At 33.1% G+C, this 471464-nt stretch overlaps 48 protein-coding genes across 64 annotated transcripts in view; 28 read left to right on the top strand and 20 right to left on the bottom strand.

Moving 5' to 3' along the window:
• Positions 1-2455: 2455 nt before the first annotated feature.
• On the top strand, positions 2456-13944 carry LOC144835222 (adenosine receptor A2b-like). Its single transcript, XM_078690273.1, has 2 exons — positions 2456-2654; positions 10077-13944. Exon 2 carries the CDS (start codon positions 10418-10420, stop codon positions 11546-11548), a length of 1131 nt encoding a protein of 376 aa, XP_078546399.1. The 5' UTR covers positions 2456-2654; positions 10077-10417; the 3' UTR covers positions 11549-13944.
• Positions 13945-17037: 3093 nt separating this feature from the next.
• LOC144835231 (uncharacterized) lies at positions 17038-54570 on the bottom strand. 2 transcript variants are annotated; one of them, XM_078690283.1, is made up of 29 exons: positions 54532-54570; positions 46388-46464; positions 45155-45357; positions 44787-44883; positions 44265-44408; positions 44060-44155; positions 40915-41142; positions 40502-40600; positions 40050-40151; positions 36153-36273; positions 27709-27874; positions 27492-27569; positions 26422-26534; positions 25957-26122; positions 25544-25714; positions 25019-25135; positions 24313-24627; positions 24099-24194; positions 23767-23868; positions 23470-23652; positions 23032-23163; positions 20415-20632; positions 20134-20323; positions 19936-20007; positions 19413-19609; positions 18987-19035; positions 18577-18735; positions 18247-18288; positions 17038-17864 (listed from the first exon to the last, which is right to left on the bottom strand). In XM_078690283.1, exons 2-29 carry the CDS (start codon positions 46440-46442, stop codon positions 17802-17804), a joined length of 3774 nt encoding a protein of 1257 aa, XP_078546409.1. In that variant the 5' UTR covers positions 46443-46464; positions 54532-54570; the 3' UTR covers positions 17038-17801. The 2 variants fall into 2 exon arrangements, with proteins under 2 accessions (XP_078546409.1, XP_078546408.1); XM_078690282.1 differs by having other exon boundaries at positions 20128-20323; positions 54532-54569.
• Positions 54571-55798: 1228 nt separating this feature from the next.
• Positions 55799-76775, bottom strand: LOC144835230 (GATOR1 complex protein DEPDC5-like). The gene is made up of 27 exons (XM_078690281.1): positions 76624-76775; positions 75383-75470; positions 73999-74051; positions 69816-69988; positions 69196-69394; positions 68735-68869; positions 68307-68379; positions 67231-67337; positions 67068-67145; positions 66476-66610; positions 66296-66357; positions 65940-66092; positions 65420-65687; positions 65027-65206; positions 64729-64827; positions 64225-64415; positions 63841-63930; positions 63485-63573; positions 62802-62982; positions 62130-62330; positions 61395-61574; positions 61005-61219; positions 60457-60589; positions 59925-60168; positions 59554-59720; positions 58971-59200; positions 55799-58753 (listed from the first exon to the last, which is right to left on the bottom strand). Exons 1-27 carry the CDS (start codon positions 76655-76657, stop codon positions 58324-58326), a joined length of 4188 nt encoding a protein of 1395 aa, XP_078546407.1. The 5' UTR covers positions 76658-76775; the 3' UTR covers positions 55799-58323.
• Positions 76776-103398: 26623 nt separating this feature from the next.
• On the bottom strand, positions 103399-132901 carry LOC144835219 (LIM/homeobox protein Lhx1-like). Its single transcript, XM_078690270.1, has 5 exons — positions 132283-132901; positions 127735-127934; positions 122201-122607; positions 110988-111177; positions 103399-104549 (listed from the first exon to the last, which is right to left on the bottom strand). The coding sequence occupies exons 1-5, from the start codon at positions 132456-132458 to the stop codon at positions 104170-104172; spliced, it is 1353 nt and encodes a 450-aa protein (XP_078546396.1). The 5' UTR covers positions 132459-132901; the 3' UTR covers positions 103399-104169.
• A 36234-nt stretch (positions 132902-169135) lies between these two features.
• On the bottom strand, positions 169136-174811 carry LOC144834740 (uncharacterized). The gene is made up of 9 exons (XM_078689650.1): positions 174682-174811; positions 174111-174167; positions 172958-172991; positions 172688-172832; positions 172487-172600; positions 172323-172388; positions 171428-171571; positions 169706-169816; positions 169136-169434 (listed from the first exon to the last, which is right to left on the bottom strand). The coding sequence occupies exons 1-9, from the start codon at positions 174809-174811 to the stop codon at positions 169273-169275; spliced, it is 963 nt and encodes a 320-aa protein (XP_078545776.1). The 3' UTR covers positions 169136-169272.
• Positions 174812-178718: 3907 nt separating this feature from the next.
• LOC144835234 (complement factor B-like) lies at positions 178719-184522 on the top strand. Its single transcript, XM_078690286.1, has 11 exons — positions 178719-178950; positions 179473-179655; positions 180141-180314; positions 180734-180963; positions 181153-181297; positions 181670-181813; positions 181933-182148; positions 182510-182655; positions 183095-183233; positions 183722-183907; positions 184202-184522. Exons 1-11 carry the CDS (start codon positions 178722-178724, stop codon positions 184516-184518), a joined length of 2109 nt encoding a protein of 702 aa, XP_078546412.1. The 5' UTR covers positions 178719-178721; the 3' UTR covers positions 184519-184522.
• A 212-nt stretch (positions 184523-184734) lies between these two features.
• LOC144835242 (uncharacterized) lies at positions 184735-186692 on the top strand. The gene is made up of 3 exons (XM_078690297.1): positions 184735-184872; positions 185391-185492; positions 185617-186692. The coding sequence occupies exons 1-3, from the start codon at positions 184785-184787 to the stop codon at positions 186636-186638; spliced, it is 1212 nt and encodes a 403-aa protein (XP_078546423.1). The 5' UTR covers positions 184735-184784; the 3' UTR covers positions 186639-186692.
• LOC144835233 (uncharacterized) lies at positions 185934-190672 on the bottom strand. Its single transcript, XM_078690285.1, has 6 exons — positions 190595-190672; positions 188057-189886; positions 187788-187949; positions 187500-187688; positions 187193-187325; positions 185934-187054 (listed from the first exon to the last, which is right to left on the bottom strand). Exons 2-6 carry the CDS (start codon positions 189878-189880, stop codon positions 186765-186767), a joined length of 2598 nt encoding a protein of 865 aa, XP_078546411.1. The 5' UTR covers positions 189881-189886; positions 190595-190672; the 3' UTR covers positions 185934-186764.
• Positions 190673-193478: 2806 nt separating this feature from the next.
• LOC144835246 (uncharacterized) lies at positions 193479-208968 on the bottom strand. Of its 2 annotated transcripts, none has more exons than XM_078690304.1 (5): positions 208918-208968; positions 195313-195502; positions 194523-194643; positions 194267-194374; positions 193479-193762 (listed from the first exon to the last, which is right to left on the bottom strand). In XM_078690304.1, the coding sequence occupies exons 1-5, from the start codon at positions 208932-208934 to the stop codon at positions 193605-193607; spliced, it is 594 nt and encodes a 197-aa protein (XP_078546430.1). In that variant the 5' UTR covers positions 208935-208968; the 3' UTR covers positions 193479-193604. The 2 variants fall into 2 exon arrangements, with proteins under 2 accessions (XP_078546430.1, XP_078546428.1); XM_078690302.1 differs by lacking the exon at positions 208918-208968 and adding an exon at positions 198029-198217.
• LOC144835236 (SANT and BTB domain regulator of class switch recombination-like) lies at positions 207384-217755 on the top strand. Of its 2 annotated transcripts, none has more exons than XM_078690288.1 (23): positions 207384-207462; positions 209263-209431; positions 209678-209882; positions 210012-210052; positions 210349-210410; positions 210926-210966; positions 211765-211959; positions 212063-212121; positions 212479-212573; positions 212913-212978; positions 213456-213521; positions 213628-213693; positions 213794-213838; positions 214045-214168; positions 214324-214473; positions 214694-214821; positions 215209-215335; positions 215725-215806; positions 216311-216416; positions 216860-216927; positions 217062-217150; positions 217271-217359; positions 217477-217755. In XM_078690288.1, exons 2-23 carry the CDS (start codon positions 209282-209284, stop codon positions 217505-217507), a joined length of 2085 nt encoding a protein of 694 aa, XP_078546414.1. In that variant the 5' UTR covers positions 207384-207462; positions 209263-209281; the 3' UTR covers positions 217508-217755. The 2 variants fall into 2 exon arrangements, with proteins under 2 accessions (XP_078546414.1, XP_078546413.1); XM_078690287.1 differs by having other exon boundaries at positions 209678-209894.
• A 138-nt stretch (positions 217756-217893) lies between these two features.
• Positions 217894-219011, bottom strand: LOC144835248 (small nuclear ribonucleoprotein Sm D3-like). The gene is made up of 2 exons (XM_078690306.1): positions 218554-219011; positions 217894-218270 (listed from the first exon to the last, which is right to left on the bottom strand). Exons 1-2 carry the CDS (start codon positions 218864-218866, stop codon positions 218212-218214), a joined length of 372 nt encoding a protein of 123 aa, XP_078546432.1. The 5' UTR covers positions 218867-219011; the 3' UTR covers positions 217894-218211.
• Positions 219012-219206: 195 nt separating this feature from the next.
• On the top strand, positions 219207-223893 carry LOC144835241 (2-(3-amino-3-carboxypropyl)histidine synthase subunit 1-like). 2 transcript variants are annotated; one of them, XM_078690295.1, is made up of 11 exons: positions 219207-219307; positions 219889-219956; positions 220189-220258; positions 220408-220471; positions 220790-220911; positions 221130-221284; positions 221551-221669; positions 221828-221896; positions 222246-222402; positions 222515-222615; positions 222768-223893. In XM_078690295.1, exons 1-11 carry the CDS (start codon positions 219226-219228, stop codon positions 223150-223152), a joined length of 1392 nt encoding a protein of 463 aa, XP_078546421.1. In that variant the 5' UTR covers positions 219207-219225; the 3' UTR covers positions 223153-223893. The 2 variants fall into 2 exon arrangements, with proteins under 2 accessions (XP_078546421.1, XP_078546422.1); XM_078690296.1 differs by lacking the exon at positions 219207-219307 and having other exon boundaries at positions 220189-220257; positions 220406-220471.
• LOC144835237 (mRNA export factor GLE1-like) lies at positions 223631-230196 on the bottom strand. Its single transcript, XM_078690289.1, has 16 exons — positions 230059-230196; positions 229466-229620; positions 228946-229054; positions 228268-228477; positions 227943-228037; positions 227491-227660; positions 227174-227287; positions 226677-226817; positions 226477-226592; positions 225803-226015; positions 225193-225383; positions 224751-224880; positions 224388-224492; positions 224109-224191; positions 223885-223948; positions 223631-223770 (listed from the first exon to the last, which is right to left on the bottom strand). Exons 1-16 carry the CDS (start codon positions 230149-230151, stop codon positions 223702-223704), a joined length of 2058 nt encoding a protein of 685 aa, XP_078546415.1. The 5' UTR covers positions 230152-230196; the 3' UTR covers positions 223631-223701.
• A 72-nt stretch (positions 230197-230268) lies between these two features.
• On the bottom strand, positions 230269-233098 carry LOC144835245 (uncharacterized protein F58A4.6-like). Of its 3 annotated transcripts, none has more exons than XM_078690299.1 (5): positions 233052-233098; positions 231965-232361; positions 231380-231494; positions 230865-231010; positions 230269-230458 (listed from the first exon to the last, which is right to left on the bottom strand). In XM_078690299.1, exons 1-5 carry the CDS (start codon positions 233068-233070, stop codon positions 230305-230307), a joined length of 831 nt encoding a protein of 276 aa, XP_078546425.1. In that variant the 5' UTR covers positions 233071-233098; the 3' UTR covers positions 230269-230304. The 3 variants fall into 3 exon arrangements, with proteins under 3 accessions (XP_078546425.1, XP_078546426.1, XP_078546427.1); XM_078690300.1 differs by lacking the exon at positions 233052-233098 and adding an exon at positions 232890-233045; XM_078690301.1 differs by lacking the exon at positions 233052-233098 and adding an exon at positions 232630-232763.
• Positions 233099-233341: 243 nt separating this feature from the next.
• LOC144835214 (nucleoporin 88-like) lies at positions 233342-239892 on the top strand. 2 transcript variants are annotated; one of them, XR_013611069.1, is made up of 15 exons: positions 233342-233576; positions 234013-234182; positions 234540-234659; positions 234789-235043; positions 235263-235449; positions 235722-235866; positions 236143-236241; positions 236522-236612; positions 236839-236943; positions 237231-237371; positions 237498-237620; positions 237983-238256; positions 238574-238689; positions 238890-239026; positions 239242-239892. XR_013611069.1 is itself a non-coding variant. In XM_078690265.1 (14 exons), exons 1-14 carry the CDS (start codon positions 233343-233345, stop codon positions 238945-238947), a joined length of 2118 nt encoding a protein of 705 aa, XP_078546391.1. In that variant the 5' UTR covers position 233342; the 3' UTR covers positions 238948-239892. The 2 variants fall into 2 exon arrangements, 1 of the variants encoding a protein (XP_078546391.1); XM_078690265.1 differs by having other exon boundaries at positions 238890-239892.
• Positions 239890-242359, bottom strand: LOC144835216 (AH receptor-interacting protein-like). Its single transcript, XM_078690266.1, has 4 exons — positions 242232-242359; positions 241638-241814; positions 240882-241392; positions 239890-240637 (listed from the first exon to the last, which is right to left on the bottom strand). Exons 1-4 carry the CDS (start codon positions 242325-242327, stop codon positions 240432-240434), a joined length of 990 nt encoding a protein of 329 aa, XP_078546392.1. The 5' UTR covers positions 242328-242359; the 3' UTR covers positions 239890-240431.
• Positions 242360-242798: 439 nt separating this feature from the next.
• LOC144835213 (uncharacterized) lies at positions 242799-245644 on the top strand. The gene is made up of 3 exons (XM_078690264.1): positions 242799-243030; positions 244722-244837; positions 245171-245644. Exons 2-3 carry the CDS (start codon positions 244793-244795, stop codon positions 245618-245620), a joined length of 495 nt encoding a protein of 164 aa, XP_078546390.1. The 5' UTR covers positions 242799-243030; positions 244722-244792; the 3' UTR covers positions 245621-245644.
• A 562-nt stretch (positions 245645-246206) lies between these two features.
• Positions 246207-248186, bottom strand: LOC144835212 (uncharacterized). The gene is made up of 2 exons (XM_078690263.1): positions 247899-248186; positions 246207-247665 (listed from the first exon to the last, which is right to left on the bottom strand). Exons 1-2 carry the CDS (start codon positions 248071-248073, stop codon positions 247079-247081), a joined length of 762 nt encoding a protein of 253 aa, XP_078546389.1. The 5' UTR covers positions 248074-248186; the 3' UTR covers positions 246207-247078.
• Positions 248187-248289: 103 nt separating this feature from the next.
• On the top strand, positions 248290-250971 carry LOC144835209 (exonuclease V-like). The gene is made up of 3 exons (XM_078690257.1): positions 248290-248430; positions 248687-249473; positions 249850-250971. The coding sequence occupies exons 1-3, from the start codon at positions 248428-248430 to the stop codon at positions 250605-250607; spliced, it is 1548 nt and encodes a 515-aa protein (XP_078546383.1). The 5' UTR covers positions 248290-248427; the 3' UTR covers positions 250608-250971.
• Positions 250972-250994: 23 nt separating this feature from the next.
• LOC144835211 (SRR1-like protein) lies at positions 250995-255138 on the top strand. 3 transcript variants are annotated; one of them, XM_078690262.1, is made up of 8 exons: positions 250995-251083; positions 251530-251706; positions 251829-251869; positions 252164-252525; positions 253471-253569; positions 253827-253975; positions 254359-254404; positions 254672-255138. In XM_078690262.1, the coding sequence occupies exons 2-8, from the start codon at positions 251549-251551 to the stop codon at positions 254858-254860; spliced, it is 1044 nt and encodes a 347-aa protein (XP_078546388.1). In that variant the 5' UTR covers positions 250995-251083; positions 251530-251548; the 3' UTR covers positions 254861-255138. The 3 variants fall into 3 exon arrangements, with proteins under 3 accessions (XP_078546388.1, XP_078546385.1, XP_078546386.1); XM_078690259.1 differs by having other exon boundaries at positions 251024-251083; positions 251520-251706; XM_078690260.1 differs by having other exon boundaries at positions 251048-251100; positions 251527-251706.
• Positions 255139-255975: 837 nt separating this feature from the next.
• LOC144835210 (phosphorylase b kinase gamma catalytic chain, skeletal muscle/heart isoform-like) lies at positions 255976-262324 on the bottom strand. Its single transcript, XM_078690258.1, has 11 exons — positions 262147-262324; positions 261639-261861; positions 261131-261306; positions 260812-260866; positions 260512-260577; positions 260123-260195; positions 259444-259534; positions 259151-259274; positions 258086-258209; positions 257873-257998; positions 255976-257598 (listed from the first exon to the last, which is right to left on the bottom strand). Exons 2-11 carry the CDS (start codon positions 261734-261736, stop codon positions 257284-257286), a joined length of 1248 nt encoding a protein of 415 aa, XP_078546384.1. The 5' UTR covers positions 261737-261861; positions 262147-262324; the 3' UTR covers positions 255976-257283.
• Positions 262325-263092: 768 nt separating this feature from the next.
• Positions 263093-265510, bottom strand: LOC144834734 (uncharacterized). The gene is made up of 3 exons (XM_078689638.1): positions 265456-265510; positions 264343-264566; positions 263093-264063 (listed from the first exon to the last, which is right to left on the bottom strand). The coding sequence occupies exons 1-3, from the start codon at positions 265508-265510 to the stop codon at positions 263134-263136; spliced, it is 1209 nt and encodes a 402-aa protein (XP_078545764.1). The 3' UTR covers positions 263093-263133.
• A 1890-nt stretch (positions 265511-267400) lies between these two features.
• Positions 267401-277820, bottom strand: LOC144835208 (putative ATP-dependent RNA helicase DHX37). The gene is made up of 30 exons (XM_078690255.1): positions 277736-277820; positions 277066-277359; positions 276860-276960; positions 276290-276671; positions 275941-276089; positions 275550-275639; positions 275327-275423; positions 275110-275223; positions 274911-275012; positions 274501-274584; positions 273933-274065; positions 273728-273815; positions 273228-273348; positions 272756-272953; positions 272495-272619; positions 272282-272378; positions 272083-272148; positions 271892-271970; positions 271596-271741; positions 271375-271419; positions 271202-271264; positions 270908-271064; positions 270754-270821; positions 270601-270653; positions 270347-270507; positions 269846-269983; positions 269631-269725; positions 268872-268945; positions 268182-268279; positions 267401-267718 (listed from the first exon to the last, which is right to left on the bottom strand). The coding sequence occupies exons 2-30, from the start codon at positions 277348-277350 to the stop codon at positions 267636-267638; spliced, it is 3492 nt and encodes a 1163-aa protein (XP_078546381.1). The 5' UTR covers positions 277351-277359; positions 277736-277820; the 3' UTR covers positions 267401-267635.
• A 74-nt stretch (positions 277821-277894) lies between these two features.
• On the top strand, positions 277895-282864 carry LOC144835207 (uncharacterized). Its single transcript, XM_078690254.1, has 2 exons — positions 277895-278001; positions 278549-282864. Exon 2 carries the CDS (start codon positions 278566-278568, stop codon positions 282151-282153), a length of 3588 nt encoding a protein of 1195 aa, XP_078546380.1. The 5' UTR covers positions 277895-278001; positions 278549-278565; the 3' UTR covers positions 282154-282864.
• A 258-nt stretch (positions 282865-283122) lies between these two features.
• On the top strand, positions 283123-291104 carry LOC144835204 (TBCC domain-containing protein 1-like). Of its 3 annotated transcripts, none has more exons than XM_078690250.1 (19): positions 283123-283158; positions 283613-283769; positions 283995-284119; positions 284442-284539; positions 284862-284970; positions 285241-285298; positions 285579-285590; positions 286605-286680; positions 286839-286932; positions 287156-287222; positions 287327-287447; positions 287670-287748; positions 287839-287887; positions 288015-288094; positions 288421-288543; positions 289088-289263; positions 289529-289626; positions 289749-289898; positions 290174-291104. In XM_078690250.1, exons 2-19 carry the CDS (start codon positions 283680-283682, stop codon positions 290246-290248), a joined length of 1680 nt encoding a protein of 559 aa, XP_078546376.1. In that variant the 5' UTR covers positions 283123-283158; positions 283613-283679; the 3' UTR covers positions 290249-291104. The 3 variants fall into 3 exon arrangements, with proteins under 3 accessions (XP_078546376.1, XP_078546378.1, XP_078546377.1); XM_078690251.1 differs by having other exon boundaries at positions 283133-283155; XM_078690252.1 differs by lacking the exon at positions 285579-285590.
• Positions 291105-291253: 149 nt separating this feature from the next.
• Positions 291254-298413, bottom strand: LOC144835206 (protein spinster homolog 1-like). The gene is made up of 11 exons (XM_078690253.1): positions 298037-298413; positions 297546-297760; positions 297167-297318; positions 296666-296732; positions 296222-296361; positions 295864-295986; positions 295470-295665; positions 295020-295085; positions 294703-294801; positions 293551-293725; positions 291254-292477 (listed from the first exon to the last, which is right to left on the bottom strand). The coding sequence occupies exons 1-11, from the start codon at positions 298332-298334 to the stop codon at positions 292377-292379; spliced, it is 1632 nt and encodes a 543-aa protein (XP_078546379.1). The 5' UTR covers positions 298335-298413; the 3' UTR covers positions 291254-292376.
• A 4022-nt stretch (positions 298414-302435) lies between these two features.
• LOC144835053 (serine/threonine-protein kinase TAO1-like) lies at positions 302436-324286 on the top strand. 3 transcript variants are annotated; one of them, XM_078690068.1, is made up of 18 exons: positions 302436-302535; positions 310244-310537; positions 311068-311139; positions 311767-311868; positions 312224-312269; positions 313524-313673; positions 314054-314114; positions 314734-314825; positions 314965-315140; positions 315255-315443; positions 316024-316179; positions 316538-316861; positions 317654-317782; positions 318113-318307; positions 319018-319257; positions 319645-319857; positions 320212-320394; positions 320950-324286. In XM_078690068.1, the coding sequence occupies exons 2-18, from the start codon at positions 310406-310408 to the stop codon at positions 321199-321201; spliced, it is 2712 nt and encodes a 903-aa protein (XP_078546194.1). In that variant the 5' UTR covers positions 302436-302535; positions 310244-310405; the 3' UTR covers positions 321202-324286. The 3 variants fall into 3 exon arrangements, with proteins under 3 accessions (XP_078546194.1, XP_078546195.1, XP_078546193.1); XM_078690069.1 differs by having other exon boundaries at positions 302436-302545; positions 316027-316179; XM_078690067.1 differs by having other exon boundaries at positions 302436-302545.
• Positions 324287-324588: 302 nt separating this feature from the next.
• On the top strand, positions 324589-333500 carry LOC144835052 (BCAS3 microtubule associated cell migration factor-like). The gene is made up of 16 exons (XM_078690066.1): positions 324589-324842; positions 325617-325735; positions 325998-326098; positions 326347-326486; positions 326764-326871; positions 327174-327411; positions 327754-327945; positions 328613-328843; positions 329193-329427; positions 329738-330022; positions 330471-330639; positions 331026-331096; positions 331341-331629; positions 331858-331976; positions 332189-332317; positions 332656-333500. Exons 1-16 carry the CDS (start codon positions 324775-324777, stop codon positions 332805-332807), a joined length of 2646 nt encoding a protein of 881 aa, XP_078546192.1. The 5' UTR covers positions 324589-324774; the 3' UTR covers positions 332808-333500.
• Positions 333501-334052: 552 nt separating this feature from the next.
• LOC144835049 (uncharacterized) lies at positions 334053-345908 on the top strand. The gene is made up of 29 exons (XM_078690061.1): positions 334053-334080; positions 334531-334722; positions 334899-335057; positions 335416-335627; positions 335853-336081; positions 336387-336503; positions 336607-336685; positions 336802-336935; positions 337181-337278; positions 337486-337713; positions 338011-338103; positions 338293-338425; positions 338820-338902; positions 339069-339171; positions 339271-339363; positions 339665-339763; positions 340192-340273; positions 340619-340692; positions 340958-341082; positions 341419-341644; positions 341884-342031; positions 342155-342318; positions 342491-342576; positions 342907-342973; positions 343180-343353; positions 343564-343707; positions 344115-344294; positions 344545-344712; positions 345813-345908. Exons 2-28 carry the CDS (start codon positions 334594-334596, stop codon positions 344674-344676), a joined length of 3591 nt encoding a protein of 1196 aa, XP_078546187.1. The 5' UTR covers positions 334053-334080; positions 334531-334593; the 3' UTR covers positions 344677-344712; positions 345813-345908.
• LOC144835051 (uncharacterized) lies at positions 345142-347949 on the bottom strand. Of its 2 annotated transcripts, none has more exons than XM_078690065.1 (7): positions 347805-347949; positions 347268-347347; positions 346730-346906; positions 346220-346348; positions 346053-346116; positions 345793-345946; positions 345142-345662 (listed from the first exon to the last, which is right to left on the bottom strand). In XM_078690065.1, exons 1-7 carry the CDS (start codon positions 347809-347811, stop codon positions 345563-345565), a joined length of 711 nt encoding a protein of 236 aa, XP_078546191.1. In that variant the 5' UTR covers positions 347812-347949; the 3' UTR covers positions 345142-345562. The 2 variants fall into 2 exon arrangements, with proteins under 2 accessions (XP_078546191.1, XP_078546190.1); XM_078690064.1 differs by having other exon boundaries at positions 345793-345961; positions 347805-347948.
• Positions 347950-348025: 76 nt separating this feature from the next.
• LOC144835050 (large ribosomal subunit protein eL6-like) lies at positions 348026-351623 on the top strand. 2 transcript variants are annotated; one of them, XM_078690063.1, is made up of 6 exons: positions 348026-348044; positions 349438-349563; positions 349817-349918; positions 350689-350878; positions 351057-351241; positions 351392-351623. In XM_078690063.1, the coding sequence occupies exons 2-6, from the start codon at positions 349453-349455 to the stop codon at positions 351542-351544; spliced, it is 741 nt and encodes a 246-aa protein (XP_078546189.1). In that variant the 5' UTR covers positions 348026-348044; positions 349438-349452; the 3' UTR covers positions 351545-351623. The 2 variants fall into 2 exon arrangements, with proteins under 2 accessions (XP_078546189.1, XP_078546188.1); XM_078690062.1 differs by lacking the exon at positions 348026-348044 and adding an exon at positions 348483-348488 and having other exon boundaries at positions 349439-349563.
• Positions 351624-353784: 2161 nt separating this feature from the next.
• LOC144834733 (uncharacterized) lies at positions 353785-356943 on the top strand. The gene has a single exon (XM_078689637.1). It carries the CDS (start codon positions 353785-353787, stop codon positions 356941-356943), a length of 3159 nt encoding a protein of 1052 aa, XP_078545763.1.
• A 969-nt stretch (positions 356944-357912) lies between these two features.
• LOC144858124 (gametogenetin-binding protein 2-like) lies at positions 357913-365810 on the top strand. The gene is made up of 13 exons (XM_078714643.1): positions 357913-358268; positions 359132-359233; positions 359720-359832; positions 360782-360928; positions 361257-361355; positions 361933-362043; positions 362176-362379; positions 362638-362809; positions 363072-363326; positions 363523-363682; positions 364016-364125; positions 364564-364611; positions 364971-365810. The coding sequence occupies exons 1-13, from the start codon at positions 358170-358172 to the stop codon at positions 365196-365198; spliced, it is 1848 nt and encodes a 615-aa protein (XP_078570769.1). The 5' UTR covers positions 357913-358169; the 3' UTR covers positions 365199-365810.
• A 500-nt stretch (positions 365811-366310) lies between these two features.
• On the top strand, positions 366311-372352 carry LOC144835046 (14-3-3 protein epsilon-like). The gene is made up of 5 exons (XM_078690057.1): positions 366311-366539; positions 367505-367704; positions 368871-368977; positions 369522-369871; positions 370073-372352. Exons 1-5 carry the CDS (start codon positions 366476-366478, stop codon positions 370150-370152), a joined length of 801 nt encoding a protein of 266 aa, XP_078546183.1. The 5' UTR covers positions 366311-366475; the 3' UTR covers positions 370153-372352.
• Positions 372353-372899: 547 nt separating this feature from the next.
• LOC144835042 (14-3-3 protein epsilon-like) lies at positions 372900-377777 on the top strand. The gene is made up of 5 exons (XM_078690054.1): positions 372900-373054; positions 374522-374745; positions 374913-375022; positions 375335-375678; positions 376176-377777. Exons 1-5 carry the CDS (start codon positions 372988-372990, stop codon positions 376235-376237), a joined length of 807 nt encoding a protein of 268 aa, XP_078546180.1. The 5' UTR covers positions 372900-372987; the 3' UTR covers positions 376238-377777.
• Positions 377778-378739: 962 nt separating this feature from the next.
• Positions 378740-380743, top strand: LOC144835043 (synaptosomal-associated protein 29-like). Its single transcript, XM_078690055.1, has 3 exons — positions 378740-379120; positions 379482-379830; positions 380339-380743. The coding sequence occupies exons 1-3, from the start codon at positions 378854-378856 to the stop codon at positions 380503-380505; spliced, it is 783 nt and encodes a 260-aa protein (XP_078546181.1). The 5' UTR covers positions 378740-378853; the 3' UTR covers positions 380506-380743.
• A 37-nt stretch (positions 380744-380780) lies between these two features.
• Positions 380781-381697, bottom strand: LOC144835045 (ciliary microtubule inner protein 1-like). The gene is made up of 2 exons (XM_078690056.1): positions 381620-381697; positions 380781-381300 (listed from the first exon to the last, which is right to left on the bottom strand). The coding sequence occupies exons 1-2, from the start codon at positions 381688-381690 to the stop codon at positions 380850-380852; spliced, it is 522 nt and encodes a 173-aa protein (XP_078546182.1). The 5' UTR covers positions 381691-381697; the 3' UTR covers positions 380781-380849.
• Positions 381698-382969: 1272 nt separating this feature from the next.
• On the top strand, positions 382970-402418 carry LOC144835048 (protein retinal degeneration B-like). Its single transcript, XM_078690060.1, has 21 exons — positions 382970-383053; positions 385246-385425; positions 393097-393229; positions 393818-394021; positions 394160-394405; positions 394768-395124; positions 395673-395765; positions 395863-395931; positions 396048-396345; positions 396876-397086; positions 397292-397790; positions 398156-398326; positions 398650-398781; positions 399154-399314; positions 399656-399769; positions 400135-400254; positions 400520-400668; positions 400861-401010; positions 401270-401453; positions 401715-401843; positions 402074-402418. The coding sequence occupies exons 2-21, from the start codon at positions 385348-385350 to the stop codon at positions 402320-402322; spliced, it is 3747 nt and encodes a 1248-aa protein (XP_078546186.1). The 5' UTR covers positions 382970-383053; positions 385246-385347; the 3' UTR covers positions 402323-402418.
• A 3381-nt stretch (positions 402419-405799) lies between these two features.
• LOC144835041 (RWD domain-containing protein 4-like) lies at positions 405800-419917 on the top strand. Of its 2 annotated transcripts, XM_078690052.1 has the most exons (8): positions 405800-405817; positions 406701-406736; positions 416687-416767; positions 417183-417292; positions 417742-417895; positions 418273-418375; positions 418509-418558; positions 419202-419917. In XM_078690052.1, exons 1-8 carry the CDS (start codon positions 405815-405817, stop codon positions 419235-419237), a joined length of 573 nt encoding a protein of 190 aa, XP_078546178.1. In that variant the 5' UTR covers positions 405800-405814; the 3' UTR covers positions 419238-419917. The 2 variants fall into 2 exon arrangements, with proteins under 2 accessions (XP_078546178.1, XP_078546179.1); XM_078690053.1 differs by lacking the exons at positions 405800-405817; positions 406701-406736 and adding an exon at positions 416308-416436.
• Positions 408605-411960, top strand: LOC144858682 (ribosomal RNA small subunit methyltransferase NEP1-like). The gene is made up of 5 exons (XM_078714780.1): positions 408605-408777; positions 409488-409589; positions 410041-410182; positions 410390-410598; positions 410962-411960. The coding sequence occupies exons 1-5, from the start codon at positions 408646-408648 to the stop codon at positions 411073-411075; spliced, it is 699 nt and encodes a 232-aa protein (XP_078570906.1). The 5' UTR covers positions 408605-408645; the 3' UTR covers positions 411076-411960.
• LOC144835039 (uncharacterized) lies at positions 412196-415382 on the top strand. The gene is made up of 2 exons (XM_078690050.1): positions 412196-412226; positions 412696-415382. The coding sequence occupies exon 2, from the start codon at positions 412732-412734 to the stop codon at positions 415195-415197; it is 2466 nt and encodes an 821-aa protein (XP_078546176.1). The 5' UTR covers positions 412196-412226; positions 412696-412731; the 3' UTR covers positions 415198-415382.
• LOC144835040 (sedoheptulokinase-like) lies at positions 419386-422061 on the bottom strand. Its single transcript, XM_078690051.1, has 4 exons — positions 422047-422061; positions 421076-421722; positions 420799-420974; positions 419386-420562 (listed from the first exon to the last, which is right to left on the bottom strand). Exons 2-4 carry the CDS (start codon positions 421711-421713, stop codon positions 419943-419945), a joined length of 1434 nt encoding a protein of 477 aa, XP_078546177.1. The 5' UTR covers positions 421714-421722; positions 422047-422061; the 3' UTR covers positions 419386-419942.
• A 289-nt stretch (positions 422062-422350) lies between these two features.
• Positions 422351-443631, top strand: LOC144834704 (uncharacterized). The gene is made up of 22 exons (XM_078689598.1): positions 422351-422539; positions 424160-424281; positions 425029-425186; positions 427201-427373; positions 429754-429856; positions 430765-430856; positions 431244-431394; positions 431633-432245; positions 435998-436120; positions 436641-437152; positions 437456-437579; positions 438971-439206; positions 439514-439649; positions 439906-440129; positions 440357-440432; positions 440793-441022; positions 441410-441536; positions 441639-441772; positions 442018-442188; positions 442295-442417; positions 442548-442766; positions 443016-443631. Exons 1-21 carry the CDS (start codon positions 422436-422438, stop codon positions 442740-442742), a joined length of 3927 nt encoding a protein of 1308 aa, XP_078545724.1. The 5' UTR covers positions 422351-422435; the 3' UTR covers positions 442743-442766; positions 443016-443631.
• Positions 443632-443760: 129 nt separating this feature from the next.
• LOC144835036 (centromere/kinetochore protein zw10 homolog) lies at positions 443761-453267 on the top strand. Its single transcript, XM_078690046.1, has 19 exons — positions 443761-443854; positions 444376-444572; positions 445180-445287; positions 445601-445681; positions 446033-446098; positions 446201-446300; positions 446620-446777; positions 447311-447482; positions 447569-447648; positions 447756-447819; positions 448261-448334; positions 448559-448681; positions 450441-450586; positions 450716-450983; positions 451256-451360; positions 452068-452199; positions 452478-452570; positions 452726-452830; positions 453127-453267. Exons 1-19 carry the CDS (start codon positions 443818-443820, stop codon positions 453232-453234), a joined length of 2217 nt encoding a protein of 738 aa, XP_078546172.1. The 5' UTR covers positions 443761-443817; the 3' UTR covers positions 453235-453267.
• Positions 453268-453305: 38 nt separating this feature from the next.
• LOC144835037 (protein GUCD1-like) lies at positions 453306-457945 on the bottom strand. Its single transcript, XM_078690048.1, has 9 exons — positions 457865-457945; positions 457053-457134; positions 456790-456861; positions 456433-456532; positions 456103-456197; positions 455901-455991; positions 455719-455785; positions 453855-453926; positions 453306-453723 (listed from the first exon to the last, which is right to left on the bottom strand). The coding sequence occupies exons 1-9, from the start codon at positions 457902-457904 to the stop codon at positions 453626-453628; spliced, it is 717 nt and encodes a 238-aa protein (XP_078546174.1). The 5' UTR covers positions 457905-457945; the 3' UTR covers positions 453306-453625.
• An 80-nt stretch (positions 457946-458025) lies between these two features.
• Positions 458026-460330, bottom strand: LOC144835038 (uncharacterized). Its single transcript, XM_078690049.1, has 5 exons — positions 460245-460330; positions 459775-459906; positions 459428-459545; positions 458270-458384; positions 458026-458169 (listed from the first exon to the last, which is right to left on the bottom strand). The coding sequence occupies exons 1-5, from the start codon at positions 460318-460320 to the stop codon at positions 458035-458037; spliced, it is 576 nt and encodes a 191-aa protein (XP_078546175.1). The 5' UTR covers positions 460321-460330; the 3' UTR covers positions 458026-458034.
• Positions 460331-461751: 1421 nt separating this feature from the next.
• LOC144835035 (octopamine receptor beta-2R-like) lies at positions 461752-466185 on the top strand. The gene is made up of 3 exons (XM_078690045.1): positions 461752-461842; positions 463686-464791; positions 465450-466185. The coding sequence occupies exons 2-3, from the start codon at positions 463699-463701 to the stop codon at positions 465866-465868; spliced, it is 1512 nt and encodes a 503-aa protein (XP_078546171.1). The 5' UTR covers positions 461752-461842; positions 463686-463698; the 3' UTR covers positions 465869-466185.
• Positions 466186-467006: 821 nt separating this feature from the next.
• LOC144835034 (proline dehydrogenase 1, mitochondrial-like) overlaps positions 467007-471464 on the top strand; it is a 6540-nt gene continuing 2082 nt past the window's right edge. Inside the window, exons 1-8 of the mRNA XM_078690044.1 lie at positions 467007-467420; positions 467793-468001; positions 468844-468878; positions 469402-469545; positions 469664-469728; positions 469993-470177; positions 470780-470861; positions 471219-471311. Coding sequence (XP_078546170.1) covers positions 467112-467420; positions 467793-468001; positions 468844-468878; positions 469402-469545; positions 469664-469728; positions 469993-470177; positions 470780-470861; positions 471219-471311 — 1122 coding nt within the window. The 5' untranslated portion in view covers positions 467007-467111. The remainder of the gene's footprint in view (positions 467421-467792; positions 468002-468843; positions 468879-469401; positions 469546-469663; positions 469729-469992; positions 470178-470779; positions 470862-471218; positions 471312-471464) is intronic.

The following is a 471464-nucleotide window of genomic DNA, read 5'->3' as shown; positions in this document are numbered from 1 at the left end:
GACGTGTACAAAAAAAGATGATAATTTACATATTGAGTTGTGAAAACGTTTTTGACACGAACAAAATAACACTTTGAAATTCAGTATAAAATATCAAATTGTATTCAAGTAAAACTAACGCTTGACTTTTTTTTATGATTAATGCATAAGTTATGTTTATTTAAAATCGTTTTTTAAAACTTGAGAAGTATAACACATTACCAAGTGTTAGGTTACTAGAAGAAACATAATGAATAGATAATTTATTTTCAGCAAAAAAGTAACACCTTGTAATTCTCTTTTAGAAAAAGAATTATTCATGAAAATTGTGTGTAAAATCCTTCAAGTAATATCCAGTCGTGGATGTAAGCAACAGTTTTACGGTATGTAACATTGAATTGTCTGTATCACAATTTAACATGACGAAATGTAGACGCACGCGTTAAAAAGCGTAAGCAATTCAAACGCGCGGCACGCGGGATGGGATCCAAGTACCAAAGTGCGCGCTTGAGCAATACGATAATTAGGCGACGATGGTGCCTCGTGTTTACCACAAATATTAGATAATCCAAAATATAATTAATTCGTGTTGAGCAGCGCGTGCTCTTTTAATTATTCACTTAAATAGTATCGACATTTTATTTGTCGCATACTAAATCGATGACATTTAAATAGTCGATGATTTTAACATTAATTGATTTAAGAATCTGGGCAAACTGGCGTCATGTGCAACATAAAGTATTTGTAGTGAAGAATAAAGAGACAGCGACAATAGTTTGTACAAATGGACGAACGTGAACTATTAATGAGGAGCGCTAATCGTTTAATTGTGCCAACACAATTACGTACTCTCTGGAATTCGCATAACATTTATATTTTTATTTTTAAATCTGTAATTTAGGCAATTGGGATAATAGATTCACCGCGTACCTACGGCAGCCTACCACGAATGCCGTAAAACACCTTGAGTTTCCCATAGCATTTTTATCTTTTAATCCAATGGTAGCTACCTGAATCTCACCACAAATTGATCTCCTGCACTTTGTACTTTACTTCCTCCTCCTCCACCCGATTCCAGGAATCTGAAATACACATCCATAAATCACCGACGTACGTGTGGGAAGAATGAATAGTTAGGAATTCTCACGTTTTGCTGCTAAATTGTTCTCATATTCTCGGAATTTTGACAAGAAATTGGTTTGAATTGAGATATATGAGACGCGCATTTGGATGATAATAGTGCAGACGTAGCGCGTGAATATATTTCAAAGTGATTATGAACCATTAAAAGCTATAAACTGATGTAATTATCTCACCTTTTACAGCAATTAGCCGCTCAATTGAACCAACTTGGCGTATGTCTATTATAAATTATTCCTGTTGTGTATCTAAATTATTTGTTTTTCTCAACCGCTGCTGTTTTTAGATGCGGCATCATTGTTTAATCTCGGTTACCATGTGGACGCAACGCGTAGGCAAAGAGTTTGAACGATCCTTGCTTGTGATTGGTCAATTACTTTTACTGCGCTTACGCACATCCTGCGCGTTGCAACCTAGTGGGAATATGCTTTTAGGTTTAACATTTATTTTCTCAATTCGTACAAGTATAAATAACAGGAATGAGACATAGGGCCTCGTTTCTCACCTCCCAGATTCAGAACCGCTACCAGCACAATGGTTGCTTCCATTTTTAACATACTACACGTGACCAAAACAACAACAAAAATACAATCAAATTATATTTCCAATCGATTTACATTTAACAAATAATGCACACAAGCACACATGAAATTGATTATATACTTCAGCACTTCTCTAACGTCAATACTGATGTAGTGCGTACGAATCTAACAGTTGTTGCGCCCGCGTGGACATTATGTTCATGTCTCATCGAGTAATTTTGTATATACGTCATCAAAATGATTGAGTGCGTACAAATCGAAGTGTATGATGTTACCGCCGCCCGCGTGCATACTATGTCATCGTGTATTTTTCTAACAAACGTCATCAAAATTGTTGTGCGCGCGCGTGTTGTCGGAAGTGTATAGTGTTTGCGTGTTGATATCATTTCTATGATGGGTAGGGCCTAAACACGTAATTAATGTGGTCGTGTTTCCGTAACGTGTTTTACACATAATTTCCTTCATGATCGAACCAGAGGGTAAACGGTACATTCGCGTTACTACGTACAGGAATACAGTAATTAATCATCTCAACCCGCATTTCAATGATGAACTAATTCTTATATATATATTTTTTAATACCACCTAACCAAATCAGTTTCGAGAAGGAAAAAACAATATCGTTATTATTATTATATCTACTAAAAAATATACTTCGTTTCGTTTCGTCACACACTGGACTGGACGGAAGTCACACGAGTAAACAGCGCTCTCACTTGAATCCGTCGAGTAGGAGCTTGTAATGAATATGCGTCGTCGAATCATTTGAGCAGAAGTTCTTGATAACCAAGTTGGATAGACTGGTGTGTGATATCTAATGTGTACAATACCAGTGCTGTATGGTTTTATTAAGGGAATTATAAATGGGATTTAATTTTGGATTTACTTAATATACTTACTGATTTCAACGCACAGGAATTTGTGTGGACGTTTCATTGAAGTTTGTTTGGACGTTCTATTGTTCTTCAAATTTGAATTCCTGCTGTGAAATTGGTAAGCATGTACTTTGTATGTGTTGTGATACAGTAACGTTTCTTGTCAATACCCTGTTCAGTGGCGAGGAGGGTAGGAGTGTTGGTACCGGTTGGGGGAGTTGTGGGAGGGCTAAACTTGACATAAAGAGTTGTATCGACATTTAGAAGGCTTCACCTTACGTGTAGGCGTATATATAAAATATTTGTTTTGGTATCAAAACATTAAAAAAATATTTTATAAATTTGTGCAGACTTGTGTTGATTCACAGGAAATAAATAACTTAGTTCAATACATGGTTTTATATGGAAGTAATTTCTTGAGTCTTACATTGGTTCCCAGACGTTCGTCTGATATGGAAATTACTATGCTCATCGGACATCGCGTATAGTTCATTTAATACCGGTTTAATTGACTGGGAACCTTACCACCTTTGTACTAATAACTACGTTGGTAGCATTATCATTTCTGATCTGATAGGCCTTATTTATATGTTCAATTAATTAAAGAAGCACGAATATGAAATGGAATTAGCCGAGCTTGCTGGTTATGTAAACAGTACACACTTAATTCCCGCTTGCATCTAAGCATGATCTAAGTCTGGTATTGTAATCACGTTCGTATTGCAATAAAGAAACAGAAACTTGATGTTTGGCACAATAAAAGCATGGTTTCACATGTTGCGTTTAATACTTCCTTGAAGTATGAATACAAAACATTTCGTACTTTTATTTTTTGGCCTACATTAAGTAAATAAATAATAAATGAATGACCCTGCACTTAAGTCGGTTCAGCACTTTTTTAAGTCCAGGGTCATGACCTTTTGGATTATTTGTAACAACTATGTTTATATATCTGTTAATAATGAGCAAATCCATGCGGATAGAAATGCTTCATTCGATCATTCTGCTTCCGCGTAACATATCGTGTTCCCGAGACTTCCGTGAGTTCGTTCGATGGAGGAGACGACGTCCAATTTTTAGACTTAATTTATTAAGAACTTATGAAAGGTAAGAAACTTAACCCATATCTGGCAGGCATTCTACTTATACCTAAAGGATTATGTGACTTAATTGTTTAATACGCTTTGCAATTATTGAAAGTAGCAGTAATTGAACTTTCGCTCCGAAATTAGTATTATCAGTGTGGCACGGTTGTGTTATTGTGCTGTTCAGTGTAGCTGTGGATATGTTTGTTCAGCTTATTGAACGTTAAAATGCAAACTCTTATTTTGGAATCAAGTATTTCTGATTCTTAAATCTTAAATCATATTTCTGGAAATAGTAAAACACAAAACGCGTCAACTTGAGTGTTGTATTTTTTAACCTAATTTTCATAATCGCGCGTACATCTATCTAAACTGGTGTAGACCTACGTGTATTTATTTTTAGCATAATTATCGAATTAGTGTAGTTGGGTCTTCCGTAAACTGGCGATTACAACATTAATTTAAAAGGGAAATCATTTAAATGCTAACTCATGGCTGTCTTGTTTCCCTAGACATTTTCTCAGTTATAGGGGTAAGATCAACATGGCGTACGTGCAAATAAAAACCGTCCGTATTAGTGGTATCATATTAATAAATATCACGTATACGTTGTGCTGTTGCCTTCACCCTACATAAACTGCCATTAATCTTTATAGCCTGATATTTGAGTGCTACCTCAGATTAATGACAATTTGTACGTCCTAACGACGTACGCGTGTGTGTACTGGCGTACCACCTGGACGCAACGCAAGGACGTAAGCGCAACGTAAGTGATTTAACCAATCACAAGCAATGGATTATTCGAACAGTGGCTTGTCATTGGTCAACTGGCTTGCGTTGCGCGTACGTCGTTGAGTCGCTAGTGGGGACCACGCTTAACAACGTACGCGTACATGTACTGGCGTACCACTTGGACGGACGCAGCAGAGTGACGTAGGCACAGTCAACACAAGTTAGTAACTGTTGTGACTGATGCATTCTATGATTTTGTATATATTACTAGCAGTCTACTTTGTTATATATTTTATTTGTGCTCATTTCTGTAAATATTTATGTGATAAAAAGAAAATAAACTTTAATTTTATGTTACTCTATTTTCGGTCATGTACAGACAGCGAATGCATCAACACGATTACAGTAATAAAATGTAATAAATCAGTCCACACGCTAATCTTGATTCAGGATATCAAAAGTGACTGATACTCCTGTTCACACTGGAGTAGTTTGTGATGTCTGCGTTGAGCGTACTGCTCTTGGCGCGTCTATGATCGAGTGTGAACCATCCACAGTGATTTATTCGTCCCGTGTAATGCTTTAGTATTGTCTTTACCACTAATAATATATACTGACGTTCATTTCCAATCCCTTCGTGTAGTATTGTGTCTGATGCGTTTGGCATTTGCTATAAATAATTGTTACATCTCATAAATCATATTAAATCTCATTATGACAAACAGTAAGGAAATGGAAAAACAAGAGCCTCTGGGCTTTAATATCATTGAGAGAGAGAACATATATCTTTGCCTCTCTACTAGTACTACATTAGATAAGAGGTAGGCATAGATAAGAAGTAAAGACTCTCACTCATTACCACTGTCATTATTGCACCAACCAAGGAACTTAAAACAAGTCCCTCTTGGCTTTAGTATCATTGAGAGATATACATACATCTTTGCCTCTACTAATACTACATTAGATAAGAGGTAGGCATAGAAGAAGTAAAGACTCTCACTCATTACCACTGTCATTATTGCACCAACCAAGGAACTTAAAACAAGTCCCTCTTGGCTTTAGTATCATTGAGAGATATACATACATCTTTGCCTCTCTACTAGTACTACATTAGATAAAAGGGAGGCCTAGAAGAAGTAAAGCTTCTCACTTATTACCACTGGTGTCCTTATTGCACCAACCAGGGAACTTAAAACCTCTTGGCTTTAATATTGTTGAGATCTTTCTTTACTACATTAAGAAATGTAAAAAGAGATAACTTCTTCCCCGTGTCGCCCTTCTGTACAGAACAGAGTAAAGAAATGAAACATTCGGAGCATCTGCAAAGCAGGATTATGTTTCTTTGATGAGTGTAAATTAGTTTAGTTCGTTGATCATTTCATTGAAGTATAAATATTGTTGCCATTTTCCATGAAAACTGTAACCGACTAATGATATGCGCAGAATTAAGCCAATGGCGAGTTGGGCTCTGTCATGAATTCACTTAAATTGAAATGCAATCGGGGTGATACTATTAATTATGCATTGTTCAGTTGATTAATGGTAATTTTAATTACGCTACATTGCTAAAAGGGATATATATATATTAGTAATTACTGTCCGGCCACTTATGACGTCACTGAGTATACTCCTGTGCAATGAGACGTTGGTCATGGTCATTACAAAAGTTTATTTTATTTTCAATATAGAGGGCGCCTTTCAAAAGATGTGGAGTTAACAACATCATGAGATAAAATTATTAAATTCAAAGGAAGCTGCATGCGTATTTGGAGCGATAAGTAGCACTGTAAATGTCATGATATTTTGTTGAGTACCTAAGTGTAGTGATTATGTTAAATGACGTAAATATGTTCAATAAGTCATCTTCGTTTCTTATTGGTTTCTCCTGACGGTGTATTTTATAATGCTACTGCACACATAAACAGCTTAGGCCTATATTCTTGTCTTTTAAATATGCGATTTTAACATGGATGGAACTTTGAACAATTATTTTAAATAAAGTTTATCATTATAAGTTTGAGTTTGGTTCTATTTCATACTCTTAATGTATGGTTGTTGATTTCCAATTACGTTGATAATAATCGCATAACCGATAAATAATATCCCATTTGAGAATTGGCGCTGTTTTATATTAAACTGCATCATCGGCTGCTGTCGTTACGCTGATCATATGACATGAATATCCGTTTATTAATGCACGCTCGTCTGATTAAAAGTTTAATGCCGCGTTTAATTACGCGCACTGTTAATTACGCGCACTGTTACTTTGATAGTTGTTCGTTGCTGATTAATTTATTGTATCATTTAATTTCAGTATTGATTGAGTAATCAACGTACGGGTATTAATCACAATTAAGTATTCCATAAGTTTAAATATATTATTGATGGAAAACCTGTCTAATTTAAACCCATTAAAACTTAAGAGATTGACCTACTTAAGCAGGTCAGTGTCGTAAAGTATCCTCTTAAAGCTTGTGTGTTTTAAACAATACACTCTCCTAAAGAACATTTGTTGCTTACGGCCTATACTTTTGCCACTAAGATATACAGTACTGAACTGCATGTTTGAATACGTTCCATTACCAAGTGTTCCGCGAGTAGTACACGCATGTTACACGCGACGCGTATGCGAGTATACCATTAGTCCTCATAAAGAGAGACCACGATGTACCCAACATATATTATTGTTCCTGTTTTCTTTCACATGAAAGTGTCCGTTTATTTTTGTATATAGGGGAAGGGGATGAGGGTGGGGGTGTCTACATCCAAAAGGAGGGGTTCTACTGTAGGCTTAATGTGTTTTTATGTTATACCTCCTGACGCTGGAGATTTAGGTTTAGTTTTTAATGGTATCTATGGTAATTATAGTAAAGCTTTCCATTGGTGGTAATCTCATTATATTATATTGTAATTATTATGTCGTAACTTTATACACAGTGGGCCTCCTTGCTATCACTTATTAGTCACTTTCTAATAATGTTGTTTTACCTTTTACCGATGTCCTATATTGCAGGTGATTTTAGCGTTAACTAAGCGTATCACAAAATCAAAAACGTTTACGACTTCGATTCGCTGCCATCGTTATATCCACACTAAGCTCTCACAACTAAATCATAATAATATGCTATTATTTAATGTCAATTTTTCATTAACAATGCTGTTAGTAAGATTGCATGAAGATTTTGCAGCAGAGTTCGGTAATCTTCAAACAGATTAGCTTTTAACTTCGCGTGATGTCATAAGTTCGTCATTTCATCAGGATTGATTTAATCATTATATTGAGAATTAGATCAACAAGATCATTAAATCATTTATTATTCAAGCAAACATCATGTAAATGTCTTTCGATTTATAAGCGGTTGCTTTGGCTTCTTACAAATACAACGGCACGATGTCTTCCAATCCAATTAAAAATCAAGTTTAGCTCTTTTCACAAACATTTCCGAGTATTATTTTGTCGGTCCAGACCCATTCACACATAAGTTGACGGTTTGTTGTCTGTGTGAAAGGGTCCTCTATATCTTTATTATATACCTATAGTGTCTGTTACAAATACATAATATTAATAGTGAGGAAATATGGGCGAAAATAAAGTCCTCTGTGCCTTTAGTATATACCTATCGTGTTTTTTACAAATATACATAGTGAGGGAATATGAGCTGTGTCTTTAGTATAGTATATACCTATCGTGTCTTTTACATACAGGAAGTATGAGAGAAAATAAGGTCACCAAACTAGATTCGAACTCGGAATCGCGCGTTCTTGCTGCTGTATGCCATCGAATCTGTTAACAAGTTGAAACCGCCTAATTAATGTGAGTTTATATTGGCCTAGTTTTAATTGAGACTGATAAAAATGAACATGAAACTGGAAATCCCCTGACCTTAATCTCAAGAAACAGACTTAATTTGCAAGATAAAATATTATTAAATCATGATGATGTAGAAAAAAATATTTTCCCTTCGTGATTAAATCTAGAACATTATGGGGAAAAAAGAAGTTTTCTATGTTACATTGACGATGTCACCGACTGTTCGTTCTGAATGTTGAAATGCGTGACGCTGACTACACTAGCCTTGCATATCCTGGCAACCTATATTTTGTCCCACTTGTGGATCAGAATATTGCAAGCAATCAAATTCACACGCCAGTGGCATCGTTAACACCCTAATGTCATTATCGATCTTCACTCTTCTCTCTTCGGAATTCATGTAATGAAACTATACCTCCCACAAATAGAAATGAATTTCTATATTAATATTGATGCCGTGTCAACTCGCTCCACAATGTTCACTGAATTTCTTACGGTTATTTTAAATATCACGAGCGTTCAATTCTTGTTACAATTGTCAAATTTATAGTTTTAATTAATTTAATTAATTTGTATGAATCTAATTTAAATACGCTAACTTTACCATAGATGTATTGTATGCCATAGGCACCAAATTTTAAATGGAATCAATTTGTGTCGAGTTACATTGATGTCTTAGGTCTGGTCTAATCAATCATGTTTTGATGTAACACATTTATAGCGAATTTACGTATCAACAGACACGTATGCGATAAGCACATTACTTCCAATAACAAGATTCAAGTTTGCACACTGTATATCAGTCGTTGCTATTTTGGCGCGTTTGACGCAAAACCGTGGCAACACGTTTGCGACAACGCGTCGGTGTAAATTACGCAGTACAATTTACGTCAGAGTAGGTAAAAAAATCTGACCATTATTTTAGATTGTAGCCTTCTTGCTCCATGTGTGTTACCGGGCCTTCGGCTTGGTTTTCGGCATAAAATGTGTATACTGCGTCAGTGCTTACTGTAATTATAGAAACGAGATTCCAGACACGTTTAAGTGGCTCTAAGGGTACCTGCTTAATAGCGCGTTATATATGTCAACAGCAAAAATGACGTCACGTCATATTTAGTGAAAGTTTTCAATAGCAATGACCTATATAATGTTTAACGGCTAGCAAGACGTATTAATGTGATAAGTTATGCGATGGGTATACCTATTTTGTCGTCGTACAGTACGGGTTTAATACTACAACTTGTTTTCGTCTTGAATTTGCCATTAAAGCTAATCTACTCAGACGAGAAGACAAAAAAACAAGCACAATTGAAATTAAATAATTCGCATTACTACAGTAGCAAAACAAGTCCTAAGTATTATTATCTATTACGTAATTGCGGGTACACCCACATGCGCACTGGTTGCAAATCGTGCAAATTAGCTAATTTAAACTTAATCAACAAAGAATATGAAGAACTAATATTATTCGTCAAAACTACACGTCATAGTAGACGTCACATTGTTGGAGTTTTTTGGGTTATTTTGCATTTATAACCTTTCAATCCAAACAAGATGACGTACGTAGAAGAATTTGACCAATCACAAGCGTTGCGTCCTATTGAGAATCAAACTTTAACATTAACCAATCTTTCTATTATTTGTTTATATTTATTTCCTTACGCAACAGGCTCGTGGTGATGTAAGGATGCAAAGAGGGCGAACCCTCTGTCGTCATTGTCTCACTTGTCCTTCTCGCCCTTTATGTCATTATTATTTAAAAATGTAATTAATTTACCTTTTTGCTACCCATACCTATTAATTATGAGGCGCAGTCCCCGCCAATTTAGTACGATTTATTGTGAAACAATTATCAATGATGTATTTATATACAACATCTAAATAATAATTAACTTTTTAATTATCTTTTCAGATAATTGCAGGTATCACATGCTAAGACAGGAAAAAATACGTCCGAAAGCAAATCCCAAATACTTGGTAATAAGTTGGGTGTTAGAGGTGAACGAGGGACAAGGACTTAGTACAAGGACACCATTTACGACGTCGGAAGTCCACACCTTTATAAATACACGTGATTGGTCAGTTTCCTCTGGTCAACAGTGAATCGTGCGTACCTTAAAGTTGTACTATTGAAAACCTTGTAACTATTTTCCTATAAATGAACACTGTTCAATATGTGTAGTACTGTTATTCGTTGAACCACGTCGTAGATGTTATAAAGGACTTGCATTTGTTAAGACCTATGGAATTAGAATGTCGTCAGAGGCACCAGGCATTGGTACGTGGTCTTACACCGTCAACATGGCCTTTGAAATACCAATAGCAGTAGCCGCTATATTGGGGAATTTACTTGTAATGTTTGCAGTGTACAAAAATCGACATTTACGATCCGTCACAAATTCGTTCATCGTATCGTTAGCCGTCGCCGATTTTCTTGTAGGTTTGGTTGGTATACCATTTGCTTTGATTACAAACGCTAATGTTTCCATGGATAGATATCTCTGTTTATTTTTAAATTCGTTTATTGTTGTGTTGACACAGATCTCCATTTTTAGCCTTCTTGCAATTGCTGTGGACCGTTATTTTGCTGTGGTTTCTCCGTTAAAATATCGACGCATTGCCAATACTAAACGCGCGTTGTGCGTGATCGCTGTGACGTGGGTCGCTGCGTTTGCTGTTGGTCTCGTCCCCGTCATGGGCTGGCACTTGGAACCAGACGACAATTCGTGTAACTTTGTCACCATTATTGATATGAAATACATGGTGTATTTTAACTTTTTTGGATTTGTCCTACCACCATTAATAATTATGCTGTTCATATATATCAAAATATTCAACGTTGTTCGTCAACAAATTAAACAAATTTCGAAAACTGTCGTTGCCGCAAATGACGATGAAATGGCTCGTCATCTATCAATGTTAACTGTGAAAGAAGGAAAAGCAGCCAGGGCATTAGCTATTGTTATCATTTTATTCGCAATCTGTTGGTTACCCGTTCACTTTTTAAACACAATAAGTCTGTTTTGTAAAAATCTTCACATCCCTTACGTTCTGCTGTTAATGGCTATAATCTTGTCGCACGCTAATTCCGCCATGAACCCGTTAATATACGCGTATAGTAACCGAGAATTCAGGAGAACATTTAAGAAGATAATAGCGTCGTGTGCTGTGTGTAAATATTTGAAGTCAAAAGGTTGGACGTTGGGCTTGACGACTAGTATGGAATTTACGGAGGCTAGCGTAACGGCATTACCGGTTAGAAATAACGTTCTTAACCGAACTACACTTCTAATTCCTACTACGCCAATGATAACACAAAAACAAAACTCGTCACCAAATGGAATTCGTGCAATAGAAAATCAGACACTTGTCTCTATGGTTTGAAAATAAAAGAACAACATTAAGATAGTATCAGCACGAAATGTAACGAGAGGTTCTGAAGACACAGAATAGAGTTATAATGACGTAGAAAAGCACCGTGGCCACGCGCGCGTGGACGCGTGCAAACACATTTCTTATTATGACGTAAATGAAGACACGAGTTAGCCTACGCAAGTGTACTACTACGATATACATACGCGCGCGTACATACAACGCGTGCAATGGGCGTTACACCGTGAAGTCATCGTCTAACCTTAAATCACTGTACACAAAAGAAACGGAAATGCATTGCACGTTATCGGAAGATATGCTTAGAATATTATGTCCGATTACGCTGAACTCTACTGTCCGATTACGCTGAACTCTACTGTCGTCATTCTCAGATGGACAAGTGATTTCCATGATAGTTTCCGTGATTGAGCCAATTGACAGAAACTTCATCTTTTACAAAATAATGTGGAATACTAACAAGACAAGGACAGTGACAAAACTATTAAGAAATAAATAGGCATATTTATTTCATATTTCCAATATTATATTATTACGTGGATCCTGGTTTCTTTTGAACCTTGACCTGTGACCTGCGTTGACGTTTCTTAGAAAACAAATGTGGGAATTAAATAGTTTATATTGCCTGTTATAATATAATAATTAATAGGACATATGATGAAATAATTATGTGTGATGAAATAATAGCAAATGTATAGTCTTCTTTCATCACCAACCTTCCTTAATGTTCTTACTAAACTATCCCACTAAAAGAAGCACTAAGTGCCAATGTTGATTTACAAAGAGACTAAATTGAAAGTGTTTTATTTTTACAGAGGAGTATGTAGAGGCTTTCCATTAACAGTGTTGCGCTAATATGAATGTTGTTTATGTAATGTTGTAAGGAGTAGCAATCAAATGAGGCTGTTGATAAATGATGGGTGACGAATGGTGGATTGAAAGAGGCTGATGAGACTGGTGGTGGTACATATTGTGCCGATGATAGAAAGAGGGTTGATGAAAAGGTCTGCTACATTTTGTAACGAAAGCAGTCAGATGGGACTTTGCCATAGATATAAGAAAACCGACTTTATATTATCTCTGTGGACTTTGCATGGTTTGACGAGAATGGAGAGTCTAGAAGGCCAGAGTGAGAGGTATTTGTTATACGAGAAATTGTATGAGAATGAGGAGAAGTTGGATGAGACGTTTAGTATTAGGTTATGACAATAGAGAAATTGTTGTTACAAACTTAACGACGACGACGGATACGTTAATATATACAATACAGTAGCGGATTAGCTTATAATTGGTAAGATCTTAATTAAAGGATCATATTAAATATCAAAGAACTTAGTAACAAACATATTTTGTTACCTAAATGTACAGAAACACCGACATATTTAAAGGGTAATTAATTACTGAATATATTTCATAAATGGTTCAATGTTTGTTAAGAAGCAGACTGCCGTCATTTAGACGTGAGCAGAATTATATCTATACTCACAATTACTCGTATATAGGCTACAACCAATGTGGATGATTTTTATTATTATTATGTCCATCAAAAAGGTGCTTTTTTTAATTTTGTTTGTTCGTTTTTTTTTACAATCGGTATGTGCATGTACAAAAGCTCAGGGTAATATGCTTCTTGCCAAGTGACGTGTTTCTATTGGGTTACGGTTGGGAAAGATGAGATTGGATAATGTGGTGGTGTGAGAAATTATTATAAATGGGTTGGTGCATATGGTAGATTATTAACGTTAGTTTTTAAATAAAAAAAACGCCACCTCAGACCACTGTTTAGTCTAGGTTCTAGAGTTTTGACATAATATTAGTAAAAAGGTAAATACTGACTTGGGGCAAGTATAATCACTGTTAATAGAATGCATCAGTATGGTGTACGAGTGTGGTTGGTGTAAACGTTTCTGATGTGAAACTGAAATGTACTCGTTATGGTGTATAAGTACGTACTAAAACAATCATTAACAGGCGCGTTTCCCTTTGATCTTTCTGAATATAAATTCTAAGTTGTTGAAATGTGATAGGCCTACTAACTCCGAACCAACGTGATGATACCACCTCTAGCCCACTACAACTTACGCCAGGTATAAACTAAGCACAGGGGTACTGTGATGGATAAATTAAAAAATATTCATCAATATCAATTTAACAATAATCGATTTTAACTTTATACTGTAATTTCTCTGTAAATACATTCTAGTCTTTCCAGTGTATGTTAGACGTCGAACCAGACGTCGTTCTGTATTATGTGCAATATATATGTTGAAGGCTGAGCAAGAAAATATGACTAATTATGTAAAATATATCCGTTGATTTATATTTATTGAGTACCATTCTCAACACCATCACTAAATATTGTATATAATATATTATATAAAAATTGGCAAATCTCGGCACTTTTTCCGCTTTGTATAATAGCACATATTTTATATAGTATATATTTATATAGTGACCCTTTAATTTAAAAAAATACCCTCTAATGATAATTTCAAAAAATGGTCATTAGCACAGGGATTTTGCGAAATTTTTTCGAAATACAGGGATTTTTTCCAAAAATGACTAAATTTCGACCCTTACCGATATTATCGCATAAAAATGGAATTTAAAAACCCGATATTTTGGCCATTTTTTGAAAAAATCGCTGTGTTATAGTACAGGATTTTTTTAAAAAATGGCAAAATTTCGACCTTTTTATTTTTCGACAAAACTGGTTTCTATGTCACTATAAGATGATGATAACGCAATATATGTTCATAATTAGCAATATTATCGCATATTTAAAAACCCGATATTTTGGCCATTTTTCGAAAAAATCCCTGTGCTATAGTACAGGATTTTTTCAAAAAATGGCAAAATTTCGACCCTTTTCTTTTTCGACAAAACTGGTTTCTATGGCACTATAAGATGATGATAACCGCAATATATGTTCATATATAGCAATATTATCGCATAAAAATGGAATTTTAAAAACCCAGTATTTTGGCCATTTTTCGAAAAAATCCCCGTGCTATAGTACAGGATTTTTTCAAAAAATGGCCAAATTTCGACCTTTTTCTTTTTCGACAAAACTGGTTTCTATGGCACTATAAGATGATGATAACGCAATATATGTTCATAATTAGCGATATTATCGCATAAAAATGGAATTTTAAAAACTCGATATTTTGGCCATTTTTCAAAAAAATCCCTGTGTTATAGTACAGGATTTTTTCAAAAAAAAGGCAAAATTTCGACCCTTTTATTTTTCGACAAAACTGGTTTCTATGGCATTATAAGATGATGATAACGCAATATATGTTCATAATTATCAATATTATCGCATAAAAATGGAATTTTAAAAACCCGATATTTTGGCCATTTTTCGAAAAAATCCCTGTGCTATAGTACAGGATTTTTTCAAAAAATGGCAAAATTTCGACCCTTTTATTTTTCGACAAAACTGGTTTCTATGGCACTATAAGATGATGATAACGCAATATATGTTCATATATAGCAATATTATCGCATAAAAATGGAATTTTAAAAACCCGATATTTTGGCCATATTTTCGAAAAAATCCCTGTGCTATAGTACAGGATTTATTCAAAAAATGGCAAAATGTCGACCCTTTTATTTTTCGACAAAACTGGTTTCTATGGCACTATAAGATGATGATAATGCAATATATGTTCATATATAGCAATATTATCGCATAAAAATGGAATTTTAAAAACCCGATATTTTGGCCATTTTTCGAAAAAATCCCTGTGCTATAGTACAGTAAAACTGGTTTCTATGGCATTATAAGATGATGATAACGCAATATATGTTCATATATAGCAATATTATCGCATAAAAATGGAATTTTAAAAACCCAATATTTTGGCCATTTTTCAAAAAAATCCCTGTGCTATAGTACAGAATTTTTTCAAAAAATGGCCAAATTTCGACCCTCTTATTTTTCGAAAAAAATGGTTTCTATGGCACTATTAGATGATGATAACGCAATATATGTTCATAATTAGCAATATTATCGCATAAAAATGGAATTTTAAAAACCCTATATATTTGGCCATTTTTCGAAAAAATCCCTGTGCTATAGTACAGTAAAACTGGTTTCTATGGCATTATTAGATGATGATAACGCAATATATGTTCATATATAGAAATATTATCGCATAAAAATTGAATTTTAAAAACCCAATATTTTGGCCAATTTTTGAAAAAATCCCTGTGCTATAATAGTACAGGATTTTTTTCAAAAAATGGCAAAATTTCGACCTTTTTCTTTTTTGACAAAACTGGTTTCTATGGCACTATAAGATGATGATAACGCAATATATGTTCATAATTAGCAATATTATCGCATATTTAAAAACCCTATATTTTGGCCTCCCTGTGCTATAGTACAGGATTTTTTTTTAAAATGGCCAAATTTCGACCCTTTTATTTTTCGACAAAACTGGTTTCTATGGCACTATAAGATGATGATAACGCAATATATGTTCATAATTATTAATATTATCGCATAAAAATGGAATTTTAAAAACCCGATATTTTGGCCATTTTTCGAAAAAATCCCTGTGCTATAGTACAGGATTTTTTCAAAAAATGGCAAAATTTCGACCCTTTTATTTTTCGACAAAACTGGTTTCTATGGCACTATAAGATGATGATAACGCAATATATGTTCATATATAGCAATATTATCGCATAAAAATGGAATTTTAAAAACCCGATATTTTGGCCATTTTTCGAAAAAATTCCTGTGCTATAGTACAGGATTTTTTCAAAAAATGGCCAAATTTCGACCTTTTTCTTTTTCGACAAAACTGGTGTCTATGGCATTATAAGATGATGATAACGCAATATATGTTCATATATAGCAATATTATCGCATAAAAATGGAATTTTAAAAACCCGATATTTTGGTCATTTTTCGAAAAAAATCCCTTGAATAGTACAGGATTTTTTCAAAAAGTGGCCAAATTTCGACCTTTTTCTTTTTCGACAAAACTGGTTTCTATGGCACTATAAGATGATGATAACGCAATATATGTTCATATATAGCAATATTATCGCAAAAAAATGGAATTACGAAATTCCGACTGTTTAAAATTATAATTATGATATTGCTATATGCGCATATATTGGATAATTATTATCTTATAGAGTCATAGTAACCAGTTATGTAAAAAAAATTGGGTCAAAATGGCCAAAATATCGACTTCTTGATTGTGTTGAAGTATAATAATTGAATTCTGAAAAGCAATGGTTACGGTTGGGCAACAGCGCCTACTTATCGTTAATGCTGATTCGTCTTTAATAATTATAGTTACCGTTAATACTATAAGGTGTGAAAAGGGTACTAGATTTTAATTTATTATTTTAAAACTGTTAATATCTTACTTTTACTGATGCCACCGGATTATTGGTGACAATTTTACAAAAAAGTCAAATCTTTTATATACAAAATAACAGTGATAACATGAATTTTTTAAATAATATTTATTAATTTTAAATTATTATTCAATACCAAATGAATAAAAAAAGTTGATTGATTGATTTGAATATACAAACTTTTAACCTGACAATTAATATATTGCTTTTAATTTATTAAATTGATTAACTTTCAATCACTCAATGAATGAATGAATCAACTTTTTTAGGACATTAATTTTAGTGTATCATAGGCATATTCCTAAACACATTGTCACATGTGACCTGGTTTGTATAAACATATATTATTTGTGTTAGTATTATAGCAAATATGTCTAAAGTACTGCTTATTATGAACTATATAATAGTTTCTTTTTCAAATGTTGGTGGACTAAGTTTATTAGTAGTCAATTGTATAGCAATGGTCAAGTGGACATCTTAACCGTATCATTATCATTAAAATTACTACATTTGTACAAATTAAATTATTTATATTCATAGCTAATGCAATCATGTTTATACCAATTTCCACGAATCCATAAATATTAACCAAAATGGTTTATACATGTTTCTAGTTATTATATTCTGAGGTACTTGATAGGTACGTTGTATTAATTCAGTATCTCTGGCTGTTTAGATGGAGCTAAAACACAAGTCAGTTCACACAAGATTGTTTCTCAAAATAAAATACTGCTTGGTTGAAAGATACAAGATTGAAGAATACAATTCAGTTTCAACTTGACGTTGTAAAGTAGGCCTTACCTTGCTCCCAAATACTCTCGTTAAAAAATATTGTTGAACTCAGAAATGCAAATTACCAAAGTCTTCATGGTAATTTTCCATAGCTATGAGAATGTTTAGGAACACTGTGATGCTTTTTCAACAAATCCTTTAGAAAAAAAGAAACAACTTTTTAATTCATTTGTTCGTAGTTTTATTCAGAAATGTAATTGTTTTTAAATTGTGTCTTTACCTATTATTTTGATTGACTGATTGGTTGTTTGAAAGTACTGAATTATAAAGTTCACTACAGTACAATTTCTCAACATCCGGGACAAAGAAAATGTCCATTATAGTAGGGGTATCTCCTAAATGGATCCCTCCTGAATAAGGACTTGTGTTTCACTACAGTGGCATTATTTCACTCCAGGGGATAACTTAGAACAGACATAATTTGGGATAGACATAACTGACCAAACCAGAAGTCAGAATACACCGACCAACAGAATAAATTATTATTGAATACAAGATATAGATATGTGTTAGTTTACCTTTTGTCGTAGTTCATTCCTCTGTTGCTCCTTGTCTTCCAGCTGTCAGAAAAACAATCAGTACATTTACAGTATTTGTTTTAATAGTTAATACACTTTTTCCTAAAATTAATATTAAAAACTGAAACAAATATAGTTCTAAGTTGTTTTGGTATTTGGTCTAACTGAGGTGTTACCATCATAAGTAAAAGATATAATGTATTAAGTATATATTTATCATTTGTGGAAGCTCATAATTTCATTAAAAATCAAATGGATGAATATTGTCAGACACACTGTCCACCTTTTACACCCTCCAATATTTACGATGGAATATTTCCGTTATCTCACCTTTGATACTGTTTCTAATTCATCAACCAACAAGTGACTAGAGTTCAAATCGCGTTTCAATGTTACATTCTCGTGACGTAGAAGCTTTATTTTTTCTTGTAAATGTCTTAGTAACTTGACGGTGTTGGCGTCTTGTGGCGACGGACTAGCACTCCTATCCTGTAAGAAACAAGAATCAGGGAATCAATTTTGATAAAACAGTAAAACAACAGGTGCACAAGTTATGATCAATAAATATTAAGAACTAAAGCTTTCACCAATCTTATATAAAAGATAGTGTGATCAGGTAGAACTCACTTGTGTGATATAAAAATTCTCTTCTCTTTTTTTCGTGAAAAGTGAAAGAATGCATTAGCATACTTATTTATTTCTAGGTTTATGAATAAATGAATTAAAAGAATGAATCTTACAGAGTTTGCTGATCTTCTAAGTGGTGTGTGATGTGAATCTTGCATCCTCCTAAAAAGAAAAAAATAGATGATGACCCTTGTGGACATTGATTCTGATTGAGGGAGGACACAAAAGCTCTCAAAAGCCCCGCATCTGATTCCATTGAATACTTATTTTCCAATAATATCCCAGAAATGCTTTTATACATTTCTAGGTATACAACAAATGATCACATATATATGAATTTATATTGCAAAAAATTGTTTGCAGTTTTATAAATGAATACTTTTTCGATTGGGATGGACAAGGTAAACATTGTTGAAATAGTAATCAATTTGAAGGGAATCAGATATTCATTAAAGAAGAAAAATTAAAAATGTTAAAATACCAACGTTTTATCCACATAAAACTTTTCATTAATTAGTACTCCTAATATGAAAACTTACACTTGTAATTCTTTGTTAAGTTCTTCCTCAAACTTCTTAGCCATTTTCAGGGCTGTTTCTTCCTTCCATAGTGTCATTCCTTTCTGTACTTGTATCATCTCTTTGTCTTTTTCAACCAGTCTTCCTTGTAATGCTGATTCTGTAGCTTTTAGTTTGGCCACAGTCTGCTGTAAAGATTCTATCTCATCTGTATTATCCTTAAAAAAAAAACCGGTTTTAAAAATCAAGTTGCATATAAGTTGACATTTTTATTTTTATTTCTTTTAATGAAATCAAATTTGGATCCCTTTGCACACAATTTATTCAATTCTAAATGTTAGATGTTCCTTATATTATATTCTTTATTTAGTATTATTATCTACCACTTTACAAATAGCAATTCTTAGTAAACGGTCTAAAAAATAACTAATAATATGTCAGAAAATCATTGAATCATTTATAATCGTTTGTTTTTAATGTTTCTTTAATTTATTGAATGTAAATTTATTACATAATACCCCTAAAATAAAAAATAAATAACCACCATATCTAGTCTGTCTTTCATCGCTTGTAAACTTGAAGAACTTTCTAACGATCTGTTTTTCATCTCCTTTTCCTAATAAAATTGAAGTATAAAAAGAAGTTAGAAAACAAAATTTAATAAATAACAATCAAACACAAATACTCTACTGAATGTAAGTCTTACAATTTAAAACTTAAAATAATTTATACATACCCGTACTTTATTTGCTTTTAAGTTGATCCGCTTTTGTTTATCCAAACTTTGTTTTAATTCTTGCAGTTTGTTGCGCAAGTCTTCATTGCTTCCTTTTATGTTACCAAGGGCAGACATCAACTGGACTTTGCTGGACAATTCTGTGTCTGACCCACTCGACGATGTTTTGCCATTGGTCATTGCTCCTTTATGTGCGCTAAAAAATGATTAAAAATCGGTTAATTTTAGATTTTCTTTTACAGTTGATATGGTGAGTTAAATCAACCACTTTCAAGTGAACAGCTTACCCTATTAAGACTTTCTTGGATGATACACCAAGTACTTGGCTAGTTTTCTTACATTCTTCAGTCATTTCCATAACTAGTGACCTGCTAGTTCTCTCATAATCCCTCAATACTTCTCTTTCACGTTCTTTGTTCTTTTGTATTTCTGATTTTAATATTTTTATTTCTTCATCTTTTGTTCTTTCAGATTGTTTCAACTTTTGTAGTTCTTTCGTCTTTTCCTGAAAAAAAAAACCCATTTTATTTTATTTTTTAATTTTACATCAGATTAATGGAAATACTAGGCAGTTGAAATGTGGAAAGCAAAAGTGTGTAGGTTTGCAGTAGGTCTACTGCTGTACAATAACAATACAACAACTAAATTGTAAATTGCAAGAAAGGATTTTTAAATATAAAATTAAAAATGTGTAGCTGAAATTTGACAAAGCATCCTCACTCTTAGTCCTTCGGTACATGTTTTTAACAAGTCAACACTTCTTTGCAGCTGAATTTGAGTTTTCAATAAGAGTTCACTTTGATCACAGCAACTTGTTGATGAAATGGAAGAGTGTAGCTTCTCCTGACTCAAATTTAATGGAACATGCTCATCAGCTGAAGCATTGAATGGAACATGCTCATCATCTGAAGTATTGAATGGAACATGCTCATCATCTGAAGCATTTCCATTTGTACAAAATGCGGAATATCTACTTTTATTATCACGGACACCCATTTCTCCGCTATTATCATCATTTTCTGCATATTCATCTACTTTTTGATTTATAAAGTCTTGGCCAATCTGCAGACCATCGGTAGCATCTGATTGGCTACTTTCTGATTTATCATTGCTATATGATTGTGATTGGTCAGTCTTTAGCGTATCCTTGAAAGATGGTTGATTGTTTTCTTGATTCTCCTGCAGACAATCACAGTTTTCTGATTGACTGTTCTCTAGACTATTGCTGTCGTCTGAATTAGAGGCTATTTCTGAAACTGGTGATGCCGACTCCATTCTAATATTCCCAATAATATGAAACCATAAACGATATTTTTATGTTTATCTCTAAATAGTATAGGAAGAAAGTAACACAACTCATTCTAAGTTTACAGGTAAGAATTATGAGAAGTTATATATGCAAAGTCTGGGAAACCAAGATATACAAGAAATATACTTTATTTTCTATTAAATGGCAGTCACTAGAATTGAACAAGCACTCTGGGCTTGGAAGGTGTGGACACCCAATCTGTAACACCACTAGATAATTAATCATGTATATCAAGTACATTTATAATCATAAGTTAATACTATTATGCTATGAGAGGACTATTATCAACGTGAACTCAACTACATCATTAAGTAGAAGGCCCTAGCAGGCGCTAACGTCACACTAATATTCATGTCTCTTATGAGGAATTCACGCAAATGCATTATTATAGTAATGAAATAGAATTACTTGCATAATCCCAAGGACACCACTTACCAGTGATTGTAATCAGCATAAAAGTACTTAACATTTGGCAATCATGCACAAAGATGTTGTTGAACAATATATTAATTACATTTTAATGGAATCATTACCAATTTAAGTACACAAACTTATATAGCTTTGTTTGACTTAACTACCCTTTTACTCTTCCAAAACAACCAGAGTAATTTGTGAAATTAAATTCAACTTAAATTGTCTAGAGCTATGATGAAGATAATATTTAGAATTATATTAGAAAAAACAAAACTCTATTCTATATTTCACAGCTAACTAAAAAACTGACTTGAGAAATTCAAACCAAAATGAAATGAAGTTGAATGCAAGCACAAATTTAAACTCCACTCATCCTAAATATCAAAGTGTCTTTGCAGCCCATCAGTTGTACCTTACAAACCAAACAACTCAATGTACATTGAACAGCATTGGGTCAAACCTCAAATCTAAGGTCAACATCTTAAAAACAGCAGGGCATACAATTTTGAATATCCTATCTGTGTGTGTTTACATTAAACAACGATAGGCAATGAATTGAGCCCTCACATTTCTTCACAATGTGTTCACAAACAAGCATGTGTGTTTAGTGCATTTACCCATGACACGAACAGACCACTGTTACTATGGTATGTTTACACAACAAACTATCTTTATAAAGGTGAAAAGTTATTCACTCACGGTTAGTGTTGCATGTTATTGTACAGTTTGTGTAATTTGTATTCTGATCAATTACATTTTCTAGAAATTCAGATATTTTGGGGAAGTTTGGATTTGGAGAGTTGATGATATAAGTATGAGTTATTTTCAACCTCATGGATAGATAAATTATAGAACATTTTCTGTGCTAAGTTTGAAAAAACAATGATCTTATTCTCAGAAGCAATGATTGTGATTTTTGTATATAAGTTTACACTTTTGGAAAAAAAAGTGTTTAATGTGCTTTCTGGCTAAAGCTACATTCGCACTTCATCGGAGCCATTCAATTCTGTATTTTTTTCCATTATTTAACAACAGCTTCCATTCCGTGAAACGAAACAAGTGTGAATGTAGCTGCATGCATGATTATTTCTGGATTTAAATAGTATGTTTGTGCACAATAGCTAAAAATAAATGATAACATTAAATATATTGATAAGATGATGACAACAATGATCTTTTACCTGATTAAACTCCTTCCTCATCTCTTCTAGATCAGTTTGTCTTCCTTGACGGGCTTCTTCTCTGACCTTTGACACTGCCTCTACCTTTTGCCGATGCATTGTCAGGTTTTCTTGACGCAGACTGTCCAATTCCTTTGTGATAAAAATGGTGCATGATATGAAGCATGAATATGAGTGCTCTAAAATCTCTAGTAAATGACCTTTGACCAATAAATGACCTGCTTTGTAATTAAAAAAACAAAATTCAAATGGCTCTTCATACAGTTATGAAATTCTTCTAAAGAATTTGTCAAAAATCCATTCAGTCTTTAAATAAATTTCCAGTAATATAGAAGCAATGCATACAATTAAAAAATGTGCTTTTCTTTTTAATTTTATATGATCAAGTGCATCATATGGATATATAGCTATGACAATGAAAGGATAATAATGACTCACATCTTTTAGTGAATTGATAGCAATTTGGAGCTGGCTTGAGTATTGCTTTTCTTTAGCAATATCCGCCTTCAACTGTGTTGTTGCCCATCTCTCTTCATCATTCTTTTTTATCAATTCTCTCTTTAATGACTTTTTAGATTCGTCTTCCCAGATTTCCCGTTCTTTTTTAATTGCATTTTTAATCTATATATAAAGCAATTTGAAAATCATGGAAAAGCTGCAGAAATATTTGCAATATACATATTAAAAAAGACAAGAGTACACCATCCATGTATTTAGTCGGATTAATATTATTACCTGGTCAAGTGCCTCCTTGCGTAATTTCTCTCCAAGTCCTCTGGTGGCATTCTCCTGTTCTTGCAGTCTAGACTTCAGTAGATCTGTCTCTTCTACTTTTTCCTAAAACATCAACATTCAGAAGTGCTATGATTAAAAACGTTCATCTGGTTTTGAATATCCATGAGTTAGTAGTTTGGTTTTTTAAAAAGAACTACTAACTCATTCATAAGTGTTGAATATAAAAGTGGAACACAATCATATTTTCCTTGCATAAATCAGTTTAATACTGTATTATATACAATATGATTTTCAACCCACAGGAGGAAGTGAGAAAATGATTGGAAGCATACCTTGAGGTCTTCTTCATATTTGTTTGTTTGTTGCTTAAATGTTTCCTCTTGGTTCCTTACAATATCTTGTCTTGTTGCCACCATCTCTTGTCTCAGCTGAAAATGAACAAAAGATTTTCAAATCTCATTAATAAAATGTATCTCTAAACATTAAATTAATCATAGAGCCACTACAAACCCCAAAGCTAATATCTATGAATATATATACACCTACCTTTCCAAGCTCAGATTCTTTCTCCTTTAATAAATTGTCTCTCATTTCCAGTAAAGCAGTTTCTTTGTCGATTTCATTATATTTCTCAACCCGTTCTTTTTCTTGAAGAATCTGTTTACCATTTTCCTGTGATTTTGACAAATCTTCCTGAAGGGCATAGAGCTTGTCTCTGAGAGCATCATACACCTCTTGTTTGTCTTTAATAGTTTTATTTAGAGCATCTATCTTTTGTTCTTTTTCTCTGTAACCTGTCTCCATCTGCCTTTTCTCTTGTTTATGAGTTTTCTCCATGTTGTCTATTAATGCATTTTTCTCCTGATGATGAAAAGATTGAACATAAAATAAAATTTACAAAATAATTTCTGAAAGTTCATTGTACTTATTATTTGTTCAATTTATTTTTTCTTTATTTGCATAAGATACATCATATGTAATAACATAGGTTTTTTATTAAAGAGTAGAATGCACTTATGCTGGAGAAACATAAATAAGACCAGAGGGCTTTAAGGCTAGTTCCACCAGAAAAAAAAGAATTAAAAAAATAATATATGTACTGTGAGTATGTAGAGGGAATCTTCAAGTCAATTTGAATAAAAATAATAAATAAATGTACATTGAAATAGAAACACAGTATACATAATATTGTATTTTATTACAGTGTACAAACAAACATATTAATGTTAATAATAACAAACATGTTTCTTACAGCCAGTTGTTTCATTGCTTTGTCTTCTAGATCATTCACTTTTTCTTCGTATTCTCTTACTTTCTCTTCATGGGCGTATTCTAAGTCTTCAATTTTATGAAGCTGTTCTTCAAGCTCCTTAAAAAAAAAAAGAATAACAAAATTAAAATGTTGTTACTAAATAAAGAACCTCTCTTAAAAGGTATGCTACTGTAAATATACATATATACATGTACATTATATAAAAAAAACACATTAATACATTAACAAAAAAGAAATTCATGTTTTTGAACAATTTAAAAATAAAAACTGAATAGCCCACAGTTATGTATTTATATAAAAATAGATTATTTTTTCAATTACAGGTGATATCTTTAATATCTATTTTTATTACTTAAACACAAACAACATCCAGAAAGCTTTTAACGATTTGAACAAACACATGTAGAATAATCAACATTCTATTAAAATGTATTGATTTAAAAAATATTAAATGTATAACATTAATCAATTTTTTTCAGTACAAAAAACAATTATTAAGATTACCTCTGTAAGTTTTTCCATTTTTTCCCTAGATGTTTTCTGCTCAGAAAATAAATCTTTTTTAGCTAGATTCAGTTGTCTCTCTAACTCATTCTTTTCCAGATCCGATGTTACCGAATCATTCTTACATAATCGCTCTTTAAGTTCATCCCGTTCTTGGACCACAGAAATTATCTACAATTTAATTATAGTTATTTTAAATCATAACATTTATTTTAGAAAAATACTTTAAAAAGTAAAACTTAGGAGTTGGGTCAGGGGATATTTGGTGTGTACACACACAATATCAAGCCATTCCCTAAGGCCTCTTTGTCAGAATTGCTTGTGGAGTATTCAAGAGGACAAACACCAAGTACCAAGTACATTGATGTGATTTTTGGGGTGTACTGTACGTAGGTCCCTTTAAAGTGATTTACCTCTGCCTTTGAAAGGCCCAACATCATGACATCTTCTCGGCTGTTTTGAGATGATCTTCTATCAAGTTCTTGTAGCGTTCTACCCTTAGCGGCTGTCTCCTCTTCAACATCTCGCAGTTCTCGTTGTGCTTGGTCGCGCTGAAACTCCAACACCATCAGCTCCGACCTAACAAAGTTTATATTGCTATTTTTATTTACTATATCTACTACAAATCTATATTTAATAATGATGTAATTCATATAAAGTCAAGTGCTTAGAAACATTGTATTAGACTACCATTATTATTATTATTAAAACTGATCTTGGTCAATAGCTAAAATTCTTTGTTATTAAAAATAGTTATATCAATATTTAGCTGTTTGACGCAAGCCATTTGAAATTGTAAGACACATTTGTTACTGGCTAGCAACTATTTTAATTTTGATTAAAAAAATTTAAGAAGAACAAATACTGCTTTTTATTACCGTGCTGTTTCTGCCTTTTCTTGATGTTGACGTACGACTTCATTTGCTTTTTTTATTTCGGACTTGTTTTGATGCACAGAGTCTAACAAGATCTTTAACTCTCCTAAAGCAATCTACAAAAGAGGATAAACACAGATGACATATCATTGTTTACAAGACCTTTTATTATAAACATTATAAACCAGTTGAAGAATAGATAACTCAAAAATAATATCAAAGACAAATATTTTTTTCTACAATAAAATAACTAATATATCATTTGTCGTATATGTATATTTGTATTTTATTTTCTTAACCTTTGTTTTCTTCCTGTGGTTTACTGAAAATATCTCAAAATTGTTTTTTATTGTGAATTGTTGTTATCCCTGTCTAAATATATCAAAACTAGAATACACAGATTATATATATGTTAAGAATCAAAACAATAATATACCTAAAGATTGTGTTGATTCTGAAATCTAACAAATATGTTGGTTTAATGGTTAATAGTTTCAAATTTATAAAGCGCAAACACAAGTCTTGAAACGTTGGATAAGGTTGAAGTGTTGACTAAATTAATTATTGATATGTTTATCAAAAATTCATTTCATTAAAAAATAAGTTAATAATCACCATAGTCCACTGTCTACAGACTACTACCAATCACATTTAGACTAAGTATATCCTATTCATATATCTCATCAGTGTGCATCCAAGATACACCAGAAGACGGTACTTAAAACGTCAAGATTTTTAGTTCAATAATAAACCATGAAGAACTAATTCCTTCTGAATAAACTAATATATTATGTGCATGCATAATGATTGTTTATTGAACAATATGTTATACACTATACTAATGCGTTTCAATTTATATGTTATTCACTCAGATGTACTACTGTATGCTATAAACTGATGTACTAATTCGTTTACAATACTGATGTTATACAATAAAGATGCATTTAATTATACGCTAATGCATTTATGTTAAATATACCGATGCATTAATGTATTTAAAATGCTATACACTAATATTATACTGATGCATTTATACGTTATACACTAATTTGACTGATGTGTGAAAACGTTACCTTTTTCTTTATTGTGATGTCATTTAATTCACCTTTAATACTGGAAACCTGATAGTTCAACTCATCTTCATCCATAGGCTGAATAATAGAACAAGCAAACAATAGAGGAAGGAACGGATAAAGAAATACTGTACAATGCTGTTTCAACATAGCAAATTAACCTACATAATAATAATAATCAAAATAGTGTACAAATCAATAGTTTTTCAATACCTACCATTCTAATGACAGGAACTGATTTTGCTTGACTTTTAGGAGTTTCCTTCTTAGATCTGTTGCTATTATGTTTACTTAGGCTGCGTGACTTGACCTTGTTTGTTACATGGTCATGTGACCTAGCGAGCTGGCCGCTATTGATGAACGAATCACTTGTGGAACGGTTTCTGTGGGCAATAAAAATATTTAAAAAAATGTTCATTTCGACCTTGTAACTGCATTAGTTAAATCACTGATGAAAAAATAGCGTTTTGCAAATGCTTGATAGTTTAATCATCATATTATTATGTTTTTGAGTTTTGTCATTATCTAAATGATAATATACACACATGGCAGTTTATGGTGATATGTTCATAGTGCAAAATAAAACCATTACAAGTATTGCGTATTATACTTTCATATTGTAAAAATCATAAAGAAAAGTTAAAAATAAAATGCACATTTATAATGAAAACAACAGGAAAGAAATAATAATACAACATTATTTTATGAAGGGTATTAGCAAGCATTTACGTCATTGGAAAAAAAATGATGCATTCATTATATTAGTGTTAAGTCAAGAAACTATGATGACGTGATTGAATTGAAGATGAAATAATAATCTCTAATGTTTAAAAATTATGATCATAGATGATATAAAACATTGTTATGTAAAGCTAGGTGAGGTGCCTTCATTGGGGTAACATTTTTTTTACTGACTTCTATGCCTTTTTATTTCTAAACAATACAATTATTAATCAGTATTTTAATTCAGAGGTTTTTGTTTACTGTAGTGCTATTACTTGAATGTGTGTGCTATTAGTTGATGAAAAAATGACATATAAATTATTCACTTAAAAAGTCACTTATTGACTTGCACTAATGAAGGGCTAGTGTTGCCTGAAAGCTCTGCTAACTTTTCTGGCTGTTTTACTTTATCGTTTTGATTTAGCTTTTCGCTTTTTTTTTTGTATCTCCATTGAGATCCAGCCACTGATACCCACAGCATTGTCATTTTTTCAGTAATTTGCCTTTGGATTTATTCACTTCACAAAATATTGTCATACAAGTTGTTTGACAGACACATCTAAAACAAGACAGACATTTAAGAGTTCTAAAACAATCATTACCAGACGATTGCTGGATATATCAGAATGGTTGACAAATAACGTTAATGTAGAAATTGAAGATGACGCAGTTGTGACATCATCACCAATCACTGGTGGCGCTGGAAGAAGCTGGAGGTAGATTTGTGAAGAGAGTGGTCGAATATCAGAGACCTTATGTTGGTATGAGGGAACATGTATAAAACATTCAGATCGGAAAGTCTCATTTACACATTCCTTCGGTTTGATTTCAATATTGGATATTTTGGCAGGTTGATCCATCAATGTCTGGTGATGTTGTGCCAAAGAATAAGAGAATGTTCTTGTTATACCAGGACAACTCGAATTGTCTGAAGAGAAATCTAAGATTTCATCACAAATGTTATCAGTGGAGTCATCTGTGTCTTCAATCAACCAACTGTTGTTGACTGTGTCAAAACTATCTTTAAAACTTCCTCTTTTAAAATGATTTTGTCTTGATGATTTCGATGATCTTACAGTACTGAAGTTAGAATTTATTCTTTCATTGGTTGCATAGCCATTTTGATCACAAATATTTTCTGATGCAGTCTTTTTATTATATGGAGAACTGGTTGTAGAATCTGTGTCTGAGTTTGTACCATTGTTATTGTTAAGTCGACAAGAAGAGCCTGGACTCTTCATAGTGTTGACAATGCAACAGCTTCTTGGACAATGACAACAGTGAGAGTGATCATTAAATGTTGGTGACATTTTTTGCGAAAGTCTGCTAGAATAGTTATGATTGTTATCAATTCCTCTGGAACCTTTGGTGAAGCCGGCGTGGTTATTGCTACTGTAACTATTGGATGACATACTTTCACAAAAACAAGGTTTACTTTGAACATATCTCTGTTTCTTCTTTCTTGGTCGTTTACTTTTCTTTGGCATTTTGCCAGTTTTTGTTTGTCTTCTTTCAGATGGTGAATTGGGAAAAACTCCACCATTTAAACCCAAATGATTACCCATACTAAAACCATTCATTTCTACAAAGTTTTTTGTGAGTTTCCCTAGTCTTCTTTCTTGAATAACTGTACTAGGAACCAAGTTCACATCATTGCTAGTGTTAACTTTCATTACAGGATTAGGAACTGGAGAGTTACTACTGGATGGATACAACCCATCAAATAACCCTGGATCAGGAATCAAAAGTCTTTTATGCTGTGACGTTGGTGAATCAAGAGATTGTGTAATGTCAAAAAAATGGTCAACATCTGCTTGGACTGGCTCTGTGACTGGTTGACCATTTGTAATTTTCATCAAAATTCTGTCAAAATAATCTCCGTAATCCTCATCCTCATTTTGAACAGTATCTTCATAAGTGAGAAGTGAGGAGGTATTACATTTGCAACTTGACTCACTCTTTGTCTCACATTTTGTTTGTGAATATGTAGGCTCCTTCTGATCAGGTGGTGGGGTATCTGCACAATTAGATTTTAAATCTGGAAGTGGTATTTGACAGTCATCTACATCAAATGTTTGATCACCAGAAAATACACTCAAATTCTCATCAAATCGTTGACAAAATGTTTCATTTAAACTTGACAAGGATGGTCTACCAGATGAACATTCAAAAGAAGTTTGAGTTTGAGTAACTTTTGTTGATTCAATAATTTCACAATTTTCATCCTGGGTTTGGGTTGCAATAGAAAATGTTACAAAATTGTGAGGTAGTATTTTACTATTTCTTTTTGTGGTATATTTGTATTGATCTTCTGTGTTAATTTGAGCATCAGTTTTTGATTTTTCAGATTCATCAATTGCAGTTTTGTTATCAACAGATTGTTCAAAAGAAGTACTGAAGCTTTGGTGCAAAGACTTCTGCCCTTCGTCTTCCTCTGGAAGTGTTTCAAGAGAAAGTGGAAGTGAATGCTGTTTTCTGAACAGCTTTAATCTTCTTTCTTTTGAACTTGTGTGATCTCTCCTTTTTCTGTTTTCTATTTTCTGTGGTAAACTTTTTCTTCTTTGGACAATAGAATCAGAGTTTGAATCAACAACACACTCTTGAAGTTTTTTCACAACAGAATCAATATCAAGACAACCAATTGTTGCTGCTCTCTTAAGTTTCTTTCTCTTGTCAACTAATGCTGTTAAATATGAATGATTATTATTGTTAGAACTTTGAACTTTACTAGTTAGTTCTTTATTTTTTACACCACCATTTATTATTTCATCAGTTTCAATGGCAACATCACAGACATCAACACTATTACTGTTATCATTTCTTTTATCTGGTTTGATTTCATGTTCTTGTATAGCATTAGACTGCAAAGTTTTACTCAATGTTGTCTCCGTTTTGTCAGTATTTTCTCCTTTACTTGCTGTCTTCATAGATAGTTTCCATCTATTACTAGTACTTTGTCCAGGTAGTCGTACATTGAAGGCACGTTGCAGCATTTTCTGAACTTGTTCAGCACGTTTTTTGGCCTTTTCTGCCTGCACCTTTGCTTGCTTCTGCCGGAGAGAAATCATAAATCTTTCTGGAACACCAGTAACCTGCCCACCAAATCCTAAATCCATTAAAATCTCCTCTGATGGAACAGGATTGTTGTACATCATTTGGCCCATGCCACCTGGATTTAGTGCTCCTAAGGATGCTTCCATCAAATACCGAGCCTCTAAGGGCAATTCACTGATATCATTAACATGATTCTGGTTACTCTGATCATCTTTAGCAATAGACATTGCTTCTTTATAAAAATCGCTGTAGTTGGGTTTCGGCAATAATGAAGAATCAATGTTTTGTGGCTGATTGTCTGTAGGTTCCAACCTATCTGCGCATGAACTCTCCACCCATTCTGCTACACTTGAGCTCCAAGTAAGATCAGGTTCTTCTAAATCTAAAGCTTGACTTAGAGAACTTGCATAGCTACCACTACTTGAGGAAGGACGGTTATATTCGATTATTGGTTTAGATAACTTTTCAGGGACACCATATTCTTCATAATCGTAATAATCATTGCTCTGCCATTGACCCGTTTCTAAACCAACTCCGGAAAAACTTTTTCCTTTTCTTGATTCAGTATTGGAGGATGCTGATTGGCTTCTCAAACTCTCAGTTTCAAACGTTGAGATAGACTCTTCCGAGGTAGTAAATCTTGATAATTGTCGTCTTAAATGGTAAGAGCTGAAAACCATAAAAAAATAAAGAATTACTTATTTTAAAATATTCAAAAGCTGCAATATTTGAAATAAAGATTTGTAATGTATTGTTACAATCATGAACTTAATGTTTCCAACATGGTTCAGTTAATATCTAGGAAATGGGATTTGAATAACAAAATCATGTATAAAATTCTAATAAAGAGCTGCATTCATGCAATGGTTATTGGACAAAGAGTTCAACTAATATCTAGAAATGAAATTAAAAAAAAATGAAATATACAGTTCTGTTTAAACTTTAAAAAATACATGCATAGCACTTTCAATATAATGCCAAATGGGTTATTTTCATAATTACTTCTTTTTCATTTTATCCTTCTCTACATTCGATATATATACAACGAGTTGGGTACTAAATCACACCAATGAACATGATACGTGATTTCCAATAATATAAAATGATACACAAAAGATGTATATATAGATCTAAAAAACTAATGCATGATTGACATTAGATCTAATCTACTTTATTCTTAATATAACACAACACTAAGAATCAACTTTATTTTATTTTAACATTAGGAGACAATGTGCCTATAAAACAATTGATTAAATTCAAATTTAACTACTTTTTATTCCGATACAGATTTTTGTTTTTAGAACACTGTTGTTTTGTTATAAAAATTACTGAAATACTGTATTGGAAGTGTATCTTTAGTTTAAAACATCCTTTTTTTGTTTCCTTTTTGTCGACCATGGCATCACAAATTTTGATTTGATTGTTGGAAAATAATTATTTACAAAGTGATAACATTAACTCTCCCATTACAGAGCAACATATTTATAGAAGATTTTCCAGAATAAAGTCCAGAAAGCTTAGTATAACCTCGCTACCATTAGGGTCTCTGACTCTCTGACTGAGGATTTTCTAAATAATTTTAAATGAATTTATAGAACACTTACCGCCTGTCCATTGCCATGGTTACACCCAAGATATATTTAACATAAATTGAAGAAATGTTGGTTGAATTATCAAACTTGGTAGTCAAAAACAAGACTAAAACCTGATCAAGGTACACTTGGAAATACTAAAAAATCAAATGTGAACATTCGGTATAAAGTCACCAGCTACTACTAATCTACGACTCAGCTGTCGCTCATATTTAGACTCATGATTATTTTCAGTAATGGAAGCATTTTCCTGTAATTGACATATTTAATAATAATGTGATGGTGTAATGGCGTAATTATCTTCAGACTAATCAGTCCTCTGTAAATGGATAGCTTCAAATTAGCTCATGTACTTGATAATGAGGATGATTTACCCTCAAGAAATGTGTAGACAGACAGTCAGCTAGTATAATTTTAGGCTCCATTTTCAAATCAGGTAAAAGCTATTTAGGTAATTGTTCAACCAATAAACAATTCCACACCATCTTTCAGAATTCAACATCCTTTAGATTAGATGAGAAGTAGATGAGAAGTCGGACTTCTTAAATGTCTTCGCAGATCAACTTCACACATCATTTATTAGTTCCTAAAACACCTGTATAAACCGAATCTACACGCTGCATACAATGTGGAGCGAATGATTAGCAGCTAGGCCATACAAGAAATCAACAGCATCTATCTACATGCAATCTCGCACAGTAGTTTCATTTAAATATACACCTAATTTTAAAGAACCACCATTGTCCTCGGTGAATGAAGCAATCAATAAGAAATGCATTACCACGGCTATTGCAATCAGTTAATAGTCTGTGTAATACAGATAGAGGGCAGCAGATTTATGATTGCTAGATTGCCAGAGATGATCTAGCTGTCATTAGAGCATCATGATTTTGTAATACTTTATTGGCCTTGCGCATGTAATGGAACAATTAACAATACCTGTGGAAAGCAAACCAGCCCTTAAACAAACAATTTAATCTCTAATCAGCCGTCCATTTTCATTTGATTTCATTCATAGGTCAGTTTTTAAGACCACCACTACAAAATTGAATGTAGTAATTAAAATAATTGACCAGTGCACTGCACTAATTGACTCTACCACAAATTTTATTCTAAATATGCTAAAATAAGAATAAAAATAAAGATGGAATAATTTTTTCTATGTTTAATCAATATCCTCCTTACATTTATAAATTCCAATTTGCATTGCACAACAGAGTTTTACATGTACTTAAATAACATTGAACATGCATTTAAGAGCAAATATAGGTCTAAATCATCTAGCACTTTACGATTAACAACAATTCCATTTTTATTACATCAGGACTTTTTATTGTTATGTAAGTAAATTGTACAGTAATTTTGTAAATGCAATGTTTTTAGCCTTGTGGCTACTTGTAAGTTTTATATCCGAATAAATAAATAAATAAATACACTGTGCAGCATTCAGGTAGACTATTATTACAAACATTGTATAAATGACTGTTTACTGTCAGGAGGGTGGAAGGAGAGCACTCTGTCTGATGGTTAAATTATAATTATTATGAATTACTTTTGACAGACTACTAATAATATATGTAATTAGCACTGGTTCTCATTACCATTTTTTAAAACCTTACAAGACAGAGTCTATTGAACCTGAGATTATATAATTCTTTCTCGGATATATACAGCGCCCTCAATGAAAATTAATAATAATGCGGTTTATCATTTTTAATGTAGGAAGGAAACCAAACAATTATTGTAGTGTATTTTTTCGAAAAATTTAATTTTAAGTATTCTTTATTTCATCATAAATGCTCACTTTTTTAAAATGTTTTTTTATGATGTATTGTGTGTTTCTCAATTTTTGATGTTATTTTATGCTATCTTTTTAAACATTTTAAGTACCTTTTAATAATGTTAAAAATTGTCACAATTCAGTTTTTCTGTGAAGATGATTTTACTAAATATACCATTATGAATGAATGAATGAATGAATGAATGAATGAATGAATGAATGAATGAATGAATGAATGAATGAATGAATGAATGAATGGAATGAATGAATGAATGAAAAGTATTCTAAAAAAAAATGGTAGGTTGGAGAGAGAGATGAAGCATAACTACTTAACTGTTGCAATTGATTAATAGTGCACAACGATGCAGAATGAATAATACAGTTTCTTAACGAATAATTACCAACATCTCTAGGACACAATACAAAATCATTTGATTTTTAATGGGACCATTTGTTATAGATTCAAGGCTACCATAATTACTTTTCAGAACAGCCTAGAGTGCTTCAGAATAATACACAATTAATAGCCTAATTTATACTTAAAATCAAATGAATAATACACTCAGAATATCAATTAAGATGATTGCAATATATGATGAAATTTAAACAATTAATCAGCTAATTGAAATAGTTTTGGAGAGGAGGGGGAAGGGAGCTTAAGGTTGAATATTGTTAAATAAAGTGCAGAACATTGGTCTATGTTTTGCCTTGTAATTTTCACAATTTAGGGTGGAGGACCCACTAGTCTAAAGTTCCATCTTCCTGATCTTAAGTGAACCTCATTGGAAACAAGTTCAAAGGCTTCTGTTAATGTTTTCATGCAATGTTCATATTAAATATAATAAACATAAATTTATTCTAATAATATATAAATAAAAACTCACAAATAAATAATATAAGAACTTACCTGACAGAGGGGGGAATGACAGTAACATGCACAGTAATACATTTACACAGGTTTCTCATATTCAAAATAGCATTCAAATGTTCCAACTGACATGCCTACTATTACTTCACAAGGCATACATATATGGTAGAGTAATTATACAATATGATTCAAAACATTGAGTAAAGAATACAGAAATACACTGCTAAAATAGTTAAAAGAAATACAGCCAACTCAATATTGGAATCTCTGAAAACTATAAACTTGCAAAAAACAGAATTTTCTTGAATTTATTCGAAATGTAGTCCAAATCATGTTTTACCATTAAAAACACATTTGGAATACCAATTCAGGAAAACCATACATATTAAGCTGATCAAACGATTTCCTATATTCAGAGAGTTGACTGTATAATAATGATTAATAAGAAAAAACAGAAACAAAAACAGAAAAAAAATAAAGTTTATGAGATGAATGACACAATTGAGAGAGAAAAAAATTAAAAATAACATAAAAATAAAAACACACATGACCATTAAAAGTGACTATTTTGCATGCACATTATTTACTTGCACAATAAGATGCAATTACATCAAATAATGTTAAAAAATATGTTATTTTACCTGTTTGTGCGGTTCTTATCTGATCCTTGATGTAAACCTTTTCCCGGAGATTTCTTGGCATTCTGTTTTTTGTTTCTAGAAGGTTCATCTGGATATGCTTGCCCTGTAATCCGTTGTATACCTATGGAAACAAGTGAGAGATATGACATATATTCATTCATTAAAACAACCAACTGTGTTTCTTCAAAATACAAATTAATTTGCAATGTATAATATAATGACTGCTGCATCAGACGACCACAAATAACAACTTAAAACAACAAAGCTACACATTTGTATGATAGACTAACAACCAGTTATCAAAATAAGTTTATATAGGCTACAGCATCAGATGTCTTACCTGAAATTAAAAATAATGAAAAAAAAACAAATTCTAACCAAATGACTTTTGTTAAATGGACAGAATATTTTGATTTTAACTGATGTCAATTGTTTTAACTACAAAGCTAAAGAAACTAAATCTTACCAGTGTACTAATTTCTATAAACGAATGGTAATACAATGTACGACAAGTACAATACAATAAGGACACTATCAATTCTCATCCTACGAAGCAAATGTTTATTTAATCATTTCTTCACACACTCGTGTTGTTTAGCATAGATTTCTTTGCAGGAGAAACGAAGTGGGAACATCATAATTCATAGAGGAAGTGAAAACAAAAGATTGACGCAGAAAAACATGTATTGAAAATGCAGAAACACCTGCCATAACTAGCATAACTAAATCCATGATACAGTAAAGATTGAAACGTTGAGAACAAAGTTAATCTCAGTGAATCAATAAGAACATTAATAGAGTAATAATATCATTTTACTTTTTGTAATCTTTGGAAATGATTTATACATAACACATGTGTTAAGAATTCAGAAGTATAATACATACATAAATGTCTTTCACTAGGCTACTAAATAGATAGGTTTCTATAAAAGAGAATGGGAAACAGACACATTTAATGGTAGATCCAGAATTTTGAAATGTTCAACGTTTTCAGCTTTTGGGCTGCTTGTTGTTTATGTTGTTTTATGCTGTAATAAATAAATAAATAAAAATGGGAGATTCTTAATCTTCTCAAAACATTTCTTAATTTCAAAGACAAGTTATTAAAGAAAATATCTAGATTATCTAGGTAAAGCAAGGCAAACATACTAAACTTCCATAAAAACCTAGTGTATAATATTTTTTGGTCGCCAATTTTGTTTTTTATGATTTCAGAATATTCCGTAACAACACAAAATCTTGAAAACAATTGTTCACAGAAAAACAGCATACATTCTTTGAAATTTACAAACGTACAATTAATACAACAATTCCTAATACCTCAAGTTTTATCTTTATGCTGTAAAAACTGAAACTGAAATTGAATTCAGACCAACCAACATCCAATAACAAGATGCATTCCCATAAAACATGGACGGTTTAAATGCCATTTAGTTCTTGATTGATATAATTGACGTGATAAGTTGCTCTTCTATGCAGTGTACAAATAAAGATTGTTTACCATGTATTAATATAAACATCATCACCATCTTACTCTATCTTCACTGTTTGTACTACTAATATGGTTACCATGCCAACTGTCTCCTCTCGCTGGATACTTAAGCAATTATTGAATCAATCAGAGTTGTGAAGTAGCACCAGATAGGTTAAGAGTACTGTAAGAAAATGCACTATAAATGCACATACTAATTAACTGTCAGCCTGGCTCAGTTTAATACTAGGCCAAATACACAACAACTCCTGACAGTACACTAGCCTGGCTCAGTTTAATACTAGGCCAAATACACAGCCTGGCTCAGTTTAATACTAGGCCAAATACACAACAACTCCTGACAGTACACTCAATATACTGTCAGCCTGGCTCACATATACAGTTATCTTATATGTTTCAAGTGAACGATATTAAAACAACCCAACATCAATCAAGCTAACAAAAGGATGACACAAGAATAGCCAACCCCAGACATCATTGAAAAATAAAATCAAAGACCCCAGTCACAGATTGAATCATTTGTTACCGGAGCCTCCTTCTGCTGCTTATAATCTTAGAAGACTCCGTGAGTTCTGTATCCCTAGAGTTAAAACTAACCGTTCAAAAACGTTTATTATTAATCACGGACTATTCCAAAAATGGTAAACATTTAGTGTTATGTTTCCGCGACCTTCCGTACCATTGTGTATAAATATTTTTGAAAATTTTTGAAGTTTTTAACATTTTTTAAATTTGTAAATATTTTTTAAAACTTTTACATTTTTATAATGCAGGCCTATATCAATATTTTGATGTTTTCAGTTAAACTTGTTTTAACATTTTGAATATATATTTATTGTTTTTATATTAAGTGATATTTTATTGTAATTTTGTTTTAATATTTTGATTGTATGTTCTACCTTTCTAAATGTCTTTTATATTTTTATATTGCATTTTATTGTTCTGAGTGAAATGCTTTTGTTAAACTTCAATCTTTCGTTTGATTGCAATAAAGTTCTATTCGTATTTGTATTCGTATTCATTTCATGTTGGAAAATAGACAAAATACAAACATATGTAGGTATATACAGCTTGATGGATGATATTCAAATAACAGAAAACCCTATTAAACCAACTAAAAGAAATAAACATCATCTGATGTCATGTCAGAGTTTTTTTTATGTTCATTTATCATGGAAAGAAGTTTATCACAAACTCATAATAAAAAGGTTAAACATTAAAAAAAGATGTTGTATTCTTTCCATAACAAACACACATACCAAACCTATTGTAAAAAATATCTCTTTAAAAAAATGATATAGTAGATCATATAAAAGTAGTAAGATCAATAAAATCCTAATATAGTAAATGTGTATATGTAAGAAAGAGTTATTCATGTCTTTAATAATGAGTTGAATGTTATTCATGTCTTTAATAATGAATTGCCTCATGTCTTTTAAATAATGTGAATGTTATTGTTATTCATCTATTTCTTGTTATTTCAATTTAAGAGACTCTATTAAGAGATGTTATGCCTAGCAAAAAAGTGTGATGTATCCAAATATGGTATTAATATGACATCATAATGTCCATATATGGGCACATCACATTTTTTGTCACATAAAGTTTGATAGTGTAGACAAAGCTTAACAGTACATAAGATTAACTTTTAATCTAAAATAATACAAACAAAAATACAAATGTAAAGATGTTGTTAACTGTATTTTGTTCTACATCTTCACCACGGAGGAATTCTAAATTAATTCTGCCATAGTCCTACTAAAATTAAATTGTAATAAACTATATCATGATAATTCATTTGTAAAGCCAATCATGCAATAAATGCACATGTTGACATTAATAAATCACATTAATCATGGATGACTTATCACCATTTACATTATTTTGGGATTTGGCTAATAGAAAGATCATGGATGTAATGCTAATTTGTATATTATCATCCATGGATAGATTGAAAAAAAAAACAGAGCCATGATACAAAGTTGTTTTACAATGTAAATATTGGGACAAAAACACATTTCAAACTGCTAGTGATTTGTCAAAATGAAAAGATGGTCATGGCTCCCTGACCTTTTATTTTTCATCTTTTTTTCAAAAACTCAAATTTTGTTTGGTGTGGTCAGGACAAATACCAAGTACTATACTAACACATCATGAAAAATTCTGTAAGCTAATTTATGGTATGAACATCACAGTAGTTTCTCAATCCAGGATTCTTTCAAATTAAACATGCATCCATCCAAACTTCAAAGGTTCATCCTCTACTACTATGTCATTTATTGTTAACAATGGCTAAAAATATCATTATTATTAACAAGCATCAGCCTGGGTTTGATTACTTTATTTGTATATCCTTAGGGCCTACTGATTAACAAATTGATATAAATATTTAAATAAAAGCATACCTCTGTTTAATAAACTGTCTTCCTCATCAGAATGTCTACTATCGCTAGTGTAGCGTAACGCACCTTTACCGCTATCATTATCACTGTCATTATTCAACAAGTCTAGAAGAAATGCAAAATGGATATGAAACCATACGCAAACATTATCATTACCAACTACACATCTTAACTCCAATCAATAAATTCTATATTAGACGTGAACAAATAAATATATGTTACAAGAGCATATAAAGTAGTTTTTTTTACATCAATAAAATTACAAAACGTGACCGATGGATGGAATAAAGATGGTTGGAGGAAAAGGAGGTGGGGGAGGGGGTGGTGTTTAATTTGTTTTGTTACGGTTTGATGTTGATACTTTATTTCATTCCATCAGTGACCACTGGATTGATTTGAACCCAGCGCCTTCTGATTTCAAACAACAAAGCTTGAATACCATTATGTGAACATACCTTGTCTATGTTTAAAAAAGCTCTCAAAATTATTGTTGATTTCTGAAGTTGAATCGCTAAGGTTAGACAAACTTTCCACACTTTGACACTTTTTAGCTCCTTTAAAAAAAAAACGAGGATTTTGTAAAATAGTCACATATCACTAATAGAATCTTTTAAAATAAAGATGGCAGTATTAGTCCACACCACTACGAATCGCAGCATCAATTTAAAGACTTAAGTTATTCATTAAGTTATAATTCATCGTAAAATTATTATCATATTATAACTACATCATTTTTCAACATTTATTTTAAGAATTTGGTAGTTCTTCGCACTTTTGAATAACTCAGGTTTAAATAATTCGGTTAAGACATATTAGTTTGTCCAAATTTGTACAATTTTTTTTAAACAATTAAAAAAAGAATAAAAACCTTTCTTTCTCTTTAAAACTGTCTGGAACGTTTGGCGTACATCACCGGACTTGACAGAGTCTAAATCACTTGGAATAGTAATTGTATCAAAACTTGTTAAAGGTACTCCTGCTACCTGCTTCACCATCATGTTACGGAAACGTCTCTCAAAATCTTCTGTTTGAACCGATTCCACGTCACTTGGAACATTTAGTCTGGACTTCATCAGCGTTAGACCAGGTTTGAATCCTTGATTTAAAAACATACAAATATATTATAAAGAAAATTGTAATTAAATAGCTGTTATTTTGCAATCATTCTAGTTGAATGTTATGACGTCATATTAAAAAAATGTAAACGAGTAAATAATCAATAATATGTTTATAATAGATAGTATTATAGTTGATAATTAATGTATACTAAAATTCAATTGTTATACTTTTTTGTGACATAGTTTCTTTTACACAATAATCAATATTAGGCCAAATTTTCAGATATTAATTAAGTTCATCAAATCAATGAAAATAGATCATATTCTAATAATTGTATAATAAAATTCAATTTTGTATTTTAGTGAAATTTTCATTTTTTTAACGGATATATGAATTCATTAACAGAGAACTGTACTGACATTTTTTCTATAAGTAGAAAATTATGTCAATATATGCTAAAATGCAATATCTAATAAATACCTATATTCTAAAAATGAGTACTGTAAGTAGAAATGCTTTGGGCAAAATTACAAATGTTAAGTAAGAACTTATTCTTTGTATTGTTGTAATAAAATATTGAATACCAATTTCAAATGCCAATGTGTATAGTATTGATTGACATTTTATTGCAGTATATATTTTTTCATGAGGGCTCACTTTAAGAAATGATTTAAAGATGTATTGTCTCCTAAAAAATGAAAAATGAAGATAAATAAAATCAGATTTTTAATAGGCCTGTTTTAATACAGTAGTTAGTTCATTCACTTTCTTTAACTTGACTATGTTTTGGTTTAAATTACTGGTTTTTTTCAGGTAACATTTTTAAAATGTCATATTCAACAACAAAAAATTGTTTTTAAATATATTTTCAGCGGGACAATATATCTTTAAATAAATGAGAAATGTATTCCTGTTGAAACTCTCTACATATGTACTTTTCTCACACATTTAAAGTACACATTTGAAAGAAATTTCATCTACAATTTCGCATGCATCATTAAAACATTAATATAAAACAGTGCACACTGTATGAGTATTGGAAACACACAGCCAAGCATGGTGATCAACTTAAACCATAATGCTTCTCAAATCTTGATATGACGCTGATGAAAATAGCTGGATGTGTTAAGATTAATGATGAATCAATTATAATGGTTAAAAGGTTGCTTTACTTAAGTATGTGCATTTGTACTAATGGTATTTTATCAGGGTAAAATAATCTGGAATTAAAACAATTTCCGTTCAAACCAAACTTAGAAGGACTCATGGTTTTTTGGTTTTTACATAGTAGAGCTGAAATTTCAAAGCGTAATTTATAGGTTCATGATAAGACTGGTTATTATTTTACCCTGAATAAATGGAAATGAGTTTCATTGGATTTCTAACATAAATGATAATTAATTTTGAGATAAATCGTTAAATGCATTTGCTTTCAACATTTTCTACCTCAAAGCATCATTCCTGACAAGGTTATCCTGCCGGAAATGAAAATTAATGATCATTATATGAAAATGAATTTTAAAATTGTCTGGATGAACTAGAGTTCTGTCTACACTATCAAACTACTTTGACAAAGTGTGTGCTGTGCCCAAATATGGTAGTGATATGCTTAAACATGGTGGTGGTATGACATCATCATGTCCATATATGGGCACATCACATTTGTTTGTCCCACAAAGTTTGATAGTGTAGAAAGAGCTTAAGATAAACATAATTTCTATGTATATTTTATATGCAAATGACAATAAATGGTGCAAGTAATTTTCCATTGAATGAATGACTAAATGTAATGTTACATAATAATGTAGTTTGCTTGCTAAGCAGCATGAGTACCTTCGCCAGTGTACACCAAAGCTGAACTGAACATTGGCTCATAATGCTCAGTATGAATGGAGTCGGTTCCAACGTCAGACTCACCAACAGGCTTCTTGAGGTACATGTATTCTGGCAAGCCGCTGGTAACCTCACTGACAACACCGCTATCAACCGTTTTAGATCTCTTCTGTTTTGACGTTCTCTTCCTGCGAGGTCTTTTTGACAGCTTTGTTGATGTCACTGAGCCATCTGTAGTAGAAGATCTCCTGTACACATACGAGGAGCGAGACGTTGGGGGCATTGGTGGGTATTCTTGAGGGCCAAAACTGGTATCCAATTCATGCATAATATCAATCGTTACCATGGAATCATTGTCACTAATCTTTCCAGATTTTGAGTATTTCTTATGAAAATTGCTGACATCTGATAGAGTTCTGTGTATTCGTTGCTGAATCAGTCCATTTTCATCTTCTATATTTCTACTTTGTATGCTCTCTACTTCATGTATATCTTCTAAGGTGTGCTCATCAGAAATCAAACTTTTTCCTGATGCAGATAAGCCCTCAGTATCCGAGTACAGTAGTGACTCATCTCCGTCATTGGAATAACCAACATCATCTTCTTCCTCAACTTGACTTTGATTGTAAGACCTTTCTTCAGTATCTTCAAAATCATAATCTGCTGTATCAGAAGCATCAGAATTTAAACTAGGCGACAAAGATCTTTCTGCTGTGTTATTTCTCTTTTGTGACTTATTCTTGCTACTAAAGCTGTTGACAGACTGATTGTCAAGTGATCGACTGTGGTCTAGTGTTTTGCCATCTTTCAATGATTGGACTAAGTCATCTACGAGGCAGAATTTAAAAGACAAACATCATAGAGAAAACTGTGCTAGTATTAGTATTGCATTTTGTATATTCATTATAAGTGAGTGCAAAATTTGTTAGAGAATTGCAGTAGTTAGTATTTGACTACAAATATAAACATTTATCACTATACATGCATTAGTGTACATGCAAATACGTACAAGAAGAATATACAATTAATAGAATAACAAAATCAATAAAAATAATAAGAAAACAAAAAGGGCAATAGTAACGTGTATTTGTTATACTGAACAATTAAATTCAGTAACTCACTTTGTTTAGGTGGGTTCTTTGCTTTATTTGAGTTAGTTCCTTTCTTCTTTTTAAGGTTGTTTGATTTTGTCTTTCTTGACACAACTTCTTGATTACCTAAACAAATAGAGTACAGTAAGATCTCCTTATTACCTTATTTAGCTGTTTTCGATTTTTTTTAAAGCCCACTATTAAATAACTTCATCAATATTAATTTGTAATATACCAGGACTTGAAGACTCCTCTTTCAAAAGTGTTTCTGCAAATTGCATAGCCCTCCTGTGTGACATGTTTTCTGCTATAGCCTCTTCTGGACTGCCAGACCCCAGACCGGTATCAAGGGTACTCTCTAGAGAGCGCTGTTTTCTATCTAAAATCAAATCACAAAATGCATCGTCAATAAACTAATCACTATTGTTGAATAAAACTGCGGTGAAAACAGCAAAATAAACAAAATGTTTTGATTTGATTTGAGAATGCAATTTATGTGGAAGAGTAATTTTTTTTTTATTAGAAACCACATAATAAAGTGACAATTTTTGTAAAATTGTCACTTTATGGCATTATAAGTTGTATTAAAAAGTAATTATGTACCCAGGGGGCTCCAGGAGACCAGTCTTGTTCACTGATTGGACCACACTGGTAAAATATTCTGAATAACATCCAACAAGGTAAAGTTAAAATTATAATACTTTACTACTATGTGTATTCATGTGCTTAACATCTAAACCAAGTGCTAAATATTTACCTTTCCTTTTCTTAAGTTGGCCGGTGCTGTTTTGTGGAGCTGATACCGGTGACTGTTTTGACTCATGATTACCACTGGATTGTAAAACTGGATAGGTCTATGGATAATAATGTTTTATATTGTATACATTTGAAAATCAAACAAAGAACAAAATATAGATTTTTGTTTAAATAGCAGTTTTTTTGTTTAAATTGTTATCAAATTTCCCTCCTTCACTGTTTCCAACATCTTTTTTCCATCATGGATACAATAACAATATCATACAATTTCTTGTTTCTTAGACCGCACCACATATTTTGAGTGCCACAGATTCAAAGTTAAACAAATAAATAAATAACAATAAAAATATTTTTGAAATATTCCCATACCTGGCTGATAAGTGCATTGAGTTCTTTATCAATGCTGTCCAGTATGAAATCAGTATGGTCAACATTGACCTCTTTGACCGCTATTCCATATTCACTTTCATCACTAAATTCAGATTCTTCTTCATCATCAGTTGAAGCTTGCTCCTTGCTTTTATCTTGCTCTTCTTCGTCCGTCAAGATATGCTCACTCTCAGAATGTATTTCTGGGAAACAGTTAACATTCATGTTAAATTGTTATCAGATTTACCAAGTAAAAACTAATTTATTATTAATTATTTACTAAATAAATGAAACTGTTAAACTATGCTGGAAAAGCATCATTAATGACAATAATAATGACTATAAATTATGTGATGATTTTTTTTTTGGATTTCATTATAATTAGTATGATAGCATGACAAAGATGAGGTTGATGCCAATTTAAAAAAAATGTAATTAAAATAATGAAGAAGGTGGTTACAGTGGTTATTTTGATATCAATTAGTTGATAATGATAATTATACATTGTGACTAGAACAAATGATGATAACAATAGTAAACTCTGGCTAACAATGGAACGACTCTTCCTATTGACACTCGCTGATGGGAACACTCATTATTTGATACTGCAGTACTTCTTAGTGAACTACTACTGTACTTACTAATTACTATTTCTTTTCAGACTGACTTAGTTTATTTTTAGAGTCACATCAAAGTTGTCACACATTTCCAATCCACTCACATGTGGCTCATATCATCTAATAACTGATGACTTAAACTAATTTTACACTTGACTGACTTTAGACAACACCAACTGAAATATTACACTAACTTAATTCCACAAAACTGTATTTTAGCTGTTTTCAATTTTTTTAAAAGCCCACTATTAAAACAATGTAATGTTTAATCTGCTGCTTTGGTCAATTATTTTATAAGGAAGCAAAAGCAATTTTCACACAATTTAAACCTATAAGTAGCCTTACTCTAAGGGCCATGGACAAATAATGAAAATGATTAGTAATGATCCATTACGTATAGTATAGACTTCCATGAACTGTGATTGTTGTCGATTGTTGTCTTCACTTGGAAAATAACAACAAACGTACGTTTAATAATATAACAGTGGCAGGTCCAGAATTGTATAATGGATGGTGGTAAATGGTAAAAAATCACATATCTAATCACAAAAGATTGAGAGATTGAAGAGATCCAAAAAAAGCAGGATCTCCATGTAATTGATGTAAATGTCCATACCTTCTGTTACTTCTTCCTCTTCACTCCATTCAGCCTCTGCATCAGATATTTCCATCTTTCAATTCAAGTCCATTCAACTGAAAATAAAACGTAATGTTAATAATTAATCTATGGATTCATCATCAACATACTAAAACATACTCACCAGATCACTTACTATAACTTTATTATATTCAATAAATGAACAAAAGAATATTCAGATTGATAATTATCATCAATAAACTCAACAAATTCAGAAACAGAAATATCAGTAAATAAAATGATTTTCAAATATTATGATACTGATAGAATCTTTATGAAGAAGTGTCTCCAACTGACTTGTCCGTGTACGGTATCTCACTGAAATTAATAAACATCATGGCCAAACCAATCATATATATATATGCATTTTCTTTTGTATATTTTTCAATCAGGTAATTACAGATGATGTCAAATGAAGTGAAAGAAAATGACTTTATTAATGAAAATTACACTTTTTTAGAATATATGCAATGTCAAGTGCACACAAGCACTATGGTAATGAATAAATTGTCATCGTTTTTATCAATCGTAATGAAAAATATTTCAGAATGAAACAAATCTATTTATTTTATATTGCACATGAAGATTATCAATTAATATAATTGGTGTTAGGTCCTAAATTGATGTTACCAGGGTCTTCACTACCACAAAAGGTGGACCAAAACTCTGGAATTAGTACCTACCAATTTATATTCACAAACAGTCAATTTTTTAAAGAAAAGTAACCTTTTTATTTTTTTTTTTTTCTATTTTTTCTCGGATGTACCATTTTGCAAGTGTAAAGTGCAATGTAAGTGCCTAATACAAGAATAAAAAGAAAATAAATTTTAATATACAGCTTAAAAATAACCAAAAACGTTGGTGAAAGTAATTTAAATAGTGTATTTGTTGCAATCTACTAAATGTACCAAACAGTAATAATAATATAATTTTAAAAAAGTTAACATTTCTTTTTAGAGTTTGTTTTATCATGGAACTATTATAGTTCCATGGTTTTATCATATAGTTTTATATATATTATCATAAGATCAACCTTCTTGTTGTATCTTTATTCTGCTTATCTTAAATACTGTACATACTTAAGTTTGAACATGTCTTGTATCTTATTTTGTAGATTACTTATGTTTGAACTTAATTCAAAATCAGGTTAGCTGGTAGGTAGGCTTACCTGTCAATAATAAGATTAGAAAGATTCAAATAACTTTATCCTTGAAAAGTTGTCAAACGCCACAAATAGAAGGCGTTAAAACCCGATAATCTTTGTCTAAATCAATTAAATCAATATCACTCTAAATACTGTATGACCATCACTTTTTCTTGATAAGAAATGCATGAAATAACAAATGAATGAAGGAGTGGGCCAATAGGACAATCTAGGAACATCGCTGCAGGGATAGCGCTATGTCAGCCTCCCACTGCTTTCTGGTAATCATATTTCTATATGTTTTATCTACAGCAGAGCATCACATTGTGAAACTGAGCCCAGCCCATACTACTGTAATAAACCCACCACAAAAACTTAAATAAACTTTACATTGTATGGTGTGTGTAAACTCTTTACTAGATAGTGTGAAAGGATATTAAAGTTATCAAAATTATCTATAAAATACAACATTTTATGATTAAACAAATATTAAACCTGATATTTGGTACTTTACTGAAATATTACAAAAATAACTTCTTAATATTGCATATAACTAAATTTGAAAAAACAATTTTAATTTACACTCATTAAACCTTTACATTTTTTATTTTGATATATTAAATTAAACTTTAAATTATTATTAAAAAACTAAGTAGAAATCCAATACAGTCTTACTGTTACTAGAAGAGAACACACGTAATTTGAAAGCATTCTAATACTAATGCCTTTGCAGATCTTATTTCTAAGTCACAGACTAAATATATTAAGCCGGTTTTCACAACCTCAATTGGAACAGTAACCAAATATCAAGTATGATAAAATAAAAAACGACAAATCTGTTATAAAGTTACAACAAACCTGCAAAGATAACTAAACAAAACCACTTACCTAAAACTTCTTTTTGTATTTAAGAATCATAGAAATGTTATCACACTAGATTTCATTTAAATTTGTAAAGGCGTTTTTTTTCAAATGTGTATCATCTCGCGTTACCCATGTCTGTAAGTGACAGTCTATTTGACACGTCTATTGACCTTGTATTAATACGTTGACTGTGATCGCACCGAGAGAGCTTACCAGGGTGGCGGCCAATTTCAACATAAATCCCACTGTATTTGATGAATTATGTTGAATTGCCCGCCAAAACACTTATTTTGTTGGTTTTTGTTTTTAAAGTATGATACACTAAAAATACTCAAATTAGAAAAACCACTGAAAAACTATAATGCTGTCGGTATAAACATTGGTTATAAGTCCAAATTAAAATGGAAAGCAAAAAGAATATAACAAACTTTTACCTGCGTCCATTAATAATAAAGTAATAAAGTGTAAATTTTCAATAAAAAGGTACAGTATTCACAAAATAGCATTCTTACCCACAATAATGTTAACAATGTTGGTAAATATTTCTTCTGCCTTTAAAAAAAAATCTGAAGAACGGCAACAAATTTATTGAAATGTCGATACAATATCTATTGCAAAATCTCAAGCCACAACAATCTTCAAAAGCTTTAAAATCTTGTGTTATTTTAAAATTGAAAAACTAAACTGTACTACTACACACAGCAACCTCTTGACTCTGATGGTATATTGATCTAATTCTAAAATTTGAATCTGAGCGGTTACCTCCAATTCTTACAAGGTAAATATTGAATTGACGTTGAGCAAACAAAGCATTATACACCTGATGAAAGAGATTTACGGTGGATGGTTGCTTGTTCGTTTGAACAAACAATGTTCTGATTAGATAGTTGATAGTTAAACTATTAGAAGTTTCTGATTTTTAAAGCAAATTGTTAAATTGATAATTTCTTATTTGGTGATTTAGGTCATTGTTGGTTCTGGTTGCATATTCAGTTGAGGTTTAATCATTATTTCCAATATTATTTACTTACATCAGTCTTTGACCCTTAAACATTACTAACTAAATAATTAATATCAACTTTAATCTACAATCCTAAAGATAATAGGCCTGTACCATTTTGGAAAGGTCATTTTGTAGTTTTAATAAAGTTACAGAACAATTACTTTCATCAAATTAACAAAAAAAATGTTATCAGTTATTCAACCAAAAACCCATTACTACACACATTTATATATAAATATTCAATTAAATATTGGTTAAAGTGAATAACTATTTTATGACATTAAAATCTATACAAAAACAATAAATGTAAAATAATTTTTTAAGAAGAACAATATATCTTTAAAGTGCATAACAGGATAGAAAATGAACAAACTCATATCATATAATTATACCATTTCCATAGCAACCAAGCGAATCACCCTAGAATGCGACGATGACAATAAATTGAAATCAGTTGACAGACTATTGATGTGGAGGGAGTAGCCCCAGGCTGCATCTTGTCAGAAGGGAAGGTAACAAGTACTATCTTGCTGTCTTGCTGCTGTACAATATAGTTCCACAAGAGAGTAGGCTTATTATTATTATTATCAGTCCACATGAATCTATGTGCCAGTGTTTGTCTACTACAAAGCAGGATTTAGGCATCTTTTGTGCTGGCTTATAGTACAATTCAAATTTACATAGCAATACAGTAATGCATTGAATGATAGCCTTATCAAAGGTTTAAAGATCAGTGTGTAATAACTTGATTGTCTAAGAAATTTTATTCACTTTTATTTCACATTTGACAAGGCCATTATTTTTTGAATAAAAGTAAATATATGTGAGGGAGGATGTTTGCGGTAATATTAAAACGTTGAAATGGTAATAAAAATGCGAAATGTGCTTCTGGTCAGGATTAACAAATGTTTGGGGTCAAGCGAGGACCACACTTGAAGTGTTTGCGCAAGCTTTATGTCAGATTTACGATTCCATTTTATGTTTGAATTAAACTGTAAGTTAAATATCAAACAAGTACTTATTTTAGTCTTTAGAATTTTAGTTTAAGAATCTTGATTATGACATCATTATCGTCGTCAATTCAGCAGGTAGGCAACGTGAGATATAAACACACATCATGTTTTTCACCTAGCTAAAATCATTAGTTTAAAACTATAAACAAGTCAACTTCAAATTTAAGATTTTTGTTAAGCTCTGCATCAAACTTTTTGTGACAAAACAATGTCCATATATGGACATGATGATGTCATATCACTACAATAAATTTTGTCAAATTAGTTAGTGATAGTGTAGACTGAGCTTTAGAAATAGAGCTATATAAATTAATACTGGACAGACGGTTTAAAACTAAATTTTAAAAGCAAGGAACAATTCTGATGTCCTTACATAAAACTAAGGTGTAAAACAAGGTGTAATGAATATTGATTTGTTGATAATCCCATACTAAGCAACGGATTATTGAACCACTATTCTATTGATATGGTCTTAGTATGTGAGAACAGACTAAATGCCATGACAATAGCACAGAAATGGACACACAATGGATAAACTTAATCGAAAATATCAACAATTTATAAACAGGTAAACAAATGTAGAAAATTAATTACAAGCTAACTATACCTTTAAGCTCTGTCTACACTATCAAACTTTATGTGACTAAAAAATGTGATGTGCCCATATATGGACATGATGATGTCATCACTACCATATTTAAGCATATCACTACCACTGCCATATTTGGGCACATCACACTTTTTTTGTCGAATTAGTTTGATATTGAGGGCGCTTTATAGCTGTCGCCATTCTTAATTAGTTTACAGATTTTTGGCTCTGGAATTCCTCTTTTGTGACTGGTTTTTTGTTGTTTTGTGGACATCTGTTGCTTTTGTAGTAAAATTTGTGCATTGTACTGTGGATTGAATGCTACATGTTATGCTTATAAATTGCAATCTGAACATTAACTTGCTAAGCCCACAACTGAAACTATAACCAGGATACTGGCTGGGCTCGCCGCGACCTATCGTCGGACGGTTGTCGGCGGAGAATTCAGGCAAGCCGAGTGGGCAGCCTAGCCTAGGCCCAGACCAACCGACAGAATCGGCGGTTTCAGAAGTATTGGGCGACTGTAGCATGATGATCTTTATGTGTTTGTGATCTTATGTTAACTTTGTGCAAGTACTTTTTCTTTTCATGTTTTGATGTGGAACCACTTTTTAACATTTTAACTGTACTGTTGGTGTTGGATTGAGATAATTTCCCTTTTTAACATTGTATCTGTACTGCTGTTGTTGGGGTGAGATAAGTTCTCAAATTTTAACGAAGAGGGATTTAATTCTTATATTGGAATGATACACAAGCCACTGAGCAAGCCAAAATGACTCGTTATTCCAGACATGAGCTATTTTATATTGGATCAGCCTTCATTAAACGTCGTAATAAGGTGCAATACCTACCTAAGGGAACCCTCACTAAGCTGAATAATCTTGGCATCTATCGTAAAAGTAGAGGTAGAAGAGGTGGTGTAAATATACGCAGAAAAATTCCCACTATTATCACTGTTACACGTGCTTCTGATTATATAGACAACAAGCGAGGGCGTTTTCTAAGTAGTTTATTCCCTAATTCACTTCGTAAAGTCAACTATACAAAGTTACAGCCGTCACTCCCATCAATTTTCCTGACTAACCCGCGTTCTTTAATCTACCGTGTGGACGAACTAGAAACCCTTCTACTTCAAAATTGTATTGATTTAGCAGTTGTCACAGAGACTTGGCAAACACCGCAAATAACAGATGATGCACTGATGATTAACAACTTCAATATTTATACCTATCATAGAACGCATAAGAAGGGTGGTGGAGTGGCCGTATATGTTAATTCTGAATTTCTGTCGCGAAGAATACCTGAAATAGTAGTACCCGAAGAGCTAGAGTGTGTTTGGGTTTTTATAAGACCGAAGAGGCTCCCCAGAGCTGTATCCTCTATTATAGTTTGTGGAATATATATTCCACCTAATTCTTCTGACCAACAACTGCTTTTGGATCATATTATTAAATCTCTTGACAGTCTTAAACTTAAACACCCAGACGCTGGCTTCATTATTATGGGGGACCTGAACAGAACTGACCTAGCCCCACTATGCCGTGCACATAACCTAAAACAAATTGTGAAAGAACCAACGCGAGGTGATGCAATACTAGATATTATAGCCACCAATCTGAAGCAGTATTATTGCAATCCCCGAATTGTGTCGCCGATGGGTGCTAGCGATCATAATTGTGTTCTGTTGTCAGCAACTACAAGGACGAATAGCAACAAAATCGAAAAGCGTGTAATCAGACCAATGAAAGCGAGAAGTGTTGAAGAATTTGGCCGTTGGATAACTACCCATGACTGGAACGAGGTTATTAACGCGAGTAATACTGAACAGAAAACGCAATCATTTTATTTGTCATTGACTTCTGCCATCAACACATTCTTCCCGGTTAAATCCATTAAGATACATCCAACTGATAAGCCATGGATTTCGCAACAAGCAAAGGATCTTATAATGAAACGTCAACACGCTTTTACTAATCATGGTAAATCGCTGCAATGGAAATTCTATAGGAATATGGTACAAAAAGTGATCAAGAAAGACAAAATGAACTTTTACAATGAACGTTTATTAAACTTAAAAGCCACTAATCCCCATAAATGGCACCAAGGCGTGCAGATGTTAGCTAATAAAACTAAACCCCAACCACTTATTAGTGTAGAGGATATTCCGCAGGATGACTATCATGGTATAAGTAATTTTGTAAACAACCATTTTGCTATAACTTCCCAAAGCAGACCTAGTATTGATTTATGTAATTCAGAATGATGTTGCTTTACTGAATGTATGGTCTAATGAAAACAAACTAAAACTTAACCCAACTAAATGTAAAACTATGTATTTTAACTTTCAAAGAAATCAATATGAACATGAACCCCTTTTGATTGGTAATGCTACAATTGAAATCGTTAATGAAACTAAGTTACTAGGTTTATGGATACAAGCCAACCTCAAATGGGACCGTAATGTTAAAGAAATTGTATCCAAAGCCAGCAGACGTCTGCATATATTGTGTAGATTAAGAAAGTTCAATCTTCCGAAATTTGATCTTGTAGATGTATTTAAGAGTTACATAAGACCAAGTGTTGAATATGCTGTCCCAGTATGGCATTCTAGTCTCACTAAGAAACAAAGTGATATGATAGAATCTGTCCAAAAAAGGGCTTGCAGAATAATATTGTGTAATGACTACATATGTTATGACCAAGCACTCAATGATCTTTCTTTAGACACTTTATCTGATAGAAGGCGTAATCTATGCTATAAGTTTGCTCTGAATTGTTCAAAAAGTATTCATTTTGGAAAATGGTTTCCAGTGAAGAATGTAAGTAACATGAAACTAAGACGTGTAAAGTATCAACAACCCAAATGCAGAGTTGAAAGATATAGAAAAAGTGCAATACCATACCTTATCTCGCTTCTAAATGAATAATCATTATATATCACCCAGTACAGCTATGCAATTCTTATTGGTCCTTTTTGGTGTTTTTTTTTCTATTTTAATATTTTAATGCTAAACTTGTTGAATGTTCCTGTATTGTATTTCTTGTGTAAATTGCCTCCTCTTTTATATATAATTATCATTGGTTTTATACTTTTATACAAATTTTAATATTGAGAAAATGTAAATATCTTTGTAATTCAGCTAAGGCTGCGATGATGATAGTGAAATAAATGAAATGAAATGAAATGAAATGTCAGAGCTTTAGAAATTCATTATTAATATAATTAGATTGAATGGTTATAGATTTTTCTCCAAAATTCCATCAAAGAGTTGGTAGTAGAAGGGTGCTAGTGTAGGCCTACAGTAGTAGTACACGTGCATAAACTTATCTTCACACCAACCTGCTGTACTCAACTCACGCTCACCGTCGACGACAGAGACGAATCAGTCGATAAACAGCACAAACAGCCTACAGCAAGGTTGAGTGCGTACAAAGATTGTAATTAATAATATTACGGTATTTCAAATTACATTTTGTTCACTCACATATCATAACCAGTATACTACTTACATAATTGTAGTTGTCCTAAATCTGTGTTGTTTTTTATAGTAAGTACTTATTTCATACCACCCGCCATCATAACAAACTAAAAGTGCAATTTTTATCTTAACTATAGAGGGGGTAAACGTGTCAAGAAGATTCGTGACCAAAGAGTTTATAATAAATCTTTGGTCATGATATTATTATATTGTTTGAAAGGTTTGCATGGCAAAATATAAAGTTTGCGGTGCACCACGTATATTAGTTCTGAAAAGAACTGTTGAGTTTATTAGTAGGCCAATTTAGAGTTGGGGGTTGTTTTTGTTTTATATCCCATTTCGGGATCAGGAACAGGATTAAAACGCATTAATCTGGCATTTGAACTTTTGTATTCATGATTTGAATAATTTAAAGATGAGGCACATATGTCCCCCGAAATAATAAAAAAATGTTTTCGGTCAGATTTTTGGTCAAGAAATATAGTTAATTTCAGCCGGAAAATATATCACGAAATAAATTCGCATCCCTGAGCGAATTATTATGTAATTCACTATCGATTTGTCATTTCCATTTCCATCTCGTGTTTGTATCACTCGCCGATTCTTCCATTTGTCACATTTTCGTTAGTGGCAATTCCTACTCCGTTTCCATACCGTGTTTGTATCACTCGCCGATTGTCACTCCGTGGATGACAGTTACTCTATATCCATCCCGTGTTTCTGGTCGTGTTGTTTCACCAGTGCTCGAACCACTGACGACAGAGGATAACCATCGAAAGACACGTGTATTCCGTCTGACCTACTAGGCTGGTTGAAAGTATAATTTTAATTTCTACTTGATAAACATATCTTTCAGTTGATAAAAGAAAAGGTTTATAATGGTCTGTGTTGTTTCACCTAGTACTCGAACCACTGACGACAGTGAATACCATACGGAAAGATACGGGTCTTCCCTCTGAGCTACTAGGCACGCTGAAACTAAAAGTTAGTTTTTACCCGATAAACAAAGCTTTCAGTCGATAAAAGAAAATGTTTAATAGTCTGTCACCTGTAACTCTCAAACCATTTACCACAGTGGATATACCCATACCGAAGACACGGGTCTTTCCTCTGAGCTACATAGAATTCACCGAAAGTAGATGTTAATTTCTGCCTAATAAACGCATAGATTCTATCATTAAAGAAGAACTCCGTCGGTTTTGTCACCTCCTAGAGCAGCTCCCTCCCGAACCACTGACCTCTGGTATTTTCGGTTATTCACAGTATCATTAGAAAGACGCATATGACAATAATTTTCCAAAAATGTATTAGTTTTTAATGTACTTTACAATAAGAAACTTTTTATTTAAAAAACAAATACTCTAAAAAGTATAATTATTATGTACAATTTAAACGATAAATCGGGTAAATTAATATTAGATAACAAAATGTTCAAAATTAAACTTAAGAAAATATATATACTGTATATAACGTAGGAGATAAGTAAATGGTTAATGACGTAATTATTATAACGTTAATGATAAGGCAATGAATAACGTTTCGGCAAGTCAGGCAGACCAACATGAACAAGGTATTAATTCGTTTTGAACTAAAATAACTTTCGGGCAATTTACGGGCAAGCCTTTATCATCCATATTACATTAAATGTTAACAAACCCTGTAGCTATTATGGATAACAGGTGGAATACACGCACAAACGGATGGAAGACAATAAGCGAAAGGCATTATACATTATTTGATTTAAAACAAAACTATTACGTGCGTGAAATTAAAGAATACATGTGGATATAAAGTCTGCATCTTAGTTTGACAATAAGCACACACTTTGTGCAAAGCTGGTCCTTGTCCACGAACCACAAATAAACCATCTTGGATTAAAAACATTATCCGACATACACGTACTGTATGCACTAATCAGAATTAATTGACATATTTAGCTTAAATACTTAGTATTTTACTTAATTAAATAAATATTTAAGGATTTTGCTTCAGCGACATTTACTAAAGCCCTGTCTACAACAAACTTTATGTGACAACAAATGATGTGCCCATATCGACACGATGACGTCATATCTCTACCATTCGGGCACATTTTAAGGCTTAAGCTTAACAAAGAATACAAGAATTATTTTCAAATTTTAAATGTTTGATTTGTTTATAGAACATGTTAAAATACTTCCTAAACACTTTTAATAACAGTAGAATTTCTAATAATCCACCTTAAGAGAGACATGTGTGATTGTCACAACAAACACAAAGCTTGCTGTACATATTATACTTAAATATATTTCTTGATTATTAATATCATGAAACGGATGTACATATGTTATTATATTACATAATGCATTGCATGCCCAAAACTATTACACTAAATCAGTTAGTACTTTTCTACATACAAATGATCACAAAAATAAAATACAAAACAGAATGCACAAACAACTTCTTAACATTTTAAAGAAAAACACACCAACACTTCTTAACTAAAAACAAAACCCTTTTAAATGACAACAAAAAACGAATTGGAATGGCAGTAACGGCACACAACAATGGTGCATGTGAACTAAAATAAACTATACAAAATAAAAGAATAACAGCATTCTATACACTTACATATTATGAAGAAAACAATATACGATTGCAAGATTTAAAAGTTTGTGCTTTTTAAATATAATATAAAGCTCTGTCTACATTATCAAACTTTATGTGACAAAAAATGTGATGTGCCCATATATGGACACGATGATGTCATATCACTACCATATTTGGGCATATCACTAACATATTTGGGCAAATCACACTTTTTTGTCAAACTAGTTTGATCGTGTAGACAGAGCTTTAGAAAAAATGATTACTTTTACTATTTATTTACAGTATCATTGCTGGGCAACAATCATGTTTTCACTACTTTCCTTAAATTCTTAATTTGTGAACACAATCAATTAAAATACAGAAATCTTGTTATTAATACATCTATACCAAACTGTGCATTGTTTTAGGCATATTATGCTTAAGAAAAGAAATTATTTTTTTATGATATAATATCATAAATACTTATGATTTACAACAAAAGTACTTAAAATTCATAGAAATAAACTTTTATAAAACTTTCTCTAAATTGTATTACTTAATGAGTACTGTATTTGGAATATACAGTACAATACAATATGATAGCAGTGTGTAATATTGAAGATATTTGTGCACTTTCATTAAGGTATTATAAACCAATTATTAATTTCAATTACAGATTGCAACATCATCATTCACAACCAAACATTATTAGATAGAATTAATAATTAATAGATATTTTATATATATATTTGGTATCTTTTAGACCACTGGCCAATATCATAAGAAATAAACCTTGAGTATCAAATAAAATGACACACATTTACAATATAAAATTTCTTTTACCCAAAAAAATTCTACAAATCATGATTCTGAAATATATGTATGTTATACATGATTTTTAAGATTAATTTTTACTACCTGATTCTGAGGCAATTATATAATTTCTTTTTCACTCAAAATATTATTTAAATTGTTAGTAAATTGTTACTAATATCATACAGAATCTACAAGTAATTAAACTGTTTTTCCTAGAAAATTAATTAATATTAAAGCAGTTTTATCTTGTAATTTCATTCTTAAAACGATATATTTGCTAATATGAATTTAGGATTCTACTTTAAATCCTACTATGCAAATGCATTGTCATTGCAAATCATTTCAGAAAAAGTTAATAGTTCTGTGTGTTCTTCTGTTGCTTGCTTAAAATGTTCACAATTTGGAACTTTTTATCTCCTGTACAAATCTGCAACTTTTATTAATCAGCACAGCTATCATAGATACTCATTTCTTCAAACTCAATCCAAAGATTCGCAAGACGATTATCGTGATTTGAGCAAAATGACTTCAAATCAGCCAATAAGTGTTCAGCAAAGTTTTCGTCGGATATACTAGGTGACCTCCATCGCTTTGTAAGCGTGTGATTGGTCACCCACATGAACCCAAGGTCAGTTTGCGAATGGACATAGTCCAACATGGGATCTTGTTTACTAATTCTTCTGGCAGTTGTATTATTGCTGTTATTGTTCGAGTGTACTTCAGATTCCTGAGTGAAAGGAGACACAATGACCACAGCCATTCCTGTGATGTGAATAAACTGCTGGTGTAAACGCACGGAATACGGATCGTTACGAGTATTGCACGACAATGGACTTCTGTTTGTAGTTATATCTTCTAAAAATCCAAACCTATACAAAATAATAAATACATTTTATTCATTATAAATTTTGAATAAACACTTAACAATTTTTTGAGTAAATTTAAGTCTTAAGATAAAATATATTAAAACAAAAAATAGTAATAGTCAACGGTAATTCCCAGAAACAAAAAAAAAGCATTTGTAGTAAATACTGCCATCATTGCTGATGGCAGCACTGACTGGAGTAAAGAAACTACAACAATTACCTTTCAAGTATAAACTGTTGAAATTGTTTAATTTTCTGATCCTCTCTTGTGATCACTTCATCCTGATGACCGTTACATGAATTATTTGACCGTAGACTCAAGGTATTAAGTTTGATAAATATTGGAGAAAGAAGCGGGTCTTGATTATCTGTGTCCAATCCAAATGGATCGAGTAGGATTGGTACCAGATGGAAACCACTAGAGGACGCTCTTCTACTCCATTCTTTAACCTGAAATAAATCATGTATTTAGTAATTAGTATTGAGCAGAATATAGTGCTATAAAACACCTAAATAAATTCCTGTCATTCCTGGATGATTGTCGGTCACATGGCGTGCAATAGTATGCACTATTTAATGATAGTGCCTCATGGCATAATTTGTACCTTGCCACTCATAAACAAAAGAAAATTAAAAATGAACCAATAACAAAATAAATTGACCATTTTTATGATAAAGATAATACATTTGTGCTTGACCCTGAACAATGCAGTCCTCATTCTGTGGTTCAAATCATGGTAGAGGTCTGCCTAGGTAAATAATTTGGAACTATTTTTGCATATAGAGGAATACTGACACCTTACCTGGTTGTGTAGCAGACTTGGAGTGCACACCAACCACTGTACTTCCATATCAAATGCTTGCGATGGACAATACTTGCTATGGTAACCAACATGATACCATTCTACCCTGTCATTTAGATTACTGTCAATGGTTTGAGTTAAATTTTTATATGTGGGAGTCCAACAAACTGAAAGAAAATGTTACAAATTCAGTATTAACAAATAAATTTATCAATAAATCAATTATAAACATTTATAAACTAAATCTGGAATAATCTGTTTTACATATTTCTCTAATTTTCCAATTTGGATTCATTTTCAAGGCCATTTAAGAAAAGTAGTTAACCTTTTACACAACAAGATTCAGCAAAAGGCTAAGTACAATAACTCACCATCGTCACGGTCCAGCGACTCGGGAGTGTTCCACCACTTCTGTTCTTCAAATGAAACTTCAAACCAATTACGTTCATGCTGGCCTGCACTGATTGGCTCAGATAATTTGCGTCTCCATGGTAACTTCAAGACATTCTCATTTTTATCATCGTCTTGGTTGAAGTAATAGATGTAGAATCCATATTTGAAACATTTCATATTTGGACCAGATATGCTTATGATCAGTCCCTCGTCAAGAAGATTCTGTAAGAAAATAATTTGATTTTTAAATGATTATGATGATGATTAGAAAAATATGATTAGAATAATAATTATGAATATGATGCTAATTATGATTTGAAATTATTTATTTCAATCCAAGTAACTCGCCAATTATCATGCCTATCAACCAAGTCTCATTTAAGAATTTTGAGTGGAGTAGAAACACTTGCGAGTTACAACCCCTGGCACTAATTCAGGATTGTACACTGGACTTTCATATTGGAAGGCAACCACCAAGCTACAGCTCCACTATTATTACAAAAATCTGACCTGCATTTTATTGATAGCCTCGTAGAATGTTGATCCATTCTCAATTGTCGACATAAGCCATGTTACAGCTTCAGCTGCCACAAAGCTGAAACATGGTAGTTTCTTTGAACCTGGCAAGAAAGTCATTCCCTCTCTGAAAACAAAATTGAAAAAAAGAGATAATAAATATAATATACAAAATAGAAGTCCCCATAAATAAATGTTAAATGTATTTATTCGTCCTCAAGCTTAACTGGAAACTGAGGAAATTCGGATTATGCCCTCCACAGACCCACAGCAGGCAGCAGTGCAGCGCCTACCAGATCAGCAAACTGGGAGATGATTCCCTACTCTTGTCAAATAGTGCACCAAGTTCTTCAACATGCACTATATGTACACGGACCAACAGCTTTACATCCCATCCGAGGGATGAGGCAATGAGAATAAATCATCTTGCAATAAACCTATAAAATGACTGCTATCTGTGTTTTCAAGTGATTTTCACATTCTATATCCCTAGGCACCTTTAATATTTGCGTAAAAACAAAGAATACGTTAACTATACTTACTTTCCATACTTCATTGCTGCGATAATTTTTTCGTTTGGTGAACTTAATGTCAACTGTTCTACTGAATTTGTGATATTATCAGTTTGCTTTGCTACATTCTCAATGGCATCTAGAACCATATGCGAAATCTCTGAATTGGACGGTGGTGCACTGGTAGGGGTGTTTGAACCACTCCCTCTTGAGGGCCTTTTCTTTGCATCAGGAAACCCTAACCTCTGCGAAACAAATATTATAATGTGTTAATAGTCTGCTTAATATACACAAACCAACATTTCAAGTGTCCATATTTGGGAATGATGGCATTTGTAGAATCTATACAGATAGGGTTCTCACTAAATAGACGACAAGGCTTCCTGCTGTCAGGTTGTAAGAAAACAGATTTACACGTACCGTAGGAGAACTCTGGCGTGAGCTCTGACGGGAACTTTGCTTTGATGCAGCCAACGGTGATAGGTCAATATCTGCATCTGGTAAGTTCACATATGAACTATTTCTAGAAATTGACCTTTGACATTTCAATCCTGGTACTGGAGAGACTGGAGAAGTTGTATATTCTTTGGAATGTAGTCGCTGCAAATACGATGGTTTTAATATAATTAGTTTGAAACAGAAACTGGATTGCAAAAACGTAAACATAATTATTTCCTAATAATAATAATTTTTAACTGTAATTTGATCTGATTTTCATTGAATGTTTTCTACTATTTTTATCTTCTTATTTTAAATGTTTTGTATTTGTTGTCTTGTTTTGCCCTGCATATAATTGGTCCTCCAAGCTGTGACCTGGGATGTTTGTTACATTCTTATGTTTTGTATTTGTTGTCTTGTTTTGCCCTTCATATACTTGGTCCTCCAAGCTGTGACCTGGGATGTTTGTTACATTCTTATGTTTTATATTTGTTGTCTTGTTTTGCCCTTCATATGCTTGGTCCTCGAAGCTGTGACCTGGGATGTTTGTTACATTCTTATGTTTTGTATTTGTTGTCTTGTTTTGCCCTGCATATAATTGGTCCTCCAAGCTGTGACCTGGGATGTTACATTCTTATGTTTTTTTATTTGAAATAAAGGATGATTTTACACATACAATAGGAAAACACCTGAAATTAAAAAAAATAAAACTCCTACCGATGTTCGTCCTGTTCTTTGCGGTCGTCTAATTCGGTTGAGTCCTTCAATGAACCTGATAAAACCTTCTAATAGTTGGTGACACTGAGTCTCGTTCAGACTCTCAAAAACGTCAAACTTTGGTGAGCTGCTGGACAACTTTTTAATGTATGCAACTGGTGAGGGCAGCAAAAGAAACCTGCTTCTCCAGAATTTCAAGGACTGCAAGTATAGAAAGAACAAAAGGAATGAGTTTTTAAATACTTCTCTATATCAAAGACTTGTAATAAGACTTTGTTTATGTAGACGTGCATATGTTTGTCTTGTGAACGGGATTGCCACATTTAAGAATGATAGTGAATGAATTCACTTATGGTTATCCTTGGCAAACATAATAAATAATTTTTTTTATGAGGGTGGTCCATCATTAGGGACCCTCAAACAATACAGTAAATACAAAATAAACTATAAAAACACAAAATTAACAAAGATATAAAAAATAAATATATATATATATAAATATACAGTAGGCCTACAATGAAAGAAGGATAAAAAGAAATAAAATCATTCTGGAAAAATGTTGCATAAAAAATATCTCAGAAAAACATTCAACATTAAGAATTAAAAAAACTAAAAGCTAAATTGCAATAGCCTGGTCTCACATTACAACATTTGTACAAATCAAGTACCTACCTCTTTAAGTTCAAAATATGATGTAGGTGTCCCTCTATAAGCAATGTAGCTATCTCTATGGTTCCACTCATTATTCTCAACAGGTTTGTGTCTCATTCTGATGTTTGTAAAGAGGAAGCTGTCTCTGCCTGGGTGCCATAGGTTGTAGTTGTATACTAACTCAGGCAACTTCTTTTCATACCTATAAACATAATAATCAAGAAATCAATCAACCAAAATAACATTTATTTCCTTCATTCATAAACAAATATAAATATAATTTCTTACAATATACAACACGAAGGAGGCACCCATTCAAAAAGCAAAGCAAAGTTTGTACCTCAACTACAGAAAGAGGAACAAAAAGAAACAAATCTGCTAGAACTTCTATGTTCTAAGCATAGCAAATAGTTCCAATGGAGGTTACTGAATTAAAGTCTCAGAAACAGGATCTTAAGCTCTGTCTACACTACCAAACTTTAACAACAAAATGTAATGTGCCCATATATGGACATGATGACATCTTATCACTACCATATTTGGCCATATCACTACCATATTTGGCCATATCACTACCATATTTGGCCATATCACTACCATATTTGGGCATATCACTAACATATTTGGGCACATCACACTTTATCAAACCAAATAAAACATAAAACCTTTAAAAAAATTGTTTATATTATAATTACAATAATTACCTTGGTGTGTATCTGATCACATCAATACTGTTATCTGGGCTCAAAGAAATACTGTGGAATGTACTTCCATAACTCAGCACAAACAGATTCTAAATTAGATAAAAAATAAATATTTGAATTGCTTTATGTTTATATAAAGTTTGCAGTACACCAGGTATATTAGTTCTCAAAGAAACTGTTGAGTTTCTCTACATTTCGATCAATATGCTTTGATCTTCCTCAGGAGTGAAAATAGCTTTACACGTTACTTTTCCTTTTACATCAAAGTACATATGGTTGATGTCACAATGGAGAAATAAGTTGTCACAACAAATATTGACAATAAACATCTTTACAACAACAGAATCCCAACTTACCTTTTTCTCATTTGTTACAAGTGAACCTCTGTTGCCAGATAATGACAAGCAGTCACTGCCCTCATCAGGTGAAACAACAAGCTGAAAATCCTGCCAGAGAACAACATTAATAAATATTCACACGAAATAATGTAATACTGATGCGTTTCTTAGTATTCAAATGAATGCTTCTACAATCACATTCAGACATTATGTGAGTAATATTATAGTGACCATTACTCAATGCACAAGTGCGCTTGGAATTATGTGGGTTTAAAGTTGTGAATTGAAGGGATGAGCTTAATTTGATGTCCTATCTTTTCGGCTGGCCCCCACTTGGATCATCCCCTGGTATTTATGTATTCTGATATAATAAACTATTAAATAAAAGACATATAATTGCACCTGTATAAGACGCTGAGAGACAAGCTCCTTAAAGACTGCCGCTGTTGTCATGGTGTTCATGGATGTGGTGTCGTCCACTGCTATGCTGTAATTCCCCTCAAAATAGTCGCTTTGTAAAGCGCATTTGTCCGGGAAGAAATCCGTGGTAATCGGGAAGCATGCAGTGATGGTTAGCGACTTGCGATCAAGACCTAAAGGTAAAAAATGTATTTTAGAGAAATTGTAATATTATAACATTTTCTATTCTTCTTTATAACATTATTCTCATTTCTGAGTTTATTTCAAACTTTACCGTTAGTGGAATATATATTTAATAACCAGAGATCTGAGTCAAGAGCTTTCGCTAAGGGATATCACATAATATAACATTATTCTCATTTGCGAGTTTATTTCAAAATGCATATGTAAATGTATATTTAACAACCAGACATCCGAGTATGGAGCTTTCGGTAAATGATATCTCTTACAAACCAATATACCTGATGACATTACAGAAAGACATACCTGTTAAGGTGAAGGGAGTCAGAGCCTGTTCCCCCGTAATGCCCCATGCACATCCAATTCGTCGTTTCACATCAATACGATCAAGAACAGTCTGAGAATCTGAAAAAAATGACAAATAGAAGGTGCAGTCTTGTAGATAATCTGTTTTTGATTTATGATTTGGTGTAGTGTGATAACTTTTAATTATCTCAACACATTTTAAGATCACAAAATACTTTAATGACAAAAATGCATACAATTAAAACAGCCAGAAAAATTTACAGAGCTTTAATATAAATATTATATTTATTTTAATTACCATGGTGATCATCACTTTCACTTTCATCCGTGGCAGACAGGTGGATAGACTCGCTAGACGATGTGCGTAGAGAATGGCCATCGTCGCAAGGTTGTGTTGTTGTCCGCCAACGTTGAACGTGTACAGGAGTTGATGTATTGCTTGCTTGGTGTTGAAATTGAATCACTTCCCCAGATGGACCTTGTTTAAATATTTATTATAAAATAAATTAACTGATATGTTGTTAATGTTAAAGCAGGTATAAGTTCAGTGTGTATAGCACAATGAGAATTTTATTCTTTATTTAATAAAAATTTCAATGTGGCAAATGTAGAAAATGCAGAAATGACAACAAAAGTCTATGAGAATGGAATTTTAAAACAAAAACAAGAATAATATTTTGAATCAACTTACCATGGGGGTAGACATGGGTCCACCTTCGTCGATCTGGTGTAAGCTTTGTCGTCAAGGTGGTAGGCGAGAAAGGATTCATTGTTGGCGGAAACTTCTTCTTTTTTAACGATTTCTTCTTTGCAAATGAAAACACATTGCCATCGTACGTATCATAGGGGTCAAAGTTCACATCTTGCTCTAATTCACTAGGCGGATTAGGTAAACCTAAGTACTGAGGTAGGTCATATTCATTGCCTGCTAAATGCACATAGTCGTCATTTATTTTGCTCTGAAAATTTAAAAAAAAGGTTAATTATCTTTAAATATTGTAACTTTAAGATTTGGATGCTACAAGAATCAATTTTCAGGATAGAGTGACACTAAACTACATATCTTCTAATTTTGCTGCTAGTAAAATTCTAAATAATGGTTAACGGTTTGAATTTGTAACGCGTACAAAGTCTTAAAACACTGAAAACAAAAGCAAATCAAAGTACAGTCTCCCCTTGATTGTAATGTCTTAATTTTAGTCTAGCCATACCTTTGGTTTTCTGTTAGGCTGTAATGTCCTTGGTGTAAAGGTGTTACTGTAGCGTTTCTTACTCTTAGATATATAAAAACTGTAGTTAATCCAGTGAGGAATGTGGTAAATGTCGGAATAGTTCTGAGCCACCTCTGGATTGGCATCCATAAACTAAAAAAAAATAACAAAATTTAATTATTGATATTCAGTTGACGGTATTGTTCAAATTTAGGGTCTCGGCTTAAAAGCTTTCTTATCTGGAGTTCCCTTTTCCATAAATATTTGATAACATCTTTGTACATATTATCATTTTTATGGAATAAATTGATTTTGATTGATTGATTCATTTTGGTTAATCAAAACGGTTTAATTACCTTAAGTAATGGTACAGCATGTAGAGGTTGCTCACCCAAGCACACTAGATCACTTCCAATACCTTGTAAAAGAATGAAAATAAATTCATTAGCAATTATAGTACTGTAATTTCTTCTACAAACATTATAGAATTATGTTTTTTTTTCCAGCATGTATTGCCAAGAACACATTAAACATACCATAATCTATCATTCTTGATTGCGAAAGTTCACAAAGTTGTCGATCGACCTCAAACACACCGTTACCAGGAGTTACAAAAACTACAACTTGCCCAGTCCTCTCAAAGTTACGATTTGAATAATGGTTATCAAAAACTAAAGAAAAAAATGATACAATCAATTTAGATTACATAGATACATAACATATTTTCATTCATGTTCAAGATTCAAGACATTTTATTGGTCCATGTTATGTTAAACGCTATAGGCCAATGTTAAACGCTATAGGCCAATGTTAAACGCTATAGGCCAATGTTAAACGCTATAGGCCAATGTTAAACGCTATAGGCCAATGTTAAACGCTATAGGCAATGTTAAACGCTATAGGCAATGTTAAACGCTATAGGCAATGTTAAACGCTATAGGCCAATGTTAAACGCTATAGGCCAATGTTAAACGCTATAGGCCAATGTTAAACGCTATAGGCCAATGTTAAAATACTGTTAGAATACATCAATAACATTACATTCTAGCATGCGTGGCATGCGATAGTACACTGTCAATCATATAAACAAATTGTAATTAATTTTCAAGTTTAAAAAAAAATATTTACCACTAAATGACATATTCAAAGCTTCTAGCATGTTCCCCTCCGCTGCAGTTGAGTTTGTACCTTTAGGCCAGCAACCATCTGGAAACAGGACACATTAATGGTTTAAATACACAACAATTATTTTGTAAATAAAAAACTGTAAATTTGTAAATGTTATTGTTACCTTCCATTTCCTTGTGTTTAATGTGCTTAGGATAGTCTAACATTGCTTTCTTTAACGTCACTAGCAGTGGTGTCCATTCATTATGTCGTTCATTCTGAAAAATTACCCTAAAAGTACAAAATAATTATAAATGTCATCGTAAAACAATTGACTAGCAAATGAATTGCATAACAAATGATTATTCATATTATATATATATTTTAATATTCCTCTCTCTTGAGAATTACTTGCAAATTCGGCAAGTATTCTCAATACACAAAGTAGGGCAAAACATCTGACCAATTGACTTAGCTCCCTGATGCAAAGCTACTCCGTATTAGTTATAAAATTATCATTGCTAATCATTTTCCTAGTAGTCTGAGAATAACAAGTGTTACATTTACCATTAATGATTGTACTTCATTCATGTTTATTGAATGTATGCATACGCATGACCTTTCAGTAACATTATTAAACGACATTTAAGTGTAGGCTAATTATCTTAATTGCCATATTTAAGTCTTCTTGAAAAAAGAAACTTAAAATTATAACAACATTCATATTTCCTCTTGATCCCCCTAATGGATTACTGCGGCTTAAGTAATTTTAACTAATTAAGTAAAACGTAATCTGCGCTAAGTATGATTGCTTAGTAATTGAAATAATCCTAAGTTCTTGTCTGAATATTAATAACAACATTGAGTACATGCTTAATTTCTGTTGAAATATTTAAGCTAACAAGAAATTCACAGACAGGGATTTGCATAAAGTAAAATATGTTGAAATGTGATAATGTTATACATAATGATACATAATGGTGCAAATGTGTTAATGATATTAAATGGTAATTTAGTAAAAGTTAATTTATGTATGTTTAATTGAGCACTTTTTTGCTTATGTCATTTTTTTTCATATTTACAGATAAAGCTATTTATTTCTCCTGGTAAAATATATACTACTTATTGTATATATTATTATTCATAAAAGTTTTTATGAAACCAATTGTTTAAAAAATTAAAAATATACAAAATACACTAGGTTCACAAATTGAGGGAGGGTGCTGGAGTAATATAGAAAAATGTATTAATAAACTGTACCGATAAAAATCTTCATAGATTCTGCCTCTGTTGTTTATTGAAAGACATGGCTTCATAGAATCTGGAAACTCATCTAAAAAAATGATGGAAAAAATAAACTACTGTGACACTCTCTTTGGTATTAATGGCACATTTTAAACTTGATAGTTTAGTTTATATATAAACATTACTTATTCACGAGACTGATGTACAGCACAACTCGTTTGTTGATTGTTTTTACACAAGTTTGTGATAGTCATTACATACACAGATCTTGAATGCTTTTTTGCAGAGGGAAGCGTTAAATAATAGATACAGGGTCAATCCTGGAGACAGAAGAATAATGCTAAAGAGTTTTACCAGATTGATGGAAATACAAGTCTGGTTTATGTTAATAGATACATAGTAATTGAGTTCCGTAAAACGATTTTTGAGAGTGAATTTCTTACCAAGAGACTCTGCATTATCATAGTATGTTCTTGACGTCAGTACAATAGTGACTTCACTGTTAATGTTCTTATCTTTCCAACCATTAAAGAGTTCTGATAAAAAGCCATCTACTGCTTTCTCCATGTACAGTTCACCTGCAAGGAGAGAAAGATCTCAATGATGTAATATTACACAATCTTTTCCAGCAGAACAATTTTAAAAATTTTCTATAGCAAGTCTGTAGCGAGTTCCCAGGTTCAAACGAAACCGGCCCTTTCATGAAGTGCCCTTTTCCAACTAAAGATCAGCAGTGATATCAGGGTAACCTTCTAATTGTCTCGAAATATGCTTAACTAGCCTGGCTCATCACAACTTTTGCCCCTTTTGTGGAAAAATTAATCCCTCTATAAAAATCCTGGTTATGGGCTTGTAAAAAAATACAAAAACATTGAAAAAAAGGTAAATAATACGAGTAACTCACCCCAGGAGTCAAACAACCACATTTCACTACTCATTTGAATAAACAGGAACACCATCGCAGTCGCTGAACGAAACGCTACTTTGGTATTAGCAGAAACAATCCCACAACGCACTCTTTCACCAACGGCCCAGAGTTCATTCACCTGTGCACCTATCATTGAGAACTCTATCTTCTGGGAAAAGTAGAGGCAGCTGCCAAGCTGTTTGGGAAAACAAAGCATAATGTAAACAATGTAAATGAAAACAATAACACACAGAGTCAGACAGAGTCCCCTGTAAAGCTCTGTCTACACTATCAAACTTTATGTGACAAAAAAATGTGATGTGCCTATATATGGACATGATGTCATAACATTTGGGCATATCACTACCATATTTGGGAACATCACACTTTTTTTGTCAAACTAGTTTTATAATGTAGACAGAGCTTTAGGAAACTAACATTATATGTAGTAAATTCTAAAACAAAAAAAGAGGAGTTTCTTTTCTTCCAAATGTCTGTTTTCAGATGATTTGGTAAAATGATTTCATAATTAGTTAGTTTTCAGGAACATCAAGTGTTTTAATTCCATAATTATTAATTTATTATGTAAACATTAGGAATGATGAGGACAAACTTACTAAGTGTTTCTTGAGTCTCCACATGTCACTTCTGCTAATGTACTGGTCTTTGAAGACTAGCTCAACCAGGTCAAGCGTGACGGTTGCTAGGTCTTCAACCGGACGAACAACGACATCTTGATAGGCTCTCAACTGGAATGACTTCACAAGGTTTTGTTCAATGCTCACAATATCTAAAAATAGAATGGGTATGTTTTAGAAAATTATTCAAAGTTAGTTACTACCACATCACCAATGATTTGATTTTGATTTTAAATTATTTGAAAAATAACATTTCTTAAGTTGCTGACATGAAAAGGACATTTAAGGATGATCATTATTCATTATTCATGATTCGTTATTCATCATTGATTGATTTTGATTGATTGATCATACATCATCATTGCCGGGCATCTTCCTTCATTCTCTTACTTTTCTTTTGCTTTGTATATTATCATCTTTTATGAGTCTGTAAATAAATGTTATGATGCTTTAAACTTGAACAACTTTGGATTCTCTTTAATCTGAACTTGCTTTTAATACTCATTAAAACTCTCAAACAAATGTTTTTTGTTTCAAATAACTACAAGAAGTATGATTAAGTACAAATTATTTAAAAACTTAATTAGCATAAAATCTAATAATTAATAAGGAGAATTCGTAATAGAGGAAAAGAGTAATAAAGTCATAAAGAATTTGGCACAAGGTGGAGCTGTATCCTGTTTGAACAATAAATATTGATTACTAACAAATATTCACTTATGATTGTATTTATTGAAACCATCACAACATTTCAACGACAAGCACATGTCTTGTTTATCTCACGTGAGTCACGAGGCTGTTGCTAATAACATTGTACGCACTTGGCGCTATGCCAAGTCGACGCGAAAACGAAACTAAACATTTCATTGATAAAAGTTTTTTGACACAAGTTGTTTTGAGGTGAGCTACTATAGTAAAAACAAGACTGCAGAAGGTATATTAATATTTCTCTCCTTTATATGCTTGGCATTATGCCATTTTATTACTTGAAAATGAAACATAAATTTTCATTGATCAATTGATGGTAATTATGAGCCAAATTTGTTCTGATATCAGCTTTATACACGGTGCTCTCGTGCTTCCAAATCAAAGTCATCGACAAGAATGAACTTTTCAAATACAAGTGTTGCGTCTTCAATGTGGTTTTATTAATTATTCTTAATAGTTGCAACTGCCCACACTCATCTGATTAGCAAATTAATCATATCCACATGACATTACTCGTGTGATGGCACGGACGACGATTTAACAACTAAATGAAACAATTCCAAACTGAATGTATGACACAACCATAACAATAACAAGCTGGCCAGTATAAAAAAAAACAAAGGAATAGAAAGTATCAACAACAAAAAACAAAACAAATAATGCTTTTTTTGCTATCAACCTCAATCACTATTCAACAATAATTTTGGGTTCTCTCAATATTAATTGTTCATAGCAAATGAATTTAAAATTTGGAAATCATATGGTCAAGGTTCATAATCATTTTTAATAAAAGGGACACTGACCTCAATTTAATTTACCTTGACATGACCTCTGACCTTGTACAGACTTATGACTTCTTATCTGCTCTCCTAAAATTTTACGGTTGTGTTCCTCTCCTTTTAAAAGCCCATATTAAATTATGGTTTTCTTCAGTCTCGCTCCATAATTATTTAATTTAAGGTAGAAACACTGCAGGTTTATAAATCTGCATATGCTGTATACATGAGACCATTGTACTATCTTTCATGCTGCTATATAAATACCACTGTTATGGAAAACCACTGAGGTAAATAGATCGGTCAGACTTTACTACAATGAAATGGTCAGACCACTGTACTAAAAAAAATTATCTCAAAGACCATTGAAGTTTAAAATAAAATGGTCAGACAAGTTTACTACAATGAAACGGTCAGACGTCTTTACTAAATAAAATTATCTCAAAGATCACTTTACTAAATAAAGCGGTTTAGACCACTGTACTAAATAAAATTATCTCAAAGACAACTGTACTATATAAATCAGTCAGACCACTGTACTAAGTATAAATGATCTCAAAGACCAGTGCAAGGTACAGTATTAGATAAAGCAATCGGGCACAACTTAAGTATTTCAAACCTGTGTCTCTTACCTTCCTTGATTTGCTCCATTACTAAATCGACTATAAACAAAGCTAATGCGTGTAAGTCCCTAGCATGACGTGGTAACTATGCCTATTACACGCGTGCTACATCACACATAAACAAAGCCATAGTAGTAAACATTAAGGAAGTCTAAATTACGTTGAGTTATCGACTCATCGTTTGTACGCTGACTGACGAGAATTCAAGGAAATTAACCAATGACGATGAACGTGAGAGCGAGGAGGAAATTGAATCATGGTCCTTGCGCGTAGTAGCAACACGTAGTCACGTTGTGTGATGTCATCTCACGTGAGAAGTCATTAGGGACAGATCATTTGGAAATAGGGCAGAAAATTACTAATTATAAATAAATCAACAATTATTTTAAGAAATGATTTTTTTAATATCTTTCGTTATTAAGGTAAAATAAGAAAAAAAAAATTTGACAAAAGTGGGATAGTTTTGATAAGAATATTTATAAATTTCATGGTTTATGAAAAAAATGTGTAAAGGGAAAACAATGAATGTTGTTTATGTTACTTTTTTGAATTCTTTGCCAAAAGAAAAGATAAAGGAAGTAACTTTGACAACCATGTGGAATAAAATCAAGATCATGTTGTTTGCAATATTGACAACATTGTCTCAATGCCAGAAAGGTAAACAAAATACCACGTCACATTGAACTATACAACACATCCCTGGTCATTTTTAGTGGAGTAAATAAATAGGAAATGACTTGACCATTACATTAGAAAAAATACATGGGGAAAAAAAGAAATTCGTTCGTCGATGAAATCGTTAATTAAGTACAAATTATAAAAACCAAATTTGGCAACAGCACCAATTCTGAATTTTTCCATCGCAGCCAACAAGACATTTAAAAACTATTAAATCATCATATAGGATATTTAGTAGACAGGAAATTTTAAGTCCCAGTGTTTGAAACGTTTTGTTGTTTTTTTTTACGCATTTACAAACAGATATACCTATGTAAATAATGGAACAGTCTGATAGTTGCATGAATGGTTGTATAATATTAATCGTTTCCGAATAAAACAGTCAATGAGAGAACTTGTAGTAACCTCACTTTGACACAAATCAAAACATCCTGCTAAATTGTGCAAAAATAGCATTGACAATTGCTTCATTAATAAAATGTATTAATAGAAAAAAAAATGTACAAATGTATATCTATATGGATGAACTATGCCTAGATAGATAGATATTATAAGATCATGTTCCGAATATGAGCACTGTTTCTATAATTTGACAGTAGATAGATATCTATATGTACAAGCAACACAAGAATAATCGGACAGTCTTGTACCAAAAAAAACAAAATTTGGCTGAAAACTGAGTTTACCAAACAATTCAAGGACCGACACTAAGTCTGTACAAACCAGTGACTAACAGACAGACTGACATAACTGACATAATAATGACTGAGTAAGAGTTTATCATTATTTGAAAACAATGAATATTTAAAGTTCTTTCCTGGATGTGGCCAATTAGAAAGAAGCATATGCTGACCATCATTCATATATCATTTCTTGGGAGTTTACAGCTAATGTTTTCAAATTAACCAACGGACGGTCAAAAGGTCAATGAAACCAATGGACCTGATCAATGATGAAATCATATGGACATTGGTCAAAAGGTCAATGACACCAGGCTCTATTGTTTGTCACCATAATTATCACAAAAAAATTCTTTTTAATTAAGTGATGAAATAATAATGAAAACCGAAAACAAAACACAGAATCTAGTCAAAAGTTTGTATTTTTGCAATTTACAACTGTCAGGCCATATATGGAGCAAAGAAGCTTTGGAGCATAAGGAGTTATTATTATTCTTAAAATGTTTACCAAAAGCTGAATGTGAATTAGTACCAGCTCTTACCATGTGTAATAGAACTAACTAATTAATAGCATGTGATAAGAAATCGACCAACCAAAACGGCAAGAATACACATACATAATACAGTATACAAATCATTCATCCAGACACACACATTCATTTGATGCATTTGATAAACATTATTATTCTTGACATACCTTTTTGTTTTTGAAGAAGTTCACCATTAAGGGAACGGACTTGCAAGAGTAGTCTGAAATTCATAAATATAGAAATTATTATAAATTAATAGGAAATCTTAAACTAGCGGCTCTCTGTGATCCACTTCAGAAAGAACTTAATAGCAAACGCATTATTAAAGATGTATTGTCCCCCTGAAAAAATAATTATTTAACATTTTTTTGTTGAATGTGCCATTTTAATTTCACATAATAATTTTCCACTTTGACCAAAAATTTGATCCAAAAAAAAATTATTCACCTGAAAAAACTATAATTTAAAGCAAAAAATAGTAAAATTGGCTGCCAGCCAATGGATTTTTGGTTCAATTTAACCATTTATTTTGTCATTTTATAAGGGAAAACATAATTTTTTTTCATTTTTTTTTCTATGGAAGTGATTAACTTCATTAAAACTACAAAATAACCTATTCAAAGTCTGATTTAATTAATCTTCATTTTTCATGTTTTTGGGGGACAATACATCTTTAATAATACAATGTTACTTTTATTTGACACATTTCATTGAAAATGAAGCATTTTTTAAATTGTAAAATCTTGTCTACACTATCAAACTTTATGTGATGTGCCCATATATGGACATGATGATGTCATATCACTACCATATTTGGGTATATCACTACCATATTCGGGCACATCAAACTTTTTTTGTCAAACTAGTTTGATAGTGTAGATTGAACTTTAGCATATATTTTATTCATTTGTTGACCATTTACCTTTGAATCAGTAAATAAACATTAAACCTATAATATTTTTTTTTAATAACAAAACTGAAACCGTAACCATAATACACAGTACATTGTGGTTTATTTGTTTACAATTGGTCACCTTGATTAATTATAATAGTAACCATAGTAACCATATTTGCATACGACCTTGATTACTCATAATGAACTTACAATAGTAAACAACTAAATCCATATATCTAGACTCAATGCCAAAAAAGGATATGAATATAGATTAATATGAATACTACTAATGGTGAAATGGCTAGTACTTATAAATAATATGTTTCCTGATTAAATTTATGCGAATATAGTTTAACCTTAATGATTTATATTTACACAGAAAGACGATTAACACAACACTAATTCTTTTTTATTTAATTAAAAGTTAAATTATCGTTTTAGGGTATACACCCCCACCCGCCTTGAACATAAAAGTGGGTCAATTTTGCGGGTCACACAACGTGATCCAACAACGGTAATTGTCAATCACCAATTACTGGAATTGGCTTGTTATACTATTATGGGTTTATGTCTTGCATTTGGTAGTATTATGATTACTTAGTTTGAGTTGAAGAAACTCACTTAATATGTACAAACAAACAATGTATGTTACTCACTTATGTGTCTCATCCGGATGGAATATTTCAAGAACGTCCCCAACGTTGACATTTGGGAATTCTTTTGGGATGATAATTATTTCATCCTCTGAAAAATAAAATTATACAAATTTAACATTTAGAAAGTCATTATTGGCCTTCAGAAAAAAACAATTTAGCTGATGTTAAGCTCTGTCTACACTATCAAACAAAATGTGATGTGCCCATATATGGACATGATGATGTCATATCACTACCATATTTGAACATGTCACTACCATATTTGGGCACATCACACTTTTTTTGTCAAACTAGTTTGATAATGTAGACATGCAGAGCTTTAGGCCATACTCATGGTTGTGCAAAAATTCCCAATTATGCATTTGCAAAGAAATTCAGAATAGGTCCTTTATAAAACTAGTACCATTGTTTTGAAATAAATGCATTCATTCATGCAAACAGGAAAGATTTTAAGTACAAAACAGAATTGTTAAGTATGGTCTTGATAAGTACACTCACTAAGTTCTGTATGAAGTATCAAGACTACATTCAGTTTACACAGTAGCTGTTTAATGTTTATTTTTAATGTGTTTATTCTACACAGTAAGCAAACAGTATACACTGTGTTTAATGATAATGTACTTGCTCAACTACAGTACATGCGATTGAAGTACTTTAGAAGTAGAAATTATATTTTTTGATTACAAGTACACCTTCATAAGTTACAGTGTGTTACTTATACAGTTACCAATACATTATTACTGATTAATTAATTTGTATTTTACTACACTCAATAGTCAAAGGTAGATTAAGCAAAGAGTTGTAAAATATGTAATTATATTTACAACTCCCTGGATTAAGCTATGAAGGGTAGATAAGAAAGTACAAGGAATGGATTAAGAAGGTCATGGTCGTCTGCCCTGGACGAGATATATATTCTTGCTCATTTGCGTTTTAAAAATTGTCCAACTAGGAGTGTGTAATGGCTAATACATTATACATCTTCAAGACATTGATGTATAACTTCTAGGGCTCTTGCCTCTTCTTGTTTATTTTGAAACAAAAGTATATTAATTATTTATTTTCAACACTTTATTTTTGTCAAATGTTTACATTTTATTTGAAAGAAGAAATGTTATTTGAAATGAAATGATATAATTATCACAGCAAACATACTGTACTGGGTCCAGTATGCTGGGTCCAGTATGCAGTGCAAACACAACCTCTAAATGTTTAAAAATCAAAACAAGTTGTAAGCTTACCACTGAAGGATTTGTTATGGACCACCAATTTCATGTTGTCAACATTTTCCTACTACGCACCAGTATGTAATATGCTTGCGGACTGCAAATCTCATGTTTTCAACACGTCTCTACCGCAAACCAGTAAGCACATGCTTATGTTTACAAAATGATTATTATTAGTTGAATTAGTCTAGTTTCTGAAAAAGAAAATAATACTTTTAGTCACAAGTCTTTTGTAGGCTAGGCAGTTCAGGAAACATACTGTACTATACTGTAGTGTAAAGTAATTTGTTCAGAAAAGTTAACATGATGATGGTCATGTAAAAACAATAAATACCATAAATTAAATAAAGCTGATCTTTGCTGGAATTCACCTTAAAAGATTCATAAAATTATGAAGTTAGTGTCTACCTCCAATAAATAATAGAAAACTCTACTTCTGTATTAACAATATAATGTACTTCCATTTATATAAATACAGTATACTTTTGTGTAGATATCTCAGGTTACTGTTTTTCACTGGTGACTCACAGATACAGATTGTGTACTTAAATTAAATTAATCATATACAGTCAGGAATCTTTCCAGGTCTTTACTGGTAAAGGTCACTAAATGCCATAGGCCTGTAAATTATTGCTTTTAGGTATTATCTATTTGAAACTTAAAACAGTTAATAAAAAGGTTGTATATGATACACAATGTAATGTGTTATTTAATATTCCACATTCTTTTCATAAGATAGCATTGCAGTGGCTGATGCAGAGGGGATATCACCACACACACCAACCCTTATTATTATTATCATCTATTTGTTTAAAAATCTTTCCATGATTAATATCACAACTTACATCATAACATAGTTTATATTAAATTCTGAATGTTCTTAAATGTATATTTTCAATTTTTTTACACATTTTGAGACTTAAATTGCAAAATATTAACTTAAAAAATAAACAAATCATTATCAAACTGAGAACTCATATGAAATTACCAGAATTACAAGAAGTATAGGCCTACAAATATAATACGTGATCTGAGAGATAGCCTGGGAAGGCAATCAAGGTCGGCGACCAAAACTTGTTTATCAGTCAATTCAATCAAGGTGAAATACTGCCTGCCGCCGGTCGGTGGTGGTGCCAGCTAGGCCTAAATTTAACAAGTACAACCAGGCCTAAAATAAATAAATGATGCGGGCCAAGCTAGGCTAGTTATGTACAACAGTTCTGCAGCCTAACATTTAACAATAAGTGAATATTAACCGTTAATTGGTTCTACCTGCAAACCGTTGTGTTGACGGAAATCGTCACCATATTGTTTTGCTAATTTTACTACTCTACTACAAGACTCGTGGTGCAATGTTTTTGTTATGACGGTCGACGAGAGTACGCGACATCACGGCTGGTCATTCAACCGTGACAAGATAGGAAACCTAATTTTGATACAACAAACAAACAAACAAACATAATAATTACCTAAACAGGAGGGTAGCTACACTCGCTCCATAATTAGTCAACGATTATATTTTTAATTACTAATTAATTAAACCTTCCAATGTTGTACATCAAAATCATGTTTCTTACCAGTTCTGCTGCCGCAGCGAACTCTCCGAGGTCACCTCTATGAAAAACGAGGAGAACGGCCGTGACCTCAGATTGAACCCTGTGCTTGGTTGATCAAGCTCCAGGGACCAAAACAAACGACGTCGTTCATAAATTAATTAACAATATTAATTAATATTAATATCCATTCTTTTTATTTACACCTAATTTGGATGCCAATTGTTTAAACTAAAATCATTTTTGTATCCCTTTTCTAGACTATTAATTCAAATGAAACATAAACTTTACGAGATCAAATACCGTGTGGCGAAAGCAAAAACAAAGAGTAAAGAAAAAAACTAAGGCCCTGCCACTGCCCTGCAAAATGGTATATCATGCGAAAGATAATTGATTGGCCTAGACAATATAAAAAAATGGGGGGAAATGGAATACGGATAAGTGGAGATGCGCTCTATTAAATGTGATGAGCTATGACGAAAGAGACAAAAATCCTCTAATTTATATTCGAGTGGCCATACGATGACGTCACAATGTCCGGTTAGCCATATCGATGCATGATTCTATATCTACAACTCCATAATATGTAATAAAAAAAAACTTCATCATGTAGTTTAGAATCTATGACTGTTTAAAAAAAGGCATAATTTTGACGATTTTTTGAACTTTTTCATCAAAAACGCGCGCAAATTATCCAATTCCACGTGCTCGTATGACGTAATTTTAAGTCGAAATTGTTAAAAAGTTGGTAAAATTACTAGAAAAGGCTGGAAAAACATAAATCACGTGAAAAAAAGTATGTTTTTACGCCACGTGCGCGTAAATATGCTCGTGGGAATTTTTGACATGCTCAAAATGACATGAAACGCGTAGAAAGTTGATTAGAAATTTTACGCATGTTAAAATTTTAAACGCGCGTAACTTTCTGTGAAACATGCCATTTTTAATCCATAGAAAGTTTTCCCTTGATATAACTTAAATTTTCTCCACGTTTCAATACAAAATGATTTTTGGTTTTTAATCTATGAAATTCATAAAATCGCGCGTAAGTCACGTTGCGCAACTCTAAAATCAAGTGCGGATAACCAATAAAGTCACTCAAGTTTCAATCTTTTCGTACGTTAATACACTGTGCTCAAGTGGACCCAATTTGGCGCCAGTGGATTTTTTTTTAAATGGAAAATAATGAATATTGTTTTTCTTTTATTTTGAGATATATATACTTATTACTATACATAGTCACCTATGATAATTATGATAATGTTAACATTTCAACTATCCAGATGCTACTTCAACATTTTAGGTGGGGTTTTCTATTTTAAAAACTCGACTTCGTATATGCCTAAGGCCTAGCCCGGCGGCGGAATTAGTCTAACAACTCCCTGGTCTAAGCTTCGAAATTGGTCTGGAAATCGGCATCTTTGCAAATGTTCTATTTGATCTTATTTCACTCTCCATTAACCCCACACAAAAACCATCGGAGACAAACTATCTGTTTAAAACATGTTTATTTTGGGACGGTGCGGCCATACACACCAACTACTATGAAGAATCGGACATTTCGCTACCAATGTTGCAACATTGATTAACAAAATCAAAATTTAACAGTGGGGCGCGTTGACCGCGAATGACTAACAATACCATCTTTCCCACTACACCTGCACAAACTCATTTGCATAACAACGAACGGCATACCAAACAACGATGAGAGATACATTCTCTTCTCAACACGTAACGAAGAAAATTAATTCCTTTTTTACATTAAAATTGAGGCCGCTAAACATCAAAATTTACGAGTTCAGTCATGTTTCAGTTTGTGGTGCAACGGGTAATGCTCAGTTTTGAGTGGTATCAGCTGGGGTTCGAACCTCTACGGATATTTTTTTTATGAATATTGTTTTTTTTTTAAAGAGAGATATTTGGAGGGTTGAAAATGTCAGGCCTAGGCAAGTGGACCTTAAATCATAAACAAAAGTGTATGGCATTCATTCTTCCATTAAATAGACACCATAACACCCCGAATGTTCCTCATTTTTTAGTAATCTTGGGTAGGCCTACGGTGGCTTCTTTTCAACGGATAAGCTTCTTTTCCACATGAGGTTCTTTTCAAGATTACTTTTGTAAACTAAAGGAGGGGAGTTTCTAGATTCCCGCCCGGAAAATTGTATCTTTACATGATTTGAATTTCTAATAAAGATTAACAAAATCAAAAAATTTAACTTTTAAATTTTATTTTGTGGCGTGTTCACCGCGTAGGACTAACAATACCATCTTCCCCATTACACCTGCACAAACTCATTTGCATAACAACGCAGGGCTTACCAAACTGTTTAAAATAGCTACAAGGTCCCCAGAAATGACACCTATAGTATTTTGAAACATGATATATAAGAGTCTTCACTACCCCACCATGATTGGGGCTGAGCAAGACAATTTTGAAAAAAATATTTATTGAAATATGAAATTAAATAATAAGTCTCCAGTTAAGCTCACCATGGTTGGGGCAGAGCTAAGAATGAAAGCTTAGTCCCCGGAAATTATGAAACGAAATATATAAGTCTTCAGGACCAGCCATACAATGGTAATTGTTTCCCAAGTGTGAGACATGCAATACACGCGACGGTAATTCAACTGTCGTGGTTCGGGAATCCTTAATATTGATTTGCTAGGTTTAGACCATTAAGGTTTGGTTTGTGAAGCCATGTATCCCATGCAACAAAACAATACGCAAGATGAGGCTGCATTTACTCTGTATCATTTATTTTTCTAAACAGGAACAAACCCTGTATAAAACAACGTCATAATTATTATTTTTCCAGCAGTGTAATATAATTCAACAATAAAAACAATCACAAGCAAGCTTACTATAATATGGTCACTTCACTAATTATCAATTAGTATTACTGTATATAACATTAGTATTACTGTATATAACATTTAACGAACTTATACCTGGATCCAATACACCAATTTCATACTACTAATCACATCAACCTGGTAAGTTATCCAATTAACTTCAACATGGTATGTGATACAACTAACTTCAACATGTATGCTATCTAATAAGACAAAGCTGTATATCAAAGAGAAATTATAAACAGTGAATTCATTGTCGTTACAAATAATGAACGATAACAACTTAACTCGGTTATGCACATGGAGTAATACTGTAAAACATTATGGTTGTATAGAAAATAATTATCTACTCACAGTATTGGCGAGAATCCACACTTAAAAGAAATACAGTATATAACATGTCTTACTCAGACAACAACTAAAACAACTTCTGCAGAACCAACGCTCACGCAGCCTATTCGATATAATCATTCACCTGATATGCAAATACGCCCGCGAATACCAGTAGTGAACAATAGCAATGCAATGCAATATATTGCGCCACCAATAATGTAGGTATAAGAAACTTCGGAAGCTTTCCGATCCATTACAATTTCCCCGCTTGGATGCCCTTTTGACCCAAAAGGAGCGAAACAAACAAATTTATTTTTGAAGAGTGGACATGGGTAACCGATATCGATTTTTGTGAACACCTTTTGTAGAACGAGATGATCGCCTTGGAATTACTCCCGAATCATCACGCTCAACATCTATTTGTTTATCAGAATTCACATCTACAACAATCTTAAAACTTTCAACATCATCGTCAGATTCAGACTCACAACTTTCATCTTTATAGTTTACATCCGCTTCTAGACCATCATACGGCAACCACTCATTCCAATCAAAATGTACCGGTTCTTCCACCACACTCCTAGGATCTGATCGCAATCGTCTGCGGTTAACATAATTCAAAGGACCCCCAACTGCAGAGCGGATACCAAAAACGTCTGCTTCTTTGTTAATAGTCTCAACAATATATGAGTGCTCCTCGAACTTATTAGCCAATTTATGTCTAGTATTAAAATGTCTTCGGCGAAGTAAAACCCGATCACCAATTTCTAATATTTCCTTCGGAGAACAAGACTTATAACGATGCTCTTCTTTAGCTGCTGCTGATTTGATTCTACGTGAAACCACTTCATATGCCCTCTTCATGAGATCAGCTTCTTTAGTCAAATAATCCTCAGACCAATCTTGTTCCGCACCTCCAATAAAGTGATCTAATGGAATTAATGGTTCACGACCAAACATAAGAAGATACGGTGTTACACCTGTAACGGTATGAGGGGTGGAATTATACATAAACACAATATGCTGCAGCAATTCGGGCCATTTGTGTCGATCTTTCGGGCTTAAAGAACGCAATAAACTGCATAAGGTCTTGTTGAAACGTTCGCACTGCCCATTACCTGCAGGCCAATACGCCGTAGTGCGAGATTTTGTCATGCCATAAAGACTACATATACCTCGAATAATTTTACCCTCAAAGGATCTACCTTGATCCGAATGTAACCGTGCTGGCACACCATAATGGGAAAACCAATTATCTCTCAATACACGAGCCACTGTATCAGCCGTCTGATCTTTACATGGGACCGCTAGTGAAAACTTACTAAACACATCAGTCATAACAAGAATGTCCTCATAGCCTCCCTTTCCACGATCCATCTTTAAGAAATCTATAGCAAGAATCTCTTCGGGACGAAAGGCTAGAATATGACGAAGAGGGGGTTTGACCGTTGGTGTAGGGACTTTACTAGATACACAACTAAAACACTTGGAAATATGCGTACGTACATCACCGTTCATACCTGGCCAGAAACATCGACGCTTTAGAAGTTGTATAGTCCGTTGAACTCCTTGATGAGCCCATTTATCATGACATAAATCTATAAAAAGATTGCGCAAATTAGTAGGCACTAACAATTGATGAATTTTACCATGGATATCTTCATTGATCTCTCTATACAGAACTCCACAAATCTCTCTATAACTTGTCCACTGTCTCAACCAGCCCAACATTCTAGAATTATCTGTATTGTAGCGGTCACCAGGACACCATTTTTCCATCCATAATTTCCAGATTTCTCCCAATTCCCTATCTTTCTTCTGACATTCTGCCAACTGCTCATGAGAGTAAGAAGGAAAAATAGACAATGCCTTGTTAATACTACGTGATGATTGATCAATTTCAATACGTGGTTTACACTTATTAATTGAGGGATGAGAATCAACATATATATTAAGACATGAAGCGATAACTCCTAGATCTGACTTAAAATCTGTACACACGCTAATCGGACGACGACTTAAAGTATCGGCACATTTGTTGCTAGAACCTGGCTTATATTTGATTTCAATATCGAACATAGCTAACTGAGAGACCCATCTCATTTCTGTAGCGCCAAGCTTTGCAGTTTTTAAATGCGCTAAAGGATTATGATCAGTAAAAATGGTAACCTTTGAACCCTGAATGTAAGAAGCGAATTTATCCACCACTGCCCATTTTAGCCCCAACAACTCCAACTTAAAACTCGATAAATCAGGGTATCGGCATTCAGCACCACGAAGACTTCTACTTGCATAAGCAATTGGATGAAGAGAACCATTAGAGTCCTGCAACAAGCAAGCACCTAAACCTTTCAAACTGGCATCTACTTCAATAACAAATGGTTCATCAAATTTGGGATATACAAGAACTGGGGGTTTAGTTAAAGCATTTTTTAATTCAACAAATACAGCTTCTTCAATTTCAGTCCAACGAAACCTGTAGGCCTTCCCCGCTTGTGTGTCAGACAACCGGGTTACCAAATGCAAAGGCGCAGCAATTTTGGCATAATTACAGATAAACTTTCGATAGTATGAAGAGAGTCCCAGAAATGATTTAAGTTCAGTAATGCTGTTTGGCGTTGGCCAGGTCAGTATCTTTTCTATTTTCCCATAGTCTACAGCAACTCCAGCAGATGAAATAACATGACCCAAATAGGTTACCTCCGTCTTAAAGAAATCGCACTTCTTGCCCTTAACCTTTAACCCATACTTAAACAATCTAGACAACACATTTTCTAATCTAGATAAATGTTGTTTAAACGAAGAAGAAAATATCAAAATGTCATCCAAGTACAACACAATCTGAGTCAAATTCATGTCGCCTAATACATATTCCATTACACGTTGAAATGTTCCCGGGCTATTAGACAGACCCTGCGGCATACGAACAAATTCATACAGTCCCCAAGGAACCCTAAATGCAGTTTTATTAATAGATTCGTCTGCCATTATAATTTGGAAAAATCCATGAGATAAATCTAAGGTAGAAAAATAACAAGACCCAGTGAGTACTTCTAAAACCTCATCAATGCGTGGTAGGGGAAATGAATCTTTCAACGTTTGGAAATTCAACTTCCTATAATCAACGCACATGCGCAAAGACCCGTCTTTCTTTTTGACCAACACAATGGGACTTGCAAATTCGCTCTTGGACGGCCTAATTATTCCCTGGTCTAACATTTCTTGTAACATAGACTTAACACTTGATATAGAATGAGGAGGAATACGACGATATGGTAGTCTAATTGGAGTTTCATCTTTTAAATTGATAACATGAGGAATAACATCACACTTTCCAACATCAAAAGCACTATGAGAAAAAACATGATTATATTTGGACAATAGGTTAGTCACTAGTTGAGTTTCCACACAATCAAGGTTACCGTTGATAATTATCCCAGGCGGTAACTGCTGGCTCTCAGAATTTAACTCGGTACCACAAAAAGAATTAGAATAAGAGTGATTAATGTCATATAACTTACGCACAGAACCGACGGATACAAGTCGACTTTGGGTGTGGTCACTAAATTTACAATCATCAATATCAGATTTTACACTACCGTCAACAATGTCTGAATGTGAATCACAAGGAACAGTCACGTCAGAATGTTGCAAAGAAACTAAGATACTTGATTCATCCTCATCTACTTGCAAAAGAATTTCAGCCTTTCTATTCCATGGAGCATCAACATGTGTAGCTGTTACCTGTGAAAGATCACGTAATAGATGGAAACCTTGTAATTCGCGTAAAATGTTACACCCAATCAAAACAGGATATTCATTACTATGATTAGTTACAGTGACAGCATCTGAAACTACCAAAAAGCTACCAGTTAACTTTTGTTCACCTATAACAATGGGAATTTCTACATATCCTTCGATTGGAACCTCCACCCCACAAACACCGATAACATTCATGAAAAGTCCATTAACAGATCCCAGCTCTCCAACAATTGACTTTAACTGCTTATTATAGACCGATGACGGAATTATTGAAGCTTCAGCCCCTGTATCCAAGATACAACCTAACTCAGTTGAGCCTATTCTAACGATAGTACATGGACTTCTGGCTACTAATTTATCTACTAAAACAGCATCGGAACATTTCAAGGATTGGGCGTTAGACATATTTCCATTATTGTCCGTGGCAACAACAGGGATATGAACTTCACGTTCAACATTACCAGTTGGAATTGGATGATTGGCTTGTGACTTAGAAACAGTATTAATTATATCTTGAGTAGGCGTATCTGAATCACTACGTTGGATACCCGGAGTATTAGAATTACTACTACGATTCTTATGTGGACATGCATATGAATAATGACCTCTTCCTCTACAAAACCAACACAACCCAGAAGGTATTTCACAATCAGATTTGGTATGACCATTTTTACCGCAATTGTAACATTTTAAAGGACCTGTAGAATTTTGATTAAACTTAGGTGGACTAGATATAAATTGGGAACGCTGAATTTCGCTAATTTGTTTCTTTAATGCTTGCAATTCTCGCTTTACTTCTGATAGTTCTGAGGGCCGTTCATTACATTCTACGCCATGTGCACGCGGATTTGTCCTAACAATATCAATTTTATACAACTCAAGAACTTCTTCGCGCATATCAAAAAAAGATTTTCCTCTAAAAGCTAGCTCAATGCGACGTAATTCACGCTTAACTGTAGGATCACGAACACCGTCCACTAAACGCTGCTTTAAAGTAGTATCTTGAAGATGTCTCAAAGCGGATTGCTCAGAGGGGCGAGACGCTTCGACAAGTTGGGAGTACAATTTCATTAAAGAAAGGCTATATTCAGCCAAGGTTTCACCCGGTAACAATTGCCTAGAATAGAATGCTGAACTATATGATGCAACAGAATCCTCCGATTTAAAAGCGAGTTCTAAAATTCTTATAGCCGCTTTCACATTCTTCCCATTTTCACACATGCTCATACTGCATTTAACCTCATCCTTCGCACAGCCACCAAGATGACTAATCAGGGTATCGTATCGATCATCATCGCCCAACGAATAATGATCACAATAAATTCGAAAATCTTCAAGCCATTCTTTTAACGTAAGGTCCCCAGGAGATCTTGGAACACCCTTAAATTTTACTAACTTAATCGGAGGAGCTTTCTGAACCGAAACGCCTTTTAAAACATTAGTTAATGCCGCAATCATATCATTAACGCCATCGCCGCTTGCAGCTGCTTCAGATTTAGATTCGCCTAGCGACATTGCAGAAGGTGAATTTGTGACAATATTATAGTAACTACAAATACTTTAAACACTACTACAATAAACAGAGTTTCAATACAAAAAATAAGTATCGTAAATGTAATACAAAAGTAACAATATTTCATATAAGGTAAGTATAAGCATCAATTCACAACATCATCTTAAATAACAACACGCTGGCTGCCATGTCCATCGGAACAAAGATTCTGTAATATATATAAAACCATACACTTTCCGTTCTAAAATTAAATTAAGTTCATAAATCTTATCTGTCCAATACTCCTTGTCTTATGCACGATCCAGGGTTTGGTAAAACAATTGTTGAAAATACACAATGCAATCCTCCTTCAGGAACGCTTGAAACGTTGCATCCATCCTGTCCGTGACGCCAATTTGTCGTGGTTCGGGAATCCTTAATATTGATTTGCTAGGTTTAGACCATTAAGGTTTGGTTTGTGAAGCCATGTATCCCATGCAACAAAACAATACGCAAGATGAGGCTGCATTTACTCTGTATCATTTATTTTTCTAAACAGGAACAAACCCTGTATAAAACAACGTCATAATTATTATTTTTCCAGCAGTGTAATATAATTCAACAATAAAAACAATCACAAGCAAGCTTACTATAATATGGTCACTTCACTAATTATCAATTAGTATTACTGTATATAACATTAGTATTACTGTATATAACATTTAACGAACTTATACCTGGATCCAATACACCAATTTCATACTACTAATCACATCAACCTGGTAAGTTATCCAATTAACTTCAACATGGTATGTGATACAACTAACTTCAACATGTATGCTATCTAATAAGACAAAGCTGTATATCAAAGAGAAATTATAAACAGTGAATTCATTGTCGTTACAAATAATGAACGATAACAACTTAACTCGGTTATGCACATGGAGTAATACTGTAAAACATTATGGTTGTATAGAAAATAATTATCTACTCACAGTATTGGCGAGAATCCACACTTAAAAGAAATACAGTATATAACATGTCTTACTCAGACAACAACTAAAACAACTTCTGCAGAACCAACGCTCACGCAGCCTATTCGATATAATCATTCACCTGATATGCAAATACGCCCGCGAATACCAGTAGTGAACAATAGCAATGCAATGCAATATATTGCGCCACCAATAATGTAGGTATAAGAAACTTCGGAAGCTTTCCGATCCATTACACAACAAAACAAAATTATGAAATACAAACAGAGCTCGCACACAAAAGCCTACTTACTAATTTTAATATTTCTATAATTTAGAAAACAATTACAATTATAATGACCTATGATAATATAATGATAATTATAATGTTAAATTTCAACTATCCAGATGCGAATTTTAGGTTGGGTTTTAAAAAAACTCGACTTCATATATGCTTCAATTTCGAAGATCTGCTTAAAGCATATTTATTTATTCTGCCATAAACTTTTATTCACAACATGGGCCTACAATACAATATCTTGCATGAAACGGATATTTAAAAATACACTATAATGTGTAACGGTAGAATAACAATTCTAATGTAAAAGATTAACAAAATAAAAATTGAACAGTGTTGTGTGTTGATCGCGAATAACTAAACATGCCATCTTTCCCACAGCACATGTGCACACTCATTTGCATAACAAACGCACGGCATACCAAACTACGATGAGATAAAATTAATTCTCTTCTAAACACGTAACAAGAAAATTAATTCCCTTTTTTTACGTTAAAATAAAATGAGGGCGCTAAACATAAAATTTAAACCATCAAAGCAGTTGGCGAGAGCCAAAAAAAAAAAGATGGTAAATGTGCTCTCCCTGCCTCAGCACTAAGGCCCTGCCACAGCCTTTTGGGGTCGTTTCCACCACATCACCAGATGCATTGATGTTGTCGCCTCATGATGTGTGGTGGAAAGGGGGACGTATGATCTGTGAACCCCAAACACAGTGGCTCGCATAGCCTTAACTCTATTCCACCGACCAGCGTGGGAATCGAACCCACGACATACGTGTGTTAACACGACGCTCAGACGACTGAGCTAACTGATCATTTTGGATTTAGCAAGATTAATCGGATATTTATGACGTAATGATGAATTACGTAATACACGTATAAATAGACTATTATCAGCTGTTCAGTCATGTTTCAGTTTGTGGTGCAACGGGTAATGCTCAGTTTTGAGTGCTATCAGCTGGGGTTCGAACCTTGACGGATATATTTTTTATGAATATTGTTTGTTTTTTTTATATTTTGTATGGCATTCATTTTTCCATTAAATAGACACCATAAAACCCCAAAAAGAGCCCATGTGTTCCTCATTTTTTAGTACTCTTGGGTACGGTGGGCTTCTTTTCAACGGGTAAGCTTCTTTTCCGCATGGGGTTTCAAGATTACTTTTGCAAACTAAAGGAGGGGAGCTTCTAGGTTCCCGCCCGGAAAATTGTATCTTTACATGATTTGAATTTCTAATAAAGATTAGCAAAATCAAAATTTAACTTTTAAATTTAATTTTGTGGCGTGTTCACCGCGAATGACTAACAATGCCATCTTCTCCATTAAACCTGCACAAACTCATTTGCATAACAACGTACGGCATACCAAACTGTTTAAAATAACTACAAGGTCCCCACAAATGACACCTATAGTATTTTGAAACATGATATATAAGAGTCTTCACTACCCCACCATGATTGGGGCTGAGCAACGACAATTTTGAAAAAATATTTATTGAAATATGAAATTAAATATTAAGTCTCCAGTTAAGCTCACCGTGGTTGGGGCAGAGCTAAGAATGAAAGCTTATTCCCCGGAAATTATGAATTACGTAATACACGCATAAATAGACTATTATCAGCTGTTCAGTCATGTACTTGGTGGCGTAACGGGTAATGCTCGGTTTTGAGTGCTATCGGCTGGGGTTCGAACCTCAACGGATATTTTTTTTTATGAATATATTATAATCTTAATCCTGTATTCATATTTATATATATATTTTTTTAAAGTGCAATTTTATATAATACAATAATTAGTTTTTAGTGCATATCTGTATGAATGTTGGAGTTGGAGGGGCACGCCCTTTGGCGGTAGTAGTCTTTGACAGCTTTTGTCTCTCCTCAGTGCTCCACTTTCACGTTTTATGTTATGTTTGTATTGTCTTTACTGAAAGGAATAAAATAAATAAATAAAATAAAGGCATAAATGGCGCGCCGTAGAGAAGTACAGAATGATCCAGTCGTCAGAATGACGTTCTGAATAATATTATACCTCCTTGCTCCTTGATGAGCAGAAAAAGGTGTATAACGCCCTCTATACGCCATACGCGATGTCTTGGTGATGTGCCGAAAAAGCAGTATAGTGCCCTCTATATGCCATACGTGATTCGATAGTGGCGCATTGTCTCTCATGAGAGCGATAGTGGCGTATTGTCTCTCATGAGAGATGATAAGAGTTAAATCTTATATATTTAATAGAACTAGCCTAATGATGCACAATAACCAAGCACAAATCTCATATTTCATCTCGCTTCCTCACAGTGGTTAATAATTGTTTATTTTAATTCCAAACTCAAATACGACTGCAATTAATTTTGCATATGATTTATGAGCGCGATTAAGATCCAATCAAAAAAGTAATTTTCTGTAATGAATCTATAGACACAATGGAATTGCATAAGAAAGACAAATCAGAGGATACAATTCAAATAAATGACACTTAAAAATAATATTTTTTAAAAATGTTTTCCGTTCTGGCCGATTCCTTAACGATAATGATCGCATTGAACACAATATAGCCTCATTGTTTAGGAGAACGAACAATAAATTATTTTAGAACATCATTAAAATAAAAAGCAATTAAGGCCTATATATATTTATTATAAATAGACAAAGCTTAAAATTATTTTGAATATTCACCGATTGTAAGCTTTGATAAACCACGAAGTTAGTCTAGTCGTCTTCTGAACGGACAAATATGAGCATTTGACGTCGTGCATTATGTATTTTGTATTTCTCTGCCTTGTTCCCACTAACGACGCAACAAGGGCGACGTAAAGCTCGGTTCCCACTAGAGACGAAACGCAAGGACGACGTAAAGTTTGGTTCCCACTAGAGACGCTGACGACGCAACGCAAGGACTTAATGCACCGCAAGTTATTTGACCAATCACAAGCGAAAGATTACCAGACTGTCGCTTATCATTGGTCTAGTGGGAACCACGCTTAGCGCAAAGCAAGTGTCAATTATTTGTGGTGCTCTAATGCTTGGTTCCCACTAGAGACGCAACGCAAAGACGTAACGCAACGATGGATAATTCGAACAATCGCTTGTCATAGGTCAACTTACTTGCGTTGCGCTTACGTCCTTGCGTTGCGTCCTAGTGGGAACCAGGCATTACCATACGTCCTGCGTTGAATTGCGCGGCGTCTTGTCGTAAGCGTGGTTCCCACTAGAGGTGCTACGCAACGACGTAACGCAACGTATAGTGATTTGACCAATCACAAGCGATGGATTATTCGAACAGTCGCTTGTCATTGGTCAACTCGCTTGCGTTGCGTCTCTAGTGGGAACCAAACTATAGTAACGTTGATGTACGTACGTACGACGTGTATGTGAAACTTATTTACTGTAATCATTAAGCGTATCATAAACGAAAATAATTCAATAATTCTGCGTTAAAAAAAAATTACGTCAAAATCTACGAGGCCTACTGTCAGTTTCAATATTTAGTTATTTTAGTTAGTATAACAACCTGATCTACAACTAATAAACGTCTTCGTGGAATTCATAAAATACCAAAATGAAAGTTATTAGTAGGTGGCCTAGTAATGTGATAACACTTTACGGAGAATAACATCTCTAGCTGCAGTCGAGTACCCGATACAATCGTTATTAAAATAACCAAGAAACAACTGTGTCTGTATTGTCGTATATAGTTACGAGTGTTTGTTTTCCACTACGGGTACTACGTATGCGTTTTGAAACTTAAGTACTTTTACTTATCTACAAATTTAGATTTAAATGGCATAACGACCCAAGACTATGTATCCAGCGTAGGAATTGCCCATGGGCCTATGGTGTTCTGGGGCGTCGCTAATTTGCGCGTACTTGCACGCGTACCGCACCTGGACGAACTGATCAAACCGGTAGATTAACACGTTTGCTATCATAAAAGTTGTTTAGTTCGGCCTAGAAATAATGTTTGTATATTATGACAAACATCATAATTGCTCTAAATATGTCATATTTATCTGATGTCGTCCATCTTATTGTAAAAAATGATTAATTTATTCGTAATTTAAGAAATTACAAATTTGGACTTTTAGTTTGAGAGAATGATCGATACCAACCACTACACACGTCTCCATCATTTGGTGTATTATTATTATTGTCAGCTGAATTTTAATTATTATAATAACTGCATAAAAGTGATTGATAATAATATTCTCGGACTGCTAACAGTTTGTCTAAGGAAGACGAAGAATTATTAAGAAAATTGATTGCGCGCACGTACAAGAGAAACTGACGTAACATTATTTTAAATACGCAGATTGGGCATGGAAGCGTGGATTGAAACGTTATCAAATAATTACCATAGTATATTATTGTTCATAAAACAAATCTATAGAATTATATTTATATTAATAAATTGATGATAAATGATTACTGTTTTTTATATCGGTTGGACATGAACGGCTAGCGTCATATTTGTATTGATTGTGCTAGTTTTTATTAAATATACGTTACATTTATTACATATTTCACCAAGGTCAGTCGTTTACGCGTTGAAAGCACACTCACGTGTAGACTTGTTGGAAACGGCTGCCCTAAATAAACGACAATATGACATACACAAAAGAAACCGTACACACACCTAACATATCTCAAACACCATGTCTACTTGTGAAAGATCACAAGGGGCCTAACCTAGGGGCGTGACCTAATATCGCTGCCCGGGGAGTGGCGCCGAGCGGCTGAAGACATTGAAACCAAAGCTGGTACGAACACGGTGGGGAGTGGGCTATGATAGGCGGCTCTCCCTAGAGATGAACTGTGCGTTACCGATCAGATTTCATGTACTTATCACTCGACGTCGTCACAACATTCGTTTGTTGGATCGTGTTGGTATACATGAATGATAACAAAACCCTTTTAAACATCCAACAATTTGCATCTTTGCAACATTCGTGCAGGGAAAACAACAATAAAGAGGTTGATACAGAACAAAGAACTATTACAACCACGTCAACATTCAATTGGACGCAACGTAAGGGAACGCAAATGTATTGACCAATCAAAAGCGCCAGTTCTATCGCATCGTGATCAAATTACGTTGCGCTTTACGTCCTTGTGTTGCGTCCTAGAGTGGAAACCAAGCATAAGTGCGACTCATGACAAGAATAGAAAGTTAGTATCGATTGATTGAAAGTGATTTATTATAATTTTGATCTAAAACTTTATTCGATTATAACATTTTTTAATTTAACAAACATGGCGCTCTTTGCAATGTTTTATTGTAGATATTTCGTTAACCTTCTTGGCTGAAAATATGTGGTTATTTTAACGTACGTCCAAACAAGGTTTAACATTATTATAGAGATAAATACAAAGAGAGAAAGATACATATACGTCGTTGTTGCACGAAGGTGTAAATCTGTAGGGTTGGGTGTCGTGTGAACAGGGATATTGCATCTTATTATTATACCGTATGAATATTAGACTATATATTGATGATGTAGGTAGACCTTGTAGTGTGGTTTGTTAAACGGTGCACTATGTCAGTTATGTTTGGTGTCGTGTGAACAGGGATATTGCATCATATTATACCGTATGAACGCAGACTATATATTGATGATGTAGGTAGACCTTGTAGTGAGGTTTTTTAAACGGTGCATTATGTCAGTTATGTTTTTCCGCTGTGAACATCGTTGATGATAATTGTCGCCCCCACTGTGTCCGAAAGCACTGTGATGCCGCAGAGAGAGCGGTCCCGTGGAAGACATGCGAATAGCTATCCACCGCATTCACTGGCCACGTATAAGCATATCGTGCCTCCTGGTGCTCTGGCTAACGATTGTGATGTTTAGATAATGATTACCTCTCCGTTTGAAGCAAAGTTATGAACTGTAGGCCTATCGTAACCTTGGACTATTTTAAGGATGCGTGGTGTATTCATAACAGAAGCTAAACAAAATCTTTTAACTCTCTCGCTCGATGTCTGTCTAAATATTTACACCTGTATATTCAAACGTTATAACCGCAGTTTTATTCAAACAAAAGCTGTTTCTTTGTAGAAGTAAACTGATATGAGGAATACTAGTAAATACCAGTTATTTTATTTATTTATTAATTTAGCCTAATTATTACTCTGTCGCGGTTTGTTTCTGTAAATACCGGTACTCCATTTTGGAGAGTGATGCTGATGGAGCTGTAGAACAACAATATTTAATTTTGAACATTTAAATTCTTTATTATATTAATTAGAGACATTTCTAATCTCAATTTATACTTATTATCATGGAATTCCTATTCATATTCTCTTATTTTCATTAAAATTTTATTTCGGAATAAGTTAATTCGAGAGAAACAAACAATAAATAAAAAGTTGCATAAAGAGATTCGACAACAGAAAGAAGAGTTTGTTTAGTTTGCAACATCAACCAAAATGAAAAGAAATGTAAACAAGATTATTATGTATATAGTTTGGTCCATTTTCATTAATTTTATCCTTTCTTTTTCTATTTCCATTATATTTTCTTCCACTTTTCTTTCCTTGTACCATTCTATTCCATGTGAGAGCATCTTCATATTTCAATAATATTGCTATATTCATTTTAAATGTGTTTCTTTTCTTAATTTTATACAATTCATTTCCTTTTCTTGGCTTCCCTCTCTCTCCTTTATACATTTTCTATTTATTTGTTCTTTACTCCTGTCCATTGCAAGAGAAGAGAGCACAGGTAAGAGTATAGTCTTAATCTTCATACTTAGAAATGTTAATACCATTTATTAGGCCTATTAAAAATAATTAAAAGCAACAGAAGTTTGTGTCTGTGTAAAGCAGCAAGTTAAGCCGTCAAACTCGCTCGAAATTCGACATCGGATGTTATCATAATTGTAATAAAATTCTATAATCTGTATGATGCGAACTACGTTTGTCCAGAATGGTTGTTGACAAAGTTATTTATAAATTCCTACTAATTTACAAAAAATACGTTTGATACAAAGGTTCATCTTTCTTCGTCAAGTGTGTGTGGTAACTTATCGAGTCCCGTTAGCCCAGCTGTTGGTGTGTCACGAGGCGCAAGAAAGTCGGCTATTCGATGTTCACATCCGTGCACCGATGTTTGAGAGAGCGTTCGGCGGCTCGCTCAGCTGTTGCGTAGGAACAGGCATTTGCAGCCCAGTTATAATTAAAGGGCAAAACAACCCAGGGTACAGACAGGAGGAACAGCCGCTGATGTGCCGATGGAATGTCCATAGCAGCCTATCATCTTTGGATTCGGCCACCTTCGACACATTTCGTGCTGTTGGTCAACTTTGCTTTTGGCGTTTGACCAGTTATTTGGCTAAAATCATGGTTTGAGTATTAACAATGCCTAAAGCTAGGGATGTTCTTTTTTAGGGGTCGTAAAATCAATTATTATCTTTATTAGTGAAGTCGATGTCCTTGAAATCAAATTTATTTTTAAGATAAATTATTAACCTTCCTCATCCAATGGTCTTCGTGGTCTTTGACGAGTCGAATAGCTTTTCAGGTAGTTACCAAGTGTGTTCATCATGATAGGAGGAGACCATATCAAAATAGTTGGTAGGCCTAAACGACTCTGGATCGCTCCTCTCCTAGTACAGACCCGAACACAATTTAAGCATGCTACTATAATTGCACAAGGACCCTTGTGTCCATTATAGCACCCCTTTTGTTCTAGCTCATAACATTCTGTTATTGACTTAATCTTGAAATTAATAATTACTGAAGAAAAAACCTTGGTTGAATTGGTTGATTAATATTCTGATCCTGATCTTAACTAGTGTTTCATTAGTCTGTGTCTAATGACCCGAGTCTAATGGCCCGTACAGAAATCTGAAGTTTTATAGATATTAACACATCATTATAAAGTACTTGGATCACGTGATTGGGAACATCTATAGATTAATTTTACGTAGCCTAGTACAGAATCACCGGAAAAAACTGGAAAAATAAATGCTGTAATACGGGAAAAAGACAAAAACATGTTTGAACCTGGTTTGTTTTTATCTTGAAAGTTGGCATTAGCATTTGTTTTCCCCCAATCTATTGCTCATTCTACAAGTTTATGTTATACCTCATACACATTTCACGACGTCACATAATATCATGCACTACTATTCCTATTGTGCAGGTAATGTAAGATTCACTTAAGGTTTTACTAGTAAAAATCCGATAGAGGGTGGGCTACATACGTTTTCCAGTCAATAGAGGGCAGTTTACATCCGGTTCTGGGTAATCAGTTTGTGGTCCTCTTCAAGACCTCAGACGGTTCTTCGTTGGATAGTACAATGAGTCTAAAGTGGTCATTCTTCCATGGGTCATATACCAGCGAGTTTAATAACTCTTAGTATAATAAAGAATATTTTCGTTCTGCTTGCTGGTCACGTATTTGACGAGTGACCAAGACAAGTGTCTACTTGCCATCGCACTTTTCTACCCAATGAATGATCATCGTATAATTTCAAGCATTGTCATTTATAGTGTGTCAACCTAAAGAAAGGTGGATAAATAAAAATTTTACTACAAATTTGATGGCGTTATAGTCCTAGTCATGTGACCGTTAATTAAACTTGGAAAGTTCATATAGTTTGCACGTCGCTAGCTGATAAACAGCACCACTTCGAGTGAACCCCATTTCAAAGCGAACCCCCTTAATCTACAGCGAACCTCCACCCACGACATGATTTGATGTATGCCGTAGCTTTTTGCTTTTAATTACTTTGTGTTCGAATCCCTCATTGTCCGTACATTAGACCCTCTCCTCATTCTCTTATTAGTCATCTGAGTATTGTCTTGGTTCTTTTTCTGTACCCTCACTGCAGCCACTATATACTCGCCTCTCTTAAGGACTCGTATCCATTCATGGATTCTAATTATTTTCACATAACACACAACTTAAACAGTAAAATGGAAAGAATACGGTAAAAGACCAATAAAAAATGTGATTTTAGCGTCGTTAAAATGTTGTTGAACTTTACACCAAGACTCGAGTGTCGAAGAAGCAGAAATCTGGTGGTCCGTTGAAACAAACGTGATTCGAAAATAACAAGCTGCCTTGGCCTAATCAATGTATTATTTCACTGCTAATCTCCGTAGAATATCGGAGACATAAATACATATGAAACGACATTCGAAGCACTCGGAACATGGACGCAATATCCTTTAGTCTCCGTGGACTACGTAAAGGTGTGAAAACCAACAACTCAGTAGCTGACTACGTTGACAATATTAACACTCGATGCAATGAAGCGCAGGGCCATCCAGACAGGTAATGGTTTTCATAAATTCAGAAGAGAGCATTAATATGGGACATAGTCGCTAGTCTCCATTCATGAATATTCATGAACAATGACTATACTCTTCAACTTAGCTAACAAGTCAGTAAAGACGATAAACTCTTACCTAATCATACAGGTAGGACCAATAGTAACAATCGTCAATATAACTAACAGCTAAACAAAGTTACTCATTGGGTATGAGGCGCAATTTGTAAATTTATCATTATACATCAAAAATTTGTCAAACTTTTACGCGTCTCATACTCAAGAACAAAAAAAAAGGATGGTTTATAATCGATAACAATTGTGTGCAAATTGTTGGTTGCGTCAACTATTGCGTTTCAACGAGTCTATTAGTTGCGTGGAAAGTTATCACCAGTATTCCTCTTTCGTTAAGCTTGGTTTCCACTAAAACGCAACGCAAGGATCCTTAACGCAACGCAAGTGATTTGACCAATCACAAGCGATGGCTTATTCGAATAGTGGCTTGTCATTCGCCAACTCGCTTGCGTTGCGCGTACATCCTTGCGTTGCGTCTTTAGTGGGAACCACGCGTAAGTGTGGGTTACGTTGAACAGGGACTGAGCTTCATAGTTGTAATTGCCAAATAAGTGTTCAGTGTTTACGCTTTAAAATTACAAAATTAATAAATGATTGACGTATGGCATTCATTGACTATATAATTCGGCACCATTTTGGCAACCCTATCCGAAATCTATCCAGTGACAACTCACCGATTCGGACACATGTTCCACGAAAAACTGGCTGTATATATCATGTATTATTTGAAGATACCGCCACCGTCACAGAAAGTACACGACACCTCGGTGCGTATATACCACGTGACCACCTAGTCAACATATGTGTTGGATAATAATACACTACGTAGCTGTCATTTTAAATTGTGTTGTTCATTTTGACGACCGACGCTCCAAACGCTGCCATACGACCAGCAGAGCGAGAGAGTGTCCCGTGTCAACCCCTGTAATATTTGGCCTACAAACTTCACATACACAGTCGAATTGTTTCGATTTTATCGTAAATTTGACGGCGTAGTTTCCGACATGAATGTTGTTTTAATGTCTTGAATTATGTCAAATGAAAATATGAAGGTCAAATATGCCAACATTGTCGAAACTGTCAAAATTGGCAGTGACGTCATCATAACCAACGCCACTTAGGTATGGATTAAGCACTAATAACGAATAAAACACGAATAAAACTAAAACTAATTACAAGCGAAAATATTTATTTACTTTTAGCAGGCACAACATCGTTTAAAATGCAGTGAAACGAAATATACACGAGCTTCGAACAGAATTCTAGTTATATTAGTAGTAGGCCTAATACCAATAGGCCTACAATATTATAATTTACAGGCCCACGTGTGCCATACTTATACCATGGACCTATAAATTAGATTTATAAATAGGTCCAGCTCCTACCAACATTACCAGCTAGTAGCAGGCATTGTTGGGATAATCAGAGCTGCTTTATTTTGAGTATATAGTTACGTAATTCTGTACTTACCTGTGCCATGTTTAATGTTTGGTCTACACAAAAAAGTTAGCTTATACTAGGCTTATACTAGTTCTTTGTTTGGGTTATTTTACGATCAGAAGAACATCGTAACAGACAGATTTATCCTAAATGTACACATAAATTCAAATATATTTAAATTAGGATTTTCGAATAATCTGAATAATTAAGTACGGCACACTGCTGCTTGGTCTTACAAATTGCAAAATAGTAAAGGGCGCCATCATCAGAAAACTATTTTGACAAGAAACTGTAGTGTAATATTTAATTAGCCTATCAAAGTGTAACTGTACATCAATAAAATACATATTTATACTTAATTTCATTTCATTTAATCATGGTCAAACACATTTTTAGTTAAAAAGGTTAAAATTCGGTAAAATACAGATAAAATACATCCTTTAAAATACAAAATACAAGCAAGATTGGTGTGTGTAAGGATATAGCATAAAATGATCAACGTTGTGTTTCATTTTTCATTCATACTGTGGTAAATAATCTAATTATAATTTGTTGTTTTCTCAACTCGAAACATGTCCGTATTGAAGTAACAGACCTTTTCACTGCAGTAATCCTATTCATCTCCGTCAATAGCAGATCAACTTCTTCTCTCTTCCGAATCCTAATTCCTCGTGTCAACACCAAACGAACACACGCAGGTGTTGTAGCCTATTGTAGTGACTGTGAAATCCTTCCGTTGCTTTCTAACATTGAACATGACAAGCTTAGGCTGAGGCCAGGGAGATCACATACCAAAAACGTTTAGCCCCGGGCGCCGACACCCACTTCGCCTCGGATCTATTATGCCCTTATACACTTCACCTTTCAAAAGGAAGTCTGTTAAGAAGTGCGGTAAATGTACTTTTTTGACGTATTGTAAATCTACGTACGTTGTGGCTAAGGTGTGCAAATAACAGGCGACAGTGTTACTGTTTTGATAACGACTGATACCAAGTGTTTTCTTTGATATTTATCATGTACACTAAACGAACAATAAACAAAACACAAATCCAAAACAACATCTTTAAATGGAATATTAACAACCACGTTTGCTACTAAAAGGACCTAAAAATAACTAAAGATAGAAGTAGGGCTTATGTTTGGGTATAAATTGTTTACATGTATTTCATTGAGTGGGATATTAATAACGTGTGGGTGGAAGACATTCTCTTCACGTTTCCATAAATAAAATGTGTCGGTAGACGTGGCCGTCGGCAAACAATAGACCGTTTTTGTTATATAAATTCGATGACAAAAGTTTACGCAATTCGGTGTCCTTGAAACACTAACGTTAAACAGACCAATTTATGTGTCATAAATTTAGAATTAAAAGCTTGTTCAAAATATAAAAATCTGTCAACACGCACGCAGACATAAATTATGCTGTTTACAAAATACCTATTGTTGAACATTGTTGCCATATGTACATCTAGGCCTATACAAAGAATAATAGGATGTTTGTTTATTGACTTCAAACAATAAAGAAATAAAAAAAAACAGTGTACACTTGTTTTCCTTGTTGAGTAGTACAGTTAATTCTCTGTTTTCAAACACCTACAGTACTTTGAATACATAATCAATCTCCGTTGTTTGGTTATTAACTATTGGGTCTCCCCTTATACTGAATTTTCCGACTTACGGTACCTGACTTGACGTGATTTAACATCATACACTTTTGCTGCTTAATGCGCCCCATACAGATTTCCCCCTACTCACGAACAAGTAACATCTTACCAGTATACATAAATAAGGCCTTTTGTATTATATTGGATAACATGACATACCTGATTTGACATCTTACACGTTTGCTGCTTAATGCGCCCCATACAGAGTTCCCCCTACTCACGAACAAGTAACGATCTTATCACACCAGCCTATGAAATGTACCGGTATTGTTAGGCCCAGTAGACATGGGGCCCTTTGTAAATAAACCATGATTAAAAAAACAAAATTATAATGGTTGTTGTATGGAGTTTAAAAGATATTTTTTTAAATGGGCGGGGGAGGGGGTTGTTGCGCGGAACTTATTATAACGCCACTATTTCCTTTCAACGTACACGGCGGATCTTCAATACAAAGTTTCATCTGATTTGGCATGTTTACATAACGAATAAATCACATGTGTTGATATTGTTTGAAATCTGGAAATGTTGCAGTATACGGTTGAGTGGAATATAAATGGCAATTCGTTAACACATTCGGGTTAAATTTAAAATATGGATTTATTCATAAGCCATAATGTGATATTCTGAAGCGACACTGCAAATACATAAATAAGCATAATATGAGTTACAATATTGTATGTTGGTTTGTCAGTTGAAGTGACTTGAACAAAATGAGAAGAGAAACCAAAGAATCAACAATGGTTGTCTTGAAAATGGTTATGTGTTTTAAGATTTTGAATTGACGGTGACGTCGGTAAATTTGTAATATTCCATAATTTTGAATAGTTTACCAAATTGGAAATTGCAGTAAAAATATAAATAAAATTCATATAAAAACTACTGTACTGTACTAATAATAATACCGGACATTTTTCATTTGACAATGCTCCTCTTATGTCGCTGACTCCGACCGACTTTCGCTTCTTGATTGACAATCAATTTTAATGTTGTGAAAAGTGCGCTACTACTGACAAATGTGGTGTTAGTCATCGCTCTAAAGCTTGGTTCACACGACGTAACGCAACGCGAGGACGTAACGCAAGGTAAGTGATTTGACTAATCACAAGAGATGGATTATTCGAACAGTGGCTTGTCATTGGTCAACGAGCTTACGTTGCGCGTACGTCCCTGTGTTGCGTCTCTCTACTGGGAACCACGCTTAAGTGATCAAAAATGTTGGTATATAATTATAAAAACTCATTCATAAAAACACTGTATGTTTTGTGAACATTTTAACCAAAAGAAAATCGAGGCAAAGATTATATAGTTGTAAAATGTAAAAACGTTTGGTAGATACAGAAATAAACTTTATTTCATCATCCACAGGAAATTCACAAGGTCGCAGTTCAAGAATACAATAATGATGATATTTAGGGTAGTACATCGGAACAAAAGTATTTTTGGAAGTAAATAAACCCACAAAAATGGTGTTTTACAAATTGTCTGAAACTCATCGAACTGAGAAATGTCTCTTTTATATAGCAAAGCAATTAAATTAAACTTGTAATTTTTCAATGGAAAACGGAAGTTATATATTATTGTTATTTTATTTTATAGTTTATATTCATTTTTTGGTTTATTTATGATATATATTATTTAAACAAATTTAGATTTAACTAATAATTCGCATTTTGTATACCCTACTAAGTGTATTTTTATCTGTGATGGTTTGATATATCTGAGGCTAAAATTGTCTGAACAATACTAAAATTATTTTTGGGTTTTTTGTTCTATTTATCATTATTGAATGTAGATCTAGTGTTGACTTGAGTTGACATTGTATTTGCAAATAACAAATGTCTTGTCGAAACAACGTACTTTGGGGCTAGCGTCTTTATTTCGACAAGAAAGCCGTTCAGGTTTGGTTCTCATCCACCGAAGAAAAGTCGGAAATCACTGACAAATATCAGCACTATGGAGGGCATCACCGACACAAGACAGGTGTATCAGATAGAGAAAGACAATGCCAATTATTCTCGACAGTTCATAAGTGTACCACCGGCACCTTCTCTAATAATGACGCCCTGTTCTCTCGGTTAAGGTGTTTCAAAACCAAATATTAAAAAGAGCTTTGTTGCATTTAGATATTAGTAATGCGCCTTTAGAAACATAAAAAGGAAAACCTTAATAAAAAGGTATAAATATGGCAAGTATTATAAAAGAATGACTAAAAAAGTAGAATTTTATGAGCGTCCTTGAAATCGGTCAAAGACTTGAAAAACATTTCCAAGCTAACAGATATCGTTTGTTCGAGACGACAAACAACAAGTTTAGCCACAATTTGAGTGTAAAAACAGCATTCTTTGTAGTGTAGTGAAATCTGACGATTCCTTGCCTGCTTTCACGCTTCTTTACGCGCCTTTTTACTTTGTTTAATCTGTCGGAAGCAAAAGCTAGGTATCATAAGGTACATGCAATATTTATACTAGCACCTCCGGGCAATCTCTCGCGTGTTCAATGGACTATCACAACTATCCACATTACTCAACGGCTTACCGGCTTTTACTTGCCTATTCACACAAATCTGACATCACTGACGTCTTTTATTCCTATCGAATTCTCTTGTTGTCTGTTTTCTGATAATTCGGTTAGATAAGCAGAATCGAGAGAAAAAGAAAATGATGAACCGAAATTGAATAAACGAATAGAAACAGAGATAGATAGTCTATAAACTGGGACGTATTTTAAATGGTAGAGTCATTAACTATAGCATAAATAAGACTATCAATGTGAGCAAGAACTTTAAAGATTTATGTTTGCATATAACGTTTTGTTTTGTTTTATTGATAAAATTTGAATGCTGTGGCATTATAAAAAATCAACATTGAATAGACCAAGTAGGAATCTAATACTGTAAAAATAGACGGACAGGCAGAATAAACAAACCTTGCTATAAATATGAGAGAATATTTTACTGTGTAAAACAACAGTAAAAGAAGGTTTGTTATTAGGTACAACCATTTCAATGCTAGCCCGATGGCAAAATATGATGAGAAGTACCTCGTAAATGAAAGTAAAAAACATAATGTCTTCTTATAGTTTGGGATTTTATTCAGTAACAAATCATCAGAAACATAAATATCACGTGATCATTTTGTATGACCCACAAAATATTCTCTTCCTTCAGTCCAAGCATGCGCAAACAGCGCACAATGAGGAATGGTCAAACATGCCCTCACGGAAGATAGGAATGAATACGAACATATAAACTATGGAACGCAAACATATGGAACGCTGAAGTGGCATTTTAGCATCCCATATTTTATAATTAAACTACAGAATAAAATCCAGCACATCGCAGCTATAAAGTTTACACCATTGCACTTAATAACATGTTTATAAAACAACAACATTATCATCATTATAATTACAGAAACATCACTTTGAACAGTCGACATTTTTTTTCTACACTAACATTGAAGATATTATTATTATTATGCACAAGACAGTTGATACCATGTGTTGAGTTTAGGAGGAAGTTTCTTCCCCAAAATTGATACGTCTACAGTTTTCAAAACACCATGAATGGTTTAGAATAGTACCCGTGTAGAGAGCTGGCAGCCAACTCAAACGTCCCGCGTCAGAAATTGGGATTTTTCCATTTTATCAATGTGTTCCAACCGACTGCTTTCAAAGTGTTCACAAGAGTCTAATGCAGTCGATTCCAATTTATTTCGCAAACGTCATTCGAGAAATGTTGTTATAACTTGGATTAACTCGAATTACGTCATTGAATTTCATAATGATTTTGTTTTTCTTGAATACAGATGAGAACAAAATTTCTCTCAAAACGAGTCAACATCACCAGACTGTTCCCTCCGTGTGTTCACCATGATGAGGTAATCCACGAAAACCATTAGGCATAGAGTGCATAGCGCCACCTCTCGGTCCGTGACTAAATCTATCGGGTGATCTGAACATGTCCCCTGTACCTGGCAACGGCACAGGTTCTGGACTAGGACTTAGATCTCTGTGGTGATGCATATAACCAACATCTTGATGCATGTTTCCCTGTTGATGCATGGGCTGTTCTATACTAGTTAGGGGGTTGTTTTGTGATACAGGTGGGATGTAAGGTGCCATCTCGGCCTGTTGAGGTTCTCCACCAGGTGGCTGCTGCTGGCCTGGGTAGAAATCGTAATAACCTTGAGTGCCGTAGTAGTCGCCTGGGTTCCCGGAGTCTGAAAAAACAAGAAAAAGAGTTATCCCAGTGAGATACATAGAAGCAGACATGATATGCATGCCCCGGGCCAACAGAGCACAGCCCGAGTTATGAAAATTGATTGTCACAGCGAGCGGTACAATAACTGACTACAAATACAAATAATTTGCAAATGAATTACTTGCATTTCTGTAAGATTTTGTTTGTTTAAATTAAAGAGATAATCACTATGTCAAAGTAATGTATGGAATAAAATAACTGTTTTAAAAATTACAAATGCAAAATTGTCTAAAGTAAACCAGTATCTAAAATCGTTATGAATAACTAATGCTCTGTCTATACTATCAAACTTAATGTGACAACAAATGTGATGTGCCCATATATGGACATGATGATTTCATATCACTACCCTGAGCCACATCACATCATATTTGTCAAACTAGTTTGATAGTGTAGACAGAGCTTAAAACTCAGACACTACAGTAGTGCAACATTGTGGATTTTTCCAGTACAATAGTTGGTTTTTACGAAGTAAAGCTGAACAATGACAATGTTGTCCACAAATCACAGAGACGCACATCCTAAGGTTTAAAATCTAGACATTCCCCTGAAGGGGGGTTTAAATCGACCACCTTAGTTTTTGTGACTCCATTGATAACAATTCGTGCTTTTTACCAACTTTGAGGACATGCTGTTAACAGTTAGGATGTGTAACAAACAATGATATTTACAAATGTCAAACACGCTTAGAGGGCTAAAAAGTCCCCAAAATATATCATTCATTAGGCCTATTCACTCTTGCAGATTTCCTCGTATATTTTCTTGTTCTATTATATATTTAGGCCTACAACATTACCCACCTCCTTGTACTTATTTGTTAGCATAATAATTGGCTTTCACGAGAACCAAGAAGAGAAGAAGCTTTTGTTTTTGTCCTAATTTTAGCCCTGTTTGATATCTTAATTCCACTTTGAAATAATTTAATTTTCAACTATGATAAGCTTATACATAATCCAATATTATTTGTGTTCTTTGCAACTGTGGCCATTGTAGTAACATACATACATCATTCGCTTGCAAAGTCCATAAACCAATGACTAGAGTCTATTTGATTATTATATGATAATCTATTTTTCTGATTTAAAAGAAGAACTTATTATTTTTAATGAAGTTGAATGTTCTGTTTTCTCAACACTCGGAATGTATATAATCATTCGCAATGGTTTCGGATATCAAATATGACAAGTATAAGCCGTTTAATCCGATACGTTCATAACGGCGATAAGCCTCAACACACGGGACCAAACTTAAATCCATAGCAGTGGAGCACGAGACACCTGTATACAACTATACACAACAAACACACGGTCTCATCTTAAGTACTGTGGTTTAAAACAGTTCAATCTAATTCGTTATTATTATCAATTATATTTGGGGGTTTTAATGCAACTGATACACCGTAAATAAAACCGAGACTGACCATGCTGTGCGCATGATTATTGATAACGGGTTTTGTACGCGAACATCAACACGGTGGAACGACTGGTTCTAAACAAACGAAAAAATTATCTAATTAAAATAAAACATTTATGTAATGCAGGCCTAATAAAATACAAAATATATATTTTATTTTATAATATTTTTTAATAGGCCATTTCATAGGTCATTTTAAGTGTCATCTAAAAATTGGATTGATAAAAAAAAAATTACTAAAAAACTCTGTAGTCGATCTTTTGTGGCAAAAGTAAATGAGTACTAAAAAAATTTGATTTTATTCATCTGTACTTTCATGTTTTTGGAGGACAATCTTTAAGGCATACTTCTTACGACAAAAGTGCAGCTGAACTGATAGTCATGGTTGAATTACAAGTACCGGAGAACACGCATTCTCTTTTACCGCATTTGGTTGAATAAGGTCGCCAGACAATCTTTTAATTCATCAACATATTTTAGGTAACACGATTAACAAAAGCAAGATGATTTGAAGGAAAAATTTATTGGTCTAATTTCAACGTGAAACTGGAAATAAAAGTTAATTTAAGGCTTAATTAATTTTTAGTAAATACAGTGGTATTCAATTAGGGATACTTTATTTAACAGGATGACGAAACATTTCGCCTTATTGCTTCTCGCAACAACAATTAAAAGTCCTAATTTCAAATATATTTATGTGAAATAAAAAAATCATAGTCAATATACAATGTAAATGCAAAGATTGGAAAGAGTGGGGATTAGGAATAAATCAGAATAAAACTGTGAAAAGAAACATTCTGTTTAAAAATGTCTGGGAGAGAATATTCCCACTTTTGTCGGGTAATCAACCTATAAATTGCAATGGGGTTTAGCACCTAATGAGAGCTGTTGGAGCGTCAAGCCAGAACAAATGGTTCATTTTCTTAATACGCTGAAGGTCTTTCAACTATTTTGGAATGGTCCAAGTCAACAAATGAAAACGGATGTTAAGCCAGAACAACATTGCACGAACATTTTGCAAACAAAAATGTACAATCACCAGGTTTTGGAAATTATTGTTATCGATTCTAAAAGAAAGAATCGATTCAGCTTCAATGGAAAAATTAAACCAAACCGCAAAACCCTTTTTACTTAAGATGTTCCAATTATAAAAACACGTGTAAAGGCTAATTTACACAGATGAGCGGTAAAACGGTAAGCGGAAAACCGCGTAGCTTGTTCCATGTAGAATCTGTATTTATCCTGGACGGGAACCGCCCGTCCGCTCCGCGTTTTGTGTGTAAATGGTCATAAGGAATAACATAGATTCTACATTTTTATTACCGTTACCGCTTGTCTATGTAAATTTACCTTTATTCTAGGCTTTAGGATCGTTGGTTTGTTGGGAACAGAAGGGAGGCAACGCGACAAGACAAAATCAATCTTATGATCTTACTGAAGCAATAAGAAATTCATATACTTTGTGTAATGTACTAATCTGAATGCGTTGGCGTTAGATCGCGAGAAACTGTATACGATAAAATTCAATGGTTTAAAGCAAATCTATGAATTTACAACTTAAACATGTGAATCACAAAGATAATGTTAATAGTTAATGTTACATTTGCATCAATCATCAATCTTGTTATGATTGTGTACACTTTGATAGATGGACAAACACGACAAGAAACGGGAGATGACTTGATGGTTAAATCGATGAGATGAATACGAGTATTGACAGAGGAATTTATATAATATGAACACAATAGACAAACACATGTGTAGATAGATCGTAAACGGAAGGAATCTCGTATGCCTAAAACGTACATGTCTATAAACCAATAATCACAGCGTTGTATGTATGTAAACATCATTTAAACCAAATTTAATATTATTCTGTGTATATTTTCATTAAATATTGTCATACGCGGGCGGCTCCTCGCTCCCAACACTTTCGTTGCGCGCTGATGAGATCGTGCGTCCACGTACATCATCGCGATAGGAACCAATGAGATGAGAGATAGGCAGATAAAAGTCATTACTGATGTTGGTTAATTTCAAAAAGAGGGTTTATCATTTACATAATTAGTTTCCAATATTTAGTTCATAATTTTCTAATGCAGACATCAAGGAACACCTAGGCCTATAATACATCACAACGGTTTCTTATAGCAACCGTTTACAGAATTCTATTTTTTAAATCTTCAACAAATATAAACAAACGTTAGAGTCAAAATTCGTTTATTTCGTGAAAAAACTGGTCAGAGTGGAGTGTCGTCGGTTACTGAGATTTAAAACAACAAACTTTCACATTAGCTGTTTTGTGCAACACTTAGTTGCTGGCACACGTGTTTTACAGCGATAGTGACGATCAACTGTGTTGCACACGTTATCCAAGACAACAGACCAGTGACTAGCCAAGGGCCGCATCAAAAAAAAAACTATTGTCCAACTATTCTATTGTTCTAAATAAAAGTACATCTCTATCGCCGGCTACATAAAAGCATAGTGTTTGTGAATATATAGGAAGAGATTAACGAATGGTAAAAACCTTCAAAGGGAGATAGATCAGTGATGAAAAGGCTGTAAAATGCTAAGGTCGGCGAATGCAAAACGTCAAGGCAGCTAGTGGTTTGTTAGAATCAATAGCCGGCACGGCAAGCAAAGCGTGAATTCCGTGTGGAGCTAAAAATAATTAGCTTAGAAAGAAATCGATGGCTTAGCCTATCAATCCGATCTGTGTGTACAATTGACTTTCTCTCTTTTAAGATTAACAATAGTGGTGTGCTCACTTCTTTGTTTACTTTAAACATCTCGCAATGAAGTTTTAAATGAGGTTAAAGTGCCGACGACAATTAAGTGTGATGCAAATTCGATACAATTGCTTGTATACCTTCAATAAAAACAATATAATTATATGTGAAATCAAATACAGTAATCCTGTTTGCTCTTTTAAAGTTAAAGGTTTTACAATGTTTTATGAAGCATGTCAGGTGTCTAGCATTAATGTAATTAAAACGCAAACAATAGCATTGAAGGCATCACAATTAAACACATTTAAGCTAAACGTATTGCCTAAACATTTTGTTGCGTACTCTAGTACAGCTATTATTGCCACTGAATTACACTGTATTGAATACCGAATTCTGACTAAACACTGTTGAACGCTAGAACGTATATTCTGAGGCATTCTGTGTGGAATCTGAACATCTATACATGCAATTTTAAAAAGGAGAATTGTGATAATGGCGGCAATGTAAATCAAGTTGCTATCCTTTTCTTATTATAAAAACGACCGTCTTCATAAAGGTTCGTTGTATGTCGACAAATACAGGCAAAAGAAAAAGAAAAGAAAAGCATCCGTGTCTTAATCGCCCAGATTAACGTCAAGTTGTCGAAATAGTCACAACGAAATGTCCATGTGCTGACGCGACCGTGCTCAATCGGGGTATAGGCCTATTCTACCGTTTTTGTTTTTTTGTTTATTTTGTCCAAAATGACGTCCATTTAAGGTTATAACCATAACATACACATGTCAAGCGGCACATTTCAATGGACACACACAGACTTGCTTAAGGTGTAGGCCTAATTCTACCAGGTACGTACTGTCTAGCAACCAATCACAGAATTGTGAGTTATTAATAGCCCGGATATTGAATTATGAAAGTACTTTTTTAATTGTTAAGTTGTTATAGTCTTATAATAGGCAAGGTAATGGTTATCAACATGTGTACTATGTTCCTTATTTGTAGCAATCTACTCATGAAACGGCATTTTTTACTTATATATTATCCAGTCCAATTAAAATGTGGGTTACATAACGAGGTATATTATTAACATATTTTGATTATTCTATACTTTTAAACACCATTTAAACAACAACAACAATGGTTATTTAAATGTAAGAAAAGTATACTACACTAAAATGCATTGCTAAAGAATCCTCGCTAGACCCGAGTAGGCCTACACATACATTGATGACGTAACCACGACGTGACTTATATGGCAACGTACTTTTATATCACCGGGGTTGTCACCTCCTTAGGTAGGGGTCCCTGAAAAGTGCGGGGAATCTATGACAGATAGGTCGCGAACGGCGCCTAGACTCCCGGCAGGACCGCGTCCGACAAAGTTTTGTATTTTCACAGTTGTTCGAAAATTCTTCCTCAACGACATCTTTCTCCCGAAACGCGATGGCCCACAAAGGTTACCTTTAGAGGTAACTGAAACGGTACCAAATTATGATAATGCATCGGTGGATATGTTTGATTTGTAATTAACAATAAACATCGACATTTACAATAGTTACCTAACACTTTAACATGCTGTAAGATGTAAGAGTATGTTACACTAATTCGTACGATGTGGGAGGTCCTTGTAGGGAAACTCAAATGGCGGCTCCCATAATTTACATACAGTATATTCTTAGAATTTCAATTATATAAAAACTGTCGACACATTTCAAATACTTGCTCGCTATTTCAATTCGTTCACACAGGTGTTACAAAAAAACAAAATAAATATGATATTTTATTTTCCATTAACACTCGGCAATATTATCCATTCTTGTTATTACAACATTCTTACGTTAAGTTAACACAATTATAAAACAGATTAGATACACTGATCATCGCACGAACAATGTGTATTTACACACAGAAACAGAATGGTAGTCTCAAGCTGTAGAGGACATGTATTCACCATTCACACTTAGGCTAAGGGAAACACCCTTAAAATTAAAAAAAATCTTCTATCTAAAGTGAATACAATTTAAGGGAAATACAGTACACCATTCACACTTACTGTAGGCCCTTAAAATTAAAAAAATCTCCTATCTAAGTGAATACAATTTAAATATTTATTGAGTTAAGTGAAATACTTAATATTTAAGGGAAATATCTCACTTAAGTGTGATTAGTGAATACGGCCACAGGTGCATTGATTCAAGATAGCACATTGCAATGTAAAGACAAATAAAAACATAATATTGTAAAATAGTAATTACCTGGATCTGCAAAGTTGAAATGGTTGTGCATCATATCCGGGTTGTTTTCTATGTCGTAAGGCCCGTTCATACCGGGTCGTAAACCTCGGATACCGCGTCGTGGATTCCGGAAAAACGGATGACGTCTCGCGCCTAGTGCACTTAATTGTTTCATTCGTCGCTCTTTTGACCGACGGTTTTGGAACCATACCTGAAATGACAAACCGTTTAATTTATTGAAACGCAGGATTAGTTAAAAACTCCATATAAGGAGTAAAATTATATGAAGTGGGATCAGCATATAAGCGATCCAAACAATACATACAATAATATACAAGCCAAATCAAGGCCTACTAATAATACAATATATAAAGCTCTGTCTACACTATCAAACTTTATGTGACAAACAAATTGTGATGTGCTCATAATATATAGACATGATTATGTCATATCACTACCATATTTGGGCATATCACTAGCATATTTAGGCACATCACATTTTTTGTCAAACTAGTTATAGTGTATATAGACAGAGCTTTACAACAAACAAATACATTGTCATCACATCAAAAGGTTCAGTACACTATTTTAAGCGCATTTTATCACAAAAATAAACAATAATTTTATATTTGGTCTATAAAACGTACAGTTATATTACATTACGTGAGTGCGATTTACTCAGATAATGAAACGTATAACAATTATATAATGTATCCATGACTACGACCTTATTCGTGTGTAACCCCACTAATACCAGATCAGAATTGAAAAAAAAACTAAAACGATAGATGAAATTCCTTTTAAGGAATTGTGTATAGTTCTAGGCCATAAGCTACTTGGTAAAATCAGGTTCACTTCTCTGGTAAAATGGACATTTAAGTTAAATTGCAGTGATTATCCTAATCACATCAGCAGAGCGTATTTCCAATTGCGGTCGCTCAACTTCCGATTCAGAAATTATATGTATAGTTTTGTGATCGTGTTTCCATGCCTACATATTAGTTCATTACTCTGTTATATGGGTGTCTAGAGGTATACATATCAACGTAAGTTAATTCAATATATACTGTAGTTTCTGTCAAAATACGATTATCATGTAAGTCTGTTATTAGACCTACAACGAAAACTTATGCAAAACTTGTTTAGTTTAAAATTTACTTCGGATCAAAGAAAGTAAACGAGGCAATTGATCGATGTCGGCAAAAATAAAGCGACACAAAAATGATGATTAGATCGCTAAAAACCACCTGTCGAATATATATTTATAAGATGAAATAACTTTAATTGATATTGACCCAGAGATCATTTACACCATTTTATATTTGCCAATCTTTCAATTATGACATCATAAACAGTACCCATTGTTGGAAGCTATAGAGATGCGAATATAAAAATCTAACAAAAGGGATGTTTTATTCCGCATAGGATTATATTGGATAGAGTAAGTAGAAGACAAACAACAGGCTAGTTATATATAAAAACACAAACAGCTGATTTCGTAACTTAGCCGGAATTTAAACCCTGTTTTTGAAGATTCTGTGACAACAGCAAGAAATCTAGTTGGTAGTGTGAACCTAATAATTACGGAAAATAAAGTAATACTACCGCCGTTGTCATGGTGATTTATAATACGATGTTTAATAAACAATCGTTATTTCATCCGGGAACTTTGGAAACTAGGCCTGTGAACATATCAAGTTGACGTGAGGTGGTGACCTACAAAGGACAACCCCTCATAACCAATATAGCAATTCCATTTTTATTTCAGAACAAGTCCATATCAACAATACTACAAAATGCAAATAAATAGTTGCATAAAGGGGTGTGGACTACAAGGTATAAAAAGTACCGTAAAAAGATAATATTATGCATATAGTGGTTGGGTCCATAATAATATGCATATAGTGGTTGGGTCCATTTTCTATACAGAATTTTTAAACATTCGAGAAGTGATAATTGGAACTTTTGTCAATCTTAGTTTTAAAAATAAAGGAGGAAACATATCCGTATATCTCAAAAAGGATATTTAAAAGTAAATTCTATATTATATCTTAACATTGAGTATAATTTTATTTCCAAATACAATGGTATGAAACGGTATCACAGTTTTATCCCACATGTGCTTTACACGTGGGACCCAATTGTCCAAATTATCATTCATAAACAGACATATTATTTTCATACGAACCAATAAAAGCCTCAGCCTAATATTTCCTTCTATATCTCTTTATATTGCTAATATTCCTTGTATGTCTTTCCTTGTGATTGTAATGTCCATTTTTGTAACATTTAATGTGTTTAAAATATTTGTTATAAACGCCATTTAATTCAGCAGTTTTGCTGCTAATTGGTTTGTCAATAAGTAAATTAAAACAAAAATGTACATAAAGCCTACAGATGCTATTTTGTCACCGTTTCGTACATTTTTACGATATTTACATATTTATAAATCGTCTGACAAAAGTCAATACATGTGTGGGACATAGCAATGCTTATAAATACAAAAATAAAGTAGGCCTACTATACACTTAACGCTACTTTAAAGAAAACGAGAAAAATAAGGTGGAATAAAATAAATGCATCGTTGATTTTGGAATGTCAGTCGTAGGACAATCAACTTTATACATGGATTGTTCCATCTTTTGCATTTTACACAACACCATAAATACACCGAGCTGCTAATTGTCCCGATAATTGTCCTCCAGTTACCGAATTTTCACCCAACTGGTAAATTTTCTTTCATGATTATAACACGAAATTATCACCCATTTAGCGTAAAAATCTTTTATTCGCGAATGAACAAATTTAAAGAGGTACAACCACAAGCGATAAATCGGTGAATACTGTGAATGTCTTAGGTGGGAACAGCTTTTGAACCTAGTGTCTTTCACAAGACGACCTAGACTCGGAACAATTGGTTATTCAAGCCTAGAATTTCTGCATGTTAACCTACTCGATTGGTGTCAGTTGCATCCACTATTTGTTCCGTAAGATTTAATAGATTTCAAAGTACCTGATAGCCCATGGCTCAATGAATTGCTATAATAGTTTTGTGTTGTTCACAGTTCGTTTGAATGCACTGATCGTCCCACTACTATGTACCTTTACGATGATATCGGACATTCCAGACGTTCACTCTATAGCAAAGTTGACTCGTTTTCATCCGATTTGACGCACAGGGAGTGTGATGTCCAACATATATCGTACGCGTCTGTGTTTTACATCTGATTTGACGCACAGAGAGTCCAACATACGCGTACGCGTCTGTGTTTTGTTGTGCTCATAATTTGAAAACCGATCTTCATAAACACATCGTTTAAATTAATTAAATTAATAAAAACAATGCGCTTATTACAAGTTTTGGATATAATAACGAATATATAACGCGCGCGTTCAAAATCTGATAATAATGCCTTTGGTACGCGCGCGTCCATTTTATGTCGTTGTGTCACGGCGGACGATATGTCTAGAACTGCTAGTATATTTGACACTCTTAGTATTCATCTTTGTGCACATAAATTATTGATTTGAGTCGAACTATTGAATGTGGCATTTATATTGCACATTTATCATATGAAAAGCATCGTCAAGAGAAAAAATATATTGTAATGAGGGGAAGTAACCGATGAAGAACAACTCGGGGACATGCTGGTTTTAGGCCTACAAAATTAGCTATCTGCATGATTTATTGTGCCATTTATGATGGACGGTCGGTCAAACGTATGCCAAGTTTTACAGCCATGAGTCAATTTAAAAATAGTTTTTATATCAATTATGTTTTTTGTAAATAGTTGCCTATACCCTGGATAAGATACATTATGTATTCATGCATATGCATGCAAACACGTTTAATATTAGTTGATATGATAAAATAGTATTTTTAGACACTAATATTATTTGTATAATGTTAAGTTAAAGTAGGCCTATATAATATCTATAATATGTATGTTAAAGAACAATCGGCGGTTGTTCGACCGGTAAGTTTTCAATGTTACATTATTAAATAATAATACTTATTGATGTTTACTTATGGAATAGCGCGTATAATATTTTCTACTCAATTATACACATCAACTCTGCTTTATATATAATTATATATTTGTATATGCGGATACGCGTCAGTGCACTAAAGCTGTGATAACTATAAGTTTGAGTTGATTTGATTTTTGACGCACGTACAGCAGCCGCCGCGTCATGTCAAAATCATAGCTATTACCAGAATGAATATGAATAATGATGATACGTTATATTTTAGTAGCAGAGAATATAAACCAGGATTGTATTTAGTCATAATAATATAGATGTTAGAAATGTATTAACAATAACTTGAATATCCAGAACAACATAGAGATAATGGTAACTATAGGCCTTTTAACAAATCTTTAAAACAAATAAAATGTGTACTGTTATGTCCTTGTAAAGCGTTCCGACAACGTCAAATTATTTCAAATTAAAATGCGTAAGAAATTACAAACTTTTGTACGCGCGCGTTCAAGCATTGATAACACTGCGTCTTTTGTACGCGCGCGTTAAATTTAAGAAGCATACGCTACAAGATTCATTTTTGTGACAGAACTAATATTATAATTAATATACAAACACTCCTTCGATATTAATCTGACAGAAAAAGAGAAGTTATATATATAACAGAAGTATGTCACTACAACAAACGTATTGTTGTTCACAGAGTCGGTAATAATGTACAAAATAGGTTGGTATGCCGATCTTATTTGCGACAAAGTGTGTATTGTTTTAATATAAACAATGGCGCTGTACGACGTAGTACGAAACGATGACGACCATGAAGTGGATTAACACATAGTTACTCAGATCTGGTTTCTGCTCTTAAAAAGTCAACAAATGTTGAAACTATGACGTCAATATTAGACAACATTACATCTGTATTTACCAGAATATGAATTAAAGTTAATATAATATTGTAAATACAAGGATTATTATTAATATATACGTATATGCCGTCTTAATTCATTCAATTAAGAGCAATTCATAGGAAAAAGTATCGGCTTATGTAACTTCGAAGGGATATTAACTTTTACTGATGAAAAGAATGAAAGAATCTTTATGCGATATAATAATTTCCTTCGGTATGGAATCAGAACAAACGGCGATCAGTTTTATCGAATATCTGTTCATTATGTGTTAAAAGATATAAAAAATCTCGTGGTAAAACATGTTAAATAAAAACAGTTTAATTAGATTCATTGATTTTATTAGATAATCACCGCAGTGGTCACTTGTCGTGGTCAAGTGGAATAACACTCTCCTTGACAGTCTGAGGACAAATCAGACCGGAAACGCTTTGTGACGAAACACAATTCGTTGATGAGTTCTATAATACGTTCATCATGTTTTTTTTTTATTACATACTTTATTTTACATGTAATATGTTATTCATGTTTATCAGAAGACAATCAGCAGGCTTAAAAGTTCAAGATTCCACTTTAATCCTATTACATGAAACTACATAGAACTAACGACACCTCATTTACTAGAATATTTTCTACATTATATGCAAGTATATAAGCTGAAATGTTAAATTTCAATGAATATTTGATGTTCTTTCGGCAATATTTCACCGATATTGTCTCGAATTCTAGCAGTAGCGTATAAATGGCTCGTTATCTTTCACATAAAATCTTCACATGCTGTAAGATTCGTATGTGTGAAATACATATTTTATGACAGTGACGTCATATGAATTTGTTAGAAATAAGATGAAGTTGCCAGGAAATATACAGATCAAAATTGGGATAAAATCTTAGAGAATTCTCATACTATCAAGCGTTGATAAACACTGTAATACATGATGATTCAGAGCAATTTCAAGAAGAGACAAAAGTTGGCGCGCGTGCAAAAAGTCGCGCGCGTATATTATTATCAGTGTTTCCACGCGAAGCATTTATTTTAAACTACTAAATAACGGACATTTGTAACAATTCTAAACAAAACAATTATCATTCCGATCTACTGACCGCTGAGATCTTTGTATTATTTTAATGATTTTTGTTTAAAGAATGTATATAAATTATTATCAACGTTCATATGAATGATAATATTATCATCAATTGGTTTTATTCGTTGATTGCAATAATATAATATTGATGACTCTTTAGAGGAGAAAAACACTTTTGCACGTATATGCCGTTTTATTTTATCGCTCTTAAAACTGAAAGCTGCAGAAGTTTTCAAGACCCACAAAAAAAATTCAATATTTTATAATAACCGTTAACTCATAAAGAAAAACTAGATAGCAGAGAATAAATATGTGGTAAAATGATACATACAGCGATAAAAAAAAAGCATACACAGTAAGTAAATATTCGTGAGAAAAATACTATAAATCCAAAAAATTAAATATTATAAGTGTTAACATTAGAGTTGGATCTCAGAATAAACCGACTTATGTTATATGATTTGGATCTTATTATAAATATTCAGGATTGAAGAAAGTTGATTAGTTCACTTAAAATGGAAATTCAATTTGCATTTGCTTGGCATAATTAATAAAAATACTAAGCAAAATACATACAATTGCAAAAACGCTATAGGCCAATGTTAAACGCTATAGGCCAATGTTAAACGCTATAGGCCAATGTTAAACGCTATAGGCCAATGTTAAAATATGACAATATCGGGTACTTTAAATGCGCGCACCCCTTTCACAAAAACACTGCAGCTAAGGAAAGAATAAACTAAAGGCCATGAATTATGGTTTGTAAGTTAGGTTCAATCTATATCATTAACAAAGAATTACTATGCATACGTCATGGAGCAATGCATGTGAGATTGAACAACGTGTTAGAGGGCATCCCGAAGAGACCAGACGCTCTTAAATCGTTCAGTTAAATCGGCAGCACAAAGTCAGGCCTACAGATACGTACCAGACCACCGAACGAGATCGAGCACACCCGTAACGAACGAAATACCGACGGTCTCGGGTGGGGATCAATCTATCAATGCGTCACGAAATGTGTGAATTGCGTTAGATGCATATATCTTGCGTTTGAGGACTGCAGTTACACATAGAACCATGTATTAAAGAAATGAAAACATGTGTTAAATGGGTAACTTTAGCCTGAATGTTGACAAATTCACTCGTAGCATTTTTTATTTTTGATGCAAGACGATAAGATGCATCTACCTTGGCGTAACGCTTTACTTTTTAGCGTAACGCGTTAGTTTTGTGCCTCATGTTACGTATTTGAATGCGTTCGAACGTTTATTTTCAAGTGAAATACGTTAACGTTGGTAATAACAATAAAACGAAATTTATTTTATAGCGTCCAATAAAAATGTATAAAGAAGCTAAACGAGTGCTTGGAACGTCTTGAGTGGATGAGTGGAATGAATTTTACTCGTTGGCAGTTGAACGATTGCTCCTAGGGCATGTTTAGGGGGGAAATATCAATTGGCTTGTTTCATCGCTTCACAGAGGTCAGTATGATACCATTAATGAAATCAGTAGACTTGTGTATGATAAACAATGACACCCAATGGACTAATTTACATGATAATAGCTATTCTTTACTGCTGCCAAAGATTAGCAAGAACATCTACGACAAGTGAATTACTTTAGCAATCAAAGCAGGCGTTGCGGAACAAGCAATCATTTTTCTTCTTCTTTTTTTTCGTTTCTTATTAGTCTTTTGTTCAATATATTTATTTATTCATTCATTTATTTATTTACACAATGTAAAATTCAAAAAATTATAACACAATATAAAGCAAATAGTTTGCGTTGTATCTGGAGAAATCAAATAAGATAGTCTACACTATCAAACTAGTTTGACAAAAAAGTGTTATGTGCCCAAATATGGTAGTGAAATGATGTCATCATGTCCATATATGGGCACATCACATTTTTTTTTTCACATAAAGTTTGATAGTGTAGACAAAGCTTAATACATGTTCCACCAGGAAAAAAGTTTCTAAAAATGTTGATAAATAGACATAACATGATTTAGATTTTCCAAAACTTATCTACTTATTGGGGACCCCTTTGTAAACAAGCCTTTGGGCTTAAAGGCTTATCCCCTGCTTTCCATGTTTAATTTCTCAAGTTTAATGTTTGTATTATTCTATGTATTTATTTTCATTCAAATATTATGCTGTTTTATAAATTGTACTGTTCTTGGAAAGCAATAAATATTACTTACTTACGCGTACGGTACTAGAACTTAAATGCGTTATAACCGTATAAGAGAACCCGTCCCTTACTTTAATATTTTTGGTCGTAGCCGGTGGTGATAGACTTTTAACATTTAAATAAGTTTCTAATCTGAATCATATTTTATGAGGATAAAATGGGAGGTCCACGCGCACCTATTTGTTAAATACAGTATACTGCATTATAAGATACAGTACAATTGTACGAGAGAGTTGCTACAGTACATTGTTGGATACAGTACAATTGTACGAGAGAGTTGCTACTCCATGCAAACAACATTAATGTTACTGAAGTACGCGCTACCCTCTACTTAAAGCCGACCTTGTTTCAACGTTATTTATATTTCCGTTAACTACCAATAACAGTTGTCGACGACGTTTTATTTTCACAACTCAACGACATCGAATAACAAGAGATGAGTTGTTCAAATAGACTAGAATGCTCTACCTGACAATCAAACCACACAGAAAATAGTACACTCACTCTTCGTCGTGACCCGTTAGAATACGTAACCAATGCACTTGTGAAAATCATACAACCGTGGACAGCTTTGAAAACGATAATTTGGCTATTAAAATATGTATACCAATCAATGTATAATCCGAAAGATTTTGTATAGGCCGGCGGGCATTAGGTAACAATCACAACCAACCACCAGAAAATACAAACAAATCTCTTTTATAATATTTGACAAAAGAGCTTGATATTGACGATCAGTCAAGTCAATCAATCCAGCAACTGCTTCGCATGGGAAATATGCGTGCGGATCCATTCATAAAAAAGTGTAATTCACTAAAGGACAAAAATCAGTACCGGAAAAGAAGGAAGAACAGCAAAGAATAGCTTTGCAGAGATTTACAAAAGAACGAACTAAATGACGAAAATAGAACAGCGAGAAATATACAAGATAAAATCATGTATACAAAGGTTTATGGTGTTACAGTGGTATCTCTTATATCTCAAATAGCCCGTCAACGATGCCAAGAAAACAAGAAAGGGAAGAGGTGAGGATGAAGAAAAAACGAACAAAAACCAAGATAAAGATCACTTTTCAATGCTATTACTCATATTGTGACAAGTATTTTTCAAATTAATTTTGTGTTAGGTCAATTCGTCATTGACACAAAGATATTTTACGCACGCGCGCGAAAGCTGTACAAATTAAAAAGTATTTTAAAAAAACGTGAGGGCGCGTGAAGAGAGATTGCCATGGTATTAAGGCACTTATGAGATTATCGATAAATACACAACGTGTAAAATAGATTCATTTGATATGACGTTATCGATAAGATTTACATACAACACCCAACTCTCTGTCACGAAATAGCTATCAAATACTCGAGTATTGAAAAGTTGATATTTGATGGCTTTACAATTGGTCTTTTTATGAGGGATTAACGTGTCGTATTGTTTACGTAAGTTGGAGATTTAAGAGTTCGAAATCTGTGATCAGAAACCGTTTCAAAGTGTTCTTTTAAAAACATCTAAGCATGAATACCCTGAATTAAGTCCTACAAATAGTTGTAAAGAAACGCATAAACAAAAAGGTGGGTAATAAAAGTATACTTTAGTCATAGGTTTTTTTTGTAAGGTATTACAAAGTCGGAAGCAAATGTATTTGCACTTTCAACACAAATAACCCTGTGTTGAGAATATTATTTATCATTCCTAAACTGAACTATCCAAATGACACTATGTCACACTATCAAACTAGTTTGACAAAAAAAGTGTGATGTGCTCAAATATAGTGATACGCTCAATGATGACATCATCATGTCCATATATGGCACATCACATGTTTTGTCACATAAAGTTTGATAGTGTAGACAGAGCTTTAAGATACAAATGGAAGGCGGTATCGTACGTGTCGAATGCTATTGAAATTGTTCTTATACTAAGTGACACTGTAATTATTAACCTCATCCCATTTACTCTATAATTGTCTATAGAAAATCGGCGCTGAGAATTATTAATATCAAGTTAGAAAGCAAGCAGTTGATCACGTGGGTTGACAGCCTATCGCACTGTCAGGCGGCTGTTTGTTATATTAGATCACATTATGCTAATATTGATATATAAATTAAATTCAAGTGCTTATATTGATATTTGCAATGTGAGTAGCGTTTAGATTAAACAACTACGACAGGCATGATGATACATGTCAGTTAAACAATACATGAGAAAATGTACTAATGAAGCACTGGATAAAACACATAATAATTAATAATTAACTGTATATTACATAATACGCCGAGTAATTAACTCAACAATTGGTCATATCGTGAGATTTTGAACCAAATAGCGTTCACAGTCGAAATACGAAACTGTGATAAATGACTTTAGATTTGTAATTAACTTGATGATCCCATGAAAGAATCGATGAAGGGAATATCACAAAACAGTTTACCGCAAGCGGTCGATTCTGGCCATTCAAAGACTGAGACGCGATCGATACATATACACGACTTAGGAATCAGGTTCGTCGCTACAAATCAAATACGGATGGCTAAATCCAATGTTTAGAGTTAGTCACTTGTTTTTGTCAAGAAAACCCCTCGAAACGTTCGTATAAATAGATCCGTAATATCATCATATAATTTTATATTCCATTCGATTTCAGTATGTGTCATTGCATACTCACGTGATTTGATATTGGTACTTTAATATGTATAGCATAGATACAACTTAAGTTTTTAAAGTTTAAATTGAATTAATTACATACAAATGACCTCCGGACGATCAATGATTATAAATACAAGAAGGAACGTAAAGCGTCTGGGCGCGTCATAAAACGGCTTCGTGGAGGTTAACAAAACTTTGTTTGTATTCGTTAGAAGCACACAAGGACATAAAAAAAAGGAAAATGGGCGTTTGTTATAAACTTATTCCCAATATGCACTATTTATTTCTTCCGACATCAAATTACCTGCAGACAGCTGAAATACACTGTAAACAAAAATACGGTGGCCTATAAGTTTTAGTTTATTCACGTCAACGTCGTCGTGAACGTATGGGCCACCGTAAACAAAGAGAATAAAATGCTTACCTGTATAACTCTCATGTTGAGTCCCGTTTCTTGTGCTAGTTGTTCTCGAATATGTCTTGTAGGTTTAGGAGTTGCTGCAAAAGCAGCTTTTAAAGTTTCTAATTGTTTAGCTTTAATTGTAGTTCGTGGGCCACGCCGTTTGGCACCAGCCACTGAATTCGGCCCACCGTTACCGTTATCGTCAGCTTTACTCTCTGTATCTGAATTTGAGTTTGCGGGTGAGTGTTTGACGATATCGTCCGCCGCGGGCGACGACGGAGACGGTGAAATATAATTATCGTTATCTAGGTCTAGCATATCTTCTGTTTGTATTGAGTTATTATTGTTTAAAACGGCTGTTGGACTTGAAATTCCGTTACATTCACTTGCAGTTATTGGAGAATCATCACACTTTTGATCTTTTTGTACTGAAAAAAAGAAGAAAAATATGTAAAATATTACAAAAACAATATAATAAATAAATAATTATTAAAGTCATATACTGGTAAACAAACAATTATTTGTAGGCCTATTCTTTTTTTCCCCTCGAAAATAAACCGTAAAGCGACAACTTGTGGAAATAATCCGTAGTCTATCATTGTTACAGTATATCGCATAATAACGTTATTTATTTAAAACTATTATACGCCGCATCCATGTTGATCTTTGACCCATGTTTTTGAGACCAAAATGAGAAAATCAATGAACCTCGGAAACTCATCAGTCGCAAACGATCCATCACGTTTCTTAGGTTTTATTGAGGTGGAATATATCGTAAATGATTCGGAAGCCGATGAGAAAACGCGCCGAGCTTGGACGGTAAGCCTCGGTCGTGCTAGGCACCTGCCAAGCGCATCCACTGTCTTCGGCGAACACACGCTATTTCCTCTGGGTCATGAAATATGAACAAGGCGCAGTGATGCCTTACGTGCAGCCATCTGCCGAAGCAGAGAGGTGTGAAATACACAGTCCTTCAAGACAATAATATTTGTGTAATTTTCATTGAGGTTATGTTTTGTAAAAACAAGGCCAAACCGAAGTACACGCCACGATTCTCTACAGCAACTGTCTTTTATATTGATAGCTTCCTTTGCAGTTTATCTTATGTTTGGACTTGAATGAGTCAAGTTTTTAATGACACGACAATTAAAAAAATGAAGTAACAGGTATACGGTGTTGATATGCTTATCAATATTGATCTCATATTATCAATATTTAGAAACATTAACATTTTTACAGTATTTTAAACAACATTTAGTTTTAATGTTAATCTTAATGAATTATTATTATCATCCAAATACCAAAATATCCATTGAATAATTTCAGATAAAAAAGTAAGGAGGCTATATTTAAAGTCACGAAACCCTCGAAACGAAAGGTCGCTAATGTTCGGCTTTTTTAATCGAAATTTATTTAACCACAATCAGTCCCGGGCAAACTAAGCAGTGAACGCAGAACTTAAAATAAGAAAGAGGGCTGTATTCGGTTGTATTGCAAAGCATGCATGGAATCACCATAGAAGAAAACAACGTTATTCGAGTAAACAAATTGAGTCACTTTTTGTATCACGAAAATAACAAGTATACACTTGAAATCACACAAGAAACTCTATCTTTATACCGACTTAGTTTTAAATAGTGTAGATCTTAAAAGTATTTAACATCATAAGATGTGATAGACTTTGATTGGTTGGTTGATTCTAAAAGAATGAAATAAATTGTTTTGTCTTCAACCGTTAAGATATGCAAATACTTATTAAGTACGATTCTAATGCATAGACAAAAAGGGTTGTGAAAACGTAATCTCTTCGAGTGATAAAATATATGTAAGATGAAACGTGTACATAGCACGCATTAAATCGTAAATCATCTGAGGTGTAATATGTATATATAACATGCACACACAACGCCTGAAAGAGTCAGTTTTCCTTGTCATGACTTGTAGTTTCCGATCCTACCTGCTGCTTTTTTTCTAGGCCTAGAAATTCTAGAGATGAACCATCCTAGGGGAGTTGGACCCATCATCCTCGTGAGGTTGTCGCTGTATTTATCACTCGTTTCTGACAGGATAGTGTAGGCTCTGTGCGTGATTGTATAGAGAACACTTTATAATAACCGCATTCGGTCGGGTAGAATCACTCCCGTGGGGGGAGTGTGGAATTGCGGGTGTAGTCATGCATTAAGGACATTGGTTTTAGTAACAACCCAGAGAGAGCTCTTAAAATACTGCGTCTTCGAACTCAAGAATATTAATATCGTATAATACAATCATCGGAGTGTTAAAATGTATTCTATTCAACGTGTACACAAAACCCATCAGTACTGTATTATAGTTAGCGAATAAAAACATATAGAACGTGTTAGGCCAGTATGTTAAATACGGGAGGGTATCTCTAAATTTAACAGAAATATTTAAATAAATAGATATAGATGTAGAATCGGGTGAGATATTAGATAAATAAAATTTAGACCACCACCACCACAATAATCAGATGTTAAAAACCTGAACGGACTCTCATTAACATGGTGTGACGTCATCTTCATCCCCTCCCTTGGTCTTAATTTCCCGGATTCAAAAATACCAGAACCGTGTTGTGGTACCGCAAACGGAACGAGGCCGGCGTTGCGGAGGACGGTAGAAACAAAAGAAGAAACGTTAGAGACCTGTGGCGGCAGGTGTGTTGAAGATGAGTGATTTCATCCTATTGTTATTATTATTGTCAGGAATGTCGATCATGGCTTTAGATCTACCGGCCGCCATTTGACATGCGGTCGTAGTGGCCTAGTTATATATTTTTTACTAACGGGATATATTATTGTTAATATACTGTAGTTTTTATAAATGATCGTAGAATTCTAACTGCCGCCAAAAAAAATTAACAAGTATCAATTTAAAAAGAAAATTATCTTTCATAATAATTACCGACTTTTTACAACCGAGTAACATTTTAAAATATATTTAGTATTTGTTAATACTATTTTCAACAAATATCTATAAATATCCATGTACACATCGTTACATCACCTTAGGCTATATGTTTATTGTTTTCATTACATGAGTTTATTTATATTCTACAAAACGCCATTCGTAGTGTCAGAATTTAATTTTTTTTAAGTAAGCCTAGAATATGTATAAATACTTTGATGGTGTTGAGATAGAAGTTTCTAAAGCTCTGTCTACACCATCAAGCTAGTGTGATGTGCCCAAATATGGTAGTGATGTGCCTAAATATGGTAGTGTTTTGACATCATCTTGGCGTAGTGTATGAGTGTAGTGAATGAGTTTCTAAATTTAGAAATACTCTTGCTGAAAAACTGATTGTGTTTTAATGTACTTTAACAAGTTCTAAATCTTACATACAACAATCATCTTATATTTACAACCATTTTAAATGGAAGGGACAAGAGACAAGGGCCAGGACCTATGCTGACATATGGTCGCACTTTGCAAATAGTAGGAAACGTTTGCCGGAGAACAGGGCCCTTGGGAAGGCGGTAAACTCGTCGATATCGCCTGATTTACGGCTTTATTGCCGACCTAAGCCTGGCTCAAATTTGTGCGAATTAGCGTCCATTGGTGGTATATGTCTGAGGTGACTTACTGGTTGTAAATAAACACTTTTTTGGGAATTTTGCGATGTGAGTGTACTTTCCGGTTGAAAAACAAAGGTGATGGCTATGAGTTCGGTAGTACTTATTTCGGGATTCTTTAAAAGTTTAAGGACAATCATTCATTAAAAAAAGAACAACGTTGTTCTTTAAAAAGTTCGTTTCGTTCATTACTTGCCCTGAAAAATTATTATTATTCACTCGATTGTATAGTGTTGTATCTCCATATGGCAATATGTGTCCATATCATAGGCAAGTTACGTGATACAGCATCACATGTGGCGCCTGTATCATGGAAGGTTAAGATGTTTGGTTCTATGATACAGGCCTTACATGAAACACATAAAATGCTGTATCACGGAATTTGCGTATAATACACGTCCTAAACACATCATAGGCCTAGAAACAGCCTATCGCTTGATCATGACAATCTTCATATCACTATTCGTAAAAATCACACCAACATACTACTAGGCCTATTTGTCATCAATAGTATAAATAATCATGATCTATACTAACAGTAACACTATATATAAGCCCAATTATAACGATTTTCTCCAGGTTAAATTTTTAAGAGATAATTTGATTACGTAAAAGTTCATTGCACGATTTGTATTAACGACCGTCGGGGACGGAACAAGGGTCACCGTCCTCCCTCTTACAACGGTAACTCCCCTTCCCGCGAGACAAAACGTGTTCATGATAAGACCACACGTGCGTTGACAGAATTCATCGACCGTCTCAAAACGCCTGAAACAGCCCAGCGTGTCCCGCAACAGGCCGTGCATACAATAAGTCGGCAGAAAATTTCACCAAAGCTGCGGTGATAGAATTTATTAGGCCCGTCAAAATTCAGTCTACCAGATGTACAAGGGTTGAAACATGAAGTCAAACCAGCCCTATGAGATTACCTTCAGGCAGCTTAAAAACAATGGCACTCGGCCCCAGTGGTACAATTTGCCAACTCTATTTCACCTTAAGATCTGTTATTAGGGTAATTAAATCCAACAAAAAGTCATGTAAAAACAGAGTAGGAACACAGTTGAAATAATAATACAAGTCAATTAGTAGAGGATAAAATGTAAAATATCTTAACTTAAATTAGAAAGTACTTAAGAATGAGGAGCTCTCCAAGTTCAACTTCTTCGTAATGAAAGATCTCTCAGTATATTTGACTAATAAACGTCATAGTTAAATTAGATTTTATGTTTCTAAATACAAACGATAAAAAATCACAAGGCCAAAGATATTGGTATTTGTTTTATACCCTCTAAAAGTACTAAACACCTTCCGGTCTAACATTATCGAATAAATATATAAACAAGTGTTCATACACAAGACCACGTTTCTATATTCTGTCAATAACACCAGAAGGAGACCTAAACTTGATACGTGTGTACGTACACGCACGCGCATGTCAAGGTATCGTTGCATTGGTATCATTTTATTTAAATTAGGCCTATTGTAAAGGTGTTAATTTATTCAAGTGAATGTGTCATCATGTGTGCAACGAATCGTCAAAACTGTTCATCACGTTGATAAAGAAATGTAGCTTGACACAGAAAGTATGAGATTGGTGACGGATTTCAAATGCTCTTTCGTTAAAAGAAAGTTTAAATACCGCGCAACGCAAGTAACAAACGAATCAGTAAAGCGTTTGAAACGAATAGGCCTATTTCAGAAGCGAATTCGAGTTTGGTAGCCTTTAATTTAGTTTTTGAGTAGTTGTAGAAAAAATCGTCACTTATAACAATCTTATTATCAGTACATTAAATCTTAAACGACAATACAAGTAACCAGTTACGTACCGTACTAAAGTTTTACGTACTAATTATGTACCGTATATACTTAGTTAGTGAATAGGTTTTTACTTAGAAAACTTAAGACACGGGATACGAGTAATGTACAGGGTTACCTATAATATTATAGAATGCTTGTTAAACTCACCATGGGACTTGTTAAGGAAATCCTCCTTACATATGAATTGATTTTCATCAAGAACGTAAAGTTCTTCACCGGTTGAGAGTTGTCTTCGACACACCATGCATGTAAAACAGTCGAGATGAAATACTTTATTTCTCGCTCGACGAACAAGATCACTGGGGAGGATTCCTTCTGAACAACCAGCGCATTTCTTGCCATAAACCCTGAAAACAAAAATAAAACATCCACTTAGAACTAAAGTTTACCCCACATTGGTATTCGAAAGAAATCAACAGCTATATATATGCCTAATATGGATTTAAAAGTAAAATGCGACCTATTTCATTTCATTTTTTATTTCATTTTTCATTTCATTTATTTCGTCAATTTAAAAACATGATAAAACAATACACATAAACATAACAAAACTCATGACGGTGACAGGATTAAACAAAAGCAAAGTTAAAACATCTCACTGTTTGCAGATTCTACCACAAGATCACATTGTCAGGCTTCCTAAACCCCACTCACATTTTCCAACCCCTAATCACAGCTGCTGCAGTCAAACCCATTGTCACTCAAACTCCCCTCCGACAACCCCTCACTCACTCATTCACAATCGACATCAGCTTCACACAACATCGCAATCATCACATCCAAAATGTTTCGTCAGACAGCCTCATGATATTGATTATCGATATGTATTGTTTCTAAACCTTGGTTAAGTCATATGTATTTGGCAACTTGTCCTTGTTGTTGTAGCCACTACCCAATGGTAAGGATAGAATTACCGTATCACCCTACATCCTTTATGGGGTTACTTTATTAGCCGCGGCACTTACTTTGGTACGGAAAGTATGGTTTAATTTAATAATGTTCAATTTATTAATAATAATTACTTTATTATAGTCATCATACTCGTTCACAATTTTCACCAAAGTCATGTATAACACTAACAGCTAACGTTATTTTCTGTGAATATCAGACTTATAATACAAAAATAACTTATAGCGCTCATATCTGAGGAGAGCGCAGTTGTGTATGTGCACGTTCACTCGACCAAACACGTATATTTGTCACAAAATCACAGCATACAATACCATATAGATCATGAGTAACGTTGATATAGCGTAATACTGGTAATGTTTGCACAGATTATTTTACACAATCTAAGTATTAACCGGGTTAACTGCTATAAAAACCGACTATGATTTACTGCAAGCAACCTGGTAAATTTATTTTATGATGGAAGAATACAAGAATATTAAATATAATGTTCAGATCATACAATGGCCTATATTTACTGTATACTTGTACTGAAGTACCGCTAATGTACTGAAAACACTTTAGAATGTATTGATATATGTATTTTCTCACTTTTATTTAATTTATGTTGTGTTTTATTTTTTTGTTTTTATGTAAAAAGGTCCTGCGAAAACAGAATTGTAAACTTCTTTATGCAGGATCATTGCCATCAATTATAAATACTGAAATTGTAATTATAAACGATGACTAAATAAATGTGAATTAAAGCAAATAAATATACCGGTAAATATTTATTCACCAGACCTGTATAATTCTGTTTTCATCTCTACTTTTAATTCATCCCAATATTATTTGTTTGAGTGATACAGTGTTCTCTATTTTAAACATTTAGATTTATAAGAGCAAAACGGAGTTATAGGTTGTTATACCCTTCTTAAAATAAAGTTACATCTTTGTTATTGTTATGTAAGTAAATTGTACAGTACTTTTGTAAATGCAACGTTTTTAGCCATGCGGCTACTTGTTGTATGTTTAGGCCTATACTTGAATAAATAAATAAATAAAATAAATAAAAGTTACTGATATAAGTCTTTGCTTATAAAAGAGACTAAATATCGTTTACATTTGTAAATGAAAGTAGGTACTTAAGAATGGTCTTTCGATCATGTGGTTTATGTTTTTATTTTGTTAACATTTTCTCGTTTAAGGTAAATTAATACCAACGAAAACAACGAAATAATATTAGCTATCGTTTATGTGGGCCTGGAACAATACAAATTGCAATGAGCATCATTAGGCCTACAGCTTCACAGTCGGTACACTGCGTAAATGGACCAGAGGGAAACATAAGGAGCACACTCCACATACACCCTTAGGCTGGTGATGCTACATGTAACCTTACGTACGGTCATTGATTTTAAGATTCAATTTGTTACAGTGTATGCTTACGTAAACTATCACAGATAACGACACCATGTTTGTCAGTTTTTCTCTTTTCTTAATTTTTAAATATATTTATATTTATTTAGTTATATTTGTATGTTGTATGTATATCAAATGTAAATCAACCGACCAAATTTCATTTGTACCTTGTTGAAAACAATAAATACTATCGTATCGTATTATAATTTTATGTTATAAGAAAAAAAGAAAGAAAACAAATTTGAATTGACTTATGATGCACAGGCCTACTTTAAGCAACGAATAATATTAATAATATTATAATTATTATAATTAGCATTAATAGCACTATCAAAGAAGAAATTATCCCTGAGTTGTCTTCCAAACACCATATTAACTGTAATACTGTAATATAATATTGGGAGATATGGATTGAAAATCACAGTTTTGCAAAACCATCTCCACACGAAATACTATTATACAACAAATAATACTCGAACTAATCTGCAGTAAAACTCACAGTGGTTCTCTTGGAACACAAATCGTTCCCTTTGGTAAGAGTAATAATACTCTAGTATAATTAATCATAATAAACAATGTATCTAATAATTTCACTACGATAGCAAAAGAAACAATGCGATGTGCGCATAGATGAAGATATTTTCTAGGGATAGTCTAAACTCCAATTTATTTATTTTATTTATTTATTACACCTTATTTATATACGGTGACCCTAAACAGCGTATGCTGACAATCAATCTAGGCCTAGGCTACACAACAGTTAACAATACAAACAATTATATAATATTGAGTTTATTCATTCTGGGGTATATATTTCAAATTATATATCACTGACAAACAACGATATAGTTTATTTAATAAAGTTATTTTTCTAATCAACTGTATAAAACATTATTCTATTATTAACAAACATTAACCACGGGGGTGGTCTTTTACACCTCCATGTAATAATCACCCCAGACTACCAGAGGTACCGCTTGCTAAGTAACTGTACTAAACAACCCTTTTTAAAACCAACAAATCTCTATGATTACCTCTTAAAGTAATATTTCCTTTTTTAATCAATCGTAATAATAATATTCCATTACTATATTAACCATGGCTAACAACACTGGTCCTTGCGATGTGAAGCTATGTTTCCCATGGCTATGTTACTGTGTCACCTATATGCTGTATAATGAAATATCCATGGGTCTCCCGTGACCACTACACACATCATTTACTCCACTAATTACACATATTATTATTGTTAAGATTTCTGTATGCATTAACATGCAGTGTTATCAACTACGCTATCCCACCTGCTGCCATTTTATTTCTGTTTCTTATAAAATCAACATCTTATTAAACGGTTGAACCTCCAATTTGACGTACAGCAGTACGGATATACTGTATACAATGGATAGAATGTATATCATCTCCATACATTTTTAATAGTATTATAGTATTGCTGAGACAGGAGAAACAAGCATGATGTTTCAATACATTTTTAAATTTATATTTTATTAAATGCCATAAGGAATTCCAATTAGAGCTTTATTATTTTTTACGCCTCATTATTTTGTAAAAGGCGTTTAACATATTTGCTTATAAAGGTATACTTTCGTTATCACAGTAAGGCTTGTATCATAAATGCTATTTCAATTGTATCCATAGGCCCACATATATGGGGTCGACAGTATACGTACGAGCCTCTAATGTTTACTAAGCATTAATGCAATAACAATCTCATGTACATACATCGAATGATAACGAGCAGTTGGCTATACGACTTACTAATATATAAATAACGACCTAATATTATGAACACCTCTAATCATGTGTACAACAAACGCTAGCCCTGGATCAGCTGTGTGTGTCAACCTATTCCTTGCAGCTGTATTCATTGCTCGCGAAGAGATTTGATTCTAGGGCCTAGCTCTATTTCTGTAAAACATTCATAAATTTATATCGAATACTGCTATCTCGTTATAACTTCGTTTACTTAGGTGTTAGGATCAACTTAATAATTTATCAAAATTGCAATAGGAATGCATTATTTATTAAATCGATTGAATAATTAATATATTAGATGCACAACACTGTCAAACTAGTTTATGAATTCTGTTTTGTTGGCTCTCAAGTATGTAATCTTTACATGATTTATATTTAGTCTCGTTGCATTCTTTATATATTATTAAATATTACAATTTATATCAAAATGAAGGTTTATTATCAACAGAAATAGTACACAATAATAATTGAATATAGGCCTACAAAGACAACACAGTCACTCATATCGTTTATAAATGAATTATAATACTGTTTAGTTATTAATATTTTAATTGTTAAACAACAATATAAGTAATTTACCTTGGAAAACTATAAAAAAACCAATTAACTTACCTAAAAAAGTCGTTTTTACAAAACAGTTTTCCTTCCCTGGAAAAGCACTTCTCCGCCAGTTTCCCTCGGCACTCGCAGCACTGCACGCACTGAGCGTGCCAAGGTCTGTCCAAAACTTTTAATAGGAACCTATCCAAGATAGGCCTATCACAACCTGCACATAATTGAACCATCATTGGGAACTATTGTTCTTCAAGCAAAACAATTCGATTAAAAAAAATTGTATGAAAATGTCGGCTACAGGTTTTATCATTCAAACTGTAAGAAGGTACGTTCATTCCAAAATATGTTCAACACTACGATATTACTTTGTTTGACACCATTCTAAAATAAACATTTAAACCGAAGTATTGGTCCTACTTTTACTCAATTCAGCAGTCCTCATTGGTGACAATAGCCATAGTTAATTGTATAAATAGGCAAAATCAGGTCTCTGAAAAGTGAAGTCCTCCCACGGATTATTAAGCTGCAATACTCTCCAGGTATAAAAATATCACTTGTTTAGTATCCTCGGACATAGAAGATTCCACGTAAATTGACACATGCAGCAATAGGCTACTTAGATAGAGAGATGCACTGTTGTAAGCTAAGCACACTACCGATTACTAATCTCTGGCTATTGACGACTAAAACCTAGTGTATTCATAACTTGGCATTCATTTTAAGTCACACTCACTCGCGCTGACTGGCTAGCCAAGGCGTGACTAACTTAGACCAATCACGGTGAAGTTCACACGACAATCGACCAATCAAATCGCTCGGTTTGTTTCTTGTAAAACTAATATTTACAAGAATAGAATTTGTAAGTGTGTGGATTGAACATTCAAAGAACGCTTCGATCCGTAATAATCTCAACGCTTACTCTGCCCTTCTCTGATTTTGAGTCTAAACCAAAGAGGTATAAAATAATCCAATTTATTTCGAATCTATTTTGGCACCTGTATTATATACAGTATATATAATCTATCACATTTTAAATAGAATGTGTATTTCTTGTATTGGAAAATTTTAGTAAAACTATCATTATTAATTCATTAAAATTGAGATAACTACATCACCATGGAAATGTTACTGTAAATAAACATATATCAATAATAATAATTTAAAAATTGCTACGTTTTGTGAGCGTAAAATTCCTAAAATCTATGTATTTAAAATTTGTTATTAACATTTTAAAGTATTTAAGTAAAGCAACGATTGTATCATTATAGAACGAGACAATATCTAAACCCTAAAACAACGTTTTACAAGACACATGAACTAAATAGAAATCAACACAAGAAGAACGAAACACAAAAAGAAATATCGTCAGTTGTCCTTTGATGCTCCGAAGGAGAAGCAAAACATTATTGTAAAAGAATAAGGGTTGATTCGTCCCTATTCAGTCCTCATTATAGCGATACGTTAAAGGCGCTTAACGATACATTGTACTCCTTCTCAACACAATAGATGAAAGGATCGCAGCTGAGAAAGGGCCGTTTGTGGAGGCGGTAGAAAGCCCTGAAACGGTCTACCAATAACTAACTCAAAGAACACCCTTATTCAACTAAGCTAATTCCAGGTGAAAAGACATTTGTTTGGTGTTACAATTGTACTGAATTGGTTCTGAATACGACAAGAAGCCGGATCAAATCATCACGTATTATTATACAAATCGTTGGCGGGCCATCAAAGACAAACAACTATGCTAGGCCTAGCTGAATAATGCAATGGCTGGCAATGGCTTCTTCTCCGAGGCTAAACGAAACCAATACAATTTCAAAATTAGGAACGTTTACACTAATTACTACAACTATTACGCATCGTGGACATTGTACAGAAAATAATCACTTTGAACCTAAGAAGCTATCGAGAATAAAGAAGGCGAATTACTAACAATTTAGATAGTAAGAACAACATCAGAAATATCGTGTTCACCGAGCTAAAATAAATTATATGATTAAGGCCTATGAATGTTTTTAAATTAATTAATTTATTAAGAAATATTACTAAAAATTTAGACAGTATAAGTAAAGAAATATTCGCCATCAGAAATATCGTGTGTAACGAGCTAAAATAAAATATACGATATAAGCCTATTATGAATGTTTTTACCGTAAATGAATTGATTTTTAAAGAAATATATAAAGCAGGGAGAAATATTCAACAAACAACAGTATTTCAACGGATGTTATATTCATAAACTGGCATATCTTGTACATACATTCTTATTGAAAAATGTTATTGTTACTAACGATACTCTTCCTAAAACAATACACACAAATTTCATTTTAAAAATATTGTTGTCTTGATTGTTTTATTTGTTTTTTTAAATTGCATAGGCCTACAGGCTTGCCCTGTTTTTTTTTTATGTACCGATATCAACAATCTTTCAATTTATTTTTTATCGTAAATTTAGTATTAAATGTTTTTTGACGGACGTATTGAAAGAAAATAGTTGTTGAGAATTCAATTGATGGTCGTGTACTTACTGGATATCTTTGTATATAGGCATGTGTCGAGTGCAACATATTCGTTAGTTTTTCTATTAACAATATAAGGCAACACGATATTCAATCTTTACTATTTCAAGTGTGTTATTAGGCTTCTTTAATTCTTTAGTTGTCATTGTTAAATACAAAGGTGTATCCATTCAACACCTTTCTTGTTGACTCAAAAAGTAACCGATACATTAACACAAAATCCAACTCCTTGAACGCAACAGTTTTGAGTATAGTGTATTCATGAAAGAATCTAAAGTTATCTAAAAATAACTAAGCGTCATCATAGTTAGTATGAAATTACAGAAGCGAATGCAAGAGGTTGTGTTTGGCTTTTGTCTTTTTATACAAATTGTTAGAATAGGCCGTCTTTAAAAATATACCGCTGCATTCCTGATGCGGATTAAAGGTTTGGCACGTTTTGTCTGTCAAAGTGGGTACCTGGAACTGGACTCTAAACTAAACTCAAATCAGACTAACAGTATTTAACATAATTTTCTAATCTACAACCTTAAGCTCTGTCTACACTATCAAACTTTATGTGACAAAAAATGTGATGTGCCCATATATGGACATGATGATGTCATACCACTACCATATTTGGGTATATCACTACCATATTGGGCACATCGCACTTTCTTTGTCAAACTAGTTTAATAGTTTAGACAGAGCTTAAGACTACTTTGAAGGTGTTTCAATCATTAAAGCAATGGTTATTGTTAAATAAATAGGCCTACGTCATTTAGGATCAATCACTGCGAAAAAAATGTTTTAATCTACAAAATATTGAGGTATTCACTTAAAAATCTTGTTTACACAATTTTTAAAAATGTAACAAAATTGAAAGCATTCAATCAGGAAAGAGAGGAGAGATTGTAAGAGCGAGTTTTAACACTTTGTTCGAAGATCGACAAAGCTACCCGCCAAGGCCGAACGAAAATTACTTGAAAGCAGGTAAATCCATGCGAGAGCCAGCTAAAGCGATGCGAATTGAAAATACGAAACATTGCTGCTAAATGTCAGTTTGATTTTACACAAATTGCATCGAATAAGGTGGTTCAATTTATTCATTTGAAACTTTTATTTAAAAAGTTTCGTAATATGCAAATGAGAATACAAAAAAAAAAAGGTTTACAGCTATTTTAACAAATTTAAATGGAATTCCAATTTCAATAATTCACAATAAAAGTCAATTAATGTTATCAATATTATTACTATTAATTTTAATATAAAACAACATGCATGACACACATATACATTCCAATACCAATGACATGAGGAATGATAGAGTGCCTATAACATCAAATACAACATACATCATGATAGAAAATGTGATGTTCCACTAAAGTGGAATATTTGATTAAAAGGGTTAATGAATGTAATTAATGATTATCGGAAGATCACGTGAGCACATTTCAAGTTTAAATATAATAGCACATTCGTCACCGGTATTCTGTCGAATTTTAATTTGTGTTTTTGTTTTTATATACGGTGACGGATAAGGTGTATCCTACGAACCAACCAAAACTCAAAATTCATGTTAAATTGCGTAATCATTTCAATGTAACATCTTTAAACATTTCTATAATGTATTGTTATATGAGGTCATTAACCCTCCAATCTGAGTATCAGACGACTAAGAAACAGTGTTTTTGACGCCATTGGAAACGTATAGGCCTCAAATCCTGAAGCAGACCTGGCGAGTCGGATCAGAAGCTATAGTTTTAGTCACGTCCAAACACATACATTTTTACCCCCTATAGTTACGTTTCCCCCTTTTATGGAACAGCGACACATTTTCCAATAAAACGTCTTCGAGATCACGTAGTGTGCTATCAATCGAGGTATCACAAGGGTTTGGTCATCCTTCCTCAGGCGGTACTGGCGCGCCATAGCTTCATACAACGATGACAGTCTGTAGCAAGCTACGCGGATACTGACGCTAAAGTCAACTGTAACGGCACGTACGCTTGCTAGACATTTACAATAATGTGATAATGGTTATAATAGTTATTTGATCATGTTTTAGCGAGTAAAGTCAACACGAATTTTAACCAGCCTTCAGGCAGCGGTCAAAGCTGCAAGCTACCGTTTGTTAAAATAAAATAGGCACGGACCATCGTTTATTCTTGGGATATATAATCGGTTGATAGCAAGGTTGCTGGTTTTGTATGCTCTGTGTTTACCATACAGTATAAAAGTATATACACAATACCATTTGATTATTTTTACTTGGTATTCTACAACTGTCATTGATACAACAATATCAACAAACGAAACAATGATAACAAAAGGATATCAACTTGATATCGTTACAAGGTGTTACGTAACAAAACAATTGATTTTAAAATTAGAACAAAATAATGAGGATTAATTTTCCTATGAAAGATATTTTTTTTTATTATTAAAGCATCAATCCAATTTCGTTTCGTCACACGTATGCATATACACAATGACGTGACGCGATGTGTGGTATATGCGACGCGACGTTATAATAAAAACATTAAACCACGCGCGCAACGCAACGACTATAATGTACACGCAGCAATTAGTGATTGGTCAAATGGAAATAATGCCTTGTGCGTATTCATCAAAAGATAGTTCTGGTCGAGTTTTGGCGTGTATTGATCATACTGCCACCAATTTGTCTAAATGCTGCTATCTTGTAGGCCTATCGATGGTAAATGCTGTGTTACATTATTGATTGATTTGAAGGCCAGTCAAAAGTGCCTGTATTAAAAATATTAATTTTATTCCAACGCGTTTTTGTGACGTGAACGGAGGCCAAAAGCAACAAGCAAGCAAAATCTTTGAACTTCAATATTGGAAAGTTTTCCCGACAAATTGTCATAACAATGAGGCTCTGTCCAGTATCTGTATAGACATTAACGCAACGAGAGATCACAAAGCAAAATCTAATCTATTTTTTACTTTCAATATACAAATATATACGAGTCTAGGGATATAAAAAAGACGTCAGCGCTACCAGCTCAAATAACATAAGTTTCATAACAAAGTATATTCTTCAATAGTATTTTATTTATCTTCTGTCGCCGAGCAAATTTGATAAATAAAAACATAGATATCTGTCAATTTCGTTTTGAAAATGTTGTTTAGTTACATAATATCAAGGTGTAATACTTAGGCCTATCTGTACCATTTCTTACACCACCAGGAATGTAGCTGTGCATGAAAAGGGTGCGTCCATTTTCATAATATAATTTGTTTTCTTTAATTTCTTAAGAAAACACGTATAAATGTCTATTTAAATACGAAATCTTTGGTAATACCTAAAATATATTTAGACCTAATTCGAAAGTTTAAAAGGGGAAAAGGGAAAGAAAGCGTTTAACAGAAGTGTTCATTTGTATCAGATAGAAAGGCGAAAAAAAATTACTAATTTTATCACGATATTGTGTATACAATACCTTGAGAAAGACAACACATAGGCCTATAAAAGCCGAGAAACGTGAAACGAATATCGAAGTATCGCTGTATTGTGTTTCAATCGTATTGTTATAATACCTCGACCAAGTGCTATATGAAAAATGTATATGAACTTGCAGAAAAAAAGTATCTTATGAAAAATACATGTGACTCCGCAATGTCTGCCTAGCAGGTTTTAAGAGCCGTTAGGCTGTTTGGACAAGCCACTACTTTGAGATTGTAACACATCATTGGTGAAATGAGCCAATCCTAAGGTCAAAGTTCGTAGGTTTTCACGGCATGGGGGTGTTGTCTTTTCTCTAATTGGTGGTCATTATTATATTATAATATTGTGGCCATATCTGTGGGTATTAGAGTTTTTCGCGGCTGGTGACCTCACCTGTAGCTAGTTTCTTTAAGTGACAGGTTTGATGCTGCCGAGGGGTAAGTAGTTGCTGACACAGGTGAATCAAACCGTAGGTTCATGAGAACTAAACTTAAGCCTATGTATATCTTAATTCTTTTCGGCTTTGAGCATATGGAATACCATGTAACCCCTGTTTCACACGGCAACATAAGAGCCTGTGAAAGTTTCTAGTTACGGCATACTCCCAGAAAACAGAGCAGCAATGCAGGTGTTCATCGTCGCGTTTGTGCTTGCGTCGTTTATAAGGTTAAGCGTGGTTCCCAACTAGAGACGCAACGCAAGGACTTACGCGCAACGCAAGCGAGTTGACCAATGACAAGCCACTGTTTGAATAATCCATAATCCATCGCTTGTGATTGGCCAATTCACTTACGTTGCGTTACGTCCTTGCGTTGCGTCGCAGTGGGAACCAAGATACATTTTAAAAATCGCAGTTTAAAAGGTTTTAATTAATAAGTAAGTAATAGTAATATGTATCACATATGAAGCCTGTATTAGGCCAGAAGCTTAACGTTGATATATAATGTCACCACATGTTATAACGTGACACCGTATTACAGAATGTTCCTACGATACTGCCAGGTAATGCCATTTTATGCGGAGATACAGACAGATAATCGTCGTTTTCTATGGGTATTTTAGATTAAGTTGTGTTCCAAAATTTACCTGCGTTTATGTGTGACCTTCGTATTACAAACATGATTGGTTAATATTCAAATCTATCAATTAGTTATTAAAATACTTAGGCAGTAATACATGTTGATACTTAAAAATGATAAGAACACCTATATCTTTAAGAATTAATGTGCTCTAATCGTGTCTATTTAAACTCAGCAGGATCACACTTTGAGGTAATTTTCGGCACGGCATTGATAGTAGTTCGCGGTTAAATAGCCTGAAGATGATAAGGTTATATAGCCTGAAGATGTTAATATAAACTTTCGAAGGTGAATAAAATATGTAATCATATCACGTGTTTAGCCTCTCTTGTGAGCACTAGCGATGGTCAGCGTCTCCAACGACTCACATGAGACGTTATTGAAGGCGGCCTAAATGAAATTGATCCTAGGCCTAGGGGAGTCAAAGTTATCGTTCAGTATCAGAAAAAACGACTCAAGACCAGATTATAATTTTGTAAGGCAAATTTGAATTCATAATAAAAACTTAGAATCTGTTGTAAAACAGTAAAATTCAAATTCATCGTTCTACAAAAACAATGCAAAAATGGTTATAAAGAAAACAACACATGTGTCGTAATAAGTGTGCCGTTGTCCATTATTATAAAGTATAAAATATGGAATAATCCTAGCTAATGAAATTGACAATTTGGACAACTACAACTATAATGCTATGTATTTCAAACAAGACTTTAATATAAAAGGCTGATTGTAATACAATTCATTTCAGTCCTTGACTGTCGTTTTGTAATATATTTTTATATACCGAATAAAATAAAATAAAATAAAATAAATGTCATAGTGTGCGCTACAACACCGTTTATTTTTCGACAACGATGAAGACGCAGATTGAGTGCACATGACTCAAGTTTTATTTATTCTTTTCAGTAAAACATAAAAAGGGAGCACTGAGGAGAGACACCAAAGGGCGTGTCTCTCTAACTCCAGACAAACAATACAAGCAAAATAAAAATAAAGAATTACAAAAAGAATTCCACTTTCATTTACAGGATAAACTCACTTAGGAATAAATATACAGTTACAATCTCTATTCACAGATATAAAGTTTGTGTTAAGTTCTACAACAGGATTTGGAGCAGTCGGCATGTAATGCAACTTTAAGAAAACTACTCGAATCAAATCTGAAGTATCTCTATATAATAAACGCCGCTGGCTCATATGGGCCGCTTACAACACAAGATATTCAAATCTTTAAAACTAAACATTCTTTTGGGCTTCAATAAACCATAAACAAATAGAAAACTGTCTACAAAAGCGTGATTACGCATGTCCAAAACCTGAATGTCAGCTCATCTTTCACGAGAGGAACTTTGTCGGCGGAATCTTACGTTTTCAGTGTAATCGAAAGTCAGAATAAAGAAACAATAATCATACCAGTGCGGTACAATCAATCCGATTGTTATACAGGATATTGTAAACTGATCGTCTCAGGCCGTTGTTATTTCGTAAATTATCATTGAAAATAAACTATTACTTATGAGTGGACATGGATTTGAGCACTGCTGTGTTGTCAAGGACAACCATTACGCGTATTAAACTTGACTGAGAATCATAATACAATGTTGTTTCGTCTGCAATCAACAGACAACGAGCACACATTCATAGATCACGACATGAAAATACAACAAAGCTTATAGATCAAAGAAAGTTTGTGTTTCGACTAATAATATTATATTGTACCAAATCAAAACATTTTGTTGGTGGTTTTGTGTCTCCACTGTCGGCGTAGAGGTAACACGGTAGTCTAGGCGCATAGCCTATACATAGATTAAACGCGTTTAATGAATTTGTAACATTAACATTAAAAGTACAACGGTGGTAGCGTGGGGGAGTATGGGATTTAAATGAGAAGTGGTACGATATTGCAACAAAAATGGATGATTGCGTACTCGCGTAAGATTACACCGTATTTAGTTTTTGCGCAAACTCTATAGACTGGGTTTTAAATCTGATCGCGGTTCTTACCCAATTAAAAATCAGTGAGCCGTCACTTGTGATAGGTTGAATACGTAAACGCAGCTACGCGCGCGTATTGACGCAGAGTCATCAGGAACGATGAACACATCTACACACCATGTTGTAACATACTGAACCTGTCTGAAAAACATCAAGACTTCACTAACTGTATGTATTGACATCGGAATGTATAGGCCTGCAGTTACCGCAAATATGAACATATGCTAGTCGTTGTTCGTTAACGGTTTACAAGTAAAGAAAATCAGAAGTTAGGTTGCAATTTAAAATTCATATTTATTCTAAAATCAGTAACCAAATTTCCAAAATTTCGTTTTGTTCAGAAATCCCAAATCAGAGGAATGCCTTTGGCATCTAAGAAATAGTATTGTTTTGTTGGAATTAATTATAATATTTTAAAAAATGTTTTTTCTTTTTTTGTTTTGTTCACCATTATTTGTAAACGGTTTTTTTGGCTTGTCTTGTGGTTGCCCTGTTTCGTAGCCTTATGGGTTAAAAAATATAACATTCGTTGTTCATTCACACTAATCTAATTGGGAATTTGCTGAACCAGTTTAAAAAACATAAAATGCCAAAATTGGTGATATTGAAAATGCTGTAACAAATGCATATCAAATTCTATCATCATGGGTTTTTTTTAAACGATAAGCTACATTCAGGTTTTCGATTAATTTCGAATGATGAAATATAAATGTACGACATAAGGGACAATGAGTTGTATTAATTGCGTTGTCGTAATTAGACATTCAACAATTATAATACAACTTTCTCATACTTTGATAATATTTATGCCAAAACGATTACTAAATACAAATATTACAACGAACAATGTTACAATACAGATAGTTATTAATATGTAAATGCACATGATGGATAGATCTAATTGAAGCTTGCATTGGGATAATAATCATTTTTAACTAACGCTCTTGGCTAACATTTTGAACGACAGGGCAATTTTTAAGTCACCATTTAATTAGATGTTATTCCCTAAAGTCTTAGTTTAATTAAAGTATCTTAATTAGGTACTTAACTGGTAAATGCTGACGGATTCATTCTGTTATGTTTTTGGTTTCCTTGGAAACAAGTGTTTTAAGCTGGGAACATTTGAATGTTAACACATTTCATAGTGTTAATGAGAAAACTCGAGCGACAAATTCGTCACACCAGTGTGACAGCGTCGTGTCGATGTCGCGACCCCGTCAACAAAAGTCTCAGTGAACTGCTGTCGTAGAGTATACCGTATATGTTCTATGACCGAATTATTAAATTGAATGTGATAAAACGTTATTTGAAATGTGCCAACAAATTTAACTTAATATAACATTATTATGTAGTATTATTTGTTCTGAATGTACAGATGGATTTTTAAAAATGTCTATTTTCGTTCTTTTTCGTTATTTCAAACAAGCAATATATCGAATGAGATCATTAGATAGTTTGCAATGAAATAAAATTCAATAGGTGAATCCACAAAATGAAATTTTACATAAAAATTCTTGAAGAAACAACCAAAAATGTCAAGAACCTAATTCACGAAAAGTTATTTTCTTCGGGAGACGTGTATAAAAAGATTTAGAAAGTATGGGACGCCGACACAGTCTAAATGCTGTAAACCTGGTTTGACTATCGGGGTAGACGTGTGTTGCATTGGCTTTTTCAACGTTTACATGCGCATGTGTTACCAGTTTTTGTGCTAACATTTCACATTCAATGACTGTCGATGTTGTTTATTACATTATACAACGTTTTGAATTCATCATTTTAAGCAATAAACCTAAGGACGATAATGAATGCCTTATTGATGGTGATTATTGCGACACTGTTTTTATTAAAGTCGTGTATGGTATTAGACAAACAGCCTATTTGCTTTATTCCATCGGCTTACACAATAATCAATGGCATATATTTATATCAAAATTTAAGCCCATCTTTGTCAACCTTCAGCAGACAAGCTCGTAAGCGATCAAAGTGATGTACGCCTAAGACAGGTGCGTGTGGTGGCTTCGAAGTGGCGGCTCAATGCACTACCGCTTCGATACTACAAGAATATATTGAATACGGCATCCGGCAGGGAATTGTACTTTTGCTACGAAAATATCTCATCATTTCTTTTTAGTAATCTATGGACTTACGCATGGTTGCCGATGAAACAAACACGGCACCTGCGCGAAAATAAACAGATAGCGATCCGCGAGTTGATGGCCGTGGGGACTCGCGTTGCTCATGCCTTCGCATGAACCCACGCGGAAAAGTCACATAAATCCTACGGAAGTCAGTTATTCGCAACAGCCTAGAAGTAATATTATCTAAAGAATGACACTAGGAATTATTCACTTTCTAGCCATGTGTGAACTGCCCTCGGCTAAAAGAAAGCTGATATTCTAGCCTGTAGAAATCGAGGCTTGCATTTCTGGCAAAATTTACCTCTTTGGGCATTCCGGGACCAGTCGAGCGGAAGGCACGACAAAAACACTTACAGCCATCGTAGACATATACATTACAACTGTTTGACAAATATACGTAATATAGTTTTTAAAATATTACCATTTAAACTGTCATGCACTAAAATATCGCAATATATAGTTGGATTTAATTTTAACAGTTTCATCAAGTTATCCATCTTTTAAATAGTGCGTTTTAGGCCCATGCCTTTTCATCTTCAAAACGTCAAAAAAGTTCAATTCCTGTGAATATATTTACTTTTATGCAATAACGGGCCTGATTAACTCTAGAAGATCTAAACTTAAATCCATTGAGTATGTATGGTACGCCAATAGCGCATTAATAATGCTATTACTTTGTTTGTTTATGAAGTTAAGTCAATGATGAATCTGTCGTTTGTATCAATTACATACGATTACAGCAACAGCAAATGGTTTTTCTTTGTGGGAGGACCAATTCTTACGGTTGAAAAGACATAGGAAATATGACCTTTTGCGAAGCTAGTATAATCATTCCCCCAGTGACGTCATACTTGACTTACAAATGTAAACTTATCACAATTTTTGAAACAATGACAAAAATCAAAGACACAAGTGAAACGCTCTAGAGAGTAATCCAGATGGGATCCAGTGTGGATAAATTGACTGCTTCGATTTCTTCCACCAGGGAGCTGAAAAGGCCAACCAAGCTAACATAGTATAAACATACTCAATAGAATGTTTAATATCATAAGAAGTAGTTGTAAATATCAACAGACATTCGCCTCAAGTTTGTCAACACGAACATGTTGCAGAATGACTAGCTAACAGATGCTGGCTGAAACAAAGACGTTAAGGCCGCCGACGGCTCATTTCGCCCATTAAGTATTGACACAACGCGTAGAGTGTTGCTAAGTACCACGGCGGTTCCCGCGGGCGTACTGCGCACTGCTGGAGTACAAGTCGGAGCCCTCAGTGTTGAGGTCGATAAGGTGTTATACACGCCACTAAATAGCTACTATGTCAGTAACGAAGCAAAACAGCGTCTAATTGTACGCCCCGTTGCTGTGAATGGAAATTAAATTGGCAAATTACTGCTTTATTGAAATATAATATTTGCGATTGTATAAACTGATAACTAGTCAGGTTTAACACATCTTCCAGCCAACGATACGCATGCATTTACAGTTCTTCTTCTTGGGAAGATTTTTACAAACTATCCACAATAAAGCTAAATTATAAATCAAACTAACTACCAGCCAGCCTATACCAATAAGACATGGCAACAGAAGAATATCAAATCAAAATATTAATAACATCATTATCTCAACTCAAATCGATCGCGAACACACTTCAAGCACCTTCTCATTTGAATCTTTAAGCTCAGTTCCCACTAGGACACACGCATTGACTAATCACAAGCGACGACGACGGATCCTGAGCCGTCACTTGTGATATGTCAAATTACTTGTGTTGCGTCCTAGGAAACAAGCTTTATATTAGATTCTCGTACCAGACGTTTGAAACACGAGATCCATGCCAATGCGCAGACTGCGTTTAGGGCAGTAAGCGTTTAGCGCAGATTGCGTTTAGCGCAAAAACGTCAAGATAGTTTCTGAGCTTCATCACAAAAGCGAGTCATTACCAACAGTGGCTTGCAACATATGGATTATGAGGGCGTGTGGCGTAGTGTGTTGGACGTTGGATTATTGATCGTGAGATAGTGGTTCAAATCCAACTCTCGCCGCATTGCTTGTATCCTTAAGCTTGGTTCTCATTTGGACGCAAAGTAAGGACGTAAGCAGTAACGTAAGCGAATTGACCAATCACAAACGACAGTTCGAATAATCCATCGCTTTGATTGGTCAATTCGCATGGGTTGCGGCTTACGTCCTTGCGTTGCGTCCTAGTTGAAACCAAGCTTAAGGCTTGATACTTTACTTACATTTGCCTCTCTCCACCCAGGTGTACAAAATGGGTACCGGTTAGATCAAGACACAACTTTGCGCTGATTACTAGCTACATTATTATTATGAGAGTAGCCCTATGTTTCCATAAGTGTTTAATCCAAAAAAATGACTGGGGTAATAATATGCAGCGCATTGAGAGCTAAGAATGAACTTATTATGTTGCTTTACCTTCTGCTGCAGTAAATTAAAAATGTTTCAGACGGCTGATGATAAACCTATCTGATTAAAAGTATGTAATTCAACGCACCGTAACGCGCATGAACACTTCGACGCGTGATATATCACTAGGCTACGTGCGCGTCAAAAAGACAGGACTAAACATAATATGCTGAAATTAACGTTTCTAATTTATAAATAAATAGAATGTGAACATTGGTAGCGGGGAACAGTATGACCTACTTTGCTATTGATACGACACACTTCTCAATACGTCAAAGATAAAGATCCGTGTTAAGAACACGCAGCTGAAACGCCTACGTCTTTCTGGGTATGTCAACCATACGGCAACGGCCGCAATCAAACCACAACCAGAGCCCACTTTCGAAAAAACACGTGTATCATACTAAAACCCATAATTATAAACAGTAGAACATAGGCTTACACATTGTATGTTTAAGACGTACTATTTTCGAGAAAAAATACTGTGATCTCAAGGACATCTTGCCTATACGTCACACAGACACATGATGAATTGCAAACAATAGTCTTTTGTTATTTTCATAAATATAAAAAATAAATCATATCATTCAATAATATAAGATATTACGAGACGTAATCTGTGATGGACATTTTTAAATCTTCGACACGTGTGCTGTAGGCAAATGCGCAGAAAAAGGATGTACGCAAACAGTACAGTGTAAGGAAAAACTCCGAGTTTCTCTCTTTGGTATTTACGTATATCTTCTTCATATAAAACGAAACTCCACTTTTGCATAATGTAGTGTATCATTTTTTAATAGCGCATTATTTATTCAGGCAATTGTAACACACGACATGCCTAGAATTCAATTTTAAAGATAATTTAATAAATGTGGATGTTTCATTAGTTTATATATTAGTTACTATATACCAGTTTTGCTAGATACTCAAGATTCTGGATGTTAATGTCTAAAATTCGAGTTTAAAGAAAGTTTAGAGAAAGTAAATTTGCTTTAAAATGGTAAAACTGAAAAGTCTCCATTTACTATTGAATGTTTCAATTAAAACGCCTTGTATTTCATAAATCAGTAATCTGCTCTGAACAAAATATTAAATATTGACCACAAAACACGATAAAATGTATAAACACTATTTACTGTCTTTGTTTAAACACATAGATTACATCTTTACAAAACGAGGGAATAATTTCAAATTAAACATTTAAAATTTATACAACTACTGTAACCAATTCATACAAAAGTCATTTTTTGCATTGTTTGGTTAAATATTCAATTGTCTGAATACGAATTGTACAATTTACATCATTAGCACACGGAACAAGGAAAACAATTGAACCGTTTTGCCTACAGGGTATGATCTAAGCGGTATATATTCGACGACAGTGTTGCTTCTTTTGTTGTTAAAACTTAAACAGATTTATATAGCGATGGAATAAATTTCTATTGTCTGCCCTGACGTCATTTTGAAGTGAAATATGGCACTCAACGGACCAATAAAATTGCATAAATGATATTACTTTATTGTCAAAGGATACTGTTAACATTTTTAAGTGAGAAAGTTCTACAAAAATAAAATACTAATTTTATTACAGGATTTGTAAGGTTCTTTGGATATTAAAGAAACAAAAACAAATCTTATCACTACTATTCTGAGAACGAAAACTTAAATAATTTAAAGCTCTATCTACACTATCAAACTTTATGTGACAAAAAAATGTGATATGCCCATATATGGACATGATGATGTCATATCACTACCATATTTGGGCACATCACACATTTTTTTGTCGTCAAACTTTTGAGTGCAGACAGAGCTTAAGACTGCAACAACAAAAAAACTATTAGCCAATCAGGTGTTGGCTGTACACGGTGCCAATCGATTCTGAATGATGGGATGGACAAAGGCTACCCTCTGGAGCTATTTTATCCATCTATGCTCTGAGGAATAGTCATTGGTTAGATCATTGTGGTTATATTGCATTTGATGAAGCGAAGATGAATGTTGAGGGCAGAGGAATTATTACTGAAGTTTTGTAATAGTATTAATTGTAATAGTTTAACTTGTGATTTATGTTCACAGGCTGATAAAAAAAATTGGCGAGGAGAAACACCATTACAACAAATACATTTCTAAGGTACAACTAACATACTGGGTGGTTATTAAATGGTGATTACGAAAGACTTAGGCCCTATACATTTATTTATTATTGTATCGCCGTCAGTTACAAAAATAATAAATTATTCCAAAATAAGAAAACTTACAGTGGATATTAATTCTTCAACAAAGATAGATTGAATCTGTGAAATAACAGCATGTGTTAGAGGCGGGATGAATATCCAACCTGATCAATAAAATGTTATTGTCTGTGCCAAATGGATCACAACACCTATTCACCAAAGTCTGTTTCTTTTGCCTAACTTTTGAATTTAATATTTTGATTTGAGATCAGAGCCTGAAGCAACGTCTAAGCGTATTATACATTGGCGGTAATTCTCAAAGGCCTGCCTGCAAAGTTCAGTAAGATTGTTACTTCTATTCTTCTATTGTTGTTTTAGAGTAAAATGCTTGAAAAAATTTGTGGCTTAAGGTTTCACTCATGCCATTGATAAAAACTACTATTAAGACATATTTTATAGTACAAAACTGACATTAAATAGACTTAATATACCCGAGAAGTATTCAACGTCATGCACACACGTTACAGCGTACGCGCGTACAACACCGGGTGTACAAAAAGCGAGTGTTTGTATAATATAGCCTAGACGACGTATTCACCGAGAACGACGCGGATGAGATATACAGGACGCGCTCTACATGTTCCAATGACATTTATTGAATTGGTATTATATTGAATGTTTTCTGGCTTTACTTTTTCGAAATATATTTAATATTTAACACAAATGGTTGTTTGGCTAAAAGAACAACTTTGTGACGAACATATTAAACTAAAAAATGCAGGCCAAATAAAAGCTGCGGCACAGGACGCACGACGACGTCGTTGTCAATGCAAACATATCTTTGTATTCGGCAGTCGTCGTAGCTTGAATGTACGTCTTCAAAAGAACACGACGCTATGTACGTTATATCGCTAATGTATTACATAATAATAATGTAATGTTTCTGTAATTAACATTGTGTATTATGTATCGCGCACAAATAACATTCGTTCTTTCTTATAGTGTGTCTATCGTGCAACAATGTGCTCCGTCGGTCGTTAAAACTTTGACATTCTTTTTGATTTGTAACCCCGTATCGTAGCCAAGTCGGCAAGTCTGTGATCAACCGACATTGACAATATCGTGCATGTTTTTATTTCTTTCAAAGGTGAGAATTTCACACTGGTGTACTTCCTACAACTAAAATCCACTTGTTAAGAGATTATGGTTTCATCGGATCCCCTTAAGTCCGACTTAAGGTTCGACTTGCTGGCATTTTAGAAAAGCTATCAGCTCTGAGTTCATGTACGGGTAAAGATGTTTCTAAATGGCCCTTAAGTGGTTTCTAAAGATATTTAATACGGCAAAGGAATTCCAGTAAATACGCTGGCCACTTTAGAATAACACAAGACAGTTATTCTAACAAATATAAAATATATAATCATTTTTTGGTCTTTATGTAAAGCACAGGTTTATATTTTATTCTTTTCCAATTTAGTAGGTAAAATTACTTGAATATTGATTCAACTTTACATTTTCTTGAAAGCTGTTATACAAGTAGGCGACTAATTTTATTCGAAACTCGACGCCGCGTAGACAAAAAGTTGACGCAAGCGTTCAAATTACGTACCATCTAACGCGCGCGTAAAAATATATGTTTTTTGTAGTGGCATGATTACATAAAAGTCTTGTAAGAGTTATTTGTATAAAATTGCAAGATATATTCAAACAATGTGCGTAAAAGTTGCCAAAGCGAGTATGGGACGCCAAAAAGGTATAATGTGATGGACGACACACTGTTCCTTTAGGTTACCATCTTTACTGCACGTCTGTATTTTGTAGTGAATTCTGCAAATATATAAACGGCCGCCGGATGTTTTGTAAGCCTATAAGCGAGGGCTTTATAAACAAGAGTTTAACTTTGTAGTATCCTAAAGAACCCGGATGGTACTTTCTAAAACTATGACTCACAGCACTTCAACAGAAATCTATCTATATATTAAGTAGTGTGAACAGTTTCACAAAAAAAGAATGTCATCTATAGGTAAAAAATAACTTGACTTGGCGGATATAAATAAAACTATTGTTGTTTTCACTGGCTAAGCCCATCCAGGTAATATTGCCATGGCATGATTTTCATTTTTGGTCACCGATAAAGAATAAAATGATAAATGTTTTAAAAATATTCGTTTACTTTACATGGGTCTTCACAATTTCTAATTCATAAAGAAGAATGTCCATGTATGACGTCACTGCGTTCATGATCGACTGTAGTGTTCAAATATAAACCAATGTGAATATTTTTGATTTTGTATTTTTTTAGATAGCCATTGTGCAGTTAAGTCATATAGCTGTTCGTCGCGCAAAATTTATTTTAAACATTATAACCGCCTTAATATTATAGTTGTACTCCCAAGTATAACAATTTGTTCTTGTTTTAGTTTAATATCTAGTGACAAATACGTAATATTAATGTTTTGTTTTCGATAAGATAATAATGAATTTTTTTCTTTTGAACTGTCAGTTGTCATAAAGAAAGCATGTCATATTCTGAAGCAACGTTGTTAATATTGATGGCTGGTTAACGTGTTGGTTAAACAATGTTCTGCAGTAAAATCAGATGGAGAGGAGAGGAGGCGAAGCGTGATGGACGAACGCATCAGCAGACAAGCCGACACATTTAACGCTTACATGTCATTTCATTAAACAAAGAACTACAAAAGGGTTGGAATAATATTTCAAACTTTTATAGCTTCGTTAATTTCCAAATACATGTCGTTATTTTCGTTGAGCATAGTTTCTAAAGTGTGCACAGATGTTATATACGGGTGTTTAAACGTATTTGTACTTATTTTAAATAAGTAGGCCTAAACCTTCCATAGTCAATTATTGATTGAAGTTTCAAAATTGATAAAAAGTATTCACGCAGAACGGATTCAAATCGTATTTTAAAGTCAATTAGGTACAACATTACGAATTGAAACTTCAAATGACGGGGCAGAAATAATTAACTTGTGAACATATTAAAGTAAATTGGAATTCTTAAACTTAAAAGCAGTTCTCGAAAATATGCGAGTCATAGTAACAACCTCTGCGTGTAAACAGCTTCAGTATGGCTTCATATCCAATCAGAGAAGCAACTTCTGAAAGTTTGAGTTTTTTAGTATATAACAGTATGAATACTGTATCCGAGGCAACCTATTAAACATGTATTTTAAACACGATTAATGCGTTCATATTTAAAGCAACGCGTCAGCCATAAACTTTATAGGCCATTATGTTCCAAGTGTCTGCATTTCCTTCTCTTATTGTCGATAAAGAAATAAACACGGGCATACGTATACAAAATAACCAGGACTAGTTGTACGCTATATTTTATTGACTTTCCTATTTCATTTACTCATCCTTTTAATTCTTTTTATCTTCTCTTTATTTGATCACTCAATCCGGTATGTTAACCCGCCCTTGTTTTGTTGAAGTATGGGCGTTTATGATATAACTGGCCAAAAACTAACTTTAAACAATGCTATAAAAGTGTTTTCACACAAACATTGCTTATTGAACAAATTGTAAATGTAAATAGTGTTCCGATTTGCGCCTTTGAAGTCAACACCGAAATGAAAAAAAAGTCTTTAAATATCAAGTTGAATAAAAAAAAACACAAACATGTGTCTTTTATTCAATGATCCACGAAACCTTTATCGGTAGTTTTATTCTTTTAAATCATAAACAACATTTGTTTCGTTTTCATAAACAAACGCCGGTTATGTAATTTAAATATTTTGATAATTTCTTCCTTCGATGATTTTAATAACGTAATTATCTACAAGAAATTTTGTAATGATAATTTTATATTTCGTTACAATACAATAATGATAACATACAAGATAATAGCAATCAAGAAGTAATCAAAAAAGTGTTATATATAACAATCAAACAGCTTAAAATACGCTGACTGTCATTTTGTAGCCTAAATAACAACGGATTGCTCTGTTCTGTTCATAAAAACATTAAACTCAAATAAGAACAAGGATTTGACAAAAATACAACACACCTAATGTACATACAGTACTGTATATGGTAACACCAGATAATACAATACAATGTTGGTACACAATTTACACGGGAATCGATACGTCCTCTTGCCATAGTTTTTTAAATATAGAGAAAACCACATAAGCTATAACGAATTGTGCAAAAACGCCAATGGAGCGCATTCACAGGTCAGTTACTGATTAGTACAAGTTTGATAATGATGATAGTGCTGCTGATGATAATGATGACGATGATAATGATGACGATGATAATGTTGCTTATAATAGTTTACACATTAAAAAGTCTTTTTCCATAATTCTTGAGTCTCTTAATATTTACTCTAGAGGGCAGTATTTATGATAAAAATGTTCATCAAAATAAATAGGTCTAAACAAAATATCGAAACACTAAAAGCCTGATAGAAATGCCAATCGTTTGGAAAACCATTTCTTCGGTATGGCTATAAATAGTAGATTAAGTCAAACAATTCTTTTACTTTAAGAAACCCTGAGCTAGATATCTTTAGTAATAATTTCCGTAAGTTTCGTAACATTGTTAGTAGTTTAGTTTAACATTTTTTATTGTATGTGTACGTGTTTTATCTGTGTTCCCTCCTGTAAGTGGTGAACCATGAGTTCACTGTTGGTTGGGAAATAAAATAAATTAAATTAAAAAATAAATAAAAGAAGAATGGGAGGAATATCATTAATTTTATCGATTTATTTAATCAAATTTAACACTGTTTAGAAGGGTGACCTAAAACAGTGTGATATCGAACTTATATTCAAATATTTCTTACTAAAGCCTGTCGAAAGCCAATTGATCTGAATATCTGCAATATTCAAACATCACAATCAATGGATTATTGTAACAAAGTATAAACAAAATAGACTCTAACGGGTTTGATGTTTGTGAATAAGCTCGACCAAATGAATTTCTCATATCGATAAGTTGTACTGACTACGAGTGAAAGGCTGTGATATTTTGATATTTCATTAAATAAAAAAAAAAACCTTTCGATTTGAAGAATAACAATAACACGTCTTATTTCTTAACGAATCTGATATTTTATTGGTTCCAAATGTTAAGTTACTTCCTTTTAATTATTTTTGGTTGACAAATAGTAATTATTATTTAAACTATGCAAGGCTGAACTAACACGTATCCGACAATCGTAACTGAACAAATCTCGTTAAATTTATTGACGATTGAAAAACAATTATTGTTAAGTATAAACAAGACATTTTTCTACAAAAAGTTAAAAGTTACCGACTGGAAAAACAGAGGAACAACGAACAAAAGGAGATTAGCAACAAAATCAGGTGTTTTGAATTTTGACACCGACGTGTAAGTGTAGGTGAAAACGTTCATAAAAACACAATTTCCATAGAAAAATGAACAAAGAAGTGAAAGAATTGCATGATATCGCAAAGCCCTTCTTCTTAGCTATCAAAAGATGTAATTATTCTGCATCAGCAACTTTGGGCAGCAACAGACAAAGGCAAATAATGCACCTCAGCCATAAAATTTACCTAAAAATACAACCATAAACTTTGATATTAGATTCAACAGAGTTAAAAGGCAAGTGAACAATGTTCGGAATATGTTCTCAAAATATAACTTTAAATTACTAATTAATAGACTTTCGTTTTCGTCTTCAAACTGCAAATTATTAGAGTTATCACCACAGATTCACTTTACATAATACCAAAATTAATTTAATGAAAATTTAATTCTTTTTCCAAGGATTCGCTGGCACCTGCACATTATAATTTATCTTACAAATTATCTTATGGCTGATGTTTCAAGCTTACGGCTTGGTTCCCAATGGGCGCAACGCAATGACATAAGCGCAACGCAATTACGTAAGCGCAGCGCAGAGAGTTGACAAAAAAAACCCGAATAATCCATCACTTGTGATTCGTCAATTTACCTGCGTTTCGCGTACGTTTATGCGTGGCGCCCTAATGTCGTAACCAAGCTTACGGTACGGTACGTTTCATCATCTTTTATTCATTCTTTTATCTTAGCATGTTGTTTGACATTGAAACCAATGATCGGCTACAATATTTTGTTTTTAACTTAATTTCCTTATTTATGAAAGCATTAAAATTTACTTTAATGACATGACACGGTGTTTATTTATAGTTTCAACAACCAGCATCATTAGTTCAGGAAAAAAAGTTCGTTTATTCAAGAAGGTGTAAGAATGAAGCATGCATCGTAGCCAACGAGTCCCTAGGCCTGGCAAGCTGTTTAAACCGTGTCGATTTTGAAGCCTTAACGCGACGAGGTGTGCTTTCGTCGGGACAAATGCCTATTCCTTAGCCCTAAAAACCACAACACTGTTAATCAGTGGTCCGTTTCGACCCGTCTACATGTACTTTTCTTACTAAAACCTGTCGAAAGCCAATTGAATATCTGCAATTACATATACTTAAATCACAAAGAGAAACGTTTATTTGATTTGAAAAGCTAAAAGTGCATTACACTATTCGTATACAATGCAATAAATATTTCAGTTTGTTGAAAAATAAAGCTTTTTTTAGTCCTTATAAATACAGTGCAAAATATACGGGTAAACTGATTTTAACCTAAAAGTTCTTTGCTTGATCCGCCAATAAGATAACACTATATACAGTACCTTTACATTTCTACAACATACTGGGATAAAAGCCGCATATAACATCATGAACATATTATAAATTGTAACAATATTAAAATTCATAAAATATGGATGATCAAAGAATGAACGGACACAGTACTGCAATGGAGAATAACAAAAGAAACGAAGAACATTACAGATACAATAAGTACATTGAATAATTAAAAAAGAATGAATACTGCAAGAATAAAATAATTTAAAGATAAATAAAGACAAAATGATGAATTCTCGATAAATCTAAATGAACGAATTAACAGAAAATGAATGAAATATTGAATACGTAAATTATTAAACTAAACTGAATGAATGAATGGAGGAAGGAATGGAGGAATAAATGGAGGAAAAAATATATATAATCAAGCAATATAGCCCTAGACTTAAAAAAATAATAATAATGTCTTTATTGTCAACAAACAAAAAATAATTGACAAATGGTGATAAGGTACATATTATTTCAGGTATACTACAAGACTGGTGTACAACAGCAAATGCATAATATACATGTTGTTACGATTTGGTAGTACACAGGCCTACTTATTGTTGTACTTAAAATAGAACATCTTGTTACGATTTAGCCGTCTACTCAAACATAACTTTAAAAGTACAAGCACCTTTGACCTCAAAGTTCACTTTATTGCTGACCTAACCAGCTGTCTCTCACTCTTTCATTTCAGGTTTTGTTAGATTTTGCTAATATTTTTGTGATCTTTCACAATTCGCTGGCAGTTTGCTGGACAAAGGTGACTTAGAATAGACTTTGCGTGCGCGGCACACTTTGGCAGACTAAAAAAAAATATTTTCATTGTAGCAACATTGTGCCAATACAACACGACATTGGGAATACATTTTAATTCTATATCGACTGGTCTGTTTTGAGAAGATAGCTTCTCCAACTCATTAGGTTCTATGCAAAGCAGTGCAAGTATTTTTTGCGAACCTTTCGAACAACTCGTGAGCCACCACCATGATACCTCTGTATCTATATATTATCATGTTCAATGTAGCTTATATGCCATCCACTGTTCAACCATTTCATTTTATCGTCTCAAAAGATTTCCATGTAGGCCTATTTCCTTATCTGTCAGCTTCCTCGGTTTGTCTATTTTTTTTAATATATATGTTTAGAACTTGATTATATTATATTATCTCAAGTCTTTTCTGCTCTTCAATGCATTTGTATAGTATTATAACATAGCGGCCCCATTGTTTGTAATCTTGTTATTGTGTCGTTACTGTATTGTTATTTATATAGTTACTGATTTTTTCGCAAAAATGTTCATATATATATTTTTTTCCATTTATTCATCTACACGTTTTTTCATTTCTAAAAATCTATATACACACTCGTCACCGTATACTGTTTATAAATTTGTTTTGATGCATGTAATCTTGTCTCCTTTTGTTACTTGGTTCGTTTTCTCGTGGGTCACATTACGAGCGATGTAATTCCTTTTGTTATAATCATTATCTATCCATTTCAATTTACTCATAAATTAATATACCCCTTTTGTCTCAAATGCCTACTTAAACACCTTGGATCTTCAACTCAGTACTGACTGCCGCCATTTCTATTTGTATACGGACGCTATAAAACTCGTCTATACGGTACCAACTCATGTATAATATAGGCTTTGAGTAATTTGTTTTCTTATAGGTCTATAAATTACTTGATAGTGTTATTAAAACACACAACATAATACAATACAATACAATTGAGAAGTTATTGGATTTGTGTATACATCTCCACAACAAACTACATAACAACGAAACCGGTCACAACAAAATTAGTTTAGAGCAAGAGCATGCGGCGATTATGTTTTTTTTTTATAATTTCAATTTTAGAATTTTAGCACATTTTGAACACATGACGTCACAGGGAGCAAATTAGCCAGATACAGGATGAGAAACAAAACGTGTAATAATTTGCGACGACATGAGGACAACTACAAGCTTTTGACGACTTTAGGCTCTGACGAAATATAAATTGATAACTGGGTTCGAATTATTTTACGGTTTAAATTGTATATTTTTCTTCTCACCCTACTTGATCGAATTCCTGAATATACGAAGGTCTAAGATTTAGATGTAATTATATATAGGCCTACATTCTATTCACACCAGTCCTAGTTATGCAGCCAAGATCAACTTGCTTCTCCAAGCACACTAACACGTAACATCCATCACCGTATAACGCCATGTAATCTTAACCAAAGCTAACGTAAGCTAGCCAATTTAAATATCGGGACACATTTGTGTCGCTAAAATCCATCGTGTTTTTATCGATATTGTTATTTCTTTATATCATGATGGGTAAATACAAGATGCATATAACTGAACTACTCAGCTTCTATGAATAGATAGGAAACGTTTAGTTCGAGTCAATTGCCCGTGACAACTCATAAAACAGTTGCTGGAAGCGAATTCAATTTGTGTAGGATCATTTGCAATTAGTTTATGTGCTATATTCTTTACCCACGGTCTCTCTCTAAGGAGACGAGTCGACTCTGGTTGGTTCATACAAGCGTTCTTAGCGATTTGTCTTACTCTTATCTATCCTCAACAAATCTGCATCGTACAATAAATAACGCGACAATGAACACTCGTTTAAACAAAATTCTACAATACATTTTTTGTTCATTTCTAAAACAATAATTTTCATGCTATACCAGTCTTACAATATACAGTACAGATTTTCAGCGTATACCTTCATTTTTACGCAACACGTCAACGCTAACAACGCAGAGGTGTATCTGTGTAACGCGTTGCGCAACTCGGGCAAAACACTGACGCCGACTTATCAACGTTTCTCTCATACATAATAAAAAAGAATTGGTGGAAATATGCATTATTCAATTTCTTGTCCTTCCCTGGTGGAGTACTTTTCTCAACTTAGGTAGTCAAAAAATGAATATGTTGATGGTACTGATGACGGCGCATACCCCTTGAGACGGTGGGAAAACGAGAATTGAATGGATATTATAGAAATCATAAGGTAAAAATAAAGCGTATGTAATTGGCCGTGGGTTTGGTAATATTCCTTTGATGGCCAACAAGTCAAGATTATTCAAGATTTATGAAGAATCACACACTATAATGCAAATAGCTGGCCTTTGGGAATACAATGCAATCTTTGGAAAATATATAGTGTTCCATATTAATGTCAATTCTTCATGAAGTTCATGACATTAAGACATAATAATGTGACTATAGTGACATAATAATGTGACTATAGTGACATAAAATATGACTACGAGACTAGGTAGCTCAACGTTTTTTTAAAGAAGTTTCCGAAACTAAAGAAATCGGTTGATACGAATAATGAATAAACTGAACCAAAGCTGTAAACATGTCCATAGTTCGGTTTGATACATTTTTTGTGTTTTTTGCATGCAAAATATATCGTAATAGAGATGGAATATTGAACATAATTCACATTACAACCAACAAATCTAGTATCAAATATTTGATAATTTGTAAAAAAATAAATAATTACGTAATGTGAACATCTTGCTACATTATAACTGGTTGTTCCTTCAATATGTAGCCATCAAAAGTGGTTGTTGGTTAATCTTGTAGTATAAACCAATTCTTGGTCAACATTTTGAACCAAGCTGGTTGTTGGACAATCTTGTAATTATAAACCAATTTTTGGTCAACCTTTTGAACCAAACTGGTTGTTGGTTAATCTTGTAGTATAAACCAATTCTTGGTCAACATTTTGAACCAAACTGGTTATTGGTTAATCTTGTAGTATAAACCAATTCTTGGTCAACCCTTTGAACCACTAGTTGTTGGTTAATTTTGTAGTATAAACCAATTCTTGGTCAACTTTTTTCACCAAACTGGTTGTTGGTTAATCTTGTAGTATAAACCAATTCTTGTTCAACATTTTGAACCAAACTGGTTGTTGGTTATTCTTGTAGTATAAACCAATTCTTGGTCAACCCTTTGAACCAAACTGGTTGTTGATTAATCTTGTAGTATAAACCATTTCTTGGTCAACCTTTTGAACTAAACTGGTTGTTGGTTAATCTAGTACAGTAGCATTAAACCAATTCTTGGTCAACCTTTTCAACCAAACTGGTTGTTGGCTAAACTTTTAGCATAAAAACTGGTCACATTTAAAAAAATCAATCTTGTACTGTATCATCAAATCTAAGTTGTTCATACCATAACATGCTATCACACTTCATAATTCTTTACTTTTGAAACTATTTTAATTTATGAACATTTTGAAAACCAATGGGTAAACTTACAAAATAAACTATCATCTGTATCATACAAATAAAGTCTTCTGAATGTTTTAATACAATTTAATGTAAATTATTTTTTACTGAAAATAATGGTAGTAGGGGAATATTCATGTTCATGACATTCATTTATTTTGCTTAATTTGGATACAAATAATCATAATTTCTTTTATCAGAATAAAATAAACCAAATCAAACTATTTAATTAGGTTTATTTGTTATATAGCTACTATTATTCTGATTATAATTTTTTATTAGGTAATAATTAAATTCATAATTTCTTTTTGACTTAAAGAATTCAATCTTAGTTAAGAATGTCCAGCAATAAATACTGGGTGAGATTTGAAATCAAATTAGAAAGGTATTTCAGAGACTTCTTCTGCTCTAGTTGTTGTTTGACTATCATTGGTAATGAATGGATGAGGCCCTCTAGGGAGAACGCTTGACGACTCGGTCAAAAACCCCGACGCGTTGATCCATCCAGGTAGAACACTCGCAGCCAGTGAATCTCACACCTTGATCTCATTATGTTCTCAGTGTATGCTGCGAGAGTAAATACGACAGCACAACTGATACACTAGCCAACAAGTCAAAGTAAGCGAGTTTCATACATTTAAATGACTTTTCACGCTTATAAAACTCCTTCTGAAGCAACAAACTTAATCATGTATGCACTCGATTGACGACAACACCTGCCACCTTAATTAAAATTCATTACAAGAAACAAACACAAGATGTCATTTTTCTACATCCTATTCTCCAATTACTGTTGAAGGTTAGAAAACACTAAATCTTGCCATACTCCACGCTAACCAGCACAAGATATTGATCTTAGCATTATAATGTAATTAGCCAGTTTAGGCCTACTTTACGTCAAGACAAGTACTCACAATTTAAACAATAATTTTGAAGTTGAAGATCAATAATTCAAAATCTCAGTAAATATTGGGTCAAAATGTTCACTGTAACAATGTCAACAGAACTTGTCATGAGTGTTTTGAGGGTATCCTCAACTTTTGATTGTTTGAAAATTCTTGAGAAACTTTATGGAAGAATTTGGTGAGAGAGAATATACAGTTACTGTATTTTTTTTCTTATTGGTGACAGGAGCTAGAGTGACTGTGCCTTTTGAACCATCATTTGATAACAACACTATTCTACTGTCACTCAAACTAATAACTGTATTTTTTCCAAAATGGATTATTTTTAAACTCTGCTATCAGTAAATATAATATTTAGATACTTATTTGAACAATTAAGACTGATTGATAATACATTAATATTCATGAGGTAAGATTGATAATACATGAATATTCATGAGGATAATCTTTCAATGTTAACATTCATTCTATTTCCTATCTTCTGTCTATTTGTTTCAAATTAAACCTCATTACTTATTCGGCACTTAAATAACATACTAAAAATTGCATATTAAGTAAAGACTTTCATTAAATTGTATTGACTGAGGAACATAACTGTTTAATGCTATAATACTAATGAATAAACATTATATTATGTAATATTTAGATTTATGCAATGTTTTTTTTCCAACCTTCTGTCCAGTTTAAACATTTTAATCAAACCAACTGTTTATTTATTCATTGATTCAAAGATATTGATTTTGGAAGTGTTTCTTAGATTTCAATGGAATTTTTAAACTTTTGAATAATCATAAAAAAGATTTCTTACATACATTATTGTTATTTCATTTCAATCACAGCCATAGGCCAATTACATGATTTCTTAAAAGTATAATTTCAAATTCATAAATTAAATAAAACGATAGGTACAAAAAAAGTTACTATATATTATAATAAATATAGAATATTTATAGCATTCAAATAGTAACATCATGTACAAATAAATGAAAAATAAACCCACTATGTAATACAAATTATTCACATGTTGATTACATTAAGGAACATTTGGGTGCAAGACCCAATTTAAAAGGTTTTTTAAAAATAAAAATGAGATACAAATCTTGCCTGTAGTTTTAATTGTCCAGTTGTATGATCCTTAGTACTGTTGTTGGTATTCTCTCTGTAAATTTCATTCTACCATAGTTACTTGATAAAAAGTGTAAAACTGCTTATTTTTTCTGGAATTAAAATCAATATCAATATTTATTAATTAATTATAAAGATATTCATCCCCTTTTTTAATTATCAGGGCTGGCAGTCTAGAGGTAGGCCTACTTATTTGTAATAGGTCTATTTATTAATGCTCTAAAAACGAAGGTTATACAACTGCAAGACAAAAGCAAACAAATATGGAGTTGTCAAATATTCACAACAAATCATGGAATGCAAATCTAACCTCAGGAATTTTATTCAATAACTTTTTAGAAGATGTATTAGCACTGTATTGTGCTAATAAAATGATTTTCTCTGTTATATTATTATTCTCTAGTATATTACATATATTTTGGAAGAAAAGGAATGCCTAAAGGGGATTCTATAAACTTGACCGATGTAAGAAGCTTGGGTGCCAGTATAATCCCTTTAAAAACCTCTTACGGTCCTTGAAATTTGGGTGCAACACGCTTTGCGATCATCGCTGAATTATTCAAACAAATTGACGGGCACAGAGCAATTTCGTATCGTTAATCCATATTCCCTGAATCCCTTTACAAGACTGGTCACTGCTCCATGCAACGTTAGATTCACAAGCTTTTGTCCTCTGTTTGATGGAAGATAAATACTTACCTCTTTTGGGAATTCTGCTTATATTTGTGTTGAAGCAGACTTAAATTGAGAATTTAATGATATTCTATTCTCTATGGAACAAACACTGATATCCAAGATGCTACAAAATATACACACTTTGGAATTTGCCAGTTGAAACATGTTGGCGAAATTGTTGTAATGATGATTTATAGGATGAGACAAATTTGTATTGTACATACAAATTATTCTGAATATTACAGAGTGTCTTATTTCTAACAAGACTTGATTTAATCTTGTTAGTAAAATGATTAATAGTTACAATATTGATTGTACTAAAGGGAAATCAAGACAGATTTCATTGTATTTAATTTCAAATTTAACCAAATATTAGTGTTAATAAATTATCAGTAAATTATTAAAGAACAATAGGATTTATCAAACAAAGTGTATTTAAATGTTTTTTTAATTGTTGTATTGGTTTAACATTGAAAAATAAAAAGAAATACAGAACAATGATTTTAACACTACAGCCAAATCAAATTCAGGGGAAACCCGTATTAAAGGGACATTGTTGGTCTGATTATTATGGGTTTTACTGTAGTGTATTTGGACTAAAAAAGTTTAGTATATCAAAAACAGACATTTTGTTATACTGTTGTCGTATAGTTGTATTCAAACTTGTTTCAAATGTTTTATCTTTTAAAATAGTTTACTCCAATTAAATTAAAATTATTGTGAATGATGGTGGGGTCATCTTATACAGTAATAATACAATATGCATAATATCCTAACATAGTAAACATATTATATACCCTGTGTTTACACACTCAACTTATATTATACACAATAATAATATACATATTATACCATGTACTGTACTGTACATAAGTACACATATCATTCCATTAAAAATAATCTTGTACGAAAAAAACAAGTGTCTAAGTGACAGTCTTCAGGAGGCTTGTTGACAAACAAAAGACAAACTATCTATTCTATTAACAATACAAACACTAACACAAAGAAACATTCATAATAATGTGTTAACAATAGATAATATTGGGCCTCTTAATTAAGAGGTTAAAATTCTCTAAAACAAGCTCTTCAAAAAATCTTCAATGTTCAACTACTACATTAGATTATGGAGCACTACAACATTGGCCACACTCTGCTCGATAAAGCCAAGCTGTCCAAGAAATATTCTAAAAAATCTAACCAATCAGAAAGAACTATTGAGAGTGTGACAAGAGGACTTAGCTTCTTTGTGTATAAAGATTACACAATACAGATGCTACTACTGCTATTATCTCGATACTAAGATCAAAAACACCTGATCACCTATTATGTAACAATAACAACAGTAAGTGACTTAAGTAAAAACAATCTCAACAACATTAATTGCATCAGAAATTTAATAAATTATGGATCGTTTAAGATCAAATAGGCAATTGTTCAATTGCCTGAGGCTTTTTAAATAAAAAGGAAGTTCACGATTAATTCTATGTTTTCATGGTATCTTTTTTCTTTATTTTTTGTTTAACTTTACAATAAATACAATTTTTTTTATAGATCAAATAATGTAATTTTCCCATTATTTTTCTATTTTATTGCTAATTGACTTATATTCGATACTCATGCAATTCAGAGGAAATTGGTAAACTAAATGATTCTCAATTTGATTTTTTAAAAAGACAGTGAATAACATTCATAAAAAACTTTAACATAATCTTTTGAATCAGCAACCAAAATTGTTAAAAAAAAAAACAATATATAAAAATATGTTACAGTTTTTATAAGATTCCTAGTAGTACGTACATTTTTTTTTTATTTCAACCAACATTTCATTCCCGTTAAGAGCAATTATTATCCTAATAAACAAAAAATAAGGTGAAAATCACAATATTCAAATATCTCTGGGGACAGAAAAGCAGACAGGAACCCTGTTTACTGGTTATAATAATTATATAATTTGTATCGATTTTAATTCATCAAGTATTAGGAGTGGAGTTGTGGCTTGGTGGTTATGATGCTTGGCTACCACTCCAAGGATCCTGGGTTCAAGTCCTGTCACATGTCAGGATTTTTTCTAAGGACAAAATTACAACAACAACAGTATTATAATTTTCATCTTGATAATTATTAATCACTTTTACCCACGATTTTATACTGTATTATATTCACTATTGTAGTTAAGTTTCTATCAGCCTGTTAGTATTAGTGGCTTTTGATTTGGCGGTGAATTGAAATAAATAAATGAAATTATACAATTTTATCATTATAGTGTACTGTTGAAAAAAGTTCTTAGCAAAGTGAACACTTGAGGGCTCACTTCCATCTGCTTACTTTCTTAACAACAAAGTTCAAGGAAAGCATTTAATACATTTTCAATTTTTGTATCAATATTATTGTGATTCAATACATTGGGGACTGAAGCTAATTAAGGAAATGGTTATCAAATGTAGGGGAAAGGCAAAGTTGATACACTATAGACATACATTCTGAAATACGAACCCAACTGCCTGGCCATAAAAATTAATGTATAATAAAAAAGTACTATCATTTAGTGTATTTAAAAAAAAATATTGTTAAAAGTTAGCAGTAATAAAAAAAAAAACACATAAACCTTTGTAATAATAATAATAGATTCATTCCAAATATAGTAATAATAGCAACAGTGAAAAAAGATTTTCATCATATTTGATTTATTTTGCTAACATAAATTGGGAGTAAAGTAAGCCATACTAATTTAGCACACAATACACATTAAATTATTATTTCCTAATAAAAAATGTTTCTTTTGCTTTCCCCTAACTACGGTAACTGGCACATACATGCTGCAACCTCAAATTTTACCTCCTAACTAAATGGTACAGGCTGCAACCTCAACCTTTACCCCCACCCCCTAACTAAATGGAGCGTGCTGCAACTTCAAACTTTACCCATAACTACATGGAACATGCTGCAACCTCAAACTTTCCCCCCTTAAATATATGGAACATGCTGCAACCTCAAACTTTACTCCTTAAATATATGGAACATGCTACAACCTCAGACTTTACCCCCCTAACTAAATGGAACATGCTGCAACCTCATTCATTAATGTGTAGCAAACCAAGCACTATCATCTTTCATTTTTTTGGTACACACGTAATAATTGTAATTTGTTTGCCCAGGTTTTTTTTTATAAAGAACATAAGCCAAATGATACTTTGATTAAATACATCATTTCGGAAAATTAATCAAACAATAAAATAAAAATTTCTGAATCAAAGTGACTTAAACTACATTTTGAAATTAAACAAAATATCAGAATCATGTCAAATACAGAGAAAGTGTTCGACATAACTTTGATTAAATATCGTAGCAGTAACTAATCAAAAATAAAATTATTCTCGAAAGTAATTCATTTTTTTGAGTTGTCAAAGTAAAGGCTAATTCTCAACAAATGACTTCTCATTTTAAAGTGTGTCGCATGTTTGTTGCGCGACACATTATATTTTTTCTACCAATCTTTTTCGATCAGATAAAAATCTATAAATCAAATTCTTCATAAGTAGTAAATAAGTAATAAATATTTTTCTAGATTCTTCTTTCTGTGAACACAGAACAAATATCTGACAAATTAGAATATTAACAAGAATATACAGAGAAATACATTAGTCAGTTTTTATTCAATAATTGTTATAAGTTATAACAATATTGAATAAAAACTGAAAAAAACTCCAATATAAAAAATGTTTGTACCACACCATTGAGATATTATAGTGAACACTCTATGGTCACAAACACCTCACATTTTCATTTTTAAACTTCTGCGCAAACAGAATTTTGAGTATAAACCTTTGTGCTGCATTTTTGCTAAGCATTCTATAAATATGTAATTAATGGGCAATAAGGTGTAGTATTGTGAAGTATTTGGTAATGATATTGCTACAATGGCTTCAATGTTACTTGCCTCATAAAAAACATTTATAAATGAAACAAAAGTGTATAGTTAAGGTAATTAATTTTATAATCAAAACTAATAATAAATATCTACAAAAGTTAAAACATGAAAAATTAAGATTAATAAAATCAGATTTTTATTATTAATATGCTATTTTTCAGTTTTTTAATCAAGTTATTCACTTCGGTAGAAAAAAAACCCCCAAAATAATTATTTCAATTATAAAAAGACAAAATTAAAGGTTAATTTTAATCAAAAACTCATTAAGAGTAACAGACAATTTAAGCATTTTTTGCTTTAAATTACATTTTTTCAGGTAAATATTTTTTTTGGTCAAAGTGAATAACTATTATGTAATATTAAAATGGCCTATTCAACAAACAAATAAAAAACATTATTTTTCATGGGGACAATATATCTTTAAAATGTGTAACTGTAATACTGACAGGAAAATACTACTCTAAAGCAATAGGCTCTGTGAGCACACTGAAGATATCCAGCAAACATGACATTAGAGTCATTGACCAGAGAGCATATAACCAGGGCATAACTTCATGCCTTCACTATTTCCAAGTTCATAAATTGTATGTTGCTTCGAAATTAAATCATAAGAAATTTCAAAACTAATTACAGTATTTTGTCATTTGTAGTGCAAAGTGTAAACCTTTGTAAAAACTTTTCAAAAAATTAATGTTTTTTAGTAAACATTATTTAAATAAAAAATAGATTAAATATAATTTTCCCTCAACAAAAGACTGAACTTTTATAGTCTGTGTATACTGCTTTTGTTTTATAATAATATATTACTGTGTGGAAAATGATTTATCGGTATAAGCTATAAAGATGTAAGAAATTAACTCTAGGTTAGCCTGGTCTTGCACAATAACCAGAACTTAATTAATACCTGTTTGGGTATTCAGAGGACAGTCAACTTAAAGTTATCATATTAATATGTTCAAATGGTTGATGGAATAAAATATGACATTTACGTCACATTTATATCAAATGTTCATCTTATGTGTAACTTTCATGACAAACGTACTGTCGGTAGCACGACAGACCCCAAAGCGCTGAAAAACAATGCCGTTTACAGGATAAAGATCTAAAAACAATCGGGCGTTATTTACTAAGAAAATAAAAGATTATTTTTTTCTTTTTAATAAGGACCGAATGGATGGTTAAGACTTTGCTTTATTTGGCAATGAAATGTTTCTTATCTGATTCAAAAGTGTTAATGAAAGCCTAAACAAATTACATACAAATTGGTTTGATTAAATTTATTGGAGGTATTACTTCAAGGTTCTCAACTTGTCAGTCACTAGAGACTAACTAATCATGGACCTCCTTACATGGACTACACTTTGGCTGACACTAACCAATCATAAACCTCCTTACATGGACCACATTTTGTCAGACACTACCACTAACCGATCATGGACCTCCTTACATGGACCTCACTTTGTCAGACAACAGATTTCAATTCAATTTTACTTCTTTCAGTGTACGTTCTCTTCATTCTGAAACGCTTAGTCCAAGTTTTATCATACTTAGGAATACAAAAAAACAAGAATGTGATTCACAACCAAAAACTAGCACCAAGGACGGAACAAACTCAGAAATTTTCTTGTTTAATACGTTATTAAAGTTGTAATTACTAGAGTAAGAAATACATATTTTTTGAAACATGAATAGCATCAATTTTACAAGTACTGAATGCAAACTTAATTAAGTATAGTCACATGACTAACAATGATATTGGAAGGTTAATTGAGATGCAGATTTTGTTCTGTTCTGTCCTAGTTAAAGTTCGAACTTAGAGACAAAGTTTTGTTAATTCAACAATCTGGTGGAAAGATGTTACAGAGATTTTTTTTATTCAAAAAAAAAAATCATAATTATATCAAATATTATTGAAAAATTAAGTAAATAAAATAATTTGTTCACTGTCATTGTGTAGTTACCTTTTCATGTTACTGTTTATTGGGTAAATAATTTGTTTTCAGTTCCCTTGTGTTTCATGCCAACTTACTTGGCAGTCTTTGTATGTTTTTCTCGCAATAAAGAATAAGAATTTTTGGTCAAAGTAAAAAATTATTACCGGACATTAAAATGGCCTATTCAACAACAATTTGTTAAAATTATTTTTCAAAAAGACAATATTATTTTAAAGCTATTTATGATAAATTCATATTTTTAACAAACTTTGAAAATCTCTCAAGAGAATGCTAATACAAGTTTGAATTGAATTTCTTGTAAACTCCTCCAACATCTTATATGGCAATTACAAAAGACAAAGATATGTATTTTCCACGTGGCTGCCCCTATTAGATGCTATAATTGCTTTCCATTAAGATTTAAATGTGATTTTCTATTTATCTGATGTCATTGAATCATGTTTTCTATCAGGGATTGGTGGCCCAAGGGTATTGTAGCTAAACGGAATTAATCAAACCAAGTTGAATTTGAATTATAAAAACAACTTATTCACAAAATCTTATTTTGCTCAACAAGTTCAACTGATAAATTGAAAAAATAACTATTTTAATTTTTAGACTTATTTATCTAGCTAGAAGCAGCCAGTTATAATAGCTACCTGTCTGGCCTAGTAGAGTAGTAGTAGGCTAGTATTAGTAGTCTAGAACTAGATTACAGGTATAACTAGAATGATAAAATAGGCCTAGTCTAGGGCCTACTAGTCTAGGCCTAGCCTTCTTCTAGGTAGTAATATTTAACTAAGTTTTTTATGTTAAAGTGTATTCCTGTAAAATAAATATATTTATGTCTAAGAATCTTGTACAAAGTTTTCAGTAGAAAATTAATTTGTTAGAGACAAGCTGACTTTACGCACACTCACACACTGCACACACACACTCTATCCTAGGCCCATAACTTCTGGCCAGGCTACCCTCCCTGTGCATGCTTATCACATCTGCGTCAAAAGGACCCCAAATACATTCCACCCTCACTCATATAATAATATGAAAGGGTAGGGAGTAGGCCTACTACTACTGCAACAGCTAGCCTAGTGGTATATAGATCTTTTAACTACAGGCATAGTACAATGTCTTTATTGAAATTCATTACCTGATAGTTAATAGCTTTTGAATAATAAATACGTTTCTTTTGAGGTAGACTTTTTGGCGGGCTTTTTAGCCTACCACACAACCTGCGCCAAGCCGCCAACCTTGAAAACTTGTTGTGATTGACTTATTATAGAGGGCGCGATGTACGTTTATATCGATTTTTGTTCGTTCGAGCAGTTCGTTCTCGTTTCCTCATTTATTTATAATTGTTTTGATGTTATTAATACATTGTTCCACCACTGTTTGTGTTTTAAAAATGTTGGAGAATTCGACGTGTTACCAATTGTTTCAAATAATAAATAAAATAATAATTATTCTTTAAATAAAAAGTAGGCCTATTCAGTATTTATGGTCAAACACAGTAAAATATAGTACATGGTTTGAAATTAATTTCGTTTGTTCAAAGTTAAAAATTCACATAAAAATATAAAAATAAGTTACATTTTGTAAAATACAGATAAAACACATCGTTTAAAATACAAAAATACAGATAACATCATCATCATTTAAAATGCAAGATTGGTGTGTGAATGGCAACACAATTTCATCCATCAGTTTTATTGATTGCATACAACACTAAAATATAATGACTGTACAATGAACCTTCTCCTGTTTTTGAAAGTTATTTGTGTTTCCTTCTAATGTATATCAATTTGGTTAATAATAACTTCGTAACTATCTTCGCTGACATTGTCGTGTTCGCTGTGTTCATCATATCGATACATGCTGATTCCTTGTTTGTTGAGAGTAAACATTCGTTCCACCTTATCGATAACGCCGTACAATGCGTCCAATCTCACCTTTAATAAAAAAAAAAAACAATGTAAACTTTAGGCCTATACACTGGGATAGACTGTCACCAATCTTCTGAACATTAATCAAACGAACATACGATTCACATAAAATAGGAGGCTGCAGTCTATACAGTAATTAGAGTGTATAAGTTTACGTTTTGCCTTATTATTTCAGAAGTTATTATCTATGATATTATGTCAACGGTTATGGAAAAATAAATACTTTTGCAGTTTATCATCATGTCAATTTAAGATTCGTATTGAGGTTAATATTTACCGTGAAAAACCCGTTGAAAGCGGAGTCCAAGTCAGAAATAACAAAACAGAGAATTGAGATGGAGAAGACTGTCATTATACACATAGCTAACTCCATTCGATATGACTGGGCCTAATGGAAATAAACCAAAATATACTAAAGCTTTGTCTATACTATCAAACTAGTTTGACAAAAAAAAGTGTAATTTACCCAAATATGGTAGTGATATCCCCAAATATGATAGTGATATGACATCATTGTGTCCACATCACATTTTTTTGTAACATAAAGTTTGATAGTGCAGACAGAGCTTAAGACTCCTTGTATAATAATTATAACAATGCATATCAAGCAGAACGTTTCAAGTTCGAATTTTGGTTGATGGTGGGTTGGCTTTTTCTCATTTTCACAGGTTTCCTCATACTTGGCGTTTTAATTTATTCATTTTCAGTACATCGCCGCCGGGCGGTGTAGAATATTTCTTCTTAAATGTGTATTGATAACATTAAGGCAATTAAACTAATAATGTATAATTAAGAATGCGTGTGCTTTATAGATAAAAAGGCCACCATTCTTGCTGGAAATGTTAAGTCGTTAAGACACACCGTTTCCTATAATAATCTTAAGTATGTCCTGTTGTTGGTTTTCAACAAGCGTTCCGGGAAATCCCCTACTGTTAAAATCGTTACTAACTTTGGGTATCTATTATAATGTGCATCTTACAATCAGCTAATGTTCTAGTTTTAAATTAAATCTGATAGCCGTAATGAATTTATATTGAACACCATTCTGAACCACCGGGAATCGAACTCGGAGCTTTCTTTTAAATTTTAACTTTTTTTCTTTATTATTTTAATCATTGGTTTTATACTGACTGTTGCTAACGTGTGAAAAATTATATTATTCGATGAAAAAATATCACATCACTTGAACTTGTTCATAAATTATCATAACATAAACTTTCACTTCCACAAAAAACTTCCCTGGTAATTTCCAAAAATGTAGTTCCGGTAAAACGGTAAAAACAAAAAAAGCATAATGTTGCGCAAGTATATTTTTCACTGCAGTCGCAAATACTCTTTTGTGTGGACATACACTTGCGATTGCTATTGCGCATTATTGTTCAACCTCCAGTAGTCGTATCTTGTGTGTGGACATACACTTGCGATTGCTATTGCACAATATTGTTCAACCTCCAGTCGTATTCTTGTGTGTGGACATACACTTGCGATTGCTGTTGCGCAATATTGTTCAACCTCCACTCGTATTCTTGTGTGTGGACATACACTTGCGATTGCTATTGCGCATTATTGTTCAACCTCCAGTCGTATTCTTGTGTGTGGACATACACTTGCGATTGGTATTGCACAATATTGTTCAACCTCCAGTCGTATTCTTGTGTGTGGACATACACTTGCGATTGCTGTTGCGCAATATTGTTCAACCTCCACTCGTATTCTTGTGTGTGGACATACACTTGCGATTGCTATTGCGCAATATTGTTTAACCTCCAGTTGTATTCTTGTGTGTGGACATACACTTGCGATTGCTATTGCGCAATATTGTTCACCATTCAGTCGTATTCTTGTGTGTGGACATACACTTGCGATTGCTATTGCGCAATATTGTTCACCATTCAGTCGTATTCTTGTGTGTGGACATGCACTTGCGATTGCGCAATATTATTCACCATTCAGTCGTATTCTTGTATGTGAACACACACTTGAGTATTATGTGACTTACCTGCAAAAGCATTACACCAAAGAATGTACAGAATCCTAATGCTTCAAGAAAAACCCACTGGAACGGCTGTATGTGAGAGTTCATCACTTCATAACGTTCCGAACTAGCTGAGCTTAAATTCAGAATGTGGTCTAGAATTTCCTCCTGTATAAAAAAAAAGCAAAATGTAAAAATATAATAGATGAAAACCAGCCTTCAATATCGTGTCTGTCGCCGGCAAACCATGATCTATTGTCATAGCACATGCCTGCAGCACAACACTTTAAATATTATAAAACACGAAACTGGTAATTAAATTCAATTCAATCTTTTATTTCGAAATATCTGGTCCATAGAAAATAGCATAATTACTTACTTAGATAATAATAAATAAACTGTACTGACTAATTACAATAAGACACAAACAAATATAAACTAAACAAATGAATAGAAACTATAGAGCATTGCGTAATATGTGGATAAGTTACTATACTTTTGAATCATTGCGTAATATGTGGATAAGTTACTATACTTTTGAATCATTGCGTAATATGTGGATAAGTTACTATACTTTTGAATCATTGCGTAATATGTGGATAAGTTACTATACTTTTGAATCATTGCGTAATATGTGGATAAGTTACTATACTTTTGAATCATTGCGTAATATGTGGATAAGTTACTATACTTATGAATGCTCGATTAGAAATAGCTTTCTATTACTTTTTCGCAGCAGAATTCAGATTCAAAATTCAAAGTCCTTAAATACTCGAATATGTTACCAAAGGTCCTAACATCTATCTTGGTTTTGAATTGTATCAACTTGTTTTTGGAAAAAATATGTCTTTTCTACAGACAATTATTAATCAGGCGTGGGGTAGTGCGAGTAGGATGAGCAATAACCCATTACTCTTACCAATACAAGTCGATCGACGCTCCATGTGTTATCTTGTTCAACACTTTCTTTCACCAAATCAATTATCTGGAAATAAAATCAATTTAATAAAAATTACTTAATTATTTTACAATATCAAAATATTTGTGATAATTTTGTAATGAAAACAATTGAAGCGTTCTAACTTTCCAAACTTGTCCAGGAGAGCGAGGAATTTCGAAGCTAGTGCATTTCACGACATCCGGCTGTTGAATTTGTAGAAATATTGACAAAACTTCATCCTTTATTATTTTGAAAATCTAGAAAAAAAAAAAAGCAAATAGATATAATTATTATTCTTTATATGGAAATGTTTTCTTGTAGTTTGTTTATGTTATCAATCTAACCTTTCGCTTTGTATCGTCAGAAATTAAGGACATCTGATTGGTCATTACCATCACCTGATCTAACAAACTAGATTCATACGAAATGTTGCTAAGCAATGAACGCTGTTTCTGCAACGCAGACTGATAGGAGAATCCAAATGAAGTCCTTGAATGAAAAACATTCAATATTTCATAAATAAAATAAACTATTAATACTTTTTATGGTACTAACTCTATACCGCAACCGACCTAACCCACAACCATACAACCACTAAACGGTACTATACTTACGCGTAAACTAGACCAGCTGGCGCCAAAAAACAAGCTAAAAAAAGCAAAACAATTATAACATTAATACAAAATGCGACCATTTTCTAATATCATGAAGAACAAAAAACGTCTGGATGTTGAATTGCCTTTATTCAGCAGAGAAATGCTGACGAAGGATTGAGATTGATTATGATGGATGTTGTCACCGTCAATAGCCTCCGCCAGGAGGAGGGCGTGGAATATAGGCCTACACGAATTACCTCTCCTTTAAAGAAATGACTCTGGTGTGCCATGAGGGAACCTCTCAGATGGCCAAAAATAGCCAACAAGAGGAGAATAAAGGAACAGAACGACAGGACAGAAGCCTAGTGACAACAAAGCTGGACCAGAGATCATCATCAAAGGTAGAGGTCTGTTAGAGTATCCGTGCATACTGTCTATTACAACTATGTCATCGTACGTCAAAACTGAAAAGAAAAAAGTTACTATACACTATTGGTTTCGTAGGCAATTATCATCAATTATCGTAATCTTTAGATCATTTCGTCATCATAAATTCTGTTATCATCATCATCATTAACATCTTTATCAATTATGTTCATCATCAACATCTTCATCAATTATGTTCATCATCATCATCAATTCTTTTCATCAACATCACCATCATCATCATCATCAATTCAGATCATCATCGTCAACATCTTCATCAATTCTGTTCATCATCATCGATTCAGTTCATCATCATCAACAACATCTTCATCAATTCTGTTCATCATCATCGCTATCATCATCATCAATTCTGTTCATCATTATCCCACCATCATCATAAATTCTGTTCATCTCATCGATTCTGTTCATCATCATCATCATCATCTTCATCAATTCTGTTCATCATCATCATCACCACCATCATCACCATTATATCTGTTCATCATCATAAATTCTGTTCATCATCATCAATTCTGTTCATCATCATCAATTCTGTTCATCATCATCAATTCTGTTCATCATCATACATTCTGTTCATCATCATAAATTCTGTTCATCATCATCAATTCTGTTCATCATCATCAATTCTGTTCATCATCATCAATTCTGTTCATCATCATCTCCACAAAAGTTACATTAGCATTACATTTGAAAATGAAAGGAATAAATGTTTATTTGAACATACACAATTGTGCAGGGGCAATCTCGTCAATCACTTTCTTTGTTGCGCAAACTGTTGATCATCTTTTGCCTCGGAAAGACCTAAATGTTGCGACATTCCTCTCACACTTGGACGTGATAAAAATTTCCATTGCAAACTGCGTTGTTTTTTTCTTGAATATCGTTTGTATGCTGAGCGGAACATTAACACAAGCAATCCTAACGATTACAAAAAGAGCACATTCTACGCCAAACTACTGCAAAATAATGCTGCATCACATTATGGTCAAATTATTAAAGCAGACACAGATTCATAGAATATAATATCCGCGCGAACATTCATGATTGGTTGTTTGTTGCGCATTTTATCGCGTTACAAATAGTACATACAAATATTAAGCCGATTTTCCACTAGGTTAATTTAGTCACGCGAATAGAAAGCGTCAGATTATACGCATGCGTAGAGAGGGAATTGGAAGATGTAAACATGAATACGCATGCGTATAAGCTAGTGGAAAATCGGCTTTAATACGCGTGTACGCGATCCGCGCGAATAAATTCGCCTAATTGAAAACGGGCTTAAGGAAGGCATATACCAAGTAATATGCTTAGACAGAGAATGGCCGGAGGAAGAACAATTTCAACTTCTGACGGTCGAATTTCACCCTCTGAATATGGAACTTCATCATTGACCTCTGCCTCTGGTTCTGGCTCAGGTTCTGCCATTATGGTTCTGGTAAGACGAAAAAATGACAAATGACGTTAAAATAATTATGGAAAATATAGAGATGTTTAAAGTGCTTCTTAAATAAAATTTATATTACTGTAGGGGCAATGTTTGGACGCAGTAACCTAGACAACAGAGTGTACAAATAATGACAAATTTCACGAAGCAGAGTAGTAATTCAACTGAAAGCCATAATAACAATAAAGTTCTTAAATTTTAATGTAACGATATTTAGTCATATATTATGTTCTACCGAATAATGTTGAGTTTAGTTAGAGACATTTTCTTTAAAGTAGCTGAAAAAAGTAAAGCTTACCACCAAATGTAATAGTAGGTCTATGCCTATTTATAATAATATGCATTCATTTTGTGTCACACTGCTGCCAACAATCGAAACAATAACATTGTAACCATGAGAAACTGGCAACGAAACTAACGCACGCACGCGATATGTTGCTTAGCTACTTAATGACGTACTACGCCCTGTATCAAAATTACGCGCACATCCCATTTCAAATTCTTCATAGAAAAAAAAATTGACGTATGAGAATTACAATGGATTTAGGCCTATATAAAATAATAATTATTACTAGGCCTATTACAACTGCTTGTACTTCAATTCCTTTAAAACATTCAAATGTTATAGTGTATACCTTGAAGTTATCATAAAATTGAATCGCCGCGTAAAATTTACTTTATAATTATTGATATCGTATTTTCCTAAATAAACAATTCCTGCTTTAATGAAACCAGGAAATCAATACATACGAAACGAAACTGATTGTATCTGTATATCCTGTATATTTTGTTTATACCACCAGGAAGAGTGGAATTAAAATGTCACTCTTTCCTGTTTACTATAACCTCGTTTGATGATAAACTTGGCGTACATACACACCTGATTCACCTGAAAAACAAAGTTGTGGCGGTGAATTAAAACATTAAAAAAAACCTTCGCAGCAGCTCCCTATTGTCTGCATGCATCATAGTCACTAAGCGCGACGTAATAATCAATTTAACCAATCACAAGCGATGGATTATCCGAATTTTCGCTTGTGATTGGTCAACTTGCTTGCGTTGCCCTTACGTCCTTGCGTTGCGTCCTAGTGGGAACCAAGCATACGCGTAGTACATAGGTATAGGTCGCTCACATTGATTCCAGGTACCTGGTAGGGCCGGGGCTGTTTTCGTTGGATTTACAAAAGGTTATGAACTGGGCTTGGTCCTCGTAAATCCGTCTTTGTTGGTTTAGTATCCGACGATTCATATCCTATCTTAAAAGTGGTATGTTGCTAAATTGGCATACATCGGTATCGATTTGCTCTCTCCTATTGGTCCGCAAAAGTACTTTTCTAAACGTTTCATTTGCATATTTCCGCCTGTTAATCCAAAGTGAGTGAGTACTATAACGCCTTGATATACAATCACTACTTTTGATTAAGATTATAGTTGATTATGTTTCCGTCGTCGTGTCTGTAGATTCTCTTCGTGTTAATAGAATATCAATATTGGATTTAGACAGAAACAATACAAAATGTTGCTGCTGCGGCTTGTCTTGTTAGCAACGATTTGTTACCACCGGCAGGTAATTTGCCAGGACAGTGTGAATAGACCACACAATGGTAAGTAGGCCGCCGATAAAGGAAAAGGATGGGAGGATTGGTATCTTTATCAACTCAGAATAAACAACTTGAAATGAATGTCAAAAAAATACACGGAGAACTTGTAAGAGGCTTGCCCCATACCTTGATTGTCTTTTATGTTAGTCAACCACTCGACGTTTCGATTTTTGTCGGAAAATATATAGTATATTATGAATGACGTATGAAAGTGCCAAAATATTTAACTTTATTAATTACGGGCTAGAACCTAGTCTAGAGGCTGGTTTGCATGTGTGCAAAGTGCAAGCTGATGAAGACTCTTGAACCGAAAGAGTCGGATCGGATCGTAAAGAGTCTTTCACACCTGTTTCGTTTTCACGCGGCCACGCGCATATCGATTGGCGCATAGCCGCGTGGAGCGTCGTGAAAACGGAGCATTGATGTTCGATTCGCCGGACCGGAACCGTGCCGGAAACAGGTGTGAAAGACCCTTAAGTACGGTGAAATATTGATGAAACAGATTTGAAATAAGGAAATGAAGAAGCAATTCTAGGTGTTAAATTGGTGATGCTAAATAATAAAGTAAAATAATATAAGTAAACATAATTACGGTTGTCATCCATCCATAAATTAAAGTTTAATTGTTTCAGTACTGAATTTGTTTTCACCATTGTCAACATAATCGTTATTATGTATTCGTCTGACTGTTACTGTTATTATACACTATATAGCCTGTGCCGTGGATTCATCAGAAAGTGACTACGCGCCGTTACCAGGGGATGAGTCATACTCGTTTTCAGCAAGTGTGTCCTCCACTGATGATACTACGATAGAAGGAGGAGGTTGTATGAGAGACGCTTACTGTGACACGGAGACCTCAACATGCATCTGTAAAGACGGCTTTGATGGAGATGGTGTCATTTGTACACGTGAGTGATTGATTCATAATGTTTGTCGAGGCAGAGGCACCGCACCGTAAAAACCATAGTAAACCAATCGGCACGGGTTCAAAGCTCTAAAATGGTTCTCGTGGTAGAACCATGGAGCTCTAAATTAAAGTTTATAGTATTGGATATAATATGGCTCTAGGATATACTGTAGGAACTGTATATACTTTAGGACAGGATTTTAGTTATGATATTAACAAGAATGTCGCCCTCTATAGCTGCACCACAACGTGCACTAGTTCCCGTATGCCTCTAATATTGAAAATGTTTTTACTATAAACATTTATTTGAACTTTCTAGATTCAATGAATTTTCATTATTTTTCTATAAATATGAAACAATAAATATGTTTTTTTTTAAAGGAGCAATATGTTTTTAAAATTACGTACAAACGTAATATAATATATAGGCCAAATCAGACAGAGATAGTGTAGGGCGTTTTATTTAGGTCGTCGGGAGAATTTTAAGCATGTTTAAACTTCTCTCGACGAGACGACTCGTACAACGCTGTCTGAGTTGGCTTTAAGTATACGAAAATAGCGCTCAAACTTGATGATTTGATAAATTAGAATTCATATTAGACGTCTGTTTTCCTTCTATTATTGTTATCATCATTTTTATTTATTAATCTCAAAACGTTAAGTATATTTCAAATCTTAATTTACAAAGCCTTGGCAACATGCCAATGGCCAAAACGAGTACATCACGGTAACTGGACAAGATTGGAAGAAGACAGAGAAACCAAGGTAATGTATCCAGGAGATCGGATTAGATATTCCTGCAAACATGGGTATGCAATCAAACGTAATAATGGACAGAAAGTACGAACATGCATGTCAACTGGACAATGGGATCTTAAGAAACAACCAGTTTGTGTTGGTAAGTCAATTTTTGTAAAAACACAATAATAAATAGGTACAGTACCATTTTAATGAAAAGGAGGGATGTGGTATTCATTCATACATTCATTTGGTCCAAATCATTGTCACCTATGTACACAAGACAAGAAAATTACACATAAAATGGAGTTAAAAGGTATAAAACTGCAATAAAACGATAAAAAGCAGAAAGCGTGAGTTCAAATATTGAAAAATTAGTCATAAAAGATTATAGTAATGAAAGATAATTCGAATATGTAATGACTAATGTTCAATTTGATTATTAGAATGATAGATAAATTATTTTATGAAACTACAATTAAAATAATTCTAAAGTTTTGAGTGAATCAAATTGCAAACACCAATTTGTTATTTTTTAATTAGTCACATGCATGGTAGGCGATGCATTTCTGAGCATCACACCTTTGTCACTCATACAAACAGTATGCAAATTAATTAAAATGTGTAAATTAGAGAATATGAATGTTTCGAATGATGATTTATGTTTTAGTGGCAAAGTGTGATGCGCCACAGGTTAACATTACCAACGGGAACTCTACAGCACTTGCTGGTACAAAGTATCCAAGAGATCACATCATATTATACTCGTGTTTCCCGGGTTACAGAATCAACGGCGGAAGTTCGGAACTGATATGCATATCTGACGATTCCTTAAGTGGAGAATGGAGTGATCCGACTCCAACGTGTGAAGGTATAAAATATACCTATACTTAAGCTCTGTTTACACTATCAAACTTTTTTAACTTCTAGAAGGGATCCATGATAATAATGACTACCAATTACTGCTTTATCTATGTTCACTTTAATATCTTTTTTATGTTCATTCATTATTATCTGAATAAATGTTATCTGAATATCTGAATGTGAACAAAAATATATGTCCATATATATTTGGGCACACTTTTTTGTCAAACTAGTTTGATAATGTAGACAGAGTTTATAACTTAGGCCTACTCATGTGTAATTCCAATACATTAATGAACGGATTGCATATGAATGTTTTTAAACCAACATTGCAGGCAAAAATTGATCTATCATGGTTACATTTATTTATTTATAGTATTCTTTTCAGTGAAAGAGACAAATATCGCCAAAGGGCGTGTCTCTCCAAATATAATAACTTATAGGAAAGGAAATTATGTTCTTATGTTAAAACCTTTATAAAAATGAAAAATACCTTTGACTTAATAATTTAAACTGCATTTCATTACAGTAATACAATGTCACGACGTTGGATACCCAGAGAATGCTAATCGAATAGGCAACCCCCCATACTTGATTGGAGATGAAGTCAAATTTAGATGTATGAGTGGATACAATCTTATTGGCTCCAGTTCTCGTACTTGCCAACCAAACGGGAAATGGAGTGGTTATCTCACAATATGTGATAACGGCGGTAAATGAAATAAAAGCAATGTTTTTTTTTTGTTATTATTATCTTTATTCTCATTTTAGGCAAATTGCCAAGGATTACCACAAATGAATTCATTTACTATCCTTCTCAAAGGAGGCAATCTCGTTCACAAGACAAACTACACAAGATGCTCTACATAAACAAAGTTTTATTACAAGTCTTTAAGAGTGGAATTGTAAAATGTCATGAGAAAAAATCCTGACATATGACAGGACTTAAATCCAGGACCCTTGGATTGGTAGCCAAGCATCACAAACAACACCAAGCCACAACCTCCAAAATAAAAATAATTTATTAGGTGGTGTATACACATATTAAAGGCAATGAGTTGGATTAGATAAACATTATTATCAAGTCCAAAGTATATCATATTTTAGTTTACCTTTTAACTTAAAAAAATTTTTTTTTAAAGAAATGGTACCGTATTACAATATTTGTTAACGCCTAAATAAAATTCTTATTTTTAGCTAGTGACTGCCGGAATCCAGGTACCCCTATAAATGGACGCAAAGTGGGACGAAGGTACATGCTAGGAGACGTTGTAACATTTAAATGTAACAAAGGATTTGCAATAATTGGTACGAGCGAAAGAACATGCTTAAACACTGGAGCGTGGAGTGGCACACAACCTACATGCCGAGGTATCATAAATCGTGGTTCCCCCTCTAGAGAAGACGCAACGAAATGACGTTTGCGCAACGCAAGCGAGTTGACCAATGACAAGCCACTGTTTGAATAATCCATCTCTTGTGATTGGTCGAATCACTTACGTTGTGTTACGTCCTTGCCTTGCGTCGCTAGTGGGAACCAAGCTTAAGAATTCTTTAAATGTATCTGTCTTTACTATTTTAATTTAAATTTATTAAAAAAAGCCTCTGGAATTCGAGATATACATTAAAATAACAAAGCAAAACATTAATACTGTAAACAAAACAAAAAGCCTGACGCCCTCAATAAGAGTTTCAGATAAAATTATGGTTATAATAATATCAATAAATTCTTATCTATGTTTACAGTAGCATATTGACAATGCATGCATAATTTAATCTTTTCATTTTAGGCCCCAGAGACTACGATGATCCTGAAAGTATTGCGCAATATTTTGGAAAAACACTTGACAAGTTTCACGAAGACACTGCAATTAGTAGTGACGGTGATTCTAGAGGACGAACTATTGATTTGAGTTACGGCGGGCGATTGGAAATCTACATAGCGATCGACGCATCCGGTAGCATACGAAAACCAAACTTTGATCACGCCGTTGAATTTGCAAAAGCTTTAGTTCGAAAAGTAAGTAAAAAATAGGGACATTATCTGCAATTAATATTACACAAGGCACAACAAGCAATACATTATAACAACAATGTATCAAGGTGGGAAAGAAAGGAGAAAACAACATTTTGCATTCATAATAGGAAAAACGTGCAATATTATATATAGTTTTAAATCAAGTATGTGCAAATCTACATATCATTTCAGACAGGTGTCTCTGGAGGAAGAAAGGGGCCTTGGTACGCCGGTCTTATGTACACCAATAAAATAGAGCAAGATAATTATTTCCATGTAACATCTACAAGCAAGGAAGACGTTCTTGGTGAATTTGATAGATTTGAATATAAAGAAGGTAATGTCAACTTTACGTTAAACAAAATGTTAATCTGAAATACATTTTTTTAAAATTATTATCTAACAGATTAGCAACAACATTCCGAGCATAGTAAAGCTTATAGTCTGCACTGGCCAAATTAGTTTGGAAAATGTTTTCCAAAGTTTGCTAGTGAGACCTGTTGACAAACTGCAGAAAACAAGAGTTTGCAGAAGTCTATTATTAGCAAACTTTAGTTTCTAAACTCCAAGTTTGTCAAGAAATGTTTTCCAAAGTTTGCTAGTTTAGTTTGAAAACTCAAGCAAACTTGTTTGTTATTGCGTGAATTCGACTTAATATTGGCTTAATTGACTTTCATACCAAAATATAATCGTTTCTATTTCAACACAGATGGTGGGACAGATACAGCTGCTGCATTGAATTTTATTCGTACTAACATGATTTCAATTGCTAAATCAAGATTTCGAGACGAGGATGAAAGAGCTTCATCAAGAATCCCTCCCCCAAAACGAGTTGTATTTCTTCTCTCCGATGGTAAATATGACAATTTATTGTTTCTTTGAATTCGCGCCAAAGACCAGCCACTGATACCCACAGCATTGTCATTATTTTCAGTAAGAGAAAAATATTAATTACAAATAATCGAAATATAGGTGCGTCTAATAGTGGCGGAGACCCTATTAAGGCTGCTGAACTACTGAAGGATGACGGCGTTGAAATCTACGTCATTGGTGTCAGGCATAAGAAAGAGAATGACGAGCTGCTTGGCATAGCATCAACAGATCTACCTGGTGAACACATATTCATTCTAGCTGACCATAATTCCCTTGGAAGGCTCGCTGATGAAATTACTGGGGAAAACAAGCCAGGTATGTAGGTCTATTCTTAGTTAACTTAATACAACTAAGAAACATTAACGGTTCTGTCGTTTCATAGCTAGTAGAAACGAGAGTGATTATTAAAAATAAAAATTGGATGATAAATAAAAATATTTTGGTTACTACAAGGACACAGTACGTATGTACGCGCGATGGACCAAGTGACAGTTCAGATGATTCAAATTACCCGTAAAATAAAAACAGCAGCCAATATGGTAGTGATATGCTCAAATATGGTAATGATATGACATCATCATGTCCATATATATGGGCACATCACATTTTGTTGTCACATAAAGTTTGATAGTGTAGACAGGGCTTAACTTTCCAACAATGATTGCCTTTATGCTAGACTATAGCATATGCGGTATAGCAGGCGACACACAAGAAAGCAGTCAGCGGGGCAGAGTATCTGGAGGCTGGAAGGCAATTGAAGGGGCGTGGCCATGGCAAGCAATGTTATGGAAATTACAATTCGATGTAAACAGCAAGCCTATAGTAAGTTGCGATTATATTTTAAATAAAGACTATAATAAATATTATTATGGTTTTTTCATAAAAACCATAATAAATATTATTATGGTTTTTATTGTTTTGTGTACAACAGCAACCTTTTTTTATTGAGACGACCAACAAAGGTTGTGCGTTCTATATACTACTACTACACTATAATAATGTAAACACTATTATTATATATGGACTTTACTTTTTATTTACTGTAATTTTAAGTAGCCTAAATTCAAGAAAATAACTAACATTTAATATGTATTTGTAATAATGAATGAAAAGTGGTAGTTTACACCACTCACCACAAAAACAAAGAGTTGGCGTTATAGTATAAATGTGGTGATATTATAAATTCCGACGAAGGTCATCATTATTGTGATCCCAGTAACAGCAAATAGCATTTTAAGTTGTTTTACGGTTTACTTTACAGCCCGATGGTAGTCTTTTTTGTGGTGCTAGTATCATAGACAGAGAGTGGATATTAACAGCAGCACATTGTTTTCGTAACCACAAAGACTTTAAGGATCTAGATTCGAACGAATGGTACAAGCACATACTCGTTGGTTTGGGTACGTATGTTCCCTCTCTCTTCGGGGCATGCTGTTTATAAATGACTTTTCTTTGTTCTATCACCACTCCTAGGTTATGCTTCTTCTCAGAAAAAAAACAACTCCACACTTAATTAACACTTTCAGTAGAGCAGTAGGCCTAGTGTGAAAATAATTAAACCTCCATCAATCTATATAATTGGGATTATGATAAGGATCCTTGGTAATGCGCCTACGTACAAATTACTGGAAATGGTTAAAAATGATGTCAATACCACAATGCAATTTTATTGCATGCGATGTGTGCGCGTCGTTTAGGCCTATACTTCGCTGAGGCATGTATAGGCTAGGTCTAGGCTATAACGCGCAGTTCTGGGAAATATAATTTCTTCGGGGAGATCTCAAATGTTATTATAATCTGAATAAAAAAACTGCCAAAACTTTAAATTGTTTAAACCGCGTTAGATGGATCGTCATAAAATTTCAATTTATTATATTCTGCATCATAGGTTATACAAATAGATTTGATAACAAAGAGTATACACGACAAGTGACTGTAGAGCAGGTAATAACACATGAAAACTATGACACTACAAGCAAATTCGATAGTGATATAGCATTACTTAAACTCCAAGAACCTATAGAATTCAGTGTCTACATTCAACCGGCTTGTTTGCCAAACGTCACGAGAGGAGGTAAGTAAAGTCGAGCGGTGTAAGAAAACATCATCCAATTCTCGTACGCTATTACACAGTTTTTGAGATCTGAATTATTGTTTACATTTAATAAAAAAAAAATTTAGAAATCGAATGTTACATTCATCAATTCAGGGCAATCGAATACGAAACAACAATTACCAAATAAGGTTAAAGCGTATCGTAACTAATTGTTGAAATTATTTTTGTAAAAAAAGCAATCTATATTTAAACATTAACCAAATTGCATCAGGCTATTCAACAAACTGTAAACCCCCATTTTTGTTTTAACAGATAACCTAAAACCTAATGACATAATGGTATCAACTGGATGGGGTAACACAAAAGTACAAGACATAGATAAAGGAGATTACAAGCCAGATAATCTACAACAAATATATTCAAAAGTTAGAAAGGACCGAGATTGTAAAGACAATATAGCTGGGACAATTTATTCTTTTACAAACAATATGTTTTGCATAGGTGGACAAGGAAATACTACATGTAAAGGGGATTCCGGGGGGCCAATTTCTAAAAAAGTACTTGCTAACGATGAGCGTGATGAACACTGGGTGCAGTTTGGAATTGTTAGTTTTGGCATGGAGAAATAAGTTAGGAAGGAGTAACATCGAGAATACATCAAACGAATAGGCCACCCCGCCGCTAATTGGATTATCTGACTGTTACGTAACATTTAATTGCCGTTGATCTGTCGCTTGTTAGATTTGAGCATGCGCATATCCATTGCTTTCATGTGACGCGTCATCAAGCGAGACTCGTTGTTGATGCTGATCTACACACGCGGCGACCATACACACAGCAGAAGAATAATTATACCACACTCGATACATTTTGTTTACGCGTTTTATTTATCATTATGGATTTTTATGAATTGGAGGACGAATTGGAACCCGGAATTCTCGAGGAATTGAAGTTTGCCAGCGAACATGAAGACCTGGAAAATGGTATGCTAGGTTAAAACTAGGCATTGCATTTAAGTTTAGTAGCTAGGCCTAGTTACCTGAACCTCTTCTCTTTTAAAGAGGCCTCGTCTGCCCCGGCCCACTCTAGGCTGTCTACACGACCGGGTTGATTGTAACAACGATAATTCTGAATTCGTTCGTCCTCTCTAGGCTAGGTAGTATTTTTGTAGTTTTTCTTTCTGTACGCCAAAAATTAGCCGCCCGATTTATTGATAGGTCTAGCTAGGCTAGGCCCTATAATCTATCCATCCATGGATTTCCCCCTATAGGAGGCCTAGGCCTAATATATCATTAATTTTATTGCACAATCATCAATAATGCATCATTCATATTATTATATTAATTATGAAGGCACGATTATCATCTGATGCAACCAACTCATCTATGACCTTGTCAAGACCTCAAACCATTAGTATTAGTCTGTATTTTTTAGATAAATTATTATTTTTCATTCTTATAGGACAACATGAGTTAATTTTCAATTTTATTATGCTATTTAGGTATGGATGTTAGTGTAGGCCTACATCCAACTACTATTACCGCAACCCATCAGAAGAAGGAAGTGTCAACAAACCCAGCCAAAAACCAATCAAGGAAAAAGAGTAAGGATTTTGAACGAATGATAACATTTTATTTTGAACATTTCATCTTTACTATATTAAATGCATTCTCATCATTTATTAAAACTGTTGTATGCTCAATAATCTTTCTTTTCTGTATTTTCAGGCATCAACCGACCCTCCAATAAGTTTAGTGAAGATGAAGCTGTCAGCAGGGTTAATGAATACGTTGATGCTGCTTTTACCATGTTAGCGAACGATCCAGTATACAGCAATGACTTGTATCCAATAGCTCGTCAAGTGAAAAAATTGGCAAATGATCTGCAGAAGCACTCAAATACAGTCATTATAAAAACATTTTGGGAAGACAGTACAAAATTACTTTGGAAGGTAATAACATCAGGAAACACAAAGAAAATGAAACCAGAAGCTGATGAGATGATGTGCCGGGCATTTCACCAACACATGTGTACAAGTTTGGGAAGGTGGGTCACCCTGTTAAAGGAGCTAAATGTCAACTCTGATGGGCAGCATGTAAAAACACTGAACCTATTTTTGCAACGTACAATGTTAAGGTTAATTCTAAATGATAAGCATAAAATAGATTTGCCACATGAGGAAACGGTAACTGACATCCCACAGTTGGATGTTCACACAGAAAAGATAATTCGGTACGTTGCCGGTTATGTGCCTTATGCGCTTGTGAAAAGATTTCGAAAGGGTAAAAGTAGTACTGCCAGAGCCTACTGTGATGTGCTCACTAAGTGGCAAGTGTGTAGTACCAACGTAACCCATTCCTTCTACGACTATTCCAAAGAATGGATCGACAAACAAAATAGATCAGGTTTGTTTGTTGTTGATGATGATGTATATCTGTTTTTTAGAAGCGTTGAAATAGAAACAAGGCAGCATTTAGCTACAAATAAACTTAATACGATGTTAAATAGTAACTATCTGGCTGATTTGTATGACCGTATTATCAATAAGGAGAATGTTCAAACTTTCTGGTGCAGAATAACCAGAGATACACTAGGTGACAATGCTTCTGCTCAATTATTACAAATTGTAGTTAGATACTGGTTGAAAATCAGAGCTAATGCATTCCTCAAGGTATACTTGAATTTAAAGAAGGAAAGCGGCAAAGTTTCAAAAAAGGGTGAAAAATCTCTCAGAAAAGAATTGTTGTAATATATACTATTTTGTGTGTGTGATGAAATAAATAACGACAATAGCTAAATTAAATCTCAATTGTATTTTGGTTGGTTCTGAAAAGAACCGTTTGGTTTGAAAAAGTTTGCTGATCATAAATATCATTTATGCATTTGGTGTCTTCTTCCTTTGAAGAGGTGAGTCATCAATAGTTTGGTCAACAATTTGGCTGCGGCAGTTGCCTCTCCTGGATGCCTTGGAACAGTTCGCAGCTACATACAGTGCATGCATATTGTGGCCAAACTGCATTGATGTTGGGTTTGTGTTACTTCCACCACATCCTCTCTGTTTACTGAAGTACTGTTCCAACGGATCTTGATTATACTTCGCACTTAGAACACACTCTACCCCTGGCAGGTCCAGTAGTTTTTTAGTCAACTCTACAAACGAATTAACTGTTGATGGCAAAGAATAAAAATTAATATACTTATTATTAATTCATTTTTAATATACTTTGTCACTCTTGTGATGTCAGAACTTTTGATTAATTATTAAACAAAGTCAGCTGTAAAAAAAAAACGAAATGTACTTGCTTGTTATCTCAAGTCCATCAAGTGTTGCGGTGCTTAATAACATCCTCTTTTTTACACTCTTCTCTACATCTTCAAGCGCATTCACCTCGTCTTGCCATTCTTTAAAGAAACCCAGGAAGTCATCTTGCAACCACTTAAAAACATCAGAACAAAAAATAGTGGCAATTATTCCTTCGATTAATACAAAAATTATAGATATTTCTCAATGTATATCCAAATGCTAATTGAAATTGAACAAAAACAATAATAAGCCCAATCATGTCCCATGTTCAATTTTTTTTAAATTTTCTATTTAAAAAAAATGTACCTTAAAACGCCAGTCATCTTTTGTCCTGTATGGCTCCATAGCTGGTTTTCTGGATCGTTTGCCTTGGAAAAAACTAGAGACATTAAGGCAATCAAAAAATTGGTCTACCATTCTAACAAATTTGATAGTGGATGTCATGTCATGTCGATCCATAATCTCCATTGCATTTGCTGTCGAATTGCTTAACACCTGAAAATATGAAGAAAATAAAAAACATTCATGAAAAATTAAATTACAGAATTGTTTGCAAAAGAACAAGGGCTGAACACAAAACTTGCAAGTAATTACCTGTGCAGCCAAGTATACCCGCATTCTCAATGATGGAGTAAGGTGGAGGTGTTCATGCGTCAACTTGTGGAGCATCCTCAGCCCTGGACATGTGTTCTGCAATTTCACATCCCATTCATAGGTGTCAAGAAAATGACTCCACTTGATGTCTTGTTTGTTATACTTTAAATGAAGAACATTTTTAGATTTAGAAATAAGTAAATATCATTTTCAACATGCTATAATGAAATTGGTATTTTCAATGTGGTGTATGATCATACAGTACTTACATGAAGATTCCGTGTCTTGTTATTGTAGCCAGAGTTCTCTACATTGTTTCGAAGCGTCTTTATTAGATGCGGCACATCACTGTAGAAAAAAACACTGCGATCTGGGTCTCCCTGATGCGATGTCTTGAAGACAATGGATGAAGTGGTAGATGATGGTGAATGCAGTCTGTAAAACTTCCTGTTCGGAGTGGCACCATCAGAAACCATCGCATGAACTACAAACCCAGCTACTTCGATCATCTCAACAGCTTCCCACATTGCCATGAACAGATCACAACTAGAAGCTCCAGTTGTTGGATAGTAGGCAATTGGAACATGCAGGTTAGAAAACAAACCCCGGATCATCAACACCAGAACATGTGAGGCAACTGGGATTTCTTCTTCACCTCGACATCGCCGCTCAAATGAATGCATCTCATTGGCTAAGCTGCCTACATCTGTTGATCCAACAACTTTGCCAGAGCTTTGTGAAAAAACCAATCCTGATTTTATCTTCATTTCATCAAATAATAGCACAACATGTTTTTGCAATTCATTACCTTCTTCATATAATTTGAGGTCTGTTACAACTCTACTTAACATCTCATGGCAAAAACCAGTTGTCACACCAGCAAAGTGGCTGTAGGGTTGGAGTGTGTTTGGATGAGGCAGCGTCATGAATCCACTTTCGCGAATTAAATTATAAGCTGACGGAGACTTGCTTTGGATAGCAATGCACCAACGTAAAATTGCCGGGTGCCAACGCATCTGCTTTCCCTTGCCCATAGATGCCAGTTGCTGCTCCCACAAAAGCTTTGCTGACGGATATTTACATAATAAACTCTCAATTTCAGGTTTTCCCATTTCCATTGTGTCTTCCATTAAGTGAGCTGCATTTTCAGAAATTAATTTGCTTTCTAGCATGTACATCTTGGAAACTTTATTCTCAAGGGAACCACTCTTTCTTTTCAACCGTCTGTAATTACATTGTAATGTTGCTGCTTTGTTCTGCAGTTGAGAATTTGATAAATACTTGTTGGCTACCGTCAGTGAAGACTTTTCCTTGCAGGAAGCACTTCGCATTGATGATAAATCCCCACGATAAATTCGGCAAACTGCGCACCGCTTCAGATCCTCAGCAATTAGCAATTCACAGTCATTATGTCTAATGGTGTTGCATAAATAGACATCTTTTGGTGTTATCCTTATAGGAATCTGCCCTTCTGGTCCTTTTCGTCTCTCTATCAAATCTAAATAATCTTCATTGCCTGCACAGATTTTAGCACTCCTCAATATATCACACAGCTTGGTGAACTGATGTAATGGTAATTTTTTGTTAAAGACTTCTCCTAGAATAGGCTGTGCTTGCAATACAACACCAGCAATGACAACTCCCCATGTCGAATCACTGTTGACTGTTAACTTGATGACAGCATCACCAGTTGGTGAAAGTCTAATTATTAGTAATTCATCTTCATGTGGAAACAAAGAGACAAGGCTACATTTTTCTGCTTCCTTTCTGTAATCGTGAAGATTGGTAGGAATCTCCCCATCAGTCATACAAGACGCACATTGAGAATCATTGAATTTTGCAATTACAATATTGCACACTTTACTGCGGTCCTTGCTGTGGCCTTTCTTCCACCTTTTCAGTTTTTGCACACAGGAATAACAAATAAATGGTGGGTGGATTTCTGGATCATCATTATCAATATCTAAGCAAAAACATGACTTGATTACAGACTTGAACGCGTCCTTTGTATAAGGTGAACGATCTGAAGGAATCGCCCTGGAAATTCCACAAAGTCGACAAGTAGGTTTCAAACAAACACTGTGTCCTGTCATCGTTCTCTGAAAACAAGAGCAATTTAATTTAAATGGCGAATGATGACCTAGAGTTGTTGTCCTAGTAGTAGTACTATCTAGGCTAGCTAACTAAAAATAAATACCTGCTTTTTTTTATTGTTAATGTTATTGAACATAGTCTAATTAGGCCGGCCCTAGATAGTAGTATTGGTATTTTTGGCATAACCCTAGGTGGTAGATTAACATTACCTCTATGATAAATAGTACATAGAACAATAGGTAGGCCTAGGTCTAGCCTAGCTAGTAGGACTAGACCCTAGCTAGGAGTCGAGTACTTTAGTCCTAGCCTAGCTAGTAGTAGTAGTAGGCCTACGAAAGTAATTATTTTATGGCTAATGTTAGTTATTATTTATTGGTTTAAAATTTAAATCTAAGACCTAGCCTAAATTAAACATCGAAACAATAACTGCCCTAGACCTAGCTAGGCCTAAGTAATACAACGACCGGTGGACCAAAATAACTACGACCGGTGGAACTAACTCCGGCTATTCGGTTCGGCGGTCGGACAGATTCGATGCTTTTCAATTCGTTGTATGTCAGCCGGACACCATCGGAAACTGTCATGCAAGGCATCAAATGAAAGCTACAGCTTTCCTTTATTCATATAACTAAAACTTAAAACTCCAGTACAAAGGGAAACTATTAAAATACGTGTTTGTTTCGTTGTTATATTCAAAATAATGGAATACTTACAATTGAAGAAACAAGTAGTTATTTTTGGTTGATTTTAATGATTTAATGACTGGTACGTTCGCAAAAAAATTCGGAATCCGAATACATAAAACACGCATGTGAATCCTTGTTGACAATTAACTGCGCATATGCAATGTGTTTTTTGTTCGTATTTATGTACTCCACTGTTAGTTAGACAGGGTATAGGGGTTGCTACTTAGCGGCGAGGAGCCTTGTGTGTAAGGAGATCGAACCGAGATAACGCGGCGGGCGGTCGCAGTGCAATTTAATAGGAGTCATTTGACCATGTAATGTGCTTAATTGGATTAAAATCCATGCATTACATCGATGTTACTCCTTCCTAACTTATTTCTCCATGGTTTTGGGAAAGGATGTGGGCTAGTGGGTGAATATGATTACCATACAGACGTGACCAGGTTCATGGACTGGATCGAGGAAAAGACATCACTTGATTTTAGTTAAAGAAATGTGAAATCTAGTGGTTTAAACATTTCAGCTAATAAAAAGCAAATAAAGCATTTGTTTATGCTGTAAATTACTATGTAATATACAGGGAAGATTTCACTCTTCCCTGGTAATATAATAACAATATAATAACAATAGCAATAATAATAATAATAATAATAATAATAATAATAATACTAATTAATAATAATAATAATAATACTAATACTAATTAATAATAATATGTATAAATGGGTAGTGTACTCTTCTATCCTACAAGGTGGTTGTAGCAGTTGTTCATTCATTCATTCATTTATTCAATAGTATGTAGGCCACTGGCCCAAGTACAATAATAGATGATAATAATAATTAAATGTAAGCATGGAGGAAATATACAGTATATATATATACAGTATATATTGTTATATATTTCCTCCATGATTTAAGTATGTTAGTCCACCAGCATTTTCGATATTTGTCTGAACAAAAAATAGTGAGCTTAAGCATTATACGTATGAAACAACACATGTGCCAAAATATTTATCTTTTTAATAATTTCGGTCTAGAACCTAGACTAGGGGATGTAGCTACAGAAGTGTGGTGTGTCCACATTTAAAGGTGTAGGTATCTAGGGGATGTAGCTACAGAAGTGTGGTGTGTCCACATTTAAAGGTGTAGGTATCTAGGGGATGTAGCTACAGAAGTGTGGTGTGTCCACATTTAAAGGTGTAGGTATCTAGGGGATGTAGCTACAGAAGTGTGGTGTGTCCACATTTAAAGGTGTAGGTATCTAGGGGATGTAGCTACAGAAGTGTGGTGTGTCCACATTTAAAGGTGTAGGTATCTAGGGGATGTAGCTACAGAAGTGTGGTGTGTCCACATTTAAAGGTGTAGGTATCTAGGGGATGTAGCTACAGAAGTGTGGTGTGTCCACATTTAAAGGTGTAGGTATCTAGGGGATGTAGCTACAGAAGTGTGGTGTGTCCACATTTAAAGGTGTAGGTATCTAGGGGATGTAGCTACAGAAGTGTGGTGTGTCCACATTTAAAGGTGTAGGTATCTAGGGGATGTAGCTACAGAAGTGTGGTGTGTCCACATTTAAAGGTGTAGGTATCTAGGGGATGTAGCTACAGAAGTGTGGTGTGTCCACATTTAAAGGTGTAGGTATCTAGGGGATGTAGCTACAGAAGTGTGGTGTGTCCACATTTAAAGGTGTAGGTATCTAGGGGATGTAGCTACAGAAGTGTGGTGTGTCCACATTTAAAGGTGTAGGTATCTAGGGGATGTAGCTACAGAAGTGTGGTGTGTCCACATTTAAAGGTGTAGGTATCTAGGGGATGTAGCTACAGAAGTGTGGTGTGTCCACATTTAAAGGTGTAGGTATCTAGGGGATGTAGCTACAGAAGTGTGGTGTGTCCACATTTAAAGGTGTAGGTATCTAGGGGATGTAGCTACAGAAGTGTGGTGTGTCCACATTTAAAGGTGTAGGTATCTAGGGGATGTAGCTACAGAAGTGTGGTGTGTCCACATTTAAAGGTGTAGGTATCTAGGGGATGTAGCTACAGAAGTGTGGTGTGTCCACATTTAAAGGTGTAGGTATCTAGGGGATGTAGCTACAGAAGTGTGGTGTGTCCACATTTAAAGGTGTAGGTATCTAGGGGATGTAGCTACAGAAGTGTGGTGTGTCCACATTTAAAGGTGTAGGTATCTAGGGGATGTAGCTACAGAAGTGTGGTGTGTCCACATTTAAAGGTGTAGGTATCTAGGGGATGTAGCTACAGAAGTGTGGTGTGTCCACATTTAAAGGTGTAGGTATCTAGGGGATGTAGCTACAGAAGTGTGGTGTGTCCACATTTAAAGGTGTAGGTATCTAGGGGATGTAGCTACAGAAGTGTGGTGTGTCCACATTTAAAGGTGTAGGTATCTAGGGGATGTAGCTACAGAAGTGTGGTGTGTCCACATTTAAAGGTGTAGGTATCTAGGGGATGTAGCTACAGAAGTGTGGTGTGTCCACATTTAAAGGTGTAGGTATCTAGGGGATGTAGCTACAGAAGTGTGGTGTGTCCACATTTAAAGGTGTAGGTATCTAGGGGATGTAGCTACAGAAGTGTGGTGTGTCCACATTTAAAGGTGTAGGTATCTAGGGGATGTAGCTACAGAAGTGTGGTGTGTCCACATTTAAAGGTGTAGGTATCTAGGGGATGTAGCTACAGAAGTGTGGTGTGTCCACATTTAAAGGTGTAGGTATCCTGAGGTTTGTTGAGAGGGTATTGTATTGAAGTGTGGTGTGTCCACATTTAAAGGTGTAGGTATCCTGAGGTTTGTTGAGAGGGTATTGTATAAAAACTAGGCTGGTTGGAAGGCCTTAAAATAAGGTTTAGGGATGGATGGGTGTTCCTGCCCATCTTTTCACAGAAAAATTACATTCTTATGTAGGAAATATTGATCAAATTTTGTTTTATATTAATAAATACCACAAAAATGTCCCATAAAAAAAATGTCTGTTTACATAATTATTTGTTGCATGAAGCAAGCTTAAGAATTACATAAGATTTATTCAAAGTGATCAGTGTCTTATTTCCTTGAACAGCAGTTTACCCCACATGGGACTATATGGATGTACCATTACAGTAATTTCATCCTGGTCATCCACCATTGGTCGTTTTTCATTGCCCCATTTAAAGATGCTTCCCTCCATATTGACAAACTCAAAGTGATCATCATCTGTAAAAGATCAACAACTACTATTGATTACATAAATATGGTTATAGTAAGATATTGCTGTGGTATGGTAGTGGTACACACAAATTGTTCACGTGCGCAGGAATTTTTGACATGCGCAAATGTCATGAATCGTGTAAAAAGTTGATTAGAAATTAATTTTGCGCATTCTGAAATTTTAAATGCGCGTGCGCGTGTAACCTCTTGTAAAACATGCCATTTTTAGTGCACAAAAAGTTTACCCTTAATTAAATTAACCTTTCACCAAGTGTCAATAAAAAATCGCTTTTAGTTTTTATTCTATGACCAATCATTAAAAATCATAAAATCGCGCTTAAGTCATATTGCACAACTATGACGTCGATGCATAAAAAATGGGGGAGAAAGACAGAAGAATAATATAAAAGAGAAACAGGACGATTACAAGGAGTTATCCGCTCAATGTGGATAACTAATAACTGAAAGTTATAATACAACAAAGGATTTATGAATTGTATTAGAACTGACCTATGATTTTCTTTTGACGGCTTTCAAGATAACGATTTATCAAGGTAGAAGAACGATAGCCTACTGCGCAATACATCACAACTTTTACTTTTGCATCAACTGCGAATTCTAAAAAAAACAAAATTTGAAGTACTCATGTTATCATTTTTTTTAATTCAAGGTCAATCATAAAATTAATATTCAAAATGAAGTTCAAGTCAAGGTATTCAAACATTATAAACTATTTGAGACAAAAAGAATGAGAAAGAATATTTACTATTGTTGAATGCATGTTCTTGAAGAACCTTTTGTACTTCTCTCATGTCGATTGTGTCAGGATTCAGTTGAATAGCCCCAGGCAGGTGACTAACAACATACTCTTCTCGTGGTCGACAGTCCTAAAAAAAAACAATTCGCTATTGTTAACGCTTATCACTTTAGAGCATACCACAAGTGTTCTTAATTTCATCTTCAATTTAGGAAATTAGGATTAGTCCCATGGCATCCACAGTACAGCACCTATCACAAACGACAGGGGCTGAGATGATGGACAAGTACAATCACCGGGGTAACCCTCCTACTCTTCCGAAAGATGTACTGGGTTCTTTAAAAAGCACACAAGCCACTACACTCCTTATCAGAGAAATCAATCGATCAAAATTAATTTCCAAAATGGTGGCGTCACCAAAAAAGCAAAAGCTTGTGTCAGGGACACCAAAACAAATCATTCAAAACAAAACAGAAATGAAAATAACAATAAGACATAAAGCGGTACATTTCAATTGAAGTAAAAATTAATACATTTTCAATTGCTAGAGGTAAATATATTAACAAAAACATGGCCGCTAAGTATTGTTTGATAAATAATATTTTGCAATCTTTTTGAAACTATTTACATTTTGCATGTTTTGGAACAAAAGACTTGTTCTACAACCAGTTTGATAAGGTCCTTGAACCTGTGCCGATTGTGTTGCTACGATTTGCTTTAACCGTTCAGTCAACTCGACTCGACATCGTAATGATGTCATTTAATATTAACCACCAATCTGAAAATTCAGTTTACTTACACAAATAAGAAAATCTTCTATTTCTGATCCTTGATGTTTTTTTTGCATCCATTTATAAACACCATTTGTTGAAATGATTGGGACGTCCTTGAATTTTTTGGCTACAGTATTAATAACCATACTCAGACCAAACGCAGCAGGTTTGTCCGCAAATTCTTCACTGAATAATGATGCAATATTCGAATATTTTCTAAAAAAAATCATTTTATTAATATTATTTATAAATGAAAATGTTTGTGAATTTAAAATAAAAATCTTTATTATTTATATATAGACATTTTTCCATTATTATATAAAAATAATATAAAATTCATTTAATAATTAATAAATAGGACCTAGCTAGTACTAGCTAGGCCATACCAAAGTAGTACACTGTAAATGTAGACCAGCCAGCAGTAGACTACTAGCCTAGCTAGGTCTCCTACTGCTACGTATTACTAGTACTACTAGGTAGAGCCCAGGCCTACTAGGATGCTAGTCAAGTCGCCCCATCGCAAAGTCGCCCCATACAAAGTCGCCCCTTACACAGTCGCCCCACCGCAAAGTCGCCCCAAAACAAAGTCGCCCCGACACAGTCGCCCCATCGCAAAGTCGCCCCATCGCAAAGTCGCCCCAACGCAAAGTCGCCCCATCGCCAAGTCGCCCCATCACAAAGTCGCCCTATCGCAAAGTCGCCCCAAAACGTTAAAAAATAGTTTACAGGTGCGTAAAATGTCGCAATGATACACAAAATAACACGGAACGTGTATGCATAAAAGGGGAAGTCCCGCCATGTAGTCTCAGGTTACACGATCGTCACGCACCCCCATCATCAGAGAGGAAACACCGACTAATCACTCCGCGGTCGCACTAACGTGCTAGCTTACCAGAGGGAAACCCCCGTAATTACTCCGCCGTTGTTGCACTACAACGCATCATCTGAAGATGGGGGAAACCCCGCCGGAGTTTTACGACGATATCAGTCGCGTTCGAAATCGGTCGCGTTTAATTTTGGTCGCGATAAAATGATGTTATACGATCTAGATTATTTTTACTTTGGTCGATGAATATTTATTATTATTAGGCCTATATTAATAATTTTTTGATTTTTGTTTTTATTTTACAGGTCAGTATGATGAGAAAGATGTGTGCCTTAAAAAATGACAATTTGTAAACATAGTTTAAGATTATAGTATTATCCAGCATAATGTAATGTCATTTAACAGTACATAATTATTTAAATGTGAAATATTTTATAGGAAACGTAGGCTGCGTCTGTGTCTTTTATTTTATATGCAACAAATTACGTAAAACAATTTATTTATAAACATTCAGTTTATTATTATATACATAGTATTACAATGAACATTGATTGTAAGCCTGGAAAGGCAATCCCATCATTATATCCATTATAAAATTGCATCATATCACCACTATATGTCGTAAATGATGACGTGCGTGTGTGTATTCGTCGTACGTCCGTGACGTGTACGTATTACTCCGTGCCTCTGTCTTGTTTAATTTAAAATTAAATAAACACCCGATATGAGGATATTTATTAGGCATGATAATTAGAATGTTCTATAACCAAAAGGGTTGAAAAGAATTTCTTCAGTAAAATGATCATTGTGCTGTTGAATAAAAGGCGACTCGCCATCTGAAACATTCTCTGAAACCAATCGGAGCTGCGCCTTCTGGTATCTGTTTCCTCACAGCTGCTACGTCTTTCTGCTGACCGTCGGGGAGTCCCCTTTTTAAAAAACACGCACACGATACTGTACGATGGTTTTTCCATGGTCAATATGTAGCGTTTTAAATTTTACTAAAATACCTGCATGTAAAACAATCATATCGGCGATGAAATTTTTTTTTTCTTCATTTTGAAAAGTCATTATAAAATTAAGACACATAACTTGTCAATAAATGCAAAATGATCAAGTAGCCTATAACACTCATTGTCTTACAACACTGTTATTGTTTTAACTACTGTAAATCTATACGAAGGCCTACTAGAGTACTACACATTTATACATTTATTATATTATCCTAAAAAATGAGCTGGTATCCACGCGTAGGTTGAAGAAATGATTCGTAATTGTGGCTCTGGTAACTAATTTTAAAATCATATTAAATTAACATTTTCGAAACTATAAATCAGGGATAATCTTTTTAGAACTTTCAAACAAGGGAGTATTTTTTTAATGATTTTTAAAAGCACATCACTCCATTAAAACCTGTAAAATAAAAATTAAAACACAAATTATGTATATAATAGGATAAACATTATAATGTATGCGACATTTAGCGCGACCAAAGTAACAACGCAATCGATATCAAACGCAACCGATATGATTAAAACAGCGTACTACTAGCGGCGGCGCTTCATAATCATACCGAAATAAAACCGTGGGCGACTTTGCGATGGGGCGACTTTGCGATGGGGCGACTGTGCGATGGGGCGACTTTGCGTTGGGGCGACTTTGCGTTGGGGCGACTTTAGAATGGGGCGACTGAGCCGGGGCGACTTTGTTTTGGGGCGACTTTGTTTTGGGGCGACTTTGTATTGGGCGACTTTGTATGAGGCGACTTTGCGATGGGGCGACTTGACTGGATCCCGCCTACTACACTATCTAGTAGGGGATCTAGTAGTTAGGCCTAGGTCCTAGCCTAGGCTCTGGCTAGTAGTAGTATAGCCTAGGCTAGCCTAGTAGAGGCCTGCCTAGCTGGGTAGGCTAACCTTTTAATTGTACTTGTCTCATCCTTTGATACTTTAGGGCATGGTGAATAGCACAAAGTTTCTTTGGCCATTTAAAAATGTGAAATTAGAGATTCATATAAACAACAGTCCGAACAGTAGGCCTACTAATTAACTAGGCCTAGCCTATAAATAATAGCTAGGCCACCTCCATTCATCACATCCGATCCTCCGATATGGGAGGTATATTCAGAGTGTCATTCTGACGACTTGGCAATTCTCTACTTCTCTACGGAGCGCCATTTATGCCTTTATTAACTTCAATAATAGAAATAGTACTACGGTAACTGCTCAAGTGGACCCAATTTAGCACCAGGGTAGCACAGTTATATAGAATAGAAATAAAAGTCACTACTTTTAATATCGTTTCGTATATACCCATATCACAAACTGACAAACAGAAACATCTTGTCATTCACATTGATTCAAATTTATCTTTTTCTTTTCATGTAAATAATCTCCGTTACAAACTGGGCTTGTCCATCTCCATTTTATCGCGTGCTCGGTCATTTCATTAATAAACACACATCCTCCTCTATAACACTATAATCCTCCCACACAATGACTATTGATGTAGTGTTTAGGGAATCAGATCGAATATTGACCGAATACAGACCATTCAAAATAGAGCATTTCGCATTATCCTTAAAGTTCATCCTCTCACACCACGAACTAACATTTACAATCTTCACACAGTCCAAGATCGCATGCATCTACAATAAACGAGGGGAACTGCTAGCTTTCCACCCGGAAAATATTTTATTTACATGATTTGAAAAATCTTCTAATGTAAATAATTAACAGCATCAAAATTTAACAGTGTGGCGTGTTGACCGCGAATGACTAACATCCATCTTCACCATAATACACCTGCACAGACTCATTTGCATAATAAACCAAAAATGACATCTATTATGTTTTCAAACAACATGCATAAGAATCTTCAGTACCCCACCATGCTTGGGGTTGAGCCCGAAAAAAATGGCGTTACATGATTTGAATGAAACAAACTATATAAGACTCACCAGGACAATATATGAGCTTTTCCCCGGAAAGTGCACCTATTCATTGAAATATAAAATTAAATATTAAGTCTCCAATACTAGCCCATCCATGGTTGAGGCAGAGCAATGAAAATAGAGCCCAGAAATGCACTTACTTATACTTATTACTATACATAGTCACCTATGATAATTATGATAATGTTAAAATTTCAACTATCCAGATGCGACTTCAACATTTTAGGTGGGGTTTTCTACTTTAAAAACTCGACTTCGTATATGCCTAAGGCCTAGCGGCGGAATTAGTTTAAGCTTCGAAATTGGTCTGGAAATCGGCATCCTTGCAAATGTTCTATATTTGATCTTATTTTACTCTCCATTTAACCCCATTCAAAAACCATCGGAGACAAACTATCTGTTTAAAACATGTTTATTCTGGGACGGTGCGGCCATACACACCAACTACTATGAAGAATCGGACATTTCGCTACCAATGTTGCAACATCAAAATTAACAGTGGGGCGCGTTGACCGCGAATGACTAACAATACCATCTTTCCCACTACACCTGCACAAACTCATTTGCATAATAACGGCATATCAAACTACGGTGAGAGATACATTCTCTTCTCAACACCTAACGCGTAACGAAGATAATTAATTCCTTTTTTACATTAAAATTGAGGCCGCTAAACATAAAATTTACGTATGTAATTCAACAAAACAAAATTATGAAATACAAACAGAGCGAGCACAGAAAAGCCTACTTACTAATTTTAATATTTCTATAATTTAGAAAACAATTAGATTTATCATATCACCTTTGATAATTATAATGTTAAATTTCAACTATCCAGATGCGAATTTTAGGTTGGGTTTTAAAAAAACTCGACTTCATATATGCTTCAATTTCGAAGATCTGCTTAAAACATATTTATTTATTCTGCCATAAACTTTTATTCACAACATATTAGTAGGCCTACAATACAATATCTTGCATGAAACGGATATTTAAAAGTACACTATAATGTGTAACGGTAGAATTACAATTCTAATGTAAAAGATTAACAAAATAAAAATTGAACAGTGTTTGTTGATCGCGAATAACTAACAATACCATCTTTCCCACAGCACATGTGCACACTCATTTGCATAACAAACGCACGGCATACCAAACTACGATGATATAAAATTAATTCTCTTCTAAACACGTAACGAACACAATTAAGTCCCTTTTTTAACTTTAAAATAAATTGAGGGCGCTAAACATAAAATTTATACCATCAAAGCAGTTGGCGAGAGCCAAAAAAAAAAGATGGTAAATGTGCTCTCCCTGCCTCAGCACTAAGGCCCTGCCACAGCCTTTTGGGGTCGTTTCCACCACATCACCAGATGCATTGATGTTGTCGCCTCATGATGTGTGGTGGAAAGGGGGACGTATGATCTGTGAACCCCAAACACAGTGGCTCGCATAGCCTTAACTCTATTCCACCGACCAGCGTGGGAATCGAACCCACGACATACGTGTGTTAACACGACGCTCAGACGACTGAGCCAACTGATCATTTTGGTTTCAGCAAGGTTAATAGGATATTTATGACGTAATGATGAATTACGTAATACACGTATAAATAGACTATTATCAGCTGTTCAGTCATGTTTCAGTTTGTGGTGCAACGGGTAATGCTCAGTTTTGAGTGCTATCAGCTGGGGTTCGAACCTTGACGGGTATATTTTTTATGAATATTTTTTTTTTTTTAATTTTGTATGGCATTCATTTTTCAATTAAATAGACACCATAAAACCCCAAAAAGAGCCCAGGTGTTCCTCATTTGTTAGTATTCTTGGGTACGGTGGGCTTCTTTTCAACGAGTAAGCTTCTTTTCCGCATGGGGTTCTTTTCAAGATTACTTTTGCAAACTAAAGGAGGGGAGCTTCTAGGTTCCCGCCCGGAAAATTGTATCTTTACATGATTTGAATTTCTAATAAAGATTAGCAAAATCAAAATTTAACTTTTAAATTTAATTTTGTGGCGTGTTCACCGCGAATGACTAACAATGCCATCTTCCCCACTACACCTGCACAAACTCATTTGCCTAACAACGTACGGCATACCAAACTGTTTAAAATAACTACAAGGTCCCCAGAAATGACACCTATAGTATTTTGAAACATGATATATAAGAGTCTTCACTACCCCACCATGATTGGGGTTGAGCAAAGACAATTTTGAAAAAATATTTATTGAAATATGAAATTAAATATTAATTCTCCAGTTAAGCTCACCATGGTTGGGGCAGAGCTAAGAATGAAAGCTTAGTCCCCGGAAATTATGAAACGAAATATATGTCTTCAGGACCAGCCATACAATGGTGATTGTTTCCCAAGTGTGAGACATGTAATGCACGCGGCCGTGACGGTAATTCAACAAAACAAAATTATGAAATACAAACAGAGCGAGCACACAAAAGCCTACTTACTAATTTTAATATTTCTATAATTTAGAAAACAATTACAATTATCACTTTTGATAATTAGAATGTTAAATTTCAACTATCCAGATGCGAATTTTAGGTTTGGTTTTAAAAAACTCGACTTCATAATTATGCTTCAATTTCGAAGATCTGCTTAAAACATGTTTATTTATTTATTTATTTATTTATTCTACAATAAACTTTTATTCACAACATATTAGTATAGGCCTACAATAAAAGTACACTATAATGTGTAACGGTAGAATTACAATTCTAATGCAAAAGATTAAAATAAAAATTTAACAGTGTTGTGTGTTGATCGCGAATGACTAACAATACCATCTTTCCCACAGCACATGTGCACACTCATTTGCATAACAAACGCACGGCATACCAAACTACGATGAGATAAAATTAATTCTCTTCTAAACACGCAACGAAGAGAATTAATTCCCTTTTTTTTTTACATTAAATAAATTGAGGGCGCTAAACATAAAATTTAAACCATCAAAGCAGTTGGGGAGAGCCAAAAAAAAAAAGATGGTAAATGTGCTCTCCCTGCCTCAGCACTAATGCCCTGCCACAGCCTTTTGGGGTCGTTTCCACCACATCACCAGATGCATTGATGTTTTCGCCTCATGATGTGTGGTGGAAAGGGGGACGTATGATCTGTGAACCCCAAACACAGTGGCTCGCATAGCCTTAACTCTATTCCACCGACCAGCGTGGGAATCGAACCCACGACATACGTGTTGTTAACACGACGCTCAGACGACTGAGCTAACTGATCATTTTGGTTTTAGTAAGGTTAATATGATATTTATGACGTAATGATCAATTACGTAATACACGTATAAATAGACTATTATCAGCTTTTCAGTCGTGTACTTGGTGGCGTAACGGGTAATGCTCAGTTTTGAGTGCTATCGGCTGGGGTTCGAACCTCGATGGATATTTTTATTTTGATGAATATTGTTTTTTTTAAAGAGAGATATGTGACACAGTATTGTCGAACATGTACCGGTAGGTATTCAAATATGCTTAATTGATGTAAAAATACTTTTAAAATAATAATTCATCAATTCTCTTCTTTTATCTCGTAAAAACTTTTATTACAATTCCTTGGAAATAATACATCACCTGAAACCTGTAATAATTGTATAATATAAAATATTACACATTTTCTGTATGTAGTAGGTTTAAGCGTATACACACATTCTCACGTGTATGTCATTGCGTACACATTGTGATGACAGCCTGGTTATGAAGACGTGTCACATGGCAAACACAGTAAAATATTCACAAACCAATCTGATCGGCCTACACATTCAATGTCCGTACGTATACACTTGTTGATGTGTATAAACGCACACCGTCACTGCGTACGTATACGCCTATGAATGACAACCTCGTTATGAAGACGTGTCACATGACAAACGTCTTCAAATATTCACAAACATTCCACTAATCAACTTACGGATATCCACATTCTATTGGCCTACATAATCAATGTCCGCACCTTATAAACGACGCGGACAACGCGCACACATTATAATGACCGCCTCGTTATGATGACGTGTCACATGATTAAACGTAATAAATATTCACAAACATTCCACCAATCAACTTACGCCTACCACAGCCTTGTGTATAGGTGTTTGTGGCTGGTCTAAAACGCTCTTTTCCCCCTAGGGTACCGTAGCCAAAGAAAGAGCACCAATACTATATACATCATTTGGCTACAGTCATTGTACACAATTAGTGAATAAAAAACATAATATAATATGGTGGGTTAATATATAATAATTATTTAAAGATTTATTGTCTCCCTGAAAAAAACATTTTAATACTCGGAAAAAAAAAATTTACTTGAAAACATTTAAAGCAAAAATAGTCAAATTGGTTGAATTTAACCGTTTATTTTGTCTTTTTATAAGTGAAAACATTGTTTTGGAGTTTTTCTTTCTACGGAAAGTTTGATTTTAGTAATTTTCATTGTTCATGTTTTTGGGGGATAATACATCTTTAAAATATAATTTCATATTATTTAATAAGCGCTAGGCCTATATTATTTTCTAAAATATGGTCAACATAATGTGTATGCATTTATACGTCATATATTATTTTTTTATAAAATATATTTTTATATATAAGAGGCAAATACCAAAACCATGATTCAATCTATTTCACTTTTCTTTTTATTACCGAAAGAAAAATTATAAATCATATTTTGTAATGATTCTTTTATATAGTACCATATTGAAATCAGTAGTGCTTGTAGTACTAAATGTTTATACATGTAGTATGATAATACTATATCCATCCTGAATAAGTAAAATGGAGGCGACTTAAAAAAAACTACTAATTATTTCTTATTCATTATAAATTGGGTCCACTTGAGCACAGTGTATTAACATACGAATGAGATATAACATTTTAGTGATTTTATTTCTATTTATATCACTGTGCTCCTCTTGTGCCAAATTGGGTCCACTTGAGCACAGTGTATTAACATACGAAAATATATTTAAATTAGTGACTTATTTCTATTCTATATCACTGTGCTCCACCGGTGCCAAATTTGATCCACTGGACCAGTTACCGTAGTACTATTTCTATTTCTGAAGTTAAAAATGGCGCTCCGTAGAGAAGTAGAGAATGCTCCAGTCGTCAGAATGACGTTCTGAATATACCTCGATATGGATGATAGCGACGATCCACCAACCTGTGGGTGGTCATCTGATTTTTATTGATTAGATTAGATTATGGTCTTGTGACCTTTAATATTTACGAAAAAATTAACGAATTTTTAATCGATGACAATTGTCTGTACCACTTGGGTAGCGACCACAATGTAATTATTATTGACCTAAAACATGAATATAACAAGAAGAATGATACGGTTCATATTGATAGTAAACAAACTTACTGGAATATAAACCGAGATCAAAATTGGGAACCATTTCAGCAAGCTATTAAAACTAAATTTGTAAATTGGAATCCTTCAAATTTAAATGCAGATGAAGCATGGAGTCAGTGGAAAGATAATATCATATCCACTGCTGAATGTTGCTTTGGTTACAGATCAAAATCTAAAAAACACAAACCATGGTTTGATAAAGAAATTGAAGGGTTAATTTTGGAAAGACGAAACGCCTGTCAAGCGCACCGCCATTATTCCAAGAACAAAGATAATATTGACTTCGATAAAGATAGGTGTAATACATTATGGAACCATTATCAGCTTAAACGCAAAGAATGCAAATTAATAATAAATAAGAAAATCATGCTTAATCGAATAAATAAATGTACAAAGCTTGCTGAAAAGGGTGGCGCCCAATGTAGTGATTTTTGGTCGATGTTAAAAGGTAAACAGAAAAACAACAAAGCAAACTCTATTATTATTCCTAACACACAGAATGTAACGTCTGATAGGGAAACGATGAAATCATCAATAGCCGAATATTATAAGAACCTAGGTAAAACCAATTTAATATCAAATGATGATCATTTATCCATGTATTTAGAAGAGGATGATAATCCAGACTGTAACTGGGATAATGATAATAACCTAGATGAACTTAATCTCACTTTCGATGACGTTGCCAATGCAATCAAACATTGCAAAAACAACAAAAGTCCTGGCTTAGATACGATAACAAATGAAATGTTAAAAAATGGAGGTCATGCTCTTACAAATTCATTGTTTAATCTATTTAAGAGGTTATGTGAACTTAAAACTATCCCAAATGATTGGAACATGGGTACTATAATTCCGCTCTTAAAAAAAGGTGATCCTAGAGATCTAAACAACTACAGGGGTATAACGCTTAACTCATGTGTTGCTAAAGTTTATAACCGTATCATCTCCCAAACAGTGTCAAACTTCATTGAAGAATTCAACCTCTTGAGCGAAGTTCAGGGTGGTTTTAGAGCAGAAAGAAGATGTGAAGATCACATCTTCACACTTAAGAGCATTATAAGTGCAAGACAATCAGAAGGGAAAAAAACATTTCTCGCTTTTTTGGATTTTAAGAAAGCATTTGACACTGTTTGGAGAGATGGACTTTTTTCAGCTGTTAAGAGAATAGGTATTAGGGGTAATATGCTAGAAATTATTAAGAATCTTTATATGAATGTAAAAGGTAAAGTTAGGTTTGGTGATATTGAAACTGACTTTTTTAACATTGAAGAAGGTGTAAAACAAGGGTGTTCACTATCCCCAATTTTATTTTCCATCTTCATAAATGAACTTAGAACAATGATACGTACCAAAGACCTTGGAGTAAACATATTTGATGTTAGAATTGGAGCTCTCTTTTGGGCTGACGATGTAGTGTTAATCGGTGATGACGAAAGAGAATTGAACCTTCTTCTCCAAACAGCAAGTGAATTTTCCAGAAAGTGGAAGCTTGCTTTTAATTTTAACAAATCCAATGTCCTCATCACCGGACAACGGACAAACAAATATAAAAAGTGGAAATTAGGAAACCACTACATTACGGAAACTAATTCTTATAAATATCTTGGGATCTACATCTCTAACGTTAACACCGATTCACAACATGTTGAGGAAGTCCTAATGAAAGGTAATAGGATAATTGCATACATAAAATCTATAATTTACAACCAAGATGATTTTAATAGAGTGTATTTTGGTGATTTGCTTTGGAGAGTGATTGGCCTGCCCACTATCAATTATGGATGCTCCGTTTGGTTAAGTGGAGGGAAATCTGAAAAAATAGAAAACCTTCAGTATCAAATGGCAAGGATAATTCTAAAAGCACCTAGAAATACAGCTAAAGAAGCTCTCTATGGTGACCTAGGATGGTACTCACTTGCCACTATACATAACAACTTTAGAATAAAATATTTCCAACGGTTGAAGAACTTAGATGATGATAGGTGGCCACGTCTACTCTTCAAAGCAATCATGCAAAATCAAAATAACCTGAAATGGAAGTGGCTAAGCCATATTCGATGCCTACTTTCAAAATACGATTTGTGTAATTATTTTAATATAGATCCATCAGTTGACCTTTCGTTAAATTTTATGCCAGTAAATTGCAATAATGATGATCGAGAATGGTTCGAAAGAGCCCAAAAGAAATCAACATTAAACAATTATTTAATGTATAAAGATAAACCATCATTCGAAAAATACTTGGATGACAAAATTGACTTCAAAGGAGTAAATTTAAAATTTAAAGCTAGGTCTAACTGTTTGGATCTTGAAGGAAGAAAGATTGGTTGGCACGAGAATTTCAATGGTTGTTGTAAATTATGTATTAATGGGTCAATTGAAAATATTAAACATTTCCTTTTAGAATGTCCTGGATTAAATAATATTAGGTATAAGGTGTTTGATGAAATTAAAAATTCTTTATATGAAAACAATCTACAAGAGTACTGGGACATATTTACAAATTGTTCTGCTGACCTAAAACTTCACTATTTACTTGATGATTTATTTTCTGAGAATGCCACACTTGGTTCAATTTTTGACAAGTTTTGTAAGATTTATTTAAAAGACTCTTGGAAAAAACGAACTGAAATTTTAAATAACCCTGCAAATAATGTTTAAATTGTTTTTTTTTTGTTTTTAACTGTATATTAATTGCTTTTAATTTGTACTTTGTCAGTGAGACTAGATCTCTTTTTTCTTTTTAATTTTGTTTTGGATGCACCGTTAGGTATTGTCTAACGTGTGCCACTGTTACTCAAGTGAATCCATTAAATTGTATTGTATTGTATTGTATTGACAGAGCAAAGATAGTGTAGAATCTTTGTTGACAGTAAAATTGTGGAGGGCGCTATCAAACATCAATGATTGACAGATTCGTCATCATATCCCACAACAAAAAACAAGGTCGCGGGAAGAAGATTGGTACATGACACGGTTGCGACGGACGGTTTTTGTTTTGTTTATAAACGGTTCGTAGGTACGTAGCAGCATGGTATGTAGGCCTACTGTGTCCATACAACATTTATGAAGTGGGTTTACCTACTAGCCTACTACTAACTTGGGCCTAGCTAGTACTAGTAGCTAGCTAGCCTACTAGTACTACACTCTACCTATAAATCCCGGCCTAGGCCTAGGCTAGGCTAAGCTACCTTCTCTACATAAAACATAATACACCACACCCCTATCATAATAATGGTATAGTCCATATAAGTCGAGGTGGCCGAAAACGGCACCTGATCCGGGCCTAGCTAGCTAGCTAGGCTAGTACTAGCCTAGTTAGCCTAAATAAATAAACTAGTAGTACTAGGCCTAGGCAAGTACTAGTAGGCCTAGGCCTACTAGCTAAGGCTTAGGCTAGGTAGGCATACTACCAGCCTACTCTACTAGGCCTACCTAGTAGTAGCCTAGTCCCACTCCTTCCTAGCCTAGCTAGGCCTAGTAGTCCTTAGTTATAGTCCTGGCTTTTTTTATTAGGCCTAGGATTCAATAATCTTCCTAGCCTAGCCAAGAAAGGATAGGCCTTGGCTAATTAATAATAATACTAGGCCTAGGCCTAATTCATTTGGAGTTTACACTTTTAAAACAGAGAGGCACTCGACCAACATTATATGTGCTCAATAGGCTAATTTTTACCATATACATGGTAGTATTTATTGTATCTGTTTTATACCTGTGGCAACTTTCGTTGCTGTTGGTTTTGATGAAATAAAATTAACAAGAGGATTAATTAAGAAGATGCAACACCAAAACAAACAAAAACGCAAGGACAAACTATTAACACTAAAAGATTTAAAAACTGTATAATATCAAAAATGAATTGGGCAACAGAGATGTAGACTACACTAGCTAGGCCTATATGAAAGAGAGACCAAGCAATTTTCTTAGCATTTCACTTTTTTTCTATAGTAACTATCAAGGCAGGAATTTTCGAAAATTGAGTCAATGACCATATTAATAAAAACTAGAAATCAGTTTTAGTTTTTTTTAGCATTATTAGTTGAACTTAGACATGTATTGAGCATAAAATTAGGCCAACAGTGTTTATCCATGTTCATTACATAATTTGGCTCCAGATAGATATATATATATATATAAATGATAAAGACGCTAGTAAATTACCAACTGAACATTTTATTGCACTACAGGCTGTTTCATGAGTATGAACTCAATCTTCAGGTGCTTGGCTCTGAATGATAGTCACAAGTGAATACAAAATGCAGTATATATATATATATATTGAAAGAGTCTCAGTATAACAGTAATAAGATTAGACTGCATGCATCCTGTTGCACTTAAATTAATAGTGTTGTGAGAAATTTACAACAACAATATCTATAAAAGTCAGTGCAATAATAATCTAAGCACTTTAATTTAACTTATTCTATAATCTTCATGAGTATAAAATTTGTTTAGACATGAAATGGTAACTTACCGCAGAATACGAATCATAATGCAAATCCCTGAAGTAGTGGTGTAGGCTTAGTAATATAATGTTAACTCAATGTGTAACTTAAGACTGCGGTTGTACAATTACAACAGGAACTCAAAAGCATTTGGGTCAAAAGTTCAACAACAAAAAAAAAGAAGCAAATCTTATAATTCACAGGGAAACACAATTCTGTACAAGGACTTGTATGGGACAGTTTCAAAATCTCAAAACATTGAAGGAGAATCATAATGTTGATAAAGTATTGCAGTCATCCTCTGCTAATAACATACACTGATTGAGGTCTTCTTTTTACTATTTTAAAATATTGAAAGTAATTATTATTTTCAGTCTGTTTTGTGAACTATAAATGAGTGGTGTACGTAGGGACAGTCCATCTCGGATGGTTGCTTTAGATTTGATGTTACGGACGTTCATGAATTCGACAGAGTTCAATGATATTCAAAGCAAAAATTGGGATGCGATTGCAAAGCTTATTCCTGGAACAACACCACGAGAGGTACAGTATTCTTGGAATAATATAACCTAAAAGCTCTGTCTACACTTTATGTATCATAAAAATGTGATGTACCCAAATATGGACATGATGATGCCATATCACTACCATATTTGACCATATCACTACTATATTTGGGCACATCACATTTTTTTGTCACATAAAGTTTGTATACAAGGCTTAAGAGTACCTATATACTACCAGGATTTGTTTAGTATATACTACTATAAAAAACGTATTTCATTACAGTGCGAACAAAGGTTTGAAGAGCTGCAAATTGCTGCTGGTGATCTAGCTGCAGTTGGTGACCTTTCAACTATTGCAGCTCAGAGAATTCACCCATTACCAAGATCTCACCTCACACACTTGTCACTCACAAAATATGTGAAAGGATTAATTAAAGATGATTGTACGCTACTTAATCGGAGTGCCTCTAACACAGAGTATGGAGCGAGTAAGATTAACGGTATTTACACTTTTTTTTAAATGGACATATTAAATATGTTGTGATTGAATTTAAATCAATCTCTTATTGAATTAAAATTTCAATACTTCAATCAGTATGTACATTTTTTTTTTCTAGTTGGAAAAGAGCCTACTACTACGAATAAAAACAATCAAATGGTTGGTATATTATTTAATATTTGAGTTTCTTGATTTATTAAATTTAATGATTCCATTGATTGTAATCAATTTTTCAGATTCATCGAATCAGTTTAAGAACAAAGTGTTAAGTTTATTATAATTTTCAAATGCTACCTTTTTATCTTTTTGACATTGTTCATGTCTTTGTATCCGTTTTGTGTTCCTGTTATTGGCGAATTTCTTTTGCTGTTGGTTGGGTTTGGAAATAAAATAAAAAAATAAAATTAATCATTCATACAAAAATATAAATTAATTATCATAAATATTGTTTGAAGGAGAAAACATCTAAAGTGCAGACGGTAAAAGTGGAAACAGATTCCGAGCCTGTAGACCAAGGGTGAGTGACTTTTAAAGTGTTAGTAGTTGTTCCATTGACTTGATACATACATACTCTTTATGTGACAAACAAAAATGTGATGTGCCCATATATGGACAGGGAAACATTTCATTCTAAAATTTTGTCTAGCAATATTGCTATTCAAAATGAATTTTGAGTCGAGAAACATAGTTTTGTATTGTATTTTTGGCTACACAATTTTAGAAATGTGTAGCAATAAGGTTGTTTTGTATAGCTTTTTGCTATGCTACACTGGCGAAATTATTCCTTGATGGACATGATGTCATATCACTACTATATTTGGGCATATCACTACCATATTTGGGCACATCACACTTTTTAGTCACTAGTTTAATAGTGTAAACAGAGTTTAAGAATCTTTATTTGAGCATGAGAAGACGCTGTGAAGGAGTCGAAACATTTTAAACATATTTTTCTTTTAGTTATTTATAAAACATATACTAAGTCTAATTTGTAATATTGGAATTATGAAATATAAATTGGTTACTTTTTAGACCAAATATGGTGATTCATGTTTGCGATGAAGCAAAAAATTGTAAGTACAGAGAATGAAGAAAGTTTTATCTATTATAAAAAATAAAAAAAAATAAATAAAAAATGAATAAAAAAAAACAATTCTAATAAAATAAAGTACATAACATGTTATAAACGTAAATCTCGAGTACACCAGCAGTGAAGTCAACTGATACTAAGTATCTAAGTATAGTACATTTGTCTTCAGAAGAAGACGGCTACAAGAACAATAGGGAGGTTTCGCAACCTTACGAATACGATAACGAAAACGGATACGTCATACATTTGTGAAACTTTTGAGCTAATCCCCATTTCATATTCGTAAAGCGTATTCGTGTTGACGAATATCACCAGTCATATTCGTAACTACAAAACGAGTATAGTTTTTGATCTATTTTGCACATTTTGCATTTGAATCAGAAATGATTCATGATTATAATAATTATAGATTTATTGAAAGTAATTTACTAAAGTAATTTACTAAAATGCAGGTCAATTTTGATAAATAGCAGTTTTTAAAGTCCTCACTCGCTTTGATGTTACGCTAGGCCTAGGCAGCCAAGCACCAAGCAACACGTACCTGCGCTTCGCTCAAATTTACCGCAGTCATAATTTTGGACGCGCCTCAATATTTCGTTGCCATGCGAAACAGATTTTTTTATGGCTTACGAAAACGAATACGTGTGCGTGACGTATCCGTTTTCGTTATCGTATTCGTAAGATTGCGAAACCTCTCTAATAACAGTAATATATTAATGTCAGAAATACTAGATTGTAAACTATATGCTAAACTTACCTCAATGTTATCTGTCGACAACAGTGAAGCAAGACTTTGTGTGTCCACGTGATCTTCTTGTCCAAGAGATGCAGTATTTTTCAGAGTATCTATCGGTGGATGCACAGCGTTGGGAAGAAGTGGATATCTCCGTTCATTGTGATGTGCAGATATTTGATTGGCTGATGAGGTTTGTGAAACGACGTGACCCGACCTCAACACAAACTGTACCTCATCTTGGTAATTACTATAAAATAGAAAATTATATATCATATTATCTATGTAACACTTATAATGTTCCTAAAACCAAAATTATTTACAATTTTTTATTTCCAAATTTCAGAACCAAGCAATGTTGTTTCAATACTGATATCATCTGATTTCCTGAAAATGAAAAATCTTGTAAGAAACGTATTTCAATATTTTTGAAAAATACAGACTATATCTACAACAGCATTCAAATTCTATACTAAAGTACTTTAAGCTCTGTCTACACCATCAAACTAGTTTGACAAAAAAGTGTGCCCAAATAGGGTGGTGATATGCCCAAGTATGGTAGTGATATGACATCATCATGTTCATATTTGGGCACATCACATTTTTTTTTGTCACATAAAGTTTGGTAGTGTAGACAAGGCTTTAGGATGGTTTTCAGTGTAGAATGGGGTTATATTAAATGTTAGTTTAAATTATTGTCTGATCATACATATGATTACGATTATTAGGTAAAATGTTTAAGGTTTTTTTTTTTACTTTTAGGTAGAAGAATGTGTAAAGTATTGCCATGACAACCTAAGTGCCATTGTTGCAACACCCTGTAACATGAACTGCATAAATGATGACCTCATTACCAGGTCTGTTTAAATTAGATTATTACTACTGGGACAATTAACTTAGTTTCCTGGCCATCTGCTGTTCTTTGCAACGGCCTTCCAAATCAATCAGGAAAGCCGAATCACTCGTCACATTCAAACGACTCCTCAACTTTCAACGTTAATTAATTTTGTGCTTTTTACATTTTCTGTTGATCAGCGCTTAGAGGCGGCCTGCATTTTGCACTATATAAATTGAACATTATTATTTAGAACGTGCAGGGAGGTATAACACCTCCCTGAAACGTGCATGCCAGATGATTTTACGATTTTAGTAATGTATGTCAGCCAGTACTGTACATTATTTTGAATTTGTTTCAGAATTTCAGCATTGTTTACAGACATAGAAATAGATGATGTCAAAGACCGTAAAGACAAATTCAAAAGGTTTGTGTCAATTAGTGATGTTCTAACTATTTCAGTCATTGCCGACTTTTATAGCTTCGACCCACTTTTATTTCATCATCGGTAAAAATGTTAATTTATGTCAATTGCACTTGATAATAATGTAATATTGTATAAGGCAGTACACCTAACAAAGTAAGTCATTGCCTATGTAAACAAAATTGCACTGGTTAAACCAGGGAGTTGTAATTAACAAACTCGCTGGTTAAGCCAGGGAGTTGTAATTAACAAACTCGCTGGTTAAACCAGGGAGTTGTAATTAACAAACTCGCTGGTTAAACCAGGGAGTTGTAATTAACAAACTCGCTGGTAAAACCAGGGAGTTGTAATTAACAAACTCGCTGGTTAAACCAGGGAGTTGTAATTAACAAACTCGCTGGTTAAACCTATCAATATTTTTATTATGTATAAAATGTATTTGTGTTCTAACAATAGCGTACTATTTATATACTTTCACAGCAAACTATTCTGTAAAAAAATAGTTGACCTTTTTAAGTGTGGCCAGAAAGCAGCTTCTCTATACAGGTTAGTTTACAATGTACCACAATTTTAGTTTTAATTAAATCAAATAGTTGAAATATTATATTTTACAAAACAGAATATTATTATCTTTGTGTTTGTTTGATTTTAGGTGCCAATATTGTAAAAGAATGATCACGCATTCACTTCAGAGTAAAGTCAAATGTTTGACAAAAAGGTAAGTTATTTTTTGGCAGAAAATAGATATAGAAACTATTGTGAAAAATGAATGAAACTATGTCGAAAGGAATTTTATAAATATTTTTTTTATTTTACAGAGTGACAATAGATCATCATGGTAACATAGCATTTAATCATGTTAGGTAAGCTTTTATTTTTAGTGACTATTATTTTATAAAATACATTTACTGACTGTACCTGTAAACTACAGCAAAATGTGTGCAGTTACTGTACACTTTTTGCTGTTGTTTACAGGGACAGTCAGTAAATGCGTATAAATTAATCACCTAATTGGTTACCGCTTAAATTAATTAGTGGATCATCTTATTTGTTCTTTATTTTTTGTTAGGGATCCAACATGGGATGTAAACGACTACCTTATGTGTTTGCATAATCAAGCAAAAAATTGGCAAGAAGTGTACTGGCAAATTTGGGGAACCGTAAACTTTCTGTCTTGCTCTCGATGCAACCAAGTACGTACTCAAATTCTGTTTCTTATGCTTATAAAAAGAAGTGTTACGAATGTGCCACACACTTCTGTACATGTGTTCAGTCTTGTTAAAAAATCACTCGCCATTTTGTAAGAGGTAATTTACAACTTACCTAGTTTAAATTTGCTTTTGGTCAGGTGTTTCCATGCTCCGAGCTTGGACATTGTCGCTTTCATCCGGACACGGCTCAGTACATTTCTGGTGAAGGCCTAAAACAAACACCAATCGGCAACTATGGATGTTGCAATCTTGATGTGCTTCGCTTTGATCCCTTAGAAGAAAATAATGTAAGAGCTTGTTCATTGTAGCTACAAACATTTGTATATTTCAAATTTATCAGTGTTTAACACCATTTACAAGGTGAGATTGTATCCATGCAAGTTACGAAACTTAAAGTAATATTCCTGGTACTAATTGCAAAAAAGTGCTACAACTACGTTTTACATCACAAACTTTGAGATGATAGGATACAGTATATGTTTTATTATTTAACTTTTGTTTTCTTAGGGTTGTAGTGTACGTGACCATGTGGCACAGCTTGAAGGAGAAGATGGCTCTGACAGTAAGATACTTGATATTCTTCTACAAAGGCGTGACATCATATGTACATCACCGCCATCATTAGAAAATGAAAGGTAACCTAGATATAAAAAAATGTCATACAAACACAGCTATAGGCCTATAATTTGACAATGATTGTAAGGTTTGCATGGCAAAATCAAATGTTGATATAAAGTTTGCGATACACCATGTATACTAGTTTTGAAAAAGAACTGTTGAATTTCTCCTTTCAGAACTAATGTGGTGTACTGCAAACTTTATATCAACGATTGTATTCTTAATTGTACATATAAATATTCTAAAAAAAAAATTCATCTGGATTCAGATGATTTATGTTAGCATTGTTTTCATTTTTGTTAACCAAAAGAAACAAATATGCATATAAATATTGTAACATCATATTCAAACACAACCACAACTTGAGCCTTTTACATACATTAACATACACATTTTTTTATCAGAGGCCATGATATAAATGTGTTTTGTGATGAAGAGGCAGTTCTTGGATTAAGCAATGAAGGAGGCTTGACAAAGGGACAACTTCAGCATGTCTTTCCAGATGATAATGCTATGTTTGCTAGACCCGAGGTAATATTATAGTACCTGTACTGTACGATTCAAATGATGAGTTTCAGGACTGTAGTAATAATACAATTTATAATAAAGATCCATGACAAATACAACGACAAATACAAATGATTGTATTTAGGCACATTGTTGTAGGTGGATGATCGTCGTAAATGTTTTCACTGTCCTTTATATATACATACAAATAAAATACATATCATTAAATTATATAAATTTACATATTTAAAATACATAAACAATAGGATTGTATCAATCACTTAAAATTTCGCCCATATACAAATGACAAATGAGCATACAGTTCAAGGTAATTCAATCACGTATCATTTGCCAATTAATACCAGGATTTAGATTCCGCACTTGAATATCTTGTGTGTATTACCACATTACAGAGTGGTGTTTCTAGATACGAGACATCTGTAGATGATGATGATGACAGCGACGATGAAATTGGTGATGAAGAAGTACCTAAAGGTTTGTATACTCCATGTTCTTGTTTAGTAACCACCACAGTAGCTAATACTGTGCAGGCCATCAGGTGTTCAAACATCCTTCTGTTGCCAGTAATACTGTATAAATTATATATTAACTGTTTACTGTTAACATTTTAATATTGTATTTTGTAAAAAAAGAAAAATCTTTAATTGGACAACCTTCACACATATATTATATATATCAACTTACTGAAGACCGACCTACTTGGAGATCCATCATTGCAGTCATGAGCCATCAGCTATGAATGAATGAATGTTCCTGTGTGTAATCATCATGATTTTAACCTTGGTTTTCGAATTTCAATTACTTATGTATTTGACAATAAACTTGTACTTGAACTTGCAAGTAAAATTGAACATATATGCATAGATATAATATCTATACGGTAAATGCAAGCATTTCCTTGCTCTAGAAACGTTTAAGATTACTTTGAGGGCGCTATTCAGACTGTCTCAGTCAATAACAAACATTTTTACTACCTAGGAAAAGCCTCAAAACAACTGAAATCAACAAGACGGATATCAAACAGATTATTCAGCGCTAAGCATCTGTCGAGCACATCAGTTGAACACAATGTTAGCTGTATCCCGTAAGTAGTACTTAAGTGCTAAGTAACTGTTGAGCACATCAGTTGAACACAATGTTAGCTGTATCCCGTAATACTTAAGTGCTAAGCAACTGTCAAGCACAATGTTAGCTGTATCCCGTAAGTAATACTTAAGTGCTAAGCAACTGTTGAGCACATCAGTTGAACACAATGTTAGCTGTATCCCGTAAGTAGTACTTAAGTGCTAAGCAACTGTCAAGCACATCAGTTGAACACAATGTTAGCTGTATCCCGTAAGTAATACTTAAGTGCTAAGCAACTGTCAAGCACATCAGTTTAACACAATGTTAGCTGTATCCTGTAAGTAATACTTAAGTGCTAAGCAACTGTCAAGCACATCAGTTGAACACAGCTGCTGTTGAGACAACGTTTAACACAAAGTTAGCGGTTTCCCATAATACTTATATCATGTTCTTTTTTTCTAGATATGTGCGACATAAATGGGACTCTCAAAGATCCTTGCGTTTTAATCAAGATGCTCAGAGACAGGATGGTTAGTTAGTTTCCGTAAATTAAGGCGAACAAAAATGAAAGCTGTTAAATAAAAAAAGAAGTGACTCCAGTATTAATCTGGTCTGGAATACAATACTTTCTTTCCGACACTAATCTTCTATTATTATTATTTAGATCAGAAACGGATGAATGAATTGATAAATTACCTGGTTAAACAGCGGGTTTCTTCGCCTGACAAAGCAGATAAAAATAGACATAAAGAAGTAAGTAGGAATAATTACACTCAATTTAGCTTCATGCCAGGTACTCTATAATTAACATCCCTCCATGGATGCAGGATTGAACAATTATGAATCACATAAATGGGGTTTTTTTTTTTCTAGTATGCTGGTGGAATTTTTAGTAGATTAGAATCACAATTTAGGAACACATATCAAACTAGCAAAACCAGCACATTGCAACCTATTCAAAAGTAAGTACACTGCAGTATGACATCTTGATATTGTCAATAATTATAAATTACTCCCTCTGTGCAAGTTTTTAAAGATATTTATTACGTTGAATATTAACTGTATTTATTATTTTATAGATCCAAAACCAGATTAAATCCGAGGCCTTAACTGAAAATAAATGTAAACTGTCTGTACAGAAACTGGATATAATTTACACTGATCAAGATGGTTTATAGAATAGTCACTGCTTCTACACCATGGAAAAAGAATACTAGGATGATTTAAGCTGCACCTCCGATTCTCAAGTGTTATACTTGTAAAAATTTGTTTTTAATGTATGTAATATAACAGTGTTGTTACTTGGTTACTTTATTGATACAGTTAATATATTTCAGATTAAAATATTGGTATTCTTAAAAACGACATGTTGTCATTGGGGTTTTTTTTGGTAATTGTCAAATATCTATGAATCCTAATCTAGCATATTGTCATCAACAAATCAGAAATTTAACAACTGTATATAACTAAAGAAACATTAAATTACAACAGACATATTGCATTATATTATCAAATTTTAATTACTGAATGGATACTGAAACTGTACATTAAAAATCATATTCAACAATCGACTAGCTTAAGATACTAAAAAAAATAGCAACTAAACATACAATGACAATTTTCTGTCTTAAAAAATGGAGTGTTCTCTTTTTAATCATCTCTGTACTGTAGCAACATAGTTATGCAATTTATAAATGGCCAAAACCATAATAAAATGTGCTGTGCTTTTCCAGTTAAAACTTGCTGCAAAACCCAGTGCACAGTTAATGTCCTTCTTGATGCTACATATAAAAGTCTTTGTCGTAGCTTTGCCATTATCTTCGTTTTTGGAAAACATTTCCCCTTCCACCTCCTCTGCCTCTTCCTCTTGCAGCTGTAAAACAAGTAAAAGGTTTGCATATTATTTTAAAGTCTAGACAATCATGTTTTTAAAAAATCATTTACTTTCTTTTCTGTATTCGTTAAAAATCTAATTTTATATTTAAAAATGAGGATCAAAACAGCGACTAGACAAAAAACAAACATATTTTATTTTTAGCATATAGTTTTATGGTCAGGCTGAACACCTAGCCTAGGCCTAATTAAGAAAGAAATGTCTGACAAATATTATATGCGGGAAACGAAATGGTGAACCAACTCTTATCGCTTCAACTTACCCTGAGCTCGGAGAATAGCGGACTTTCCTCGTCCTGCACCGGCACCTTTGTTCTGCTTCGTTTTAAACATAGGGGCATTTTTTAACATGTCCGGTAAGATAAGAAACCTAATCTTACTCCCCCTTACAAATACATGTTCAAGTTGAGCCACTCTGCCGTCCCTAAATGTTACGGTAATGTTAGACATTTGACAATTCATGTTATCTTCGGCTTCGATTAGCTTTCCCCTGTACACTTCACCGGTGTTTGTTTCCAAAGTAATAACATGACCCTCCGCCTCATGTAAAACTTTTATAGGTACACCAATCGACATCTTAATTATTTAATGATAATCAAAATTCAAAATATCAGATGTGATCTTAAAAATGACGATTTTAAAGGATATGTTTACGCTGCTGATTTATCTTGATTTGTATTCACCGCAAGCGTCTCTATTTCGTTGTTCGTTTGTTGAAAAATTGTTTCTCCACTACAATCAAAACTATTATATACAGTCATTAGAGACTATTTCTTTTTTTTATAAAATACTATATTTACTATTTGAATTTATAATTTACATTTTATTTTGTATACTATAATATTTACCTAACTGATCATATTTTAAAAATGAAATTATCTCACACTTGTTTACAAACTTTTGGGATCGAGCCAACTACAATATATACAAACAAAATGGCTACCAAAACAGAAATCAATCAGCCACATGTTGTGTCTGCAAAAACATCGGCACCAAAACGTTACACCAGTAAAAAGGGTAACATCATAATTTATGATATAACTTATATAACCTATACAATTAATTTGCTTAATAACATGTTTACTATATCGTATAAACAATTAGTACTGCCTAAGTAGGCTCAACGCAACGTCAATGTAAACGATACTTTCTTGTTGGAGTACCGAGTAGAGTAGGGTTTGTAGACTAGAAGTAAAGCAAATGGTCAGTTCGTACCCGTGTCTAACGTGACAATGGGTGAAGGGTTTATTTTGAAGCTGAAGTATCGAACAATTATTTATTTAATATAATAATAAGATCTGAAACAATATGACAGAGTTAAAACTTAAATTGTTGTATAGTGGAAATAGATACAAAAAATAAATGAATTAATTAAGTTAAACTATTTCATTGAAACTGTTTCATGAAGGTGATAAAAAACACCATCAACATCATCAGGTTTTGAGTCTAATAATTGATATAGTAAATATTTAATGCCATGTACACTATCAAAGGATTTTTATATTATTATTTATTAAATCTGTGACCACCACTCACCAGAGATATATTTTAGTATGTAAATGTTTTTGTTTATTCTTGAATTCCTGATATTTTTTCAGCACGTCCAAGTCACCAAATTCCAGATGAGATTTTAAAAAATAAAGATATTAATGATGCAATATCTCAGGTCAGTTTATTCAAATAAAATGGCAACACACAACAAAAGTGAAATGAGTAGTAACATTATTAAAATGTATATATTTAGTAATTACTTTTTTTTTTATTATTGAAGACAACTACAATATAGCAGTTAATTTATAGTATAAGACACAAACCTGAGTCTCACAACAACAATATAATGATACACAGTTATATTATGATTATTAATAAATTATCTAATTTTATCTATTGTTTTTTAGCTTCCAAATAACTACAATTTTGAAATTCCAAAAACCATATGGAGAGTAAAAACTGTAAATGCTAAAAAAGGTATATATTAAACTGTATATTTATTTGCTGCATAATTATATATAGGCATCAATGGCATTATATATGTTGTATATGTATCTAGAAATCAAAATTCATTTATAACATAAAAACGGTATAAATTAATACCATGATTATTCTTGTATTTACAGTGGCACTCCAGTTTCCAGAAGGTTTGTTGATATTTGCCTGTACTATAGCAGATATTATTGAAAGGTTGGTTTCTGACATGACAAATCAATAAAACTCAATTTACACAAATCAAAGATTTGAATAATAAAATAAGCGATTTGATCATTGTAAAGGCGCTGTATAAATGCCAATGTTAAAAAGTGTGCCAAGTGTGTTGTTTTTTGTTACTGTCATTACCAAGTATAGTCACATGGGTACACAATTTTGCCTAAATTAGAGATGGTTGTAGGTCTATTATGGGATTATACGTTTTACGATTATATTTTAACGTATATGCTTTTCTATGTTTTAATATTATTTTAATAATATGTTAAATTCTTATTTCTTATTGAATTTCTCTAGATTCACAGGTGCTGAAACGTTAATCATGGGTGATGTAACATATGGGGCTTGCTGTGTAGATGACTTTACTGCCAAAGCTCTTGGAGCGGACATGATGGTGCATTACGGACACAGCTGCCTTAGTAAGAATAAAATAACTTTATATAATAAAAATTAAGTCAATGAAACTTTTAACAGAATAGGAAGGATTTCTTGTACAAAGGTTCTACTGTATAAGTATATGGAATTGATACTATCAGATTTTATGTCAATGATGTCATTTAAAGTGTTGAAATATTTAATTATATTTAACTAAGCTTTTGGTTTTACTTTATCTTTTAATTTTTTTTTTTCTCTACAGTTCCAATAAATGCTACCGAATCAATAAATATGTTGTATGTATTTGTAGATATAAAAATCGACACAGTTCACTTTATTGAAACCATTAAATTGAATTTTGAACCTAACACTTCTTTAGCATTTGTTAGCACTATTCAATTTGTTGCTGCCCTTCAGGTAAGTTCTTAGTTTGTTTAAAATTAGAAAATTGCATACTAAATTGGGAAACATAATTATTATATTGTAAATACACACACCTGTAATATGATTTGTGTGCAATATAATAGAAATTTTCTACTAAGATAGCAAAATTAAAGTTTCCTAAAATATTTTTTAAGGCCAGGTGGTAAACTCTCAGTTTGTACCTTAATTCAAAATAGTAGTACACTTAATTGCAGTTTTATCATATATGCCTCATATTGAAACTTGTTAAATCTTTTAAGGCGTCATATGCACAACTGAAAGATCAGTACAAGATTCAAGTGCCACAGAGCAAGCCTCTTTCTCCTGGTGAAATCCTGGGATGCACTGCTTCTCAACTCCAAGATGTTGATGCTATCATGTAATGGATAACTCTTGTTTTAGTCTTAAATATTATTGTGAACAAATATGATGTTACCTTGGTGTGACGGGTCAGTTGACCACCTCATTGTGGAAGACTTACCGTGAATTTAATATTAATAATAATAATAATAAATTGAATATATTTTCTTATTCTAGATATCTTGGAGATGGAAGGTTTCATTTAGAAGCTATTATGATAGCTAATCCTAGCATCAAAGCATTCAGGTAAGCTACTGTATGAAAACAAGGTGCTGTTCATATAAACCAATTCTTCTTAAACTCTGTCTACACTATCAAAATAGTTTGACCAAAAAAAATGTGCCCAAATATGGTAGTGATATGATGTCATCATGTCCATATATGGGCACATCACATTTCTTGTCACATAAAGTTTGATAGTGTAGACAGAGCTCTAAACAAATTATTGACAGGCTTACAGTATGTCATTGAACCAAAGATCTGAGCTATGGCAGCATGCCAAGTTTCTAGCCACAATATGACTAGAATGACAATAATATGTGTATTAGAAGGGAAAAAACGATACATGAATAACATGCATTTGTTGTTATTTCAGGTATGACCCCTACAGCAAGGTGTTTTCGCAAGAACATTATGAAACAGAACGGATGCATAATATACGTCAGACAGCTATTGCTAAGGCCAGGCAAGCCAACAAGTTTGGTCTAATACTAGGAACATTGGGCAGACAAGGTGCACCAAAGGTTTTACAGGTAAAGGCACTACACACATTTAGTTTTACTTATACTTTCCCCACCCACTCATTGGTTGGCATTGTCTCAAACATATTAAGCATTTACATGAACAATTTGAACTTTATTTCAGCATTTAGAGGAAAGGTTGAAGTCATGTGGATTGGATTATATTCTTGTTCTTTTATCTGAAATTTTTCCGGACAAATTGAAAATATTTAAAGATGTTGATGCGTAAGTCCCAGTGTTATTTTGTATTGAACTACAGCTAGGCCTCATAACGCATCATTAAACTTTACCCACCTAGGTTAAGTATGACACACAATTACTTACTATGTTAAAGTCCAGTTATACGACCTACTTTAATTTAATGTTCTTTCTTTTAGGTGGGTACAAGTAGCATGCCCTCGCTTGTCTATTGATTGGGGTTACGCATTTGATAAACCACTCTTAACCCCGTACGAGGCATCTGTCGCCCTAAAGGACATTGAATGGCAAAAGAGCTACCCAATGGACTACTACAGTAATGCAAGTCTTGGTGCTTGGACTGTCAACAATGAAGTGAATAGACCAGCTAGGCCAACCAGAAAGGTGAAAAAAACAGAAGAAAAATCAACAAGTAGTTCTAATGGACAATTAACAGAATGTTGTAAAGGCAATACTGTTAAACTGAAAGGAATTGAACCTAATTTAGTACCAGCACAACCAGACTGTAATGAAACATCACAAGGGTGTTGTCAAGTTGTGAAACCAACAGAAATCAACAAGTAGTTCTAATGTTCCATTAACAGAATGTTGTAAAGGCAATGCCAGAGTGTAATGAAACATCACAAGGGTGTTGTCAAGTTGTGAAAAAAGACGCTGCATCAATACCAAACTAGTATATTGTTTGACATCTAGTATTTATGTACAGAAAAGTGACAATCACACATGTCAACACAGAATCAGTAGTTTGAAGTGAAAATCTAAAATGGAACAACTCCTATCAGTACTTAAATAAAACTCATGAACAAATATTTTAGATTCAGTTTATTTGTCTTTAAAAAAATATTTTTTTAATACAGAAATTTGAAATTGACGATACCACAATATGAGATAAAAAGAAAATAGTTTACAATGTATTTAGGATATATTTCAATTTAGGAGCCTTTAAAAGAATATCCACCATATAAAATTCATAATAAAACAAAGTTAAATTAAAAATTAACTTTTCAATGTTTACTAGTGTACAATCAATTTCATCATAATTTTACTGAACATCAATATTGCAAAATAATGTTGAATTGACAATAAAATTAATAAGAACATTTGACATTAATGTTATGTCCTCCAGAAATGTGCTGGTAACATGCCTTTGGCTGCTGGAATCGAATTCCTTTTTAGTGATTCCTGTGAAAAGAAAACCATTACATTATTGGTACTTATGATGTAGCTTTATGCAATACTGCATTTGACTTAAATAGGTTTAATACTAAATCTATCATATTGAAATAAAACACATACCTCTAAGAAGTTTTTGAGTCTCATTACTGGACCACCTCCACCTTGGCCTTTTACCGATTCAATTCTATATATTGAAAAGTATATTAAGTATATTTTTGGTTAGGTTACCATATTTGGTATTGGGAGAGTTGTCTAAACTGTCGCCTACAATTATAGTTGTAATGAACATATTCCAACTTGAGTCTTTTTCTAACTTGTTTAAGGTAAGTTAAGTCTGTACTTACCTCGGAAAAAAATCTTTATAGAGAACATGAAGTAATTTTAAAAATTGTTTTCCATAAGTTTGAAGCATAGTGGAGCCTGCCACCTGGTTACAAGCAGAAAAGACATTTGTTATATTCATCATAAAAATAATCAGTCATGAAATTATTTTGTTTAAATCTAATCATACTTAACATAAATATTCAGTCTTCAAGATTTGAACAGTTGCATTTGTTTTGGCGATTAAATAATAATATTATTCTTAAATAACGAATATAAGCACGTTCTTAGTACATACTAACCTGCAAGAAATCAAACAACACGGTAGCTGTAATATCGGGTTGAGGTTCCAAGGCTAGCATGCTGGCTACAAACTTCCAGCCTTCTTCAACTCCAAATGGATGTGGCTACAAAGAGAAAGAAAGAACAAAAGTCCAGAATATTAGCCAAAGAGTAGAAAGAAGATAAGTAAGTGGTGACCAACAGTGATTTTCACATAAGTCAATACACATGCAGACTTAATTGTTAGCATGAATGAAAAGTACAGCTACAGGCAAATAGTACCAAATAGACTTATGCTTGTGATATTGGAAAAACCCAAAATGTTAGGTTATTTTGAAAGTTGGAACGATTACAAGGCCTTTGTAAATCACTAAAAAGCTTACATGTTGAGAGCCTTGAACTGGTTGTGTTATGATGATGGAAGCAAATAGACGTGTATAACCAGACATCCGTCGTAGAAATTTATCCTGCTTCTCGGCCGTACCATCACTATCATATTGATAACCCAACGTCCTAAAAACATAAAATTCAATGTTTTTTCAAAGCAATTGAAATAATGTTAAATAAATTAGTATTCAAAGAACATTATGTTAATATCTTATATCGTAAAGGCCAATTTACACAGATGAGCGGTAGCATTAATAAAAATGTAGAATCTATGTTATTCCTTATGACCATTTACACACAATGCGGAGCGGACGGGCGGTTTCTGCTCAGGATAGATACAGATTCTAATTCGTCTGTGTAAATTGGCCTTTAGACTATATATCATTCTAAATCAATGTCAATCAAAATCAAAAGGGTCAAATTAACTTAGTATCTTACTTAAAATATTCTTCAGAGGTTTGAGATTCTTGCTTTGGAATATAGTATGGCACTAGATATGGACAGTTTTTGTAAAAGTGGGCCAAGACTAGAGGGCGCATGTCTGGAAACTCGCACATTATGGCAACTGTCAGGGCAGCATACACGAATGCTGATTCATGTTGAGAAGACACTTGCTCATCACCTTGTTTCTACAAAAACAAATTTAAAACAAATTTTCTATCGGAGTCAAGTTAATAATTTAAATAACATAGAAATATACAATAGGGAAGATACTTGTCTGTTGGAGAATTCATTCAGCAAGCTGTAGAGAAACAATGTTGGCACTACAAAGTTGTCAGTATACAGATATTGACTGCTTAGAGGTGTATTATAATATTAATAATTTTGGCACTACAAAGCTGTCAGTGCTGTTTATTGTATTAAGAAGATAAGTGGGTACACACAGCAGGTACTCAACACTGCATGCATGTGTAAACTTACATAAATAAGTCGTCTAGCAGTGATCAAGTTTCCTTCTGTCAATCCTTGCATTTTATTTACTTTACTGTATACAACTTTGTATATTTTCTGTTATGCTAAAATTGAATAAATCAAATACATGACTTACCACAAGTTTCTTAGCCAGCAGATCTTTACAAAACATTACACCGCCTGGCAGAGAGCCTGCAGACATCCTCTGGTTCGATACTTCAACAGATTGACCAGAAAGAAGCCGGACAAGTTTATTGAGTTTGTCTTTCAAGTGGGAACCTGACTTGTCTGAAACTGCATTCACTGGAGTGTTCACAGCCTTTTGTAAACCAAACCTTTCTTTCTTTATCTTCAGAGAAAAATATTTTGTTAGTAAAACTTACTGGGTTTTTTCTATGCCATTATTTAAAGATGACAAATGGAAGTATGGTGTATAATTGAATATGACAGATATAATAACCATCCCTAAAAAAAGTATTACATACTTTAGTGCATCTTAAAAGATATACTACAGTATCTCAAAAGAGCAGTGGCATTGTAGTTTGGTTGGTAACAGAAAAAAACTGAATGGGTTTTTTTCTATGCCACAAATTAAAGATGAAAAATGGTAAGCGTACAATTGACAGATATCACCATCCCTAAAAAGGGATTCCTTCATCTTACAGGATATGACTATCTCAAAAGTAGTAGGTTTTAGTGGCATTGTAGCTTGGTGGTGGTAGATTTGCCTACCAATCACATGGTCCTGGGTGCAAAGCACACATGGTCTATATTAGCCCAGTTGTGTTACTTAAACAAGTACATACTTACTCTAGGATCTTTGCTATCTGTAAGTTCTTTAAAGGAATTAGTTGCTTCGTTTAACTTATTCATGACTTCAATGTAACGTTTATTTGATTCGTCAGTGGCATAAGCATTTAAAATTCCTACAGTAAAAAAAATCTTTATAAGTAGGGTTTTAAATGATGACGACTATTACTGCAGTATTGGTGATATTGACAGTAACTTACCGGTTATTTGTGGGGGGCTGACATTAGTTGGAACAGCTGTAGCAGTGGGTGTAGTAGCAGGTGGTGGAGCAGCCTTCGCTGCTTCTTCTTCTTCTTCTTTTTTCTTGGCAGCTATCTCTTTGCTTAGTTTCTCTGCTTCAGCTGAATTACAAAACAATATTAGTACAATTACTCATGTGAATGAAAACAAGACACAAAAATAGAATCTGATGGAAGTTTACAACCCCAAATCCAATGTCAGAATATTGTATCAAAGATTTGGTACAAAAATGTTACTAGAGTATCTTGTGCATTTTTAAAGCTCTATCTACACTATCAAACAAAGTTTGACAAAAAAAATGTGATGTGCCCAAATATGGTAGTGATATGCCTAAATATGGTAGTGATATGACATCAGATTCATATATGGGCACATCACATTTTTTTGTCACAGAAAGTTTGATAGTGTAGACAGAGCTTTAAATATAAATCTATATATTGAATAGTTTGTAACTAACCTGTTGCTTGGCTAGCATTCTCCAAACATTTCTTTACTTCTCCTATTATGTTGATCATGCCATCAACCAATTCTCTAGTAGCACCCGACGCTCTGCCCTTTGTCATTAAGCTGTCTAAAAAAAAAAATTGAATTTGAATCAATTAAATTGTTATTAAAATAATAATTTAATACAGAATTCAGAAATTTTAATATGTAATTCATAGCATGTTTTGCTTAGAGCTATTGCTTTGAATCTTTTTTTTAATATATATTTGCAATATATATATATATATATAATAAATAAATCGCCAATTAAGTACCAAAGTCGTTGCTTACCTGCACCATCTCGTAACTTAGTAGCATACTCTATAATTTCTTTCACATCTTTTCTAAGAAGTTCCTTGTGTTTACATCCTGCTATTAGTTTTGTTAAGGCTGATAAACATTCCTTGATTTGTTTATGTACAAGTGTCATGCTCTCTAGATGTCGTTTAGCTTCTGCAGCCCTGCGCAAAAACAATAACATTTAGGAAAATAAATCTTGAATAGTTCTTCTAGTATAGATACTAGATTTATGTTGGATTCTATTTTTGTAATTACCTGTATATTATGTTAATATGTGAAAGAATGTGAATACTACATAGCAGGTCCTCTTAACAAGAACTGAGCGGAGAGATGATGGATAGACAAAGGTGGAGAAAGAGGCTAGCACCACTAACAGGTGAAAGAAGTAAGGTGCCCAGTGTGTGTGCTATTACATAACATTATACATTTTGTATTATATTTACCTTGCCTGTCTCTCAGCCTCCACTTCTACCCGTCTCCTCTCTGCAGCCTCTGCTTCTGTCATAAGCTCCACTTCTTTTAGCTTTGCATCTAATCTCTGAAATAAAGAAAAAACATTCAGTGATGATGTGAAAAAGATAATGAAGCGAAAACCCACTAAAGAATATCGGAATTTTTGTTTATAAATATAATTTTATTTTCAAACACTTTCAAAATTTTATTAAATTATGGAAGATTTTTTTTAATATTGGAATTTTTTTTTTTAAATATAGGAAATTTTGTTTAAATATTAAATTGTTTTTTTAAATATCAGAAATTTTGTTTCACCTTTATATTCATTCTATGACTTTCTCTTTGGTTGAGTAATCTCTTTCGTATTGTCTCATCACTTTGTTCTTCAATTTTTTTAACTCTCTCCATCAGCTGCGTAGTTTTAATCTTTTGTTTCTGTTCTAAGACAGCTACTTGTTCCAATGACTGCTCCCAAAGATGATTGCTGTATTTCTCCTGACTTTCTCGTCTTTTCTTTACATTTTCCTGAAAAAAAAAATTCAGTATTTAACACATCAATAGCAATAAAAAACAGAATTTAGTTTTCTAAAGATCTGTCTACACTATCAAACTAGTTTGTGATGTGCCCAAATATGGTAGTGATGTGCCCAAATATGGTAGTGATGTGCCCAAATATGGTAGTGATGTGCCCAAATATGGTACTGATATGCCCAAATATTGTAGTGATATGACATCATCATGTTTTTTGTCACATAAAGTTTGATAGTGTAGACAGAGCTTTAGACATCTCAATTGTTACCTTATTAAGCTCTGTCTACACTATCAAACTAGTTTGACAACAAAAGTGTGATGTGCCAAAATGTGGTAGTGACATGACATCACCATTTCTATATATGGACACATCACATAAAGTTTAATAGTGTAGACAGAGCTTTAGTCATCTCTATTGTTAACGTATTAGTCCAGTATTACAAACAATGTATTTATTCCAACCTCTGCTTTCTGTTGCCATTCATCTTCACACCTTTTCAGTGATAACTGAACATGATCTTCAGCTTGATGTGTGAATTCTATACTTTCTACTGTATCGGCTGATTGTACACTGAAAACAATCAATAAAATTAGGAAATAAAAAACAATAATTTAATATAAACTTTTTCTGAATATGAAAGAAATTGGGATATGCTGAAACGTAGTACAATGAGTGCTATTGATTTGATTACAAGTGATTCTCAGCAGGAAAGCTTAATCAGTATTCCTAGGTATAGAGGCCAGGCATGTTGTTTTATATGCGGCCTATCAGTATCAGTGAATTCAATGTTTTTATAATAAATTTCTGCAATGAATGCTCACTGTTGGTTACCACCTATATAGTCTGTGAGGGAGCATTCTTTTCTTCTCTCTTTTTCTCTTGGAAAAAATACAGTTTAATGTAATTTAATTTTTTGTTTTTCCCTCTTTTTCTTTTCCTTTTTTTTTTTGAACAAATACAGTTAAATTGAATTAATCTCACCTGATTGGACAAACTTCATTTTTCTCATCATCTACAGTAGAATTATTTTGATTTAAGTTTTCTTCAATTTTAATACATTCACTTTTTTTGAACAAATTAAAGTCAGCTGTGACATTTTTCAATGTTGGTGGAGATGTACATGCTTCAATAATTTCCTGAACAAAGCAATAAAACAAAGAAATAACCAACCAGGTCCAATTTGCTAATTAACTGCTGATAATAGTTAACAAGCAAGCCTATTTTTTATTTATTACTTTCACACAAAACAACAAAGAATTAAAAATAATATTTAGGCATCTATGCCTACTAGGCTATGTCTAGCTAGCTCATCTAATACTATTATGCAAGATAAGACCTAGGACTGTAGGCCCAACTAGGCTATAGTATAGCCGGTTCTAGCTAGCTAGTCGTGGTCGTTTCGTACTAGTACTAGCCTAGGCCTAGCGCCCGGTAACGATGCCCCAGGCTACTGTCTGACTCACTACTGAGCCTAACTTAAGTAGGCCAGCCTGGTAATAGATAGGCTTAGCCGGGCTTTATTATATAGCACTGTTTTAACAAATATACCAAAATGTGTATTAATGTTCACTCACAGGAAGGCGATTCTCCTGAAGCCAATAGGGGTCATGTTTAACGTTTCCTAATCTCGTTTTCTTCAGCGACGACAAAATACTCGAAAGCTCCATGTTTTTTTAGGCCAAAACGACCTCCAAAACGTACACAAAAAAGATCAATCCCACATAGAGAGGGCAGTGTTACAATTTATTTAAATATCATAATAAAGAAAAGTCAGAATGAAAGTGTATATAGCTATTTTCTCCTTTATTTTTTCACTAATTTCAAATTTCATTTACTTTCAATTCTTCTTTAAATGTTCGTTTTTGTCTTTTAAGTTCATATAGATACTGAAGCTTGCACCATGCCCCTCTACACATCGCAACTAATCTAACATCGGTGACCTCTTCACGCTGTGTCGCAAAAGCAAACTGCTTTCTGAAAGAAAAAGAGGAGAAAATGACTTTCTGCAAGGATTGATGGTTAAAGCTACTGGTGTTTTCTGTTGAAGCATGTTATCTGCTTGGTCACTTTCAGATCTCATAACATGATTTGTAAATAAAACCGTAAATTAGGTCAAAATCAAAAGAAAAACTATTTTTCTTGTCCTGTCAGACCTTATATTTGATAAAAATACAGATAAACGATACCTATATGTCATATAAGAATGAAACACATAAAATGCACAGAAATGTGAAATTTGTTTACTGTCCCTAGAAAAATCGCGACAAATTAAATATTTCACAGACTTTTGCATTTTGATGTTTGAGTTTGAAAAATGGCACTAAAAATAGCTTTAATTTAATGTATATTTAAACTGTCCATTCCATAAGTGTAGTATTACCTTAGTATAAATTGGGCATACTTTAAAAATCCTCTCTGCATGAGACTCAATGATAAGAAAACAAAGCATCTTGACATCAGGTACGGATCACCAATCTTTTTAGCAAGAATAAACTGTTGCTGTGATATCCTTCCAGCTATGGAAGCCTGCAAAACATTAATTAAATTTCATTGTTATCATTCATAATGGGTGATCACACATATCAACATCTACTAGGCTGAGATTTCATTAACATTAACTCTAAACTTGTATAAAATTCCTGAAGAAGGCTGATCACACTTCAGACAATTATTACTATAAAATCTGAATACAGTAGTACAGTCGTAGTAGATTGTGAATGCTCAGACGGACCGTTACAAGTACTCGTTCTGCCCAGCTGGGATACGAAATTATAACAAAAAGATTTTGTTTTTCTTTTTTTTTTCCTTGATATTTATTTAAGGCAAGCCAAGATATGAACATTGTAATTTCCATTATATTGAATAAAATTAATATGTAATCTCTTGTATACTTACACATTGATGGAATTGATCACCTAAAGAAGAATAAGCTCCTCCTAAAGTTGACAGCCAAGAGAAAGCATCTTCAAATTCAAGTCTCATTGTTAAGTATGGCAGCATATAATTACACCTACAAAAAAAAATATTGATTGAATCTAACCTTGTAATACTTATTTTCATTGATGGTATAAAAGATTATCCTATATTTTCTTGTTTTTTATAGGAAAGATTATGAATTTTTCTTTGTTCATTATCACCCTAGTATAAACAAGCCTAAAGCCAAACATTAATGGATAAAATGATTGAGACATAAATCAATGGTGGTTCAAGGATTTTGATATAATGAGGGCAAAAGCTCTGTCTACACTATCAAACAAGTTTGAAAAAAAAGTGTGATGTGCCCAAATATGGTAGTGATATGCTCAAATATGGTAGTGATATGACATCATCATGTCCATATATGGGCACATCACATTGTTTTGTCACATAAAGTTTGATAGTGTAGACAGAACTTTACAATTGTAAAATGAAGTGCTGAAAATGAAATATCTCTTTGCATAAAATAATGTAAAATAATGTAAAATAATGTACCATCTTTACCATTGTATATCTGCTTCTATACATAAAATGTTTTGTTTGCATTTTATATTTAAAATAATTCCTGAAGTGTGCAAAGACAGATTTTTGTGGAAATTGTTCCGAAAGTTCTGTGATTTTTCAAGTTCATTTGTCAAACATGATACAAGATGCGGGTCAAGAATCCATTTTAATGTAATGTACTTCAAAATCTTCACATTTTTGTCATCTTTCAGTAATAAGAATGTTTTAGTAAACATAACATCTGCATGAGGAGTACCATCCTTGTATAGATATATTTTCCGGTTTTTTTTCTGACGGTCGTAGACATTGAGGAAAATAATTTGTGCACCTTTTGACTTCTCCATAATGCCCTGTAGTTGGTATACTGTACTGTCGTATACCTTCAATGATTTAAAATCTGAAAAATAATGACAAAATTAAGTCATCAGATATTTTGGGTTTTATAGTCGGAGTAAAATTCAGTTTATGTGTCCAATTCAGATGCGGGAAATTGGTGCAACCACTTTCTTCCCTAACAACAAAATGAAACTATTTATTCCCCTTCTTAATTAAATCCATGTTCATGAACATAAATAAAATAGTGCCGACAGTGGCACGCCATGAACTTTGATTTGACAGACGCCATCAAATTGAAGGTGGTTTATATATGCATGAAGAAATTAAACCTTTTTAACAGTCATCCCATCCTATCTAGCCTACTGGTGCTGCAGAGAATAAATAGGCTATATAGCTAATATATTATAAAAAGATATGCCTCCACACTCTACTACACTTAACGACTACGGCGCTCTACTAGTAGTTACTAGTAGTATTACTACTAGCTATATTATACACTGTATACTGTGTACTGACAGTACTCTACCACTACTAGCTACTAGTACTAGACTCAGCAGAGGGCCTAAAAGTATTCTATTTAAAGGCCTACATTTTTTAATTCCATGATAATATGGGTTGGTCCTGAATCCAGAATGTGCAGAACTAGGCTTACTAAATTTTATAATCAATTAATAGTAAAATTAACATATTTTAATCACTGATTCATGATTAGCAACACAGTACACTTTATCAAAAAATGATCAAAACAAACATCTTTCGTCACGCTTCATTTCGTTCACCTCGTGTTGTACCCTGACCTCCAATTAAAACATTGTAAATCACTCTCAAACCTGTTTTAAACTCAAACATTATTAACTATAGAGCCTAGCTATTAACTATTTATAAAATTATACGTTGGTATTATGATATGTGTATAAGCGTTGATACAATTTAAATTAATTATATAAACACATTTATCATTTTAATTTCAGAATGTTTGACATCGACTTAATTACGAGGATGTTCTTGTCGCCGGCGGGTATTTTCCCAAATTCAAAGCAACATGGCAGCTTACGAAGATTACGAGCGTCTCAAAGCTCTAAATTCACATCCCATTTTTAACGTTTTACGAGAAAATTTGAAGAATTCTGTAAATCCAGATGAATCCGAAGAACTTATGGATGTTCGAGATGGTGATTTGTATGTATGGGATAAAGAACATCTGCATTTACTTACAACAAATCTGAAAGCTATCGTAGGCCCATCAGTTTACGATATGGAAACATTGAGGTATCAGGTAAGACGTTGTTTACCAGGCGATGCTTCAATCGACATGACCCAGTACATGTGGGCCTAGGAATTAATTGTGTTGTAGTAGGCCAATAATCATTGATAATTTAAATATTTCCATACCTAATAGAAAATATAAAGCGCCGTATGATAGAATATTTACAATTTTATTTTTTTACATTTTTTTTTTTTATTTCATAATCATAGGTCATAGACAGGCAAATTCGTCTATTTAGATACCACTGACTGCACTGTATACTATAATATAATCTTGGCCTTTCTTGCTAGTCTAGGGCTATGGTGTTTAGGGAGTGTCACTGTAATGCATAATTCATTATTTTCTCCCCCCTTTTTTCATCCAAAAAAATCTTTACTATGCCTAGCTATTTTTGTTTAATAATATGATTGTTGCTGTTTTATTATACATATTTTTTCTTTTATAGACTTTACTTTGTACAAATGCACCACTTTTTAAAATAGAAAGTGTATCTCTGAATGATTCCAATGAATATGTTATGCTCTACGGTCAAAAGGGCCTAACACTGTTAGCGTTGCCCCGACGATATGGTAAAAACACTGAATTTGAAGGTGGAAAAAGAATAATTAACTGCAGGTTTGTACTGTATAGAATTATCTTTGATAATGAAATCTTCTTCTACTCAGCTGGCCTTGTTGCCTCATGCTATTTTTGCTGCTTGTTGTAAGTCTACTCTTGTAGCTGCTGAGTCTCTCATTTTTCTTATTTACTAAATTGGGTTTTTTTTGGTGGGGGGAAAGAATAAAAGTCAACTCTTAATCTTATCTCATTTTTCTTATTTACTAAATTGTCTTAAACATAAACATAAAAGTTTTTTTTGGGGAAAAGAATAAAATAATTCGGCAGCACTTGCGCACTTACTGAAGTACTAGTTTGATTGAACAAATAGAGTTGTTTTTGTTTCATAATACTTTTTAATTAATTAAATTATAGAACAATCATGATAGCTGAACGAATGTTTATGAGTAACCCATCACTGAAACTCCTAGAAGCCAAATGGCATCCTGGAGATGACGCACACATCTCAATTCTAACGTCAGACAATATTTTGAGGTAATTTATCAAAACTAATTTTTTAATTTGTGATTTTTAGTTAAAACTTATATACTCCACTCATTTTTACTTGAATTATAATTGCATTGGCGAAATACTCAAGGTGATCGATTACTTTGTTTCCCTTAGAATATTTGACATCAATGTGCCTCAGAGACCAGTACAAACCCACTATCTAAGTGACGATCCAAGTTCGTGCTTGATGTCCGACAGTTCAACATCATTCCAAGCTGCACTCGGAGAGGTCGCCATTTCTTTCGCATTCGGCCCTTCTCAGAAAGTGTCCACGCGCCGACAAGGTCATTCAAGTGTTGTGCATCCATTTTATATATTGAAGGGTAATGGAGATGTATATCTTTTAATGAACAGTTTAAAGGATAAAAGGTGTGTACATTTGTATTTCATTGTCTATAAATTTATCATATTATGTAAAGACAAGAAAATGCTTGAAACTATGTTACAAAGAAACTAAATTTCTGTGAAAACAATTATTTTGTGAATAATTTAGTTCATAAATTTAAAATTATAAAAAGAAAAAACACAGAATAATGTGTTTTCATTGGGTTCTTACAGATAATAGATATATAATCTTTTGTTGTTTAGATACGTTAGGACCAAGTTACAGGGACCATTGGCAATGTACCCACCTGCTGAAGATAACTATGGGTTAGATGCATGTGCTCTACTCTGCCTGTCTACCAACCCACTAGTGCTCGTTGTTGGTACATCATCTGGTCATCTCCACCACTGCCTTGTCTTGACAACAGAAGATGATGATGAAGAAAATGCGGTTAGTATTTCATATGCATCCAACAGCGATAAACTCGCAAGTTAGACTGGATAGACAATCAATATGCTTATAAAGCAAGTCTTGTTTGAGAGTGGAGTAGAATGATCAGGATTGAAACCTGGACATCAGGATTGGAAGACAAGCATGTTAATCACCAAGCTATAGCTCAACTTCTATTTTTACATGGAGAAGGAGACAGTTTAAAATCATCATACCGCATTAACATTTACTTGCTTTAAAATAATTTCTAACCTTGTTTTATGTCTTTGCAGTCCATTGCTTCCAGCAGTTTATCGACGCAAACATCAAGTTGCGAATCATCCTTGTACGTATACGAAACTATCGAATTGCCAATGTGTGCAGTTGTTACTGATGATTTTGATGAAGACGTTCCGCACCCTGTTCGCCTTCACCTAGGTTTGTGGTATAATAATAACAACTTTATTTAATCAAAGTAACACTGGTTCACCTTAATGGATTAAAATCTTTAGACCACAACTGCTAAAAACAAAAATAATTGGAGCATAATCTGTATTTAGGATTTTGAATCAAATTTGTAGAACATAGTTGTAATTAATGTACTGAATACTGAAATGCTTTATTTGTCCATTATCATAATAAAATAACAATAGAAATATTAGTATACATATAGTAATATTAGTTTTTTTCTGTTGTTTACATGTTATTATTTAGATGCTACAAGTGTGTCACGTTACTACTGTACACACAGTGCAGGGGTACACTCAATATCTCTTCCATGGGCTAAGAAGCTACAACGATTTTGCACTCAAGGTAAGATAAAAGAAACTCATAGAATTAAGTATTAAATGTTTAACTGTGTGCATTATACAGAAATGGTACTCACATTGGCAACCATTGCCATAATCCTGGCCAATGATATGTAATAATAATAATATCGAACATTTATAAAGCGCTCTTTACCGGAGTCTCACATCGCAATATGAAAATAACTATTGAAGTAGGCGAGTTTTCAGGAGAGATTTGAATTGCTATGTACTGGCTTATGATAATGATAGAATGTTAATAATTGTGTTGTTTATTGTATACAAAGGAGATAGTGATGGGGATATGTTGCTGGCATTACGTGAAGACCAGCCTTGTAGGATAGAACACCTTGTGTGCACACAACCTGTTCCAACATGGTTAGTAATGGTATAGTCTTCATTCAATGATAGGACCAATCAAGCTTTAAACAGTCCTGGCTTAGTTTCATCCATCATTCAGATGAACGTAAAACTAATTGACATTGTCGTTCACGACCGTCGTCGGCCATAACAATTTTTAAAAAGTCTTCATTCCCAGTAAAACAATTTAGGTGAATTTGCTTTGAGTAGAAAGCTTGTAACATTATATTTATTTCATTTTCAGCCCACCGTCACCAATCCTTGGCTTGGCTGTTATTGCAGACCAGTTGCTAGGCAACAGTCTTTTGTGTCTCACCTCTAGTTATGAATGCCTTTCACTTCCTGTTCCGTGAGTGACTTAATTTTTAAAAACTAAACTATTCCTAACTTTGTGTGGATTATGTCAGTACAAAATGCACTTATTATTAAAGAAATTGAAATAAATGTCTGTAAAGCTCTGTCTACACTATCAAACGTTATGCGACAAAAAAGTGTGATGTGCCCATATATGGACATGATGATGTCATATCCCTACCATATTTGGGCATATCACTACCATATTTGGGCACATCACACTTTTATTTGTCAAACTAGTTTGATAGTGTAGAATCTTGAGAATCTTTCTTGTTTTTTTAGACATGAAGAATATGAGCCTCCACCTGATTTAATTTCTGAAAGTGACATGTCAAGGGCTGCTAATAAACGATCAGACTCACAACCTTTTCAGAATAACATAAAGCGACTATTAAAACGCAGCTCAACAAATCCAATACTAAGGTAGCTAGATCATTTTCATAGTCATAAGAATCCTAGAATTGAGTGACAAATATCATGTGAGATAACAGTCATGGATGGGGAAAGAAAAGAGAAAAAATGCCATTGAGCATTTCATTTTTTTTTTAGGTCAAGTAACAAAGTAAAACTAAGTCCAAATGAATGCTTTATGCTTCTGGGACAAGCAACTAAAACTTTACGAGAAGAATACATCTTGAAACAGGACTTAGCCAGAGAAGCAATTGAAAGACGGTGAGAACTGTTTATAAATTATCATAATCGGGAGGGTAAAATATGGGAATTAGGTTGTCCAGGGAATTAGTGGGATTGGGGTACTTAAATAAAGAGTAAAAAGTTGTAGTGGAGCTGTAGCTTGGTGGTTAACATGCTTGCTTTCCAATTCCAAGGTCCAGGGTTCAATCCTGACCTAGAGCTATGGTTGTAACTCATGTCTCTTTCAACTCTACTCCCTAAGCCTCAAATGAAACAAACAATTATAAAATAGTTGGAATACTGTTGGATGCATTTGAAAACAAAAAGGGCAAAATAAAACACAGAAATTGTAATTCTTTTTCTGTGCCTCATCGCCTTAATTATTGAATTTTTGTTTATAGAGTAAAAATATTAAAAGAGCAGAAGCAGCAGCAATTGAATGATTTGAAAGAGTGTGATAATTTAAAAGAGAAACTTGGAGCTAAAGCAGAGGAGCTGGCTGACAAGTATGAAAACACTAAAGAAAACCAGGATAAGATTATATCACGTGTTGGTATCCTCCTAAGGCTTCTCCAGAATCGTGTACCGGTGCTTTCTGACGCCGAACAAAGCATGAGCAAAGAACTCGCAACTATGGATGAGAAACTAAAACATTTTTCAAATTCGGTAGAACAGGTAATTTGATAAGATGACCTTCAATCCTGGATCTTGGGTTCAAATCAGATTTATTAAGTCAGTTTTTCTCACCACACACTTATCTCCCCACCAACTCGCGTTGATGTTTTGTTTATATACTGTACAAAGAGATATACCTTACCATAGAAAGACGTATAGAGAAAGAGATAAGAAACATCCAATCCTAGAGATGTTGTATGTGGAATCATTTAGCACAGCCTGTGTATTACTCTACCAAACCTCTTAGTAATTTACTACACTTACATTTTCATTAACTCATTAACACTTAAAATTTTGTTTTCAAATAAATCAATTAGGTGAAGTTAAAGGATAGCTATCAACAAAGAAACCTGAAACGGAATAAGCAACAACCATCGCATCCTACACTTACTCAAACTCAGACACAAAAATTAAAAAGTCTTCTCAAAGAAGAGTAAGTCAATTTTTAGTAAATGTTCTTGTTTACTTTACTACTTTACTATTACTTTATTATTATACTATATATGTAGATCTAGCATATTTCTTAAATGTAAAGTGTTGTGTGTTGTCACACAAGAAATTTGTACCATTAATTTTGTCTGTTAAGTAGATATATAAAAACCATTCTTATTTATTTTTACTATTTTCTTTTAGGGGAGAAAACATAGCAGGTTTGGTAAACAAAGTAAAAGAGATTTCTATGCATATATGATGCACTACACAACACAATCAACATACACTAACATGGGTTGACTGTAGATACCATGGAGGGGAGCTATCGATTATGTGGTACACTAACATGGGTTGACTGTAGATACCATGGAGGGGAGCTATCGATTATGTGGTACACTAACATGGGTTGACTGTAGATACCATGGAGGGGAGCTATCGATTATGTGGTACACTAACATGGGTTGACTGTAGATACCATGGAGGGGAGCTATCGATTATGTGGTACACTAACATGGGTTGACTGGAAATACCATGTATGGAATCTATCGATGGTCGGTCGTTGTCTGGACCTAGAATCCACCAAAACTGTGTCACAGAATCAAGTGAGGAAGCACATACCATATGTCATGGACATAACTAGTTCCTCTTCACATGACAAATTTCACCTTTGTATAGTGGACAACATGTAAGAGACTAATACCACTGTTAATTTCAATCTTACATATCTGGTGCTAGAATAGATACATTGGATTCTACAGTATTTCAACAGAATATGGTAATATGTACAAAGTAGTACTGTACAATTAATGTTGCTGAGCTGTGAAGACCTAAAGCTCTGTTATCAAACTAGTTTGACAAAAAGTATGATGTCCCCAAACATGGTAGTGATATGCTTAAATATGGTAGTGATATGACATCATCATGTCCATATATGGGCTCATCACATTTTTTGTCGCATGAAGATTTCACAGAGCTTTAACATGGTGACACATTTCACCTTTTTATAGTGGCACTGTCAATCTTAAATATCTGAGAGCTAGAATAGCTGTATTGGATTCTACAGTATTTATACAGAATAACGTAGTAGTATGTACAAAATACTACTGTACAATTAATGTTGCTGAGCTGTGAAGATTTAACAGTGTGAAATACGTTTTTATAATAATGTAATACAATTTTGTAAATAAAAAAAACCGGCAGATTTTATGAGTATTTTTATTTCTATGTGTAATCAACATCAGTATCCATAAACAATGAGGCTTTTGTAATAATGGACATTCATGTAAAATGTTGCTATTACAATATTAAGACTTAAATACTATAACTATCTATGATCAACATTCAGTATAAAAGGTTTTGACAGATAATTATACATGTGTTATACTGCAATAAAGTTTTCATATAGGTGTTCTTTCTATCTAATACACGCTTACAGAACCAGGTGGTATACTGTACATTGAATAATTTGCTTAGAACAAGACATACTTTTTTTGTGTTTGTTTACAGCAGGTAGCTAAAAAATGGAACTAAAAAAAGCACCAAATATGTTATTCTTAATATCTATAATTACAATACTGTATGACTTGATATTTTAAATCAGTTTTTAGTTTTAAAAATGTTGTTTCCAATCAGTTGGCTAATGTACGTTTGTCATATCTCCAAGGTCTCTTATTGAATGGCACACAAGTAATGAACCAAATCATACTATTAACATAAACAATTCTGCTTGTATTCCAATGCCATTCACTTGTTAAAAAGGTTCTTCAATTTTTCCCTATCCTCTGTGTCTTTTTGCTTTTGTTTCATCTCCATTTTTTTCAGTTCTTTTTTAACAGCTGTTGTCAGGCTGGGATCTAGTTCCACTGCGCGTTCAAAATCTTTCTCAGCCTCCATGAAATTCCAACAAGCAGAGTGAGCCTTGCCTCTTCTAAACAATGCTTTTACATTATCTGAAAGATAAGAGATACTTAGTTTAAAATGTGGAAGTAATTGAATGTAGTACATACTTGTTTTAGGCAAACATAAAAAAGAAACAGAACTTTTCACATGTGGCATATACACCTGCTTGATCAAAAACAAAGTGGCGAAACGTGAAAAAGTGAGACACTCAATGTCTAACAAAGATTAGTGTTTAAGATGATGATGATACTTGTTTTACAAAGAATTAAATGTATAAATTAAGTATCAACTTACTGCGATCTTTATCAAGGACTGAAGAAGTATGTTCAATAACTACTGGATAATCTTCACTAATCAGCTTACATTGTGAATAGTTCAGTAAAAATGGAATCCTTAACTTATCCAATTTGAACCAAGCCTCTGTGCCAGGCTGTTCGTGGATCAATAAATTCTCCAAGCATCCAAGAGCTTCTGCGTATTTCGCTTCTGCTTCTGCAAACTGTTTGTCTTGATACAGCCGGTTACCATCCTCTTTGAGACGAGGCAAAGCATTTAGTTTTTCGTCGTCAGTCATTGCCCATGTTTCTTTTTCATACTGACCAGGAAATTTGATGTTCAAAAGGTCAAAGGTGAACTTAAGGGGTTGCGGGTTACGTACAAGTTCATTTAGGTCACTGTGACCCATATCTGGTGCTTTCATTTGTGCCATGCCTCCACAGCAATGGTGTTTGTTCTCCGTGGTAGACTTGGTACCGGTTGCAAATTCTCTGAGCTTCTGCGCTACAGTAGGATATGCAGACACTTGCTAAATTAAAAATCAAAATTAAGAAGTGTTACATCATTGTACAGTAAATATAGAGCCAAGATATTTCTAAATCTAAAAGAGATTGAGTCTTAAAAATGAAAACAAAAATTACATAATTTCTCAATTTGGAAAATTTATTATACTGTGCTATATTTATTAGATATAAATAGAGAGGATTAAGGCATTCTAGTTTAATTTCAACACATCAATTTTTAGAATAGATACCATGGGTATTTTTAACTCACCTCGGAGGGAACTGTAAATTCTGCAACCTCTTGAGGGCGCATTGTCTTCAAACATTGTTCCCAAACCGTAAGCTTGAATTGTTTTCCGATGATAATCTCCATTGGTTTTGTCTTACGGCTGTCATCAATAAGAGTGTTCTCATCGTTGCATAGTTGTGTTTTATAGTGAAAATATAGCTAGTGAAAAATAACATTTATTTGTGAAATAATAGTAATATATCACTTCTGATTTAATAAAGCAATAACATATTTAATATAATTGATCAGTAATTTTAATTATGTTATTAATATTCATTCATTTATATAAATATTATTATTAATACACTTATGGATCTGATAAACTAAAATTACTATCCATAATGGAGAATGGCTATCACGACCTCTCGCGCTTCATACTGATGTACTGGCCGGCGGCCTAGCTGTCAAGACAACGACGAAGTTGCCCACGACGAGACGACCGCTCTACTCTCCTCCGTATCCCTCTTTTTGAGAGTAGGAGATGACGAGGCCTAGCAATAACTACAAATTATAACAAACTAATAAACTCAAATACAATATTATCAACTTCAAATGAACCTTTATGTTTTTATGTACCTTAGTAGCATATGGATAATCTTGTAAATCAGCAGATCCTGCAGCTAGTACTCTTTTTGTAACACCGATTTCAGACAGTTCTCGAAGACCTTCCATGATGAAAAATGTATCATAAACTTATTGGCGCCCTCAACGACAACACGATTTTTTTTGTTAGTACTCGCGACCTCTCAAAGTTTGGATGAGCCTCCGAGCACAAAATCCGTAAAATTGAATTCCTAAAAAATACTGTAGAATTTTCTCAACATACAAATGACATTACCAGAATTAAACTATCTAACTTCTATTTAAAATTGTCTTCTTATTGATCAATTCCTCCATTTTACCAGGTACCGGTGTCCAGCTAGCATAACGACCTTTTGTAAGTCAGTAATCGGAGTGAAAACTTTTTATGTCGAGTTACCGAAGCGAGTATTTCAACAATATCCTGGTATTATACTATTGTTATCAAAATGATCACGTTCTAACCGTATTGAAGTCGTTTAGTCTTCTCCCTTTATTTGTCCTCTTCTAACCGTATTGAAGTCGTTTAGTCTTCTCCCTTTATTTGTCTGCTTTTGCGTCGACTGTGAGGTCCATACCAGCAAGTTTTGTTACTGTAAATATTAACCCAACAATTACCGCGATTGGGTTGGTTTGACATACTAGACTCGTTCAAACATTAGGAAAGATTGTCAACAGGCCATTAAAGATAGGCAAAGTGGTTTGATAACAGAATGTACGTGGTTTATTTTGTGCAGAAGCAAAGTTTTCTAAAGAGTGTCGTTTAGTTTGCTGACGGGCAGAGTTTGCAGAGCGAGTAAGTGTATTCTTTATTTTCAGTTCACTTATTATTTCGTATGCTATGTATGCTTACATTATATCATGTTGTTTACTACATACAGTGGTATAGAAACATTATGAAAAATGGTATCTGGTTCAAGTTAAGGTTATGCCAACAGACGTATTTTGTGCGATATCCCTTTTGTATGTCTTACCATAGAGATATGATATATTACAATAACCGGGATCACAGGAGGCTGCGTATAGTATGGCCTGAAATGATTTATAATGTAACGTTACGGTCACTGGATATTTTTATGCCGACAATCCGGGTCAATGGTCTTTTAAACATTATTTTTAATATGCAAATTTATATAATTATTGCTCTTCAGAGAGATGGTATCTCTTCTAAAGTTAAACCATGGAGGAAATATCCTCCATGAAATGTGTGCAAATTTGTATTTGTTAATTATAACTTTGATATGGAGAGCCTACAGTCCACGACTTCCCCGCTCGTATAAACATTTTGGTAAACTTCCTACATTATTGCTTGTTAATAGGAATATAGGCTTTACTACTGGTTCGTTCTCTTCTAGTCAAGCCTTATTGCAAATGGTAAATTGTCTTATTACTTCGGTTTGGCCACTCTTTTAAACATTCATATTCTTCATGGTATCATCTATCAAACTCGTTAGGGAAAATACACTTTGATGGAAAACTGATGTAATTTACACAGTTTTACCACCATTTTCATCTCATCATATTTTAACAACTCCCACGAGAATACAATGATAGTAGGACACGATTAAACGCAACAGATCATTGACTTGATTGAGTTATTAAAGCAAAGATGCATTTCACACTCTACAAATAGCATGTCTACAATATGGTATAGGACTAGGTTTGTTCATAATAGTCAGAAATACAGGAATTATTGAGGGACGTGATTCACAATGAAACTGAAATTCTGTTTCTCTTTCTCTGTTTGTATAATTTAATACTTTGGCCATGACAGGTACGTATACTGTACCACTTGTTGTATTAGTAGTTTATTTACATTTGTTGTGTATACGACGACGTGTAAAGTACAGTCCGCCTACACAAGTCTTCAAACTTTATGTGATTTTTCGCCTTCACAATGGTTTGTTCGCGGTTATGTTTGAAATGACCTTTTCGTTTCAATGCCTTCGACCATGGCACCAAAAAAGTCATTAAAACCCATTGTATGTCGAATTTAATACATTGACTGTTTCCTTTGACAGGACTGATTAAGAAGAATTAATCTTTTTCCTTTTTATTCATTTTTTGTTCAATTTGTGGTTCTTATCCGGTGTGTGTAAACTATACCGAGTTTTTCTGCGTAAATATCTTCGATTCTTCATAATTAGGCCTAAATCAAAGGAAAGTAGAAAGGTAGAATTTTATAAGAAGGCGTAATAGGAAGTAACTTATTGTAGAGCTAAGATAAAAACAAGCCCGCCCAACATTGTTCCCTCCACCCCTCCCTAACAATAACAGTCAATATTGGGTGGTTCTCACACACATTTCATTCGATATCACCACACTCTCACACGCAGTACTGATACAACATCTGTATGGAACACTCCCTTTACAATAAGGAAGTCTAAGTTGAACACTTCAGATAAGGACGTGCTTATTTGTAGTAAGCTTCCGACCCAACCTTTCCAGCTCAGATTAAACTTACCTCACATCACGCTTATTTTATAGATTGAAGTACTACGTGGGATCTCTTCCAGTGAAGTTATTACGGATTAAATATCTAAAAATATAGTATAGAAATGGAGTTCTTGTCACACTGTTTCTTTCCAGAGGATGCAATAAAGGTAATAATACGTCAGGGTATCTGTTTTAATGTCATTAATAAATTTAGTATATACACGTGCTTCACAAAAATGTTTACGATTTTTAGGCCTATTTTTTGTGTTCAATTTATGATGATGCACATCATAACTATAGGCACAATTAAAGTTACATACTTTAGTGGTAATGAATGTATAAGAACATCTTTTACATTATTTTGCGGAGTAGATAGATAGTAGTAGATATCATTGTATTGACTATAGAGTCAGTTATGATTATTACATTGACTTAGATCGGATGATGATCAAATTAAGGTATGAAAGCAAATATTTATTAAAATTTATTTACGTTTTCAGAAAATCGACGAAGAGAATAACATCACAAGTTCAGAACAACAAGAACCAACAAAAAAACAAGAAGAAACAGATCAACCATTTGAGAATCATCATCAAAATAACAATGAATTAAAATGGCGGGTAAAGGAAGAAGTAATCCTAAAACCAGACGATGATATTCGCTTGCACTACAAGACCTCTATGATAATTCCCGCCAATCCGGAGACTGAAGAAACCATGTACAAATCTGAAGTATTTTTCACTCCAAAGACAAATGATACTTCTGAATATTCTACAACTGTGTTCATTTACCCCAAGGACACAGAGGAAGCATTCATTGCACTAGACGAGGATTTAGTAGACTCAGTCGTGGAAACACCACTTTATATCGACGTACCAGCGGTCAAACAAATGGACGAAATGGAGTGGACGTGGTCAAGAAGGATGTATGCCGCATTAGCACAACATTAGAATTCATTGGACGTTTATTGAAAACTGTAACATATATCCACACCAATCTCATGACTACCGACATTGTGTGCAGATTTCCTTGGTTTCCAAACATTTAAGTTTTTACGTACTGTTTATTTAAATTTTATTACGTGTGTGTGTACATTCACAATTTTTTTGTAGTCTTATTACGGATACAACTTTAGAAATAATATTTCAATATATTGGTGAGATTTTAAGCATTAATTTGTTACTAATAATAAATAATTACTTAAGCCTTCAATGTTAAAAAAAACGAACTATTATATGCACTGTACATCCGCCATTCATCGTTGAAATCCAATAATTCGGTCTATGATAATTTATTTTTCTACAATAAAGCTCCGAACATGTATTCTTAATGCTGTAAAGGCCTACGATAGTCTTTTCTGTAATTCAGTAAAATGTTATGTTAAATATTATTTTTTTTTTTGTGACCATATTTAATGAGGGTGATCCATCCAGCAATTGCTGATCATTAGGGAACCTCAGAGGTTCACAAGACAAACATATACACAAGATGCTCTACATAAACAAAGTCTTATTACACGTCTTTGGGAGTGGAATTGTAATTTTGTCCTTAGAAAAAATCCTGACAAATATATATTACAGTATGTCCTTATAATATGGATTCTCAAAGTTTGATTTTTACGCGTGACCTTTTGCATGCTAATCTTTGGACCATGAATAAATGCTTTAAAATGCATTGAAATGCTTCCGTAATTACCGTTTATTTTCGCATGGAAGAACTTTGTAAAGGTTGCTTAACAATACTGTACTGGTAGTTAGCCTAGCATCACCATGTAGATAATGCTGATTAGTCTACTGTAATAATCTTAAGTCAATGATCTTAAGTTCCTACTAACAATACAAGTTGGATGTATTTAAAACCACTTTAGCTACGCAGTGATGTTATATCACTTGATGGACAATTATATTTTAACAAAGTGTTCATGTCTGATTTTATTAGCAATTCTGGATGTCATAAGAAATTATATAAATTGAGCTGTAATTTAATGAAGTTTATTGATTGATATTAAAATACATTTTATAATAGCAATTAACATGTTTTGTGGTTTATTTTCACTGTTTTTGTAAAATGTTCTAACGTTAAGCGATTTTAATTACTGTATTCAGAAATACTGTTAAAACATACATACTGTATATAATGACAGTATATACTGTTACAGTCATTTTAAGATAGGGACAGATTCAGGGGTAGCACCGAATTTGCACTCCTTTGATAGCTGTAATGAAATTGAACCTTTATCCTGTCAATTTATGTACAGTATTTATTTATTATTATTTATGTGCAGAATACTTTTTATTTTATTTAGTTAAATTTATATCTGACCCTACTCTGGTTATCAAAGTCAGCAATGCATTGCAATAAACATTTTTACAAATGACCTCTTCATAACATTATTGTTTGAGCTAATTTCACCTGTAGTAATTATCGCTCAGTGACAACTCTCGAGCAAATTGAAGAATGCCCTCTTTATCTTGACGTTTTTTCATTGAATCTACAATATATCGTTTTCTTCTGTTCAGTTTATAAGTCTGTATTCTATATTTTTCTTTTTCTTCATCTGAGAGTTCATTCTCCCAACGCAAGCTTTCATTAATTTTCACAACAACATCAGAAATGTCTGAATCAGAAGACGACGACGTTGAATCCTTGTCCTGCTGTTTGGATGTGTAGTTTAAGGTCAAATTTACAAAAGGTGATTTCTGAGACGTGTCGGTGCACACAATCCCTTTTGGTGAGGATACGCTGTCATAATTTGGTGAGGGTAAAATTCCTCTTGCTGGGATTAAAGAACCGTTATTAATGAGGTCACCTGTTGTGGTTAAGTTTAGGCTACCACTGATTGCCCTCAAAGTTATTGGTTTGCCTATGCAAAGACCTTTTCTATTTCGAGCAATCTGAGGTGATTTTGATTTTGTAATACTAGATTTCCTTTCTTTGGATTTGCGAGGTTTTGTGCCATTTTTAGCATTCTCACTCTTTGGTAGCTTTCTACGTACTGCAAAAACAATATTTTGTTATTAATAATAAAAATTATCAGAATAGATAGGCCTAGCCTATATCTAGGGCCTACATACTTTTTCCTTTACTAATAATAATTAATATTAATAAATATATAGGTCTAGCTATTCTTGTCGACGTGAAAAACGGTGTGTACTAATTTATATCACTATACTGAATGAACCACCTAAATAACATACTCCTAGGCCTACTCTAGATTTTGAACTTTACCTGCATCGATGGCGCTGTCGGAGTTGGTTTCTCCCTCCGGAGTACCAACAGATGATTTTCCACTAGGCCTACGCTTGGTTGAATCTTTGGTCTTGGGTTTTTTACGTTTTTTCGTTTTCTTCCCTTTATCTCCAGAGCTGAAAAACTTCCGAGAGGTTACTGGTTTTTCATCCATTTTTTCAGGTTGTATTCGATCGGAATCGGCCCATATATAAATGGCTTAAATTATACAAATTACTGTAATCATATTTTTTTTTTATGTTCGAAATGTCGTGTGTTATGTAGTTCACAAAACCTCTCAACCGTATCCGCATTATCAATCGCCTTGGTGATCGATGATCTGATTGGTCGGTAATTGATTGGCAGCTGCTGTAGCGCTTTTCCGGGGGAGCGTCATCATGGATGGGATTGGGACGGATTGTTTTTAATTTCCTTATTTTGCGGAAGAAAAGGAGCGGGAGATTGGAGAATTGTGTTGTTGTTTGTGCTGAACAATCACCCCCTCAAATTGGCAATACCTGTTTAAAACATGGTAGGACAGGTTGTTGAGATCTATCATTCTCCTGTTTGTTTGGGATCACCAGGTCCTTTTAAACTGGTGAACAGACGATATCTAGACTCTTCAGCCAAGTTGCAGCTGCTAGGCCTACACACCATGCATCATGATTGACAGTTAATACGTCGGTATCGTGTACTGTGGTCCATTGATCGATAGATACAAAATAACATAACAATAAGATTCTGTAAAATAGCCAAAAAATAAAGTTTTTATTTCTTTGTTTTTTAAGGAAGTTGATGTTCCAGACTCACAATCTTCCACGGTGCAAGAGTATCCACCACAAAGTGGCACATCTTCATCAGAAGGACTATGGGATGACCTCAGTGATGATGCTCTTTTGCAGATGATCGAGCAGTCCTCCACAGATGATGGTTGCCACAACAACTTGGTTGATCAAGCTCTTTCGAAGGACAGAAAGATGTTAAAATTGAAAGTAGAAGAAACAGAGATTAAGATTACAAAGCAGAAAAGCCATGGTTCTGACAAACAAGACATTTCACTTCACCAATTTGTAAATGTTTTCAACAATCCCAAAGACAGCATATTTAGTGGAAATGGAATCTTGAAGTCCACATCTGAAACCAATTTAAAATGTGATAGCGAGACTGGTAAAGGTTGTCTAATAAGTGACCTTATTAGTAATCATAAAATTGATGATGCCTCTGGCAACAAATCATCTTCTCTAAAATATCTTCCATCTGAAGTAAAGCTTGATGAAGGTAATTTGAAAAGAGCAGTTTGTGAAAGTAATCCAGGAACATCTAAAAATGAATTCGTCAACAAATCAGAGATGAGTCGACCATCTAAAGAGATCACAGTCACAGAATCACCACCAGCAAAAAAAAACAGGGTATTCACACCATTTCAGTTATTCCGTGGCAAATACCTAAATGTAACAGATCTGACATCACAAGCTTGGTGTGAACAGGAACTTGTGTACACGTTTACTAGGATTCCAACGGTTGAAGTTGACTCAAGTGGTCTTAAGGCAGGATCAAGTATACATTTGGCACGAGGTACACAAAATATCACGTATTACAGTAATAACACACACATTTCATTACTCAGTATTACACATAAATCTGCTATTTTTTCCAGAATTCTGATTTATTTCAAGTTTTTAAACATAATATTCATTGATGCATGTGTATGCCCATATTTGGTATGGCAACATCATGCCCTCATATACATGGAGGTATATTTATACTGTACCTCCATGCATGTAGTAATCATTTAATGCTGTCATAGAAATCATTTTTCCAGAATATTTAATTTGTATTATTTTATTAATGTATGTTGTTGCATCATGGATTAATGATTAATGAATCCATGGTTGTATTATGTAGTTTCTGTGTATACATCATCAAAGAGCTTATGTTTTGTTTTTTATAGAACTTGAAGTTCACGATATAAAAACTGTATCTGTTACTTCACGGGAGGATAGCTTTGGTATCAAGTTACTCAACATGTTGACATCTATAACTGCTCTTTCGTCTGGATTATCTGATATCATCCGAGAGTTACCGGTGTTTGGAGAACTACCAAACTCCAGCATGTTTGTGAGTGGTATCATCGATGAAATTGGATACAATGAACGGGGCGAGCTAGAACTAGTTGAGTTGAAGACGAGAAAAATGCAAAGAGCACCCTCAAAAGCTCAGCATAAGACGCACTCTTTACAAGTTATGATTTATAAGTATCTCTTTGATGCTCTTGTTAAGGGAAGCTTATCCCGAGATACAATTCTAACACATTTGAGCTTGGACCCAGACAAACCACTAGGGAAGGCTGTTTTAGACCATGGTAAAACACTTGGCTTGGAATGTAGTCTTTTTGGTGAACTTCTTGATGTTGTCCTCATACGCTTCCAATTCTCTGACTTGCCTCTCATTGATTCACTCAAATTAGAATATTGTTACCAAGCAACATGTGCATCATTTGCAAGCAAGCATGTAGAAATGGATGCTGATTGGTTAGATAAAACATTGAAGCATTATTTAAAGTTTTGGAATGGGGAGCGTGAGCCTGAAGGGGTTGACGTAGAGGAAGCTTGGAAGTGTGGATTTTGTGCGTATTATGATGGTTGTGAATGGGTTGAAAAGAAAACCAAACAATTGACACTTACAAATAAATTAAACAAATCATTGTAACTGTAATGTACTGTAATCAGGTCTAATGTAGATATATGCAAATAAAGGTAAATTATACATTGACTTTTTACCTAACATTATGAGATCCTCTCATAATGTTAGATTTTGAGGATTGAGGGTGGGTGCAATGAATCAGAAATTTGTTAAACTATTGTTTTTATATTTTATACGTATTTTTATATGTGCTGATTAATTGTAATTAAAATCTACAATATAATGTAATTATTCCCTAAATTTTAACTGCTGTATTTATAATTTATTCTGTAGATTACTAATATTATTTTTGTAATAATTGTATTTCAAATTTGTAAAAAATAAACTCTTCCTTATCTGTAAGTAATAAATACTACAGCAGTACAGTACTTTTCAAAAATGTCTCTGCTGCCCTCTATTTACTCAAAAAGGGATTTCCCCTTTTAATTGTGCTTGTTGTCGATCGTTCACACCGAGAGGGTACATGTGTTTTGATCAAAAAGGTAACTACGTAACAATTGTTTACATTTTAAATAGTAGATTTTATGTGTAGCATGCATATACTGTAATGCAAAGAAAATTGAACAGGCGTTTACATGAACTGAAATACTGTATTAAGGCCTACTACTCAGCTCTAGCTAGGCCTACTAACTGTACGTACAGTAGGCGACCACGGCTGAACTCGATGTGATCGGCTACTACTACTAGTACTACCGTGGCAATATATGTGTGTCCATACAGCAGGTCCCGGAGGCCTAGCCAAACAAAGACCTATTTGTTATAAATTTGCCTGAAGGACAATTCCCCTAGCTTAGCTATTACTAGACTGAATAATATAAATAATGCTGTCTATTATTTTCAGTACAGTATATTTTATTATAATTATTATTAGATATTTTATTATAATTATTATTAGATAAGTTTAAAATACTGTTTTAGAATTTAGCAGTACACAGAAATTTAAAAAAATGATGGAAGAGGAGTTCAAAGTGGTAAAGAGAAAGAAAAAGAAGGGAAAAACAAGTAAAATATTTAGACAGACTAACAATGATGGAAAACCGCTAACATCTTGTGTAGAAGATGAAGTTGATGTTGAGAAGGTGATGTCTAGGCTTGATGTATGCAGGTGAGTATGATATACATTTCTGTATGTAATAATATTTGTCTATAAATAAAATTAAGATCTTAAATTACATTGTAAAGATATGAGATATGAGCCTACTCAAGGATTATGTTTTTTTAATTCAGAAATCAACTTGAAGGAAGTTGCTTTTGGCACAATCTAAAAGGTCAGTTCACATTCATATTTGAATAAAATGAGAATTTGTGTGTTCTTCTTCAACTCAAAAACACTGTTGCACATGCAATCATCAAACTACTAAACCAGTAGTTCCATGCATGGGGTATTTTCCAGGCGTACCTCTCCTAATACTTAGTTTTAGCTTGTGGTCTATATTGGGACCAATATTTTGACAACATTGAAAACTAAGGACTCTTTCTCAAGTATTTGTACCATCATAAAATAAAGAGATCTTGATAAAATACAATTCACTAACTATCTTGTGCTTATTATCAAATTACAGAATTGGTGGCAAGAGCTGTACAATTAGGCACAAATTCATACAAAATAGAGAATGCAACAAATTGTTTTCATATCAAGAAGGCAACCCCCAATATCAAAGATGCAATAGGTTCTACAAACACTGCAGAAGATAGATGTGGAGTGATAAATCAACATAAAATAGACCATATATCAGCAGATGCAGATAATGTAAGTTTGGACTGCAAACTTAAGAGAACTGAAGTAGAGGATAAATCAGAAGAGGAAATTAATGATTGTGCTAAAATTGATAGTATTGTTTGTTACGGGCTTGGTAACTTTGTTTCCTGCATCAATGCTAGATATCAGCTGTCATTGTTGCTGCTTATTGTCCATCATTTCAAGGTAAATTATGCAGTTGAGTTGAAAACTGAACTACTACTGTACTTCCAAGACTCCTTTAACATACTGAACATCTTCTCGGATAATGACTATAAACAAAGAACTTATAACACAAGAATCTCCTGTTCTTCAATTTGCATTCAAAACACAGTATCGGAAGTACAGGGTTAAAAGGTCAAACTGGGCGACGCCATTTCACAGCATGGAGAAGCGCCCCCTCCAAACTAGGAAGTCAATTACTCTACCCCCATAGAGTATTAGCAGATCCCCTCTATGGTTTTGACTTTCTAATTTGATGCGGGCGCCCTACTCCTCAGTCAATTACTCGACCCCCCCTAGAGTATTAGCAGATCCCCTCTATGATTTTGACTTTCTAATTTGATGCGGGCGCCCTACTCCATGGCTCACAATGGCGCCACCCATAGCTCTATTCTATCCCACAATGCCTTTCGAAATTGTTACGCGCTTCGGACGAACAGGAGATTCTTGTGTTATAAGTTCTTTGCTATAAACTGTAGGTCCAATGTACACATCTAGCTTATGTGCACTTTAAAGAACCTAGTACATCTTCCAAGACGAGTAGGGATTACCCTGGTGTACTAGTACACTCACAGCCACTGATCACAAACATCTGCAAGGGTTCAAGGCTCACTCGCTCCATGGTTCTGGTGGTAGAACGAGTCTTGTCAGATAAGAACTATAAACCGTAGGTCCAGTGTACACAGTTTGTCCGTGTTCACTTTAAAGAACCCAGGTCATTATTTGAACTGGTTCAAAGAATAGCTGTTGTATCAGAAGGATTACCTATCTGATAGGACAGTGATTAATTTACTATTGGTAATCCTTGGCCACATGTGTCTGAATACATCAAATAAAAATAAAATAAAAAATGTTTGTTATAATGTTTCTAGTAATTTGAAAATGTTACATTTCGTTCTATTATTACAGATACCGCCCTCTATGTGTTATTGTTATGATCCTGTGTTTACAAACACTGAACGTTCTATTCTGACGCAATATGGTTTGTCGTGTTTGGAATTGAATGAGGTAAAGCAAGTGTGCTTAACACCAGTACAACAGTTTAAGTCTACCTTGAGGAATTTAAGCTCCATCCTCAGAGTTATTTGAAAACATTACTGTATAGAATACTATATCCAAATTCTAAAATGACATGATAAAAAGTTGTCAGTGTATTTTACAAATAAAAAATGATAGTATGTAGTACTTTATTTAAACAGAGCATTTCTAATAATAACAACAGTGATATTTATATATATTATTATGATGTTAATTTTAATTTAAAGGAAGGAAAAAGAAGAGTTGAGAAGTTGACATTTTTTTACATGCCCCATTGTGGCAAGCCACTCTACAACAACCTCTTATGGAGTAATTGGGGGAATTCCCTCGCCAATTTACTCATCTTTGGTAACAGTTTCAAGAATATCGAAGAAAGGTTAGTTTGTAGATTGTAACTGGCAGATTTTTTATATCTAGCTCAAAAGAGGTGGTTAATACCTTTGTCCAATCTAAGCAACCTTGGGTCAGAAGTTTTTTCTGATTCACAGACTGTGCTGTTCTGTTGATAAATTATCTCTCAACTGGATATTGCTATACATATTATATAATACTATTATTATATACTTTTTATTCAAAAACAATATGGTAATGTTACAGCTTGTGGCCAATGGCCAGATTGTGTGTAACCTTTTAATACAAATATAAAAAAATAAACAAAAAAAAACAATTGGTGTTGCTGTCTAAGTTTCCAGGCAAATTACCTCTGACCTGATTTTGGCATAGAGACTAGATTATTACTTGTAGCCATTTTGTTTCTAGGTTTCCAAGCAAGCTCTTAGAAGAGGAAGTGCCATATATCAAAGCTGTATCCTTCATTTTATTAAACATAGAATTTGTATATTTTTAGTGGAACATCAACGAGGGATATTAATGGTGTCTTGAAAGTGTTCCAACAAATATTCGATTTGTGTGTAGTATTTAATGAAATATTGCGCACATCAACCAACTGCACTGCATGGCTTTCATAGGTGTCTGTATTATCTGGGCACTGGCACCCAGCATTAGCAGACAAACATTTTACACAGTGCCAACATTTTTTTATTGTGCATTTCTCCTTAATGCTATATTTCAGATTTTACCGTTCACACAACAACTTGATGTAGAAAACAACTTTAAATTTCTGGACATTTTTAATGATATTGCCGTTCATATCTTTCCTGCTTCTTCCCTTCAACAGGCGCCCTCTATTACGTGGCAATCTGCAAAGGAGCCTAACTATTCCAACATAACAGATGCTGAAATAATTTTCAAGAATTCTTAATAAGTGTGAAAAGTATGGCTGCTAGGACTATACCGTATACTTAAGTGGAGCAATAACCATTAAAAAGTGAATCCGGGAAGAGTTCAAATTACAATGTAATGATTCAAGTGAATCAAGTCTTCACAAACTTCAAAAATAAATTATGCAATGTGAATGTACAATGTCCATACTGAATAAATTGAATCTGAAAATGATAAATGTGCCTGCAATGTATCACTGTTTTTACACTCTACACATTTGTACGTCCTCCATCTTAATTTGTATTTTATGTTTGTTATGATGGAAAAAAGATCTTGATTGATTCTAACAATTTGTGCTGTATTTAAAACAATTCAAGGCAACAAATAGTTTAAAAGTGCTAACAATTTAGAGTACAATACATTGAATTATATATATTGAATAAATAATACTGTAGTTAGCCGAATCCAAGAGGACCCTCTGTCATTTACATGAATTTGTTATCAATAAACTCAACTTGAATTTAGTAATTCTACATCCAACAGACGACACATTTCTTTTTTAAATCAGAAAGAACTAAACCTACCTTGTTTAGAGAGCCATCCAATCACAATAATGTTTTATGTGACAATTATTTCGACAAATGTGATCGTCAAATACCACACACAAATGTTAAGCCATCCATCGCCGCGTATAGGCTAAGTTCCGTTCAATGTAGCCTAGCCTAGGCCTAAGCTAGGCCCTCCTAGCTGCTAGGAGCTCAAACAGAACATACCTTCTGATTTCCGAGTTTGGCAGTATCTATTGCATGAAAATAACCTTCTATAAGTTAATATTTGGAGACTGGTCATCCCTTCACTTTCTATATAAACTATTTCTTCAAAAAAATCATTAAAATGAAAATTATATTTCCAGTGCGCGTGAACCGTTCTCCGTTAGACAATCGAGAATGCATTCAACTTTTTTAGTCGTCTGCAACTTCACAAAATCTCGGTTCACTGATTGGTTAAATCTTTAGAAATCCAACACACGTCAGACATTAGAGATGGACTCTGCTCTCTGAGAGGAAACAGACTGGAAAAGTTAAACAGCGCCCCCAGCCCCGAGTGCCAATATAACAACATTTCAACATTTGAACTTAATACAGTACACACGAATACAATGTGGAATTTGGAACTTTAATTTTTTAATTAAATCATACAAATTCAGATCACCTCACAAATTATAAAACCTGCCTTTATTTTTTTTTTAAAGAATAAAAACAATGCAATATATATTATGTTATTATTATTTTAAGCTGATAACAATAAGCATTATTGTCTCAGTTTTAAGTTATACCTTTTTAGTTACAATATGTTTTCTGTTTTAAACTGACCAACTATGATATGAAGAACAAAATATAAAATGATTTTAACTCACAACATTACAAACCAACTGCAGTAAATGTTTCTCAATTAAAATAGTATTTGCATAGCACCTTCTAAAACACAAAAGAGCTCACTTTTAAAAATCTAAGGTATATAAAATTGCGTTTTCATAACGCAAACATTCTAATACAGATGAACAACCAAATATTGAATCTCGATTTCTCTTTTTAGGAGTTTATGTTATTCACTATTAGATTCAACTGTACTAAGACAAAAAAAATCAATGTTAGTTGAGTATCAAATGGTATCTGTGATTTTTAAAATGTAACTCAAATTACCAGATTTCTACTCACAATTGATAACAATACACCCTGGTATAAATACAGGCTTATACATACAGTTATTTCTATAGGATTGCATTTGCCTATTTCATAACAAAATAATAATTTCAGTTTTTGTAAATAGCTGCAATAAATAAATTTTGGCGGAATAATATATACTTCCCATAGGGAAGAGATTGACGTTCCTATGGAAACACAGACAGTACCAGTTTAGTTTTGTCCTCAAACAGTTCCAGACACAAATCTCATGCTTCACATGGTCTGTATTTACAAAATGTTTTTTTTTCCCAAAAAAATTGTTACGTCTGTATTTACAAAATGTTTTTTTTCCCCCAAAAATTGTTACGATCTAGTTTAGTACTTGCTCTCGTACTAAAACTTAAAATGTCGTAATTAAACAAAAACAGATTATTGTATGTTAAATAACTTACACAACAGTATTATTGCAAAAGGCCCATTAGTAACCTCAAACAGAAAACTGCCATAGCAAAACGACTCACATCAAACGATTTACAGTTACATTTGAGGTATTTTCATTATTATATTATTATATATATTATAATTTTACACCACAACGTTGTTGCTTGAGGTATTATGCTTTTATATTAATTTAAATACAAAGAAATTAAGCAAACAATTATGTTTTAAAAAGCAGTATATATTTAAGATAATTAATATTCAGATTTGATGAATATTCATGAGTTGGTAATTAGTACCTATGAATATTCATGAGTTGGTAATGAATATTAATTTATTGTTATGAGGTTTCCTCAGACACTGTTTCATGTAGAACAGAATGATGGCCATAGTAATCACTAAGATTCCTTGTACCCTTCCACGAATCTGAATTTGCTCGCAACTCCATTCTAGGTGTGGTCTCAAACAAAGCGGCACGGTTCTGTTCCTCTCCCTTTTTCACCCAGTGTCCATAGATGTTGAATGCACACCCATCTAAAACCTTGCGTACCATTTTAACACCGTAAGGGTTTGCCTTTGCTGAATTTAAATTTACTGGCCGTTGTGAGTTTAATTTTTGAAACTTGCAGACACTTCTTACAGTAATTATTGCAGCCTGAAATAAAATAAATTTGGTTTTAAAATAGATATAAAATGCTTTACGATATTTTGTATATTCCCAAATATTGCTGTCCGTCAGCGTCCATTCGGTCAACCATTGGGTCATATAGTATCCATCTTCTGATGGACTTCTATTCCTTCTTATCCTGGATACAGTATTTATCTTCAACAGTAACTGTATATTTATTGCTATCCGAGTTTAAGTTTAATTCACTGATTGATGTTTCCAACATTTAATCTTAACTTTTTTTATTATTATTATTATTTACCTTAAATTTCCTACGAGCCATAAAGCACTCGTCTGCCTGGTTGACCTCAAAGTGGAAGAAAGGGTGGTTAATTGCCTCCTCTACTGTGTACCTCTCTTTAGGATTCACTACTAATAATTTAGATATCTGTCAAAATGGAAAGAAAATGTTATATGTCTGAGAACCAATATTCAACGTCCACATAGTTAAGACAAATTGCAATAAAATAATTACCAATTCTTTTGGTGCCTGAGATATATCATCCCATTCTGGACTTCCAAACTTATATCTGCCATCCATTATAGAACGCAGTAGAACCATCTTTTTCCGATGCCAAAAAGGTGGAAGGCCAACTAATCTGTGTAAAGATCATACACAGAATCTAGTACACAATGAACCCTGCTATAAATTAAACTAGTGCACATTTATTAAGAATTAAATATGCCCAATTGAGTAAACTATTATATACAATTTGATGTGAATTGTCATAGGAGATGACACTATTATATTAATCATAGATAACGTCATTTGACCTCTACCACATCCTCCTGTGGATACAGTAGCTGTAGTGTTATTTAATGCAGTGTTTTATTAATAATTAAATCTTAATTAATGCTTATTTATTTGTTATGGATATATTATGTGATCATGGTATTCCGAAATAAAAAGATAAATGAATGCTGAATGATTGAGTAATTATTAAGAGGCCACTAAAATGTTCTTAAACAAAGTATGTCACTAATACTAATTTGTCGGCAGATTGGATGTTATATGTATATATTATTTAGAATGGTTATCAAATAATATAAAGCTACCACTACAGATTTATACAGCGTGTCATACCTACCAAACTCTTTGATAAGCTTTAGTTGGTGTCAAGCAACCAGCAGACACCAAGGTCATTATAAATCCACTTTATATTAAATGTGTAATTATTTTATGTATTAAATTAAAGTCATTTTTATTTTTATAACAAGGATGTAACAATAACTATGATGATTTAGTTTATCCATAAACTGAAAGTCATCCTTACTTACTACCTTAAGCTCTGTCTACACTATTAAACTAGTTTGACAAAAAAAGTATGATGTGCCCAAATATGCTAGTGATATGACATGATATCATCATCATGTCCATATATGGGCACATCACATTTTGTTGTCACATAAAGTTTGATAGTGTAGACAGAGCTTTAGTTTTCCACTGGTTTATAATTCATGAACTCTATCTTAATAGTACTACATCGATAAGAAATGGTCAAAAATAATATTTAGGGAATATATGATTGTTAATACTTACAATGTATACATTATAACACCACATGCCCAAAGGTCGACCTCAAAACTATAACCTTTGACCTTATCGACTTTCATGTTGCATTTCAAAACCTCTGGTGCTAAGTAACCTGGTGTGCCGCACAGATCTTGTTAAAAAGAAAAGTTTTTGTTAATAAGACAATTTACGGTAGACAAGACTCAGAAATGTTTTCAATCCAAAACACAAAATAATTGGATATTGTTTATCATACAAAGGAATCGTTTTCTTTCTTTTCTTTAATTTTTAGTTTATACTTTTAAAAAGAATAAGCGAACCTGTTAGGAGCTTGCCATCTTGAACTTGAGCAGCAAAACCAAAGTCTGATATTTTAATGTTTAGATTTTCATCAAGGAGAATGTTTTCAGGCTGATGAAACACAAATATAAATTTTAGAAATTAGCCACTATGTACAAGATAAAAATGAATGGAGAGTTAATATGTAGAAGAAAGTTGACAAAACACTGATGGTCATGGACAAATATGTAGTCAAATCATCCTTTATTTAAAAAAAACATAGGAATGTAACAAACATCCCAGATCACAGCTTGGAGGACCATATACAGGGCAAGACAAGACAACAAATACAAAACACTCGTAAATAAAAGCAAGTGTTTTTTTCAGACAAAATGTGAGTCCTAACTATTCTATTGTTTAGTTGCTATACCTTTAAATCTGAATATGAACTATTCCATGACTAATGTGAGTAGTCTTAACTATTCTATTGCCTAGTTGCTTTACCTTTAAATCACGATGAACTATTCCATGACTAATGTGAGTAGTCTTAACTATTCTATTGTTTAGTTGCTATACCTTTAAATCACGATGAACTATTCCATGACTAATGTGAGTAGTCTTAACTATTCTATTGCTTAGTTGCTTTACCTTTAAATCACGATGGACTATTCCATGACTAATGTGAGTAGTCTTAACTATTCTATTGTTTAGTTACTTTACCTTTAAATCACGATGGACTATTCCATGACTATGTATATATTGCACGGCTTCTAGTATCTGCTTCATTAAATTTCTATTGGAAGAAGAAAAAATAAACTGTACTTCTTAAAATATATTAATTTATTTATTAATAAAATATTTTATTACAGTATGAGCACAATTTAAAGCTCTGTCTACACTATCAAACTTTATGTGACAAAAAAATGATGATGTCATATTACTACCATATTTGGGCACATCACACTTTTTTTTGACAAACTAACAAACAGACAAAGCATACAATGATGACTCTTGCTTAATGCTATGGCCAATATTTTTTATTTCTTAAATACAGTAGGCCTACTGTATTTTTGCTTTTAAATAGATATGATAATGTATTGTTCTTTTACCTAGTTTTTTTCTCTGATAATGCAACAACTTTAGTAAGATAATCAAAGAGTTCACCACCAGTACATCTGTAAAAAAATTATATATATGATATTTTAAGTTGCAAAGAAACAGAGACAAACACATAGGCCAGTGTAATTTATATATAATGATTCATGATATAATAATAGCTGGACTAATATTAATAATACTTCTTAAGAATAAGTCATCAATATTGTCCAGATTTTGGTAGGCTTTTAATATCAGTATGGGTTTTTTCTGTCACTTTAATATCATCACTTTCTTCAGAACTAGATACTTACAATTCAAAAACCAGGAAGAAATATGTTGGAGATTCAATAAAATCATTTAACAAGACTGAAACAAACAAAAAACAAAGTCATAAATATGAATAATTTTGTTTAAGTATTACTTAAACACAGAGGCAAATAATAAACTATTCATCAAGTAATGAGTACCTGGTAAGGTCAAGGCACAACTTTTCGCTGATTACTAGCTGCATTATGGGAGGAGTATGCTTCCTTCCAAAATGGATCCAGAAATGACCAGGCTAAAAATATGTACAGCACTTGGAGGTTTCACACATCCAGAATATTATTATTATTCATGTAGAGTGCTTACCTATGTGATGATGACCAGATAATTTTCTTAAAATTGCAACTTCATTTCTGTACTCTATTTTGAGTTCTTCAATTCCGATCTCATCAACATTTTCAGAGACAACGTCGATAATTTTGACAGCAAATTCTGTCTGTGAGTCTTTTTCAATGCATCGTCTTACAGTACTGCTGATACCTCTGATAAACAAAAGAAAAACTATAGTCTTTAAATTTGGGGAATTTGAAATGTTTGTTTTTAATTGAATAATGTACTATTTTCTTACCATTAATAATTAGTAAAAAATAAAATTTTGAATAATGCTAAAGTTCATTGTGGTTGAAGTACAGTCAAATCTCCAAATACTGGACTATACGAAAACCGGAAACTCTCCCATAACCATGACTTTTTTGTAAGGACTAAAAGGTTCCAAATTCATTTATTAACACATTCCAAATACCAGACTTGACTGCTTCTTTTAACTTAATGATGTACAGTAATTAGGTGGTAAAGATACAAAATATTTTCTTACCGGCCTAGGATTTGCTTTGGTACATATTTAGAGTAGAGAACAGATCCATACGCTACTAATGAAAGATCATCATCTGTTTCATCGGTTCCAATTGCCATATTTGGAGTTTCAATTTTAAATTAAATCAAATCTTCAATGGCCAAGATTACACTTTTTTTTATCCATCTTGTTTATAGTGAATACATGATGTTTTGCAGTTTTTATTTTAGACAGATCCAGATATCTAAAACAGAAATATTATGTTAACTCTGACATTCGGAAAACAGTTAGAACATTGCAATAATAACCCTAACCTCCCTCCGAACTTGCCCTCCCACTTCTTGTTCTTTTAATTTCATAGAAATATGATTTTTTGATGATCATAAATATTAATAAATAATATGTTTTATTAGTTTAGTCTAGCCTGCTGTTATTTTTGTTCTCATCTTTTATAATAGATCTAAATTTTGAGAGAATGAATATACAGTTATTATAGGTACAGCAAGCTTAGGCCCTAGTACTAGCTTACCAACTATTGTCTTCACTCAGCAGTTCGGCGACATTTGAGCGTGAGAGACTGCCTGAGAATAAAATGCACGCCTCCTCTCTAGTTTAGGCCTAGCCTAGACTTTACACCACAGAGTCAATATAATTGTTGGAATTTATAACCACGTGTTTCATTTACGTTATTAATTTGACATATATATTTACATATGAAATACTATTTGTTATTCCTACATCTAGTTGTCAAAAATAAAAGGTAAACAAAGTCACGAGTTTACATCGTCATTTACAAACCTCTTTCATGGATCGCATACGTACCACCTACGACGTCACATAATTACAAGAAAAGGGGGCGTTGTCCAAACGTTTTGAACTGTGATTGGATACGACGAGGATACTGTAGGCCCATTATGTAAATGCTTTACTGTATAGGACTATAGGCCTCTAAAATGTGATGTACTGTATATAGGGCCTATCAGGTTCATGTCATACGCTGATTTCCATCCTTTGACGACAAAAATTAAAAAGCTGGACGTGCCCCTGAAAACAAATTTTGTTCAACCTTTTTGTCAATAGGATGGATCGTAAAAAATATTGTTTATAGACCGCATTTTATAAAAACACATAATATAATAAAGCCAGAAGTAAATTATTTTGTGTTAAAACAGTTTTTTATAAACGAAATCATTATTTCTGCCAAAAGTAGGCCAAAATTCAAAGTTTTAATTTTTTATGTTTTGGGGAGCATCTTTAAATTATCACATACCTATCTCTCAACTTTATATTTATAATTTCAACCATGACTTGAAACACATAGGCCCTACCGGTATGAATACAAAAAAATATTTTTTCACAATTACATATCACATATATTGTTTCTGTACAAGTTTTTCCACATTTTAATCATTAATGAAGTTAATATTTTACACATATATTGTAGGCCTATGCCTAGAAAGTTTATACGGTAAGGTATTTTAATTACATAAAAACACTGTGCCTATGTGTGCCTATCTTAAGGCGGAACATAACAAAATCCTTCGTATCCTTCTCCTATTATAGGATCGGATACAGGGACCCCTAATGGAGTCATCGTAGAAGGCTTATATCTACAATGTGCCACTTTTCCATTCGCAATCCAACTCTGACGATCATTATGATAGCCAGCATTGTTTGCGGCCACCAATTCAGTAGATGTGGCGAGTCTGCCTCCAATCTCAGCACATTTATCGGCAGCTTCAGTGAATGTTGTTAGCGAGCTCGGAATAAGTCCTCTAATACTAACGATCCTATAAACAGTAAACGGATATTGATCAACATCTACATCTAGTAAGGAACAAAATGCACTGATCTTTGTTTCTCCATCATGATGCTCAGAAATTCTAAATCTGGTACCAACCAAGATATTTTCCCAACATGGACCTGTGTGAAAAAAGCAACAGTTTCCAAAAATGCCTTTAGTAAACCAAGCACTTCTACATTGTTTAAATCCTGTTAAAGTGGCGTTGTAAACCTCCATTGGCAGGGCTAGGTGTCCTCCAAACTCACTCTGACATCGATTCTGTGCGTCTGTGTAGATGTAACCATTGTCAACATCGTACCTCAAATTAAGAATTTTCCAGTCGGAATGATAGTTTTTAACTTCGGGTGGAAGGTTCGAGTAGAAATAGCAGTAGAAGCAAGGAAACACTGCACTACGGTCTGGATATATGTTACAACGTGTAGCTGGTTCCTCGAGTACACACACATTTTCATCATTGGAGAAGGTCACCTCTCCACTTATCAACCAGCAGTTATCACAGCTTGTTGCATTTTCTCCATATTTCATGATGGCTGTCACTAGTTGTTCGTAAGACGCCAAAGAACCTTTAAGACGTTGACATTCCTTAGTCGCTTGTTCGTAATTGACGTCAAGTGATATTTTGGAAAACATGCCATCTTGCATCTGCAACAACAAAATATTTATAGAATGGTCATTTCGGGGGTCAATGAGCATCGAACGTAAGTTCTTGGTTGAACCAATTACATTCCTTATACGTTTACAAAGTATCCTAAAGCTTGGTTCCCACTAGCAACGCAACGCGCAAGGACGTAACGCAACGTAAGTGATTTGACCAATTACAAGCGATGGGTTATTCGAACCATCGCTTTCATTGGTCAACTCCTCGCGTTGCGCGTACGTCCTTGCGCTGCGTCTATAGTAGTGGAAACCAATAGTACTCACTGCAATTTCGTAATCTCGTGTCGGTTCTGATACTTCATCACTGTCAATATCCTGGGTTGTCTGACATACTTTTTTCCCGCCAATTCTAATATGACTACACTTTTCAAATCCTATTCTCAGACACGCATGCGCACATCTAATTCGATTCAGTTTAATGCTGTACGTCGCTTCTCCAGACTTTGTCCGTATTCTAAATAACTCAGACTTTAAGCCCGGTGTTCGAGCTGAAAAAAGGGGGAAAAAAGTAAAGTAATACTACCAAAAACATAATAGGCCATTTTTTATCTTTCGGTGAAAACCCCAACAAAATGATGGTCTTTGACGTTTATTAGATCATTTTTTAGACCCACTTTTGAACTTTTGAATTTTATCTTAAGCTCTGTCTACACTATCAATCTTTGTGATGAATAAAATGAATATTATTTGGTCTACGACGTGACATTACAATGGCCTATTAAAAAATTGTTTTTTAAACATTTTGATAGTTAACCGAAAATGTCAATATGAAATACATTTTGAAATTGGCGAATAAGTAAAACAGCAATAATAATATATATATAATATAAATTAAGCCCTGTCTACACTATCAAAATAGTTTGACAAAAACATGTGATGTGCCCATATATTATGGACATGATTATGTCATATCACGCCCATGTTTGAACATAGGCCTATCACTACCATGTTTGGGCACATCGCACTTTTTTTGTAATAATAATTTTTATTGCTGTTTTACTTATTCGCCAATTTCAAAATGTATTTCATATTGACATTTTCGGTTAACTATCAAAATGTTTCAAACACAATTTTTTAATAGGCCATTGTAATGTCTCCGTCGTAGACCTAATAATTATTTATTTTAACCATAAACACTGATAATGATCGGCCTATTCAAAGATCATTCTAAAAAGAAATTCAAAAAGATTTTTAATAGGCGGTTGCAATGTCACGTCGTAGACCTAATAATTTTCATTAAAAAAAAAGAATTATTCAAAAATATTTTAATAGGCAACTGTAATGTCACGTAGACTTATTTTTAACAAAAAACACAGTGATACTGATGAATGCACTATGAAACTGGCGAGTAAGTCAAACTAGTCACTTGACTTTTACCTTTTGTCGTCAGACAGAAAGACATGACAAGTAATAATAGCACAACTCCTGCCATGATGTTCCCAACAGTGATGTCCCTAAAAGAAAGAAGAGCATCTTGTTTAGCTTCTCTATACAAGATCAATTTCATAGTATACTAAAGCATTTCTGATTCCTTTTTTTTACTTACTTTCTTTTTTTATTTCCATTCACAAAATCATAAACATACATAAATAATCATTACAAAAGAATGGAAAATTTCTTCGAACGTTCATGGAGAAAATCACATTCGATTCATCTTTTTATTAGGTATTTCTGATATTAACGTGAATAAACGTGGTGTTTACGTCACTAAAGAGAAAAAAAAGTATTTCTGTCTTCTGATATGGTTACCTATTCGGAAAAGTACATCGCGTACGATTAGATGATCGATTAGATATTGTACTTGTGGAAACATTGATTAAGATAAATTGAATTCAATCCGTAAAGACAAATGTTTTATATTATTATTTCTCTAGATAGACTTGTTGCGCCATAGGCCTGTTTTTTTCTATAATAACTACGAACAGTATTTCTATGTATATTTTTTACCAGTTATTATTTTTCCTTTCTTCGCAAGTAGTGAAAGCTTACCTTTTTTGGTATTTTTGTCAAATAAGTTGAGTAATTTGACATTATAAAGAGATGTACATCTTTACGGATAGAATTAAGATAAATATTCCTTGTGTGGATTTACAAAAACATATATATTTTTTCTATAATAACTAAGTACAGAAGAGTATTTATTCATCCACGTTTAAAATTATTTCTATGGCTTAAGCAAGTCTGAAACTCTAAAATAAAGTAAACTCACCTCTCTCTTCTGTTCTTAAAATACACCAAATATTGAAGTAACCTAAATGAATGTTTACCTCCTCCTGGAATGAATCTTGAAACTATCTCTATCTCCGAGTAAATGAGACACATTGGTTCTTCATAAATAGATGTCTCTGTTTGCTTACAATTTAGCCAATTAAAGGCATCCAATTAAATCGAATAGTAGTATGCTACGTTTACCTTGATGGTACTATATGATATTGTTATGTTGCCTTAATACAACAGACTCGCATTCAGCTAAGTCATCGATTGATGTAACTGGCTACATAGCGACCTGATTCCAACGATTATAATTAACCAACTGAAATTTTAGAACCTATAAACTGAAGTACCATTTATATACACGAAAATAACAATAGACATAGTAAAGAATAAATGTTTTAAGTTGGCCTATTTAATATGTTGTGTTTAATGTGGAATTCTATCTCAATATTAACTTTATTTATAATAATTAGGTTTTTTTTTCATTCTTTATCATCAATTTTACTACTGCCACTTTAAATTTAAAGTTCACATAATTTATTTTTGCAAATACTTTTTCTTACTAATGAAGAATAATCATGTGGAAACCACTCTATTATGTAAAACATTAATGATTTTCAATGTGCTCTTAGCTCATAAAAGGAAATGGGAGATGATTTTCTAAAGAGCTATTACTGTGTATTAAGTCAAGTATACCGTTGTCATTCACTAAATTCCAGGAGCCTGTAATTTATGATTCAATAATAGACGGCCTAATAACAATTATCTTCCTGTTTGATTCCCACAAGAGACGCAACACAACGTAAGCGCAACGTATGTGGCCAATCACAAGCGATGGATTATTTCAACTGTCGCTTGTCATTGCTTGTCAACGTTTGCGTTGTCTACGTCCTTGCGTATTATCGATAACTTTGATTTATTATCATATTCAATTTTCAGGTACAAACACCAACATGGGTGGTAACCATCTTAACCAGGTCATTTACTAAGCCTATAATCTATAGTTGGGTCAATCCGTTCAATCACAATCACAGTACCAAGTTAATTTGCATTGCTATTGTAGGCAGCAATCAGTATAATAAATAAATGAACGATTGAAAGACTATGATGATATTCTTTATATATTTTATTCAATATTAAAATAAGTGACACCAGTGGTTCTTTAGAAGCATATTAGTATTAGGCCTAGCTTTTTAAAGGCTGGGTCTGAAAAACTAGGGACGAGTGAAAATTCACTCTTTCCCTCGAAACTCCAGGTTACTTTATTATGAGCACTATGTTGATGAATACTGGCAAACAATATAGTTCCTTTTAACAGAGTTACATGTGCACATGGTGCCTGTTCAATAAAAGTTTGGTGGCCATGAACGTGATAGCTCCTCATGCTTCGATTCTGGTAACCATTCTTTTAAGGCTGCAATTAAATCTACAACAAATGGAAATATAATTGTTAAACATTATTAGCTCTAATTTGTTATATCATGACTAGTGATGTTTTCCAGTGACCCTTACCCTCTTGTATATGAAAGGAAGCAAGTAAAGTTGTCTTTGAATAACTGTATTTTTATTATATTGTTAATGTTCTCTAAACCACTTTGGAAATCAATGCTTCAGAACTGAAAGTGTTATTCAGTATATAATAAATAAAGTTTATTATTATTAATTATAAATAAATTTATTTTATTTACACCACATACGAATGAATACAAAAGCCTAAATAATAATAATAATAATATCCTGGATTTATATAGCGCCTAATGTTGTGAAACCTCTAAGCGCTGTACATAAATAAATAAATGGAGTAATAACAACATGTGTCGTCACCGAGTGAAACTGTAACATGTTATTACAACATGATTCTAATTGAAACCAAAGTACACATGACTTACAATGGTTGTTTTCTTTACATGCTTGTATCAGTGTTTGTTTTGAGTCTACTCTCTTAATTGCTAAAGTATTTAGCATTGTTTGCGTTCTTGGCTGTAGCCTATAAAAAACATAAATTGCTGTTAGTTATAGCATTCATATCAAACTCTTTAATGTTATTGTTGCAATATAATCCTTTACAAGAGATTGCTGTTAGTTATAGCATTCATATCAAACTCTTTAATGTTATTGTTGCAATATGATCCTTTACAAGAGATTGCTGTTAGTTATAGCATTCATATCAAACTCTTTAATGTGATTGTTGCAATATGATCCTTTACAAGAGATTGCTGTTAGTTATAGCATTCATATCAAACTCTTTAATGTTATTGTTGTAATATGATCCTTTGCAAGAGATTTGAGAAATAATGGATAAAGAAATGAGGCATAACTGCGTTCTTAGTTCCAATTGTATAATGACATTGTTCTTTCTGTTACACTTACAATTGTTGTCTAACTGCGTTCTTAGTGCCAATTGTATAATGACATTGTTCTTTTTGTTACACTTACAATTGTTGTCTCAAATTTCAAAGCTGAGAAGATTACAAAGGCTAAGATGGAAATGACCTTTAATGTACTGAATTGAGTACAATATTAATATTGTAAGACACAGTAGAATAGAGGTTTACATTAGTACCGTACAAACTACTTACTTAGCCCAAGTCTTAATCATAGTACTTGGAGGTGATAGTAAGCAGGAAGTGTACTTCTTAAGTTCTGAGAAAACCTAAATTATATTTAAAATAGTAAATATATTAATGTATAGACACCCTTCCAAGTAAAATTTTTTACTCGGGGTACCCGAGTCTAGGACTCACTCATCGTCTCCTCCAACTGGACACTATTGAGTAAAAAGCGAGATTTATAAAGTACTACTCCTCCCTTATTCGTTGTAGTATTGAGCTGGGATTTGGCATGAATATACTACAGGGAAAGGGAGCCGGATTTTTAAATTTCAAACCGGATGCAGCCATATCACGTCTCGAGGATGGTACCGTATAGCCGTATTTGGTAGCGAGGTTATTGATGTGTATGTGATGTCACATCTCGTCTTATGACGTCATTACAGCTTCTTCTGCTGTACCCCGAGTATCGCACATTCGTGCTTGTTAGTGCTTGTGTTTTCATTAAGCAATTAAAACTCTGCTAATGGCTTTAAAAAAAGAACTTCTTTATCTTCTTCTGGTATCATGTCTGGTGGCAGATGTTGATGACCTTTGTTCTCTAGAGTTCCTCTGATATGCAGTTTGAATGAAATTGTTGTTGGTGAGCTGAGTGTTATTGACTAATTTAAATATTTAAATGTTGCCATTTTAAAATCTACAATTAATGTCAGAATGTAGTACTGCATGTACTGCTAGTATTTGTTTATTATACTTACATAAACTTTATAAATACAACTGACAACTCACCTGGCCTTCTAAAAGAAAGCGAGCAAACCATTTGAATCTATCAGGCGACGGTGGAAATTCCAGTTCTTGGCTTGGAAGCTGCCATGCATTTCGACCTTCAAATATTCAAGATAAATACTTATATATATTGTGAAAACAGTTAATAAAAAGTTAATAATAGTCAGCACATGGTTATACTTTTTTTAAGTAAAAAAAAATTGAAATAAATAAATTACCAAATGTTGCAGTCATGTGACATCGGACTGTGCCAGTGATTGGATCGTATCTTGGAGAAGGTCTTTCTTGAGGTTTGGAGAAACTGCAGAGTTGTGGAAGCAGCATTGCTAGCCAGCCAGGTTCAATAGCTATTACACCTGAAATATGTGTAGAAATTAGGTGAATCATTTATAAACATGATTCTGTTTTACTCTTTTTGTATAAAAAATGAATTATGAGGCTTGATGAGATCAGGAATGAAGGTAGTTTTGGCAGAATGTCATCTCTATAGAAACACCTTTGATGACCTACCATGACCATGCAGAACACTCATGAAAACTTGAAATACTTTGAGATGATAGAAATCATTATTTACAACAGAAGAAACAAGACTGCAAAATGAAATGCATTCTGGGAAGTTTTTGCAAATATGTAGAGCTCATAATAATATACAGGAATTAAATATTCTAAACTTTCATGTAATGCATTCTGGGAAGACATTGTAATGTACATATTCTAACCTTTCATGTATGGCTTGGTTGTTTCAATTATTTCCTGGTAAACTAGAAACTCGGGCAATTTACTAAACAGAACAGAATCGGGATGAATGAAAATAGCACCCTCTATGCCAACGCACTGATAAGCATTTTTAGCTTCACGTTCTTGTGAATCAGGCATAAGTCTGTAAAAATGAAAACATTATTTTATGCAAAACGTTTTTTTTATTAATCAACTTCATTTTGGTGAAACAGAAAAGTAAAAATAAAAAACTTACCTGGCTACATGGTTACCAAGTCCTGATAACACTATTTCACGTAACATTTTTACCTATAAATTAAATGAAATATGAATTAATAGAATAATTATTAATCGAATACCAATCTATAATTTGAAAGCATAGCAAAAAAAAAGAAAATAAATTACTCACCTGCAGATCTGTTGGTGGGTTCATCTTGGGGTCAACAAATGCACCACATTCTGGATTCACAGCATTTACTATACACAAAAGTAGATTATAGAATTACTTTTTATTGTTTCTTTACTGTACATTGTACATTAATAATAATTTATACAATGCTTACCTGCATTAGTGAGAAGTCGTCTTAGTTTACGTATCTCTACCATAGCCTTATGTCTTAGTCCATGAGCTAAACAGAAACCTTCTGTACAGCCTGAGTACTCAGTAGCTCCAACTGCACCCAACAACACCATTAGGTCACCAAATTCAGCTGTAGATCCCTGAAAATAGCAATTATAAATTAATCTGTGACACAAAATGAAATTTATGCAAAAAAATGCATGTAGAATGAAATGTGCAATCTTTTGGATTTGTATGTGTGACTGAAGTTAAAAAAATTAAATTCAAATATATTTACCTTGCCTGCCCAAATCTGTTTATACTTCGATATTTTAGCTCTTTTTACTTTTAATGTCTCATTCTAAACAAAAAGAGAAAAGAAAAGTTATAGTCTTAAATGCTCCCTGGCCTTACTCTAGCTTACGTCAACAAATATGTGCGTTGAATCATGTGTTTAAACAAATAACTTACCCCTTCTCTGCTTTCTCTCTGCCCTATATTTTCTTCAAATATTTCCTAAAAGAGGAAGAAAAATGATACTATAATATAATTTTGAAATTTCATGAGTAGTAACTTTGTAATATGTATAGTGAACACAAAATGAGAACAATATGAAAACGTTAACAGTAATAGGTATATAAGTGTTCTCACTCAAACATAATTAAGTTTAAGTAAGTTAAGTAACTTCTTACCCTAACAGTTAAGCCAGCTACAAGAGCTATTATGTATGGCAGACAACCCTGCTGTTGTCCTAGTGAAATCATCTTGGCATAGCATGGAGCAACAGGGAAGGCAGCCATTGCCTTACCAAGTGGGGTTATCTTGCTTGTAAACGTTTCTGGGAAAGTAAAAGAAACATTTTCTTAGTCTATTAGCAAACTTTATACACCATTTAATTTACATCATTATCTATAACAAATCAAAATCAATAAAATCATCCAATGTATTATATTCCAAAATTTTTTTTTAATTTATAAAATGAATTTACCAGTTTTTGTGTCTCTGAACCGAATTGGTTTTTCTGGCTGAGTGAGGGCGCCAAGTAATATCAGATGTCGTTCAGCCGTCTTAAAAACAAGAATTTCAATAATGTGGAATAATGGAAATGAAAATAAAGTAGTAGTAAGTATAAAATGTTATAACATGTTAATTTAAAACAAATAATATGAAATTGCTTACCATCATGGATTCCAACTCTGGTGGTGTAGGAAACGGAAAATTGACAACCTTATCTATCCCCATATCCTGTAATAGCAATCAACATTGAACATACAAATATTGTTGACTTGTTGTATGGAAATTATTAATTAATCTAAACAAAAAAAGAGAAAAATAAGCCTTTATGATTTTTCTAGAATAGATTGAATATGTGACTTACCTTCATTTGAAGAATAAGATCATCAACTGGCTTTCGTGTGATTTCAGGCGAATCAAACTTTTCAAAGTCACTGTTAAAGACAGCTGATGAATATAGCCTTGAATAAACAAAAACAAAAAGGATTTGTTATCATAAAAATATATTTGTAATTTTAGTATGCTGGTGCCGGTGCAAAATAAAAAGAGAATGAACATAACAGTGTGTATATCTTACCTATAGCAATGCCCTGGTTCAGTTCTTCCTGCTCGACCTGACCTCTGATCAGCTGATGCTTTAGAAGTCCAGGTAATTTTGAATGATGACACACCAGTCACATTGTCATAATAACGTTTTTTAACCTAAAATATAGAGATTGTAAAAAGTCAATAATTACTGTTTTAGTGGAAACCTAATTGATTACACTGGTAGTTGGCATATACTGTAGATAAGTTTATTGCACAATTAGATTGGTTTAAACAAAGTTTTATAACTTACCCTTCCAGTGTCAACAACATATTTAACACCAGGAATGGTGAGTGAGGTTTCAGAGACATTGGTTGAGATGACACAAAGTCGTGTTCCTTCAGGGGCTGGCATGAACACCTTAGCTTGCTTTTGAGGGTGTAATAATGAGTACATAGGGAGCACATACAAAGGGATTTCATCCTCAATTGATGGGTCCAATGCATCTTCCTAGAACAAATAAAAGAAATTCTCATCCTTCCATTGGCTAAAGCTCTGTCTACACTATCAAACTTTATGTGACAAAAAAATGTGGTGTGCCAATTTATAGACATGATGATGTCATATCACTACCATATTCAGGTATATCACTACCATATTTGGGCACATCTCACTTTTTTTCAAACTAGTTTTATAGAGTAGACAGAACTTTACAAATGGAGTTATCATAATAATCATTATCATATTCCCTCAAGCTTTGAGTAAGTGGTATTGATGACCTTACAAATTCATCATTATCAGATTCTTCACCACTTTCATTATCGTCGTCATGGGCAACACCTTCATCAGTGTCTTCACTTTTTTCCTCCTCAACTTCTTCTTCTTCATATGGCTGTGTTGAATAACTAGAGATGAACAAAGTAGAAAATGTATACATCTAAAAGAAAACTTATTTGTTTTGTTTATTGATTTGACCAACATAAAATCAATACAATTCTATTAAAAAAAGAAAAAAAAACAACAAAGAGATGAAAACATGCTGGGCAGAGGCAGCAAAATACATCGCTGTAACTCAAATGAGTCAGCTACCCCTCATATCAATGTTTTAAACTTTAATTAAAATTGATCAATAAACTTTGTCCAATTGTCCAGGTAATGATAGCTACTTGATAATGGTCAATATAAGGATCCTATTTATAAAATGAAATTTTGTACTATTGAACATGTTGTACTGCTAACCTTAGGAACTACTAAAGAGTAAATAACTACATTCATTATACTCACCTATCCAAATTTATGCGAGGTAATTTAGTTTTCTTAAATTGGATATCTTTTTCATTTTCAAGTTCTTCGTCATCTACTGATGAGACATCTATAGAAAAAATGTTACTTCACTTATGTATCATAACCCACTTAAAAACATTGAAATATCTACAAACCTTTTTAACTTATATACTTGTAGATTTATATAATAGATCAATATATTTACCTTTTTTTCTTCGTTTAAATTTGTTTAGTTCATATCGTGCCTTTAATTTTCTACAAAGTGTGTTGACCTCTCCTTGCCCTGTCACAAATACCAGAATTCCTCCAGGGGGTAAGGTTCGATGTATCTTCAAAATCTGGAAAACAAAACAACAACCCAACAAGCTTTAAAAACAAACATTAGAAGTAGCTGAAGGAAATGTATCTTGAATAAATACACTCAACTCAATATCAATATATATATCAATATTCACATTTTTAATTCACGATTTAAGAGAAGTTTGTAATACCGAATCACTATTCATACCTGTGCAGTATTTTATAAATATTTTTGTGTAATTTGTTTTATAAGTATTTTAAATATGTTATATATGGTCTTTTTATATTTATATTCTTGCCAAGGAAGACAATTTTCATAATGTAATTTTATTTATTTTATGACGAATAACATTTTATCTATCTATCTATCTATCTATCTAATATACTTGATACATATAGGCCTGTTCTTACAATCAAACCCAAAGTTTCTATGTACGTTAATGTATAATAACTGAAGTAAGTAGTACTCTCACCTTACGATACGCTTCAGCTACATAATTTTCCAGGGGTGTTTTCTTGTTAAAATGGATCGTCACAGGAAACTGCCTTGAATCAATCTAAAATAATTTGAGAAAACTGTAAATGCTACAATTACAAAGCAATTTATTCATTACTTCTAATTATAATATTAATTATATTTTAATGATAGGTTTAATAAAAAGAATAATATATTTGGGATAGTTGGAAAGTCTTCTATCAGACATTTGTAAAGCTCTGTCTACACTATCAAACTAGTTTGACAAAAAAGTATGATCTGCCCAAATATGGAAGTGATATACCCAAATATGGTAGTGATATGACATCAGCATGTCCATATATGGGCACATCACATAAAGTTTGATAGTGGAGTATTAGTCAATAAAACTAAACTTGTGTCATTAACCTTTATAACTGGAGGTGGTATCTTGAACAGTGATGTGTTTTGTGTAAAATCTTCAACTCTCAATGTTGCTGACATTACAATTAACTTAAGTGGGCATTCTTTCTGCAATTTAAACAAAAGAAAGTACAATAATATGTGCACAGCAATGTATATACAGTACCTCTATAATCTATATTTATAATTTATCTTTAAAATTTACCTTGGTTCTCAATGGAACAATCCTAGATAACAAACCAATTAGAATGTCTGTATAAACACTGCGTTCGTGGGCTTCATCAATGATTATTGCCGAGTATTTAGTGAGAAGAAAATCCTATAAAAAGAAAGCATAAACATAGAAAATATATACAGTTGCTGGCCACTACAACATATGACTAACAGATGTTATTATGATATGAAGATTATTAATAAACTACCTTTTGTATTTCTTTTAACAGAACACCATCTGTCATAAATTTCATTTCAGTTGCTTCAGTAACAGTTCCTTCATATCGAATTTGATAAGAAATCTTTCTAGAAAGACAAGAATTGAATTCTAGTTAACAAATATAATAGCTTTACTGTGTAATACACTTTGTCAAAAATATATCTTTCATTTGCATATGGTAAGTTGCTGTATATGAATTAGAGGTAAATTACTTTTTTCCAAGGCCCATTTCCTTGCCCACTCTCTGAGACATGTTAACAGCTGCAACTCTTCTGGGCTCTGTTACACCAATCATACCTTTTCTAAAATGGAAAAACCAAAATACATGAGTGTGTCAACATTCAAGTATTGTAACAAAGATAATACAGAACGTCAATAAAGAGAAACTGATAGGATGCAAAGTATTCCCCTTAAGAGGCTAGTTAGAGTGTTAATACATATATTTCCTCTTTTCGTTCTTAATAAGGGTGTCCATTGAATAGGAGTGTCCATTGATTAGGAGTGTCCATTGAATAGGGGTGTCCATTGAATAGGTGTGTCCATTGAATAGGAGTGTCCCAAAGGAGGTATTCTATTGTGCATGAAAATAAAGCCTTATATTACTTGGCAAAACCAGCTTCATAGAGGAACTGTGGGACTTGAGTAGTCTTTCCGCTGCCTGTCTCACCACAAATGATAACTACAGGATTCTCAATGACAGCTTCCATGATCACCTGTTCCTCTGCCAAGATTGGAAGAGCCAAGCGTGCCTCCTGCAATAATCAACATTTTATATATTATTCATAATTTCTTGAACATGGAAACGTAACAAATAAAATTGAAAATAAACAGCATTATTAATAACATTATCCTCTATTTTGTGATGAGGAATCCCATTTAATCCCCATCTTGTTAGTTAATAGCATTATTCATTGTTGATTTACTAATAGATCTATAATATAAAAAATGAGACCTGGATTTGTTGAGATCTTTTTACAGGAACAAAAACAGTAGGTTCATGTTTTGTGCTTGATGTTTTTACAATCATTTCTTTAGTTGTTTCTTTTTCACTTGTTTTCTTTCCTTCTTCATTTGCTTTTTCCTTTTTATTTATCTGTTCATTTATTGTTTCTTTTTTATCTTTTTTCTCCAGTTTATCTTCAGTTATTTCTTTAGATGTATTACAGTCTTTAGTTTGCGGTTCGTCAAGTTCTGATTCACTGTCCGACTCGCTTGATTCTTCTGAGTATGTATCCTCTTTCTTTGCCTGATCTCCACTTGACCATTTTCGTTTATTTGCTCCTTTGACACTGTTTATACATATACTGCTTCTTTTTACCTGGACATTTGTATCTCTGAAACACATAGAAATGAATTAAACAAAATGTGTTTTCGATTATATATAATATAAAAGCCAAAATAGAAATAAGTACTACAAAGTGCCCCTAGAATAGGGAATGGATTTTGTGGTCTGGATGGAGTGTGTCTCAAAAGAGGGGTTCTACGTTACTTTTAATATTAATGCTTAATTTCTGCTGCCAACCTTTTAGTGACTTTTTGTCCAAGATGAGCAGTTGAGGCGAACAAGGCCATCTCTTCAGGTGAGGCTTGGTGCTCTGCCAGTGAAGCCAATACATCATTTCTCTGTAAATGAATGAAATATAATTGTTTACATTTGTTATCAATTATTATTATAATTTATAATAAAGTTAAATTGATTGAAAGCTAAACAATCCCAAATCAATGTACCTTTTCCTTTTTTGCCTTTCGTTGTAACACCTTTTCTAGAATTTTTCGTTTCTTCTTGCTAAGTTTCTTCGACACAATCTTATCTTTAAATTTTTTGTGATCTGTTTTGGTCTTTTTTGAAGGTAGAACAAGGGGATTACTTGCATCACATCCACTGCCCTGATACCCTGATGTTGTCTGTACGTCGTTTATATTAACTTTGACATTGCTGCGGGCCTTTAAGTTCTTTGTGTCATCGACAATCTGTCTAGCTTTGCTGTTAAATCTAGCTTTCGCTCGTCCCATGTTATAAACCTTATTCATATAATATAAAAATAATCAATTAAAAAGTAAAATATCTTTCTTGACAACAACATGAAAAGATGATGAAAGATGTACAGAAAAAACAATTAAATCATGTCAATCAATACGTGTACACTAACAAAAAAGGTTAATTTGGCTAGGCCAAAACCTCAACTCATGGACCTCAAGAAGTTGCTCAGCTCACCGTGGCGGTCGTGATCCGACACAAGAAGATGTTTGATTTGTTTGTGTGGGCCTAGACTACCGCACCGGCAGTAGCTTTCTCCTCCAGTTTATTTGTGTTTTTGTAGACAGTATATCTGAGATAAACTGTAAATTTACTTTCAGCAATTTTGCTGTTTATTTATTACACTAGATTAAAAATTACCTTATAAATATGACACAACAATAAATAACACGTGTTTCATCCTGGATAAATAAACATTGTGAAATCGTTTCCCCTATATATAATGGACGAGTCTAAAATGATAATTTCTGATTGGTCGCAACGAAACTATCCCATAATTCATAACTATATACAGGAACTGTTTTTTGAAAACCGCCACCACCAGCAGCCTAGCTCTCTCTCTTCTTGCTAGGCCTAACCTCTAGAAAGAAAGTGTTTTGACTTTTACATCTTTTAAATTATTAAAGGTTATTATATTGTTGTTTACTTAATGAACAATATCTAGTTAAGTTAGTATAAGACATGGCCTTGCTAGGTAAAATAATAGCTAGCGTACTCTCGACTCAGACGGCGGTGGTCCTTTCCCCTCCTCGCTCTATCCTCTAGCGCGCTCGCCCTGGTTGTCTCTTGTCTCAGCAGAATTAAGACTAGGCCCCTAGTGTCTCTGTATGTTGTGTGAGTGTATCTACTACCTGTCTATGTCTGAAGTGTGTGTGTCACTACTAATATCCAGGCCTTAAGTTTTACGTACATATGACTACATTAACTTTAATGTTATTAATGATTAATAGCATTAAATAAATTTTGGTGAGTGGTGACTGAATTTGTAATTGTACTGTATTTGAAAGAGAGAGATACAGTAAATTATATTCCTCTGGACAAATGTTATTTTTTTAAAAGCCTTCATTTTAATTAGGCCTAGGTGTAGACTATCCAATTACCAGGCCTTTAATCTATGACATAGTTGTACACAAACACAGCAATGACATTAAATAGTATTTATTTCTTTTTCAGGTTTTTGAAGAATAAACATGATGAGTGAAATATTAAAAACTGAGGATGATGGTCAAGAAGATGATGCTAAAGAGAACAATTTCAGTAAAGCTGTTTTTACCCCTTTCAAGCAAAAGTCTGCTAGAAGAAACTTGGGTGTTTTCGCAACCCCTACGGCTTACTATCAAGGATTGCTCACAGATTTTGGATCAGTATACAAACAGAAAGGACGCTCAGTATTTAGAAAATCTGTCAACAAATGCACAGAAGGACATCCATCTGTGGATGTAATGTGTTCTGAAGCTTTGGTTAATGAAAGTAAAGAAACTGTACATACAACTCATGATAGTAGCAGCTTTAACCAATCAATATCTGATTTATCAAAGCAAACCGACTTGGAAAAACAAGACAATTTAATCAATGTAATTGCCTTAGAAAAGACTAAAGAAATCATTGACAATGATATTTATGATTTTAAAGATAATATTGAAGGTAATCATTCATTTGAGAAGAAAGAGGAAAGTTCAGTTCAATCTGTTGATAATTTTTTTGTTGAAAGCAAAGAAACTGTTCAAAATGAATCAATTTTCGATTTATCAAAGCAAACCAAGTCCCATGAAATACAAGATAAATTCAATGATGTTATAGCCTTAGAAAATACTAAAGAAATTGTCAAAGATAGCAATGATTTTGAAGATTCTTTTGGAAAGAAAGATGAAAGTTTAGTTCAATCTGTTGATGAATGTTCTGAAGTTTTTGTTGAAAGCAAAGAAACTGTTCAGAATGAATCAATTTTCGATTTATCAAAGCAAACCAAGTCCTATGAAATACAAGATAAATTCAATGATGTTATAGCCTTAGAAAATACTAAAGAAATTGTCAAAGATAGCAATGATTTTGAAGATTCTTTTGGAAAGAAAGATGAAAGTTTAGTTCAATCTGTTGATGAATGTTCTGAAGTTTTTGTTGAAAGCAAAGAAACTGTTCAGAATGAATCAATTTTCGATTTATCAAAGCAAACCAAGTCCTATGAAATACAAGATAAATTCAATGATGTTATAGCCTTAGAAAATACTAAAGAAATTGTCAAAGATAGCAATGATTTTGAAGATTCTTTTGGAAAGAAAGATGAAAGTTTAGTTCAATCTGTTGATGAATGTTCTGAAGTTTTTGTTGAAAGCAAAGAAACTGTTCAGAATGAATCAATTTTCGATTTATCAAAGCAATCGGAGTCCTATGGAATACAAGATAAATTCAACGATGTAATTAAAAATACTAAAGAAATTGTCAAAGATAGCAATGATGTGAAAGACTCTTTTGGAGAGAAAGATCAAAGTTTAGTTCAATCTGTTGATGAAATTGTTTTTAATGAAAATAAAGAAACTGCACAGAAAGCTGACTTTCCTGATGCTGACAACTTCAGTCAATCTATCGCTAACTTATCAAATCAAGCTGAAAAACAAGATGTTACGACGACCTTAGAAAAGACTACAGAAATCGTCAATGATGGAAATAATTGTAAAGATAATAATGAGACGAAAGATGAAAGTTCACAAAATACTGTAGATAGTGGTTTATTTAGCCTTTCTAGTAGTATAGATATGAATGATAACGTAGAATGCAACACCGATGATATTCTGCCTCTCGTGAAACAGACCACACCGGATGTCCGAGATGATATTTGTTCATTGTCAAGAGATCTGTCGGATTCAAAGACTGAGGATACTAGTCAAGTACTTCCAAAAGATCTTTCCTTGAATTTACCTGAATGTAAAAATATATATCTTGAATCAGAATGTGACAATTTTACCTGCATCCTTCAGAAAGAGAAGCTGGATGAATTTCCAGCGGGAAGTGATGCAATTTGCACCAAGTTTACTGATTCTACTCCACACATAAGTCAGGAAGTAAATCTGGACAATGAACTTAACACAAATCCTGACAAATTGCCTGAACCTAACAATGATTTGTTTAAAGATCTGCCACAAAGTCTAACAACATCTAAGTGTGATATTCTATCTACTCAGGAACTGAAAATTACAGATGATATAGACCATGAAGCATTACAATTATTTCAGGATGCTGACTTGTTCAATGAAAAGCCAGAAAAAAAGAAAAGAAAAGACACTTCCAAAAGAGGAAGGAGAAAATCGGTGCGACTTCAATTAAGAAATTTGCAATCACAAGACAACTGCATGTTGGACAACCTTGAACAAATACATGAACTAGATCCAGTTACTGAAGAAAACTCTTTAAGCAAGATCAACGACATTTGCAAAAGACAAACTAGTTTTGAAATTTCATCTGTTGAAAAAGAAAGTCTTTCTCAACCTCCACTAAATACCAATGAGGAACTAATACATTTAGTTGAAATAAATGATGGTAAACTCAATCCTACTAAGAGAAAGGTTGGTAGACCTAAAGGGAGTAAAAATAAAAAAAGAAGAAACTTAACAATTAAGAAAAAAGTAAATACAATTCAGAATTCTAGTGTAGAAGTTAACTTTGATTGCAAAGTCTTAAGGGATCCTTTTTCTCAAGGAACTTGTTTACCTTCTGACAATCCAGTAGAAAGTCAGACATCAGTAGATGATGATGACAACTTTGATGGATTAGATGACTTTGACATTTTCAAAGAACTCGTAGAAGCGGGCCCGAAAGAAAAACGAACCAAGAGCAGAGAGCAAGAAGATGGACGAAAGAGAGAAAGAAGAAGATCAGCACGAATAGCTGGAATTCCGGCTATTGATACTTTGCTCTCTTTGAATAAAAGTGACAAAGATGCAAATTCTGATTCAAATATGCGAAAAATAAGAAAAATTAAAAGAACAAGTTTTGGGAAGCCTTTAATAATGTTAAATATGTTTGGATCAATGCAAGATGATGATTCCTTTGAATCAATGGAACAAGAAACAGAGAATGAACAGTTAGAGTTTGCTACACCTGAGCCTCCTCCTCAAGAAATAATCACAGATTCAATATCCTGTGAGCCTCTTTCTCCTGAATCATTAAAAAGTGTTGAAGTGAAAAAAGATTTGCTTGATATTTGCGAAGAATATTGTCCTTCTGAGACACCAATTTCTGAGGATGTTTTTATTTGTGAGACTGAAACAACAAACTCGCAAACAGATTTATTATGTAATGAACTTGTGAACAACACTGAACCAAACGTTACTGCCTGTGATGTTCCTACTACTAATGATTTACTGATTCCAGATGACACAAGTAAAGTGCAACCAGTAAAGCGTCAGTCTTCCCGGCGTAAACAAGTAATTCACCCTGTTCTTAAACCCAAGAAGAAGAAAGAAAGTGTGGAAATCCCTATGACTACTTTAGATATTGAACAGATGTATCTAAACAGGGGATATTGTTGTAAATTAACTAAACCTTGTCTGCTTGAAACAATCTTTGAAGCGGAGAAAAATGAAGACCTAGTTATCAAGTTTGGAAAAAGAAAAATGAATCGCAAGATGACTTTTCAGTCTCCCTGGTTACCAAGAAAGCGAAATACCAAAAAGAAAGGCAAACGACTAATTGGTAAAACTAGAAACTTTAAGATATCTGATGAGATACTTGTTGAACGACTCAACAACATTCTGTCTGATCTCAACTCATTTGATCAGTAACTTCAATTGTCATCTGTTGTTTACAGTGTTTTAAAAATATTTGTTTGATTTATTCTAATCTCTATCAGTAAAGTTCTGTCTACTCTACCAATGTGAAAAAAAAAATGTGATGTGCCCATATATGGACATGATGGTGTCATATCACTCCCATATTTGGGTATATCACACTTTTTTTGTCAAACTAATTGATTAGTGTAGACAGATGTTATCATTTGAAACAGAATTTGTATAAACAGAATTATTAAAGGAAAGACATGCACCCAATCAGAAAATGTGTAAGCTCTGTTTACACTATGGTAGTATATATGGTAGTGATATGCCCAAATATGGTAGTGATATGAAATCATCAAGTTTGACAGTGTAGACAAAGCTAAGTTAAACCACTCAATTGTTCTATGACCTCGGTATACGAGGGTATGAGACGTAGGTGGTGCTAGTAAGTAATATACAGGGTGTACTCATAAAAGATTATATTTTATATTCTCCAAAATATTCCTATGTATGTCCTGTTTTTTTTCTCTTAATGTTGATTTTATGAATATTTAAAGTTTTAATTAATAATTATAGAAATGTTTTTTGCATACTGATTTTAAATAAAAATGTATGTTACTTAATGGTAAATGTATTTGGCGTACAGATTATTTCTCCAAAATTGGTTTGTTATACAGCGCTCGAATAAATGTGTTTAGTACTAAAGTAGGACTACTTTGTTTTGTTATTGTTTTTGGTGATATGCTCAGCTTTAGACATGGCTTGTGTATGAAGACATCATATTATGACTGGCAAACTAATAATATACACTTGAAAATGTAATCAATGTAAAATTGGTTAGTGAGTTGATCCATCAAATCGAAAAAAAAGACTTGTTAGTATTACTGTATTGGCCTACACAGTACAGTACTTACTTCTGCAGTATTTTTGATAGAGCGCCCTCATTTTACCTGCTCGTTGTTATTTAATTGATTGGGCCACAAGCCGTTGTTTTTTGTGTGCGGAATTTAGGAGGTGAGAATAAAATTATTTTCATGATGATAATAAATAAATTTTTATTAAACATGCGTGTTTTTATAGCCGCCACATTTAAGACCGCGTTGAATTATACAGTAAGCCTCAAAACTATAGCGATACTTACGGTAGCCTAGGCCTATAGATCATCAGTGTAGGCCCCTAGGCCTACTAGTACTAATAGACAGGCGCGAGGAGGAGAGACGACGAGAGGGAGAATCGCCATCCTCCACGAATGAAATATGGGATAGGGCTTCGGTCGCACTATTTGGTAAGCGCGACCGAAGGAGAAGAAAATATATATTTCATCAAAGTTTAGAGGTCTACTATTCCATTTTTATACAAAGATAGGCCATTTAATTTTATTATTGATAATAAATGCAAATTATTTTTTATAATTCATTGTTAATAATGTTAAATATAATATTATTATTAAATCATTATTTATATATAGAATTCTGTCTGTGATTCTTTTGATTTGTCATGATCGAACGAAGGAACTATCATCAAAACTAAAGACAATGACCTCAAATGTGACATTGTGGGTAAAATCAGACCCATTCACTTTTGGAACGCTTCAAGTATCACCACATCCAAAGCTTTCTCTACATGTAAGTAAGAAAAGAGGTATTCATGTGACTTATTTAATGTATGCAACATTAAAAATAAAACAAAACATGAAAAAAATAAAACTTGAAATAGGCCATTTTAAAGTTTATAATAAAGTTAATCACTCCTGTAACAAAAAATAATATTTTCACTTAAGACAAATTAAAATCCTTGAAATAGAATACTAAATTAACTCAAAATACAAAAAAAAACCTTTATTTTTGCAGTATCTAAAGAAGATAGCCAGCTATGTGAAGACTAAGGGTGATGCAGGATACCCTAGGATAAGTTTTCCAGTATGGAAGCACATAGCATGTAATAAGCTGACAATGGCTGAAGATCTAGCCTGGATGTAAGTATTGTACAATAAACCAAGACTTCACAACATCATTAAAATGCAGGATGGAAATCTTTTCGCAAAGAGTTATAAAGTCTGCAATAGTCTACCTATTATATATGTATAGTATATATTAATATATTATATGTAGTTGCAGCCAAAATGGTGAATTCCTCCAAGAATCTTCTTGACAGATGTGGAGTTAAAAGGCATTGGCCTAAACTTTTCCCTTACATCAAGTACAAGTAAGGAAGTAGCCTTCCACTACTTTTCCTGTTTAAGCTAAAAGCTTATATAAAAGTCGGTATTCAGTCCATAACTTTGTGTTTGTTTTTAGGTATTTTGAAGGCTATGATTTATTGAGTCACTATGAATCTGAAGAAAGGCTTCAACAAGCAGAAGCCTACACAAACTGTGAAACAACCAAAGAACAAGGTAATATTTTTTTCATTCAATTAAATTGTGTATTGTAGTAGTGCAACCTACCTTTTTGCTGATAATTAATGACATATACAGAATATGTTGTGACTAGTGCCTTTTGAGCACATTTGAGTTTTGAGTTTTTTTATTAAGCAATCAAAGGCAATTAAAATACTGTACATAAATATAAAATTAAAACTTAAATAGAAAAACATTTGCACAAATTTAGTGGATATATGTGCAATATAAATTTGCTTATTTACATATTTTTGGCACAATCCATTCATTTGTGAATATTCATGTTTATTACTACTGTTATTACTGTATTTGACACTAGATTCACTGCGAAACAAAACATCAGTAGATACGTTACAATTCCTGCTCTACCTGTTCATCCAACAAGTTCACAAGATATCTTTAAGATCCTCATTGATGACTGGTGAGGAGTATCCTTTTTCAATAATGTCATAGGTATTTTATAATGCAGTCTAGGTCCCACATTGGAAGCATTAGCATCTATATTAAACTGAATATGGCATGATGTCCATTGTCGAAAATGTGTCATCAGCAAACATTTCACCTTTAACCAAAACAAGAGAGCCTATTAGTAAACTGTACTGTATGCCCAAAACAATCAGAAATTTCAACTTTAACGAAAGATGGTCTTATAATGTTCACTACCTATCTATCTCTATTTCCTTAACAATTTATTTTAGGTGGCCAACACGAGCAAGATCACCTGATTTGTCTGGTAAAACATCGTCTACATCAAAGGTATTGACTGTCATTAAACACCACCAAAATTGTTAAGGCTTCTTTTATAAAATGAAAAAAAGACATTTCACTAATTTTTATATCTTTAGGCACATATGGCCAAGGATTACAAATAGTAAATTAATCACTGCCCTGTCAGATAATAAATAAACTATAGGGCTATTGTAATTTAACAGGTTTTATCAAAGCTTATTCATTGTAAAAATTGTCAACATTGTACGTAAAATAATGTGTTTCCCATTTTCTTTGTTTTGTTTGTTTCCTTCATCTTACTGGGTAGATAAGCACACAGGTAAAGTGAACTCCCTTTGTCGTTTAATCATTTCCATGCTGTTTACATTAAGCATGCTTATTCAAAAAATTCCTATCAATGAATAACACACTTTTTTGATTCAGATTTTTGTATCCATACTTAAAAACTATTCCATCCTCTTGATGTCTCTTGCATGAATATTTATTACTAAATTAATTCTAACTCAATTTTTGTCTTTCTGGTGGTAAGAAAAATACTTTTGATTTAATTTATTTCTTGTTGATTTGTATGTTTCAACACACATACAGAGTAATAGTACATAAGCATACAGGACATTTATCTTTGCTTGTGGTATTTGTTTAACCAGTTTGAAACTAAGCATGGACATCTACTTGTGTTGGAGTCAGGGGTTCAAATCTTGTTATCAGGTTATCTCCTAACTAACAAGCCCACTTCAAGAGACTTTCTGAAGTCCCCTGTTAGGACATTTTTTATTTGTTTATCTACAATTCTTTGCCAAGTACAGTACATACTGTATTTTTTAAAGAAATACATTATAAAATAATACATTTTAACTTTTGTTTTCCATTAATTTTGCAGCATTATAGACTTTTAATAACATGATTTATATTGTTTTTTATCTTTCTCTCTTAACATTTTAATACTAAATTTGTATTGAATTTTGTTAATTACATTTTTTTTAAACCTTTTTAATAATACAAAATTAGACACATTTTCCTATCCAGTAGCTGATTCTCACCATTCCTATTTAAAGCTTCTATTAAACAATAGAATTGTATTTCTGTCAATACAAATAATGTGTTCTGCATTTTGATAGATAGACTACCAAAAGAATATTTGATATAATGAATGACTCCATCTTAAGCTCTGTCTACACCATCAAACTGTATGTGACAAAAAAATGTGATGATGTCATATCACTACCATAGTAACTTGGACACATCATACATTTTTTTGTCAAACTAGTTTATTAGTGTAGACAGAGCTTTAAGTTATGTACTTAAATCACTCATGTATACTGTTGTGTTGTAGGGTCTTGATGAGAACACTTGCTTAACATTCATACTTAACAATCTCAATGACCTCATGATTCTTCTAACAGATACAGGTATGTTTATTTGATAGTGAATTACATACTCTAAGCAGGGAGTTGTAAAACTCCCTGCTCTAAATAGGCAAATCCAAAAGGCCATGTAACCCCCCAAACCCCCTAAGTACAATTAATAATTACAACAATGCTAAAATCAGTATACTCTATCATTGCAGTAACTTATAGTGGTACAACAAATGATGTTTTATTAACAATAGAGTCTATACAAGCACTGGGATTGCTTATATCTGGGTCCACTGATGGTTGCAAGTAAGTTAGTACTTAAAATATCCAAACACTCTGTTGATTTGAGGCTGGAAGTAAGTTTTTCCTCTTCCTCTTTAATGCAAAACTTTAAACATGTGATGCATACTGATATAAATTATAAGATCGTCACAACTGATTAAAATCTAGTCTTGTTGTTTAATTAGTATCTTGTCATCTACTAGAGCCGTGATTGTTTATATTAATTTTCTTTTCATATTTTCTTCAGAACAATTCAATCTCTTGATGAGATAACGATGCAGCAACAAGTACAAGTTAAATGTGGCTACTCAAAGGTACGTAAATCTCCTTTTCAATTTCAATACAGTATTTTTACTCTATACATTTACAGTATTCAACTCCTACAATTTTAATTATTTGTTAATCATACCGTTTTCAGATTTCTAAAACGTTTTCATTCCGTGCATTTGAATCATGGTTACGGTCCAACTTGGCTGATAATCCATTTGGTGTTGGTAACTGTATAACATCTGGACGGAGACTATCATGGCCAACCACAGGTATCATTTAAACCAGTGTATTTATATTTTGTTTAAAGACAGAGATAAACTCAAAACTTCCCAAGTATCAAAGTATTACTAATACTTTGATACTTGGGAATTACATACTTACATTATATATATAATTGTAATGAAGCATCATGATGTGAAGCATGATACCCAACTCTAATCTTAGGGTGAGGGGTATTATATATGTTTAACAAGTTGTTTTATTTATTCTAGGGTGTGATTCAGAAGGCAAGACAGAGAGTGGATCAAAACGTGGTAGAGTTGCAACAAATGCACATTTCACCACTAGAGAGTAAGTGAGCACATATATACTTCTTGTTATGAAATAATAGTTTTTATTATGTACAAGCATCACCTAAATATTATGAAATTTTCTTTTCAGTCAAAAACTAATTATTATCTCTCAAGTTTGTAAACAAACCTTAGCAAAGGTAAGAAGAAAGAGAAAACTAAATATATTTTGTAAATTGCTTAGTTATCATTGTAGATACAGATACAAAAAACGCTAATTCAACTCTAGTAAAAATAGTTTGATGGAATTCTTATTCTTCATTGTAGATGTCAACTACATTAACTGATTCAAGGGTCAAAGTTCATCGCTGTCACTATGCATTCATGTATTTATTATCACCATTAAGGTAAATTCAATCTACATTCAAAGAAACTTTATACATCTACTTCTTAATAAGGATATAGTTAAGGTTGGTTTATGTAAACTGATTCTGTGGTGTATTTTTATACAGTGGTCATTTTTTGAGAGGCTTTAATTAATTTGTCAAGGCAATCCCGCCACAAGATTCTCATCTTTTTGGGATCCTGCCTTCGTCCATTTTTTCAATAATCTCAATCTGTCATTACTGTTTTTTTTTTGTCTTTTGGACTAAATAAATGTCTTTTGAACTGAATTGAAATAACTAGCACTAGCCTACTGTAGCATATTGCAATATATTATTTTTTTCTCTAGATATGTTAGTATTGAAAAGTGTCGTCATTCAACTATTGTTCTAGGACCTGTTGCTACCACTGTTCATGTGACCTCTTGTGAAGATCTCACTATCATTACACCCTGTAGGAGATTCAGTATCAGGTATCACTTTTACTTTTAGTCCATGCTGCACTATTTACTATGATGAGCATTGATTCTATCTTTGGGTTTGGCATCAAGCCAACTTTTGCATTGAAAAAAACAAAGGAACATGAAATGTAAAGCTCTGTCTACACTCTCAATCTTTATATGACAAAGAAATGTGATGTGCTCATATATTGACATGATGATGTCATATCACTATCATATTTGGGCATATCACTACCATATTTGGGCACATCACACTTTTTCTGTCAAATTGTTTATTTCTTTATTCGAATTCATAAAATCACAACATAAAAAATACAAAGAATGAATTCAGGGTAACACAAAAAAGTAACCAAAGGTCAAACTTATTTCCATTGTGGCCCTTAAACTACTTTGATATTGTAGACAGAGCTTTAGATTTATGGAAATACATACATAATGAAGCAGTACCTACAGCTTATTGATTTATTTAAAATGCTGTCTCATTTCCAAGTTGTGTTTTGGGAAATCTCCATCTCGCTTTTTTCTATTATGATGTCATTTCCTTTGTACGTTTCAGTGGTTCCACATTATGTACTGTCCATCTGCTGACACCCACTAGACCTCTCATACTCGGAGGCAATGACAGTATTACCCTAGCACCTTATCACACACACTACCCCATGCTTCAAGACCACATGGCTAAGTCTGGCATCGCAGGCCTACCAAATCTATGGAATGACCCACTGTGTGTTGGTAGGTTATTCTAATTATTAAATATTTATTCCTTCATTTTCCAAGTGTACCAAATTTGTTTTCATTTAAATGGATCAAAATTTGAGTTTAATAAACAAGCGCTTTTTAAAATCATATATATATTGTCTCCTGAAAATTTAACGGTTATTTTGTATTTTTATAAGTGAAATAATTTTTGTTTCCTGTGGAATTGAATATTTTATTAAAATTGCAAAATGGCTATTTCCTCTTTTATAATAAATGTTTGTTGTTAATCCTCCACCAGGTCTTGACCATCAAGAGTCCTTTCCTGTCTATTCATTCCTACCTCCTCAAGATTTCTTCATGTTTGTCATTCCATTTGAATTAGAAGGTGATACAAAGGTAAACAAATAATTCTGAATCTCATTTTAATAACTTATACAGTACACTATGCAACTACCATAACTTCTATAGCTGTATATTGTGACCACACCAGAAAATTATTACTGCAATGTATTTTTCAGGAGCTTCCTTGGAGTTTACCGGCAGAATATGAAGAGGGTTTATTGACAAGACAAAAACAGATAAAGAACTGGCAAAAGACTGTGAAAGATGCGAAGTTGAATCCAGCTCAGAAACAGCAATTCCAGACATTGGTAGAGAGTAGGTTTCAGGTACGTTTATGAAATGGTAATTTTGCACTGACTTCAGCAAATGTAAGTGCACAGTATGGTTGATATTTAGTTTTCATCCCTCGAAGTGATGTAAATACGAGGATGCATGAATTTTTCTATAAGGTAAGATTTATAAAGAGCACATACAGTATCCACAAAGTGCTCAAGGCGCTTGTGAAAACCATGAAAAATACTAAACTAAAAACAACAACAAATTAAAACAGAATAGTATAGTAGAATTCTCATTAATATTTTTACTGTATCTTTGTTGATAGGCATGGCTAGTAGAATCTGGACATAAGAAACAGGTGGATGGACTTGTACCAGTGCCTTCATCTCCTACTAAATGAATACAGCAAAACAGGCTGATGTGATGATGATGCAGAAGACTAGTAGCTGAGGCAAACATAATGTTTGAGTTGATAACTTTCATCAGTGTTCTCTACTCTAGATGAGTAGGGGACTTGGAGACCAGTCTTTGACTGAAGAGGTCACCCAGTTTATAAAGAAATAAAGATCTGTATTGTATAGTTGTTTTTCAACAACTATCTGTACAATAAATAAATTATTTACCTCCAATTCATGTCTAAAAAACTGCTAACAAAAATAACCCTTGATTTACTTAAGTGCAATTATTAACCAGAGCATTCCATTTTCAGTGATGTTTAAGGTTAAGCTTTTTTGTTTTTATTATTTGGGATCCATTTGTGTTTTGCCAGTACTGTACAATTGGATACATTTATCTGTTGATTGTAGACCTAGTATGTTATTGGATGCAGTTACTTTGATTTTGAGTGGTTGGTGTAATACCAACTTCTTTTTTGTTAGTTTAAGAATTTAAATGTAATTTATTAACAAAAACAAATTCATTAATTAAATATTGAACAAAATGTTGCAAGGATATCTGAATATTATTTATATATTACATTATTGGAATCCACTAATTTATGCTTTATTATGTTCAGTTAACATTTAAATGTGCAATTAATTTGAATTAAATTACCATTAATGTGTTATTTACACATTGTAATTAAAGAATGAATGCTGTGTGGGTAGGTTTACATTCAAGATATCTTTGGTGAGTTTCTTTTTAACGATTAAATATTGTTCTATTTTTAGAATCTTTAAAACCATTTCTTTTTCAAGATGAATTTCAAGTAGCTCCTTAAGTGTGTCACATTAAATACTTTCCTTTTTTAATAGAAATGACTTCCTTGTTTTATTTCTTGCCTTTAATTTTCATCAAAAACAAAGACTGATATTATGTAGAAATTTGCTTTAAACTTTATTCAATATTTCCAACAGAATAATAATATGTACATTTTACAAATGGTGGAATGTTTTCCAAATATGTGTTTACAAAATAAAACAGACCTAAAACATATATTTTACACTACTGTATAACTTAAAGAACATAATATAACTTAGAAATAATAAAAACATTCAGTATTTGTATTAACAAACATTCCTTCATTTTCTATCCTGCAGCATTTATAAGCAAAATCAAGTATACATTACTATATGTTTGTACCTATTAAATCTTATTTGTTATCTGTTGGAAAATAAAGAAAATGGCAATTGATCTAGCTAAGCATACATTGTCATGGTCTGCGCCTAGATGACAATTTAAATGCATGTCAGCAAGCGGATTAAAATACCTGTACAGTTTAATATAACATTGAGCCCGTATGCCTATTATTCTGAGTATATTTAATATACATGGTGGAGAATACATTACACTGTATATAGGTTTTAGAATTGTCTAAATACTGTATGTACATTGTAGCTTATTTGTTTTCTTGTCAATGCTACTTTATAAGTACTGTACTATTATAGATACCTAGAACTTACAAAAATAGATAATGCTACATATGCTATTGTTAGGCCCTGTCTACACTATCAAACTAGTTTGACGAAAAAGTGTGATGTGCCCAAATATGGTAGTCATCATCATGTCCATATATGGGCACATCACATTTTTTTTCACATAAAGTTTGATAGTGTAGACCGGGGTTTAAACTGTATAAAAACTAATGGAGGCTCCATGTTCATGGAGCTATAAAACTAGAATATATTTTATAGCTCCATGATCTGTCTTATCCAGTAAAACAAATCATATTCAATATTTGTGGTCAACAAAGAATCTGCTTAATAATGAATGTTCGATTGTTTGTTGCTTAAAGCTCTGTCTACACTATCAAATATACCATATATGGTAGTGATATGTCCAAATATGGTAGTGATATGACATCATCATGTCCATATATGGGCACATCACATATAAGTTTGATCGTGTAGACAGAGCTTTATGTTTGAAAACATCCATAAAACGGAATACTGTACGTTAATTAGTATTCATTAAGTCCATCAAACAATGTACAATAAGTGTATATTATTTAAAGACACAGCTATGAATACAATTCTTAACAATCTCGGCTATAAGTCCTGCTAAATGCACATGCAGTCACGGTGCTCTCATCAATCGCTATCAGATTCATATTGGTCATCTTCCACTGGAACGTCTACAGGAACAATAAGGCTTCCATTCGTGGATGTATCAATGCCGGTAACCGTGTCACCTGTGCAAAAGAATATTGTACTTGTCAGATAAATCATGTATAAGACCACCAAAATTACGAGTGAGAATCAATATCATAAGGCATTTAATTTAATTGATTCTCACTCATAATATTGCATTTTTATCAGAACTTGAAGCTAAGTACACTAAACATACATTTTGAATGAAACTATTTATATTGTTTATATTAAAGACCCCTTCCCTGCAATTTTGGACGTTTTTTGGAAAATAATACATATATATCACTTTAAAAACATTAAACCATGTCATTCCTTGTCTTAAATGTACGTTTTATGGTAAATTATGATAAAAAGTGAGAAACAATGCACTACCTAAGTAGCTCGCGGCGATCGACCTCTCGTGGACGGTCTTAGGCCTAGCCTAGCTAGGCTTAGTTTTGTAGGCCTAGCTGGTAAACATCGGTAACGTACGAACATCGTACGCTAGCTATATACCTAGCCTAACGTTGTATAGTTGCTGCATTAATTGTCTTTCTATTTTTGCCAGACTCCGTTGATACAAATCGGGGAAAACCCGGTATTTTCGCTGAAAAGTTAGGAGTCTTCCATTTGTTTTGGCCTCACGATCGATCGAAAAGCGGGCGAATTACAGGTGAAAAACAAAAATATCAATCCGCGCGCAATGCATTTTGGGATTTATAGCGGGCCGCTATAATTATTAGAATCGACTTATTTTAAAGACGAAAAAAGTTATCGCAATAGGACCATATAGTATTATTTTTACATTAAATATAGTTTGTGATCTTAAATTAGATCTAAAAAACGTAGGGAAGGGGGCTTTAAAGCATATAGGGTACAAAGGTCATGCTCAGATTAAATAATGCAATTTGTTTTGTAATGGCTTTTTTAATTTATTAACATTCACAGGGGCGGATCCAGCATTATAGATTAGGGGGCTAAATATTTCATAAATGATAAAAACGATCCATCATGGCTATTAATTTTAATGGGGGCTAAAGCCTGCTTAACCCCTGCCTAAATCCGTGCCTGATTCAGGGATGCACAACCTGGCAGGTCCCTTCCACATTTGCACAAAACAAGTTTTTTTCCAAACCTGTAACAATCTTGACTATACGATGTTTGTCTTGTTCAATGAATAATGCGTTTGTTAAGAAAGCACCACCTCCTAACACTGTGATAAATGTTGTGATATACAACGCATATTGTAGTGAGTAGAAGTTGTTGTAATCTTCTGACAGATCCATATGGTGGCGTATACCATCAGATATCTAAATGTATTTCACACAAATAATAGTCAAATATTGGACGTATACCATCCGATATCTAAATTTACATAATTTCTATGTATATTTTATATGCAAATGGAAGCAATTTTCCACTGATGAATGAATGAAAAATGTATTTGACAAAAATAATAGTCAAATATTGTATTGCAATTTGTATTGTTATAAGCAGGCAATTTTTAACAAAATACTTTCATGAAAAATGAAGATTAATTAAATTAGATTTTGAATATGTTATTTTGTAGTTTTAATAAAGTTAATCACTTCCATAGAAAAACAAATGAAAAAAAATAATGTTTTCACTTATAAATTGACAAAATATATGGTTAAATTCAATTAAAAACCCACTGGCTGGCAGCCAATTTGACCATTTTTTGCTTTAAATTACAGTTTTTTCAGGTAAATACATTTTTTTTTTATCCAATTTTTGGTCAAAGTGGATAACTATTATGTTACATTAAAATGGCATATTCAACAAAAATTTTGTTAAGAATGATTTTTTTCGGGGGACAATACATCTTTAAAAAATACACATTACAAAACAACAATTGAAGACTAAAATGAATTGAATTTATACAAAAACATACAAAATTGAATACGGTACAGTATAATTTTTTTAAATAATTAAAATCCAATACAAATTTAATTAACATTACAATTGAATAGAGATTAATCAAAATAATTATTACCAATAAACATATTTTTTTTTAATAATTAAAAGCCAATAAAAATAAAATTTACATTAAAATTGAATTGAGAGTACCATTAACTCTACCAATATCATTCTCTCTGAAAACTGTAAACTCTCCCAATACCAGACTTTTCTTGAGGTCCAAAATGTCCCAAATTCATTATTACCATTAAAACGCATTCTGAATACCAGACTTTCCAGAAAACCCGCCATATTACGTCAGCCCAAAGGTGTCCGGTATTGGGAGAGTTGACTGTATATATATACTTACAGCACCAATAATCCATGGACTCAACGCGTCTCCTAATGCATGACCCATCAACATCTGCAGAGCTGAGGCTGTTGCTCTTCTTGTTGGTAGCACCACATACTACAGAATCAAGACAGGACATATTTAACACTATGATCAGTTGGACACTCGGTAGACTGCATCATATTAATTGTACATAAAATAATAACATACTTCTTTGCCTAGGAAGGAATGCTAAGAGCTTGTTTAACTATTGTAGTACTTTATCAATTAATCTCATGCAATTTGGAAATCAATTGAAAATTAAAATTTAAATGTTTACAATGTGTTTAACTTACCAAAAGTATGTCAGGAACTAAAGCCCAATTTAAAAACAGCAAAATCTCAGCTATTAGAATTAAACCCTAAAAATGTAACCATAAAAAATATACTGTACATTACTATTACAGTTAGTTTGTATGCATTATTATATAATTATATTACATTAAAAAAAAGTTTTAATCAATCCATGGGCCTTCAGAAAGATAATACAGAAAGCTAAAACTTGCATAAGTACTGTGTATATTACTATCACAGTTAGTTTTGTAAAATACAAGACTCTCCATAATTATATTACATTTTTTTTTTCGATTTTTTTTCTTCAGAAAGCTAATACAAAAACTTATAATTATGACTAAATATCCAGTTTCCTGAAAATTGGTTTCATTTTTGTGTTTCACATTAAACACAATAAAAATTAAACAAATAATTAATGTATAAATTAAAATAAAGACACAGATTTGACATACCCATGCAGCATAATCAAGAATAGGTGCTAACATCAATCCAAGGTACAAAAACGGCGCCCCCACAATCAGACCAATAGCGCAAACCAATGGGTCGGCTCTGGGGTTATATTTACGATACCACTGAGCACCTACAGTTCCTATGATCACTCCGACAAATCCAGATATACAGGTAATTCCACCAAATATAAAATCAACACTGGAATATAAAGTGGAATACAACTGTATTATTATTATATCAATGTTCTACCTACCTAGATCTACCTGGAGTTCGATGCTTTAAGTACGGGGAATGGGGAAATCAACTTTGTTTTGATTCTTCTAGGCTAGCCTGGCCTAGCTAATTAGGCCTGGTAGGCCTACTCTTGACCATCTGCATATGCAAAATGATACTTACTCCTTTGTATCTTTACCCTGAATCTTATACGCATATTTGATTGCATTCGGTGCCCAGAGTGACAAAGCACCAACGACCCAAGCAACAGACACAAAGCCTAAGGATGACCACACCCAACTACGACTGAAAATAAAAAACACAAGAACTTGGTGGTAAAATACAAAAACGAAAAATAGTTAAGTCCAGGCCCTAATTACAAAAACAACAATTGAGCACTTCATTTTAACAGCACTTTTCAGTAGACTTAATTTGAATTTAAGTCATCCAGGTAGTTGTATAATAAGAGATTTACTCACTTATCAGCAGACTTAATTTGCATTTAAGTCATCCAGGTAGTTGACTATAATAACAGACTTACTTTCTTTTAAGTGCTTTTAAATCATCTAGATAGCTCGTATTCCAAAAGTTTCTATTGTTGGACTCTGCTTGTCCTCTACGTGGCTCTCTGATGCACAGGATTACAGCAATAACGCTTACCGCCCCAAGGAAAGGTGTAACCTAGAAAACAAAACTATTTATCAGACATTTTCACTTTCCCTAACTATATGTTACCATCACTGTTATTACTTGCTTGATGTTAATGGGTAGGTTAACAAGCTAAGTAGCTTATATCATCCTTCCTTTTCTTCTTTTTCAAAACTATAAATTACTGTATAATATCATACAGATATTTATCTCTATGATATTATTAGCTACATATTTTAAATATCTCTACTCTTTGTCCATAAATTAACATTTCTAATATTAGTTGCATTTATCTTGCTATACAATTTTAACTTTTAAAATAACAGAGATTTCGTACTCTAAAGGCAGCTTGCCACATGCCAAAAAGGTTAGCTATTCCACTACCAGCAATGTATCCCAACCCACTGTAAAGAAAATAAAAATTGTTACAAATTAAAGATATTGTCTATATAATAGTGATTACAGGCAGAACATTTCTACCCAATCTCTCTTTATATTCATCTCATCAAAACAATACACATAACAAAAAGGAGTAAAAAAAGACGAAAGAGACCTCCAAGAAACCCCAAGGGGCTTGTGATAGGAGGCCTACTAATAACTAGTTTAAGATAATACATTAAAAGCCTGTATAGACAAATAGAACACGATAGGATCAATAGGGGACATGCATTGTTAACCATTCCTTATTCCCACATGAGATTCCAAATGTATCCCAACCCACTGTAAATAAAAAGAAAATTGTTAGAAATTAAAGATATTATTGTTATGGCAAAAAACATTCTACCCAAAACCATTCTCTCTTCTTAGCTCCCATGGTGAGATTCATAAGCACACTTACCTTCCCACAGGAATAGCAAAATAAAACAACATCAACATTTGTGTTCTTCTGTTTCCAGTAAATAAATCAGCTATAATTGTTGAAGCAACTGTTGTATAACTTGCTTCACCAACACCGACCACTGCACGCATGAACAGGAATAAAGAATATTTCTAGAAGGGAATCACAAACATTCACAAATTAAATTTCATTAGTTTAAAAAGCAAAGCATTTGAGAAACATTACTGTAAATTAATTGCCATAAAACAATTTAAAATGTAGATGATTGGTTAAAGTCTCAGTAGTTCTTTTTTCCAATCCAGAAATGTTGATATATGCCATGGGTCTCAGATGAGTAGGCCTGTAAAAAACTGATACTATATTAATAGTTAATTCTTACATCACTTGGTACAAAGGATCCAGCGAGGGTTGACCCTGACCACACACATATTCCAAAAATTAATATCATCTTTCTTGAATAACGGTCGCCAAGGTAACCAAAAACAGGTGAAGTGAGCATGTAACCAACAATGAAGACGGTCTGCAGTAAACCACTCTCAGAATTCACGTTACTTTTATCCAATTTAAAAAAATCTTGTATTTCTGTCAGATTGGCTGAAAAAACAATAAACCTAAAAAATTTACAAACATTTATTAGGCGCTTTATAAATCCAGAATATTATTATTAATATAAATTAGGCTAGGTAGTACATCATTCAACATTATTGTGCCTTTTCATATTATAATTATAATGAATAGGGCCTAATTTAGCGCCTACACTAGGCCTAGGCCTATATTAAATTAAATATTATAATTAATAAAACACACATGCATGCATTAGTTGAGGTTATATTGGCCTAGGCTAGGCCTAATAATAAAAATCAAAATCACCTGCTATCGTATATCTGTCCATGTAATTCAGAAGGTTTATAGCAAATAGGATAACCACTGTAATGTAGGCCCTAGTCATAGATATCGGAGGGGGCTCACGGTACACTGCTTCAGCAGAACTTTGCCGCGATGAGCCATTATCACTTTCTCTTTCCTCGTCTGGAGGCTGTGTCTGGCGGTTAACATTGACCATATTACCAGGGCGCGACACAAAAGGTTCTGTTTCCTCCATAATTTCAATATACTCTCCTAAACGAGTTGATGTCGACGAATTGGTTTCAGCATATCTGTCGTTCATAAGTAGTTAATTTGAGATCTCGTGATCTGGTGATGTTTGTTTCTCTCTTCCTTCTCGTCGATCCTCGATCGCGCGACGAAATTCCCAAAAAACAAGAATCACAATAAATAGCGCTCTCTATATTAATGCCATGTAACTTTGTTTTTGATTTTAAAAATGGTCCACTTGTTTAGGCCTGACATTTACAACCCTCAAAATATCTCTATTTCAAAATAAAAGAAAAACAATATTCATTATTTTCCATTAAAAAAAAAATTCCGTATAGGTTCGAACCCGGCCAATCTAGAGCTGAGGGCACTCAAACCTGAGCATTACCCGTTCCGCCACAAAGTAGTACATGACTGAACACCTGATAATAGTCTATTTGTACGTGTATTACGTAATTCATCATTACGTCATAAATATCATATTAACCTTGCTGAAACCAAAATGATCAGTTTTACTAATATTTTGTGAATAAAAGTTTATGGCAGAATAAATAAATAAATAAATATGTTTTAAGCAGATCTTCGAAATTGAAGCATATCTGAAGTCGAGTTTTTTTAAAACCCAACCTAAAATTCGCATCTGGATAGTTGAAATTTAACATTATAATTATCAAAGGTGATATGATAAATCTAATTGTTTTCTAAATTATAGAAATATTAAAATTAGTAAGCAGGCTTTTGTGTGCTCGCTCTGTTTGTATTTCATAATTTTGTTTTGTTGAATTACCGTCACGGCCGCGTGCATTGCATGTCTCACACTTGGGAAACAATCACCATTGTATGGCTGGTCCTGAAGACTTATATATTTCGTTTCATAATTTCCGGGGAATAAGCTTTCATTCTTAGCTCTGCCCCAACCATGGTGAGCTTAACTGGAGACTTAATATTTAATTTCAATTAATATTTTTTTTAAATTGTCTTTGCTCAGCCCCAATCACGGTGGGGTAGTGAAGACTCTTATATATCATGTTTCAAAATACTATTGGTGTCATTTCTGGGGACCTTGTAGTTATTTTAAACAGTTTGGTATGTCGTACGTTGTTATGCAAATGAGTTTGTGCAGGTGTAATGGGGAAGATGGCATTGTTAGTCATTCGCGGTGAACACGCCACAAAATTAAATTTAAAAGTTAAATTTTGATTTTGCTAATCTTTATTAGAAATTCAAATCATGTAAAGATACAATTTTCCGGGCGGGAACCTAGAAGCTCCCCTCCTTTAGTTTGCAAAAGTAATCTTGAAAACTTACCCCATGCGGAAAAGAAGCTTACCCGTTGAAAAGAAGCCCACCGTACCCAAGAGTACTAAAAAATGAGGAACACATGGGCTCTTTTTGGGGTTTTATGGTGTCTATTTAATGGAAAAATGAATGCCATACAAAAAAAAAAAAAAAAAAACAATACTCCTAAAAAATATATCCGTCAAGGTTCGAACCCCAGCTGATAGCACTCAAAACTGAGCATTACCCGTTGCACCACAAACTGAAACATGACTGAACAGCTGATAATAGTCTATTTATACGTGTATTACGTAATTCATCATTACGTCATAAATGTCCTATTAATCTTGCTAAAACCAAAATGATCAGTAGCTCAGTCGTCTGAGCGTCGTGTTAACACACGTATGTCGTGGGTTCGATTCCCACGCTGGTCGGTGGAATAGAGTTAAGGCTATGCGAGCCACTGTGTTTGGGGTTCACAGATCATACGTCCCCCTTTCCACCACACATCATGAGGCGACAACATCAATGCATCTGGTGATGTGGTGGAAACGACCCCAAAAGGCTGTGGCAGGGCCTTAGTGCTGAGGCAGGGAGAGCACATTTACCATCTTTTTTTTTTGCCTCTCGCCAACTGCTTTGATGGTATAAATTTTATGTTTAGCGCCCTCAATTTATTTTAAAGTTAAAAAAGGGACTTAATTGTGTTCGTTACGTGTTTAGAAGAGAATTAATTTTATCTCATCGTAGTTTGGTATGCCGTGCGTTTGTTATGCAAATGAGTGTGCACATGTGCTGTGGGAAAGATGGTATTGTTAGTTATTCACCATCAACAAACACTGTTCAATTTTTATTTTGTTAATCTTTTACATTAGAATTGTAATTCTACCGTTACACATTATAGTGTACTTTTAAATATCCGTTTCATGCAAGATATTGTATTGTAGGCCTACTAATATGTTGTGAATAAAAGTTTATGGCAGAATAAATAAATAAATAAATATGTTTTAAGCAGATCTTCGAAATTGAAGCATATATGAAGTCGAGTTTTTTTAAAACCCAACCTAAAATTCGCATCTAGATAGTTGAAATTTAACATTATAATTATCAAAGGTGATATGATAAATCTAATTGTTTTCTAAATTATAGAAATATTAAAATTAGTAAGCAGGCTTTTGTGTGCTCGCTCTGTTTGTATTTCATAATTTTGTTTTGTTGAATTACCGTCACGGCCGCGTGCATTGCATGTCTCACACTTGGGAAACAATCACCATTGTATGGCTGGTCCTGAAGACTTATATATTTCGTTTCATAATTTCCGGGGAATAAGCTTTCATTCTTAGCTCTGCCCCAACCATGGTGAGCTTAACTGGAGACTTAATATTTAATTTTATATTTCAATAAATATTTTTTAAAAATTGTCTTTGCTCAGTTCCAATCACGGTGGGGTAGTGAAGACTCTTATATATCATGTTTCAAAATACTATTGGTGTCATTTCTGGGGACCTTGTAGTTATTTTAAACAGTTTGGTATGTCGTACGTTGTTATGCAAATGAGTTTGTGCAGGTGTAATGGGGAAGATGGCATTGTTAGTCATTCGCGGTGAACATGCCACAAAATTAAATTTAAAAGTTAAATTTTGATTTTGCTAATCTTTATTAGAAATTCAAATCATGTAAAGATACAATTTTCCGGGCGGGAACCTAGAAGCTCCCCTCCTTTAGTTTGCAAAAGGAGGGAAGTGCCAAATCAGGTCCACTTGAGCACAGTGTATTAACATACGAAAAGATTGAAACTTAAGTGACTTTATTTCGATTTTATATCACTGTGCTCCCCTGGTGCCAAATTGTGTCCACTTGAGCACAGTGTTTTAACATACGAAAAGATATTAAAATTAGTAGGTTAGTGACTTTATTTCCATTTTATATCACTGTGCTGCTCCACTGGCGCCAAATTGTGTCCACTTGAGCACAGTGTATTAACATATGAAACGATATAAAAAAATAGTGACTTATTTCTATAACTGTGCTACCCTGGTGCTAAATTAGGTCCACTTGAGCAGTTACGGTACCGTAGTATACTATATTGAAGTTAATAAAGGAAATGGTGCTCGATCCGTAGAGAAGTAGAGAATGCTCCAGTCAGCGAAATATATATTTTATTACTTGAAAGAAAATCATAATCACAATTTAAAAGACATACGTACCACACTAAAACTTTTGTTTAGGGCTGCTTTGTTATTATGCAGTAAAATAGTAATACCCTTTGTAAGTGAAACTGTAGTAAATTTACTGTATAGATTTGATTGAGCTATAATAATACATAATTCAATTGAAAAAGGAATACGAATAGTGTGCAACTAATGTACACGGCTAACAAGTAAAAAAAGCAGAGCATTATCTTTATCAATCTATTTGTGCGCGTTTTTGTGGAAAAAAATCATTTTTTGAATTGATCAGTTCAAAAGTAGAAAGATATAGAGACATTGGAAAGGGGTGGGATGAAAAAAAATAAAAATGGTATCATCAGATGAGTATAGGTAATTTGTTGTTTTTATTCAACTTCAGACGGTTTATTCTCGCGCTTAGTAAATTTCTTAAAATGTTCTGCTGGGGAGTCCTCATGTTTGGACTACCTATCTACTAAAAAAAACCGACTTGTTTTTAGCAGAATTTGACCATTGTATTTTTCCATTTTAAGAGAAATTCATGTTTTTACGTCGTGATTTCTGTCATATATTTTAAATTTATGTACATTTTAACCAAATATTATATCTGATATCCATGCCTGTGTAGTATTAGCTGAGCTTTAAAATTATTACAGTATTTCCAAAAACTAATTAATGAACGAGGATGGGCAATCCCTGTCAAATCGCGCATGCGCTGTACACTCCATGTTTTTGTGAGAATTTTGTTGGCATTTTTCGATGGGTGTGGGGTTGAAAATCAAGCATTATTGTTCTACATTCTTATATTTAAGATGAACTAGTGTAAAGGTTAGTTGTTGTAAGTGTAAATTGAATACATTATTTTATTTTAAGCGTTATTGAATGTTGAAAATTCCGGGAGGCGACCAGCGTTTACGACCACTTCCGTTTGGTCGATCCTCGTCGGCTGACGCGAAGAGATCGTGTGTTGTGAGTGAGTATTGTGCAGAAACCAACCTGTTTTTCTTTATCATCTGGTCTTGGTTGGGCCTACACGAGTTGGTTTCAAGTTAAAATTTAAATGAAATGTTGTATTTGCAGCATGTATGATTTAACGTGCAATATATGTTGATTACATTTATTGAAATAACAGAAATTGCCCTTTTTTTTTCCTAAAAATTTTTTATGGAATGTAGGGAATACTTGTTTGTTAAAATAATGATTGAAATCAAAACAATAAAAAAAAATCCATTTCAGTACGTGCTTAGTATTTTTCATATATTGTTGGCGGTAGTCGGATTTTGATTTGTAGAGTACAATTTATGGATTTGTAATGAACTACAGTCCATTGTTAATTATTTTATCTAATCTATAATAAATTAAAACCAACACCATCGGCCCATGCCATTATTGTCATGATGAATTTTATTAGTATGGCCTGGAGCCTCTGTTTTATATTTAATTATATACTGTATTGCTTTTTTTCTGTAATATGGAATACTGATTTTCTTGCAACAGAAACCATATTGGCGTGATGACAAACTATAACCCATAGCATTTTGCATGGGATTTCCGGGGGTTGTACAGTAATTTAGTAAAGACAACTTTAAATAACATTTTGTGACCTAATAGTAAAGAAATTGAAAACAAAAATATGAAATTCGGCTCCGTTTGTATAATAATAGCCAAAAACAGTTACTTGTTAAGTATTTATAGTATTTAATACTAGGCCTATGCATATTAATATTTTGAAAAAAAAATCATACAGTGATCTGACCCTTGAACTAATCTTTTAGGAAATCATATGGAAAATGCTATGGAGGGGGTCACCATGACAATCGTGTGTTTGGCTTGATTTAATCAATTTTTATTTATTGATCATTTTTATGTGAGAAAGAGACAATTTAAAGTGAAACTTGAGTGAACAAATGCTACCCAAAAATGAATTACTTTTAATTTATTTAACATGCCACCTTCACAACCGTGGCACTCACAAAACAAAAACAATTTTGAATGTCTTCTGGAGTTCCAGACGAACCAAATTTTGGAAATTTACTGAAACTTTCCACTATGACAGATTTCTAGTGTACTACACTAGTAAAGGGCTATAAAAAATAGCTTATCGTAATAATTTATTGGTATAGTACTGTACTTTTGTATCAGTGGCACACTTCAACTTGTGAAGGTGTGTCTAACATACATAACCACACACAAGGATAGTCATACACAGCACATTTTACTGGGAAATCATATAGAATTGGATGTCACAGTGTGAATCATATATAGCTTTACTTGCTAATAGGATTCCTTCTATAAATACACTAATATATGATGTTCCAATGGAGTTCAATATTATACCAGCACTTGCATTATATGGAATACTATTGATGACTCATCAAGCTAGACCTACAGTAGTTTAGGCTACAATACACTGTTTAGGACAAGGCTACACATTTCTCAATCAAAAGCATTTAGTCTGTTGTTCTGTAGTTATGTTGCTGGTCCCTTCATTTTAAACAATTAGGAAGAGTGTAAAGATGCAGATGTACTTATTTTATAACCTGTACAGACAGGCAGTAGTATGACTGGATTTAGCAAATTAAGGTAATATTTGGCAGCTTTTCATAATTATTTTCTCTGTAGTGTAAGTGCATAGTGTAATTAATGTGACAAGGTACAGTATAGGCACTGATAACAAGGGTTGGGAAAGGGGGAATCCCCTTTCACATTGATTTTGGGTTATTCACAGTTGGTATGCAGATTGTTAACAACATTGGTGATTTTATTTTGATTTTATTTTCAGTCTTTATATTACCATGAAATTACTGTAATACAGTTAGTCTACCAGTAGAATATTAATTGTTTACCGTTGAAATATGTGTAGTTATTGTCAAACTGCGTTCCAAGTAATGTTACTTATTGTTTGATTATGGTATCTTGCTTTATATAGTATTATTTACTCTCATAGTACAATGCAGGTGTAGTGTATCATTGTATTAGGTTCTATGTAATCTTTCTCCTTATATGGTTCTTGTTGTACTTTTGTTTATATAGTGTACTTACTAGTACTGTAAGGTAGGGTTAAATGGAGCAGAAATAGGCTTGTTTGTTTATGTTGCCTATTTTTATGCCATTGATCTAGTACAGTATCCGGTTTTTGTATTTAAATTTCTTTTAGTACAAATATTGTAATGTAATGTAAACTGTTTCTTCTGAATAATTGCCAACTAAATATCACAGCACCAATTCCAGTACATTCAGGGAAAATTTTCATTTAAAAATTTTGTTTAGCAATATTGCCAATCAAACTGATTTTTAAGTCAAGAAACATAGTTTTGTATTGTATTTTTTGCTACACAATTTTCAAAATGTGTAGCAATAAGGTTGTTTTGTATAGCTTTTTGCTACGCTACACTGGCGAAAATGTTCCCTGACATTTCAACATTAATCAATTGATTCCAAAGTGTTTAACTGTTAACTTATTTCAGTTATTGTGTTGGAGGTATACTGTAATACATTTTTTCTTAATTAAAGTGAATAAAAACAAGTCTGATATGAAAAGGTTTAAAATTCATCTGTATACCACTACTCTATCTTACTATATAACAAACAGTGAAATTATGTGGATGAGACAATATATCTTGTGTTTTAATGCCTGTGGCTTTGATAATTTTGTTTAGCACATTAATTTTGTATGGCAAGACTAATGGCATAGATCCTTGTTATGCTAATGCAAAGTTCATCTGAAGGTCATGCTTCACATTCATAGTGTTGTACTTTCTCAATGCTTTGTTTAAATGGTGGCTTATTATACTCATGGAGGAATCTATCATGGATATCTGTATGCTGTATATAATTCCAGCATGTTTATCCTTAATCTTTAATTCAAATCCTGAAAAAAAAATTTAATTATTAATATTAGTAATTAATAGTATTTTCTGTTAAATTAAAAAGTTAAAAAAAAGTCTCAGATTTACACCATGTAGTGTACTGAATTTTTTCCTAGGGCTGAATTAAACCAATGCTACAGATATGATAATGTACAAACTGTTTTTTTTGTCAAGTAGATCAAGTTTTGTTATATTCTATGTACACCTTTTAATGTGGGTAGAATGACTTCTCATCTCCTAATTATCATATTTTATTATTTATACAGGACATACAGTAGGCCTACAGTACTGTAATAATTACAAGTACAGACAACTCTCATAATACTGGACTCTCCCAAAACCAGACTTTTCTTGAGGCCTAAAAGGTCCAAATTGGTTTTTTTAAGTGTTAAAAACACATTCCAAATACCAGACTTTCCAGAAACCCAGACATATTGGGCCAGCTCAAAAGTGCGGAATTGACTGTATACTGTAGTACAGTAGAATATTGGGGATGCAGAATAAGAAATCTGTGTCAAAGGAGACTATATTAAACCAAATGTACATTAGGTACAGTTTACATTCACATACTGTACAGTATTAATAATTGTTATTCATATATTACTGTATGTAGTAATAGTCAAAAGCATCTTCTCTTTTAGCCTTTGCATTGTTTCTGTTATTAAAACAATCTAAAATTATTTTTCTTTGAAGTCGATTTGTTTCTGTTTTTGGCGTTTGTAGCTAGGCCTCTCGAGACGTATAGAGGAAGGGTGGAGTTCACTTATTGTGTGCTCTCAATAGCCTGGCATCGTAATGATCATAGTTTTCTTTCAACTTCCTTTCTGCATTAATAACTTGAGTAGACGTACTTTAATAATACTGTTTAGTGTTACTGTGTGTTTTAAAAAGTACAGAATAAACCCAGTTTACTCTTTGACTAGTTTTTAAAATTAATTTTAAATTGGAATGAGTCTTTAAAAAGCACATACTTGTACTGTATTTGACCAAATAAAGGCAAATATAAACTAGAATTTAATTCGTCACTTTGACGAATTATAGGTGATCATTTTTATCATTTTACTGAAATTAATTTTTTTAAACATGCACGTACGTTAACATACGATCGGAAAATGTTGATGTATGCCATCCTATTATATGCTTATAGTGCTGAGTTGTGCCTATATGCCATATACAATATGTACACTATATACAGTGTAGCATAGGTGAAATTACGGGACACACATGTTCTAATTTTTTGGCATGATGACGTTATCAAACTAAACTTTAAGATGACAATTTCGAAAGATAATTAATTGAGCAAAAAAATATAAGATTTTGAAAAAAATTTGGCACGTAGAAGCGCTGTGCGCGCTCTTTGAATTGTGTATAACTTTGACGAAAAATTTGAAAAAACTACTTTTTCAATTCAACTGGCCATATGTTAACGTCACAACATCCGATAGGCTTAATTTTTATATGAATTAATATCTACATTTCATCAGCTTTCATAATAAATTATAATCATCAAGGTAACCTTCAATTCTGAAGAGCTGTAAGATATTCAAATTTACTGCGAAGGTGAAATTACACGGCCTACGTTATTCAAGTTTTTACGCGTGATGACGTCATTAAAATGAAGATAGTGTCAACTCATGATAAAGATAATTAATTAAGCAAGCACATACTGAAAGTTTTGCGAAATTCGAGCACACATAACCAAGATGCGCTCTGTTGAATGTGATAATCTACACAAAAAGATAACAAATCCCAATTTTTAAATTCAAGTGGCCATTTGATGACGTCAAAACATTTTGTACGTAAAGTGTGTACATGAATTCATATCTACAACTCAATGGCTTCCAGAATAAGTTAAAAAAATCGGGGGTCATCTTGCATTCTGAAGAATTATTTTCATTTTAAAAAAGACCTATTTTTCACCATTTTCAGAACTTTTGTAAAATTAATATGCGCATTTTGTCATTTTTAACGTGCTCGTATAGCGTTATTTTAAGTCGGAACTGACTCAAATTTGGTGAATGTACTAAGGATGGTGAGTAGAATGAGATTTGTAAAAAAAATTCATATTTTTTACGCTTTTTAAGTATCGCGCGCGCAAAAACGCATTTTTGCGCAGTAATTTTTTGAAACACGCAAATGGCCTAATTCATGCTCTAAATTGATCAAAACTTAATTTTGAGCGTTTTAAATTTTTAACGCGCGATATCACGCGCATGAACCAACGTGCGCGTGCGTTTTTATTTGCTAATATTTTTACCCTTGACCTGAAGTTTACGTGTAGTGAATTTCATTAATATGTGATAATGAATTATGGAGATATGATTGATAATGTGATTTCGCAAAATGGCGTATAAATGTCGTCACGGATGAGTGATCATGCTGGAAAGCTTATTAGGATTAAGTTATATTATTTGAAAGATATTCTGAAATTTTGGTAATCATTGACATTAAACTTTTTGAGATAATTGTTACACAAAATAGTGTACAGAAACAATAAAAAGAAAAAAAATAAAGATTTCATACAATAACAATAGGTGATCATTTAGCATTCTAAATGATCACCTAAAAAGCCCCTAATATACAGTAATTCTCAGGTTTTCAATAGTATCCACTGTAAGTACAGTAGAGGTATTCAGTGTGTGTTTTCTTCCACTTAATTCTTTCTCTCTCCATAGACAATCACCTTTCTGTTCAATGGATTAAACAGCAAATATTATACTGATAGTGATAGTTATTTGAACTAATATGACTGAAATAAATAACCTCAAAAGTATGGAGTATATTTTAGCAGGGTGTCCCAACCGGTCAAAAATATGCAATCCACTACTACTAGAAATTAAAGCTCTGTATGTACTATCAAACTAGTTTGACAAAATAAAGTGCTCAAATATGGGGGTGATATGACATCATTGAGTCCATTTATTATATGGGCACATCACATTTTTGTCACATAAAGTTTGATAGTGTAGACAGAGAAGGCAAAGTCCACTGTGTATCAGTTTTACTGTTTAGTGAATACCTGTAGGAGGAGGTTCACTAAAAAGTGCAAATTAACCCATTTGATACAATGTTATGTTAATAGAATTTGTACAATTGGTATTTTCTACTTGATTGGTTACTCTATAGTATAGCATTATAGGATATTAAATCTCAGCACAACCAACCCTTTGTAGTATTTATGAAAGCGAGCTACTCGGACCATAACCCTGTTTATTTACTAGTTACATAGTCAAATTACTTTGTTATTAATTATATCTCGCTATACAAGTAGGTACTACTGTGTAGCAATATTTAGATTTCTACAAATATACTCAAACATTGATTCTCAAGTTTAATTTTAAAATATTTATTAGTAATGCTAAACAATTCTTCATTGAATACAAATTATAATGTAAATTTCTTTCACATTAATTTATTTTTATTAATGTTAACAGTTCAAGACATAGCAAACTTTAAATAGTTTGTCCTGTCACGTAAATAGATATGAATGAAACATACATACAGTAGTACAGTTATTACTCTGTATATAATTGATTGAAATGTGCACTCAAATTGGTAAATAAAATTCATTGTTCATGAGTAATTGAAAACAGCTTACATGATGTAAATGTTTGAAATCCTAAAGGATGTGATATAAAAATAACCCCACCAATGACGTCGTTATACTGTAGCTACTACTTGCATAATAGGCCTAACTCATCATAGATTACCCTACAGTACAGTTAACATTAGAAAGTCTGTAAGAATAATGCATTCCATCAAGAGGTGTCCTGGTGTACTGGCTAGGCTTTAGAAACCTGTATTGTGTCTATAGTGAATTATCCAACCTGAAGTGATTGGCCTGCCTGGCTGGAATCATTTGCTGCTGCACAGTGCTTTGAATCGATAGTATTATTTATAAATTTCAGACTGTTTAAAGTGTAACTTTTAATCTATTGGGTAAAAGAGAAATTCCAGTTGATGAGTATCTTTACTGTAATTTTGTTGAAAATATTAATAATGATTGTTAATAGAGCGCAAACTATGGTACAATGTTTCTTAATATAGCTCTTTGCACAGATAAAAAAAAACTATGAGAAATCTTGTATGGTCATTGTTTCAAAGTGTTGCTACAGTACAATACCGGCATTCTGAGAATTGATTACAAAATACCATCATGTTTGCATAACAGTACGTACAGTATTTACAGTTTTATCAGAAGTTGGTTTCAGTAATAGTACAGTAATAACCACATCCCCTTATTGCATACTGCTGCTATAGTACTATTATCATTGTTTACTATTAAACACTGTATTGTACATGCAACAAACTTGTGATAGTCCGCTTACTACTATAAATACAATAACTTATAATTTATTCATAATATTAAATATTCATTTGATAATTTATTCATACGGCTTCTCTACAGTGTAGTCATCTTTATACCAAGTGCATGGCCTTTATACTGTAAAAACAGCTCAAACATTTGTAATTATATTTAGCAGGAAAATAAAGACATAAATTATATTGAAGAAGAACACTGTTAATATTATACATTAAAAAAAATGTCCTGTGTTTTACTTTTAGTGTTAATATTTTTTTTTTATTCACAAAGACAAAATTTTTATTTTAAGCTTCTAAATATTATTATTTTAATCAATAAAATCCATCTCTTTTGTCTTTTTCAGATTTCACCTAATGTGTATTACCATAAACAATCAGGAAATATATTGAAGTTCTTATTGGATCACCGACACAAGTCTAGCAATTCCCATGTTAATAGGATCAACACAATACACAAACGGGTATCTCCATGTTAAAGTATACAGGATAATTACAAACTATTGAAAATGCCGTTGCCAAGTCGGGTTGCGAACATTAAAGATCCGGATATTGCTTCTCTCTTTTCTGAAGAAGATCCAGAAAAACTTTTTGATGAACTTAGAGAAATTGGCCATGGAAGCTTTGGTGCTGTTTACTATGTAAGTGAAATGTGTCATTTTTAACTATTAATGTTGGGGTCCCAGGATTAAATTTAACAGTATTTATTTAGACCAGCCATATTTCTAAATATACTGTATTCATATGCCGCTGCCAGATTTGGGTTACAGTGATATTTATCCTATTTTAACAAACAGGTTTTTAACCTATTGTCATGTCATGTCATGTCACCTCTCCACAAATTTGAAAATGTTTTACCCATGTGCCATAATATAAAGAGTTCAGTTATCAGTTTTGTCACTAAGTAAGTGATAACATAATTACATACAGTATGGCTTGCATGGGATGAACTGAACATACAGTAGATATACTTTAAAGTACATGTTTCTAAAGCTCTGTCTACACTATCAAACTAGTTATAGTTTATGGAAGTGATATACCCAAATATATGATATGACATCATCATGTCCATATATGAGCACATCACATTTTTTTCACATAAAGTTAGAGCTTTAAACATTATGTGGTGGTAGTATCAAGATTCTTAACATATTTGTGTGTATATTTACAGGCACGTAATGTCATAACAAACGAAGTTGTCGCCATCAAGAAGATGTCATACAATGGCAAAAATTCTACAGAGGTCAGAATCAAACATAGATTTATTCACTTTGCTACTGTACCCAATATTGTCGTTCATTTAAGAGTTGGTTAAAAAAGCTTATGTGTTTAACTCCTTAAGGCCAATTTACACAGATGAGCGATAACAGTAAGCGTAAAACCGCATAGCTTGTCCCACGTAGGATCTGTATCTATCCTGAGCGGAAACCGCCCATCCGCTCCGCGTTGTGTGTAAATAGTCATAAGGAATGACATAGATTCTATATTTTTGTTACCGTTGCCGTTTGTCTGTGTAAATTGGCCTTTATGTGGGTAAGAAGTTAGAGAATAAAAAGTGGTGTAGTAAATTGAAACTACCTACAGTATAGTATACCTCTATCTAGTCCTAGTGTTCAAAGTTTTTATTGTGAACTACCTTTACTCTGTAAAATCACTTTATTTTATTATTAATATGGAAATGATTAATGTATTAAAATTTAAATAAATAATCATATTCCAATCAAGCTCTGCTAAGGTACATCAATCAATTGTAATTCTTTGTGAACAACAATATGTAAAGTAAATTAAGTTTTATGCTGTAAGTAGTGAGGTTGAACAACAATCATGTTCTTGACTTGACTGATAATTTTATTGTTTTTTTTAAATATAGAAATGGCAAGATATAGTTAAGGAAGTGACGTTTTTACGGCAACTAAAACACAATCACTGTATTGAGTATAAAGGATGTTACCTAAGAGAACACACTGCTTGGGTAAGTGAGCTGCTTAAGTATCCAAAAATGGTAAAAAATAACCTTCTTTTACCAGTTACTACTGAGCACTTAAATATACTGACATGTCAACCTGGCCGAGAATGGCATATGACAGAAGAAAATGGAAATTGCTAGAACAGGGTTTCACCCAAAAATGGATGAACACAGATGAGTAAATAACAAACAAATATATAATATGTAAAAATCACAAAATGTGTATTGCAGCACACGAGTACAAAGCCTTCTGACTGGAGATCTTAGCAATTTTAGAAAGATCTGTCACACAAGTCTGGGTCATTTTTAAAAGTTTCAATTTATCATTTTAATCTATTTATTTCATATTAACATTTTACAGCTTTCCATGGAATACTGCTTGGGATCTGCCTCAGATATTTTAGAAGGTAAATTACTCATAAGCTTTCAAGTATAAGTTGTGTGAATTGAATTGGGGCACATTAAATTACAATGTTAAAATTGGGACATAGTGAGTAGGATCTGTGGAGAGGGCTTGTTTACTTGTTACATGTTGTTGTTTGTGACCTGACCTTGAATGTCAGAACTGTTTGTGAATGGGATTAATCTATCCAATAGCATACAATGCTATGATGACTCATATTGCTTTCAGTTAAAATGTAGTTCCAATTTATTCATCATTCAGAAAAAATAGACAGAATAGAGTTGTAGATATAACCCCTCCTTTGAGACACCTTTATTCACAAGAAACTCCTATAAGAGGACACTTTAAGGTACCAAAAATGACCCCTTAATAGTGGTTCAGCCTGCTGTGTAACTTTATACGAATTCACACTTACCAACAGTTGTAAAAAAAAAATTGTATTCATAAATTTAATTGTTTAGTGTATGTCATTGCCACACATAAACTTATAGGTAAAGGTCCCAAAAGGTATAGCAATGACATCATCAAATGCCTGGATTTTCTCTTGCATCTTTATTTAGAGATTTTATCTTATGTTTTGATTAAATTATTATTGCCATATATTTACAAGGTTATATTTGTTAAAATCTATATGAATCATCATAATTGTGAATGCAAACTTCCTCTATGGAATCCTTTGTATGAGAGTCATTTACAACCAAACAATGATTATTGCGCAAAAATAAATACATATCTATTCTAAGATTTTTTGGTAAATTAATCTAACATCTTTTATTTATAAATTTTGTATTTAGGAAAAAAAATAGATTATGGGAATTTCCCATAAACTATTGTTTTCTAGATTAGGAAAGTCTACGGGAAGCTATGTTAACTAACATGTGACTATTAGGTATTGATTGTCTGGGTTTTGACAGTGTAGACAAACATTTGTACTTTCTATTTTGTCCCTATTTTTTTTACCCAAGTTCTGTCTTGCTTTTGGATTTTCCAAAATTATCTACTGGTATTTTCTCTTTAAATATTTCCAGTATACATTGTATACATTCAAGTAATATGATGTAATCGTGTCCATATATTTTAAAATATTTTATATATTTGACAATAAATGCTGTGCAAGCAGCGCATTCGCGCATTCATTCATTCATTCAATAAAACATCACATTTTTTTGTTACATAAAGTAAAGCGCTCTCTACACTATCAAACTTTATGTGATGTGAATAAAAAAGTAAAATGTACAAATGTTTATTTGTATTGTAGTGCATAGAATGCCGCTTCAAGAGGATGAAATTGCAGCCATATCACAAGACGCCCTCAAAGGTTTAGCTCATCTTCATAGACACGATAAGATACATCGAGATGTAAAAGCAGGCAATATATTATTAACAGATAATGGAACGGTTAAACTAGGTACGTACTTAAATACGTTTTGATTTGATGATATCGCATCAAGTCTAGATAGGATTTGAGATAGGGATCACAAGAACTGAGGATGGCGAAGGACAGTGCCACATCTACAGTGGCCCAACAGCCCCCAAACGGCTACAGTAAGGGCAAAGTGAGCAAGTAATTTTTAGCAACAAGCTGGGCAAATAGAGACACTACATTTAATGATACTACTGTATACATTGCCTGCACAAAGTAGAAAGCTGTCAGTTATCATGTCATCAAGTTATTAATAGATTTATAGATACCAGTTTAAACTTTAAACGGTTTCTCAATCTACAAGTTAAGTTGTAAGCACATGCTTTGTTCAATACTTAAAATTTTTCTTTTGGTTACTCTTTCAGCTGATTTTGGTTCAGCATCTTTTGTGTCACCAGCCAACTCATTTGTAGGTACTCCCTATTGGTAAGTTCATACTTTAATTCAAAAGACACAAGAATACCATACACACTTGTACTCAATTAATTACTAATATGAATTGCCATTATTAAACCTTATTTGGGCAATTAAGGGTTGTGATTAAAGTTTATCGATTATCAGGCAGCATATATTTTATGTTCTATTTTTTTGATTGATTATGCACACAATTATGTTACCAGATATAGTGTGCAGTTTAGCCTAGTAGTCTGCCAGTTCACTAAATGTACCTTTCTGACCTCAAATACACTAATCTTATTCCCTAAAGGTCTGTCTATACTATCAAACTAGTTTGATAAAAAAAGTTTGATGTGCCCAAATATAAAGTAATATGACGTCATTGTGTCCATATATGGGCACATCACATGTTTTTATTACATAAAGTAAAGCTCTACACTATCAAACTTTATGTGACAAAAAATGTGATGTTCCCATATATGGACATGATGATGTCATATCACTACCACTACATAGTTTTATATAGTGGAAATAGAGCTTTTATATAGTATCTCCTCTTCTCCTCTACCATGATCATTTGCTATTATAATACACTTACCATTTTTATACAGATAAATGACAGAATAATTGTAAATGTTATTTGTTTCAGGATGGCACCAGAGGTTATATTAGCAATGGATGAGGGTCAATATGAAGGAAAAGTTGATATATGGTCTTTAGGAATAACGTGTATTGAACTAGGTAAATATTTATGTGACCTTCAGAAAATGAAATTAAAATTGGTTTTCAATTTACAGTTAATTGAAGGGATGACATTTTATCAGTATTTACAGTTTAAAGCATTGTTTGTAAATGTATTATTTTCTTTTTATATTATCAGCTGAGCGAAAGCCACCCCTTTTCAACATGAATGCAATGAGTGCGTTATACCATATTGCACAAAATGAACCACCAAGTCTATCATCAGAAACATGGTCACATGAATTTAGAAATTTTGTTGAAAGGTGTCTTGCAAAAGACCCGGAGCAAAGGCCGTCAGCCGAGCAATTACTAAGAGTAAGTTAATACATTGTTTTGTTACAAATTGTGTGCCTTATCTCATCCATTAATATTAAATTGCTATGTTAAATTTATAATAATATTTGACAAATTGTTAATTTCTTTTTATAGCACCCTTTTATTACAAGAGATAGAAATAATAATGTTATATGTGATCTGATTGAGAGAACCAAAACAGCTGTACGAGAATCAGATAATTTAAACTACAGAAAGATGATGAAACTGGTAATGACACCTAGTATAGCCCCCTCTACGAAGGAAGAAACGAGTGGAGAGGATGATGATAGGGACACTGACAGTGTAAGTTTTATTATACATATTGCATGAATCTACTGAAACCTTAGTTTTATATTTGGAAGTGAACCAAATTACCTTTGTAACTTTTTTGGAGAGACACTCCCTTTGGCGATAGTTGTCCTTGACAGCTCTTGTCTCTCCTCAGTGCTCCCTTTTTATGTATCACTGAAAGGAGTAAATAAAATAAATAATGTCAATGTGTCATTTTTTAAAGTAATCTGAGGAAACAACATCTTTATCTGCTTCTCACAGATGTGTTATTGCTATGTATATTTTGCTGCTTACCTGTCGACTGTTAATAACATCTCCCTTCAAACTTTTGACATATTTATAGAGACACTAAATATAATGTTCCAAATTTTGATTTGAAGCCAAATAAATAAATTGGATGACAACTTCACAAGTTATTAATTTGCACACACATGTTCACTGTTTTAAATAAAACACATTGACAGATCCACTTACTGATATCGTTGCGAACCGCTTACTAATAATAACTGTACTGATATCGTTGAGAACCGCTTACTAACTGTACTCATATCATTCTCAGCTACTTACTAATAATGTCTGTTTTTATTCAAAGCAGGAAGAAGTACATCAGACTGGCAGTGTAGGCAGTCAACAAAGCCTTCCAGAGAGCATTCAAAACAGCAGCAAGAGCAGTAGTGTTACAAGTATTCCAGGAGAACAAGCAGCAGAGGAACCTCCACCACCTCAACCTCAGATTCCACACTCTAATGTAAGTTGTTACAATTTTGTTTTGTATATTGTAAATTCGTAATTATTCTTTTATTTGTCAACAATCGAAAAAATGTGTGCAGCAACTAAGTTTGCCTTTGTTTAATCCTGTCACTGTAATTGGGATTTGTTAAGTTTATTTATATTTTATTATCATGTTTTTATTACAAACGAATTTAATTAAAACGAAATAAATTAAACTAAATGCAAATGAAAGTAATGGTATATTTACTAAATTAAATCTTCAATCAAGTTAAAGGTAAAAGTATTACATGTAACAAAAGAACAAATAATGGAATAAAATATTGTGTATAGTGTAAACCAACAAGTATTAAAATAACAAATTGTTTTATTTTTAGTCAACCAACAACGTAGCAAGAGGTACGACAAGATCAAAACATTCAGAAATGCGCGATGAACATTTTAAAACGATTCGTACAACTACACTTGTCAACAAACAAGCCAACGAACACAAAGAGAACGAATTACGGGTACAATTCCAAGGTTACAAGGAGTTACGTAAACAACACCGTAAACAGCTACAGATGTTGGAGTCACGTCTACGACAGGAGATGACTGAACTAAAACAAAGACTTGATAAGGAATTTGAACAGTTCATACAATCAAATGCTAAAGATATGGAAAAACTTATGTTAAAACATACATCAGATAAAGATAGAAAGGTAAGCTGTTAAGCTCTGTCTACACTATCAAACTTTATGTTACAAAAAAAAAAATGATGTGCCCATATATAGACAGGATGATGTCATATCACTACCATATTTGGGCACATCACACAATTTTTGTCAAACTAGTTTGATAGTGTAGATAGAGCTTTAGGTGAAATGAGACGGTCATCACAACATATTTAAATTAAATTACCGCTTTGTCGTCGTAACTAAAAAATAATAACTTAAAAATAAAATAAAAACATTTTTTCTTAGATTTTCTGCTGAATAAAGTACGAGTAACAGGTTTTCTATGAGCGTAATTTAAATTAAAACATTTTCAATACACTATTATTTTGTTCAACTTTTTTGTTGAAAGTCCCCCTTGACATGTGACATTTTTATTTCAAGACAGTTAAACAGATGTTAAGGTTTATTATGTGAAGTGAAAGTCATAGGCCTTGGTTTATTATCAAATCAATTGATTGTAACAACATAAAAGGGGATATGATATGGGACATACGATTACAACCATCATATTGAACTAATTAACAAGGCTGTTACTTTACAGTTTCAAAACTTCGGTCACATCCTGATCATACAATTTTTTTGTTATTACTGAAGGCTGTTACATTTTTACAAATCACAAATCCTGTTGTGTTGTATAATTTTGAACGGTTTTGTTTAATAATAATAATAAAATCTTTCGAAAAAAAACAAAAAAACTTGTTCATCACAATGATGTTCTTCCACGAGGTCATATAACATTGTAACACAAATATTTTAATTGGAATTTTTTTTTTCTAGAATCGAATGTCAATTACTGATGAAAAAAAGTTATTGAAAGGTTTACAGCAAAATCAAGACAGAGATAGGAAGGCATTTAGTGATCAATTAAGGAGAGACTACAAGTCAAATAAACAACAGTTTAAAAAGGTAAGATTAATAACAACACTTTGATAACATTTTCAATGGTTACTTTATGTGACAAAAAAAACCCCCCATATATGGATATGATGATGTCATATCACTACCACATTGGGTACATCAAACGTTTTTGTCATATAAGGTTTGATAGTGTAGAAAAGCTTTAGAGTTTGACTAATTTTAAAATGATATTCACAGAACATTTGTATCAATGGCTGATCCAGGATTTAGGGAGCAGGCCCAAAGGACTTACAATTTTAAAATGTGCTGAACTAAATAATAAGAGGAATATTGGTTATATTGTATGTATGTTATTAAAGATTTTTGTTTGTTTTGTAGAATTTGGACAACGCATCAAAACGTGAGCAGGAAGCCAAACTACGTGATCATAAAGAGAAGTTGTTAAGTGAGCAAAAAGAAGCAGAGGGGTGCTTAGTAGAACAGCAGAAACAATCACAAAAATTAGAACTAAGAATGTATCAGAGGAGACAACTTAGGATAAAGCACACCTTAGAACAAGATCAACTTCGAGAGGTATGTCTTAATTAAAGATTGCAATCATTAAAGATGCACAGTCAGTTGCTGTTTTTAAGAGGCTTCTTAAGACTTATTTGTTTCATAAAGCATTTTAATCTCCTTTTTTCTCCTTTACCATGCCACCTAGATTGTTTTAGATCTATTTTTGTAGGGCAGGAGGCGCCTAAGTCCGGGATGACCGAGACACAACTGGTGCTGACTGGGGATTCAATTAGACCGATCCCTGGTTAGCGACAAAGGCGTATCCCCTTACTGCGGTTTGGGTTTTTTTTTTGGCATGGTTGGATTTCCCTTTTTTCATATTAATTTATGTACAGCGCTTAGAGGTTTCACAACATTAGGCGCTATATAAATCCAGGATATTATTATTATTATGTCACTAATTTCTACGATGCTCAACAATCTTATGAGCATACCTAAATAAATCCTTATATTTTCTTATTTATGTATAACACTAATAATTTCTCTAGTTTTCTCAAATTGATTTTTATGTTCTTATAGTCTATGATTCTTTGAACCAAATAACAAGTTAAAATAAACCAACCTTTAACAAATCCATTGTGAAACCAGACTTAGTCTGGCCCAAGAATTCACTTATAGCTGAATGGACTATTTAATAATTATTTCTATTGAAGACGCTGTCATTTTTTGAATAACTGATTTATTCTGCAATATAATTTATTAATTTGTATTTTACACGTACTTAGGAGTTGAACAAAAAACTAGTTGTTCAAGAAATGGAACATGTAATGTTACAGCGCCACCACGAGTTGACGCAAGACCTTGAATATCGTCACATTCATCACATTCAAAGTTTACGCACAGAGCAGATGCAAAAGCAATTCCATACAGAATTAACAAATCAACACGAGTATGAAAGACAAGCTGAAAGGGAGTTGAGGAAAAAACATGGATTGGAAATGAAACAGCAGCCTAAAAACCTTAAGGTGCTTTTAATGGGTTAATTTTTGTTTTAAATGTGTTGTAAAATGTAATGTTGTTTTAAAAATTTAAATTAGGAATTTTTGTATTTGGGGACCCCAATGGAAATAAGTTTGTTATTCAACTTTCTTGGGTTATCCTCAGTTCAGTTCTCAAATATGGTAGTGATATGATAACACCAAGTCAATATATGGGCACATCACATTTTTTTTTCACAAGTTTGATAGTGTAGACAGAGCTTTAGATTCGATCTTTATACATATGTACAAATACTTCCTTTTGATGTATGTTCTCTGATGAAAGTATTGGAATCAGATCTGGATTGGAATCAGACCAACAGATTATGTTACGTATCAACAGTACAATTAAAATAAAATTCTGTTCCTTTTTAGGCAAAAGAACAATCTATAAAAAAGCAATTTCATGAGGCGTGCAAGACGCAGTCAAGGCAGTACAAAGCACTAAGGGCACAGACACTAGCTAATACTCCTAAAGAACAACAAAAAGCAGTAGAAAAAAAATTAAAAGAAGAACAGAGGAGGAAAATGGCAATCTTAGGAGATCAGTATAACCAGAGTATAGCTGAGATGCTCCAGTCACAATCGGTAAGATTATCAGTAATTGTTTCATCATTGTTTTTAGGGAGGTTTCGCAACGCTACGATAACGAAAATGGATATGTCACACACACATGTTATGCAGCCAAGCAAGACGTACCTGTGCTTTGTTCAAATTTACCGCAGTCATGTTTTGGACGGCACCCTCAATATTTCTTTGCCATGCCAGATTTTTACTGGCTTATGAAAACGAATATGTGTGTGTGTGACATATCCGTTCTGTTATCATATTAATGTATTATTAATGTAATTTTCACATTTGAATGTACCATTTAATGTCTGTGATGATAAATGATGATTAAATCTTTAAGAAATCGTTAACAACATTCATTTATTTCTACAGTTGAAATTAGATGAAAGCCAGGAAAGGGAAGCACAAAACCTGAAGCAAGATTTGCAAAATGAGTTGGAATTGCTAAGTGCATATCAAAGTAAAACTAGAAAACAACTAGAAGCTCAGCATGCAAAGGAACTCCGTGAACTTGAAGAGAAGGTGTCACTTAGGAGGGTTATGCTACAGCAGAGGGTAAGCTTTCTATTAAAGTACACATCTGTAGCTTTATTCATTCAACTAAATACTGAAACAATAACATAATCGAGCAACACTTAAATACAGTAGTTTAAAGATAATTGAGTACTTGTGTACGTTTGTTTGATTATTGCCTGATATAAATTTAGGCATTATCAATTTCTGTATTGTGCTGACGTTATTTATAGTAATCAACTAAATTTAATTGTAAGATATTCTAGACAATAATTATGTGTTGATATAAAGTTTGCGGTACACCACGTATATTAGTTCTGAAAAGAATTGTTGAGTCTCTTTTTGTTTCGATCAATATGCTTTGATCGTCCTATACATGTTGTACCGCAACCTTTATGTCAACATTTGATTTCGCCATGCAAACCTTCAAACAATATAATAATTATGTGGTTGTAGAAACTCCAAGTAATTAGGCAACATACAGAAGATAAACACCCAGTCCTGCAGCACTGAAACCTCTATATTCATATATTGATTCCCATTTAAGATAATATAATAAAATACATTTTATTAATAAAATAATTTTACATATTTCAGATTGAGGAAGAATCTGTACGAATACAAGCTGATAAATCTGAGCGTATCAGAAAACGTCTAGAAGCTCAAGAAACTGAAATGACAATGTTTGATGAGGAGAGTTTAAGATTAGGTTTCAGCAGCATGTCTGTGGAGGAGATGAAAATTCAGGACGGAATGACGGACGGTGTGAAACCATCAGAATCCAGGAACAGTCTGCAGTGGTCAGACAGTTCTTACTCTTCAAATAGCTTGAATACAGCTCTTCTGTAACACCTGCTGTAACACAATTATACTTCTGTTATTATAACCATAGTTTTGAGCCAAGTTGGTTGATATGTATAGAAGGTCGTTGACCCAGCATCATGGAAGAACCTGATAGCGTGCTGAGCAATTACTTACTCGGAGTCTTCTGCAGAACTGCACAAAGTCGTCTGCTGTCACAGGTTTAAGCACCTGCTAGTCATTTGCAGTTTATGCTTATACTAGTAATATCTCATCTTGTGCATGTGGCATCATTTGTACACTCAAGTGTCATCATCTAGGTGTCATCATAAGGGCGTCAACTGATCAGATACGTAGTTGTAGGAAGACCAGCCGTGTTGTTCCATTGAATAATAATGACATTGTCTAGTAATTTATCAATCTGGTAACAACACCTGTACTGCATGCATAATTAATTCCATGTTAATTAGATAATACCATAAATAATAAAATGAGAATTAGTTTGAAGAAATTGTTGATAAAATACAAATCCCCTCGGTGTGTTTATATTATAATTGATGATCTAGATGTATTTCAAAATAATACATATCTTCCCACATCGATTTAATTACATAGAGATTAAATAGCGCTAAATCCATAATTTGATCTGTTTAATCTGCCTTTTAAGCTAATGTATTTTAATTAATCCCATTGCTGAGCTGTATGAAATCTACTAATAAGCCTGCTATATAAAAGTTTTTACTAATCCTCTACTAGTGTCCACATTAAGTAAAGTTTGTCTTCCAGATGTGGATGTTGTCAGTAAACTTATTGTTTGTTAATCCTACTTAATCCTTTGATTTAGGATTATCTGCCGGAAATCTTATTAACCAGATCAATATTTTAAGCTTGTATTTAATGAATGAAAAACTTATTTTACACATGATGTACTATTTTATATTGAGCATTACTGTAACAATACATGATGAATATAATGTAACCAACTTGCATACAATAAATACTATAGATTTTAGGTAACAAAATATTACAATAGAGCATCTGATGATATCTTAATTTGTTTCTAAAACTAACATTATTTAAGTACACACCTTTTAAGCAATGTTTAATCAGTTTTCCCACTCTCGTTTTGATTGCAAAAGTGTGGAACATAACCAATAGTTGTTTTATCATCTTTAATTCTTAAAGCTATCCCCATTTAATGATGAAATTGGAACATTCTTGATTATATTAGGTTGTTATTTCTATAAAATAGTTGGCCACTGGGAACTTTGTAGTTCCACAATAATAATTATTGGAATTGTTTCCTTTCATTCTTCTAATAAGCTAACACATTAACACTGCCAGGCTGTACTGTAGTCTATTTGTACAACACTCTATTTAGCAAACATCATCTTCTAGTATAATCATTCTTCTTGATTTACCCCTTTAATAATAATGGACTGTTCCATTTTATTTTAAAGAACTGTCCAATCGTTAGATTGAAAAAGTTGAGTGTTATTTTATGTATTTCTATATTGAAGTAAAACATCGTTGCTCGATACATAAAATAAATATTTATTTTATACGAACATTTTATACTGCAAAGTTCAGGCACTTCTTTAGTTATATTAGATAAGTAACTTGTTGAAATCACAGCAATATTAATTGTATAAATAGAACAACCCTGTTTAATACTGTACTCTGCTGTCTCAAATTATACTACAACTTTCTTGTGTTCTGTCTACATATGTAAAAGTTGATTTGGCTGCATTGATGTAGGTGGCTTTCACATCCACTGTTTTTAGTCTCTTTATAATATGTGTATACTTCACCAAATCAAGTCAGTAACATAGTGTCTAAAAATAGGCAAAGTCCCCTTGTTGATGTCTACTAAAACTAGCTATCAATAACAATGGTTTATATTCTACATATACTAATTTTATTTTCACTACTGTTTTGTTCAATTGAATTATTAAACTATATTATTTAAAATTTGGAAACAAATGTCTGTAATTATACCTTTTTTTGTGATTCTGCTGTCTTTATATATTTAATTGTGTGTTATATGTAATAAACATTATAAATTGGTAATTATTACAGTAATATTCTACAATATTTAATCCTGGTTTCTGTAATGCATTGGCGATTTTATATACATTCAATTCTCCGAGAGTTTAATTGGAAAATGTTTGGGAATTTGTATTTAGACACAACTTGAGCATTATTTGGATATGCAATTGTACATCAGATATATCATGTCAGCAATGCTTATTACAATATGGATGCTATTCTGGAAGCCATCAGCAACACACATCTTCACAGCCGTTAGTGTGTTATTTTTTTTTTAAACCAAAGACTCGGACATAATCAATGTACCTCATGATCTTAGGGTATTATTGTTGTATTAATCATTAATTACCTCACTTATAAATGTTTAATTTTGCTTCTCCATTTCTTAATTCCAGTCTATTACCATTTTATACAGAATGAAATAACATTTCATCATTATTTTTCAAACTGTGCCAGAAGATTATATTTATCGGAAAGTGGCTGATCAAAATGTAGCTTCTGTAATATGTTTCAAACTAAAATAGTTCTTTGTAACATGTGTAACTGTTTTCCTATTATTATTAGTCTTAGTTTATATTGTACTTTTTAATTTCTGTAATTATTGAATCCGTTTTTTCTGAACACAAAATGTTACGATCAACTGAGCCTTGTAACCATGTGATTCTTGCAAGCAAAAATTGTTGATCTTTCTGTTGGCATAGTGATGTGTTACCATAGATATATGTTGCTATTTTTTATTTTAATTTGTGTTTATATAAATTATTCAGGGTATTTAATCATTGGATGATTCCAATCTGTTTGTTAATATGTTTGTGATTTTTCATATTTAATAGTTACATCAATTACTTGGCCTAAGATTAAAGGGTTAGTTACATAGTAAACATGTACATATATGACATAATATTTACCAGGTCATAGGTCAGTCAGTGATCTACAGGCCCTATATTCCATTGTAACTAATAATAGAATAAACCTTTGATTTCCCCATGTTTTATTACTAAACTCTGTTAACAATTTGTTTTCATTTCTGAAAAGAATGAAAAGATACAGATCAGATTAAAATGCATTTTACACTATCAGAAAAGTTTGTCCTTTGTCGTTTAAGCAAACATTACTTGGAGTGTTTTAAAAGAAATAGAAACCAAGAATTCTCAGCCGAAATAAATATTAAATTTTTCTTGGAGTTTTGAAATAAAGAGCTGAATGCAAATGAAAAAAAAGGGAAAATGATGATTTTTCCACTGATGAATTAATTGCATTTTGCTATAATTGTACCGATATATATATATAATATTTAATTAAATCATACAACTAATCTTAATATCAATTATTAACATATAAGCCTATATATTAATTATTGAAAGTATGTCATCAGGAAAAAAGAACATTCTCAAAATTAGTTTAAAAAAAACAATATAGCCCCCTCTCTTGTTCGCCAAAACAAATCGTCAGCTGCTGTTGTTTTTGTTGTGAAAAACTAGACAGGAGAATTTTGATACAAAATTGTAATATGTAAAATTAACTTTAAATGAAGTATTCATAATATGTAATTATCTACAACCATAATTTATAATGTCTTTATCGTCACCGAGAAGGTCTTCAAAAGTGGGGACTGTTGTGATTCGCCCACAGCCTGCAAGGTACGAAATAAAAATTACCTCACCCAACCGAGTAGGCTAGGCTAGGCTTGCTCTTTCATAATCATAGTTTAGTAGGGCTGTATGGATTGTATCAGCTATTGCATGCGCTATAGCCTAGAGGCCTAAGATAGTTAATCAGTTACGCCTACTAATATTGCTAAAGGTTGGTTGTTAGAAAGTGAAAACTAATAATTTAATACAACAATTATTAATTAAAGATAGGCCTAACTTTAGGCCTGTTGACTAGCCTACTACTACTATTTAGGCTAGCCTATTCTATATTATTTATTGATATTGTCCCAACATTGTTTAAAAATAAAAATAATAAAATGTTTTTGTTGAATTTTTGCCATTTTATTTAATGACATAAATATTCATTCAAACATTTTTTACCTGAAAAAAACTATAGTTTAAAGTAAAAAAAAATACTATCAAATTGACTTGATGGAATTCAATGGGTTTTATTTTGGTTGAATTTAACCGTTTATTGTGTCTTATAAGTGAAAAACATTTTTTTTTCTGTGATTGACTTTATCAAAACTGCGAAATGGTCTATTCAAAGTCTTTTTTTTTTTATTATCTTAATATTTCATGTTTTTGGGGTCGACAATACATCTTTAATTTACAGTTATTACCCATGCTCACAATATTGACTTTTTAAAAATAATTATAGCATATAACATAATTTTTAATAAATTGCTTGTAATGGTATTAAAATAGTACCTACATGATTCATTAACTTAACTATTTCAGTAACTCTAAATTTATTTTCAGCGATAAATCATACATGTCCAGTGTTGTTGACTTTTTACAAGATGCATACTCTGGTGGTCAGAAGACTGATGATAAAGAGAAAATTCTCTGGGTTAGATTTGAAACGCTAGAAACAAATGGTACGAGTGCTATAATTAAAATAATTAGTCAATTTATCAAGTGTCATCCTCAGAGATTAGTTAAATATAAAATTGTTTCTAATCTATTTAATAATTATATGTGCAATGTTTATTTTATAGTGTTGTATTATGTTTTAGAGTTATAATCTTGTTATAATGAACACATACAGTCTGGCCATGGGTTGTTTCCATTTATTATACAATAATTTATTACAATTTTATTTGCAATTTAATCCTTATTAATAATATAAATTATTTATAGATCTGCAAGGCTACTGTAGCAATTGTATACTCGACAACGATCAGTCAGTTGTGCTTCTTATCATAGGCTATTCCAATGGCGTCCAAATTTGGAGTTTATCTGTAAGACTACTTTCTAAGTTATTTTATTTTTATCATTACTAGTGTGTTTATTGGTCATTTTGATTTTTTTTTATGTACAGTACTACTAGAATTATTCTATTTAATTTTACAATGAACTTTGTGATACTTTCATTGCAATAATTACTGGTATTCAATTCTAATTTTTAAATGTACCTTATATTATTCCCATATCTAATAAATCAAATCTTGCAGAGTGTTTGACTGTGGTTTTTTTTCCAACATTTCAGGAAAGTGGTGAAGCCCATGAACTACTTTCCCTACGCCAAGGCCCAATTAGGATACTTAGAGTTTTGCCTAGCCCATCTGGCAAACAAGAAAGTAATCAAATTGAGAAAAGACCGTTTATTGCAGTTTGTGATGCTACTGGGTTTGTTCATTTTATCATTATCTAATATTGAAATAATAATAAATGACAAAGTTAATATAAAAGTTCGCACACAACACTGGTTGCCAGTTGAGAAGAGAGTTTTTTTTTCTGGTGATTGTTCAGCGCTTAGAGGCGCCCTGCATTTGGCGCTATATTAAATTAAACATTAGGCCTATTATTATTAAAACTATAAAAGCTATCATAGATTTTGTAAGAACCATTTGAATATGATTTGAATATCATAATGCATGCAAATGTATTTTTTTTAACTTCTCAGTTCTGCTCAGCCATTTTGTTCAGTTTCCATGCAATCACTAAAGACTGGAGAACAAGTACACAGTGTATCATTCCAATCTCCAGTGTGCGATATTATTTGTAACAAAAGGTAAATTTATTTTCATATCACTTGTAAATTGTACATACATAAACCATTTATAAATAAGGGTGTGAGTAAATTGAATACACTTAATATAAAGTAATGAATGTAGCTACAAAGCACAAACATTTAACCTAAACTGTATTAATCATCACAGTATGCAATTTTGTCCAATTATTTTTTTATCCAATCAATTTAAAATTGAATTGTCAAAATTGAGAAAATGAGATTATTTATTAATTTTAGATGAATTCAAAGTGTTTTATTAATTGTAAATATATTTGAGTACATTAATTTGTTCTTATATACAGAGTTGTCATTGTATCACTACAAGAAAAGGTTGCTGCATTTGATGCTATAACTTTCAAGAAGCGATTCTGTATTACAACGTGCTATCCCAGTGGACCACCCAATTTGAACCCCTTAGCACTATCATCAAGGTGGCTAGCATATTCTGATAGGAGGCTGATATCTAGGCATCAATCTGGAGGTGGCATTTGTAATGATGGGGTTTATTCATACACAGCAACAGTTATACATGCTGCTAAGGTAATTGCCACTCCTCTAAAATCTACATCAAATCAATAAATCAAAATCAATTTATTCCATAAACCTAAGGATATGTACAAATAATTATGCCATGAAAAAGTTATGGAAAAGGGAACTCAATAAGCAAAACTTTTACGCTGAGACCCTTAAAAAAACAGTAAGGTAATACAGTCCTTGTCTCATACAATACTTGATTTGATGAATATTGCTATTAAAAAGGGAATTAAGAGACATTTACTATAAACCTTTAAAATAAAATTTAATGACAAAAAAGATCGATCTTTTATTTAAAATTACTATTAAACTTTAAAATATACCGTTATTTTATTATTATTATTACAGACAATAACTAAAGGCATATCAATGTTTAGTGAGACTGTAGGTAAATTAGCAAGTACTAAGTTGTCAAATTCCCCACCAAGAACAAATACTAACAATGAGAAAGTTACGGATGAACGTGGACCAAATGCTTCGATTAAAAACTTAGTTCCTGGAGTTGTCACCATCATTGATGCCAACACAGTAACAGATGAGGTAATAAAATATATTTACTACAAATACTTATTTGTAGAAATTGGTATAAAACATTGATTTTTGTGGTAGTTGTTTCAGCAGGAAAAAATGGTTGTATACCATTGCTTTATAATGGTGAAAATAGTGGCTGCTGTTTGTGTTTAATATTATTATTAAGTTTAATATTTTTCCATTTTTTTTTTTTTTCAATAGACATTTATTTACAAAATCTGAATACATAGGAAAACAAGAAACAGGATTGTACAGAATTATAAAAATATGTTTCAGAAAATGAAGGCAAAAGCCCTGAAAGATGTTGGTAAACATCTTGTGTTGGGCGAGCCTTAACACAAATAAAAAAGAAAAGAAATGCATTGAAGAAAATAATAATAAATTTCATAATCTAAAATATGAATAACAGAAGAAAAAAAATCTGTTGGTACTGCAGATCGAGACATGACCGATTAATAAACATTTAATAAGTAGAAAAGGTGTATTTTTTAAATTTGGTTTGATGTATAACTATATATATGATATCTTTTTCCAGTTTCCGGTACAGATATTCCTTTTTATGATAGTGGTTTGAACAGGAAAGATGGTTGTATACCATTGTATATAGTGACTGCTGTTTGTGTATTGCTATACGATATATAATATCTTTCTTATATGTTTATATTTCTTTTTCTAGTTCAACTTGACGAGTGACACCAGTGAAGAAGGTTTAATAGCCCATTTCCCTGCCCACCACAACCACCCAATTTCAGCATTAGCATTTGACCAAAGTGGCACGTTACTTTTCACAGCAGATACGTTGGGTCATGATTTTAACATATTTAAAGTGATGAGTCATCCATGTGGTTCCAGTCTTGGGTCAGTACATCATTTATATGTACTGCATCGAGGAGACACAACTGCCAAGGTAATTGAAAATTAAAGATACGCATCATAATTGTAACTTTATTTCGTCCACAGCAAAAGTGGAAATAATGGTGCATTTCTCATACAAAGAAAAAACGTTAACGGAAAATATTACATTAAAATAATATTTTCAACATTCCATTACCAGCATTATGTATTATTTTCTGATACAACCAATTCTAATTTGAGAATGAATTGTCTGGCAACATTATGTTCCAGTAGGTTATTGATTTAATAGTATACCCATATTTCTTTAGGGTCAAAGTTTAATTCTAGTACTTACAGTATACTTATACTTACTCATATTTAGCCTAATGTATGTTATTATTTTGACTAACAATGTATTTTAGGTGCAAGATGTATGTTTTACTAATGACAGTCGGTGGATATGCATCAGTACAATGCGTGAAACAACACATGTTTTCCCAATTACACCATATGGAGGATCTGTGGGGATTAGGACGCACACAGCTCCAAAAATAGTTAACAAAGAAAGTCGATTTCACAAGAGTGCGGGCTTAGAAGAAATTCAAACATCGGATAAGAGATCTATATCCAGTCTTTCAAATAGTCCTACTTCACAAGGTTTACACTCTTTTATCATTATTATTTTATTTTATCATATTTTATTGCATATACAAATTCATTATTTTATAACTTTTAATTATTGTCTGTACTTTTTTATTGTTTTAAACATTGTTGATATATTTTAAACTGCAGTATATTAACAAAGATTTGATTTGATGATTTTTATTTTTATATAAATTAGACCAATAAAAGTTGAATTGAATTAAATTGTACTTAAATAAATACACTATCACTACATAAATACATTTTTAAGAAAATCAATGTGTTTTTTCATTGCTTATACAGTATTTATTTCATCTTCTAACAGGATTCCATAGCCAAGAGTCTGTGCCAAGTCTCACCCATAACAATGCCCTAAATGCTAATCTAGGAAACCCCCGTTTACCTCCATTTCCACACCCTGTAGTTGTACTCCCTCATGCCCAGATCAAGCAACCAACGACCTTAGCAGGTATGACGTCCACTTCTAGCCGTCCACACAGTGCTGGTAATGCAGGTACTTCAAATGGTGACTTTATGGGAGTCTGTGCCTGTTTCTCACCATGTAAAGGTTTATATCCTAGTAGCCCTAAACTTGCTGGAGAAAAAACAGGTATGTGAGATATCATTCTCTAAGAGCCAAAGACTCACTGTTGGTTTTGATTTGAAATGATTGTAAAAAAATATTTAAAGATTGTACATTTCATTGTATTGCATTAATAGCTATGTATGCAATGTAAACTACAGTCACTCTATTCGTGTTATTTGTCCTTTTTGTAATAACTTCATATATTTTGCTTGATTAGAATATGGAAAGTTAACCTTTCTTGGATATATCTTGATGTATAATTGATATTTCATTCACAGAACCTGTTAAACCATTGATAGTTGATTCATTGTACATAATGGGTCACTATGGCCTGTTGGTAGCCATCTTGATGTATAATTGATATTTCATTCACAGAACCTGTTAAACCATTGATAGTTGATTCATTGTACATAATGGGTCACTATGGCCTGTTGGTAGCCATCTTGATGTATAATTGATATTTCATTCACAGAACCTGTTAAACCATTGATAGTTGATTCATTGTACATAATGGGTCACTATGGCCTGTTGGTAGAGTATCATCTTGATCCACATTCATCAAATAATACAACAAATAAAAAGCCTGATGACCTACCATTAGAGCTCCACACTACTGCACATGCTCAGTGGCATCTTCAAAGGTTAGAACAATAATTTTAATACATTTTAGGTAAAGCAAATAATAGAAAATGTACAATTTTATAAGATTTAGATATACAAGATAGATTGTTGTGTTCTGTCTTTATGTTGTTTTTTTTCTTCATTACTATATTTATTGTACATGGCTTGCCAGCCACAAGTGTCGATTGGAGTATTCCAATTGACGTATAACTTCTAGGCATCTTGCCTCTTCTTTTTTGCTTTTTTAAAGAATGTTTATTTTGAAGCAAAAGTATATTAATTATTTACTTTCAATACTTTATTTTTGTCAAATGTTTTCATTTTATTTGAAAGAAGAAATAAATGTTACTTGAAATGAAATGAACATTTTACAGCTTTACTCAAAACATTGTTGTTCCTTTTTTAGAGGTAGCTGTTGGCCAGAATTAAAGCCACCTTTAATGGCTACTTCAAACCAATTGGACTCAACACCATCAGGTAAATAATGACTTAACACAAACATGTTACTAAAGGTATAATGTAATTAATTAGCACACGTTGCATCTTGTGGTTTGTAGCACATTTCAAATATTGCATAGTTCTGTGATTCAAACATGTGTCTAATTATGACATAAAAACACATGATACAAATAATAGATAATAGTTACCATTAATGTAATGTAATGTTTTTTCGCATGGTACTATAATTTGAATAATGGAAACAATTCAAATTATTTTAAAGGTTCAATTAGTAGTGATGGAAAAAGTTTGTTTGGAAGCCAGACCTCCTCTAGCAACAGTGTTTCGGATGAGTTTAGCGACCAATGGTTGGAGGAGGTAGAGATGGCAACACATGCTGGGCCTCATCGACGCCTCTGGATGGGACCCCAATTTCACTTTAAGCCAGTCACACAGTCAAGTAGTACGACGGTGCTAGGCTCGCATTCCCCTGCACTACTTTCACAAAGCCAGGATTCCTCTGAGACAGCCTTGGAAAATGATGATGACATTTATGATTTGCAATCAATAAAGTAAGTTTGAATTTTGTATAAAATGTTACCAAATAAAAACTATGTGATGTAGCATCCAGACTTGAGAACTAAATAGAAAATCTGAGAACAAATTTGAAATTACTGTACAGTCTTGAGAACACAAACAAATCTGACACTAGATTTTGAGACAAATTTCTGAAAAAAATATTAGTTTTTTAAAGGCAAATGTTATTGTTAATGATGGGCTAATAATATATAATAATTTAGTTTGCAGCCACCTAGATCTCAGCCAATGCCAACTCCATGTAACAGCAAAGAGAACACTGTTGATGACTGCCTAACTGATGAAATGAGTTCACTACCAACATTCATTGAATACGGCTCAGGTTTGTATATACATGCTCTTGGATATCAGTAATGGTCAATTTTTAAAGCAAATGTGAAATAATGCCTTATACTATTTAGATGACATTGTTTACAACTTCTAATTTCAATTAAACCCGACACAAATAACTTAGTAATTTCATTCCTTATGATGTGACAGGTACACCTTAACATTTATTCTCGTTATAAGTTTAGAACCTTTTTTTTAATTTAGGAAAATTTGATCAAATGCCAAATCTACTTGAAGTTAGTTGTAGTAGTAGGTTTCCTGAAGCCCCAGAGGATGCTCTGAAGCACAACTTAGCAGAAGCAATGGTAGAAAGTGAACAGTCAAGTAGAAGAGGTGAGTAATTAACATTGTTGGTAGTGATGGTCTTTTGATATCATGGCCATAGCCAGCATGAGGCAGTAATTTTCACCACCCACCCCAATTCTCCAGCACAGGTCGTCACATTTTAAAACCTTCTGGTTGGGGTTTTTTTTTTTTTTTTTTTTTATTTTAATCATTTATGACAAACAGCAATAATTACCACCATATACAAGTTTTATACATAAAACAATGCAACATCAAAAATAAGTAACAATAAAATATACATTGTTAATGAACTTGCCATTCACTATTCATTTTGAGTTTAACAATTGCAGTTACTAGCCATTTCTCTTGCTCTTTTTGTTCTACAGAAATGCATGTACAGTTTGAGGTGAATGACCAACTTGATTCCAGCTCTAGTTCAAGTGAAATCAACCCAAACTCATTTGAAGCAACCAATCCAGCGCAGACGTTTGAGCATGTTTTAGTTTTCCCAGCAAGCAGCTCTCCAGATTCTTGCTGACCATAAAGATGACTTTTAAAAATTACTTTTTAGTTAATATTTGTCCTACAATTTTTAATAAAATTGCATTTTCAACTGTTTTCTTTAACATACATATAACACATTATATACATTCTCACACTTCCTTCTCAATTTAATAACAATAATGTCAAAACAAAAATTGTCTCTGTGTTGATTGTTTTGTTTAAATATATCTTTGCCTAATTAACTAGAATCTGATGTATGTACATTTTTAATGTAGTCTTTAGAAGATAAGTTCTGATGCACTAATTCTCACTGTGTCTTTGTCATAGATAGAAAATAAGCATCATGGCTGCTAAGATGTGACAACATGAATCTTAGTCCATAAGTATGTGCTATATATAATATAAATTATATAAAATTAAGTTATAACTTTGTACACTTAAACTGTATATAAGCATATCATCAAATGTTTTATTGTATAAATTTTAGCAACATTAAAATTTGTAGAAATACTAATGATTTTAATTCAAATATGAATTTTAAAATAAATTGTTCAGTTGTCACGTATAATAATTATTAAAATATAATTATATGATTAAAAAAACACTTTTTTTTTGTATTTACTACCGAACTGACTATAAATGAATTTACCAATGTCATATTTATTATACTGGAAAAGGTTTTTCTCAGGCAGTTTTTAACTATGCATATAAAGTACAATTATTTTCTAGAGTAATACTGATTTTATTTATTTCATAATCAGTCTAATTAAACTGAGTTTAACTTCTAATTCAAGTTTGTGAATATAAAGTTACCAAATAAATAACACCTCTATTAACATTGATAGTGTATGAATTTGTTATAAGAACTGGTGAGGAGGTTTAAGAAAATGCAGTTTTGATGATCAGTTTGTTTGTTTTTTTTCCATTTTGCCAAAGGAGGGAAAATTAAGCGACCTCTCATTGGCTGTTCGTCTTATTATTATTCATTTCTATCGTCATTCTGATTGGCTGACTGTTGACAGTAATTGGCACACACAGATAATTATATAAAACATAATGAGTAATACGCAAACACTATTTATAATAATAATAGTAATATTTTGTCTAAAATATATATTTAAAAATAATTTCTAATATGAGAATAAATGTTTACAAGTGACGGTTTACCAATTTGAAATTCCAAGTAAACAAGAAGCCGGTGGAGGAGGCTCTATTAATAATAACAAACTTGAACTTTGATCCTGGATACAAGTCGCTGTTGTTTTGGAGATGAAGTAAAAATATAGAAAAATTATGTAATTTAATAAGTAATTTGTTTTAAAAAGTAGTACTAACCTAATAGCAGTTCTAGGTTAGGCTCTCTAGCCTAGTTAGGCTTGTTTTAGAAGGTGATATTCTTTTGGTAGGCCAGGCTAGCTCATAAAAGCCTCTGGCATCTGCTGCTAGGCTAGCCTAGTAGTAGTAGTAGGTACGCCTCCTGACCATGGAGGTTAGGTATAATTTTATACCTCCATGGCCTGACTGAGCCTGCTGCTGCTGAGTGTGTGAGTGATCTGAAGCCCGCGCCTATAGACTCTATTTGTTAGGTTAGTACCTAGACTAGGGCCTATAGGCTAGTAATAGGCCGGGGCAAGCTACTGTACTAGCTAGAGGGTGGAGGGGGGCGGGGGGGAAGAAAAGAGAAGACTGCAGCAGCACTTCCTCATCATCAGTCATTAAATAATTAAATAATGTTAAATAAGCCACTTTTTTTTCAGGACGTAAAAAAAACCCGAAATAATAATAAAATGCATATACATTCATTGCTGAATTTGTAAAATATGACCAACCAAGGGAGTGGCAAAGATACACCGGCTGCACGACCTCCTGCTCCAACAAGAAGATCATCATTTTATAGCAATGATTCTAAAAATGTGTCAAGTAGAAGGGGACGGCCACAGCAGGGTGTGGTGAGCATTATTTTGTTTTGTTTCAATTTAGGTAGGCCTACCATTACAAATATGATCAAAACTAATATATTCAAAGACAGATTATCACAAAGTGTACATCTATTTTTTGGTACCAAACAAATGTTGGTACCAAACTATTGATGTTTTTTACATTTTTTCTCCTCATACTTTACTAGGCATCTTATAAGCCACTGTCCTCACTTGTACATTCTGGACCTACGACTTCCAGGCCCGCAACCGTGGCACGAGAGCGACCACCATTAATAGCGAGCACTGGTCCTGATCTGGATGCTATCAAAGAAAGTGAAGATGACATCATGTCTGTGATGACCGAGGTATGTAAATATTTCCAAATATTGTAAATTTAATTTAAATTACATGTTGAAAAGTTTTACTATGTGAGACATTGTTTGGTAATATTCTTATTATTGTTATTCACTATATTCACCATACTTTTTAGGTTATATGCATTATCATGCATATAACCTATTATTCGTCATAGTGACGAATTAAATCTAGTTGTTTTTATATGTATTTTAATGTTAATTATAATAATAATGGAATTAAAGGAAATTCAGAATTTATGTTGACTCAGTAAAACTTAATATTTGAAAGAGAAAAGTATTAATAAATCTGGAATTCTATATTAATTTTTTAAAATAACTAAATTGAAGAATACTTATGTTCCCCCAGCTTACAGGAAATCTGCCAGTCCCTAGATACAAGTTTGAGGCCCCTAAGGATCGTGAAGCAGCACGTGTAATGGAAATAATCAGTGAATACTTAGATGAGACACAAGTTGAGAGCAAAGTGTTGGCCATTTGTCAGAGTGTACTTGAGAAACCTCAACTCTTGTACAATCCTTATCCTGAGATAGTATCAAGACTACGCTGTTTTGCTGAGAGGTATGGATGATGCTGTCAATCCCTATATATTAATGGAGCTGTGGCTTATTGCTTAACATGCTTGCCTTCCAATGCTAAGATCCGGGATTCAATCCTGATCGTTTGTCAGGGTTTTGAATCAAGACCTTTTCTACCCATTACATAAATACCGTTTAGTTTATCCATCCTGTAATTTCTGCAATTAAAGGAAAAATTGTTTATTTTGATTTGATTATTTGTGTACAGGTTTCACATGTTTAGAAAGGATATCAAATCATTGAAATCTCAGCTTGAGAATGCTTTGATTCCAACAAGCATTCCAAGTATATTTGGTGTTGAAGGATGTGATAATGCATGGGGATTAAAGGACATTGTACATGTTGTTAATCCAACGGCATTGAAAGCCTATGATTGGCTGCTTACTAACCACATTCCGCAAAAGATTGATTTTGAAGACAATCAGTATGGTTTTAATGTAAGTGTTCTCTTCACTAATGTTATGAAATGATAGTATGAAATCTTGTCTTCTTTTACCACTTTCAATTTTATGTGAAAGTTTGATTTTTATAGGAAATCCTTTAACCCTCAACATAAAGTGGAACCGTTCGCTTTTCTGCCTTTACATTTGATTCATTCATTTTATTATCCACATTATGTTCTTTGTTTAACTTTTAATCAGAAAATTATTAGAATGACTTACATGTACAGTAGTAATCATTTATTTTTAATTGTGATTAAAGTTATCAAATAGTTATTAAATATGCTGTTATTATTTTTTAGGGTCAAGTGTTAATTGCATTGATTGCACCATGTATATTTCAAAGCACTTTATACAAAGAGGTTCCATCTTTTACCGTTCGTCTCAATTATGTCTTGTATGGACAAAATGCTTCTATGGTAAGATAAAGGATGAGTTTAATAATAAAAATATACTGAAAATATATAACTTAAGTTATAAATCTTACATGTTAATACAGAAGGTACATTTTGTTTTGTTTAGAGCACCCGAATAATGGTTGACCAGGTTGTAAAGCAAGTAAACATTCTAACGTCGCAAGATTCACCCCATGTTTTTCTGAGTAAGTTTACAAAATTTAAGATTATTTAAGTAGGTGCCATGTTTAATAGCTTTTTATTTTCTTCAGTAGTGAATACTCTTATGGTAAAATATTATTATGTGTTCATGTTAAATTAGGAGCTTTGTTATCATCCAGCCTAAAAGGATCAGAAGTGACTGAATGGACATTTCAACTTATTGATGACAAACAAGAGAAATTTAGAAATGCTGTCTTGGAATCTTTCACAAACAAATCTGTTGTTTCACTAGAGGTGTTTATTTTTTTAGTTGTATGTTGTAAAATGTAACTTCATATCTCAGAAAAGATGTCCTGTTGTGTTCTTATAATGATATTGTAATACATTAACAATATTATAGACATCATGGACAAAGTCTTCAATGAAACTGGTTCTGCCAGATCAGTCTTAGAAAAGATATTTTATTGGTTAATTATCCTTATTTAGATGGTTTTTGTGGAGCATTTTCTGTCTCATGAAATACTTTTTTTAAACTACAGGGTATTTTTCTTGTGGATCCTTACCAAAGAAAGTATCTTCAAGGGAAAATAGAATTTAATTTTCATTTTGTGGAATCCACAAGTGGTGGTAAAGAAAGGTTAGTACAATAGCCTGATATTATTATTATTATTATTATTATTATTTCATAAAAATGTTAACTGCTGCCATTTTATTTCGAGTTTGTATTTTAATGTTTAAATATTCAAATAAAACAACAAAGTAATTTGGAATTTCTTTTTAAAAATGCTGACATTTTCAACACAACACAACAATGGTAACAATGTTCTTGTTTTGAATTCAACAGACTGAAAAGCTACGAGGCTATACCATATAAAACGTTGTTTGAGGGCATATTTTGGAAGAAGGCTGATGCAGAGGCTTACTATTCTTTGTTTGAATATCCTCAGATGGAATCACCAAGTCATTTGCCAGTGACGAAAAAGACTGGAAAAACAAAGAAAAAACAACAAACCGATGAAGCTCCTAAAGCAAAGGTTACAGGGATTACTGTAAACATCAAAGACACTTTTAGGTAATGTATTAGTCCATTAGTATTTCTTAAAGTTATTAAAATCATGAACTTTTTCAAATTCAGTGACAATTATTGTCTAGTTATCAAAATCTATGATTACAATGTATATTATTTTGGAGCAAATAAGCATGGTTGATTTTTCTTTTGGTCCTTTTCTTTAATTTATTGATTTTTTTCAATAATTTTTCAGTTTGCATGTATAGCTCTTGGAGATTTCACAACAGTTAGCACTATATTTAGGATATTATACATTTATTTAATTCCTTTTGAATAATTTAGTTATTTTTTCATTTGCAGGCAAAAGCAACAACAAAGTATAGCCTCATTGTATGAGGTACCAGATGTGTATAAAGTTAGTCATCACACTTTACTTTGTGGCTTGATTGACAGGTGAAGCTTGTTTTATTGTAGTACTGTACTGTTACTGTATAATGACATAACACTAAATACCTACCATGTGAATGTTTACAACAACTTCTTCCCCAAAGTTGTTTGGAATAGCAGGATTTAGATGACATTTAATGTGCCCAATTTTGTGTATAATATATCTTAATTAAAATGTTTATTTTTATGTTTCAGAGGAAAATCAAATTCAGATTTGGTATTTGAACTGTGTCAGTTGCATCAGAGTACTTCTGCTCAAGTTTACAATTGTATTCAATATAATGACGTTATTCAGGATATCATCAACTCAGCACCTGCTCTAAGCCATGTTAGTTTTACCAACAATAGTTCTTACTTGTAAAAATACTTTGTAACAATTAATAAAGATGATAATACCACAAGAGGGCAATTAACAATTTTTATTGAGAACATCAAAAATATTTGTTTCCATGCAGTTTTGTAGATTTACTTTTACTATTTACTATTTATCTCTGTCTACACTATCAAACTAGTTTGACAAAAAAAGTGTGATGTGCCCAAATATGGTAGTGATATGCCCAAATATGATAGTTATATGACATCATCGTGTCGATATATGGACACATCACATTTTTTGTCACATAAAGTTTGATAGTGTAGACAGAGCTTTACAAGAATTCCAAGAGGGTCTGACATTTTGCTTTAATTTTGAATTTTACCACAAAAACATTTATATTTTTCAGGAACATGGTTTTTTATTGGATGTTATTGAAAGGTTGTTTGAAGATTATCAAAAAAAGCTGTTGCCACTTTTGGACAATTCCTTGTAAGGAGACTTTATGTTATTCAATTCCATTATTAACTTCATACATACATTTAACATAATAAAATACCCAACATTTCCTAATGATCATTTTAATAGCTGTATCGTAGCATTTAAATGTTTTGTTATTTTTAAATTCAACTTGATAATGTAAGGTTTTAATTCACAGTTTTGCCAGGTCATCAGATATTCAGACAAGCCATAAGTTACTTTGTCAAATAACAAATAAATGCAAGCAGTTACTTACTGAGGACAAGTTTTTACCAAAGCCTGTAAGTAAACATACAACTACTACAGTATACTGTCCTCAGTACTGTTATGAATATTATGACTGTCAAATTTACAAATCATTTTCTACTTCTTTGTCTTAGTTTTTAATGGCGTTGGTTCAGATGAATGCTTATACCACTGTGTTGTTCTACAAACTTGTTGAAGATGCTTTACCTCTCTGTCCAAAGTTTAAGGTAAAATTCATAATGAGAAGAACTTCAATTAAATTGGCCATTTGAGAGGTTTTTAAGGAAATATTAAAGGAAGAGTAAGATAGAGCATTGATTTAATGACTGAATAGGCAGCATACACAATTATAAATGATATAGCTTATAAACATATAACATTTTATTAACAAATAATGTAGTATGTTAAGAACATCCTACATAGAATTAACTTGGCAGAATTGAGAATTCATTCTTTCAAAATCACAATACAATTCAAAAGATGAAAACAGAATGCATTTGGTTTAGATTTTGTTGTGATTTCTTCCAGGAGTTTTATGATAATTGTGCAGAAGCATTTCCTGATGATGTGCCACGACCACAAACTAGAAAGATGCAGAATACGGGAAAAGACTTATCTAAGAAAAAGGTACTGAATCGTTTACATTTGTTGTTTAACATCACTAAAACTTACAAAGGCTGTTTAAAAAAATGCTGTTTAAAATTGTTTTATTGTTTTACATTTTTGCACGTTTGTGAGGTGTATTTCATGGAATGACCCCTCAATGTCATCTTTATCAATATAAGTGGCATGTTTACCAGATGATTAGTTCGATCTTGATAATGTTAAATAATGTTAAATCAGGGAAAAGTGAAATGTTACCTGGTTAGATATTACCAGTATACTATTGTTGTGATGTACTATTTTGAACTTAAGCAACCCAGAACATTTGTTTCATCTCAACTTTAGGATTAGCTTGTTAATTAGCATGTTAATGCATGTGTATTTTAATGTTGAATGTACAGTTTGTTCACCCATGTTTAATGATTTTACTAAATGCTTATTATTTTGTTTAGTCCAAAAAGGTTCTGTACGTAGCAGATGAAATTCTCACTCATGGTAATGAGATTAAAGATTTTATCCAGCAAGACCATTTGAGTTAGTGAATTAATTGTTATCTAATGCTCTGTCTACACTTAACCTTTATGTGACAAAAAATGTGATGTGCCCATATATGGACATGATGATGTCATATCACTACCGTATTTGGGCATATCATCTTTTTTGTCAAACTAGTTTGATAGTGTAGACAAAGCTTAACACTGTAGAATGTAGTTGCAATCAAAAGTATTTTGATTATTCTAAAAGTATGACACGTTTCTGTCAATTGTTTTTTTGTGCATTTAAAAGTACAATGTTATTACTAGTTTATAGAGAACATTGTAAAATGGAAATTTTTAGGCAGATCTATCAAAAGTAATTGATCTTATGATTTGATTTTAGTTATTAATGTTGAAGAGGTTATTGAATCCAGTAACAGACCAAAGATTATGGCCATAGAGGGTGCCCTTATGCAGGTAAGAATTAAACAAGTTAAATTATGTTGTAAAAGATTAGCTTCAGACTATATAGACCTAGACTAGACCATGCAACATATTTAATATGTAAGTGTATGAAACTGATTGAAGAGATTTTGAAAATGTTTTAATTAAGGTTTGCATGAAAAATGTTTGTGTGGGAAAGTACAACATAATACTTACTCTGATAAGATATACACTTACATGTTTTGAGTATGTACTTAAATTGATTTGTGACGTTTCAATTTATAATGTTTCATTGTAGTATTTGATTGACACAAAACTTGATGAGGTGTGGAATGTCTTTTTAAAAGGACTTTTATTTAATGATCATTTACCACCTAACCCATATCCACAACTGGTTACGCTCTTTACACAGGCTGGTTTCAGGTTAGTTTTATTAGTCATCAATCACCATTTTTTTTTTACTAGGATACAGGGACAAATTTCATTCTAAAATCTTGTTTAGCATTATTGCTAATCAAACTGAGTCCATAATAATAGTTTTATATTGTATTTTTTTACAAAATTTTAGAAATGTGTAGCATTAAAGTTGGTTTGCATAGCTTTTTGTTATATGCTACACTGGCGAAATTATTCCCTGGGATAGACAAACAAATATTCCTGAAATTACCTCACATCAACAGCAATATCAACTTGTCATTTAAATCAGTGTTTACTTTATAAACATAGTTTGATTGCTTGTTAGCTATTCTATACTTGCAGAATGAGATTTAAAGGTGATAGTGATGAGAAAGTGTTAAAACGAATTTTGCACCACAAAGCCAAGATACATAATCAAAAGAAGTTCATTTACACAATCCCAACTAGCAATGTGTTTGGTCATTTAAGTGCCATTTGTGTTGTAAACACAGAAACATTTGATAAACTGCGAGCTGTTGCACAATTGTTTAAGAGGAAAGAATATGATGAACGTAGAGGACAGCTTCAGGTAAAGGCTTTTAAACAGTAAAGCACTATCTGCACTATCAAAAAAATGTGATGTGCCCATATATGGACATGATGATGTCATAGCACAACCATATTTGGTCATATCACTACCATATTTGGGCACATAAAACTTTTTTTGTCAAACTAGTTTGACAGTGTAGACAGAGCTTAACACTGTCTGTTTGTTTTATTATTTTTAATGTGTAACGGAAAAAATAACAATCTTATTTTCTTATATAGGTGTCCTTGAACATGGCAATAACCAACATGGCTGCCTTTTACGGAATAATGATGCCATATTTGAACACGTTATGCTTGAGTGAGTTCTGTTATATTCGAGGACCAATGGGGAGTCACCATGAAAGTATACTTCTCTACACCAAAATGAGTAAGATTTATTGAGGTTTTGTATTTTTATCTGAAATGTTACATTTGGCCATTTTTTAAAACCTGTAGAATGAAAACAATTGAAAACTGTTAATATTCTACTGTTCATTTTATTCTGTTGAAGTTATGGAGGATTTTCAAAATATAAGAAGTCAAAAAAAGGTGGTAGTAATTGGATTGAATGTAAATGAAACACAAGTTAGCGCCCAAGACATCGTAAATAATCCTGACTACCTACAATCAAAGTTGGTAACTGCCATTGAAAATAAACAACCCATCACTTTGCAGGTACATTGCTTACTTCTTTATTATGGCTACGATTCATACTAGTTTTGCATGAGTAAATGGGATCAGGAAAATGTGCCATGTGCTATTTTCATCTTCTGTGTGTGCCAACAATTAAAACAACATTTTTCAACCTCATTGTTACCATTTTATTTATTCAGTTTTTTTCTTGTAGATTTGTAAGGTTTTGGGTTGGAGAATTTTGTCAATCAGAAAACAGTATTGTTTGTGTTATGTATTTGTTGATGGAACAAAAGACAGGTATGTATGTCATCTGTATCAATCAAGTGGCATTATTACATGTTTGCGAGGTGTATTTAATAGAATGACCCCTCATCTTTATGATGGTCATTAAATGTATTGCCCTATTTATATATTTAAAAAAATGTGGTTTGTATAACTGCCATCTGTCAACATTAGAATTTTTTTTTTAAAGTGAAAATACAAGGTTAAGCCATGGAGATATTTTGTTAGGCAAACTTGATGATGATTTTGGTCAAAATGTTGAATTGAAGATGTAGTGAGGATTTTCGAAAAATTATAAATTGATTTGGGATTTGATTTTAAAGTTATCTGTATATTTGTTTGTAGACAAGAGGCATATTTCCCTGCAACACCTGAATCACTGTATTGCAATCTGTTTCTAACTGCAAATGAGGTAAGATTCTGATCATGAGTAAAATGAGGTAAGATTCTGATCATGAGTCAAATGAGGTAAGATTCTGATCATGAGTCAAATCTTGACAGTATTACACCCTTTCACATCGCTTATAGTAAAACACACGGACATTAACACCAGCGGTTTATATGGTGAAAATGGTATTATAGACTTTACTTCAGTTAATTCTATGTGCTTTATTTCAGGCCTGTAATCACTTCACTAATGTTTCTTGTGGTGCTGATGTGTCAAATCCTATGGAAATGTCCACATTGAAACCTGTGTTAAAGTCAGTGAACCAACAAATATTACAAGACCTGGCAGACAACAAATTACTACAAGTCTATGAATCACTGTTAATAAAATCTCTTCTGAAGCAGGTGAGAATTTGTATGGTACTTTTAAAAGGTGAAATTGTAAAGTACTGTATTTAAAATGTGCTTGATGTTTGTGTAGCCTGGGTGAAAGTTCTGTCATTGTCAGGATTTTCTCTAATGACAAATTATAACTCCTCTCCCAAAGACTAAATATTAATAAGGAACTTATTATCTCACAGTACAAAAATTCAGTTTGCTAATAAATTGTTTCAGGAATTCAACTATTTACCAGATATCTGGCGCATGTTCCATTCTGCTGGCCCAGCAATGGAATATCTGAAATACTTGAACAGTGCACTTCAATCGTTAGTTATCCATGCAATAAGTGTGACGACTACAAGAGCTACAACTGATGAGGTATTAATAATGTGTTTGTTTTATAAAGTCTTGAGACACTGCATACTAACATAGTATTTGTAATGATAGAAAAGATGTTTTTTTTTCATTAAACAATTTGTAATACAGCCAACTCTCCCAAAACCAGACTTTTCTTTAGGTTCAAAAGGTCCCAAATTCATTTTTACCATTAAAAGCACATTTCGAATACCAGACTTTCCGGAAAACCAGACAAATTAGGCCACTCTAAAGGTGACTGGTATTAGGAGAGTTGGCTGTATATTGATTCAGTCTACAAAGAGTTTATCTCAATGATTGTGTCTAGGCCTAACAGTCCCTGTTGCTTCTTGCATTATGCATTTTATTAGTAATTGAAGACTTATTGGTTAAAATCTAACCTCTATAAGTGTTCTTATTTGTAATATCAGCTTGGATTTGATAGCATGTCTTTGGGTAAGATGATGAAAGCATACCAGGAAAAGCTGGAGTCTGTGTTGAGTAGTAGCTTTTCTGCTAAGAGTATTTGGCTCATTATCAAGAGAAAGTTACAGTTGATAACTGAAAGAAGTCAAGTGTCTAGTGACCTTAGTTTGTGCATTGAAGAGCAGGTAAAAAACTATTCAAATTATAGTCCTTGTCTCGTAGATTATTCTGTATTACTGTCAAATATCACATATTTTGGTCAGTTCAGTGAACTTTTATCTTTGAAAGTGAACTTATAAAATGTTGGGTGTGGTGTATTTTATTGTTTATTCTATCTATGCATAATATAGAGTATGGGTTAGTAATGAAGGAGTGTAGTGTACACAAGGATTTTCTAATAATACAGGTGTTTTGCACCACCTGTTTTTTTTACAGACAGTTTGTGTTCTTGAAGAGGTTAATACACTTTTAGAACCAGTACAAGCATTGCTAATAGAAGCTTTACACAGTATATGTAGTAGTGTCAACACTGAGTTAAAGGCTATACAGGTGACAGAGGGTAGATAAGCATCTATGTGGCCAAAATATGGAAGCTACAGAAAGGTAACAGCTGTATAGATGACGTTAAGAATAGCTGCAGCATAGAGGTAGTTTCAGCAGGGAGTAACTTCCTTGATTTCAGTGGCGTGATGCTGGGGCCTGATGCCCCTGGTTTAAGTACCCTAAGTGGCCCTCCAACGCTGGAGCCCTCGGGCATTTTTAACCTTTTTCAACATATTTGAATACCTTTTTTTCCCCAGCACTGCTCAGGGGCCCCCATAAGCTCCGGGGTCCCTGGGTTTAGCCATTGAGTGCTCATAGTTTTGTAGTAAATGACTAGTATGTAGATGATTGAGACTAGTGGCCTTATTTGCAGTGTTAGCAGTATATGATTGCTTATAACTGTGAAGTGTAGTGGAGCTGTAGCTTGGTGGATTGCCTTCCAATCCCAAGGTCTGGGGTTCAATCCTGACCTAATGCTAGGGTTGTAACTCACGACTCTTTAAACTCCACTCCCTAAGTCTCAAATGAGACTTCGTTTATAAGCATGATAAATTATAAAATAGTTTATCCATCCTGTAATTAGCGAGTTACTTGTGGTTGGATGTGTATGAAATAAATAATAAATAAAAAAGTTTGTGACCATTGTTACTAGACAATTTGGCACAATATTTATTACAAATTCCAAGAGTTTATTTTAAAAAAAACATTCCAAACTGATATTAACGAGGACATCTAATTTTCAACAGTGTTGAGCATATCATTTTTAAAATGTAGATTAATAATACTAAATGTACTACTGTATAAAGTGAATTAATGATAAATAGTATTGTATGAAGTATTATAGTCGTGGTTTAACAGATTCTTGTGCAAGTTGGTAACCAATACAAAAGTTGGCAGGAGTCCAATGTATTTATTCTGGAAGATCAATCACAAGCTCACTCGTTTCTAATACTTCATCTGTGTTTTTTGGTGATGGGTGATTGGTCAATTTACTCAGCCTATCAGAATCTCTGTAAGAAACACAGAAACAGAAAAAATGACAAATTGTGAATTTATATTATTATTATACGTAATAAATTCTTGTACAGTATTGATACAGTATTTATGTGCAATCCATTGCTAAAATAATATTAATATTACCTTTTCATCTTTTTTCGTAGTGGTTTTGTTGTCTTTTCGTCTGCTTGTGATAGTTTTGTCAGGATATTTGTTGAATCAGAAATTTGATTACCAGAACTTGGAGATGATGATTGAGCGTCTGAATGGAGACTAGTACTGACCGTAGACTGTGTGACTGAGAGAGAACCAGCTGCATGTAAATAATTAGGAATATTTTAACATATAAACAGTCGGAACAACTAACAACAACAACTAACCCCATTTGTTTTTTATTTACTTACCAAGTCTGTTTTGATTTGTCTGCTGTGCAAAGGCCTTCCCAATCATTTCAGAAATATGCTGGCCCTGTAAACAAAATGTTTTGGTCAAAACAATGCCATGGATTTATGAAAACCTGCTTTTATTTATGATATATTTGTGATTTTATTTCCTCACGAATGAAACTTACCGTCAAGAGACTTTGGTCACTGGCAGCAATTGCTAAACTACCAGACATATTTTGGCCATGTGACACACTTGATAGTTGATTAACAGCATTTGATTTACTTTTCTTTTTGGTTTTCTTCTCATCTCCATTCTTAAAAAATAAAGGTTAACAATTTACTTGTAAATAAGCTGTGTGTGTGGATGGTTGAAACAGATGATGAATGATGAGTACTAGATTTTAGTGTGTTGTTACACAGTCATTTATTTTTAGGGTTCTCAGATCTAGAATGCTGGCGAGGGATGATTTTGAATGTGGGATGGTATTTTATTCTTTGCTGTATTGTATTTGTATGGCTGGTTTGTTTAAATTTGTTTTTGTAATTTTACTGTTATTGCAGTGACTGGGTGATCTGAAGAGGTCACCCAGTATAAAAAACAAATAAATTTAAAAATTCATGTAAGATCTGAAGGTTAATTGTTAAGATGCTTTTACACAGTGTAACTTTGTCCCCCAGGAAACATCACAACTCACTCGGTTTGCCTCCGTATCACTACCATTCGATGAGGAGGCAGTAGCATCAGAATCCGAATCTTCGTCGTCTGCCTTTTCATACTGCAGTAATCGATCCAATAGAAAACTTTTATCTCGTGTTGACTTCAGAAGCTTTCTCTGTGTTCTTCTCAATTCCTCCTGGAAACATTCCTGCTCCTAAAAAAATTAAACTTATCACAATTACATCCACATTATTATTATTATTATTTATTCAGACAAAAGATACATTTTACAAAATATAATACAAATCAAAAAATTAAACAAACACGACGCAAGAAGAAAATAACTAGCTGCCAGGAAAGCACAAAAGCAGCCTAAGCCACTGTCACCAATTAGGTGTGTACCTCCATCCAACCATTCTTCTATAATTTCAAACCATGTGTGTTTATAATAATATTTATTGAAGATATACTTTTAAAATAAATATATAGACAACAAATACAAAATCAATACAACAAACAGATACAAAATAATTATGAATATAATGAATGAAAGATGTTACTGGGATGATGCTTACATATATTAAGAAGCGAAGTTTTCTTTTTAATGTCTTATATTTTTTCTTGTAGTCTACCTCTTCAGCTGGTATTAACTCATCTGAAATATATATAACAAATTAAGCAGCATTAAAAAACAAATGAGTATAGATAATAATTCATATTAATTAAACCAGGGGGTTGTTACCTCCATGATTAATTAAAAAACCATTCCTTATTAATATTAGTAATAAAATGGGGTTTTCGGATTCAAAACTAATACCTGCTAGTCTAACAACATTCAGCCCATTTTGAAAGTGTATTTCAGGCCTAGGCTTATTTTAGAACGAGTCTAGGAATGAGGCTGACTCTCACACAAGACTGGAGTAATAAACAAAATAACAACCCCATTCACCACCGCGCCACAAGCAATTTGTGCGTGTGTGTGTGTGGTAGGTAGGCTAGGCAAGGCAAGTGAACGCAAGACTGCTTCGTAAAACCAGCCTATAATTCAGTCAAAATTCACTAATTAGCTTTGGTACAATCTATTAAATGTAAGTTAATTACAGGTCATGTACCTGGCATCTTAATTATGTTTTATTTATTAATTTATTCCCATAAAATTATGCTCTTCCATTCAGCTTCAGCTTTTTACAGTAAAAACAACACTGCGCTGATTTTGGCGAACTTTGTTTTGTGCAGTCCAACTCGATTTGATTATACTGTAACAGAAAATATTTTTGTCTTTACTTAATGCAGGGTCAGGGGTCGATCTTTTCAATAAACGGGAAATTCGTGTAAGTTAGTGATCGAAATGAGTATTCAAAATCATTCTCTAATCATAATAATCCATACATTTTGATAGATATTTTTCACACGCGATATTACTATATATTTCTTTCTGTAGGAAACTAGGAAAATGTTTTCTAAATTTTGTCGTAAACCATAACAAATTAAAAATATTGCAATCACACACACAGCGTTTTAATTTAGTATGTTATCAAGTTGTCCTATCCGAATCCAATACAATAGCTAAGCCTAGTAGGCTAGTCTAAATATGACTTAGGCCTAGTAGTAGACTAGAAAGATGAGTCCGTAAAAAACCACCCTCTCTGCTGTTGAAACTCTGACCGTACTCTGCCAGAATTTAACTTAAAGTGTTTGTACTACTAGCCTATAATTTAGTATTATTATACAGTATTATTATAAATACTAGGTAGGGTAGATGTACCAGACTTCGGCAGGTTACAGGGAAATTCGTTATTTACGTGTATTTTTTAAAAGCATCACAAAATATTTTTTGGTAGAGTTTTTAGTATTTATATAAGTAGTAAATACAGTGTAAATTATCAAATAAATATTTATAATTAACAAACAATAATAAAAATGTGTTTTTTATTTATGTACCAAACCTCGGCATGTGTGTGCCAATCCTCGGCATACGCTGCCCAAGCAAGCCCTGGAATTACGCGCGAGCGATTGCGCAATCGATCGTCGATGAAATAGCAGGCCTAGCTAGGCTAGGCCTAGCCATGGCCAGATGTGAAATAAATGAGTCAAAAAACAGCAATATTAACTTTATTTTACCAACAATTATATTTTGAAAAAAAATTAATAAACAACATTGCAAACAATTTAATTTAATTAGTTATTTCCGTTAGGTGCCGAAGTCTGGCACATATCATTAATTATCAACCAAACATCTTAACACCCCTCATAAACCCTATATTTTTTCATTGGTTTGAAAATGGAATATTCTGGAATGTTGCTACACTACAGTAGGAGCCTATTTCAATCCCAGACGTGTCCCTCGTGTGTAATTTTTCATGCCCTGGAACTTTAAATGGAACAGTCACGTGTTAGCTCATTGGTCTATTTTGCTGAAATGTCACTTCCGGTTTTCAGGTTTCAGTTTTTATGGCTACTGGCAGACATGTTTCGCTGATGTCTAGTAAACGATCGGTGGTTTTTATTTACCACCTATAAATAAAGTATATTATACGTTAAGATAAACAAAAAATATCAATTATTTAATTAATTATGACTAATATAAATACAACCTGCCGAGGTTTGGCACATTGCCGAGGTCTGGTACATCTACCCTAGGCCTAGTAAAAGTAATGAATGGCCCTACCTACTACCTAAATTCATTCATTAAAAAATAAACATCTCTATCATATGCTCAACTTTAAATATTTGTTTTGTTTTTAGTGGTTCGTTTTTAGTATGGGTGAAAAAAAGAATCACTGCTCTCGCCAGAAATGGCTGACGGGTGGAATTCCTCAGTTCAGCAGATCACAGATGTACAGAAGAACTGCAATGTATAAAAGAAAGAGGGTTAGTAATATTTTCAGTTTGTTTAATGGAGTGCTAATTAAAATATAAAATTTAAATTTCTTCAATATATATCCTATTTATTGCTTGATTTGTTTCTTATTTGGTTTTATTTGACTTTATTCAGTGGTTTACCACAATAGTATATAAACAAAGTTTAATTACATTTATTTAAATATTGCATTGTGAACATATCCAATTAAAGTAACAAAATAATGTATTTCCAATGTCTTTGATTTCATTCTGTTTTATTTAGGTTGTTGCCAAAAAAGAAGTCAAAAGACCGGCTGCAATGTTAGAAAAGCAGATCAACGGAGAGAAGAATGGAGGGAAACGCCAAGTCCGTGTCAATCGTCTGGTAAGGATTTCAGTTTCAGACTTACTCTTATGGCACTGTTTTTTACACAAGTACAAGGGCTTCTTACCAATACTTTTCTATTTTAAGTTACTTAATTTATTACCTATCCAATTGGAAATTAAAATATTGCAAATGGGAGGTCTAAAGCTTAGTGGAGTTGTGGCTTGGTGGTTATGATGCTTGGCTACCACTCCAAGGGTCCTGGGTTCAAGTCCCGTCACATGTCAGGATTTTTTCAAAGGACCAAATTACTCCACTCCCAAAGACTTGTAATAAGACTTTGTTTATGTAGAGCATCTTGTGTATATGTTGGTCTTGTGAACCTCTGAGGGTCCCTAATGATCAGCAATAGCTGGATGGATCACCCTCATTAAATATGGTAAAAAAAAAAAAAAAAAAGCTCTGTCTACACTATCAAACTAGTTTGACAAAAAAGTGGTAGTGATATTATTCTCAAATATGGTAGTAATATGACATGTCCATATATAGGCACATCACATTTTTTTGTCACATAAAGTTTAATAGTGTAGACAGAGCTTTAGAAATTGAACTACAGGAGGGTTTTTTAATTGTTAAATCCCTACAATTTACATACATTACAAACACAAGAGTTCATCAATATATAAGTGGCTTTTAAATTCTAAATGGGACTCCATTTTGTCAATGCGAGTACTATTTGTTTTTACTTATATTTCAGCCTGTGTATCATCAATTAAAATACATTTTAGTATACATTAGTTTATAAATATTATAATCATTTTATGTTCTAGCCTCGGTACTACCCAACTGAAGACCTTACAAGGAAATTCCGATCTCGCAAGCAGGCCTTCTTTCAACATAAGCATAAAATCCGTGCTACAATCACACCTGGAACTGTTTTGATTTTGGTAGCTGGCAGGTACAAGGGAAAGAGAGTTGTTTTCTTGAAGCAACTCGCCTCTGGGCTTCTTTTAGTCACCGGTAATATGTTTTATTTTTTAAATAATTTCTAACATTGTTGCCATAGATATCTAACATTCTAATCTCAGTGGGGACAATGTTTTCTCACAGTCTTCTTTTAATTATTAATAAATTGTGTGGTTTCTTGTATGCCTGCATTTGTGTCTAGATAATTGTAAGTTTGCTTTCAAATTGACAGGCCCGATGCAACTGAATGGTTGTCCACTGAGACGAATCAATCAGAAATATGTCATCGCCACCAAGACAAAACTTGATATAAACAGTGTCAAGATTCCAGAGAGACTCAATGACCAATACTTCAAACGACAAAAATTGAGAAAACCAAAACACCAAGAAGGAGAAATCTTTGAAAGCGAGGAACAGGTCAGTATGATTTTTATAATATTCATTAGTATACAAAAATATTGAACAATTAATTAATATATATATTTCCAAATATTTATTTGAAGTAATTTTTACTTTTATTATGTATTTATGTTGTACTGGTGATATTGTTGTTTTTTTTTTATATAGAAGTACAGTGTGTCGGATGAACGCAAGGAGGACCAGCGTGATGTAGATGGCCAATTGATGAACATAATAAAGGATGTTGAAAGCATGAAGGCTTACATCGCGATGCCATTCTATCTCAGTAACAAACAATATCCACATAAAATGATCTTTTAAGTAAAATAATGGTTAACCCAACTTCTAAAGCATCAGTTATGTCTGACTATATATTAAAATGAGAAAGAAGAAAGAAAAACATGTGTTTGGCTTCATTTTGTTTTTACGACTGATTTGCATGTGTAAACTAGATCATGCCTTTGACCAAAAAAATGAATACAATTTTTGTAAAACTCCCTTTTGATCTGAGTGAAAGTTGAATGCAACCTATATATAAATACAAATTAGAAGGTAAACATTTTCACTCATCACGTTTTTAGTGTTTTAGTGCCTGTGGTTTGGGTCATGGTTTGGTTTGTAGTTTTATAGCGCCCTCTATTTTTGGGTACATCAAGTACAAAATAAAATTAATCGAATAATTAATAATAAACCAATAGATACATGCAAAGAACTAAGTTCTTTGATACATGGTACTAAGTTCTTTGATACATGGTATCATTTACGGTCGTCGATCCTCGACACTACGACCACCCATAGCCTTTTCTGCCAAAAAAGTTCTGAATTTTATATTATTTTGCCTGAAATAATCGTATTTCTGATTGTATTGGGCTGGAAAAATGTTTATTACTGTACTAACTAATGGTTTAAATATGACAGGGCTTGGTACAGTATTAATCACAATGTTCGGGCGTCGTTATGGTGAACTACTTTAATGACACAATGAATGGGGATGAGCCTCTTAATTTTTCAGAAATAAGACGACGTACGCGTAGTAACTAAAGGTTTTCGTAATGCTTGTGCACGCGCAGATCGATTTGTTTACAAAGTAGGCGGAGCTTGCGCGTTGCATGTTGGGAATAGCGTTAAAGTTAACGTTTACGTATACGTGTTCGAAAACTCGATCCCTATTTTTCTGAAATAAGGTTCTCTCAACGTACGTGTAACTAAAGTTTTTCGTAATGCTTGCGCACGCGCAGATCGATTTGTTCACAAAGTAGTCAGAGCTTGCGCGTTTACATGTTGGGGGAAATAGCATTTTAAAGTTTACGTGTGCGAAAACTCGATCCCTATTTTTCAGAAATAAGGTTCTCTCGACGTCGTACGTACGTGTAACTAAAGTTTTTCTTAATGCTTGCACACGCGCAGATCGATTTGTTCACAAAGTAGGCGGGGCTTGCGCATTGTAAATAGCGTTAAAGTTACTGTAACCGTGCTCCTGCGAAAACTCCCTACTTTAGTAATGTTAAGATCCTTGATTTTCTAATGATTTCTTATATACTTAAATACCAAAACTTTTTACATCTTTCCCATTGGTTATTATAAATACATTTTATTCCAGGCTAAAATTCCACCAATCAGATTGGCCAATGACACCACGCAATCTTCACATGCATATGCGCGTTAGTCACATGATCAAATCAATTATCTGAGATCAAGTGCCGTTTTCGGCCACAATGACCTGTATGGACTATACCATTATAAAAATATGGGAAAATAGGGGTGTTCCATTCATTAATTTAATGTGCTAATTTGAGCTGCTTTTGTTGTTGCAGCTTCTACATTTTCTTTCTTACATTATGTTTCAGCAACAAAGGGAAAATAAGTTACAAATAAAAAATATTAAATAAGACAAGACAATATACTTAGTTTAAATCACATAGTACTGTGTATTCGTATATACATAAAATTAAAAATGTATTTTTATACTTATGAAAAGAAGTAACACAAATCTTTTAGTTTTTTTGGTGCATTATTCGAACGCAACGTAAACATTAACTGTAACGCTATTTCCCAAAATGCAACGCGCAAGCTCCGCCCACTTCGTAAACAAATCGATCTGCACGTGTGCGCGCGCGCAAGCATTACGACAACTTGATAGAGTTGTTGTTACGTGACCGGTACGTCACGTCGAGAACCTTATTTCTGAAAACTAGCGTCAATGAAAAACGTTAACCGAAGGCCAAGGGTATCGAAACATGGAAGAATAATTTATATTAAATTCTGCAAAATAATTAAGAAAACAAAATGGTAAATTTAAAGTTATGTTTTATAAGAATTGTTCATCGCAATGCTATTTATCACCCAATATGCATTGTAATGATAGCATATAGTTAAGGCTATGATATTGTAAGTATAGAGTGAGCCCTCTATAGTTAGTGTACAGTTGAGTGAGCAATGCCTCATGGCATCACTTGATGTAGGAGAACCAAGATGGTTGAGATGTAATAAATGAAACACTAATCAAGTCACGACTACTACCTGTGTTATTTATAAAACAAGTAACATTACATGGTGTCAGAATGAATGGATTAAAACCTCCAGAATCTTTGAAAGTAAGTGTCAGTAATAATATGGCAGAAGAATGGAGAAAATGGAGTCAACGTTTTGGGTTGTACATTACAGCTAGTGGCCTAGATAGGAAGCCAGCAAAGGTAAAGTGTAGTACACTATTGCATGTAATAGGCGAGGAGGCGCTAGACATATTCAACACATTTGTATTTACAGCTGACGAAGATGCTGAAGATGTAGAGGTAATTCTTCAGAAATTTAAAGCACATTTTGAGCCCCAAAGGAACATAACGTATGAAAGGCATAAGTTCAATACAAGAATACAAAAGGAAGGTGAAGGGTTTGATCAATTCATAACTGATTTAAGAAGTAAAGCAAGAACGTGTGAATTTGATAATTTACATGATAGCTTAATAAAGGACAGAATAGTAGTAGGAATTCGAAGTGATACTGTAAGAGAAAGGTTACTTCGTGAAAATGATTTAACGCTACAGAAAGCAGTAGAAATATGCCAAGCTGCAGAGATTAGCCGCAAACAAAGATGTGTAATGAAAGATGCATCAAAAACGGGCAACAGTGAAGTGATAGAAGAGAGTGAAATAAATAAGCTTAAAACAGAAAATAAGTACAAAAAAGCTAGTAGTAGTGCTGCCAGTAGTTCATACAATTGTAGGCAATGTGGTAAAACTCATGAGTATAAGAATTGTCCAGCATATGGCAAACAATGTAAAGCATGTGGAAGAAATAATCATTTTGCTATAAAATGTAGGAGTAAAGATAAAAGAAAGCCATATAGGTTTAAGAAAAATAAAATAGAAGTAATAGAAGAAATAGATAGTGATAGTACAAATAGTGATGAAGAGTTCCTAATGGATACATTAGAGAATAAAGATAACACCAAAGAATGGTCTGTAAATTTAAAGATCTATAACCGTGATAGCAAACATAAGGTAGTAAAGTTGAAAATTGATACTGGAGCTCAGTGTAATGTGATAACAGAAAGTATAGTACAAGAATTAAAGATTCCAGTAAATAAAACAAATGCAAGGCTTATAACATATTCTGGTGAAAAGATAAGACCAGTTGGTAAAGTAACACTACTCTGTGAAAACAAACATAAATACTATGAATTAGAGTTCCAAGTCATGAATAAAGCAGTTCATCCTGTATTGGGACTGCAGGCTTGTGAAAGACTAAACTTGGTGAAGAGAGTAGAAAGAATAGAAACTAATAGTGACTACAATGATTTGAAATCTAAATACGATGTATTTAAAGGTTTAGGTTGTATTGGGGGTGTACAAAAGTTGCATGTAAAAGAAGATGCAAAACCGGTAATTCATCCGCCAAGATCAGTACCTATTCCAATAAGAAAGAAAGTATTACAGGAGTTGAATAATATGGAAAGTAAAGGGGTAATAGTGAAACAAAATGACCCTACCCAATGGCAAGCAGAACATGATATTAGTTTTGGACAGTTGCAGCGCTTAGTAACAGAGGCGCCAGTTTTACAATATTATGATGTAGAGAAACCGGTGACAGTAAGTGTTGACGCATCAAGCACAGGTATAGGCGCAGTATTATTGCAAGATGAACATCCGATAGCGTTTGCATCAAAAGCGTTTACAGAGCCTCAAACAAGATATGCACAGATAGAGAAAGAATTAGCAGCTGTAGTTTTTGGATGTGAGCGTTTCCATCAATATTTGTATGGCAAAGAATTTATCGTAGAAAGCGACCATAAACCCTTAGAATCGATAATGAAAAAAGCACTAGCACTAACGCCACCAAGACTACAGAAAATGTTATTAAAGCTACAGAAATACAAGCTGGAACTAGTTTATAAGAGAGGCAAAGAGTTGTATATAGCAGATGCATTGAGTAGAAATCATCTACCAGATATAGAAACAGAACAGTTTAGCATTCCGCTTTACATGATTAACAACCTACAAATGACAAAAGAAAGACTAGTAGAAATAAAGAATGAAACAGTAAAGGATACAGCTTTAAGTAAATTAAAGGACGTAGTAATAAATGGATGGCCAGAGAACAAAGCTATCCTAGAACCAGACGTTAAACCATATTGGGATTATAGAGATGAAATCTTAGTAGAAGGAGATATGCTATTCAAAAATAACAGATTAATCATACCAGCGACACAACGTAAACTGATGTTGAGTAAATTGCATGCTAGTCACCAAGGTATTGAAAAAACAAAGAAACTTGCACGAGATTTAATCTTCTGGCCAGGAATAAATGCCCAAGTGACAGACACAGTAGGAAAATGTGAAATATGCCTAAAACACCGAATGAAAAACCAAAAAGAACCAATGGTAGCCCATCAAATACCATCAAGACCATGGCAGAAAGTGGGCATGGACCTATTCACACTAGAAGCTGAGGAATACCTAATAATCGTAGACTATTATTCAGGGTATTTCGAAATAAACATGTTAAAAAGCACGAAATCTAGCTCAGTTATAAAATTTTGCAAGCAACAATTTGCTAGACATGGGATACCAGAAGAAGTAATTTCTGATAATGGACCACAATTTGCGTCAATGGAATTTCAAAATTTTGGCAAAGCGTATGATTTTAAACATACAACAGCATCCCCATTTTATCCGCAAGCAAATGGAAGAGCCGAAAAAGCAGTTCAAACCGCAAAAATGATACTCAAAAAAGCGAAAGAAGATAAACAAGATCCATATTTAGCCCTATTAAGTTACCGCAATACACCTAGAGATGGATTACCATCACCAGTACAAATGCTAATGGGCCGTAGAACAAAAACACATTTACCAACGTCTACGAAACTGCTGAAACCAAAAGTAACAAACAACATGAGACAACTAAAACAAAACAAAGCAAAACAAAAGAACTATTACGACAGAGGAACAAAACCGCTAAAGACACTTAAAGTTGGAGATAGAATTTATGTGCGAAAAGATTGTCAGTGGAAACCAGCAACAATCGTTGAGAAACAAGAAAGTCCACGATCATACACAGTTGAAAGCGATGGAAAATATTATAGACGCAATCGCAGAGATATCATTAAAGTAACAAGTTCGCAGGATTCACAGACATCACATATAATAGAACCAAACACCACACAAGAAACACGTCGCTACCCTAAACGCAACAGAAAACAATTGATAAAACTAGATTTGTGAACTAAGGGCAGAATAACCCCTAAATTGTGTGCCAGAATAGTCTAACTCTGAGCACAACATAAACAGCATTATATGTAATGTACTGTATGTATGTTAGGAAAGAGCTTTTGCCTGTTGAGGTTTTGTAAATAAAGATTGTTAGGATTTATATGTAAGAGAAGAAAGATGTAATAGTTTTGTTTTGTGAACAAAGGAAAAGATATTGTTAGAGTGTTGTTAGTTAGTAGATTTAGATGAACAGTAATTAACTTTTTAATTTTAAAAAAAAGGGAGATGTAATGATAGCATATAGTTAAGGCTATGATATTGTAAGTATAGAGTGAGCCCTCTATAGTTAGTGTACAGTTGAGTGAGCAATGCCTCATGGCATCACTTGATGTAGGAGAACCAAGATGGTTGAGATGTAATAAATGAAACACTAATCAAGTCACGACTACTACCTGTGTTATTTATAAAACAAGTAACATTACATGCATGATTAAACATATGCCTATAGTCTCTAGGCCCAAGGTATGTTTAAATACGAGCGGTGTATGTTGCGTGCGCGACAATTCGTTCTACACACTCGTCGTCGAAAAACGCGCGAAATAACAAGTACGACGTTAACGCAACTGTTTGAACTACACCGCTATGCAAATGAGTAGAATGTTGACGTCATCCGTTAAAGTTTACATGTTCCTGCGAAAACTCCCTAATCACATGCTTACTGTTTTTTCTGTATTGTTTACTTGTGTACACTGTAGGTTATATAACAATAAAATTGTACTGTCTTCCCATAGACACCCTTTTCTGCATAAAACATAATACAGCACACCCCTATCACAATAATGGTATAGTCCATAGAGGTCAAGGCGGCTGAGAAAAAGGCACCACGGCTGCGGCTTCGATCTTTTCTGCACACGGCACTGATAATACGAGTACACGTCACAACATGGATACGAACATTAAGTAAATATATCGTAAAAGTAATAACGTTTACGACGTGCGAAAAACTCCATATTGATTGACACATGATTTGACCCCAATTTTTTTTATGAAAAAAAGAAAGATGACCTCTATGTTGAAAAGAATCGAATGATGGAAGCAACCCGGACGTTACGTTACGCAGTCGCGGTCCTGGAATTAAAAAAGTAAACAAAATTTCACGTTTTAGCCAGTGTATTTTCACTGTTTTCATACATATTTATTCTTAATAAGCCTAATTCAAGCGATATTTTGAAACAAAAATGGCGAAATTAATAGCTGTGTGTTCGAAATCCGCAAATGATAAGCCGTACAAGTTCGAAGAACTACAGGTTCCATTGGAAGTCGAAGATAATCTGAAGGTACGTACACCGCATCATGCACCGGGCGTGATAGAGGTCGGTAGTGAGGGCTTTAGGCCTAGGCTAGGCCCAGCTAGTAGGTTGGCCTAGACCTAGCTAGTTTCTGTATGCCTAGCCTAGGCCTATAGGCTTAGGCTAGACCTACTTGGGCTAGGCCTAGACCTATGGTGTGTTCAGGTTCAGTCCCTACCCGGCCCGGAGGAGTAAGAATGGAAATCCATAAATAAGAGTCATCTAGGCCTAGGGCCTAGCCTATTCTATTTTATTATTATTTGGTGTTATGTAATAATGTGTAGCCTACAAACTGGCTACTACTAGGCTAGATCATGGAGGATTGTTTATCAATGAATTCTGTTTTATAATTAATACATTTGTGTAGACCTTATTATATGCGTGTGATGGGCATTATTGCCATATATTTGTTCAAGTTCAAATAAATATGTTTTTTTAAAGTATATATTGATAGGTTCAAATTATGATACCATATTTTGAAATAAAATTATGGTGACGATGATCATGAATGACTCGTTTCATTCCAAATTATATTTCAAATATGTTCTACTTTTTTGTTTCATTCTGTCTAGAAAACCAAATACGATTAAGTTATTTTAGCAAATTTTATTGTATGTGCTGTCAAGAAACGAACATTTTATTTGACACACTAAGAAATGTTTATGTTTTAAGACCACTTGCCTATATACAGAATAAATTAAGGCGTATACTGTGGCCTATGCATAAACCAAAAATATCTGAAATTAAATCAGCTAGAACATTGTTTAATATGCCCTACTAAATCTCTTTATTAAATGATGAGTGTGTCTTACAGATTACAGATTTTTAGTTTTGTTTTACTTTTTCTGTAGATGGTTATGCAACTTCCAGTCATAGGGAAGGTCCAGTGTAATCACAACCCAGATGACATTAGAGACAAAAAGTTTCATAGAAATGTTGATTTATTTGCAAAGGTTGGTTGATCATTAAAAGTGTGTCCTCATGTTGCCCTTTAGTATATCAAGCTTTATATATTATTGTACTGGAGTGGAGTTGTGGCTTGGTAGATGCTTGGCTACCAATCCAAAGGTCCTGGGTTCAAGTCCTGTTATATGTCAGGATTTTTTCTAATGAAAATTTACAACGCCACTCCCAAAGACTTGTAATAAGACTTTGTTTATATAGGGCATCTTGTGTATGTCTTGTGAACAGGATCGCCACTTTTAAAATGGATACTAGTGGCTGAATTCGCTCATTAGTGATAATACATATATGGGTGTACAATAATATATTATATACTATGTTATGTTAGATTTAAAGATTTTTATGCTCTATTTAGAAAGCCATAAACTGCTAACATTCTTAAAAGACATGGTACATAAAAAATAATATCAATGTGTATTTCCAATCCTTATTTATAATATTGAAATTCATTCATTTTTGTGTTTAATTTGTTACAGAAAATGGATTTATTATCTCGTGATGAACTAGCAGCTACATTATTAATTCCAAGTAAAGAGGTGTTCAGTTCAATGCTTGTTGAAAATATTACATGTGTTGGTTGTAGAAGAAGGTACAACAAAATTAAGTTATTCACTCAAAATCCACAATTTTAGAAAAAAAAACATCATTCCTGTCACCCTGGTTCTTCTTTATTAATCTTTTAATACTGTTATTAAAATTAACAAGGCCATATAGATGGCTGCAGTCGCGTGCTCAAGTTAGTGTTTACCGACCAACCGATCGACCAACCGACCGAAATTGCTGAACAAAAATGTTGAAAATGTTTAAAAACATTTATATTTTTTTCAATTTACACGTGCGTAGCCTGTCACTTTTGACGTGCTCATATAACGTAATTTCGAGTTGAAAAGCAAGTCAAGAAAACAGAAATCGGGCAAAAAGAGTATGTTTTAACATTTAACGCGCAGTATGCGTGCAAAAATCTGCGCACTCATGGCAATTTTTGAAACGCTTAAAATTGCCTGAAACATACTCTTATTTCATCTAAAATAAATTTTGACAATTTGGACAATTTTAAGCGCACGTACGCATGCGTTACATGCGCTACGCACGTAATTGTATTGCCATATGATTTATGCCCTGAAATTTATTAGTACCAAATTTTATTTAATTGACCAACCGACCGACATAGTGAGCTGTAGAGTCGTGTTGCATGCGACTAAAAATTAATAAAAAAATTTCTTGGGAATTCATAAATGTTGCAATTAATAAATGTGTTGCAATTAATAAATGTAAATGCAACTTGTACCCACTTACTGTGTCTGTACTCCTGGTGAAAATTCTACACCTTTTTTATGTTTTTTCTTTTTAACTGTACTTATTTGTGTTGAACAAGTTAAAGTGTGTTATTGATACTTACTGTGTCTGTACTCCTGGTGAAAATTCTACACCCTTTTAATGTTTTTTCTTCTTAACTCTACTTATTTTTGTTGAGCAAGTTATAAAGTGTGTCATTTGTTTGCAACAAACGTATTACTTATTTACTCATCCTTCTACAGCATTGAACAGATGTTCAAACAACTGAAAGATCAGGGTTTGGTAAGCGCACTGGATCCACTTGTAATCACCACAAGATCTGAACTGTCTCTCAACCCATCCTTCCTATACTCGCCATGGAATATGCATTCTTTATTCAATGTTCAGGGGTAAGTAATCTTAGTGTAGTATTCAAGGTCAAAGGTCAACACAAAAATAATGTATGCGCTGCTGTAATGACATATTACGTATTACAGTGTAGTTGATTTACTTTCACCTCTGTGTACATACAACATAAAATCAGGATTGTAATTTATTTTTTTTTATAAGTTTATTTTTGTAAACCAGTATAATTTTGACTTACGTTTCAAGACAGTTTCGTCTAGCTGTCAGCTAGACTTCATCATGTTTTTGGTGTGTAGCCTAGTGGACCAGTCGTCAGGAGATGATTGTAAATATGTCAGATTGTAATTGTTATTTGGTATTTTTAATTTTCAGAACCAAGTTAGCAAGTATCCTGGAAGCTTTACCTCGAAAGAAAGGAAGTAAAAGGTGTGCTCTGCATTCTTTAGATTCGCACAAATCAAAGCCAAATGGGTATGTATTAAGTGATAGAAATTACATTTTTTAAAGCTCAACACTATCAATCTTTATGTGACAAACAAATGGACATGATGTCGTATCACTACCATATTTGGGCATATCACTACAATATTTGGGCACATCACACTGTTTTTTTGTCAAACTAGTTTGATAGTGTAGACAGAGCTTAAGACTTCTTAATTTCATTGTCAACTGACATCATTGATTCTCCTGTTTTTTTAGAGTATATTTCTTAATTTCCTGCTCAAGCAGCATAAAAGGACAGAGTATAATGTAATTAAACAAACAACATTTTCCCAACTAATTACTTCTTAGTTAGCCTTCATATTCATCATCTTCCTATACTGTGCAGAACCTCATTTGAGTATAGTCGCACATGGTTGAATTGACTCAGAGAGCCCAGTTATGATCAGTGACTATGATGTACTAGTACACCGGGGTAACCCCCTACTAGTCTTGAAAGATATACTACACTTGATGAATGAGAGGTTCTCTTTTTGTTCCTCTGTGTGTCTGTATATATTTGCTTAGAGACCACAATTGATATCATTGCATGTTTTTGCCTGTTTAGAAATTGGATTGAAATTTGGGAAGCTTTGGAGGCCCCATGCAGAGAAGAAGTGACATTGATTTCAGCTTCCAGTCTTCAGGTGACAATGGATGCCTATTTAAGAAAACATAGGTATGCATTTAAGTTGATTTATGTAATATAGGAAGAAAGCTTTTATCCAGCTGCCATTCGGGCACTGAATGCTTGTCAGTATACCGTACGAGAGTGATGTGACACTTTGTAATTGTTTTTGTTTCTTGTTAGGTTCTGCACTGAATGTAAATCTAAAGTGATGCGGGCATTCAATATACTGATAGGTGAAGTTGAACCAAGTAAAGAGAAGGGTTATTGTGCACACATTTATGACGGCCTTCGTAGCTGCCCTCGACAAAAACACATCCATCTTCTTTGTGAGACCAACTTTATACATAAGCTGATTATGAGGGCTGAGCCAGAAATGTCAGGAGTGTAAGTTAATAACAACAATAATATATATAGCACACATATCCACTAAAAGTGCTCAAGGCGCTAATGAGGGATCTGTGCTTTAACATTTTTATAGTTTTTCAGTACATTCACATGTAAAGATAGAATATGAATGTGCCCCAGTCATTTATCATCATCATATACAATTTTAAAATCATAAATAATGTTATCTATTCTTTATCAAAATAGAATATTTACCCTTCATTATCAAGTAAAGTAAAGTAATGTTTTTTGTTTCAGTCGTGAACGTCATGCAAAAACTATTGATGTGGCCCAGGAAGAGGTGTTGACGTGTTTAGGTCTACATGTTCATGAAAGGCTGTATAAGATTTCACAGAAGCTTCGTGCTGAGGAACAAACATGTCAACTTTTGTTCTATCTAGGAGTAGAAAGACTGAGAAAGGCATTTGAGGTTTAAACAATTACTATTTAACTTTTAGGAGCATTGCATCTTCATTTACTCATGACAGAAATATTTATTTTAATCTATTTCATTATGGGTAAATGTTGAAATGATTCTTAAATCCATTTATATTATAAGGTCCCTTTCATCTTTAAAAATATGTCTCCTTGTTTGTTTTGTGTTTTTGTTTGTTTGTTTTATGTGATAAATAAAGAGAAATTACTGATAAGGTAACTGTTGAAATGATTCTTAAATCCATTTTTATTATAAGGTAACTGTTGAATCCAAGAGAGGTATGAGCATGTTGGAGCAAGTTTGTGAAGAAATAAATGAAGCTGATAAACTTAAGCAACAGAAGAAAGAACAAAAGAAACTTCGTCGGAAAGCAAAAAAGAAATCTGTTAAATGTGCCATAGGTGCATGCCTAGAAGATAAATCACAAATGAATACATGTGATTGTGGTTCTGAGAAAGCAGAAAAGGATGTATTTGGAGAGGTGTGTCCGCAAGATAGCCATTTCTACAAGGTAATAATTAAACAATAGATTTGATGCATATCTGTTGAGTTACTGCTTGATATGATGCTAGGGCCGTATCCATCTAAAATTTAAAATTTTCACTACTATTGCCAAGTACTACTTTTACACAGAAAAAAAAATATGGCTATTTTTGTTTATTAAAACAGAAAAATGGTTTGTACTCTCAAATTCTTTTGTTTTCTAGTGCAAAGAGGAAAATGATTTGAATGACAATGAAGTAAATTGTGGGAGTTGTGGGCCTGTGGAAGGGGGTGTTCGAAATGATTGTGGATATTGTAGTTCAAGTTCACCTGAACAGTCAGAAGTAGCGTGTACAGATGGAGTATGTAACCACGAGAATAGAGGTATAGACACCACCAATACAAAATGTATATAAGGGATGTTGTACTACTGATGTACACCTCCAAATCAATCCGTTTTTTTAAACTTCTCTTTGCTGTTCCCTGAAATTACGAAATGCCCAATTGATGCCTCATAATTCAGTTGCAATTGGGTATTTAAACCTTGGTTCCCACTTGGATGCAACGCAAGTAATTTGACCAATCACGGCACAATGGGTTATCAAACTGTTGCGTGTGATTGGTCGACTCCAATCTTGAGGGACACTATTAAATAATGCTTTATTCAGATTCATTCTGGTTATAAATAATAAATAAACTCTCTGATTGAATTTTCAGAATACTTAGAAAGTTGTGACACATGTCAACAAGAAGATGTTGATGAAATTTGTCCTGATTGTGAAATGAACGTGGTGGAAGAGGAGGATGAATTTTGCCAAAGATATGGGGTAAGATTTTATTGGTCAACATTATTTGTTAAGTTATTCTGTATATTAAGCTCTGTCTACACTATCAAACTAGTCTGTGATGTGCCCAAATATGGTAGTGATATGACATCATCATGTCCATATATGGGCACTTCAAATGTTAGATTAGTCAGATAAAGTTTGTAGACAGAGATTAACACAGAAGTCTACAATGCAAGGTGAGGTACAGTACCTTACAATCATTCATCATTATTTCTATACTATCTTCTATGATCACTCTTTATGTAAACTATTGAAATGGTTTGAAACAAGAATGTTGTTTAAAGTACATACTTTAGAATTGTTAAAAATGTTCAATCAAATGTTAAACTCATGTTGTACCATTGAACTAATTATAAACATTATTTGTATAGTATCCACATTAATCTAACCTTTCCTTTGACCGTATATATTTTTCAGAAATTGCAGTCAGCTCCATTTACTTGTTTACTCCAGGACATGTTAGATGTAAGTTGTCAAATCTTAAGTCTTGTCTCTACACTATCAAACTCTATGTGACAAAAAAGTGTGATGTGCCCGAATATGGTAGTGATATGCCCAAATATGGTAGTGATATGCCCAAATATGGTAGTGATATGACATCACCATGTCCATATATAGGCACATCACATTTTGTTGTCACATAAAGTTTGATAGTGTAGACAGAGCATTAGTGTATTGTTATTCTATTCAATGCTTTCTCTGAACCAACATGACTATAAAGACATTGCTAGTGAACGTCTTATATTTTAGTAACATTTAAAGTTGTGTGACAAATTGGCGTTGATTTATGTGTAATGCAAAAATGTGTTTTGTTTTTGTAACAGAAAGGAGAAAATGAAGACGCCGGAGATTTTATAGCTGCAGAAGATATTGCTAAATTCAAACTAGAAAACAAAAACTTTTCTCAAAAACGCAAAAAACTTAGGGCTAAATTATTAAGAGAGTTCCAGGAAAAGTTTGTACCCGGTAACAACGGAGAAGGCTACCATCATCGATGCTGTCATCACTTGGATAAGTGTACATCAGAAATCAGTCAAATGTTTCTGGACTAATCTATAGGTCTACAATCAATTTACTTTTGTTGTTGGCCTGAGTTTGACAAGACAAGAACTGAGAAGTTTATGAACTTCAGTAAAATATAATCAAATCAAATATTTTAGTCCAACTAGAATAATATTGGTTTTTTTACAATAAAAAAATCTGTATTTCCTACAAGTGATTGAAAAAAGAGAAACTTTATTCTAATGACATTCATCATTTGTATCCAACATCAATCATTATTTCCTTCTTTTGTTTTCTTTCAATATTTTATTTCAAAATATTATTTTAATGGCTATGTGTAATCCTGGGATCATCCTGGGGTCATCAGACATTGTTGATAATAAAGCGATTGAATCGCTACTAGTACTACATTTATTAAACAAATGTAGCAAAGCACACTGCGTAAAAGTTATCAATGTTTACTTTATTAACGCCAATATTAATTTTTATTTTGAAGCTGTAAAAGAATTCCGTAGTAATTTATACCTTGTGATGCAAGAATATATTAAATCTTCCAATTTTTTTTAGATTTATTTACATATTGATTGTATAAATTCAGAACATTGAAATGTATGTTGATCATCAACAAGAAACTATGATATTGATTTCCAAGTATATTTGAAAACTTACAATTTTGTTGTGTTTTATTTGATAAAATCTAAAGCTCTGTCAGTCTACACTATCAAACTTTATGTGACAACAAATGATATGCCCATATATGGACATGATGATGTCATCCTACCATATCACCATCATATTTGGGCACATACTTTTTTTGCCAAACTAGTTTGATAGTGTAGACAGAGCTTAGACAAAAAGATTCACATTTGTTGTGTCAGCAGACAGTATAAATGCAGAAAATAGTTCTTTAAAATTGCTTTTGTAAAGTTAATCGACTTAAAATTATACTGTGAAAGGATAACTGATTAGAACAATGCTCATATTTTATCAGGCATCAGAGATTAAAATATAATTTCCCATACATAACATTATTATACAGTAGTACTGTAGTACAAGATAGGATCGGTGAGAGAGACACGCCCATTTTTCCTGGGATTTGCCCTGATCCGGAAGTGAATGTATCTTACGCAGTAGTACAACAGAGAGTACAGTGTAGCTAGCAGCAGCAGCAAAGAGAGAAAAAAGTGAGAGATTGAGATTGTGTGAACGAGGCTAGTCGCGTCGCGTACCAACTGAGGATTAATAACGTCTTGACATTACAACAATACAGAGAATAACTTACTGTTTATAATCCGTTTTGATCACAAATTTGCAAGATAAATCCACCATGACTGATCGACAGGATAATGTCTTCACAGCTAAAATAGCTGAACAAGCTGAGAGATATGATGGTAGGTCTGGCGATGGATATGAAATTATTGTTTTTATCGACGGTTTAGCCTACCTACTCAACTAGCTAGGCCTAGGCTAGGCTAGGTAGCCCTCTATAATATAAGATAGAAACCTAGGCAAAACAAGGAACAGGGAGATGTAATCTGCTAGAACTAAGTCATACAATATTATTAACGCCACCAGTTACTCAAAATACTAGCCCATCTCCCTCTTTCATTATTGACAATGTCCTAGCTAGAAGGCTAGGCCTAGGCCCTAGCCTTTCTTTAGGCAATGCAATGGCCTAGCTAGCTGTGCCGTGTAGGTAGGAGTGGAGGGAGATCCAAGTGGAGGCCTTATTAAGTTATTGAGGTTTTTAGGCCTAGCCTACTAAAAAATAGTAATATCTAGCCAAGGCTTTAAAACTACTATTTTATTAGTTAAGAGACCTCTGATCCTACTAAAAAAATAAGACGATTGATTCCATTTTTTATTATTATTCCATTGGTAATTTAAAACTTTATGTAATAATAATTATTTAGGCTATAGGCCGGGTACCTAATCCGAGTCTACTATTTTAAACTGAAAAATTCTATATCAAACTTAATATTATGTTTCTCAACATTCCTATATTGTGTGTCTCTTTATATATTGTGTGTCTCTCTCTTTGAATGTAAAAAATAAAACATTTAAAGCCAGAATGAAGCCTTGGGTCCAAAATGACAAAAAAATATCTGGCCCAATGCCTCCTAGACGATCCAACACTGAAGTTTTTCATGTTTTTGAGGGACAATAGCAGACGTTTTAACCCCAAAGTTATTAGTTAAAAGTTAGTTAAGTACACTAAATAAACACAGAATTCAGATAGTAAAACGTGGGTTTGAACATTTTTGTTGGATCTTAAAGAGAAATCGAGAGGATGGGAACATTTACAAATGCATCTTCATTGTACAGTATGTTGCACTGAAGTATTGTTTTTCTACAGACATGCAAGAAGCTATGAAGCAAGTAGCAAAGTTAGATGTAGAATTAACGATTGAAGAAAGGAACCTGTTGTCAGTGGCCTATAAGAATGTAATTGGAGCTAGAAGAGCTTCCTGGAGGATCATCACTAATATAGAAGACAAATTAGAGACTCAAGGAAGTGAACAGCAAAAGGAGCAAGTTAAGAATTATAAAGCAGAGGTAAATTACTACATTTAGGCTGGTTAAATCATTATTTTGTTTCATTAAACATTTTAAACAATTCAGGCCTGAGTCTCATTCATATAGTCATTGTAATATGAACATTCTTGTAATAACAGATTTTCTGATGAAAGTAATGATTTGTATGTTACATTTTTTTTCTTTTTTTAAACCTTATTATTACGTTTCATTGTTGCATTATAGATTATGTTTCTGTCTTTTTTGCAATTGAAGGAAATAATTGTTTATTTTGATTTGGTTTTGATTTGATTGTGACTGGATCAAGCAATTAGGAAATTTCTCTCTTGGTTGCCATTTCAAAATTCATGTAAACAGCCAAATTAATGCAGATTGTATTTCTTTTTTAAGTTTCAAAATCTTTTTAAGAATATTTCTACCTCAATTAAAATCTTTTTTTTTTTTCAAAATATTAAATATGTTTTATATATTTTCCTGGAATTTTGTCCACAATCTACGCTCACATTTGGAGTAAAATCAATTGTGTTTGGCCAAGTTTGATGAAATGTTGATGGCCACTAGACAATTTTGAAATGTCACATGTTTGGCCACAATGATCTATGCCTCAAAAGCTCGGACGAGTTCGATTTTGAGGGGAAAAGGTTATAGGTCAAGGTCACAACTAACAAAAAACTATTTTACTGCCTAGAGACCACAGTTTTTATCCAAATCTCACCAAACTTAGCCACAATGATCAATGACTCATCATATAATTGTGGTTAAATTTTGAAGGGTCAGGGTCAAAGATCAAGGTCCACAAAAAACAAAACAAAAAAAGAAATAAAAAAATAATAATAAAAAAAAAAATAACCTCAGTGGGACTTGAGCCAGTGATCTCAACAGTGAGAGGCTGGATACATAACCATTACACCAAACTCTTATCCACAACTTTTTAGTGTGCAGTTAGCCTATTTACACTTAGAACTAATAAAAAAAAAATTTTTTTAATATATTTCCGGGAAAATTTTATGTAGGGGAATTTTACAGTAGGCGGAGGTTTGTACTCTCGGAGTACCCTCTAGTTTGTTAACTGTTAATGTTTTGTTTTAACTTTATATAAAATAGAAATAAAAAGTATAATGCAGTACAGTAGTGACATAGAAACTGATTCTGATTAATAACAAGATGACTACTTCCTTTGTTTATAGATTGAAGGAGAATTACAAAGGATTTGTGAGGATATTTTGAAAGTTCTCAATACACATCTGATCAATTCAGCTGAGTCTGCAGAATCCAAAGTATTCTATTACAAAATGTAAGTTACTTATTGTAAACATTCAATATTCTTTAAAGGCCAATTTACACAGACCGTAACGGTAAAAGGAAAACATATATAGAACAAATATAGAATCTATGTTGTTTCTTAAATGACCATTTACAACAGCGCTGAGCGGGCGGGCGGTTGATCAGAATCTGCTTAAGATACTATAGACAGATTCTTTGTGGGACAAGCTATCTGGTTTTCTGCTAATGTTACCACTCGTCTGTGTAAATTGATCTTTACGAGCACCACCATGTTTAGTATTCCCTTTTCTTTTGGTAAAACTATTTTTTGCTGTTTTTGTATTTTAGCCATTGGGTGTTGTTTATATATAATAGAATCAATGAGTAAGCTTAAAAAAACAAAAAACAATGGAATTATGAGTATAGGGTTTGGTAGTAGAAACAGATGGTCAATAGAAGAGCAGAAGGAAAAAATGTAGCTGCTTAAAAGAGCAAAAAGAAACAAAAATGAGTGAAGGGTGTGATAAAATAATGAGGTTCATTAATTTGTAATAGCAATATTTGTATATTTATAGGAAAGGTGATTATCATCGTTACATGGCCGAGTTTACGTCTGGTACAAATAGAAAACAAGCTGCTGAAAACAGTCTTGAGGCCTACAAGGCAGCATGTGATATAGCTACTCGTGAATTAGCAGCTACACATCCCATCCGTCTTGGACTAGCACTTAACTTTTCTGTCTTTTACTATGAGATTTTGAATTCTCCTGAACGTGCTTGTAGACTGGCTAAAGCTGCATTTGATGATGCAATTTCAGATTTAGAATCTATCAAAGATGATACTTACCGCGATTCAACACTGATCATGCAACTTTTACGAGATAATTTGACATTGTGGACGGCAGATATGGAGGGTGATGTTGAGGGTAAGCTTAGAACCTAATAATGCACAAGTCAGAGTGTGTTAGAACCTAATAATGCACAAGTCAGAGTGCGTAAGAACCAAATTTTTCCTCTTTGCAAAAGGATTAAAATGGGATTAATCTGGACTCCTTCACATTCACCAGTCTGCTGTTTTAACAATTATCACTTCTTAAAATGCAAGGTACTGTATTTAAATTTTTCAGATGCAGATGGAGGTGAAAAAGAGGAAAAGAAAGAGCAAGTAGCACAAGAAGAAGAGAAGACACCAGCTGTGGAATCATAATGTAATCTTGAAGAAGAATGCTAATGGTAGTATATGCTTTGGTAGCAAGACTACAATGCACCATGACATTTGGTCTGCTCAGGTGTTAAGTATAGACTTACAGACAAGTCTCAGTGACCCCATGCTTGGAAACTGACATAATTATCTGCAAGAAAGTCTCAATATAAAATTGTAAATGTGTTACTATATTTCATTAAGGTTAGTGCTTTTTGTGTGGCCCTTCACAAATGAGCACTTGAGTACAATATTAATAAATAAAGGTAATTTTTTTATTTGGTATTTGTATAGAATATACACATTACATATGTTCGCTTTACTACAAAATAGAAAAAAATCAAATTCTTGTTTAACTTAAGAATGTAGTGAGTGTAAACTTTAGAATCTAGTGAGCTGCTATGATGATAGTTCCTTGATAATTTGATATATTTTACCGCTAATTATTTGCTTACAGAAAACCTTTTTAGAGGGTTTTAATTCAAGCTTTGGTTAAAGTTCACTTGATTGCAATGTTGTTTTAATCTTGCTATAAAGATTACAAGATGTATATCTGAAACTTGGTGAATTCTACATTGAAATGAATACCATTGAAGAATATTGTGTCATGATACATGCAAGTAGAAAAAAAAATACTGTATTTTAAAAATTGATGTACAGTAGATTTAAAAAAATGACTAGTACTGTAGTACTGCATGTTCATAAAATCTTTTATTCTTAAACTATTTGCAAAATACAAATTTAATTAATGTTTACATGAGCAGCAGCATTCAAGAATATGTAGCATTAGGAGGTCCTTCATTATTTTTTGTTTTGTCCGTCCATTTGTTCATTAATACCTAATGTATATTTTACATTATGCATCAATTCGTGTCTGAATGGTCATTTAAAACATTGGAAATATAACAATAGAAATAATGAAAATATGCTTCTCCCACCATAATGAAAATATGCAATTATAAACATCTAATTTGAAGTCGGTGTTTGACTAATGTTTACCAATCATTTTGTAAGACGTTTTGGTTAGGCCATGGAGGGATTCCTCTATTGTTAGGAAAGGTATAGTTTGTACCGTGTCTTTTGAAAACGGCATTACATTGCTAATGACACCCACTTGAGATTGCAAAGCATTAAAATTATCTAACAACCACAAAAACCAAGTAAACCTAATTAATTAATCAATTTTCTGAATTCTGAAACGGACTGCTTCAGCAGTAACTGGTGTTTTAAGTATGTTTAGTTTACTGTATATAATTATATCATAGACCAAGTGTTTTTTATAAATACATTTTGTAAATAAGTTAATTATGTCAATTTGACATGATAATTTATGTACTTGATTATATGTGTGCATGTGTTTTTTGCTAGGCTGGATGAATGCACCATCAATATCCAGCCTGTAGTGTGCAGGGAATACTGCTTTACTCCTGCGGCCAAAACCTGAGCACCTCCTTTTTACTAGGTCAAGGCCTTGCGATATTCAATTCAATATTTAAGTGGCGGATTAATTGAATAAATGGTTTACTCCACCTAATTGAATAGAACAGTTGTTCTTTTAACTTGTCAAAATATTCTTCCAATTCCATTTCAACATTCATTTTGTATATCATTTCACTGGAAACCCGCCTTCTACACGTGTTTGACTGGAGAAAGTGTTGTATACTGTAATATATCAAATCCACCCTGGATTATTGTTGAGTAGAGAGGAGACAAAAATGATTATGTTTCCTGTGTCAATTTATACAGAATGATCAATTATTGATCATTTAAATCTTGTAAACCAAAATGTTTGTTCATCATTATTGTCTAGTTTAAATTGATAATACTGCAAGTACCATACATTTTCTTTTCAGGTAATGTAAATACTGTAATATTGTCAACATTCTACTTTGAGGGATAATAGCATAGCAGAAAATACTGTAGTAGGCTAAGTACTCTGCTTTTGAAATCCCCCATTCTGATGAGACAACCAAGACTTATTTTGTGTACGGTACATTTTCATGAAAGCTTTTCTCTTACCACATGAGTGATGAAAAGGTTGTTTTGGCAAGCTGAAGTGGTAATCTAGTCCAAAATTAAAATGTATTTACTAATTATAATTAAAGTAAGTTATTCACTATGTAGTTAAGTATATATTTAACTTTTTTTTAATTGTCGAATAAGTAAAATAAATTCTTGACATTAAAAAAAACATCATTCTATCAAAGTATTGTTTATTCTAGTGCTACTTGCGGTTCTCAGCTCAATAAATAAAAACAGTGTTCACGACATACATGCAGAGAACAAAATATTTCTTTTCTGAAAATAATGGTGGTTCTACATCGGTTTTTAGTCGCGTGGTAGTGGACGCGACTCTATAGTTCACTATGTCGGTCGGTCTGTCTGTCGGTCCGGTATCACTATGCGTTTTAGCACGCGACTTATGGCTGTTGGCCTTGTTATGGAACCAAAGTATAATAAAAATAATGTTAACACTAATATTAACAAATAAAAACGAATCTATGTGCCAAGTTATTTCTATAGAGTATGTACATTATATTTTTGCAATATTCTGTGATACTAAAATAATGGCTATAGTAGTGTTTTCTCCACTTTCCACAAGAAAATTTATATACAGTAAATAATCAATGACAGAGTAACTGTTCTCATGCTGCTCTACATGGTATACAGTATGTCAAGGTAAGTGCGGATGAATATTGTGTTTCTGTAAAAAGTCTGACGATGACCCACAACCGTCAACCCGGAACTTTTTTATTAGGTGTTGGCGGGTGTACAGATAGCGAATTTCTTTAGAACCGGAATAAATCGCTTAAAATCTTCTTTTAAATCAAGTCATCCAACATGGTGGAGGGTAGAGAAGATTGGGTGTACATGGCTAAATTGGCCGAACAAGCAGAAAGATATGACGGTATATTTTGTATTGTTTATAGAAATTCTAATGATGAGACTTGATTGAATTTCTAAATAACTGCTCATCTCTCTCTCTGCTGTGTATAAGCGGGTTTCCTCCTGGCCAACCGTAAAATGGCGTAGCGACTGACAGAATGGGCGTGTATTATTTACTTTTTAGGAATATTACTATATTTCTTAAATATTAAAAATGAGTTTTAGAAACATACAGTATGTGAATATTCAATTTTCCTAGTAGGCCTATAATTCCACATTCTTGATTGATATACTAGCCTCTTCCAGCCTGCCTCTCTCACTCAAAAAAAAGGACTCAAAAAGGCCTAGCCTACTACTACTACTAGTACTACTGGGCCTACTACTACTACTACTGTACTAGGGCTAGGCTATAGGCTTATGGTAGTTGAAGAGAAACATATTAGGCCTACTATTAGCCTAGGCCTAGTAATATTATAATTATATAGGCCTAGCTATTTTCCATACAATTGTTGACATTTTAAAAATATACAGTAATAATATTGCGATTAATTTAGTGAAAGATCAAATCATTATTATTACATTAAATGTGTTATATTTATAGTTGGAAGTGAATACAGCAATTGTCATTTATTAATAATGTAGGCCTATATCATTTTATTAAAATACATAAAATAATAAACAATGGCCACTTTTAAAATTTGTTACTAAGGACAGCTGATGTACCACACAGCGGTAACTGTGCACCAGTTTATGGTACCCAATTTTCTAATATCAAATTTATACTACAGTATTACAGTACAGTACTATTTTTTAAGTGTACTAAATTGCAAAAAATCATCCATTTTCCATGTCGCACCATGCGTACCTCACAATGAATTAAATTTTGACTGTATCTCTAACATGTATAGATAGGTTTTGTTTACTAAAAAAAAAACGGTGAGTCCAGTGGTGTATTCATACGCCAAGATATATAGTTCCACATGCCATGTGTTTTTTTGTCAGAAGTATTTAAGTGATAAAAAACATGTACCATAAAGAAGGTTCATTTACAGTATTTAATTTTTTTAACCAATTTTGTGAATTATTGCGTTAAGTACTTATTGACTGGATACCAAATACAGCAATTTCTTTAAATTTCGCAATGTTTTAAATTGGTTGACAGTCCGAGGAGGTGTCGAATAGGATATATTGTGAACTAAACGCAAAAAACACCGTCGTGTGAAGAACATTCAAACAATCGGTGATTCCCACACAGAACACGCTCTAACATCCATACACAAACAAATGTCATACCTGTGTTATACCGGTGGAAAAAGTATGATGTGTTGTTGATTGCTGTGCGATACATGTCGTTAATTGATCTACTCTCCGGCCAACTAGAGTGCTATTTATCATGTGTGAGAGTACCATTTCGGACCATCTAGGGGTGTATAACAAAATTAGCTTTACTCAAATACTTAGTGTTTGTAATTGTTTTTTCTTTTAATAGAAATGGTTGAATCAATGAAAAAAGTAGCTCAATTAGATAAGGAGTTAACTGTAGAAGAAAGGAATTTACTGTCCGTTGCCTACAAAAATGTAATTGGAGCTAAGAGGGCCTCATGGAGGATTATCAACAGCATTGAACAGAAGGAGAAGTCTAATGAAGAAGGCGGCCAGTCCAAAGAAGTTGATAAATCAAGAAAGTCGTCATCGGAAGAGTATAAAAATAAGGTTTGCTTCAGACTTTCTATTTGTATTTTTATAATTGATTTTATAAAACATTTATGAATTTTAATCCGAAAGATAATCCAATTTGTAGTGATTTAAAAAGTGATAGAAAAAGTATTCTTCCATCATGTATATCAAACATTTAGATTAACATTGGTATTTTACTGTAGGTTGAAAAAGAACTTCGAGATACATGCGAGGAAATCTTATTGGTACTTGATAAAAATCTAATCCCTAATTCAGATGTGAAAGATGAATCTACAGTGTTTTATAACAAAATGTAAGTGTACTGTAAATGTATACCGGACACCTGATTTTAAAGTATCACTTACCACTTTCAAACAAACTCCTCAAATCCCACCTTTTTAATTTGCATTTTTTAACATTAACTAATTAATTAGTGCTTTTACATTTTTTGTTGGGTGTTCAGCACTTAGATGTGCCCTGCTCAGTTTGCGCTATATAAATTGAACATTAATTTATTATAATTAATTAATTGTTATGTCCTTGCATTTAGTAACTAGATAGAAAATTCTCCTTGTCAATTTTAAGTATGTTCGTCAATATTCCTTGTTTAAAATATATTTTGCAGGAAAGGAGATTACTACAGATACCTAGCGGAATTTGCTGTTGGACAAGACAAAACAGAGGCAGCAGAGAAGAGTTTAGTAGCCTATAAAGAAGCAACAGATAAAGCTGGTACAAATTTACCAACCACTCATCCCATTCGATTGGGTCTAGCTCTTAACTTCTCGGTGTTCTACTATGAAATCTTAAATGCTCCGGATCGTGCATGTAGGTTAGCTAAAAGCGCTTTCGATGATGCAATAGCCGAGTTGGATACGCTAAATGAGGATAGTTACAAGGATTCTACTCTCATCATGCAGTTATTACGTGACAACCTGACTCTGTGGACCTCGGACATGCAAGGAGAAGGTAGTAAATACTTTTTATAGAAATTTATTAAATAAGAAATGAAGAACTAGGTAAGACAAAAATATGTTGATATAAAGTTTGCGGTACACCACACATAATAGTTCTAAAAAGAACTGTCTTAAGTTTCTTGACGTTATGATCAATACTGCAAGATGTCTTTGGTTTATCCGTATGAACATGTTTGTAGTAGGTGATTTTTTTTTATGTCTATACTAATATACTAATGTCTATAATTTAGAATGTGAAAAACAAACCAACCCTGATTTTCAATTTGTCCGTGTATGTGGGCAACACAACATTCTTTCGAGGAAAATATGTTTGTGATGGGCACATATCGGAATTGTGCTCAAGCAAAAACTTTGAATGCCCATGCTAAAAACGAACAGTGTGGAAGTAGTGGGCTAGAAACAATCTTTATTCTGGTACTAAGACCTACATAATGTTTTACTGAGCCCCAATGTATTTAAAGATGGTGTGTTTTTTTTTCTATTTTTCAGAAGATAAGGGAGATACTTCTATTCAAGATGTAGAACAAGCAGTACAACAAGAAGCCTCATAAGATTGTCTACTGCAACACATCACTATCTAAGCTTTGTTTATTAGGCTCTCCCTGCAGACATTCACCATCTAATCTCTTACTCTGAGATGACAAGTTCAATATGTATGGGAGGTGGAAACAAAATAGTTGAGTGAAAGTGAAAAGAGTTTTATACGTAGTATATGATTTAGCAGCAATTCTGTTTATTTTTGTTTAATATTAAATAGTATTTGGATCTTAATGTGTATACACAGATGTATGTATTCACACTTTTAATGAATAATTGTTATTTAAAGCTTACAGTTGGCCATTTCCCATCCAGGCCAGTATTTATCACATTATTATATACTGCTATTAGCCACATTGAGCCATGTGTGCGAGGAAAAATACTTGTACATTTTATTAAATATATATTGTAATCCTATGAACAATATCTCTGCATTGACAATCTTTAGATTAATTGCATGTGTGATCAACCATTAAGAAGTCCCGCATTGAATAAATGATTGCTTTTTATGCGATACAAAGGTATAAAGAGATAAGTGTAATGGAGTGCCTGTCCGCCGACCCAGGATGTGGTAATTTATAATTCATGTAATAATGGTCATATTTACTACATATAGGAACATTTGCAATGTTTGCAATCCCTTTTTATCATTGGTTAGAACTATACTGAACCATTGTTTATCATTTGCCTATTGCTTCATTTTATTGTATTTATATATAAACATGTGCATTTTTTACAGTAAATGTATAATGTGTTGGTAAAAGACTTAACAAACTAAGATCTAGATAAGCCTGGGCCTTACTGTTGTCATTGGTAGTATGGTGATTTGTCTTGTATTGATATATGAATGTAAACTGCTGCTAGCTCTTTCCACTGTTGTCTATATAGATTCTTGTACTTGTTGGAGTGTATCTAGAACTTTCTTCCCTCGTTAATTTTGCTTACATTTTTGCAAGTTTTAATTTATCTAGTTGTTCATCTTGATTGAATGATGAAATAATAATATGTTGTGAAGTCATTTTTTTTTTATTTCACATGATTATTAAAATATTTAAAAAAAATGTCTGACACAAAATGTTAAGGAATAATATGCAAATAAATATATCGGTGGGTTGATGTGTACTACATATTATGTACACACAAAAGATGGCAAATTGACATGGACAGCCATGTATCCGTGGGTTGATGTGTACTGCATGTTATGTACACAGAAAAGATGGTAAATTGACAGGAAATGCCATTTTATTCCATGAATTCTTCTTAACTATTGTATCTGTGTTCAAATGTTGAATATTACCATAGTAAATAGTAAAACACAAACTGCAGGCAAAATAAAATTAACAGTGTGCATTCATTCAAGTATATTTACATAATGTTCTCATGTTTGCTTTAAAACCTTTAATAAATGTGTAGTCTTTTGTAAGTTAATTTTGCAAGATAACCCAAGTAATTGGCTACTAATAGCTATGCTGTGATTTCATTATGAGCTGAAAAGTTCCTGTTTTAACAATAGAAAAATGGACCAATAAACGAAGTATAACTGGCAACCACTTACCTTTAAGATTTGTGTCTTCTTTAAAAATATGTCTGTCCCGAATCTTAAAATTAAAAACTGCCAACTGAAATATTTAGCCAGTTTGGACATGAATTTTCACCATTATTGGTTATCTACAACTTTTGTTGTGGATAACCCTTATGATTGTCAGGATCTTTTTTCTTTCCTAATTTTTTTGTTGCAGCTGTATCTCTAATTCTTGTCAACATAAATGGTACAACATTGTCAGAAGATTGAAACTTTGTCATATGATGTTAGAGTCGTGCAGCATAAATCATGGTTTCCACTAGAGATGCAATGGAAGGACGTACGCGAGTTGACCAATGACAAGCCACTGTTCAAATAATCCATCGCTTGTGATTGGTCAACGTTGCGTTATGTCCTACGTGTGACTGGAGAACCTATTTGGCAAGTACAATATACACCTGAAGAGTATGGTTGGTGTGCTTATTTTGTTACAGGACACTTTTTTAAGCAGTCATATAATATATATATATTATAATAGGCTGACCTAATAGTACTGTAGTTTTAATTGTGATATTCTGCTAATAAATGATAGAGCCCATATAAAAGGACACCTTTGGCATCCAAAAAATGTTCTCCTTCATATAGGATACTAACGAAAAACTGAAATTATCCCCATAATAGAGGTCTTCGTGGGAAAAACAAATATATCTATGAATAGTAAGTGATTTGGACTCAAGAAATTGAGAAGAATTGAAAATTTAGAGAAAGTATTATAATTATTATCATACACATTTTTTTTTTATTAATTAAAAAAAAAATTAATTAACAATATAAATGCCGCATAGTTTAGTTTTGTTGAGTTACCGTTATGGATTGTACATGTATGCATGCCTCACTGGCTCGCACTTTGGCAAATGACACGCAAGTGCGACGACCCGGAAGCAAAAGCTAATAATAAACATGATTAAATTACTCATCAGCAGTTCACATATGATCGTTGTCTCTCTCACTGCTCGGAACGGAATAGGTTTGTTGTGTTTGTGGCATAGCCTAGCTTAGGAGAGGCGCTTTATTTCCGCTTATAAAGTATTCCAAATATTATTTAGAAATGGCTACAAAGAACAAGGTAAATAATCCATTCTTAGATGATGACGATATAGACGATGAAACATTTTTGAACAGCGGCGGCGGCGGACGATCGGCGGGCCGTTCGTCGAACAACCACAACAGAGAATATGCTGGTGGTTATGAGCGTGAAAATATCTCCAATATTCACAGTCAAATTGATCGTCAAGAACACTCTATGTTAGAAAGTACACAACGTTCTCTTGGTGTCATATATCAAACAGAAGACATAGGTAATGAAACTGCAAATGTAAGTAACCATTGGCTTCATTTTAATATACAGTATTATTATTATTATTCACTGTTGTTAATATTAATAATGTTATCAGGGATCCCTAATAATACAACAACTCCCTTGTTAAATGTTATGTTTATTTATAGAAAAATGTATAATTCCAACGTTCCATGATGACTCTAGCCTATTATTATTAAATAGGCTAAAATTAACTCCCTGGCACTGTGGCAGTCCCCTCTAAAGTCTAAGACTAAAGTATAATAAGATAAAGATTTACAAAAGAAATTTTCAATTGACCTCTATCTTTGCCAAAATTGAAGTAAAACATGCATTGTGTGAATAATTTAAATAAATCAAACTATAATTGTTCTTCCAGGAATTGTTACGGCAAGGAGATCAGCTTCGACGAACGGAAAAAAAACTTGACAAAATGAATGCAGATTTAGATACCTCTCAACGATATGTCACATCATTGAAAGGCATCTTTAGTGGGATGAAAAATTATTTCCGACCAGCAGTTAAAAAAGATCCGGAATGGGAAAAGCAAGAGGAACGGGGTCCAAGCAAACTACAGAGGGCAGTAGACAATAGCCAAGCATCAGCGACGTCTGCACCAACTTATGTGGATGATCATCCTGCTCTACGATTACGTGATCCTGAAGCCTCCAACGTTTACGGACGGCAGTCATCTAGTGCAGTTAGTAAAGCAGTTGACGAAAATATTGGTGGGTTAATAGCTACATACATACATGACTTATATCCATTTGACATTGCCTTGTTTTCACAAACCTGGTGTCAACACCCATCATTTTGTATGGTATGAATAGGGTATTACTGTTTTCTTCCAATATTGAGAAACTTGCCAATACACAGGAGGGATAAACCTATAATTTATCCAAGTGTCCTAAATTCAAGTCCTGTCATATGTCAGGATTTTCTAATGACAAATTACAACTCCACTCCCAAAGACTTGTAATACTTTGTTTATGTAGAGCATGCATCTTGTGTATATGTTTGTCTTGTGGGAGTGCCACCTTTTAGAAGGATAGTGAATGAAGTCGTTTATGGTTATCCTTGCCAATTTGCCTCATATAACAAAAAACACCTTGGGATTGAAAGGCTGGGATTGGAAGGCAAGCATTTTAATCACCAAGATACAGCTCCTACTAGTAGTGATATCAGGATTTTGTAGGTCATGTTGACTTATTAATCACTTGTCTTTTATTTTTTTAGATGAACTTGGGCTTGGAATTGCTCGCTTAAAAGATCTTGCAATTGGACTTGGGGATGAAATGGATCAACAAAATGAAGTTATTGAGAGATTAGATAATAAAGTAGTTAAAGTCGATTCAAAAATTGATAAAACTAACAAAGATATGAAGAAAATACTGCGATCATAAAAATCACAAAGTTCACAGCCAGGTATATACATAATATTATACCACCTCAGCCCAGTTTGTAATCTTTACGCTCATACAGAATACAGAATAATGCACTGCTGATTTTAGAAACAAACAAACAATAGTATATGTACATTTTGAAATGAAATTGTAAAATGAGGAAACTTTGAAAAAAGGTTATGCATATGATTAGTTGTGGTCATATTATTTGTACATATTAAATAGAATTTCAAGACAAGTTTTACATAATCTTTATATTTTAATTTCTTAAATTATTTTTCATTAGAAAGGTAAATAAAACTTAGGATTAAATAAATATACAATTAATTACTGAAGTGTTTTATTCAAAGACCTTGTTGAGGCCATTTCAGAAGATTTAAAATACCATGCTGCCCTCTAGCGTTTGGAGCGTATCTTCCATACAGTTCCAACTGGTGTTGTGCCTTTGTTGATCTTGAGCCAATTTCACCAGCAGTCGTGACCGGGAACTTTGAAACAAATTTCGGAGTAGATGTTCCTTCTTTGATATTTGGAAGATTGAGACCAGAACTAAGTTTAGATCGTTTCCCTGTCATTCGAACATCAGATGATGGTATATCATCAATAACTGGAAGTTTTAGAGATTTATCATGTTTTATGTTGCTTCTTGGTCTGCGACTTCTTTGCTGTGATACAGGTGGAGTGATTGGTATTCCTACAAGGTTTCTGTTTAGTCGGTTGTATTCTTGTGTTAAAAAGCCCCATTTATCTGGCCATTTTCGCCATGCATGTAATTCGTGCCGCACATGGTCTTTCCTGCAAATTGTTTAAACTATGTGTTAACATTGAAAATAATATTGGTGGACACAATACAGGGGAGGTTAGTGTAGATTTTTTCGCTTTTATATACGATGTCTCAAAGCCAGATGTTATTCATATAAATTGGTGTTCGTTGTGTAAGAAGAACAGAAATATTTATGAAAACTTTAATCTCTAAAGAAAATAATTCATGAACATTTTTAATGAATAAAAAAAATCGATTGACACCGAGTTTACAAAGCTTATATGTTTAGACAAGTCCTTACAAAAAAGTTTCCCCTCCTATAAAATGATTTTCTCTTTTGTGTTTGCTTACCATATTTCATCATTATGAACAAAATTGGGATGTTTTGGCTTGCGTGATGTTGTAGGCGGCGGTGCAGCCATCCTGCGTTCCAAAGTAATTCACTCCGTAAACAATTAAATAGGCATTAATTAAGTAGTAAAAGTATGGAAGAAGTTTGCTACTTACACGATGTTCTTAAGTTTTACCACTCCCGCTGGTGTTTCATTGCCAAGGATACGCGTTGTCACGCAAGTGCTTCGCGCGCGCCTGCTGGTGGGAAATGGTGGCTGTGTGGTAGATAGAGAGGAGGCCGACCGCAAGGGTGATGTTTTTGGTGTGACCGTGTGTAGACCAGAGCCATATATATAAAGAGTTACGACATTGGATTATAGTCACGTGATATGCAGATCAATTTGTGTCAAACTTGTCTCCGTTAATGCATGTAAAGTATAGGAGCAAGAAAATACTTTAAACTTTTTCTTATATTTAAAAAAATGTAATTGCACATCTAACGGTGAAATATCGATGTGCACAGCGTACAGAAGTACTTGCGGCAAAGAATATTGCGCGCGCGTGCGCTAGTACATTATAAAGTTCGATTGATTGATTTTGGAACGAAACATCCCATAACTACGTCCTATTAATAACAATTATGTAATATTTTCAATTCATAATGCATGCTTTGATGACTAAATAAAATAATAAAGTGTCGTGGATATATTTGTTAATATATTGAATAGGGTATGAACAATATTAAAATAACAAAGGCAAATTATTACAAATGAAATGATGAACGAGTCTCTGAAAGTTTGTGTCAAAAACACACAGAGAGCCATATACTGTATAAAAAGAGGGGTGAATTTGTGTGTTTTTTGTATTGGTTCATGCTTTGATGTATCCTGACTTGCATGTAGGCCCTAGCATTTATTCTTTTGTTATTATAGACACAATATATATATGTTACCAAATTAATACCATTAATAAAATTTATTACTAAAATAAAAACGGAATACAAGCGTTATTTCATAGACAAAAAAATCTAAAAATAATGCATGAACTATAGGAAAACGCTAAACAAAAGAGACGCGCGCGCCCTCAGCGTGCGAATTCTTTGACACAAAAATGGCTTCTAATTTTCAATGTCGTAACTCTTTATATATATGGCTCTGGTGTAGACTAGCTACATATTAGATTGAATGTACTTTAAAAAATTAAATAAACAGTTAAATTAATATTTACTAATTAAATAAACTGAGATATTTTAATTACCTGTGTGCAGAATTAACTGTTTACGGAAAAAGACTTCGCGATGCTCTTTGACGATGGTGGCAGCATTTAAGAATCTCGCACGTACTTAACATTTTATTTTCTCACGACACCATAATGATAATAATTATTATACCAGAATATTTTCGGGGAAGAAGGAATATTATAATTATTCAACGAATTTTATCCTCGAGTTTGGTGAGTCAATTAATAAATTATTTACTTGTGTAAAATGTAAACAAAATATTGTTGTTAGAACTAAAACAGAACTGAATATTGATTTGGACAGTAAATTTATTTAATAACTTCCATTTGGCCTAGCTAGCTCGGCGCTCTAGTGCAGTTTCCCATTCGCACGTACTCCTCCTTCTAAGTAGTCAGACTTTAGGCTTAGCTTACAGAGTAGGATCCAGGCCTACTGCAGTCTGTGGTTCCCATTAGAATGAAATCCTTACGTTATTTTTTTTTTTTGGCAATGGCCTTAACTTCTTATTAGTTTAAGATTAAATGATAAGAAATAAATAAAATCAAAATCAATGCCCCTTGTGACTTCCACCAAGGTCAAACCACACATATTTATTAATTATTAATTTAAATGTTGTGTAAATAATTTTCAATTAATTCAGGCAAAATAAAACAGTGGCTGCATTCACCATTTACAATTATGATAAGGGGAACAAATTAAAAAATATCCCCATGAAAGTGAATACAATACAAAGGGAAATACTGTACCTTTAAAATTTCAAGTTAGAGAGCAAACTAACTTTTCTCACCTGTAATGGTATTGAAACATTTTAAGTATGAGGCTTTATATTCAACAATAAATTCTTAATTCATTAAAATTCATTAATTTCTCTTTATTTCGGACTTTAATATTCATACAAAAAAAAATTAAATATAACAATTAAGTTAATCCACAAACTTATTATATATAATTATTATACATGAGTTTAAAAATAGAAAACCTCATTTTTATTAGAAGCTTCCTTTACAACATTTGTCATTTAAGGTATACTAAGTATGGGTTTACGCTTAACTTAACTGTCATTTAAAGTATACTAAGTATGGGTTTACGCTTAACTTAACTGTCATTTAAAGTATACTAAGTATGGGTTTACGCTTAACTTAACTGTCATTTAAGGTATACTAAGTATGGGTTATGCTTAACTTGATTCTTTGTATAAAACTATATACCGATTTTCTCATAAATTCCTGAAATGACAGAAGATTATATTAACAAAAAGCACACTACAATACCTACCTGTAGGTTAGCGTAATAATTGTTATAGCACACTCCGAGTGTATTCACATGGCACAATAGAAACTCATACAAATATGAGTGAAACAAACATTTTTACTATCAAACTAGTTTGATAAAAAAAGTGTGATGTGCCCAAATACGGTAGTGATATACCCAAATATGGTAGTGGTATGATATCATCATGTCCATATATGGGCACATAACATATTTTTGTCACATAAGGTTTGATAGAGCTTTAGGAATCATTTTTTAAGTTTATTAAGAATACCAATAAAATATTCAACAATTCAATTTGGAAAGTTCTATTGGAAACATTCTGCACACACTTTCCATAATCAAAATATGAGATATAAATTGTGTCTATACATGGTACATTCATGCAATGATGCTGTGATAGATAACCTTTGATATTTTAAATGTTTACAACCGGAGTGTTAACAAAAGCTTAACTCATGCAAAATAGAATGCTGTGTACAATTAAAATGTGTTAATTATAAGCTTTTGTGATTATTTTTGCTCTTAATTTGGTAGTACAGTCAACTCTCCCAATACTGGTTTTCCGGAAAGTCTGGTATTCGGAATGTGTTCTTAATGGTAATAATGAATTTGGGACCTTTTGGACCTCAAGAAAAGTCTGGTATTGGGAGTTTCCGGTTTTCAGAGAGTTCGGTATTGGGAGATTTAACTGTACTAAATAGTTTCCTGTTAGTGTTAATGCATAAACCGGTTGTGGTTGACCTTCTCTCCTTTTAACTTAGTGGAGACAAGTTGTTACTTAGCAATGTTAGTACCTTCTCTCCTTTTAACTTAGTGGAGACAAGTTGTTACTTAGCAATGTTAGTACCTTCTCTCCTTTTAACTTAGTGGAGACAAGTTGTTACTTAGCAATGTTAGTACCTTCTCTCCTTTTAACTTAGTGGAGACAAGTTGTTACTTAGCAATGTTAGTACCTTCTCTCCTTTTAACTTAGTGGAGACAAGTTGTTTCTTAGCATTGTTAGTACCTCTTCTCTCTGCAATGCCAGTCCCTTCACAATGTTAGTGTCTTTTTCCAACTTAAACAGATTAAATTTGATGAAAATTAATCTACAATATATCTATGGTTTAAAAGATATGTATTTTATTTGCAGGGAATTATGGGAAGTTGAAGTAACATAAGAAGTGATATTAAACCTTGGCAATTTGCAGTCAAGTCTGTTTTCCACGAGACCTTGGAACATTTTTAATTAAAAATGTTAATTAAAGAATATCGGATTCCACTGCCAATGAGCGTGGAAGAGTATAGGATAGCTCAGCTCTATATGATACAGGTGAGAATCAGGCGTCTATAACACCTTATCCTATACCACCTTTATTTTAGCTTATCTCAGCTCTATATGATACAGGTGAGAATCAGGCGTCTATAACACCTTATCCTATACCACCTTTATTTTAGCTTAGCTCAGCTCTATATGATACAGGTGAGAATCAGGCGTCTATAACACCTTATCCTATACCACCTTTATTTTAGCTTATCTCAGCTCTATATGATACAGGTGAGAATCAGGCGTCTATAACACCTTATCCTATACCACCTTTATTTTAGCTTATCTCAGCTCTATATGATACAGGTGAGAATCAGGCGTCTATAACACCTTATCCTATACCACCTTTATTTTAGCTTATCTCAGCTCTATATGATACAGGTGAGAATCAGGCGTCTATAACACCTTATCCTATACCACCTTTATTTTAGCTTATCTCAGCTCTATATGATACAGGTGAGAATCAGGCGTCTATAACACCTTATCCTATACCACCTTTATTTTAGCTTATCTCAGCTCTATATGATACAGGTGAGAATCAGGCGTCTATAACACCTTATCCTATACCACCTTTATTTTAGCTTATCTCAGCTCTGTATGATACAGGTGAAAATCAGGCATCTATAACACCTTATCCTATACCACCTTTATTTTAGCTTATCTCAGCTCTATATGATACAGGTGAGAATCAGGCATCTATAACACCTTATCCTATACCACCTTTATTTTAGCTTATCTCAGCTCTATATGATACAGGTGAGAATCAGGCGTCTATAACACCTTATCCTATACCACCTTTATTTTAGCTTATCTCAGCTCTATATGATACAGGTGAGAATCAGGCGTCTATAACACCTTATCCTATACCACCTTTATTTTAGCTTAGCTCAGCTCTATATGATACAGGTGAGAATCAGGCGTCTATAACACCTTATCCTATACCACCTTTATTTTAGCTTATCTCAGCTCTATATGATACAGGTGAGAATCAGGCGTCTATAACACCTTATCCTATACCACCTTTATTTTAGCTTATCTCGGCTCTATATGATTTTTTTTTTCAGTTCAAAAAACATTTATTTGTTCAATAATGGCATATATAGAATAATATATAGGTGTGTACATAAATGAAAAACATAGTAATAAGCCATCATTTGGGGTCTTCTCTAGAAGAAATCAAGTTTCTTGTCTCGAGAAAGACCCCAGAAACAATACACATACATAAACTAATAAAATTTGCTAATAAAAAATAATAAATAAAAACAAAAACGATGAAATAAAATTAGATACTTTCAGTGTACTACAATCATAATAGTATTAAAATTAGTATAAAGAAATAAGATATTTTTTTAAATTTTTACGAAAAGTATAAAGAGATTTAAAATGCTTTAGTTTGTCATCAAGATCATTCCAGATTCGTGGTCCTGAAACAGAAATAAAATATTCGGAAATTTTCAGTCTAAAAGGAGGTACATCAAGGTGCTGAAATTTATTGTCGATACGTAAGTTGTACTTGTGTGGTTTTGTATGATGAATTAATAGATTAGACATTGTCACAGGGAGTTTGGTATTAAAGAATTGAAAAATAAAGGAAGCAATTTGTGTTGTAAATAGATCATGTAGACTAAGTATATTGAGTTTTTTAAATAAAGGTTGGGAAGGGGCGAGATAGTGAGAGAAAGTAATTATACGGGCAGCACGTTTAATTTGTTTATTAAGTTTGTCTAAGTTTGATGGGTAGTCGGCTGCCCAAATAATGTTGCAATAAAGAAGATGAGGTTGTATAAGGGTGTTATATAACAAGAGTAAGATATGTTGTGGAAAAAAGTGTCTTAATTTACAAAGGATGCCAATTACTTTAGATATCTTTTTAGATACATACGCTTGGTGACTGGTCCATCTCAAGTATTCATGTAAATAAACTCCGAGGAATAGTACTTCGGGTTTGCGTTCAATAATATTATTGTTAATGTAAATATTAAGATTAGAGAAATCAATTTGTCTTTGTTGAGTACGAAATAAAATGTAATTAGTTTTTTGTACATTAATAATAAGCTTATTTGAGATGAACCAGTTGGTCATTTTATTTAGTTCAGTGTTAACGGTGTTATATAAGATATTGATATCAGAATGAGAATACAAAATCGTAGTATCATCAGCAAAGGATATGACTTTCAGAGTGTCACTTGATCTAGAAAGATCATTTACGTAAATTAAAAATAGTAGTGGTCCTAAAACCGACCCTTGAGGCACTCCGCAATTCACAGCCTCCACTGATGATTTAAATGAGCCTAACGCAACATACTGTTTACTGTTTACAGGTGAGAATCAGGCGTCTATACCACCTTATCCTATACCACCTTTATTTTAGCTTATCTCAGCTCTATATGATACAGGTGAGAATCAGGCGTCTATTATAACACCTTATCCTATACCACCTTTATTTTAGCTTAGCTCAGCTCTATATGATACAGGTGAGAATCAGGCGTCTATAACACCTTATCCTATACCACCTTTATTTTAGCTTAGCTCAGCTCTATATGATACAGGTGAGAATCAGGCGTCTATAACACCTTATCCTATACCACCTTTATTTTAGCTTAGCTCAGCTCTATATGATACAGGTGAGAATGTCTATAACACCTTATCCTATACCACCTTTATTTTAGCTTATCTCAGCTCTATATGATACAGGTGAGAATGTCTATACCACCTTATCCTATACCACCTTTATTTTAGCTTAGCTCAGCTCTATATGATACAGGTGAGAATCAGGCGTCTATAACACCTTATCCTATACCACCTTTATTTTAGCTTATCTCAGCTCTATATGATACAGGTGAGAATCAGGCGTCTATTATAACACCTTATCCTATTCCACCTTTATTTTAGCTTAGCTCAGCTCTATATGATACAGGTGAGAATCAGGCGTCTATAACACCTTATCCTATACCACCTTTATTTTAGCTTAGCTCAGCTCTATATGATACAGGTGAGAATCAGGCGTCTATAACACCTTATCCTATACCACCTTTATTTTAGCTTATCTCAGCTCTATATGATACAGGTGAGAATCAGGCGTCTATTATAACACCTTATCCTATTCCACCTTTATTTTAGCTTAGCTCAGCTCTATATGATACAGGTGAGAATCAGGCGTCTATAACACCTTATCCTATACCACCTTTATTTTAGCTTAGCTCAGCTCTATATGATACAGGTGAGAATCAGGCGTCTATTATAACACCTTATCCTATTCCACCTTTATTTTAGCTTAGCTCAGCTCTATATGATACAGGTGAGAATCAGGCGTCTATAACACCTTATCCTATACCACCTTTATTTTAGCTTAGCTCAGCTCTATATGATACAGGTGAGAATCAGGCGTCTATACCACCTTATCCTATTCCACCTCTATTTTAGCTTAGCTCAGCTCTATATGATACAGGTGAGAATCAGGCGTCTATAACACCTTATCCTATACCACCTTTATTTTAGCTTATCTCAGCTCTATATGATACAGGTGAGAATCAGGCGTCTATTATAACACCTTATCCTATTCCACCTTTATTTTAGCTTAGCTCAGCTCTATATGATACAGGTGAGAATCAGGCGTCTATACCACCTTATCCTATACCACCTTTATTTTAGCTTATCTCAGCTCTATATGATACAGGTGAGAATCAGGCGTCTATTATAACACCTTATCCTATTCCACCTTTATTTTAGCTTATCTCAGCTCTATATGATACAGGTGAGAATCAGGCGTCTATTATAACACCTTATCCTATTCCACCTTTATTTTAGCTTATCTCAGCTCTATATGATACAGGTGAGAATCAGGCGTCTATAACACCTTATCCTATACCACCTTTATTTTAGCTTATCTCAGCTCTATATGATACAGGTGAGAATCAGGCGTCTATAACACCTTATCCTATACCACCTTTATTTTAGCTTATCTCAGCTCTATATGATACAGGTGAGAATCAGGCGTCTATTATAACACCTTATCCTATACCACCTTTATTTTAGCTTAGCTCAGCTCTATATGATACAGGTGAGAATCAGGCGTCTATAACACCTTATCCTATACCACCTTTATTTTAGCTTATCTCAGCTCTATATGATACAGGTGAGAATGTCTATAACACCTTATCCTATACCACCTTTATTTTAGCTTAGCTCAGCTCTATATGATACAGGTGAGAATGTCTATAACACCTTATCCTATACCACCTTTATTTTAGCTTATCTCAGCTCTATATGATACAGGTGAGAATCAGGCGTCTATTATAACACCTTATCCTATACCACCTTTATTTTAGCTTAGCTCAGCTCTATATGATACAGGTGAGAATCAGGCGTCTATACCACCTTATCCTATACCACCTTTATTTTAGCTTAGCTCAGCTCTATATGATACAGGTGAGAATCAGGCGTCTATTATAACACCTTATCCTATTCCACCTTTATTTTAGCTTTGAATCTCAGCTCTATATGATACAGGTGAGAATCAGGCGTCTATAACACCTTATCCTATTCCACCTCTATTTTAGCTTAGCTCAGCTCTATATGATACAGGTGAGAATGTCTATACCACCTTATCCTATACCACCTTTATTTTAGCTTAGCTCAGCTCTATATGATACAGGTGAGAATCAGGCGTCTATTATAACACCTTATCCTATACCACCTTTATTTTAGCTTAGCTCAGCTCTATATGATACAGGTGAGAATCAGGCGTCTATTATAACACCTTATCCTATACCACCTTTATTTTAGCTTAGCTCAGCTCTATATGATACAGGTGAGAATCAGGCGTCTATACCACCTTATCCTATACCACCTCTATTTTAGCTTATCTCAGCTCTATATGATACAGGTGAGAATCAGGCGTCTATTATAACACCTTATCCTATACCACCTTTATTTTAGCTTATCTCAGCTCTATATGATACAGGTGAGAATGTCTATACCACCTTATCCTATACCACCTTTATTTTAGCTTAGCTCAGCTCTATATGATACAGGTGAGAATCAGGCGTCTATTATAACACCTTATCCTATACCACCTTTATTTTAGCTTAGCTCAGCTCTATATGATACAGGTGAGAATCAGGCGTCTATACCACCTTATCCTATTCCACCTTTATTTTAGCTTATCTCAGCTCTATATGATACAGGTGAGAATCAGGCGTCTATAACACCTTATCCTATACCACCTTTATTTTAGCTTAGCTCAGCTCTATATGATACAGGTGAGAATCAGGCGTCTATAACACCTTATCCTATACCACCTTTATTTTAGCTTAGCTCAGCTCTATATGATACAGGTGAAAATCAGGCGTCTATACCACCTTATCCTATACCACCTTTATTTTAGCTTATCTCAGCTCTATATGATACAGGTGAGAATCAGGCATCTATAACACCTTATCCTATACCACCTTTATTTTGTATAGAATAAATATTTGTGTAAATTGTATATACTATACTAACAAAACATATGTATATACTATATTTATTTATATAATAACAATAATAATAACTGGTACTTGATATAGCGCATTATGCTGAAAGCCTCAATGCGCTTTACATTGACAGAAAAATTTAGAAAATTAAAAATTCATAAACTTGATGATATTTAGATATGTGCGATAACATTTTTATAAACATTTTTATGTTTAACGTAGTGCAAAACTTAGTGTCATTTTCTAGTATTCAGAAGACCTAAAATTGCCAGCATTAATTATGCATTTGCTACTGCTTGTTATTCTGTTGACTGGCAAAAAGGTCAACCATAAAAGTACCCACCATGCACCATCTCATTATCATACTAATGAGTTTTAATTTAATGAAAGATGATTTTATAAATTTATATACAAGACCTACAACTGTTTAGTAATTAAAGCACCTGATGGGATAGCGGTCGATGCATTGCATTTGAGATATTTTGTACTGTAAATTGTGTATTTTTGTTTATGTGTTTAATAGTATTTTGAGTGCTAAACTAGTTACACACATTTATCAGTTGTACTACTGTACCTCTAAATCCTTAATTGCGATCTTTTCTCCTTAATGTTGGTGCTTTCTCGTGTCAACTCTATTTAGCCTCATATACATTGCAAACTATCTTTTCATGCACTCTATATGATTTATTGTTTATTTAATGCATTGTCCATTCATTAAACTTTTAAGTGATTTACACAAAATTTATCATGTTTGTAGTGCAATGGTCCTTTTTTTATCTAATTAGCCCCAAGACGGTTTATTTATCTATAATATGATTGTGAAAACTGTGTGTGATAAACTGCTTTTTAATTCCAAATTGTATGCCAGCTGGTCTGGCATTTTACATTCATCTTTTACTATTTTATATTTTTGATATTCCATGTTATTTTTATATGCATTGAATTTGCGAAATAAACATTTTATTATTTACCACCACCACCATCTAGAAATGTAATTTAGAGGATGGCCCAAAATTGTTGTAATATTAGTTTTGATTCCTACAGTAGATTAAATTTCTTGTTAGTTTTTTTCCTATTTTACTTGTGATGTTGTGATGTGAAGTCTGCTCTGCTTTATGTTATCTGCCTTCACAATGTAATTAACAGTAGTGATACTTGTTGAAAATAAGTGATAACTGTAAATTAACAGATAACATAACAGAGAATTTAGTCCATTAAACTTACAATATGCGAATATGCAAATGTGTGACCCATTATACAATATATGGGTTTGTCAGATCATGTAGGTATAACCTCCATGGTTTAGATACTACAGTGACACCGGCATACATTTTAGCTTTTTAATATGTGCTATTCCAATACATAATACGTACATTAATTAATTATTAGTAGTCATGTGATGTTAATTTGTTTACCATTTTAAACATGTGAATAACATCTGTATGTTTCAGGCTAAATTCAAATTTTAGAAAAAAAAAACCCAATTTTGTTTCAATACTGTGAATTGAAAGTGTTCATTGAATGTAAAATGCAATAATAATGCATTAGACTCAATCTAAATACATAATTCCCAATTTTGTTGTGGGAATATGTATTTTTTAAGCTGTACTTAAGTCATAGTACTCAGCTGTAGTGTACTTGGTATTTAATGCTCAAACCTTGTTTAATAAAAATGTTCTCCAATACCTGTCACATACTTGGACATATATCATCACAAGTTATTTGTACCTCAGTTTTGTATTTTTATGGCTTTGAAAAAATGTCATCACTCATTACCTGTAAATGTCATTAGTCATTAAAAATACTGTCAACAAAATGTTATTCAGTCTAGAACCTGATTTATTTCCTGTTTTTCATTTAGTTAATAATTATACATACTGGTTGTAGAATTACATTTGATAATTTTAATCATTTTACGCATGGATTTAAGCGAGGTCTAAACAGGCTTTAGCCCTGTCTAAAATTTAACAGCCATGGTCTTTTTAAAATAAAATAATGACTATTTTTATTTTCTGCCAGCTGACGGATCGTTTTTATCATTTATGAAATATTTAGCCCAACCCACTAAACTATACCGCCCCTGCATTTAATTAGATTAAGTTGTAGTGGCAATTAATAGAATCTATTTGTTAAGTGCTTTTGTAATTTTCAAGCCAAAATGTGTTACCTTTGTATCAATGAATCAATATTCTTGTACTTTCAGAAAAAAAGCTTGGAAGAGAGTAAAGGAGCAGGCAGTGGTGTAGAAATAATTGTAAATGAACCTTATAAAAAGGATGACGGATGCCAAGGACAGTATACACACAAAGTATACCATATTGGCAACCATTTACCTGGTAAAGTATGATGCTACTTGGTGTCATGAATTATTCATAGTCAGAAATAATCATTTTGTAAAAAGGCAACTTATATCTGCCAGCTGTTTCCAGCAATTAATTAGCCTAGACCTAGGTAGTGCTGTGTGTTTGATATGATGATTTGTCCCTGGTTCAAGTCTTGCAGAATTTGTTTATTTGTTTTTTTTAATGGAGGGTTGTGTTAATTTTGTATTTGTTTAGGATTAGAAAGCTATGGAGTTGTATGATGAGACAGGATTAACAATGCTTATTTAATCACTTACTCATGTTTATAAATTGTTTTATCATTATAATATCACATAGATCCAAGCAATCAAGATCAGTCTCATTCAAATTAAAATGTTCTGAAACATCCTTTACTTCCAAAATGAAATGATGGTTTACCTACTATTCTGACAGATTGCTGTAAAAAAAAACTATAATTGGTGTGAAAATTCACACTTTCTATGTATAGATATGTTACTAGTATTAGCTATGCTTATTAATAAGGTCAACAATGTACTTATTTAGCACATTTATTTTTAATTAAAGTATGTGCAAATAAGACAACTTCTTATTTGCTTTTAGGTTGGTTTCGTGCAATTTTACCTAAATCAGCATTGCGTGTAGAGGAAGAGGCATGGAATGCGTATCCTTACACAAAAACCCGCTTTACTTGTCCATTTGTAGAAAAGTTTTTCATAGAGGTTGAGACATATTACTTACCTGATAATGGAAACCAAGAAAATGTGTTCAAACTATCATCCTCAGAATTGAAAACCAGAATTTTAGGTATCAACTTATTTTTGTAAACAATTTAATGTAAATGTTAACATTTTACAGTCAAACTGTAAATATTATTTATATTAAAATTTAATAAAACAATGTTCTTTATTATTCTGATAAAACTTTTATCATTATTTATTTTAGATAAAATTGACGTTGCCCGTGATCCTGTACCCAGTGCAGATTATAAAAAAGAGGAAGACCCTAACATATTTGTCTCATCTAAGACCGGCAGGGGGCCTCTACCAGAGAATTGGCTGGGAATTTCTGGGCAGAAAGATGGTGCTGAACAGGGTCTACCAGATGTTATGTGTGCCTATAAACTCTGTAAAGTTGAGTTCAGATATTGGGGAATGCAGAATAGGATTGAGAAATTTATACATGATATAGGTATTCTCATCTCTACATATTTATGTAGTAGTATTGTATTGTTTGCATGATCAAACAGCTTGTCAAGCATTACAATGTTAATAGTACTATAACAAGGCTGTAGCCATCAGTATGGTTGGTAAGGTTTCAACCCCTTTTCACATAGGCCTTTGACAACCCAGTGGCTTGAACAGAGATTGTTCCCTTTTCTTGCGAAAACCGGTCCACTTTATATCTCGTGGCTACATCACTGTATCATTAGTAGTTAGTATAACAACCAAAGCTTCAAGACCTCAATAGTATACTGTATATAAGTTATAATCTATGAATCTAACACATCTTCCATTCCTAGAGATAGATGAAATGATTACAATGTCTTTTAGGCCTTAGAAAAGTAATGCTGCATGCTCACAGACAAGCATGGTGTTGGCAAGATGAATATTACGGACTCACTATCGAAGACATCCGTGAACTAGAAGAAAAAGCTGCACAACAACTTGCAGAAAAGATGTCTACAGCTCATGAAGACGATGAAAATAGTTCAACGGAGAAAGATACACTGAGTCATTCTAATTTTAATCGTAGCGCATACAGTAGGTCAACAGGCAGTGAGAAACGCCTGCGAGAAACACGATTAGAGTCGTACAGTCATAGTTTGGAATCCGACGAAAATGAGGAAGTAAAAATTGAGAATGGCAAATTTAAAAGAAAATCTTCACGCCGGAAATCTTCTACATCAGGTAACAAGGAATTAGTTTATATTTCAGTTTCAGTTTTGGTTTCAATTTATTTACCATTTCAAATACTGTACATAAAAGATAAACAACAAATGCTGGTATGGATAACTGTAAGAGCGAAGCTTGTTTACTGGTCACCCACGGTCATCAGAATATTACAAACAACATGAAGACAGGACAAAGGTGCAATACATAACAAGACATGTGAAACCTTAAACAACCCATTGGACAAACTAATATTTTACATGTACAGTACATAGCTTGTAATTTATTTAACAAAAACTTTTCAAGATAGTCACTTGTATCATTTGTATTTATTTATATAATTATCACATCGTATTATTTATTCTACTCAGGTACAAAACATATCTCGAAATTGTTAACAATTTTGACAATAAAGTTATCTTGTATCTTGTATTTTACATAAATGGGCAAATTAGATTACATGTATATTTCTTTTTAATTATAAAATAATTTTATATTGAAATTAAATTAATTAAATCCATTTTATTGCAAGATACTGACCAAAAATGATTTGTTTGATTTTGTAGAATCTACCAAGAACCAAATGTTAGCCCAATGGCGAATGGACAGTCTTCAGGCTGACTCAGACACATCTGATGAAGAGTTTTTTGATGCTCAAGGTACAGGTATTAGTGAAATCCAATAATAATCATAAATTTAGCAAAATTCAATTATGTTAGCAACATTCAACAACAAAACATTAACACATCTTTTCAGAGGAAATGGATGAGGTGCTAGAAGAGTTGTCTCACTGGGGAACAGCCAACAATCTTATGATGTCTGAAGGTAGGCCTAATACCCTTGAGGCAATGTTCCTCATTGTATGTGATGATTTGATTATAAAAAATGAATATTTTTTTCATTTTATAAATGTACAAACATATTCAATTTCTTTACTGTAGATCATGATGAATTTTGTGATACTGGTGACCATTCAGATGAGAGTTCAGCCTTCATAAATGACCCCACATCACCACCGTTGCTGACACCTTCTACCAGTGTTCTGTTTATCATCCTTCATGGTGGAAACATTCTGGATGGAGTTCAGGAATTCTTTGCCAAACAAAGTGATATAAACACCTTCAAAGCGTCGTTTGACGCCGTCATACGAGCACATTTTCCCGTCGCTGTTGATCATGTTGCAATGCGTTGGGTTGCTTGTCCATCTATTTGTTCTGATGCAGTGTCACTTCTCTCTGGGTATGTATACTTAAACACCTATAATATAGATTTAGGTTTTATTTACAAAAGTTATGTTTTACTCAGTCACTCAGCAGTATTCTTATATTGTATACCATTATTATTCTATATTTTATGTGCAATGTTTTATACTTAAACACCTAGTGGCTATAATAGGTGATATTTATATATATATATATATTTATTTTTTATATCTTTGTTAATTTTGTATTTTTATAGTTTATTTTGTATTTAATGTTTGTATTGTTTGAGGGTCCCTACTGATCAGCTTCTGCTGGATGGATCACCCTCATTAAATATTGTTCAAATAAATAAAATAAATTAATTAATTTTAGGGTTTATTTACAAAAGATATGTTTTACAGTTCTTGTATTGTGTACCATTATTATTTTATATTTTATATATTTCAGTTTATTTGTATAAATAAGTTTCAAGTTCATGGCATCTCCTTAATCTGAGTTTTAAAATGTGTTTTAAAGAGTTACAAAATAAACTAACTAGTTTGCTTATTTTGTGTAAATTAATTGCAGTTTAAATCCATATAATGTGAGTGCACGTAAATCTGGTGAGAGTGGAGGAGGTTCAGGGGTTGTTGCTGATTTTATCCCTATTGGTGCCCTACCGCTATTGGTCACTGGCTGTCCTGAGTATAATGGTCATGTTAACACGGTCATCAACAAAGCAAATATAGTTTATCAAGAGTTTACTAAATCTCCAGAAGGACAAGGCTTTAAGGGACAGGTAGAAATATTTTTGCTATTTTATTCAAAATGTATGTAATTTTCCAATTACAGTATTTGCTAAATAAAAGTGTTATTGATTAATTCATATTAATTTATTTTGGTTTAGAATCAAAAGAATATGTTTGGTTTCACAGATTGAATAAATTTCTGTTGGTTGAGTTTGGAAATAAAATAAAAACAACAGCACTGTTTTCCATATTTAGGTATGTTTAATTGGTGACAGTGTTGGAAGCATTCTTGGGTATGATGCACTATGTCGAGGCATTTCAACCTCAAACACTCACGGAAGTCAAGCCAGCATTGACGAATCAGATGCCTTAACAATTAACTTCCCGTCGCCATCCCCTCATTCGTTGTCAATCACTAATGACAATTACAATAATCAAAGCTTGACCTGTGCAAGTGAATTCAGATCGGAGAGACCTATACTTCGCCGAAAAAGTGAGACAACTGCCCCCTCTAGAATGTCCTATAGTAAACGTTTCTCAAATCCATGTGTTTTGAAAGAAGTCAGTTTCACGGAAGATGTGCCTAAACCGATGCCGCTTTCTCAACATAGTGAGAGCGTTGCAAGTTTTGATTCAACAACTTCTAATAAGGATTTGCCGCATTTCGAGTTTGAAGTGGCTAATTTTTTCATTTTTGGCTCTCAACTGGGAATTGTCATCACTCAGCGTATGTTAAAGTTTGGAGACAAGACAGGTAAACATTTTGATATTATTAATTCTTATAAACCAGTTGTAATGATGATACTGAGAAAAAAAAGTCATTCTAAAGCTCTGTCTATACTATCAAACTTTATGGGACAAAAAAAATGTGATGTGCCCATAATGGACATGATGATGTCATATTTGGGCACATCACACTTTTTTTTTATCAAACTAGTTTGATAGTGTAGACAGAACTTAAAGAAATGAAGTTTGATGAAGTTCAGAGCTCTTGCATTTATATGTTAACTGTTTTTTTATTTTACCCATTTTATCATATTTTAATGTTTTATATACGTGAGAAGCAAGACAATTTTTTAGCCAGAGTGATTGACGGAATAAAATGAATTGTATTTACAGCTATACCACCCAAACCAGCTTGTGGACAAGTGTTTAACATGTTTCACCGCACAGACCCCTCTGCTTCAAGAATTGAGCCTCTTCTTCATCAAAGATTCTCTCTTCTTCCTCCATCTTGGGTTGAGCGTTACCAAAAGTTCCCTCTTGGAGATGGCCATACAGTAAATCTTGGTAAGAGCTTGTAACAGGCTTAACTTGGGATAAAAGCAGAACTTGGAGCTCCACTTGGGCAAGACATTGCCATTATATTTAATAATCGTAAATGTACATATAAATTCTTGACTTTGTATTGTTATTTTATGGTTTTAGCAAATTTTTAAGAATTTGTATGCATGTTTTTATTTTCTATAAATAGGACCACATGTAAAACATCATGCTACATCTATGCCTGATATGTTTTTATCCTGTATAAATATGTTTTTAAATAACTAAATAAAAAATCCAGTACATATGCATAATTTGAAAATATAATAATAATTTACATAATTCTTCAGGTGATGTTATCCAAAGCAATTCCTATCTCTTCATTGAGAATATTGCTGTGAATTGTATGACAAGCCGGTCCAGCATCTGCAGCCAAATGTCTATGGATTTTGATGTCAATGGAGTTGGCCACATTGCAAGTTGTAAGTTTCCCTCCTGACTCTATTTTTCTGTTCTTGTTGTTAAAAGTTGGTAGATCATTGTGTTCATCTGTGATCTCAGAGCAGTACTGACATGGCCGTAGCCACCAGTACGGTTGGTAGGGTTTCAACCTGACCACTATTTCACAGAGGCCTTTGACAACGCTGTGGCTTGAACAGAGATTGTTTATATTTCTTGCGAAAACCGGGTACATCACTGACTGATAAAATACAATGTAATCAGCAGCTTTATTAATAATAGAAACTTGTCATGCAATATTACTATAAATATGGTTATAAATTTCATTTGTACCTTATTTTTTAAATGACAATAAATAGTATTGTATCGTATAAATAATGTGATTTCCTTGACAGTTGTGAACAATATCAGCAGCAAATGGTGGGGTGACAAGAGGGTGGACTATAGTCTCTACTGTCCAGAAGCTTTGCAGTCTTTTCCCACTGGAACTTTGCCACATCTGTTCCATGCCAGCTACTGGGAGTCTACTGATGTTGTTGCTTTTATACTTAGGCAGGTTAGTATAATAAATAATAATAATAATATCCTGGATTTATATAGCGCCTAATGTTGTGAAACCCCTAAGCACTGAACATTATTACCCCAGTCATTTGTTTTGGGATCAAACACGTATGGAAACATACTCCCATAATGCAGTTAGTAATCAGCGCAAAGTTGTGTCTTGATCTAACCGGGTTCCTATTTGTACACCTGGGTGGAGAGAGGCAAACGTAAGTAAAGTATCTTGCCTAAGGTTACAAGCAATGCGGCGAAACCTCGATCTCACGATCAGTAGTCGAACGTTCAACACACTGCGCCACACGCCCTCACGACTATTTCTTTGTTAATATGTTTTAGGTGTTTCAATATGATCATGCAAGCTTCTATACTGGTGACAGAAGCATTTCAATGTTTTCTCCAAATCAACCCAGAGAAAAATGGCAAAGAAAGAGAACTGCAGTAAAAATGAAGGTACAGTGAATTTATCATAGAATCATCAAAATCTGTTAAGATTAAATTAAAAGGATAAAAAGTGTGCAGTTTAGAGGTTTCTATAATTAGCCAAACTATTTAAGTCATTAAGGATTTAGGGAATGGAGGAAGTGAAGAACAAAGTACCCTAAGAAGCACCGAAAGAGAGTTTTAGCTGTATATGTCAGACTTTTCCTTTTCTGATCTAGGTCTAAGATTTAAGAAAAATTCATTGATAATTAAATGTAATTTACACAATTCTAATGTGTAGTAGTTTAGTTTCATTTAGTTAAAGAGATTATTGAGATTATTAAAAAAAATTCTGGTGCAATATAAGATTTCCTTATTATTTTTTACTGTATTAGCAAAGTACGCATCCCAATCACCGTGCTAACGATGTTATGGTTCTAGAGGGCGACGATCAAATTATTAGTTCTCGCTTTATGTATGGTTCGCTGGATATGGTCACACTTACAGGAGAAAAGGTATTACAATTACATTCAAATAAATAGCATCGTGTAATAATAATACATTTGGACATAATGCATAAGGCCTCTATGCTCTTCACATAAAAATAAAAGTAATCCATGGAAAAAAAGAGCAAATAAAAATTAAAATATATGGATCTCAACTGAATACTCTGTCTACTCCATATTATATGAGCAGTCTGGTATAGTAGCAAAACCAATTTCTCAGGCTTATATCATGATGTGGATGATACTTAATTGATTTTTTGTTGTTGTTGTTTAGGTTGACCTGTTCATGATGACCCAACCTCCAAACGGCGAGTGGGTACACTTTGACACCTTAACTACCAACAGTCATGGGCGTATAACTTACACCATCCCACCATCACGTAGACTAGGCCATGGTATCTATCCTGTTAAGATGGTGGTCAGGTATATACACTGATATTCTTATTTCTCTTTTGTAATTGATAAATAATTAATGCAACTAGAGTCTTTAATAACTCATCCAATGTTTACTTTTGACAAATTAACAAAAATGTGGTCATTTTAACAATTAAGTTATTATTATGTACAATAAATGTGTTTGTAAAAATAGTGAATTGATTTTGGTTTTTTTTTCAGAGGTGATCACACATCAGCAGACTGTTATTTAACTGTACTGCCCCCTTGTACAGATTGTGTTGTGTTTAGCATTGATGGTTCATTTACAGCTAGTGTTTCAATCATGGGTCGTGACCCTAAAGTCAGGGCTGGTGCAGTTGACGTTGTTAGGTAAAACCTGATTTTTGTCACATAGAAAAAACTACATATTATGATAACTATGGAAATTCTGATAAATACTTGAACAAGAAATCTAATAATTTCACACCTCATAGAGATATACTATTTAACGATCATTACATAGTGCACACTATTGCACGTCATGTGACCCACAATTGTTCAATCAACTAATTTATTAGTTTTTGGTTGTATTCTCTATCAAGTTCTAATTTTTAAAACTCTCCTCATATAAAATGATTATTTTATCCAGGCATTGGCAGGAGCTAGGCTACCTTGTAATTTACATCACAGCAAGGCCAAGTATGCAGAAGCAGAAAGTTGTAGCCTGGCTGGCCCAGCACAACTTTCCACATGGCATGGTTCAATTCTGTGATAGCATCACCACTGATCCGCTCCGACAGAAGACAAATATCCTCAAGGGGTTGATTGACAATGTAAGTATGAATTTAGTTTTACATGACACACACAGTTGGCCTAGGCATACTTTCAAAATTTACATTATATTATGAAAAATTTGATATGAAAATTATTATTAATGGTAGTAGGTCCAAATTATACTAACGTTCTGAACCAACATTCTGGAAACTATAGATTATTTAAAAAACAAGGCTGTTTGTTTTTTGAAAGGTTTAGATACAATCTTGTTTAGATACAATCTTGTTATCATGTTACTTTCTTATTATTAAACCCTTTAGGCTCACATAGTGATACATGCAGCATATGGATCTAGTAAGGACATATCTGTGTATTCTTCTGTTGGTTTGAAATCTGAACAGATATACATCATTGGAAAGGCCTCCAAAAAACAGCAGTTGCAGGCTCAGGTGAGATCAATTAAAACTAATTGATGTGGTACAGGTACAACTTATCTAAAGCTCTGTATACACATATATATATATATAAAAATATGTGATGTGCCCATATATGAGCACATATATATTTGAGAATATCACTACCATATTTAGGCACATCACACTATGTTGTTTTAGACAGAAGTATTGGTACTCTAGTTCTACTCCAATGTTCATGTTGTTTTTTTTTTCATATTTTATAGCTTTTATCAGATGGATACTCAGCTCATTTAGAACACCTAGTTCTTACATCTTGCCCTTCTGCTGGTAACTCACGAATGGTGCTCAGAAAAGGATGCTTTTCACTTCCTGGGTTTGGATCAACTCGCAGCGTTAAGACACCTGCTTATCGATCAAAGTCATACCAATGTACAGCAATTCCTAGTGGACAAGGTTACGGTCTAGGACCACGGTCAATGAGTCAAAGTGATCAACGATTACCAAGCAAATGAATATGCAGAATGACAATTTGAGATTGAAATTAGTAGACTCTATTTTTGATATTTTGAATTTCAGCATTTGATGATGAAAATAGCTTCTGCTTAAAAGGGTATCTAGTTCAGATTTAGACAAGTTCTGCCACAAGCTGCACAGGCTTTGGTGAATATTGTTTTGCTTCTCGAATAGGAACAGAGTCAGAATATCAGTACAGAGTTTTAAGATGTAAAATATTTGCGTCAAACCTGGATGTAGATTTATGCTATCTTCATTGTTTTCTATTTTTGCTATAGATGTGGGTGTCTGTATGTAGCTCTTATGTCTGTAGCGTATATCTTTAAGTCATTGAAAATTTCATGTGAATTTCAATGTGCAAAATTAGTTGAAATATAGATATATACCATCCATGATTGGCTGGTAGAATATTGATTATTAAGCAATTCAATTTCTAATAGTTAATTACTAATTGCATTATTTATAGACTACCTTGAAAACAAATTACTCATTTTATTTCTTTCAATTAATTGTAAATATTCATAAAGAATATAATACTTCCTTTCTTTTACATCGAGAGTTTATAAATAAAGCTTTTATTTTATAGTATATTTTATTTTTATTGATTTACTTTACAAATTCGGTGCAAGCTGATAATGAATGTAGTTTACAAGAAATAGAAACTTTACATATTTTTAGTAAGTATATAAATTTGTTTAAATTTGGAAAGATAATGTAAAGACATATGAAAATGGGTAGAACCCTATGAAACTGATTTTGACCTTGATACAGTAAATGTATCTGACATTTTCATGTAAGTAATATCAATACCACCAAGATTTTTGTCATCCAATATTTATGTGAACAAATCATTCTTTGAAAATAAATGTGCAATTTCACAAAGTATTTATATGTAAATAAAAATTGTATTTTAGCTAAAATATCTTATTTCACAAAGATTAATATTTTAAGTATGAAACATTATTGAAATGTGTGACATGAATAGATTATTGTTTACTTTTTTATGTCAAAATGTTGTTTGGTTTGTGTGTATACTCCAGTGTATAGTGTAGTATTTATTATATTGTATAGTGTTATATGTTACTTTATGGTTGAATGTTTAGACATGCTTGCCTTACAATTCCAGAAAACTGGATTTCTCGCCATGTACTTTTAGTGAAAATAAGTGCCACTCAAAGCTTAATAATACTATACAATAAATTAATTATTAATTAATGCACAGCCAGTAATTTGTCAACTGGTAGCTTATTAGTAATAAGTATGTCTGCAGTAGTTTCATAGGTTACTACTGTCAATAGTATAACACAGAATTTACCAACATAAAACACAAATTATAATAAGAGTTCATAATGTATCGGTAGCGCAAAGATTATTATTATAAATCAGGGTAGATTTTACTCATTGTAAAATATACAAACTTGTTTATTATTAAACCTCAAAATATGTGTGCAATAATAAAACTGTGGATATTGTATTTTGTTAGTGACTATATACAGTAACTATCCATATATGTAAAAGAAAAACAATATTGATTTTCCATTAAAAGAAATATATCCGTAGAGGTTCAAACCCAATCTGAAGCTGAGAGCACTCAAAACCGAGCATCCCGTTACGCCACAAAGTACATGACTGAACAGATAATAGTCTATTTATACGTGTATTACGTAATTCATCATTACGTCATAAATAGATATATTAACTCAATTAAAAGCAAGATGACCAGTTAGCTCAGTCGACTGAGCGTCGTGTTAGTAACACGAATGTCGTGGGTTCGATTCCCACGCTGGTCGATTTTTCTACCTGTATTTTTTGACGTATTAAATTTTATGTTTAGCGCCCTCTATTTAATTTAATAAAAAAACGAGGTATATTCAGAACGTCATTTCGACGATCGAGCATTCTCTACTTCTACGGAGCGCCATTTATGCCTTTATTTACTTCCGAAATAGAAATAGTACTACGGTAACTGGTTCAGTGGACCAAATTTAGCACCAGTGGAGCACAGTGATATAAAATAGAAATAAGTCACTGAATGTTAATATCTTTTCGTATTTTAATACACTGTGCTCAAGTGGACCAAATTTGGCGTCAGTGGAGCACAGTGATATAAAATAGAAATAAGTCACTGAATTTTAATATCTTTTCGTATGTTAATACATTGTGCTCAAGTGGACCAAATTTGGCGTCAGTGGAGCACAGTGATATAAAATAGAAATAAGTCACTGAATTTTAATATCTTTTCGTATTAAGCATATTTGAATACCTACCGGTATGGTACCATACATGTTCGACAATACAGTATCACATATCTCTTTAAAAAAAAAAACAATATTAAAAAAAAAAAAGTATCCGTCGAGGTTCGAACCCCAGCCGATAGCACTCAAAACTGAGCATTACCCGTTACGCCACCAAGTACATGACTGAAAAGCTGATAATAGTCTATTTATACGTGTATTACGTAATTGATCATTACGTCATAAATATCCTATTTATCTTGCTAAAAACCAAAACGATCAGTTAGCTCAGTCGTCTGAGCGTCGTGTTAACAACACGTATGTCGTGGGTTCGATTCCCACGCTGGTCGGTGGAATAGAGTTAAGGCTATGCGAGCCACTGTGTTTGGGGTTCACAGATCATACGTCCCCCTTTCCACCACACACCATGAGGCGACAACATCAATGCATCTGGTGATGTGGTGGGAACGACCCCAAAAGGCTGTGGCAGGGCCTTAGTGCTGAGGCAGGGAGAGCACATTTACCATCTTTTTTTTTGGTTCTCGCTAACTGCTTTGATGTTTTAAATTTTATGTTTAGCGCCCTCAATTTAATTTATTGGGTTAAAAAAATGAATTAATTCTCTTCGTTACGTGTTTAGAAGAGAATTAATTTTATCTCATCGTAGTTTGGTATGCCGTGCGTTTGTTATGCAAATGAGTGTGCTGTGGGAAAGATAGTATTGTTAGTCATTCGCGATCAACACACAACACTGTTCAATTTTTATTTTGTTAATCTTTTACATTAGAATTGTAATTCTACCGTTACACATTATAGTGTGCTTTTAAATATCCGTTTCATGCAAGATATTGTATTGTAGGCCTACTAATATGTTGTGAATAAAATTTTATGGTAGAATAAATAAATAAATATGTTTTAAGCAGATCTTCGAAATTAAAGCATAATTATGAAGTCGAGTTTTTTAAAACCCAACCTAAAATTCGCATCTGGATAGTTGAAATTTAACATTATAGTTATCAAAGGTGATATGATAATTCTAATTGTTTTCTAAATTATAGAAATATTAAAATTCGTAAGTAGGCTTTTGTGTGCTAGCTCTGTTTGTATTTCATAATTTTGTTTTGTTGAATTACCGTCACGGCCGCGTGCATTGCATGTCTCACACTTGGGAAACAATCACCATTGTATGGCTGGACTTTTATATTTCGTTTCATAATTTGTGAGGACTAAGCTTTCATTCTTAGCTCTGCCCCAACCATGGTGAGCTTAACTGGAGACTTAATATTTTAATTTCATATTTCAATAAATATTTTTTTTGCTCAGCCCCAATCATGGTGGGGTAGTGAAGACTCTTATATATCATGTTTCAAAATACTATAGGTGTCATTTCTGGGGACCTTGTAGCTATTTTAAACAGTTTGGTAAGCCCTGCGTTGTTATGCAAATGTGTTTTTTAATTTTTACTCTTTTTTTTGGCTTTCGTTACATGTATTTGTAAATTTTATGTTTAGCGGCCTCAATTTTAATGTAAAAAAAAAAATCTTCGTTACGCGTTACGTGCTGAGAAGAGAATGTATCTCTCATCATAGTTTGGTATGCCGTTCGTTGTTACACAAATGAGTTTGTGCAGGTGTAGTAGGAAAGATGGTATTGTTAGTCATTCGCGGTCAACACGCCCCACCGTTAAATTTTGATTTTGTTAATCAATGTTGCAACATTGGTAGCGAAATGTCCGATTCTTCATAGTAGTTGGTGTGTATGGCCGCGCCGTTCCAGAATAAACATGTTTTAAACAGATAGTCTCCGATGGTTTTTGTATGAGGTTAATGGAGAGTGAAATAAGATCAAATATAGAACATTTGCAAAGATGCCGATTTCCAGACCAATTTCGAAGCTTAGACTAATTCCGCCGCCGGGCTAGGCCATAGGCATATACGAAGTCGAGTTTTTAAAGTAGAAAACCCCACCTAAAATGTGGATCTGGATATTGACATTTTAACATTATCATAATTATCATAGGTGACTATGTATAGTAATAAGTATAAGTAAGTGCATTTCTGGGCTCTATTTTCATTGCTCTGCCTCAACTATGGATGAGCTAGTACTGGAGACTTAATATTTAATTTTATATTTCAATTAATAGGTGCACTTTCCGGAGACAAGCTCATATATTGTCCTGGTGAGTCTTATATAGTTTGTTTCATTCAAATCATGTAACGCCATTTTTTCGGGCGGGAACCTACTGTATACAGCTCTTTTTTTTCAAAATTGTCTTTGCTCAGCCACAAGCATGGTGGGGTACTGAAGATTCTTATGCATGTTGTTTGAAAACATAATAGATGTCATTTTTAAACAGTTTGGTAAGCTATGTGCATGCGTTGTTATGCAAATGAGTCTGTGCAGGTGTTATTATGGTAAAGATGGTATGTTAGTCATTCGCGGTCAACACGTCACACTGTTAAATTTTGATGCTGTTAATTATTTACATTAGAAGATGTTTCAAATCATGTAAATAAAATATTCCGGGCGGGAAGCTAGCAGTTCCCCTCGTTTAGTTTGCAAAAGTAATCTCGAAAAGAACTCCATGTGGAAAAGAAGCCCACCCAAGAGTACTAAAAATGAAGAAGCACATGGGCTTCTTTTCGAGGTTTTATGGCAGTCTGGAAAATAATGCCATGCAACTTTGTTTCTGGTTTAAAAAAAGTTCCACTTTTTACAATCCTCAAAATATCTCTCTTTCAAAATAAAAGAAAAACAATATTCATTATTTTCCATTAAAAAAAAAATCCACTGGTGCCAATGGGTCCACTTGAGCACAGTGTATTACCATACGAAAAGATTGAAACTTGAGTGACTTTATTTCTATTTTATATCACTGCTCCCCTGGTACCAAATTGTGTCCACTTGAGCACGGTGTTTTATACGAAAAGATATTAAAATTTAGTGACTTTATTTCTATTTTATATCACTACTGTGCTCCACTGGGGCCAAATTGGGTCCACTTGAGCACATTGTATTAACATACGAAAAGATATTAAAATTTAGTGACTTTATTTCTATTTTTATTTTTTTATTAAACCTTATTTTGTGAGGGTGACCCTCAACAGCATAATAATGCAGACAGTCAAAAACATATATGAAAAAACGGATGAACTATGTTAAAAAAATATAAAAATATATAATATATATGTACTTAAATACAAAAATATAGCCTACAATACTATTCAAAACGTTGAGTTTTTTCTTTTGGGATTAAATATTTTTTTAGAGCAGACTTAAAAATTATTTATTGTTACCGCATTTCTTAGTTTGGTGGGTAGCAAATTCAGGTATGTTGGTGCTCTATATATAGATGAAGCTTTTCTTAAAAGTTTCAGTTTTAGGGGAAGGGGAGACAAATTTCCTCTCACTGACACTTCGGGTACATCGATGATTTGGAATTCTGGCAAGACGCAGGGCAAGGTATTCCGGAGCAAGACCATTTGCAGACCTGTAGGCAAGGCAGCCCAGTTGTAGATGCATGCGATCTTGAACTGTATGAAGATTTAAGGTGTTGTAAATGTTAGTTCGTGGTGTGAGAGGATGAGCTTAGATAGTGCGAAGTGCTCTATTTTGAATGGTCTGTATTCGGTCAATATTCGATCTGATTCCCCAAACACTACATCAATAATCAATGTGTGGGAGGATTATAGTGTTATAGAGGAGTATGGACGTGTGTTTATTAATGAAATGACCGAGCACGCGATAAGATGGAGATGGACAAGCCCAGTTTGGAACAGAGTTTATTTACATGAAAAGAAAAAGATAAATTTGAATCAATGTGAATGCCGAGATGTTTCTGTTTGTCAGTTTGTGATATGGGTATATACGAAACGATATTAAAAGTAGTGACTTTTATTTCTATTTTATATCACTGTGCTACCCTGGTGCTAAATTGTCCACTTGAGCAGTTACCGTAGTACTATTTCTATTATTGAAGTTAATAAAGGCATAAACGGCGCTCCGTAGAGAAGTAGAGAATGCTCCAGTCGTCAGAATGACTCTCTGAATATACCTCAAAAAACAAGAACACGTTTTACAAAAAAAACATGGCTGCACACACGGAGAGCAACGATGAACCCGAGAAAAAAAGGCCAAAGATAATAAAAACGCTTCATGAAAAAAACTTAGATAAACGTTTGATTGTTGTTCTAGAGAATGCATCACTTGAAACAGTTAAGGTGCGTAATACAATTTAATGTGTGTAGATAATTAATAGGCTAGCGGGGGGCTAGGCCTACCTAGCCTAGGCTCTAGGTAGGCCTAGTAGGAGAGAGCGCCGATTATTTCATGACACAGCTGTCCTGTACAGATAATTTAGGCCCCCTAGTATAGGCCTAACTAGGCCTTATGCCTTTTCCCTTTTTAGGCAGGCCCTAGCTTGAATTACGCAAGAGGGTACAGCAACGCAGCATTAGAGAGATAGATGAGTTGAGTTGAGAGATGTGTTAATGTTACTAATGACATGTAGCGCCAGTTATGCATTATCATATGATTCATGAATACCGTAACTTGAATTTCACTGTTTAAAAAAGAGTGAAAAAGTTAAAAGTACAGTAATTATAAAGTAAAATTTAAAATTAAAGGAAAATGTGTTGTTTTGTATATTTTATTTTAGTTTTTCTTTAATTATTCACAGTCTTCAATAGCAATTTAACTGTATATTAACATTGTCATTATAAAATAATAGGGCCTAGCTAGATAGTGTTATTTTTCTTTTACTTTTTAACAATTTATTATTAATTATTAATTATTAATATTATATGGCAAAGGTTTTAACTGAAAGGTTAAAAGGTTTAACCAGATATAAAGGGGATGGGATGTTTCATTGCTTCATTTTGGTAGGATAATATTAATAAATGAATAAGAGTAATTTAATTTTATCTTTCAGACAACGAAGGGATTTGAATTATTGAATTGTGATCATCATAAGCACTTAATGAAAAAATATAAAAGGAATCCATCAGATTGTCGACCAGACATTGCTCATCAGGTACAAACTATCACAGCAAGTTGTCAAAATGTGATACCAGAGAAATCAAATTCAATTCAATTCCACTAAAAGGCTTTGTTTGCTTTTGGCATGCCTAATTGGCGACAGAAACTGTTGGCCTCTTTTGTTGCCAATCTAGCTATTTTTTGTATGTTTGTATAAATGTGTTTGTCGAAATTAATAAAATAAAATTATATAATAATAATGATGAAATGGTTACTAAGTTTCTAAGCTCTTAACACAAATATCCTAAAAAATAATATGGCGCAGAGGAACAATGTTTATTGCTTTATGCTATTCATGTACCGTAATTGCTTTATATGAATAGTTTTTAAAGCTCTATCAGAAAATTGGATACTGTATTTTGTAAACAAGACAATCCACAAAAATATGATATAAGAGAAGATTGTTTGAATGATAAAATTAGTAATAATGTTTTTCTTTTTTAAAGTGTTTACTGATGTTATTTGATAGTCCTTTGAACAGAGCTGGTCTCTTACAAGTCTTTGTTCACACTGATAGGAACGTGTTGATTCAAATAAGCCCACAAACTAGGATACCACGGACCTTTGACAGATTTTGTGGTCTTCTTGGTAAGTACCTACTAGCCTTTTTATTCATTTGTGCATTTTATTAATCATCTAAAGTCATACTATATTTCATGTTACATTATTTAAATAGTATTTAATAATTATTTTAAAAAAACAATAAATTTCTTCAACAAATGTTGACATGTGATGATACAGTGTACCTAGTACTAATTTTAAAAGAAAGTTCTTTATTTACTCTCTCACTTTTAGTACAGTTGCTTCACAAATTAAGTATCAGTGCATCAGATGGTCCTCAGAAGCTTTTGCGTGTAATTAAAAATCCAGTATCCAGCCATCTGCCAGTTGGCTGCAAGAAAATATGTCTCTCATACAGTGCGAAGAAATTGGTAAAACCAAGTGAACTGGTTCCAGTTGATGGACCTGTTGTTTTGGTTATTGGTGCAATGGCTCATGGAAAGGTAACAACTGCCTAATACAGTCACTGTAGATGTGTTAAAAATACAAACTAAGCTCTGTCTACACTATCTACCATATTACTACATACCATATATAGACATGATGATGTCATATCACTACCATATTTGGGCATATCACTACCATATTTGGGCACACCACACTTTTGTCAAACTAGTTTGATAGTGTAGACAGAGCTTTACAGGATATCTAATAGTTGATAGTATGAATAATGATAATGTATCAGCAGTGATTAAAATTAAGGCCAATTTTTTGCATTTTAATAATAGGTCAGACCAAATTTGGAGAGGATTCTGTTTAATTAATTTTACAGTAGTAAACTTTAACATCTTTTTTGTTTTTTTTAGGTTGAACCAGACTTCACAGAGGATGACATATCTATCAGCAATTACCCATTGTCTGGTGCCCTCGCGTGTGCTAAGATTTGCTCAGCTTTTGAAGAAGGTTGGGGAATATTTTGAGCCAGTACTTTAATTATCTTGCTGGTTTACCATTGATTCAAAAGCGAGCATAGCTACATGATTCGCATCTAATTGCTTGTCTTCCTTAAATAGCTTGGTATACAGTATCTACAAGAAAAGCATATCACTCTCTACATCCCAATATTCTATACACAAATACATCACAATTCTCCACATTTTTATTTTATGTGAGTACCATACTCATAATAGTGACAAATGTAATCACCCCCCACAGAGGGTTTTGATAGCAGAGCTTGTAAAATAATGTGGTGAACTTTTTTCATTGCCTTATCATCCTGGATCCACCCCACCCTATGCCCGGTTTCTTTAAACCATCAATGACAGCACTTAACATTGTGTTTCTAATTAAAAACATTTTGTGTATTACAATGACTTTACATCTACTTTGTCTTGTATTCAGACCACAAAATGTAAATTTAGGTGCAGTTTGAAGTTTTGTATTTTGGTGCATCACACTAGTCAGCACAACTTGCTATGTTGTTCATGAACAAACATTACTATTAACTCAGTCCTCAGTGTGTGAGTGACGGTAAATGTTATATCATTGTGAATTTAACTAGGTCCGTGTGACAATAGTAGTATACGTTTATATGCACAAAAGGATTTTGACAAAAGCCGATTTATTCAGTTGTGGCAGTTGCCTTATATTCACTATTCAACTCGACATCAGTTCATCATAAATATCTTTATTATTTGTTATTCATATGTAATACTGTATACATGTATCATGACAAGAACTTTGTATTCTGAAGGAGATTTTTTACTCTACAAGATACTTACTACAGAGGTGTTTTAGGTTAGAGTACCTAGTATTAATATAAATTGTGAATATAATTATTTTTATTAAAACTTCACTGTGATTTAACAAAAATATGTGTTGTGATTTGTATTTCTTGTATATTATTTTAGATTACCGGTATTATTTTTATACTAAAAATGTGACCGGCCATTTTTTTCTCGGATGCCCTCTCCCTCTCTGGCCGCACACCTACTGTTGCATTCACTGAGTTTCACCCTCTAGCCAATCTAATAAATACCTCATTTGCTAATAATAGAAACTTCTATAGCGCCCGCTGTAGGCTATTTTTACTTGGGTTTTTTTGATATGATGAATATACCTTCCGTGTTTGGTAAGTTCATTTTGAAATTTGTTTTAATTAATTTTTATGTAGATGCTGTACCATAATGTTCTTGATAAATATTTTATGTGTTTTATTAGTTTAAAATAAGGCCTTAGCCTGCTATAATAACATACAGTAACATGATTAAACGGCGCCGATTATTCTAGCCTAGCTAGGCCTCGCTCGGTGTCATTATCAATATTCAATCATACGTCGTAGCCTCTTGTCTTCTTCTAGGCTTCCGAGTAATAGATATAGAGGCTATATATATATGTGGCTGTATTAGTATTAATCTATTGCAAATGCGCTCTATATTGGTCATATTGTACTATTTATTTTATCTTTCGACGTTCGTAAGGATAACCACTATGGCTATGATTTAATTATGCTTAAATTAAACCTAGGCCTAGCTAGGCCTAGGCCTAATATAGTAATATTTTTATGATAATAATATTTTTTCTATTTCTGGTGTTCACAGATTTCTACATGCAAAGAAACCAAAAAGATTAATGTCATGGATAGCGCAACATTTCTGTCAAAGGTTAGGGAAGGCAGCGGAACAGTTGAAGATCTTAATCAACTTATTTCGGTAAATGGAGATATAAATGCCCTAGACACTGTTGGTAATTCAGCTCTTTTTTATTCAATTTCAAATAACAACAACGAGTTATTTACATCCTTAATGGAATTAGGAGCAAATATTAACTATAAAAACAAAGATGGATGGACGGCACTAATGAAAGCAGCTGCTAGAAATAATGTTGAACACATTAAAAGTCTTGCATCAAAAGGGGCCCTGCTGGATGAAACATCATTCCAACAAGAAACCGCTGTGATTATAGCAGCTGAAAGAGGAAATAAACAAGCCTTAGAAACGTTGCTAAATGAAGGTGCCTGCAAGTATCATGAAGCTAAACTATTTACAGCTATTCATTTACCAACATTAGCTTTTGCAATATACCGTGGAAGCCATGTTGAGTCTGCTGTCTTAGACACAGCAGTAAGTCTGATTGAGTTAAGTAAACATGATATGTTTATTCAAAGTTGTCTGGATTTTGGATTTGGTGCTTTACATCTAGCGGCAATATCTGGTATTCTTGACCTTGATAGCTTACGTGGGAAAGGCTTGGAGGTTGACCCACTAACAGAAGCGGGACGAACACCATTGATGCTGGCAGCGCAGAGTAATAATTTACCTTGTGTAAAATGGTTGGTAGAACATGATGCAAATATCCAACATTCTGATACGTATGGCGTGACTGTTCTACACTTGGCAACTGCTACTGGACATACTAAAATAGTAGAATATCTTCTTAAAGAGGGAGCATGTGTTGATGCTGTAGATAATACTGGTTTAACATCATTAATGTTTGCCACTTACTTTAATCATGAAAAAACGATTGAAGTTCTCTTGAGCAGTGGAGCCGATGCATCTGTAGGATCCAAAGCAGGAATCTCAGTGTTGCACATAAGTGCATTTCAGAACAAGAAAACAATCATTGAATTGTTTGCGTCTAAAGGCCTGCCACTTGATGTTGTAACTGAAGATGGACGCACAGCATTAATGTATTGTATTCCAAAATCTTGCATAAATGCCTTAAAAGCACTTATTTCAGCTGGTGCAGATGTGGATGGAAAGGACATGAATGGATGGACTGCGTTACATTACTCTTGCATTTTTGGAAATCTTGAAGTCACATCAATTCTCCTAGACAATGGAGCAGATGTCAATATAGTAGCACAGAAGACAAATGAGGTTATAGAAGATGAGTTGAACTGTTCTATGGATGATTATGAAGTTAGCAAGAGTGTTTTTGGTATTGAATGGGTGCCATTAACTGTAGCGTCCTTGCTATCCAAAGTGGATATAGTTGGATTACTTCTAGGACGTGATGCTGGGGCAGCGGGAAAAGCAGATAACGCTTTGATTAGCTGTATTGGAGGAGCTATACTTAAAAAGTTTGGCTATAATGATGGTATAGATAATTATGCAGACATTGTGAGTTTATTGGCGGCACATGGGGCTGATGTTAATTGTAAAACATATGATGGAAGCTCAATGTTAATGTTTGCATCCACTCATGGTTTAGAACGTATTGTTGTTAGACTTCTGGAATTGGGTGCTGATCCTCTGTTTCGTAAAGAAGACAATACAACTGCTTTGGGCTTAGCAACAAGAAACCATCAAGAAAAGGTTGTGAAAATTCTTCAAGATTGGATAGTAAAGGTTCAACCTCATTATCGTGGCAACTTCGATGAGGTTGATGCAGCGCCTGCAGGTCCAGCACCAAGCGCAAAAGTTATAGATCAATTGAATTCTGACATGCAGGATATGAAACGTCTTATGAGTCATATGCAGTCAGCCATGAGGACGCAGATGTCTCCAGGTGGAGACCCAACACCACCCAGTATTACTTCGTCTGTTGGTAACTACTTTTCAGGTGATGGTGAGGTTGACCAAGAGCTAGTCAAACTTGCTGAGGATCTTGGACCAGAATGGAAGGACTTGGCCATATCTTTAGGTTTTAACAGCGCTCAAGTTAGCCATTTTGAATCAATTCCGGGTGATGTGCCAAATCATATCACATCAATGTTGATGAAATGGAGGAATACTGTTGCAGATAAAACAGAACGAGACAAAATTCTGTCGGAAGCACTGAAAAATAGTTGTCGTCGCTATGATCTTGCGGAAAAAATTACCAAGATAGATAGCGTAGATAGACCGAGTGAGAAGAAAACTCTTTTAGAACTTTCTAGAAATCTTGGTGCAGAATGGAAACCTGTTGCAATATACTTACGTGTTCCTAGTGGTGTAATTGAACAGAAACAAATGCAACATAAAGTGGTTAAGGATCAAATTTATGCCGTGTTGTTGGTGTGGGCTCATGGACCTATGCCAAAACCTTGGAAATCAGAGCTAGAGTTTGCCTTAAGAGAAGTTGGTCGCATTGACTTGGCTGATTCTATAAACATACTGTAATATCAGAATATATACTGGAATATACATCTGTGATTTAATCATTGTATTAAATAAGTTAAAATAACTATAGCGAGGCAGTATAAGTATTTTATAGTTTTCAACATTCCTCTGCAATTTCCATAGAATGTTTTCAGGCAATGATAACAATTATGCTTAATGCAAAAAATAGCCCATAACAACAAACATTAGATTTACTTGTGTGTATTGGATTATAAGAGGGCCCCTGAAATGTGTTTTTTATTATAAATTAAGAGGGTCCCTGAAATTGTTATTGAAACAGTTAAAATAAAAGAACAGAATTAGACACAACCTCATTAGGAAGTATTTTGCACATAAACAGTCATTGTAATAAAATAAAAATATTAACTTTAATGCAACATTTTTCATATAGATAGTAGGTATTTTGTTTTATTAATGTGCTTATCTACCAATGTGCTTTTATTTTGCTATATTGTGTATAGCATCCCATGATATTTGTAATAAAAAAGTAATAAAAACAATCATATTTGTCCTCCTTACTTTATTATATGATACCAGGAATACTCCCTGGATGATACAAAGATACAGTACAACACCATACATACATTCTTGTGGTACACTGCACTTGACATGATGCATGTCCAAGTATGTAACCCAATTTATGCATGACTGGCGCTCCATAGTTGGTTAGTGAACAAAGATCGTACTGCAAGCCAGCGAGCCATGCGATTCGTACTGACTCGCCAGAAGATCGGGCAACACTAGCCCTTCACTCTTTGATATAGTTAAAGAATACAATGGTGATGATACCTGACATCCTTTACTCCATGCTGACATGTTAAAAAATGTCTTAAATAACAATTGAAATTATAAAAAGTATGCTTTTTAAATAATTACCTGGATAGGTCGACATGCTTGATGATGTTTGGATTTTATTCCAGAGTGTGTCACATGAATTAACAGAAAATTGTCCAGTGTTTATTTGTTTGGAATGATAAATAAAATTACCCTTTGTTTGTGATCGTGTTACACGACTATAAAATATTGATGAATTTCATGCATAGGTTCAAATACCATGCTGGTCGGATAGACATGAATTGCATGGCTCGCTGGCTCGTACTTTTTTGGCCGGCAACACTCTCTTGTGCGCCGTCGTATACTATAGAGTAGACATGCCGTGTGTAGTACTTGGTTGAGATCTGTATTTTTAAAGAAATCCGTCCGAAGATGGATGGGCCTAGTAGTGAAGAATCACAAGATGTAAGTTTTATTCAATGAATACTTTTAGAGAATGTATTGGGCTAATGGATCCGAGCTAATTTTTGACAAATATAATGGTTCAAGAAACCATTTTATCCTAGCCACTCACTACTAATCTACTGAGCCTAGGCCTAGCTAGCTAGGGTGGTGGTGAGTATGCCTCCGCTCTAGCAGCTTGCTAGTTCATTTCGGTTAACGGGTATGAAACGCCAATGTAGCCACAAAAGTATTAACACATTTTTTTTTGTAGGAGGAACGGCAAGTGTTGCTATCGATCTACGAGGGTGATGACAATTTCAAGGAGTTAACTCCAACCACATTTCAATATTTGGTATTAAATTATATTATAGTTATACAAATTAATTTTTAAGAGTGTGAAATGAGCAGATTATAGTTAACATTTTTTTGTTGTTGAATACAGTATGCCATTTTAATGTCACATAATAGTTATTCACTTTGATAAAAAAAAAAACATTATTTACCTCGTTTCTGGTTAAATTTAACCGTTTATTTTGTCTTTTTATAATAAGTGAAATAATTACTTTTGTTGGTTTTTTTTCTACAGAAGTGAATAACTTTATTAAACTGCAAAATGGCCTATTCAATGTCTGATTTTATTCATCTTTATTTTTAACGTTTTTGAATATACAATATTCATAAGTCAACATTTTGTCACTATCCAGTAGGTATAGAAAAATATTGTTTTAAATGTATATTTGATTATTATTTAACATACTTTTCTTCAGGTTGGAGATAAAGGTCATTTTAAATCATTTTTATTAGAAATTGTCTGGGGAGAAAAGTATCCAACAGAAATGCCAAATATCAACTTAGATGCATTCTATAATAATCATATGTAAGTCAACATTTCTCTTGTGTTTAAATATGGGGTATCAGGTATCATATGCAATATTTCCAATAATTATATAGCTATATCTGTATTGTAGATTTGTATACTAGTTATTGAAGACATGCCAACCATGGAGGTATATTGTTAAATTAGCCAATCTAACAATTATGAAAATGTTTGTACTAAAATCCTAGTTTGGTATTCCTGTGAGGGTTGGCAAGTTTTGTATACTGTAAAAGTTTGAGATTTGTGTATTACTTTGAGGTTTAACAATTTGTTGTAACACATGGTTTTGTTATTTTCAATTTGTAAAACAAAAAAGCTGAGTTGCTCAAAATGATTTATCCTAGCAAGTTATACCATAATTATATTGTAGACAGTTTTTACCCACATTAACTTCAGTACTAATGTACTAATGGAGTCATATTGTATTTGGAATACTTTTACTGGTGTAGATGTGCAGAAGTAAAATGCAATGTTGTAATGAAGATTAGTGAGGAGGGTGAGCAGTGGTTAGAAAGTGCAATGACCTATACATTATTTGAATGGGCCAAGGAAAATGCTGATGTACTCATGACAAATCAAGTTGAGCAGCTCATCCAGTCAAGGGTATTTACACGCTTATTTACTTAAATTTTAACTGTCATTTTTTTTTAAAACAAAATCTTAATTTTATGGATGTGTTTTCTACTACTATTTTACCATATTCTTATTAAGTGTTTTATATTTGTTGTCTTGTTTTGCCCTGCATATAATTGGTCCTTCAAGCTGTGACCTGGGATGTTTGTTACATTCTTATGTTTTATATTTGTTGTCTTGTTTTGCCCTGCATATAATTGGTCCTCCAAGCTGTGACCTGTGATGTCTGTTACAATCCAAGAGACAAATAGGGTCTATCGTAGACTAACATAAAGGATATGCTTTTCTTGAGCTCTGTTCTATTGCTATAAATGTAGATACAAATAAGTATTGTTTTATAATACTAGAATTCAAGTGATGCAACTACAGAAGTGCAACAAACAAAGAAAATAAAAGAAAAGAAAGAACATATGTCTAAAGCACAGAAGAGAAAATTAGCAGATAAGACAGGTATTTAATTCTTACAAAAAATGTTAAAATATAATTTGCACTTATTTATGTTTATCATTAATATATAGTTTAACAGTATTTCTAAAAATGTTAGATAGTTGGCTACTGCATCATTGATTCTTTGTTTATATAGATTTTAAAGGTGAAAAGCCAAGAGGTTGGAACTGGGTTGACATTGTAAAGGTAAGGTACATTTGTTCTACTTGTGAGTGGTATGTTCTTCCTCCTTGAAACAACCAAAACTACCAAACGTGATTTGTTTTCATGTAAAGAATAAAGTTAAATTGTAAGTTTAACTTTTCCCCAGTTCCTGGCCATACATTAATCAGCATTTACGTACCTTAGAATTTACGTATAAAATGCCAGATGATGTCATCATTTTTGTGTGTAATTTAATGATTTTTATTTAAAATGATTTAAACTTCGCACATCTGTCAGGGGTCAATCTGTCAACCTGTAGCTTGGGTCCTGTACCCTACGTAAAATGTAGGTTCTACTGTACCGCCATTTAAACTAGACTGAAACACATTTGAATGCAACAAATACATATAATCTATTAGTAAACTTTTCTTTTATTTATTTTTTTCATTGGTACTTCATTGATACTGTAGCATGTAAGTAACCTTATACTGTTATAATATATTCATCAAATATTTCAATACCTCAATTTAATTAATTTAAATACATAGTGGAGTTTGATATACATTTTGATTAATTCTTGAACACATATTTATTATTAATCCATTGTAATCAGTATTTATGTACAGTAATAATAATTTAAATTATAACTAATTGCCAATTTTTAATTAAATTTATTATTTTTCAGCTTTCAAAAACTGGAAAATCGCACGGTGATGTCTAATTTGTAAATGACAAGCATCAGGAGTCATTGAAATTGGCTTCTGCACCCTGGAGAACTGACAGTAATAATATGCATCATGAAAAATATATTAAAGTATCCAGAGCATAAAATTCCACTTTTGGTGACTATATAAGCTTTCTATGTGGAATATCTGACTGCAACACCCAAAAATGTGTTTTAGTTGCGTGCAACGCGACTCTACAGCTCACTATGTCGGTCGGTTGGTCAGTAAACACTAACTTGAGCACGCTAGTGCATCCATGTATATGCCTTGTTATAGCATGAATTGCAGTTAGTACTCCAGATGGTATAGATCATTTGGAAGAAGTGCGCATTACAAATATTATTAATATGAATATATCTTTCATTGATGTCAAGTTTTATGAAAAGTAGCTATATATTTTTATACTGAAACTGCAGGAATTTAATTTCTTTTGAGTAACAGTTGGTGAGAATTCTTTACATATGACTTCATGATTCACTAGTAATTATTTTTTTGCAAATAACATTAAACTATCAATTCAGTATAATTTCTCAATAGTACTGTAGATTAATCATTATTTCTTGTTGGTCTTTTAGCGCTGTGAGACATCAGTAAATAGCGCTTTTAAAAGCTTTAAAATAAAGATTATTATCACTAAATATACATCTTTATAGTTTACATTACAACAGTCAGCCTGTAAATAAATTGTAAATTAATTAAATTTATGTTTCGCTTGTATGCCAAAATATTGCAAGTGCAATTGCACTCCCTACTGCTGCATTGACATCATTTGTTGCCATCTCCACTGGTAAATCATAAACTCTTTTTAACTCTTCTTGTAAAATTTCATTTTTAAGGAGAGCATTGCCACACCCCACAATCCTTGTAATACCAGCTGTGCACAAGGTCTCTCTTGGTAACATATCAACCAGATTCTCCATCAATCCAGAACACAGTGCTCTTGACAAATCACCAATATTCATATTAAATGGTGTGATGTTCCTAACATCGCCTTTCTTCTTCAATGCATGTCTTTCACCAAAAATTGTGGGACTAATTTTAAGGTCTGTTTTTGTAACATTTTTCCCCTTTTCCATCAATATTGTAATTACTTTTTCATCAGTGAAGTATTCTTGCGGCACGTGCATAGCCTCCATCATTTCTTGAAACATTTTGACTGTTGCTGCAAGTACATTTCCACCATTGAGTGATGCGGCAACAGTTAGGTATGAGTCTTTGAAAAAAGGGAAATATTCTAAAGACCTAGGAAGACTACAACGACTTGGTTTGAAATCAGAAGGGCATTTAAATACTGCTTGCATTGATGTCCCAACATTTACAACTGAAAGAAAGAAAGAAAGTAAAATAATTAATGTTAAAAACCATTACATTCTGAATCTGGAGAAATTTCTTGTGTTGGGCAAGATTCTGGTATTCAGGAAATTTCAGTTAATAAATAATAATTACATTAATTATAAATGTGGTAGTACATTATTTGTTTTGCATTGTTTCTAGCAATATACATTTCACACAAGTTATTTAACTGTAGAACTCTTGAGAGGTTAGGACTCGATTTACCTGCATGTTTATCAGATATCAAGTGGGGTAATATTGAACATTGTAGATCACCCATGGCAACACCTACACCAGCTCCTTTTGGTATTCCTAGCCACGAGGCTTTTAGTTCACCGAGTTTGCTGGCTGGTTGAATTACGTTTGGTAGCAAGTTCATTGGAAATCCAGTATTCTGTAGACTGTATAAAGTAATGAATTATTAGATTAAAATTCATTTATCAATTGACTGTTAACAATTTTCGGAATAAAGACTACATGATTGAAATAAACTTGCATTTACATTTGTTTATTCCATGAATTTGTGACTGTGTTGTAAAACCCCCAACTTGCTGCATTTTGTACTGACATAACAGGTTTTACCAGGCCACATAATATAGCAGTTAACATATCCATAATCGTTCCAGCACAATCAAATTTTACATTTGTATTACTTCCAAAGAAACTAGGAATATTCTTTTTGATCCATATCAAAGTTGCACATCCATGTCCAGTAGCAAGGTTGAGATGCGAATCAGGTTGCGGCAGAGTTGTAAGAAAGTCTTCTGAGCATCTGGCATCCTGCCATGTATACAAAGGACTGATGTTATCATCAATGTAACTTGTTAGATCTAAACAATCATCTATTTGATGGGCGGTAATTAGGTGGGAACTCCATAAAATAACGCCATGCATTTGTCCGGATACAGCAATGCGCCATATGTGTTTACGGTGCTTGTCTTCCAGTCTTTGGATGCATGTTGTGCAGGCTTCAAAGATTTTCAAGTGGCATTGCTCACTACCCAATGGTGAAGTATCGCTAACAATATCGGCAGTGGTATTTTCAGCTTGCACATCAAGAACTTGCTGATTTTCACTATCGATGACAGCAACTTTGACAGAGGTTGTACCCAAATCAATACCAAGTACTAAGAAGCTCATTTTTCAGTACTATATTGTATTCCATAAAATAAACACAGAACACAGAAAAATTAATAATTATTTGAAAAAAAACAAATAAAAACAAATTATCTCATTGCCTTGCTTGTGAAATGAAATCAATCATCATATTTATAAACAAAATAGCCTACTGCATGGATTCCCTTCATGTCAATAATTAAAAAAATAGACAAACTTCTCATTTCAATAAGATACCTAAAATGCCTAATTAATAATTGTTTGTTTGGCTTAAATATATTTCAAATTAAATCATTTTATTGTAAATGTACAAACAATTATATTAACAAAAATATGTTGAAAGTTGTGCATTCATACATTCTCCACTTTTTTCAGTCTGTCTGTTCAGCAGCCCACCCACCATATTTCGGCAGTTCTCTTATTGAAAAAGATTGACATTTTATATATTTAGAATAATTATTTTCACATAGATTACAATATAAAATTAGTTATAAAAATAATATTTTCATTCCTAGCAATTTTTTATTTTTATACATCTCTTTAAAATATATTACTAGAAGATACAATGTATTTTGAAAAACTTTTTGTGAATACGTAGGCTGTTGGGCGGCGTAAAAATTGTTCGACTGCTGCTGCTGCTCGCTCGACGACCTCTCGGCGGGGTGGAGAGAGACAGATATCGCCATATCATTTGGGTCGGCCTTGGAAAAAATGTTGTTAGACTGATCTATCAAACAGTTAATAAAATGGGTTGTTGTAAAAAGAAATGTTTGCCGTCAACAAACATTGTACCAGCCACACTTGCTTATATATTTCTAATTGGAACCACGTCATTATTTTTTGTATTTATGTAAGTATTATGTATTAAAATAATACAATGATTGGGTAGAGTTCTTGTTGAAAATGTACGTAGGCCCAGGCCATGGTGTAGGCCAGACGAGCTAAACCAAACACTCTGAAATTATCGTCGGCTTGGCCTAGGCCTAGGTCTTTATTTTTGCCATTGGAGCGAGGGATTGCTTGTTGATCGACCTAGCTATGTTAGTTCAAACTTGTAGGCTGTATCTTCAAACCAACGCCCTTTTAATTTGGGATTAATTGATAGTTAGATTTACTATTCCATTCTACTAAGTACTATGCCTACCGTCCAGGCCTAGCTATTCCCCCTAGGTTATGCTATATTTTGTATGCCAAAACAAAGTTGTAGTTCAATTCTAATCATTTTGCTTTCTTTTATGTATTGTTATTTAAAACATGGAGCTATACAATTAGAATAGGCCTAGTAGCCTAGGTAGAAGGCCTCTAGCCTAGGCCTATTTAATTTTCATTGATTGATAATTAATCAATCAGCTGTCAAATAATGAATAATTTGTAAATTGTAATGATATTTATTGTATTTGTTATTGTTAATAATATATTCAAAAATGAATTTTGATTATGTGTTATCATATATGGTGTGGTCAATCTCAAATTGTATGGTTTATTAATAATAATAATTAATTAATTAATATTAATTATATTAATATTAATTATGGTCAAATCACACCCTCCTCAATGCACCATAAACAATAATACAATTCAGACTTAGTTTAGTGCATGGAATGTGTAATGGCTCTATACACTTGACATAAAAAAAACTAAAAAGGCCAACTTCGTCAGATCAAATTAAAATAAATTGTCATTATTGAGGAGAAAAATATAATGTTATAAGAATTGTAAAATCGTTGTTGCATGTTGCAAGTTTCCCCAGGGTATGGTAGGTAGTGGATATGGCTTATCAATGTAAACTAGCAGGAATAAATAAAAATACATTTTCATTTACAATACTGCAATGTTTTTTTTGTGGGATCAACTTTGCCATTCCAAGCATTGCATTTGAAATGTAGAGCTATGAACCTGTAAAACATATCTTCTTTGACTTTATGAATCATTGTTGTAAAAACAAATGTTTGAAATTGAATTTGACAATCTGAATATTAAGCATAGTAATGAACTACTACCATGGTACAATGGCTGCCTTTGTAATTTTATTAATTACATAAATAAAATGTAATTTTTGTTGTTTTATTACCACAGTCATTCCTAATCTTACAGTATGTTTAGCAATCTTCTAATACAAAATACATTATGCATTTTGTTCTTTGGATAAACCAGTACTGTAGACATACAGTTTGTGCTATGTTGATGAATGAATCTGTATCTGTATCTGTATCTCTATGTTGTGTCTACTTGCTTTATCCAAACATAATTTATTCAAACCAGATGAATTTTTTTGAGAACAAAGTACATTCTTTTAAAAATGTTTTATATGATTTGATGATATTATTTTTCCAAGAACTATAGTCTTCTTTGTTGGAAATAAGTAGCCATACTTAGGAATTTTCAAGTACAGTAATATAAACTTCAAGTGTTTTGTTGCACGATTTTCATAATGTGTATTACCAGTATTACTGTATCTTTTTTTTCACAGCATACCAACTCTTACAACAGATTATAACATATTTATACCAATTTATGATGGAATCTTATTCTTATTTGTTCTTGGAAATTTTCTTCTGGCAACCTTTGTCGACCCCGGAGTTATTCCACAATGTGAGTATTTTATTTTCAGATTCTGTCTGAAATGTTAAATAGTTATTGATTGCAATAAAATTGTTTACTGAACTTCAATAAACAATTGAATGATAATGTTTTAAAGTCAATTTAACATTTGTTCAGTTAAAGATGTATTGTCCCTTTGACTAATTCCAAAAAAATAATTTCGAAAAAAAGTTGGTCATTTTGTAGTATCATATAGTTATTAACTAACAGACGTTTTTTTGTTCTTGACTTCCAGTCAAAGTTTTCGATTAAATCTCATAATGCAACGCGCTTGTTTGGCTAAGTCTCTGTATGCATAATCATAAAACTTCCTCGCGATCTGTGTAAAAACACCTTCTCAACCGTGACAAGTTGTAAACAATCCTAATTAGCATAATGCATACTCGTGGTTTGAAATCTTTGTTTACTTTTGCTCGCGACGATTTTCCAGACGAAATGTAATCAAACTAATTTACCTGTTAATTACGTAAACTTGTTGTTTTTGGCTCGAATTTTCGACTTAAAGTGAATAACTTTAATAGTACTTTGATATGGCCAATTTAAATTTAGAATATTTTAAATTTTTTGTGTTTCAAGGGACAAAACATCTTTAAGATAATAATTTGCTCTAGAGCTCTGAGAATCTCAATGTGCTCATATAGTATGATACTGTATGTGACAAAGGAATTGCATAGAATTAGACAACAAGCAAGTTAATAAAACTGTTTTAAAATAAAATATAAATAAAAATATTTGTAGCAAAAGGGGATGAAGACAAAGAGGAAGAATCAAGAGCCCCATTATACAAAGTAGTTGAGATTCAAGGGTACCAAGTACGCATGAAATGGTGTTCAACTTGTGGATTCTACAGGCCCCCTCGTTGCTCACATTGCTCAGTTTGTAATCACTGTATAGAAGTATGTATTGTTTTCTTATTTTAAAATTTATTTCTTTATTTCTTGAAGGACTTCACAGTGGCATAACGCAGTGGGCAAAGGCCCTAGTTTAGCACTCCTAAGGGGCCCTCCAATACTGAGTAGTTGGATTGGGACTGCTCATGTTCTGGGGGCCATATACTCTGGGGCTGCTGGATTTAGCCAGTGAGTGCTCATAGCTGTTATGCCACTGGGAATTCTAATCACAATTTCTACATGTGTTACAAACAAAGTCCCTTTGTTTTTCCAGTCACCAGCTATTCTAAAGCTGTGGTAGGTGAACATTCCTGTTAAAACCATAGTTCTGTTTATTGTATTCTTTTTTAATTTACAATCTTTACATTTAACTACTTTACTTTCTGCTACTATAACAAAACTATTAGTGTACAGTTAATTAAATCAATGAATGATATTGAGGATTGTTTTTCTGAAAGCTGTACTTGTGCTTTTAAAGGAAAGATCTCATTTCCTTGTATGTCATGTGACCTAGCCTTGTGAACTAATAAGCCATTCCTTCAATGTGATTCATGTTGCACAGTAACAAACCATCGAGGTATAAAATAAAAAATATAAAATGTTATACCTCCATGGTAACAACTACTGTATTTCAGACACAAGACTCTCATTCAAACTCATTCTTTATCATTATTTTGCAATCCATCCAATTACTATAATTATGATTTGTCTTCATCAACCCTTTCTACATTTGAAGTATAAAATATACCTTTTCTTTTGGCATTGAGGGAAACATAAAACATCAAAATTGAATGTAGGTTCAAAAGTAAATGAAGGATATTAAGTAGCACTGTGTGTACGGTAGTATACCTGGTAACTAATACAGGATTCTCATTGAATGTGTTAATGTTCCTGTTTGACACAATATGTCCATTTGCTTCTGTGATTCCTATACTCTTGATGTACAGTACACATTAAGAACCTTTTGTAACCCTCAAAATACAGTACTAAATGATAATTTACAGCACCAAGTTATAAAAAATGCAGAATGTTTATGCAACATATTTAGTAAATGTGAATACAGTAAATGAGGTTAAGAATCATCATGTTTCATTTTTGCTCCTAGCAGTTTTGGCTGAGATATTGACATGTTTTGATTTATACAGTTTCTTCTTTAATTCCTTATTTTGAATTGTTGCATTAGTAGTTGTTGTTCCCATGAATAATCATTTCAATCCATTGATTGATTTGTGTTTATTACTTTTAAATACTTTTTATTGATGTGGTGAGATTAATTCAGAATTTGTTTGTTTACAAAATGTTGTAAGATAGGAATGTTTTAATGAAGTTATTGTTGTAATGTGATTTAACAGAATATTAATTATACAGCATATAAGACATTGTCAGCAAAGTATTTTATGAAACATCGCTGTAGAGCCAGAGACGGCAGTCATGATAATAAATATGACAATGAATATTACTATTGTGTCAAAGCAATATGTTAGAAAGGTCAATTGTTCTAGAATTACTAAGTGAAAAGTTTGAGTTTGATTTGACAAACAATTAAGTCATTGGAAAGGAATGAGCTTAACTGACTTACACTAGAGACCAACTTGAAAACAAGGTTCTTCAGGGAACAGTTTGAAAATACTCACCTGATAGTATCTTTATAGATATGTACTTTATATATTTTCTAGAATTACCATCCAATAAATTAACTAATCAATCAAATAGATTTTTATTGCCCTCTACTAATAATCTATTAAATCAAATTAATAATTAACATTAAGACATTTATTACTAGACCTTGAAATGGTACAAAGTTACAATATAATAGAATGCACTCTGTATAAGAAAGTTTATGATTCAAACTTTAGTGAATTGCAGTTTAGTGGGTACTGTTAAATGTTTGTCTTTTTTACTTGTCTAAGTGGGTTTTAACTTTTAGTGCCATTGTAGGAATTTTAAAGAATTGTTTTTTAATTAACCATCTACTAACTAGTGTTTACTTTTCAGTAAATTTTTTATTTTTTTATTTCAGAAATTTGATCATCACTGTCCATGGGTGAATAACTGTATTGGACGTCGGAATTACAAGTATTTTGTACAGTTTCTTCTATCATTGACTATTCATATGGTGTCTGTGTTTACATTTACACTGATCTATATCCTGACTCATAAAGAAAATCTGAAAACAACAGAGTGTATTGTTGGGTATCCTTTTTGTTACTAATACGTCATCTTTTACACAATCCAGCCTATACAAAATAATTACATCCAACTATTTACACTATAGGCCTAATTCTGTAACTGTTTTATGATTTGTGTCTTTTTAAATTCACCATGATTTCTGGTTTTTCTAATGTCTTCAATTTTATTGTTAGGCAATTACTGGTAGGAAATTTCCTCCATGGGCAATACAATATGTTGTTGATAAAACAATATAAGATTCACTAGTAATACACACACACAGATTAGGTTAATAATATGTCAATTTCTTAGAACTATATCTTTTGAATACAGACTAAATAAGATTGTGGAAATGTGAATTGTACACTGTCCCTCATTTTCTGTGAATGGTTTCTGTGGTACTTTAGTCATAGAGACTTACTCCATCATGATCCTCTTTGATTTTTTTAAAGAGTTTTTTTCTTTTGTGTTAAAAAACCTGTAAAAAATGTTGGTGGAACTTACTGATGTTTCATGAACTCTCAGTTAACATTCTCATGTTGTTGGAACTTACTGATGTTTCATGAACTCTCAGTTAACATTCTCATGTTCTGTTTCATCTGTTTACTAATCAAGTTTACCAATGTTTTATAGAAAAGTATGATAACTGACTTGTGTTTTTCATTGTGTTTTACACTCTATTATCCTTCAATACTTATATACTTTGTTACTTGTTAGTGTTTTATTGATTGTGTTTGCTTCTTAACCAGCACAGTTTTTGCGTAGTAGGCATAGTAGCTTTGACATCGTTTCCTGTGTTTGGCCTTGCAGGCTTCCATATGTCCTTAGCAACCAGAGGCCGGACGACCTATGAGCAGGTACTTGTGCATGCTGTCGTCCAAAAGTGTGTTGCATGTTATTGTTAATATATTTGTGCTACAATGTGCATTTGTCTTGTTTTTACATTGTCTGTGTAATAATGCTACTTTTGAAACTTTTTAAAGATGTGTGTTGAAATATGGTTGAAATGTATGCGGTTTTTTTTTTTATGTCTCACTGTTATAACTTTGTGGGGCGCAGTCATGCCTTTAGTAAATAAATTAAAATATTTACGCAAAAATTATAATTAATAATAATAATAACGATTAGTATTTATGTTTAATACAAGGCTCCCCACTGACTGCGCCCTGTATAACACACAAGCAATGTCATTGTTGTGATCGGTTGTTTCACTGTAAAAGTGATTTTCATATATATTTTACAAGCTACTGTAAGAGTTCATTGTATATTTTCATGATCTAGAATCAGTTTTTACCGACAGCACAAGTTTGGCTGAATGCAAATTTTGTACAAATGTGTAAATTTGCATTATAAGTACTGTATCGTTAATCTTGATGTCAGAGCTTAAGAAAGATGTTTTTGGTACATTGAATTTACAATCAATCAATTTGTAGAACAAAGACGTTAAGCTAAGTATTCATCATCATTGACACTAAGTATCTGCATTACAAACTATGGTAACAACAAGTTAAATAGTGCATTTTAAGTTACAGACTTACATTTGTTGGTTGCCACACACATTTTAAGTTACAGACTTACATTTGTTAGTTGCCACACACATTTTAAGTTACAGACTTACATTTGTATAGTTGCCACACACATTTTAAGTTACAGACTTACATTTGTTAGTTGCCACACACATTTTAAGTTACAGACTTACATCTGTTAGTTGCCACACACATTTTAAGTTACAGACTTACATTTGTTAGTTGCCACACACATTTTAAGTTACAGACTTACATTTGTTAGTTGCCACACACATTTTAAGTTACAGACTTACATTTGTTAGTTGCCACACACATTTTAAGTTACAGACTTACATTTGTTAGTTGCCACACACATTTTAAGTTACAGACTTACATTTGTTAGTTGCCACACACATTTTAAGTTACAGACTTACATTTGTTAGTTGCCACACACATTTTAAGTTACAGACTTACATTTGTTAGTTGCCACACACATTTTAAGTTACAGACTTACATTTGTAGTTGCCACACACATTTTAAGTTACAGACTTACATTTGTTAGTTGCCACACACATTTTAAGTTACAGACTTACATTTGTTAGTTGCCACACACATTTTCACATATTTCTTAATCACAATGGATATTGATGTCATCAACTATAAAATGTCTTCTAACCCTACATTGCGTTATATTCAGTGATTAGTATATTATCATTCCAGCTTATCCTTCAAATTTATCAATTATGTTCATCTGATAAATATTTGTTGTGTTTTATAACAATTATCTATCTTTATGTAATGTGATACATGTATATTTTATATCCATTTTTAAATATTCACTTATTTGATTATGTTGTTATGACTGCATGTGCTATCATTTCCTTGACAACACTAACTAGTCTTGTTATTTTGGTGATTGTGTTTCTTACATTCATACCGGTCATTATTTTAAGTATATTTCATTCTACCCTGGTCACCAGGGGGCGCACCACAAATGAACAGGTATGTATACAGCACTGTTATGTCTGCACTATTGAGCACAGGGGGCGCAGGGGTGGTATGAACATCGATAAAAAGGTCATTCACGATTTCTGATACCAGAAGTCGATATGAATGTTGCTCAGTTACATCGCAGGACACCTGGTGTTTATAGTCAAGTCACACTTTGATAATTAGACAGCATAATATATTTGCGAAATAATATACACTGGTGTAAGTTTCTTATGTTAATAACATGAAGAATCAAGCTGACATTTTTGTCCAAATTGTTGACATCATTGACAGTGACACACACAATTCTACACGCCTTGTAATTTAGGATATTAATCATCTATTTTAGTATTCTCATTGTTAAATATTTAAAAATTTTACTATTAAGTACTTTCTATCTTAAAATTTACCATTGTAGTACCTCAAATGATGAAGTATGAAATTAAAAACATCATTGTACATAAAATTGAAACGAAAATTTGGTGTTCTCCAATTTAAACAGTTATTCCTTCTTTATTTTGTCAGTTTTTAATAATGATAATTTGTACAGCTTGATTCTTAATGTAACAAGCTGAATGTTTGTAAACAATACTGCTGAATTGGTTGAATATTCCATCATTGTTAGATTGGAAATATATTGATGTTACAAAACCCAAAAGTCTGTCATATGAATGGACACTTAATATGCTTAATATGTGCTTAATGTAAATGACATTTTCATATCCTGTTCCAATAATCATAGTCTACATATTCTCTATAAAATATTCACAAAGTTTGTGTATGAGTGACTCAAGCCAACTTGCTCTGTTTATGTACAGAATGCTTTCATCAATAAACCTTTACATCTTTAATGGTTAGATTAATCTTGTTCATCTCTTTAAAATTGTTTTCAATAGGACAAATAAACTTCTTTTTTGTAGGTAACAGGCAAGTTCAGGAGTGGTCATAATCCTTTTGATATGGGATGTTGGAGTAACTGTGGAGACGTATTCTGCATACCGTGGCGGCCAAGGTAAATGTCGTCTTATTCTCCTTTACTAAATCTTGTGGGTTATGCAGTCAAATGATACAACAATATCTAATATCTAAATGAATACGTCTTTATCCTGATATTCTCATTTTTCATGAATATATTGTTATAATTGTTGTCTTCATAATATTTGTTATAATTCTTTTTTCTTCATTATATCCTTTACATTCTATTATTCAATTTTTGTCATAATCTTGAATTTTTAATATTTGTATCATAATTCTTGATTCTTATTGTCATCATCATAATTCAAGTTGTTAATGTTTAATTATCTGCATTCAGTATTGTTGCAAATGTATAATAATTTAAGACAATTAAATACACCACTTTTTGTAGTTTTTGATTACAATGATTATGATTGTTTTTCAGATATTTAGGTTACAAAGGATGTACATTGACATTGGCAGCACTCTATGCTCCTCAACCACTTAAAAACCTGTCTGAAAGTGAGATTCGTCTTAATGTCAGTGGAAATGGTGCTCCACCAGTCTTCAACAGATCAAATAATTACCCAAACTATGTAAATTATGAATTTATCTTATTTTCTGTTGTAATTACTATGTACATTGTATATTACATTGAGCCCAGTAATGTTATTAGGTGTGAAGAACCGGACATCCATCTAATGTCCAAGCAGTGACCACTCTTGAGTTAGGGTAGTCATTTTGTAAACAAACCATTAACTATTATCTGATTCAAAATCTTCACATTATAATGCTGGGAGAAAATCAGTTTTGATCATGCTTGTGTTTTCACAGAGTGTCAATTCACCTAGTAACCATGCTGTAATGTATGGCAAGCCTAATTATCAAGATGAAGGTCAGAGTTTAGACACTGAGGAAGAGGAACCACCACCATACGCTAGAACACCACTACGTCAAGACTTTCAGCATTTACGAGAAATGGCACGAGTTGCACCACCTCAAGCTTCTAACAGACACGAACAAAGCAACGGTGATAAAACGCCTCCAATGTATGATTACAATCCAGTTGACAACCTGCAGAGTCCATCGTCTCGTCGACAACCAAGAATCGAACAACCTATTCAAAATAATGTTCACATAGACAATAGAGGGCAAGTTTTACCACCAGATGAATTAAGATCTAATCCAAATTCTGGGAAGCCAATCGGCCGCCACCAAAATATACAACTCGAACAATCACGAGTACGTCGCCCTATTTCATTTGTGACGGCGCTTGAAATGAGCAGAGAGGCTGAAGATATGCAGAAGTCGCAGTCTTCGCCTACTAAAAAGTCAACATCAATGAAACCAAAGGCCAATGGACGAAATCAACATTTTCGTGGTAACAAGGACTCAACACCAAGCCATGCATATTGTATGCAAGACTCATCACACATGGGCTCACAGAGTTTTGAAGTCTCTGTATAAATTGGACCAAAATTTGTTGTATTGATGAAAAAACTGTGAATATCTCTTATTTTCGCTCAGAAATAGTGTTTATGTGAATATCTCATGCAATATAAATAGTGTAGCATTTTTAATAAAGTTGATGGTAAGCTACAGCCTAACATTTAGAGCTTAACAGGCTTGAGGAAATATCTTTGGATGCAATGTTAACGTGTGGATAGCTTGTTGTCATCGTCTACAGAATATTTTCCTCGCACTGATATTCAAGAAGTTGGTTGGATGATTTCCGTAAATATTTGTATGTTAGAAGACATGATGTATGTAATATTTGTTGATATTTTAAGAAATATTTGGACATTATTTGTATTAGTACTGGTACAAATTTGATAATTCTAGAAAGTTTTTATTATTTAAGGGAAGCTTCTTATATTTGAGGAGATTATGTTTCTTATTTAAGTATCAAATGATAGATCTCTGAAGTGTGATTCTCTTGTTTAAATGTGTTCTTTATTTAAATAATTTGTACATCAAACTCTGATAATATTATGTATACCTACCGTTCCTCACACATTACTACATTTGTGAATTTTCTGTGAATTGCTATTAAAGCCATAATTCTGCATTGCAACTAAATATAACCTACCTATAAAAAAAATCCTCTGTAAACTAAATATTGATCATGTGATCAAATTTGAATGGACAATTGTAAATATGTTCAGTTCACTATGCATTTACAATTTAGAACAATTTAACAAAATCAAGTATTAAAAGCTGACGTAAAATTTGGCTTACACTTGGTTTCAGTGTAACATACTTTATCACTTATTTTATAATTTTGTTAGACATCACCTTGCTCCTAGTGTAAGTATTTAAGTTTTAGAATACAATTCATGCTCATATATTACAATTTCTTTTTCTGTGAATTTTTTTGTATTTATTTGATTGGAATTCAGATATTATATTCTCAATTTCTGAAGAAAAAAATTGTTTGAGGTAATGATCCATGTTGCACCTAGTTTTGAGGCACGAGTCATAATTATTCATGTTCTAAAGTAAAATGTTCTTTATTTTATTTATAACATTGTTTATGATACTGCTGGATTGTATCATGATGTATATATTATATACTTTTAAGATTTGTAAAACACTAACAATTATTATTTTTTAGTATTTAATAAAGAAATAGAATGCCTTAGATTAATATATAAATTATATGAAATTAATATCTCTGTTTATTTAATATAGAGATACCGTACTTGGTAAAACAGAGTAAGATTCCCTGGCAAAAAACTTGGTAGACTCTGATTTTATTGTTTAAATCACTTTTGTAGTTAAATAGATCAATTACAAGAACGGTTTCTTCAATATTTGCTGTGAAAACTAATACACTGCCCTCTATATATATAGCCACTGCACCAGTTATACCGTGTGTAACATTATTCACAAAATTTAGTGAAAATTGACATCCGATTTTCTATTAAAAATGTACTTATATACAAAGTTCATACCCACTCTATTGTATCATGTAATTTTATAGCTCCATGATTGTAAATAGTTAATATAGTTAAAATTTACAGTATTCCAATAACTCTTAAGAATGGTATTATAACGTTAATTTTAATTAATACCATTGATAATTAAGAGTTATTGGATTACTGTAAATATCACATACAAAACATTTAATATTTTTGTTAATTTATTTTGGTAACTAATTTCCGATGTAAAGATATTAATGTTAATTAAGAAACTAAATAAATTGGTAATGTCTGAAAAAATGAAATGAATGTTCTTTGAATACTCGCAAGTAATTCATCACAGAGGAGTAATGTTGGCAGAGCTGCTAGATTTGGTTTTCAGTGTAGTTTTTGTAAATTGCTGGCCAAGTGGACCCTCTTGTGACATAAATGTGGGATTTTAATTAATTTTTAAGTTTATACAATACAACTAGAACTATCAATTTCTTTGTTGCCAAGTTCAATCGTTTTGTGTATTTAACAATTTGGCTTTTAAATTACCCAAACAAATTGTTTATTTATTGTCATGAATCACAACTTAAGAAAATATAATTATTCAAGTTATATAGTAATAAAGTGTTAACATAAGAATCCACTGTTATTTATTTTATTTACCGCTACAGTAGAACTCCTCATTTGGGACACCTCTATTAAGGGGATACTTTTACACAAAATGCAAGGGACAATTTAACCCCTACTAAAGGGACATCTCTATTAAGGGGACACTTACACAAAATGCAAGGGACAATTTAACACCTACTAAAGGGACACCTCTATTAAGGGGACACTTTTACACAAAATGCAAGGGACAATTTAACCCCTACTAAAGGGACATCTCTATTAAGGGGACACTTTTACACAAAATGCAAGGGACAATTTAACACCTACTTAAGGGACACCTCTATTAAGGGGACACTTTTACACAAAATGCAAGGGACAATTTAACCCCTACTAAAGGGACACCTCTATTAAGGGGACACTTTTACACAAAATGCAAGGGACAATTTAACCCCTACTAAAGGGACATCTCTATTAAGGGGACACTTTTACACAAAATTCAAGGGACAATTTAACACCTACTAAAGCCTAAAGGGACAACTCTATTAAGGGGACACTTTTACACAAAATGCAAGGGACAATTTAACACCTACTTTCTATTGACTATGGTCCAATGCATGAGAGTTTTCATTGGTGATAAGTGTACACCAATAAATATTACAGAAATGTGAAAACAGAAAATTGACATTTATTGAGTGACAATTCTTTCAAACAAAGCCATTTAATTACATCACTGCTATTTTTATTTTGTGGTGTGTGTGTGAAGTGGTTGGTGGTGTATGGCGCGTGTGGATGATTGATGTGTGATGATAAGTAAAGTGTGACGACATGACACATCATATATGATGTCTCTCTCATCACTCTAATAACAACTCCCTGCTAAAACAAAGTGAAATTCCATTAGTTACTTGGGCAAAGTAAAGGAAATTCTGGAAGAAAAAGCTAGTGTCAAGGTACTACTTAGTTAGGTTTACCTAGTTAACTAGGCCTAGCCTAATATAGGTTAATACAAGAAAGAAAGTAAGGCTAGCGTATCTTAGTTAGTTGGCCGGTCTCTGGCAGGGCCTGCTCACCCGTTTCGCTTTAGCAGCAGGAATAGCTAGGCCCCCGCGCTTAGTCTCTGATCCGATAGAGGGAGCCTAACGGATCGAGTAAAGGGATATGTTATGGTGTGCCACCAAGGACAAATCTTTATGAAGGTTTTTAGGGTAAGGCCATGAATTATATGAAGCCGGCCTAAGCCTGCCTACTTGAAAAAACAGCCAGTTGCTGTGTGTGATTTGAACAATTTTTGCAATGTCAAAATGCGCAAGGAATGAATTTTTTTTTCTTCATTTACAAATTTCTCAAAGAGAATTAGGCCTTGGCTCTCCTCTGTGTCTGTCTTTTCGAAACCTTTTAAAAAAGCAACACATCCTTCTAGGAAAATGGTGAGCACAGCAGTCGAATGATGGTTACTCCTTAATCTTGCCATAAGCATAATGCTACATATGAGCATGAAAATATGTCAGATGAGGCAAGACAGAATTTCAGCAAAATCCTATACCAGAGGGCGGTGTATATGTTACATAATTATGCCAGCAGCCCACCATGTTACCATAGACTGGCATAGTGCTCCAGGAATAGGGATAATTAATGCTGTGTTATTCAAAACATAATTGATAGATAATTTTATTTTCAGTTCAGCATACATGCAGCAGAATGGTGTACAGTTCTTTTTATCTTCCTGGAATAAGATTTATTAATCTTACTAGGTCATACGTCATCCTTGCTGGTCTTACATCTGTTCTTTTCTGGATCACCGGTATGTACAATAATTAGTTAGTTCTTTTTTAATTGATAACATTTGATTTAAATTTATATTCTACTAGTGTAGTTGCACTCTGTCAACAAACAGTAGGCCTACGTCAGTATACTGTAGTTGCACTCTGTCAACAAACAGTAGGCCTACTGTACGTCAGTATACTGTAGTTGCACTCTGTCAACAAACAGTAGGCCTACGTCAGTATACTGTAGTTGCACTCTGTCAACAAACAGTAGGCCTACGTCAGTATACTGTAGTTGCACTCTGTCAACAAACAGTAGGCCTACGTCAGTATACTGTAATTGCACTCTGTCAACAAACAGTAGGCCTACGTCAGTATACTCTAAATCATGGCTTTAAATTATTTATATTGCAAAATTGCTTTTTGAAGTTCATACCTGAAAATTCTATTTCTTTGATTTGGTGGAGGCAAACGTCGTTGATGCAGAATAATTAAACTGGTTTATAGAATATATAATTTGTTAGTATAACAAGTTGTTTATGTTTGATATAAATTTAGGTGGACATGATGCTTATCTGGAGCAAACAGTAATCAAGTGGAGTATCACAACATCAGCCTTTGAGCTTGCCTGTATCGCATTTATCAAAGTTTTCATTCTCTTCTTTCTGTACACTAAAGTAGAAGACTACACATTGCGGATACTAGATGATCCTTACAACTTATATTTAGAGAGTCGCAAACGTCTGTACCTCATCTTTATCTTTATAACGTCTTTCATCTGCTTTGGGTATGCGTGTGTCAAAGGTGGTTTAGTTTTAAACCTGCTTCTTAATGATGCATCCTACCAACCTATGCATGTGATGTATAATGCACTGGTTATTGCATCAATAGTGTTTGGTTTAATAGATGTCTTGCTATGTTTATCATGTCCATATTTTCTTCGTAAATTGTTAATACTTCGCGTACAAAAACGCTTTAATGATGATCATCAAGAAATAGACGACAATGGAAAGGTGATGAAGAAGGAATCAAGTGTATCTTTAGCACGTGTGATGGGTCTGGCTAAAAAAGTAAGTTATTCTAAAATGTAGCTTTTTAACTTGGAATTTTTAGATTTAAAAAATATTGTTGGAAATTCAATTGAAATTTTTCTGAAAGATCATTTGTCATATATTGTAGATGCAATAAGTAAGGGAATAAGCAAAACATGCATTCAATTCAGTCCATTCTGTGCAATAAGTAAAAATGTTGAATGAAAATGAATTATTTTGAATAACATTCATAACTATACTGGTACTTGATATTGAATAACAAACAAAGGTTTAATTGTATTAAAATGAATCATAATAATAGCTTACAATTATTTTGTTTAGGAAGCTGGTATTCTGTTTATTGGAACGGTATCTCTGATCTTCTCAAGTGCGTCAACCATGGCATCCCCTCTATTCTTTGGCAAGGTCATAGATGCAGCAACTGACCCTAATACCAAGGACATGAGTAAGGCAACATTATCAGTCATCACTCACAACAATCCAATATTACCATATTATAATATAATATTCATTCATTTTCATTATTACTTTCCATTGTTATTTTACTGTATTAACTTATAATATAAACACCACAAAATATAAATATTTGCTACATGGCTAAAGATTGTTTTTATAATATAAACACCACAAAATATAAATATTTGCTACATGGCTAAAGATTGTTTTTATAATATAAACACCACAAAATATAAATATTTGCTACATGGCTAAAGATTGTTTTTATAATATAAACACCACAAAATATAAATATTTGCTACATGGCTAAAGATTGTTTTTATAATATAAACACCACAAAATATAAATATTTGCTACATGGCTAAAGATTGTTTTTATAATATAAACACCACAAAATATAAATATTTGCTACATGGCTAAAGATTGTTTTTATAATATAAACACCACAAAATATAAATATTTGCTACATGGCTAAAGATTGTTTTTATAATATAAACACCACAAAATATAAATATTTGCTACATGGCTAAAGATTGTTTTTATAATATAAACACCACAAAATATAAATATTTGCTACATGGCTAAAGATTGTTTTTATAATATAAACACCACAAAATATAAATATTTGCTACATGGCTAAAGATTGTTTTTATAATATAAACACCACAAAATATAAATATTTGCTACATGGCTAAAGATTGTTTTTATAATATAAACACCACAAAATATAAATATTTGCTACATGGCTAAAGATTGTTTTTATAATAATAAACACCACAAAATATAAATATTTGCTACATGGCTAAAGATTGTTTTTTTAATATAAACACCACAAAATATAAATATTTGCTACATGGCTAAAGATTGTTTTTATAATATAAACACCACAAAATATAAATATTTGCTACATGGCTAAAGATTGTTTTTATAATATAAACACCACAAAATATAAATATTTGCTACATGGCTAAAGATTGTTTTTATAATATAAACACCACAAAATATAAATATTTGCTACATGGCTAAAGATTGTTTTTATAATATAAACACCACAAAATATAAATATTTGCTACATGGCTAAAGATTGTTTTTATAATATAAACACCACAAAATATAAATATTTGCTACATGGCTAAAGATTGTTTTTATAATAATAAACACCACAAAATATAAATATTTGCTACATGGCTAAAGATTGTTTTTATAATATAAACACCACAAAATATAAATATTTGCTACATGGCTAAAGATTGTTTTTATAATATAAACACCACAAAATATAAATATTTGCTACATGGCTAAAGATTGTTTTTATAATAATAAACACCACAAAATATAAATATTTGCTACATGGCTAAAGATTGTTTTTTCTCTTGTCAGGTGAAGTGAATAAAGCTGTTTTGATATTATTTGCCATTAATGCTGGTGGCGCTGTTGCCTCATTCTTTCGTTCCTGGCTTTTTACACTTGCCGGTACACGTGTTGTGTGCCGTGTACGTAGCAAACTACTTGCTGCCATTATTCAGCAGGATATTGCATTCTTTGATATGAACCGCACTGGTGAACTAACAAGTCGATTATCCTCTGACACACAAGTTGTTCAAAATGCTATAACAGTACGTTTTATTTATTTATTCTTTCTTTATTCTGCAGGCACTTTCAGTACTAGTGCACTGATTTTCAAAGTGGTACAGTAATTGGAAATATCATAACAAACATAATAAAGTAAAGAAAAAAAAAAGATTTTTGAAAAAAAAAATTTCAAATCAAAATTTTGAATAAAGAAAATATACACTAAAAATAGAATAATTATTATTTAATTGTATCTATGTGATTGAATATTGGGAATTTTATCTTTATGATGTATTAGTGAATTTTAATTAATTTAATTTTTTTGTTTTTAAACAATCTTTTCATCCACAGGTGAATATATCGATGCTGATGCGCTATTCATTCCAGATCCTAGGCTCACTGGTTATAATGTTGGTACAAAGCCCATCACTCACTGGTGTTCTGTTGTCTGTTATACCTATTGTTGCAGTTGGAGCTATGCAGTATGGTATGCTTTTATTCATTTTACTGGAGTTTGTTTTCTTTAATTTTCTATTTTAGTAGAAACAAGGTAGGCATTTCCTGAACAAACTTGAAATATAAAAAAGCAAAATAATTGTACTTTTGCACAATATATTTGTTTGGTAGTCCAGTTGAAAGTATTTGCAGTGGGTAAATTTTTAAATAAAATTAAATTTGTGAGAGACAACTCTTTAATGTTAGTTTCAAGTTGTACCTTTAAAAATGATATGTTGTATTTCAAGGTAAATTTATAAAAGGAATCAGTAAAAAGTTCCAAGATGCCCTTGGGGATGCAAGTACAGTTGCAGAGGAGTCCATCTCAAGTATTAGAACTGTACGTAGCTTTACAAGTGAACCAAAAGCTATGAAAATGTACAACAAAGAAATTGACCACAGCTATGGATTTGGAAAGAAAATTGCTTTGGCAGCCGGAATATTCAATGGTCTCATTGGCATTGTTGCTCAGGTGAATGTGTATTCTTACAAATAGAAACAATAATAAATACATTTTGTTTTTTCAAATACCATATATTTTGGGTTGGCCCAGTGTGTCCAACTGTAGGAAGTTAATCAGTACCATTAGTTGTTGATTTATTAGTAGGCCCAACTTTTGGGTGTACATTGCTGCTGTTGTCAATTGATATTGAATATGGTGGCAGAACATCAATAACAATGTCCTTTCCTTGTTTGTAGGGAGCTATTACATTAGTGTTATGGTATGGAGGCAAGCTTGTATATAATGGTGATATCACTGTTGGTGTTTTAACAGGTACAATAAAACAATCATCAAAATAAGTTTATTCTAAATGGTTTAGAATTATATTAAAAATATGCAGTGCTTTGTTAGTAACCATTTAAACATTAAACATCAATTATTTACTGTAATGTTCTTCTTAAGCAAACAACAAAATAACATACACTAAGACAAGGTTTATAAGATCAAACAATAGACTTTAATGTAGCACTGCTTCGGATTGATCCTTCACTTTACACTGCTTGATCTTTCTGACCTATCTATGACCTCCGGTCACGGGACCCGGATTCTACATTTACCATTTCACTTTTAACATCTAATGATCAATATGAATGAGCAAGATTAAATAATATTTATTCTATTCATTTTTAATAGCATTTATGTTGTATACATTGAATGTTGCTATGGCATTTGCCTTCTTGAGTTCTCTGTATGGTGACTTCATGAAAGCAGTTGGCGCTTCTGTGCGTGTTTTTGAACTCATGGATCGTGTCCCAGACATAAGTAACAGTGGAGGAAATAAGCTGATAGAATTTGATGGGAGCATCAGATTTGAAAATATCAGTTTCACATACCCATCAAGACCTGATAACCCGGTACTTAAGGTAAATCAATTGAATTTTATATACACATCAAGGCCTGATAACCTGATAATTCAAGTAAATCAATTGATATTACATACACATCACGGCCTAAAACCCGATGCTTAAGGTAAATAAATTGATAGATATTACATAATCAAAGCAATTTCATCTGTTTTTTATATAATTTGTTTTCAAAGGATTGGTTTGACAGAAAAAGTTACAATGCATCGAAGAAAGATCACAAAAGTTAGCATACTAACTGTTGTGATCTTTCTTGATGCATAATTTGTTTTTAAAGAATTGGTTTGACAGAAAAAGAGTTACAATGCATCGAAGAAAGATCACAAAAGTTAGCATAAAAACTGTTGTGATCTTTCTTGATGCATAATTTGTTTTCACATTTAACAGGGTGTGACATTTAGTGTAAATCCTGGCCAGATGGTAGCATTAGTGGGCCCTTCAGGGGGAGGCAAGTCTACTATTGTAAACCTTATTGAGAGGTTTTATGAGCCTGAATCAGGAAGAATTCAATTTGGTAAGTTATTAATGCTTAAAATACTTTATAAATATGTTTTGAGAACTTAATCAATACTGAAATGCTTATTTATTTTTATTAACAATGGTTTTTTGTTGGTAGGGGGTACTGATTTAAAAACACTTGATCCTCAATGGTTCCGTAAGGAGATAGGTATGGTGAGCCAGGAACCAGTACTATTTGCTTGCTCTATAAAAGAGAATATCGCATATGGCAAAGATGCTGATGATGAAGAGGTAAGCGATTTAATATCTCAACATTTTCTATACTACAGTAGTGACAACATATTACATGTTTCGCCAAAAGATAGACTAATAGGATAGTTATGATTGTGATTGAAACTTTGACTTTGAACTTGTCACTGTTAAATTACCGTGTCTAATTCATCTACCGTCCCAAAACTCTGATATTTCATCTCTGACTTAGATGAACCACTATTGCACAAAATAACTTATATTATAATTAACATGTTAATCTACAGATTGTAGAGGCTGCCAAGCAAGCCAATGCTCACGATTTTATTGAATCCTTTGAAGATGGTTATAACACGAAAGTTGGAGAAAGAGGTGTACGATTATCTGGGGGTCAGAAACAGCGAGTGGCTATAGCCCGTGCACTTATTATGAATCCATCGGTACTTCTTCTTGATGAGGTATTTACTTTGTTTTCTTATTCATTACTGTTTCTATCATCAATATATTTATATGTGCTTTATAAATCTATCGCAATTTATAATTGTTGTTTTTTGGTTGATATAGGCTACAAGTGCACTGGATGCAGAAAGCGAGTTTCTTGTGCAAGAGGCTATAGATCGAGCCATGCAGAATAGGACAGTGTTGGTTATAGCACACAGACTGTCAACAGTACGTAATGCATCCCAGGTTAGTACAGAAAAACATGTTTTTTTTCTCTTTTTTTTACCATTATAATATTGTGTGTGATAAGGAATTAAATGATTAGGTTAGTGATTTAGATTATACAAACTTTATGTCTGTACAATATTTTTTAAAGGTCGTAGTTATAAAGGAGGGAACCGTGGCAGAAATTGGAACTCATGATGAACTACTTGAGAAAGGAGGGGTCTACAAGGACCTTGTACTGAGACAATTGAGCTCCGGAACAGAACCTGAGAAGGACCATTCCATTAATGCAGATTTGGAACCAAAACCTGAGAAGGACCATTCCATTAATGCAGATTTGGACTAAATATGCAATCAAATCAAAATAATGGTAACATACATCCCTTTATTGTTAAGTAAATTATTATTGTACAATATTAATTATAATTTCAAATAAATAACTCATGTTCCATACCATAGTATGATACCAATTTCATTAAACCTCATGCTTAATACCATAGTATGATGCCAATTTCAAAGCAAGCAACATCAGTTTGTAGTAATAATAGTTTTTCTTTCTGCTCTGTTCGGCAAATTTGATAAAAAATTAAATTAGATTTTACATTTACTTTTTTTACAGTTGCAATATTCACTGTGGACAGCTATGAAATATGTTTATGCAGCTTCGAGAGGATCAACTCGACTCAGATTGTTGAAATTTAGGTGTAAAAATTATAAAATATTGTATTCTAAATCTGTAGAACAAAGTAATATTTTCATGAATTTCATAAAAAACGTAATTAAGTTTTATAAAGAGTTAAAGAGATTTAATATTATAATACAACTATTTTAAAATCATTTTAAATTTCTAAACAGCTAGAGAGGCCTGTAATTACATGATATACATTGCAGTAAAATAATTGCAGTATCTGCCTGTACTCTGTTGTCTATAAAATACTATTGTATTTGTAAAAATTATATTTTTCTACATACTAATTGAGTGATTGTTATTGTTATTATTGCATTAATGTTTTGCATTAGGCTTACTTCAGTAAATTCAGTAATTATGGATTATAGTAGTATATGCATTGATAAATTCATTTTTGTGTTTTTAAATTATTGTATAAGTAAATTCATATTGAATAAAATGCAACCAAACGAATAGTTAAAATAGTAGTAAATGTTATCACCTTATTGTCTAATCTAATTTATTTATATGAAATATTGAATAAAAAAATGTTAATTATGTTAAGCAAGTACAGTCTTACAATGTTATTAATTACATACTGTATTACATACTACGTATTCTGATTATATGCTTGTACAAACCCTGAGCAATAAATAAATAAAAGTATTCTCCATCCATACCACATGTTTGGGTTAATACGGCGCTCCATACATATGACTGTTTAATATTGGCGGTTGACTTTTCTGAGAAGAGTATGGCTTCACTTGTAACAGAAGTATTGGCACATTCAGGTAAAATCTGGAATATGGCATGTGAAAATAAGTAGAAAAGTGGTTATTTTAGTAATTTATGAGAATTAGGCTCGATTATCTATTGCAGACAGCCCCGTCCACCGCTTCTTGTTGAGAATCGAACCTAGCTAGGCTAGGCCTAGATTAGAAGGCTAGTCTTGTTTGTAGGCTAAGCGAGCTGACGAGATTTGTCGCTGCGTCTCATGTCAGGAGGCCTACTCGTTTTTATGGGGCCGTCCAAATATATGACACGCCACTCTCGTCAAAATTAGTATGCACTGTCACCAACAATATCTTGACTGTTATTATTATAACCATGGATATCAATGGCGTTGTTAACTACAGTTTTGTAACTCCCTGTTATCAGTTTACAACTATTACTAACAATACATTGACAGGGTCTGAATTAACACCAGGTTGGGGTCTTATTAAAATTTTAAATCGTAAAAATAAAGCATTACACTGTCACTAGCCTAGTATGAACTGTACAACAATGAGTCAAATTATTTTTTAAAAAATAGGTTCATTGGAGAAAGATGATTTGGGCACACGACTTCGCAAGCTGTCTGGCAGTGTGGATGAAATTAAGGCAGAAGTTTATGATACTGTCAAAAAGAAGTACATGGAATTTCAGCCAAGTCTTGACAAGACGGTAGAATTGGAAAGTAGGGTTGATGAAATGTCAAATGAACTCAACAATTTAAATGATCAAATCCAGGTCAGTGATAATACAGTCAATGAATTATATGCTAGGAGATAACCCAAATCCAGGTCAGTGATGATACAATCAATGAATTATATGCTAGGAGATAACCCAAATCCAGGTCAGTGATGATACAATCAATGAATTATATGCTAGGGGAGAACCCAAATCCAGGTCAGTGATGATACAATCAATGAATTATATGCTAGGGGAGAACCCAAATCCAGGTCAGTGATGATACAATAAATGAATTATATGCTAGGGGAGAACCCAAATCCAGGTCAGTGATGATACAATCAATGAATTATATGCTAGGGGAGAACCCAAATCCAGGTCAGTGATGATACAGTCAATGAATTATATGCTAGGGGAGAACTCAAATCCAGGTCAGTGATGATACAGTCAATGAATTATATGCTAAGAACCCAAATCCAGGTCAGTGATGATACAGTCAATGGATTATATGCTAGGAGAGAACCCAAATCCAGGTCAGTAATAATACAATCAATGAATTATAAGCTAGGGGAGAACCCAAATCCAGGTCAGTGATAATGTCAATGAATTATATGCTAGGGGAGAACATTTCCTTTTTTTGTAATGCTTATTTTAATCTTTTTATCAGAATGAGATCAAGGTGGATCTGGACATGTCAACAAGTGATTTACAAGATATAACTGCCAGCCATTCAAAAACCAAAGCAAAAATACAAGTTCTGTATACACTATGCCAGGTAAGGACGTATTCAATAACAATTATAAGATGACATGAAAAAAAGGCAAATTGTAAAGAGGATGAATTTTGCCAAAGTTTAGACTCCTGTCTAATTTTACAAAATTGTCAAATCATAAAATAATTAATATTTTTTGATTGATTCTGTCAAATATTTGTTTCAAGTCTTTGCTTGGAGCTGTACATTATTGTCAGAAATCCTGTTTTTTGGCTTCTCTCTCAAATGCCTTTTGTTTCCACTCCACACCCAACATTTAAATAATCAAACGAAGTTTATTGTAAATTTAAATTTGTCACTTAATGTTATTTTCTAGATACATGAAGGGTTGCAATCGTTTAAACATTCTTTATCTTCTCAAGATTACATAACTGCAGCTGATAGTTTGGAAAGACTTGTAAGTAATACACAGGTCACTACAACATTATACCTTACTGAAAAAATGTATAGAATGTGCCAGCTGTACAGAGTAGTAGTAGTAATAATAATTGGTTCACACTTTTGGTAAAGAGAAGCAGAGGTTCGACCACATAACAAAACAACATTTACAAAATATATACAGAGAGTTGAAATAATAGATAAAAAACCCCAAGAAATACTTCTAGACTCCAGTGCAGGAGAGGGTCCGGTTAACATTAAAATAAAATCAAAAGAAATTAAGTACAGTAATAAACTAAATCAAAATGTCATATATCAAGTATTTTAGATATGTAATATTGATGAGATGACCTGAAATGATATCTTTCAGAAAGGTGAATTGTACAGGCTAATAGGTGTGCACCAGTGTGAGTTTGAAATTGTGGCAGCAATCAGGGTAATGTATACTGTGTTTATTATCCAAATCAATAAATAACTACCTAGCTCATTGTGTTAGAATACTCTGGTACACAATATAAAATGAGTAGTTTCTTTACAGACTGAACTAACAGTTCATCAAGAAACTCTTCTGTACTCTCTTGAAGAAATGTGGAAACAAATTATAACATGGAAAGCACCTCAAATGGAGCTTCATATAGGTAGGTGTTTAATGCTTTATTTTCAATTGCAATATTGGCAGTACAGCGTTTCCAGGAAATCTAGAAAGACACAGCAGTTTGATCCTTCAGCAGAGTCAGTAGTATTTCAACATCATTAATGATAGTCAGTAGTATTTCAACATCATTAATGATAGTCAGTAGTATTTCAACATCATTAATGATAGTCAGTAGTATTTCAACATCATTAATGATAGTCAGTAGTATTTCAACATCATTAATGATAGTTTTACAATTTTTATTTATTACATTATATTTATTACATTGTTTATTTAGTATTATTCTTTTGTTTAATTTAAAGCCCATGATGACCATGTAAACAACATGATAATTTCAATGCATAAAGTTGGCATTCTGAACCGTAAAATACAATCATTTGGAAAGGATCTATTAAAACATGTGTTCACACCAGTCATTACAAACCCATCTGTACAGTGTGCCATTGCTGGAAAGTCAAAGGTAAGTGTATTGTTTAACTATTAAAACATGTGTTCACACCAGTCATTACAAACCCATCTGTACAGTGTGCCATTGCTGGAAAGTCAAAGGTAAGTGTATTGTTTCACTATTAAAACATGTGTTCACACCAGTCATTACAAACCCATTTGTACAGTGTGCCATCGCTGTAAAGTTAAAGGTAAGTGTATTGTTTAACTATTGAAAAATGTGTTCACACCAGTCATTACAAACCCACTTGTACAGTGTGCCATTGCTGGAAAGTCAAAGACTAGTGTATTATAGAATGTTATATGATTCTTGCTAGCCAATATACAGTAGGGTACTAAATGCAATTTGGTTTTTGTCAATCATCCGAACCACTACTTCTTATCAGCAGTTCTGTGCTCTTCCAGATACGATAATCATGCTTGTGGGCCACACCCTGTGTTATTTAAGTACCCTGTGTTAATGTTTAAGTATCATGTGCTCTGCTAGAAACCAAACTATCCAGATAATAGTTGCTTCATAAATCATTCACTTATACTTCTTTTCAGATTACTACAATAGTTTTTAAGAAAGTCAATTCATTTGATGCCTATGTACAACCACAGAAAGTCTACCAAGACATTTTAAATGTGCTTAAAGGTCTGGAAAGTGCTTTGTTAGAAATTAAAGTAATGTTTGGAGAAGAAGAGGGACAACAAAAGTCTCTTATGTGTATATTAGGTAAGGAATACATGCTGTAAACAAAACAAAGTATTCGTTATTAAATGTATTCTTCTGTTTACATTCATCTATCAATTGACTTGTAGGTATGGCTATATGGAAAGACTTGTCAGATTTATTGATAAATAAATGTCTTGTGAAATCTATTCCAACAACAAATTCACAGGTAAAATTCATTTTGTTGTGATTAGCATACACTAGTTTTGGGTCATCCACAAAATGCTTTGTTTATTGTGGAATTAATACTAAAATAGAAAATGTTTATCTTGTCAGCTGACTGGATACAACTCTGTGATTAAAGCAACAGAAGATTTTGAGAAATCATTAGAAACACTTGGTAAGTAAGATATACACTTGATCTTTGAGACATCACAGCTAGAATCTTTTCACCCAGGTGCAAATAGATGGACTGATTTTTGATGAATACACCATCACATTAAGGGCGTGTGGCGCTGTGTGTTGGACGTTCGACTACTGATCGTTAGACCGAGGTTCGAATCCAACTCTCGCCGCATTGCTTGTATCCACCCAGGTGTATAAATGGGTACCCGGTTAGATCAAGACACAACTTTGCGCTGATTACTAGCTGCATATATGGAAGTATGTTTCCATAGGTGTTTGATCAGGAAATGACTGGGGTAATAATGTTCAGCGCATTGAGAGCTTGCTTATATGCGCTATATAAGAATGAACTATTATTATATGGATTAAGATTAATTACTCCTAACTTGTCCTCCTCAAAACCCAAAACTAAGAATTTATTTATGATTATATTTAGGATTCATCTCTGCTGGTGCATCATCCTTATTATCGTATGCTAAAGATGTAAATATTCATTTTGCCAACAAAAAAGTGAGTAGTACATACTAATAATAGTACATTCATTTTCACTGGAAACCTCTTTGTAGAAGAGGTTCCTCCTCACCCTGGCCCACCCCACCCACACCCTGCCACACCCCACCCACACTTCACTCTTTTACATATATTTTACATATGAGAAACCAAAATTCCATTCAGTATTTTACTCAACAGAAAAGTGATATTTACTTAATTCTCAATATTTTCATATGAATTAGTGTCGGGATATCATTGTTGAAGCAAGGAATCTAATGAAACAGGATCTACATAATACTGTTGTAGTCGGATTTAATGATGATGATGATGATCTGGAAAAGAAACAAGAAACAGAGAAAAAAAAGGTAAGGCAACATCAAATAAATCTAAATCTAATAAATCTAATGAAACAGGATCTACATAATACTGTTGTAGTCGGACTTAATGATGATGATGATGATCTGGAAAAGAAACAAGAAACAGAGAAAGAAAAGGTAAGGCAACATCAAATAAATCTAAATCTAATGAAACAGGATCTACATAATACTGTTGTAGTCGGATTTAATGATGATGATGATCTGGAAAAGAAACAAGAAACAGAGAAAGAAAAGGTAAGGCAACATCAAATAAATCTAAATGTAATGAAACAGGATCTACATAATACTGTTGTAGTCGGATTTAATGATGATGATGATATGAAACAGGATCTACATAATACTGTTGTAGTCGGACTTAAAGATGATGATCTGGAAAAGAAACAAGAAACAGAAAGAAAAGGTAAGGCAACATCAAATAAATCTAAATCTAATGAAACAGGATCTACATAATACTGTTGTTGTCGGATTTAATGATGATGATGATGATGATGATGATCTGGAAAAGAAACAAGAAACAGAGAAAGAAAAGGTAAGGCAACATCAAATAAATCTAAATCTAATGAAACAGGATCTACATAATACTGTTGTAGTCGGACTTAATGATGATGATGATATGAAACAGGATCTACATAATACTGTTGTAGTCGGACTTAAAGATGATGATCTGGAAAAGAAACAAGAAACAGAAAGAAAAGGTAAGGCAACATCAAATAAATCTAAATCTAATGAAACAGGATCTACATAATACTGTTGTTGTCGGATTTAATGATGATGATGATGATGATGATGATCTGGAAAAGAAACAAGAAACAGAAAGAAAAGGTAAGGCAACATCAAATAAATCTAAATCTAATGAAACAGGATCTACATAATACTGTTGTAGTCGGATTTAATGATGATGATGATGATGATGATGATCTGGAAAAGAAACAAGAAACAGAGAAAGAAAAGGTAAGGCAACATCAAATAAATCTAAATCTAATGAAACAGGATCTACATAATACTGTTGTAGTCGGACTTAATGATGATGATGATGATCTGGAAAAGAAACAAGAAACAGAGAAAGAAAAGGTAAGGCAACATCAAATAAATCTAAATCTAATGAAACAGGATCTACATAATACTGTTGTAGTCGGACTTAATGATGATGATGATGATCTTGAAAAGAAACAAGAAACAGAGAAAGAAAAGGTAAGGCAACATCAAATAAATCTAAATGTAATGAAACAGGATCTACATAATACAGTTGTAGTCGGATTTAATGATGATGATGATATGAAACAGGATCTACATAATACTGTTGTAGTCGGACTTAAAGATGATGATCTGGAAAAGAAACAAGAAACAGAAAGAAAAGGTAAGGCAACATCAAATAAATCTAAATCTAATGAAACAGGATCTACATAATACTGTTGTAGTCGGATTTAATGATGATGATGATGATGATGATCTGGAAAAGAAACAAGAAACAGAGAAAGAAAAGGTAAGGCAACATCAAATAAATCTAAATCTAATGAAACAGGATCTACATAATACAGTTGTAGTCGGATTTAATGATGATGATGATATGAAACAGGATCTACATAATACTGTTGTAGTCGGACTTAATGATGATGATGATGATCTGGAAAAGAAACAAGAAACAGAGAAAGAAAAGGTAAGGCAACATCAAATAAATAACTATAATTATTGTTTACTGTCATAGCATCATGTTTTTATCACTTTAATGTAACATTACTTATTTCAGGTGGTCAATGGAGATGAGAAAAGGACCAATTATGTATCTAGTGGGACGTTTAAATTCCCACGATGCAAGATCTCCATAACAACACAACAAATTGTGAACTTAGCTTATGACACATTATTGGAGGCAACCAAAAGCTCCCAACAATGGTATGTTTTTGTCACTCAACCTGTTTTCATGTTAATCCTGTCCGTCCCAATGACAACTTTCATGTATGTTATCCACTTATGTATATCAGTGGAATATATTTTTCACGTTCTTTATCTTTATGTAATCAGTGCAATTCAGCTTTTCCAAACAACTCGCAGCATGTTTGATCTTTACTGTGCCGTCATCCCAACCTACCATAAAGACAGTTTAGCCAAGTTTCCACAGCTCTCAGCTCTTCATCACAACAACTGTATGTACATAGCTCATCACTTGTTAACACTAGGTCACCAGTACCGGAGTCAACTTCCTCCTCCACTGTGTCAGGGGTCAGCCACTTTTGTTGATGAAATCCCACAATTCAGACATCTTGCTACAGATTGCTTTATGGAACAAATGGTCTGTATTTTTTCTCCTTTTTTAAGTTTTTTTATTTTTATTATTTTGTTTGAGAAAGCAGAAATTGGTAGAAATGCTAACAAATGTTGACTTCCAGTCAATGGACTTTCATTTTTTTTCTTTAATTATGGTTTTATCAGGATATGATTTTTAAAATCTAATTTTTGGTCAAAATAAATTATTATTATGTGACTTTTCCTTCAATTATTTTTTCAGGGAACGGGTAAAAAAGATTAATGTATTTTGTATTTTACATTTTTTTTTGTCTACAGCGTACTCAAAGAAACCAATTAATTGAATATCTGAGTGGTGCTGGTTACATGAATCAAGTATCTAGTGGAGAAAATTATAAGACAGCTGAAAGGGCATTTAAACAGGTAAACCAGAGTATATAGGTCAGTGGTACCTTCTACTCAAATATTTTAAACAAGTAAACCAGAGTATATAGGTCAGTGGTACCTTCTACCCACATATTTTGAATAGGTAAACCAGAGTACCGTATTGTTCCTAATAAACGCCCTGCCCCTAATAAACGCCCCCCCCCCCCTTCATTTTTTGTTAACACACCTTAGTGCCCAATCTATATAAACAGAGGATTCTCACGTTTAGAATTGGTTTTCAGCCCGGAAAGTCACATTTTCAGCGACTGTGATAACGATGTACGCTAACAGCGTGATAAACATGTAGGCCTACACAGGGCGCGTAGGGTAATTCGCGCGTGTAGGATACTGGAGGTTTTTTTTTAATTCGCGACAATACATCGCTGGTCTTTAAAAACCAGGAAAACAATGGGGATCATGTTTATTCACACAACACGGAATTGATACAAGGCGTCTGGTTCATGAAGACCTTTCGAATTGTTAGAACTTTTCATCAAGTTGAGGGCGGATGTCAATAAACTACGATAAACACGCTGTTTCTGTTGTAAACATAAAGGCGAAGTAACAGTAAAAATTACAGCTAAACGCAGGCACAGTATCATAGCAGGGGGTTTGGAGGTGTATATAGGTCAATGGTACCTTCTACCCAAATATTTCATTCATTAAAATGTGAACTATACAGTACATACAATTGGTATTTTCAGGTGTTACATCAATTAACTCATTTGCATGCTGTGTGGTCAGATGTTTTACCACCCAGTGTGTTCACTAAGGCGATGGGAACACTCGTTAATACAGTGTTTCAACACGTCATTGACAAGCTAGTAAGCTTAGAGGTTAGTATGCAAATGTTATAGTATGTGTCATTGTAGTGTGGACAAATCCTGGCTACTGGCTTGTGCAGGAATGTAACTCTAGTTTAGGAATTTATAGTAATAAGCATGTAATATATATTGTTTGAAGGTTTGCATGGCGAAATGTTGATATAAAGTTTGCTGTACAAACTGTTGATATAAAGTTTTCTTATACGTGGTGTATCGTAACCTTTATATCAAATAAGCATGTAGTACTAGAAAAGAAACAATTTGAATTAAAATAACGTTTACATTGGCAGGATATATCAACCAATGATGCAAACCAACTGCATGCCTTGATGACAATGCTAATAGAAGGAACGCCAGAAACATTACAATCCAAGAACAACCAGGTAATAATAAAATGTATAATTTGAAAAAGCTCAATCAATTATTGTCCTTTACTTTTTTCAGTCTAGTATTGTGTGATGTACATTATTTAGCTATTTTGAATTTAAATTAAGAAATGTGACCCACACAATTACAAATCTGTTTCTATTAATTTAAGGTCTTGGTAGCAACAGTTGTACCTCATTGGGCCACATTTGAAGAACTCATGTTTATCTTGGAGGCAAGTCTTCAGGGAATAGTTGACCGATGGGTGGATGGAAAGGTAATACATATAATATTCATATACATATCAATAGTCTCTGGACTCTCTGGCTATTTAAGGTCCAGTGTACACAATCATCCAGTTGTGAGTGATTACCCTGAAGTACTGGATCATCATGGGAAAAAGAGAGGAAAAGCACCAGGTACCTGGCTGTAGAGAAGGTTGCATAGTATCCAGTTGGGATTTTAATTTCATCTTAAACATTCTTGGTTTGCACTTACAACATGACCACTTTGAAACAATTTGGATTTTAACATTGTTGTTCATAATCAAATTGTTGTTATTTGTTTTTACAGGGTCCATTAGCAGTGGTGTTCCAACCAAATGAAGTAAAAAGCTTAATAAGAGCACTATTCAAGAATACGGATAGAAGAGCTAATGCATTAACTAAGATAAGACTTTGAGAATACTATAGCACTAACTGATTTAGATAGGAGAGTCAATGCATAACTAATATAAGACTTTATCAATACTATTCATTTGTACTAATATTTATTGCAAGTAAAACCTTCCATTCATTGTCAATAATGCAAGCATGGCAAAATGTATGCCTGTGCACTACCAATACAAGTGCAGGTGCATTTCATTTGAGCATTTTGGTAAATTTTATTGTATTTATGGGTTTAACAATTGTTATTTGTAAAAATGGTTTGTAAAATGTTATAAATCATTTGCATATTAAAAGAAATATTAAATAAAGGTGACTTAAATTTTCTGTGAAATCTGATCAGAAAGTCAGTATTGAATCTAGATGTTGCTGATCCCATCTTTAAATTAGATTCTTGAACAAAACATTCACGTTCTTGTTTCAGTGTATATAAATAGAATGTCCTCATCAGTCCCATATGCCTTTCGTGCTTCATCAAAATTGTCAAATTTACTCTGAAAAATGCCTGTGAGTGTAACAAAACAAAGTTAAGAACACAAATCAACATTTATATTGATAAGATATATAACTACTACCATAATAGAAATAAACCAAATACAGTACTAGTACTCAAATCATAAATTGTAGGTACTTTACCCTCAAATCCTGGGTCTCTGTATGTAATGAATTCATTGTCCAGATTATAACCACAAACAACTATGAAATGTCCTGTATAACAAAAGATGCTGAATCATATAGTGAAAAGGAATGTGGTTATTCACTTTCACTTCATTGTATCCCCCATGGTTGCTACTTTATCGATGCTTTTCCTATCTACTTGCATACAGTAGTTTTATTAGTTATCCGCTTGGTATACCAAGCGGATAACTCCTTGTAATTGTATGAGATCAATATTTTTTTTCTGTATTATTCTTCTTTCCTTCCTTCCTTTTTGTGAGTCGTGTTCCTCTAAAATGTGTAAACATAACATTTCATAACTTTGACAACATATGGGCATTTACGTGAAGTTGTGCACCTCCTATTTTTGAATGACGTCATAGTTGCGCAACGTGACTTATGCGCAATTTTATGAATTTCAATGATTGATCATAGATTAAAAACCAAAAGTCATTTAGTATTGACACTTTGACAAAATTTAAGTCATATCAGGGGCAAACTTTCTACGGATTAAAAATGGCATGTTTGACAAGAAGTTACGCGCGCACGCGCATTTAAAATTTCAAAATGCGCAAAATTAATTTATAATCAATCTTTTTACGCGTTTCTTGTCATTTTGAGCATGTCAAAAATTCCCACGGGCGCGCAATTTTTTATGCGCGCGGTGCGCACATAGCGTTAAAAACATATTTTTTTCTCTTGAATTATATTTTTCAAGCCTTTCCCAGTGATTTTGAAAAAAATTTAGACCTTTTCCAGTTTAAATAACGCCATACGAACACGTTGAATTAGACAATTCGTGCGCGTTTTTTATGAAAAAGCTTAAAAAATCGTCAAAATTATGTCTTTTTTTAAACAGTCATAGTTTCTAAAGTAAACCGTTAACCGTTTATTTTTATTACAAAATCTAGAAGTTGATGAGTTGTAGATATCGGATCATGCATCAATAAGGCTAAAAAAACATTGTGACGTCATCGTATGGCCACACGAATGTAAAATATAGGATTTTTGTCTCTTTCGTTATTGCTCATCACATTCAATGGAGCGCATCGCGCTTATCTGTATTCCTTTTTCTCCTACATTTATATATTGTGTAGGTCAATCAACTTTCTTTAGCATGAGATAAAAATATTTTAATTTTTATGACGTCATCATGCCTAAAAATTTTAATTACGTGGGTCATTAATTTCATCTTTACAGTAAATTTTAATCTGTAATAGCTCGTAAGAATAAAATGTGATAATCACGATTAAAACGTTTTCTGGAAGCTATTGGATTGTAGATACGAATTCATGTAAACATTTTGCCAATCGGATGTTGTGACGTCATCATATGGCCAGTTGAATAAAAAAAGTCGTATTTTCATATTTTGCGTAATAGTTCATCACATTTAAAAGGGTGCGCATCTATATTTTACGTATTCAAATTTCTTCTACACGTTAATATGTTGTTCCTGAGATAATTTCCTTCTGAAATTGCTATCTAAGTGTTTCATTTTGATACCGTCGCCATGTTAAAAATTGGAATAAATGGCGGGTCCCGTAATTTCACCTATTCGTACACTGTATGTAATATGTATACAGCTTATACTGTTTGCATGTATATACTATATGACACAAAATTCAGCACTAACAGCATGTCATATTCTTCAGTTCTTGTCATAATGCCATAATCTTTATCTGTGTGCAATATTCCAACGTATGACGTGCACGTGGCGTTTGTTGTGGTGCGGATAACTAACTCGTCAAAGTGACGAGTTTCATGTCTAGTTTAATTTAGTCTTGTTACAATCATTTCATATTATAAGCGGCAAGACATTTTTTGTTATCTTTTTAATTCCTACCTTGATACTGATTTTGAGCTCCTTCATTTCTTATTATCTCATTAGTAGAATTTGTGGTTAACTCCGACTAAACAAGTAAAAAAGAAACACCTAATAATTGACAACTTGTTGGGACCAGGGTGTGGTTTAGTATATATTCTGCCTTACAGATTGATTGATTGGTTCTGGTTTTAAATACTTACATCATGATGTTCCAAAATACTGGAATCAACTAAAATTATGATGACATTACCAGTTTTGAGATGTTTTATAATTTCCCCAATATCAACAGATCTAGAAGTAACATTTCAAACATTTTAGATATTTCAATCAAATTTGGTCTTCAATGTGTATAGCTAGAATGATAATTTATCAAATTGTAACAAATAACAATGACCCTCTTACTTCTTCTCTAGACGCATTCCGAGACTGGCTGCCTCTTTAAATAAAGTGTTTATTCGCTTTTCTTCATATGTGAATGATTTGTTTTGGTAGAAAGCCTGTATAAAGGGATCGATTTTAAAGTCAATAATTTACTACCTAATATATTTTAAAGGTAAACTAAAAATGAGAATAGGTTTTTTTTAAGGAGAAAATTCCTCTTTTTAATGAGAAGGACCCCACTATTAAGGCCCTCACACATGGGTAATACACCATAAATATTCACTGAATAGTAGTTTTGTATTGTACTAAATGAATAGTTGTGTAATCATGCTATTATTACTTTATACTTGCCTGTGTTTCATAGGTATGATCAACACCCAGTGTTTGTGTGCACAGCAGATGCTCAATGTTATATTCATTGAAAATACTGGCAATGTCTATAGTCCATACACTAAGAAAAACATATTTTTTTAATTCTATAGATTATTGTCATTGCCACTTGAAACAATCCCATTTACATAACGTTAGTTACGTTAGTTGGTGTGGTAGTATCAACTATGTCATCATTTTACAACTTGTTAACTGTATGGTTGGTGTGGTAGTATCAACCACATCATCATTTTAAAATCATTTATAACTTGTTAACTGTATGGTTTATTACTTGCTGTAAACAGCATAGAAATGTGAAATAATTAAAAATCATCCAACCTGGTGTCAAAGCCAAGTTGCTTACAGACAGATGTAAACTTGTCCTCTTCAAAACTACCTGAATTCAGATATCTAAAAATAATATATAAGCAACTTTTAACTCCTTTAATTTTGTAAGTTTTAGTAGCTAATTATTAAATGTTTCCATCATTGACGACATTAATAGTGTCATATTTTATGTATGAATGTACTTACTGTAAGACTTACTGTAATGTATGAATGTACTTACTGTAAGACTTACTGTAATGTATGAATGTACTTACTGTAAGACCATTTTACTACATGCAATTCCACAATCCCAATCTTTCTCTTGTAAAACGAGTGGTACATGATGGCATATACAATCTAAAGAACAGAATGCACATACTATACAATACGTGGGTCAGTGTACAACAGGGTCTGTACCAATGGCATTTGGTGGTATCCATTCATTTTGGGTTTTGATGTCAATGCATTTCACTGCCTAATTTGTTGACCTACTTGGGATCAAATTGTAAATTTAAAAAAAATCTGACCTTTTAAAATTAAACTGAAATATCGTATTGTAAATTTGCAACCTCCCAACGATTATTTTCAAATGTATGAATTTTACTTCCCAGAACAATGTTACTAATGAGAGCAGTAGCAACATTTTGTATGAAAGAAGAGAGGCAGGAATAATGCTACTTCCTAAATAGCTGATAAAGATAATTATACTTAACCTTCTAAATAATCTCTGTCGACTATTAAAAAAAATATTTTGATGGGATTCGAAACCAGAGCTTCAGCTCCACAACCTGAATGGCTTTCCGAAAACCTATTCGATATTGTACGTGGTTAGATAGCGCCCTCTATAATATTTTAATTTATCTCTCTCGCAAGTACGTTCTTTAGCTAGCGGCGTTCCATACAATAATTCTATCAGATTGATTTTTATCGCGACAGATATATCAAAAAAATAAAAAATAAACAAACAACTATCTGCGACACTCTAGTCAATCCAAATCGATAAAAATCTACCTGAAATGATAGTGAACAGTGACTACTTTACTTTATATTCTAGTCCAATAAATAAAATACTGTATACACCGTTTACCTTCTGTTTTCTCACTTTTAATTGAACTTCCGTTTGCCATTTTGTTTACTAGCGTATTACTCGATAGGTTGCCGCAATATCACTATAAATTGTCCCCAATGTGTTTACATACCAATTATTTATTAATTTTGACGTTATACAGTATAAAGTAATTAAATTTAATTGTTGTCTCAAAAGAGTCCACTATCCATTTGTTGAAATACGTCCAATCCTCTGATAATATACATTATTTCGTTGCCCTTTTGACATACGTTTCCCAGTGCTGTGTGTTCTGATGCCGATTCACTTGATACTGCATTTATAAGCTAAAAACAAAATTTCATAAATTAAATTCACGTATAATTATAAAAGTGTTTGATCATTATTAAAAGCACCAACAGTGACATTTCTTGTGATTTTATTTACCTCAATAAATTCTTCAAAATCAACACTATTAGATCCATCAATATCTATTTCATTAAAGTACGCCCTTTTGGTCTCTAACGATGACGTATCACCAAGATCTTGCAGCGCTGTCACTCTAACAAACAGAGAAACCTACTATTACATTGTTATGAATCATGCGCAACTACGCGATGCGGTTGTGATACGCTAAACCATGGACACAAGTCTTAACTTAACCCTTTTAGTCTCTAACGATGACGTATCACCAAGATCTTGCAGCGCTGTCACTCTAACAAAAAGAGAAACCTACTGTTATGAATCATGCGCAACTACGCGATGCGGTTGTGATACGCTAAAAATTAAAAAAAACCATGGACACAAGTGGCATTCGTTACACTATATTGGTTAATCTTTTACGTTTTTAAAACCAGCCCGAGTCTATTATTTTAGTCATGATGACCATTTCTTGAATGTGGCCATTTCTTGAAATCTTAATTATTACTACTTCTTGAATTTCGAATTCCGAATTCTTTCCCGACCACCATTATTTAATTTTCTTTTCACATGAAAAGAAGAGTCAGCTCGGGGTTAGGGCCGGCTAATAATGGACACAATGGCCTACATGAAGTAATTGATAAACATAACAATACTAATAAATAGTAATTTATATAGCGCACAATACATATCCACTGAAAGTGCGATCACATACTGTGCTGAGTTAGTATCCGATTTCTTTTATTTATCCATTAAAAGAAGAGTCAGCTCGGGGTTAGGGCCGGCTAATAATGGACACAATGGCCTCCTACATGAAGTAATTGATAAACATAACAATACTAATAAATAGTAATTTATATAGCGCACATATCCACTGAAAGTGCGATCACATACTGTGCCTCGGAAAAGAAGTATGATTTTAATGTTTTTTTTAAAGAATTAATGGAGATACCTAATCCGTTCAGGAACAGTATACCAAAGACGCGGAGCAACAACCGAAAAAACACGATCTCCCCGACGACGATTGATGCGATTTCGGTTGAAATAAAAGCAATAATATATACAAATACCAATAAGACTTGGAGAGCTTATCAGCTGACCATACAAACACGAAAATGTACAATGATATTGCATAATGTAATAGTCCTTGTTCATTTTCTGTGTCTGTCGTCCCTATCCACTTACAACTCTTCAAAATCGATTAGTCTGTCATGATTTATATCAAATTCTTGAAAGAGTAGCCTAAAGTCAAATATGTCTGCTTCAGTCCATTGTGTGTATTTATTAGCCAACGCATGTATATCTATATTAAATAGAAGACAGAATTATTAAACTGCGCACGGTATTTACGAACAATGTTTAGGTTTTGCTAACTTTAAGCAAGGACTTGTTTTAATACGATCGGGTACGGTTTATTCTATATAGGTCGCATTCACTTGAAATATGATACTAGGCCTAGGCCCTATAATTTAATTTTTATATTAATTATTTTAAGTTCAAAAAGTTATCTAATATTTATAATCTTCTCTTGCCTTCAAATTTAGCCTTTGCCTCCATGGCTTCTTGTCGGTTTTCAATAATATTCTTAAAGTGTTTTTCTGTTATGTTCTCAAATCGTGTTTTTTCCAAAGTACTTTCATCAACAGCAAATTCTCTTTTCTGACCTATTTTAATATTTAGAAAGTAGGACTAATATTACTAAAATTATGCCCAGGCCTGTATTAAAATCCTAGAGGAGTAGGCCTAGTATAGAATACCTAATAATTACGGTAGTGCTATATGCAACTCAGTTCTCCGTAGTGTGTGATTGTGATGGCTCTAGGCTAGTGCACGCGTGGGCCAGGCCGACTGGTACACCACACACACACACGTACATCAATCGTGGTTGGAACGTGACACGAATAATACCGCTCCCACTCCCCCCGGCCCATTGTATTATCTATTCCGTCGGTCGCATCATTATTCCCAGTTTATTTAATCACTAGGTTCTAGACCTACTTGCCTGTTGGCATGAAAGCTGCTGGAGATGTAAAATATATTTCTTTAGGAGCAACAGGAAAACTTATCGAAATTCCCATCCTGCACGATCTCCACACACAACCACCCGGCACCACTATTAACACATCCGATGCGATCCGATACGAGTTGTTGTCATGAGAAACTTACTGCGCATTCGCGTAGAGATACGCGTAAGTCAATAGGATAGCAGCGCGACTACGCAGTGGTCTGGTGGTGGTTTAGGTCACCCCATGGCCACGTGCTAATTAATAGGACGTTGTTTTTAATAAAAATGAATTTCTTACTTTTTAGTTTTAGCTATTTTTTTGCGTTAGTAGAACACAAAATGTTATTTCCGAACCCCGACGATGGAATAGAACACATGGCGTTTCATACTTATTTAAAAAAAAATACTGTACCGTGTATATTAATTATTATTATTTATTATTAGAACAACATTTACTGTTAAAAAATGTCTTTATTTTTGCCGAAAAGACAGCTTTAAAGAATGTTTACCTGAAAAAATGATAAAAAACATTTTTTGAATATGCCATCCCTGGTCAGACAAATGGGGGGTTTGGTACATTTGATACATACATTTTACAGTTTGTTTGTGTCTAATTTTACTATGGAAGTGAATATATTGAAGTGAATATATTACTGCAAATGACCTATTCGAAGTCTGATGTTTATCTTCATTTTACATATTCTTGGGGACACGGACATGTCTCCAAGATTATACATATTTGACATACATTTTCCTAATTGTGGGACACGGTACGCAAGTTGACAACAACATTTACCACGTACGTAGTCACAAGCGACAGTTCGATCCTACGAAACCAAGAGAATAACGGATGTAATTCCAGTGCTTAAACTCATATTTCCTAAAAAGAATAAACCGAGTAGGCATATGATGAAGGATTTCCGCCGAATTGGCAACCACACCGATGAAATGAAACATTCCTCAAAGTACCTGCAGCTAGCTCTCTATGTACTACTGTACTACTATAGTAATTTCAAACTGGCACATCGAATGGGGGTTGGTTGCGTGCGCGCGGGAGGAACGCACGGATCGGAGCTTTTAAACAACTTTGGTGATTAATGGGAGCGTAAATAGCTACCTAATAGTAGAATTCGTCATAGCATAGACATGTCATTATCAGAAATGTAACAATTGTCGGTTTTCCGGTACTGTGAAATGAAAAGGAATCCAATACCGTTAATAAGTACATTACCCTTCCGGGAAGGCTGGCTATCAGATTGCAAAATTTTCCCTTTTCGTTGACATCCGGGCGGTAGGTAGGCCTACCCTATTTTGTAATTTATATTTAAAATTAAAATTTCGTTTGGTGTTCGTTTTAAATTATAATTAACAAATAAAATTAATTATGGATTGTGCAATCAAATCATTTCGTACTTATTACAACAGAAGTTGCATCTATTGATGTTTCATTCTTAATCACGACACCCATAACAAAAGTAGACTATTCCAAGTGTTTGATTTGTGTGGCGGCGTGTATACATAAACTAGAACAGTGTTTCGCTGGTTCTTGAGAAGAAGGTTGGTTTGGTGTTTATTTTCATTCTTCGTTGTTTCAGGTATTGTAACATTAATTATTAAAATAACAGTAATTGTATAGCCTTTTAATAGTTTATGGGCACCTGTAAAGCTTGTTGAAAGCTTTTTGTTGTTAAAGTCATTGTTACTTGGAAAGAACAATAGCAATCATGTAGATATAAGGAAAAGGTAAGTTGCTGTAATCAGGATTGTTGTTATCCTACACATAAAGAATATTGAAACATACTGAAACAAATGCTGTCGTCATCTTGAACCAATATGGAAATGAATCCAAATTATTAACAGTAATTGTATAGCCTTTTAATAGTTAATGGGCACATGTAAAGCTTGTTGAAAGCTTTTTGTTTTTGGTTTAACCTTGGTTGCCTTGTTGTTGAAGCCATTGTTACTTGGAAAGAACAATAGCAATCATGTAGATACTGTATAAGGAAAAGGTAAGTTGCTGTAATCAGGATTGTTGTTATCCTACACATAAAGAATATTGAAACATACTGAAACAAATGCTGTCGTCATCTTGAACCAATATGGAAATGAATCCAAATTATTAACAGTAATTGTATAGCCTTTTAATAGTTAATGGGCACATGTAAAGCTTGTTGAAAGCTTTTTGTTTTTGGTTTAACCTTGGTTGCCTTGTTGTTGAAGCCATTGTTACTTGGAAAGAACAATAGCAATCATGTAGATACTGTATAAGGAAAAGGTAAGTTGCTGTAATCAGGATTGTTGTTATCCTACACATAAAGAATATTGAAACATACTGAAACAAATGCTGTCGTCATCTTGAACCAATATGGAAATGAATCCAAATGTGTAAATGTATCTTCTTCTGTAACACAATAGGTCTGGTGTGATCTTCTCTGCTTTTAGTTTGTGAACATTTATTTTCCACTTAGTGTGATTAATAGAATCAAAGCAGTTATTGTGTAAACACCAGGAAGTGTTTCTGTCTGCTAATGTATTTTACAGGTTTTAGTATTAACAATGAGTTTATTGGTTTAGAAATTCAACAAATAATTTAGACCAGCTGTTGATCTGATGGTTTGTCTTTCTGTATTAAACTACTTGTATTAAACCTACTGACGATCTATATAAGGGGTGGTACCATATTTACTGACCTCATCAAACATTCTCAACTGATGGATGTAGTGGTAATTTCAGAGTTTTTGGCTCATTTATTTAAAATTAGAATAACCAATTATGTACCAATTTATTTTAGTAAATGAAGTTTAATATTTTGTAGGCATATGTTATAGGCTCTATTGGCATGTCTTTAACTGCAGTTTGATTTTGAAAGTTTCACATTGGCATTTCAAATCTAATGTGAAGTTGAATACATCAATCATCAATATTTGGGAACTTTCAGTTTGTTAAATTAATTATGTAAAACCTCAATATCATAATTCAACACATGTAAGTCCTTCAGAAACATAGTCACTATAGTGATGGGAGATGGAAAGAAACAGAAACTTGATGGACATCTGATTGGCTTCTGCATTATTTCATCTGATTGGCTTCTGTGATGAGCAACTTGTAGATATTACAACATTGAACTTTCACTATTTTATAATTACATAAGTAATTTGTAACTAATATGATTCACACTGATTACCAATGTTTTCAACGCCCCAATTCTTTCTGCACATTCACTTTGATACTGTTGGCTGTGACATTTAAAGTGAAGTACATTATTATTGTGTATGCATTTGGTGTGTTCAATAAGGTAAGTCTTAGAAGTAAAGTACATTATTATTGTGTATGCATTTGGTGTGTTCAATAAGGTAAGTCTTAGAAGTGAATCTTTAAGAATTAATTTTTTAACTGAGTAGTAAACCATTCAACATTTATTTACTATTTATTTTTCAGATCATTGACAGCAATGCAAAGTTTATATGACATCATAAATAATGAAACATTCAACTCCTCAACAATGAACTCAGTGCCACCAACGACCATTGTCAGCAGTATGAACTTGTCTGAAGTGCCACCAACGACCGGTGTCAGCAGAATGAACTTTTCTGAAGTGCCACCAACAACCGGCGTCAGCGGAATTTACTCAAAAGTTTACTTGAATTTTCTAATAATTTCAATCATAATCCTTATGATTATAAGCATGGTTGGAAATACTATGATTATTCTAGCAACTATTTTGTACAAGTCTATGCGAACAAAAACAAATATTGCTATTTTAAATCTGGCAATTGCAGACATAGGAGTAACAATATTGGCTATGCCTGTTTCATTAGTGTCTGTGATCAAAAATGGCGAGGATTGGATGTCACCCACTCTTTGTGATATAAACTCATTTTGTAATGCCTTATTTCTTATTGCATCTGTGCACAGTCTCATGTATATAAGTGTGCATAAGTACTTTTCTCTTGTCAAACCACTTAATCGTTATGTTACAAAAAGACGAACAATAGTCATGATAATTGTTGCATGGTTGACAGGTTTCGCATGTGGAATTGGCCCAATTTTTGGGTGGACAACCAATGAATTTAAACATGAACAGGGAGCAACCCAGTGTGGACCGCAATACCCGGAAACGCCATTGCAAAAATCTCACGGAATATTTGTGTTTGCAGTTGGATTATTTGCACCATTGGTAGTTTTATTCTTTACGTACACAGCAATATTTGTTGAGGTTCACCGGTTTTCAAATCGACTGCTTAATAATACTAGTATGGCCGAAATGAGGATAGTTAAACAGAAAATACGAATTACAGTTACTTTATTTATTATTGTGGTGGCGTTCTTAATTTGTTGGTTACCGTACATGACGTACGTTACATGGGCGATCATCAAAGGATATGAGAGCATTCCAATATGGTTCAACTCATTTGCATACTGGTCTGGATATCTTAGCTGCGCCCTTAATCCAATTATATATGCATGGAGGACAAAGACATTTCGAACAGCATTTCTGAATATATTGCGTTGCAAGTCTAAAATGGACAAAACAAAAATAACAGGTATAATGTATATAATTGTTTACATACCAAAATACTGTATAGTATTCAGGTTAAATTCAATAGAGGATACTATTTCCTCCATGATTGGACTGGCTTCTCTGTGTTTAACAATTTCATAACATTTATTTAGGCAGAAATATCATTATTACTCCATTACTTAACCCTAAAAGCCTTTATAAACCATTGGCACTGAAATGTTGACCCCATTTTGTACTGTAGCAGTAATCATCGTCATTTCTTTTATCTTATGACAAGCAAGCATTTCAAGACAAGGTGAATTATGATTGCAGACTCTGTTCCTATATATCACAGATAAACAAATGTCAACATCTACTGTCAACAAAATCTTAATAAATCTGTAAGATTTGAATGGAACTAATTTGCTGTGAAAGTTAGATATTTGTGAAGTTCATTCATTGTTTCACTAATCATTTCATCAATTCATTCAGTTTATTTTGTGTAAAAATAGAATTTAAAATCATGTTAAAATGTTGTATTTCACTTCTGCACTAATATTCATCTACGACCGCAATCCACCTCCATATCTCTCTATTTACATTGTATACAGTGTGCTACAGCTAGTCTAGTTTACATTGAATGATAAACAAATCGCCCAAAGATACATACTCAACTCATTTTTTGTCTCTTTATATTACAGCTGAGTTGTCACCTCACTTTCCAAAGAAATACAAAATTGTTGGTGCATTGGTGCCTGGATATCCTACCATCATCAACCACCAGCAAACTGACTTAGGTATAGCAAATGGAGCTGACCTCAGAGGTCATCCAGAAGATGTCAATGATGACCACACAAATGAGCCAACTGATAAAAGAATGTTCAATTCCTTCAGACTCAGTAGATCTTCTAAAAAATCAACCAAAAAAGAAGATTGCAAAAGATTATTTAGGAAGCATGATAAACTGTGCAAGGAAAATATTCAGATGGAAATGATTGATAACCGAGAACTTGTGCGGACGGTTTTCTCATGTCCAGCAGGCACATTTGATAGTCCAAAAGATGCACCGGCCAGATGGCCTTTTAGTAGTCTAGATATTCATAGACAATGCAGTATTTAAATCAAATTTAGAGACAATTCAGACATTGATTTAACAGCCGTTATTAACATGATCTAGAGCATGTCTAAGCCTATTGATGATATTTGAATGTTGATGACACAGTTAATAATTTCACCTGATAAGATGGTGCATGGCATATTGCAGTCTGTGGTCTGAATACAGTATTTTATGTTTGTAAATACACTAAACAGGATTGAAAAAGGATAACTATACATCAGCAACTCAGAGACCACTGCAAATGGTACAAAGTATTTTTTTTTATATGGTTGACCTCATTAAACATTTACAAAATAAAATCAGAAAATGCTGCAATACCATTTTGTCTTCTTATCCGTTTGTTCCCATAGAAATAGACATTGTTACAAATATCACATATCCCATAGCCTATACTACTACGCAAAAAAAGAACGTTAGTATAGGAAGGATCAGTGGTGTGGTGATATAAACAAATATCGTGTCATGGTTGATTTTAGAAACGGACAAATTGTGTGCAGAAATTTGATTCAAATGACGACTTTACAATACTGACGACGTTATTTTATGACCAATTATTAGGCTTTTATACATTTACAAGTTCACAGAGTCAATAGTCAAGGCAATCAAATACAGTAGATAACCTTGTGTACAGAACAGACAGTTTGGCTTTATTTCCTGTTGATAGCCGATAATCTCATGATCTATAAGCTACGTTGTTTGTGTTTTGTTCTAACTCATACAAAAACAGGTAGAATGAAATAGATGTTGGATGTATTAATTTTGAGACGCCGACTAACTGTGCTTCCCACACCCTGCCTCGGGAATCCCCTGCCCATCATACGTGCACTGATGATTTAATCCAGAGACTCACCACACACGCCTATGACACACCCCCAATTTGGACCAATCACATCGTAATAAACTTATATTGCCATTGGGTATACTTATTAATAGTGTTGCCTGGTATTTCAGAGATTTTGCCACTTTAAATTTATTTAATATTACATGCGCTGCTCTCTACCACCTATTAATAGTATTTAATATGATTAATTAAGCCTATATAATGTTAGTAGTATTACACACCTTACTAAACAATGTATGATTCATGTCGTGTGTAATGCGCCATCGTGCGTTTTATTATTTACCTTGAGATAAATAAACAGGATACATGCAGTGTCGACGCCGTTGTTGTTGTTGTGGAGAAGAAATTTCACCTTTGTAGGATTAGTTTTTTGTAATTCATACATTAATTTAATTTACATACAATATGTTATCTTACTGTCGAAATGGGGCAGCAAAATGGACGAAATCAACGCAGCTGTTAGTGTTACCTTTTCGACGATCAAAGTCTTCAGCCCCAGCGTCGAAGCTGACCGCCGCCGAAGAAGATTCACAGAACGTAGTAGGAAGTGATGTTCGTTCGTCGGCCACCGGCGGGACCCCGTTTGATAAACTAAACCTGGAATTTGACAGTCCTGAAGAGGCCTACAAAAGCAAATCGTTTACTGAAATTCTTCGAGCTTTAGCTGTATTTAAATTATGTCAATTTGATATTCTCGTTAACAAAAACAAGGAGGTACTTTATTCATAATAATACCTGTCTGTATTAAGTATTACTTATTTATTAATTAGGGTTACCGTGATTAGAGGCCAGAGTAGAGGTGAAGGCCGATTTCATAGTAGTAGACCCTTACAATGTCTAGACTAGGCTAGTTAGTTAGCCTAATTCTAAATGTTGTTTAGACTTAAAATAAAAATTACTATTATTATTTGATAATAAATGTTTGTTGCAGGAAAAGTAGGTAAAAATGAGTAAAATTAAAGTGTGTAATTTTGGTCTTTAGAATACTAATTTTCAGTTGTGTGTGTATAAAAGCGGCTGTTTTGTGATTGGTTCTTCACTCCCATTCATCAAGTGACAATTGGCATATGTTTTCTTAATTTGCAGATTTTAAAGTTATCAAGACGGTTGCTAGGAAAGCGGATTTTTAATAATGTTATGCAAGCCACCTTTTATGGTCACTTTGTGGCTGGAGCTGACCAGCCATCTATCCAGCCAATGATTACAAAACTGGAATCATTTGGTGTTGGTGCTATACTAGATTATGGTGTGGAGGAGGATATACCTCACAGTGAGGCTGTTGTAGCTGAGATGGAGTAAGAAATGGAACTTACTTTATACCCTTTTCACACCTGCAAAAAGTAACAAGTTGTAATCAGGTTTGCATATTGTGAAAACAATATTTTGGGAAATATTCTGAGATTCTGAGAAAACACTGACAAGAGACCTGTCCGAGATGTCCTGAGTTTTTACTGTGTAATGTATTGCCCTGGTACCCGCCCTGGTATTATACTGACCAATCATAGTAATCAAATAGCGTGCAACTATGGTTTTTCTCAAGATTTCTCATGGTTTGTGAAAACATAAATCAGGAGATCAAACCTGGTTAACAACTTCTGCAGATGTGAAGAGGGTATTATATGTAGCTGTGTACTCATATAGGAGAAACTACTTTCATAGATTTTCAAAAACTGCTACTGCAATATGTTCCTTTTTTAGATTTACTATTAATGAATAAACATTTTGCTATTTAATAGCACATATGGTCTTTGCTACTTTTATACTGGTACTGTATATGTTTTTACCAATACTTTGGTTATTTAATTCAAAATATGTCTCTTAAACAAACATAACATACTACCACTACTAGAATACCATTAGTACAGTATATGAAAGAATCAAACTTAAAATAGCATAAATATATTGTTAACCTTATACATACCTAATTTTCTGCCCCTTTCTTACCATCCCTTTGTGGCTTTAACCTATCATAACAGAATCACAAGCCTTGCTTAAATATACAATATCTAGAAACTAACATATTTAAAGTCATCATAGATACTTCAAATGACTGTGTTGTCCATGTTCCAACTAAATTTTCTTTATACAATACACTAGTATTTGATATTATATTTTAAACTGTTTTGTTTTTTTTCAGGTCATGTGTATCTGAAGCAGACAAAAAAGATCCAGGTATGGGCGAAATACATAGTATTAAAATTGTTTTTAATATTAACTCAGTTTTTTTGCAGGATTCAACTTTATCAAAACATATTAGTTGTGACCGTAAAATCAATTTATATTTAACATTAATCTTTCAGCAAATATTTTTATTGTAACATAACATAGGTAACAGAAGGGGAAATTATATTGTTTGCACTGCATAAGACAAACAACAATATGATAAAATGAAAAGTTAAAAATTGACTATTTTTTCATTAATATAATAATGAATGGTTGACATTAAAATGTATTGTTTTCAAATAATGATTTGTTACATTGATAACTGACCTCATCCCTCCATGGTCTTATAATTTGGTGAATTATATTTCTGGTGTTATCTCCCTATGCATAATGTACAGTATGGCCTTTGTCAATGATATAAAATATAATAACCCTAACCCCTATATAGAAATGTAAAGTTCAATTTAACATACTGTACAATTGATGATTGCTTCCATTGTAATGTAATATCCTAAATATCTTGTTTAAATAGATATCCATAATGAAAAGTTCAAAGCTTATCCCCAGTTTGCTGACAGGCGTAAAGATGTGTCTAGTGCCAGGACATACTTCTACAAAGATGAACACAAATGTGATCAAAACCTGCAGACCCTTCTTCAGTGTGTTGATGCTTCTGGTATGTTACCTAGTCCTGTCATAACATTTTAATGTTTCAGTGTATTATTTCACATACATTTTACAGTAATAATTCAGTTGATTTTCCAGACGCTTAACATTTTGTGTTTTATTTCTAGGTGCATCATCTGAAAATGGCTTTGCAGCTGTAAAACTGACAGCCTTAGGACGGCCTCAACTCTTGGTATGTTTACTAATATAAGCATGTGATAGCATTACACATTGTTAAAGGCATTGCACATTGTGATAGGCATTGCACATTGTGATAGGCATTACACATTGTGATAGGCATTGCACATTGTGATAGGCATTGCACATTGTGATAGGCATTACACATTGTGATAGGTATTACACATTGTGATAGGCATTACACATTGTGATAAGCATTACACATTGTGTTGATTATCATTACACAGTGTTGAAAGGAGTGTTACATTTTTAATTACAGTTAAACTTGTCAGAAGTGCTAACCAAAACACGTAATCTATTTGTGCAATTTGCCGGAACTCTAGGGAATCTTAAAGATAGAAAATTAACCAAAGAACAATTTGAAGCCCAGTTACAAGCAATGGGGATTATTACAAGGGATAATTCAGGTGATTGGTTCACTTGGATGGATTATGACCAAGATGGGTAAGACACTTGTTTGTTGTTACTAACAATAGGGATTATTACAAGGGATAATTCAGAGGATTGGTTCACTTGGATGGATTATGACCAAGATGGGTAAGACACTTGTTTGTTGTTACAAGCAATAGGGATTATTACAAGGGATAATTCAGGTGATTGGTTCACTTGGATGGATTATGACCAAGATGGGTAAGACACTTGTTTGTTGTTACTAACAATAGGGATTATTACAAGGGATAATTCAGAGGATTGGTTCACTTGGATGGATTATGACCAAGATGGGTAAGACACTTGTTTGTTGTTACTAACAAGGGGATTACAAGGGATAATTCAGGTGATTGGTTCACTTGGATGGATTATGACCAAGATGGGTAAGACACTTGTTTGTTGTTCCTAACAATAGGGATTATTACAAGGGATAATTCACAGGATTGGTTCACTTGGATGGATTATGACCAAGGTGGGTAAGACGTTTGTTTGTTGTTACTAACAATAGGGATTATTACAAGGGATAATTCATTCAGAGGATTGGTTTACTTTGACCTTTATATTTCATACTATTAAATATCTTTTTTTTCTATGTTTCTTGATTTATAATTTAACAGAAAAATAGATCTTTTGGAATGGGAGGCATTGTTGCAACCAAATCACAGACTTCATAAAATATTTAAAATTCCAAACTTTAAGGTCAGTTATTTTTTCAAATGTATATAGAATAGTATACATTTCATAAACATGCTGAACATTTTGCAATTTTTTAAGTAGTTTAAATCAGCTGCTGCTTTTACGGATTTTTTCGAGAACTTTTCCAACTTTCGTAAGTCCTTGTTTAAGGTGATATTGTGAATAATGTTGCCGAACTTTAGACAGCATAGTAAAATTAAGATAAACTTGAGTTTTATGACAAAATGTTTTAGAATAGAAAACAGTATAACATGTGTATACACAAACTTGCCTACATCAACAATTTATGTAAACATATTCTCCTTCAACATATCTTGTGAATAATAATAATAATACTATTCAGTTATTTTATTCTTCCAGACTGGGAAATTAGAACCATTGTTGATTTCTTTACCGGCAGAAGAGGAAACACAGATGAAATCAATGTTACATAGAATTAATAAGTTAGCAAAGGTAATTGTTTTAATTTTCAAAATTCTTTCCTAATATGAAAATTACATTCCAAATTTATTTATTTTACACTTGATTGTGGTCATACATGCTTTTATCCCCATTACCTTAAGATATTATGTAAAATGTTTATATATCTTTTATATATTATGTATA

The sequence above is a fragment of the Antedon bifida genome, chromosome 2 (genome assembly GCF_963402885.1).
Source record: "Antedon bifida chromosome 2, ecAntBifi1.1, whole genome shotgun sequence".
In the NCBI taxonomy this organism is placed as follows: domain Eukaryota; kingdom Metazoa; phylum Echinodermata; class Crinoidea; order Comatulida; family Antedonidae; genus Antedon; species Antedon bifida.
The sequence above is the reverse complement of the archived record's forward strand: the minus strand, read 5'-3'. Positions and strand labels throughout refer to the sequence as shown.

Coding starts and splice junctions, on each gene's coding strand:
- LOC144835222 (XM_078690273.1), top strand. CDS start 10,418: ATGTCGTCAGAGGCACCAGGCATTGGTACGTGGTCTTACACCGTCAAC.
- LOC144835231 (XM_078690282.1), bottom strand. CDS start 46,442: ATGGAAATATCTGATGCAGAGGCTGAATGGAGTGAAGAGGAAGAAGTA. Junction 44,884..45,154: donor TCAATGCACTTATCAGCCAG/GTATGGGAATAT, acceptor TATTATCCATAG/ACCTATCCAGTTTTACAATC. Junction 25,715..25,956: donor TGGGCCTTTCAAAGGCAGAG/GTAAATCACTTT, acceptor ATTAAATTGTAG/ATAATTTCTGTGGTCCAAGA.
- LOC144835230 (XM_078690281.1), bottom strand. CDS start 76,657: ATGAAATTGGTGGTCCATAACAAATCCTTCAGTG. Junction 68,380..68,734: donor TGATAATGCAGAGTCTCTTG/GTAAGAAATTCA, acceptor TCATTTTTTTAG/ATGAGTTTCCAGATTCTATG. Junction 63,931..64,224: donor TCTCTCAGCGTCTTATACAG/GTGCAATTATAT, acceptor GTTCTCTGGCAG/GATTTTCAGCTTGTTGTTTC.
- LOC144835219 (XM_078690270.1), bottom strand. CDS start 132,458: ATGATGGTTCAATTATGTGCAGGTTGTGATAGGCCTATCTTGGATAGG. Junction 111,178..122,200: donor TCAACATGAGAGTTATACAG/GTAAGCATTTTA, acceptor TTGTCATTTCAG/GTATGGTTCCAAAACCGTCG. Junction 104,550..110,987: donor TTTCAACTTTGCAGATCCAG/GTAATTACTATT, acceptor TTGTTTTTTCAG/ACTCCGGGAACCCAGGCGAC.
- LOC144834740 (XM_078689650.1), bottom strand. CDS start 174,811: ATGGCAGAACCTGAGCCAGAACCAGAGGCAGAGGTCAATGATGAAGTT. Junction 174,168..174,681: donor CTGTCTAAGCATATTACTTG/GTATATGCCTTC, acceptor GAGGCAAAAGAT/GATCAACAGTTTGCGCAACA. Junction 172,389..172,486: donor CTCCTGGACAAGTTTGGAAA/GTTAGAACGCTT, acceptor TTTTATTTCCAG/ATAATTGATTTGGTGAAAGA.
- LOC144835234 (XM_078690286.1), top strand. CDS start 178,722: ATGTTTCGAATGATGATTTATGTTTTAGTGGCAAAGTGTGATGCGCCA. Junction 181,298..181,669: donor TAGATTTGAATATAAAGAAG/GTAATGTCAACT, acceptor ATTTCAACACAG/ATGGTGGGACAGATACAGCT. Junction 183,908..184,201: donor GCCAAACGTCACGAGAGGAG/GTAAGTAAAGTC, acceptor TTGTTTTAACAG/ATAACCTAAAACCTAATGAC.
- LOC144835242 (XM_078690297.1), top strand. CDS start 184,785: ATGGATTTTTATGAATTGGAGGACGAATTGGAACCCGGAATTCTCGAG. Junction 184,873..185,390: donor ACATGAAGACCTGGAAAATG/GTATGCTAGGTT, acceptor TATGCTATTTAG/GTATGGATGTTAGTGTAGGC. Junction 185,493..185,616: donor AAACCAATCAAGGAAAAAGA/GTAAGGATTTTG, acceptor CTGTATTTTCAG/GCATCAACCGACCCTCCAAT.
- LOC144835233 (XM_078690285.1), bottom strand. CDS start 189,880: ATGACAGGACACAGTGTTTGTTTGAAACCTACTTGTCGACTTTGTGGA. Junction 187,950..188,056: donor ACAAGACACGGAATCTTCAT/GTAAGTACTGTA, acceptor CTTCATTTAAAG/TATAACAAACAAGACATCAA. Junction 187,055..187,192: donor TGATGGACTTGAGATAACAA/GCAAGTACATTT, acceptor TGCCATCAACAG/TTAATTCGTTTGTAGAGTTG.
- LOC144835246 (XM_078690302.1), bottom strand. CDS start 198,099: ATGGCCAAAGAAACTTTGTGCTATTCACCATGCCCTAAAGTATCAAAG. Junction 195,503..198,028: donor GAGACAAGTACAATTAAAAG/GTTAGCCTACCC, acceptor GATTTTTTTTAG/AAAATATTCGAATATTGCAT. Junction 193,763..194,266: donor CCGTCAAAAGAAAATCATAG/GTCAGTTCTAAT, acceptor GATCTTTTACAG/ATGATGATCACTTTGAGTTT.
- LOC144835236 (XM_078690287.1), top strand. CDS start 209,282: ATGAGTGGTGTACGTAGGGACAGTCCATCTCGGATGGTTGCTTTAGAT. Junction 209,432..209,677: donor CTGGAACAACACCACGAGAG/GTACAGTATTCT, acceptor ATTTCATTACAG/TGCGAACAAAGGTTTGAAGA. Junction 214,169..214,323: donor CTTGCTCTCGATGCAACCAA/GTACGTACTCAA, acceptor GCTTTTGGTCAG/GTGTTTCCATGCTCCGAGCT.
- LOC144835248 (XM_078690306.1), bottom strand. CDS start 218,866: ATGTCGATTGGTGTACCTATAAAAGTTTTACATGAGGCGGAGGGTCAT. Junction 218,271..218,553: donor CGCTATTCTCCGAGCTCAGG/GTAAGTTGAAGC, acceptor CTTGTTTTACAG/CTGCAAGAGGAAGAGGCAGA.
- LOC144835241 (XM_078690295.1), top strand. CDS start 219,226: ATGGCTACCAAAACAGAAATCAATCAGCCACATGTTGTGTCTGCAAAA. Junction 219,308..219,888: donor ACGTTACACCAGTAAAAAGG/GTAACATCATAA, acceptor ATATTTTTTCAG/CACGTCCAAGTCACCAAATT. Junction 220,259..220,407: donor AACTGTAAATGCTAAAAAAG/GTATATATTAAA, acceptor TTGTATTTACAG/TGGCACTCCAGTTTCCAGAA.
- LOC144835237 (XM_078690289.1), bottom strand. CDS start 230,151: ATGGAGCTTTCGAGTATTTTGTCGTCGCTGAAGAAAACGAGATTAGGA. Junction 226,593..226,676: donor CAGCCCCCCACAAATAACCG/GTAAGTTACTGT, acceptor TTTTTACTGTAG/GAATTTTAAATGCTTATGCC. Junction 224,881..225,192: donor ACCTCTGAAGAATATTTTAA/GTAAGATACTAA, acceptor TTATGTTTTTAG/GACGTTGGGTTATCAATATG.
- LOC144835245 (XM_078690299.1), bottom strand. Junction 231,495..231,964: donor ATAGAAGCAGATATACAATG/GTAAAGATGGTA, acceptor TTTTTTTTGTAG/GTGTAATTATATGCTGCCAT. Junction 230,459..230,864: donor TATGCCCAATTTATACTAAG/GTAATACTACAC, acceptor TTTTTCTTTCAG/AAAGCAGTTTGCTTTTGCGA.
- LOC144835214 (XM_078690265.1), top strand. CDS start 233,343: ATGGCAGCTTACGAAGATTACGAGCGTCTCAAAGCTCTAAATTCACAT. Junction 235,867..236,142: donor CCCTGTTCGCCTTCACCTAG/GTTTGTGGTATA, acceptor GTTATTATTTAG/ATGCTACAAGTGTGTCACGT. Junction 236,944..237,230: donor TGCCTTTCACTTCCTGTTCC/GTGAGTGACTTA, acceptor TTGTTTTTTTAG/ACATGAAGAATATGAGCCTC.
- LOC144835216 (XM_078690266.1), bottom strand. CDS start 242,327: ATGGAAGGTCTTCGAGAACTGTCTGAAATCGGTGTTACAAAAAGAGTA. Junction 241,393..241,637: donor AATTTACAGTTCCCTCCGAG/GTGAGTTAAAAA, acceptor TTTTTAATTTAG/CAAGTGTCTGCATATCCTAC. Junction 240,638..240,881: donor AGTCCTTGATAAAGATCGCA/GTAAGTTGATAC, acceptor CTTATCTTTCAG/ATAATGTAAAAGCATTGTTT.
- LOC144835213 (XM_078690264.1), top strand. CDS start 244,793: ATGGAGTTCTTGTCACACTGTTTCTTTCCAGAGGATGCAATAAAG. Junction 244,838..245,170: donor TTCCAGAGGATGCAATAAAG/GTAATAATACGT, acceptor TTACGTTTTCAG/AAAATCGACGAAGAGAATAA.
- LOC144835212 (XM_078690263.1), bottom strand. CDS start 248,073: ATGGATGAAAAACCAGTAACCTCTCGGAAGTTTTTCAGCTCTGGAGAT. Junction 247,666..247,898: donor CGACAGCGCCATCGATGCAG/GTAAAGTTCAAA, acceptor TTGTTTTTGCAG/TACGTAGAAAGCTACCAAAG.
- LOC144835209 (XM_078690257.1), top strand. Junction 249,474..249,849: donor AAGTATACATTTGGCACGAG/GTACACAAAATA, acceptor TGTTTTTTATAG/AACTTGAAGTTCACGATATA.
- LOC144835211 (XM_078690259.1), top strand. Junction 251,870..252,163: donor CTTTTGGCACAATCTAAAAG/GTCAGTTCACAT, acceptor ATCAAATTACAG/AATTGGTGGCAAGAGCTGTA. Junction 254,405..254,671: donor AAGTGCCATATATCAAAGCT/GTATCCTTCATT, acceptor GCTATATTTCAG/ATTTTACCGTTCACACAACA.
- LOC144835210 (XM_078690258.1), bottom strand. CDS start 261,736: ATGGCAATTGGAACCGATGAAACAGATGATGATCTTTCATTAGTAGCG. Junction 261,307..261,638: donor CCAAAGCAAATCCTAGGCCG/GTAAGAAAATAT, acceptor TTTGTTTATCAG/AGGTATCAGCAGTACTGTAA. Junction 259,275..259,443: donor AGATGGCAAGCTCCTAACAG/GTTCGCTTATTC, acceptor CTTTTTAACAAG/ATCTGTGCGGCACACCAGGT.
- LOC144834734 (XM_078689638.1), bottom strand. CDS start 265,510: ATGGCAGGAGTTGTGCTATTATTACTTGTCATGTCTTTCTGTCTGACG. Junction 264,567..265,455: donor TTTCTGTCTGACGACAAAAG/GTAAAAGTCAAG, acceptor CCCTTTTTTCAG/CTCGAACACCGGGCTTAAAG. Junction 264,064..264,342: donor CACGAGATTACGAAATTGCA/GTGAGTACTATT, acceptor TTGTTGTTGCAG/ATGCAAGATGGCATGTTTTC.
- LOC144835208 (XM_078690255.1), bottom strand. CDS start 277,350: ATGGGACGAGCGAAAGCTAGATTTAACAGCAAAGCTAGACAGATTGTC. Junction 275,224..275,326: donor TGTTAAAAGAAATACAAAAG/GTAGTTTATTAA, acceptor TTCTTTTTATAG/GATTTTCTTCTCACTAAATA. Junction 270,654..270,753: donor ACCCACCAACAGATCTGCAG/GTGAGTAATTTA, acceptor TTTAATTTATAG/GTAAAAATGTTACGTGAAAT.
- LOC144835207 (XM_078690254.1), top strand. CDS start 278,566: ATGATGAGTGAAATATTAAAAACTGAGGATGATGGTCAAGAAGATGAT.
- LOC144835204 (XM_078690250.1), top strand. CDS start 283,680: ATGACCTCAAATGTGACATTGTGGGTAAAATCAGACCCATTCACTTTT. Junction 286,933..287,155: donor GGGTCCACTGATGGTTGCAA/GTAAGTTAGTAC, acceptor TATTTTCTTCAG/AACAATTCAATCTCTTGATG. Junction 289,899..290,173: donor TGGTAGAGAGTAGGTTTCAG/GTACGTTTATGA, acceptor CTTTGTTGATAG/GCATGGCTAGTAGAATCTGG.
- LOC144835206 (XM_078690253.1), bottom strand. CDS start 298,334: ATGAACGACAGATATGCTGAAACCAATTCGTCGACATCAACTCGTTTA. Junction 297,761..298,036: donor GGACAGATATACGATAGCAG/GTGATTTTGATT, acceptor TTGTTTTTTCAG/CCAATCTGACAGAAATACAA. Junction 295,666..295,863: donor CAGGGTAAAGATACAAAGGA/GTAAGTATCATT, acceptor TTTATATTCCAG/TGTTGATTTTATATTTGGTG.
- LOC144835053 (XM_078690068.1), top strand. CDS start 310,406: ATGCCGTTGCCAAGTCGGGTTGCGAACATTAAAGATCCGGATATTGCT. Junction 315,141..315,254: donor CAGCCGAGCAATTACTAAGA/GTAAGTTAATAC, acceptor TTCTTTTTATAG/CACCCTTTTATTACAAGAGA. Junction 318,308..319,017: donor AACAAGATCAACTTCGAGAG/GTATGTCTTAAT, acceptor ACACGTACTTAG/GAGTTGAACAAAAAACTAGT.
- LOC144835052 (XM_078690066.1), top strand. CDS start 324,775: ATGTCTTTATCGTCACCGAGAAGGTCTTCAAAAGTGGGGACTGTTGTG. Junction 326,487..326,763: donor GCAGTTTGTGATGCTACTGG/GTTTGTTCATTT, acceptor TTAACTTCTCAG/TTCTGCTCAGCCATTTTGTT. Junction 330,023..330,470: donor ACTTGCTGGAGAAAAAACAG/GTATGTGAGATA, acceptor TTTCATTCACAG/AACCTGTTAAACCATTGATA.
- LOC144835049 (XM_078690061.1), top strand. CDS start 334,594: ATGACCAACCAAGGGAGTGGCAAAGATACACCGGCTGCACGACCTCCT. Junction 342,032..342,154: donor ACTTCTCTACACCAAAATGA/GTAAGATTTATT, acceptor ATTCTGTTGAAG/TTATGGAGGATTTTCAAAAT. Junction 342,577..342,906: donor GTTGATGGAACAAAAGACAG/GTATGTATGTCA, acceptor ATTTGTTTGTAG/ACAAGAGGCATATTTCCCTG.
- LOC144835051 (XM_078690064.1), bottom strand. Junction 346,907..347,267: donor AACTTCGCTTCTTAATATAT/GTAAGCATCATC, acceptor TAATTTTTTTAG/GAGCAGGAATGTTTCCAGGA. Junction 345,962..346,052: donor GACAAATCAAAACAGACTTG/GTAAGTAAATAA, acceptor ATTTACATGCAG/CTGGTTCTCTCTCAGTCACA.
- LOC144835050 (XM_078690063.1), top strand. CDS start 349,453: ATGGGTGAAAAAAAGAATCACTGCTCTCGCCAGAAATGGCTGACGGGT. Junction 349,919..350,688: donor AAGTCCGTGTCAATCGTCTG/GTAAGGATTTCA, acceptor TTTATGTTCTAG/CCTCGGTACTACCCAACTGA. Junction 350,879..351,056: donor TGGGCTTCTTTTAGTCACCG/GTAATATGTTTT, acceptor TCAAATTGACAG/GCCCGATGCAACTGAATGGT.
- LOC144834733 (XM_078689637.1), top strand. CDS start 353,785: ATGAATGGATTAAAACCTCCAGAATCTTTGAAAGTAAGTGTCAGTAAT.
- LOC144858124 (XM_078714643.1), top strand. CDS start 358,170: ATGGCGAAATTAATAGCTGTGTGTTCGAAATCCGCAAATGATAAGCCG. Junction 360,929..361,256: donor TCTTTATTCAATGTTCAGGG/GTAAGTAATCTT, acceptor TTTAATTTTCAG/AACCAAGTTAGCAAGTATCC. Junction 362,380..362,637: donor GAGCCAGAAATGTCAGGAGT/GTAAGTTAATAA, acceptor TTTTTGTTTCAG/TCGTGAACGTCATGCAAAAA.
- LOC144835046 (XM_078690057.1), top strand. CDS start 366,476: ATGACTGATCGACAGGATAATGTCTTCACAGCTAAAATAGCTGAACAA. Junction 366,540..367,504: donor ACAAGCTGAGAGATATGATG/GTAGGTCTGGCG, acceptor GTTTTTCTACAG/ACATGCAAGAAGCTATGAAG. Junction 369,872..370,072: donor TATGGAGGGTGATGTTGAGG/GTAAGCTTAGAA, acceptor TAAATTTTTCAG/ATGCAGATGGAGGTGAAAAA.
- LOC144835042 (XM_078690054.1), top strand. CDS start 372,988: ATGGTGGAGGGTAGAGAAGATTGGGTGTACATGGCTAAATTGGCCGAA. Junction 373,055..374,521: donor ACAAGCAGAAAGATATGACG/GTATATTTTGTA, acceptor TTCTTTTAATAG/AAATGGTTGAATCAATGAAA. Junction 374,746..374,912: donor CGGAAGAGTATAAAAATAAG/GTTTGCTTCAGA, acceptor ATTTTACTGTAG/GTTGAAAAAGAACTTCGAGA.
- LOC144835043 (XM_078690055.1), top strand. CDS start 378,854: ATGGCTACAAAGAACAAGGTAAATAATCCATTCTTAGATGATGACGAT. Junction 379,121..379,481: donor TAGGTAATGAAACTGCAAAT/GTAAGTAACCAT, acceptor TTGTTCTTCCAG/GAATTGTTACGGCAAGGAGA. Junction 379,831..380,338: donor AGCAGTTGACGAAAATATTG/GTGGGTTAATAG, acceptor TTATTTTTTTAG/ATGAACTTGGGCTTGGAATT.
- LOC144835045 (XM_078690056.1), bottom strand. CDS start 381,690: ATGGCTGCACCGCCGCCTACAACATCACGCAAGCCAAAACATCCCAAT. Junction 381,301..381,619: donor GTTCATAATGATGAAATATG/GTAAGCAAACAC, acceptor AACAATTTGCAG/GAAAGACCATGTGCGGCACG.
- LOC144835048 (XM_078690060.1), top strand. CDS start 385,348: ATGTTAATTAAAGAATATCGGATTCCACTGCCAATGAGCGTGGAAGAG. Junction 385,426..393,096: donor CTCAGCTCTATATGATACAG/GTGAGAATCAGG, acceptor TTGTACTTTCAG/AAAAAAAGCTTGGAAGAGAG. Junction 396,346..396,875: donor GCAGTGTCACTTCTCTCTGG/GTATGTATACTT, acceptor AATTAATTGCAG/TTTAAATCCATATAATGTGA.
- LOC144835041 (XM_078690052.1), top strand. Junction 417,293..417,741: donor GCATTCTATAATAATCATAT/GTAAGTCAACAT, acceptor TTACTGGTGTAG/ATGTGCAGAAGTAAAATGCA. Junction 418,559..419,201: donor ACTGGGTTGACATTGTAAAG/GTAAGGTACATT, acceptor ATTATTTTTCAG/CTTTCAAAAACTGGAAAATC.
- LOC144858682 (XM_078714780.1), top strand. CDS start 408,646: ATGGCTGCACACACGGAGAGCAACGATGAACCCGAGAAAAAAAGGCCA. Junction 408,778..409,487: donor CATCACTTGAAACAGTTAAG/GTGCGTAATACA, acceptor TTTATCTTTCAG/ACAACGAAGGGATTTGAATT. Junction 410,599..410,961: donor GTGCAATGGCTCATGGAAAG/GTAACAACTGCC, acceptor TGTTTTTTTTAG/GTTGAACCAGACTTCACAGA.
- LOC144835039 (XM_078690050.1), top strand. CDS start 412,732: ATGGATAGCGCAACATTTCTGTCAAAGGTTAGGGAAGGCAGCGGAACA.
- LOC144835040 (XM_078690051.1), bottom strand. CDS start 421,713: ATGAGCTTCTTAGTACTTGGTATTGATTTGGGTACAACCTCTGTCAAA. Junction 420,975..421,075: donor AATTCATGGAATAAACAAAT/GTAAATGCAAGT, acceptor TACTTTATACAG/TCTACAGAATACTGGATTTC. Junction 420,563..420,798: donor GATATCTGATAAACATGCAG/GTAAATCGAGTC, acceptor TCTTTCTTTCAG/TTGTAAATGTTGGGACATCA.
- LOC144834704 (XM_078689598.1), top strand. CDS start 422,436: ATGGGTTGTTGTAAAAAGAAATGTTTGCCGTCAACAAACATTGTACCA. Junction 425,187..427,200: donor TTTGTAATCACTGTATAGAA/GTATGTATTGTT, acceptor TTTTTATTTCAG/AAATTTGATCATCACTGTCC. Junction 430,857..431,243: donor TGCATACCGTGGCGGCCAAG/GTAAATGTCGTC, acceptor ATTGTTTTTCAG/ATATTTAGGTTACAAAGGAT.
- LOC144835036 (XM_078690046.1), top strand. CDS start 443,818: ATGGCTTCACTTGTAACAGAAGTATTGGCACATTCAG. Junction 447,649..447,755: donor TTCCAACAACAAATTCACAG/GTAAAATTCATT, acceptor TTATCTTGTCAG/CTGACTGGATACAACTCTGT. Junction 452,571..452,725: donor TACAATCCAAGAACAACCAG/GTAATAATAAAA, acceptor TATTAATTTAAG/GTCTTGGTAGCAACAGTTGT.
- LOC144835037 (XM_078690048.1), bottom strand. CDS start 457,904: ATGGCAAACGGAAGTTCAATTAAAAGTGAGAAAACAGAAG. Junction 457,135..457,864: donor TAAAAGTGAGAAAACAGAAG/GTAAACGGTGTA, acceptor TCTGTTCTTTAG/ATTGTATATGCCATCATGTA. Junction 455,992..456,102: donor GGAATGCGTCTAGAGAAGAA/GTAAGAGGGTCA, acceptor TGTTACTTCTAG/ATCTGTTGATATTGGGGAAA.
- LOC144835038 (XM_078690049.1), bottom strand. CDS start 460,320: ATGGGAATTTCGATAAGTTTTCCTGTTGCTCCTAAAGAAATATATTTT. Junction 459,546..459,774: donor GGCAAAGGCTAAATTTGAAG/GCAAGAGAAGAT, acceptor TATTTAATATAG/ATATACATGCGTTGGCTAAT. Junction 458,170..458,269: donor ATTTTGAAGAATTTATTGAG/GTAAATAAAATC, acceptor TTTTGTTTTTAG/CTTATAAATGCAGTATCAAG.
- LOC144835035 (XM_078690045.1), top strand. CDS start 463,699: ATGCAAAGTTTATATGACATCATAAATAATGAAACATTCAACTCCTCA. Junction 464,792..465,449: donor GGACAAAACAAAAATAACAG/GTATAATGTATA, acceptor TTTATATTACAG/CTGAGTTGTCACCTCACTTT.